Source organism: Panthera onca, chromosome A1 (assembly GCF_046562875.1).
Source record: "Panthera onca isolate mPanOnc1 chromosome A1, mPanOnc1 haplotype 2, whole genome shotgun sequence".
In the NCBI taxonomy this organism is placed as follows: domain Eukaryota; kingdom Metazoa; phylum Chordata; class Mammalia; order Carnivora; family Felidae; genus Panthera; species Panthera onca.
The window spans coordinates 94,424,346-94,840,428 of record NC_138339.1 but is presented as its reverse complement, the minus strand read 5'-3'; the positions used below and the strand labels follow the sequence as shown (position 1 = coordinate 94,840,428).

The 416,083-nt window shown below is 40.0% G+C and overlaps 5 protein-coding genes and 1 long non-coding RNA gene across 12 annotated transcripts; 3 read left to right on the top strand and 3 right to left on the bottom strand.

The window, feature by feature from the left end:
- Positions 1–35,913: 35,913 nt before the first annotated feature.
- Positions 35,914–45,028, bottom strand: LOC144616680 (uncharacterized). 2 transcript variants are annotated; one of them, XM_078448451.2, is made up of 2 exons: positions 44,627–45,028; positions 35,914–36,369 (listed from the first exon to the last, which is right to left on the bottom strand). In XM_078448451.2, exons 1-2 carry the CDS (start codon positions 45,026–45,028, stop codon positions 36,361–36,363), a joined length of 411 nt encoding a protein of 136 aa, XP_078304577.1. In that variant the 3' UTR covers positions 35,914–36,360. The 2 variants fall into 2 exon arrangements, with proteins under 2 accessions (XP_078304577.1, XP_078304573.1); XM_078448447.2 differs by lacking the exon at positions 35,914–36,369 and adding an exon at positions 37,325–40,669.
- Positions 45,027–286,960, top strand: RASGRF2 (Ras protein specific guanine nucleotide releasing factor 2). 3 transcript variants are annotated; one of them, XM_060635446.3, is made up of 27 exons: positions 45,027–45,314; positions 120,103–120,209; positions 139,052–139,199; positions 141,547–141,636; positions 147,155–147,408; positions 150,513–150,592; positions 150,994–151,187; positions 156,245–156,354; positions 157,099–157,217; positions 163,420–163,580; positions 164,492–164,558; positions 165,098–165,234; positions 173,751–173,833; positions 179,117–179,365; positions 180,100–180,362; positions 186,657–186,782; positions 189,458–189,547; positions 240,551–240,657; positions 258,406–258,518; positions 266,446–266,506; positions 266,814–266,917; positions 269,305–269,389; positions 272,140–272,337; positions 277,506–277,585; positions 278,904–279,021; positions 279,597–279,665; positions 282,477–286,960. In XM_060635446.3, exons 1-27 carry the CDS (start codon positions 45,027–45,029, stop codon positions 282,567–282,569), a joined length of 3,594 nt encoding a protein of 1,197 aa, XP_060491429.1. In that variant the 3' UTR covers positions 282,570–286,960. The 3 variants fall into 3 exon arrangements, with proteins under 3 accessions (XP_060491429.1, XP_060491427.1, XP_081652685.1); XM_060635444.3 differs by having other exon boundaries at positions 180,100–180,488; XM_081796559.1 differs by lacking the exon at positions 45,027–45,314 and adding an exon at positions 49,311–49,492 and having other exon boundaries at positions 180,100–180,488.
- A 3,135-nt stretch (positions 286,961–290,095) lies between these two features.
- On the top strand, positions 290,096–326,670 carry CKMT2 (creatine kinase, mitochondrial 2). Its single transcript, XM_060635441.3, has 10 exons — positions 290,096–290,225; positions 307,310–307,481; positions 308,918–309,116; positions 310,474–310,569; positions 310,952–311,173; positions 313,282–313,367; positions 314,238–314,361; positions 315,050–315,184; positions 316,322–316,447; positions 326,414–326,670. Exons 2-10 carry the CDS (start codon positions 307,330–307,332, stop codon positions 326,531–326,533), a joined length of 1,260 nt encoding a protein of 419 aa, XP_060491424.1. The 5' UTR covers positions 290,096–290,225; positions 307,310–307,329; the 3' UTR covers positions 326,534–326,670.
- Positions 314,878–351,871, bottom strand: LOC132681213 (uncharacterized). Its single transcript, XR_009610946.3, has 3 exons — positions 351,653–351,871; positions 350,007–350,069; positions 314,878–315,298 (listed from the first exon to the last, which is right to left on the bottom strand). It is a non-coding gene; the product is annotated as an uncharacterized LOC132681213 (long non-coding RNA).
- A 33-nt stretch (positions 351,872–351,904) lies between these two features.
- ZCCHC9 (zinc finger CCHC-type containing 9) lies at positions 351,905–360,474 on the top strand. The gene is made up of 6 exons (XM_060635442.3): positions 351,905–351,988; positions 353,100–353,506; positions 354,177–354,327; positions 354,561–354,653; positions 356,579–356,647; positions 357,915–360,474. Exons 2-6 carry the CDS (start codon positions 353,126–353,128, stop codon positions 358,031–358,033), a joined length of 813 nt encoding a protein of 270 aa, XP_060491425.3. The 5' UTR covers positions 351,905–351,988; positions 353,100–353,125; the 3' UTR covers positions 358,034–360,474.
- Positions 360,475–360,683: 209 nt separating this feature from the next.
- On the bottom strand, positions 360,684–409,766 carry ACOT12 (acyl-CoA thioesterase 12). Of its 4 annotated transcripts, none has more exons than XM_060635436.3 (15): positions 409,303–409,766; positions 402,363–402,432; positions 393,840–393,900; positions 390,217–390,318; positions 384,338–384,473; positions 375,767–375,923; positions 373,644–373,763; positions 372,646–372,796; positions 371,694–371,749; positions 371,320–371,383; positions 370,552–370,635; positions 365,471–365,604; positions 363,123–363,251; positions 361,409–361,532; positions 360,684–361,154 (listed from the first exon to the last, which is right to left on the bottom strand). In XM_060635436.3, the coding sequence occupies exons 1-15, from the start codon at positions 409,427–409,429 to the stop codon at positions 361,005–361,007; spliced, it is 1,665 nt and encodes a 554-aa protein (XP_060491419.1). In that variant the 5' UTR covers positions 409,430–409,766; the 3' UTR covers positions 360,684–361,004. The 4 variants fall into 4 exon arrangements, with proteins under 4 accessions (XP_060491419.1, XP_060491417.1, XP_060491423.1 ...); XM_060635434.3 differs by having other exon boundaries at positions 361,409–361,535; positions 409,303–409,765; XM_060635440.3 differs by lacking the exon at positions 409,303–409,766 and adding an exon at positions 408,925–409,191 and having other exon boundaries at positions 361,409–361,535.
- Between the last annotated feature and the right edge of the window lie 6,317 nt (positions 409,767–416,083).

The following is a 416,083-nucleotide window of genomic DNA, read 5'->3' as shown; positions in this document are numbered from 1 at the left end:
CAATGACCCCTGGACCCAGAAGTCATTATAGTCTCCCCAAGCTGAGGAGTGGTTGGTTGCTACACTTTTGAGTCACTCACATTTTAGCCCCCTGGTTCCCAGCCTTTTTGAAGTTAGAATATGATACCATTTGATTGATTCCATAATCCCTTCAGAAATATTAACACAGTGAAATTCTCAAGAATGTCTCAAAACAGAGTTTATTGGAATTTACTATCTAAATTTTAAAAAGAACAATACTTTTTAAATAGTATTTGACTACTCAATAGGATTTTGAATGTTTCATAATCTTTCTAACAAGATTTTCAAGGTAGTGCTATAACCTTACTGGCAGGCCAGCAAGAAAAGGAGATGGATCCAGGAAGAATCCCATGCCTGAGGGAGCTGCAGGGACCAGCAATCACTGGTAATGTCCAGATGGATATTTCGGGCCATCTCTGGCTTGGCCAAACCAGCATCAGCATTTAAGCAGGTATGGGCTCCAGGAGCAGTGTGTCCCAGGCAGTGGCAGTACACAGGGTCTGGAAGGTGACAATGTGGATTATTGCAAGGTAGATTCTTGATATCAGCTGGCCAGCCAGTTTGCAAGAGGCCTGCTCCAAGTTTGGGAGAAGGCCAGCACTGCTGAACTGCATTTCCAGATGAGGCCCATTCCTAATCAGGTTACTGAAGGGAAAGCTGTGGCAGAGTCCCAGTCATGAAGACTGTACAGATGCCATGAAGATTGTCAGGAAAAATGCAATTGATTGGGTACATACTCCAGATACCAGACTTACGGGTACAATTCTAATGTCCTCCAGATACTAGCTTCATTTCCTTTCGATACATACCCAGCACTAGAATTGCTGGATCATGTGGTAGTTCTGTTTTTAATTTTTTTTTTTTTAAGTTGATTTATTTACTTTGGGAGAGAGCATGTGAGTGCAGGCTTGAGTGGGGAAGAGGCAGAGAGAGGGGGAGAGAGAGAATCCCAAGCAGACTCTGTACTGTCCGCATGGAGCTGGGCTCAAAATCATGAAGTATGAGATCATGACCTGAGCTGAAATCAAGACTCAGATGCCTAACTGATTGAGTTACCCAGGCGTCCCTCTGTTTTTAATATTTTGAGAAACCTCAGTACTGTTTTGCATAATGGCTGTACCAGCTTATATTCCTACCAATAGTGTACAAGAGTTCACTTTTCCCTACGTCCTCACCAATGCTTGTTATTGCTCATCTTTTTTATAATAACCATTTTAACAGGTATAAAGTGATACCTTATTGTAGTTTTCATTTCTATTTCCCTGATGATTACAGTCAATTTTAGAACATTATCATTACTCTAAAAAAGAAACCTGTACCCATTAGCAGTCTCTCTTCTTTCCTCCCCAAAATCCTTAGTTCTAGATAGCCATTAATCTGCTTTCTGTCACTACAGATTTTCCTCTTTTGGACATTTATTATGAATGGAATCATACCATATATGGAATCTTTTGTATCTGGCTTTCATTTAGCATATTGTTTTCAACGTTCATTCATGTGGTAGCATGCAACAGTGTCTTATTCTTTTTTATTATTGAAAACTGTTTTGCTTTATACTGCATTTTATTTATTCATCAGCTGATGCATATTTGGGTCGTTTCCATTCTTTGGCTTTATGAGTAATTCTGCTATGAATGTTTATGTACAGTTTTTATGTAGTAAGACAGAATTTTTTAATGTAATTTTTTTTTTTTTACTTTTTTATTTTTTTTGTAAGAGAGAGAGAGAGCCCGAAAGCCCGTGTGGGCAGGGGAGGAGCAGAGAGGGAGGGAGAATCCCAAGCAAGCTCCATGCTCAGCATAGAGTTCAACATAGGGCTCAGTCCCAGGAACCATGAGATCATGACCTGAGCCGAAATCAGAAGTCGGACACTCAACCTAGTGAGCCACCCAGGTGCCCCAACACAGGATTGTCTTTTTAAAGCCCCCCCCACCAGAAAATTATGTGCAGGCAGGTTGGCGAGCCACTAGTCTTGGTGATTACAGTTGACTAAATGATATTTTTCATTGGATTGACAAGTATATGCTCCCTCTCTCCTTGGGGCATATACTGTAGACTCCCCAATAAGTGTTTGTTGAAAGAGAAGGAAAAACCAAACCCTTCCAGATTAGAAACTCAAGGAAAAGACTCTTTTCACAATCGAGGCACCATTTTACTAAGGGGTCAAGATCCATAAGAAAGTATACTATATCTTAATATCTTAAAAAAAAAAAAATTATTCTGGCAGTTCATTTAAGTTTGAGCCTGTTGTCATGGTTGTAGTGGTAATGGGGCTGGTGAAACAGTGCCCACTGCATGAATTCCAGAGTAAAGGCTAGATTGAAATCCAATGTGGTACACAAATTAATGTTGACCTTTACTAAGTTCCAAGATCAATATTAATTACTGCTGGGCTATGTAATTATAAAAGTGCTGTTTGATGTTTCACACCAAGGATATGGGTAGAGAGAGAAAGGAGCTTGAATTAATACCATCTGTGGTTTCTAACTTTATAATTAAGGTGAATTCCTCTTTGGAACATTGTGCAGTTAGTATATATGATTATTGTTAGGTTTATTATGCCCTGAGACGTATTACCATTACAAGGATATCCTTTCTGGTTTGGTTCGGACAGTATTGGTCTGTACCTTTTTCCTGGCATAGTTATTAAAAGTCTCTTTCACTCAAAAATGTCCTGTTTGGGATAATACGTTATATGGTTATCCCAGTTATAGATCTTGCTTCAGGGGCACACTTACTGACTTGATAGATTTTGATTATCATCTTTAAAAAATCCACTTTTTTCTTACCCATTGTATGAACTGATGTTTTATCCCGAAGGCCCTCCAATTTTTTTTTCTGTTTGTAATAAATGATTTGTATTGTGGCATTTAGAAAATGTGACTGTCTGCTAATTGGCATGTTAGATATTTGTTCCCTAATCTGTTTTGGGACTACATTCCTGAAGATAACTTGTCATCTGCCTTGTGTCCATGAAATAATGGTGAAGAATGTGCACCTACATGACTTCATAAGACACACAGCAGGGCTCTCTTCTTGCAGAAATAATTATTGAGCTTGGAAGGAAGAATCCTTTCTCTGGTTGTTTTGTCCTTTGCTCAGATTCTCCCTTCATTGCCTTTGACTATATTGTTTTTTTCTGGACATTCAGAACAGTTTATTTCTATATCAGAAATATTACATAACAACCAGTACAACCACTCTGGAAAACAGTATGGAGGTTCCTCAAAAAATTAAAAATTGAACTACCCTATGACCCAGCAATTGCACTAGTGGGTATTTATCCAAGGGATACAGGTATGCTGTTTCCAAGGGACCCCAGTGTTTATGCACCCCAGTGTTTATAGCAACATTATCAACAATAGCCAAAGTATGGAAAGAGCCCAAATGTCCATCGATGAATGAATGGATAAAGAAGATGTGGTGTGTGTGTGTGTGTGTGTGTGTGTGTGTGTGTGTGTGTGTATATACACATTATATATATATATATATATATATATATATATATATATATATACACATTATATATATATATATATATATATATATATATATATATATATATATATAATGGAGTATTACTCAGCAATCAAAAAGAATGAAATCTTGCCATTTGCAACTACGTGGATGGAACTAGAGGGTGTTATGCTAAGCAAAATTAGTCAGAGAAAGACAAATATATGATTTCACTCATATGAGGACTTTAAGATACAGATGAACATAAAGGAAGGGAAGCAAAAATAATATAGAAACAGGGAGGGAGACAGAACATAAGAGACTCTTAAATATAGAGAACAAACAGAGGATTGCTGGATGGGTTGTGGGAGAGGAATGGGCTAAATGGGTAAGGGGCAATAATGAATCTACTCCTGAAATCATTGTTGCACCATGTGGTAACTAACTTGGATATTAATTAAAAAAAATAAATTACAGAAAAAAAAAAGAAATATTGCATAGTATTTTGCTTCCTTTATCTTAAACCTTCCTTCCCTGAAGCTCCCTCACTGGATCACGGCTGTCCCTCCCTTTATGAGAATCACCTCAGGAACTTTTCAAATGCATATTTCTAGGCTCCACTCTCCTTGTACTGAATCTGAATCTCTAAGGTTGGGACACGGATTGGTCAGTCATTGTTAATTTCCGCCTCCTGTCTTCTCCATTTTCTGTCCCCTTTTCCTTTCTCACCTCTCCCCACACATTAGTAATCTTGTCTCCAAAGCCATTTGCTAAAAATCTTATTCCTTAGATCACAATCCCTTTCCAAGTTTCTGTCTGATTTGGTAGGTGTGACTTAGGGCCCAGGGAATGTAATTATTTTTTAAATAAACTTTATTTTTTAGAGCAGTTTTAGGCTCACAGCAAAATTGAGCAGATAGTACAGAGTTCCTCTATACTCTGTGCCCCCACACAAGCACTGCCTCCCCCATTATCAACATCCCCCACCAGAATGGCATATGTGTTATAATCGATGACCCTACATTGGCACTTCATTTTCACTTAAACCTCATGTGTATACATTAGGGTTCGCTCTTGGTGTTGTATACTCTGTATGTTTGGACCAATGCATAATGATGTGTATCTAGCATGGTAGTATCATGCACGACAGTTTCACTGCCCTAAAAATCCTCTGTGCTTTGCCTATTCTACCCTTCCTCACCTCAGTCCCTAGAAACCACTAATCTTTTTACTGTATTTATAAGTTTTGCCTTTCCCAGAATGTTACATAGTTGAGATCATATAGCCTTTATAGATAGGCTTTTCTTAGTAATATGTATTTAAGTTTTTCCATGTTTTTCACAGCTTGACAATTCATTTCTTTTTAGCACCAAATAATATTCCAGTATCTGGGTATGCCATAGTTTTTATCCATTCACCTGCTGAAGGATACCATGTTTCCAAACTTTGCCAACTATGAATAAAGCTGCTATAAACATCCACATCCAGGTTTTTGTGTGGACATAGTTTTAAGTTCATTTGGATAACTACCACAGTGCAATTGCTGGATTGGATGGTAAGAGTATATTTAGTTTCAACTGCCAAACTGTCTTCCAAAGCGGTGGAGCCATTTTGCATTCCTCCCAGAATTGAATTGGAGTTCCTCTTAGTTCCCGTCCTCACTGACATTTGATGTTGTCACTATTTTGGATCTGGGCCATTCTGATAAGCATTTAGTAGTATCTCATTGGTTTTTTTTGTTTGTTTGTTTTTAAGTTTATTTTTGAGAGAGAGAGTGCACGCATGAGCTGGGGAGGGGCAGATAGAGAGATGGAGAGAGAGAATCCCAAGCATGGCTCAAACCTGACCTGAGCCAAAATCTGGAGTCTGGGACGCTTAACAGCCTAAACCACCAGATGCCCCTCATTGTTTAATTTGCAGTTTTCCTGATGACAGGATGCTGCTCATCTTTTCGTATGCTTATATGCCACGTGTATATCTTTGGGGAGGTATCTGCTCAGTCCTTCTGCTCATTTTTTAATTGGGTTGTTCGTTTTTTTTGTTGAGTTTTAAGTGTTCTTTGCATGTTTTAGATAATAGCCCTTTATCAGATTTGTCTTTTGCAAATACGCTGTCCCAGTCTATGACTTGTCTTCTCGTTCTCTTGATTATGGCTTTTGCAGAGCAGGAGTTTTTGATTTTAATGAAGTCCAGCTTATCAGTTGTTTTTCTCATGGATGGTGCCTTTGGTGTTAGGTCTGAAAAGTCATTGGCATACTAAGATCATCTAGATTTTCTCTTATTTTCTGGGAGATTTATAGCTTTGCCTTTACATCACGTTTATGATCCCTCTGAGTTAATTTTTGTAAAGGGTGTAAGACCTATATCTAGATTCATTTAAAAAACATTTTTTTAATGTTTATTTATTTTTGGGATAGAGCACGTGCAAGCGAGGGAGGGTCAGAGAGAGAGGGAGACACAGAATCCAAAGCAGGCTCCAGGCTTGGAGCTGTCAGCACAGAGCCCAACACGGGGCTCGAACCCACAAACCATGAGATCATGACCTGATCCGAAGTCAGATGCTTAACCAACTGAGCCACTCAGGCACCCCTAGATTCATTCTTTTAGATAGACTTTATTTTTAGGCAGTTTTTGTTTCACAGAAAAATTAAGCAGAAAGTACATAGAGAAAACTTTAAAGAAAAAGAATTGAGTTCTGAGAAGCATGGCCATAATGCCTTCAAATTCTTATCAGAAGAAGCCACTTCTGCAGATAACAGTGAACCTTTAATTTCTCCAAACTCTTTGTATTTCTTTTTAACAGACTATCAGGCAAAAGAAGACATTTAAAGTTGTATTTTTGTATTGTGAGACTTAAAAGAATATCTATAAAGAGCATGTGCAATACCTCAAACTGTTCTTAAGCTTTTTGTCATAATGGTATTTTAATAATATTCTAAATATTTTATTCAAATAATAATAACAGTTAATAATATTCTAAATAGTCAAACCAATGTATAGCATAATTAGAAAAGGAGATAATGAAAATATTCCCAAGCACCGTCTCTGTTTCAAGACCTTGAGTGCTACGGTTTTCCAGCAATCAGTGGCTTTGGTATTAGTACACAAGCTAGGTTCTCAAATGTTCTTTTTTTGCAGGTACAAAAAACCATGATAGCCTTAGTCAGAAATTAACCTAAGAATTAATGGACACTTTTTAAACAACAGATAAACTGGTCCCTATGTGAATTAATGCTGGTCACTTGTTGGCCGTAGTGTAACTTATACTTGCAGTGTTAATGCTCCTAGAACAGTCACTCCTATGTCAGGTAGAGACCTTAGAGTGAGGTCTGAATCAAAAAGTTTTTGAGTTCATGTTCTCTCTCAGTGACAAAACGCAATTCCTTATTTATAGGAAGGAGCAAGTTGAAAATTTTAACTTTAATACAGAGGTAAGTACCAGGGATTGCAAGGCATCTGATTTAAATATAGACATATAAACATATATTTATTAGTGGTAGGTGAGTATAGGTAGCCAATTTTAAAGCACCTCATTATATTCAGGTAATTCAGTTACTAGCACCAAAACAGAAGAAATAAAATGTTACATAAATGCCCAACCACAGTTAAGACCTTTTGAAATTAAAATGATCCCTTCAGAATAGCAGTGTTTCATAGACTTACTGATCTGTGCATAAATGAATAAATGTAATTTAGTTAATAGTGGTAGACTCAAGTTGCAAGAGCAGAAAGACACTTGAGGAAACATTGAAACTGCAACAGAAACAGTGTAACCTGAGCTAACAGAAGATGATAAGTTGGAATAATTTTCAGAACACAGCATATACAGTTCTCTTTTGTTTATCATTTCATCAGCTGTGGGCTTTTGTTTTTCCCTACTTGGCGGCTGTTCCACCATTACAGGGAATCAGCTTCTTTCTGTCTTTGTTTCTGTTACTTTTGACTTCCTTTCTGTTCTGTTTTCTCTCTGTTCCCTGGCCTCTGATTTTCCATCACTTATACTTATTGCCTTCTCTCCAGGGGTGTCCTCATTTCTGTCCCCACTACCAATTTCTTCCTTTGTTCTTCAGCTGTCCCAAGGAGGCTGACCTGATTGGCTCAGTTTGTCATGATTATTCCTGTTGGGTAGTTCTTGTCTTGGACCACCTCATAGGCTGCTGACTAGCCTGAAAAGTAGCAACCCTTGGATCAAGCAACTACTCTGTGCAGTCATTTCTGTCTGGGATGGCAGCTTCACTTTACTTAGAAGGAGCTACGAGCTTGGTGGCAACTTTGATGGCAGTACAGGTGATTGATCTGGTTTCATGAAAGTGCTGAAGGTTTGTACAATATATAAATATGTGGGGCTTCCTAGAAGTAAAGGACTTTACTGGTTCATCCTAGCTGGAGCAGTATATTCACATATGCATCTGAATTAGTGAAATACCTGAATTACATACAGAATGTTTTTCACAATCTATAGATTCAGTAACATCATAAATTTGAAAGGGAGATTGTTAACTGAAACAAAGATAAAAAATTTGGGTTGGTAAAGAGAAATAAGAGAAGTGCTTTCTCATTACCATGTTATAAACTTGATGAAATCTTAGTGTTTACATGAATAAAGTCTTTCAATGATGAGTCCAGAGTTAGTGTTAAAATGTGTATAAAGTGATATGGAAATTTTTACAGTTTTGGGGGAATGGAATAAAACTAGATACTACTGGGGATAAGTATACTAATGATAATGACAGATCCTTATAATCCCAAATCGTTTAGGATTAAATCTGTTGAGTTGTTAAAGAAATCCTGATGGGACACAAATAGGTGAGTCTTTACTTCTTAGCGAATAAAAATTCTCTTAAATCCCACAACTGGGAAAATGTTATAATGGTCCAGTACTTTTTGGTTTTTAGCTGGGTTCTAAATTCCCTTGTTAAAACCTAGATGTGCAAGTTGATCTAGAAGATGTGGCATACAGTTTATTTGTTGGCTACATTAAACAGATGGAGCAGATTATCCTTGAACTTTTAACTAAATGTCTAGATGAAAAAGAATATATTCCTGTCGTAGGGATGGAAGCACTTGCTGGTGTTCATATTCCCCCACAGTAAAGAAGTGAGAAGATTTAATCAACTCTGGACGATCACACTTAATGAACCAAGATTCTTGTACACATGGCTGTGAGAATTAATGATTAAAATGTCCATTGAATGTGTCTATCCTTTCTTTCTCCATTTCCTCATGTGTTTCCCTTTTTTCTCTTTTAGCGAATAATTCATAACTACTTAAGTGATGTCCTTTGCTCCTGCCTGTACTTATCACCCTTACATGCCACCTACCATTCCTCTACCTTTTCTTATTATCTCAGATCTAAAATACCTTTCTTCATGGTATCACCCTTACATGCCACCTACCATTCCTCTACCTTTTCTTATTATCTCAGATCTAAAATACCTTTCTTCATGGCTTGCCAGTGACTGAACATGCTGAGTGACTTACAGATTTGGGGTTGAAAGGGGATTTTGGAATTCACCCACTGAATCTTGGTTGCCTCGGCGTGTGGTGTGTGTGTTTTATCACTGAATATCATTTTTGCCAAGAGGAATATCCAAATGGGAACAGGAAGGGCCATCATTGTTCGTGACATCTAGTATTCATTGTAGTAGGAGGAAAGGATAATTGTTCACTCAGCTCAAGATTTCTTGATGCTGAAATGATGATATGCAGAAATAGCACTAAAAAGCCTTCACTTTGGTTCCAAGGGCAATCTTCTAATTATGACTTGCCTGATCATTAATTGAAATATGAATGTGATGTGCATACAATTAAGGCTCCATGGGTCACTTCAAAGAGCACTGGACAGAGTTAACGACTAGTTCTGGTGCTGGCCCTACCATTTAATATCTTTTAAAAAGTCACGTACAATATAAAAATCTCAACAACTCGCAAGAAAAACAAACCTCAATATGGCTCAAGTGTTAGACTTATCAGACAATGACTTTAAAACAGCTATTATAGTCCAGCTTCAAGAAGTAAGAGAGAAGACTCTTGAAATGAATGGAAAGGTAGAAATTCTCTGTAGAGAGATAGAAGCTATAAGAAAGAACCATGGGGGCAGTAGGGAATGGGGAGTTGTTTAATGGGTATAGAGTTTCAGTTTTGCAAGATGAAAAGAGTTCTGAAGATTGATTTCACAACAATGTGAATGTATTTAACACTACTCACCTATACACTTAAAAATGCATATTTCTAAGTAAAAATAAAGCATATTTCAGAGGAGAGGGGACCAAATGGATATGTACAAACTGAAAACTGCAATAATTGTGAAAAAATTCAGTAGATGGGCTCAGTTGTAGAATGGAAATGATAGAGGAAAGAGTCGGTGAACTTAACCAATATCAACATGTATTATCCAATTTGAGCAACAGAGAAAAAAATTATCAGAGTCTCATGTACTTATGGAACAGTATCAAAAGGTATAACATACCTGAGGTCAAAAAATTAAAAATAGAACTATCATGTGCAATCCAGGAATCGCACTACTGGATATTTACCCAAACAATAGGAAAACACTAGTTCAAAGCAATATATGCATCTCTGTGTTTATTGCAGCATTATTTGCAATCGCCAAACTATGGAAACAGTCCAACTGTCCATCAACAGATGAATGGACAAAGTATATGTGGTGTATATATACAATGGAGTATTATTCAGCCATAAAAAAGAATGAAATCTTGCCATTTGCAACAACACGGATGGATCTAGAGAGTATAATGCTAAGTGAAATGAGTCAATCAGAGAAAGACATACCATATGATTTCATTCATGTGGAATTTAAGAAACAAAACCAACAAAGGTGGGGGGAAAAGAACCCCCCAAAAAGACTGAACTATAGAGAACAAACAGATGGTTACCAGAGGGGAGATGGGTCGGCGGGGATGGGTGAAATAGGTGAAGGGGATTAAGAGAATACTTATCCTGATGAGCACTGAGTAATATATAGAACTGTTGAATTACTGTATTGTACACCTGAAACTAATATAACACTGTGTGTTAACTACACTGGAATTTAAAAAAAGAGAGAAAGGTATAACGTACATGTGTTTGGAGTCCCAGAAAGAGAGGAGAAAGAGATTGGTGCAGATAAATATTGTGAGAAATATAGGATGACCTGTCAAAAACATGATTATAAAGATTCAAGAAGTTCCATAAATCCCAAAGAAAGTAAACTGAAATAAACAAAAAACTGTCCAGATGCATCGTAATCAAACTGCTTCAAATTAAAGAAAAACTTGGAAAAAGAAAAATGGCACACTACGTATAGAAGCAAAATGATCAAAATATCATGAGTTGCTCAGCAGAAATCACGGAGATAGAAAGCAATGGAACAACTTAGAAAATGTTTTAAATGCTGAAAGAGAAGAAACATCAACCCTGATTTCTATATTCTGTGAAAATATTCAATGATGAAGGCAAAATAAAGTCTCAGATAAAGGGAAATTAAGACAATTTATTGCCAATACACCTGCCCTAAAAGAAATGCTAGAGGAAGTTCTTCAGGTCTAAGGGAAATAATACCAGAGGGAAACTTGAAACTTTAGGAGTAAAGGAAGAGCACCAGAAATAAGAAATATATGGGTAAATATAACACTGTACTACTCCTCTTGAGTAGAACTTTAAGTAGTTCTACTCTTGTGTAGTTCTTTAAAATATGTACAACAGTTGGGGCGCCTGAGTGACTCGGTTAAGCATCCGACTTCAGCTCAGGTCATGATCTCACGGTTTGTGAGTTTGAGCCCCACATCAAGCTCTGTGCTGACAGCACTGAGCCTGCATCGGATTCTCTATCTCCCTCTCTATCTCCCCGCTCACGTGGTCTCTCAAATAAATAAATGTTTAAAATATGTATAATGGTTGCAATAAACAATATGACATTAAATGGTAGGATTTTCAGTGTACATAAATGTAATACATTTATGTATAATTACATAATGTAATTATATAATGTAAATAGATAATTACAACATAAAGTGTGTAATGTAGCCTATAAGACTGAAAGTTTCCTAGATTTTATTTAGAATAATAAAATATTAATGTGGATTATCAAAGTTAAGTATATTTTAATCCTTAGAGCAATCATTACAAATATTATGCAAAGTATATAGTATAAAAAGCCAAAAGTTAAAATAGTAAACTAAAAGATACTCACATAATCCAGAAGAAACCAGAAAAGGAGAAACTGAGATACGAAGAAAAAGGGACAAACTGAAAAAAATAATAAACTGTTAAGTCCAACCATATTAGCAATTACATTAAATGGAAATGTTCTGTAAACACCAGTTAAAATACAGTGTCATTTTAGTTAAAAATAAAGATCCAATTATATACTATCTGTAAGAAGTCCACTTTGACTAATACAAATAGGTAGAAAGTAGAAGGATGGAAGAAGATACATATGCAAAAACTAATAACAAAAATAAATCTGGAGTGGCCATATTAATTAGACAAAATAGACTTCAGAACAAGGAAAATGAACAAGTATAAAGAAGTAAATTACATAATAACAAAATTGTCAATTCACTAAGAAGACATAACAATCCTGAACTGTATACAGCTAGCAACAGAGCTTCAAAATATATAAAACAAAAACTGATAGAATTGAAAGGAGAAAATAGATAAATCCACAATTACAAATGGAGACTTCAACATTCTCTTTCAACAATAGCCAAATTATGGAAAGAGCCTAAATGTCCATCAACTGGTGAATGGATAAAGAAATTGTGGTTTATATACACAATGGAATACTATGTGGCAATGAGAAAGAATGAAATATGGCCCTTTGTAGCAACATGGATGGAACTTGAGAGTGTTATGCTAAGTGAAATAAGTCCTACAGAGAAAGACAGATGCCATATGTTTTCACTCTTATGGGGATCCTGAGAAACTTAACAGAAGACCATGGGGGAGGGGAAGGGGAAAAAAAAGTTAGAGAGGAAGGGAGCCAAACAATAAGAGACTCTTAAAAACTGAGAATAAACTGAGGGTTGATGGGGGGGTGGGAGGGAGGAAAGGGTGGGTGATGGGCATTGAGGAGGGCACCTGTTGGGATGAGCACTGGGTGTTGTATGGAAACCAATTTGACAATTTCATATTAAAAAAATAGATTAATAAACTTTAAAAATAATAAAAATAAAAAATAAAACACATTATCAAGTACATCAGTTTACAGATTAATAGACTTAAAACCAGGAAATTCTGAACAGGAGGCAGCATGGATGAACCTTGGGGACATTATGTTAAATGATATAAGCCAGTTCAAAAGAAAAATACTCTATGATTCCACTTACGTGAGTTACCTAAAGCATTCACATTCATAGAGAAGGTAGAATGGTGTTTTGACGGATGGGAGTAATGGCAAATTGATACATTATGTGTGCCCTATTCAAACTCATTTTGAGTTCTTTAGAGAACAAAAAAAGTTTACTAACTTTCAGAAAAGTCATATATGATTTCTTTAAAATATGTTGCCATAGAAGTTTATTAATCACGAAGTAAATTACAGTAAGCTCTAAGTGCAAAAGCTTGCTTTAAATGCTTCTGCAAAGTCGTAGGCAACAATGAAAGCAATGTTTCTTCCCATAATTAATCGCAGAGAAGTCACAGTTACGTAATTGTCCCGTTTTTTATCCTCAAGATACAGGAGTGGAATGTGAAGGAAAGAATGCTCTGAGAGAATTGCTTTGCAAGGACTTTATCAGGCAGGCTGTGTCCTGGAAGGACTAAGGAGAGCTTTAGGTAGGGTTTTCCCCCAGTATAAATGAGCTTCTCAACAACAAAATGTATCCTTTTTTCAACTAGGCCATGAACTATGAAAGATTAGGCTATTGTGCTTGTGTCAGAACTATCCCTTGAGCCAGCCTAATTCTAGATTAGAAAAAGAACATGAGGGGTTGTAAGGCAGTTAAAAATCCTTTCTGTACCCAGAAGGGCTTAGAGCTGAAGGGAAAAGGGGATGGAGCCCAGGAAATGGGATTTTTTATGGCTGTTTTAAGTTGTTTTTAATATGGTTGCATTGTTTATTGAAAAAAATTTTAAGAAGAAAACAGTAAATGCTATTATACATTTCCTGGTTCTTCAGGTGGCTTATCATAGCATAAATGGTAAGATCTGGCTGCTATGCTTTAATGGCAACAGAAAGACTCAAGCAAGTTTTACAAAAGCTTAATGGTGAGTCACGAATGTGCAGGACCATATTGAAGTGAATAATGGCTAAGTGACACATTCATCTTTTTTTTTAAATACTTATTTTTGAGAGAGAGGGAGAGAGAGAGAGAGAGCACACAAGCAGGGAAGGGGCAGAGAGAGAGACGGGGAGAGAGAATCCCAATCAGGCTCCATGCTGTCAACGTAGAGCCTGATGCAGGGCTCCATCCCAGGAACAGTGAGATCATGACCTGAGCCAAAATCAAGAGTTAGACGCTCAACCAACTGAGCCACCCAGGCGCCCCACACATTCATCTTGATGGATTGCATTTTCATTCAAGATATTTGTTGCCCCACCATGAGCTCACCTTCCTGCAGGAGGATAATACACCTGGCTGTTGAACCCAGGCATGGCCAAATGACTTGCTTTAGGCAATAAACTGGGGGTATAAGTGACAGGTATCATTTTGGAGCAAACGTTAAGAACCAGCATCTAGTTCACCATGGTCTTAGTCCTCTGCTGTGAGACCAGCAACATCCCATATAGGAGCTACTCTGTGAGCCTGGGTCTGTGAGTAGAGTTGCAGTGAACCCATTATGGACATGTTAATTGGGCAGGAAATAAACCTCTTTTTACTTGGAGTTGTTTGTTTCTGCAGCATTACTTAGCCTATCCATACCACAGCAGCATCATAAACATTTATATAGTCTGTATTATATCTCACTTAGACTTCTTATTTACCTACTTACGCTTTCCCAAGGCCAAGTTTGCACAGTTTCTTCTCCATTCCTTAATAGCAGAATCCCAAGTTCACTCTAGCTACACACTGTTGCCCAACTAATAGTCAGCCAATTATAACAACTTGGTTCCTTCTTGAAAGTAATGGCCCAGGAGTGAGCATGTGATGACTAAGTTCTAAACAATCGATTTAAGAGGAATCCACCAGAGAATTCAGGAGAAATGCTTCCTTTCTGATAAGAACAACATAATGCAAAGAAAAAGTATTTGTTTACTTTCCTCCACTTTTAGCTTTGAAGGCTGTAATATAAATATGTCATGCCTGGAACTGTGACCACAAGGATTAACACTAACGCCCTGAGAGGAGTGGACTCAACCATACAAAGAGCTGGGGTACTGGGGCACCTGGGTGGCTCAGTTAGTTGGGCATCCAACTTTGGCTCAGGTCATGATCTCATGGTTTGTGAGTTCAAGCCCTGCACCTGTCCTGGAGCCTACTTCTCAACCTCTGTTCCCCTCTCTCTCTGTACCTTCCCAACTTGCTGCCTTCTCTCTCTCTCTCAAAAATAAATAAACATTTAGAAAGAGTTGGAGTCCTTGGTGACATAACTGAACAACAAAATCAACCTTAGGACTGATTACCTGGACTTCTTAGTGAACTATTAATGTCCTTGTAATTAAGCCATAAGTGTGATTTTTTTTGTTGTTGTTGCTTGTTGCCAAAATCATCCTAACTGATGCAGCACGTGTAGACAAAGCATTGTTGCTTTGGCCAATTTCACAAGGGGTTCATCTTTATGACTGGCTCCAGATAGGCTTAGATTTACCAGTTCTTAAAAAAAGTACAGTGGAAGTCAAAGGAATTTGGAAACCTTACTGAATTTGGCCACCATAGTAACGGTTCTCACCTTTTAAAAAATTTTTTTAAATGTTTATTTTTGATAGAGAGAGAGACAGACAGAGACAATGAACAGGGGAGGGGCAGAGAGAGTTGGAGACACAGAATCCGAAGCAGGCCCCAGGCTCCTAGCTGTCAGCACAGAGCCTGACACGGGGCTTGAGCTCATGAACCACAAGATCATGACCTGAGCTGAAGTAGGCACTTAACTGACTGAGCCACCCAGGTGCCCCCGTACAGTTCTAACCTTGATGAAATCCTCTTTGGTGTATGCGCTGAATGAAGCTCTCTGCTCTCTATGGCCATTTGCTTGGAGTAGGGTCATGTATCTTTAGGCAGGCCTAGAGCTACCTGGACCTCATCTTTTCCCCAATGGGGAAATAAGTCATTTGACCACCAAACCCCAGTATGAGATTTCTCCAGCAAAAGATAGTCAAGCTACAGGGCTGCCAGTGCTATTGTCTTGAGCTCTTTCTGTTATGTTGTATCCTAAAGCTGCAGCATAAATGAGGGCAGAGGGACCTCATGGCTTAAGTCTGAAGGAGTGCTGTGTGTGTGTGTCCCTCCTGTAAGGCAAGGCTCTTTCCCCACTGGTCCCAGTAGCTGTCATGAGCAGCAGCACCAACACAGAGTAGATCATGGATTTAGGCAAGTAGGCCTGCATCTAAATGCTCAACGTTAAGTTTGATCTTTTCATAATTTCTTGGAACAACATCCACTTTGGCATTCTGTTACCATCCATTATTTCCAGATGTTCCTTGTTTTCCTTTTACTTTTCTATTTCACAAACCAGGTTTTGTTATTTTTAATCTTTGTCTTTTGTCTGTGTTTGTGGATCCCAGAAAAGGTCTCAGAAATGTGATCCTTCTTTGATTTTCCTAGGTATCTTTTTTCTTTGTTGTCATAGCTGAGTGTGGCTTCTGGACGTCATAGAGGAGTGTTACTTCAAGGTTTCTGGAAACATAACAACTTTCTTAATTGTTCTAGGTCTACTTTCCATTTATTTCCATTTTACATGTATTGCCCAGTTGCCAAAAATGTTGTTTTAATAGTTGGTGGCCCTTTTGTATTGTCTATGCTACCATATACTTCTTTTCATCCTGTAAATAAGTGAGAAATATACAAAACTTTTCTAATACAGTTATTTAAATCAATATTGTAACTTTTGGAAAATTCCATTAAGAGCAGTTAAGTTGCTATTAAACTAATATAGTCCCCCCGCTCCCAGTCCTGAATGGTCCAAATTCATATCCATCAAAATAACTTCCTATTTTAAATTTGTATTATCTTTTTTTTTAATGCTTATTTATTTTTGAGACAGAGAGAGACAGAGCATGAATGGGGGAGGGTCAGAGGGAGAGGAAGACACAGAATCTGAAACAGGCCCCAGGCTCTGAGCTGTCAGCACAGAGCCCGACGCGGGGCTCGAACTCACGGACCGCAAGATCATGACCTGAGCCGAAGTTGGATGCTCAACTGACTGAGCCACCCAGGCGCCCCTGTATTATCTTATTTTAATTTGTTTAGTGTAAGGTAGATAATAATTGGCTATATTTGCTATTTTTCTCCACTCTCTATATTCTCCATTTTATACTTAGCCTGCCCTTTGGTCAAGTTTTGTTGCTAGTGGGTGCCTGTGAGTTCTTAGCATTCTTTCTTAGATTTATGCCTTGAATCAAAAAAGCCTTTTTAAGAAATCTGTTTCTGCACGCTGTCTCATAAAATTTTCTTTTTCTTTGGATGGACTGATGTGCCAAGCTCATAAGGAGTTTAATGGCTATCTCGCCTTGTTGATTTATTGTGTATTTTGTTGTTGTTGCTAGAGAACTTCTGTTCTCCCCTCAGCTCGCAGAAACCTTGAAACATCTGTGCTTGGGAGAAGGATGATTACATAGAAGTGAAGACACACATGTAACTGCTTTGTTGCTGCATATCGTGTGGCAGTAAAAGTCACAGGTCCTGACGTTCCAGACAGTCAATGACGTACGAACAGCTTGTGTTCTAACCATCTGTATGTCAGCTGCTTACCTGCAATGCATTTCCCTATGGAAACAAGGTTAAGAGGGACACTTATGTTTTTAGGTTAGTTCAGAAAAGCCTATTTCACCCAGAATATAGCTAAAATTTTATACATTGCAGTGAATAAGAGCAGAGTATTGTTATAATACTAGTAAGTCTTAAATAGCCAAAAAAGCAATACAACTGAATAAGAAATACCTTTAAAAAACATACAGTGGGTGCCAATAGTGAAGGAAAAAGAAATTTAATCTGATGGGCCTATAGAGGAATATACTTTTAGGAAAATTCCAACGGGGGCAATGGAAGGACAAATGGCACTAGTTTTCTTCCTTCTTTCCTTCCTTTCCTTTCCTTTTCTTTCCTTCCCCACCTCCCTCCCTCCCTTCCTTACTTCCTGAGCATCTCATAGCACAGAAAGCTTTATTCATCCACACTGTACCAGAGAAAGGCAGGCTCACTTTAGCATGCTGTCATCCTGGGCTTCTGCCAGTTCTCCCTCATTCCATTTCTTTTCATCCTTCTTCTCTCTCTCCTCAGCTGCCATCCTCCTTTCCTCTTCTGCCCGAGGTTTCAGTAACTATAGCGCTTGTCTCTGTAGGCCATGCCGAGGAACAGGACGGAGTAGTGGCAGAGCTTGATGAAAGGCCTATACCTGTACCATCGGCCCCATTTTGTCTGTATGACCCTCACACCCACTAGTTTTCTTTATTATGTTTCTCTTTAAAATAAACGCCTTGATATAGTTTCAAAATATTCTTCAATAAGCATTACTTTTTATAACCAGATCAAAGCTGCTGAATGTTAATTTAATAAGAAATTTTTAAGAAATGTAAAACATGATGGTTTTCTTCTTATTTGAGACAGTTGTTCCAAAGACAATTTTGATGTAATCAACTGGTCATAACTTTAATCTCCTTTGGTTGTTCATGACTGTCCAGTGAGTGACAGGCGCTGCTCTAGGCTCTGAGGATACAGTAGCCAACAAGAGAGATGGAAGTCTGCTTGGCTGGTTTATAGAGAGAATGAATAACTTCTGTGTGAGAGATTTTCCAATGGAAATGGGGCAAGGAAGAAAAAGGTGAAGAGGAAGGGAATTACTGATGTAATGGGAGTTGGAGATTTCTTGAGAAGAAATGAATTCACCTGGGAATAGGAGAGGACAGAGGGAGAAGGTAACTGCAGAATGTTGGACTCACTGGGGAGAAGAAGAGAAAGTATGAAAGAGGGAACCTGATTAGTAATCAGTCCAAGTCATGGGGTGACTTGTCTACCCCAAGACAACTTGTGTGACCCAAGGTGAGAGAGAGAAGTGAAGAAAAGCAGTTTTGGCACAAGCAGAAAGAAGGGGCTGTTTTGCAAGATGGATGTTAGAAACTACAGGAAGTGAATCACAGGAAGAGGGTAGACTGGCAGAGACTTTGCTCAAATATATTCCATGATTTAAAAGAGTAAATCATAAAGAATAATTTGAGAAATTTCCAGAGGTTTCAATTCAGATCTTCTTTTGTTTTAATTTTTTCCTAAATATTGTTTTAATTAATTTCTTAAAGTGTTTGGTTTAATTCCAGTTAGTTAACATACAGTAAGATATTAGCTTCAGGTGTACAATATAGTGATTCAACACTTCCATACATCACCATGTGTTCATCCTGACAAGTGCACCTAAATCCCCATCATCTATGTAACCCATCCCCCTACCCACCTCCCCTATGGTAGCCATCAGTTCTCTATAATTAAGAGTTTGTTTCTTGATTTCTCTCTCTTTCTTATTTTTTTCCCTTTGCTTGTTTGTTTTGTTTCTTAAATACCACATAGGAGTGAAATCATATGATGTTTGTCTTTCTTTGATCAACTTATTTCACTTAGCATTACACTTTCTAGATCCATCCATGTGATTGCAAATGGCAAGATTTCATTCTTTTTGATGGCTGAATAATATTCCATTGGATTTATCCAACACATCTTCTTTATCCATGGACATTTAGGCTGCTTTCATATCTTCCCTATTGTAAATAACGCTACGATAAACATAGGGGTGCATGTATCCTTTTGAACTAGTGTTTTTGTATTCTTTCGGTAAGTGCCCATTAATCAGTATGATTGCTGGATCAGAAGGTCATTATACTTTTAATTCTTTGAGGAGCCTCCATACAGTTTTCCATAGTGGCTATATGTGTTTGCATTCCTACCAACAGTGCACTAGCTTCCTGTTTCTCCACATCCTTGCCAACACCTGTTATTACTAGAGTTGTAAGTTTTAGTCATTCTAACATGTGTAAGGTGATATCTCACTGTAGTTTTTTTCACAATAAAACGCTATTTTATATTTGTTATAATGTGGTAATTTGTGGTTGCAAATTGTCTAGTATATTTGGAGGGACAGAGGTGGAGAGTGCTAGTTAGGTAACTAGGACTCCACAACAGTTAGTACATAAGAAAGTGGCTCCCTTACTTGTGAGTAAGAACGAGCTCACAAACTGTGACTACTTGCTCACCTGGTTTGCAGCTTCATCCAATTGCATTTATTTTTACTGATATTTCCTCATTTTCACTTTAAGGAGTCCTGGACATTTGTTTTAAATGCATTTAAAGCAATGCAGATTCACCCAGTTCCTACACCATTCACCCAGTTTCTACACCCCACCCCACCCCACATAGTTTCCTAAAAGGGTCAGAAGAATACGATGGTTAAGAACATAGACTCTGGAGTCAGAACGTCTCATTTTGAATTGTGACTCTAAGGACACAGTCATTTCCTAGCTGTGTTATGTGACTTTGGGCAAGTTATTTAACTTCTCTGGTCCCCACTTCTTCATATGTAAACTGGTATAATAATAGCACATAGATCATTGGTTACTTTGGAAATTGAATGAGTTAATGTATGGGAAGCTCTTAGAAAAATGCCTGCCTCCAAGTAGTGCTAGTTTTAAAAAGCAAAACAAAACAAATAAAACTAAAAAATAACTACACCAGTTACTCACATTAACTAAAACAATAGCAAATGTTGGTGCATGCATATTAATTTGCATATTAATTTACTAGAAACATCCTAGTAAATACTTGTGATCATGCAAATGGTTAGAAGCTGGCTCAGCTTTTTAGTCTCAGCGCACCCTCAACACTGATGATCAGAAGAACTCTAAGTCTGTGACATCTGAATCTGGGTCACTTCAGTTCCTTGCACAGGCCAAATTTGTTGGTTGTTCTTTGTTACAGCTGTGTTAGGAGCTGCAAATGTAAGTGCTGTCAGTCTTCCTACTCAAAGATGGGGATGATTTTTTATTTGTATGTAGACGTAGCACAATTTCTTTTAAGTGGGTTCATGAGGGAAAAAACCTTAGAACTTTCCCTTTTGTCTTTGGATGCCCTCCTTCTAGCAGAGCTTCTCTGGAAAACAAAAATAAAAACAAAACTGTCTCTCTCACCAAATCTGGTCCACAGGAGCCAGTGATTTAACCAGAATTCATCCTTGGGGAATCTCCACCTAGGTTTTATCCCCCATCCAGGCTTTGTCACAGAGACTCCATAACCACCCTCATCCTCATCTCTGTCTTAAAGAAAACCTATATTTGAACTTGAAACAGGTGAATGTTAGAGGTCAAACATACAGCTCTCTACCTCTGAAAAGCCTGCCTGCCTCTTGCTCTCCTCCCATACTTCCTGTGTCTGCATTTAGAGAAAATACGCCACTGATTCCAAAGAGATTTTGGGGAGAAAGGTCACCAGTAAAGAAGTGGACACCAAATAAAATATTTTTCATCATACTTGGAGGAAGGAGGTAAAGGTAGAGAAAAGCAAGAGCAACAAAGTAGTGGGGGAATGAAAACAAGAAAGGAATTCAAGAAAGAGAGGGAGGGTAGAGAAAAATGCCAGCTGCTTTTGTGGTTGGTGTCATGAGGAGGAAGCTGAACAAGGTAGGATTTAGGAGATGGTCCACTAGCCTTATTTAGGAAGTCAGGTAGGGAGAGTTACTAAAAAGCCTTAGTCTTCAGCACATTGAGGTGATAGCATGCTCAGTCAGACTAGGGGTGCAGCAGAGATATTAGGTTAACAGAAGATATGTCCCAAATTGTTGAGGCGGGCTCTGGATACATAAGTCCTTGTAGTCATTTGGCTGACCTTGGGCAAAGGTCAGCACCATGGATAGTCCCAAAAGGTGATTACTACATGGACCAGAAAGAAGCAAAATGAGCCCTAGGTATTTGGAGATAGACTTAAGTGTGTGATTTTTGTTTTGTTTTTGTTTTGTTTTTGTTTTTTTTAGTTTTTCCCCTGTTTAAAAACCTTGTTCTGCCTATATTCAAAAACAGTGACAAAATATTTGTTGGGTGCCTACTGTGTGTCTGGCACACTTACTCGTCCCAGAGAATGACAAGGGAATAAGATAAAGTTCTCTGTCCCTAAGAAGTTTCCTACACCCTGGATAAACTAGAGATTTAAGCAACAACAATAATTATAGCTGAAATTTATTGATCAATTACTATGCACCAAACATATAATACTAACTGCCATAGATCAATTATTTTATTCTCTCAACAGCTTTATGTGAGAGGGGTTATTATTATTATTATTATTATTATTATTATTATTATTATTTTAGATGAGGACACTGAGACACACAAAATTTAAGAAACTTTCTTTATAAGAAATAAAGCCAGAATGTAAACCTAGACATTCTGACTCCAGTGTCCATTACCACACTCTATTGTCGACTCAACATTAATAAATGCCACCCGTGACAGAGATATACATAAAGTACAGGAGGAACATATGAGAGATGCACCTGAATCAAAACTGGGTTTGGGAACAGGGGGCACATTCTGGGAAGTCATCCAGCAGAGTTGGCATCCGACTTAAATTTTGAAGATGTCAGTCATGGAGAATATATGGGAGAAGGCATGGCATGCTTAATCTAACAGTCACAGGCCTATTGACAGTATGAGGAGCCAATCCATTGTCCCCTCCATTCCTCAATTTCTCAACAGTGGGGAATGGACTCAAGGAACTAAATGAGGACCAAAGTGTGAGGTCTACCTAATTCCTTCCAAAGTACAAGACTCCCTAGTGGAGGTTTGGAAAATACAGAGAACAGAGAGATTGGGAGATGGGCCATTCCTTCTTTGCATCCTTGTACCTCAATCAGAAAAGAATTGAGATTTCAGTATAGATTCTGGACAAGACGGGTCATGAGGTAGAGATTCTGAGTATCTTTTCATGTGCTTATTGGCCATTTATGTAACTCCTTTGGAAAACTGTTGATTCAGATCCTTTGCCTGCTTTGTAATTGAGTTGTTTTATTGTTCAGTTGTAAGTGTTTTTTATATATTCTGAACACTAGACCCTTATCAGGGTCTTAAATAATTTTGTATGATAAAGAATTGTACCGACCTTTGTCTCTAGCTTCTGGGAGGCAACCTCTAGACTCTGGGAGTGTCCCAATGTCTTTATCACTCATGTTGGGCTCCTCAGACCACACCTGACAGTTTGAGTGAATGAGGTGACTCACGGTGCACTCTTTAAACTAAAATAATGGGAATCACTTTGATAGAAACCATTGGATCTGATATATCTGTTATTGGCTTAATGAGTTATTCCTCTTTTGATTACACATTCAAGTTTAGATATATTTAAATGCAGCAATGGTCTGCAATTGGTAAACAAGGGAGGTTCATCACAGCCCCTCAAAGTAATGATAAACTGATTAAACAAGGAGGCCATTAGAATGAGATGGTTCTAAATACTTAGCAGCTTCCATATGCAAAACAAAACCTAAGTCTATAAATGCCTCAAAAACCTAAGAAATTGAAACCTCAGGACAAGCAGTCACCAAGAGCCAACTGGTCTTTCCCAAATAAGGCAATGCTTAAGCTGTAGCCCATCACATAATTCCCTTGCTTTGCTTCCCCATCTTCCCTATAAAAGTCTCTCCCTTGTCTCCTGTCAGTGGAGCCCTCCTAACCACTTCCAGTGTGGCACTGCCAATTAAAATAGACTTTTGCTCAAATAAACTCTTAAAATGTTTAATATGTCTCAGTTTATCTTTTAACAGCCCCCATTTTATGTCTCAGAAGCAGTTTTGGTCACCTCTCAGCCTTCTCAACCCAAGCAAAATAATTCAAACTCTGAAGGCTCTTTCAACTTCTTTAATAATTCTGATGCTTTTTTTGTTCAATGCTTAGATGATCATATCCTGTTAAATTATAAAGATAGGCTCTAAATTCATGTTATGTAGCAATTCCTTAGTATGGTATGTTAGGAGAGAGAAAATATGCCTTTTTTCATAAGGAATATGTCAGTTGGAATATAGGTGCAATCAGGGCACCTGGGTGGTTCAGTCGGTTGAGTGTCCGACTTCAGCTCAGGTCATGATCTCACGGTCTGTGGGTTTGAGCCTCACATCAGGTTCTGGTGCTGACAGCTGGGAGCCTGAAGCCTATTTCTGATTCTGTGTCTCCCTCTCTCTCTGCCCCTCCCCTGCTTGCACTCTGCCTCTCACTCTCTCAAAAATAAATAAACATTAAAAAAAAATTTTTTTAGGTGCGATCAGCCAGTAGAAGAAGTAGAAAACACATGTTCTTTACTTTTTTTTTGGCCTCTTAGACAATATTCAACAGCAGTAAGTTGTCTCTATAAAAAATAAAACCTTTGTTTGCATGGAGAACAGGATGACTTCACTGGGTGTAGAAGGACAGCATTTTCCACTTAACGCTGTCAGTTAGAGTTGTCCTCCTTGCCTGAAGTGTCCCCTTCCTTTTGGGTACCTGAGCAACACAATGATCTATTTTTCTTTAACAATGAGTCTTCTGGGTACAAAGGGAAAAACTGTCAGTTTGGACTGAAGCAGTTTAGACTGAAGATTGCAGTGGATCTTGTGAATTTGCCAGTACTTTGACTTTAATCCTTCTTTTCTCTCAAAACTAATGAAACTAAAGTAAAAATACAGCAACAAAACAGCCGAAGGAAAAGCCAGCCATTCACAGTTAACACTTCTGAGGGACTACACTATAGAACTGTAATAGTGGAGCAGAATTTAAGGTTTTTAAAGATCCTTTATTATTAATCTGGTTATTCCTGGGTTATTAACCAGTTATTCCCAGATAGTGGCTTTTATTCTGTTCATTATATTTGTGGTACTATCTATTTTTGTTTGCTTCTACAACCAATGTCTTCTTTTTTGTTGATTTCTTTATTGTGGTAAAATGTACTGAATATCTAATTAGGAAAATCAAGCTGTTTCCATTTTAGTATAATTGGAACCTGTATCAATGGAAGAATCTTAACTATGATTTGCGTTAAGACAAGTTCATATGAGGCATAATGGAGTAAACATACACATACTACTGATGATGATATAATTTAGTTGATGCGCCTTTTAAAACATGGGTACAAAATAGTGTTTCGAGTCCTGGCTGAAGGACCTTATGCCCTCTCTCACTCCCCACTAACATTAGCTTCTATGGGTGTGTCAGCTTCCTACTGCAGGAGATGGAACAGCCCTTATTTTGTTGTGAGGTTTATAGCACTCAGTAGGATGCCTGCCATATAGGAGACACTCAAAAAATGGAGCTATTTCATGTTGATTGGAAAGAACAAATGTTTTGTTCATTTATTTATAGGGCCTGATACAGAATTTTATCCAACATTTTGGATTCTGGACACCATTTCTTCCTATTTAAAATTTTTAAAAATGTTTTTATTTATTTTTGAGAGAGAGAAAGACAGAGGGTGAGTGGAGGGGCAGAGAGAGAGAGAGAGGGAGACACAGAATCCGAAGCAGGCTCCAGGCTCTGAGCTGTCAGCACAGAGCCCAATGTGGGGCTCAAACTCACGAACTGTGAGATCATGACCTGAGCCAAAGTTGTATGCTCAACTGACTGAGCCACCCAGACACCCCTGTTTCTTATTTTTAATGTTTCCTAATGGTCACAACTTTCAGGTTTCCTAGACAACATCTTTTTTTTTCCCTCAAGAGGTTCTTGACAACTGTATTGTAAGGAAAAGAAGATGTAACTTTGATGATTTACAGTGACATATCTAGGTTGTGCATTGGTCCAGTTTGCATAGAGAGAATAGCCTGCAAGTTCCCACATCGCAGCTTGTCTGTCATGGGGCTGCCCAGTGCCTGCGTTTTCCCACTTCTGACTTAGGTTGAAAAGTCTAAGCATTACCAGACCCCAAACTATAACAGGCCTGGAGGGGTGATGGTGCTTGGGCCCCTTTGCTAGAAGGTGAAAAAGGAGGAGACTTTCAACCTGCTGGGAAACAGGTAATGAATAACAGCAGAGTAAAGGGTCAACCCACAAACATCTATTTTATGTAAGGTGCTGGTGCTGGCTGCTTTGGGAACTACAAAAGAAAAAGATAATGTCCTGCCCTTCAAGGAATCAGTCAACAGGATATCAAGGATCAGTTACATGAATTAAATCGAAGCCAGAGTTAAGTCTCAACACTAAAGATCCCAGTAGGCAGCCTCTGAATACAGCTGATTGATGTGGGTACTGCTAGGGGGATCCAGAGGAAAAAGAGAGAACTGTGGGCGGAGGGCTTGGCAAAGGCTTCCCAGAGGGGGTGGAATTGGACAGATGGTAGAGTCCAAACCTGAGGAGAGCAATGGCATGAGAAAAGGGTGCCAAGGAGTGTTTGGGTAAAGATATCAGAAGCTTTGTGAGAGGAATCAGTGTGGTAGGAGGCTATAGAGATGCTAGGAGCACTTGGCTTTGTTTGTAAAAGTCAGGGGACCTCAGTTTCCTCATCTTCCTGAGAGGATGGAGCATGTGCTCCTTACAGTTCCGACCTTTTATGATCCTGATCCTGAGTACTGACCTGAGGGCAACAACCTACTTAACAAAAAAGGCGTCTATTGGCTCATGTAGACCAGAAAGATGGGTGTGGATTTAGCAAGGCTTTGCCAGTACTTACTCCCCCGCCTGTCCCTCCTCCTTGAAAGACACAAAGGATGCAGTGGCAAGACTGTGGGCTCCTCCCACACTGCCAGGGCTCACTTGGAACTCTTCCTGTTACTAGCTGCACCTCAGTTTTATTCTGCAACAAATGAGGACAGCAACAGCAGCACCCACCTGTCAGGATTCTTGTGTGGAACTGCTTAGAACAGTGCCTGGTGCATAGAGCAAGGGCTTAATAAATCCTAGATATTAGTCTTATCTCTGCTTGGCTGACTCCCTCTGGCTCCAACTACATAGAGGCTTCTGCTCTACAGAGGAGGGTGTGGCTGCTGACTCCACACCCCATCTTTGTGACCCAGTCTTACAGCTAGGAGGTGAGGACACTAGGATTGGCTGCCCTGGAATCATGAGGGGACCCAGAGAGGAAGGAGCCTGTGGTGGTTCAAAATAGAGTGTTAGGTAGACAAAGAATGATTCACTACACGCACATCTGATCTCACAATCAAGTGCATGGAGAAGCAAAGCACATAATCTACATTTGGGGGTGAAGGAACCAAGGTACGAAAAACTTACGAGGTTCATAGGAAAGTGACAGAGCCAGGAATCCACCCAGGCCTGTAGCTCCGCATAAGCAAATCTCAAAATACTTTGTTACCATAAAATAAAGGCTGCCTTCTATTTCCTCTGCCTTTCCTATGGCCTTATTTTCAATAAGAATGGAGGTTGCTTCAGCTTCAACACAAGTATTTACTGAGCACCTACTGCATACAGAGTGCCAAGCACTGGGAGAGAAATCGAAGCAGGAAGATGAGTGAAGCATGGCTCTTAGACATGCAACGTTCCTAAATACAGTGTAGAAGACAGCACACCCAAATGTGCTTGCCTACAGGGTAGCTTGTAAAAAGAACAGATCAGTGGATCCAAAGATTTTTTTTTAATGGAAGTTGGAAAATTGAGGACAGTTTGGTGGTCAGTTCTTTATTTTGCTAAGGATATATATATATATTTTTAAACCTGCTGTCAACAGCCACTATCATTTTATATAAAACGGATGCATAAATTCCTAAAAAATGAAGGGCAAAATTTTCAGAATTAAATTTTAATAAATACAATTGTATTACAAACTTTCTACATTCTTCTTATTTTTCTCATTCCACAGAGGATCAGTGGAAGTTTTTATAAACCAGTGTTTTGAGAATCATGGTCTAAATGAATTCCTAAATGTCATTGGTGCCAGATGACATATGGGCACATTTTGGTATTTTTGAAATAAAAGCCTGCTAGAATATGAGGAAGTGCTATTGTTTTATTTCATTGCTCAAGTGGGGCCCTGGCAGTTGTTCTAATGACACTATTCCAGGGGTCCAGGCTTCAGTGGGCAATGGCTCTTTGGATGAGCTTGGTATGGTGCCCCTGGTAGAACTGGATATGCTGTATGGAGAGGTTTAGCTGCTTCCTGGTGGGTCAGTCCAGTTAACCAGAGGAAGTGCCTTTGATAAAGGACATTGAAAAATAATATTTTTTCTTTTTCTTGACTGTTGTGACAGTTTAGAATGGAAAACGCTCAAGGGATAATGTTACTATGTCATGTAGATAAGTTACTAATAAAGTTCCAAGGGGGTATAAATGGAAATCCAAAATTCCCAATGGCTCAACATCTATGTTCAACTCTGCCAATCCGAATCAGCAAAACTCTGTTTCCAAATACACTGAAGTCTGCCCTATGTGTCCCTGTATAAGTAGTTTTTTCCACATCTTGATTTCAAGGCAATTTCAATATTAATTTTTTATTATTAAAAAAAAGCATATTCTTTGCCATTAAGACGATTGAATAGGGGTGCCTGGGTGGCTCAGTCAGTTAAGCGTCCTACTTTGGTTCAGGTCATGATCTCGTGGTTTGTGAGTTCGAGCCCCAAGTCAGGCTCTGTGCTGACAGCTCAGAGCCTGGAGCCTGCTTCAGATTCTGTGTCTCCCTCTCTCTCTGCCCCTCCCCCACCCACTCTCTTTCTCTTTCTCCATCTCTCTCTCAAAAATAAACATTAAAAAAAATTAAAAGCAAAGACAATTGAATATACTGTTAAAGTTCCTGTGATCTTTCAAGTTTATTCCTTCAGTAATCTGAGAAGCTATAGTAACAATACAGGAAATTAAACCAAAAGATCATAAGCTGAATTCAGTTCTTTAATTTAAAAAATGTTATTACCAAAGTAAGGGTGGGGGTTATCATCAGATTTGGGGCGATTTCTTAGTTTTCCTCAGATGCCACTTAAAAATGAAGTTTAAAGTATCCCCAGGATACTTTGTCTTCCATTAAGGCGATCTATAATCCACTTTCCTTGGTCTCTTTCGTGATTACAGTGCTTGCTGTTTGTATTTGAGCTGAAAATAACACAACATAGATGTACTCTAGGAGTGGAAGCCTGGTATGCATACCAACGGGAGCTAATTTTGTCACAAATAATAATCACAGCGGTAGATATCAGCAACTACGCCACCATACAAGTCATAAAAATAATCTCATTGACAGTTAACTTCACACACTCAAGGAAACAAAGGCAAATAAAAGTAATCAAAATGCGTATGTAACACAGTGTAAAAGATCTCAGGCTTGACTTTTCTGAAGTTATTTCTCTTACTAGCTCAGAGTATATGGATTTTTGAAGTTTTCTTTCTAATGTTTCTGGATCACGTTGCCTTCTTTTTAAATTGATTTGTTTTTTATTTTTTTAAACACATTTTTTTAAATGTTTTATTTTATTTTCGAGAGACAGCGTGAGCAGGGGAGGGCAGAGAGAGAGGAAGACACAGAATCAGAAGCAGGCTCCAGACACTGAGCGTGTCTGCACAGAGCCGGATGTGGGGCTCGAACCCACGAACCGTGAGATCATGACCTGAGCCGAAGTCGGACGCCCAGCCAACTGAGCCACCCAGGTGCCCCTGTTTTTGATTTTTTAAAAGCACCTTTTGAGGTATATGTGACACACCAAAGGCTGTACATAATTAATGTAACTTGATGAGTTTTGAGATAAGTATACATCCACAGAACCATCACCACAATTTATGCCATGAACATTTCCATCACCTCCAAAAGTTTTCTCTCACTCTCTTTATTAGTTATTATTTTTATCATTATTATTTAGTGATAAGAATGCAACATAAGATCTACCCTTTTACCAAAATGTTAAGTATGCAATATGGTATTATTAAGACATCATAGACACTGTGATGTCCAGCAGATCTCTAGAACTTATTCATTTTGTATAACTGAAACTTGTGCCCTTTGACCACTATTTACCTATTTCTCCTGCCCCCTCTACCCCTGGAAACCACTATTCTACTCTCTGCTTCTGTGAGTTTGTTTTAGTTTCCTCATATAAATGGCATCATCTGGCATTTGTTCATCTGTGTCTAGCTTATTTCACTTAGCATAATGTCCTCCAGATTCATCCATGTTGTTCCAAATGGCAAGATTTTCTTTTCTTTTTTCTTTTTTTTTTTTTTAAAGCTGAATAATATTCTGTTGTGGGCATGTCCAACATTTTCTTTATCCATTCATCTGTGGATGGGCAATTAGGTTGTTTAGCTGTTGTGAATAATGCTTCAGTGAACATGGGAATGCAGATATTTCTTCAAGATCCTGATTTCCTTTCGATATATACTCTGACTTGTGACTGCTGGATCATGTGGCAGTTCTGTTTTTAATTTTTTGAGGGACTTCCATGCTACTTTATATAGTGGCACAGGTCATTAGTGAAATATTCAAAACATGTCCCCTAAGATCAGGAACAAGGCAAAGATAACCACTCTCCATCTTCTATTCAATATTTTACTGAAGTTTTAGCTGGTATGAACCATGAAGTTTGGACAGAAAGAAAAAATGTCTCTGTTTGCAGGGAACAAGACTATCTTCATAGAAATCCTATGGAATCTGTAGTGCAACTGTGAAAACTAGAAGTGGAGTTAGGAATTTTTCAAGATACAGTTTTCACACACATAATTCACTTTAATTTCTATACACAGCAGAAAAAACAACATGTAATTTAAGAAAAACATATTTTAGCTTTTTAAAAATCCATACAATAGATATGAATAAATTTAAGAAAAAAATGTGACATAATTGTACGTTGGAAACTACATAATGCTGCTGAAAGCAGTTTTTGTGTGTGTGTGTTACAAATACAACTCTATTTATATACGAAAGTGGTATCCTACCGTACATGCAAATTCGTAGCATCCTTTCTCTGAAAATGAATACGTTAAGGACACGTGTTGACATTCTTAATTATTATTTTCAAACTGTAAAAAAAAAAACAACAAAAAAACTCTGGAGCTTGGAAAATTTCAAGCCTGTATAACAAGAAACACAATACCATCATAAACCTTCATGCACCCGTCACCCAGATTCAACATTTTGGGTTCATCTACCACTCTCTTGCCTTCCATGGAGGTATTTTTCTTTTAATGTAGTACAGTTGATATACATATTCTATTAGTTCCAGGTGTATAACATAGTGATTCAACAATTGTATACATTATGAAATGCTCACCGTGATAAATATAGTTACCATCTGTCACCAAAGTTATTATAATGTTATTGACTATATTCCCTATGCTGTACTTTGCATCCCATTACTTATTAATTTTAGGCAAAACACACCGCCTTCTTTTCAGAAACATTTTTTTTCTTTTATTTTAGAGAGAGAAAGCACGAGTTGGGGAGAGGGGCAGAGAGAGAGAGAGAATCTTCAAAGTGTGGAGCCCATTGCGGGACTCAATCCCATGACCCTGGGATCATGATCTGAGCCAAAATCAAGAATCAGATGCTCAACCAACTGGGCTACCCAGGTGCGCCAACCCATTGCCATCTTAATAGAAGTATCACAGAATTTTTCAAATGGGTCTACACCTAGAGATTGCTGCTACACAGAGACCAGTTTTATAAAAAGAATGTGCATTTCAGGGCTAATTTCACACTTGACTCCAGAAAAGGAGAGCAGAACTGTAATTTGAACAAAATACAACTATTGAATGCTACAAGAGAAAATGAAACATACTCCTATACCAACTGCCAGGCAATGTTCCTGCCTCCAAAGTACAGCCTGGGGCAATGCCAGATGGTCCTTCCCAGGAAATTGAGCTTGTCTTCCACATAGGAAATCTGAATGACTCTATCCCACAGGAAATGCTTTATTATCCATTACCATGAACATTGTGAGAAATTAAAAAAAAAACAAAAAACGAGGACAGCAATAGCTGAAGATTGATCAAAGAAAAAGAGGCTGTTAAATAATTGAGACTTCTGATTTCTTGGCATTTTGGCTAGAACCAGGGGATTGTGGCCTTAAAATAATGCGGTAGAATTATTATCGGGGTAGACAGAGCAATAATAGCTAAAAAATGAATATATACTATGTACCTAACACTGTGCTAAAAGTGCACAAATATTACTCTTTACAACAATTCCCTGAAATTAGTGTCATTATTATTATGATCATCTAGCATCCCCGTTTTTAGATGTGGAGATCAATGAACACATTTCCACTGGATTCTGGGATGCCAGCTCATAGAGTTGCCTAAATTCTTACTTTTGATAAATGGCAGGACCACAGTTTGAACCCTGATCAATTTGACTTTAGAGTCTGAGACTGATATTATGTTTAACAGTGTCATGACCAGGTCCAGCATTTATATAAAATAATACTGCTTCAGACATGCTATTCTTTTGAGTGTTAGGAGGCTCCATTATGCTTTCCCTCGCTCCGGTAACATTTGTTGGGGAGCTTTTCCACCTTGCTCTTTGCTCCCCATACCTTTACTGAGGTGTTTCATCCAGTCTTATCTTCTTCAGTTCAAATTACACATGTTTTGGTCTTTGCTAACAACAGGATTATGTTTATCGATCGTTTTTAAAAATGGCTTCAGTGGTGACCTTTCTCCTCTGCTGAAAGGGCCTTTTAGTTTTCATGCTGCTACAGGTGAGCCACACCTAAGCTTAGGGGAAAACAAAAAACAAAAAAACCTAAAGTAAGCCAAACTCTACAGATTCTAATATTATTTGGACAATTGAATTCCTATATAAATTCTGAGAGATGATAGGCGGGGTCAGACTTATAATATTGCTCAATATAGGGCCTGGAATCTGCAGTAGAGGTGTGAACATGGATTCATTCCAGCCACCTCTGCTTTCCCTTGAAACTTTCCCTAGCAAGGCTCCTCCCCTGCAATGTCCACAGTGCTCTAGAGTTAAATACAAGGATGAGGGGGCGTCTGGGTGGCTCAGTCAGTTAAGCGTCCGGCTTTGGCTCAGGTCATGATCTCACAGTTCGTGGGTTCAAGCCTCTCGTCGGGCTCTGTGCTGACAGCTTATGGCCTGGAGTCTGCTTGGGATTCTGTGTCTCCCTCTCTCTCTGCCCCTCCTCTGCGCACGCTCTGTCTTCCTCTCTCTCAAAAATAAATTAAAAAAAAAAACAAGAATGAAAAGATATCATTAATTATAGCCAACATGCCTACTGCGCTTAGTGTGCCATTTGTAAGTGTAAGTTATCTTTACCCTTTCAAGAAAGTCCTATGATTCTGAGCCGTTGAGTAATTCCTTTGGGTCACAGGCAGCAAGTGACAGAGTTGTGGGATTTAAATTTTGAACCTGAATACAAGTTGAGTTTTTCTGGGTTTGTGTTTGTTTTATTTCTTTTTTGCCAGAATCCATGTGTCTAAAAGTTATCAAACACTGTCTGCCTGGGCCAAGGCCCTTTGCAACACCTTACAGGGAAGATGGATCAGTCAGTTAGGATCGCTCTTCAGAAAGGTCGCATTCTTAGGCGCGCCTGGGTGGCTCAGTCAGCTAAGCGGCTGACTTCGGCTCAGGTCACGATCTCACAGTTTGTGAGTTCGAGCCCTGCGTCAGGCTCTGTGCTGATGGCTCTGAGGCTGGAGCCTGCTTCGGATTCTGTGTCTCCCTCTCTCTCTACCCCTCCCCACCTAGTGCTCTGTCCCTCTCTATCTCTCAAAAATAATAAATGTAAAAAAAAAAAAAGGTCGCAATCTGACTAGTAAGATAAAATATAAGTATATGAAAGTTTATTGACCACAAAAAAGTTAAGTCCTATTTCAAGAGGTGTTTCTTGGAATACAAAATTGGTTGTCAATTATGTCTTACTAATCCTAATTGCCACTCGGACTTCAGAGGAGGTTGAAGGGTCCCAGGCTCAGGGTACAGGTGGGGTGTAGTCACCTCTGCAGAAAAGATTGGATTTCCCAGAGTTGTCAGATGGTGGGGCTTTCTAGGTGAGAGCAGGGACCAGACCCAGGGGTAGGGTAGGTGAGTACTAGAGTTTAATACTGCACTCCACCTCTTTTTCCCCTTCCCCTCTCCAGTTGTTACTCCTTTTGATCCAGGGCTTTCCTGCTGCAGTTTCTCTTATTAAGAAGGAATATAAGCTTAGGGGCACCTGGGTGGCTCACTCTTGATTTCAGCTCAGGTGTTGATCTCAGGGTCATGAGTTCAAGCCCAGCATTGGGCTCCATGCTTAAAAAAAAAAAAAAAAAAAAGGAATACAAGGGGCACGTGCATGGCTCATTCAGTTAGGCATCTGACTTAGGCTCAGGTCATGATATCAAGATTCTTGAGTTCGAGCCCCCCATCAGGCTCTTTACTGTCAGCACAGAACCCAATTTGGATCCTGTCTCCCTCTCTCTCTGCCCCTCCCCTGCTCATGTGCATTCTCTCTCTCTCTCAAAAATAAACATTAAAAAAAAGGAATACGAGCTAAGAAATCCATTCATAGAAAGATGTGTACCCTTAGTAGGAGTATTTGCATTTTTACAAAGTACACAGGGGCACAGTAATGATAAAGTGATGACTCACTCACTGATGGTGGAATTTCTCTTGCTCAGTGTCCCTCAGAGGCCTACCCTGCCCGTGTGCACTGCCACTTCTGGATTTTGTGTTGAACCAGTGAGCGTCACTCTGTCCCTCACAGCATTTTCTGGTTCAGATGTTTTTTCTTAGCCCCTGCCAGGGCTGGAGCACCAAAGTCCACCTCTGGTGGATCAACCCAGAGCGCGTGTTTTGCTAGTGGTGGTGAGTGATGTCTTTTTCAAATATTAAGTACACACACATTGTTATTCTTTGTATATTTTTTCAAAACTTTTACCAAATCCTGAGCAAAAAATAATAATCCACATTTTAAAATTATCTTCTCATACTACTTGAGAGCTGAGTAGCAGTTCCAGAATCTCATTTTATTTGCCTCAGGCAAGCATATGCTCCTCTATATGTGTTTTTGACTGACACATTTACTGCTTCAGACTATGACAATTTTACCATTTAAAATAAACTATGGAAATTTAACTGCATAAGGGTTTGATGATAACCTCCAGCATGGTAAGCCTTAGGTCATCCAGTAATTGTTACTTCTACCCTCATGTATTCAGATGGACTTGAACTTTAAATGGGCTTGAAACAAATGGGCTTTGTTTTGGGAACAAAGAAGTCAGGCACAGACACCAGGGTTAGGGATATCAAGCATCCCATTTCCTGGGCACTTTGGGGTTTCCCAGGATGGAGGATTTCCAATGCTAAACCCAGGAGAGTCCTGGGCAAACTGGGACAAGGTGGTCACCCTATGAAGACAAGTCGCAGGGTAGAGGTGAGGCTCTGAGTCTCACAGGCAGTGTGCTGTGGTGGGCCAGGCTGCCAGCCACATGGAGAGCAGCTCTCTGCATGTGGAGGTCGATGCCCAGAAGGAAAGTGCCTCTCGGATGGGCTGTCCATGGCTGTGTGAGGTTAGCTTTTTGGCCCACAGAGCTGTGGGTATGGGTGAAATAACGCAATAGAAGGGGTAGAGAAGACGAATAGGAAAAGAGAGGGTGAGGAGTGTGAGCACAGCAGTGGTTATAGGCAACCTGCAGTGGACCCTGGCCAGAGAGGAGAGAAAATGAAGAGGAACACAGCAAGCTGTTCTAATATGTGGGGCCCACATGAGATGAATGGTTTTGTGCAGCTCAGGGAGATGTGCTTCAAAGGCACAGACCAGGACTTCTTAGCCCTAGCCAGCCATTAGAACTACTTGGGCACTTTTGAAAATGCAGATATCTGGGCTATACCCCAGGCTAATTTGAATTAGAATTTCTAGGGGTGGGCACTATCTCTGGCCTTTTTTAAAAGCTCCTACATGATCCCAATATGCAGATAAGATTGAAAACCTTTGATCTTGCATACCTGAGTGTCCCTGTGTGTGTGTTCTGTGTATTAGGGAAGGCATTTTGATTTCAGTCAACCCAAAGGATATCCCTGTGCACTTCCAATGATACCTGGGCCAGTTTACCTAGCTCTGTGTGTGTGTATGTGTGTGTGTGTGTGTGTGTGTGTGTGTGTGTGTGTGTGAGTATATCTAGGCACCAACAGTCAGAGATGGTAAGTAAGGAACATGTCCATTAATATTTAGACTACCTATCATTCTTCCCTGCCCCCATCTGGTTTACTGTAGAAACTTCCCCTCCTTAAAATGTTTCCTTATTATTGCTAGGAGGCCACTCTGAGAGTTCACACAGAGGTCTGCACATGGTGTCTTCCTCCAGCCTCCTCATTGGGTTACCAGCCCAGGCCTTTGGTCTGTTATCCCCGTGAAGCTGAAACCACCTTCTTGCAATTCTGGCCAGTGGGAATGGAGGTTGGCAGGGGCAAGCTCGCCTTTGCCAGTCGATTACAAGCATGGAATAGATCTTTCTGTAGCTTTCCTCAGAACAACAGAGAACTGGAGGTGGGCGGGGGAGAGGAAGCAGAAGACAGAGAATGCAGATGTTAACCTGGAGACTAACTCAGGAGTTCCCTGGTACAGAAGGAGTTTCTCTTTCCTTTCAATCCAAGTTTTCCCTCTCTGGCTGTCATTTCTTATGACATCAACCTCCTCTCAGGATGATTCTGTGGAAGGTAGATTTACTCTTATTTGTGGAAAAAACCGTGTCCTGCCCCAAGGGCTTGCTTTAAGACTCTACTGGGACTTAAAGTCAACATGAGCTATCTGTGGTCTTCAGTGTAAAATAGCACACCTCGGGTAGGTAGGACATCAATACTCCAAGCCACGGTGAGTGCCGGCTGAGCTTGGTACGGCTCCTTTTCAGTCACTTCTACATGAGGGCTAGAGTTCCTACAAAAAAAAAAAGTTTCCTTTGTAGAAATCCCAGTAACATGAACTCTTCCTCATCTCTGAGCAACTGTCAATTAACTTCTCAAGAGCAAAGACAGAACTTCAACTTCTTACCTTAAACAACTAAAACATAGGACAAAATATACAAAACAGTGGTTTGCAGACATGGGACAATTGGCAGTAAAGGACTGTGATTCTTAAGTGAAGGAAGCAAACGAGATGAGCCCTACAAGTGCCTCACCTTGCAGCCTAGAGAGTAGACAGGCTACAGCACTGCGAGTGAGAACCCAGAGGAAGCCTGCTGGTCTCAATGACTTGAAGAGACAAGATTTAGAGTTCAGAAAAGCAGCGGCTAGAAAACACTGGACAGACTGCTAGGCGGGAGACAGTTGCTTAAAGAGAGAGCTCTGAATCTGCAGAAGGTTCCCCTCCAGTATTCAGCTGTGTCCTGACTAGTTCATACATGAGAGAATATGACTTGTAAGGGTTAAATTGTAGTGTAGAGCTAATGCTTAGCTTGAAAAATAACAGCTTTGTGTTGACACTGAAGGTTAAGAGATAACAGCCTTGCTTTGCTCTGGTAAACTACGCCTCATACCCTTGTAAATTAGGCTTCACCAATTAAGGAAACAAAAGTTCAAAGAAAAGAGCATCAGAGGCAGGGTCAAGGAGATCCACTGGTTGCAACTTAGAGGCAGAAAGTCTAAAGTAAACACCTCATTAGGCAACTGTTTCTAACTCATCTGGAACCTGTTTCTTTGTTCTGTTCCCAGGTGATGATAAAACGATGTGATCGGTTATAAAAACTCTGTCCCCCGGCTGTTCGGGGCCGCACTCTTATCAAGAGTGTTGGTCCCGATCGGTCGGCCTTGCCTCTCATTGTAATAAACTTTGTTGTGACTCACTGGTGCCCGTAGCATTCTGTTTCAGGAGTCGTGTGGATGCAACAGACTAAGGTCAGAAAAAGAACCTCCAGAAAGAAGCAGGAGGAAAAATCCCCAGAGCTTACACCACTTCTTAGAAGTCAGAATGGAAACGTCTCCTAACTCATGGGGTATGAAGTAGAGTGCTCAGATGGGTAGGCCATATTAACCTACACTAAAAGCTGTTCTGGGCCCACCTAAAAAAGCTTAAAAGCAAGTCTCACATGGATCAAACATTTTCAATTTACTTAACTGGGTTCCAGAACAGAGTAAAAAATACTTAAAGGGATATATTATAATACACAAACAAACAAGACCAATAGAACTCAAAAGGTAAAATTCACAATATCTGGCATCTAACCAAAAATGGCAGAGTAGCAGGCAAAAGTGGCTCATAGGAAGGAGAATATGCAAGCAGTAAGAGCAGAGCCAGAAATGACATAAATGACAAAATTAGTAGAGCAGGACATTAAAACAGCTATTATAAACATACCCCATATGCTCAAGAGGTAGAAGAAAGCATGAGAATGATGAAGAGGAAAATGGAAGACAAAAAGACCCAAATCAAACTTTAGAGATGAAATATACAGTGTTTGAGATTTAAAAAATACACTGAATGGGATAAATAGTAGATAATACATCATGATGAAGTAGAGTTTATGCCAGGAATGCAAGGAGATGTTTTAATGTTAAAAATTTAAAAATCAACTATTTCTTCACCAAATTGAACAACTAAAAAAGAAAAACCCTATGAATATCAGAAAAAGCATCTGTCAAAATTCTGCATTCGAACATGGTTTTCTAAAAAAAAAAAAAAAAAAAAACCAAACTCGCAGCAAACCAGGAATCACTGGAAACTTCTTCAGCCTGATTAAGGGCATCTATTAAAAATTTACAGCTAAAATCATACTTAATGGTGAAAAGACTGAATTATTTCCTTCTAAGATCAGGAACCATCAAGGATGTGTACTTTCACTACATCTATTTAACATTGTCTTTTAGAGGCCCTAGCCAGGGCAAAAGACAAGAAATGGAAATTAAAGACATACTGATATAAAAGGGAAAAATTAAACTATGTTTATTAACAGACAGCATTGTCTCTGTAGAAAATCCTAAACTGTGAAAAGGTTACAAAACCTTGTAAGTGAATATAGCAAGGTTGTAGGATATAAGATCAGTATATCGGGGCTCCTGGCTGGCTCAGTCAGAAGACAAGTGACTCTTGATCTCAGCGTCATGAGTTTGAGCCCCACATTGGATGCAGAGATTACTAAAAAAAAAAAAAAACCAGTATATGAAAATCAATTTTATTTCTATATAACTATCATTGAACAACCAGAAAATAAATTAGAATGTGATTTATTATTTGTTGTGCACTGAATGCTTGTGTCTCCCCAGAATTCATGTGTTGAAATTTAACCTCCAATGGGATGGTATTTGGAGGTGGGGCCTTTGGGAGGTTATTAGGTTGTGGAGGTAGAACTCTCATGAATGAGATTTGTGTACTAATAAGGTGATAAAAGGACCAGGGCTGGAGTGCTCTCTCTCTTGCTTTCTCTCTGTGCAATGTGAGGATATAAGAAGTCAGTCAACTGGAATTGGGGAGAGGGCTTTCACCCAACCATGCTGACACCATGACACTGGACTTTTAGCTTCCACAACTGTGAGAAATAAACTTTTTTGTTTGTTGATAAACCACTCAGTTTATGGTATTTTGTTAGAGCAGCCCGAGATAAGACACCATTGCATCAAATAATATGAAATACTTAGAGATAAATTATATGAGTTGTGCAAGGCCCATGCGCTGAAAACTAACAAAACACTGCTGAGAGAAATTAAAGAAGACCTAAACAAAAGGAGATATATACCAAGTTCATGGATTGGAGGGCTCAACATTGTTAAGATAACAGTTCATCCCAACGTGGCCTACAGATTCAACCCAATTCCCATGTAATTCCAGCAAGACTTTTTTTTGTAGAAATGTATAAGCTGAATCTAAAATTTACAAAAAATTACAAAAGATTTAGAATAATCAAAACAATTTTGAAAATTAAGAAACAAGGTGAAAATCCTAAATGACTTGATTTTAAGTTTTTAGAAAGTTAAAATAATCTAAACAGTGTGAGATTGGTGTAAAGATATACATCAATGTAGATTTGTATATATATATAAAGCTATACATCAATGGAACAGGATAGAGTCCAGAAATAGACTCACATATGTATAGCCAATTGATTTTTAACAAGGATGCCAAGGCAATTCCATAGGGAAAGAATATTTTTTTTAAGAAATGGTGCTAGAACAGTTGGATAGCCATATGCAAAAATATGAACCACAACTCATACCCTATACCATTGGATTAGGATAGTGTAAACGGATAGGGCTAAATGTAAGAGCTAACACCAGAAAAATTCTAAAAGAAAACACAAGAGAAAATCTTAATGTCCTTGGATCAATCCAAAAGACAACCCAGATGTTCATCTACAGAAAAATGGATAAACAAATGTGTTTACCCACTGTTTATCCCCTCAGTGCTATTATTAAAATACTATTCAGCAATGAAAAGGAACAAGCTATTGATAACACTCATCAAAATAGATGAATCCAAAATCATTATGCGAAGTGAAAGATGCTAGATAAAAAGAGTACATCAGTACATTTATATAGGCTTCTAGGAAAAGCAAACTGACTCACAGTGACAAAATGGATGAGTGGTTGTATGGGGGTAGGAGGGCAAGGAGAAATAGGAGGGGAGGGATTTCAAAGAGGAATGAGGAGACTCCAAAGGGAGATAGAGATGTTTGCTATATTGACTGTGGCCATAGTTCATGGGTATACAAATATGTCAAAACTTATCAAATAGTATTCTTTAAATCTGTGCAGTTAATTGTAAGTCAATCACAATCACAATAAGCCTGGTTTTAAAAAGTACAAAGAACAGTTTGTAGTATAGTGTGCAGTTTAAATCCATGGAGAAGTGTAACAGTCAGGAAATTAACACTAGAAAATGTAATAAGAAATCCAGTATCTCAGGGATTTAACACCACAAAAGTTTATGTTTTGCTTATGTTATATCATCACTTGGGTTATACTCCCCCTGGCACTCAGCCAGCCAATGACTCCAGGACCTTGGCTGCTCCTGTCTTGTAGCTCTGCTGACTTCAACATGTGGTCTTTACTCTTACCAACTATAAGGAGAAAGAGCAGAGATGATCATGACCAGACCTACAAGGAGGTGCCCTTCAGCTCCTTGCTCATCATCCCTTAGGCCAAAACCTAAGGGTCTTTTCCATGCTAGGAAGTCTTCTCCATGTTAGGAAGTCTTCTCCATGCTAGGAAGAAGGACTAGCGCTTTCATCTATACATCTAGCCAGTTCCTGCCAGAAGAAAAAGAGATGTCAGAGTAGTTATGCACACAATAATGTGTATTACGAAAAAATACTGAGCTTCTGAGCCAAAATACTTGCATTCAGATCCTTTCAGTTTTCTCCCAGAGTGAAAAGGTATTTGCTTTATATTTCTGAACTAAGGGCACCTATTCCAGGAGTTCTCTTGAAGGAACAGTTTCTGCGCCTAAACAGAATCCAAGTCTCTAACTCCTAGGAGGCAGAAAATTGGTATGGTCTTCACATCACTCCCACAGCCTCCCCTACTCCTTTTCTACTTCTGCCCCCAAGGTATACAGCTTGCGCCTACACCATCTGCAACTATAGCACGTCTAGAATGATGTTACAGAGCTACCAAGAAATTTGCTCAGGGGCTTTTGTGCAGTTCAGCAGGATAAAGGGATTCGTTGCCTAAGCAGTCATTTAGCTTCATTGTGTGACCATTTGGACAGGCAGTAACAATTGCAAGATGTGGACTCAAGGGCTTATACCACCAGTTGTGGGAACTTGACAAGCTCACTCGCTCTTTCCTCAAATACTTTCTTCACTTGGCTTCTGGGACACCACACTCTGCAGGCCCTCCCTCCCTGCCTGCTGTTTGTTCACTTTTTTTTTTTTCCTGCTGTCCTCCTCCTCTTCCTAATCTCTGAATGGTAGTTTGCTCCCAGGGCCCTCTCCTGGAGTGTCATCACATGTATGATTTAGGGACTTTGAAAAGCTATAGAATACATTCTACATTTGTGGAAATCAGCTCCCTGCCTCCCAAACTGAATAGTTTTTGGACATCAGATAAAAATTGTCCTCCCTCTTTCCCTTTTTTTGCCAAATTATCTGGATAACTTCTCCCTCTACAAATAATAGAGGAAGGGAACTTATTCCAGATATGGCAGTTAATTGCTAATTTTTTTCTTATACCTTGCCTAGAAAAGGCAAAAAAAAAAAAAAGACCCTTTCACTGTTATCAGTGAGAAATGCTTTGTTGCCCTCGAAAATCAACTTAAACTGACCTTTTCGGGGAAAGAGTCCATAAAATGCAAGAGGGAAAAACAATGAATTCACAGAAGAGCTTTGCTCCCACCCACTTGGAACATAGTCCCTTTAGCCAACCTGTTTGATCAGCTGGGGAAAAAGCATCCTCATTTACATAACCTCCTGACCCTTGGTGTTTCAAGATGGCATCATTCCAGGGAAGCAGTTTCCTTATGAATGAAGGAGGCTAAAGGCCCACCAATGCCCATCAGACCCCACAGGATACTTCTTCTCTAGATTGTCCTGGGATTTCTGGTTGTTTCCATTCAGTCTTGCAAAATGATCTAATATTTGCAAATGTGTGTGCCCTCTAACAATTCAGTGGCCAAATAGTATATTAATTTAGGAAATAGTTACTGTAATAACTTTTTGTAATAATGACTTGTGTGCCAGGTGCATATAAGCTCTCCTACTGGGTGCTTCTGGGATTATAGCCCTGTCTTGAAGAAGCAGATAGGCAAGTGAGAAACATCTAAACATTAATTCCTATTCCTAATAGACTGAGCACACCAGGACTAGAGCACTGTCTTTTCTCTGTATCTTCTACATCACCTAAGTTTGAGGACAGAAACAGGTGATCAATCAATCAATTTTTCTCACAGTGAATTTCCATAATTAAAACCAACAAAGATCACGGAGCCAAATTTCAGAGGAAGCCAGAGCTCCCTTCTGTCACTGTCAGGGGGGCCATGACAGCTACAACATCTTACAGGGTAGGAAGTGATGACAGACAAGAGGCTGAGGTGAATACTTCATGTGGTTCAAATCCAAAGGACATTTGAGTAGAAAGAAAAGATCAGTTAGTACTGAAATTAGCCTCCACACCAGAGACATTGTTTATTAGGGAAAGAGTGTTTCACATCTGGAGAAAAACCACAAGTGGTTAGAAGGTTTGAATACTCATTGCAAATTGTTTTTGTACTGAGTTCACACACTAATGGTTTCCACTCAACAATGGGGCCCATCAGCTACACAGGTATCAACTCTTGATTCTCAGACCTGGGACTGGACCATAGAGAAGGAAATAAAAGGCCTCCTGAGGCATTTGCCATCTCCTCCTCATCTAGAATAAATGTCCATGTTTATTTATTGTTTCTGTACTATATCTGCTCTAAAGAACAATGCAAGCTCCCAGCTGGGTGAAACCCAAATTAGCACAGCACTGTCGCTAAGACATTTAAAAATGTGCAAAGAGAAATGACCACTGCTCTCACACTGTAAATTCAAATGGCAATTTCTCTATTGTATAATTTTTAATAGTGAAAGTGTTTTGTTTTTGTTTTTAGGTAAAATGGAAAAAACACTCAGCTGCTCAGTGAGGCAGAGTTAAAATATTCTGCAAAAACAGCACTTATGGAACAGGCAGAACCCCTGGGCCATCAATTTATGAACACACAACTTGTGGCACAAGGCAGGTGTATTGTTGCAGATTCATGGTCTGGAAAAGGATTTTATTTTATTAAAAAAAAATTTTAACAATAAACACTTCATGGCAAACTATTTTTATGATAAGTGACTAATGGGGATAAAAAGTATGTATAGTAGAATCAAATACTGGCACTCCCTGGGGCTTTCACTAGCTTTCTTCTGCAGCTGCTGGGCACGTTATTTCTTTTCCACTTACATTTTATAATAGGGGTCTCGGTTGTCTGGTCGTACTTGTGAGATTTGTTAATCAAATGCATTCCAGTCCCAGCTAGGGTATCTAGTGAATCTAAGACAGCATGACTTCTGGAGACATTCTGGCAGGGCTCAGCAAGTCTCCCTTGTTTGGGTATTTTTTTCTGGTTGAAAACTCTGCTTAAAATTTAGTTTCTTTCATCTTAATCCTGAGAAATCACAGGCATTGAGAAGGGACCAACAGCATCTAGGAACAGGGGGTCGCCCTCATTAACCTTCTCCTCCGGTTTTAAATACAACAATGCAAGTACAAGAGGAAACGTCAAGGTTGTCCATTATGTAAAGCCACCCTGTGACTCCACCTACGGCTATGGAAATGCATGGATGGCTGAGTGTGAGTGTATGGATGTGCAGGTGAGTTGTGAGTTTGTGTGAATGGGTTTGTGAAAGTGTGAATTTGCACGAATGTATATTTGTATGCTTCTGAGTGTTTGTATGAGTATGTTTGCGTATGTTTTTTTGAGTGAATGTGTTTTGAGTTTGCTCCCTGTGTGTATTTGTGTATGATGATATGTGTGTGTATTACTGTGAATGTATGAGTATAAATAAGTTGCGCACGTGTATTTATGTGTAATGCTATGAGTGTGTGTATGTTGAGTGTATATATGTGTATATGTCCATTTTGTGTGTGAGTTTGGGCGAGTGTGTATATAAGTATATGGTTGGTTTGTGTGGTAAATGCGTGTGTTTGGGTGAGTGTATAAGTGTGTGCACGTATGTAGTTGCCCGGGTAAGTGTGTAATTGCATGCAAGCAAGTTTGTATTTTTGTGTGAAGTGCTTATTGTGGTTGTATTTGTTTTTATATGATTGCATAATTTTCTGTGGAAGTATTGTGTGTGTAGGAGTGTGACTGAGTTTACGACTGTGTATTTGTGTGTATGTGTATTCTTGTTTGTATGACTGTGAACGTCCTGTGAGGGTGTAATTGTGAAAATGCGAGCGTTGTGTTTCGACCTGCACGTTGTGTCAGTGTGTTGTGTGCATGTGAGTGTATATACTCGTCTGGGCGTGCGGGCGCGCGTGTGAGCGGGTGAGTGCTGCCGCCGCGCGCCTGCACCTCCCGGCTTTCCGCCCCATCGCGGCGCGGAAACAGAGGCAGCAGCCGGCCAGCCCGGCGAGGGAGGTACTGCGCGCGCCTGGGCGAGCGGGCTGTGCCGCCGTCACCGCCGCCGCGCCGACTTTGCCCTTTAAATCGGTCTCCAAGCCGATTACAGCTGATCTCCCACGTGACGTTTTACCTTCTGTTTCCCGGAGCCAGTTGCCCGAGGACAGTCCTCCTCGGGCTGCCGCGCGTCGCGCCGCCCCAGACCGCCGCGGGGCTCCGGCTCCCGCAACTTCGGGCGAAGCGGAGACGGGTCCGGGCGCCCTCTCGGGGCCACTTTTCCGCGCGGGCGTCGGGGGCTCCCCGGGCTTCGCTCGGCCAGGAGGGCGGCGGTCGCGGTCGAGAACGTGCCCTGGCCGCAGCCGGGAGCCCCTCGGACCCGCGAGGCGCCACGCCTCGAAGGGCGGCGGGGTGCCCTGCGCTCGGCGTCAGGCAAGGGGGCGCCCTTCGCCAGCCCGGACCGGAGCGGGCGCGCCCTGGGGCGAGTTGGCCGAGAGATGGCTTCGAAGCAGCGGTGAGCCCCCCGCGCCCTCAACATGCAGAAGAGCGTGCGCTACAACGAGGGGCACGCCCTGTACCTGGCCTTCCTGGCCCGAAAGGAGGGCACCAAGCGCGGCTTCCTGAGCAAGAAGGCAGCCGAGGCGAGCCGCTGGCACGAGAAGTGGTTCGCTCTCTACCAGAATGTGCTCTTCTACTTCGAGGGCGAGCAGAGCGGCCGCCCGGCGGGCATGTATCTCCTGGAGGGCTGCAGCTGCGAGCGGACGCCCGCGCCGCCCAGGGCCGGGGTCGGGCCGGCCGGCGCCCGGGACGCGCTGGACAAGCAGGTACCATCCGCCCTTCTTCCTCTGTCTCCCTCCCTCCCGCCGTGGAACTCCCTGTTCCAACCCTCGAGGTCTAGGGCTCGACAGAACGCTGGAACCGTGCTCCGAGTTCCTAGGTTCCCCTGCGGTGTCGGGGGCAGGACATCAGCACGCGCCTCCCCATCTCCATCCCCTTTTCTCCCCCACCTCCTTGTAATCGGTACTGAGGCCCCGCTTTGTTTCTTTCGCGACTCTGAAAGAGGTCGGCTCTTTTCATTGCGAACCATCCGTTGCTTCGCTAGACCTTGCTTCGGAAGGATTTTCTGTGGTGACGTGGGTTGACACCTGTTGGATTTAGATTGGCAAGACGGAACTAACTTATTTGGGAAAGTTTGGTTTCTCCCTTACCCGGCTGGTGCGTGTAGGTCTGGTTTTTTTTTTTTTTTTTTTTTTTTTTTTTTTTGCCTGCACATGTTTGATGGCTGGTTGTGTAAGGAAGAAACGGGGGCTCCCAGGAAAGGACAGGAACTTTCTGTTGGCCGTTTTCAATCTGTTTTTGTGGTTTATGTCCGTTTACCTTGCTAACATTTGACCTGCTGGGTCTAATTATGAAGGTAAATGTGAATCCATTTCCCTCAGGATTAGTATTTGCTAGCCACATTCCTGCTACGTTTAAACATGTGGGCATTTTTCTTTTTTTTTTTTTTTTTTTTTTAATTTTTTTTAATGTTTTTTATTCATTTTTGAGACAGAGAGAGACAGAGCGTGAGCAGGGGAGGGGCAGAGAGAGAGGGAGACACAGAATCTGAAGCAGGTTCTAGGCTCTGGGCTGTCAGCACAGAGCCCAACGCGGGGCTCGAACTCACAAACTGCGAGATCATGACCTGAGCCGAAGTCAGACGTTCAACCGACTGAGCCACCCAGGTGCCCCTAAACATGTGGGCATTTTTAAAGACTGCTTCTCTGTACTTTTAAATGAATGCTTTGAAAATAAATGTGACCTTTTTATTCCGGGTCATAATTTTATTAGTTTTGCTGTGTTCGCACTCGGGGAGGACAAAAGCCCCTCTAGGTTTAGTACCTCCTGCCCTCCCCCCCCCCCCATTCCTGCAAATACGAAATTTGTATTTTTTTTTCAATCACCATTTGGTTATTAAAGTTAGAGCAGACTAATTTTATGGTCTCAAACGTTCTCACTTCGCTTCTAGATCTCCACCTTGAAAAAAAGAGGCCGATTGTTTTCGCTGTTGCATAAAAATGTTTCGCAGCTGAATTTTCCCAGCAAGTTAGACCAAACAGCTTCTCCCGCAAGAGAGTGGCTGTGGGAGGCGCTAGCGATGGGATGATGAGTAAGATGCCTGCATAACCCCTGAGGCTTATAAAACAATGTGTAAAATTAAGAGGAGTTCAAACTAGATTAACCAGGAGTTTTTTTTTTCCCCCCACTTCGGTTTCACTATAAATCATTAACAGACTTATTTGATTAAACTTGTTATAGCGCATATAAATCTGAAATTTAAAAAATATCCTCTTTGGTTTTTGGGGACATGGTGAGGGTTTTTTGAAAAACTGATTTCCTATTTTGTAGATGTAGATACTGGAAATATAAGTTGAAGTTTCAAGTTCTACATTTTTTAATTTAAATTAAGAGAAGGAAAAGGGTTTTGAGGAAACAGATTTGTTTCAGTATCTATTTTTTTTTCTGTTGGTGAGATTTTTTTTAAAAAAAGGTATGTGTTCCAAGGCCCCACCGGAGCCATAACTAATAGGTTCTTTTTCTTTTTTTTTAATGTTTATTTATTTTTGAGAGAGAGAGAGAGAGAGGCACACACAGAGCATGAGTGGGGGAGGGGAAGAGAGAGAGAGTGAGACATAGAATCTAAAGCAGGCTCCAGGCCTTAAACTGTCAGCACAGAGCCCCACAGGGGGCTTGCACCCAGGAACTTCGAGATCATGACCTGAGCCAGTGATGGACGCCTAACCGACTGAGCTACCCTAGATTCTTAAATGTTATTATGTGTGAAAGAAAATACCCTGAATATATCATTAACTTATTCCAAATTAGGACTAATTTGGAATTAATTCCAAATTAGGACTTAATTCCAAATTAGGTTTTCTCTTTGTATTTATACTAATATCAGGAGCTAGCCACTACTTTTTTCTTTTTTTGAGTTGGGGGTGGTAAGATGTTACTTGTTGGAACTTGTCTGGCTGGCTGACCAGTTAACGTTATATGAAAACCAATATTTTTCTACTTGGAAAATATCTGTACTGTCCTCTTCTGGACAGTTTTCTTTATACCACACTTTAATAAATAAAGGTAATCTCCAAATAGTTTGACTTTTATGCCACTTTCTAATGGAAATCCTAAGCAAGTCATCCTAGTAAAAAAAAAATTCTGTTGTCATACAAGTTATGAGTATTTCTCACTCATTCTGTACATCTTTAAGAGGATAGAAATGAGAACCTTTGGTCCATGTGAAGACACCTGAGGTACACAGAAGTTGGATTGGGAAATCTGTCAAATTGTGTCTTCTGTTAGCCATGCCTGCCTGACTTAGGTCAGTTTAGCAGGTTGATGCTTTTCTGTAGTACTGCCTGTCTGGGTGTGTTTGAAGAATTAAGAAGAAATTGCAAAGATAGGAAACAAAAAGAAACCTTCTACCTTAAGCTTATAGTTTATGCACTGGGTTCCCTTTCAGTTAATTTATGTTGCTGTGTGCTCCCATCTTCTCAAGCACCTAGACTTGAAACTGGCGAAGTTGAGGCACTGAACAGGGACTGTCTTAAGGTTTGCATCTCCAAATATCCTTCGGGAGCTTTCCGAATAAATGTCTCTGTCAAACCCATACACATAGTTGAAGATCAGGGCTTAAAATGAAATTTTGGGAGGCAGAGTGGTTTTCCTCCACCATGTTGCTGTGACCTCCGTATGCAAATTTCTTAACAGTTCCTCTGTGTTTTTTTTTTTTTTCTTTCTGTGAATGAAATTTGTTTCTTAATATTTAGAAATTAAGAGTTGGGCTAAGAAGATTTCAAGTTGCCTTTCAATAATGGTATCTCCTGTTTCTAATGTTGTAACAGCAGCGTGAGCTTTTGCTGTGTAGAGGATGTGACAGACTATTTCATAAGATTTAAAGATTACCATTCTCAGTAATAAATACTAAATCTGAGAAGCTAAGGACAAGCACGTGATCAAAGTGGACATTCTAATAGGTTAGCAGATGTGCAAACCAACATCATCGCTAGAACAGAGACATTCTAGGGACACCTGGGTGGCTCAGTCGGTTAAGCGGCCGACTTTGGCTCAGGTCATGATCTCATAGTCCGTGAGTTCGAGCCCCGCGTCGGGCTCTGTGCTTACAGCTCGGAGCCTGGAGCCTGTTTCGGATTCTGTGTCTCCCTCTCTTTGACCCTCCCCCATTCATGCTCTGTCTCTCTCTGTCTCAAAAATAAATAAACGTTGAAAAAAAAGAAAAAAAAAAAAGAACAGAGACATTCTTATTTACATTGGAGGGCGATGTAATGTCATTGACAGTTACTATAGTTAATGCAGTTTTTGCTATAAAATGCCTATAATCATTCTTGTCAGTTTAAATGGTACTTATCCTTCAAATGATTCTTAAATTCTGTTTAATTGTGTTTTAAGGTAAGTCATAAGAAGAAAACACTCACTGGTTTGCTTCTAAATAATTCAAAGGAAGTTGGTTGATGAAAGAAAAAATTAAGGTTTTTATTTTAAACCACTGTTAAAGTGTTTTTATTTAAACTGCTTCCAGTTAAGAAGAAAAAACAAAGGTGTTTTTCACTTTACAAATGTGCCTATGTTGAAGGAATATTTGCCTTGCTCCATTTTTTTCAGGAGTGTCCCAAAGATTTCACTTTGGTAGGTTCTTAGGAGATTGATTGCAAAACTCTCATATCAAGTTCCCTTAGTGGCTACTTTTGTTTTGTTTTATGTTTATTTATTTTTGAGAGATAGAGGGAGAGAGATAGAGACATAGGATGAGCAGGGGAGGGGTAAAGAGAGAGAGGGAGACACAGAACCCAAAGCAGGTTCCAGGCTCTGAGCTGTCACCACAGAGCCCTTTGCAGGGCTCAAACCAAGAACCACGAGATCGTGACCGTGAGATCATGACCTGAGTCATGACACCCAACCGACTAAGCCACCCAGGCGCCCCTCCATAGTGGCTACTTCTTAGGTACTTTTAGTTATGGTGATATAATTAAGATGAATTCAGCCAAAAAAAAAAAAATTGCAAATAGTGTTCCTTTTCTTGCAAATGTGTGTTGGTGGTACTTATTTCTTTAAAAAAAAATCTCCATTTATGTAAAATGAAAAACTTTTCGTTCTAGGTAAAGGCGTTCAAGGGGAATGGGAATTTGAGTTTAGTAAGTACCTTCTATGTGCCAGGCTCTGTGTAAGTCTCCATTATCACATCTCATTTGAACCTCACTTCAGCTCTTGGAGATTGGTAATGTTTTATTCGTTTTTACCTATGCTAACACTGAGACTTACAGCATTTTTGGGATATAGAGATGATCCAAGTCCAGCTCCAGGTATGAAGATTGAATCATCTCGAGGAGTGCCTTAGTAAGGAAGCTTTTTAAATAGATTGAGCTTCAAGAAATTTAAAATCTGAGTGGGATGGGGGTTGGGATTGTAGTATGTGAATCACTGTTTTGTTTATTCTTATTTCCCTTTAAAAACTAAAGGGCAGTTGTGATTCTTGAGAAATATAATTGCAGACCATTGCATTTTCAAAGAAAAATGAGATTTATGTTTAAACAAATAATTTTAAATTTTAAACAAACAATTTTGCATGGCATTCATTTCCTTCAATAGGGGATCTGTAAAAATATTTGCACTTAAGTGAAAGTGCATATCCGGTTAGTCTGGTCCATCTAAGTAACTGTATGTGTCTTGCTTATTAGCAGGCAAGACATATAGGAGCAAAGCGGTATTTATTCTTATTTTCCTGGTAATGTTAAGTGTTCCATTCACCCTGATGTCAGTTGTTTTTAGTCTAAAAGATCTCCGTAGTTCTGGAGGTTTAAAGTAGTAGATACTTGTCATATTTGTGCTGAATTAAACATGTTGATTTAATTTTAAAGGGATTAAAGGTTATGTGATTTCCCCTGTCACCTCATTACTAACCAGTCATTTTAGCCTTCCTAACTTGACCACAAGCAGAGGATTTTAATCGTTTTATGGAATTAGGCAGAGCTGTACGCAAGCCCTGAAATACTTGTGGAGGGTGGGGAGTGTGGATGGTGGATTTTAGGTCTAGTTCATGTTGTTTAATTGATGCATAATAACCAGCTCAATATTTTCTTTTCGACCTTTGCTTCTTGAACATAAATGAAGGGAAATGGGATAAAAATATTTACTAAATGTTATAAAAAGTTTTAAAACGTAATTTAAGGAGGAGAAATGATTTGTTGCTTAAACTTTGTAATCATTCTTTCATTTAAACTTAAATGAAGAAAAATTCTATGGATTAGCAACATGTAGTTATTTTAATTTTGGTTACACTAAACCTTACTATTTATATTATTGTAACATAATTTGATTTCTTTGGGAATTAAAAAATAGAGATATTTTCCTTTCACTGGGTGATGATAAATTGTAGAGCATGTGTAATAACCACGTTTCTGGTTTTAGCAAGCAAATGTTAATAGTTGGTTAAAACAATTGATATTGCTGTGTGTTTAATGCAGTTATATTTAAGGTGATTTTGTCCATATTTTTCAGTAAATATGCATACTTCGGTCAATGTAATTTTAATTTTGTAGAATAAGAAAACCTAGTCCTTAAGATTATTTTGTAATGAAAGAAGACAGGTATACAAACAATTTGGCTTTACTTACTAGATGTTAAGTCCCAATTTTTACACTTTTAAACTAGCTTTGTGTTTTCATGCCTGTTCATTTGTATTATAAGAAAGGGATATATGTACTTATGTGTGTGTGTTTATTGGGTTTGTTATCTTCTATCATTAAATATGAAACATTTGTTATGCAGTTACATATTTTGGAGTTTACAGATTTTTATTTATATCATTAACATTTTAGGATGTGAATTATAAATTCAATCTGTCTACAAGTTAAGGAGTTTTATTTTTCAGGACTATATAAATATTCTGTTTCATTAGTCACTATATGAATTCCTCTTTGAAATAAGCTTACCTTAATTTAAGACTGTGTATAGTAAAATATTAGTTAATATTTAAGTGAAACTAGAAAATGATACTTGTTAGGTATCAATATAGTACTGTCGCAAACATTTGTTTATTTTATAATATTTTGTCATTATTCTAAAATTTACCATTATTCCAAAATTATTTGTTATACTTCAGTTGGTATAATTTTCAAATACGAACCGATTGTGAAGTTATAAATACATGATTTTGGCTCCACCAAAGCGTATATTTTAGCTTTTTTGCCCAAAGTGTATATTTTAGCTTTTCTGCCAAACATGATGGTGTGTCTGTTTAGAAAAAAACAGTAGCAGAATTTTCTTTCTTTTTTCTTTTTTTCTTTGAGAAAACATTGGTATCAGTAGGTGGACCAGAGGTGCAGAAAGCACATATTCTCACTTTTCCTTTTTACTGGCACTTGAAAAAATTAATTTTTTTTTTGAGCAGCAGGCAAAAGTTTATTAAGAGTATAAGATCAGAAAGGAAGAATGGTATGAAAGCTCTCTTTACAGAGAGGGGGTGTTCGAAAGTGAATGCTCGCCGACTACAGACCAGGGACTTTGTTTGTTAGGGTTTTGGTTGACCCTAGGGGTTTAATAGGGGTGGTCTATGGCCAAATGTTCCTTGTGGGTCATACATGGTAAGACTTTTGTCAAATTCCTGAAGGGAACCTGAGGGGGAGTAGGTGGTGTCTGTTACATTCTTAAGAGGAACCTTAAGCCCGAGGGGGTTTGCTATGCTCAGATGCTCCCAGCATTCTTCCAAAGTATGTGCTTTCCCCATCCAGAGACCTCAGGTCCTAACCTTTTCCTTTCTGCCTACTGAATCCTGTCTTTTCCTATCATATTCTCCCCCCCCCCCACCACCCCTCCGAACATGTGACTCTAACTGCCATTAGGAATTGGGACAAGGACTGATCTTAACTGCTTCCTGCTGAAGGGGGCAGTCAGAGCAGGTTCTAAGGTCAATCCAGAGGTCCGATATAATGGGGAGGTGTTTGGAACATCTGGGCTAGCAAAATTTTCTTGGACGTCTTATTTTTCTTGCATATGCGACGGCTTAGTTAGAAGACATTGATATCTTAGGTGAGCCCCCAAAGAAACGTTGCAGGACTTTTTACCTCAGTATCTGAAGTTCATTGTCTCACAGCTTCAAAGAATGAAGAGGTGGACAGAAAAGGAGCCACAAGCAGAAGTTTATTAAGAGTAGAAGATCAGAAAGGAAGAATAGTAGCAAAACTGTCTTTACCTGCTGAGAGGGGACATTTGAAGGTGAAAAACTTATGATTCAAGGAAAAATAAAGACGCAAATCATTTTCCCTAAAACTCCTCACAGTAATGCCAAATGCCCCAGATATACTTTTAAGGAAAAGGCAGAAAGGCGCACACACACACACACACACACACACACACACAAGTTTGAGTTGATCAGTGTTTATTTCAATTGTGTTTGTTTTCTTTTTGAACTATAAAGAAAGACATGAGAAAGTTGGGGAGTCCTATAAAAGTCTACTTTACAGCATCAGAGTAGAGTCAGTTAATGAAAGTTAGAATTCTCGGAAGATCTGAGAAGACACAGACAGATAAAATGACATTAAAACAGCTATGCTTCAAAATAAAATTTATCGATCCTTTAGTGCTGTATTTTTCTTAAATGTAGGCCACAGTTTCTTTTATTAGCTCTTCCCATACTCCCCAATGTGACATTGCATGAGACCCATGATGATACAAACAGCAGGAGTCCGAGGGACTCTGGTTGCTGGTACTTTGCATTCTTTTCAGATTCCTGAAATGTTTTATTTTGTCATTGGTCTGATTTAATTTAGACAATGCCTGATTCATTTCCTGAGCTGTATTTATGAGCCCGTGCCATTTGTGTGACTAATGTAAACAGAGGGGTTAGTGCTGTCCAATAGAGGGAAGATTGGAAAGCTAAGAGGTTTCCTGGGAATAGCAATGTAGGAATGTGGAGGTGGTAACCTGGTCTACGGCTCATCATGAAAGTAGCATCCGAATTCCTCACGGAAGCCATGCCGAGACCATGTCAATGATGTGTAGGTATAGAGGCTGTTCACATCTGGTAGGAATTTGCTTTCTTTTAACTTTAGGTTTATCAGTTTCCAAGTCCGATGGTAGTATTGTGTATGGCTCGGTTCAAGAGTGAAATTGCCACGGTTTCTGTCTCAACTTAGCTACTCACCTATATGTGATCTTGAGCAATGTCTCTTTCTAAGCCTGGTCCCTGCCTGAAGATGAGCATCATGACAGTACCTACGTCATCAGGTTGTTGTCAGGCGGTCGTCCACACCAGGCTCTTAACATGGCATGTGAATAGTCTACACATTTGTCAGCTGGTGTTTCCATTAAATTCTTTCTAATGTAATTCCTTGTTGATTTTCTACTTTATTTTATTTTTTATTTTTTTTAAGTTTATTTATTTATTTGGAGAGAGACAGAGAGAGCATGAGTGAGGGAGGAGCAGAGAGAGAGGGAGACAGAGAATCTCAAGCAGGTTCCGTGCAGTCAGCATGCAGAGCCTGATTTGGGGCTCAATCCCATGAAACTGTGAGATCATGACCTGAGCTGAAATCAAGAGTCGGATGCTTAATCAACTGAGCCACCCAGGCATCCCACTTTTTGTTTTCATTACTTTGGTCATTTAGGAAGTTTTTTCTTTCCTTCCTCTTTAGAAATGTTTTAAATTTAACACAAAATAGAATAGTTCAGGGAATGCTAATATATCTATCTTCAGTAATCTCCAGCTTTCTGCTTTCTTGTGATCTTTGTTTCCCTCCACACATGCTTCTTTTTCTCCCCCTAGACTATTTTTAAGCAAGCTCTACATATTGTATTATTTAACTTATAAATAAGGATTTTTTTTCTTTTTTGCACAAACCTTGTTTGGCACTGAATATTATGCTAAATGTGGCTCTCAAAAGAATGATCTTGGAAAGAGGATGTAACGTGTTTCTGTTTTAATGTGTGTTGTTATAATGGTCCTCATCTTTTTGCTTCTTTGATATCATTATAAAGGAAAAAACTTAAGACAGTAGTTGTGAAGACGTAAAGGTGGTGGAATTAGCTTTTAAATAAATTCCAGTATGTTAAATCCAAAAGAAAAGAAATTTGAAATCAGTTGTTTAGCTGTGATCATAGTGTAAAAATATTTTCATGATTTGACTTCACTCTAGGGGATATTAAATTATAGGGGATTCTCTTACTGAGGGTTCTTCTTTGCTTTATTGAAGTCCATTTTCCAAACTCTTAAGAGCTGTGTAGCTCGAAGAATCTTGTTTAGAGCAAGAATGAGTGCTTCCTCCTGTGGCATCCTTAATGCTGCTTCTCATGAAGCTCAGCTCGTGATTGGGGCTGATTGGCTCAGCTCGTATTTGTGGACTAGACTGATCTCTGACCAGTCCATGGGTTGGCTGTTAAACTAGAGGGGTCGTGGGTGAGTTAGTTTTATGGAAAATTTGGTGGGCGTGATAGACATCATTATTGACATGTCTAGTGTACTCATCAAGCTAGTTAATGCTATCTTCATCAAACTAATACTAATTCGTTATGAGCCACATTCTCTTCCTTCACTAGCAGTTTTATACCCTCACCGTATCAATATGATCTTTCCAATAATATAATTTCTGTCCTCTGGTCTTGATTGACCTCCTGTATTGTTTAGGGATCATGTTCATAATTTTCCCTTACTTTTTAATATTTTAATATTCAAAAATTATTTGAATATTTTTCCTTTAATAATAAATTAAATATAAACTTTTTAAAAAGTATAGCAAATGTAGAGAAAAATGCACGAATTATAAGGATGCCAGTTGATGCATTTGTGCAACGTGACTGTGTGTAAGCAGCACCCAGATCAAACTATGTGTGTAAGCAGCACCCAGATCAAACTATTAACATGATCAGCCCTCCAGAAACTAACCTCATGTCTGTTCCTCTTCACTACTCCTAGACATAGAAAGCCACCATCCTTACTAATAACATTAGGGATTGCTTTTGCCTGTTTTTGAACTTCATCATGGACTCATGCAGTAAGTACTCCTTTGTGCCAGGCTTCTTTCCCTCAATGTCATCTTTGTGAGCTTGATCTGTGTTGTTGGATGTTGTGGTCCATTTGTTTTCATTTCTTGTAGTATTCTACTGGATGAACATACAAGATCTTCCTTGACTTACAGTAGGGTTATGTCCTAATAAACCACTGTAAGTTAAACATATCATAAGTCAAGAATGCTTTTAATATACCTAACCTACCAAATGTAGCTTAGCCTAACGTACCTTAAATGTGCTAAGAACACTTATATTAACTTACAGTTGGGCAAATCATCTATCACAAAGCTTATTCTATGTAAAGTGTTGAATATCTCATGTAAATTATTAAATACTGTACTGCAAGCAATAAACAGGATGGGTGCATGAATGCAGAATGGTTATTAGTGCATCAGTTGTTATCACTCATGATCACGTGCGTGGCTGACTGGGAATTGTGGCTCATTGCCACCAGCAAGCATCATGCGAGAGGACCACACTGCATACCAGTAGCCCAGGAAAAGATCAAAATTCGGAATTCAAAGTGTGGTTTCTACTGAATGTGTATTCCTTTTGTACCATCAAAAAGTCAAACAAATCATAAGTCAAACCATTCCAAGTTGGGGACTGTCTGTATAACTTTCTTTATCTCGTGTTGATGGACATTTGGATTGTTCCCACTTTGAAGCTATTTTAAATACTAAGGATACAGAAATTACTGTACAGGTCTTCTGGTGCACATACACATATGCATTTCTGTTGGGTATATACTTGGGAATGAAATTGTTGGTTCATAGGACACACATACATTTGGCTTCAGTAATTTTAGCCAATTTTCTGAAATAGTTTTATATTGGTTGATGTTCCCACCAGCACTGTAGAAGAATTCCAGTTGCTCTACATCCTTTCTAACCCCTGGTATTATCGATCTTTTAGATTTAAGCATTCTAATGAGTCTGTAGTAGTATCTCCTTTTGGTTTTCATTTTCATTTCTCTGATAATGAGGTTGAACACCTTTTCTATTATTTATTGACCATTTGATTTTTCTCTCCTTTGAAGTGCTTGTTCAATCTCTTGCCCATTTTTATGAGTTATTTTACTGATCTGTAGGAGTTTTAAATATTAATTTAAACTATATGAATTGCCATTTTTGTACATTAAAATTCTTGAATATCATAGTTTCATATTATTCATTCTAATATATTTGAGGACATGATTCCTTTGTTAATTATATATAGTGCAAATGTTTTTTTACCCTGGCTTGCCTTTCTACTCTCTTAAAGGGGTCTTTTGATGAAGAGAAGTTTAAAAATTTAATGTAGTATAAATTACCTTTTATTTATGGCATTTGTCTGCCCATGATATGAATGGGGGTAGGGACAATATCTGGAAGTGCTTTGTGTGGAAGGGGCAGGAGCCGGGGCCCTCCCCTGGTGCTCTGTGGTCAGTGCAATCAAGTGGATCACAAATGATGCAGTAGTAAGTAAAATCGAATGTGCTTGCAGCAGTTTCAAATTGCCATGCCAGGGTGTTTTCCCTTTGGAGGAAGGCTGAAGAGGTAATTCTAAAAGACAAAAAATCATAATGTTCTGTCTTCCATATACTTTTTGAGGTCTGAAATAATTCCTCCCCTACTACACCTATACCTTTCATGTGTAAGGGTCAGGTCCAAGAGGGTTAAGGGAGGGCACTTTTATCAAACTTAACCAGAGTTAAGCTTGAGTCCCTGATGCCCCTTTCAGCTCTGCTGCCTCTTGGAGTATGTATCAACCAGGCTGGCCTGGAGGTGCTGTAGTGAAAAAAAATATATCATATCCACAGTGCTCAAGATGGAATCCTCAGTTTTCAAAACATAAATATATAATGCCCTATAACTCTTTCTACTTTTATTCTCATCATTCCCCAGGAAGTTGCCAAGAAAGAATGGTCTCTTCTCTTTCTTGGAATACCTACTTTCAGAGATCAAACTGCCTTACTAAAGCGTATGAATGGGAGGGAATAAGGAAGAGAGAGGTGGACAATCAATCCATTGTTGACTACGCAGATTCATTTCAAGGGCCACAATGGTGTGGCTGGAAGCAGCTAATCAGTAACCTGAAAATTATGAACAATGGTGAGGCAGCACTTAGTACCCTGAGAGGGGTTCAGAGGTCTAATGTAGCCAATCTGCCAGGAGTGAGAGGAGGTAACACCCCTGTGACCTGGCCTCTTCCATTGTGAGACAAACAGGTCAGCTTGTGGCAGGAGTCACACATCTGCCCTGCAGTGGTAGCCTCTGCCTTAGAAACAGAGTCAGTCTCCATCAGCCATGATGAATCAGCCTACTTGATTCCAGTAGTTTCACAGCCCTTCCTATGGGCATCTACATGAGTGCTCCAGACAGTTCAGTCAGCAGACTTGGTTTGTTCCTAGGTTCATGTTTCCAAAGAAGGGTCTCTTTAATTTTCCTGTCTGCAGTTTTCCAAGTGGTAGACCAAACAACTAACCAATGGCAACAGCCCAAAAGCATGAGTCCTACCCTCTGACCAGAGTAACTACATCTTCTTTTGCTTCTGCATAGCTGGCACTGAGGCTGAATAGCCACAACACCCAGTGAATACCACTGGGTTTCAGCTTAGCCAAACCATCAATGAACCAGGCCCAGACATTTAGGGAATCTTTTGTGTATTGAAGGCCCCCTTGAGTCAATGGCTTTGCTTTAGGTAGCAGAACAGATCAACTTCTCCTCAGAGGGATACTTGCTCCTGAGGCCAGACTAGCTACACTCTTGAACGTACCTTTCCATTTGATGAGCAAGGTTTGGGCCCTTGTCTTGTTTGTTCTTGAGTCCAAGTTGATTCATCCTAAAATGAGAATTTCAGGTTGGAAAGTTATAAGGCCTCTGTGGGTAAGTATGGACAAGGAATCAGCAATAAGCTAATAGTTGTCTGCATGCCTTGTAATTTTGTTTGAATTTTGGGCATTGTGTATGAAAAATCAAAGAAATAATTGAAGGCTCTGCATGATATTATTTTCCTTTGGAGAGGATTTACTTTTGTTTTCTTGCAGGCATAAATGTGGGATTTATGTTACATTAATCCATTCTATGATTGAGCTGGTGAAAGCTAGGTTTCAGGTTTTGTGAGAATATATCCATTTTAAGTTTGCATTAATTTCTGAAGTGTAGCCTTTCCAGGATCTTATCTGGAATCCTGGATGTTTACAGAACTCTTCCCTTCTTGGTCTCCTCCATCCCCATGAGACTACCAGAAACTCAGTGCTGGTTTCCAGCCTCTTATCTGCTGATTTCTGGTTGTCCTCCTAGCCTCTTGCTTTGTACCACTTAGAAACTGGCAAATTCCTTGAGAGGAACAACTTCAAAGACGGTCAGACTCACTAGTTTACTTCCCTTTTCTACTGTGTCTTTACATGTTAGGTCCTGGCTTAGGTCTTGTTATCTCACTGATGCTTTCAAATGGATATTTTTTTTTCCTTGTTGTGTCCAGCTTTTCTAATTGTTCTCAGTGTGTGCGTGTTGGGGGGCTGGAGAGTGGGACAGGGTCTATAACAAGCTGCTTGGCCATTACCACTCAGCAATGCGTTTTAATAATGAATCTACAAATCAGTAAAACTCCTTTCAAAACAGTGGAAGAGTTATTTTGTGTGTGTGTGTTTTTCCTGGATATTTGTCTGTTAATTACTTCTTAATCATTAATGATAAAATACTAAGAACTCAAATCATAATTATACTTATTTTATCAGTTTAATTCTGAACATCTTTGAATATGGTATTTTTGAAAAAATCAAACGAAAGCGTAATTTTGTAGTCATGAGATTTTTTACAGATGTTTATCTTACTATTTGAGGATACTGAGATGTAAACCCCATTTTATTCCTTACACAGTGGATTTAGTTTTAAACTTTTCTTTTAGATAGTTTTCTCATATCTGATGTCTATCTTTCTCCCTCCCCACCTTCACCTATCTATCTGTATGTCTATTTATCATCTTAGTGTATGAGCACTTAATTTAAAGCAATTGTCTTTCTCCTGGCATAAGTTAAACCTTTCTGCTAAGAAAGTAAACCAAAATACAATTAGATAATTTCATTTAGGATATTAACTTGTTAGTTATTTATACACAATGTTTTATACAGTTGTAACAGCTACCATTATTGAGTGCTAATTTTGGATTAAAGAGCCAAGCATTCTACATACATTATCTCATTTAATCTTCATAACCATCTTGAGATGACAGTGTCCTCTTTATTTTGCAGATAAGAATACTGAGACCTAGAGTGGTTTACTAATTCACACAGGGAAAAAGTTTACTAAGTGGAAAACTTGGTTAAATGGAACCTAATTTAGTAATTTAGCATTTCTTGAGTTTGGCCCTTAGCTAGGTGCTAGAAACATCTAACCAGGAGGGAAAAGATTTTGTCTTTAGTCTCATTCTTCTCTGTCTTGTTTCATTTGCAGTTTGAGAGGATGTCAGTCTCATCTGGCCACATTTGTAAAACCCATAAAGCAAGTTATTATTTCCTTCCCAGATTGATGAACTTATGTCATCAAAGCAAAGCTGTGGTCTCCTATTTACCTAAGGGAAGCATTAGAACCAGTTCACATAACCTCCAATTTCTTATCTGCTTGGTCCTGTGCTGAGGGCATGAGAGCTGGGTCGTGGTGGAGTAGGATGTTGGGGATCAGGTCAGTCTGTCTCCAGAGCTCCATCTTTCTCCTGTGCTACTGGCTTCCATCACAGGCTTCCTTCTTGGTGTCTGCCCAATACCACGGGGGGCTCAGCACTGCCATTTCAGACCTTGCTTATACTATGGCTCTTGACTGTGAGAAGATTTCTTTATATTTTGATGTGAGTCCACATCCTCAGTGTCTTGATTTATGCTACCACTTTTTGGCCCCTAGGTCTAACAAGGTTGTAGTCTCCCCTGACCCAGAGCAGTGAATACTGTTGGTGACAGGGAGAAAGGGAGAAAGAGAGAATCCCAAGCAGGCTCTGCACTGTCAGAGCAGAGCCCATTGCAGGGCTCAAACCCACGAACCATGAGATCATGACTTGAGTTGATGTCAAGAGTCGGACACTTAACTGAGTGAGCCAACCAGGTGCCTGCCAAAAATAGGGAGAGCAAATTAATTAGGCTAATCTATGTGAACAGTATTTTGTAAACTAAAATGTTATAAGAATAGTATTAAAAATTTTTCACAATTAAACGTTTTCATGTAAATAAGGGCAATTTAAACAGCAAATTAGTTGGAATTTTGATTAGTACCGATGGTATTCTGTTCATTTTATGGTCCATTTTGAGAACCAGATAGATTCTCTGCCTAGTTTGTGGGTACATAGTTTTTCATTTTGATGGGCAATACTTATCCAAGGTTTTATGAAGCCAAGTTTTTTGTTTCTTTTGTTTCTTCTTTTTTGAGAGAGAGAGAGAGAATGGGTGTGCATGCACATGAGAGGGGGTGGGGCAGACAGAGAGGGAGAGAATCCTAAGCAGGCTCCATGCCTAGTGCAGAGCCCATCTTGGAGCCAGAGACGGGGCTCGATCTCACTACTGTGAGATTATGACCTGAGCCAAAATCCAGAGTTGGATGCTTAACTGACTGACCCACCTGGGTGCCCTGAGTCCAAGGTAAGATTTTTAATTTCTATGGACAATATTTGGTGAATGACAAATTCCTTGAGAAATAGTTGGACGATTATTAAGTATAGGAGAATATTACCTATAAGGATAGATGACTAAAAAGGTTTTTCTTTGTCATTTAAATCCTTTCTGTTTTATGAATCTTTTCGACTGCAATAAATATTAGATATAGGAGAGTGATATTAATAGGTAATTTTTTTCAGAAGAAAGATGTAGCTAGGTTGCTGAATTGCTTTTTGTGCTTTAAAGATTCAAAGATTTTTTTTTTTAATTTTATTTTTTATTTTTTAAAATTTACATCCAAATTAGTATATAGTGAAACAATGATTTCAGGAGTAGATTCCTTAATGCCCCTTACCCATTTAGCCCATCCCCCCTCCCACAACTCTTCCAGCAACCCTCAGTTTGTTCTCCATATTTATGAGTCTCTTCTGTTTTGTCCCCCTCCCTGTTTTTATATTATTTTTGGTGTTACTTTCATAGGGATTGCATTGAATATGTAGATTGCTTTGGGTAGTATCAGCATTTTTTAAAAAAATATATGAAATTTATTGTCAAATTGACTTCCATACAACACCCAGTGCTCATCCCAAAAGATGCCCTCTTCAGTACTCATCACCCACCCTCCCCTCCCTCCCACCCCCCATCAGCCCTCACTTTGTTCTCAGTTCTTTTTTTTTTTTTTTTTTCAACGTTTTTTATTTTATTTTTGGGACAGAGAGAGACAGAGCATGAATGGGGGAGGGGCAGAGAGAGAGGGAGACACAGAATCGGAAACAGGCTCCAGGCTCCGAGCCATCAGCCCAGAGCCTGACGCGGGGCTCGAACTCACGGACCGCGAGATCGTGACCTGGCTGAAGTCGGATGCTTAACCGACTGCGCCACCCAGGCGCCCCTTGTTCTCAGTTCTTAAGAGTCTCTTATGCTTTGGCTCTCTCCCACGCTAACCTCTCTCTCTCTTTTTTTTTTCTTCTGCTCCCCCATGGGTTCCTGTTAAGTTTCTCAGGATCCACGTAAGAGTGAAAACATACGGTATCTGTCTTTCTCTGTATGGCTTATTTCACTTAGCATAACACTCTCCAGTTCCGTCCACATTGCTACAAAAGGCCATATTTCATTCTTTCTCATTGCCACGTGGTACTCCATTGTGTATATAAACCACAATTTCTTTATCCATTCATCAGTTGATGGACATATAGGCTCTTTCCATAATTTGGCTATTGTTGAGAGTGCTGCTATAAACATTGGGGTACAAGTGCCCCTGTGCATCAGTACTCCTGTATCCCTTGGGTAAATTCCTAGCAGTGCTACTTCTGGGTCATAGGGTAGGTCTATTTTTAATTTTTTGAGGAACCGCCACACTGTTTTCCAGAGTGGCTGCGCCAGTTTGCACTCCCATCAACAGTGCAAGAGGGTTCCTGTTTCTCACATCCTCTCCAGCATCTATAGTCTCCTGATTTGTTCATTTTGGCCACTCTGACTGGCATGAGGTGATATCTGAATGTGGTTTTTATTTGTATTTCCCTGATGAGGAGAGATGTTGAGCATCTTTTCATGCATTTTAACAATATTTGTTCTTCCTATCCAGGAGCATGGAATCTTTTTCCATTTTTTTTGTGTCTTCCTCAATTTCTTTCATAAGCTTTCTATAGTTTTCAGTGTATAGATTTTTCACCTCTTTGGTTAGATTTATTCCTGGGTATTTTATGGATTTTGGTGCAACTGTAAATAGGATCGATTCCTTGATTTCTTTTTCTTTCTCTTTCTGTGCATTGATTTTATATCCTGCAACTTTGCTGAATTCATGAAGATTCAGATTTTTTTTAATGGAGAATGTTTAAAATGTATACTGAAAGTTAAATAAATCCACAGTTTACTCATTTTTCTCCTTTTTGGTATAAAGTGCCATGTTAACAGAACATTTTTTAAAGAAGTTTTTTATTTATAAAAATAATGTTTCTTGGATCTAATGTACACAGCATGGTGACTATAGTTAACAATACTGCATTGTATACTTGAAATTTGCTAAGAGAGTAGGTCTTGAATGTTCTCAACACACACACACACACACACACACACACACACACGTAACTTTGTGCAAGTGATAGATTTATTAAGGAACCTTACCATGGTAATCATTTCATAACATATAGTATATCAAATCATCACTTTGTATACTTTAAACTTACACAATATTATTTGTCAATTATATCTCACTAAAGCTAGGGAGAAAAAGGAAATCAGTGAATGGTTATATATAGTGTGTATTTTCTGATTCCATGAATAATGTATAGAAGTGATTCATTGTTCTGGTACCGTTAAATAGACACATTATTTTTTAAATATAATTTATTGTCTGATTGGCTTCAATACAATACCCAGTACTCATCCCAACAAGTGCCCTCCTCAATACCCATTACCCATTTTCCCTCTCCCCCACCTCCTCATCCACCCTTAGTTTGTTCTCTGTATTTAAGAGTCTTTTATGGTTTGCCTCCCTCCCTCTCTGTAACTATTTTTCCTCCTCCTTCCCCCATGGTCTTCTGTTAAGTTTCTCAAGATCCACATATGAATGAAAATATTTGATGTCTGTCCTTTACTGACTGACTTATTTCACTCAGCATAATACCTTCTAGTTCCATCCACATTGCTGCAAATGGCATGATTTCATTCTTTCTCATTGCCAGTCAGTATTCCATTGTATATATAAACCACATCTTCTTTATCCATTCATCAGGTGATGGACATTTAGTATCTTTCCATCATTTGGCTATTGTTGAAAGCACTGCTATAAACATTGGGGTACATGTGCCCCCATGCATCAGCACTCCTGTATCCCTTGGGTAAATTCCTAGTAGTGCAATTGCTGGGTCATAGGGTAGTTCTATTTTTAATTTTTTGAGGAACCTCCACACTGTTTTCCAGAGCAGCTGCATCAGTTTGCATTCCCATCAACATTGCAAGAGGGTTCCCATTTCTCCACATCCTTGCCAGCATCTCTAGTTTCCTGATTTGTTCATTTTAGCCACTCTGACCGGTGTGAGCTGGTATCTCAGTATCTCATGCTTTGATTTGTATTTCCCTGATGATGAGTGACGTTGAGCATCTTTTCATGTGTCTGTTAGCCATCTGGATGTCTTCTTTGGAAAGGTGTCTGTTCATGTCTTCTGCCCATTTCTTCACTGGAGTATTTGTTTTTTGGGTGTTGAGTTTGGTAAGTTCTTTATAGACTTTGGATACTAGCCCTTTATCCAATATGTTATTTGCAAATATCTTTTCCCATTCCGTTGGTTGCCTTTTAGTTTTGTTGACTATTTCCTTTGCAGTGCAGAAGCTTTTTTATCTTGATGAGGCCCCATTTTTTCTTCATTTTTTTCTTTTTTTCTTTTAATAGTTCATTTTTTTCTTTTAATTCCCTTGCCTTTGAAGATGTGTCGAGTAAGAAATTGCTGCGGTAAGGTCAAAGAGGTTGTTGTCTGCTTTCTCCTCTTTTGATGGTTTCCTGTGTAGACACATTATTAAATTTTAAAGTTTATTTATTTATTTTGAGAGAGAGAATGTGAGCAAGGGAGAGGCAGAGAAAGAAGGAGAGACAGAATCCCAAGCAGGCTCTGTCCTGTTAGTGCAGAACCCAACACTGGGCTCGGTCCCACGAACCATGAAATTGTGATCTGACCTGAAATCAAGAGTTGGATGCTTAACTGACTGAGCCACCCAGGTGCCCCCCAATTTTACATTCACTCTCAGAAAAGGAGTATAATGTTTACTGCGTATAATTTGGAAACCCAAAGTGAATTATAACATAAGAAAATTAAAATATCCTGAAATGTTATCCCTCAGATAAAACTATGTTGTTGGAAGAGTTCCTTCAAGGATTTTTTTTTCTGTGTATGCATGTAAATAATAGACATTTCTAAGGTGGGGCATACTTGGGATCATATTGTATATAGAGTTTTGGATCCTGATTTATTTTTTATTGGGTTATAATTGACACACAGGATCCTGATTTTTAAAAATTTTTTGAATGTTTATTTCTTTGAGAGAGAGACAGAGATGGAGTGTGAGCGGGGGGGGGGGGGGGGGGGGCGGGCAGAGAGAGAGAGGGAGACACAGAACCCGAAGCAGGCTCCAGGTTCCGAGCTGTCAGCACAGAGCCTGATGTGGGGATTGAACCCATGGGCTGGACTGTGAGATCATGACCTGAGCTGAAGCCATACAGCCAACTGACTGAGCCACCCAGGTGCCCCTATCCTTTTTTTTTTTTGATTAAACATTTTGTTGTGAGCATTTTGTTTACCAGTAAATATTCTTTGAAAACATCATTTTTAATGATTTTACAACATTCATTCTATCACACAGATAAACATTTCCCTACTGTTGGGTATTTAAGTTGCTTTAATACGAAGTTTTGCTTTGCAATTTTAAGTAACGTTGTAGTGAACAATAGGATTGCACTTGTGAATAAACTTTCAAGGCAGGTGGAGGCACATGCAAGCATGAACAAACAAAAAAGCAAGAAGCGAGAGTCATCCTTTTAACCACCACAGTAAGAGGATTTTCCCCAGTTTCTCTACCTTAATTAAAAATTGTGCTCTCTAATATATACCCCATTTGGATTTTTTTATGAGTGGTTGAAAACTCAACATAAAACAGATTTCTGGAATGAAACTCAACATAAAAACACGATTTCATCTGTGAATAAAATACAGAAATAAATATGGCCAACTATGATCTTCTAATTTCTAGAAGTAAAACTGGACTATGAACGCTTTTTGGTGGAATTTACTCTCCCTAGGGATATTTGCTGTGATTAGTTAGAGGGCCTCAGACCATGATCAATGAGCTCCATTTGAATGAGCAAAGTAAAAATGCCCAGAATTACTATGTTCCATTGATTTTAATCATATTTGGATTATAATGTTTTACATTTTTGGAAATTAAGATGTGTTTTCACTCAATGTGCACATTTGATTGATGTGGTAATACTTCTCCTATAAGCTTTTAGTAACTTATGTTGCATTTTACAATACCATCATAGAAACAAACAAAAAAAAGTGGTAGCTTCCAGACTGAAATACTTGGCATTTATTTATGTTTTCAGAGCTCTTTGCTGTGTGCATATTTGCAAAAACATAGAGGTATATGGATGTCTGTGTTGCATCGTATATTTTGGGCCTTTGACCTTTTTTTTTTTTATTTTTTTATTTTTTTTTATTTTTTAATATATGAAATTTACTGTCAAATTGGTTTCCATACAACACCCAGTGCTCATCCCAAAAGGTGCCCTCCTCAATACCCATCACCCACCCTGCCCTCCCTCCCACCCTGCCCTCCCTCCCACCCCCCATCAACCCTCAGTTTGTTCTCAGTTTTTAACAGTCTCTAATGCTTTGGCTCTCTCCCACTCTAACCTCTTTTTTTTTTTTTTTCCTTCCCCTCCCCCATGGGTTTCTGTTAAGTTTCTCAGGATCCACATAAGAGTGAAACTATATGGTATCTGTCTTTCTCTGTATGGCTTATTTCACTTAGCATCACACTCTCCAGTTCCATCCATGTTGCTACAAAAGGCCATATTTCATTTTTTCTCATTGCCACGTAGTATTCCATTGTGTATATAAACCACAATTTCTTTTGATAATAATCTAATGTAAGTACAGGGAATACCATGACCATGTGAAAAAGAGGAAAATTCAGTGCTTGGCTTTCGAAGTACTTACTTGAAAAATTTACTTGAAGGATGGCAGATGTTAGTCTGATCTTTACCTTGGTTGGTTTTTATCTCTTCCTGCAGCCCCTCTGGGCCACAAGACCTCTGATCAGTAAAATTCTCACAACACACTTCTTCATGCAACTACAACATTATTTACATTTTTGGCAGTGGGTTTTCGTTTTCATATTCTTTCATTGTGGTTAGAGAATGGCAAATTTGACTGTTTGGTAATTTTCACCCATCCTTAAATTTGTGTTACCTTTTGTGATTTAGAAAGACCAAAAACAAAACAAAAGTTAGGATACTCACTCTTTCCTACCTTTAATGTTGCTGACAGCTGCTTTGCCTCCTTGGTCCTATTGTTAACCTTACCCCTGAGAGAGAACGTTGTATCCCTGGGGCCCCTGACCTGCCCTGCCCCATTGTGGCTCTCCCTGTGGCTTTTGATAATGAGAATAATTTTGGCGCACAGACAGAACTCCTGAAAGAATGTTACTGAATTTCTTATGCCCTCCTATTTTAAAATTTAACTCCATTGTGAATTTCAGTAAATGGGCTTTCTAGTTTTAATGGTTAGACAAAACATTTTATTGGAAGATGATTTTAGGGTTCTGGAAGGCAGGTTTGTTTGACTCTCTGTCACTTTGAGTAGAAGAGGAAGGTCCATAGGCTTTTCACTTGGCAGCCTTGTGGGCTAGCAAAATGAGATGCTTGTGAGCCCAGTTCCCAAATCCCTTAGGATTGCTGCTAATGACATCAGAGTAAAATCCAGGCAGGCATTTTCAAGATACTTTATAATCTGTTTTGCACATTTGTCTAAAAGTCACTTAAAGTTTTGGAGCTGTGTATTTATATATCGATCAGGTTACTGTAGTCCCAATATACCAATACTAGTTACACAGTCACTGTGAAGGGAAACTTTCCCATTTAGATTTTACTAAGACTTGCTGTTGTTAATGCTGATACTGTCTGGTTTCTTAGTGCTTGATTGATACCATAGTATGGCTTTCAAGTTTTTTAATACAATCTTGATTTAAAATATTCTATTTCTACAGTCTTCTAAGAGCATTTGGGTTTTCAGGCCACGAGATTGTGATTTGCTTTGGGAATTATGGTACCTGTACTTCCTGATAGCTTTGAAAAAAAAAATACACAATGCTAGTTAGACTCTTAAGTGGCATTCTCAGCAGTCCGTGTGGTACTGAGCTGGAAAGAGACTTTATTACAGCAAGAGTTGTTTGATGCTGAGGCTTGTGAGTGAGTAGGGGTGTGTGTGTGTGTGTGTGTGTGTGTGTGTGTGTGTGTGCACGCATGCATGTATTATGGTGCTTTAGTAACATTCTCTTTAGGAGGTATCCCAGACAGTTCCTTTCTCATACTAAAAAGGGCTTTTTAAAAAGCAAAGCATGTAGTTTCAATGGGAAAATTATGATGCATTAAATTTGTCTTTAGAGAACAATATGTAGAGAATAAAGTGTGTTATAAAGGGAAATAGAAGTTTGACCATGAATTAATTCACCAGCAGTGGAGCAATGCAGTGATGTGGCTCATGCCTCAAAATGATAAATCCGCTGGGGATTAGTGTGGCTTTTCTGCATACATACATTGCTTTGTGGGTTGTGTAGAGGACCTTGGAGGGACAGGAGTGTGGGGGAGGGAGAAGCAGGAATGTGTTGAAAAGATAATCCTGCATGGTGTTTGGGGAAAATGGAACAAGGAAAGACGGGAACCTGAGAAGGAGCCTAAGAATTTGGGTCTGTGATTAAGGTCTACTGTGTAAAACTTTTCCTGATACCAAACAGGGCTTTACAAAATTAGCCCAAATTTAGTTCAGAGTAGTGCCTCTCAAAGACTGGGCTCTTAGGAAGAGAACTGGACTAGCTGAGTTTCAGGTTACGGTGATGGCAGCAGCCCTGCCATCCTTGGGCCAGTCATTCTTCATCCTGAGAATGTCTACTGAGAATGTCTCTGGTACTTGGGTACTCTGGTACTTGGGTGCAAGGCTGTTCACTGCCCCGGATGGGCTACCCAGGCAAAGGGTACAGTACCCTTCATTTTGCCTCTTGGCCTGCAAAACCTAAAATATTTACTATCTCGTCCTTTATAGAACAGATTTGCTGACCTCTGCTTTTAGTTCTGCACTGTCCATTATGGTAGCCACGAGCCATATGTGGCTTTTGAGCACTTAGAACATGGGTAATCTGAATTGAGGTGTGCTGCATACTTACATTACACATGCTGGAATTTAAAGACTTGGAACAAAAAAAAGGAACAAAATATCTCAATAATTTTTTATATTTCATTAGATGTTGAAAGGATATTTTGGATGCACCAGGTCAAATTAAATGGTTATTGAAATTTATTTCACCTGTTTGGCTTTACTTTTTTCCCATGCGACTACTAGCAAATTTAAAATTTCATGTGTAGCTTGCAGTTGTGGTGCACGTTCTGTGTCTCTTGTACGATGCTTTTATATGGCACCCACATTTGTGGGCCGCAGAGCTCCTTTTTCAAGGAACCTCTTGAATAAACCTAAATGTCTTCTCTTGGGGTACAAGTTTAGCAAACATGACAGAGCCCTACACATATTCTAGCTTGGGAGTTTGTGTTTTGTTGACAGCTAAGCTATAGTTTATTTATTTATTTATTTTTAAATTTTTAAACATTTATTCAATTTTTTAAGTGTTTATTTTTGAGAGAGAGAGAGAGGGAGAGAGAGAGAGAGCAAGCAGGAGAGGGGCAGAGACAGAGGCAGACACAGAATCCAAAGCTCCAAGCTCTGAGCTGTCAGCACAGAGCCTGACACGGGGCTTGAACTCATGAACTGTGAGATCATGACCTGAGTCAAAGTCGGACACTTAACCGACTGAGCCACCCAGGGGTCCCTAACGTTTATTCATTTTTGAGATACAGAGAGCACAAGCAGGGCTGGGGCAGAGAGAGAGGGAGGGACAGAATTTGAAGCGGGCTCCAGGCTCTTAGCTGACAGCACAGAGCCCAGTGCGGGGCTCGAACTCACAGACAGTGAGATCATGGCCTGAGCCCAAGTTGGACACTTAACCGACTGAGCCACTGAGGAGCCCCCAACTGTTACCTTTAAATAAAGAGATATACTTTCTTTTGTATTTTTCAAATAAAGACACACACACGCACACATATTTATTTATGTTTTATTTGAAATTGGGTATTCCTTTATTATTATTCTCCTCTGGTATGTTTTAAACAGTCTGTGAGCTATATATTTCCTGTGATGTAAAAATCATGACCTTATGTCTATTGTGATTCAGCAGTTTCACTTGTAGGATTCTGTCTTAGGGAAACAACTGAATGAGTGTGCAGAGATGTGTGCATATATGTATGCTTCTTACAGCACTGCTTTTAATACTGAAAAATTGGCAACAACCCTGATGCCCAACTATGAAGATTAATTCCCTAAATTATGGAATACATATGTAATTATTTTGCCAATATAAGTGATGGCAATGAGTTACTAAAGAGTTTTATAGACACTAAGCATTTTATTTATTTATTTATTTATTTATTTATTTATTTATTTATTTATTTTTCAATGTATGAAATTTATTGTCAGATTGGTTTCCATACAACACCCAGTGCTCATCCCAAAAGATGCCCTCTTCAATACCCATCACCTCCCCTCCCCTCCCTCCCACTCCCCATCAGCCCTCAGTTTGTTCTCAGTTTTTAAGAGTCTCTTATGCTTAGACACTAAGCATTTTAAAGAGAAGTATATGAATTTAGACTGAAAATTCTGAGAAAAAGAAAACTGTTTATGTTGATTCTCTTTGGTTGGGGAATTTGGGGTTATTTTCATTTTCTTCATTCCTGTTTTTATGGTCTGACTTTCCATAATAGACTTGTATATCTTATATAATTAATTAAAATAATTATTTAACCACACTGTAACTAGTGTATGAAATAGCTCCTGGGAAACAGGAAAACTTCGGATTTCTAAGTGAACGTATTTATGTGGTATTGTAATTCACAAAAATAGATTTTATTGTCACATGATGTGGAACATTAGATAAAAAACATTTTCCTCCAGATTGGTCACATATTGCAAACAAATTTTTCTAATAATAAGGTAAGTGGTCATTGGTAGGAAGTAAAGAAGTTTGTACTATCTACAAGGTAAAGTTCTTACTTGAAAACCTGAGATTTATCCTGGGTTCTCCACCTCACCACAAGCGTGACGGCCAGTAATTTTTCCACTGAAATAATTTGCTGAAATTTTAAAATGCTTCATGGCTGGTTATTTTTAAGTGACCCAGGACAGGAAGGATATGGAGGGGGTGGAGTACCATTGGAACTCCTGCCTGTTGATGGAAAATTGTTTCAGAGTGGACTAAGGCACGGCAAGTAGTCTGAAGAGATTGCTGTGTAAAAAACTAAGGTTTTTATTGTGGCAGCTAAATACAGAGTGTATGCTTGACCCCAATAGGTCTTTGGGTTTTTTTGGCACTTTGTTTACTTCCATGGTGAAATTCTAAGAATTGGTTCAACCGCTGAAACTTGGACAAATAAGAAAATGACTTTAATCACAGTAGTTGATAGGTGAGCCCAGGCTGGCAAGCAGGACTCTCCACATGGGTTTTACCTTTAACATGCACAACAATAAACAGAATCCATAGAACCCATTACATGATGTATTCTGATATTATTTAAATATATTAAATAAATGTATAATTAAATATATAATTATATTAAACAGTTTACATATAGCTTCAGCTAAGTTAATGGGAAATGTCACTGGCAATATATATATCATAAAAAATCAGTGATAGGTCCTTTATTTAAATTTTTTTAATGTTCATTTTTGAAAGAGAGAGAGAGAGCAAGTAGGGGAGGGGCAGAGAGAGACACACACACACAGAATCAGAAGCAGGCTTCAGGCTCTGAGCTTTCAGCACAGAGCCCAGTGTAGTGCTTGAACTCAAGGATGGTGATCATGACCTGAACCAAAGTTGAACGTTTAACTGACTGAGCCACCCAGTCACCCTGGTCATAGTTCCTCTAGATTATTCAAACATTAATGGAGTCAGATGTTACCTTCTTCATCCCAATCAGGCACTTTGTAATTCTCCTCTGTGCACTCTCCCCCTCATACACATTTCTTACAGCATTGTACAGCATCAGGATAATTATCTATGTATCCATCTGTCTTCTGCTAAACTCTGAGCTCCTTGACTACTACAGCTGTCTTCCTTGCTTTTGTATCCCTAGCTACCAATACAGGACATGTAGTTTTGCCTATAGATGTTTATTGAAAGAAGGAAAGTAGGAGAGAAACATTATGGATGGTAGAATTATTAATTAGTCCCTGTATTCAAAAGGCAGTAGTCTGGATTGCTCCATTTCCAATGTTTTTGGGATCCAGGAAAGTCCAACAGTCTTTAACTGGGAGCTTAAGCTGTGTTTTGCAGGGAGAAATCTGTTAGTATGTGTTAAGGTCCATTCTTTTATCCCGCCCAGCACTATTTGAATTCAGACCCTCATCCTACCTCTATTGAACTTCAAGGGACCTCCATGCCCATTTCCATTCCATCCTCTACGTTGTCATCACACCTGTCTCTCTCAATTAGTATGAGCAGATTATTCTCCTGCTTAGTGTCTGTTACTGGCTCCCTGTACCTGCTAGATAATGTTGACTTCTTTGCAGGACAGTGGAGCCCTCTGTGGTCTGGCCCCGTCACTCCCATGCTCCCCATATTTGTGCTCCTGTCATACCATACAGGGCCATGCTCCCCATATTTGTGCTCCTGTCATACCATACAGGGTAGTCCTCATTTTTTTTTTTTTTTTTTTTAATTTTTTTTTCAACGTTTTTTATTTATTTTTGGGACAGAGAGAGACAGAGCATGAATGAGAGACAGAGCATGAATGGGGGAGGGGCAGAGAGAGAGGGAGACACAGAATCGGAAACAGGCTCCAGGCTCCGAGCCATCAGCCCAGAGCCTGACGCGGGGCTCGAACTCACAGACCGCGAGATCGTGACCTGGCTGAAGTCGGACGCTTAACCGACTGCGCCACCCAGGCGCCCCGGTAGTCCTCATTTTTTAACAGGCCATGTGCTTTGCTGTTTTTCCTGCTTGAAATGCTCTCCAGCTTCCTATTTCTGCCAGATGACAGCCTCTTCTATAGAAGATCGAGGGGCGCCTGGGTGGCTCAGTCGGTTGAGCGGTCGACTTCGGCTCAGGTCATGATCTCGCGGTCCGTGAGTTCGAGCCCCGCGTCGGGCTCTGTGCTGACAGCTCAGAGCCTGGAGCCTGCTTCGGATTCTGTGTCTCCCTCTCTCTCTGACCCTCCCCCATTCATGCTCTGTCTCTCTCTGTCTCAAAAATAAATAAACGTTAAAAAAAAAAATAGAAGATCGATCATCTGTCTGACCCTTCCAGGATGTTTGCCCCACCCTTCCTGTGGTGCCTGCCCCGTACTTACCAGCTTTCTGATTTACAATGACCTTATATACTTGTCTTTTTGCTTCTTGACCTCTACTTCTTCAACACCCCATCGCTCAGCTATGATGCACAAGAAATGGAAGCTCTCATTTACTGAGTGCTAACTGTATACGAGGCGTTGGGTAGACTTGATTCCTCCTGGATGAAAAAGTACTTGGGGGCAGGAACCAAAGCTTATCCTGGGCTGACCATCCAGTTGGCTAGGGGCTCTCTAAATAAAACATATTGGTTGAATGTAACTTTTTTCCATCGTCTTGTAAAATAAATAGGCAAGTAGCCTAAGTCATTTGAATTCAACACTCATTTAGGCTTCACATAAACAATTTTGGAAGTAAGAGGTGGGTGATTATCACTCATTTACTCTGCTAGTTTTAGAGCAAATCATTGCACTTTGGTGGGAGACAGACAAGGGAGGGAACACAGAGGAATGGTTTTCACTTAATACTTAGAAGATTGCTGAGAACGCTGAGATGAAAGGAGAATAAAGCCAGAATAGTGGTAGTGATAAGTGTAAAATGTAGATTCTTGGTTAAAGGAAAACCATGATGAAATAGCTCGTCACATTTTCATATGACTTGAAATATTTTGTGACATACATTCTGTTCTTCAGCTGCCATTCTCCATCTCTCCTGTAACTTATTGCTTGTTTTCAAGTATGGTGTGAAATTTCCTTACCCCATCACTCTGCCAATCCAGGTGGCATTTCCTTAGAGAGCTGCGTTAGGGATCACCTCTAAAACACTTCCCATTATGTCTGTAATCTTTGCCTTTATTTCATTCATACCACATGGTCATTTTGACTTAGAAGTAGCTTTGAAATGAATGTATTTTATGTAGAGATTTTTGTCTCTTTAGTCTGCAAAGTCCTTGTAGCCAACGACTGTATCTTATTTTTCTTTTAAATTACCTAGAGTTCTTAGTACCATTCTATGAAGGTTGTTATTAAATGTTAGAGTCTTGCTGAATTAAGTCATTTTTAAGTGTTTAAAATCTTAGTGGATGGATATATAGTCCAGGCCCTGAAAGATACTGTTTGTATTTATTTGGTAGCAGTTGAGAGAAAAACATGCTGCCTAGCTTCAAATACTGACTTTGCTAGATATTAGTAGTATAACCTTTCTTTTTTGTTTTAGTTTTTTTTTAATGCTTATTTATTTTTGAGACAGAGACAGAGAGAGAGAGAGAGAGAGAGAGAGAGAGAGAGAGAGAGAGCATGAACGGGGAAGGGTAGAGAGACAGGGAGACACAGAATCTGAAGCAAATTCCAGTCTCTGAGCTGTCAGCACAGAACCCGATGAGGGGCTTGAACTTGTGAACCACGAGATCGTGACCTGAGCCGAAGTTGGATGCTTAACCAACTGAGCCACCCAGGTGCCTCTAGCAGTCCAACCTTTCTGTGCTTTAGTTTTTCATCTCTTGGGGCACCTGGATGGCTCAGTCAGTTAAGTGTCCAGCTCTTGGTTTCAACTCAGGTCATGATCTCACTGTTTGTGAGTTTGAGCCCCACATTGGGCTCTGCACTGACAGTGTGGGCCCTGCTTGGGATTCTCTGTCTCCCTCTCTCTTCCTCTCCCCCGCCCCTCAAAAATATATAAATATTAGAAAAATTTTTTTCGTCTCTTAATAAGGCCGAAACATCGCTTCATCTGCCTCATTGATGCGGGATGTTGGTGTTGTGAGGAGTATGTAAAACACTTGACAATGCCTGGCACATGGTAAATGCTCAGTAAATATTAGCCATTATGTATCGTTTGTGCGTACAAACACAGGGAAACAAAACACGAAATATGTGTAGTTTATGCATATATAATTTACCCCAATTATAAAATTGACTTATTAAATTGCAGGCATTAAAAAAAATTAAGGTGACATCAGTTTTGAATTGGAAAATGGAACGTTGTTACGGATATTTTTTTGAAAGAAGGAACTCCCTTACTGTGTGTTGATGCTCACAATCAGTTTAAGTCTGCTGCATGCAGCCTGGCCTAAAGATACCGGATGTTGAAAGAATTGAGCAAAAAACACACTTATAGAAAGGCTTTTCATGATTTTGCTCATTTTTTGCAGCTGTTTTTAGTTTAGATGTTCTACTATTGTAGGGGTTCCTTAAAAACTCCTCTGTGTGAGATTCTGTGTTGGAGTGAACTTTATCATTGCAACAGCTAATAACGTGGTTGTAGTTTGGAGCTATTACTGTAAAGTGGTGAAAAAATGTTTTCATAACGTGCCCTGTGCCCCGTTGTGTTAGCAAATGAGGACTGAGGGATAGACCGTGAGCAGAGCAGTTACCTCACCCCACTCCCGTGCTGCAATAAACAGCTTCAGTTTTGAAGCATGGGCTTTATTATATTCTTGCATTTTGAAATGTATGCCATTGCTGCCAACATCATACAGCATGTAGTTTTACTGTAGTTAATCATGCTATCAATTTATAAAGCTCAGTATCATCATTTTGTGGTACAGTGAAATTATAATAAGAGTTATAATGAGATCAGAGGAATAGATGGCTCTTCAGGGAGTCGTTCCTTCCTTCTAGAGTGTTCTCTGTCCAGATTGGGCTCTGGGATTTTTGTGCCTGTGTACTCCTCCTTTGTGTTCTTTCCCACCTTAGAGGCTGCCAGAGTGGGGAGGGCAGAAATGGTTTTGTCTAGAAATGTCGCATACAGAAGTATTCCATACTTCTAAGTCATGTATGCTAGGGGTTGAACAGGAGTTGTGTCCTCTGGAGGGCCATTTTCTTAGCACACAGGTGTCTTCCATTTGCTAATAAGCCCAGTGCCCCATCACCCAAAGGAAAAGCGTTTTGTTACTTTACCTGCCAGAAGCTTTTTTCTTTCTCTGCCCAGCTGGAGTCCCATTTTCTAAATTGCATAAAGGCACAATGTATTGCCTAGTAGTGGCTTGATTCCCAGTTCTGTAGGAAGTAGGTGAGCTCCCTCACACCCAGTTTCATGGCCGACTCAGAGCCAATTCTTGGAGCCCTAAGACTACAGACTCCTGAACACTCCACTTCTGTGTTGCCCATAAGAGGAGTGCAGAGAGACCGCTGGCTGGAAGCAGTCAGGACCCCCTTGCCAGGACCTGGAGGTTGTGAGGCTGGGGCTTCTTCCTGTCTGCTGGGGGCATTTCCCCTCCTGTGGCTGGCTTACATTAGGAGCTCTTTATGGCAGTTGCCCTGTTTTATTGAGCAGGACTGTTGGTCCAGGTGGAAACCTGGTGGGAGAAGACTTAGGGGTTGTCACAGCCATTGCCTTGTTCCCCGGCCCTGTGCCGCTCATGCAACCAGTCACAGGGCCTGCACCTGTGGCGGTGCTCCCACATCTCTTCTCCACCAGGTTAAGCTCTTGAGTTCCCTGGAATTCTGGGTCCCTATTTGCTGTTGGCTCTTTCCTACCAACTCCCTGGCTAGGGTTTTCTTTCCCATGGGTTGACTTGCTGGCTGGCTGGCTGGCTGACCAATATGCCGCTCATCATAATGGTTTCTAACCTCTGTCCTGTGGGAATTCCTTGGCATGAGTTTTGGAAAGAGCAGAGTTCAGATTGTCACCGTACATTAGAAGTGCTAAATTCTAATTTGGGTGAGCTAAGCCTGGGTTAGTGATGGTGTGATGGGTGCTTTTGTGGCTTGCAGGGGTTTGTAAATCAGACAAGAGCAGAAAAATTACCTCCAGAAATAGCAAAACCTCATCTTCACCTTACTATAGATTTCTGAGACCCCTTGTTTCTGTCAGTCCCTCCTAATGTATACGTTCCCTGATAGACGAGCTGAACTTCAGGGACCTTAGAAGAAGGCCTCTCAAACCTTGCAGAGGCCTGCAGATCACCTGGGGCCCTTTCAAACACAGGCTGTGATTCAGTGTGTTGTGGGCAAGGCCTGAGAGTCTGACTTTCTAACAAGCTCAGGACTTTATCAAACTTCTGTCAGTCAGTAGGACTTTTTCACCTCTTTCCAGTTTTACTTGAAAGCCTCCACCTTACACACCCATTTATGTTTTGATTTGTTTTATTTTGCTAATAGAGCCATTTCTGGTGTAACTGTTTGCTTTATATCACTGAGATCATATGGACATACATTTTAAGAACCTTTTGAACTATTGAGTGTGTTCCCAAGATAGCACATACCAAAGAAAAATAGTACCTTTTATCTTTAAAATGTTTCCCTTTTTAAAAAATGTTTATTTATTTTTGAGAGGGAGAGAGAGACAGACAGAATGTGAGCAGTAGAGGGGAAGAGAGAGAGGGAGACACAATCTGAAGCAGGCTCCAGGCTCTGAGCTGTCAGCACAGAGCCTGATGCAGGGCTTGAACCCACGAACCGTGAGATCATGACCTGAGCCAAAGTCATACGCTTAGCTGACTAAGCCACCCAGGAGCCCCATAAAATGTTTCCCTTTTTAAATTATGGAAACAGGTTCAAGTTTTACAGAAATATTTTGAGAACCTGCAGTTTATATAGCTACTTTACCAGGAAAGGTGTCTTAAAAAATTTTTTTTAACTTTTATTTATTTTTGAGAGAGAGGGAGAGAGAGCACGAGCAGGGGAGGGGCAGAGAGAGAGGGAGACACAGAATCTGAAGCAGGCTTCAGGCTCTGAGCTGTCAGCATGGAGCCTGACGTGGGGTTTGAACTCACGAACTGTGAGATCATGACCTGAGTCAGGTCAGACACTCAACCAACTGAGCCACCCAGGCGTCCTGGGAAAGGTGTCTTTTAATCTAACAACATTGATATGAATTCTGGAGGCAGAAGGCCCTTAGATAAGTGGGTGCTGCAGAGGCAAGTAAATTTAATAGGCAAGCAGGACCTTATAGATAAGGGAATGACTCTTTGAATGGGTTGTCCTGGGAGGAAATTCCCATCAGGATGGTCATGATGCAGATAGTCTTCCATATGAGTACTTGCCACATTGCTTCCCAGCTTTTCCTGGTCCACTCTCATGGTACCTCCCCTAATCCCTATCCTGGACCAGAGAACCCTCAGTGCCTTTAACATGGAGAATAGCCCTCTTTGTGTGTGTGCATGTTCACACACATGCATGTGTATGTGCACACACACACATGTATACCCACACCCAGACTGAGAGACTAAGATCCTCAGAAAGCCAATACCATCCTCGGCAGGGCCCTGCCTCTTAGATCTGAGTGTTTCCTTTGGTGTTGAAGCTGCAGGAGGCACCTGCGGCCATGTGCCTATCAGACACTTTCACAGAGAATTGACTTTCTTGAGGGTTTCTGCAAGTTTATCCAATGTAGTCTGGTATCTGTTCCACTCCGCCCCCCCCCCCCCCGTTAATAAAGTGAAAAATTAGTGTTCTAATTTGCAGAAGAGAATAGGAGGCAGATACAGCCAAGGTCTTACCTGTGAAAGGAGAAGAAACTCTTCAAGGAATAGGAAGGAATTGGTTCTAGGATAAGTTATAAATGTTGTCATGTCAGTTCGGGCTTCTTTATGGTTCTAATGGAGTTTTATTTATTTATCATTTATTCATTTATTTATTTAAAGTTTATTTATTTATTTTGAGAGAGAGCACAGGAGGGGAAAAGAGAAAGAGAAAGAGAATCCCCAGCAGGCTCTGAGCTGTCAGCACAGAGCCGGACGTGTGGCTTGAACTCACGAACTGTGAGATCATGACCTGAGCCAAAATCAAGATTTGGACCCTGAGCCAACATAGCCACCCAGGCATTCCTACTGATAGGATCCATGATGGCCCAGAGACTAAGGCCCTTAATCTTAAAGGGAATACTATGTAGTGTAGTGAATGTACTGTGTAGTGAATTATATTCTCAGCAACATTCCTCAAGTAGATTGTAGAGTGTTTTGTGAGGCTGTTTTTCAGAAGGTCTTTCGATATAGGTTGATGGCATATGTATACATAATTTAGTGAAGACCTTTCCATAAGAGCCCCCAAATGATGAAGTCTAAATATCCAGCTCTCTGGCTGCCTCCGGGGATAAAATTACATCTGGAGAAATGCATGGGCCCCATATCCTTTATGCAGTCTTTTATGAGGACTGTTTTGCTCCACCGAGCTATATTTTGAAATCTGTTAAGTTAAAATGCTTAAAAAAGGAAGAAAGTGTGTGGCTTAAGTCTTTCTTTAGGAGAATATTATCAACTTCAGTTTCAGGGACAGTATATACAAAATAGATTAAATCCAGTGGCTGCTACTGATTGCTCAATTTCCTAATACGAACAGTGAGAGGATTAAATATATCTTTGCGTTCCCTTTTGTCTCCAAAGTCTTCTGTAAGGTCTTGGCAAGTAAGAGTTGATATTCTCAAAGTGGGTAATTGAGGCGACTTCGGCAGACTGTTTACAAAGATGGGGGCAGGGTTTGGGGAACCTGGGCACAGTGCAGTGCCTAGGGCTTGCTAGGGCAGGGAGCCATTACCACATCTAGGCTTGAAGCTTAAAGGGAGGAAGTGTTTACAGAAATTGTAGAGATTAGCTTTAGGGAGCTATTTGAAAAAAGCTGCAGAGGGATTGCCACCAATCCTGGTAGGGAGCTGAGCTGGAAGAAAGTCTACCCAACTTTGCTCTTTTCCTCGCCTGTCTCCTGATGGTGGTCCTCATGGTCCAAGCCCAGTAGACAACCAGAGGGTTTCCATACACCTCAGCCTCCAGGGACACAGAGCAGGGTGAAGAAGAGTGGAGAGGGTGGAAGGGCAAATGGGAGACACCCAGCACTTTCCCTAACTTCATGCTCCTAAACAAACACTATATTTTTTCTCAAGGTAAAGAAATTGTCTTCAGGTTAGCTTCTTGTCTCTGCCTTACTACTCAAGCTCCTGGGCTTAACATAGGACAGCTGGCCACAAAGTACACAATAAGAAGGGGCAGTAAGTAAGTGGCAACAATCAAACTCTGCAGTGCTGAAGAAATAAAACAGAAATGGTGAGCCAATGGCTTTGTCATGTTTCTGCATGTGGTTGTTCCTGTCCTTTTGAAATTTATGAGGGAATAGTTTTTAAACTGTAGGACAAAAATAAAACCTTCGTAAAATTTCACCTGCTGGTTCTATCTTTATAGTGTTGGAGAAAACTCTTCATTTCCTGACCCATAAATCTCACAGATGAATGACAAGATGGCACTGTGGTCTTGTCTGTGTGACAGCCTCTATTGTGAAGAACAGCCCTCTTAGGTTGTATTCGTTGACATGATAACTTGAAGCAAAGTTGGCTTTGCCACAAAAATATTATGATTTGCAGTCAAGTATGGGAATATACTCTCTTGAGGGAATTACAGATCTTTCCCCAGTTTCTTAAACAATTAGCACATTTCCCAAGAAGGTCAATTGGAAGATAATTTATATATAATAAACCCCATCCATTCTAAGTATACATTTCTATGAGTTTGGGCACATATAAACAGTTGTGCAATCACCACCACAGTGAAAATACAGAATGTTTTTATCACCCCAAAAACTTGACTGGAGCCACGTTGTGGTCAATCTCCTCCCTGACTCCTGGCCCTGGGCAATCTCTAATCTGAGTTTTGTAACTGTAGCTTTGCCTGGTGTAGAATTTTATATAAATACAATTATATTCACATTTTAGAATCAGCTTTTCAATTTCTACAAAAAGTCTTCTGGGGTTTTATTGTATATTTGTGTGTATATGTTTATACAAGTTAGTAATATTTATTCAAGTATATATACATTATAAAAATGATCTGGGTAGTATAAAACGGTTTAAAATAAAAAGACAAGTTTACCACCCACTCTCTTTCATTTCCAGTCCCACTTCTCAGAGCCTACAGCATTTAACTGTCTCTCTCTTCAGTTATTCTGAAGGTTTTAATTAATATACAAGCCACTCTTTCTTGACAGTGTCTATTGACATTGTGCAGTGAGAGGTGATGATTTTGCTCATTACATTACCTCCTCTACTCTTCCCCTCCTCTCCCTTCTTCCCAGTAGTTGTTAATTAAATCATCATTTGGAATTCCTGTATTGTTACCTTGGAACCTTAAATGCTAATATTTGGCTTTATATCTTAAATTAAACTGGTACTTTGCAGAAGAAAATAATTAAATTACAGTTCTTGGACTAAATAGACTATCCTTTATGTAAAATAGCTACTTAACCATAAATTTCAGGGATGGGGTCCAGACATGTCTAGTTAGGTTACTCTGCCATTCGGGGTGTGTGTGTGTGTGTGTGTGTGTGTGTGTGTGTGTGTGTTAATTGATATGACACACTTCTGTTTCAGTTATGTATACATATTACATATCTAAATTAGATATCAGATGTTAAAAACTTAAGTTATATTAACATGACAAAGAAAATTCAGAAGCAAATTGCAGGAGACTTGAAGGGAGCTTTGTTTTACTTCTTTGGTGTACACAGGTTAAGCAAAGCAAACTAAGAAGGAAGTTTTCTCTTTCTAGCAAGAACATGAAATTGAAAGCTTGAGGCATATGAAAAAAATAAGCTAACAATAAAGATTTTACAACTAAGGACTTTTTATATTGGCAACTAGTTGAAACATTAGTTTCATTAAAACATTAGTTTTAACAACTAGTTAAAACATCTTAGCCAAGTTATTTAAAAAAAACACCTTTAAAGTAGTATTTATGAATACAAGCATATTTTCTTTGTACTTCTATAAACATCATCTTTGAGATGTTAGAAGTGGATACTGATTCTAGGTTTCCTCTATTATAAGGAGCTGCAGGTGCAGACAGGATGGTTTAGTAATTTACCTTCTCTAAATCTTCTTTGTAAATGACTTCATCATCTGACATCTGGCATCCTTGTGGGTCAGACTTTTCCATGAACTCTACAAACTAGAATGTGTTCACCAAGCACAGGGTCTTTTCTGTGCTCAAGGATACTATTGACTCTGAAATACTTGATGACTTCACTTAAATATAGAGAGACTTCTTAAAAAATTGAAGTACAATTAACATACAGTGTTATGTTAGTTTTAGGTATATAATAATTCTGTACATTTCTCAGTGCTCATCAAGAGAAGTATACTCTTTTTTTATTAAAAAAAATTTTTTTTAATTTACATCCAAGTTAGTTAGCATATAGTACAAAAATGATTTCAAGAGTAGATTCCTTAATGCCCCTTACCCATTTAGCCCATCCCCCCTCCCACAACCCCTCCAGCAACCCTCTGTTTGTTCTCCATATTTAAGAGTCTCTTATGTTTTGTTCCTCTCCCTGTTTTTATATTATTTTTGCTTCCCTTCCCTTGTGTTCATCTGTTCTGTGTCTTAAAGTCCTCAATTAGTCAGAGAAAGAGAAATATAGTCTTAATCTCTTTTATCTCTTTCACCCACCCCCCCCCCACCCGCCTCCCCTCTGAAAACCACCAGTTTATTCTCTGTATGTGAGTGTGTGTGTGTGTGTGTGTCTTTTTCTTTGTTCATTTGTTTTCTTAAATTCCACACGACTGACATCACATGGTGTTTGTCTTTCTCCGACTGACTTATTTCACTTAGCATTATACCCTCTAGATTGATATATGCTGTTGCAAATGGTACAATGGTTCACTGATTTTTATGGTTGGGTAATGTTCCATTATAATGTGTATACCACTACTTTATGTTTATCTAGGAATGGATATTTGGGTTGTTTCCATCCTTGACTATTGTAAATAATGCTGCAATAAATATAGGGGTGCTTATATCTTTTTGAATTAGTGTTTTCACTTTCTTTGGGTAAATACCTACTAGTGGACTTACTGGATCATATGGTAATTCTGTTTTCAATTTTTTGAGGAACCTCGATGCTGTTTTCCACAGTGACTACACCAAGTTAATTCCCACCAACAGTGCATGAGCATTTCTTTTTCTCCACATCCTTACTAACACTAGTTATTTCTTGTGTTTTTTATTTTAGCCGTTCAGACTGGTGTAGGGTGATATCTCATTGTGACTTTAGCTTTCATTTCCCTGATGATGAGTGATGTTGAGCATCATTTCATGTGTCTTTGGCCATCTTTATGTCTTCTTTGGAAAAATGTGTATTCAGATCTTCTCATTTTTAAATAGGATTTATTTGTTTCTCTGGTGTTGAGTTGTGTAAGTTTTTTATGTATTTTTGATATTAACTCCTTATTGGATATGTCAGTTGCAAATATCTTTTCCCATTCACTAGGTTACCTTTTTGTTTTGTAGATGGTTTCTTTTGCTGTGAAAAACCTTTTTATTTTTGTGTCATCCCAGTAGTTTATTCTTGCTTTTGTTTCCCTTGCCTAAGGAGACATATTTAGAAAAAATGTTTCTATGGCTAATGTAAGAGATTGCTTCCTATGTTTTCTTCTAGGAGTTGTATGTTTTCATGTCTCCCATTTAGGTCTGTAATCCATTTTGAGTTTATTTTTGTGTATTGTGTTAGAAACTGGTTCAGTTTCATTCTTTTGCATATAGCTGTCCAATTTTCCCAGCACCATTTGTTGAAGAGACTCTCTTTTCCCTATTGTATATTCTTCCTCATTTTATATCCTTTGTCATAGATTGATGATACAGGTGTTGGCTTGTTTCTGGACTCTCAATTTTGTTCCATGAAACTATGTGTTTATTTCTGTGCCAATAACTGTTTTGATTACTACAGCTTTGTAGTATATCTTGAAATCTGGGATTGTGACACCTCCAGTTTTGTTCTTCTTTCTCAAGATTGATTTGGTTATTTGGGGGTCTTTTGGGGTTCCATATGGATTTTAGGATTATTAGTTCTAGTTCTGTGAAAAATGTTGTTCATATTTTGATAGAGATCACATTAAATCTGTAGATTGCTTTGGGTGGTATGGAGATTTTAACAATATTAGTTCTTTCAATCCATATACATGCAATATCTTTCCATTTGTGTCATGCGATGTCTTTCATCAATGTTTTCTAGTTTTTGGAGTACAGGTCTTTCACCTCTTTTGTTAAGCTTATTCCTAGGTATCTTATTATTTTTGTTGCAATTATAAATGGGATTGCTTTTTTAATTTATTTCTGCTACTTCATTACTATTGTATAAAAATGCAACAGATTTCAGATTTCTATATATTAGTATTATATCCTGCAACTTCACTGAATTCATTTATTCTAGTAGTTTTATGATGGAGTTTTTAGCGTTTCCTCTGTATAGTATCATGCCATGTGTAAGTAGTGAGTTTTACTTTTTCTTTACCAATTTGGATGTTGGGTTTTTTTTTTTCTTGTCTAATTGCTGTGGTTAGGACTTCATAACCTAAGTACTGTGTTGAATAAAAGTGGTGAGAGTGGATATTCTTGCCTTGTTCCTCATCTTAGAGCAAAAACTCTTATTTTTCATCACTGAATGTGATGTTAGGATTTTCATAGATAGCCTTTATTATATTTAGATATGTTCCCTCCTTTTTATCATGGCTGTATGTTGTACTTTGTCAATTGCTTTTTCTGCATCTACTGAGATGATTATATGGTTTTTATCTCTTGTTAATGTGATGTATCACGACTGATTTGTGAATATTGAACCACCCTTGAATAAAATAAATAAATGAATAAAATAAATCTCCCTTGATCATGGTGAGTGATTTCTTTTAATGTATTGTTGAATTTGGTTTACTAATATTTTGTTGAGGATTTTAGCATCTATGTTCACCAGATATATTGACCTGTAGTTCTCTTTTTTGGTAGTGTCTTTGTCTGGTTTTTGTATCAGGGTAATGCTGGCCTTATAGAATGATTCTGGAAGCTTTCCTTCCTCTTCTATTTTTTGGAAATAGTTGGAGAACAGGTATTAATTCTTTAAAAAAATGTTTTTAACGTTTATTTTTAAGAGAGAGAGAGAGCACAAGCAGGGGAGGGGTAGACACAGAATCTGAAATAGGCTCCAGGCTCTGAGCTGTCAGCACAGAGCCTGACGCAGGGCTTGAACTCTGAATGACGAGATCATGACCTGAACTGAAGTTGGAGGCTAACCAACTGAGCAACCCGGGTGCTCTACTATTAATTCTTCCATTAAATGTTTGGTAGTACTAACGCGTGGAGCCATTTAGTTTTGGATTTGGGGTGGGGGGTGATTTCTGATTCATTTTCATTGGTGGTGATCAGTTTGTTCAAATTTTCTATTTCTTCCTGATTCAGTTTTGAAATATTATATATTTCTAGGAATTAATGTACTCTGAAGAGAATTCTTAATTCAAGACCAGACCCCTCTTATAGAAACCACAGTCTCAAGACGTTTGTTTATTTAAATCTAACAACAACAAAAACATATGATCTTCATGAGGCCCAAACAGCCATTTTATTTTCTTGGGGCATTTATATGGGCAAAATAGCTAAAGTGGGAGATCACTGAAATAGTAATAGCTTCATAGTTCATATTATGAAGTTCTTTTGTTTTGTCACAAAATGTAACAATTTCTGTAGCTCATACCAATGTGAGATCCAAAGCATAGAATAAAATTATCAAGTATTTCCCTTTAAAGTTGTCAAGGCTTTGATCTCTTCATTGACAACAGCTGCATCTTTAAAATAGGAAGATGACAGTAGGAGTATAGCATAAGAACTGGTGCTGAAGGAGAGTTTTGAATGACTAGAACAAGAAGACATTATGTTTACTAAACGATTTGTTCCAGAAACTGAAATGCCCAGGGGAAAATGCTCACATGTTGTGCAAATAAAGCCTGAGGTAACCTTCCCACAGTGGTTACCATATTCCTATTTTATAACTTTTAATAATATTTATAAATTTGTAGTTCTTCTTTCATTAACTTTCAACAGCACCTCTTTATTCTCTACTTTCTGCCCTTCCTCCTCCTCTCCTACCCCACCTTTACTGTGAAGTTATTATTGAAAAATACATTCTGAAATTAGTCATCTATGCCTTATATATAGGTTGATTTTTGAAAGACAAAAGCTGAAAGCAGGTTTCATTGCAGCACATAGGGGTATACTGTGGTTAGATTTCTTTCTCCATGGATCCAATGCCATTTTTGTCCTCAAGAAATAATTTTAAATAAATTATTTTTCCAGTGTGCCCACCACATTTGGCCACATTTTAGTGGGTTTTGTATTTGCACTGTGACTTTCTTTTGTATTTTTCCCTCCTTGGAGTTCCTTATTGCCTTTCATTTTTTTCAGTGAGAGACGTGAAATCCCTTCTACTATGTCCCTTTACACCCAGTCTACACCCTTCTTCACTATACTCTCTGCCTCTATGGATTGTATCAGCAGGCCACCATGCCTGATGGCTTCTAGGTGGGTCTAGCCAATGAGGAGACCAAAATGAGATGAACAGGAGTGGGGAGAATGAGGTCAGTGTATGTATTCTGCTGGAAACTTGATCTGTGGAGTTGCCTCAGCCTGGTTACATACTTCTTCTGAAGGTTCAAACTCACAACCCCAAGATGAAGAGTCACATGCTCTACCGACTGAGCCAGCCAGGTGCCCCTCAAGATAGCATTCTTGTGGATTGTTTTGCCATTTTGATTTGGTTAAATACTTATCCTCTGGTCTCTTTCAGCTTAGAGAGTGGTGACAGTCCCACCCTTGCTAGCTCTCCAGTTTACTGCACACTCTTTTCCTCAGTTTTGTAAATAGACTCCAAATTGTCATAATCTGAGGTGCCACTGGTTTCCTGTTGGGATCTTAACTGCTACAGTAGGGTTTCAGGAGGAAGCAAGATCTGGAGTTTGAGGTTTCTGCACCTGTTCTGATTTAACATGTTAGAACCAAGAAGGCTGACTGGGCTCTTTCTACACGGTTGGGGAAATCTTCACTTTTTGGTGATCAGACAGGGAGCTCACTGCCACACACTTCATACTACTCTTAAAACCACCTTTCTCTCAAAACCAAAATGGTAGCAGTTTTCATCCTGGGAGCACCCATACATCCTTGTTAGCTGCTTCAGTTATCCTCAGTTCAGTTTCTTTAAAGAAGAGCCTTCTATTTTTGTTGTTGTTGTTGTTGTTGTTGTTCTTTTGTTTTAATTTTTGTTTGGGCCTATTGATAAACTTCTTGAGCTCTGTGCCCTGGGATGGGAAAAGCAGAGAGTGGTTGTTTCATAACAACCTCCCTGCCCAAAACTTAACCAGTATAAAACATCATTTATTTATTATAATCGTGGATTCTTTGGGTCAAGAATTCAGAATGGCCAAAGCAGGGATGGCTTTTCTCTGTTCCACCATGACTGAAGCCTCCACTGGGACCACAGGGGACTGGAACATCTGGTCCTGGAATGGCTGGGGTTGCAACAGCTGGGGTTGGAGGAAAGGAGCCCCTTCTCAGGTGACTTCTTGATTCATATTTCTTATGCCTGGGCTGGGGTTGCTTAAGGAAGACTTGCTTTTGGAGCCTTGAGCCACCAACATTGGAAATCTCCCTACCCTATGAATGCTACTCTGGAGAGGTTACATGTCCCTGTTTTGCTTGAAAGTTCCAACTGAGCCAAGACCTCAGTTTACACTTTTATCCATTATGGAAAAAGCACAATCCTAGCTTACTTTTGAACAACTTATTTTAAAACAGTAATGTTAGTAAATTAGCCTCTCATATTAAGTCTAGCAATAGTTCATGCTTTTTTCCTAGTAAAAGTTCAAGTATCAAAGACATATCTGGATTTACCCAATACTGGTTTATCCAAGTAATGCAGACAGCTCTGATGGTGTGGGACTGGCGTTTGAATACAACAGACTGGTGTTTGTACCAAGCAGTACCTTGGCTTGGTTGTGTTCTATGTAGCTCTGTATGCTAGTGACTCATCAAAGACAGGCTTTCTTCAATATGATACACAAAACACAGGTAATTACAATCAGTAATGTTGGCCAGCCGCCTTCAAACAGCTGCAGTCCTGACACTCTATCATCTGAGCAAACTCCAAGAAAGGCCACAGATGAAACGAGGGCAACACACATAGAGTGTGAGAGTGGTGAATTGTTGCATAGCTGAGTTATGCAGCAGCGAATACTATTACAGTTTTCTGTTTTTTCTCATTTACCATCTAAATAGGTTGGCCATGTCTACCAGACACAAGGCTGCACGCAGCCTTAGTGAAGGAAGACTATTCTAAAGAGATTGAGATTGAGATGATATTTGTGATCCAACAGGCTCTTTTTCCTTTCTGTGTTGTTAGTATGCCTTCACTAGTGGGAAATAGGGCACCCAGACAATAGCCTTCCAGCCACAGTCTTTTTAAAAATTTTATTTATTAGATTTATGAATGAAGCTGGCCTTTATTACATGAGTCTTCTCTAGGATGATTTTAATCAAGGATAAGATACTCTGAACTAATGATGGATTTGAGTAGTGACTTTCCAGCCTTTGTTGGGCTCCTTTGCTAAATTTGGATTCACTGCAGGAGCCCATAGACATCACGTACACTATTTGGTATTCCTGCAAAACATGTCCCTACAGTCTTGGTATGTTTCATTCTTTTTACACATGAACATCTCAGTTTTTACTGTCATTTCAGGACTCTTTGTCTTAGTCTATTTGGGCTTCTGTAACAGAGTAGCATAGACTGGGTGGCTTATAGACGATAGAAATTTATTTCTTACAGTTCTGGAGGCTAGAAGTCCAAGATCCAGGCCAGGGCAGATTGGGCATTTGATGAGAGCTTGCCTCCTGTTTCGTAGCTGGCCATCTTTTCACTGTGTCTTTACATAGTGGAAGGAATGAAGGATCTCTCTGGGATCACTTTTGTAAGGGCACTAATCCCACTCATGAGAGCTTCACTGTCAAGATCTAATCACCCCAAAGGCTCTGCCTGCTGATACCTTCACTCTGGGCATTAGAATTTAACATATGAATTTTGAGGGAACACAAACATTTAGTCTATAGACCCTTAGACCTCATTACGTTTTCCTAGGGACCGTGAAGGTACTCTTCAGTATTTTGAGAGTCAGGTGCTGAGTGTAGATGCTTTCTGAGTGTAGATGCTACTCCTTGGTAATTTAAGAGCTATGATGTAAACATTTGGTGGTTGAAAGGCTGTCTCATGGGCATGTGCTTTTCTTTTTTGGAAATCCAGAGCAACTTCCTCTTGACATCTAATTTTACCCTGACTTGTATTTTTTTTTTTTTTTTCTTGCCTCCATTTTGCTGTAGGATTGTAACTCCCTTGAGGGCTGACAGGAAAAATTTCTCATCCTGAAAGCCAAACAGCACCCAGCATAGTTTGGGCCATGTGGTAGACACTTAGAAATCTGTGTTACACAGAAGGGAGATATGGGCTTCCCCTCTCTGCTGGTTTGAATATGGTATTTGTCTTCTGTGTCCTTTCGAATTCTGACAGAATTGGTGGTCTCTAGGGAATGGGTGGAAGCTGCTCATACATTTCAGTTGGAAATGGGTTCCTTTGACAGTTTATCTATGAAGGGCCATCGCTATGTGGAATTAGATCATTTGGTTACCACCGTAGGTTTTAGCAAATGACTGTACAGCAGTAGCCCAGTGGCAAACTACTGTGTATATTCAGTGAAAAGTCTGTTTTTGAAAGGAGTATCCACCAACCTTTCCTTCTTCTGGTTTTGCTTCACTGGAGGAAATAAGGGTGACATTTTTAGCATTTAACTCCCATTTCCATGTATAGAGGGAGCAGTTACCTTAATTTATCAACTTCACATACAGGGCTTTTCTTTCTTTCTTTCTTTCTTTTTTTCCTCCCCTGCGATACATCTAATTATTTATTTGGTTTTCTTTCCTGCATTTGTATTTGTATACTAGGTTTAGTGCTATGTTTTGATCAAAGAATTTACTAAAATAGCTAGATGGCAGTTGAAATGCCATTCCTTTGCTAACTTTTATTTTTTTTTTTATTTTTTATTTTCAATATATGAAATTTATTGTCAAATTGGTTTCCATACAACACCCAGTGCTCATCCCAAAAGGTGCCCTCCTCAATACCCATCACCCACCCTCCCCTCCCTCCCACCCCCCATCAACCCTCAGTTTGTACTCAGTTAAAAAAAATTTTTTTTAACGTTTATTTATTTTTGAGACAGAGAGAGACAGAGCATGAACAGGGGAGGAGCAGAGGGAGAGGGAGACACAGAATCTGAAACAGTGTCCAGGCTCTGAGCTGTCAGCACAGAGCCCGACACGGGGCTCGAACTCATGGACCGTGAGATCATGACCTGAGCTGAAGTCGGACGATTAACCGACCAAGCCACCCAGGCGCCCCAATGTTCTCAGTGTTTAAGAGTCTCTTATGCTTTGGCTCTCTCCCACTCTAACCTCTTTTTTTTTTTTTTTTTCCTTCCCTTCCCCCATGGGTTTCTGTTAAGTTTCTCAGAATCCACCTAAGAGTGAACACATATGGTATCTGTCTTTCTCTGTATGGCTTATTTCACTTAGCATCACACTCTCCAGTTCCATCCACGTTGCTACAAAGGGCCATATTTCATTCTTTCTCATTGCCATGTAGTATTCCATTGTGTATATAAACCACAATTTCTTTGCTAACTGTTTTAAATGATCAAATGACAAGGGGCGCCTGGGTGGCTCAGTCAGTTAAGCGTCAGCTCTTGACTTCGGCTCAGATCGTGATCTCACAGTGTGCAAGTTTGAGCCCCACATCAAGCTGTGTGCTGACAGCAAGCAAAGCCTGCTTGGGGATTCTCTCTCTCCCTCTTGCTCTCTGCCTCTCCTCCACTCATGTGTTCTGTTCGTTGTCAAAATAAATAAACTAAAAAAAAAACTTTAATTAAAAAAAGATGGGTGATGAAGAAAAAAAACTGAGGGATAGTTGAGGAGCATCTGGACAGTAACTTATGGTGACCTATCCTTTCTTAATATTTTCAGTGGCTCAGAGGCTCCAATTTTGTCATTGTAAATGAGGGATTCTGTGGTATTAAAATGTGGGCTTCTATGATTTCTACTGACTAAATTTGTATCTTTGGAAGAAGTAAAAGAAGCCCTATCACTTTACCTTTACTTAGTAACAATCTTGATTTTAAAGTGCATTTTGGAATATCGAAGTACTTATAGAATATCAAGACTATGTAAATAAGAGGATACATTGTATAGACCTGGAAATTTTGTAATGAAGCCATTCCCTACCGCCCCCCCCCCCCGAATATTGCAAGATGTTATCTCACTTGACATGGTGAAATGGAATTGATAATAGGATTATCATTTTCCCTGACAATAGATTTTCAGCATTATGTTACATTTATTATGACAGATTTGGCAAGCAGAATGCCATAACTGGCTTTGGTCATTGGGCTGCTCATGGAAAAAAAGTAGTTTTTTCTATCAAACAGATGGAAACTGTCAATGAGAATCCCTTGAGCTACTTTGTTCAGCGGGCATGGATTTGGTCTAAGTAATTGACTCCCTGCCAGAGGAAAGTGGCTATCTCAATTTTTAAAATATATCACAAAGAGTTAGACATTTTTTTTTTAATAAAGGAAAAGTAAGTTGGTTTGGATTTTAGGTTTATTCATGAAAATAATTATTTCAGCTTTGTTGAGTATAATTGACAAATACAATTATATGAAAAGAATTTGTTTTAATTTCATGTATTAAAGTAGAAATCTATGTAAGATAGGTCAGTGCTGAGGGTGAACTGTAGACCTAAAGAAAAAGAGTATCTACTTTTTCTGAATTGCCTTAGGATAAAGAAGCCTACACTTTCCTCCCCAAACTGGCGAGCCAAGCCTTCTGGCACTTTTGCTGTTGTCTTAGGTCTTTGAAGAAAGTCTTGGAGATAACAATTAGGGGGCTTGCCTAGAGAATGCTCATTTAACTTTATTTTCATCAGTGGTGCTAACAAGGGTGCCAGTCAGCTGTACACATGTTCACCCTACTTTAAAAACTCCTTTAAAAATTGCTGCCTGAAAGCAGGGTTCTTGCTGCAGAGCTGTTGGTAGCATGAAAACTGGGAGTTGACCTGTGTGCCTTGTGTTTGTGTTAATGTTGGCAGGAAGAGCCTAAGAGCATTTGAGGTTCTCTGGAATGATTCGAGGCCTGTGGCCACGATAAAGCTCTCCCTTGCTGCTGAACTTGTTGTACGCACAATGAGCAGTTTCCTGTCATTTAACAGGCAAGGAAAAGTAGCACTCAGCTACTGAGTTTTGGATGCACTTGTAATATAGGTCTCCTCCTTGATGAGAAATACGATAAGGTGTGGCACATTGCTTATTGTCCACCCTTTTGTTTCTGGGTAGTGATCACGGAGTGGTTTTTCTTTTCTCTTTTTAAAATTTAATTTCGTTTAAATTCCAACACACTTAACATACGGTGTTATATTAGTTTCAGAGTGGTCTTTCTTTGCTAGTGGGTTCTTAGACTCTGGGTGGGTGAGAAATGGAGCTCACTACGAGGCTCTGTCGGTTGTCTGGCCATGAAGCTGCGTGTCCAAAGCAACCTACCAACTGGCCTGTGAGTGAGAATCACCAGACACCTAATTATGTGGTCAAACCATTTAAAGAAGCTTCATTTATTACCTTCTAGTAATATATTGTTCTTTAAAGGAGGTGGCCCTCTTGGCTGAACCTGGCTTGTTCCACAAAACGGTACACACAATTATTTAAATTGGTCATTTCCTCAGCTGAAATGGTTCTGGAGAATTAACTATCTCAACAGATAGAGGCAGGAGTGCCAGGGCCCGGGTAACGTAACCAGTTCCAGTGAAACAATTGTGGAAAAGATAAGTGCTCTGATTGAAATCATAATCTATGTAGATGGTTGTTTTCTCTGTAATGTGACATCATCAGTATTGTTTACTTGAAATAGAAATGCAACACATGCTGATGAATTTTTGTTATTTGTTTTCAGCTGCACTCATCACCACAAAGAATTTAAGAATATTTTTGTGACATTCAAAAAATAAACCTCTCATCCCTTAGCTATATCATCACCTAACCCCCCTAAACTCACCCCCTGCATCCCTAGGCAACTACTAATCTATTTTCTGTCTCTGGAGATTTGCCTCTTCTGGACATTTTATATAAATGGAATCATGTATATGTAGTCCTTTGTGACTGCCTTGTTTCATTTAGCATAGTGTTTCCAGGGCTCATCCATGTATGTATATAGCATGTTATCAGTACCTTCATTCATAAAAGGGAATATTCAGAATATTGTACCGAATAATATTCCATTTTATGGATATGCCACATTGTTTATCCCTTCATCAATTGATATATATTTGAGTTGTCTCCATTTTTTGGCTATTAAAATAATGCCTCTGTGAACATTCATATACAAGTTTTTATATGGACACATATTTTCATTTCTCTTGGGTGTGTACCCAAGAGTGAAGAGACGTTATATTTCGAAGTGTTTTTTTCTATCTGGAAATTAAGGGGATGCTTTCCTTGGTGATGTAGACTCAGTATTTGAGATAGCATTGAATAGGAGGCAGGAATTGTGGGTCAGAGTTCCAGGTCTGCCCCTCCTGGCCATTTGTTAGGAAATCCACTCTATTTCCTCAGCTGTTGAATGAGGTCGTTTTTATCAGACAATCTTTAAGGTTGCTTCCAAGTTAAAATATTTTACTGAGTACAATAAAAGACTTTCAAAATATGAAGGAAAATATTTCCAGTGAGTTCTAAATAACAAACCACACCTCACTCAAGTCTCTGGATGGTTTTTTTTGTTTCTTTCCTAGTTTGAAAACAACTTGGACTTTAATATTTATTTAGTTAGTTAAATGTTTGTATGTTTTTCAATAAAAATAAATAAATGCTCCTTTAAAAAGCTCTATGAATATAGAACCAAAATTACTCCAATTTGTATTACAGAGACATCTACTTTAACATTTTGTGGTATTTCCTGTCAGTTTTTCTTTCCACTTTAGGTTGTTTTGTTATTTATTGAGGTGTAATCACACTCTGTTCGCAGTCTTTTTGTTGAGATCCTGTTTTGATTACCCTTCAGACTCATCTTGATTTCACTTTGATGCTTTTTATTCTGATTGAAGGACCTTTGAGAGTGGAAAGTCTTTTGACATAAATGGCTTTGGGAAAGCCACAAAAATTTTGAAAGTGAAAAGGTGTTGCCAAAAGTGTGTTTCAGTTAGAGTAGTAAGTAGAAGAATTTGTACATAGCAGACAGACATGAGGCTGTGTATGAGTTAAAATCAGTTTCATGCCACAGGGCAGCTCATCCATTTCCTCTTCCTGCATTTTGACTGATTTAGATGCCATCAAAATCATATGCTTATTCTTTTCCCCATGTAATCTGCTCAAAAAGTTTCTGATTGTATTTCAAATTAACCAAGTCTTCCCAGAAAACATGCTCCCAAGATTCTTTCCTGTGTTGGAAGGAAGGTTGAACTTGAGTTTCCTTTTCCCTATTTGCTGGTTTTCATACTCAGCAACTTAGGAATTTACATTGACCCTTTCTGGCTCTGGAGAGACCATTCACTCTGTACTGTAGAGCAGGCCCTTCTCCTCTGGGGGCCAGATGGTTCACTTTTTTCTGGGACCTTTCCCAAGCTGAGCCCTGAGGCTCCATCCCTATCGGCACCAAGGCTTTCAGAGAGCTCCAGTGTTGGTTTCCAGGGACATCATCACCTCCTGTTGCAGTGGGAGTTAGCTGGGCGTGCAGTCCCTTACTTTTTTCCCACATTAAAAAAAAAACCTTTTTTTTTTTTTAACGTTTATTCATTTTTGAAAGACAGAGACAGAACATGAGTGGAGGAGGGGCAGAGACAGGGAGAGACACAGAATGTGAAGCAGGCTCCAGGCTCTGAGCTGTCAGCACAGAGCTCAATGCAGGACTTGGACCCACAAACTGCAAAATCATGACCTGAGCTGAAGTTGGACGCTCAACCCACTGAGCCACCCAGGTGACTCCCATTTTTAAAAAAACTTGTGCCATCAAGCCCAGCTTTCTCACAGTGGTCCTTTTGGTGACAGTAAATATTGTTTTGTGTTTATTCAGTCAACATTGTAGAGCACCTATTATGTGTCAGGCACTGGTAGGCAGTGGGATTCAAGAGATCAGACTCATAGTTTCTGCGTTGATGAAATTCAGTACTATATACAGAGTCCTTAAAAATCTGGCTGGAAAATGTGGGGAAAAAAGTGATAGTTTTTATTGTTGTTTAAAAAAACACTGGTTTGGATGAATGTAGAGATTTCGTGCAGAAGATTTATATAGCTGTCAGGTTAATCCTTATGAAACACAGCTTTCATTATCTCATGGTTGCAGCTCAAGAAAACATAATAAATCACTATTACCTATAGATTAAAATTTATTTTATTTCCTAGTAATTTCTGTGTCTCTTTAAAATTGGATACATGAGTTGCGACAGGCTTATAGCCCTTCTGTTAGGGGTTTAGATTCCTTTTGTCCTCTAGGGCTTTCACTAATAGACCATGTGTGGAAGAATAGCCAATCAAATGAATAATAAAGGCCATTTAACCTGGGCACACCTCACCCCTCGACTACGTGGAGCTTGACATTTTCTGAAAGAGGAGCCTCCTATTTCCCTGGAGTCTGAAGCTTTGAACCTGTGTGCTCAGGCCCTGCAAATAAAGAGTAAGGCAAATCCCAGTTTGTTACTGAAAACAGCTCCATGTACATAAATCCTTTACTTGTAAGAAGTCATGCAATTCTCATAGTAACTCTGTGAGCTATGACGATTACCCACAAGTTTAGATGAGAAAGCTGAGGCACGTAGAAATTAAGCAACTGGCACGAGGATATGAAAATAAGGGACATTCATGTGACCCAAACCCAGGGAGGCTGACAGGAGGACCAGCAAAATCGACCGTTAAGATCCATTGCCTCTCCATGATGACTGCTAGCCTTGCTGTCTTAGTTGTAGGTGTAACACAGGTGGAAGTGGAACCTTATGCTGCTCTTCAAAGCAGTCACCCCACCCACAGAGGAAGCCTTCCCACCGAATGTAAAGTGCTGAGTAAGCAGGTCACATTGGGCTCCTCATTTGGGAGGGAGTTAATAGGAGATAGAGGCTGGAATCAGAAGAGCAGCAAGACTGTCCATGTCCCTTGGCAGTGGCAGTAACAGAGAGGTTGTAAAAGGCCTCAACTTTCCCCAGTGCTATCCAGCAAGAGACCTCTGCCTCATCCTTGCCAGTTTGTTCATACTTACTCTTTTCATATTCTAGACCATCTTTCTTGTCTGGGGCTTACTTAGCTTTTGAGAGAGACTCAGATGTATTTTGATCTGTTTGCACAATGAACTCTTGTGGCATTTATTGTCTTCATCTATGGTAAACGTTTTCTGATAGGGCAAGATCTAACAGGCATGGTCTGATATACAGGACCCACTATCTCAAATGTAAAATAATCTGAAAAAATAAACAATGGTAGTTGCTGTTTTCAGACAGCTTATTTTAGCACCTTGACCTATCTTACACTGCTATTTAATCTTTTGTTATTTAATTGCTTTATGAGTGATTTAGATCTTTAGCTAAATTGTAATGTCCTTAAGATGAGCGAGTTAATATCTATATCTGTATCTGTATCCATATCTATCTATATATTATGTTGCATACCAGCATGGTGGTTGGTAAATATTTAATGGATTTCTTCCTCCATCCTTCTTTGTTTTTTTCCCCTTCTTCCCTCTTTTCCTTTTGTAGCACCTCTTGTCTCTTAGGCCATTGATGTAAAGATTGGAAATGAGGATAGAAATGGTTGGGGCAGCAGAGAGGAGCATTATACAATTGAAGGACAGGAGAGAACTCTATAGTCTTGCTAATTCTTGGAAGTTTATTTTCTGGACATACTTACTGTCTCTCCAGGTTCCAGCCCATCTATTTCTTCCTTCTCATGTGGTCCATCCTTTGGTGGGTCCGCTCAGCAGAGTAGACTTTTGAGTCAGAGTCCTGAGTTTTTGACTTACACAACCTGGTTAGCTTTGCCACATACAAAGCTTTCATGGCAGAAAAAAGGAAACAGAATGTGGGTGGATGGTTGTGAGTTCATTACTACAGCTGAAGGCACATGTTCTAGGTGGATTGGGGGTGACCATCATATGTCTATAAATCTACTTTCTCATCTGTAAAATGGGACTAAATCATGGGTCATTGTGAGCATTAAATGAGAGAATGCAGAAGGAATCTTAGTATGATCCCTGGCATATGTTAAGCACTGAATGGATGTTGTTATTATTATGCCTAGCCATGTGAGCATGAATATTCCCATAGGCTGCTCAGGTTAAAGAAGCTCCCCTGAGAGTGTAAGCCCCTAAAGGGTAGGAACTGCTAAGCTACTTGTAATTTCTAGTTATGGTGCCACATATGGGGCCGCTTTGTTGCTGAAATGATGGTGTGAGTGTTGTTCTGTAGAGACTATCAGGCCTGTCAGATGCAGCCTCACATCAACTGTGGCAAACGTGTGGAGCAAAGATCCCTAAAGAAAATTTAAAAACAGGTTTTAAAAAAAAGAACTACTCGGGGCACCTGACTGGCGTGGTTGGAAGAGCGTGCAACTCTTGATCTTGGAGTCATGAGTTTGAGCCTTATGTTGGGCGTAGAGATTACCAAAAAAATAAATTAACCCCCCAAATTACTCATATCTTTTGCTCATTCTTGAGACTCTCAATGAATTGATTAATTCTAAATTCAAATAAAAAATTTTATGTACCAAGGTTCATGAGGAATAATTGAAAACCTTCTAAATATTTCAAAAGTAGGCAACTACATTTAGATAAACTGTGGCATATCCTTTCTATACAGGTTTTAGAAATGTTTTCATGTGACATCAGAAACACTAGAATAGCATTGCAGCATGAGCTCAACTATATTAAGATGGTTTTAGAAAATAGACTGGATTGAAATACATCAAAATTTAACAGTGGTTATTTTTGAATGATGTTGGGATTAAGGATAAATTCTTCCCTCTAATTTTCCTTCTCTATACTTTCTATATTTACATAATATATGTGTATTGTTTTCATGGATAAGAAAAAATAAACTTTTTCATAAGGTGTAAATAATGTACATAGATGGTAGCCAAAAGCCATGGTATTTGGCTTGCATTTTCATGATAAAAAACAAATCAAATGCATAAGGCACAGACTGGATTCTTTGTTGTATATTCCTCAGAAAGAAAAAAAAAATTAGCATAAGCTAAATTAAAGGCATATACTTTGGAGAGTTTGAGAGAGGTTTAGTTTTTTGAGGATTTTAGAGAGGCAGCAAAAATATAAAGCTCTAGCTAACACACATGTGCGTGAGTCTGTTTTCTTTTCCAGCACTGAAGTTTGGTATTCTTAGCCATTCTGATTATTGGAGATTGGCGACTGTCATTTTCTCTTAAATGTCTGACAGCTGTAAGCTTCCAGCTATCAGAAAATGAAGTGAAAATGTATTTTTGATATTAAAAATTTTCTAGGGAAAGAGACCCAGAAAAACAATCATTAATAGTTCACATGCAGGCAACATTTTAAGCTCCCTTTCTAATCCTGCTCCTATGGTATTTAATAGCCAGGCATGTTCACCAGATGTGCTTCAAGTCCTTTTATTTACATAAATGTTTCCAGCAATTCACTGTATATTTTTCTACTTATAAATAAATACATACCAAATAGCTTTCTTTTTCGTATGGCTATGCTTCAGCATATTTGTTTGTTTTAAGGCAGGAAAATATGTAATAGGCCTTGAGTATGTTTTATGTCATTCCCACACATAGAACTATATTTATGTCTTTAAAATATATATTCTCATTATGGCTAATTTGGAAAATGTATAAAATATATGAATAAGAAGATGAGGTGTTTAGCCGGCTTAGTTGGTAGCATATGACTCTTGGTGTCAGGGTCATGAGTTTGATCCCCACGCTGGGCATAGAGCTTACTTTAAAAACAGGAAGAGAATAGTCAAGGGTAACCACTGTTAACATTTTGGTATATTTCCTTCCCCTTATTTTAATAATGCTTTTTAATAAATGTTACCAATTCTGTATTTTCTAGCTTGCTTTTATTGCCTGTTCTATTCATGTCCTAAAACTCATTGTTTTAAACTACTTATACGTGGGGGCACCTGGGTAGCTCAGTTGGTTGAGCGTCTGACTGGCTCAGGTCATGATCTCATGGCTTGTGAATTCGAGCCCTGGATCAGGTTCTGTGCTGACAGCTCAGAGCCTACAGCCTAGTTCAGATTCTGTGTCTCCCTCTCTCTCTGCCCCTCCCTACTCACGCTCTGTCTCTCTCTCTCTCGAAAATAAATAAACATTAAAAAATTAAAAAAGATAAACTACTTATGCGTGGTATGCTGTAGTTTACTTAACTAAGGTTTTATTGATAGATATTTAGATTATGTTGCTTTTTTGCTGTTAAACAGTATTGCAATGAATATACTTCTTTGTGCTCTTTGAACACATGAGGAAGTAGATTTACTGGATGATGTGGTTTGCTTTTACATTTTCTGTATTTACTCTGTGTTTTCAGTATATCTCTTTATCCATTTACAGACATACACATTACATATAACTAGATGTTACATATAGTTATTTTTCTTTGACAGTAAAGGGCTAGTTACATTACTCTTATTGCTCTTAATATCACTTTTTTGACTTATTAGCATGATATTGATCTCTTTGTATGTCATATGTTCAGAAGTAGTCTAGTATTACAGGTGGTCTGAACTTTTGCAGCAGATCCACAGATATCTGGAGATAAGACTATGAATTTGCCTTCTAGAAACCTAACTTTTAAGAAACTTTACATTTTGTTATTATTTTAGACTTTAGTAAAATTGCAAGGTAGTACAAAGAACTCCTTATATGCCCTTTACCCAGATTCACTAGTAATGAACATTTTGCCCCATTTACTTGCTCTCTCTCTTTTCTTATGGTGGTATCTTCCAGAGTTGTTTACTATAAAGTTATTCTGTTTTCTGTTATTTCTTTTAAAAGATTTTTAAAAATTTTTTTTATTTTTTAATTAATTTATTTTTTTTAATATATGAAATTTACTGTCAAATTGGTTTCCATACAACACCCAGTGTTCATCCCAAAAGGTGCCCTCCTCAATACCCATTAAAAGATTTTTTTTAATGTTTATTTATTTTTGAGAAAGAGAGAGAGAGGAAGACGAGCAGGGAAGGAGCAGAGAGGGGGGAGACACAGAATCTGAAGCAGGCTCCAGGCTCCAAACTGTTAAGCACAGAGCCCAATGTGGGGCTTGAACTCACAAACCGTGAGATCATAACTTGAGCCAAAGTGGGACGCTTAACCAACTGAGCCAACCAGGCACCCCTGCTTTCTGTTATTTCTAACATTAAGAATTTTTGAGGAGATTCATCCATGTTGATAAAACTATCAGCAGTTATTTTTTCTTGCTGAGGAGTTTTTCATTGTATTAATATGCCACACATAGTTTATCTGTGCACCTGCTGATGGATATTTGAGATTTTGCTAGACATGGAGATACATCATCCTGGTCCTCCTTCAAAGAAGGAGTTGCTGTCCAGCTGTAGATAGTGTAGTCTGCAGATAGCCTGTAGCTGTCATCTCCTTCAGAGTCTACCACAGCTGTAGAGAGCTGCCTTGAAGTTTATGCCTTTCCTGAAGCAGTCACATTCATTCACTAAGTGAGAAGGTGGTATAAGGGTCCAACCATTTCAGTCTGAGGTATACAGTTTACCTCCCTGTCACCCACCACTATTATACCAGCACCCCCTTTCTTAGCTGTCACCTGTGGCTGAATGGGGGATCCTGTACAACTAGCTGAAGGAGAGGGAAAAAAGCCCAAGCTTGGTTATAGATGGGTCAGAAGCTCAAAATGGGGAAATTCTCCCAGTGGACACACCGTCAGGTTATGCACCTAGTCATCTACTTTGTGTAGGAAGAGAAGTGGTCTGAGGTTCACGTTTATACAGACTTATGAAAAGTGATGAATGGCTTGGCTGACATCAAAGGCCTGGAAAGAAAAGGATTAGAAGTTTGAGGACAACAAAGCCTCAGTAGTAGCATGTGGATGGACACATAGAAATGGGCCCAAAACGTGATGATCTCTGCAGCATCCACCAGAGAGTTTCAAAGACTCTGGATTCTATTATTTTCCTCTGAAGAGTATTCATTTCTTAGTTAGCAGGCACTTTATTTGACATGAAACAACCAAATCAACAAACTGACCTGGCTACTTTATGTTAGCTAATAGTTGTTATTGGCCACCCCAGTGCTGATACGATGAGTATGTGAACAAAATGACATTGTGGCAAAGATGCAGGCTACACGTTGTCCCAACAGCATAGATTTCCTTTTACCAAGACTGATCTAGATACTGTTGCTGCTAAATGTCCAAACTGACAACAACAGAGATGCACAACTGAGTCTTCATATGTTGCCATTCCTTAAGGAGATCAGTGGGCTTCTCTGTGTGAGATTTATTGCATTTACTCTTCCGTTTGAAACAGCCATCTCTAATCTTCAGTTATATGAGTCAATTTCTTTTTTATTTTACTTCAGATATAATGGTTTTTAGTTACAAAATTTATATTTGGTCCTTTTTTATAATTTCCATTTCCCTGCTGAGATTCTCCATCTGTGTACTCATTTTTAATATCTTTACCTTTGTACTCATTTTTAATAGCTGCTTTGAGGTCCTGTTTGCTAATTCCAACATCTGCGTCATATTTTCTCATTATTATGGCTCACATTTTCTTGGGTTTTGCTTGTTTTGTATACCTAGTAACATTTTAGTGTATACTGGACATATTGGATGATACATTTTTAAAGTCTTTTTAATATATATAGAGAGAGCCAGAGAGGGAGAGAGAATAGGGGAGAGAGAGAGAGAGAGAGAGAGAGAGAGAGAGAGAGAGAGAGAGGCGGAGACAGAATCTTAAGCAGGCTCCATGCTCAGCATGGAGCCCAATGCCGGGCTTGATCCCACAACCCTGAATTATGACCTGAGCCTAGATCAAGAGGTGGATGCTCAACGGACTGAGCGACCCAGGCACCCCTGGATGATACATTTTAAAGACTAGAATGTGTTGTTTTTCTTTGGAGAGTGTTCATTTTTATTCTACCGGGCAGTTTACTTGGCTGACTCAGTCTTGAAACTCTGTCTTCCTGTGGTGGGCAGCAGCTAAAATCATTGATCAGTTTTTTCAGTCTTCTAGCTATGGCTTTCCAGTAGCCTCCTTGGAGTCTTTCCTGTGCATGCGCAGTTCAGGGGTCAAAGATACAAGCAAAGCTTTTAATGTAGATTTTGGGACATCTCCTCTGTTGTTTCCACCTTTTTCTAGTCTTTTCTTCCATAATTTCTGTTTCTCTGGCACATGTCATTTTTGTCCTTTGACTCCTGAAGTCAGTAAAAATATCGCTGGATTTGTAGCTGTTTTGTACCACTTGGACTGTGGTTCTCATGCAAAAGTTGTATACATGTGAATCTCATGTGATGTAGTTCTCTTCTTTCAAGAATAAAATCCCCTCTTAAATTTTGTTATCAGATAGTTACCAAATATATTTTTGTGTTATAAATATATATGCATATATATGATATATCTTATGTTATATATATATCGATATATATCTATAGACAGATAGATAGATGTAGATATGCTTTATCTCAAATATGCTTATGTGGTCTATGTTATTTCAAATTTAAAATTGTTCTCTGCTGGAGGGTTAGTTTGATAAAAGCTACCCTGCCAATACCAAAACCAGAAAATCATTTACAATTTTAATAGATACTGTCAAACAACTCTTCTAAGTCAGTTTTTATCAATGTTCTCCCACCAGTGTTGTATTGATATTTCCACATCTCCCTATGTTCAATAATATTTATATTGCAAAGCTGTTTTCATAGTACTCTGATGGATAAAAATGTCATTTCAGTGTTTTAATTGGCATTTACCAAAGGTCTAGTGAAGTTGAGAATATTTTCATTCCATTGGAAAGTTTTGTTTTCTATTTTGTAATTTGCCTATTTATAGTTTTGCTTTTTTCCTATGGGTTATTTTCTCTATTTTTTTTTTAAACATGTATTCATTTTTGAGAGACAGAGAGTGCGAGCGGGGGAGGAGCAGAGAGAGAGGTAGACACAGAATCTGATGTAGACTCCAGACTCTGAGCTGTCAGCGCAGAGCCCCATGTGGGGCTCGAACTCACTGAGTGCGAGATCATGACCTGAGCTGAAGTCGGATGCTCAATTGACTGAGCCACCCAGGCGCCCCTCCTATGGGTTATTTTCTTATTGATTATATATATGAATTATAATTGTCAGCTGTTTGCATCACAACTTCTCATAGTTTATTTTCACCTTTGCTTTCATGTGTCTTTTATCCTACAACAGTATTAAATTTTAATGCAAACTTTATCTTTTATGTCTCTTGGTTTTTTATGCCAGTGCTTTTCTAGGTATAGATATTAATTTTTTTTTTTTTTGCAAAATTATTTCATACTAAGTCTCCAAACTGTGTCGTCCCTGTGGCGGGCAGCAACTGAAATGTGCTAGTGTGTTATTTTACTGCCTGCTTTGGCACTTACTATGTAAAATAAGAAATATTCCTAGGAATATTCTTGAAAATCATTCTTAGCAATGATTAAGTAATTGATTGATTGATTAAAGTTTTAAATTATTTCATTTTAGTTCCAGTTAGTTAACATACAGTGTTATATTAGTTTCAAGTATACAATACAGTGATTGAACAGTGCCATACATCACCCAGGGCTCAACACGACAAATGCAACCCTTAATTCCCATCACCTGTTTTACCCACCTCCCCACTCACCTCCCCTCTGGTAAACATCTTTGTTCTCTATAGTTAAGAGTCTGTTTGGGGGCGCCTTGGTGGCTCAGTCGGTTGAGCATCTGACTCCAGCTCAGGTCATGAACTTGCTGTCTGTGAGTTCAGGCCCCGTGTCGGGCTCTGTGCTGACAGCTCAGAGCCTGGAGCCTGCTTCCGCTTCTGTGTCTCCCTCTCTGTCCCTCTCCCCCTCACGCTCTCTTTCTCTCAAAAATAAATAAATGTTAAAAAAATTAAAAAGAGAGAGTCTGTTTGTTGGTTTCTCTCTCTCTTTGTCTCTCTCTCCCTCTCTCTCTCCCTGCCCCTCTTTTCCCCCTTACTCATTTGTTTTGTTTTTTAAATTCCACATGAGTGAAATCATAATGGCATTTTTCTTTCTCTGACTGACTTACTTTGCTTAGCATTATAATCTGTAGCTCCATCCATGTCATTGCAAATGGCAAGATTTCATTCTTTTTGATGGCTGAATAATATTCCATTGTATATATACACTACTTCTGTACCCACTCATCAGTTGATGGACACTTGGGCTGCTTCCATATCTTGACTATTGTAAATAATGCTGCTATAAACATAAGGGTGCCTGTATCTCTTCAAATTAGTGTTCTTGTATTCTTTAGGTAAATGCCCAGCAGTGTGATTACTGGATTGTAGGGTAGTTGTGTTTTTAACTTTTTGAGGAACCTCCATACTGTTTTCCACAGTGGTCATACCAGTTTGCATTTCTACCAATAATGCAAGTGGGTTCCTTTTTCTCCACATCCTTTCCAACACCTGTTGTGTTTTGTATTATTGATTTTAGCCATTCTGATGGGTGTGAGGTGATATCTCATCATAGTTTTGATTTGTATTTCCCTGACAGTGAGTGATGTTGAGCATCTTTTCTTGTGTCTGTTGGCCATCTGTATGTTTTCTTTTGAACAATGTCTATTCATGTCTTCTGTCCATTTTTTAATTGGATTATTTGTTTTTAGGGTGTTGAGATTCATAAGTTCCTTTTTTTAAGTTCAAAAAAATTATCTTTTAAAAGTTAACATGTGCATAGAAGAAAGCTAAAAAACCAAAGAAGCAAAGAACAAAGTCACCCATAATCACAAGCAGTTTACAGTTTGACTTCTAGGTCCCAGTCTGTATCTGCACAACTAAGCATTTTAATGTAATTAAGATCATACAGTTATGTATTATGCTTTTTTACACACCATGAATATTTATCATATCATGATATGGTATCATATCATACCCAAAGCTATGAGTATTTTGATAACCTCTGAATACACTATACCAACTCAATCTGAAAGGGAATAAATGTAATCCTGCCTTCTTGGCAACAACAGTTTCATAAAAGACAAATATGGCAACAGGCCCCTAGATAAAGATACTGGCAGAATTACAATTAAAATACTGCATTCCCTTAATTTTCAATTAAGAATGATACATAATGTAACAGGGTACACAATGTATAATACTTCTAAAAGAATTCATTATGCAGTCTGTACTCTTCAAATGTTAGTAAGGAGGTATGTTTCCCTTGAATCACTTAATGTATTCCTATAGTACTGCCAAAAGAGATGCATATATTAATAGTTATCATTAAAATTTAAATATGAACACATCCGCACACTCTCTCCCTTCTGCCCCCTCTGCTGCCAGTATAATGCTTAAGTTCAGACATACGTTTCTCTTGGATTTCGTATCCAAGATGCTTTCTTCCTACCATTTATAATGAAAAGAAACTTATAAATTGGTTAATTCACTAGCTACACATCTCATCATATATTGTCACCTCAGGACATCCACAAAGCTTCTGTGTTACAAAAGAATGAACCTTATCCACTATAAACACAGGTAGTTTACAAAACACACATACAGTCTTACGGTTATAACCTAAAACTACTTTCTAGATGTGGAGATTCTAGCAAAAAGCCCTTTCATTCATGAGTTTTGTTAGTTCTTTATATACTTTGGATACTAACCCTTTATCAGATATGTCATTTGCAAATATCTTCTCCCATCACATAGGGTGCCTTTTAGTTTTGTTGACTGTTTCATTCACTCTGCAGAGGCTATTTTTCTCAAAATTTTATTTAGATTCTAGTTAGTTAACATACAGTGTAATGTTGTTTTCAGGAGTAGAATTTAGTGATTCATCACTTACATATAATACCCAGTGCTCAACACAAAAAGTGTCTTCCTTAATACTCATCACCCATTTAGCCCACCTCCCACCCACTTCCCTCCATCAACCCTCAGTTTGTTCTCTATTGTAAAGAGTTTCTTATGGTTTGTTTCCGTCTTTTTTTCCCCCTTCCCATATGTTCATCTATTTTGTTTCTTAAATTCCACACAAGTGAAATCATATGGTATTTGTCTTTCTCTGCCTGACTTATTTCACTTAGCGTAATATACTCTAGCTCCATCCATGTCATTGCCAATGGCAAGTTTTCATTCCTTTTGATGACTCAGTAAGAAAGTATATATATATATACATATATATATCCTATATAATATGTCTATATATACATACATATATACATATATTATAATACATATATAATATATACATATAATATATATACATATAATAATATATATATATATATATATATATGTATATATATTACACCACATTTTCTTTATTCATTCATCAATTGATGGACATTTGGCTCTCTCAGTTGTTTGGCTATTGTTGATAATGCTGCTACAAACATTGGGGAGCATGTATCCCTTTGAATCTGTATTTTTGTATCCTTTAGGTAAATACCTAGTAGTGCAATTGCTGGATCATAGGGTAGTTCTGTTTTTAACTTTTTCAGGAACCTCCATACTGTTTTCCAGAGTGGCTGCACCAGTTTGCATTTCTACCAACCATGCAAGAGGGTTTCCCTTTCTCCACATCCTCACTAACACTTGTTGTTTTTTGTGTTATTGATTTTAGCCATTCTCACAGGTGTGAGGTGGTATTTCATTGTGGTTTTGATTTGTGTTTCCCTGATGATGAGTGATGTTGAGCATCTTTTCATGTGTCTGTTAGTCATCTGGATGTCTTTGGAAAAGTGTGTATTCATGTCATCTGCCCATTTCTTCACTGGATTATTTGTTTTTTGGGTGTTGAGTTTGATAAGTTCTTTATAGATTTTGGATACTAACCCTTTATCAGATATGTCACTTGCAAATATCTTCTCTCATTCCATAGGCAGCCTTTTTAGTTTTGTTGTTTCCTTTGCTGTGCAGAAGCTTTTTAAGTTGATGTAGTCTTTAATAGTTTATTTTTGCTTTTGTTCCCCCTGCCTTAGGGGACCTATGTAGAAAAAAGTTGTTGCAGCCAATGTCAGAGAAGTTACTGCCTGTGCTCTCCTCTAGGATTTTTATAGTTTCAGGTCTCACATTCATGTCTTTAATCCATTTTGAGTTTACTTTTATATATGGTGTAAGAAAGTGGTCCAGTTTCATTCTTTTGCATATTGCAGTTGTCCAGTCTTCCAAACACCATTTGTTCAAGAGACTTTTTCCCATTGACCATTCTTTCCTGCTTTGTCAAAGATTAATTGACCGTATAATCATTGGTTTATTTCTGGATTTTCTGTTATGTTCTGTTGATCTGTTTATTTTTGGGCCTGTACCATACTGTTTTGATTACTACAACTTTGTAATATAACTTGAAGTCGAGAATTGTGATGCCTCCAGCTTTGTTCTTTTTCAAGATTCTTTGGCTATTCTGGGTCTTTTGTGTTTCCATACAAATTTTAGGATTGTTTGTTCTAGTTCTGTGAAAAAAAGCTTATGGTATTTTGATAGGGATTGCATTAAATATGTAGAATGCTTTGGATAGTAGTGACATTTTAACAATATTTATTCTTCTAATCCATAAACATTGAATGTCTTTCCGTTTATTTGTGTTATCTCTAATTTCTTTCATCAGTGTTTTATAGTTTTCAGACTACTGGTCTTTCACCTCTTTGGTTAGGTTTATTCCTAGGTATCTTATTATTTCTGGTACAATTGTAAATGGGATTGTTTCTTTTAATTTCTCTTTCTGCTGCTTCATTATTGGTGTATAGAAATGCAACAGATTTCTGTACCTTAGTTTTGTATCCTGAATTCATTTCTTAGTTCCAGCAACTTTTTGATGGAATCTTTTGGGCTTTATATATATAGTATCTTGTCATTTGCAAATAGTGAAAGTTTTACTTCTTTCTTATCCCTTTGGATGTCTTTTATTTCTTTTTGTTGTCCGATTGCCATGGAGAGGACTTCCAGTACCATGATGAATAAAAGTGGTGAGAGTGGACATCCTTGTCTTCTTCCTCACCTAAGGGGGAAACTCTCAGTTTTTTTCCCATTAAGGATGATACTAGCTGTGAGCACATGATTATTAATTTAATTGTTCAGTGTTCGGCTCAAATATTTCATAATTTATTTAATTTGACCTCTCCTGTTGGACATTTTATTATTATTAATGATGCTGTGAACATTCTTGGACACAAGTCTTTGCATGTTTTTCTAATTATTTCAATCGTATAGATTCCTATATAGAATTGAGAATACTTTAAAGTCTGTGGTACAGATTGCCAATTATCTCCACAAAGATTATAACCATATTTATTTTATTCAGCACATTACACTTCCCAATTCTGGGTTTTATAATTTAAAAAAATTATAATTTAAAAAGAAGGTCTTAATGTACTAATATGCATTTCTTTTTCATATTTTCATATCCTTATATTACTCTTTTGTTTTTGTTTGTAGGTATGTGAATATTCTATTCCTTTGCAAACATCTCTATTAGGGTATTTGACTTTTTCTTATTGATTTAGAAACGTCTTTACATATTTAGTACATTAACTAATCCTCTTATATTATGTAGTTTTGCTTCAGAAGCATATGCAAGTTTGGATATATACTATAATTTTATCATTATTATTTGATTATAATTATTAGGGCTTTCAGTTTTAAGGTTTGCTCAATGAATTTAAGTGCTAATAATTACTAAATAGCATTTAAAATATAAAAAATGAAGTAACAGCTCACATAATTTTTTGTCACTTTTGCAATGTTATGAACCCAATGCTTCTGATTTAAAACCTTCAGTACAACAGTGGCTCCTTGTTAATTTGATATGTGTAACTGATGATTATCAATATAAACCAGGCACAATATAAAAGACTTTCCCTCTTAAAAGGCTCTGATTATTTCTTTACTTAGATAAATATTTTCTTTCATTCCCATTTTGGTAAATTTTCATGCAATAAAAATGGAAATGTTGAATAGCAAAGTCAGAACAGTGGTCTAACCATTGTTTATATGCATCCTCTATTTCACACCTTCATGGTAAAACTGTAGATTATGTTATAGCTACTAAAGGATTTTGGTAATGTGGGATCTTAGAGGCTCTCTGGTTCCATTTCTCAAGGGCAAGAATCCCTTTCTAAACCCCATTGAGAGATGGCCAACTCATTGCAGCATCTCTTTCCAGTTTTGGAAAGGTTTCTAAGTCTGTGACTTTAACCTATTATTCCTCTTTGTGCCTTCTGGAGGCACACAGGGTAGATCTCAAGTCTGTCTCCTTATCCACCTTTCCCCTGCTCATGTTTTGGCATAACCGTGGTCCCTCTTTGACTGTGTACCTCAAGAACTGGCTTGCAGCAGCTTGTAACACTTACTTGTCTCTGTGTCAAAATATTTTCCTTTCTGCCAAGTAGCACTAACTACCCTGGGTATTAACAGCATACATTTTTATTGTATATACTTTCTGCACAGATGGGAATGTAGTTGGCAAAGAAAAAGAAATAAAATCAGTGGTTGAAATGAGAAAGTGATGAAAGTGGTAGGAAGTGAAGGGACTTTGGAGGTTTCATTATTTAGAACTTGTGAAGTTAGGGGTTCCAGATAAGTTCATGAGAGACTGGGATGGAATGGATATTGGCATGGTGATAGAGTTTAGTCACCTTGCTATAAGAGGAGACTATGACCTTGGTGACTGAATTCTCAAGTGTGCTCAGTCAGTGGCTCCAGGCTGGCCAGTTAGATGTCTCTCCCTAAAGATAGTAAGTAAATGGGAATGTTGGAGGTAGGGTGAAGGTAATCACATAGATCAGATGTTGTCTTCAGCAACATCCATCCCTGTCTGAAGTGGTAATACAGAAGAAAGACAGGAAATTGTATGAGACTTTAATGAAACATAGAGAGGAATTGTTGCCGTTCTCTTGCCAGTTGGGGATGATGACTTCAACCGCCATGCATCATGCTTCTCTTTCATGAATTTCAGTATGCTTGGTGATTTATGGGAGCTCAGATCCTTTGGCTGATGAAAAGTTTCTGTGTTCCAATTTTTAATGGTGGCCTCTCAAAGATTTGAAAAGCAACCAAATATATCAAGTTCTTTTAGCCATTCTTAAAATGACAGGTTTTCTGGCATCTTGTCTTTGTCACTCGTAAATGGGTACAGTTTAATTTAACTCTGCTCTTCATGAAATTTGGAAGCCAGACACAATGTGTCTTTCCTGTTGTAGAAAATCACAGTAGGAAGCAGTTAAACTCTTGCTGTTTAAGCTGGTTTCTAAGTTAAATTCTTATTCAATTAAAATCTAAAATCTGATTAATAGAGAAATGTATACTGAGTCAGTTTTTAAAAACTGATATTATAACACAGTGTGGATTTTACTGTGTCTTATTCATAGTTTCAAATTCACAATCAGTGTATTGGCTTGTGTTGGGACAAATCATTAAGTTCTTGCATGTCATCGAAGCTTCAAATTATAACTCCTAAGTCTTTGGGAGAATTAGGAATATTTTCATCATGAACATCAAACAACCACATAAAATTTACGAGAACAAAACAACCAACAACAAACACAGTCTGACCTCTTCTTAATTACCAGGTACCCAGTGTGCTGGTTAATCATTCTAAAACATCCTTTTCTTCTTTTCCCTATGCACTTTTCTCCAAGAAAAACTTTGGGAAAAAAGGAACGAACATTTGAATTACCTAGATTTGTGGATCTGGACCAAGTCCAGTGTCCTACACAGACCTGAGATGAAGGTAAAATCTGGCAATCCCACCCCCCACAGCAATGACAAGATGTACTCATGCCTTTCAAGGCACTTTTATGTATTATTGCATTTGATCTTTACCTTGGGGTTAGCAGGAGAAGTGGCCTTGTCTTCCTTTCACCTAAGAACAAACTGAGTGCCAGAAGAACTTGGTGCATACAGTTCACACTTTGTCTCCAGAGGCAGAAGGAAAAACTTGATGTCCCGCCTTCTAGCCTGGGGCTCTTTCTGCTGAGCTACACTGAGCGCTCAGATGCTGGTGTGAATCTGTGAAGTTGGCTGGTATTGAAGCCAGTATGCCCATGGCAAGGTCTCTGTATCTCCGAGTTAAAAAGGAAGTAAAGCAATAGGGAGAAGAAAAGCCTTCAGCCTTTTAGATCTTTGTGTCTAAGAAGACCTGGAGGAGGTAGTTGGATGATTTGACATATGTTTTAACAACGAAGAGCTTCGACATATAACTATGATATGAAAAGATGGAGTCTATAAAGTAGTTGAGAAATCAATCTCCTTTAACTTACACAGACTCTTCTTTGGAGCTAAACGTTCCTATGAGACAGAGCTGTGGTAAAGAAATGATCCCAGTAGGTAAAAACATTCTTCTTCAGTTAGTGCCACACCAGCTGGCACCCATGGTGACCAGACGCAGTGGGCGGAGAGGTACCTTACAAGTCACAATTTTGATGACAGGAAGTACAAAAGAGTGAGAATTTGAGGAGGGGAGTGGTATAAAGAAACATAAAGTGTTTCCCCATTTTTATTTTTTTATTAAAAAAATTTTTTTAATGTTTATTTATTTTTGAGACAATGTGAGAAATAGAGTGCAAGCAGCAGAGGGACAGACAGAGGGAGACACAGAATCTGAAGCAGGCTCCAGGCTCTGAGCTGTCAGCCCAGAGCCCGACGCGGGGCTCGAACTCATGAACCGTGAGATCATGACCTGAGCCGAAGTCGGATGCTTAACCGACTGAGCCACTCAGGCGCCGCCCCCCCCCCCCCCCCGCCTCCACCTTACTGTTATTTTCAGTCTGTCTTCTCTCACTAGGGCAGTGGCAGCACATCAAGTTGATAGTGATCTGCCTGTGCCTCGAGGGCTCAGGGATGAGATACTTTTCTCTTATGAAGGGCCAGTCACATACTGGAAAAACATTAACTGAGGTTCCTGTGAATGTTAAAGATAGCACAGTTGTCAGGCTGAGTGAAGTTGAACTCAAGAGTCAAAAGTAGTATAGTGTAGTATATAGTATATATATACTATATGTATATAGTATAGTATAGTGTAGAAGTCTAGAGCACAAAGTAGTATGGTATGGTATGGTATGGTATGGTATGGTATGGTATGGTATAGTAGTATAGAGCACATAGAGCTCAATTTCATCAGTAATTTCATCAGGTGTTTAAAATGTATTCCACTTCCACTCTACAAGCAGTTATAGAAGGAAAGAGAGAGAGCAGGAGGTAATGAATCACAGGAAGAACAACATGACCACATGCTATATTATCACTTTGGAAATGGACCTAGAGCCCTATACCCAGCTTTATCCATCTCCACTTCCTCAAACACTTGGAGTCTCCTTTTGAACTGGGATGGATGGCCACAGCAACCCATGAGGGTAAATGGGAGAAATCCACTCTGGGCTGCAAAGGGCCACTGAATGGTGTTGTTCACATTCCCAGGGACTCGTAGGCCAAACCTCAAGGCTTGGCGAGGATGGAGAGCTCCACCCTGTTTTAGAGCCGTGCTGTGATCCCAGAGGCACTGGCACCCAGGCTGCTGCACTGTCCGGGTCCCTGGTCCCCTGGGCCTGAGTCACCCAGCCAGGGACAGTTTGGAGGGCACCCATTTCTTTATCCACCCTATGTTTGACTTGCAGTATCAGGCATCTGGGAGGCCCAGAGGAGAAGAATACCACAGTGGACTCCGTAGGGTGTCTTCCGTCCCTCCTTCCTGACAGGAACAGTGCGAAGGGGATACCAGGAGGGTTTTTTAGCTCAGTGATTGAAGACACAGGGTTGACTTTGGCTCTCTTAATCTAAAAGTGAAAATTTTCAAGAGCATATGTAGTAATTTAGAACCCTGCAGTACCATCCAAATGGTAATATGCATGGAGCAGCATGTTTAAAAATAAATTATTTTTCTGCTGTATACTTTTAAGAAAACCCTATTGCTTTTTTTTCCCTATTGCTTTTTAATCTGCCTTTGAACATCACTAATTTGACCAATGTTATTTATTTTCTCTAGATATATGGGTAGTATTACAAAGATATGAACAGTTTTTAAAATACATGAGTGCACTTATTGTTGACTATATAGTTGTATGTATCTGTTGTGACTCAAACAATTTAAAAGTGGAATGAACATATGTTTGTTGGCTGTATAGCTATAGGTGTTTTTTGTAAATGATTCAAACAATATAGAAATGTGGAAAGTGGAAGTGGTCTTGTAGGACTGTTCTTTAGCAATTGCCTCTGTCAGCTATAAATTTGTCTCTAACTTGCAGGAGCTTAAGGACCAGAGTTTTAAGTGAGCTTGTGTTTTCATATTGGGTTACGTTTGTTCTCTCTGCAAAAACACATAGCATAAACAGCAGCAAACCCATTATAATAAAACCCAGAAAACTGAAAAATTAAAATTCATACAAAGGTACAGTAGATACCGGAAAGACCCTGAACATTTAAATGTAATAGGCCTGTTCATTATGTTGTCTTTCTGGCAGTTTATGATCATTATAGGTAAGAAATAAGAATCTTTGGTAAATCTGCAAACCTAAAGTATCTGTTCTTACTGCTCTTGTAGGTGTTGGTGAGGTCATCATAATGTTTTGACTTTCCATATTTAGGATAAAAAGGTATATTGGTAGTTTAAGCCAATCCCTTTTAAAATCCTTTCTCTAGATGGCTTCACCTGGATCTGATTATACAGTCATGAGGTTTTTCACCACATGTGGCTGTCTGAAGCAAGTTTATTAATTTAATTATACCTCCTGTTTCTTTACTGATAATTATTTATTCATCAAACAGTATTGAGGGCTTTGTGTGTGTCTAGCAAAGAGCTAGGATCAATGGTACAAAAGGACCAGGCTGTCAGTGAAGAGACCACGTGTGGACAACTCTTAAGGTGATGTAAGAAGAGGGTCCACAGGATTACTGAAACCCAGAAGACAGAATGACTCCTTTTGTCAAAGGTGCTGGGGAAGGATTCTTAGAGGAATGACATTTCAGTGACGTGAGTTGTGAAAGTTCAGTAAGAACTTGTAGGTGAAGAGACTGGGGATGTGGCAAGACAAAAATACACTGATAGAGAAGGAAATTAACATTTGTTAAGGGCCTACTGTGTGCCTGGCACTGCATGTCCGCTAATTTGTTCCTGTAAGGTCTACATCATTGTCCTCATTTTGCCTGGGATGAAACTCAGGCTCAGAAAAGTTATGTGGCTTGCCCAAGTTCTTGAGTTACCGCTTGGGGAGTCAGGATTCGCACTCCTGGTACTATCTGTAGCATGAGGCTGAGGAAGGAGCTTGTCTTCTTGGAGGAGCAATACCTTGGTGTGACTGGAGTATGGCACACACTGAAGGAAACAGAAACAAGTTTAAAAATGGAGAATGGAACTAATTAGTGTAGGACATTTTTAGCCTGCATAAGATTTGCTTTTAGTGTTTGAGAATACCAGTGAGGCTTTGTAAGTAGACATAGAAGCTTGATTTATCTTTTAGAAAGAGAACTCTGGCCACCAAATTTGGGGTGAGGGAGTTGGATAGGACTGGAGTTGGTGTCACAGATTTATGTTCATTACTAGGTGTGAAAAGAAAATACTTTTCTAAATTTTACCTGATTTTCTCCTTAAGACCCCTTCTCCACTTAGTAAGTGGAGAAAAAAAGAACCTAGATTTAGTTAAGAGTAGGAAACTCAGTCTGCCCCAGTAATGTGGGAAGTCTCTTTTGGAAATTCATTTTTCCCTCTGTACCTCCCTAAGATGGTATCTCAGTAAATGGAGTCTCACGTGTCCTTTAGGGTGTGCGTGTGTGTGTGTGTGTGTGTGTGTGTGTGAATATGTGAGTATGTGTGTATGTATCAAAGGTTGGGGGAGTCCTTGCTGGTTCTGACTATGGTCTGGTGTTGTTCTGGCTCTGCCTTGGGCATCTTTTGGTGACTGTTGCTGAAGTGTGTGGCTGCTGTAACTTGCAGTCTATTTTCTCCTGGGTCAGCCAGGGCCTGGTTGTCCATATGGCTTACATGGTCCCACTTTGGCTCTTCTAGGCCTGCATAACCCCTACCCCATCCCATGGTAAGTTTTGACAGTGCCCTTCCCTTCTTGGGCCTCCATAGTATACTGTATAATTGCAAATGTCCACACCACTTAAAAGCTAGTAAGGCTCTGGAGAGCCAACTTCAAAACTTAGGCCTTTTTTTTCTTTTCACCTAACTGCTGTGACACCAGTTTTGCTGATTTGCAGTGACCACCCTATGTTGTCGTGAGAGTCGGGGGCAGGACATGAGAACGTTCCATGAGATGACATTCTCTAGATCCCTAAAGGAACAGCGATATAGAAGCTCCTTGGATTTTGGTTTTGTCATCAACCCTTTTAACTCCTCACCCTCCTCTGGGTTTTTAGCCCTGAGTGAGGTGAAGCTGTACCATATGTGTCTCTGTCTCATGATTTCTCTATTTACCTTGACCATTTCTTTCTCCACACTTCTCCTTGTGTTCCAAACTCACCGGGACTTCTTGAGGTCATCCTGTCCTCCTTCAGCAGGGGCCATTAACCTTTTGGCTGTCATAGTGGCCAGGATAACAAGGATAGCAAGGAGGGAGAGGGGTCAGCTGTAAGATAACAAGGAGGGAGAGAGGTCAGCTGTAAGACAATGAGTATCAATTGGTAAGTATTTCAAAGCCGTCATATTTGTCGCCTGATGGTAAAGCTGCTACAGTAGTCTAGGTGAGGGATAATAAAAGCCAGAAGGGAGTCCTATGAAAGAGCTTTGGTGAAACCACATGTGGGGCTGATAAGAGGGGGAAGTCGAAGATGACTTTGGGATTCCCAGTTAGGGTAACCATTGAATAAAGATTCCCTTGACAGAGAAAAGACAAGAGTATGAGAGGGAGAGAGGGAAGGTAATGAACTCAGTTTTAGATCTGACTGAAATGCTATGTAATAGGAGAAATATATATGGGGCTGGTGCCTGGGAGAGAATCTGCCTGGAGAAATAGATTGGGGAAATGGGTGGGAATGTCTGGGAGAAGAAGAGAAAGTCGTTGTCACTGCGGATGTTAAATTTAAAGACATAAACAAGGTCATCACTGTTTTAATTCTTCCTTGCACTTCATAATGACCCAGTACTTTGGAATTTCTCCAGGTCCTTACAGTGGGACAGGTCTGAGGTCAAGAGTACTGTCAAGGGAGTCTGTTGCTACCTTTTTATTTTTTTTTTATTTTTTTTTTAACATTTATTTATTTTTGAGACAGAGAGAGAGCATGAACCGGGGAGGGTCAGAGAGAGGGAGACACAGAATCCGAAACAGACTCCAGGCTTTGAGCTGTCAGCACAGAGCCCGACGCAGGGCTCGAACCCACGGACCGTGAGATCATGACCTGAGCCGAAGTCGGCCGCTTAACCGACTGAGCCACCCAGGTGCCCCTGTTGCTACTTTTGATCCTCAAGGGATCTTTAAAGCCCCAGGTCTGACACATAGATGCATGGTATACTAAGTTCATATCAGAATGAGGCCAGAATATTCTATACAAAGAAAACTTTGATGAAAGGCCAAAAAATAAGTTATAGATGCATGCAGAGGCACTATTTAATTTTTTAAAAAATTTAAATGTTTATTAATTATTGAGAGACAGAGAGAGACAGAGCATGAGTATGGGAGGGGCAGAGAGAGGGGGAGACAGAGAATCTGAAGCAAGTCAGCAAGAGCTGTCAGCACAGAGCCCGATGCGGGGCTTAAACTCATAAACCGCAGATCATGACCTGAGCCGAAGTCGGACGCTTAACCGACTGAGCCACCCAGGCGCCCTGGCAGTGTTTAATTTTTTGTAGTTGGGCTGAATTTGTTAAGTGAACTCCTGGAAAGGTAACATGTACTTCTCAAAACCATCATTGTTATGCCTGAGACATGGTCTAACCTTTGGATGTACTCTGCTAATATAATTACTTTGCTGTCTCTGAAAGGTGGCTTTTAATTGGGTTTCTTAGTAGCAGCTGCTGTGGAGCCGCCCGTCACAGCCTTTCAATAGATCGGGCTGGTTCATTACATGTTTCCTCTCCCTGGACTGGGCCGCTGGGCTTGGACAATAGCCAGCAGTTACTGAAATGCCATCACTTATAGGATTGACCTTTAAGACACTGATTTGTTATTTTGTTGAGTTTCGACTTTTTTCCTCTCAAATTTAAATGGAGCTTTATTGAATAGAGGGCTAAACTCAATTCTTCTCATTCTCCATGGCCCCTTCATCAGCTTATTTCCCCCTGGTTCATTGCATTTAGTTCTCTGGCTGGACAGGAGGTTTAAGAACTAAAGACAGCTTGTCATTTATGGGGCTCAGGACTGTCCATGGGGAAGTGCGGTGGATTATCACATAGGCAGGTCTCAGAGTCCTCAATGCACTGATGATTTATGCACAGGTAACCTGAGCATAAACTCTTAGTTTTTTCTTTTTGGTGTAATTGTGTTGAAAATTCTTTTTCTTCTTAAGTTTTTATTTTAATTTCAGTTAGATAATATACTATGTATATATTAGTTTCACGTGTACAATATAGTGACTCAACACTTGCATACATTACCCGGTGCTCATCACAAGTGCACTTCATAATCCCCATCACCTATTTCACCCATACCCCCACTCACCAACCCTCTGGTAACCATCAGTTGTTCACTATAGTGAAGAGATTATTTCTTGGTTTGCCTCTCTCTTTTTTTCCCCTTGTGCTGGAAATTCTTATTTCTAGGATTATTGTCCTGAAGGCTTTTAGTTCATTTGAAGAAAATGAGTACCTAAGTGTCACACTGAATGAACAAAACTTTGGGAGTAGGTGGGAAGGTGGGACAACAAGAAGAACTCTGTGTTTGGCTTTGGTTCTCCCTTAGAGCAGCTCTGTGGGGCTGGTTCTTTTTATGCCCCATCATGACATCCTGGTGGGTCCAGTGTATTTTCTGAATATTCTCATATAATAAAAAGCTATCTCGTCACATTTCCTTTCCAGAGAGTCTCAGTTTAGTAATTAATACGTCCAGCCTCAACTAGACTGGCTTAAAGTGAAAGCTTCTCCCCTGGCTCAGTTCTCAGATTCAAATTCCACCAAAAATAAAAACTATTGATATTTTTATTGGAATGCATTGAAACTATAGATTAGTTGACTTCTTAGAGTTGATAAACATATTTTCTTGGATTTAGTCCTATTTGTATTTGTTATTACAAATGCTTTGTTTTCAAAATTAAGTTTTGTGTTTGTTGATATTATACCAAAGTGCTGTATATTGATTTTATCCCCAACAATTTTGTTTGGTGGTCTTATTCTAGTAGTTTTTCAATGAATTTTTTTTTTATCAACCCACAGTTCTCTATCTTTAAGAGTCTCTTATGGTGTGTTTCCTCCTCTCTCTCTTTCCGCCTTCCCATATGTTCATCTGTTTTGTTTCTTTTTTTCTTCATTTTTTTAAAAAAAATTTAATTTTAGTTAACATACAGTGCAATATTGGGTTCAGGAGTAGAATTCAGTGATTCATCGCTTAACATCCAGTGCTCATCACAACAGGTGCCCTTCTTAGTACTCGTCACCCATCTAACCTACCTCCCACCCACCTCCATCCATCAACCTAGTTTGTTCTCTGTCATTATGAGTCTCTTGTGGTTTGTTTCCCTCTCTTCTCTACCCCTTTCCTTCCCGTATGTTCATCTGCTTGTTTTCTTAAATTCCACATATGAGTGAAGTCATATGGTATTTGTCTTTCTGTGCCTGACTTATTTCGCTTAGCATAATACATTCTTGCTCCATCCATGTCATTGCAAATGGCAAGATTTCATTCTTTTTGATGGCTGAGTAATATTCCATTGTGTGTGTGTGTGTGTGTGTGTGTGTGTGTGTGTGTGTGTGTGTATTCCAGTGTGTGTGTGTGTATCATCTTTATCCATTCATCAATTGATGCACATTTTGGCTCTCTCCATAGTTTGGCTACTGTTGTTAATAATGCTGCTATAAACATTTGGGTGCATGTGTCCCTTCAAATCTGCATTTTTGTATCTTTTGGGTAAATACCTAGTAGTGAAATTGCTATATCATAGAGTACTTCTATTTTTAGTTTCTTGAGGAACCTCCATACTGTTCTCCAGAGTGGCTGCACCAGTTTGCATTCCCACCAGCAGTGCAAGAACATTTCTCTTTCTCCACATCCACGTCAACACCTGTTTTTTCTTGTGTTGTTAATTTTAGCCATTTTGACAGGTTTAAGGTGACATCTCAATACGGTTTTGATTTGTATTTCTCTGATGATGTGTGATGTTGAGCATCTTTTCATGTGTCTGTTAGCCCTCTGGATGTCTTCTTCAATTAATTTTTAATATAGACAATTATATCAGCTGTGAAAAATCAGTTTTTCCCTTGCTTTCCATTTCTTGTGCCTTTTTTCCTTTATTTTTCTATATTGCCCACCAGAGAGAATTAGCAAATGTAAGTAGTGATAACTGCCATCTTTTTCTTATTTTTGATTTCAGAAAGGTTGCTTGCAGTAACACACCAATAGGTAAGATGTTTGTAGTAAATTTTTGGTTAGATATCCTTTATTAGGTTTAGAAATGTCAGCAAGGAGTTTTAATCCTGCATGTGTGTAACCTTATCAAATACCTTGTAGCCTTATCAAATATCTATATCGAGTAAGGTGTTGCGGGTTGACTCTTACTGAAGGGCATTAAGATGCAACCTATTGTATCTTCTAGGTGCAAAGTCATTGCCAAGTGGACTGGGAGTGATACTACATTTTGAAATATGATTTACATAAAGCTGATGCATTTTTTACACATACACCCTTTGTAGGAAAATAGTGTATTATGCGGTCAGGCTTGAAAAATAAAACTAAACTTTGTTTGTTTTTCTCTCTAGTATTACTTTACCGTTCTTTTTGGCCATGAAGGTCAGAAACCCCTGGAGTTGCGCTGTGAGGAGGAGCAGGATGGTAAAGAGTGGATGGAGGCCATTCACCAAGCCAGGTATGGGCTCAGATCCTCTGTGTGACACTGGATTGACTGGGTGTCTTGCCTTGGGGTTTTCACTGTTGGCTGTAGTTTTGGAAGAACTTGAAATTCCAAGATGGGTTTCCCCTTGGTACCTCCTCCTTAGTGACATGCGAGATGCTTCTTTGTGCTTTCTACGGCTATATTCCGGCTAAAGATGGAAGGTAATAGATGTAACAATAATAATATCAGGTTACTTTTGTGGCTTGTTCCTGTGTGCCAGGCACTCTTCTAAGTGCTTCTCAAGTAAGGCAATTTATTAAACGTATTGAATTGCTTATCCACTCAACAATCTGAGAGTGGGTATTATAATTACCCCTCTTTTACAGAGAAGGGAAGTAAGGCCCAGCCGGTTAGTTTGCTTGCCTCAGGTCACACAGTTGGTAAGTGGCAGAGCCAGGATATGGACTCCACCAAGCCCACATTTATACACTCTGCCCTGGGCAGCCTGGGTATCAAGAAGGGTGATGCTGACTCTATCTAGGGAGATAGAAGAGTATGATTTTGTTTCCTCCTAAGAAATATCAGGAAGAAAGAATGCACTCAGCCTCAAACAAGAACGAGAAATCTGAAAGAGACTCAGGCAGATCCTTCTCTTTTATTTTTCATCTTCATTTCTGAAGTCCAGTCCGCTTTTGCTTTAGCTGGCTCCCATGCTGTCTGCTTTCCTGCCTGTCTCATCCCTCGTCCAGTCTTTCATCACCCCCCAACTGCCTACTCATATTCCTGGTGTTTTAGGTGCAAAATTCCAGCTGGGGCACATCTTCTTTTCCTTCCCCTGACATGCCCCCTGCTTCTCGGAAGTGCCCGTTCCTGCCTCTAACCACCCCTGACCCTGAAACTCCTCGGACAAGTTACCCTCATAGGCCCCTTCTCCACATGGCTGCGGTGCTTGCAGTAGTACACATAGAATATCTAACAATTTAGCACAATAGAGGTGGGTTTTTGTTTTTGTTTGTTTGTTTGTTTTTTATTATTTTTTTTTAATATTTAAAAAAAATTTTTTTTAACGTTTATTTATTTTTGAGACAGAGAGAGACAGAGCATGAACAGGAGAGGGGCAGAGAGAGAGGGAGAAACAGAATCTGAAACAGGCTCCAGGCTCTGAGCTGTCAGCACAGAGCCTGACGTGGGGCTCGAACTCACGGACCGTGAGATCATGACCTGAGCCGAAGTCGGACGCTTAACCGACCGAGCCACCCAGGCGCCCCTGTTTTTGTTTTTTTACATATTTTGCACGTGTGCTTTCTGTTTCTTGAGCTGGATTGTGTGCACCTGGAGAGTAAGGAGGAGGATGCTTCATTTCTGAATGAAGCACGGTGCTCATTATGTGGTAGGTGACCAAGAAATATTTTCAGATTGATTGTAAAGAAGATGAGGTATTTGTTCTGGGTTTAGATGCTTCTTTAACCCTTGAAATTTTTTCTCTGAAAGTTCTCTCCGTCTCATCCCCTCCCACTCCTCTTCTTTCTTAAGCTTCTTTATATTAACCACCTACCTCCTCTGTGGCAGGCGGCATGCTAAGTGCTTTACATACTTTGTTTATTCCTCACAACTACCCAGCAGGGTATTATTAGCCCTACTTTGTAGATGAGAAAACAAAGATGCATGATTATTAAGCAGATTGGCCAACATGTAAAACGAAGTTGTTACGCTGCAGAGCTGAGCTTCCCACACATCAGTCTGACTCCAGAACCTTTTACCAGTGTTTTCTATTGTAACTGTCTTTATTATTGTCTCCTTCTCTCTTTACTCTTCCCCTCTTCTGTTTCTTTTTCTCTTTCTCTGTTCACAGATGAAGGTAGATTAGTATGAGGTTAGGGTTGAGAGTAGAAGATGTTATTTGCAAAATATTTCAGTCCCTTTTCTTCCCTCCTCTTCAGAATACTTCTCTGAGATGCCCAGGGTTGGCGACCAAATGCTGCTCACCAAGTGGGCCCTGGGGATAGCTTGCCCACATCGTGATCCTGGCACACTGTTCGGCTGTCTTTTCTCTCATTGTTTCTGTCTGAGGGTTTTGCCCCAGACTATGCTCTACAGTACAGTGACTTGCTGTAGAAAGAAGGCTGGGTCTTCAAAAGTGAAAGAAGTATCAGGTTGGCAAGGTAGAGCTTGGGTTATTTCTGGACACAGTCTCTGCGACTGCTTCTGTTCTCTCCTACCTGGGAATTAAAATGATATAAATAAGTTAAAACGTGTGTATTTGCCCCCTTTTTTTTTCCACTCCAGAAAAGCCAGATACTCGTAGTAGCCTAGAATGCCTCTGTGGTTGCTGAGCAAATACCATGTTGGACCAAATACAGAGTATGGATTCCTTCAAAAATGGTTAGATTTTAAATCTAATTTTTAAAATTATTTTAAATCATTTTTTTAAATGTTTTATTTAATTTTGAGAGAGACAGAGACAGAGTGTGAACAGGGTAGGGGCAGAGAGAGGGAGACACAGAATCCGAAACAGGCTCCAGGCTCTGAGCTATCAGCCCAGAGCCCGACGCGGGGCTCGAACTCACAAGCCATGAGGTCGTGACCTGAGCCAAAGTCGGACGCTCAACCGACTGAGCCACCCAGGCGCCCCATTTTAAATCATTTTTAAATCACTATTTTTCTATGCTATGGGAACTTTGTCATATACGTGGAAGTGGGTCAGTATTTGGTGTTGATTGACATATGATCGAAACCAGGGCTCGTGTGATCTTGTCAGAAACGTAGACTTTAGAAATCACTTTGGTGATTTAGGAGACCGAATGATAAGAATTCTCTTGTGGATTTGAAGATTTAGTTAATAATTGATTTTTTTTTTAATGTCCTGCCTTTTTGGTCCATTAGATTTGCTTTTCCTTTGATTTGAGGCCCAGGACTGGGGTCTTTGATGATTTCTTTTTAATCAGACTGCTTTATACTTGAGTTCTTACATTTGACTTTTTGCATTGAGATGCTTCTTACATTTTCTGTTTTATAAATCGGGAGGATAACAACGTTTTCATTTAAGTTTCATTAAGTTGAGTTTTTGGTGTGAACTTGGATTTGTGAAATTCATTCTGACTGTTCATACATGTGCAGAGCCAGAAAGTAAATGAAGCTGATTCAGAGAAGGAATTTGTCAGCCAGTTTTGCTTGGCATTGTGCTAATTAAACAACTGATTAGATGACTAAATATTTCACCTTTAGAGCGTTAATTTGGTGCCACTGCCTTTTTAATAGAAAATGCTCAATAATTACGTTTTTTTTAAATCCCTCTTTTTAAAAGTCTGAGCTTTTGACTAACTGATGGCTATTTTAGCCTGAGACTAATTTTTTTTGAGCTCCCTGCAGACACTACATAGAAACAGGGACTGCTCAGAGCCCTTTTCCTGGTCTCTGCTGTTTTACTGAGATGTCTTTTCAGAACTGGCTTGGGCATGCTGTCCTTGTGTGCCACAGATATCACATTCTTGCTGCTGGCTTATTGTACCTCCGAGATGAATCTACTTGCTCCAGTTTGCCTTCAGAGGATCTTTGGGTCCTTTTCTGGGATGTTGAATTGCATGTTTTCTCCCTTAGATCTGGCCCAAGGAAAAATCTTTTTGGAAATTACATTCTCATTCTGAAGCTCCGATGTGGTCCAGAAAACTTGTCTTACGGTTTTTTGTTTTTTGTTTTTTTTTTTGAAGTTGGCCAATATTACTTTCTAGAACACTGGCACATTTAAAATATCATTCCATCACATATTATTGGCACCAGTTCATGGGAAGCTGCTAGCAAGACTCAGTCATGTTTTTGTCTGGATGAGCTGAGGCCAGAGCATTTTAATAGCAGTGAAGTCTATGTTTATTCCATAAGTGGTTTGCTAGTTGGGTATGGAATTTTGGACATTCCTAATAATCTGATTTTTGTTGTTGTTGTCTTCTTGGCCGTATCTGTCTATCGTGGTTGGTTTAGTCATTGACATTAGGATGGTCAAAAACATTGACCCAGGTAATTTCGGGTCCTTAGGGCTCACTGACTGAAAAGACAACATCCACAGCACTGTGTCTCCACTTTTTATCCTCTGGAACATGGACCAAGCGAAGTCTCGGCAGGTAGAAGGTAGCTATGGCCTGGAAGAGGATCTAGGTGTCCAGAGATACCAAAGCTCTCCCCATGCTGGTCTAAGCATAAGACCTGAAGGACCTGGTCTATGACAGTTAAGAAGAGAGAGCTAGAAAGTATTCCAGAGATGGGGTGGGGGATGACTTCAGAGGACTTTGTGACCACCTGGATGTGGGCAGTATTAGACCAGGATGATATCTAACACATCTCTCAGGGCCCTAGCATGGATAGTGTCACTTACTGGGAGAAGAAATGATGGATGAAAGCAGGTTTGTGGGGCCAAGATGGTGAGCACTGGTCAGGAGGGGCCTCTGAGGGGAATTGGAGGGTTTGATTGCCTGGAAGGGGCAGTGAGGAGCCGTGTGATTCTGAGGGGTCTCCTTGCCCTTGCTAGGGAAGATATGAGAAAATGAGTATCCGAAGCTACTGGAGAAGTAAGGTATGTCCTGAGGGGAAAGCTGGCTTTGGGTTTCTACCAAAGCTGGGGTTAGAGGAAGACTTTTGAAAAGTTGGAGAGGTGGAGAATATTGCGCCTGGTACAGTGAGCCACAGAATGTGCACAGCTTTTCCTTTTTTCCTCCCTGCAAACGTATGGCTTATGCTTTCAGTGGTTGAGACTGTCCCACCGTACCTTTCCCCTGCTTTCTAATTTTTTAACTGAAACTCTGCTCAAACTCCCATCTTGACAGTCTTCCCTCCTCTTGGTGTGTGCATATGGCAGGTGGATCTTAGGCTTTTTTCAGTGGGGAGGGCATTTGTAAGGGAAGAGGAATTCAGTGTGTGCTTCCATTCTATAAAGCTCATGTCAGATTTAGTTTGGCAAGGGTTTGACAGCACCCGTTCCCTCATCCTGTCAGTCCTGAACTTGACGAGCATAGAGACTTAATCCTCCAGTTAAGTCTTTCAGTTAAGTCTTATCCTTTTGTCCACTAAAGAAAGCTCTAATCCAGCCTCTTGGGTCTGTTTTTATCTGTAGTCCTTTTGATGACATGTGCCTCAGGCAGTCTGTTGTTTGTTCTCTCTCTTTCCCCCTCTATCAATCTGTTCCCCCCTCCCCTCCCCCACAACATACACCACACACACACACACACACACACACACACACACACACACAACACACAGCATACACAACCACACACACAAGCCATCATGGTAACTGCTCCAGACACCTAGTGCCTGTAACCTCATCCTTTTAATTGGATGGGGGCATAATTTAGAGTGAAGTGTATATTATAAAATCTATCCCAACACTAAAGGCCACTGTGTGTATCATATCATCCCCATAAAATCAGCTCTTTATATATGTACAGGGAGAAATCCTTCACAAATCAGAACAAAGCTAAAAACGCTTTGTGTATCACAGTGAACTGACAGGACTAGAAAATCAGAAATGGACAGTGATGTCATAGCCTAAAGCTATATTTTGTATTCTTCTTGTAATAATAAGACTATCACTACTATTGCTACTTTAAGGCTGAAGATATGGATTTTGTTCATTTGATATATATTTTTTTTAATAAGAAGTTTTGTCAGGCCTTTGCCTCCAGATTGGACATGATGAAAGAGACGTCAGCACTTTCTTCCTTAGAACCTGCAAAGAAAGAGAGAAAAGGGATAATGTGTCTGCCAACTATGAAAGATTTCACTTGATGAGATGGTAGAAATTGTTTTCTACAGGGAAAAGTTGGACTTGAATTTCTTTATTTTCAGCCTTTGGTTAATACTTTCACCTGCTGGTTCTCTTTCCTGTTCTTCACAGTTTTTTCTTCAGTTTGTTTGCACGGCACCAGGAGCTTGCAGTAGAACAGGCGCTCTGTCTGTTTGCACATGAACCCCAGCCCGCCTGCAGGGGGCGCCCCCCCAACAGGCTCTTGGCTGCCCCAAGAACTAGTGCTGCTTCAAGGCAAATTTCTGCCTTGAGCCTCTTCCCTCTGATTCCCTTGCTCCATCCGTTATTCCCTTTCTTATACATTCCATCTGTTTACCAAGCCGGCTCTGGCTTTTTTCCTGTATTCTTAGATTCTCTTTGAATCTCTCCCACCTTGAAACAAGAAATTAAAATCCCTCCCTTGGCCCCGCATCCTCCTCCAGCTGCCCTCTCTTGCTTCATAGACAGGCTTCCTGAAGAAATACTTGGGTTGTTCTCCTTCCTCACGCAGCTCCTGCTCCTTTTCCAGCCCTTTGTGATGGGTTTCTGTCCCCACCACACAGAAACTGTTGTTACCCGAGTCAACAGCGTCTTTCCAAAGCTTTTCTTTCCTTATATAACTTCAACTTTCCAGTAATATTTATTTTTTAATTACACAAATAGTACATAAATGCAACCTCTCTAATAAAAAAAAAGAAAGAAGGAAAGGAAAGGAAAGGAAAGGAAAGGAAAGGAAAGGAAAGAAAGAAAGAAAGAAAGAAAGAAGGAAAGAAAGAATCCAAACAATGAAAAGTAGAGAGAGTAAAAAGTTATTCCATTCATATGCTCCTCCTTCCCCTCCCCACATTCCCCAAGCTCACTTATTCCTCAAAGGTATTTACTGGTAACAGTCTCCTGCTTAGTGTTTTCATACATTTGCATATCTGTTAGATAAATAGATAAGATAGGTAATATTACATACTCTTTTACTGACTATTCATATTATTCTCAACCTTCCTTTCACACTAATTTGGAGGTTGTTTTTTATTTTATTATTTTTTTAATGTTTATTTATTTTTGAGAGTGTGAGCAGGAGAGGGGCAGAGAGGGGGAGACAGAGGATCTGAGGTAGGTTCCGTACTGACAGCACAGAGCCCGATGCAAGTGCTGGAACTCATGAATGGCAAGATCATGAACTGAGCTGAAGTTGGGTGCTCAACAAATTGAACCACCCAGATGCCTCCTGAAGAGGTTGTTTGTTTGTTTGTTTGTTTTAAACATCATTATGTAGAGACCTAAATCTTCTCTTGAAATTCTCTTTCCTTTTGCTTCTAGGACATCACTCCTGATTCTTCTACTCCTTTGATCATTTCTTCTCCTCTTTCACTGTCCCCTGTGTTCTGTCCCTTTCTTTAATGTCACTGCTCTGTGCCCTTGTTCCTTTCTCTCCTCACCAGTCATCCACTGCCAAGGCTTCCCCCAGGTGGATGGAGTCACCCTTTCCCCATGCTTTCGTTAATGCTGGGTACCGTGCTAAGTGCTCCCTGTTCTCTTCTCACTGAACAGTCACAACGGCCCATGAAATCAGTGGTTCAATGGAGTCTGAGGTCTTAGAGGATAAAATAACATCCCAAAGATCACCAGTCTACTAAGTGGCAGAGCTGATCCTCAAATCCAGGTCAGGCTAACTCTGAAACCTATGTACTTAATTAGGAACATGTATTGCCTCTAGTATGTGTAGAACCATCTTTCTATACTGACCTAACTGTATACCCCTCCCCCTGGGTGCTAAACTCAAATTTTTTTCCACCTCCCCTTCTTCCTACCAGAGTATAGTCCCCCTGTACACATATACTCAGTCACTCAAGCCAGCAGGATGCCATCCTGTACCCTCTGCCCTCACTGCTCACGTCCATTCAGCCAGATGTGGATTTGAACCCTGGAACATCTGGTCTCTATTCCTGTGCCAACAGTGGTTGCCTGGCTTACTGCTCAGCCACCTCACCTGTCTCTCTTCTAAGTTTGCCTCCTAATCCATCCTCCACAGGGGACCAGAGTGCCTTTCTGAAAAGAACATACGTGCCTGGTAGAACTCCAGGTTTCATATTAGTAATTTTGGTTATTATATTCAATTGACTTCTTAGTATAGAAAGTTTTAAACAGAGAGACTCAGCTCTCATTCATCTGCATTACCCTCCCTGGGCCACTTCCTTCCCCTGTAGAAAGGACTGATCATTCCCTTCTTTGGGCCCCTACTGCAACCCTTTATTTCTTTTAAAGTACCTTTGAAATTACTGTATTGATTTGTTTATGTCTGTTGCTCTCTGTCAGTCTGAATTCCTTCAACACAAATCTGTTGCTCACCTCTTATCTCCTGCTTCTGGCACAGTGGCAAATTGCTTTTCAGAAATGTGGGTACCAATTTAATCTCCCTCTGCTAAGACATGAAAAAGCTGGAATCATTTTTTTGAAAAATTTGTATTATATTGATGGGTAAAAAATGGTATCTTGGTGTAATGATAATTTCCTTGATTGTTGGTGAAATTGACTATTTTTTGCCATTGTTAATATTTGTTTATGTTTCCTATATGAATTGGCATCTCATGTCCAATGCTTGTTTTTTCTCTTGGTGTTTTTCTTATCAGTTTGTTTATGAGCTTTTTGTATGAAAAAAAATATCTGTTTGTATTTGTTCTAAATTCCCTTGCACCATTTTTTTTTGCCCTGTACTTATTTTTTGCAGAGTTTTGAATTATGACACAGTGCAAATATTGCTTTTGGTGGGGAGGTTGTTCCATTGCTTTAAAAAAATACTTAAAAAACTGAAATATAATCCATATGCCATAAAACCTACCATTTTAAAGCATACAACTTAATGGATTTTAGTATATTCACAAGGCTGTGTAACCATCCCCACTCTCTGATTCTGGAACATTTTCAACACCCCTCAAAACCCCAATATCTGTTAGCATTCACTCCCTATTTCCTGCTTTCCCTAGCCCTAGCCAACTACTGATCTACCTTCTGTATCTGGATTTGCCCATTGTGGACATTTTGTATAAATGGAATCATACAAGCCTTTTGTGTTTGGCTTCTTTTACTTATAATGTCATCAGAGTTCATCCGTGTTGTAATAGCATAATGAATCCTCTGTTCTTTCTGTGGTGGAATACTATTCCATTGTATGAGTGTACCACATTTTGTTTACCCATTCATTGGTTGATGAACATTTGGATTGTTTTTACTTTTTGCTATTATAAACAATGCTGCTGTGAATATTTGTGTACACATTTTTGTGGACATGTTTTGAATTCTCTTGGGTGTACATAGGAGTTGAGTTATTAAGTCATATGTTAACTCTATGTTTAACTTTCTGAGGAACCAACAAACTGTTTTCCATAGTGGCTGCACCATTTTATATTTCCACTAGCTAGCAATTTATGAGAGTTCTAATTTCTCCACGTCCTCACCAACACTTGTTTCCATTGCTATTTTATTTGGAGTCCTTGTAGTGGAAATTGAATATGAGAATTTGTAAACTCCTTTAATCCATTTGGGCTTAATGAATATAGTTAGATATATGCTCTTGCTAAAGAATTTTTTGTGATCATAAAGAGAATTCTACCAATACTATTCTGCACATTTATTTGTAAAGAAATAAAAGCATCAGTGTTAAGAAAGAGTCATCAATACAATTTTCTTCAGTTTTATAATACAGCACTATAAAATATATTTTTTTTAGAAATAAATGTTCCTTAAAATTTCTCTGCCCCGAAATGATGATTTTACCACTATTGGCTTTCTGTTATATTTCCTTACAGCAATATTTTGCTTGTTTTTTATATTAGATTGTGTTTTGGAAAGGATTATTGACAACTTTCCATATGCCCCATAGTTAGTCAAATGTTTAAATAATGAACTACTAACTGTGAACTGGAAAGAAGGAGCAATATTTAGAACAGGGAGTTTTCGTCTTTTTTTTTAATTTATTTTTTTTATTATTTATTTATTTTTTTTAATATATGAAATTTATTGTCAAATTGGTTTCCATACAACACCCAGTGCTCATCCCAAAAGGTGCCCTCCTCAATACCCATCACCCACCCTCCCCTCCCTCCCACCCCCCATCAACCCTCAGTTTGTTCTCAGTTTTTAACAGTCTCTTATGCTTTGGCTCTCTCCCACTCTAACCTCTTTTTTTTTTTTTTTCCTTCCCTTCCCCCATGGGCTTCTGTTAAGTTTCTCAGGATCCACATAAGAGTGAAACCATATGGTATCTGTCTTTCTCTGTATGGCTTATTTCACTTAGCATCACACTCTCCAGTTCCATCCACGTTGCTACAAAAGGCCATATTTCATTTTTTCTCATTGCCACGTAGTATTCCATTGTGTATATAAACCACAATTTCTTTATCCATTCATCAGTTGTTGGACATTTAGGCTCTTTCCATAATTTGGCTATTGTTGAGAGTGCTGCTATAAACATTGGGGTACAAGTGCCCCTATGCATCAGTACTCAGGGAGTTTTAGTCTTTAAATTTTATTCCTCTTTTTAATCTCTTCTAATGGAGATGCTTGTGTTTCCATTCATTGTAAAGGAGGCAAGCTTAGGAGAAAAGAGCCTATCTATCAGTAGAGAGAGAAAAGATTGTTGGGGGTGATATAGGGTTAGAAACTTACCCTAATGTGACAGCTAACAAATACTGATTAACCAGTGGAGTAGAACCATTAATGTAAGAGAATTTGAAAGCCAGATAAAGTGGATAATAGCAATGCTGAAGTGCCCGTGAGTAAATCTACGGAGGCACAGTCTTGTGTAGATAAGTCGGCTGCTGTCAGTGCACAAATACTGTCTAGATGGGAACTGTACTGCCGTTATCCAGGACTGGTTTTTCCCAATTCCCAAAGACATCATGCTCCCCCTGATATGAAAAATGCTGATTCGAAAGAGTTTTCTCAGTAAAATTGATCATAATCCTGGAGCTGGTGCAAGTTTTTCTTCAGTCACCTATGAGTTTTTAGTTTGGGTTTTATTACAGTTCTCGTTATACATGTCTCATTAGCGTATCTATCTATCTATCTATCTATCTATCTATCTATTTCATTAGCAAATAAGTCTTCAATCAAAGTAAGTAGGATGAGGGTCTGGCTCATCTAACCATTTCTTGTATATATAATTTTTACTCTTCTATGAAAATAATTAAGGCCTATGCTATTATCCTGTACTTCTCTAGACTCTTTAGGATTCTATTGGAATGCTTCCTTTTCTCCCATATGGAATAGTGGTGTTTTGGTTTTGATTATACATATTACACATGAATATTTTACTCTCCTATATATACCTCAGACTTGCCATCTGTTAGTACTGGACACATGAATTTGGCTTTCATCATGTTGATTTATATGGCTTAATTTTATTATTTCACTTGGCAGCGAAGAGACTATTTTCTCCCCTGGTGGAAGTTAAACTAAACAACACACACACGAAATTAAAAACAATCACAAATAATAAATAAATCAAGCAGAAATTCTTAAACTTGAGCAACTGGAAAATTTAATCAGAAGATACATTGGAGATATAGTAAAATAGAAATACCACTGCTCTGAAAATTCCTACATCGAAGGAAGCATTTCCAGTTGATTTGCACAATCCACTTACTAGTGGCATATATAGGGAAAGCCCTGTGGTATAAAGTGAAGTAGACACACCAGTAAGAGTAGTGAACTAGAGAGAACCAATTAAATAAATTGAATGACTTGACAATTATGAAAAATGAAAATTATTATGTGAAGAAAAATACAACGTGCAGAGTAAATTATCTTAGGTAACTATTTTTCATTTAGCAATGACCTTTATGTGAATGCCTGTTTTGTGCCAGGCCCCATGTCAGGTGCTGAGCTAATCTTTAATATCTTTGCCTAGATTATTGTGGAGCCTCCAACTGGTCTTCCTTTTTCTGTCCTCGCACTCCACCCCCCACCTCTGTCTTTTCCCATTACTGCAGCCAGTGTGATCCTGTTCGAATGTCAGATCTTGCCATGCCTCCAATCAAAGCTCTGAATCTCATTCATGGTGAAAACCTGAGACTTTATGTTGGTCCACAGGGCTTTGCATGGTTTAGAATCCTGTTCCCTCTTCTGCCTCTCATCTTACTCCCCTCCAGTAAACCAGCCACTCTGCCTTTCCTCTGGCAGCCCAGGCCTGTTCCCACTACGGGGCTTTCACACATGATATTCCCTCTAACGGGAATGCTTTTCCAACCAGCTAGCCACATGGCTCACAGCTTCAGGTCATGACTCCAATAACATCTTCTCAGGGAGACCCTCTCTCACAGCCTGGTTAACATTATAACCCCCGTCTCCCCCACTTCCTATCCTACTCCCCTGGCCCTGCTTTTTCATTTAAGTACTAATCATCACGTAACATACTATATATTTTAAAAATTTATTTTATTGTGTGTTGCTCCCTACTACAATGTAAATTCCATGAGGGCACAGATTTTTTTTCTTCCTATTTTGTTTACTCCTGTCTCCAATGCTTTGAACAGTTTTTGGGTATATAACAACATTCAGTACATACTGAAGAGTGAATTTGGAGTCACAGGAACATATAAAGAAACTACTACATGTTACAGAAGCCCACCTCACAGAGTAAATAACTGCCATTAGGATTTACGTATTTTCTTTTTGCCACTTAATAATGTAGAGATGTTGCAAAATACAGAAAAGCACAAAAGAACTAATTAAAAATCACCTGTCATTGCTCTAACACATGTACATGTACAAATTATATTTACTTTAATCTTCTGGGGTTTTTTTTGCTAATTTATTAGTGGGTCTTGAGTACGTTCCATTATGTTAACCATTTTTTAAAATATGACTTTAAATGGCTTGTATCATTCCATTGTTTCATCACTTTCATATTATATGCATCTATATTTAGATTCGGTTTTATTATATTTGTTTTAATGAATGAAAATCTTGTTTTTTTATACATCTTTGTGCAAGTCACTGTTTATTTTCCTTGGGTTAGATTATTATACTTGAAATGACTATGACAAAGGATGACATTTTAAGCTGTCTTGATACTTATTGTGATGTTGTCTCCTAGACTGTCTCGCTCTGGTACAGAGTACCCCTTTTGTCTTATCTTTGCCGGTACGGAATATTATCATTCCTGAAGCTCTTGACCAATTTTTTTTTTTTTTAATTTGAGAGAGAGAGCACGCCAGTGGGGGAGAGGGACGGAGGAAGAGAGAGAGAGAGACAGAGACAGAGAGAGAGAGAGAGAGAGAGAGAGAGAGAGAGAGAGAGAGAGAGAATCTCGAGCAGGCTCCATAGTCAGTGCAGAGCCCAACATGGGGCTCAGTCCCATGACCCTGGGATCATGACCTGAGCTGAAATCAGGAGTCGGATGCTCAACTGACTGAGCCACCCAGGCGTCCCAAACTCTTGACCAAATTTGATAAACAATTTTTACTCTTTGATTAAGTACGTCCTTTTCTCTCTCGCTATTAATTATTCACATATTATATTCCATGATGTCCTTAACTTCTTGATTTAATGACTTTGGGCCCTGTTATTGGTTCCCCGCTATAAAGATGAAGAATTTAACACCCTTACAAAACCATTTACCTACTCTCCCTTTGTCCCCTCAGTTTTTGCTACTTACATGTTCTTGGCTTTTAAATTGGTTGTTTATGTCTTAAAATAATATAATTAACTCTCCTTATCAACTTTGAGAAGCGTGTAATGAGTCTCTGCTATGAAAGGTAAGTAAATTAAGACATTTAATGTGTCTTTCTTTATTGTTCTCTTCTTTCCACAAACTGAGGTTTTATTACTTTATTATTTACTCTCTATTTATAAACTTTTAAACATTTACCTTCTGTTCCTAAATTTAATTAAGCCTCTGTTGATTCTCAAAATAAAAAACCAATGAAAGAAAACAAAATAAAAAACCATGGTTTTATAAATATTTTCCAAAGTATTAAGACTGGTGTTTGATACCACGGAGAACGAAATATAATCATGCAGTTGAGTCCTTGCTTTTTGAAGGAGAATATTTTAATTTCTTTCTAGCATTTTTTTTTTTTATTACTTCTGCGGGCTTGTATTCTTGCATTCCATGTTAACTCTTGTCTTTGTATTCTGTTTTGTTTGGTTGGAGAGCCTCCTCATAATTTTTCTCTGATAGTAAATGTGATCGTTAGTAAACTGCTTCTGTCTTGAACTGGCACTTGCCTGGGTGTAGGAATTTGGGTTCAGACTTTTTCTTCAGTTCTCTACTGTGATCTAGTGTCCCAGGTAACTGATGACAAGTATGTCATTTTGATTCTTGCTTTCTTTAGATAAATTGTGATTTCTCTTTGGAGACTTTTATAATTTTTCCCTATCCTTAGAGCTCTGATATTTTACCAGGATGTATCAGGGTATGAAATTTTTTCATTTATCCTGTCTGGCATTTAGATTATGCTTTCTCTTTGAACTGTGCTGTGTTCAGTTCAGGGAAGTTTTCTTCCATTTCTTGCTTATTTCTTCCCCATCAAATCTCTGTTTTTTCCCATTCTGGAACTCCCATAAGGTAGATATTAGATCTCTTGGATCTATACTCATTTTTGCTCAGGTTTTCTTCCCATTTCCAATCTCTTTGTGTTTTTCTTTTTGTTGTTCTTGTTCAGTGTTCTTTCTGTCTCCAGCCACCTAGCTTAGTTTTCAATCGTGTCTGCTTTATCACTTAGCGCATTCACTGACCTGTGAAATTTTAATAATCATTTTTTGTTTCCAAGAACTCTTCTTGTTACCTAGTTCCTTCTTTTCCATAGCAGCCCCTTGTTACCTTATGACTCTAATATCCTTCCATATCTCTCTGAAGGTAATATATCTCTGTTGTTTGGATTATCCTGTTTGTTTATTATATTTTGTGTTTGTTCATTTGGGGCTGTATTTATTTATGTATTGTTGCTTAACAACTTACCCCACAGTGCTTAAAACAGCAAACATTTTATTGTCCTCCCACAGTGTTTGTGGGTCAGGAATTAACTGGGCGTCTCTGCCTGAAGGTCTCTCATAAGGCAACAATTTGGAGGTCGTATCTGAAGGCTCAAAGAGGAAGGATCCACATCCAAGTTTGCTCACATGTTTGTTAGCAAGATTCACTTCCTTATCAGTTGTTGCATTGAAGCCTCAGGTCCTGTCCTCATCAGCTATTGGCCAGAGGCCTCTCTCAGTGTCTGTCTATGTGGACCTCTTCATACAGCAGCTCTTAACATGGTGTAGACTTCCTCAGAACAAACCAGTAGGACAATAAGAGAAGGCAAGCAAGAGGGAAGCCAGAGTCTCCTTGTAAACTGATCTTGAAAGTGCCGTTCTATCACTTTTGCCATATTCTAATCCTTGGAAGTGAGTCACCCCGGTCCATCTCACACTGAAGAGAAAGGGGTTACATAGGGTATGAATACCAGAAAGAAGGAATCACTAAGGGCTGTCTTAGGTACTACTGCCAATTGCAGAGGCCTTTCTTTTGGGGGTTGGTTTTTCCAAGTCTCAAGTGATCTTTCCTTCTAAATGAAGGACCTTGTGGGTTATTATAGGTAGCTGGCCTGTGTTTACATCTGTGTCACTTATACAGACTTCCTTTTCAGGTATGTGGGCAGGCACTGGGGAGGCTGGCTAGAATTCCCCCTTGTGTAATTCCAGTACCCTTCAGTGTGTACAGCTGGAACCTGCGATTTGCTATTAGCCATTAGTAAATGACAAACATGCTGAGTGGTCACCCCCTTGATTAGGTTACATTATGTGGCAAAGGAAAAGGGATTTTGCAGACGTAATTATGATCCTAAAAATCTGTTGCTTTGAGTTAATGAAATGGGATTTTCCTGGGTGGGCCTGAATTAATCAGTTGGAAGCCCTCAAGGAGAGACTGGGGTCAGAGATCTCTGGGGTCAGAGATGCTCTCCAAGCTGCATGAGTTGTATACCTTCAGGAAAATGAATTTCCCAACAATCTGAATAAACGTGGAAGTGGGTTCTTCCCTAGTCAAGCCTCCAGGTGAGAATGTACCTTGACTGACACCTCAGTGTTAGGCGTGTCAGTCTCTGAGCTGAGGACCCAGCTAAAACTGAGCCTGGACCCCTGATGCACAGATACTGTGAGATAAGAAACATGTGTTGTTTTGAACCAGGGAGCTTGTGGTAATTTGTTCACAATAGAAAAAGAATACATGTATTTCACTCCTGGTCCCTCTTAGTGCTGACCCTTTTCTGGTTCTCTGTCCACAGTGGCTGTCTGGTGTAAAGTCAAGCTTTGTTCTCTCTGAGTCTAGCATCCTCATTTGGAGCTTTCTTTAGGACATGGTCCTTTTCCTACAGAGAGCAGATCCTGGGCTGTGACTTGAGGGCATGTCACTACTGCCAGTTGTGCCTTTTATTTCTTTACTTTGGGAGTCGGGAAGAGGAGGAGTCTAACATGCAGATGTTGTGAAGGCACTTGTTTAATGAAATGATCACCCCTTACTCCATTTCTTTGAATGTTTTGATTCCAACTTTGGAGCTCTGGCCACCTTGGTGGGAAGCGTGCTTATGTGAGGTGTCTCCTTGTGTGGTTTCCTCTGCTCTCAATTTCCCACCACTCGGATTCTACTTGGTTTCCTCTTCATGGAATTTCTTAAAACTTCTGGTCTGTTGATGGCATATTTTCCTGTTTTATAATGCTGTTATGGTTTCATTCTTTAAACAGAAAATAATTTTCCTAGCACTTCAGTGAGGCCTTGGAAGTGAAGGGAGACAGATGTGGGTAATGAGTCTGCATGAACTCATCCACACAATCTGGACTGGACTTTTTATAAGAGAAAAAAAAATACTGTTTTGCTACCTAATACCAATTTGATATATTAGTAATAAATTTGGAATATTTCTGATAAAATGATGAGAAGGGCATAATTTTTATTATAATAGCTACTTTTCTCATGTTCTATTACTATTTTCTCCTTTTAAAGTTCCTAAAAGCGTATCTCTCTGAAGACTCTGCTCTTTTTTTTCTTCTTCTTTTTTTAACCTCCTCCCACTCACACAGCCTTTCTTTCTACTCTCTTAGGGTGATTTCTTAGAACAAGTGACTTTAAAATATTGCTGACACTATGTTTTTTTTCTAACACTAATAGCACACATGATGTAAGTGCTGAGGATGTTGAGATCATTGAACTAAAATTGTGATTTTAGAATTGTCTTAAGACTCTTTTAGTTCTAAGTAACACAAACCTATTTCAAAGTAGTTGAGGTTGCGGAGAACTTATTAGACAGAAATTTTAATATCTCACTGAACCCAAGAGTAAAAATTATATTCAATTAACATGAGCGTCAGGAACCAGAAACTAGCAAGTTGACAGGAACACAGATAGTCGTTACCTTTCTGTCTCTCTTATGTCTGTTTTCTTGAACATCTTATTTTCTTTCTCAGCAGACTCACTTTGTTTGGCATGATATGGCCAAATACGGCTACCTGACAATGGTAACCAGAGTTTCCAAATTTATATCATATCAGTTCAAGCAAACAGATAAGAGATACAGTACCAGACTCCAAGGAGAAAGACTCTAGTTGGTTTAGCTTGGGCCAGTTACCTCTTTTTAGACCAGTGTAATGTAGTCATGAGGGCAGATTTTGTGGTAAAAACATGGCTGCTATGACCCAAATTCTCAACGAAGAGGTAAGAGGTAAGTGAATAGAAGATTGGGCAGTATCTCAGGACATGTCTGCTGCAACATTCTTGTTTATATTCATTGTGATATTCCTTATTAGAGAAACAGTTTAGCTTGTGGTTAAGAACATGGGCTTAGGGTCGGGGCACCTGGGTGGCTCAGTTGGTTAAGCGTCCGACTTCGCACAGGTCATGATCTCACAGTTCGTGAGTTCGAGCCCTGCATCGGGCTCCGTGCTGACAGCTTGGAGCCTGGAACCTGCTTCAAATTGTGTGTCTCCCTCTCTCTTTGTCCTTTACCCACTCACACTGTCCCTCTCTCTTTCTCTCTCTTCTCTCTCTCTCTCTCTCTCTCCAAAATAAATAAACATTAAAAAATGAAACAAAACATTGGCTTAGGGTCAAACATATGTTGATTTGATCCCACCTTGCCACTTACTAGCTGTGTGACCTCTGTGAAGATTAAAATCTTTTTGTGTACAATTGGGATGATAAAGCCTATCTCCTGGGGTTGCTGGGGGGATAAAATGAGAATATATATGGGACATCTGAGGCACTCAATAAATAGTAATTATTAATTATTACAATTATCAGATCATTTGGGAAAGATTACGTGAATGGAGAACATACCTTTTACCACCTCAAATAGTGCAACAAGATCTAGAGGCAAAATTCCAGGTGCTACAAATTGCATAGTCAGTAAAAATCTAAGAGGGAGTTTTGGCTTCCCACACACTTGGCCAAAGAAATGGAAACAGGTGAGGCTGATGGTGTTAGGGCCCAAGAATCTACACTTATTTTTAGAATGAAATTTTGCTCCTGTTGATTTGTGAAAGAAATGTTAATGGTCTCACGATCCTAAAGAGAGCCGAGCAGGGCTGGTAGTCACTGGTATAGTCATCATAGTCCCTTCCAGCCAGTGCCTGTTCTGATGGTTGCTTCACTCATTCTACTTGGGGGCAGGCCTGTTCTGATTGTCTAGAGACTTAGCTAATGAAACATTTTTTAGTATCATCCCTGGGAACCAAGTGTGTGCCATCAATTCAAGACCTCAGTTTTTTGTTAAAGGAGAAGCATCTTTTTCTTTATGAAACAATAGAATTCCTTTGCACTTTTCTGACTTATATGGCAAAATTGCTAATGGCAGCCATCATTAAATGACCTCTTAGTGAAGGATATGTAAAATAGCAATGATCCAAATTCTGTATAGTTAAATGAACTCTTAGCTCAGTAAGGGATATGTAAAATGATTCAAATTGTATATTGTTAAATGATACCAAATGCAAGCCCAAAGTTAATATTTACATAAAGCAGAGTTAGCCATCAAACTACATTTATGGTTTCTTTCTAAAATATACTGTATGCTGTTCTATATGAAACTGCCATAGAACAGTATCTCATTGACTAACTGTGTAATTTTCTCTTAAGTTATGCAGACATTTTGATTGAGAGAGAAGTGTTAATGCAGAAGTACATTCATCTAGTTCAGATCGTAGAGACGGAAAAAATTGCAGCTAACCAACTCCGGCATCAACTTGAAGATCAAGATACAGAAATTGAAAGACTTAAATCAGAGGTACTTCCCAGTTACTAGATTCCTCCTCATTGTTATGCATTTATTGCCATCTCCTCAAAATTACATAAGGCCTATCAGGGCAAAATTTTCTTCCCAAACTTGGTTCCTTCGCCATCAGCGAGTACATGGTCAGACCACTAATCTGTGTTAGAATAAATCTAGTCTATGTTAGAATTAGTTAAATACACTATATTAAAATACCAGAGTAATATGCTGCTTTTTAATTATTTTGTGCTCCTGATGTCCTTCATTTGATCAGATATTCAGAAGTTGATTATAAAATGTAACTGTTTTTAGATTGACTATAATAGTAATGATAATTGTGAATCTGTCATAGATTAAACTCCCAAATGATAACTAAGGAAGGACTAGAAATGAAGTCAGGAAGACTTTACTGCTTCTCTATTCTAAGGAGTTCAACTTTCTTCCCCCTAGAATTTTGAAAAACACATTGGAGTTGAAGTATAAGGCATTTCCTCAAGTTGGAATTCCTGTCTCCCTCCATCTCCACCCCCACCCTCTGAGGGTGAACTTCCGAAGCCCTGCACCCCCCGATTGTGAGATTGTCCCAAGTGAGAACAGAGCATGGTCATTGTATCTCCAGCCTCAGTGGTGGTCCTGGATCCACCCATGCTCACAAGTGCCTCTGTCCACATATAGAAACCCAAGTGTACCCGAGTGTTATTTACTACTCGTGGAAAGCGGTAGATAACTTAAGACCTGAAGAGGAATGTGGAAAACAAGATTTCCCCCCTCTTTCTGACTAGAGGTGCATTAGCATTTTCTTAGCTTCAAAGAGCAGAATAGGACAGATGAAACCTACTACTAATTGTATCCCATTGACAGAACAATTCAGGATCCTCAGGCCTGAGTTACAAGAAATTTGTAAGTTCTAAGAGCCTCTTCAGCCCTGAGTTACAAGGAAAGTAACTTTCTTGTTACTTTTACAGTCATTGGACAATGATTTCCTCTTTGTTTCCTTATACCTTCCTCCAAGACGCACTGAATCCTGTGAGAGGTTTTCACCTCCTTCTGCCTGTGTACATCACCTCCAGTTTCCAGAGCATGAGTATAAGCTTGATTCCACCTGGGATCTGATTGCTTCTCTGGTGATGAGTTGCAGACCATGTTCACCGTATCATTAGTGTTGTTAACTTCCCGATTCAACCCTGAAATCTCATAGAGTGAAAACAACAACAGAAAACTTAGCAAACCTGCATTTTAAAAGACTATATCAGGCACTATAATTTAAGACAAAATTATTGTGTTCTCTCTTTGCCACAGTAAGCCAGAGCAGATGCTTGTCTGCTAAGTGGCATTTACTCCACAAGAGAAACTCAGCACCAAGCAATGTTCCCCAATATTTATTTGGGCATGCTTATCTGTCTTCACTATGTTCTATTTTAGTCTGAATATAGATTTTGCAGCCCCAAACTGTCAGTAGCAGGTACGTCTTGTGTGGTCGCTTGTCAGGAGCCATAATTTATTTTCTACTCCTTTTATTTTCCTACTTCTCTGTCAGAAAATGGCAGAGTGTGTATTTGTTACTGGTGACAAAATGTAAAGACAGGTCAGAGGAAGCAATTATGATTCTTAACTTTTCAAATGCTTGCTGGTAAGGTTGCGTAGGTTCTTACCTTTCTAAGAGCCTGCAATTGAGCAGTAGGCTAGTGATTTTTGTTGCTAAGTGTATTTGGGCAGCCATCTGGTTTTGAATTGCCCCACAGGTCACATAACTACATAACTACATAACTGAGTTGGAGCTATAAGGAGATCCTGGATCATTTCACTCCTTTTTACCTTTTCACCTTTCTTGGTTGTCTTGGATCAACCCCAGGGCTCTGAAGTTCCGTTTGCAGTTACCATTTTCCCAAGGAATCCTGTGAGCCTGCTGTACTCTGTGTACCTGTGTGGAAGGCTGCAGGCTGATTATGGGAACAAGAGCTCTGGGCTGAATGTCATTGCATTTGGGGACCCCAGGGCATTACAGGCAGCTGCCATTGGGCAAGATTGGCAAGCAGTATGTCACTCAGCTCCCCCGAAGGCCTTGGCCTAGTCATCACTGGCAGTCAGGGCCAAATTTGGGGCTAACTTTTCTCCTAACCCAGATCCCAGTTCACACTTTCCACAGTTGCTTCCTATAAGCACCTTTGTTGGCAACATAACTGAACAGACTTGGTGTGAAGTTCATTCTTTCCTTGACTCAGAACCAGTGGAAGGAAGGATGCATAAAAAGTAAAAGTTTCCTGAGGACCTCCTAAGCTACCTTGTAGGCATTACCTCCTGTGAGTTATGGCTATAAGCTGGTATTTCCCAAATCATGAAATGGGCCAATTTTGTGTCATAGATTATCGCTCTTAATAAAACCAAGGAACGAATGAGGCCTTACCAAAGTAATCAAGAGGATGAGGATCCAGATATCAAGAAGATTAAAAAGGTAGGATGTTGGGCGTTTCTGGCTTTGGAAAAGCATGGTGATCAGTTGTCTGTCCTATAGTGATGTCTTTGTTCCCCTGTCCCTGAGCTGAGAATCACCTTGGTATATCTGTTCTAATGGCTCTCAGACTTGCCTTTCAGAGTGATACAGGTATGGCTACTTTGGAAAACTTTAAGCTTGAGATTTTTTTTCCAGTTCTGGGAATCCCCTTATGGACCCTCTGTGGAAAGGATGTCAAAACCAGACATTAAGACAATAGTGTTCTTAAGTTGGGTTAGTAAGTGCTGTAGAGCCTCCTGATTTTGTGCTATTTTCATATTTTAGGGGAGTATTTTTTTCATGTTTATTTAGTTTTTTGGGAGAGAGAGTACATGTGTGCAGATGCTTGTGAGACGGGGAGGGGCAGAGGGAGAGGAAGAGAGAGAATCCCAAGCAGATGCCACGCTTAGCATGGAGCATAACATGGAGCTTGATCTCAGGAGCTTGATCATGACCTGAGCTGAAATCAAGAGTGGGAGGCTTGGGGCGCCTGGGTGGCTCAGTTGGTTGAGTGTCCCTTCTTGATTTCAGATTGGGTTGTGATCTCCTGGTTTGTCAGATCGAGCCCAGCGTCAGGCTCTGTGCTTGTAGCAGAGAGCCTGCTTGGGATTCTCTCTCTCCCTCTCTTTTTGCCCCTCCCCCTGCTTGTGTTATCTCTTTCTCAAAACAAACAAACAAACATTAAAAAAAAAGAGTCAGATGTTTAACTGACTGAGCCACCCAGATGCCCCTAGGGGAATATTTTTTTTAATTTATTTTTTTAAATATGAAATTTATTGTCAAATTGGTTTCTGTTGTCTGTATAGGGGAGTATTTTTAAGTGACATTTTAAAAATATTTCTTTTAGCTTTAGATTTCAGTGCTTATTTAGAAAGGATTTTTTTTGAACATGTGAGACTATTAACTAAATACATCTCAGATTTCTGTTTTATTATCATTATTACATTCTTGTTTAACATCCACACAATCAAAGATCTTCTTACTAAACTGTCACTTATTCCTGTGTACAACTTAAAAAAAAATTTGTTTTAATGTTCATTTATTTTTGAGAGACAGAGAGATAGAGCATGAGCAGGGGAGGGGCAGAGAGAGAGGAAGACACAGAATCCAAAGCAGGCTCCAGGCTCTGAGCTGTCAGCACAGAGCCTGATGTGGGGCATGACCGGGAGATCATGACCTGAGCCGAAGTTGGCCACTTAACCGACTGAGCCACCCAGGTGCCCCTGTGTACAACTTTTGCAGTTAAACAGACACTGGTACTCACTCTGGTCTACTGTATTTGATTTATGTCATTTTAGGTTTTGAGTTCTATTATCTTAATTCGCTTGTGTAAATCATCTACTTAGCTTTGTGACCATTATGTGAAAAGCTTCACAGTTATAGAACTTTTTTTATGGATATATACCTTCAAATCTTTATTTCATCTTAATGTTTTTCTTATTCTTGTTTTTTCTATGCTACGTAATTATTCCCCTTTAGCTGTAACAAAACTTAAAACATTGCTCAGAGTTTGATATAGAAATGCTTCTAAGAACTAAATTGAAGTGTTTTCAGTTTTTAAGGAATAAAAAGTGAAATACCACCATTAATTTCTTAGAATTCAAAACATTCTGAATAGAATTGAGTTTATGTTATTGTTACAAGATTAATGCTCTTGCCTTTTAGTAGTATGAAGTTGTCTATAAACAAAGAGATGAGTGAAGTACAGTTTTCAGGATTTTTTTTTTTTTTTGTAGAAACTGGTCTGTTAGTATGAAAAGTACACCAGCTCAGCAGGCAACACCTGACTAAGTAAACAGAAAGATTGTGTTTAACACAAAATTTGATTAAGGTGATTTTTGAAAATATTTCTGTTAAATGAAAGAATAGTGATAAAATAAATGCTTTTTACATTTTCTACCTTCCTGTTTCTCAGTAGAAGCAATTAAAAAATATATTTTTGAACTTGTTAAGTAGCCTTTGAAATTAATTCTGTTGTGCTTTATAGCCCAGTCATTCTAATGTCTGTGTGGCAAAAAGTGTTTTAAATGAATTAGTTTCTCTATTCTGATTTGGCAAATATCAACATGATTTTTTATCTTCAAGGAACCAAAAATTGAAATTTATTATATGACAAAGAAGGTTTCCATTAGATTTCTCCAGATAATGTGCATATAAATTCCCCCACATAATTCTATTAAAATGTGGCTAATTTTTATTGTTTGAAGCATCACAGCTGTGTGAATGCCTGCATTAACACTGATAGTATCATGACAACATTGGTAGGTAAATGAAAGAATTTTAAACATTTCAACAGAAGAGCAGTTGTTTAAATACATGACAATTTAGTCCATATGGGTGAAATAGTAGGGAAACAATAAGGAGTGTAAGAATATGTTGACTAGATAACAATAATACTAAAAAGAGATTTGGTAGTCATTTAATGCTGTCAATCATATGTGGATTTGCAACCTGCTTTGTGGCTGAATCTGCCACTTAGCTATGACACACCCTAATAAATAATCATATAACTGTTTTATATTTAGCAAGCACTTCAGATTTTTTTTGGTCCATTATTTTGTAGGTGAGAAAATAGAGGACTGGAGTTCAAAGTTACCCAGCAGGTTAGTGCTCAGCCTTGGGGTTAAGGATTATGACATGCACCTTTCTGGCTAGCCCCCAGCATTTACCTGGACACTTGAAAGATGTTTAGTAAATATTTGTTGGCTAAAACGTACAGGTTTGTCTGTTATTTTTCAAATCATACCTAGGGAATTCAGATCAATTTTAGAGGCTATCATGTTGTCTACAGAATCAATTTTTAATTATATTTCATGTTTCTTTTCACAAAATAATCTCCATTGCAAATCATTCACATGTGTTTTCACCGGGTGGCTGAGAGAGAATCCGTAGAGTTAACAAAAAGCAGGTTAAAGAATGCCAACTCTCATTGCATCTTTCCTGTGTGACTTACCATGAAATTTCGTTTACTCATGTACAAACAGAAGGGGTCAGATGAGCTGATGTCTAACACTTATTTTTTTTTAAGCTTCGTAAAAAAATCCTCAATAACAACAAATCAAATACCCTGATTTAAAAATGGGCAACGGACATTTCTCCAAAGATGAAATAATATACATGTGATCTTTGGAGAAGTCATATACATATGAAAAGCTGCTCAATATCACTAAACATCAGCGAAATAGAAATCAAAACCACAGTGTAACATCACCACACACCCATTAGGATGACTACCATAAAAAAAAATAAACTAAGTGTCGATAAGGATGTTGAGAAATTGGAACCTTTGTGCACTGTTGGTAGGATTGTGAAGTGGTTCAACTGCTGTGGAAAGCAGTACGGTCATTCCTCAAAAAATTAAAAATAGAGCTACCACATGATCCAGCATTTCCACTTCTGGGTATAGATCCAAAAGAATTGAAAACAGGATCTGGAAGAGATATTTGCACTCCCATGATCACTGCAGCATTATTCACAATTGCTGAGAGTTGGAAGCAACTCTAATATCTATCAGCAGATGAATGGATAAACAAAATATACATACAATGGAATATTATTCAGCCGTAAGCAGGGAGGAAATCCTAGCACATGGTACAACATGGATGAACCTTGAGGACAGTATACTAAGTGAAATTAACCAGTCACAAAAAGATAGATACTGTGTGATTCTACTTACATGAGCTATCTAAAGTGGTTAAATTCACAGCAATAGAAAGTAAAATAGTGGGTAGCAGGGGCTGAGGGAAGGGAGAAGTGGGGAGTTGTTCAGTAGGTATAGAGTATCAGTTTTGCAAGATGAAGTTCTGGAAATCTGTTATGCAACAATGTGAAATATTTAACACTACTGAACTAACTATACATTTAAAAATGGTTAAGATGGTAAATTTTATGTTATGTGCTTTTTTAACACAATTAAAAATTTTTAGTATCTGATTTTATATTGTTAAAGAATAAACCTTCAATGTATTTCTTTATTAACATGTTAATAACTAATTATGTAATATTATCACATTCTGGTGTCCATATTGGCAGTCTTTTTTTTTTAATTTAATTTAATTTTTTTTGTTGTGAACGTTAATATTTTTTTTTCAATATATGAAATTTATTGTCCAATTGGTTTCCATACAACACCCAGTGCTCATCCCAAAAGGTGCCCTCCTCAATATCCATCACCCACCCCCCCCTCCCTCCCACCCCCCATCAACCCTCAGTTTGTTCTCAGTTTTTTTTTTTTTTTTTCAACATTTATTTATTTTTGGGACAGAGAGAGACAGAGCATGAACGGGGGAGGGGCAGAGAGAGAGGGAGACACAGAATCGGAAACAGGCTCCAGGCTCTGAGCCATCAGCCCAGAGCCTGACGCGGGGCTCGAACTCACGGAGTGCGAGATCGTGACCTGGCTGAAGTCGGACGCCCAACCGACTGCGCCACCCAGGCGCCCCGTGTTCTCAGTTTTTAAGAGTCTCTTAGGCTTTGGCTCTCTTCCACTCTAACCTCTTTTTTTTTTTTTTTTCCCTTCCCCTCCCCCATGGGTTTCTGTTAAGTTTCTCAGGATCCACATAAGAGTGAAAACATATGGTATCTGTCTTTCTCTGTATGGCTCATTTCACTTAGCATCACACTCTCCAGTTCCATCCATGTTGCTACAAAGGGCCGTATTTCATTCTTTCTCATAGCCACGTAGTACTCCATTGTGTATATAAACCACAATTTCTTTATCCATTCATCAGTTGATGGACATTTAGGCTCTTTCCATAATTTGGCTATTGTTGAGAGTGCTGCTATAAACATTGGGGTACAAGTGCCCCTATGCATCAGTACTCCTGTATCCCTTGGGTAAATTCCTAGCAGTGCTATTGCTGGGTCATAGGGTGGGTCTATTTTTAATTTTCTGAGGAACCTCCACACTGCTTTCCAGAGTGGCTGCACCAATTTGCATTCCCACCAACAGTGCAAGAGGGTTCCTGTTTCTCCACATCCTCTCCAGCATCTATAGTCTCCTGATTTGTTCATTTTGGCCACTCTGACTGGCGTGAGGTGATATCTGAGTGTGGTTTTGATTTGTATTTCCCTGATAAGGAGCGACGTTGAGCATCTTTTCATGTGCCTGTTGGCCATCCGGATGTCTTCTTTAGAGAAGTGTCTATTCATGTTTTCTGCCCATTTCTTCACTGGGTTATTTGTTTTTCGGGTGTGGAGTTTGGTGAGCTCTTTATAGATTTTGGATACTAGCATATTGGCAGTCTTAAAGACCTTAAGATATGGAAGAAACTTGTGACACTGAGAAAAATGTTATTTTTAAATCCTATTTTTTCTGCTATCTGAAAAAGCCTGCCATAATTTACTCTAGTGATGGGACCATTAGCGCTGTAACAAAAAAGCAGTGTTTTATATGGTGTGGAATGAAAACCCTTACTGACAGGCTTATTCAAAGACAGCCTCACACTTCCCTGAGATTCTTTCTGTTGTTGTTCTGTAGGTTCAGAGCTTCATGAGAGGATGGTTGTGTAGAAGGAAATGGAAGACCATTGTGCAGGATTACATTTGTTCTCCTCATGCTGAAAGCATGAGGAAGAGAAACCAGATTGTGTTCACCATGGTTGAAGCTGAGTCGGAGTATGTTCACCAGCTCTACATCCTGGTCAATGGCTTCCTCCGGCCCCTGCGAATGGCGGCCAGCTCCAAGAAGCCTCCCATCAGCCATGATGATGTCAGCAGCATTTTTCTCAACAGGTTTGTCTTGGCGTAAATCAAAGAGTCATGTGAAAAACCCATTTCTATTTCTTAAAAGAATTTTTACTTTACTCTTAAAAGAATAGGAATCATAAGTTCACCTTTATGAGCTTATGATATTAAAAATAAGAAAGTTATCATTTGTGTTTCATTATTTGTGTGAGTTTACATGTCTTTATCTTGAATCATGGCATTTAGTTTTCTGGGTCTTTTCTTTGTGTGACATATGTTTTCTTGTCATTGTGTAGGCGTGTGTGTGTTGGGAAAGATAATCTTCATAAGCTGAGGGAGGTGGAGTGAGTAATGGGTCTTTACATGTAATTTATACAGACATACTTTAGGAAGAAGAAAAACTAACAAGGGGCCTGAGAATCTCTAGCAAATTTATTTGCTCAATAAATATTTATAGTGTCCTTCCTGCTGAGTGTTCATCAGTGAACAAAGCAGAAATCCTTGCCTTCATGTAACTTAAATTTTGATGTGGGAAGACAATGAATAGTAAATAAGTGAAATATGTAGTATATTATATGGTGATGAGCACTATGGAAAAAATAAACAAGGGAAGAGGAGAAGGGGAGAAAGGGAGTGCCTGGGTGCTTTACTTAAAGATTATTTATTTATTTTTTAATTCATCTATTTACTTATTTATTTATTTTGAATACATTTATTTGTTTTTGAAGAAATTTACATGGTTCAAAAGTAAAAACAACATGAAAACATCAAAAACTGTCAAATAATATCAAATATTACAAAGTCATAGAAAGGGATGACTTTGTGTCATCGGAAGGAGTGTGGATGGCCCTGGAACCTGTTGCGCTTCTTGAAACACGTTAGACTAAGAAAAACAAATACACATATGATTGCAGTCATTAGTGGGATCTAAAAATAAATAAATAAACAAAAAGCAGAATTGGACCCATAAATACAGAGAATAAACTGGTGGTTGCCAGATGAGGGTCGAGGAGTTGGGCAAGATGGGTGAAGGGGAGAGAGGGAGATACAGGCCTCCAGTTATGGGATGAAGAAGTCATGGGAATAAAAGGCAGAGCATAAGGAATACAGTCACTTGTATTGTAATAATGATGTAATGGGACATACTGTAGTTATACTTGTGGTGAGCATAGTATAAGGTATAAACTTGTCAGATCACTAAGTTGTACACCTGAAGTTAATGTAATTCTATGTATCAACTCTAGTCAAACAAATTTTTTTTAAAAGAAAAAGAACAAAAAGTTACTGCAATATATTTTAATTTGGCTTTTTAAAGAATTAGGCTTTTTAATGCATTTATTTTTTTTTTACTTTGTTTTATTTTATTTTATTATTGAAGTTTAGTTGACATACAGTGCTATATTAGCTTCAGATGTGCAGTGTAATGACTCAGTAATTCTGTACATCACTCAGTGCTCAACACAAGAAGTGTGCTCTTAATCTCCTTTATTTCGTCCATCTCCCAGCCTGCATTTAAGGACATTTTAAGGACAAAGGACGTTTAAGGACAAAATTACTGTGTAATTTTCTCTTAAGTTATGCAGATATTTTCACTGCTTATACAATTCTTTGGAAGAGCTGGAAGAGCAAAGCCAGGGAGCTGCTCCCCTGGAGCTTTGAGTTCAAGAGCACAGCACTGTAGATGTGATTCAGAAGTTAGGAAACTACAGCCACTGCCATTGCCACCATATCTGCCTCTCAGGTCTAGGAAGCTGTTGCCTAGAAACTAGAACACCGAAACTGGGTGCTGAAATTGCCCCTGAAACACTCACATCTTCATGACTGATTTTCAGCAATAGGCAGATGGCCTCTCCTACTTTCCATGTCTTACCAGGTGCACCTATTGGTGCAACTGGTGGAACTGAATTTACATTCAGAGCCTCATTTGCAAGGCAGTCTGGGAAGTTTAGCTGTAGCTCTCCATCATGTCCACTTAAAAGGAGAATAGAAAGGAGGTTGAAAGACTAACATACAGTATCTACCAAACTAAGGGCGCGTGGTGGCTCAGTCGGTTGAGCGTCAGATTTTGGCTCAGGTCATGATCTCACAGTTTGTGGGCTCGAGTCTCTTGTCAGGCTCTGTGCTGACAGCTCAGAGCTGGAGCCTGCTTCAGATTCTGTGTCTCCCTCTCTGTCTGCCCTTACCCCACTAGTGTTCCATCTCTTTCTGTCTCTCAAAAATAAATAAAAATGTTAAAAAATTAAAAAATACAAAAAAACCCCCAATATCTGCCAAACTAGATTTGGTTGAAATCCTTGAACAACAAACACTGCTTAGTTAAAATTGCTATAAATGAAAAACAAATTATCATCTTCAAGCCATATGTATTTTGTTTCATGGACCATTTGGAAAAAGTTAAGGATTTCCCATTGATGTTTATTGTAATTGAATTTGACTTACAACAAACCAGAATATCTCCCTTACATGAATAATTATGTATTTGATTGTGTAGGATGTGCCAGTTCAGAAAAGGCTTTAGAGGCTCAATCCAATGAATTAATTGTAATGAGGAGAAAGCAAAAGTTACTTTGGTAGCTGCTCTTCTTGAACCTTGTAGAGATTTGGATCTCTATGCATAGTTCTCCTTATAGCATCTCTGTGTAGGTTTAGTCCTTTTCAGAGGATTCTTTTACATTTCCATCTTGGGCGTCTTAGGAGTGGTTATGGTAGAGTTCTGCCAAATCTTTGCTGTGGATTCTTTTCCCCTCTTTCCTGTCAAAACTCATTTTAGTGAAAGAGGGAGTCTTTTCCCTTAGTTATCATCTAGAATCAAACTGAAGAGAAAAAGGATCATAACTAATTTTTTGATTATCAGTTGAAGTGTTAGATCCTAACAGTAGAAAGATGTTGCTATCAAACATAATGAAGAGGGTTATATGCCAGTGATTTGGTGTTTACTGTCTTCCAGTAGTTGAAGCCTAGCTCAGAATTTTCGAGATCGTTTGAAAGACAAATTGGTTTATGAGGGCTAGTATAATCCATGTTATTATTGTGTATACAATTTGGAGGCCCTGGGAGGCATGTAAATCATGTATTTATTAAGGCTTTAAGGACTCAGTGGACTTCTTTGACAAAGAAGTGACTAGATTATATTATTTTTCAATTTTCTATAGTGAAACAATTATGTTTCTTCATGAAATATTTCATCAAGGACTGAAGGCAAGGATAGCAAACTGGCCTACCTTAATTTTAGGTAAGTGCATGCTTTAGAGATAAAAGATTTTCTCTTAATATGTCTACAATTAAAGCAAAATAACTTCAACATTAGTCACCCTAACCTGTCTGAATTTCCCTCTTGACCTGGGAGCTTCCTTAGGCACTGGGAATCCGTTTTATTGCCCTCTCAGCCCTTTCTCCTGGCCTGTCATTGTTCATTTGGGGCTAGAGTTGGGCTCTGTGCACCCCCTTCCCCCTGCCCCCATGCATTCTACCAAATCAGTCATTCAAGCATCTGGACGGGGGCCCTGTGCACGTGTGACACATGATGCTGGGAGCCACTCTGTGCCATTTCCACTGAGTGAACACAGTCTCTCCTTGTTTTAGATAACTTACCAAGGACCAAGAAAAACTGCCATGTTTACTTCTTTTTTACAGCTGATCTGTTTGATATTTTGCTCCCCATGTTGAACATTTATCAAGAATTTGTGCGTAATCACCAGTACAGCCTCCAAGTGCTTGCCAATTGTAAGCAAAACCGAGATTTCGACAAACTCTTAAAACAGTATGAAGCCAACCCCGCGTGTGAGGGGAGGATGCTGGAAACATTCTTGACCTATCCAATGTTCCAGGTAAGTCATCTGGGATGCATTTTATAAGTCATCGGTTCCAGTTTGGTGGTACTGAAACATAGGGTGACGTGAGTGACAAGTTTAAGTATGCCCCATGTGGAATTATGGCAAATGTGCATCAACTGTCCTGAGCTTGACCCTGAGAGAAACAAATTTATGCCACACATTTTCCCTCTGTGTAGCATATGGGAGAAAAGCAGGCATTTTTTTTTAAACCAGGCATTTTTGAAGCAATTAAATCAGGAATGGTTTTTGAAAAGTAGCACAGTTTTCTCTTTACAGAAAGATTCCACACAGACTTCTTCCATGGAGTCTCCTCCTCCAGCATGTTTAAAAATATTATCAGGTTTACAGAAATAGGATGCTGTGCAAACGTTCCAGTATATGCTGGTGGCATAAAAGGCTCCTGAGGGGTGGAGTGACTGCTGGGAAAGTCTTTGTTTTCCTTCCCATCCTCCCCTCCCTGTTACAATTGCTGTTGAAGTTGGTCTTGAGTTTGTCTGGAGCTCCGGATAGCAAAAAGAGGACATTCTGGGTCACAGAGGCTATGAAAATATAGGGTCTGGAGGCACTGGCTAGACCTGGGGACTCTTGGCCCCTAGTCAGGTTGCTGAATTGAGGCTGGGGCTTGTCATGACATTTACTTTTGGGTGTTAGAGCACCCGGAGGGATCAAACATACTTGTGTTCTTACCTGTATCTAGAGCTTTACCGTTAAGAGTCCTTGAGTGAGAACAGAGGAGGCCCAAATGTGAATTGAATCTCCTGTTCCTTTGAAAAGTGTTGATTCTGCTCTTTTGGAAAGGCATTGAGTGTTCTTATTGTGGAATTTATGGGGCTTCTGGCCAGGCCTCCAGATTGTCATGTGGTAAACCGATTCTCCTAATCATGTGTGTTAGGGCTTCTGCAGAGAGTTTTGTCCCCCTGCGCAGGCATTGCTGACCCTGGCTGACCATTTTGTAGCCTGAGAAAGAAATGTTGCTCTGGTTCATAATTGTTTGTCCTAAAGTTTGTCAATCCTTTTTGAAATCATGGAAGTCACCACAGAGGTTTAGCAAGATTTTTTAAAAACCAAAAGGATGTATTTGAAACAACTTAAATATAGTGAAACTTTATAATGGTATTGTGTTTTTTTCATGGAACTGAATTGTTTGAACTTTTTGCCTCTCTGAAGAAATATTTTACAAGAAAAACTTCAAAGCAAAAACAAAAAGTTGCTTTTTTTAACCTTATAAAAATTATAATTTAAGCTTTTATTTATAGTGAAACAAGTTTTATATAATGCAGTGTTCTGAGATTCTGTCTGTGTCTTTGGCAGTTACCTCCAGATTATGATTACAATCCCTAAACTGTGTCTTTTCAGCAACTCGATTTCAGGTGAATATTCAAAGAAATGGTTGTGAAAGACACATGGAACATTCTGGGAGGCACCTAGCTCCCTTTCTGACAGTGCACTAATGCCTTCCCACGGGCTATTTAATTTCCCTTTGGTGTCATTTTCTCAGGGTTTTAAAGCAACAGACAGAACCACACTTGATCTGTAGGGGAGGTGTCCAAACACAGTCGAATGTAGGGCCTTGGAAAACCCTTTGGATTTCTTGAAAATGCTGAGATGCACTTCTGTCACCCTCTCTCCTTTTCCCTGGAGTTTAAGCCCAATAATAATGGCTTGGCATTTTGATTGACCCCAAGGAATTCCTACAATGTCAGGAAAGGACCATCGGACTACGAATCTTGAGGAGACCTGGATGTCTTGCTCACTCTTCAGTCATAGCATTCAGGAAAATAATTGAACCAATCTAAATCTCTGTTTCTTACTCTTAAAATTGAGGACCTGATCTCCAGTTGTCTCCCAGAGCTCTAGCTATCTGGCTGTGATCCTGGGGGGATCACACAATGGTGGTGCAAGGAGCCTGGTGTTTGTCTAGGAACCCACATCCTGAGACTGTGGTGGCCCGAAACCCTACAATTTAGCTGAAGGGTCAAATGTTGAGGTTCTCTGGCTTTTTACAGACCAGGGTAACCAAAGGTCTCAGCTTAGGAGAGCCATTTTTCTAGGAGAAGCCTCAGAGTTGAAGAATTTAGCCAGAATTGGTCCAAACTGCAAGATGTGTAAACTGAAAGAACAGCTCTTAATCTCTTTGCTGCCCTGTCACTATTCTGGATAGATCAAGAGAGGAAGCTATCAGAGTGTGCTACCTAACAGCCTCATTCTCCTTGGTGCCTCTTCTTTGTCTTGTTTGCTTGGTGTCTCTTCCTTCTGCCTTCTCCCTAGGAGTGACCCTATGGACCACTGAAGGGGAAATTGCACTTTCTAGAAGCTTGGAGGTTTTCTCTCACTGAGTTCATTCTATCCCTCTTGTTCCCTCTTGGTTCTTTCAAAAATGAGGTGACATAGTCGTGAAAACATTTGCTTCCTTGGAGGGTCTAGCCGTTTCTACTTCCCTCTGCATGCTAGTTCATGCTACCAAGGGACCTCTGACCAGACTTTTTCTTGAGTCTAGATATGGGGGCAGGGGTTAGGCACAGAGGAGGAGAGGTGATTGGAGCTTTTAGCCTGTGTATGTGTAGAACTTTTACTGGGCTCTTTGTCAAGTAAGTCATTTGCTGCTGTTGATATTCTATGTTGAGCTATGGAAACATAGAGGAATTGTTGAATTTGGATGATGCAGTTAATTTATCCTCAATTTAACCATCAGACAAATAGTCCAAGTGTTGCCAAGAAATTTGTTGTGGAAAATAATGTAGTCATTAATGTAATTTTTAATTAGCAAAGGCAGTGGCTCGACTGGTACTGTTTAAATTGGCTTCAGCTGCTCATAAGTCCATAGGTAAGCCAATCATGAAATCTGCCCCTGACAAGAACAGTGCTGTTAGATGTTCTCCGGAAAGTAGCCTTTTGCGGCTCTAGCCACCTATTTACTGTAATTGGCAAGCCAGCTAATTAATGTCTATAAAGTGGCAAGTATTGTTCCATAGTTGAGAAGAGCATTATGATTCATCTAGACAGTACTTACTGTGATTCTTGGGTTTGGGGGGAACAGATTTATAATCAGTTCTTGAATATACACACGAGCTCTTTGGAGAGCCATCCACTTCTCTGCAGAATGTCCTTTCCCTGCTTTTTGGCAGTTTCAGGGTTGTTTGTTCCTATACCAGAAAGTAGAAAGGACCGGCTTCTGAATTTCAGATCTATCTACTTGAACCTTAGCCAAGGAGCTCTCTAAAATAGATTTAATTAATGGGGGAGGATCCTGAAGCTATTGACTAAACTTAGTTTTGTGGGTTTTCAGTGCATGCATTATAAGCGTCAGGCTCTCCCACTCCTACCTTCTTTGTTATGAAAAATTTAGTACATTAGCTGTTGATTGCCTTGATTTTCTTATAGAACTACTGACTTAGAGGCAAACTGTTATCCATCTTGGCACTGTGCAGAAGGGATATTTGAAAGTGTATGTATCCCAAGAGCCTTTACCAGGAGAAGTTTATGGAATGGAGAGGCAGAAAGTGCCCTCCATGTGTCTTACAGGGGAGGGGTCTCCCTCCTATCAGGAGTCTGTCTGAAGTTCCAAAACCTTAATATGATGACATTCCTTAGGACCTGATCCCAGAATATCAGCTGCAGAGCCGTGTGTGTGCTGTGGCACTGCCCTTTGTGCTCATGCCTAAACATGGGCCCTCAGTAAACATCAGTAAGTAACCCGGTGAAGGCCACCACCTGCACAAGAGCAACAGCAGATCCGTGGGCAGAGCTGCCAGCACCTCAGGACTGGACGGAAGGAGCTAGCCATAGTACCCTGGGAGGCTGTTTCACTTTCTTCATTCTTAGAAGGCCTTTCAAGGGCCTAGAGAGACCTCAGGCCCCAGAGAAGAGACCCCGTGGGTTCCTGCATTGGTCAGAGCCACCATGATCATGGCTGGCTCCGTCATTTGCTGTGACACCACCTTGGGCAAGTTACCAGACCTCTTCACACTTTGTTTCCTTATCTGTGTAAAATGGGCAAATTCCCCTTTTGTTGCTGGAGGTTTAGGTGTACGTGCAAACCTTGAGCTCCAATCTGACCCATAACAGGTGGGGTTATGGTGCCTGTTGTTCATGTGTGTTGGTATTATAATTAAGCCCACTGCCCCAGCTTTCTAAAAGATTTTAGTTTGTAAGCCAGTAAAAAACAAATATGTAGAGGGGTACCTAGGTGGCTGAGTCAGTTAGGCATATGACTTCGGCTCAGGTCATGATCTCATGGTTTGTGGGTTCGAGCCCCGCTTCAGGCTCTGTGCTGACAGCTCAGCCTGCTTTGGGTTCTGGACAGCTGACAGCTGGAGCCTGCTTCAGATTCTGTGTTTCCCCTGTCTCTCTACCCTTCCCCCACTCGTGCTCTGTCTCTCTCATGATCTCAAAAATAAATAAAAATTAAAATAAATAAATAGGTAGAATCACTATAACTTTAATTAAAACTCTACTATGTTCTATTAACATCTTCATAGGCCTGGTGGAGTTTCTGCCTTTGACAGAATTCAGATAGTTTATCTATAAGCAAAACTACAAGTAAATAATCTAATTAAACAATACTTTTTATTGCTAGAAGAATGAATTAAGGTAAAGTAGGATGAGAATGTAATAAAGGTGAACATATCTTCTCCTCCCAAGTTTTAATTCTTAAACAGAATATTGCAGTAGGATTCTGAATTTAAAAAAAAATTGTGAACAAATATACCTAAAATACAGATTCTTGTGATTTGATTATAGCTGTATGTTTCCCCATGAACCAATTTTCAAAAGTTGTGATTAAGAAATATATGATTATATTAAAAAACCTAAAGAAACAATTGTTTCTCTGGAACATAATATTTTGTTACTCTTTTTTTGTGCTCTTGGTGAAGTGTGTGTGTGTGTGTGTGTGTGTGTGTGTGTGTGTGTATGTGTGTGTGGTTTGAAGTATACTTTGTTTCAAAACTGTAAAGGTAGAGATGAGTTTCTCAGACATGATGATGGCACAGTAGAGAGTGTCCCAGTGTTGTTCATCCTGACCTCTTGCTCATGCTGGCCTTTGCATTTAGATCCCCAGGTATATCATCACACTTCACGAACTCCTAGCTCATACACCCCATGAGCATGTGGAAAGGAAAAGTCTGGAGTTTGCTAAGTCAAAACTAGAGGAACTGTCCAGGTATGTGGAGAACTCATAATAAAGCCTTGATTAGAGAAAGCAGCAAGTTAGTCTCTGTGGAAACCTAATATATATGTCCAGGTAACAAGAAGCAAGACACAGACCAGCTTCTCAGATTCACCTGAATATTAAATGCTAGCTCTTCAGATGGCACTGAATCAGAATACATGTTAATTTTAACCAAGAAAAATATATATTGTTGAAAATGTTTTTATAGCATGTGAATTTATATAATTGAGATTATAGCTGTATTTGGGTTTATGTTTCTTTCAGGATAATAGGAAAACGACCTTTATTGGAATCCTTGTGTTCATATTTGGCAAGAAGCTAGAGAATGTATATTTTGCATTTTTCAGTGACTTTTCAGTGTTTCAAGGAATTATTTACATCTGTGTTCCTTTAGCTTATATGGAATAAATGGTATAAGGTCCTCTAATTTGCTCTACCTCTAACAAATGGCATCCTAATTTCAATGAAGGTTGCTGTTCATAAAATAATACTTTGCTTTCCTGTTGCATTCCCCAGGGTATTCATTGGTTTGTGACCCGCTTGTCATTTAGAATCATGTACACTGGCTTTGGTTTGGGTCATGGCTTGTTGAGGCCTGGAAGTCTGCTCTCCCCGCAGTCTCTTTTATACTGATGCAAGTCAAAACTGAACTTCCCAGAGGGAGCTATTCTTTGCATACCTGCTAGGGCTACAGAAAATATCTCTTACTGTGATCTGTCTGTGCTGTGTCTATAGGATAATGCATGATGAAGTGAGTGACACTGAAAACATAAGGAAGAACCTTGCCATAGAAAGAATGATCGTAGAGGGTTGTGATATTTTGCTGGACACCAGCCAAACTTTTATCCGCCAAGGTAAGTCCTTGTTTGGTAGACCCACTGTCTTAGTCATCTCTGCGACTTACACATTATCATTGCCAGATCCCGGAAACCATTTTGGAGCAGCTTTGATGTAGCTGTGTGATTGATACTGTTCATGCAGGACACCTCCATGGCCTTGACCGAGGCTGTGGTTGAGGCCTACCTTTGTGCTGTTTCTTTTCAGGGGCCATGAAAAACAGCAACACAATAATAGTAAAGCACGAGTGGGACAGTAAGTTACATTCTGACTGGACTCTCCTCCTCAGTGGACCAGACATTCTCTACAGCTCCAAGGAGGACAGATCGGTCTGGCCGATGAGAGTGGCAGTGCCAGGTGGCGACGATATACAGGCAAAGGCCCAAGAGAAACTTGCACTGCTCAAAGCCCTTTCACATAGTGGTGGGGACAATGTCCGAAGTGAAAACAGCTGTCTCTTGTTCCCATTCTTCATCAGCACTTCTGGATCAGTCCCCCATGATATGATTTGATTCAGTTGGCAACTCCAGTTGTCAAACGAAATGTCTGTTGACCCCTGACACGCTTTGGTAATGGTGCATGTATCTTGTTTGTGGGATGTGTGCTTTCCGAGCATCACCCAGTATATTAAGCTTTTGAAGTGTTGAAGATATTTGTGCCAGAAACTTTGGAGAAGCAACAGCCTAACAGTGTCCCTCCCTCCAGGGCCCTCATTGCAGAGTGCACGGAGTAAACCTCATCCAGAGTTCTTTTTTTAAGTGCTTAAGTGTTCTGAGGGAAGGGACCATGCCCCACGGAATTGATTTGAGACAATGCATTGCACACATTTATGATTTTGAATTTGGTGAGCAGTGACACATAGATTTTGGAACTAGGATTAACCTTTAATGTAGTTTTTGTTCAGAATGTGCCAATAACATTTGAAGATATTTGCATTTCCGTTGCCTGCCAAAATGTGCTGCTTAAAATTTTTTTTTACCTCATCAAATAAGACGTTACTTGTGCTGTGCACATAAATTTTTGCACAGAATACTTAAAAAAGTTTAACACGTGCTGTTCTATTTTCCATTATTTATTTATAAAGAGAGAAAGTACACATATGTTAAAGTTTGGAAGTTTATTTTAAGAAATGATAACTTTTCTCAGTTTTTGGCTTCTGATACTAATTTTCCTTTAAATATAGTGGAATATAATGCTAACAACATCAGGCCTTCCTAATTCCCCCTGTATTCCTCCGCAGAGACTGTGTTCCCATATTGGCTTTCTGCCTTCCTGGCACTTGCCTGCCTGTGTGCCTTCACGTGTGCTTTCCCCAGCCTGGGGCCTGGGAATGCCCTTTTCCATCCCTTCCGTGCCTATCGAAGGTCTGCTTGGCCTTCCAGGCTCAGGTCAGACACCTCTAGAGAGCCTTTTACAATGTTCCCCTCATCTTTCTCTCCCCTTCCCTCCAGTTAGAATGGATTTACCTTCCTCCTGGTTTCGTGCCCCTTGCTCCCGATGCATGTATTTCGTCCTCTTGTGTATTGTAGGTACATGTTTGCACGCCTGTCTCTGCCAGTAATTGTAACTCTGAAGGGCAGTGTTTACGAATTCTCTCCTGCCTTATCTGTTGTTTTCCATTATAGATACCTGAAAGATGGGCATTGGATTAAATTGAATTACTTGTTGAATTGCAGTTTTGATTGTTAGATGTCTTATTTTGTATTTTTCTTGCATTTGGAATTCACTGAAAAAATACTAATTGACTGGAGCTTTATAATATGCGAGAATGCAAATAAATGTTTCTGTAACTAGTATTCTATTTCTGAAAGGGCTTTTGATTGAAAAGTATGATACATCGTAATTTATTTCTATAAACTGAGACTGCTCTTATCTAAGTTTGAAAAAAACATCTATAATGAAAAACGCTAGAAGGTTGAAGATATTGAATAAGTCATTTTTTTCAGTGCACCCGGAGGAAAAATACTCAGGAGCCACCTCTGCCTTTGATTCATGTCCAGATATTATTTATTGCTTTTTCTTTGCCACATGTTTAAAGCACTTCTGTTAGCTATTAATACAGCTGATGTTATTATTGTATTGATGTTGATATAATGATTTGCTTTTACAGTATTTTTTTTTGTATTTTTGGTTGTTAGTGTGTTTAGGAATTATTCAATAAAGTTGGCTTTAAAAAAACAGACCTTAATCCAAAAGTAGAAAGTAATCCAATTACATATAATTTGGGAAGTTTCCATTGTTTTGCTTTGGTTGCTCCTATTATCATTTTTACTACATACCCTTAACAGACTTTTAAACCCATCGAGGTGGGTTTTTTATTCTTTTAAACTTTGATGGATTCCATTTCCTATGAAATGGACTACAAATTATCTCTAATTGTCTGCTAGTATTTGTGTTATTTACTTTTAGGGATAGTATGAGGTATGTTGCAGTGTGTCTGTATTTGTGTGTGTACAAGTGTGCATATGCACAAATATATGTGTCGTTTCAACCTTAAATGAATGTTTATTCTGAGGACTAGAAAAAATAAGTCGCCCAGGACGTCGGAATGGCCTCCTTAGAATAGGGGCATCAGATAATCTTGAATGTCAATCTGTGGGAATTTAGTGATTAAAGTAACAGAGGTTTTATTGTAAATTGATGCTAATCATTAAACAGTTGATGAGCAGGATGCAAAGGACTGTATCGCAATGTAGTCTGATAATGTCATTTATGTTCCAAAATCTACTCAAAGTTTGTTGAACTAAAGTGTAAGAGTCTGAAACAGTAATAGGAAGACAGTATAGCCATGTCGCTGGAGGTCAAATTTTGCCTCCACCATCTCCTTGCTGTAGGATATTGAGCAATTTATTTAACTTTTCTTTGTCTCAGTTTCCTCTCCTTAAGTTGGAGTTAATAGCACCTAGATTTTAGGGTCGTGGTGAAAATTTAATGAGCTGATACCCACAAAAGCATTTAAACCAGTGCCTGTGAGAGTATGACATAAATTTAAAAACCAAGATCTAAATTTTGGAATGAGTTTCTGTTTTTCAATAACATGAAATATATATGAACATTTAGTAGAAGATGAGGCACTCTAAATTGACATTTTGCCGAAAACCCATTATGCATAGCCAATGTCTTGTGGAAATGTGAACCAGGATAATTAAGTGAAGGTTACTGAATTCAGAGTGAAATGCAATGAGAATGAGTCTCGGACCTCTGTGATACCTTAACTATTCCCCGACTCACAGTCATGTCCTTTTAGGGTAGCAGTGTTCTTTGGAGTTGTAACATGGGGTCCACAAATATTTGTACTTTCTCAAATGCCTAACCCAGTAACCTGGAAGTTGCTCATCATTCCTTTTCACACTGGGTGGAATGAAGAATAAGGGCATTAGTCCTGACTGCCATTCTTTGGGAATTTAGTGATTGAAATAACACAAGTTTTGTTGTAAATTGACCCCAATTATTGTGAGAGAGACACAAGGAACTGTGTCATAGCAATGGTCTGATATTGAGGAATTACTAATACAAACTATTCCTTTAATTTTTACTAACTAGAGAGGAATCTTCAAGTCTTAGAGTTGTATTGAAACACCAGGTCAAAGATAAAATGAAATATAAAAAAAGTCCACTTAACATGTTTTTCCCAATATGATTATTTTATAAACCGAAAATGGTGTTGAAATCCCTCACTTTTAATTCTGACATATAGACTTCTGTGTAGGCTGAATATACAGGATGAACGGTTATCGATTAAACATATTAGTGTATCGTTCACAAGGAAATGTTTATTTTTTTTACCTCAAAGTTTTAATCCACAGTATTACTAATATATGAGCAAACATGTATTCTGTAATTTCTGATCTGCAAAATCATTAAATGCTAGAACACTTAACGACACATTATATTGAATCTTCATAAACTTGGTTATAACCTTTCTGAAAATGACTCCTGAACCTGTTTATCCACCAGGACATTTATTTGTCTTCAGCTCCAGTCTTTCACTCTGCCCTAGCTGATCTCACGATCCCCCATGGCAAAGCTACAACGGACTGTCTTTTCCTATCCGATCCCTTTCCAGGTGTCATTGTTTATGTTGCTGAATCCACTGCCATCTCTTGGCAGCGTGGCTCACTCAGGTGACGGCTGCTCAGCCCCTCAGGCCTCAGTTTTCCCTTCTGTGAAATCAGGGGCTAACCAGGTCCTCCGAAAGAGCTCCTCTGGCTTTGATTCTGCCCCGTGAGCCCCATGAGTGCAGTCCTTCTGCTGTTACTCATTTACTTATCTAGGCAGTCTGCCTTTTGCTCTCCCCACCCCTCCTCTGCTCTTCAAATTTAATTACTTGCTGCCCGCGCTCTCTGACAGCTTGCTCCCACCTGCCTCACCTCCTTCCTTCGCTCTCCCCTTGCCCGTTCCCTTTGGTGGAGTCAAGCCTTCTCCTACCCTTTGTTCCCAGGGCCCACAGCCTTCCCCAGGACTACTTCCATGCTGTTCTTTAGGCCCCCAAATAGCTGCCTACTGTGCCTCTGTCTAGCAGTCCCACCTAAACACTCACCTGAGGAGATGGAATCTGCACACGGAGGTTTGCTCCTCATCTACCCACCTCCCCACCTTCAGCTCTGTTAAAAAGTAGATGCTGTTTGGAGTATTCATATGCTAACGTGAACATTTTGTGACCCACAGTCATAGTTTTACCATTTTACGTATACGAACAACTTTAGTGGGGCTTTCCCCACTTATCAAAGGAATCTGTGACCATTAAAAAAAAAATCAGGAAATGCAGAAAATGTCTGAAGAGGAAATGAGGTTGCCTGCAATCTCATTTTTTAGTGCTGACCCCTGTTAATATTTAAGGGTTGAATATGCAGTTAACGGTTCTTATGAGACTGATATGTGTCTTTGTAAGGCTGCATTTTGAGTAGTGGTAGATTGAACAAATCGTAGTAATATCGCTGACTCAGTAATATCACTATTTCAGAAGTCAAGGTATTGACAAGAATCTTTCCTAGTGTTTGTTTTGGTTTTCTGTCTAACTTAGATTGGAATTTTATTTTGTGGGGAGGTCATTATTAGAATGAACTTGTATAAAATCTATGTAGAGATTCTCACATTGAATAGAAGACAGTTTTGTTCACGGGAATGCTCTGGGTATAGACTTTATGAGTTCTTTTCCATTTAAATTCCACAAAATTTTTATCACACATAATTTAAATATAATCTGAAATAGCTGCCCTTAGTTAATTTTAATTAACTAAGTTGCATTGAATTGTTTAATTTGTTTATTTTTATAATATACATGCAGTGTAAATTTTATTTTTGTATTATGTTATTTGTCTACCTACAGTGCCTCAGGAAGAATAAATTCTATCTTCTTTTTACTCTGTTATTTTATTACTATATGCAATTATACAGTATATATCTTGTTCTTTTTTTAATTTCTTTTAAAAATTTTTTAAAATATTTTTTATTTGTTTTTGAGAGAGAAGGACAGAGAGACAGAGCACAAGCAGGAGAGGGGCAGAGAGAGAGGGAGACACAGAACCCCAAGCAGGCTCCAGGCTCTCAGCTGTCAGCACAGAGCGTGACACTGGCCTCGAACTTGCGAACCATGAGATCATGACCTGAGCCAAAGTCAGACGCTTAACGGGCTGAGCCATCCAGGCACCCCATGTATCTTATTCTTAAATTGATTGAGATAAGATCACCGAGGGACAGATGACACAAGTGCCTTGTTCTCTGAATTCAGTTTGGCTTTCTTTCAAATTTATTTTACAGTTTATTAGTAAATAATCAAGTCTGAAATGTTTTATAAAAATAGTAGGAATTAGGGGTGACTGAGCGACTCAGTTGGTTAAGCATCCAACTCTTGATATGAGCTCAGGTCATGATCTCACAGCCCATGGGATCGAGCCTCGAGTTGGGCTCTGGGCAGACAGTGTGGAACCTGCTTGGGATTCTCTCTCTCCCTCTCTCTGCTGCTCTGCGGCTTGCTCTCTCTCCCTCTCCCTTTCTCTCTCTGAAATCAATAAATCAAAAAATAGTGAGAATTAGTTAGGCCCTTAAAACACAATGCATTCTCTCTTCTGCTCAGAGTGTAGAGGATTTACTTCCAATCGTGCATCAAATAAATCCTTGGTATCTTGGGAAACAGGTCCTAGAGTTTATTGCATCAAGAATAGCTCTCACTTGAAAAAATTTTAATTGCTGTGTATTCTTCACTTTTGTGATTACCAGGTTCTCTTATTCAAGTACCTTCTGTTGAGAGGGGGAAACTTAGTAAAGTTCGCCTGGGTTCACTGTCTTTGAAAAAGGAAGGAGAAAGACAGTGCTTCTTATTTACAAAACACTTTTTAATTTGTACAAGAAGTTCAGGAGGAAAGCTGCATCTGCTCAAGGTATGGGTTTTATGTGACTATTCCATTTATGTTCCATGCACTTAAGAGGGATTGAGATTAATTTAATTATGGCTTTCCCATATCCAGTATCATAAAACCCAGATTGTCACAATTGCATAGTGAGGTAATGTACAGTTGCTAAGCCTGGCATGTACTTTGTTGTTAATCAAATCCAAAAAATAGAAATTTCAGTGTCCATTTCCATAAAGAAGTGCAATTAAAATCATAACCTAGAAAAAATTACTAGTTGATGACTACTGAGCTACAAAAATCTTATTAAATCACTGCAGTATATTGATAGAATATTTGCTAAATCCTATTTTATCTTGCTCTATACCAAGAGTCAGCAAACCATGGCCCACAGCCTGCTGCCTGTTAATAAAGTTTTATTGGAACACAGCCATGCTCATTTGTTTATATATTGTCTGGCTGCTTTCATGCTTTTAAAATGGCAGATTTGAATAGTTGCGATAGAGATATGGCTTGTAAAGCCTAAATGATTTACTGTCTGGCCCTTTATAGAAAAAGTACCTATCTATACCTTTTGTTATTAGTACCTAACAACTATTATCCAACACCAGGATGATGGCTTTCTGCTGCTTAAAGCACTTCCTGGTTGGTGGGTCTAGCTGCATTCACTCTCAAGGTGCCATCTAGTCTCCTGTAGGCTGACTTGCTAAATTTATAAACCCTGGGAGTGAGAGGCAGTTGGTGCAGAAGAATCATGAAATTCAGTGTGTTTAATTACTTTTATACAGCTAACTGTAGTTTTGGAATCTATGAAAAATTATTTGTGATGCAGAATTGCTATGCTTTCTTCTGTGACAATTTGAATATAAGGTTTATGTATCTGAGCTTCCCAACTTATGCAAGACTGTCAGCCTCTTAATGAAAAATTGGTTTGTTTCCAGACAGGTGGGGTTCTCTCTCTAATAGAATGTACTTTGATTGAGGAGCCCGATGCAAGTGATGATGACTGTAAGTCACATTCTATCTCTTAGAATTATGGTAGAATAAAAGGGTCTTATAGTTTTTATTTACTTATAGCTAAGGTGAGCTGCTTAAAGAGGCAGGAGAGATGCTGAGAATAAACTCCCTGAAGTCGTTTATATATGAAAAGTTCTGTTGAATCATTTAACCTGTGAGCTTCGTTAAAACCATCTTTGGGAATTCACATTTTATTGAATTTGTCTCACGATAGTGACTTTTCAGTGGAAGGCAGAAAAGGAATTAAATTAGAGAGTTGTTGGAATTCTGTAGATTATGGCAATTTCAAAAAAAGAAAAGAGGAAATGAGTAGGAGGCAGAGATCCTAGTCCTGAGTAACCTGCTGACCTCAGCTTTTTTGTCTACTTATGAGCTTAGTAAAGGCTTCCCCTTGCCTAAGAAGTGCCATGTTGCTGAAATAAGATTCTGGACTTCAACGGACATCCATCGTATTACCAGAAGTCTGTGAAAGTAGCTATCACACATATTTTTATATTCACATCTAATTGGTTGGTTTGCATGTATTGAAGCCAAAGGTTCTGGACAAGTGTTTGGACATCTAGATTTTAAAATAGTAGTGGAGCCTCCAGATGCTGCCCCATTCACTGTAGTCCTGTTGGCACCTTCACGTCAAGAGAAAGCTGCCTGGACGAGTGACATAAGTCAGGTAAGCGAGTGGCGTTTGCCATAAATTGTGATTTTGTTTGTTTGTGTATGTGTGTGTTTATTTCACACCATAAATTTTGGGGGAAGGCTTTTAGTTATTTTATTTTTGTTAAAAAAATACATCTAGTTGCTGTGGACACTGCCATCACCACTGTGTATCTTGCTAGCTGGGATCATTTGTTGTTGTTTGTTTGTCTTTCTTTATAAGGCTAAAATTTACCTGAATTGTGGTACTTGCATTTTAGTTCCTAGGCATTCTTGTACAGGCTGTGAATGTAATCACGTGTATTGAACGGTGTTAAAATTGCCCTGTTAGTAATAAATTCTCCAGCGACCTCCACTAGCTTATCTTTTGCTTATTTGTTTCTGAGGTAGGAGAATTGTGAGAGATGCAAAAACAGCTAACAAGGGCTCTGATGAGAAATCACAAATTAAAGAATCACATCAAAGAAGAGAAACTGTCTATAGTATGAAATATGAAAATGAGCTTTCCTGTATTTTATATTGAAAAAACTAGGAAACAGATTTGCTTACTTTTCCTTGATCCACAATGCCCAGTTAAGGGATTCCTGCATTTATTCAGAAATTGGATATATATCAAAACTAGTCGTGATTGGGCTTGTACATTCCTAAATACAAGCTCCACATGATGTTTACTCCATTAGCCAATTTGGAGACAAATGTTCATGTAAGGATAATATTAACAGAAGACTCGGTAATTATCTTCTAAGTTGTTAACTCAAGGAAGACTGGGGCAAATGGAAAAAGCATATACTATAGATTCAATTGCCTTCTATTTTTCTTTTTTTTAGAAGTTTATTTATTTATTTGGAGAGAGAGAGAGAGAGACAGACAGAGCACACGAGCAGGGGAGAGGGGGAGAGAGAATCCCAGCAGTCTCTACACTGCCAGCGCAGAGCCCAATGTGGGGCTTGAACCTACAAACTGTGAGATCGTGACCTGAGCTGAAGTCAAGAGATCGACACTTAACTGACTGAACCACCCAGGCACCCCACCTTAGCCTTTTCTGAAGAGCTCATAGTAGTTTGTATATAAAACTTAGGTAAAAATATGAGCTATGTCTTAGTTCTTCAGAGACTTAATTTTTTTCTGAGTGACTGAAAACTGAGGGAAAACAGACAAGGAAAGGAAAAATTAATTATTTTGATATGTCAAAGAGCTTTTTACAGACTTAATCTAATTTGATCTTTATAGGAGTATTTGGAAGGTAAACAGAAATATCAGTTCCATTTCACAGGTGAGAAATCTAAGATTTGGAAGGCTAAGTATTTGTCCAAAGTTACACAACTGTGTTGAGTCATAAGTCATATCTAATCCATGTCTTTTATTGGCATTCTAAACAAACTCTACAAGAGTGCTAGATTTTTACTTATATATCCCCAGGACTCCTTTGATGGTGAATAAATAGCTTGAAGTGAAGGTGCTTCTTTTATGGCCAAAAAAGGAATGAAAACATGGGCTCTTCTATATTTGCATAATTATATCCTTGTGATTTATTAATACTTTCATTAGCTCTGTGCCGTATGAATTAATACTTTAGACTCTGTAATGCATCTCTTACCTAATGAAATTCTGAATCATTCACTGATTCTATGACTATTTCTGCCAGGTATCTTGTAGGTATCAGAGATATGGTGATGGTCTCTGGTCTCAATGAGATAGGCAGGCCAGTAGGGAAGAAAAGAAAAGTGGACAGCTTAATGCAACACAGTTTTATAGGTGTTGGGAAGCCAAGATGAGTAGGAAGACTGGAGAGAATATGAGGAGGCAAAGGTTTTTTTCCAGCTGCTTCTAGCTTCTACCTTATGATGTAATTGAGGCTCCTAAGGTACAGAATTGATAAAAGCTCTAAATAACCTTACTTAGCACGCCTGGTGAGGCATTGCTAAAGAAAGAAAGACCTTTGGGTGCATGGATGATCCTATGATTGTTTTTTTTTAAAGAAAGGATACAATGCTTTGCCATAAGCATCCAAGTGAGTCTTTCTATTAAACTACATCTTGAGGCAGAAGTACACAACTTGTTCATATTTTTCCAAGTCTCTATGGCTAATATGTTAAGTCCTACTAGATGGTATCTATAAATGAATTGGAGAATAAAGCTAACAGAAAGTTATATCTTTTTGAGTGACAATGATATAATTCATGAAATTACTATGTTTAATGGAACCTGTTGTTGTATGACTTTAACACACGTTATTTCATGTATTCAGCAAATATATTTTTGCAGTGGTACTATATGCCAGGCACTGCTTAGGCACCTGTGATATGTCATGAACAAAAGAGACAACAACAATAAAAATTCACTGACCTTATGTAGCTTACATTCTAGTGTGAGGAAGATTGAAAATAAACAATAAATGTACTAAATAAGTACATACTGTTTTATGTTAGAAGGTGATAGGACAGAGTAGGAAGGATTGCGTTACTGGGGGTAGGTGTGGGTCAGTACAGTTTTAAAATGGTGGTCACCTCAGGCTGCAGGAGACATCTAAACAATGACTGTAGCAGGTGATGGAAATACCATTGTAAATATATGATAAAGGGGAAGTCATTTCAAACAGGGGGAAGAGCCATTGCAAAGACTCTAAAGTAGGAGGACACTGCATATTTTGAAGAATAGCATGAAGTCAGTGTGGTTGAAATGGATTGTGCGAGAGGGATAACAGGAGAAGAGGAAGTCAGAGAGGTAACAGAAGTCCAACCAGGGAAGGCCTCCTAAACCAATGAAAGGGCTTTAGCTTGGATTCTGAGTCCAGTGAAAAGCTCTTAAAAGGTTTGATGAAGGAATTCCATCATCTGACTTCAGTTTTAAAAGGATCTCTTTACCTGCTGTTTTACCTGTATAGACTGGGAGCAGAGGGCAAGAGTGGAAGTGGGGAGCTGAACGAGAAGGAGCTGAACAGGATTATCTCACCTGTGATAAACCAGGTGAGAAGTCTTGAAGGCTCAGACCAATGGTAGGAATGGAGTTGGAGATAAAAGTTTTGATTCTGGACTCATTTTTAAGGTCAAACCAACAGGGTTTTATTATGGCTTATATTTGGGGTGTGAGAGAGAAGGAAGATTTAAGGATGTCTTCAGAGTTTTGGCCTGAGCAATGGGAAGAATGGAGTTGTCATTAACAGGATGGGAAAATCTTCTGGGACAGGGAGATTTTGTGGTGAATTATTAGAAGCTTACTCTGGATATGTTCAGTTTCAGAAGGCTGTTAGACATTTGCATGGAGTTGCTGAGTAAGCAGCAGTCCAGCATTTAGGAGAGAGGTCTGGGTGGGAGAGTCTGTGTCAGTTAGGTGGTATTTAAGTCTGTGAGAGTATTGAGACCACCCAGAGAGTAAGTACAGATAGAAATGAGAAAAAGGCCATGGACTGACTGAGGAGTCATGGAGAACAGCAAGAGGACTGAGAAGGTTCCACTAGTGTGGTAGGACAGCCAAGAGGGTGTGGTGTCCTGGAAGTCAAGTGAGGAAAGTGCACCAAGGAGGGAGTGGTCACGTGTCAACTGCTATTAAAGGCTGAGTAGAACGGTGAACGCTCTGAGATACTTAGTGATTTTGCCGATGCAAGGTTTGATTGGTGGATGGTAGGGACAGAGTGCTCCACTGTTGATTGAGCCTAGGTTGCTGCCAAGCAGCACATCTCAACTGGCTTTCTTCTCTGCTTGAAGCAATTTCATTTTATGGAGGAAATTATGTGCTACACATACATTGATGCTATTTGTCAGTCTCCCAATATGTCTCTGGACAGATTCATTATTAATAAGACGAGCCCACTGAAAGCTTGAAAATGTACTATTTAATATTTTATTATGGATATGTAAAAATATGGACATAAAAAGGAACTAAAAATATTCTCAACACTCAGCACATTAAATTAATGTTTATCAAAGTATTTCCACAGATAACTATAGTAGAGTTGCCTGAGGGTTTTTGTAAACTTGCAGATTCCTGAGTCTACATTCCAGGCACCCCTACCCTTCCCTGGGTTAACAACTCCACAGATCACTTTTGCACAATTAAATGGAAAAGCTCCGCCCTGAAAATTAATGGTTTCCATCTCTAAACCCCCTAGAATCCTGTCATACAGAAATAATTTTACAGTTTGGCTCTCAGTGTATGTATATACATAATTTTCACATTTTACCTCATTTACATCTTTATTCCTGCAGATTCTTCATATTGGTGTCTTCTAATAGCCACACACACACACACACACACACTCCCACATTAACATACCATTTTTCCAGCTTTTCCTAAATAAATGGATATATCCCAGATTTTAGCATTAATATGTGATGTCATGCTAAACATTGTTTTACAGGGAGTTTCTTCCCCTATCAAAGTCCTTGTTGGCATATCTTCCCCACAGAGGGTAAGGTTGGTACAAAGGGTCTGATCACTTCCGTGATTTCATGATTCATGACTTGACAGGTCGCCAAAATGCATCATCTCGCTACATCATTGGCAAGATACCAGTGTAACTTTTTTCTAAGTTCTGTGCCAAGATTGAGTTTTATCATATTTATCACATCTTCCTATTTAATGGAAAAGTGGTATGATTCTCTAGTGGTTTTAATTTACATTTCTATATTTATCAATGAGATTAACATTTTCTGCCATTTCTGTCTCTTGTCTGTTTATGCCAAATAGACATTTATTCATTGGAGCTATCCTTACAGACTAGGGAAATAAACATCTTTCAATTCAAATTTTGAATATGTTCCCCATTATTTTGTCATTTTATTTTTGTCACTTTTTATTTTGGTGGATCTTAATTTTTTCATGACTTGATTTAAAGCCACATTGCTAAGCTATTATACCATGTTACGCTAATCACATATAGCTCTTATTTAAGATAATAAAGTAGTTCCTGAGAATTGATACATTCCCAGTTTCACATAAAGAACTCTTTACAAAAATTAAGACTATTGATTTTGCCAGGCCTCTTTCTCTGAAGCTGTAATTTTTAGAAGTAACAATTGCTTGAATGATTAATTACACCTTTAGTTACACCAGTAAGCCCATAATTAACTGTTGGCACCTCCAACAAAATGAACAAATGGCTAATGGTCTTGACCAATAATTCTTTTCCTTTTCATCTATTTATAGGGAAAAATTTGAGGCTGAGGATTTGACCATTCATTTCAATATAGTGCATTCATTTATGCTTGTCTTCCTGTCATACATAATGGTATATTAAACAGATTTGTCTATAATTATGGATATTAACTAAAATGCAGAATTAAAATTCACCTCTGAGCTTGGTTTGGGCAGATGTGTCAAAATGTATACCTTGTGTAGACAAATCCATAGCACTCTCACATGCTTTCTCCCTTAAAATAGCTTCTCTGGAATCAATAGGGAATTTTTTACTTCAACATAAAAAGGTGAATTAAAAGAGAAAAATTGAATCTAACCTTTCTTCTCAGAAGAAAAAAGCATGGTGACACAGTAGACTACTGACCTTTGAGCAGGTATTGGCTTAAGCAAGATCCTCAAAAGACCTTGCTGGAGAAGTCATTTTCAACAATTGTCCAGGGACCAGTTGCATCAAAACTACCTGGGGCTATTGTGAACATAAAAGTTACTCTATTAACCTATTAATTTCAAGGTTCACTGTAATTCGTATAAATTTGATACATCCTTAAAGATATGTGACACCTTGCTTATCACGATTCTTCTTGAATGAGTGAAGTATATTCATTTTCCCAGGGCTCAAGTCACTTTTCCCCAGCACAATTAAAAGACAGGCTTATATGGTCATGAATAATACCATGCCTTCCAATATAAGTATATTCATACACATACTCATATTTATAAATTCTATTATAGTCTTAACTTTTTATGGAAGAGAACCCGTTCTTCAGTGCAGCGTTATTGAAAGTCCCAAATGCAAGCAAGATAAAGACAGGATACTCTCATTGAAATAGAGCTGGTGGACCCAGAGCCCCTGAGAGTTCTGTTTGTTCACACTCATGTTGTCACTGCACCCTGTCTATGGAGCCTCTAGGAAATGAGGATTTTTATTACATGGTCTTTTGAGTTGCGGTTCAGACTACATGTATGTTTTGTTCTCCTGAAACTTGAGTGTAAGTGAAATTTTCCTTTTTTTCTATTGAAAATAATTGTAATGCCTCACACAGTAAATCAGAAAGATTTATGAATGAGGTATGACACTGGATAATGAGATGGTCAAAAGTTATCACATAAATCTCTTTTGGGTCTAAAATATTTATCTCAGGTTCCAATTCTGACTGTGTGGAGGACTGAGCTGATTTAGATCCTCTCTAGATATAAAAACAGAAGTGCTTAACATATAAAATCGAATAAAAGGGCGCCTGGCTGGCTCAGTCAGTAGAGTGTTCAGCTCTTGACTTGGGGTTGTGAGTTCAAGCTACATGGGTTGAGAGATTACTTAAATAAATAAATAAATCTTTAAAATCAGTATAAAAGAAAAAAATTAATACATTGGTGATATTTACAGGATTAAAAGGTAATCTCTGGTTATCAGAAATACCAAAGAAACTTAAAATTAGAGTAGAAAGCTTATAAGCTGAAGACATAGAGGCCTGAGAATGATTTTAGATTGAGTATTGGTCTCAAGCCCAAGGGGTTTTAACTAAAGGGAATGAGAGGCAGCCTTGGGCCCCTTAAAGGAATTAAGCTCCCTGTTTAAAGCCTAGATTTTGGAAGAGTATCACAACTGTGAAATAAGAACTCAAAACCTCTTCCTGTTAGCCCAGAAAATAATTAAGGAAGTTTGTCTTTGTTTTGGGTTCTGAGTTTAAAAAAAAATCTCCTTTGAAAAAAAATGAGTGTGTTTCCAACCTATAGATTTGAAATTTAAATGTATCGTATTCACATGGTATGAAAAATCCAAACTGAGGAATTAATGTAAAAGCGGTTTTTGAGACTCTTGAAATCCTAAGACTTCTTGGTAGAAGCATACACAAAGTCACTCCGTTAGCAACACTTCTACAATTCAGGGCTCATTACAGTGTGCTCAGAATCAGAAATCACAAGTCTTGTGAGTAAATTATCTATTTTGAGAGAGTCAGAAGCACAGTGAATGATAGAATTAACACTGCTGGTGACAATTTGGAAAAGACTGTAAAATAAGAATGTTTAAAATATAATAAAGAAAGAGAGAGAGAGGGAGGGAGGGAGGAAGGAAGGATGAGAGAAAGAAAGAGATAAAGAAAGAAAGAAAGAAAGAAAAGAAAGAAAGGGAAGAAAGAAAGGGAGGAAGGAAGGAAGGAAGGAAGGAAGGAAAGAAAGAAAAAGATTACTATGTAAAACGGACCAGGTTGATCAGTCAAAGAACCAAACAGAAAAATTTAAACATGGAAAATATAATCCTAAATCATCCTAAAGCTGTTGTTTGTGTAGCTGTGCCATTTGCTTAGAATGTTAAAGGAAACTGAAGTAACATTGTTCATTTTCCACAGTTTTCATCAAACACCATCTCTGTCCTCTTGTTTCCTGTGTTGGTTACCCAAGCGGCAGCCTCACTGTGCTTTAGAGATATTAAAAATGAAAAGAAGGCCAGTGGGGTAAAGGATCACTTACCTCATCTCTCCCCTCCCTGTCTGTGTGTGAGCCCTGTCCTCCAACAGCACTCTTTCCCATCCCCTCCCCCACAATACCAATCAACATCTTCACGCCATTTAACTACAATCATAAATCACTATATGGTAACCTAGTAACTAGAAATATTTTCTGATTTTAAAAATTGCTTAAATCTTTTTTTCATTTTCTATTTTGTTCAAAAGGAATATGTGTAATTCAAAATAAATCCTTCTCTAACCCTTCTCTAATTGCAAAGGGAAATTTTAAATTGATAAGGCGTAAGTAAACAAGACAGAGGAAATTAACAAAATTTCCTGAGTTTTCCTCCTGGAAAGAAAAGAGTAAAAGATAAACAGGACTGTATGCATTCCAGAGCGGGAGAAATTACACAACGCATCCTCATCAAATCAACATGGTGCCAATAGAAACGGCTAGAGACACTAGTAAAATGGGGGTATTTGTTGGCAAAAAAACCACCTGAGAAGTAGGCACAGAGCTTGCTAGTGAGACAGAAGGTGAATTTCATCCAAGAAAGCCATTATTTTTACGCAGCCTGCCCCAGACCACCCTCGGGCAGAGAATGAATATCGCAGAGGCTGTTACTGTCGGAAGGTACAGACCTCTCAACTAGTACAGCTACTGACAGAGAATAGTGATGATGTGACATCGTGGCCAGTGTCCTTAGGAAATACATTCCAGGAGAAAAAAAAGCCCCTATCTCTATCCTCAGGTATTTGCCAAGTGCACAGTTCTGGTAACTGGGTATTGAATCTGCTCATCAGTGTACAGTGTTTACCTGTTGCTGTGTGTGTGTGCACAGATGAAATAAGAAACTAAATTGTTTTCATGGCTATAAACAATTTGGAGAATATATGCTCTGCCTAGGTTTTCATGTGGGTTGTAATTGTTTATTTTTTAATTTCACAGTGTGTGGACAATATACGGTGTAATGGTTTAATGACTATAGTATTTGAAGAGAATTCCAAAGTTACTGTGCCACATATGATTAAGTAAGTGTGATAATCCTTTCCCTTACATTTTAATCAAGATCAAATTGGTTGAGAACATAAAGCCCTGCAAAAATATTGCTTCCATAGGATTCTGCTACATTTTGTGAATATGTTTCTTGGCAGTAATGCAATAATTCATGATATGCTATTATAAATAATATGACTATCACAATGGGTTTTCAAATTCATAGTTTATTGATTCATAGCATAGAAAAATGTTTTTTATACTGTTACATATGCTTTCACTCAGGAAAAAAACCTATTGAGATTTTCAAGCACAATATAAAAAGTTGTGACAGCCAGATGTGTCCAAGGGTCAGAGGCCGGATCAAAGTATGGCAGATCCTTTTGGCATCTTCCCAGCTGGGTATGAATCATATTACTCAGATTTGATTGTGGAGATATGTTTAGATTCACCTGACATGAATCAACTGGCCTTTCCATGGTACCATCTGCCTGTTCCTTATATGTGGATTTGCCCAGGGCTATTTGCCTTTCCTTATATGTGGATTTGCCCAGGGCTGTCATCATGCTATTTGGTCAACAAAATATATCGTATAATTTAAGGTGATCAATAGGGAAATGGTAGTTTAAAATGAGAAATTATATCGCTGACTATGTGCCATTGTTCTCTGTATTAATGCTTTTGTCTCTACATACTTTTTTGTTTCCAAATTCAGAAATTGTTTCAGGAGTATTTTGAAGCTGACCAAATTGTTCCCTGTTCTCATTGTTTTGGTTGTTTGAGGTCCAAATTCCTGTTAATATCTTCCAACAAAAGTTACATGAAACTAAGGAAATATTTGTGCTCTATGCATTTTTAATGTGGGTTTGTTGTTTTTTTTTTTTTTTTTAGGTCTGAGCCGTTTGTCCTAAGGCAATAAATAACATTAATTTTCCTCTTCTAATAGGTAATAAGTGTAATTAGTACCATCCCCAGAGTACAACTTTTAGAACTTACCAATTATTATGTTAGATGAAGGCAGAGTACATTATACTAATGCCATAATTACTACAGAAAAATATAAATTATAAAAGAATGATAATATTTCAAATTACTGGTCAAATTTAGAAACATTTTAGGTAGGATCATTTTAAAGCTCTAGAGTGAAGATTCTTTTAAGCGTTCAGTTTTATAAGGTTTTGATTTAGTATAGTTTCCTAAAACCATATTAGTTAAAAATGTGTGATGCTAAGATAGAAACAAAGGATGCAGTATTAAATCAAGAGGTCCAAATTGTGACTTAATTTTTATTTTTTATAACTTCTTTTAATATTTATTCATTTTTGAGAGAGAGAGAGAGAGAGAGGCAGAGAGAGAGGCAGAGAGAGAGGCAGACAGAGGATCTGAAGCTCGCTCTGTGTTCACAGAAGCAAGCCTGATACAGGGTTCAAACTCATGAACCCCAAGATCAGGACATGAGCCGAAGTTGGATGGTCAACCAACTGAGTCACCCAGGAACCCCGTGATTTAATTTTTAAATTCACATCATTGGGTTAGAGTTATTTTAATTTTCTACCACAGGATTCTTATATTAATATTTCACAAAATAGTGTATGTTCCTTTTATCCATTTTTAAAAGTACTTTCTTGAAGGTTAGACAGCCATGAAAGTCCCACCTGCTTTAGAATGAGAATATGTAAGTTGGACATTGCAGCCAAGTCATAAGCTCCTAAAGCCCTAGAGCTACTTCACACGTGCTATACGTACACTTTGTTGACTTTTGAAATGAATACAGATACAAACTTTAGTTTTGTGCCTGACTGGTTATGGCACAAACACATATTCTGTCCCCTGTGATGTCCGTTTGAGCTTGGTAGACGCATACACAGAGTCACTCCATTAGCACCCATGTCCAACCTCATATGTGTAACTACTTCACGCACAGACCAGGACTTCCCTGCTTTTGGGCGCACAGAGTGACACTTGAATGAGCAGGAACTGCTCTCCTGCTAGAACAGAAACCTGGATCTCGGGCTGTAAGGATTTTCTATTAGAATCACAGATGTTTTGATGACCATCTATACTATTCTAGATGTATTCCCAAGGCAGAGTAATGTCTCATCTATTTATTCCTTACTTCTCATCTATTTATTCCTTCCATTGAGCCTGGTTCTCCTCAGTCAGAGGAAAGAGGATAATTTTGCAACCTCCGTTCCTTCTGATAGTTCCGTCTGGGGCCCCGTTCTACCCTAAATTCTGTATTGGTGCCTCCCAAGTGCATACTATGAAAAAAAAAGACATTTTTTTGAGTTAAAAGAAAAACTATCTTAATTGTGTCTTGTTACTGACATGGCATCACTTTGCCGGCACCCACTTCCTTTTAAAACCTAAGTAATTATAATAGGTGATTTGGGTTTGGTGTCTCAAGATTGCATTTTTAAGTGTTTACCAAAATGGAGTTGTTATTATCACAGGAGGCTTAAGTAATGCATTATATCTTTCTTGAGAGTCCCTTAGGAAATAAACATTGTGTTCAGTGTAATAAAGGAAAATTAAATAATTTCATAATATTTAATTTATTTTCTTTTCTTAAAATGAAAATGTAATCATAATTTTGAAGGACAGTGGTATAATTAGTTTTACTTTAATTTTGTATTGTCACAACATACTTTTTTCTCCCAGTGTTTTTGTTGCTGTTTTTAAGTAGGCTCTATTTCCAACGTGAGGCTCTAACTCACGACCCTGAGATCAAGATTTGCAACGCTCTACTGACTGACCCAGCCAGGTGCCCCATTTATTCCAGTGTTTTGAGTAAAGTAATTATGGTTAAAAGATGCAAAGCTCAAAAGTAGTATTAGAATGCAAAATTATGACATTTATTGGGTGAAAACAGCCCTGTAAGTGGTGCTTTACATTTTAGGGTAGGGTAGGGTAAGGCTTGCTTCCTTTTAATAATAGTTGACCTCACCTTTCTTAGAAAATAGAGATTTTTAGTGGGAAAACGGTAGGAGGAGAAAGTGATTACCTTGATCAGCCATCTTCTGGACAGATTGACTTATTTAGTAAAGGTCTAAGGTCTTTTTACTAATGAGAAAATTAAGAACCATAAAAGTAAAGTTGATAAAGGGTCACATAGTAAGTGGAAAAAAGAGCCCCACGCTATTTTCAAGAATCTCAAAAAAAGCACTTTTGTTTTTTTGAGATCAGTTATGTGGCTAAAACAGACCACCCTTACTTCCTCAGCAGGGGTAAGCTGCTCATTTAAAATGCTCTTTCGAGCCTGCAAATGAAGTACTTTTGCATGCATCCAGCGTACATTGGAGTGGGCAATTTCCAAAAGCAAGCTAAGAAAGTTATTGATTCCATTTTATTTGAAAGAAAATAAATATGTAATTTAAAATCCCTCCAAGTGCTGAAGGGGCTAATTAAGGGCACTCACAACAAGCGAACTGATTCTCAGCAAGCACTTGCCTCACTGAACGTTCCTGACCCTGCAGCATGTCCTTTAATCAAGTGGTGAAATCCAGGACTTCACCGATTCACTGATTTTCCGAGATGTGGAAGTGGTGGGAAACAAGGAGTTCCAGAAGGGAATGTGAGGGCTCTGGGCAGTCCTAGCAAAGGGGTGCATTTCTTTGAGCCCCACTTGGATTCAGCCTCTGCTTCCAAGCATGTCCTCTTACAAGCATGTCTTCTCTGTTGGCTTCTTTTGCCCTTTCTAACAAATGTGTACCACGGGCTGAGGGCTCTGAGCACAGCCAAGGATTGTGAGGGCTGCTGTGTGCATCTTCCCCCTGGTGTGCTCATCCACCTGGAGAGGCTGCTCAGGCATCCAGGAAATCTGGTAAGCTTAAAGAACAGCCAGATGGGAGGTTTTATAGAATAAGAAAAAAAAATAAAAAGCAGAACACTGCAGGGGGCAATGGTGGATACTGTTCATGGAGAATCTCTCCCATTACTTTTTTTTTTTTAATGAAGACACTTTTAACACTGCAAAATATTGCAAAATAATGAAGACATAACGATTCACACAATTTATGGATCAAACTGTACTCGTAAAATGGATAGCCTTAAATGCATTAATAAGCCAGGAAGAATGAAATGAATTAAGCATTCAGTTCAGGAAGTTACAAAAAAAAAAGAAAAGAAAAAATAAGCTGTTAAGAAAGTGTGGGAAGAAAATAATTAAGAACAGACACAAATACATTAAAATATAGAAAAACAGTAGAACTGGTCAAAAAGCCAGTTCTAAAGGGAAAAATACCTAATAATGTAATCTGTTGGTCAGTTTAGTTAAGAAAAATGGGGGGAAGCACAAATGCACAAAATTAGAAGTGAAGAAAAAAATAACCACAGATATAGCAGTGTTATCTGTGTCTCCCTCCCCCCTTCTATCGGTCTGTGGGAAGAACGTCCCCCATGACTTAGTTTTCAGCACACTTCTGATATTCTGATTTAAGGGTATAAGCAATGCTCCTCCTATATAGGGCTTTTGGCTTCATTTCTCTAATAAAACTTGATTGAACTAGGGAGAAAGGTGAAAGCAGAATATACCACCCCAAAACATGCTACTTGGGCATATTGACTGAGCTGTACACTTGAAAAATAGCAAATGCAGGGAACTCTGACCTCTTCTTATTTGCGTAAAGACAGATCCTCCAAAAGGCACTCAATTGTCGTAAATCCCCTCCCTGAGAATTTCATCAACCAGGGAGGATTGACTTTTATTATAGGGGAGGAGACAAGGAGTCAATATCACACCTAGATGAACTGTCCCCAACTATCCTACCTCCCATCTAGTCTCCTAAGGGCCCATTCATCTTTCCTAAAAATCATTTACTCTCCCCTAAGAGGCCTACACCATCTCTCCCCCACCCCACCCCCCAACCTTTTCCCTATTAAGACGGTATTTAAACCTGAATTCTAAGCCACCTCTGGAGTTGCTCATTTTTTCCCGGTATCTCCCATGTGTACGTGAGGTATGCATGTTAATAAACTTCTGTTTGTTTTTCTCTTGCTAACTTGTCTTTTATTACAAGCAGTTCAGCCAAGAACTCAGAAAGGTTGAGGAAAAAATATTTTTCTTCCCCTGCAGAAGCAGTCCACAGAGTGAAATGAGTTATTATTACCTTCTCCACAATTAATTCTGACCTTTCTAAATTATAATGGCATATTTGATGTTTTTATAGCCCTGCCTATGTAATAAGTCACATCAACGTATTTTATCAACTACAACGGGAAGCCCACATACGTGTGTGTGTGTCCGAATACGGAAATACTCAGTGGCTGAGAGGAAGCCATGTCCTGGTTTTGTTCTTATGTTCCTGCTTTGTGTGTAGGTCTGATGCCCGTCTTCATAAAGATGACACCGACATTTGCTTTAGTAAAACACTCAACTCCTGCAAAGTGCCCCAGATCCGCTATGCCAGCGTGGAGCGCCTTCTGGAGCGGCTGACAGACTTGCGGTTTCTTAGTATTGATTTCCTCAATACCTTTCTGCACACCTATCGTATTTTCACTACGGCAGCTGTGGTGCTGGCGAAACTTTCCGACATATACAAGAGGCCTTTTACCTCCATCCCCGTCAGGTAGGCCCAGGATTTGCCTGTCCTGAAAGTTTGCCCCCTGGTCCCTGGATCTCCGTGCAGATGAGCAGTTGCTCTGCAGAGCAGGATTGTCTTGCCTGGGAACTTACATGCCCCACCTGTAGCAGGGGTGGGTGGAGGTCACAGAGAGTTCTCCAGGGACGAAGTTGAGAACCCTAAATTCCCTGTCATCTTTGCCGGCTCTGTGATTACTTGGAAGCTAACTCCATTGTTTTAGGCTTTCCTATTTTTTTAATTTTTTTTTTAACAGTCGTGCTTTTCTTTTTTTTTTTTTTTTTTTTAATATATGAAATTTACTGTCAAATTGGTTTCCATACAACACCCAGTGCTCATCCCAAAAGGTTCCCTCCTCAATAACAGTCGTGCTTTTCAAACTTTAACATGCATAAGAATCACCCAGGGGTCTTATTAAACTGCAGGCTGTGAGTTAGCATGTCTATAGCAGAGCCTGAGTTCTGCATTTCTAACAAGCTCCCCAGAGATACCAGTGCTACTTATCTTTGGACCACAGTTTGGTAGCAAGGGATTAGTCAAGGCCTAAAAATGTGTCTGTCTTCCTTTGCCAAATGTGTGGTATATAGGTAGTGTTAAATGAAGACAACAGAAGTGCCATGATGTTGTGGCCTTTTAATGTAGAGAGTATGTTCTTAAATAACATCAGGGGAATCGTTTTCACTTGGCTACAATCTGTTAATAGCTTCTGCTCTTATTTTTAGGTCATTAGAATTGTTTTTCGCTACCAGCCAGAACAGTAGAGGTGAACATTTGGTAGATGGCAAATCCCCACGCCTGTGTCGCAAATTCTCTTCCCCACCACCACTGGCTGTGTCCAGGACGTCCTCCCCAGTGAGGGCCAGAAAGCTGTCCTTGACTTCTCCATTGAACTCAAGGATAGGAGCATTGGACCTGACCACCTGCTCAGCGTCCAGCAGCCCTACCACCACCCACAGCCCTGCTGCATCCCCACCGCCGCACACTGGTAAAGTACCGTTGGATCTTAGCAGAGGCCTTCCTTCTCCAGAACAAAGCCCGGGATCTGTAGAAGAGCATGTAGATAATCCCCGCGTGGATCTGTGTAACAAGCTAAAACGAAGTATTCAAAGAGGTATTATCCAGCTGCCACACCCCGTGTTTGCTGGCCACCTGCTCCCCCACCATTCCTTCTGGAACCCTAGATCCCTTTCTTTTTAGCCCTCCCACCTCCCTGTAGAAAGTAGAATGAATACAATGGCTAGTTAGAAGAGAAATTCCTGTAAGTCACTCTAGCCTGTATGGAAAAGAGAGCAACTTAAGCTTGTCCTGAGATCTTCTACAGTAAAAGGCTAATTATAGTCAGTTGTGTATAGAAGAACACCGTTATCTGAATGGTGTTATTGGAACATTCTTCATGGAATTTGATTAAGGCTGGTTGGATAAAGAGCCTAACATGATACTCTGTGTAGAGGTGAATGGTGGGTACTCTGTTCTTTGAGCTTGGGCCTTCCAGAGCCTTCTGCTCCAGTGTCTGCCTTGAATATCTGTACAGCTTCCAGCCTCCCCTGCTAAGGATGACCCAGCCTGGAAACATTAAGATGGCTTCTTTGGTTTAGTTATCAAGGCAGTGCTTCATATTACAATAGGGATATAGGGAGAGAAATAAAATATGAGACAGTGTTCACGGTCCATGACAGCCAAAATGTGTGTGTTTTTTTTTTTTTAAGTGAATTAGATGATATGTTTTCCTGATTAAATTCTCTAATGATTTTCTATGGTACTTAGATTAAAGTACATTCTCCCTCACAAGGCCTCCAGATCCTATGAGACTTGGATCGTCTCTCTCTCCAACCCCTGTTCCTATAATGCTCCCTCATCTACTAGGATATAGTCACATGGATTTTCTTTTTGTGTCTCAGTAACACATCAATCATCTCTGCCTCAGGGACTTTGCACATGATTTTCCCTCTGCCTGGACAGTCTTTCTCCATGCAAGCTCCATAAGATCAGCAAGTTGTCTGTCTTGTTCATCTCTGTACTCTCATTGCCTTGGCCAGTGCCTAGCTGGTAGTAAATTTTTGTTAAATGAATGAACCAAGCAAAACATTCAGTGAACTAAGAGTCCTGTGTTATGTCACCTTACCTTCTGCAGCTTGGTACATGTAGGGGTCAGAGGAAGTGATCCTTGTTGCTTTTAGTGTTTCTGTGATGAAAATAAAAAAGGTTTCATAGCCAATTAGCAAACAGCTTTTTGTTTTCTGAATGATAACTTATTTCTTTACTGATAACTTAAAAAAAATTGGGCATTTAATCTAAGATCACAAATTTCAAGGAGGATCACCCAGATGGAAGCATAAACCCTTGCTTTTCAACCAGCTTAAAGCTTCCAAGTACTTCTTAGCTCAGATAATTTAAAAATAAGCTTCCCGAGTGAAGTACTTAATGGAATTTTAACTGGATGGTTGTCATCATCAAAAGTAACACCCTCTTAAACAAGAAATTCTTTAAATTGACAAGTTAGCAACTAAGGAGGAGGAAAGAAGGAAGATAATTAAAAAGTCATTAGAACAACAAGCTTTGGTAGAATCATGATGGATTCTTCTCAGGAATAATGAGGCAGCGCATAAACTGACAAGTGCATCTGGGGTTTGATCCAGCCTCAGTGCTTGGGAACCTCTGTGGAGAGTGTGACTGAAGGAAATTTATCACAGACCTGGGCAGGGTGCCCTGGGAAGTACAGGAGTTTTCCAGAATATGGGAAGTTCTGTTCCTTCCTTTATTGGATTGCAGTAAATAGGAGAGGAGAAGTTTGGGGCTAAGTCTGGATTCTTGTGTTATTTTGAGTGAGGAGAGCTTTAGGAATAAGCATGTTAGTGTCAGACATTCATGGATCTGAGGCTGATCTAAATACGTGCCATTGTTCTAGAGGTCTTCAGTCAAGCTGCCCACTGCCTGCTGTGGTTAATCCTTCCAGTTTAACTTGTTGCCCACAGACTGTGACATTGTTCCCCGACTTCCCTATTCTGGTCTTCAGAGCCCAAGCCCAGGGTGTGTAGTGATGGTCCAGTGTCATACAAAACCTGTTTGCCCTGCTGTCTAGGATGGAAGTGTGGTTACTGGTAGGAATTAGCAGTTTTTCCCCTGGATCAAGTTAGACTCAGGGAGACCAAGATAAATGAGAAAGAACTGGATCAAGTTCCTGAGGAAGGACACTGACAAAGTCTGCAGAGGCTGGTCAGTGCAGATGTTGGACCAAGGTACGATCATTGTTGACACAGCTAGTGGCAGCTGGAGAGCTTGTCATGTGGCAGCAATGATCATTTATGACCAGTGGCCGAAAGTGGAGGACGCCTATGAAGAATGGTGTGGTAAAAACATTAGGTTCTTTCCCACATTAGAAAAATAGCTGAGGGCTTAATGCCCCTATTTTCACTGGATTTCCCCCAAACAAATGATTTGTAGTTAGATTTTTCAGGAGTTAGTTTATCCACGTGGTTCGTGAGTTAGAAATGTCTCATTGTTAAGTGCAGAGCTGCTCTCTGGGTGATGGGGAGGTTCCAGGACTGCATCACGTGGGGCCCATAGCACTTGATGAAGTGCCCTGCAGCCAGCCTCTCCTCCAGAGAAGTCAGCTCCTCTCCCCTCTGTGTTTCTTGCTCACATCCGCTACTTGTGCACCCCCTTATCACTCTGATCGCCCTCCATTCCTTTCACGCCACTTCTTTACATCTTTATTTCTTTTCCCTTTCTGTAGCTGTCTTCTGATTACTCTTAATGTATTTACTTCCTATGTTGTTCCCACTTGTTCCTAGTAAGTAGTTAAGGTGGTAGTTCAAACAGGAACATGGTACAGCTGGATTAAAAATAAAATGGGTAGGAAAATCAAGCAATGAAGAAAATTGGATGAAGCCAAGGGTATGGTTGTTGAACAGTGAACACAACACTGTGGTCTTCTGCAGTTCCTAGAGTTGCTCTGGTTTTGGTTCTGAAAGTAATCAATTACGTGATTCATATTGAAACCTAAGAATAGACTGGTGTACAGGCACATTTTTTCTTGCTACTGGGACTGGAGAACAGTGTATCCTGTGCATTCCCATAAAGGAAACACTGTGAGTAGAAAGCTCAGAATTAACACTGGAGGCCAGGCAGCTCTGTGGCATTTTTCTGAAGAGGTGAAACAAAAGAATCATAGACTTAGATTTTTCTTTTATTTTGTATTGGTAAGTGGGCAATATTGGCCATGAATAGCCCCAAGAAAGTCATGGATAAAATGCTTTACTTCAGAGGCACCTGGGTGGCTCAGTTGGTTAAGGGACTCTTGATTTTGGATCAGGTCATGATCTCACGGTTCACGGAATCGAACCCCAAATCGGGCTCCGTGCTCACATAGTGGAGCCTGCTTGACATTCTCTGTCTCCCTCTCTCTCTGCCCCTCCCTTCCTCAAAATAAATAAGTTTAAAAATGCTTTACTTCAGCATCAGTCTGACACGTTCTGTGTGTGTGTGTTGTGTGTGTGTGTGTGTGTGTGTGTGTGTGTGTGTAGGATGTCTTTAGAAGCCAAGAATGCTGCTGTGTTAACTCCGCTGTCTAGTCTTGAAAATTCTAATTGGCAAAGAAAAGGGAGACACTGATCTGTCTTTAATTTGAAAGATGTTTGCATGTGCTCTGCATAATGTTAACACTTAAAACAGTTGGCAAACTTGAATAAGAATCTCATGCCAACAGTTTATACATTTTTGGCTTTTCACTTCAGGATACAACTCCATACAACCTCATTCCGTAATACAGCTTCCTCCATCAGGTCCCTACTGAGGCCATAGGTCTCTCTCACTAGATCAGCTAGACAGTTTTGGGGTATACCGCTTGAAAAATGCAAGTGACTTTTGTCTGGTTTTATTGCCATTGCAATGATAATGCCAACCTCACAGTATTTCCTGGCAAGAGAACTTCAAATGACATGAAGGGAAAGAAGAGAAATAGGAACTGTCCTTCAAAGTGAGCAAGACGATGAACTTCAGAGGGAAAAATAATGCACTTTATTTTCCCCCCAACCCAGTCCTCAGATCTGTTCCAGGCTCACTTATTACCTGTTAGTGCCCTCCTTTCTTCCTATCAGGCAGTCCCCACCATATTCTACCCTCGCTTTTTCTACAAAGTGCATATATTAGCCCAACTAACATCTGTATTCCGCTTGATGGTGGGATCTCAACAAAAATCAGAGCAGGGGCAGGCGCAGAGGGAAAGGTCACAGGACTGCTCACTGTGTTTGGGATTCTTACCCACCAGCGTGCACTTGGGTCACGGCTGTGCAACCTAGTGTCGACGTTTGCGGAGCAGTCCACATCGCTAGTGTCTGTTTCTGTGTTCTTAGCTTGAAAATTGCCTGCCTGTGGGCTGAAAGTGCTCCCAATTTTAGCATTTGTTTTGAGCCCACATCTGCCTACTCGTCTTGAAAGCAAAGCTGTTTGCATGGAACTTGATTGAAAGTGAACATGCCAGAAGGAAATGCTTCTTTCCCCCACCCTGCTGGCATGGATTCTTCTCTCTGTAGCTGCCTGTTTGCTTACAGTGTTATTCTTTGCTTTCCTCCTCTTTCAGGGCATAGTCGAAGCCTGACCATCTCTCTCACTGGGAAGTTTTTTGGGTTCAGTATAGCTGACTAAATGATTTTTTCATTTGCCTCAGAGGAGTGAATGGTTGAATCAGACCAAGGACACGTATTTGATATTCTGCTTGCTCTTGCAAAACAGATGCCTTCCATTACTGAATTTTGAGGGAGTTATTTAGAAAATAATAAAACTCACAGCTAAGCACTGATTTTTTGTCTGTATCCTGCATCATTGCCAGCTTTACTGTAATTATGTCATTCAGGGAAAGAGCCTAAGCATTTCCCTTCCCTGGCCCCTTTCTGTTTCAAAAGAACAGAACTGTGGTCGTATTTCCAAAGAAGTAAATCATGTGCAAGAAGTCGTTAGGGATTTTAGAAGGGTTTATTGAGTGAAATCCTGAATGGAATGGCAGAGGGAGCTGAGTTGAGAACAGTCCTGCTGATGGGGGGGGGGGGGGGCGGGGAGGGGGAATGATGTGAAGTTAGTGGAGGTGACACAGCTCTTCGTGGTTACCGAAAAGCCCAAGGAAGCAGAAATACAGAAGTTGCTGGAAATTTTTGAAATTTTTGTAGTGCTTTTCCATGAAAGAACATCCACAAAGTTGTAGTTTTACCTGGTTAATAAGCCAGTGGGAGGGATACAGAAACATCATCAGTAATAGCCTAATGTGACCCTAGAATGATGTGCCTTTTATTCAGAGGATCTTAGCTGCAGTGAAAAGGCTCAAATGATCTTTAACTCTCCCCACAGTTCATTCTAAAAATTTCCACTTGCCTCCTGTTGACCACTAGGTTTAGATTGGGGGTATCCAATGGAACTTTCTGGGGGGACGGAAATGCTCTATATCTATGTCGTCCAGTACCATAGCCACCAGCCACATGTACTGAGCACTTAGAGTATGGCTGGTGCAAGTAAGGAGCTGAAATAGTAATGTAACTTCAGTTAATTTTGATTTAAATTTACCCAGACACACTTAGCTAGTGCTAACATATTGGACAGTGCAGCTCTCAATCCTTAGGAGTCCCCAGGGCTTCTTGGGAGCCACATTGGTAGAGATTCAAATTTTAGTTGGCTTAAGGGGGCAACCCAAGCAAAGAATTAGATGAAGTCCCAATTTTGATCCCAGTCTGATACACAATCTGGAAAAGTCCCTCTTCCCCCACTCTTGTGGAAGGCAGGGAATCCACAAGATATCCCCCATTTTTTAATGTTTACTTTTATTTATTTACTTATTTATTTACTTATTTATTTATTTATTTATTTAATTTTTGAGAGAGGGGGAGACAGAGGATCCCAAACATGCTCTTCACTAACAGTGGGGCTTGAACTTACAAACTGAGAGATCATGACCTGAGCTGAAGTCAGACACTTAACCCACTGAGCCTCCCAGGTGTCCTTCCCCTGGTCTTTTTAACATCCACTGTTGTGTTGGATGGAAAGGACTGGGTAGGGTCAGCCAGGTTCAGCAGGGTCAGCAAGACAGGGATAGAGAAGACACTGCATTTAGATTTAGTGACATTAGCACTCTGCCAGGAGGAATGACTTGATTTCATATTAAAGCCCTTTTAAAATGTAGACTAATCCAAAAGGCTGTTCTCCATAACGAACCTTTGTGTTTCTGTGCATAACCCTGACAAGGAGGTCTTGAATTCACGGCCTTCTTGTTAACATTCATGCTATTTTCAAGCAGCTGTCCTAGAGTCTGCACCAGTGGACCGAGCAGGAGTGGAAAGCTCCCCGGTGGCGGACAGCTCAGAACTTTCACCTTGCCGGTCACCCTCAACTCCTCAGCACCTCCGCTATCGTCAGCCTGTAGGTGAGCTCAGAAAGGGGGCTTGGAAATATAAAAGTGAAAGATGATTTCTAGCTTCTAACTTTTTCTTTCGCCTTACTGTTTCACTCCCAAAATATTTTTTTAGTCTCAGTTATGAAAATTCATTGGAAGCAAACAATGTCAGTGTCAAGTAGTGGAGTAATAGATAATTAGAGAATATGTCATTAGTATAACTAATACTGACTTGACCCCATTATGGCATTGCACTGTGTCTGGAGTAACATGAATCAAGAGGCTTGTCCTTAGGTGATAGCTAGTTGAAGAGTCTCCATGTTGGTTTTATCAAAATGTTCCCAGAACCCTGATACCTTGTCATAAATCCCAGTGTACTCTAGATTAAATAGGCTCACCTGGGGCACCACAATTCGTGGGAGACCTTATTAAGGTCCAGTTGCATGGGACCCTAATTATCATTATTATTCACATGGTAGAACCTGGTATATTTTCTATAGTTAACGAAAATTATAAAGCGTCTCCCATAATTTGTTTTAGAACATACCAAATGTCCTCTAATTGGAAGACAAACTGTCAGACCAAAAGGTAGAAATCTTTTCTCTCTCCATTGTTTAAATAAAAAAATTCAAAAAATAGTGGATTTTTGAAACGTTTTGCAGTGGCTTGCCATTAGGGTATGCATTCAAATAATGTTTTCCTATTAAGAGTTACAAACTTTACACACGTTTTAAACCTTAGAAATACTTAAAAACAAATTAAGTATATGTTAATCCTTACATTTTTCTTTACTAATAAAAGAAAACAACAGTTGTTTTTGAAATGCTTCCTTCTTTCTCCTCAAGTCAGTTATTTCAAGCTGGAAGAGAAAACTATTCAGTTATGGAACAAGATTCACCCCAAGTAATCCAAGTAAAATGTAGACATTTTTTGACTTTCATACTTCTGCATATGCTCCAAATGGCCATTTCATTTGTAACCTTGGCCATGGGGTAGAAGCTGTGGTCATTGCCATCGGATCTAAGAGAGGCTAACCTGGGTTAGGCTGTTGTCAGAAGACTTGCCCAGAAGGATACCAGCCCTTGGGGAGTGGACTGATTTCAGACTTCTGATCAATCATGGGTTACCCTGGCATTTGAATGGTTCTGGTAAATGAAGGTGGCAAGCAAGACTTCCCTGGTCTACTATGGAGTTAGCCAAATCTCTTTACTACTCTTAGAGCTTTGGTCAGTCCAGGCCTTGACAACTTTGTTGCTACATGGGACAGACCCCCTTTTGAGTTCATGGTAACCTGGAAGAGTTTGGGGTCAAAGCCCATGGAAGCAAAATTCTACCAAGGCAAGAGATAAATGCTCTTCACCTGGTCACTATTATCAGGGCTCTATTTTGTAGTCCCTTTTTATATATTTATTTTTGTATATAAGGTTTTGTAATTTATATAAGCAGTATTTGTAAATCCTATCTTGACTTAAACTGTCTTTTCTATCTTCTCTGATATGACTAAATTTCACAGACATAGGACCATAGGAAGGAAGCTGAAATCTGTGATAAAATAGAAGATCCAAATAGGGACAGTATCACACATTTTCTTAGTGTGTAGCTGAAATTTTGCCTGTTCATCTGTCCTCTTGCCACCTTACTCTACAAATATTTAAAGTCTACTGCTAAAGGAGTGGGTAGAGCTGTTCTTTCTCCTTGGCTGTATTAAGCAGCTCTTTTCTTCTCTTATTTATTTATTTTAAGCATGGGTACATCACTTTAGGGACAAACTAATAAAAACCCTTCAAGTCAGAATCACAGGGAACTATTTTCACTAAAAGCCTGAATGAGGAAGAACAGTGAGGTTGGCATAAGCATTATCAGATCCTGTGTGTAAAATATCTAAGGAGGGAAGGGACTGCAAACAGGTGCTCAGAGCATCCTTTGATTTTAGAATTCATCCTAACTTTACAGGTGTTTTGAGAAGAAAACTCTACTGGTAATATGATGTAGGACATTTTTAAAAAATATTTTTATATTGAGGTATAATTCACATACCACAAAGTTCACCCTTTTAAAGTATACAGTAAAGTGGTTTTTATTTATCCACAAGATGGGGGTGGCCATCACCACTGTCTCGCTCCAGAGCATTTGTATCACCCCAAAAAGAAACCCTGTACCCATTAGCAGTCTCTCCCCACTCCCATCTCCCCCTAGCCTCTGGCAACCACTAATCTACTTTCTGTCTCTATGGATTTACCTATTCCAAACATTTCATATGGATAGAATCATAGAAGACATGACTTTTTGTGATTGACTTCTTTCACTTAGCGTAATGTTTTCATGGACCATTCATGTTGTAATATGCATCAGAACTTCATTCCTTTTTGTAGCCCAGTAATATTCCCTTGTATTGATATAGCACATTTGGTTTATCCATTTGATGGTTGATGGACATTTGGGTATTTGTACTTTTGGGCTATTAAGAATAATGCTGCTGGGGATATTCATGTATAAGTTTTTGTTTGGATATGTTTTCACTTCTCTTGGGTATATATCTAGAGTGGAATGACCAATGTAAAATCTTGTTATTTTCCTATTAACAAGGACAGTACAGAGCATTTGGCTCAAGCCTTCATCCAGTGCAGGAATTAAAATGAGAATTTTTATTATCGAATATGATCTATCTGCCTCACCGTGCCATTTCCATTCTTTTAAATAACCAGGACAGACGGCTGACAACTCTCACTGCTCAGTTTCGCCTGCTTCTGCCTTTGCAATTGCCACAGCGGCTGCAGGACACGGGAGTCCACCAGGTGAGTAGGGGCGAGCAGCCAGGTACACACTCACAGCAATGTGTATTAAATCACTGGTCTTTGCCTGCCAGTGTGTTGGTGATACACCGGGCAGCTCATCGAGAATGCAGATTCCCAGCTCCCATTCTCAGTGCATCAGACTGTCTTTTATGTATTTATTATTTGTTTATTTACTTATTTTTAACTTTCTTGTTTGTAGTTGACACACAATGTTATACTAGTTTCAGGTGTACAACCTAGCGATTCAACATCTATACGTTATGCTGTGCTCACCATAAGTGTAGCTACCATATTATTGACTGTATTCCCTATGCTGCGCCTTTTATTCTCATGACTTACTCATTTCATAGCCGAAACTTAAATCTCCCTCTCCCTTTCGCCCACAGAGTATCTTGTAAATAAGCACCGCCGGGGCGCCTGGGTAGCTCAGTCGGTTGGGCGTCCGATTTCGGCTCAGGTCATGATCTCATGGTCCGTGGGTTCGAGCCCCGCGTCGGGCTCTGTGCTGACAGCTCAGAGCCTGGAGCCAGCTTCGGATTCTGTGTCTCCCTCTCTCTCTGCTCCTCCCCTGTTCACGCTCTGTCTCTCTTTGTCTCAAAAATAAATAAACGTTAAAAAAAATTTTTTTTAAAAATAAATAAATAAGCACCATCAGGTGAGTCTCACACAGGTGGTGTGGGGGGATACTATAAAGAACTGTATCACAGAAGGATGTGTTATTTCTCCCATGTTGTTTTCTGGAGTTCTCTAACCTTTTTAGCCAAATTACCAGGCACAAGTGTTTCCTTTTTAATTGAGTACAATGCTAAAAGCATATGCAAGGTGGGAGGGAAGGCTTGTGGAGGGAAGGAAGATGGAGGGGCTATTGCTTTAGCTGACTCATAATTCACTTCCAGTAGCTTTACGATGCTTTCTGAATTCTCTTGGTTAATTTTCCAGGTAATGAAGTAGTACTTAAAATGAAGGCACAGTATTTTAATAGATGAAAATTATAATTCATTATCTCTGTTTTCTTCTCTCATGTGCAAGAAGGACATTATGTTAAAACAAATCTTTATGTGGTTTCAACAGCCTTGTTGCTGTATCTTCATCTAAACTAACCCCGTGGGTTCTAATCATCATGCTTTGTAGAACCATGAGTGAGGGTGTATTTTGTTAATTAGCCATTGTTCACCTACCCCAAAAGAGTCCATTTCTAAAGCCTATGAACCTGTATTCAACAATAGTAACTAGTAGGTACTATCTGTGTGACTTCTTTCTAAATTGAAAAACAGAGAGAGATGTTCTATAATGAACATGAAGTATATATATATATATATATATATATATATATATATGTACATATATATATAATACATCATATATATATATAAAATACATTATATATATATATATATATAATGGAAATCTTTGCAGATTAACCACATTCTGCCTCCAATATTTTGCCACACATGCTGCATTTGATGTGGTATGGAAAATTAGGGTGTTTTTTGCTCTGTTCTCAAAACTTTCTCCCAAAAGTCCCATCAACATAACATGAGACAGCCTGTAATGGTAATAGCACTGATATCTTGTCAATCCAGTTGACTTCTGTTGTTGACTCCATTCTGTAATAATGAACATTTTTTGGTGAAGTTATAAAGGAATCTTCATTATGCTCTCAGCAGAATTGCTTATCAACTGTGATTCGTTGAGACTTTCTCTTCTGTCTTTCATTATCACAAGCTAGTCTATCTTTGGAAAGAGCCTTCTCATAGGTTTCATAATTTCATGAAGGTTCATGAAGGAAAATAGTTTTTATGTTAATTTACAATGACCCTATTTCCGCATCTGCTGGAGGCTGGGTAGGGGAAGGTTTTTCTTTTTCACCTGGGATTGCAGCAAAAGTTCTAATGAGCTTTCAGAAATGGCTTTCTGACTTTGACTTGTCTGTGCATAATGGGCCAGAGTGTAAAGTAACCAAAACAACAAAGTCTTCCTCACCATTTGAACACTGCAGTTTCTGCTGCCCTTCTTCTTACTTCTCCCCTGGAACTGAAATAGCTTTAGGAAGAAAACTCTCTTCAGTGAGCCAGCTGAGGAGGGATGGATGGTGACTGACCACAGCCAGTGTGGCTAAGGGCAGGGTAGCCTGACCCTGAGTGAGCAAACTGCTTTTTTTATTATGGTGCTGCTGATGTTGCCTGTAATGTGATGGTGCCCCATAATTCAATTTTAGAAGTAAAGGAATTAAAGATTGGATTTGGCACTGTCTGTGGCCCTACTGTAAGGGTAGCACGTTGCACATGGGTCAGTTGCAATGGCTAATGGTGGTAAGAAAGGGGGTTTCTTCTGGAATGGAGGCCAGTATATTCCTGGGGCTCAGCCATTCCATGGATCCCCATAGGGGATTCCTGGAGAACTCGACAGAAGGGCTGGTTGCACAGGTGGCTGGGGACGGTGGACTGGGAGCAGAAACAGGGAGGTGTGAAGGCAAAGATCTAGACTTACTGACAAGCCAGGGAGAGTATTAACTGCCCTGTGAAGGGCTAGACCCAGATGTTCAGGTGTTCACGGGAAGGGAGTGTTAGATAGTGGTTAACTCCTAAACCAGACTTTGTGCCCACCCTCTGATTCAGGAATCGCCATCCCAGATTCACTCTAGAACCTAAGGAGTCACCAAGGCAAGCAGAAGGAGAGATTGTGTAAGTGAACACCGTGCTTGCATCAGCCTTTACAGGCTCCTGTCTGCTTGTATACTATAATGTGGGCCCACCTGACGGTGCAGGTCTGCTGTGTCCCAGCCCATGGTAGGAAACAAGGTTCCGCCCAGTTAGGCCATGTGGTCTGCAGATTGGGCTTCCATGTTTCAGGCTGTCTTCAGGCTCCCTCCTTCTTTAATCCTCTCCCACGTTCACACCCCTATCCCTACCCCCAACTCTGGGTTAGACCTGCCAATTAATGATTATGTTTTCAAATATTCACTCCAGGCATTTGCAGATTAAGCTGTTTCTCTTTAATTATTGCTTGGAAGGTTTTGCTACTTCATTAAAAGAAATTTCAAATTTAGCAAGAAAGTGGACAGAAATTTTTCTTTGTAAAGACACCAGACAAGCTGCACATGCTTGGCCCTAAAGGCAGAGAAAGATAATTTTATTTGTGGAAGATGGTCTGGGATCCACTCCCTGGGGTCTGAGCCTGCCTAATTTCCACATACAATGGGAAAAGCATGGATTTTACCCACTGCTTTATTTTAGTACCTAGAGCCCTACCCTCTACAAAGATAGATAAGTCTCTCCTTCGATGTCATACCCTTTTGCTTCTATTGGAGGTTCCTCATTGGAGATGAATGGCCCATTCTGTGGGCGTGATTGCAACCCTAAATCAATCCTTGTTAACTTCGTATTATGAAGACTTAACAGCTTATTTAGCTCTTGCCTTGTGATTGGCAGCCAAGTTACATTGCGCCCACTTACGGCAGGATCTAGAATTTTGGGGCCTAACACTTATACAATTTATCTCAAGGAAAAGAATATAAAATCACAAGTACCAACCTTTAGGGCACCTCCCAGGGCTTTGGAAGAAAGCTCAGAAGCTTAAGCGTCATCGGCTTCCTGGTAAATCTGCTTATGAGTCCGCTCCAGGTCATTCTTGGAATTACAGCAGCTATAGGAAATTTTGCTCATTGGGGAGAGGGAATTGGGGGTAGGGGACCAGTCATCCTCAGTCAGTCAAATGAGTGCCCTGTCCTGGAGTGGAGCTTTAACTTTGTACAAGATCAAGACGAAGGGCAATCGACAAGGTCTTGTGTGCCACTACACTGGTTGCAATATGTATTTTAAGCATCTGCTCAAATTTAGAAGCTCTGCATTAAAGTAGAAACTAAACTGTGTGCATTTCAGATGGATGCTGATACAGGGAATCTGCAGGTGCAGTTTGGATATAGTGAAGATATGAATAGAAATGCAAATCCAATGAATACACATATCAAGGCACGTCACTGTGCTTACTACACACCTGAAGCTCTAGGGTTAATTATAGAGTTTATGAAATGATCTCAAATAACATATGGAAGTGTGAGGTGGGTTCTTTTTATGAGACTAGAAGTAATGGCAGTGGAGTTACCACAAGCAACTCTTGATTATCCAGGAGCAGATTATATGTTTCACCATTCTAGGCAAGTCAAGGTAAATTAACAAAATAGAGGAATGGTTGAATGTACTTGGAGAAAAATTAATGGCACAGTTACAATTGCTTAGGGAAATAGTGAGGTCTTTACTGGTGATTACTTGGTGCTTGTAAAGTAGATTATTCATAATCTGTTTTCTCTTCTGTCAGACCACTCAAGCCGGTGTAGTCAATAGTAGATAGTAGCAGGGAACTGCTGGAGTGTAGGAGGTGTGTTTGTTCCTTCTCTGGTTACAGCATTCCCAATTTATTTCACCGAAGCTCTGACCCCTCTAGACTATGTTATTTTCTCCTTATTTTTTAAATGTTTATTTATTTGTTTTTGAGAGAGAGCACGAGCAAGGGAGAGGCAGAGAGAGAGGGGGACAGGGGGTCCGAAGCGGGCCTTGTGCTGATAGCAGAGAGCCCCCATGTGGGGCTCGAACTCACAAATTGGGAGATCATGACCCTAGCTGAGATCAAGAGTTAGACGCTTAACCTACTGAGCCACTCAGGTGCCCCCGTTATTTTCTCCTTAGATAAGACAGGAAGTGGGAGGGATACTCTTCCCCAAGCTGGGCAAGGCTTAGACAGTCTTTTTCCCTGGAGAGTAGATCTTTGTTACAGAGAAGGCTCTGGGCATATTTCACAACGGTGCTCTTCCCTCTTACCTACAAGAGCCAGAAGTAGTATGCGGGCCCCTCAGAGTGTAGTCCCCAGCAGTTCTACTCTTAGGCTGGTCCACATTCAGCCTCTAGCTGTTGAGCAAAATGACCATTTGCTGTTGCTGCCAGTTCATGGCTTTAGCGACTTCTACACCAAATAAGCAGATATCAGCAATATCTCTCGGAATGTACCTGTCCCTCCAGATTTGAGAGTGGTCATTTGTCCTACAGCCTCAGTTTTCTGATGTGGCCAAGAAAAGTCATTGATTTTCAGTTTTGCCAGCTTTTCTTCTTGTAAGGACAGGTGTGTTAGCTTCTAAGTTCTTTACATGTCAGAACTGAAATTGAAAGTCTCACTTGAAATTTTTATAGTGATTCTGTTGATTCTGTAGGTCCATTTGGGGAGAATTGTCAATCTTAACAATATTTAGTCTTTTAATCTATGAATATGGAATGTCTTTTTATTTATTTAGATCTGTTCTCATTTCAGCATTGTTTTTTAATTTTTCAGCATATGTCTTGCATTTGTTTTGTTGCATTTATTCCTAAATATAAATGACTCTTTTTTTGTTTGTTAGTACCCCCCTGCCCCGCCCCATAGGAGGTATCATAGTTTGGGACATATTTTCCATTGTTTTGTGTTTTTCCAAAATATTTTAAAAAATATTTTTTCATTATTTCACCAAAGATAGATAGCTATTTGAAGTTTAGGGGTTAGAATGTATCTAATTTATATTTTTAAGTAAAACATTATTATCACTATTATTAATGAAAAGTAAAGAGCTTTGGCAAACCAAATTTAAATTAACCGTGATTCCAAGTCTTATTTTTAAACACACACGCTGCAATGAGAGTTTTGAAACTGTGAAGTTACATCTTTAACTGTACCAGGCTGAAGAGCAGCTAGGAAGGCTCCTGTCAGGTGGTCACTGCATTCTTTTCCTGGAAAGATGCCCTACAGTAAGCTAGGTCACATGGAACACCTCCTCTGCTCATCATATGTCTTTGATACTCTTTCAAGCAGACCCAGATTCTTATTCCAGCTGGCCTGGGCACCCTCTTTCCTGACTGTGTCGCATTGCCAAGTTTACACTCTTTGTCCTGCCCTTTCCTGGGCTCCATGCAGACCATTCTCCTCTATTACTGTCTCTCCACTGCACAAGTACAATACGGTTGATTGTGCTTGTTCTCTTCTTTAATTCACTCACATTGCTTAATTGCCACTTGATTGCATTACGGTTTCATCCATTTTAGGGCCAGGCAGGTAACGGAAGGACGGGCTGGAGAGCTGATGCCATGCGTAGGGGGGACAGCCACCGCTCAGCTCCCCCCGATTTTGCCATGAGAGTACACAGACTAGGGCTGTCATATCTGTTTTCTTTCTCAAAGAAAAGCCAGAAATCTGGATATTTATGTGAAATCTGTTTTTAAACGCTAGAAGTGAATTCATACTTTAAAAATAGTGTCCAGGTCAAACAAAGTACTTCTGAGGACCATATTTGGCTGGGAACCACCAGTGTGTGACCTCAGATTTCCTGTAATCACTTACATCTGGAGTGTAGATTGACGGAGATAAGATTTCCTGAGACATGTCTACATACTAGCAATGGATTCCTGATCTTCTTAAGGACCCTCTCCCTGACCGTTTCCTATTCCTTTGGCCCAGCTGCTCTACAGGAAGTCCATCTCTTCTCCTCCACTTGACCACTTTGGCTTTTACTGGGTAATCTTATCTCGAAGATCTGAAGGATGCCTCATCATCACCCCCTCACCATAGAAGTAATAGCAGGTACCATTTTTCTCCATCTAGTTTTATAGATTTTAAAGCAAGTGTGAGACCCAGCGTGGTAGAGGGCTTGGCCCTGGTACTTGCATTTACTGAGAATGAGGCTCATTCAGATCTGTTCACTGTCAAGTTCCAGCTTTCCTTGTCCTTACGGTTCCTCTAGTCCCACATCACATCTCCTTCAGAAAGAACAAGATCATGGGAAACTTGAATTAATTAATGTTGTTACTGACTCTCCCTCCTGGCTTTGTCTGCAACACACCTGTTTCATCTTCCCACTGATAGGTGTGCTTGGCCCTCACCTGACAGGTTCAGCAGCTGGTGACTCCAGACAGATGAGCTCTGGTGACATTAGTCATCCATGGGTCAATTCTGACTTGGCCAGCCGTGGGCATTGAGGATCTGTGATTTCCTTCACAGGACTGCAGAAGCGAGGGCCTTAGTACAGTGATAGCATCTAGTCGGGGGAAGCGTTTATCTCTGAATTGAGAAGTGGATTAAATTTTCCAAAGATGTTGATTACCATGAATTAAGCGAATGTCACATACATACCCTGCTATCTGTAGTCTGGTTCAGGATTTGTGAGAACACTCAGCTCTGTTTAACTAGCTTATCTATGTATTGAGTGATCTTATAAGAAAGGCACAGGATGTGGGCTTTTTCCAGTGTCTGTTTTACAAGCTAAAACTGTAAATGCAGGCAGAAATCACAAATTGATTTCCTGTTTCTAACTCAGAAAGCTAATATCATGTAGATATTTCATTGCAGTGATTCTCAATGGGATGTGGGTAGGGTGGAATGAGAACAGTTAGGGACTTCTTTAAAATACCTTTATCCCCCTGAGGATTCTGATTGGCGTCCTCCCAGAGGCAGGCACTCCAAAACAGATATTATTGATGGAAATGGGCTGCAATGTGAATTGTGTGAAAACTGAAATAAGGCTAAGAATAACTGCTCTTCTATTTGCCATCCTTGGAAAGACTGTGCTCACTTTCTTGATCTGATTCTCAGTCTCCCAGTGTCCTGTGTCCTGGTAATCAGGGCATCGAAGGAAACAGGCTGTCTATCTAACCCAAGTTAGCAACGGCGTTCAGAAATCTAAGGTCAGAATGCTGGCTGCATATAGTGTTTCTCATTTGGGGCTCTCCCCATCTTTTCATTTTCTGTGCAACACACCTTGTCAAAGTTCTTATTTATCTCCTCCTTTCCCTATTGTCCAATTGTCTTTTTTCTTTGGTATGTTCTCATCTCTTGGAGTTCTGCACTATTTCAAGGAGGTATGTTCTATTGCCAAGGCTGGCTAAATACTTTGTAGGGGCCAGTGCGATAAGAAAGTGCTGGTCCCCTTGTTTAAAAAACTATAAAGAATTTTAAGACAGTGATAGTTAAGCATTAAACCAAGTGTGGGCCCTTCTAAGCTTGGGGCACAATGCATTCCAGGTTTCAAACCATGAAGCCAGCCAGACTTGCATCCTGTAGGCTTGTCAGGAGTCTGATAGAATCTTAATGCTCAGGATATGCCCTTTAGTGCATTTCTAGGGTTATATCCTGGTTCTGTAGAGCTTCTCCACAGTGAAAAAGATACTAATAGTAAAGCAATCCTGTTTGTTTTGAAGGTGAAAAATCTTAGGCTGGAGGAGACTAATTAGAAAGAGACAAAAAAAATCTAAACCCAGGACTCCTGAATCTTTGAAGATTACAGATTTAAAAAAATTAACATACACTACAGTACTTTTAATAATGAGAGAATGTAATCTCTGATGAGTCAGAAATAATTTCACTAATGATGACTCAGTGATCATAAAACAAAAATAATCCTCATATAAAACTAAAACATTTTCTGGCTTCCTGGACTTTTTGGTTTTTTTTTTTAACTTTTGTAATAAATGCAAGAAGGCAAATAATCAGTAATAGGCATGTCGACACTACAAAAAATTGGAAATCATTACTCTGTAAAGTTAAGAGTAGCAGTCCCAACAATATGTAATGAAAAGTGAAAATTTTCAGTGAACTTTCCTTTTTTTAATGTTTATTGCTATTTTTTGAGAGAGAGAGAGAGAGAAAGAGCATGAGTGAGTGAAGGGTGAAGAGAGAGGGGGAGACAGAATCTGAAGCAGCCTCCAACTCATGCAGGGCTTGAACTCCCAGACTTCAGGATCATGATCTGAGCCAAAGTCAGATGCTTAACCGAACAAGCCACCCAGGTGCCCCAGTGACTTTTCTACTGGGAGAAATAAGCAGTGATACTACTGTGGTTATGTAATATTGCATCAGCTCCATACATTAAGAAGGATGAGATAAGCTTTTAGTTACAACTTTTTTCAAAGTAGTATATCAGAGATTAAGTGTGGCAGTAGAAGTAACATATAGAAATGTCTGTGCACAGTTAATGGTGCAAGTCAGCACAGGTGAACTGAATCTTAAAGCTTCTAAAGTCTATGGTAAGAGAGGAATGGGCTTTTCATCTACCAGGAATATCCCCTGAGAGCACAGGTCCTGCACGTGTCCTAACCTTATGCAGCCCAAAGTGTCTGGTTCAGGTTGTTTCTCTTACCAGCATTTGTGGCCTCGAGCCTTACAATTGGGGGAAGACCTGAAGAAGCAACTTGTTAGCATGTAATTAGTCTGTTTTATTGATTGTGAATCATTGTAATTGTGGATGGCTTTTGCAGAGCGTTCCCAAAGTCATACCCACATCTTGTAAACCCCTGTCTTAGGCTGCCCTCTTGGGCATTTCTATATACAAATTGAGTCAACATGACAGTAACAGCAACAATAAGGTTACATCATTCTATAGGGTATATATACGAAGCACTATTTTAAGCTTTACGGATATTAACTATATGTGAAATAGTTACTGGCATTATATTTTCTTGTCAATGGAGGAAATTAAGATACAGAGAGTTAAGCAAATTATCTAAGGTCACGTAGGTATTAAGTGACTGCTTTGAATCCTGTCATCTGGGGAATGAACAGAGGATGTACAGCATCAATTATCAATCCCAACCTCTGCCTTGAGTATATAGAGCAGGGCTGGAACTTCATTCTTTGGGTTTCTCCAGTGCCACCATTTTGTTTGGAGAAGGACATGAACATTTCTGTTGAGTGGTCTGGTGGTTTTAAAAATATGCCCCCCAGTTCTTTCAATACTGCTTCCTTCAAGAGGTGGAGTTTGATTTCTTCAACTTTTTATGTGGGTAGCACTCAGTCACTTGCTTTTAACAAATAAAATTAAGCAGAAGTGATCATGTTTGAATTTGACACCTAAATCATCAAAGGCACACTGACCTCTCTCTTGGTCATTCTCACTTAGATTGCTTGTTTGGGGGTGGCCGGGGTGGGGTGCAGGTAACCATCTTCCATGTCATGAGGAGAGGCCCATGAGGCTAGCAAGAAACTAGAAAGTAGGCCTCTGGCCAACAGCTGCATGAGTGGGCATGGACATAGATTTTCTAGCTCCTGTCGAGCCTTTAGATGACTATAATCCTGGTGGTCATCTGGATGCAACCTCATGAGAAACCATGAGCCAGACTCACCCCTCTGAGCCATTTCTAAAACCTCATCCTGAGGAACCTATGTGACCATAAATGTGTTTGGAGTCTCTAAGTTATAGGGTAAGTTGTTGTGCAGCAATAGATAACTACAGGTAGTGTCATGGCCAGGTTATTCATAATCAAATTGAGTTTAAGGTGCATATTTTTATTGTGGAAAGAGAAGCATGTCTGGGCTATTCCCTGTGAGACGGAGCACCCTGGGCGTATTCCCTACCAAATATTTTGAAGTTGAAGAATATATCTAAAGTTAACATGTAGCTTAAATCTACTTTATATTTCAAGATCTCTAAATAGTCTTTCTCTTCTCCCTTCACCTGTAGTGCTCTGAACTGAATAGACTGATTTTTCAACTGAGAGCTGAGAGCAGTTTGATTTTAACAACTGTTGCTTAGCAATAGGAAGGAATCTAATGGCTCTTCTGCAAACTGAAAGGAGCCTCCCTGTGTAGCTATTGTCTGTCTGTAATGCTGAATTTAAAATTGTAATTACCATTTCGAGATGAAATTGAAGCTGGCCTTTGTGACACATTACACTTACCCTAGCATCTCAGCTACCCAGGGAATTGTACTGCCCCAGTTTAAGGCCCTTCTGCAGAAGTGCTGGTCTCTTGGAATTATGGAGCATTTTAGAAGTGTCAGACAAAGCTCTGAATCAGAAGCTAGTAAACTCTGCACTGGTAGGTGGTTTGTATTCTCTATATACTGACTTTGTGATTCTAGGACCAAAAACTTGGCTCTTGAAATGTTGTGACTAGAAACCAGGCCAATGATATTAGGGGAGGGGACTATGCAGGGATGGGGTTTCCAGACAAATTTTGGGGAGTAGGAGAGGGTGGGAAGTCTAGCTGCCATGTTTTTACTACCCAGCTCTGGTGGAAAGGCTCTTAGAAATGTCAGCTGCTTTGAATTTTTAAACAAAAGGTCTGAATCTAGTTGTTCATCAGAGAGGTTGGTATCGAGATTCAGAAATCTCTGCCTGGCTTGAAAATATTATTCTTTCCTGCTCTTTGGATTAAATGATGCACAAGTTTATTTGATTTTATTTAATCTTCAGTTAGTTCTCTAGATCTTTGTGTGTACGCTCTGTGCCATTCCAGGTACTATGGAAAGATAAAAATGAAGTATGAGGCATTTCTTCTACTTTCTAAATACTGACGATCCAGTTGAGGAGATTAGATGAATAGGCGTGAAATAAATCTCAAATGATCAAGATGGAAATGCCAGGTAACTGATAATAATCAGTATAATTATCTGCCATGTTGTAAAACTTTGGACTTGGAAACCAAGAGAAAATGTCACAGTAGCAAAATAACAAGGCTTCAATGCATGACCCTGAAAGAGGAGGTTAATATAGTTTCAGAGTATTTCATACATCCTTCAAATTAGTTAGATCTCTATGAAAATAGTTGTGTTTTTTTTTTTAACTTGGAGACAGTTTTTTCCTCTGGATCTGCAATTATTCTTTATGGGCACAGGCTCCCTGGTGTGTGTGATAGTCTTAGGAATTTAGCTGGGATTAGATTAAGTGAAGGCAGCATCTGTCATATTTGACTAAATTAATATTGCCACAATTTCTCCACGGGCATCATAATGAGAAGTGGTGAAAGACCTACACTGAAGCAAATTGTATTTAAGTGGCTTCAAAAATCAGGTGCCATAAACTTACAGAAGACCCCAAATAGACTAGTAGAAATAGAGTAAAATAATAGTATTGGTGTGTGTGTGTGTGTGTGTGTGTGTGTGTGTGCATTTTAAATAAATGTAACAGATAGTTGTGGGGGGCTAAATGTCTCCTTGTTCAAATATTACTGGATCATCAGCCGTAAGGAGTCTGAGGGTAGGTATTTAAAGATAGTTTAGCATTTGAGTGGCAACATTGCCTATAATCCTCCTTCTCTTCAGAGTTTTCTTTGTCTTGCATCTAATTTTCAAGATCTTGTACACAATTCAGAACTAATTCAAAATAGTGGTAGAGCATTTGGGATAAACCTTCATCTGGCAAATAATGTTATGTCATATCCCTTGGTTGCTGTGGATCGTGCTGTGGATCATGCATAACACAAACCACAGTCCCCTCAAGAGGCAGGCGCCCAAAAGCAAATCGTTTTAGCAAAGGCTGGTATCTGCTGCCTCCACGAATTTACCTTCCTCAATGCAGTGTTAAAGATTTGTCAGTGATGTCCTCACTTCCTTTTTTCTATCCTAGCATTATGGGTTTAGAAAGACAGTCCTATACCTTATGATTCCAAAGCCCTTTCATAAGTAATGATATGTGTGTCCACCACAGCAAGTCTGGGAAGGGGGAAGGCAGATACAAATTCCTCTTCTGTGTATAATGAAACAGGCTGAACAAGGTAAAGTGACTTACTCATAGGCAGTTATAAATTCCGGAAATAGGACTCGAGTCCAGTTCTCTGGACTCCTAGTCCAGTGCTCATTCTATTAAACCTGGTTGCTTTTGTAAAGTATTTCAGAACCATGTACCTCTGATATTTTCAAGAGACAGTTAAACAATTGATAGGCAGTTCACTTGTATGCAATTAATTAATTAGTTGCCAGTGATTTTTAATTTCTAACCATCTTCAAATATGAATCTCAGTTTCCTTCCCTCCCAGATTGAGTCATTTTCTGTACATTTGGAGGTTTCAGAGACTCTTTTATTCCTGATGTCTTGTGTGTGTTTCATTGTTTGTGTTTAATTTCCCAGCAGGGCTAAGGACTTAGCACCAAAGTATTCCTGAGGAGGGGTACTTGGATACTGATTGGCACACAGGAAGACATTTCGGGCAGTTTGAACGTTATTTCTTTGTTTTCCGAAACATTTCTTCAGGTAAACATCAAGGCCAATAGAATAAACCCCTGACTTCACCCAACCAAATTTTACTTATTTACTCTGTCATTTTAAAATCTACCTACCATGCCCTTCCTTAAAATATATTCTGCCATTCACCTCCCCTTGATGGTGACTTACAGATAGCCTCTCATTTTCAAAGATGGGCTGGCTTCCCTGCTGTTTTGAAATTTTTAAACAGCTGTATTGAGATATATTTCATATACCCTACGACTCACCCATTTAACGCATAGCTTTAGTACCACCCAGCCATCCTTAGTGCATTTCCAGGCTTGGTTTTGAAAACACTCAGGCTGCCAACTGCAGAAGATGGTTCGGTCAAGATCTGTGATGGACTCGGAGTGTCTGTTCTTCCTCTTGGCACCATGGGGTGGGTGGAGGATACAGTGAAGAAGCCCCTTGCCCTCTCAGGAGTTAATGGCTCATCCTGAGGATTTGACCTTCCGTTGTTACTTTGTTGAGGATGGGAAAGAGAGGCCGTGTGCCTTTTCTCAAGGACAGTGCTCTCTGGAAAAGTAGCCTCTGATTCCCAGTATCTGGTGCTCTGGCAGTGGAACAAGAAGTTCTTCAAGGAAGAGGGGCCATGAGGGCCCTAAAGAGAAGGGATACCAGTTAGAGCAGTGAAGAATGTGTCTCTAAGGAGTCAGTAGTGAAAAGTGTTCAGGAGAATGGGTTTTGGTGTCACATAAACCTCTAAGTTCTGCTGATTGTCTAGCTGTATGATCTAGGGCAGCCTCTCTAAGTCTTACTGTTTTCATTTTGAAGTGAGGATAATGATTGTATCTTCCTCACAAAGTTGTCAGGAGGATTAAATGAGATGATTCATGGCAGTTCTCCCCGCCCAGAATTTGGAACCAGCTAAGTGCTCAGTGAATATTTCCGGCCGTTGCTACTAGCTGTTTTCGTCCGTATGATTTAATTTTTTTTAATGTTTGTTTATTTTTGAGAGAGAGAGAGATACAGAGACAGAGACAGAGTGGGGGAGGGACAGAGAGAGGGAGACACAGAATCCAAAGCAGGCTCCAGGCTCTGAGCTGTCAGCACAGAGCCTGATGCGTGGCTTGAACCCACGAACTATGAGATCATGACCTGAGCTGAAGTCTGATGCCCACCTGAGCCACCCAGGCGCCCCTTGTCCACGTGATTTATAAGGTTCTTAAGAATAGGGAGTGTTGTGTTTACCATTAGATCTCCAGCCCCTATCGTCATAATGGACCAGTGTTCAACTGGAATGAATGCATTCCCCTGTCGCCCACTTATTCCCTCTAATCTCTTCCTGCCTCACTTATTGCACTCGTGTGTGTGCATATGCACACACACATATGTGCAAACTGCACCCCCTACTGATTGTTATATGGGCAAGAATTAGTAAAATAATTGCAAAGATATCAATTGTTTGTCATCCTGTGGTCATCCCATGAAAGGAGTGTCATTTCTCGGTACAATCAAGAGAATTAGAAATAACTATGTTAAACGAATTCGTGGTATATAGTGGTATTCATTGCAATACATTCTTGTGTATAATGACAGGTAATTGGGGACAGAGGAGGTGAGAGTCTTGCCAGTATGTTTTTATGGTAGTAATGGTAGGACTTGCACTGGGACTGTTCTGGAAGGGGAAGGAGTCTAAGAATAATGTTAGTGTAGGCATTCTTGATGGATGGTATATAGGAGATGATAAAAAAGAAAGAAGCAATGCAGATGATTCAATTGTGAGTCTAATGCCTGAAAAACGAGTTAGTAATACGATAATGATCTCAATTCACAATTAGCTAAGTGTTAGATGTCAACAAGAAATCTAAGTGGGAAGAACCAGAGAAGGGTCTAGATGTACTTCCTAGATGAGCTTGTGCAGCCTCTTTCATTCACCCTTGGAGAGGCATCCCCTGAGGTTGTTTAATTACACCTTATTTCATTTTGGATAGGGCTTGAGGCAGATCCCTGGCTATACTGTGAGTTAGAAAACATTGCCTGTATTCCACTCTGGATAGGGTGCAAGGGAGATTGAGTTTGGGGTCCATAAGGAACTAGTATCTTAATAATACTAATTATGTTTGCTGCCTTCTATTTTGAAACTGTCACACATGCCAGTGTAAATTGTTGCCATTGTCGAAGACAGGGTCATCTGATGTGGCTTTTGCTGTCATGAATTTCAGTGGATCAAGAGACAGGTGCTCTCACTGCCTGTGTGTATAGCCTTGAATTCTGAGTTAAGTCACTGACTTGCTCAAATTTTGGACATCAGTTTCCTCATAACCAAAAAAGGAATAATTATGTCTAATTTATTGGAGATTTTGAGAATTAACTTTGTTTTCCCCTAGCATAGTGATAATCAGAAGGAAAGGTGCTGTTACATGAATTTGTAGTGTGAGTTGCAGGATGGAAAATGGATTAAGCCCCATGTTTTGGTGCCTGGGACTAATTTATGCTTCCTGTTCATTGACACTTTCATACTGTCTGGTTGGCCTATGCCCCAAAAAGATGGCTCTGTTGGATATAGAGAATGCTGAGAATGGAGAGGCAGAAGTTTGGAACACAGGAGAACATCTCTAAGATGTCTGAATAGCTTCCAGTCACTTTATTGTACCTACTATGGTCACGCGGGATTTTCTTACACAAGAGTTCCTTGAGGCTTCCCCCTGTACTGCCCCAGCCATGCTAGTATATCACCAGTCCAGCTGCTGAGACTGACATTCCTGTGGATGATTTTTATAGGCAGTATCTTGGACCATATCCAGGGCTGGACTCAGCTATACTGGCGCTGTGATTATGCATGTGCTCCAGAATAGTTTCCAATGTGGTTTAATTCGTGATGTTTTTAAGTCCTGATTAAATTTTATGCATAATGATTATACTTTATTTGGGTATGTTTATAGTATCGGACACACTAGGTTTTTTTCATTAGTCAGAAGGATCATGAGAAGCAGTACTAATAACTCTGTGGAACAAAGGTATTTTTGTTCAAATTCAGATAAAAATTAAAGGTACTAAACTCAGCCTTTGGACAATTATTGCTAATAATATGAGGCTGTTGCCAATCACCTCAATACTCTTCTTGTCAACTTATGAAATGATGTAACATATCTAAATGGAGAAAAGGGCATCCAAAGTTAGGTTATCTTTTTTTTTTTTAATGTAGTTAGGTTTTTAGGGGGTGTATGACTCTCTTTCCACTACAAAGCTATCAAATTCAGAAATTGGGTGACTTTATCTACTTCAGATAAAGGTTCTGTGGTGTAAGATTTGCTAAAAATTTACATGCTTAAAAAAACATGAGAATGGTGGTATGAAGAGGTTGGTAGATTCTCTGCCCAAAAAGCAAGGATAAAATTGGACATAATTATCAAAACCATTATTTTATGGACTCCTAAAATCAAACACAGCCATACAAAAAACTGGGATGCTTTTATTAAAGGAAAACTACCGAACCACAGGTAAGAACAGTGGAAGTTTATGGCAGTTCAGCCTTGGGATGCTCTCATTCCATCCTTCCCATTTCCTTTGGTATGGGGCAAGCTATGAAAACCAGCAGCTTTATTGTTGGAAGGTGATGACCTGATTTGGAACATAGGAGACTGTGGAAAAAATCCTTGATGTTGGGTGTTGTCAGAAATATTAGCTATCTCAGTGGCAAACAAACAGGGAATACCAACATTGTAGGTAGCCTGAAGTTGAGATCCTGGCTGAGGGCATGAAAGACAAAAAAGAAAAAAAAAGTGGAATCAGAATGTAAATGGTATATTATAAAAGATTTATTTAACACAAAAGGATGAATAAGGAACAAAAATAAGGCATTAGACATTGTGGTAGGAAGAAAAATGGCTTCCAAGCATGTCCACACCTTAGTTAATGTAATCTGTGAGTATGTTATTTTACATGGAAAAGGAAATTAAGATTGAAGTTGGAACTAAGGTTGCTAATCAGAAAGATTATCCTGAATTATTCGGGTAGGCCCAATATAATGAGAAGCATCTGTAAAAGTGGAAGAGGGAGGCTAAAGAGTCAGTGTCAGAGTGATCAGAGCAAAGAAAACCTCAGGCAGCCATAGCTGGCTTTGAAGATGTGAGAGGGCCACGAGTCAAGGAGCACAGGCAGACTCTAAAAGCAAGAAAAGTCCAGAAAATTCATTCTTCTTTAGAATTTCCAGAAAGGAATGCAATTTTGCCAATACCGTGTTTTTTTTTTTTAAATGTTTATTTTGAGAGAGAGAGAGTGTGTGTGTGTGTGTGTGTGGTCAGGGGACGGGGGGAGAGGGAAACCAAAGCAGGCTCCACATTGTTAGTGCAGAGCCTGATGTGGGACTTGGGTCCACAAACCATGAGATCATGACCTGAGCTGAAATCAAGAGCCACCCAGGTTCTCCGATAACACTTTGCTTTTTGACCCGTGAGACCCATGTCAGAACTAGGATAATTAATTTATGTGGTTTTAAGCCTCTAAATTGGTTACTTGTTACAGCAGCAACAAAACGCTAATACAGAATAAATAAAAAACAAACAGCAAAATGGCAGATGTAAATTCAAGATCTAGCCATATGCTATATATGAGACATATTTTAGATTAAAAGACACAAATATGTTGAAAGTAAAAGAATGGAAAAATATTTCATTCAGAGAGTAATTATAAGAGACTGGAGTGGCTCGCTCTACCAATACCAGGCAAAATAGAATGTAAGACCAAAACAATGTTACTAAAGGCAAAGCCGGGGTGGGGGGGCACCTGGGTGACTCGGTCAGTTGAGCATCAGACTTCAGCTCAGATCATTATCTCACGGTTCATGAGTCTCACGGTTCGTGAGTTCAGGCCCCGTGTAAGTTGCAGCCTGTTTTGGATTTGGTTTCTTCCTGTATCTGTCTGCCCCTCTCCCTCTCCCTCTCCCTCTCCCTCTCCCTCTCCCTCTCCCTCTCCCTCTCCCTCTCCCTCTCCCTCTCCCCTCCCTCCCTCTTTCCCTCTCAAAAATAAATATTTTAAAAACTTGTAAAAAAAGAAATAGAAAATCTGAACAAATCAGTAACAGATATTGAATTAGTAATTAAAAGTCTTCCCGAAAAGAAAATCCCAGACCAAATGCATTCACAAGTGATTTCTACCAAACATTTAAGGAATAAATAACGTCAACTATTCATAAAATCTTTAGAAAATGGAGGAGGAAATCCTTTCCAACTCATTTTATAAAGCCAGTGTTAATGTGAGACCAAGACAAGACAAAGACATATGAAGACAAAACTACAGACTATTATCTCTCATGATTCAGAAATTCTCAATAAGATATTAGCAAACTAAATCCAAGTATTTATGAAAAAGATTAAATACCATGACCAAGGGGGCTTTATCCCAGAAATGCAAGATTGGTTTAACATCAGAAAGCAATTAATATAATACATTATATAAATATAATAAAGAATAAAAATAATATGATTATCCCCATAGAAACAGATTTCATTTCATAGAATCCAATTTCATTTCATAGAATCCAATACCCATCCAAGAAATTAGAAATAAGAGTAATTCCTTAGCCTGATAAAAGGCATCTATGAAAAATCGCAGCTAACATACCTAATGGTGAAAGAATGAATATTTCTGGTAATCTCAAGAACAATATCCAGATGTTCATTCTTACCACTTCTATGCAGCATTGCAGTGGTGTATCTTCAGTGCAATAAGAGAGAGAAAAAAAGATAATATAAAGTCATCTTGATTGGAAGAAAGGAAGTAAACTGATAGATTCAACACAATTCCTTTCAAAATACCAATAGGCTTGTTTGCAGAAATTGACAAACTGATCCTGAAAAAAGTATGTAACTTTAAATGTATATATTAGAAATCTCAGCAAGGTTTTTGTTTTTGTTTTGTTTTGTTTTTGTTTTTAGTACTATGCCAGCATTCCTATGAAAATGCAAAGAACTTAGTATAGCCAAGACATTTTGAAAAATGAGAACTAAGTTGGAAGACTTCCTGATTTCAAAACTGAATAGAAGACTACAATTAGTAAGATACTTTGGCACTGGCATAGGATAGTTACATATATCAATGGAACAGGGGCAGGAGTCTAGAAATAAATCCTGACCTGAATGGTCCAATGATTTTCTATAAAGGTACCAAAGCAATTCAATGGAGAAAGGATAGTCTTTTCAACAAATGGTGCTGGAAATAATTAGGTGGCTATAAACAAACAGATTAATACCAAACTTAAGGGCTAAAATTATGGACTTCAATAAAAAACAGCAGAAGTCTGAGTGCATTAATTGGACTAAGAAATTTTAGATACAACATCAAAAGCAAGATCCATAGGTGAAGAAAAAGGATCAATTGGACTTCACTGAAAGTGAAAACTTTTGTGCTTAAAAGGATACCATCAAGAAAGTGAAAACACCCATAGAAAAAAATGGAAACACCCATAGAAAGTGAATACACCCATAGAAAGTGAAAACACCTATAAAAAATATTCACAAATCATATATTTGATAAAGGACTTCTATCCAGAATATATAAAGCACTCTTACAACTCAATAATAAGACAAACAAGCAGAGTAAAAACGTGTGGAAGATTGAATAGATGTCTCTCCAAAGAAGATGAACAAATTGCTAAAAAGCACATGAAAAGAGGGGCACCTGGGTGGCGCAGTCGGTTGGGCGTCCGACTTAAGCCGGGTCATGATCTCGCGGTCCGTGAGTTCGAGCCCCGCGTCAGGCTCTGGGCTGATGGCTCGGAGCCTGGAGCCTGTTTCTGATTCTGTGTCTCCCTCTCTCTCTGCCCCTCCCCCGTTCATGCTCTGTCTCTCTCTGTCCCAAAAAAAAAAAAAAAAAAAAAAAAAAAAAAAGCACATGAAAAGATGTTCATTACTTATTAGAGGAAATACAGACTAAAGCCACAATGAGATGTGACTTCATATCCATTACAATAGCTGTAATAAAATTCACAGAAAATAGCAAGGAGCAGTGAGAATGTGGAGAAACAGGAATCCTTATACATTGCTAGTGGGAATTTAAATAGTAGAATCACTTTGGAAAACAGCTTGCCAGTTTCTTAAAAACTTCAAAATAAGATTACCACAGGATCCAGCAATTCCATTCCTGGGTACTAGATATCTATGCAAGAGAAATGAAGCTTTATGGTCACATAAAGACTTGTAGATGAGTGTTTATAGCAGCATTATTCCCAGTAGTCCTAAATTAGAAACAATTCAGGTATCCATCAACAAGTGAATGAATAACAAAATGCAGTGAATTAATAGAATAGAATATTACTCTGCAATAAAAAGGAATGTCTGATACATGCTAAACATGAATAAATATCAAAAATATGCTGAGTCAGGAGCAAGCAATTTTGGGTTTTTTTTAATGTTTATTTTTGAGAGAGCACAAGTGAGGGAGGAGCAAAGAGAGGGAGACAGAGGATCTGAAGCAGGTTCTGCACCTACTCACCAACCTCGAGATCATGGTCTGAGCCAGTTGGAGGCTCAACGGACTGAGCCACCCAGAAGCCCCATGAGTCAGCAGTTTGTTTGTTTTTTTTAAGGGTTAGATAGTAAATATTTTAGGCTTGCGGACCACATGGTCTCGGTTGCCACTTCCTAACTCTACCTTTATGGTTCTAAAGCAGCAAGGGATGATATGCAAATGAATAATGGATGTGACTGTGTTCCAATAAAACTTTATTTACAAAACAGGCAGCAGGTAGTGTGCTAACTTGTGTGCTGATTGAAAGAAGCCAGATGCAAAAGACCACACATAGCAGGATTCCATTTATATGAAATTTCCAGAAAAAGTACATCTATAAATCTATAAAAAGTAAAGTTAAGGAAGCAGATTCCCAGTCCTGGCTGGGGCGGGGGGGGGGTGGGAAAAGGGATTGACTGTGTAGGAGTGCTGACAAGACTGACTCCATCTTTTGGCCATCCATCTTGTTCATGTATGCTCCATAATCTGGGTCCCTTGGAGATTAATATACATACCTTAGAAATGCCCACCAAGGCTGGAATGTGGAGAGGCTTGCTTTGAACTTCCGTAAATTTCTTAAAGATAACATAACACAGTTTCTCCCATTCCTAATGTACAAATGGCACCACAAGACTAATTAAAGGTTAGCTGTCAATTAGGTGTATGTGAACACTTTGATTCTCACTACAGTGCCCTTCTGTGCATCCTCTCACTCTGAAAAATCTAGACTAAGGTCTGGACTTTGAGGAGAATAACTGTGCAGCCGTGAATTATCTCATCTGCCCAATCCTGTCTGTCAGGAAGTTACCCTGATAAAACTCTGTGTGTAAACTATATGGAATTGCATGCTTTGTTTTTTGGTCTCAAAGTGCCTTCTCAGTTTGGAGGATACTTTACAGTCCTCATCCACCTTCTAACAGATGGCAAATTGGCACCAGGGGTGATGGAAATGTTCTATAGTTGGATTGTGATTAGGGTTGCACAACCCTCTTAAGTTTACTAAATATCAGCTAATTATACACTTAAACTTGATAAACTTCATGGCATGTAAATTATATCTGAAAAACCCATTAAAATAATATGTCCTTTCATTTATCCGTGTTTTAGTGTCCTAGCAATTATATCCATTACTGTTATCTTCAGTGAAAAGCTTATTAGTGACTCTAGTGGTCAGGCTTAGAGCAGTGCTTGGGGAGTTCTACAAGTGCCTTGGAACTTTGAACTCTTCCCTCTAGAGCAAAAGTTGATAAGAGTTAAGTGGGTTCTTTTGAACTCTCTCCCAGGGATCTTATTATAAGGAAAACCCTAGTTAGAACTCTGAAAGAAGATTTATGACTTCATCAATGCTGCAGTTCCTTGAACCAAAAGTCAGGGGCTGTGGTTTTGGAGATGGATAAGAAAGGAGCTTTTAACTGTATGTATTTTATTCCTGCCTTCTTTTAAAATTCTTATAATAGCTAACTTAGAACAGAGTAGGTTAATTCATCTGATGCTTAAGGAATTTTCCATGTCTTTTGATAATTATTGTATGCTAAAAAGAGAGCATTTACATGTGCCAGTTGTCTACTGTGATCATTGCATTCCCATCATGTGATCAAGTTTCAGATGGGTCAAGGATTCAATTCACCATTCAATTCACCATTGGTAATTGCATAATTTCCCCCTGCATCTTACCAAAAGAGTAAGTTCATAAATTGTGGAACCACTGACATTTCTGATACATAGGCGAGTTCTCATAGAGCTGAAAATTATCTTGCTGGTGACAGAATTGGTCATACTGAAAAAAACAGAGCCACGTGACGGCTGGAGCAATAGTCTGCTGATTGGGTTTTATTCCTTCATCAGAGAGTATTTGTGAGATGTGATCTTGAAAGAAAACAGCCTTTTCTCTGGGCTGATGGTGTGGACTAAGCTCTAATAAATGACCTCACTGTATGATTGAGATTCTGTTAAGTCCTTGCCCTTAGACCTGAGTATATGAGCCAGTTCTTAGAATCTTCAGGAGCCAGAGGTGAAAATGTATCTTCTTAAGAGGACGCTCTAGGTATTAGTCATAGAGCTTTTTTTTTTTTAAGTTTATTTATTTGTTTTGAGAGAGGGAGAGAGAGAAAAAAAAAGTGAGCAGGGCAGGAGCTGGATCCCACGAGATCATGGCTTGAGCCGAAATCAAGAGTTGGGCGCTCAACCAACTGAGCTACCCAGGTGTCCCAGAGCTCTTCTAAGCTTAGTGAATTCGGTAGCTGGAGAGGATCTCTTAGACCAAATACAAATAATGTTTTGTGCTTACTGTGGCTTCTCTCCATCTTGTATACAGGGAGTCCTATTTATGAATTGTAATGTGCAGATGATGCCTTATTTAAATCCTTGTAATGAACATATTGCTGTGAACCTTATTGGCACCAGTGAATTTCTTGACTGTATGTTAGTCTGATATGGACTATCATCTTCTACTTGAATTCTTTCATTTTGTCAGTCATCCGTTTTGTCTGAATCTATAGAATAATCCTGTATAGTGGTTTGGTTCTCATTTGAATGAGAGGCCAGATTCTGGCAGGCAGACATAGACTGAGACAGGCTTTTTAGAACTCTTACAGGCTAACTGTCTTCTAAAGATAGATCAAGAGAGCCTAATGGACCCAGGACTGTCTTCAGGGTCGAGAAAGAAACTCCTCTGTGAAGTCTCCCTACCTCTGTTGAGATTTTTGTTCTTTTTCCTTTGTCTTTTTTTCTTCTGCTTTAAAATTTTTTAGTAGAGGCAGTGGTGGGAAATCAACTGTGAGAAACATGGGTATTTATGTAGAAAGTATACACGTCTGTTAGAAAATGGGCTTCAGCTCAGCAAAACTGAAGAGCCTCTAGGGATAGTACCTTTGAGTGTGAAATGTGCTGTTTTAATGGAATGTCAAGACTTGCTCAGACACTGTCCCCCTCTCTGACACCTGCCAGGAAAGATATCTCCTGGTTTCTGGTTGCAAATATTGAGCATCATAGGCAGATTCCTGGACATTTATTATCACTGGGCAGTTGCTATCTGTTATCTCTTAAAGTTTGGTTGTGGGAACCAAGTTAGCTGTTTTTTTCTTTTCTTTTCTTTTCTTTTCTTTTCTTTTCTTTCTTTCTTTCTTTCTTTCTTTCTTTCTTTCTTTCTTTCTTTCTAATTTATTCATTCTGAGAGAGAGGGAGGGAGAGCATGTGAGTTGGGGAGAGGCAGAGAAAGAGGGAGAGAGAGAATCCCAAGCAGGCTCCATGCTGCTAGTGCAGAGCCCCATATAGGGCTCAATTCCACAAACCACTAGATCATGATCTGAGTAAAAATCAAGAGTCGAACACTTAACCCACTGAGCCACCCAGGTGCCCCAAGGTAGCTGTTTTCTTTGGGAAGAGATTTATTACAGGGAACTGGGTACATAGGCAGGGCTGGAGGAGTAGGCTCCAGGCTGACCTTCCAGGAATCACTTCTGGAATGCCATGTAGAACTGACCACCGAGGGGACTGCTGCCTCTGCTGTCCCGGGACGGTGGACAAGCAGGAGATTGCTGCAGAAAGCACTGAACTGAGAAGACATAGATTTGGCTGCATCGGTGACTAGGAAACTGCTGCTGTGTCTGCGGGCTGAGGCAGTGCAGTGCCGCTGAGGGAGAGTCCTGGCCTCCATGGCCATGCTGCCTGCAGAAATAGCTGCAGCAGCAGCAGCAGAAAAAACCCTCCATCTCACTGCCACCTTCCTTCCAGGCCCTGAGCAGATGCTTTAATTTGCATTGAGGACCTGAGTTGCTAGAAATCCTGGAAATTTTTAGTTTTGAGCCTTCAAGCCTCAGAGTACAGGAAGGAACACCCCTCCATCTTATCCCTTTACATGTAATCAGTTATGCTTAAAAGAACATGTGCATTTTTAACCATCTTAATTCAAATAAATATATGAATATATTGGAAGAATATGCAAAAATAAGATAGTCAAATAGGCACATAAAGTGCTTTCAGAAATTTAAATGCACCTCTATTGACTCCCAAACTGCCTAATTTAAAATATCTTCAAGCAAAGCAATTTCTGTGCAATATGTCTAGCTACAAGAAAAAAAAACATGCAATTAGAGGGCTCTTGTGGGTTCCCTGTTTATGTGCATATGAGTATACAACAAGTCCTGTGCTTAGAATAAGTGACTCTTTTTTTTCTGACCTGGGGAGAGTAGAGATGTGTTGTGTGTCCCAGCATGTGATGCTGTGTAATCAGAGAGCTAGGCTGGCTGGCTGCACCAGGAGGTTTTTCTCATTCAAGAACTTTTGTAAGATGGGGAAATTAGAACCTGTAACTGCTATAGTCACTTTTTAGTTGATATGAATGGTACTTGATGACATTGTGCAATGCAAAAACTCTGCTACCTCAGGAGGTTATTGTGGAGGGGTAAATAAGTTAATATGTGTAAGGTGTTTAGGGTGCTTGGCATATAATAAATACTGCATAAGCGATTGCTATTATTATTATATCATTATTATTTTCCAAAAAATGGAGATAACCCGGGGCACCTGGGTAGCTCAGTCAGTTAAGCATCCAACATCGGCTCAGGTCATGATCTCGTGGTCCATGAGTTTGAGCTGCTCGTCAGGTCTTCCAGTAGAACCCCAATTCCAAGATGTTAGTTTACTTTTAGAAAATTGTTTTTCTAACCAAAATGACTTTCTACCACACGTATTCAGTATTCACTGTGTGAATTAAGGTCCCTGGCCTTTAAATTGGGGCAAGTTTGATGAAAACAGTAGGTCGACCTTGATGAAGCTTAGGAATCCATATGAAGCTTAGGAATTCATTAATTCACATTTACATCAACAAAATACTTTGATCTGATCTGCTAGAAAACATTTTTGTACATGTATTTGGTAGACTGTTGAATCATTTCTAGACTGTTGAATCATTTCTTGGGAGTTAAATAGAAAATACTTTCAGATTTTGTGGTTTTAAGAAAGGACTTTCTCTAGCCTGATGAATAGTGACAGTAACACAGACTTAGGGAATGGAATTCTTGGGGAAGCTTCTGGTACCTTTTCACAGTTGCATACCCATTAGTAAGTGTTGTCCTGATGAGCAAAGCATGGATTCTGGAGAGCAGAATGATGAAATTCCTATATGAGAGTTAAAGTTCTTTGTGATTGAGATGAGGTGTCTGGGCAGTGCAAAGAGGAACTTTGAAGGTCTCAAACACGTTTGAAGAATTGTCAGTAATCTATCTGAAAGTTTTCAGCATTGAGCAGTGAGCAGCCATATTCCATTGAAATGATATAAACAGACTTTGCTTGAAACACTCTGCAGAGACATGGAAGTCAGGCGGGGCCGATCCCCAGCTAGGGTGGAGGGTGGGCTGAGGATGGGGCCCAGGATGACCCTGCCCTTGTATGCAGGGTGTTTTCTTGGGGCTGAAGTTTCCACAGCTGTGTACAAGCCTGTCTTCTCAGTCTTCAGCTGCTAAACTGAAAGTACTTTAACGATACCTCAAGTCTTGTGGTTACAGACCCTGGGGAGGGCGGGATGGGAGGAGAAGTGTGGTAAATTCCAAGGCAGGGAGGTTCAGGAACCTCCTGACTCAGGAAATACCAAGGTCTTCCAATAAACGGAACCAGCCTGTGTTGGTATATTTATCCACAAATGATAAAGTGAATAAAAAATCTTGGATTTTATAAAATAAGGGTAATTGAACAGATTGAGTACCCACTGTGCATAAGACCCATTGCATGACAAGAGATGTGAACCCAGCCCAGTGTCCCAGGCCTCCAGTGTGGGACCCCAGAGTGAGGCCCAATTTCTTCTGATACTTGAATTACAATAAAGTAAGAATCGCTTCCCCCACTTTGCATCTAATATGGATCATCACTGGAAAGTCCATCTTTCAAAGAGTTCCTTGGAAATATGTCCAAGAATTCTTAGTGCTGCTTTTTCCTGTCCCTGCTTGCCTGCTGGTGCTCCTCTAGGCCAGCTGTCCCATCCTAACCACGTCAGAGCCTCACCTGTTGGTCCCAGGTGTCTCTGCTGCTGATGCGGAAGCTTCGGCCAATCTACAGAGATGCTCCTATGAAGCCCGCTCTCTTCACCGCCACCCCTGGGGCTTGTGTCTGTTAACTAGCCTGGATCACATGGCTTCCGTCTTCCCTAAGCCCTGGCACTGATTCTGGGGCACCAGTTCCAGCTCAGACTCCTCTTTGCTTCTAGTGACTTGACTCTTAGGAGCCCCTTTCATCCTTTCCTACAGTCTGATCTGGTTCTGTCTGTGCCACATGGGGCTACACGGTGCACCCCGGCCATTGTACCTCCAAAAAAAGAGATGGGGTTGTGGTCTCTTTCCACAAAGGAGGCTTTATGGAAATGCACGGGTGCAATCAGATGTATGGAATTGGTGTTACCCAGCTTTCCCAAGAAGCACTGAGGACTAGAACACCAGAGGATTACTGGGGCAAGGGCTACACTTTATTCCTTCTGCTGAAAGCCCTTGCCTGCTTAAAAATACTCTAGAGATACCTAAGATAAGCAAGAAAGACACAGCCTCCTTTGTCACATATGAGGGAGTGACAGCGTTGAGGAAAGGCCTCTGTAAGCAGAGGGGAGGCATCCTTGGAGATTGAGGTGCTAGGAGGAAAGATGGGGGAATGGTGGGGGGGGCAGGTAATTCATGATGCCAGGGAAGTAAGGCTGTCCAGTGCATGGTGGGACACCTGAGCTTTGTCCAAGGAGGCACAGAGGAAGGGACCCTGGAGGCATCTAAATAAGCAAGCACCTTGTGTTACCAAAGAGGAAAATGAGAACCTGAGAGACAAAGAAATCTTCCAAGGCTTCTCAGTGAGATAAGCCCATTAAACAGTTGTTTCTGCCATCACATCATGCTGCTCTCTCCATGGGTGAAGGAGGAGAATAAGGATGGAATTGCGGAGAGATTTTAAAAGAAAGGAGACTTGTGTCCTGATCTCCCTCATGAGGTGGCTGCAGTCTTCAAGTCACAGGTGATGTGGCGATGTCTGTGGAGAGTAAAGGACCGGTGAGCCTGGCCGTGTGCACTTAGAGTACTGTCATTTGTGCTGCTAACAGCATTGAGGCTTTTGCCCTCGGTGGGGAAGGTGATGGATCCAAAGCTGTTGCATAAGGGACCTGTGGCGATCATTGATCAGTCAGCATTGTTAAACTAATCACTAGAGTAGAATTATACTGTAGGCTGCTCAGAATCTGTCTGAAATCCTTGGAGGGTCTTTAAACAGCACACTTCAGTACACAGTTGGATGGCAGTCCTATTCTCCTCACTGCACTTTCTGTAAGATTCAAAGCAGGCACAGAATTTAAAACTAAAGACCACAAGAGCAGCTGCGGACACGAATGTCTGCATTCTGACCCTCCACCTCTCTGCGGCTGCCTCCAGGGCACATGAGGAAAAACAGAAGCCTTGCCTGGCAAGTTCTGATGGAATGATCCCAGACAGGGAGTATGGAGCAGCTAAGACTGTAACTGAACGTGATGGAATCAGACGAATTTGGTATTCAGCCATTTTCTGCAGACTCCCAGAGTTGTGCTGCCTTGACTCACTTTCCAACTTCAGATCTCAAATGAGCTTTCCACACTGCCAGCAAATCCTCGTGTCGCTATTTTCCTACACTCTAGGATGACCATTTCATGCCTTCTCTCTTTAGATCTCCACACTCCTCTCCATTCTTGGTTGATGGTCCTATCTCTTATTTCACAGTGAAAAAGAAATACCTCAAAGATAACCTCTTTCCTCCACTAATTTCATAAGCCCACCACACGTGGACTCTTTATCTACTCTCTCCCTGTGGCACTGGAAGAATCATCCCTGCACTGCCTTTAGGTCATCCCCTCCACTTTACCCCCACCTCACCCCCTGTCTCCTCCTCAAGAACTCTTATCATGCAGTTACCCTATTCTCCCTGAGCACCAGATTCTCCCACTATTCGTCATAGCCATCAGCATGCCAACCAGTCTTCAATTCACCCATTTTATCTACTGCTCCATTTTGCTGCCTGTTTGCAAAGCAAAATGTCTTAAAAGAGTTATCCACACTTAATGTCTCCAGTTCATCACCTCCTTTTTTTCCTCTTTTCAGATTTTTACTTTGCCAATCCTGAAATGACTTGTATCTAGATCACCAATGACCTACATCTTGCCAAAGCCAAAGCCCTCATTGTAGTCAACCTCTTGCCAGCATTTGACGGAGATGATCACTTCCTCCTTGTTGAAACGCTTCTCTTCTTTGCCTCTCAGAGTCCACATGTACCTGATTTTCCTTTGACTTTGCTCTCCAACCCCCTTTTGGTCTCCTTCTCTGGCTCCTCTTCTGCCAAATCTCTACTGGTTGTGGGGCCACAGGGCTCTTTCTGACCTTTTCCCCTGACTAAAAACTGTCCACGTAAGTAAGCTCATCCAGTGGCAGGATTTTAAGTCCAATTTAAATGTTTAATACTGTCTGATTTACATTTCCAGTCTGAACATTTCTACTTGAGTTTCAGGCTGTTAATGTATAATAGCCCCATTGATTCTGCCACTTGGATATCTATAAGAGACAGCTTTCAATTTAAAACCAAAGTCTTGATTTTCTTCCTCAAACCTATCCCTTTCCCATTTCAGGAAATGGCATCATTATCTACCCAACTGCGGAGGCCCCAAACAGCGGTACTATTCTTGATTCCTCATTTTCCCTGAGACTTTGTATTAATTTCAATCCACACTTCACAAGGCAGCCAGAGTAACTTGTCCAACATGTAAATCAGATTATTATTCCTGTCAGACACCTCCTGGTGGCTTCCCAGTACCAGAGAACAAAATCCAGCTCTTTAACTTGGCTTAAGAGGTGCCTGGTAATCTTGTCTGCTCTCCACCTTCATCACCCTCCCCCTGGCCCTCATGTTCACCAGGCTGCAACCACATGGAATGCTTTCTGTCCCTCTAGGCATGCTGAGCTTCTAGGTCTTTCCATTTGCTGTTCTACTTGAAACACCGTTCGCCCAGGACTTCATGCAACCTTCCTTTTCGATGTTCAAATCCTAACTCATGAGTCCCCTCCTTAGAAAGGGCTTCCCAGCCCTCCTAGCAGATATGCTTTCTCTCTCATAAGCCTCATTATGCTCCACATAGCTCTTCTTTTCAATAGCTGATTTACCTTATTTATTTGGTCATAGATGTACTATGAGCCCTCCAATAGATCATAGGTTCTGTGAGCAGCCATTTGATTCTCTGTGTCCACTGCTATACCCCAGCTCCTAAAAAGAGACTGCCACAAGATGCTCAATAAATATTTTGGGTCTGACTAAAATGGACTACCTTTTGTGTTTTGTGGCTTCTGCCCTCCCTCAAAATGTGTGTTTCATTTTCGAATAGTAAAATCCACCATTTTTATGCATTAAAATTTTATACATTTATGCATATAAATTCTTATATGTTAATAGTCACCAACAATCAAGAGGGAGGAGATGGCCTGTTTACACATCTCCTCCCCAACTATCTCTAAAAATTTCTGCTTCGGATTCTTCAGAATATCTCAACTAACTTTGTGGATAACCCTCCCTGTCCCCTACATACATACATGGGTACATGCTCATTCACGACTTTGTACACACTTTATACACACCCTCCCCAGATAAGCCAGCATTCATTCCTCACTCCCATGGAAAAGCACTTCTTGAATGTGTATAGAATTCTGTAGAAAGAAATATAGAAGGGTTTTTACAATTATTATTTTTGTTTGTGGGGGAAATTGACTTGATGTAAAGGGTATAAATATTGTTCCACATTAGTGTCCTGTGTCACATCTTAATCCAAAATAGGTAACAAATGCCTATTGGGGAGTTGAAACTAATGTACGGAAATATCATCTTCCCCTCCTTTTTCAGATAGTTAGTTACAAAGTTCCGCAGAAAAGAAAATGATAAGCAAATTTGAAGTTTGTTTCTTTCTCTCTCTCCCTCTCTCTCTCTCTTTTGGTATTTTGCATGTTAACCATTTCTAGTGCATTCACTGTATTTTCTTTTTTTATTTTAATTCCAGCACACACAGTATTATATTAGTGTGAGGTACACAATGTAGTGATTCAACAATTCTATACCTTCCTCAGTGCTCATCATAAGTTTACTTTTGTTTTAAATTTTTTAACATTTACTCATCTTTGAGAGGCAGACAGAGCACAAGTGAGGGAGGGGCAGAGAGAGAGGGAGACACAGAATCTGAAGCAGGCTCCAGGCCTGAGCTGCCAGTACAGAGCCTGACATGGGGCTTGAACCTACGAACTGTGAGATCATGACCTGAGCTGAAGTCGGATGCTCAACAGACTGAGCCACCCAGGCACCCCTATGATAAGTGTACTCTTAATCCCCTTCGCCTCTTTTACCCATTCCCTCCTCACCTTCTCTCTGGTAACCATCAGTTTGTTTTTCAAGAGTCTATTTTTTGGTTTATCTCTTTTTTTTCTTTTTTCATTTATTTTGTTTCTTAAATTCCACATATCAGTGAGATCATATGGTATCTGTCTTTCTCTAACTTATTTCACTTAGCATTATACTCTTGAGATCCATCCATGTTGCTGCAAATGGCAAGATTTCATCCTTTTGATGGCAGAGTAATATTCTGTTGTATATATATATATATATACTGCATGTTCTTTATCCATTCATCCATTGGTGGACACTGGGCTTCTTGTCTTTTAGTTTTGTTGATTGATTCCTTTGCTGTGCAGAAGATTTTTATTTTGATGTAGTCCAAATCATCTATTTGTGCTTTTGTTTCCCTTGCCTCAGGAGATATATCTAGAAAAATGTTGCTATAGCAAATTAATTATAGAAAAGTTACTGCCTATGTTCTAAGATTTTTATGGTTTCAGGTCTCACATTTAGGTCTTTCATCCATTTTGAGTTTATTTTTTGCATGATGTAAGAATACTTACAGCATGTGGCTGTCCAGTTTTCCCAGCACCATTTGTTGAAGAGACTTTTTTTCTCCTTGCATATTCTTGCCTCTGTTGTTGAAGATTAATTGACCACATAATTGCGGGTTTATTTCTTGTATTTCTGTTCTGTTCCATTGATCTATGTTTTTGTCCCGGTGCCATACTGTTTTTATTACTACAGCTTTATGGTATATCTTGAAAGTTAAGATTGTGATACCACCAGTTTTGTTCTTTTTCAAAATTCTTTGGCTATTTCGGGTCTTTAGTGGTTTCATACAATTTTTAGGATTATCTGTTCCAGTTTTGTGAAAAATGCTGTTGGTATTTTGATGGGGACTACATTAAATCTGTAAATGCTTTGGGTGGTATGGACATTTTTTTTTAAGTTTACTTAAGTTTATTTGAGAGAGAGAGAGAGACAGAGAGAGGGTCAGAGAGAGAGGGAGACAGAGAATCCCTAGCAGACTCTGTGCCATCCACACAGAGCCTGACAAGGAGCTCGATCTCATGAAGTGTGAGATCATGACCTGAGCTGAATCAAGAGTCGGACACTTAACTGACTGAGCCACTCAGGTGCCTGTGGTATGGACATTTTAACATTTGTTCTTTCAGTCCATGAGCATAGAGTAGCTTTCCATTTGTTCATCTTCACTTTCTTTCATTGATGTTTTAGTTTTCAAAGTGCAGATCTTTTCACCTCTTAGTTGAGTTTATTCCTAGGTATTTTATTATTTTTGGTGCAATTATAAATGGGATTGTTTTCTTAATTTCTCTTCCTGCTACTTCATTATTAGTGTATAAAAATGCAATAAATTTCTGTATACTGATTTTGTATACTGTGAACTTACTGAATTCATTTGGCAGTTCTAGTGGTTTTGTGGTGGAGTCTTTAAGGTTTTCTATATACAGTATTCTGTAATTCAAATAGTAAAAGTTTTACTTCTTCTTTACCAATTTGGATGTCTTTTATTTCTTTTTATTATCTGAGTGCTGTGGCTAGGACTTCCAGTACTATGATGAGTACAAGTGGTGAGAGTGGATATCCTTGTCTTGTTCCTGATCTTAGAGGAAAAGCTCTCAGTTTTTCACCATTGATATGATGTTAGTTGTGGGCTTTTACTATATGGACTTTATTATGTTGAGGTATGTTCTTTCTAAACCTACTTTGTTGAGGGTTTTTATCATGAATGGATGTTGTACTTTGTCTAATGCTTCTTCTGCATCTATTGAAATGATCACTTGACTTTTATCCTTCTCTTGTTGATGTCATGTATCACACTGATTTGCAAATCTTGAATCACCCTTGCATCCCAGGAATAAATCCCACTTGATTGTGGTGAATAGTTTTTTTTTTAATGTATTGTTGGAATTTGTTAGCTAATATTTTGTTAAAGATTTTTGCATCTATGTTCATCAGAGATATTGTCCTGTGGTTCTCAGTGCCTTTATCTGGTTTTGGTATCAGGGTAATGCTGGCCTCATAGAGTAAGATTTGAAGCTTTTCTTCCTCTTCTATTTTTTTGGAATAGTTTGAGAAGAATAGGTTTTAACTCTTCTTTAAATGTTTGGTAGAATTCCTACGAAGCCATCTGGTCCTGGACTTTTGCTTGTTGCAAGTTTTTTGATTACTGATTTAATTTCATTGCTGGTAATCAGTCCATTCAAGTTTTCTATTTCTTCCTGATTCAGTTTTGGAAAGTTATATGCTTCTAGGAATTTCTAGGTTGTCCAATTTGTTGCCGTATAATTTTTCGTAATTTCTTATAATCGTTTGTATTTCTGTGGTGTTGGTTGTTATCTCTCCTCTTTAATTTCTGATTTTGTTTGAGATGTCTCTCTCTTTTTTTTTCTTTGATGAGCCTGTCTATCAATTTTGTTTATTTTGTTGATCTTTTCAAAGAACCAGCTCCTGGTTTCATTGTATTGTTTTTTTTTAATTTTTATTCTATTTCATTTATTTATGCTCCAATTTTTATTTTTTCCTTCCTCCTGCTAGTTTTGGTGTTTTTTTTTTCCTTTTTCTATCTCCTTTAAGTGTAAGGTTAGATTGTTTACTTGAGATTTTTCTTGCTTCTTGAGTTAGGCCTGTATTGCTATAAACTTCCCTCTTAGAACAGCTTTTGTGTTCTAAGATGTAGGAGCTGGATGATTTTGTGTTTTGATGTATGAGCCTGGGTGGCTCAGTCAGTTGAGTGTCTGACTCTTGATATCGGCTTAGGTCATGATCTCACAGTTGTGGGATCAAGCCCCTTGTCAGGCTCTGTGCTGAATGTGAAGCCTGCTTGGGATTCTCTCTCTGCCCCTCTTCTGCTCATGTGCGCTCCCTCTCACTCTCTTTCTCTCAAAATAAATAAATAAATTTAAAAAATAGAAAAGAACAACTTTTGCAGACTGCCTGGATGGCTCACTCACTTAAGCATCTGACTCTGATTTCACCTCAGGTCATGATCTCATGGTTCATGAGATCAAGTCCACATCAGACTCTGCACTGACAGTGTGGAGCCTGCTTGCATTCTTTCTCTTCCTCTCTCCCCTCCCTCTCAGAATAAATAAATAAACTTTAAAAACTATGTTTAGGGCACCTGGGTGACTCAATTAGTTAAGCATCTGACTTTGGCTTAGGTCATGATCTCACGGCTCGTGGGTTCGAGCCCCACCTTGGGCTCTGTGCTGACAGCTCAGAGCCTGGATTCTGATTCAGATTCTATGTCTCCCTCTCTCTATGCCCCTCCCCCACTCATGCTCTGCCTCTCTCTCTCTCAAAAATAAACATTAAAAAATATGTTAAAAAAATAAAAAGAACAGATTTTGCTGCATCCCAAAGATTTTGGACCATTGTGTTTTCATTTTCATTTGTCTCTCTGTATTTTTTTACTTCCTCTTTGATTTCTTGGTTGCCCCTTTCCTGTTTAGTGCCATGTTATTCAACCACTATGTATTTGGTTCTTTCTACATGTTTTTCTTGTGGTTCATTTCTAATTTCATCGCTTTGTGATCAGAGAAGATGCAGAGTATGACTTCAGCCTTTTTGAATTTGTTGAGACTTATTTTGTGGCCTACTATGTGATCTTTGCTGGAGAATATTCCATGTGCACTTGAAAAGAGTGCGTATTCTGCTTTTTTAGGATAGAATGTTCTGAATATATCTGTTAGATCCATCTGGTCCTATGTGTCATTCAGAGCTGCTGTTTATTGATTTTCTATTTGGATGATCTATCTATTGATATAGTGGGGTGTCACCCGCTCTTATTGTATTACTATCAATCACTTCCTTTATGTTTGTTATTAGCTGATTTATGTATTTTGGTGTTTCCATGTTAGCATAAATATTTACAATTGTTATATCTTGCTGGATTTTTTCCTTTTGATTATATAGTGTCATTCTTTGTCTCTTGTTACAGTCTTTGTTTTAAAGTCTGTTTTGTCTGATATAAAAATTGCTACCCTGGCTTTCTTTTTCACTTCTATTTCACTGATAAATGCCTTTCCATCCCTTCCCTTTTCATCTACATGTGTCTTTAGGTCTGAAATGAGTCCCTTGTAGGCAGCATATAGATGGATCTTGCCTTTTTATCCATTCTGTCACCCTATGTCTTTTTACTGGGGTGTTTAGTTCATTTACACTCCCAAGTAATTATTGACAAGTATGTACTTATTGCCATTTTATTACTTGTTTTATAGTTGTTTTTGTAGTTCTTATCTCTTACTTTCTTATCGTTCTGTCTCCTCTCATAGTTTGCTGGCTTTCTTTAGTTATATACTTGGATTCCTTTCTCTTTATTTTTTGCATGTGTATTACTGGTTTTCGATTTGTGGTTACCATTAGGTTTATATATAGCATCCTATGCATCTAGCAGTCTATATTAAGTTAATGGTCATGTAAGTTTGAACCCATTCTTTACTCTTCTCCCCTCCTCCATGTTTTAGATATGTGGTGTCATATTTTACATCCTTTTGTGAATCTTTTGTCTGATTTTTAATAGATATACTAAATTTTACTCTGTGTGCATCCTACTTTTCTTACTTCTGCTAATGGTTTTTTCTTTTCACTCCAAGAGTCCCCTTTAACATTTCTTGAAGGGCTGGTTTAGTGGTCATGAACTTCCTTAACGTTTGCTTCTCTAGGAAACTCATTATCTCTCCTTCTATTTTGAATGATAGACTTGCTGAATAGAGTATTCTTGGCTGTAGGTTTTTCCAGTCAGCCCTTTGAGTATTATCATGCCACTTCCCCTTATTTTCTGCTGAGAAATCAGATGATAGCCTTATGGGGTTTCCCTTATATGTAACTATTTACTTTCTTCTTGCTGCCTTAAAATTCCCTCTTTATCCCTACTGTTTGCCATTTTAATTACTATGTTTCTTGGTGTGGACATCCTTGGGTTGATTTTATTGGGGGCTTATGTGCCTCCTGGATCTGGATTTCTGTTTCCTGGATTTGACACGTTTTCAGCTGTTATTTCTTCAAATAAATTTTCTGCCCCCTTTTCTCTCTCTCTTCTCCTGGGATTCCTATAATGCAAATGTTATTATGTTTGATATTGTCTCTGAGTTCCCTATGTCTATTATAATTTTTTATTATTCTTTTTCCTCTCCAGTTCAGCTTGATTGGTTTCCATTATTCTGCCTTCCATGTTGCTGATCTGATCTTCTGTTTCCTCTATTCTACCATTAATTCCCTCTACTGTATTTTTAATTTCAGTTATTCAGTTCTTCATCTATGATTGGTTCTTTTTTATGTTCTGTTTCTTTGTTGAAGGTCTCACTGAGGTCCTCCACTCTCTCAAGTCCAGTGAGTTTCTTTATGACCATTACTTTGAATTCTCTATGAGGTATATTATTTGTCTCCATTTCATTTACCTCTCTTGCTGTGATTTTTCCTATTCTTTCATTTGGGACATATTCCTTTGTCTCCTCATTTTGTTAAACTCTATGTGTCTGTGTCTCTGTGTTAGGAAAGAGAGCCACATCTCTGCTCTTGAAAGTTGTGGTCTTATGAAAAAGAGGTCCTATAGTGCCCTGCAACACAATGTCCCATGTTCACCAGAACCTGCACTTGAGGGGTGTCTCCTATGTGTGTTTCATGCACCCTTCTATTGTGGCTGAGCCACATTTGCCTTCAGTCCAACTGACTTCAATGGCTCTCTTTGCCTGTTTTGGGCAGAATAGTCTCTTGTGTTGTTACTGAGCCAATCTGGGGCCATTTTCGGCTTGAGTTGAGTTGAGTTGAGTCAAATAGGCATTTGCCAGAGCTACAGTAGCACTGAACTGGGGTGTGCCTCCCCTGTGTTGTCCCCTGAGAAGCTTTTGATGGTGAGCATGGCCTACAGTCAGTCCAGATGTCTTCCCCTAGCCCCCCTGCTGGGGCCATAGTTGGACTGGTGGGTGTGGTTATATTCCCCTCTTCCTAGGGCAGGAGTCACTTGAGAGCAGTGCTGGCCCTTGTTGGGGCTGCTTGTACATTGCCAGGTTTGTGGCACCACTTTGGATGGGCTCTGGCCAAGAGTGTACTGGGGTGGGGGTGGGGAGGGGCAGGTCTGTAGAACACAGGGGCAGGGCATGTGGTGTTAACAAGATTTGCACTTGGGAATGCAAGCTGATGCAGCCACTCTGGAAAGCAGTATGGAGGTTCCTCAAAAAATTAAAAATAGAACTACCCTATGACCCAGCAATTGCACTACTAGGCATTTATCCAAGGGATACAGGTGTGCTGTTTCAAAGGGACACATGCACCCCCATGTTTATAGCAGCACTATCAACAATAGCCAAAGTATGGAAAGAGCCCGAATGTCCCTCGATGGATGAATGAATAAAGAAAATGTGGTATATATATACAATGGAGTATTACTCGGCAATGAAAAAGAATGAAATCTTGCCATTTGCAACTACGTGGATGGAACTGGAGGGTTTTATGCTAAGTGAAATTAGTCAGAGAAAGACAAAAATCATATGACTTCACTCATATGAGGACTTTAAGAGACAAAACAGATGAACATAAGGGAAGGGAAACAAAAATAATATGAAAACAGGGAGGGGGACAAAACAGAAGAGACTCACAAATTTGCAGAACAAACCGAGGGTTATGGGAGGGGTTGTGGGGGGGAGGATGGGCTAAATGGATAAGGTGAACTAAGGAATCTACTCCTGAAATCATTCTCGCACTATATGCTAACTAATTTGGATGTAAATTTAAAACAATAAAAAATAAAATTAAAAAAAAATCAATATGGAAAAAAAAAAGATTTGTGCTGGTCTGCTCTGTGAGGAGACCTAGTAATGAGGGAGCATGTCCACAGGAGAACACAGGCAGCAGGGCCTACTTTTAGCAACTTAGGTGTAGGGAGTGTTGGTGTTGCATTGGTTCCCACAGGTGTCCATGTGTCTAGGCTGTGGGGCAGTGGAGGGAATGGCATCCATCAGCTCCTTTGTCCCTGGAGAAGTCTCCCAAGGATCTCTGCCCCTCCAGCATGGGCTTTGAGATGAGTAAAGAAATTTCCCTTCTGTTTACCCCAGGCATTTTTCAAACTGCTACTTCTATGCTTTGTGTCTGAGGGGCTGCTTGTTGTGCTGTCTCTTTAAGGGCATGGACTCTGTTTCCTGCTGCCTTCCAGCTCTCCCAGAGTTGAGCCCACTGATTTTTAAAGTTCCAGGTGTTAAGCCCCACTGGCTGTAAGAACTCATGAAATTATGCCCTTCTGGCTTTCAAAGCCAAATGTCATGCATATTTGTCTTCCCCATGCAGGTTCCCCATGGCAGGGGTGGCTGGTGTGAGTGTTTTGTTTCTTTCCCCTCTCCACACCCACAGTATCCCTCCCTCCATGGACAGTCCATGGGTTTGTTTAACTTCTGACTGAGTCTCTGCCCTTCCTATCTTCTTTGATGTTGCCTCTTCTGTACATTTAGCTGTGGAGAGCATGTTCTGCAAGTCTTTGGGTTGTTTTCTAGGCTATTTAGACTCTTGTGGGTGTTATCTAGTTGTATCTGTGGGATGAGGTCAGCTTCGGGTCCTCCTACTCCACCATCTTCCACAGTAGTCATTGCGTTCACTGTATTTTCAAAGGCCTCTTGGGTAATACTGGTTGTATTGTCAAGAAACTCTGACATAAAGTATTCTATCTTAATTTGTGTTTTTTTTAAATTGCTGTATTTTAGTTTTCAAACTGGTTCAACTTATTATTTCCAGTGAGCCTGTGTTACCTCTCAGTCTGCAGGCTGTTTCTTTCCTTCTTGCCTCTGCAGTAATCTTGAAAATCATTTTGGTTACTTGGTGGCTTCACTTCCCCACTGACTCCTCAAATGCCTTCATTCTGCTTCGGCAGAAGTTACCATCACCCTGTTCACTGGCAGTATGTTCTTTCGCATTCCTGTGCCAGCACAGAAGCTGGTGACAGCAGCAGTGGGAGGGCTGCAGGTTACACAGCAATAAACAGGAGCACCTTGCATTCCTTGGGACCAGGCACTCAGGTAGCGTGTTTTAGTGGGAAGAACCTGGGTTTTAGAATTGGATCATCTGGCCAAAAGTTCTGTCTCTACTTTTACTATCTGTGATCTTAGGTGGCTCTTGGGCTTTCCTCATCTGTAAGGCTGCTGGACCTTTTCCTCATCTGTAAAGGCAAGGGATGTGTTTTCTGGAATTGTGAGAACAGATATAATATACAAACATTCTCATAAGTTTTATTGTAAGTTCAGGATGTAATCATTCCTCTATGAATCTCGACAGCACACATTTTTAAAAATCCGTAAAAACAATTCAGCTGACTGTTTTAGTTACTAATTTCCTTGAAAAATGAAAACAAATGTAAGATATTGATTTTGCCATTCTTCATGTATTTTTTATCACAGACAGTAATAAACCTGCTGAGCTTCTCTTCCCCAGTCTAGAAAAAATATGGGTTTTTTTTCATTGTAATAGTTAATTGCACTCAGAGAAAATCTCAGGTTAATGTGAGTAAGGAGAAGAACTTAAAAACAGAAAGATAAGAACACACTTAAGAATAGGTAAAAGACAAAAAACAGAAACCACTATGCAGCGTTTGTTCATTGTCTCATGCATGTCTTGCCAATAGAACCTTTGAGAAACTGCCCTTTCACACTCCTGGCTATGTACTTTGAGTGGGAGCTTACATCCCTGCCATACACACACACACACACACACACACACACACACACCTGCACATCTCCCAGTCATCCCAGCCCTCTATCCTTCATCACCACAGTGATGAGTTCGAGGAAGGCATAGATCCACTTTGGGCCAGTGAAATACAAGGATTTGTTTGGGGCTTCTGGGATAGAAATTTCTCTCTCTCTTCAGTGAAAGTTACTAAAAAGCACGCCCTCTCATTCCCTGGATGGTGTGATAGGAGGTTGTAAGACTGGCAGGACCTTACCCATGTTTGCTACTTGCAAATGAAAAGGGAATGTAAGGCACTGAAGAGAAATAGACAGGGGCCAGGCTGACATCATGTGTCCCTGAACTAAATGAATCTAGAACTATCTCCAGATACAAACAATAATTACTTTTTTAATCTAGGCGACTTCAGTTTAGGTGTTCTGTCCCTTTTGCAAACAAAAGATTGCTAACTAATATTCCATTAAAATGGAAGCAACTGAACATACAAATAGATTACTACGCCATCTGTCCTACTCTATACAGACTAAAGTTTAATTTCTGTAATCATAGCTATTTTTCTAGATAATCTCTCAAGAATGAAACTGTCAGTTCATAGACTCAGTGAACACTGTTAGCATGATGTTCAGCGTAGTGTATGTGCAAATCCCCTACTTGTCTGCATTTACCTCTTTTTTTCACTATACTAGCTAAGTGATTTTGAGCAAGTAACTAATCCTCTTCATGTCTAGGAAAATATTTTACATTTGGTTCAGTGTGCCATGGGGAGACATTAGAAGTACTTGTGCTGGAACAGTAACAAGTGAAAGTGATATTTCAGCTGATTTTTGAAGAGAAAGGCAACTTGCTTATTTGCAGGGTTTCAATTTAGATATTTTGGTGTTTTACTTGTTCTGAGGCTGTCTTCCCCATTTACAGAACAAACTCCTTGAGATCAGGGACCACATCTCTTGTTCACTGAGCACCTGCCCGATATCTGGAACACAGTAGGTGCTCTGTAGCTATTGATTAATTGATTTAGAGATGGAGGAAGAATAGAAAGAATGAAAGAAGGAGGAATGTCTAGGAGATAGTAACTATTACACATGTGTAAAGAATCCAGATTTAGGATTGTGGCAGAAGAGTGGAGTTATAGGGATAAATTTGACAGATGCTGTTGAAAAGTTAACAGTATTTGTTGACAGAATGGGAAAAGCAAAGGAGAGACAGAGAAGAGTGAGGTTTCCCACCTGAGAAGCTGAACCCGTGGTGATCTCATTAACTCAACGGGAAAGTTAACATGGGGAGGAGCTTGAGAGCAAGAAACATACATTTAATTCTTGGATGTATTTCTTATGAGGGTAGAATGTGTGATTACTGTGGGAATATTTCATAAGGAGCTTGAAATGAGGGATTTGGGGGACATGTTGGACCTGGACATGTCAGGTTGGAGTACACAGAAAAACCATGAAATAGAGTTATGTCCATGAGGGAGTGAGAACTGAATGGAGTCAGCTGGAGAACAGACCGAGAACTGAGAATGAGATAGTGGTAGACAAACTGGAGAACTGGGCATGGAGTGGGGAGAGTATTTCATGACAGAAGCAAAAGGGGGACAGGAAGAGAAGAAATATCCTCTGCTTGTTCCTTCAGACATGGTTCAGATAAAGAATATAGTCATCCAGGATTTCTAGACAATTCCTGCAGATAGTTTAAACATAGTCTAATAATCAGATTGTCTAGATCAGTCACTTTCAGACTTTTTTACTGCAACCTATTCTAAGAAATACATTTTGCGTTTTGACTCAGGACACACACACACACACACACACGCACGCACGCACACAACTGATACAAAAGTTTCCCTCAAGAATACTCATTCTCACTGTGCACAATCTCTTCAGTTAGTTTTCATCTGTTTCACTTTTTTTAATGCTAGTAACAGCCCACCAAACTGATTTCACTCCCCATTAATAAGTCATGACCAGAAGTTTAAAAAGCAGTAGTCTATATAATGGTCACCTAGGAAAGAAACAATGAATTTGGGGAAAGAACACATTTTGAGAACATTTTACTTCTAATTAGATAAAGGTTTTTGTTTACTATCCATTATAATATGAAACATATATTTCTATAATGGGGCCATTCTGTCAGCACTCCTCAAAATTTAAAAGAAAGAACAGGAATGTGCTTACTTTGCTAGCGTCTTCTGTTATAGTTTTAAGTGTTGGTTTACCACCTTGCAAGAAAAACTTAAAAGTCTAAACTTTGGATCTAATGAGTTGCAGTTAAAAGCACTCTGGGTTTGGAAACGGACAGACCTGGGCTCAAATTCTGATTCTGCTGCTTAATAACTATGACCTTTGCCAAGTTTCCCAACTTCTTGTATGTTCTGTTTCTTTATCCCCGAATGAGGATAACATTTACCCCATTTGGTTGCTGTTGTTATTGAAGAAGCCACATTATTCATGGTACTTTACCTAGTACTTGGGGGCACGCATTAAATGGTAATTATTATTATTGTCTTTGGTTGTGAAGGTTAAATTATAGGCCACTTGTAAAGCTCCTAGTACAGTACCTGGCACAAAACAGCAATACGGTTATAATCCAAGAGCACAGAAATGTACAAACCAATTATATGACATGCTTTTTAGAATATTTGCTGCAGGGGCACCTGGGTGGCACAGATGGTTAAGCGTCCTACTCTTGATCTCGGTTCAGGTCATGATTTCACAGTTCCTGAGTTCAAGCCCCGCATTGGGCTCTGCACTGATGGTGCGGAGCCTGCTTGGGATTCTGTCTCTCCTTCTTTCTGACCCACTCCCGCTTGTGCGCTCGCTTTGTCTCTCTCTCTCTCTCAAGATAAATAAATAAACTTAAAAAGTATTGAAAAGAATGATATTTGCTGGGTAAGGCAAAGCACATCGATAACATTGATGTTATTGGGGAGATTGAGTCCCATTTGTTTAAAGTGAAAAAAGATGCATCACTGATACACTTTTCTTAATTCCCTCACTAATGTAACCATTAAAGTGATGAGAGTGCATTTATTCAACAAGTCTAAATATATTAAGACCTACAATGTCAGGTCCTGGAGATAAAAACCCAACAAGAAACAGTTCCTAGATATATGATGAAGTAACCAATAGTGTTTACTTTTTCTCCCAGGCAGCCCTCCACCGTAGACCACTGATAGCAATATTATTTCTGTGCCTTTTGGCTCTTTCTGATTCTACTCTGGCTTGCTTTACTAATTCAGAAGGATGGCTTAAAGATGCTTCGTTGGAATTAATAAGAGCTCTGTGGTCCAGTTCTTGGTGATCTACTTTTGATGCCAAAATACTTCACCATGCTCAAGAATTCTTTTTCTTTTATAGTGTGTCCTCAGTAGCCTCAGGGTAGTTCTAACTGGCCTAGCTCATCATCAACCTATGTGTAATCTCACCATTATTTTACTTGCCTCTTACAAAGTAGGCAGTGAAGTTGGCTGAGTATCATATCATTTGAAGAATAAAATGAAACTGTCCTTTTTTCCCCTATTTTCAATGTCCTTGCCTCCCTCCCCACTACTTTATTGTATGTTCTGCTTGTGATGGATATCGAATATGTGATCATCACAGTAATATGGTGAAAGCGTGCCCTTAGTTCAGATATATAGCACTTGCAGACACTTTCAGTTTCCATAGGGAGTGATGCAATTTTTATTAAGAAAAATAACTTCTGAGTGCCGGTGTGCAAAGCTGAAGGGCCTACAAAGATGCTGGAGATGAAATCCCTTCACCAAGGAGTATATAGTTTAATAAGAGAGATGTCACATCTACCAGTTGCTATACAGGATGGCATGACTCATGAGACATCTGGGGGAAGGACCATAAAGTTGAATCTCATTCTGTATAGTGATTCTGCATAGTGATTTGGCTTTTATCACTTTTCCAGATGACTTTTGTTGCCCAAATTAGCCATTCTGACCAGTGCTTACAATTGAAAAAGAATATGCAAAAATTGGAAAGACAGCAATCTTGGGGTGATACTATTCTAGATATGTGTATTGGTAAAAGAAACTCTCCTGGTATGCATGGTTTCATTGTGCTATCACTCTTGACAATTGAAAGATGTGTGAAGCCCTGCAAAGATATGCTATTTCCTATTGCAAAAAATGCACAAGAACTCCTCGGGGGTAGATCTTTGATTCTAGGACAGAATGGCTTCCACATGGATGTTACCACCACTTAGTTGTGTATGTAGTTCATACTTAAATTCAGAAATATATTGCCCAAGCAGCTCCCGATTTATATGGTGGCTTGTGATAAGGAGAAAATCTGAAGAGTTGTGGAAGATTGTTGTTCCGATCACATAGCTTCCAAGTCTGTGAAGATGGGGAGACAAGCATATCTGATGACATGAGAACACATTAGAGCCCAGTTAAGGCATTAATTTCAGTTAATGAATAAACAGCAGTCCTTTTATAAAACTTGATCTATCAGGATTTGCTACAGGTATGCCCCTCAGAAAGATGGTTCATGTATCTGGTTTAGGGAATTTCTAAGTTGTTGCTGGCTTAAATAGAAGTAAGAGAGTATTTCTCTAAAAAATCAATGACCTCGAGCAGTGAAAAAAGTTCTTCAGGAAGGAAGGAAGTTGATGTTCATCAAATCCTTACCGCTTTCACATACACTTACAACTAGCTTTCTGTTATAAGTATTTTGTGAGGAACCACAATGAGATACCGCCTCACACCCATTAGAATGGCTAAAATTAACAACTCAGGATACAACAGGTGTTGGCGAGGATGTGGAGAAAGGGGAGCCCTTTTGCACTGCTGGTGGGAATGCAAACTGGTGCAGCCACTCTGGAAAACAGTATGGAGGTTCCTCAAAAAATTAAAAATAGAACTACCCTATGAACCAGCAATTGCACTGTTAGCAACTTAACCAGAGGATACAAAATGCTGATTTGAAGGGGCACATGTACCCCGATGTTTATAGCAGTGCTATCAACAGTAGCCAAATTATAGAAAGAGCCCAAGGGTGCCTGGGTGGCTCAGTAGGTTAAGCTTCTGACTCTTGGTTTTGGCTCAGGTCACGATCTTGTGTTTTCATGAGTTTGAGCCCTGCCCTGGGCTCTGTGCTGACCGTGTGAAGGCCTGATTGGGATTCTCTCTCTCTGCCCCTCCCCTGCTCATGCTGTTTCTGTATCTCTCAAAATAAATACAAAAAATACAGAATAATATTAAATAAATACAATAAATACAAAAAATAAATTAAAAAAAAGAAAGAGCCCAAATGTCCATCAACTGATGAATGGAGTAAGAAGATGTGGTACATATATATACAATGGAATACTACTCAGTATGAAAATGAATGAAATTTTCCCATTTGCAACAATGTGGATGGAAGTGGAGGGTATTATGCTAAGCAAAATAAGTCATAGAAAGACAGATACCATTTGATTTCACTCATGTGGAATTTCAGAAACTAAACAGATGAACATATGGGAAGGGAAGGAAAAATAAGATAAAAACAGAAAGAGAGGCAAACCATAAGAGATTCTTAAAAATTAGAGAACAAACTGAGGGTTGCTGCAGGTAGAGGGGTGAGGAGGGTGGGGAAAATGGGTGATGGGCATTAAGGAGGGCACTTTTCAGGATGAGCAATGGGTGTCATATGTAAGAAATAAATCACTGGGTTTACTCCTAAAGCCAAGGCTACACTGTGTGTTAAGTAACTTGAATATAATTTTTTAAAAAAAGATTAAAAAAATAAGTGTTTTGTGAGGGACATTGGATCAAGGGGATGGATGGATGAAGCCAGCTATAGGTGAGAACATAATTATAATAAATATTATTTTGTTGAGTGCCCTGTTTTACAAGAAGTATTTAATTTTTTTAAATTAGAGAGAGAGTACATGAGTGGGGAAGAGAGGGGGAGAGAGAGAGAGAATTGAGAGAGAATCTTAAGCAGGTTCCACACTCAATGCAGAGCCTAATGCAGGGCTTGATCCCACAACCCTGAGGTCATGACCTGAGCTGAAACCAAGAGTCCGTCGCTCAAAAAATGTGAGCCATGCTGGTGTCACAATTATTTAATTTTTTAAGTTTATTTTTATTTATTTTGAGAGAGAGCACGGGAGGGGCAGAAGGAGAGAGAGACTGAGACTCCTAAGCAAGCTCTGCACTGTCAGTGCGGAGCCTGACACGGGGTTCCATCCCACAGCTGTGAGATCATGACTTGAGCCAAAACCAGGAGTTGGATGCTTAACCATTTGAGCCACCCAGGTGCCCCAAATTATTTAATTTTTAAAACGACTCTATGTGGTTTCTTCTGCTCATTTTATAAGTTAGGAAACTGAGCCACAAACAGGTTGAGTAATTTGCCCCGGACTTTACTTCTTGTCCATCCTGGACCATATTAGGGATGGCCTGCCCTGTGAAGGCTGTAGTAGAATGTGTGTCTTTGGAGCCTTCCCTCCCTCACTGGTTCTCAGAATTCCTGCAGCACCTGGAAGGGTGGTCCTGCCTGCAGCTGGTCCTTCCATCCTAGTCATCTTTACTACTAGCTGTGGATTGTTCCAGCTGCACCGACTGAATACGCGTTGTTGAAGATTGCTTACAGGAGTACCTGGTTGCTTTCCAAGAGACTGTTGAGTACTGCAAGTGGCAGCAGGTAATGAGCTCTGAGCAGCGGAGACAATGAGAACGTACCTAGCTGTGATCTCCATAGAAAAGATAAATAACATGGTTATTAGAAGGAGTTACGAAGAACATACAAGCAGTATAATCAAATCCTAACCTAACTGATGATAGAGGTTGAGATTTGAATTTATGGAAATATTGGAAATATGATAAAGAAAATCCCTTAAGTGGCCTTTTAATGTATGACACTAAATAACTTGGAGAGCAGAAGAATGTTCCTTGCCTTTCTTGTCTATCTTCAACATAGACTACCCTGTCCACCCACACCTGACACAGACGCAAAGAGACCAGTAGGGATAGAAGTTTTTTCCAAAATACATTAAGGTAGTAGCAACTCTGTTAAAATGGCTTGTCTTTGGGCGCCTGGGTGGCTCAGTCAGTTAAGCGTCCGACTTCGGCTCAGGTCATGATCTCGCGGTCCGTGAGTTCGAGCCCCGCGTCGGGCTCTGTGCTGACAGCTCAGAGCCTGGAGCCTGTTTCAGATTCTGTGTGTCCCTCTCTCTCTGACCCTACCCCGTTCATGCTCTGTCTCTCTCTGTCTCAAAAATAAATAAACGTTAAAAAAAAAAATTAAAAAAAAAATGGCTTGTCTTTCTTAACATTTCACCTTGATTTTTATCTTTGTGTCCCGCCCTTGCTCTTATCTTTCACCCATTCTTTTCAGATCTCACTGATTGACCATCCTTATACCTATATATGCAGGTGAGGGACTCTGCCTCATCACCCTTTTTCAGTGTTCAAAGAACTTTTGACTTTCATCCTCCAGCATGATAGTGCCTTATGATTTCCCAGCTCTCACTCTAGTTGAATTCTCTGTTTTAGTTACTTAGAGCCTTCTCATCAACTTTCCTCATTCCCCATACCATTTCCTATCCTTTTCATCTGACTTTTCTTTACAAATAACAAATATATCCTCAGCAGTTGCTTCAAAGTTATCTTTGTCTTAGAGTTCCATCATTTTTCATTATTTCTGGTGTGGTTTTCATTGTATTTATCCTGCTTTGGGATTCATTGCAATTCCTGAACCTGAGGATTCATGTCTTCCAACAAGTCTGAAAAATTCTTTTCCTGTATTATCCTTCTGATTTTTTGCTGGAACTTCTAATTCTTTCCTCCATGTCTTTTAACAACTCTTTTCTGTTTTCTCTCTTTAACTCTTTGTACTGCATTTGAATAATTTTCTGAGACCTGTTTTTAAATCTTTTTCCAGTTTATTCTTTGCTTATTTAGTGGGGTCTGTCTAATCAGTGTTTTTCTATCCTTTGAGTTTTCAATTTAACTCATCTATTTTTCAACAATAATTAAAAGAATAATTCTATTAACTTGAAGTTTTATGTGGTTCTTGTAAAGTCTGACTTAAAAATTTTTTTTTTCTGACTTTAAAATTTTTTATTCTTTTATCATGTTTTCAGTTCCTACTTTTGTTTTTTTTTAATATTTATTTATTTTTGAGAGAGAGAGAGAGAGGGAAAGAGAGAGACTGAGCAGGGGAGGGGCAGAGAGAGAGGGAGACACAGAATCTGAAGCAGGCTCCAGGCTCTGAACTGTCCACACAGAGCCCGACACGGGGCTCAAACTCATGAACTATGAGATCATGACCTGAGCCGAAGTCAGTCGCTCAAATGACTGAGCCACCCAGGTGCCCCTCAGTTCTTACTTGTGTATCTTTAGTCTTTGTAAACACTTTAATTTTAGGATGTTTAAACTGGATCTGTGTAATAGTTCTGGTACCTGGAATTCTTGGTAGTGGTGGACGGGTAGGGTGGGAGTTCCTCATCCATGTGTCTACTGATCCTTGTTCATGGTAGATGGTTTGAGTGTTTTGTAATTTTGGACTGTGAGTTTCTCTTCAGGGATTTGGTTAGTGGTGATCCATTACAGGCTGAGCTTGAGTTTCTGTCCCTCCAGAAAAGTTGTGTGTATACTTTTGTCAAGGGTCCCAGGATTAGCACTAGCCTGGGCCACTTTTTAATTTCTCATTTAGAGGGACAGACCACCCAATGGTGGCTGAATCTGAGCTTCATATCTCCGTGAAGTGGGCCTGTGGCTATCAGTTCTCAGGGAGGCTTTTTTTTCCCACACCCCCACTGAGATCCAGGCTGAGGCAGGTAAGTTTCCTAACTGTCTCCTTGTGCACTTGGAGCACTTTTCCCCATAGTCCACTCATTCACAGAGGGGCTGGTCTTTGGGGAGTTCCAGCTTCATGTGGGGTCTCAGTTCCCATTCTCTCACCCATACTTCATGAAGGCCCTGAGGCTTCTCCTGAACCACATGGGATTTACAGTCCAAATCCTGTGTTACCAAGATTGGTAAACTGCTTTCGTCTTAGGGAAGCTAGCATCAGTTCAGAGGCTTGGTTCTTGATCTTGGCTTTTTAGATCTCTGTGTGTTTGACTCTAGAAAATTCCTTATTAATAACTCAGCTATGCATTTTAAAAGATATTTGTTATATTTTACCCAGAATTTATAATCTTTTAATAGCAAACAATTTTTTTAAATATATCTTTTCTCCCAAGAGCACATCATCATCATCATCCTCTGACAGTGTCTGCTGTAGAGTTGAAAATGCCTGTCTACATCCAAAGAGCAGTATCAAAAAGGGGCCTCTGCCCTTGAGAAGTTCATAGATTTTTTTAGTCTAACTCATTTGTAAGCTCTGAGGACTATTCATTTAGTTTTTCACTCACTATTCTTTATATGCAAATCATATTCAATAAATACTGAGTAAGTCCTCACTTTCCAGGCTTTCATTCATTTATTCAGCAAATACACATTGTGTACAGCATGGCTATGTGACAGATATGTGCTCATCATGCTCAGCAAAAATACATCCAATCCCTGACTTCATGGAAGACACCAGTATTGATCAGATAAGCTCATAAATAAATGTAAAATTGCAACTGTAACAAGTGCCAGAAAGTCAACGTGCTTGATGCTGTGGGATGTGTAATGTTGATTTGTTCAGCTCAGGCCAGGACAGGCTTAATTGGGGAAGTGAAATAAACAAGAGTAGCTTTCACTGAGTACAAAGGAGAGCAATAATTGTGACAGATCCAGAGCAGTATGTGCAAAGCACCGTGAAGATGAAGGACTAAAAGAAGGGTGGTGAGAAAGAAGGGGAAAAGTGAGAAAATATGGTTCCAGAAAAGGCTGAGAGGGAGCTAGGAGTCAAATCACGGAAAACCTGGTGGGCTATGTTAACTTTTTCTACTTATCATAGGAGCCATGGAAATGCTTTAAACAGGGGTGACCCATCTAATTTGGCCTTTGAAAAGATCTTTCTGACTTTAGACAAGAGAACAGATTTGAGGAAGCAAGCATGACAAAGGAGATCAGTTGTCAGTAGACCATTGTCAGTAGACCATTGTCAGTAGACCAGATTGAGAGTTGCTTGGTGCTGAACTTCAATTTTGACTTTGTAGGAAAGAAAATGTGGAAAGATTTGAGATTTACTTAGCAGGTAAAATTACCAGGAAGAAGCAAAGAGATGGGCCAGGAATGATTACAAAGTTTCTGGTGTATACATCTGGATGGCTGTTGATGTTGCTTTAATGGAATAGGGAACACTAGATAAGGACAAGGTTTGTTGGAAAGGCCATGGCTTTTTCTTTTATACCTATTGGGTCTGAGGTTTTTGAAACATCTAAGGGAAAAGTATCAAGAAGCAGCTGGATAAATTGATCCAGAGATGAGAGAAGAGATCTGGGGATATAAATACATGAGTGATTTGCTTATTGGTGTTCATCAGGTGAGCCTTCCAACGGAGAGATGATGGATATCCCTTGGATATAGAGACGTGTAGGTTACTGGCAACCTTAACAGGAGCTGTTTTGGTGGTCATATGGGGTGAGAGGCTTGGAGGGGGATGTAGAGAATGTAGAAGAGGAGGAAATGGAATGAGTAAGTTAGACAACTTTCAAGAAGTTTGCCAGTGAAGTTTTATAAGGCTTTCATCCATTTTTAAAGGAAACATGTCAGTTAATTATGATTGGAAGGCAAAATCTTTTAAAACGTAGAGTCAGTAGGAAAAAATGTAAATGATTTCTTGATAGTGAGAAGGTGGCCAAGACAGGGACATAGGCTGGCACAAAGGGGAACCAAAGACATTCAACCAACATTGGATTGTAGTAACAGCTGATATTTATTGACCTTCCACTATTGTTTCAGGTGCCATTCTAAATGTTTAACATGTATTAACTAACTTAATCTCCAGAACAACTCTGTGGTGTGGGTACACTTATTAGCCCATGCAGGACATGAGGAAACAGGTCACCAGAGAGGTGCTGTAACTTACCAGGGTAACACAACAGGGATTTGAACTCCCAGTCTGGCTGTGAAGTTCATGTTCTTAACCTCTATGCTGTCGTGCTTCTCAATACATGGGTGCATAATAAGCTATTTGTATCATCTATGAGCTAAGGTGTGGGCTAATTCATCTACAAATACTGAAAACGTTATTGGTTATATAATGACTTTTGGGCAAAAGTATAAGTTAATGTTTTCTTAAATGCTTTGTTAAAATTTCCTTGGCTTTATATTCTAGACCAAGGCAGGCATAAGTGGAAATGTCATTAGATCAGCATTAGTTTTAATCAGTGGCCTTTAATAAGTGTGTGCACATTATTCATTTAATTGCACCTGTAAAGATGTGGTAGCCTCATAACTGCAGTTATAATAGGTAAGTAAGTGGAATCCATAACAGTCTGAAGCTGCTTGTACCTGTCTGCGAAGATGTGCCATTTGTGAGTTTCCACTAACCAATGTCACCAAATAAGTGACCTTCCCCAGATTCCTGGGGATTGGCTTTAACCACATGTGTGTGTTTATTCTCCTCCTAAGGATTCAACAACACTGAGAGAACATGCGACAAAGAGTTTATTATTCGGAGAACAGCCACCAATCGAGTACTGAATGTCCTCCGTCACTGGGTCTCAAAGCACGCGCAGGTAATTTAATGGCATCATTCATTACTTTCAAGGATTTTTCTAAACCAACTTTTTAAATTGTTACATATGTAAACTGCTTTCTGAGTCTTTGGAGTTAGGGTCTGAAACGTTGGAATTAGAGCCAAAGGAAAGAAATAGGAGGATATACACACAGATCAAAGCGAACACATGCAGATTTGCCAAACGCGCACTGTCTCAGATCTGGCGTGACACAGGAGGCGAAGCAGGGCTCTACGCTTTCCTCATCTTTTCAGGCCACAGCACCCACCTGTGGGCACTCGAGCCACTGTCCTGTGCCACCCAGGGAGTGCCGTTCATGGGGCCCTCACCGTAGGCTGAGCTGTGCCGCCTGCACCCGGTACCCCTGGAGGTTAAGCATCACTCTGGTACCACATACTCTGGTATCTGGTCGGGGAGTATTTTCTCGGCCTGGTTTAGGAGATATTTTGCCCCACGACTTTGATTTTTTGGGTCCTAGTATTCTGTTTTTAAATTGCATCATCTGACAGGACACCTACTTGTTATTTGTGTGTTTTCATTACACATTTGTAGAATTGATACCCATTTCGCAATTTCACAAAATAAAGCAAGGGCCTCCTTTGCTTCATTGGCATGAAACACGCATTGTGCTTTTCTTCCCCACTGCCAAATAATGGGAGGCCTTGCTGGACACGTGCTTGGCTAGTGCCCTGCAAGGAGAATTTTGAAAAGACAAAAGGGGGCCCTGTGTGATTCAGATCGGAGCACGTTAAACATATAAAATGTGAATAAAATGCTAATGAATAAAGAAAAAGAGAAGAGAGGAGCCCCCACTTCATATATTCCCTGAGGCTGTCCTGGGTCTGCCACATAGCCCTTGGTAATGACAGACCGTGAGATAGGGTCACGAGAGAGCCAGACTCCTGGAATCCCTGTGGTGAGAGAATTCGCTAATTGGGAAAAGTGGGATTTGGGCCTCACCATCAGTTAGCCCATGACAATTCTTAAATGTTAATTGAAATAAAAATGAAGGTAGCACATTCAATATAGCATGTAAAAATTTTACTTAACACATCTTAAATAAATAAAAATGGATCCCATATCGCTCAAATTCTGAGAACTGCCCTTAGCCCATTGAAATGTTTAGTCTCTTCCTCATAATCTGAGCGAGCTATTTGTACGTCCCATTTGCCTCATTGCAGATACAGGATAATGAGGTTTCTCCTGTGTCTGACATCCATTCCATTCACTTCTCTCTGGTTTTGGACTCGGGGTCCTAACTTCTGATTCCCTGGGCTGTGGTGGCTTCAGAGATGCAGAGTAGCTTTGGTACACAAGGCTTAGCAGATGCTGCTGGGTTGTCTTCCCTGCTGTGAGTGAAAGCCCAGGTTTACCTGGGTTCAGCTCCCTCCTGTCTGCAAATCTCTCCAAAACCTCTAATCTTGCTTGCCTCTCAGTCTCACCTCCTTTCTGTCAATCCCCAGTGCCCTCTTTTTCTCCTGACCTGAAATGGAAATCCCTCACAATCCACAGAGGACTCTTAGAGTAGCTAGAAAAGAGCCACAAAGCAGTTTACAGTATGCTGGGCTTACTTTACTTTGGGTGAAGAGAACTCAGATGGGGGAGATGGGTGTATTGAATCCCTTGCTTGTAATAAAGAGATTTGGAGGAAGGTGTGATCATCTGGCTTGAGAGCTGCATTGTATTTGCATAAATACATATATGTACACACAGGCAATATTAGATTGAACAGCACCAAGTCACTGGAACGGAAAATGGATTGATGTGAAAGCAAGGGTCTCTTTATTCAGGTTGTGTCCTGGGGCCTTTATCTAATCCAAAAAGCACCCTGTTAGCTGTTGTTTGGAGAGTTCAGATACTTCACAGCCTATTATTACTTAAGATGTGCTTGTATGTGGGAAAGCATTTGTGATCAGTTCCATTTAGGGTGGGCCACACTGGGAATCCCAGCTTTGTAGACCCTCTACACTGGGGGCATATGTGGATGGTACAGATTGCTCAAGTATTCAGTCTTTTGTCCTGACATGATTATTGTATAACATGTGGACCCCGATGTGCCAGAGGAAGTTCTTCCCATCCACTCATTTCTCTTTTCTTACCTTCCCTGAATGTGTGAGTGGGTTTTAAGGATCTGCGGTTGGTTTCCAATTATCCTGCTATAACTTTAGCATGTGTACATCCTGTACCTTCCTCATTCAAGTGAGTTTTCCATCACTCTCTCTGTGTAAGCACATGATGTTGAGGATATTTCTGGAACATCTCTGCTTGTCTAATTGCTTTAGAGCTTTATTTATTTTATTTTTTATTTTTTTGGCTTCGGTGTCCAGGTTTCTCTTACTCCCTTTGCTGATTTTGGCTGACTGGTGCTCATTCAGGCTTCACAGAGGGTAGTTTGAGAAAGACAGGTGGTCCTGGAGGCCACACTGTGTGCCCACCACCTCCTCTCACCTTTGGTAGCATGATCTGAGTCAGTTGAATTCAGAGGAGGTATGGAGGATAATCTAGAGAATTGGGTCTGCTACAGAATATTAGATGTCATGTATTTGTTTCTCATTTCTCACCAAAAGTGGCTAATATTAGCAGATACTACCCTGCACTTAATTCAGGAGAAATAAAGAGTCACAGAATTATGAGTGTTGGTTCCCCAGAGAAATAAAATTGCCTTCAACTCCTTCCCTGCAATGTGTGCTAGAATGCCATTCTGGAATCTTTTAGCCTTTCCTTTCATAAGTGTTTAGTAAGGCTAGGTTGCTTCTTTTTTTATTTCCTGATTCTAAAAATTTTCCTCTGTTACACATTCTGTGCTACTTTCTCCTCATTTTGTTGTGCTTTTTCACTCACCTGCTGCCTTTCATGTTGAAAGTGAAGCCAGAAGGCCACTCTGGATTTCTCCCACATGCCTTATCTATGGGTTAGCAGAAGTAGCAGCACAGAGTCAGGGGTATGTGTATTCTTCTTCCAGCTCTGCCACCGAATCTTCTGTGGGGGCAGAATTGGTCACTCAGCCTCACTGGGTGTTAGTATCTTCTTCTTCTTCTTCTTCTTTTTTTTTTTAAGTTTTACATTGTTTATTTGAGAGAGACAGAGACAGTGTGAATGGATGAGGGGCAGAGAGAGGGAGAGAGAGAGAATCCCAAGCAGGCTCTATGCCACCAGCGCAGAGCCCAATGCAGGGCTTAAACTCAGGAAACCATGAGTCATGACCTGAGCCGAAACCAAGAGTCAGTTGCTTAACCGACTGAGGCACCCCAATATCATCTTCTGAAAATGAGGACAGCCATCCATCTCTTACCTCCCCCAAGGATCTGGTGAGGATTAAAGGTGACGTTGAATGAAGAAGCATGAAAGACATAAAGTACACTGTAGGTGGGTGTGACCAAATCCCTTCCAGTTAAGGAGATGCACATTTCATCCCCCTCCAAGGAGCTTGTAGTTCCCTGCAGATAGGACTGTCTCGTTCATCCTGGCATCTCCCTCCTCAGGGCTCTGCAGCTCTGGGCACGTGGGAGATGCCTAGGAATAGTTGTCAAATCGAGTTTGCATTTTAATGTTGCTGTTGTTCATTCTGTCCAGGAAGGTATTCTTGAATGTTTAAAATTTTCAAAGTCAGTCAAGACGGAGACTAAGGGATGGGAAATCAGAGAGAAAAACTGAGAGAAAGGAGGCACCTGGGTGGCTCAGTCAGTTGAGCATCTGGCTCTTGGTTTCTGCTTAGGTCATGATCTCACAATTTGAGTTTGAGCCCCACATCAGGCTCCATGCTGATGGTGCAGACCCTGCTTGGGATTCTCTCTTTTCCTCTCTTTCTGCTTCTTCCCTTCTCCCTGTCTCTCTCTCAAAATAAATAAATAAACTTTTTTTTTTTTTTCTTAAATTTTTTTTTCATATTTATTTATTTTTGAGACAGAGAGAGACAGAGCATGAACAGGGGAGGGTCAGAGAGAGAGGGAGACACAGAATCTGAAACAGGCTCCAGGCTCTGAGCTGTCAGCACAGAGCCCGACGCGGGGCTCGAACCCACGGACCGCGAGATCATGACCTGAGCCGAAGTCGGACGCTCAACCGACTGAGCCACCCAGGCGCCCCAATAAATAAACTTTTTTAAAAAAAAGAGAGAAAATCTGAGAGAAAGAGGTGTTTTCATTAAGCGTCCACATACTTCTCAAACAGCTCCTGCTAGGCGGCCTTAATGTGTCATTTGCACAATTCCAAGGTATCTGCAGGTTCCAGGGCTGTAGTGCTTTTAACCACATGCTTGTGTGACTGCTTTGTCTTCTGTGCACAGGAGAGGGAGGGACTTCTAGGCTGGCACTCCAGTGCCTGTCAGAGGTCTGACCTTGTATGTATAATGTATAGCAACTTTGGTTTTCCTAAACTGTCTTAGTGATCCACTGATTCTGGAAAGATACTCTGTCCAGTTGTTTGAGGAATTTTACAGACCATGGAATGACATTAATAAAGGAGCCTGCAACAACATCCATAGGTTACAACCCGCTCCATCAGACTCTGGGTACCGTCTGAGTGACAAGTGGCCAAGAATGAAACAGTCACTCATTTTCTTAACTTAAAGGGAATATTTTAAAAGTGTGAGATCAGATGAAATGACTTACTTACCTAAAAATTTCCTTCCCAAAGGAGTTTATGGAGGGAACGTAGCTACTGTCTTTCTGATTCCTCACCTCCTTTATTCATTCACTAACAAGAATTGAGACCTGGGGTGTGCTGGACACGGAGTAAATGTGAGTGTTGGAGGATCCAGACGTTACCTGAGTCAGGGGAGCTGGCCTTAAATCTCCAGTGGAGAGGTCTCCAAAAGTCCCACCAAGTCCCCCATGAGAGGAAGAGTTAGCCACTGTCCATCTGCCGTATCCAGAGGGAGACTGGGCCAGGCTCCCCCTGCCCCAGCACGTCAGTCTGCGTGCGTTTCCCTGGAGGTCAGAAGTGAAAGCGAGAAGTGGAGAGCTGGTAGTGGGAAAGTACAGGAGGCCTCCTAAATAGGCTTCCAGGCTCAGGACAGGCTAGATTAGGACAGGAAGGAAATGTCTTATTCTGGACCGAACCACAACTTTAATATATTGGACTGGACATTTTTGATTGAAGAGTTGTTCTTATAACTAAAGGTCCCTGAAGACATTGGTCCCTGCCCAAAACTACACGCAGGGTGGGGAAGGATGGTCTACAGAGCAGTTTAATATGATCAGTGACAAGCAGTACTGCTGCTTGATGATTTCATCATTGTTTACGGTACAGGAAGTGTAAGTCACCTCTGCAGAGCAGTTTCACGGAGTATATCAAAGTGACACAGCTGTTAAGTTTCAGTCCTCTTACATTCATTGTTTGAGGGGCAAAGAGAGAACATTTAGCTGATGATGAAGAACTCTTCAGCTTATATTTCAGTTTATATGCTTTGTAGCAACTTATTGAGATATTACGTTCTCCACATAAAGGGCACTAAACCTATGAGTGTGGCTCAGTGACTTTTTACCTTTGTACACACCTTGTAGCACTACCATTCTGAGCACCGAGAGCCCCCTCCCAGTCCATGCCCCTCTTCCTGGGCATTGCCAAATCTTCTGTTAGTTTTAGTATTGTTCTTCTTGATACTAGGTACTTTTTTCTGGACTAAGGGTAAAACCTTTAATCTGCCAATTACACTGATTTCCCCCAGTTTGCTCCTTTCCTTCTTATTTTCCCTTTTTTTTTTTTTTTTTTTTTTTAAGTAAGCTTCATGCCCAGCATGGAGCCCAATGCGGGGCTTGAACTCACAGCCCTGAGATCAAGACCTGAGCTGAGGTCAAGAGTTGGATGCTTAACCAACTGTGCCACCCAGGGGGCCCCTCTTTTGCTTTTAACAATGTGTATCATACTTTTTACATAGGTACTCGCTCCCCCCCCCCCCGCCCCGACCCCCCCCATAAGAGGGCTTTATATATACTTTATCATGTAAAAATACTCACATACACAGATACTATGAATCCTTTTGTTAAAATATATGTTCTGTAACACTTCCTGAACACACTTAACAAATAAATGTAGTTTGGGCTGTAAGACAAGAATTAGCAGCTCTCACTCCTCCACTTTGTAGTCACTCATAGCAGCTGAGGTGAAACTGTTATGCCTCCAAATATCCTAGGAGGAGCTGAGCCCGGGGCCGGTGTGTCCATGGAGCATGGATGCCGGAGCAGAGGGGCCTTCAGAAGCCTGCTGGAGAAGCAGGGGGGATGGTGAGGAGCATGGGCTTCAGGGTCAAAGTTATCTGGATTGAAATCCCCGCCCTACCGTTCATTAGCTATGTGGCCCAGCTAACTATTCAGCTCCTCCAGGCCTCCATTTCTCCTTCCGCGTAAGTGAGCATGGTATCACCTATTTCTTCTGGTGATTGTGAGGATCATGTGAGGTAATACCTGTTAGAGCATCTGTTATATATGCATGCTCAGAACGTTACAAATGGCTGCTTCCTGGCAGAGCCCCGGGAGGGTCTAAACCCAGGCAAAGGTTGTTACCCCTATTTGACCAGTGAAGCAATTAAGTCACAGAGAGGTTTGATCAGTGCTGCCCAGGTGACCTTCTTATAATGGTGGACACATTCTGTGTCTGTAGTGCCAACCACAGTAGTTTGGAGCCACATTAGGCTAACTGAGCCTTGAAATGCAGCCAGGGTGGCTGAAAAATTGCAGTTTTAACATTTAATTTAATTTAATTTAACTTAATATAACTTAATATAAGTAAAACACGTGATTAATGGCTATGGTATAATTGCACAGTTCTGGACCGCTCAGAAGTACAGCAGCAAGCCAGACCCAGCTCTCTAATTCCTTCCTCTCTCCTGCAGTGCCCCATTCCTCCAAAACAGGAACCTGTGGATCATCCCCACTTGGCCCCAGCAGTAGGCCTGCCAAAGAGGGGCACATCTCCATTGGGTTTACGTAGACAAAGCAAAACCTTTGTGTAACATTGGTGTTGGGGCTATAAATATCAAAGAAGGTGATGGCTCCTTCCCAGTAAGGGAATGTACCAATGAGCATACTTGCATTTGGGTTTCAAGCCTGCAGCTTCAGGTCAGTGGTCCGGTGGAAACATGCCCTGTGGACCAACTGAGGTGGGAAAGTGATTGCTGCTGGCATGGCAGGGACTTCGTGTGTTCAAAGACCTCAGGGATCAGGGTGTCCTAAAATGAGAGTTTATGTAGTTCGTCTCTTCTGTTAGTTATTCTGACAGATGACAGGGGCCCCTTTTTAAATTTTTAATTTTTTTGGCATTGCTTAGTAAGACACTAAATCTAGCATCAAATTAGAGCACTAAGTTCAGATTTACTCTTTATTCCAAATCTGAAACTGAGGTTGGGCCAAGGATGAGCATAGTGCAGACTTTCCATGTGGGCGGGAGAATGAAACGTGTAAGAAAGAGCCAGCTACTAAATAGGCAGCTCCTGTCACCCCAGCTGATAGCACTGAGCCTGCTTCCAGCCCCATCCTGCCCTCGGGCTCAGCTCCTCACTGTTGTCCATTCCTGCTCCTGCCAGTCCCATGGGGGACTTCCCCTTCCACACTTGAGGCTCAGTCTCTGCTCTTGAGCTGTGGACCTTCTTTTCCACTTACAAGGCCATCTTCAGAGGACAGATGTCTGATCTCTAAGCTCTGTGCTGGAGAAAGAACGCTTCCTGGGCTGCGCCACCCTCTGCATTACATGGGTGCTTCCTGTCCTCATGCTCCTGAAGATGCCCAGGACTTTACAAGAGCCCTTGCCTAGATCCTTACCATAGCTTGATCAGATTTCCCAATGTCCGCTCCCAGGGAAGATGTGTCGCTGGTGCTGAGCTAGGACAACACAAGCCGTTGCATTCCATAGAAATGATTTTTGAGCCAGCCTGAGGTCTGAGGCTTAGTTATGGTGCATGGTCTTTTATAGGCAACTTGAAACCATAACCCCTGACTGAGAAGACTGTTTCCTCTACGAGGGTGAATTCTGAATGACACGACTCCCAATGTTTTAACTATTTAACAAATACTGTATTGCCTACTATTGGGTCAGGCTCTCCTCTAAGCAGTTATTTTCAAATAGTAAGTCATTTACCGTTCACCTCAACCTTTTAAGGGAGGCAAGGTAGATATTGTTATTATCCCAGCTTTACAGATGGGGAAATTGAAGCCTAGGGAGATGAGATAATTTGCCTGTGATGACACAGATAGCAGGTGGCAGAGTGGGGGTGCACGACCAGGCTTCTGGCTGCCCAGCACATCCTCTAGCCCCTGATCTCACAGGCCAACTTTTGGGGTGCAGACAGCTTGAAATGCAAAACGTACATAGCCATTCCTGACTCAAAACAGTGGGAATATCATATGCTAATACTGACCATGCTTTTTCTATTTCTAAATCGTTCCTTGGAAAAGTTACTTTTGTCCCAGAGTCTATTCTGTAAAGGATTTGTATGGTTTTATGGGGCAGAGGGCTGCCTCCGTGCTGACAACCAAAACAGCACCTCTTGCGTGGAGATGGTGATTTATACGCTCCTGTGCCAGCTTCCCCATTGCTGGCCGTGGCTGAAACTAGAGCTAGTGCTATCTGTGGTTAAGGGTCAGGAGACCACAGGCTTCCCACCTAACCGTGGATTAGATGCTGCCCCCCTGCCCAGCAGCCCCAAAGTACAGTGAGGCTCCTGCGGCCTGTCTCCTGCCAGTGGGTGCTGATGGGGGTGCCTGGAATAAAAAGAGAAAATTTAGTTGCTATGTGAGAAGCTGGCAGCTATGAACTATTTCTGTTTAAACTTTTTTTTTAATCTTTATTTATTTTTGAGAGAGAGAGAGACAGAGTGTGAGTGAGAGAGGGGCAGAGAGAGAGAGGGAGACACAGAATGTGAAGCAGGCTCCAGGCTCTGATCTGTCAGCACAGAGCCTGACATGGGGCTGGAACCCACAAACTGTGAGATCATGACCTGAGCCGAAGTTGGACGCTTAACCGACTGAGCCACCCAGACACCCTGAACTATTTGTTTAAATGACAAATTCGTTGTCTCCTGCTTCAACCTTGCAAATAGCTTTATAAAGCCACTAAATGGGAAGATAATCAATGGACCACACACTTTTTTATGTTAGTCTCATCTTTACTAATTTGTGCTCCTTTGTGTCTAGTTATCCACACCACTGCCCCTTGACCTCTGCATATCCAAGCTAAGAAATCCCAAACGTCCACCAGGTACAAACCAGTGTTTGTTCACAAACTCATATTTCCCATGAAGGCAGCCAAAGTGAAACAGAGAATGCTCTAATTAGGCCAGCCACTTAAGTTCCCTTTGGCTCCTCCTGTTTTCCGGGCACATAGGCTGGTACTTATTTTCATCACTGTAGTTTCCAATCCTGCCCGTATTGTTTTATCAAAATGTGTCCTTCTCCCTCATAACAAACTGTCTTGGCATCACATTTCACTTTAGTTGCTGGGTCAGGAAGGACTCAGGTGAGGAGAGAAACCTGGAAACCTGAATTCTCGTCTAGATTCCCATGCCAGCTTGCTGTCTTCCTCATTCATAAAACTGGCAAAATGATCTTTAAAGGGTTATTATGCACAAATGAATTATTTGTCAGAGTGCCCTAGAAAATATAACATGTAAGAAACTATGATCTGATAACTATGGTTTTTCTTTTTTCTTTTCTTCTTTTTTTTTAAGACCTGAAGATAGATTTTCATTTTCTGACTCTCTTTCTGTGATCCAGGCAAACAACCAAGCAAGATCCTACTTCCTTCAACTACTTACCAAAGTTTTTTTTTTATCTTTTATACATCCCTGTTGTTATCCTTTAAACTCTCCTTAAGCTTTCTACTATACTTGTCTTAAAAACAGAAAAGAAAAGAAAACTTGGTGAGAAATTAACAACAGGATTTATTTAAGTCTGTGTGAAATAGAATTAAGAGGTTAATAAACCACTGTCTTAGGGGCATCTGGTTGGCTCAGTTGGTTAAGCATCTGACTTTGTTTGGCTCAGGTCATGATCTCGTGGTCCGTGGGTTCGAGGCCTGGGTTGGGCTCTGTGCTGACAGCTCAGAGCCTGGAGCCTGCTTGGTATTCTTTGTCTCCCTCTCTCTCTGCCCTTCCCCCGCTCACGCTCTGTCTCTGTCAAAAATAAATAATCAGTTAAAAAAAAAGAAACCACTGTCTTAAATGGAACCTATTTTCTGTTCCCATTAGTTGCTAAGACAGAAATTTAGCTTTCTCTGTAAATCCAGTGGGATTCTTTAACCTTCCGTGGATGGGTTTCATGGGCAGAAAACACGGAGGAACACTGTCTGGGACTTTACGTACATCAACAGCTTCTTACTGCCCTCCCAGTTTGCATTCTACATGGATAGAATCACTCGTGGTCCTAGGAGGCATTTCTGGAGACCGTGGCACACAGGACTGAGCTCTCGGTTCCTTTTCTGGACCAGCGCCCCTTCATCATTTTAGGACTCTATCCCCCAGGATTCCGAGGAGCCAGTGTGGCAGTAGGGCATCAACTGGTTTGTTCAGGCCTGAAGGTGTTGCCTCCATGTTGCCCTTTGTGCTTCCTCTTCTGCCCAGTCTGCTCCCAGATGCCAACCACCTGTATCTCCTGATCTTTTTGCGTAGTTTCTTCCTGGCTGGATGTCAAAGGCTCTGCTTCTGCTACATTCCTGACTCTGGGTCTGTCTTCTCTATGGGGAAAGGGATGAGGTACAGCTTGCCTACCAGCTTTCTTTATCGGTCTTTTCCCCTCTTATGGGTCAGAGGGCACGGAGAACAAAGTATAACTTACAGACCACTCTCTACTAAGACTTATTCTTGACTTAAAGTCAATGATAATTTTGTTGACATGTGGCATTAATTAACAATGGAAGTTTAAAAATCAAGATTAAAAGCAGGCCTTTCCAAACTTTTTTTTCCCCTCTAATTTTTGTCATTGTCTTGGAAGGTACAGTCTATCAATTAACCACCTATCTAGAAAAATTCTCTTTCTTCTGATAAATGCTTTTTAAACTGACTGATTGTCTTTGGAGAGGTAAAGCTAGAAGCCTGGGAGTTACGTGATTTCAAGGTTGTGGGCAGTATTTAAAATTCTTATGAGCACAGCTGTTCAGGTCTAGAGGCTGCATTTTAGCAAGCTATTCAGATGAGGAATCATTTGTTAGAAAATGGCCAAATAAATTATTTTTTGCATGATTTCCTCCTTCTCACTCAGTCTGTGTCATTCATTGCCATTTGCCTCTTCCCAGTTATTTTTGTCCCGACAAATCTTCCACATTTTGCACTGTGCCTTCCTCTAGTAGCCTCCCACCTCACATCTGCTAAAATAATTTCCCCAAACGCCAGTTTAAGAAGAATTAGGTAACATATTACCACATGTCTCAAAGTCAAGTATCTTCCCTAGAACTTTTGTCCACTCATTCAACAAACATTTGGGCCCCCACCAGGAGCACCTGGGCCTACCAAATTTGGGGCTTACTTACTATCTGGGTTTTACCACCTTTTCCTGGTGCATAAGCTCCTACATGATGGTCAGTTACACATTCCTATATATTCTGTTCCTCCTTGGAGATTCTAAAACCTTATGAGTAAGTGTTGAACAGGTATTGGAAAGTTTGGAATTACTACGGCATTGCTTTGGAAGATTTTATTCCAAACTTAATGCTCTTCCTTGTGTGTTTTTGAGTAGGTTATTCCTTTTGTATGGCAAACAAAGAGGCTTTTAAAATATTTTTGTAGTTAGTTGATGGGAAATGCTGGAAAACCCTGCCTTTCACTTTTCCAGTGCGAAACTGTGATTCACAGTCAAGGTTGCCCAGAGGTAGCAAGAAGGCAGGCAGACCAAGGGTGGTGTCAGGTAGACGAGGCCAAACAGGTACTGTGCAGGGTCTCCTGTGCCAGCTTTTAGCCAGCACAATCTCCCCTGGGATCTCGTTTCAATATTTAAATTCTGAATGAAGTTCCCACTCCCCTTAAAAGAACTGAAAACCACACTGGTTTAGAGGCTTGTTATCTCTAGTTCATTAAAATGAGGAATCCAAAAAAGCATATCCTCAGCCTATCAAAGTTGATTTGCATAGATCTTGGGAAGATCACTCAGCATCTTTGCCTCAGTTTCCCAGTTGACCAGATGGCCCAGATCTAACCTAAATGTACACTACAATGTAAATTAAATTCTTCATCTTCTCTAGTAAAAGAAGACAAACAGCATGCTTTTCATTTTCTTGAAAATCATTGTCAAATCGCAGGCTTTTATTTTTGAGCCTAACACATCCTAAGCCCCTTCTTTATGAGCCCATTTCCCCAGGTTTTAAAATTTTTTGTGTGGTTTTACTCCATTGTGCAGCATTGCCACTTTCCTTTTAAAAACTCTGGCCACTGTTAGGAATACACTGTACTGATTATAGTAAGAAAATTACTCTCATAATTCTCTTTATTGTCAAACTGTGTTTATCAAATCAGATTTTCTTGATGTCCTAGAGTTCCCATGGCCATACATTGTGTATTAGTAATTATTACCCTGGTCTCCTGAAAGAATGAACGTAATTGCCAACATACCTAAGCTGTGAGCAGGGGATTTTGTTTCAGCGTGCTGGGGAATCTGATTTATTGTGTCTTGTATTATTTTTCTGTTATATGATCCAGTCTTATTAATACAAACCTGAGTTTCAAGATCTCTATCTCAAATGGTTGCTAGTATAGGTGGGAAATAGTTCCAGACTCAGTAGGGCAACCACCTGTTGGATGTGTCTTTTCAGTCCAAGCCACCAGCACTAATTCACTGATAGCCATGTGTTTTTGGACAGTCTGTGGTGTGCAGTTAAAAACTCAGGTTTCAGCTAACACTGCCTAGGGTCGAGTCCTGAGTCTGCCACTTGCTACTGGTGTGACTTTGGGCAAAATAACTTAGCTTCTCTGTACCTTGACTTCCTTGTATGTAAAATGGGAATAGTAATGATTGTAATTGTGTTGCTATCAAGGGTTAAATTGGATCATAAAGTGATTAAAATGTCATCTAGCGTGTGGCATACTCTCACAAAGTCTTAGTTATAATGACCTGAGGAATTGCTCAGTAACCAAAGGGAAATGCTGACTTCCTAGTCATTGATGAATGTGTTTGAGCGGAGTCAGTGAGATATTGGTAAAATACCCTCATCTCCCAACAGCTTAACCACTTGAGGAAGATTCTGACATCATTTGTTGGTAACCTTTTGTCCCTAAGCATTTGCTGTATTTCCTGATACTCTGCTTGAGCTATCACCTCTTTTCAGGGGTTCTCGGGAGCTACATTTCCAGACCTCGAACCACTCCTCAGACTCAGAGGGGCTGCCCCCTCCCCCCGGACCCCCGGGGTTTCTGGGGTTAATGTTTCCTTCTTCTGTCCGTCACCCAGCCTGCTGTTCTTTGCTCTACCTTTCCCCCACCGCGAGTGTAGACTGAAATGTAAAAGTCTCGTATTTTCTGGGCTCTCCACCTGTGGAAGCAGGGTCGTTTCTGTTTTCTGATTTTCCGTCTCTTCATCTCTCCTTCAAAAATTGGGAAACAAAAACCAACCTACATGAGCTGTTGCTGTGGTAGCTGCGGTGACTGCCTCAGGTCCTCCTGGGTGCCGCAGGGTTCCCTGATCCAGGGCATGAGATAACCGACAGCAGGCAGCTTCTCCCTGCAGGGAGGGCCCTGCTCCCCCAGAGCCAGGCCGGCCAGGTCGCAGCACAAAGGCGGTGGTGAGGTAGCCAGACGACCCTGGCGCGCCATCTTGTGGGCGCCCTTGATTGCTGCCTCTGAGAAGCAGACCGTGTTCTCCCTCCCACCTAGTTAGTATTCTCATTTCCCATTTCCAGGGCCTGGGGAAATGTGACAAAAAATTAGATTCCAGATAATTTTAAAATGGCTGTTAGGCAGACTTATTATGAATAATCCACCTCTGGATTTAATTAGGGCAAGTGCCTTTTAGCTGCTCCAGATTTCTCTTGAAGTAGTAGCTGCTGTTTTTAACAGGGACTTTTGAGTGGCCAATTCTGCATTTTACGTGCATCGTTAAAAAAGAAAACTTTACATTCTAGGTAGTACATCAGAGGATTCAGATAGTTTTTTAGTTAGTTTTTGAGGAGTTGTTGTTTGAGTGAATTAAAAAAAAAGTGGCAGAGTGTTGCTACTGAAAGTGTAATCAGCATCACCCAGGAGCTCATTAGAAAAGTAGAATGTTCCAGACCTACTGCATTAGAATCTGTGGTGATTTGTGGGCATATTGACAGATAGAAGCACAGGTGTAAGCGCGGGTTACCAGAGTCAGATGGAAGACTTGTGTTTTTGTCTGCATGCTGGCACCTCCTTACATGTCTCCTGTCAGCCATATGATCACATCCCTTCAGCCTCAGTGGCCCGTGTATGACACAAGATTATAGGTTTCTGCCTTGTCTGCTCCTGGGTCAGCTGAGGGAGAAATGAAATTATGCATAGCAGTTCAGTTCGAACATGGTAAAAACCTGTGCAAATGTCAGGGGAAACTGTGAGTGAGAATTTTTCCATTTTGTACTCAGCCATCATTAGTTAACCTGTTTTACATCAGCTACATCATCAGCAGAACAAATATTCACCTATAACCTTCATCATGCTCCGAATAGTGTCTGGGCAAATTCCACCAAGTTTTCAGAGCTCTCTCTCAGGCTAGTCTTCCTAGAGCTCAGAATAATAAAATTACATTTTATTTTCCTTAACAAGACCTTTCATACAACTTGCCTTCCTCGGGTCTCAGAACTGTTTCCCCTGTTGAGCCCAGGGTGGGGCACAGTAGGTACCCGCTGGTTGATGAAATTGCTAATTAGCCCTTAGCAAGGTCCAAACACTGGCCTGATGTCCTTCACACTAATCCATTTATGATAATCAGATTATGTGCATCATTAGAGACTGACATAGCTACAGGAGGACTCCCATCATCTCACTGATGAATATCAAATATTCATTAAGGAAACAGACTCCTGATGGCTGAGAAATCTTTTGGTAGTGTGCAGGGATTGAAGTAAGTGAGGTCATTAACTGTTTACAAACATTCCCTTCACCTTGAAACAGGAGAGGAGGTAGGACAAAGAAAACATAGTAGCAAGATACTACTCTCTTCTCCTAGCATACATGTTAAAACAAAAACCAATAGCCAAGAAGCTGTTGGACAATAAGTAGAGGAAATTTTAGGAAGACATACCAGCTAAAGGCCTAAGAATGGTAAGAGATAATAACCTCTGTGTTGCCTGAGGCCCCAGTGGTTCCTGTTCTGAAGAAATGGTACTGATTGTGAAGCATTAAAAACAAAATATTGAGACAAATTTGTTACATAGTCCTCCACCAAACTGAGGCACAAAAATATTCCACTCAAATTAGGGCAGACTATTGCATTGTCTACAGTTTGTGAAATTATGGACATTTTTGCCCTGAATTTACTAAATATAGGTAAAGCGTGCTGTTTTTCTTTTTACTGGATTCATTCCAATTAGCAATGTTTTCTCTAATTATTTAAAAGAATTCAGAATGTCAGTGCTTCAAAATTACTTTCCTGAAAGTTAAAATGTAGTTCTAGCGAGTAACTTTATATAGGAGGGAAAATACACATTCACTTCTGCTCATGGGAATATAGTCCGTCAGAGTCACGTCCTTGAAAGCAGGACTTAGAAGGTGTACAGTTCACCTCCGATAACCTGACAGTCGCAGTGTGCTTCCTGCAGGTGTATTTTAAGATAGCACTAGGGGCGCCTGGGTGGCTCAGTCAGTTAAGCGTCCAACTTCGGCTCAGGTCATGGTTTCATGGTCCGCGAGTTCGAGCCCTGCTGACAGCTCTGTGCCGACAGCTCAGAGCCTGGAGCCTGCTTTGGATTCTGTGTCTCCCTCTCTCCCCTGCCCCTCCCCCACTCATGCTTTGACTCTCTCTTTCTCTCTCTCAAAAATGAATAAATGTTAAAGAAAAAATTTTTTAAAAGAATGCAAGAATTTTTAAAAAGTGCAAGTGGAGTGCCTGGCTGGCTCAGCCGGTTAAGCATCGACTTCCGCTCAGGTCATGATTTCATAGTTTGTGGGTTCGAGCCCCGTTTCAGGCTGTCTGCTGTCAGCACAGAGGCTGCTTTGGATCCTCTGCCTCCCTCTCTCTCTGCGCCTCCCGTGCTCATGCTCTCCCTCTCTCAAAAATAAACATTAAAAAAATTAAAAAGGGCAAGAAACACATCTTTACCTTATTACTTCTTTCTTTAACTCTTTACCTTGAAAATTTTCAAATCAAGAGAAAAATGCCAGGATAAAACAAACACTAATACACATCTACAGTCACTAATAATAGTTAACATGTTTACCACATTTGTGTTCTCTCTCTCTCTCTGTCTGTCTCTCTCCCTCCCTCCTTCCTCCCTGTCTTTGCAAAACAGGAGCCTGCTCTTAGCCTCAGTGAACTGATCAAATTTAGGACAATCTAACATTGATGATGTTCTCAACCAGGACAAAGTCCTGACTTGACTTTTGCCAGTTGTCCCAGTGATGCCCTTTAGAGCATTTCCCCCTCGATCCCAGGGTTATATGCTGCATGTAGCCATGGTCCGTTTGGTGTCCTTTAAAGTAAAACAGTTCCAGTTCTTATTTGTCTTTCATATTACGTTAACATTTTTGAAGAGCACAGTGTGCCTCACAATGCCCACGTGAGATTCTGCATCTTTGGAAAAAATAATAACTGATGATTTTCACAGAGCGTTACATTAGTAGGTACATGATGTTGGTTTGTTCCATTACTAGTGATGGTAATTCTGATCACTTTGTCTGTCTCTCTTCGTAATAAATCATTTCTGGCAGGGGTATGTGGGTACTTGGACATTATTAATTCTCTTTCCCAGTTAATTTCAGCATCCATTCAGCTGCCTGATCCATTATTACTGCTTTGGACAAAATGGTGATTTTTTATAAAGCTCTTTTGTTTCTTTGCACTTGCTAATTGGAATTCTACTCTGAAGAAAAGTTCCTCTTCCACCCTCTCTATGTATTTACCTACTTAGGTCTCTGTGAGCATCACTGGTTGTTGTGATTCAGTTGTTTATTATTTATCACTATCATTATTCATTCTGATGCTCACGTGTTCTACCTTTTGCCCAGTGGGCTCCCTTCAGTTTCACTCCTGGGTTTGTTTGGTGCAGCCCCATTGGTTTGTGAGTGTCCTTTATTTAACCCTTGGCACATCTGTACTGAAGTTCTTAATTCAAGTCACTGCCCAAATGACAGATTTTATTCTTGCAACCAATCTTTTTTTTTTTTTTTTTTTTTGTGAGCCATTGCTCTGCCCCAGTTACCGATCTTACACACAGTCCAGTGGGAAAACAGATGATTATTTCGGCCTGTACAGTGCAGTAGGTAATGCTAGGGGGAACCTTGAGAGCATCGAAACAAAGCCCTTTGCCCCACTAGATTGGCAAAGGAAGGCTCCTGGGAGAAAGTATATCACCTCCTAGACATGGAAGGTGAATAGATGTAAACATGGGGAGGAGGTGCTGTGTGGTCCAGGCTAAGGGAAGCACCTATCTCTTTGAGGAATTTCCAGCCCCTGGGGAGCCTGTCAGAAATACTAACAATAGGACCCCATCCCAAACCAATTAACTCAGGATCTCTGGTGGGGAGAGCAGTCCTAGGGTCCATACTTTTTAATTTCCTATATATCACTTCAAGAGAATTTATCATGAGAAATGGTGCCACGTGTCCTGGAGCTAAAACATCCACAACTAAACTTTTAAAAGATCCATTTTATTTTATAGGATTTTGAGCTCAACAACGAACTAAAAATGAATGTCCTAAATTTGCTAGAAGAAGTTTTGCGAGACCCAGACCTTCTTCCCCAAGAAAGGAAAGCCACGGCGAATATTCTGAGGTGAGTGCAGTTTTCAGGTGCCTCCTGATTACGTTGGTTGGTTTGTGCTGTGTTCCAGAAAATAAGATCCTATCGAATCAGAAAGATGTATCTGAGACTCCTGGGGGCAGCAGGGGTTCTGCTGTCACTGGCAAGGTACTACGTATCGTCTCTTTTCTGGGGGCAGATTGGCGCACGCTGCCTCAGGAACACTGGGACTGGGCGACGTGACTTGTGTGGGGCCCAGGAGTGCAGCTGCTCCTGTTTGTGTGGGCAGAGCGTGGTTTGCTGCAGGACCAAAAGCGGAGAAGAGGATGCCTTGAGGATCCTCTCCTGTGACTCCAGCAGGCATTGCAGAGAGATGATGTTTTCCTGCCGTCGGTTCTAGTTGTTTGCTGTAAGCTCATGTTGATGAGCTGGTGGTGGCATTTCGGTGAGAGTCTTGTGCTCCTGGCTTGTGGATGTGCCACCAGATAGTAGTTGTGTATTTTCTTCAGCTCGTGTCGCAAGTCCTAGACCAGCTTTACTGACTTCTTCTCAGGTTGGGATTCCCACATCATACAGGTTGTATAACTTCGGACGTCTGCGTGATAAAAGCTTGAACTTTGGGTTTCCCACAAGAGACTGTTTGTGTCTGTCATTACACCCAGCCTCCAAAGAGGTCACAGACTTTCTTACAGCTTCTTGAACTGGTGGGTGGAATTCTTTTCTAGTACGCTCTATAGCAGGAGGACAGCCATCAGGGGTTTCGTGCAGACATTTCGGTTATAGCTTTCCTGACTCATGGCTATATCGTCTGTCCCTGCTTGGGGGTGGGAAGCCCAGCATCTATCTGCTAGAGCCTAGTACCCCTTTACCATTTTGACTTCTAGTTCTGTCTTCATTTACAGTCTCTGGAAAGAGGCCTTTCTTTCTTCTAACCTTGAATATATTGTTTCCTTGTTATCCAGCTTTCTGAGAGGAGTCCATGTTAGTTCAGTCTACTATGTTTTTGGAAGTCCCTCTCTAACGCAGCAATGCCAGATTTTGGTCTGCAGCCTTTTAGCAATTGGCTCATAAGTCATTCTTACTACCATTAGCTCAAGATCCCGTCACCAGACACTCCTTTGGTCTAGGGGCTCTTGTGGGTGGAATGTGTCTGCTCTACAGCAGGTATGTTGAAGTTCTAACCCTGAGTACCACAAAATGTGATTTGGAAATAGGGCCAATGCAGATGTAATTAATTAAGAGGAAGTCCTACTGGAATAGGGTGGGCCCCTAATCCAATATGACTGGTGTCCTCATAAGAAGATGACCATGTGAAGACAGAGCAAGACACAGAGAGAATGCCGTATGAAGATGATGCAAAGGTGAGAGTGAGGCAGCTGCAAGGCCAGAAATGCCGATTACTGGCAAACCACTAAAAGTTAGAACGAGGCGGGTGCCTGGGTGGCTCAGTCGTTTGAGCATCTGACTTCGGCTCAGGTCATGATCTCACCATTCATGAGTTTGAGCCCTGTGTCAGCTCCGGGCTGTCAGCACAAAGCCTACTTCATCTCCTCTGGCCCCCTCTCTTGCTGCCCCTCCCCCCTTGTGCACGCTCGCTCTCTCTCTCTCTCAAAAACGGTAAGTAAACATTAAAAAAAAGAAGAAGAAGTCTAGAAAGAGGCAAGAGAGGATTCCTCTACAGGATTCAGAGGGAACGTGGCTCTGCCGACACGTTGGTCTTGGGCTTCTGGCCTGCAGAACTCTAAGGCAATGAATTTCTATTGTTTTAATATGCCCAGTTTGTGGTACTTTATTAGGGCAACTCTAGGAATCTATTAAAGGCCCTCTTCACTTTTTCCATGCTATGAAAACACCTAAAGAAGCTTAGGGGCTCTGTTACTATGTTTGTTTTCAGATTTAAATTGTAAATACATTTTCAGATAAAGCCTGGTTTCAGTGAATGTGTGGTTATATCTGTGAATGATTACTATTCCTTTCTTCTTTATGTACACAGGTTATTATGCTCTTTGTATTTAAAACACTAACATTTTGAAACCACTTTCTGGAAGTTTGTGCACCCAGGGACATTTGACTGGACAGCTGGCAGGGAAATGAGGTGTTCAGACAGGATTGGTGAATGTGCAAACCCATGTTGCCCATTCTCTCACAACATCCACACCAGACATTACTAATCAGTCCTGAGGGCTTTCTGCCTGCACCAGGGGGTGAGCTTAGAACTCCACTGACCAGCACGCCATTAATTGGAGTTGGCATTTAAGATGAATCCTGTTTACCATCCCAAGTCTTTATTATTCATCAGGCTTAAGATGTGCAAATTCTTTTTGTTAAATAAATGGCCTGAGAATTAGAGGTGTGAAATCAATAAGAAATAGAAATGTTAGTAGATGGTACAGCCTGGGAGCATGACACGGAGCAGAGTCTGATTCTTATTTTCACAGGGTTCACGGGTATAATCTTGGTTCAGCCACTTAAAGCTGTCCAGTTTCTTAACCAGTCTAAACCTCAGTTCCCTCAATTATAAAATGAGGCCAATAGTACCTACTATTGAATGGTTATAAAGATTACATGGTATCATATGTTTAAAGAGGTTAACACAATGCCTGAAACATAGCACTTGTATTACTGCTGCACTTATTATTATTATTATTACTATTAGCACCGACCGTAGCTCTTAGGAAAAATAGTTTCTTCCATCAAGGAAATATGGCCCAAGTAGGAGCTGGCTAGGTCTTAGTCAAACTCGACTTTCCTTGGGCTTCATCATTTTATCTATACAAAAGAGATTATAATAACATTGAAACCCAATTTCATATTGCACAATGATGTGAATGTAATACAAAAATCATTCAAATGTACACTCCAAGTAGATGAATCATTTGATATGGGAATTATATCTCAATATAGTTGTTCCCAAAAAACCATAGTTATAACCCACTTGCTATTTTGTAAACGAGAAGAAAAAAAGAAGTAAAAAGCAAAGCAAAAAGGCAGTTCTGATGATGGGATGGCCCCAGCTGCCCACCCACAATTCTGATCCCTTGCAGAGTCTTCCCCAAATATTCCAAAAGCCCCAAGAAATGTGTGCTCAGGAACAAACCCATTTTTGTGCCTCAGCATCTTTTAAAAAAAATTTTAAATGTTTATTTTATTTTGAGAGAGAGAGAGAGGGAGGAAATCTCAAGCAGGCTTCGTTCTTTTGGCACAGAGCCCAATCTGGGGCTCGAACACACAAACCATGAAAGCATGACCTGAGCCAAAATCAAGAGTTGGACACTCAACCTACTGAGCCACCCAGACTCCCCTCTGCCTCAGCATCTTTATTCAAGTTCAATGACCCAAGACCATTTGAGGGAGAGACCTTATCAGTGCCATCACTGTCTCTGTCTAGCATGCTGCCTGACCGTCTTCTGAAGCCACCATTTCCCTATCAAAAAGCTGGCAAAGATGCCACCTGCCCCATTCCTGAGCCATATGGGCCCCAGAGCATGCCTCACTCAACCTAGAGTCTCAGGCTTTTGTGAAAATAGCTCCTTTAGTTCCTGGTGCCACAATTTGTCACCGTTCCACATGTACTCACAGAGCCAAGCAGAGAATAGATATTATGCCATCCATTCTTCTTCCTTTGACCATCTTTATTCCCATGAGGCCAAGTGAAACAAAAAGCCTTTGTTTAGCCCTGAGCATATCAACTAAAGCAGACGGATACCATTGGGATCACTAGCCCATTAACTGAGCAGACAACCAGACCCCAAGTTCCAGTTGGGTCAGCTGGTTCTCTGAGACACCTTCCTAGGAAGCTAGGTGGTGCCAGAAAACTACTGATCATTGATTGAAGTTCCCCTGTCAAGTAAGTCATTCCACCGGCACTAAGCTTAAGGGTCCCTGCCCCAGCACACAAGATTGTGATTATAAGAGGAATAAATGATACATTCATTTGTTAGAGTTTCTGATAACTTACCGAATCAGATACTTATGTTTATATGTATGATACTTATATATTTATAGTTTTATTTCTTCTTTTTAATTTATTTTTGAGAAAAGTGCGAGCCGGGGAGGGGCAGAGAGAGAGGGAGAATCTCAAGCAGGCTCCACATGGTCAGCACAGAGCCTGACATGGAGCTCGAAGTCAAGAAACTGTGAGATCATGACCTGGGCCAAAATCAAGAGTTGGACGCTTAACCGACTGAGCCACCCAGGCGCCCTTATATTTATATTTTTACAATCATGTCAAAATGATTAGAGGGTGAAGTAGGAAGTAACACCTAGATATAACCATCCCTGATGGGATGCCATCATTCATGAAATCTCTTTGTGAAAAGAAGCCATCATAGAGTATATGAGAAAGAAACAGAAATCAGAAGGATTATTTAGTAACCCTGAAAATTACAAAGATGTTCCTGTTAATTCATTTCTTAATTTGGAAACAAACGGAATTATTTCCAACCAAGCCATGAGATTTCAGTACTGAAAGTTTCCATGCATTTCTAAGATATGCCAGAGCAAGGGTAGCAATGGGCTCAAGAGAGCCTAGAGGGAAGTAAAGCCATGTCTAAGAAAGCAAAGGAAGGAAGAGGTGGTCTGGTAGGTCCCAGAAGGGAAGCAACAAGTGATTAAACCTCACAAAGTGAGGAGGAGCAGAGACTGGGGCAGGCAGGTCATGCCAGGAGCACAAGCCAGCCAGTCTTAGTCACAGCAGGCAGCCCAGAGAGTGTGGACCAGTCTGAGGACAGAGGGCAGTTGCTCTTAGCTCAGTTTTTAAGACTATCTGATTTCTACTGTTGAAGGAGCACTTTTCCAGTCATAGAACTTGAATAATCCCATTTCCTTTAAAATTTTTTATCTGGAGCATCCGACTTCGGCTCAGGTCGTGATCTCACAGTTTGTGGGTTCAAGCCCTGCGTCGAGCTGTATGGTGACAGCTTGCAGTCTGGAGCTTACTTTGGATTCTGTGTCTCCCTGTCTCTCTGCCCCTCCCCTAATCACGCTCTGTCTCACCAAAAATAAATAAAATGTTTAAAAACTTTTTTAAGTAAAACAATAAAATTAGATAAATAAAATTTATCTGGTATTGTTATTATAAACGCACAAATATTAAACAGATCATGCTGACTGGGAGATGTGAGAGAAACCCAGTATCCTGGAGTGGGCATCAAAGCGCTGAAGCTGTCAGGAGACTAGAAGCAAATCCATCCAGTATTGGAGCTGGACCAGAGTTTTCACATCTAAGGGAAAATATGTGAACATACCTCCCAGTGGATACAAGTTGTGGTTGCGAGAGATAAAGACATATCGCACTGTAGTTAGAGGTAGCCCAGACATGAGATATTTATATGCAATCAAGCTGTGTAACAGTGAGATGTAAACATGAAATGTATTTAAACATATATTACCTTTATACAGTAAACTGGACGCTTCCAATGATGAACCATCTCTGCCCCACACGGTCTCACAGGGATTACTTTATGAGGAAGAAACTTAATTGGCATACATAGTTTGTTGTCTTCTTTGTGAATAAAACCCTCGGCTCGACACTTTTCTATTTCTAAATACTGCTCCCCCTGTGACATTGTATGGACTTGCTGTTCTGAATCTATGTGGCAGAGAGTTTTTGGTAGACAACTAACATGTCATGAAAGGAAAAGAAACAAAGACTGGCTTCATAGGTAGTCAGCTGGAATGGGTTCAGGTCATGAAAAGGTGACCCACAAACCTCACAAAGCCCCGAGCAGCATCAATAGGCACTTGTGAGAGGAGAAAATGTTAGATAATTTAACCATACCAGATGTATCTTGGAACATTAACATGAGATCACTGAGGAAAGGAACATTTGATAGACGCTAACTACTTTCTTGACCACTTCTTTCCAAGGAAAGAATATTACCCAGCCTCATTAAAAAATATCTTTTCCATGGGTACACATAGTTATGTAGCCACCGATCTCTCTCCAGGAACCCAGACTACCCTGGAAAGAATGACATAAGCTTTAGGAAATAGTCACTTTTATCCCGTGTGTGTAATCCTTAGGTAGGATCTAATAATCTTTGGAGAAAGACTTGTGTTTGCTTATTTTTTCCTCACCTCAATCTGCCTTTTATCGTATTATGAATATTTCTTTTTGATTGCAAATGATATGGCTCATTGCTAAGAAGAGGACCACCACTCCTAGAATCTAGAAGGAATCTTCTCCTTGGTAAACAGTCCTTTGCTCCTCTGCTAAACAGCCAAGAGCTTTTGTAAGAGGAAAAGAGAGGAAAGAGACTGGACATTTCTGGATGTGTGTTCTACGCTGGAGCCTTGGAAGAGGTGTCTTTATAAGTCTGCCTAAGATAAGCAAGAGCAACAGGACAGCACAGCTGACCAAACCCTGGTCAAGTTAGTCAGTTCCCTTGAGCTTTGGTTTCCTTATCTGCAAAATGGACGTCATAATGCTTACCTCAAAGGGATCTCATATGACACAAGAGAGAGTGTTTGTCAGATGGTTAACGCACGGCTGGCATGTAGCGTGTATATGGTACCCTATCTCTGTTGCTTTTGTATTTTTGAGGGTTGTAGTTCTGTTTTCATCAATTCGGAACACAACAGAACATCACATCATTATTTATTTTAGTTTTTAAGTTTATTTATTTATTTTGAGAGACAGAGAGAGCGAAAGAGAGTGCAAGCATGTGCAAGCAGGGGAGGGGCAGAGAGGGAGAGGGATAATCTCAAGCAGGCTCCACACGGTCAGCACAGAGCCTGACATGGAGCTCGAAGTCATGAAACTTGAGATCATGACCTGAGCCAAGATCAAGAGTCAGACGCTTAAGCAACTGAGCTACTGAGGTGCCCCCATTATTTCTTTTAAAACTACCTTCCTACAGCAGACAGGCTACATGGTTTGGGACTGTTTAAATATTTCAGTATTTTTAATATGTGATTGTGTCTTCATTTTGGAAGGCTTAAAATGCTTGGCCCAGATGGTAAGTTATGTAATCAGTATAATTCTCCTGGACTCTGAACTTCTGTTGGACATGAAATGTCACTCCCACTCTGAAACCCGCACCCACTTCAGGATTCATTAACTTATGTATTTATTCAGTCATTCATCACTGAAAAAAAATACTGAGAGCTGAATAACTCTGTGTGTGGGGATATAGCACCAAATGCATCTTGGGAAAGTCCATCTGGGAATCAAGGGAAAAGAGTTTACCTGTAGGCTTCTGCTTTGCACTGTTCAAATTCTTGCCAACCAGGAACTTCTCTGAGCTTCTGTCTACATGTGCACGGGGAGGGGGTCCTCTGCCTCTTCTGCCTCAGCATCAGCACGGAAGGGCCAGGGTGGGAGCTAGAGGAGTGTGGATGAGTCACTCAGGCCCGTTGGAATCTCTGACTGATGGGATCGCAGGATACTTGAACTCACAGTCTGGATCCTCTCGGTAGTGCAGAGCACACCAGCTCACGCTCGGGTTCACCTTGATTATGGATTTTTTTTTAACATTTTTTTTTTTTTTTATTTTTGAGACAGAGAGAGGGACAGAGCATGAACGGGGGAGGGTCAGAGAGAGAGGGAGACACAGAATCTGAAACAGGCTCCAGGCTCTGAGCTGTCAGCACAGAGCCCGACGCGGGGCTCGAACTCACAGACCGTGAGATCGTGACCTGAGCCGAAGTCGGACGCTCAACCGACTGAGCCACCCAGGCGCCCTGATTATGGATGTTTTATTTACAACCTTGTGTGTAACAAGTTGGCTCCTCGATATAAGCCAGCTCTCTCTATGATCTTCCTGTGCCTCTAACGTGTGTGTTTTTCTGTTTCCTTGACTTCCTGTCTCCAGCTTATGTCTCTGCAGGCTCCAGCTGGCAGCACAGCCTCATGGACCCAAACCCCTCAGCTTCCCACCCAGGGAGAACCAAGTGCATGTTGTCATTTTGTTCCTGGCATGTTTCTTTCCATGGATGATACTTTGATTTCATTTTTTAGGGCCCTTTCACAAGATGATCAAGATGACATCCACCTAAAATTAGAGGATATAATTCAACTGGTAAGTCCAGCCATGGTCTTATTCAGCATGATTATTTTCAGACTGCTTCTCAGAGGCAAACAACTTGCCCATAACTGATACCTGGATGCTCAACCGTAGTTCTACCAATGAAGCACTGTGAGATGAACTAAATTCGACTTGGGGTTTAGCTGTTGGTCCATGATATTAATGTTGGCTGATGTTTCTGAGCTTTTTGCCATTTTCTTTGTAGCCCCAATCTGTGATGACCTTTGTTCTTGAGCAGCTGCCTTGAGCTGCTGGGCACCTCGCTCTCAGTGTGTTTCATTCCCACCTTCCTCTCTTGCAGACAGACTGTCCGAAGGCTGAGTGCTTTGAGACCTTGTCAGCCATGGAGCTGGCTGAGCAGATCACCCTCCTGGACCACATCATTTTCAGAAGCATTCCCTACGAGTGAGTGTGGCCCTCACGGCTGCAGGCCCCCTCAGGCAGGACTTGAGGGCTTAGAGTCGCCATTATTCCTAAGGCAGATGTGTGTGCACAGAGGTGTGAGTCTTAATCTTACAATGGTTTGGTCCCACTTGAATGCCTTTTGGTCACAGTTTATTCTAGAAATACTGATTTGGCAACACTGAGGACTATCAAGATGTTCACTCTTGTGTTTCTCTATGTTCTGTAGTTCCCGTGGAATGTGAATTTCTTCGTATTCTCACATCCTCGCATTATAGAAACCTCAATTTGGCTGTAACAGTGGTTCTCAAACTTCATGGTGTCTAAAATCATTTGGGAAGCTTGTTAAAAATGTACATTCCTAGATACCTCCTTCTGAGATTTGTGATTCTAGGAGGTTTGAGGCCCAGGAAACTGCATTTTCAGTGGGAATCCCAGACAATATTGCATGATCTAAGACAATACGTTGAGAAGCACCGATGTTGGGTGAAGCTATACATTTTGCTACAACTATTCACCCACTTCCACGAGCCAACAAGTATTGCTGAGCTTTGAGACGCTGTAGCAGCGTAGATTCCCGAGACAGCTTTGCACGGGGTGCATGTGGAGCGTAGACGTGCTGCATGAGCTGCCAAGTAACGAGCATCAGTATCACTGCTGCCCTTTAATCTTCCCATGTAGCGGATGAAGAGGGCCTTTAGACCCCTTCAAGCTGTAACAATCCGTAGCTCCACAAACAAGGCCTTTGTCCGGACAAATGACAACTGTTGGCACATGTCCTCTGTGAAATAGCTAAATTGCCGGTAAAGCAGGGGCTGGGCATGAGATATGAACGGTGACCCATGTTGTATGTAGAAAAGAGGACATCGTGATGATGGAGAGTCAGGTAGGGCGATGGGTGGTCAGAGCTGCAGCTGTGTCAGAGAGGCATAAGGGGCGAGGCCAGGAGATGCCCCTGCAGACTTTTCTTTTATGCGTTTTATCTTCTTCCCCTCCCCCTCTCTCTACCCATGAACAAGCGGGGCAGGGGATGGAGGGAAGGAATGTGGCCTGTTGGCTCTACAAATGAACCCAGTGACTACTGGAGTGAAGACTTGAGTTAGAAACCACAGTGCCTCTCCCCCCCACCCCACCTCCTGACTCCTCTCTAGTGCAGTGGGGATTTGGTGGGGAGATGAACATGACCTCTGTGGAGGAAGAGAAAGAGAAAGGCTGAACACCCATGGGTGGTCTCTTCCTGGGACCCTTCCTCTCTTCTCCTCTCTGTCCCCACCCTGCTGATGGGAACATCTACCAATTATTTTTGTCTGTGGAACTGGCACACCTTTATGTCCAACAGCCTTGCAGGAACATGAAGGAACAAAAAACCCTTTGCAGGGACTCAGCCAACATTTCTGGATTAAGACTATGTCAGAGTAATTACATTTCAGGTTATTTTTTGTAATGCCTATACAAAATAATCCCTGTATGCTCCAGCTTGATTGTCCCTTGCTTGCTGTGATCTGGTGGCCTGCTCATGGGTGAAGTGAAGGAGCAGGGATGTTATTCTGAAGACAGAACTTCCACCAGGCTGAGCTCCCACCCCTGTAACTGCCTTCACTACATGAAGTGGTAACAACAGTGTTTGTTTATTCAGCCTTTACCATGTGTACCGTTCTGGGCTCTGGGGAGAACAAAGGAAAACCCTGCCCATAGAATTGACATTGTCCTGGAGAATATCAGAGCAAAGTGGAGGAAGACATGTTGTTTTTGGTTAACGTTTTTGGTGGTGATGGATTTTTTTGGACCTTCTGCTGAGGCTTAAGATTATTTATTTATTTATTTATTTATTTATTAATGTTTATTTATTTTTGAGAGAGAGAGAGAGACAGAGCTTGAGTGGGGAGGAACAGAGGGAGAGGGAGACAGAATATGAAACAGGCTCCAGGCTCTGAGCTGTCAGCACAGAGACCTTTGTGGGGCTCAAAGTCATGAACTGTGAGATCATGACCTGAGCTGAAGTTAGATGCTTAACTTGACTGAGCCACCTAGGCTCCCCAAGGCTTAAGATTTTTTAAAGCTGATCCAGTGAAAATAGTCTTGGTTTCTGAATTAGTACTTTATTCCTTCTGTGTTGGCCATTGTTTACCACTTTCAGAGAAGTTTTTATAATGATCGTAATCCTTACAAAGTTCAAACTCTTCTAAGAAAAAGGTGGAAATTGAAAAATCTCTTTCTTTTGACATCGAGTAAAATGCTAGAGATGAGCAAAAATTCATTTGAGTCGGTCAGGAGCACTAGATGCTGGGCAATGTCAAAGTTAATATATATAATAATCATACTCATTGTTCAGGATCATAGCCACCATTTAAGAAACTAAATTGGTCTTGTGTTCTGTTTTGAACTTACAGAGAATTTCTTGGGCAGGGGTGGATGAAGCTGGATAAAAATGAAAGAACACCTTACATTATGAAAACCAGCCAGCACTTCAATGATGTGAGTAGCCATAAAAATAAAATGTGGGCATGTTGTAGGAAGATGAGTCAGGGTCTTAAGACTCCTTCTCTAAAACAGAACTGATGAAATGTTAAAAAAAAAAAAAAAAAGCTTATATCTTCTCTAAGAGCTCCAAGTGTAATAAGTTCCATTTAACTTCCAGACATGAGGTTCACTTTTGGTGGTACCTAAGTCTGGCAAGTGCTCAATAATGCATAGGTCGCTGCTATTATTTTAGCATAATCATCGTTACTTCACGGTCATACACTGACTAGTTCTAACAGCATATGTGTCACTGGTTCCCAGGGGTGCTCATGACAGTAAGGTTGGGTTAGTACAGATCACCCTCATTATTACTGAACATTCAGCACATATGCATTCCAGGCTTGGAAGGGACCCCTTTGAGCATAATTACAGTGTTGCTATAGCTGTGCACACTGCTGACCAGCTGTCAGTCCATCTCCCGGCTGTGCTTTTCTCCAGCAGTAAGATGGCCTTGCTGTTAAACCCACCAACTCCTAACTCCTAACTGGTTCTGTTCTAATCATCTCAGTCCTTTTGCAGAACCACATATGTGGGAGTATCTTCAGGCTTATCTAGGCAAAGGGAAGGCTCCCTTTCCAGTTCTACTAGATTACAGTAAAAGGAATAATGATGATGTTAAAAAAAAAGAAGAAGAAGACTATCAGGATCCCTGTAGGTAAATTAATAAGTCATCCAGAATCAAAATACAAAACAACAACAAATTCCCGAGATGGTATTTTGCACAGAGTACATGCAGACTGCATATACGCTGAGTGAATGTTATCTCATGATGAGCATCCGTGGCCCCGGTGCCTAAAGGACAAGACACATGGCCCCTGTAGGCTACTGTCTGAGAAGCAGAGCCCCTGCTGTAGAAAACAAGCCTGTATTGTCTGTGCCTACATACACTTGGGATATAACGAACAATCAAATCAGAAGTTCATTCCCAGGCTCCAGACTCTCATGTGTCTACCAGGATGGCCACTCATTTTGTGCCTTCAACAGATTGCAAATGAAACTTATCATTCATTGGTACCTCCCAGACCTGCCAAGCCTACTTCTACATCTGATGCTTTATTCTTAGTCTTGGGTAGTGGCCAAGACCACACGCTCACTCATCCAAGCATAGAATCTAGAGGTCATCTTTGACTCCTTCTCTGCTACCCATCCCATCTCGCTCCCCAACATATTAGTGAACCCTAAATCTACATATTTCCCAGACCCTTCTTTTCCCCTTCTTTCCCACTGCCATGACCTTGATTTGATTTTTCATCATTTTCTTCAGGAGCTCCTAACTCACTATCACCCCTGCCATCTCCTTGTCCCCCAAATCCCTTCTTCATACAGTGTCACAGAAGTTACCTTTCTGGAAGACCAATCTAATTATACCATTTGCATAACAAAATTCTGCCAGTGGCTTCCTCTCACCTTCAGCATACAGTCCCAGCTGCTCAACCAGGCCTACAGGAGCCCTGCTTACCTGGCATCTCTGCCTCTCATGGCTTCCTTGTGCTCCTCAGATGCCTGCAAGATCCTCTGTTACACCATGCCTTCTACTTCTGTCCCTTTCCAAATGCTCTTCTCCTTTGATGGAAAGCAGTGGCTAACTCCTGGTCAGCCTATAGGACTCTGTGCAGGCATGACCTCTTTCTGGAAGCCTCCTCTGTACTTGGACAAATGCCCCATGCTACCTCCACGTTCTCAAACCCCTCCATGCAGACCTAGCTTTGCATTTCACTATGTGATATTTACTTGTTTATGTCTGTCTCCCTTCACCTTGCTGCCTAGCTAGGCTCAGTGCCTTGAGATCAGGTATTCTCATTTATTTGGTCCTGTTTTGAGAACCTAAAAGAAGGCCTTGTCCAGGAGCTCAGTACAAAATTTTTTTAATGAATATATACAATGATAATTCTGAGGCACTGTGAGATCTAATATACCTATGGAATGGTCAAAGAATGGGTATACCCACTAGATTAAGTGTATGGATGTAAGTTTACATATCCTATGTTCTCTGTTAGTCATCAGTCCTAAGCTGTTCTTTTCCTTTCCGTATTCTAAATATTGAGCTGCTTCAGCTGCTGCCTCTTTTTCTCTTGGTTTCAATTAATAGAATTACAGTACTTAGCCTTGAAACTGTAAGTCCTATTAACCCTGATGGAAAAAAGTCCAGCGAGATAAAAAGGAATAAATGTTGTCTCTTCCCCTCTCCCTAAATGTGTCTGGCTTCAAAGTGTATTGGGTTAGAATTTGATTTGATTGGGGGTAAATGTGTTTTCTTTCCCGTGATAACTGGGGCTTCCTGGTCCCCACATGTTGGGGGCGAAGGAGCATGTGGAGAGCACCCTCCCCCCAAAAGTGAAACCCGTAATCAGCGAAGATTGCCATTCCTCGAGGGTCAGCTTATTCTATTTCATTTCCTCAATTACTGGAAATAACTCCTTCATCAAAATTACTGATTAAAAAAGTGATCCTTTCCTCCCAACATGTTGATTCCAAACAACCCCTCCTGTTCACTCTGAGGATGAACAGGTTCCCATTAGTTTCTTGTTGTTATTATTACTATACATTTCAGTCTTTTCAGAAGATTGGTATCTAAATACGGACTGTGATCTCCCTGTCCCTCAGCACCCTGCTTTCCTGACATTTCCGTGGGTAAATTAGGCACTTTGCCTGAATGCATTGCTTTGACTCTTGGCTGGTCTCTCTTGGCTTTTCCACTGTCTCAGATGAGCAACCTGGTGGCCTCCCAGATAATGAATTATGCCGATATCAGCTCCCGTGCCAACGCAATAGAGAAGTGGGTGGCAGTGGCGGACATTTGCCGATGCCTGCACAACTACAATGGCGTGCTGGAGATCACCTCGGCCTTAAACCGAAGTGCCATCTATAGGCTGAAGAAAACCTGGGCCAAGGTGTCCAAGCAGGTGAGCACCAGCGTGTGGCACATCCCGCTGCCGAGAGGAGAGGCCAGGAGACAAGAGCCAAGAGAAATATTACTAATGAGGAAATAATTAACTGAATCGAGCAGCTCAGTTGCCAAAGAAAGGTGCCAGTGCGGGTAATTACTGCGTTCTTACCACTTAATTGATTCCACTCATGTGCACTTCTAATTGGTTAATTTAGAAAAGCAAATACAACCCAAAACATTCATTATAACATATTTGGGACAACTTCAAACAGTGTAGTTGACTGGAGTTGTTTCCAAAATTATTTGGAGAACGTACGTTGATTCCAAGTGACAGAGATGTCCTGCAGATCCATTCTTTCTCCCCAAAGCAAGGGTATGAGTGCCTTAGGACCTCAATTTTCACTTTTTTTTTGTTTGTCCTTTATATAGTAAAGTTTTGGCATAATGATTCAGATGTACAGAAAACCCTCTTAATTTTCTTTTAACTGGATTCAGTTTGTTCATTTTCATTCAATATTTTCAATGTGCAAATGAAATCAGTTTCTTCCATGCCCTTTCTCCTGGCTTTCTCCCTGGGTGTTGGTGGGTGTTGGGAAGGGCTCCTCTGGGCTTGAGGGAGGCTGTGTGCACCCACCTATTGTAGCCTTCTGCTAGCCGGTCACTGGGTGCGGGCTGCCTCGAATTGCCTATGTCAGGTATATGTATGGTCTGCCTGATCTGCCCATCAAAGGGGCGCAGCGATTGAGGGCTTAGCTGAGCTCACCTGCCCTTCAGCTCTCACTGGCTCTGCTGGTCCTCTGAAATCGGGTGTGTCCTTCCTTTCCTACAGGGTTCCCTGCCCTTGGTGATCCGTGGTGGGCAGGCTTACTCCTTTATTAGCAGACAGCTACCTTGGGCCTCTCAAAGGGCGTTGGGGGAATTTTCCAGACTCCTCCACATCCTACTGGTGCCAGAGGCAAATTCTTTTTCTGTCAACAAAGCCTGGACCTTGCAAATAAAAGCCACAGCTTCTATAAGTACTGTTTTTAAAAAAACACTTTATATGTTGAGATCATTGTAGGTTCACATACAGTTTGTAAAAGATAATGGAAATCCCCTACACCCTACACCAATTGCCCCCTGATGTAAACTCTTGTGTAAGTATAAACATATCCCACCCACGAGGTTCGCATTGGAAACATCCACTCACCTCATTCAAACCATCAGTTTTACATACACTCATTTGTGTCTGTGTGTATTTACATTTATGCCCTTTTATTACCACAGTAGTCAAGATCAACACAGTTTTGGTACCAGGATCCCCCCTGCCACCCTTTTATAGCCATAGCCGCTTCCTCCCTGCCCCTCCCTAACTCCTGGCGACCAAAAATCTGTTTTCCATCTCTATAAAATTTCGTCATTTCAAGAACATTACATAAGTGGAATCATACAGTATATGACATTTTGAGATTGCCTTTTTAAAAACTCCCATGAGATCCATTCATGGTGTTACATGTATCAGTATTTAGTTTCTTTTTAATGCTAAGTGGTACTCATGGTATAAATACAGGACGTTTTAGCCATTCACCCCTTGAAGAACATCTGGATTGTTTTCGGGTTGGGGCTATTACAAATAAAACTGCTGTGCACATTCATGTATAGGTTTTGTGTGACTATAACTTTTTGTTTCTCTGGGATAAATGCCTAAGAGTGCAGTTGCTGGATCATATGGTTATTGTGCGTTTAGTTTTATAAGAAACTGTCAAATTCTTTTCCAGAGTGGCTGTGCCACTTTATACTTCTATCGGCCAAGTATGAGTGAGCTAGTTTCTCCAAATTCTTGCCCACATTTGCTGTTATCACAGTTTTTTTATTTTAGCCCTTTTGATATCTCATTATTGTTTTAATTTGCATTTTCCTAATGGCTAATGTTGTTAAACATCTTTTCATATGCTAGTTTACCATCTGTTTATTCTCTTCAATGAAATGTCTGCAGCTTATTTTTTAATTGGATTTTTTTCTCACCTTTGAGATCTGAGAGTTCTTTCTCTATTCCTCCCACTTTATCCTTCCGTTTCAAAATTATTTTAGCTACGCTAGGTGCTATGACTTTCCATATAAATTTTAGTAAAAAAAATTATGTCTAAAAAAACTGTATTGAGATTTTTTAATGTTTATTTATTTTGAGAGAGAAAGAGTGAGATCAAGTATGGGAGGGGCAGAGAGAGAGGGAGGGAAAGAATCCCAAGCAGGCTCCGCCCTGTCTGCACAGAGCCCAGTTCATGAACCGTGAGATCGTGATCTGAGCCAAAATCAAGAGTCAGACACTTAATCACCTGTGCCACCCAGTGCCCCTTTATTGACATTTTTATTGAAATTTCATTAAACCAATGTTGAGTCTTATTACTATGTTGAATTTTCCAGTCCACAAACACAGTATGTTTCTCCATTTCTTAGGCTTTCTTAAACCAGCATTTTGAAATTTTCAGCATGCAAGTCCTGTATATGTTTTGTTAGATTTATACCTAAATATTTCATTTTCTGTGGGCAAATTTTAAATATTACTGTGGTTTTATTTTTGGTTTCCACATGTTCATTGTTAGTATATACAAATGTGATTTTTTTTTTTTTTTTTTTTTTTTTTTTTTTTTTTTTTTTTTTTTTTTATGTTGGTGATGTATCTGCAACCTTGCTAAACTCACTAATTAGTCTTAGGAGCTTTTTTGTAGATGCCTTCAGATTTTCTATATAGACAATTGTCACTTGTAAATAGGATCTGTCTTATTTCTTTCTTTCTAATTCATATGCCTTTTATTTCCTTTTCTTGCCTTATTGCTCTGGCTAAACTTCCAATACTATGTTGAATTAGGGTGGTGAGAAAAGACATACTTTCCTTGTCTTCATCCTTGTGGGGAAAACATTCAGTTTTTCACCATTATAGATAATGCTAGCTGTAGGTGTTTTGTAAATGCTTTTTATAAAATTGAGGAAACTATCCTCTCTTCCTAGTTTTTTTGAGAGATTTCTGTTATGATGGGTGTTGAAATACTGTTTTTAAAACGGGTTTCAGACAGCTGTATCAGAATCGAAAAGCTGGACACTGATGCCCTTGTTGTGGCTAGCTTTTGCCTCTCCCTAAGACAATGTTGGCCTCAGCCATGGGGCATTAGACACAAAGAGCGTATTATCCTGTCACACACATTGTCACATTTCCTCGAGGTCAGTAAGTCACTCCTCTGCCTTCTCTTTCATTCACTTTCCCCTATTTATTTTTCATCTGAAGTTGGTATCAAGGGATTCTTAAATCTTCTTTAAGAAAACATTAGGCCTGTGATTCAGCAGTGGCCCTACTAGGTATTTACCCAAAGGATACAAAAATACTGCTTCGGAGGGATACATACACTCGGATGTTTATGGCAGCATTATCTACAATAGCCAAATTATGGAAAGAGCCCAAATGTCCATCAACTGATGAATAGAAAAAGAAGATGTGGTATATTTGTATATAATAGAATATTAGCCATAGAAAAGAATGGAATGTTGCCATTTGCAAGACATGGGTGGAGCTAGAGAGTATTATGCCAAGCAAAATAAGTCAGTCAGAGAAAGACAAATACTGAATGATTTCACTCATATGTGGAATTTAAGAAACAAAACAGATGAATATGGGGAGGGGGCGGGAAGAGAAAGGCAAAGAGAAAACAGACTAAACTACAGAAAACAAACCGAGAGGGTTACTGGAGAGAAGGTGGGCGGGGTGGGGGTGGGTTAAACGGGTGATGGGTATTAAGGAGGGCACTTGTGATGAGCACTGGGTGTTGTGTATAAGTGATGAATCACTGAATTCTACCTCTGAAACTGATATTATACTTTATGTTAACTAACTGGAATTTAAAAACTTGAGAGAAAAAGAAGGAAACGCTAGGCCTTCCCCATAGTTGACTTAAGTGATATTTATGTGTTTGACAGGATGCAGCTTCAGGGATAATGGACTAAGGAATAGGGGTGATAAGACTAATATTAAAATCTTTTTTTTTTTTTTTCAAATTTGAATGTACTACCTGTAGGGGCATTAAATAGGCATAAAAGATTACCATTTCAATCACATATATATGTATCATCTAAAAGGGCTTTAGGATGGGTGATGGACTATCCTCTGGGGCCCAGGACCTCAGTCTAGTCACAACAGGTAGTGCCTGGTTGCAGATATGCCCTGCTCCAGATGCTCTCATCATACTGTCTGCTCTGTAGCTGTCTCTTCTTCAGATCTGAGTCCAGTCTGGGCGACATTCAGAAGGCCTGGTAAATGTGCACTATGAAGCCCACTGAATCTGGTCTGTGGCTATAGGACAGACTATATTTCTGCAGCTTCTTTCACCCAAGGCCAGCTCTGGGCCAGGCAGGAGGCCTGCCCAGCCCAGCCCAGCCCCCTCCTATCCCTCCACCCCTGCCCAGACCTTGCTGGCTGTCCTCTTTCAGAGTCCTCAGGAAGCAGGATGAGGAAGGCAGCCCTTTGAGTCATTCTGAAAGCTCTCCTGAAGCGTGCAGCTCCTCCCCAGACTGAGGCAGAGTCATCTGAGGAGTCCCAGCCTGGGCATTCCAAGTGTCCCTGCTCCCTTGCCTGGGCATGGGTGTTACCAGGGGTGGGTCATCACCCCCAAGGGCCACCCTACCATTCTCCCATGTCCGTGGAAGAGACTCCAGATCGATGTCGACAACAGTTTTATTTCTTGGCAAACATCAGTTATACTTCTCTAACAAGTTGATGACTATGATCACAAAACAAGGGGTTTGTAGTAGAAGATAGCCAAGCAACCAAGTCTGTGTTTTGATAATTTGGAAATTAACACGCAGAAAGATTCACCCTGAAAACCACCTGACATGAGACCTCTCCTTTAAGGTTCCCTAATTCAACAGTGCTTTGTCAATTCTTTAAATCCCTGTTTCTTGTGCCATTGCAATTTTTTTCTATGGATTTTCCTCTTTTTGGCTAAATGAGCAGTGTAGTCATTTTCTCTTCTCCACATGTTATTTTTTTTAACATGAAATTTAACCATAATGCCCCATGTCTGTCACATGACAACAGTCTGACAAAGGTGTCAGCCCCAGCCACTGTAGAAGGGAATTGAGCATCTTTTGGTAACCCTGTCTTGTCAAAACATAGGAAAATTTTCATGACATACTAATTTATTTGTTTCTTTCTAGACAAAAGCTCTAATGGACAAACTTCAGAAGACTGTTTCATCTGAAGGAAGATTTAAAAATCTCAGAGAAACCCTTAAAAAGTATGTTTACTTTAATTATTAAGTTATTCATAATGCAAAAATATATTTAAATAATGTTTACAATATACACATAGTGGCCTGCCTCCGACTTTGCTTTGAAAAGAAAAACAAATGGGAAATAACTTCCATCATCTAGATATTTTCCTAATTTTTCTTTTCATTTGAAATACTATGCATACAGTGTCTTGTGGATATACTCATGGCATGTAGACTGTCCCAAGCAAGAAGAAAACATCGCCAGCTTTTACTCTAAAATCAAACATGTTTTACTATAAGAAGTTTCTTGGTTTGATATTTGTTAATCTAAGCACAGCACATGATTTTTTGTGACTTTTCAAAAATATTCTAGGACCTATTAATTATTGTTATGTATTTGTGGCCTTTTATTGCCGGGTCATTACTGTCTCCTGAGACAGACCGAGAGAGAGAGAGAGAGAGAGAGAGAGAATAGAACCTGTTCTCCTGCAGCTGGGTTTTCTTATGATCTACTGCACATACTTGACTTGCTCTGGAAAACGTTAGTCCTGTGATGCCATGAGCAAGCAGAAGACTTGTAGGAACAACAACAGCAGTAGAAGAACTACACCAGATCCTTACTCCATGACAGACGCCATGCATAGTGCTCCATGCGTCTTATTTAAGCCTGACAGTGAACTAAAGAGATAAGTTTTATTGTCTCCATTTTACAGATGAGGAGACTGTGGTTCATAGAGGTTGACCAGCATCACTCAGTACGTGGTCATACTGGGACTCAGACCCAGTTGTCTCTGGTCCAAAAGTCCATGGCCTCACTCTTGACTCTGAGAAGACCAAGTGCACCCCCCTCAAAAACCAAACACAAGGCATCTATGTAGTGTGCGGTCGTGATATTAATTAAGTCTATACCTTCCAAAACACTGAAATACTAACTAAATCAGAATGCAAGCTTTACAAGCTCTAATCACATTGATTTTTATACCCAGTTCTTTAAAGTTTCCTGTTTACACTCTAAGGAGGTGAGGGCTCAGGGGGTTCCTACATGCTCATACGGCTAGTTTCCAAGTACTGCCAGCACCTGTTTTGTATTTGTCTGTAAGGCATCCTGTTGTTTGAACGCGCCATTGTCTCAAACACATTGTAAAGTATGGGCTGTAATTTTCTATTATAGTCTATTGTGAGATGTATTTAAAACTCTTAATATCAGGAGACTGCTTCTGAAGATGGGATTAAAGGACTTTATTCTTCAGGATTGAAGCAGTATATTACATCCTGTTAAACAGGGGAGGGAATTCGATATTTCTGTGAATGAGCTTGAGAACAGTGTTCCTTGGTTTTGCAGCTGTAACCCCCCAGCTGTTCCTTATCTGGGGATGTACCTGACAGACCTAGCATTTATTGAAGAAGGAACACCAAACTTTACTGAGGAAGGCCTTGTCAATTTCTCCAAAATGAGAATGGTAGGTAGTAATTTCATAATCAGCCTATTTTGATGACTTCAATGGCTTATAGAGAAGAGGGAGGCTAAGTCATGGAGGTTACTGTTTGCATTTTCATTTTGAGGTGAAAGAGTTGGGGGCCATCAGGTTTAATACATGATGTGGCTGATTGTCAGCAGGGGTGTTGCAGCTTGCATTCTGGGCAAAGGGGTGGGGAATAACTCCAGGGATGACTCTCTAAGATGGAGCAGTGATAGGTGCTGAAAGCTTTGTGCTGGACAACCAGGTTCTGAGCACCAAGTTAGAAGCAAGGAGCCCAGGAAAATAACACCCAGAGTTTACCACCTGAGGTAAACCACCTGCTGAACCTGAGGTCACCCGGTGCTACCTGTTCTTCTGATTGTGAATGCAATATCTTCTTGCTGTTTACATTTCATGTGACTCTTTGAAGGGCAAGAAACCCCTGGGCATAGAGAATGATAGGGCACGGCTCCAACACTTCACTGGAGAAAATGCCTGACTGCTTGTGGATTGGGCCCAGAAGAATGTGATGCAATCCTTTTGCTTTGCTTTTGTTGTTATTGTTTCTTTATTAGATATCACACATCATCAGAGAGATACGCCAGTTCCAGCAGACTTGCTATCGAATAGACCATCAGTCAAAGGTAATATTGTGTGGTTGTTAAGGGAATTAATAAATAGAAAAGCGGAAATTAATGAATTAGAAACAGTGGTAAAGTTGATCAATAATACCAAAAGCTGACTCACAGCAAAGACCAATAAAACAGACAAATCTTTGGCAACTCTGAGAAAGAAGAAGGAAGGAAGGATAGAAAGAGGAAAAGAGAGAGACAGAGAAAGAAAGCAGGCAAAAAGAACACCCAATTTATCAAGTTCTAGCAATTGTATATTTTATATTTCTCATTAATGTGTCTACACCACCACCCTGGTCCAAGCTACCAATATCTGTTACTTGGTCTACTTGCATTCACTCTAGGATGTAAAGTCCATTCTACAAATTACAGTCAGATAGAACTCTCTGAAACACAAGGTAAAAATATGTTTGTCCCTTGCATAAAATATTTTATAGGTTTTTCATTGCTCTTAGGATAAAGAAAGAAAAGGTCTAGATGTGTCCAAGAAGTGTTACATTACATGGCCCCTATTCATCTTTCAAGACCCGTCTCACTTTATAGACCCGCTTTCTTTCTCTATCCCAGCCACAGCTGGTCTTTCCTTCCCTTTCCTTTTTTCATTTTTAATAGATATTATTTTTTAGAATCATTTTAGCTTTACAGAAAAATAGTACAGAAGATTCCCATATAACTCAAAGCCAGTTTTTCCTTATTATTTTATAGAACTTGACAGACTTATCCTGAAACCCATAAGGAAGCTTAGGAAAAAAAAAAAACAGACAAGGATTTTTTGAAAAATAAGAAGAATAAGAAAGAGCTTTCCCTACCAGATACAGACACATGTCTTAAAACTATAGTGAATAGAACAGGACTATATTGGTGCAGGAATACAAATTCAGTGGAGTGGGATACAGTCAAGATGGAGATTTGTCTCTATGAAAATCTAATATGGAATAAAGGAGGCATTTACAGAAAGTGCCAGAAAGAAATTGACCATTCAAGTAAATGGAATAGGAATTTTGGCTCTCCATCTGCTACCATTCACACACACACAAAATCCAGATGAGCTCATTATCTAAATGTAAAAAGAAATATTAAATTATGTGAATAAAATATAGGACAAAATATTCATGACCTGTAGATTAGAAACACCTTCTTAAGCATTGAATGTAAGAGCTGCAAAAGACAAGATGGGTTAAGCTTGCTGCATCAAAATTAAAAACTTCTATGTGACAAAAGGAAATTATTTTAAAAAGCAAAAATAAAACCAGTAGAGGAGGAGATGATATTTTATAACAGGTAAAAGAGACAGAATAAAAGTATTCTTATTCGTCTTTAAGAAAAGTATAAACAACTCAGTAGAAAGATAGGCAAAGCTATGAACAGGTGAGGTAACTCACAGAATAAGAACAAAAATGGCCAGTAAATATTTGAAAAATGTTCGGCTTCACTGGTGAGAAGGAAGAGAAATGCAAATTATACTGAGGCATCATTTTCACAAATTTTAGAATATTGGTAATATCAAACATTAGTTACAGTGTGTGATATCAGGTACTCTCATATGCTATAAGTACAGCAATTTGAGAGGTTAGTTTACATCATATTTTAAAATTAAAAATTGACGAACTGAGCAACCAGACTTCTCCTACATTGCCGGTGAGAAGAACATGGCTCATCTACTTTGGAAAACTGTGTTGTGTGGATATTTCTTAAAACATTAAATATGCATCTACGTTAGGACCCAGGAATTCCTCTCCTAGGCGTTTATCCAAATGAAAACATGCTCATTGAAAGTCTTGTATAAGATGTTCGTAGCGTTTCTTAATAATAGCCAAAAATTGGAAATAGCCTAGGTGTCCACAAACAGATGAACTGCTAAACGAACGTGGTGTATCTACACCATGCAGCACTGCTCAGCAGTGACAGGACAGACTAATGATACACGCCACAGCATGGATGGACCTCAAAACACTATGCTGAGTGAAAGGAGCTGGACACCAAGCACACACTTACCTCAAATTCTAGAGTCAACAAAACTAATACCTGGTAACAGAAGTCCTAGCGGTGGCTGCTTCTGGGAGCAGATTGACTGGGAAGCTGAAAGAGGGAACTTCGTGGGGTAGCGGGAGTGTCCTGTATTGTGATATATATGCTAGAACCAATCAGACTATTAATTTTACTTATGTAAGTCATATCAGTAAAATTAAAGAAATATTTCCACGGAAATACTCCAGGCCCCAACATTTTTATCTTAGTGTCATTTCATTTCATTTCATTTTGTCTGTCCCAAAGGAATATTCCTGAGTGAGCACAGGAAACGTGCTAAGGAGGATTTCACTATATTTCACTGTCACATTGGGTAATAGTGGGATACTGACAGCAGCTAAACACCCATCAATAAGAGATCGTTCAATAACCTCTGATCACAGGTTAATACTGTATAGCAGTTAACATTCTGTGTACTGACATTCTGTGTAATCAGGGCTCTCCAGGACTTACAGTGAAGAGATGAAACCAGAAGAAGATGTACAGTAGGATACCACTAATAAGAGAAAAAAGATTTCTATTAAGTACATTGAATATCTAGAAAGATAGGACCCTCTGGAGGATACAAACCACATGATAGCAGTGGTGCCTGCGGTTAGCTGGGAGAGGACTGGAAATGTGTGATTGTTTTTGGGTTTTTTTTTACAATGAGAAAATATTCATGATTCTTAAGAAGTTACATAACATTTTTTAAGTGTCTAAGAGAAAATGTTTAATTGTGTCAGATTCCATTCAGAAAATGTGAGTAGTGGAGTTCTGTAAGAACCAAAAGCTCGGATTTCCCTGTTCCTCCAGGTGACTCAGTACCTGCTTGACAAAGCCCTCATCATAGATGAAGATACGCTGTATGAACTGTCACTAAAAATTGAACCTCGGCTCCCTGCTTGAAGATCTGGCCTTGCCCCTGACTCCGTAGAATTCTCATGGAAAGTGGGATGGACAGAACTGAGCCATGCATGCCATGCCTCCCACCATGCAGTGTGGACCAGGGATAGAGACAAAGCCAGTCTCCTTTGTCCACTGAAGAAGATGGAACCCAACTGGAATTCTGTCTCCAGCCAGGGAAGCCCAGCTGTTTGGGGTCAAAGACAGATGCTTCAGACTTGGGTGGGAAGGTGAAAAGACTGATCCTTAGCAAAGCTGATGGTACATTTTTCATAAGGGAATGTAATATAGGAGATGCTGGTAGCCATTGTAATGAAGCAGGTAAGAAGGTAGATTTCAAAGTTTGCCCGTGTTCTGTTAGAACTCGGGGACAAAGATCTGTGGAAAAAGGCCTGAGCTGCTTGTCTGGCACTTTACTGGCTTGGGTACAACTACCAACTTTCTCCTAGGGTTTAACTGCTTCTGTTATGTTTTCTTTGTTATAAGCTTCCAGAAAAGCTGAGGCTTCCTCTTCAGGGATGGACCACCACACGAGCAATTTCAGTGTACAAGCATGTGCATGGTTTTCAGTGCATTCTAAATATTTACATTGGAGGGATGGCATGTTCTGAAACTGCTTTTTTGGTTTTTAGGCAACAGGATAGGAAAGACGTGATGAAAGTCAAGTGAATGCAACTTAAAAAAAAAAAAAAAAACAAAAAAAACAACTCAATAGGCTTTGCCCGTGGTTCCTGCCTGGCAGCTGACTTCAGGTGGGGCAGGGCTTCCTCCCGGGGCTGTGGTGCCCAAGAAGCCAGTGCCCTCAGAGAGGCAGGTGCGGAGTTTGCAAAAAGGTGCCTGCACACCTCCCTAAGAACGCTGTGGGATAGGACAGAGGGCCACCAAGCGCTGTGGGGGTTTTAGGCTGAGCGATCAGATATCCTTGAAAATTATCACCTTGCTGTGCTTGTTCCCCACCACCCTCCCCGCAGTAATGTGGGGACTTTTTCTGATTTATACAAACCATTTTTTGGCTCACTATGAATACTGGCTGTGTTTTTAAAACGTTGTTTAATGGGATCTTCTTTTTAAAACCCACACTTCTGTGTGCTGTTGGTAGAAGTTCTTCCCCGGTCATCTTTGTTTTTAACTTTAGGGATATTTATGACTGAAAGTACTGGAAGTGTATGGGAAATGGGACCAACCACTCAACAGCTCTTATATCAGAAAACTAAGGGCAGGACTTAGTTCTTCTGTCGTGTGCTGGGGAAGTAACCTTACTCTTCCCAGGATTGTTGGTTGTTGAAGAAATAGGGCTATCTCATGTTTACCTCCCTCTTCTCTTCTCAGGGAGATCTCTGCTTTAAAAGAAGAAAAGAGAAAAAGATACAGAGTTATTGTTACCTGAGCCTATTGCACCTGACATTTTCTCTTAGAGGCATGAAGTATGTTAATGCTGACCATGAAAAAACTGATCTATCTAGCTGCTTTCCTTCCTTCTTTGCACTTTAATTATGTTGTTATAACTGATGGCTGACTAATAAATTCAACTTGCTGGCTCATAAGACCCAGTGGAAATTCTAGCCTTCATAATGTACCATAGAGGTGGAGAATGTATATTTTTCCTGCATGGTAAGCGCCATCTCTGTACATAGCTCTATAGTGAAATACCAAGTAAGCAAAAGAAAATATTTATAATATTTGAAGACCATTCCAAAAATATTTTCAATAGCTCATATTAGCCAACAGTGTAGCACTAAACCCAAGGAGGGTTATTTATGGATGTTTTATTTTTCTTTTTTTGAAAAGCTGCTTGTCTGTTCTCTTTAGTTTCAAATAAGAGGTTGATGCACCTTGATGCATGATAAGCATGGGTTGTTTGGATCCTAACAATGCATATCTTGCAATTTATTTCTCAGTGTTCAAACTGAGCATTCGAACTAATACATGTCAGTTGCACCAAGCACCTCAAAGTCTTGCAGAAGAAAAGGAAAATAAAGGTTAACTTTCTTGGCTCAAAACCAGTCTTGGAAGGTGGACTAAACCAGGAAAAATCCGTGACAGGACCACACGCATAGTAGTTTCAGGCAAAACAACATGTGGAAACGTCCATGCGGTCTGCTTTGAGGTCCCCAGAGTCTTCCAGAGGGGAAGAGGTCACTCTGTGTGCACTTCCCCGGGGAAGTTTGGACCCTTATTTCCCTGACCCAGATGTTCCTGAGGCACTGCAGCCAATCTTACTAAAAAAAAATGGGAGCTAGAGGAATTTCCAAAGGCTCCTCCCCTTTTGGAGAGCTGTGGTTTCCTCAACGAATGACAAAGCTTTCTCGCCTATTTCCTGCAGAATGTTGGAAGCGCCCCCTAGTGGTCATCCACGGGCACTGTCAACTGCTATGGTGACCCTTAGCGTTTTACTGAGTTATGCGTCCTTCCTGCTTTCTGGAGTCTGAAGCCTTTGCTGGAGCTGCGAAAGTGAGGACTCCACCTCCAAGGAGCTCCTTTTCATGACCTGTACCATTTCTGGACCATCTGGGAAAAGAACGTGCATTTTAAAAACCTCACTTTGGTCACGTTTAAAATCCCCAAGAGCAGTTTGCAGTGCTTCTTCCGATTGTTAAAGCACTCATCCTCTTCTGCCTTGCAAGCTTTGTATTTATTGTTAGAGTGTGCACTCCCAGCTGTGTCTGCCTATATTCCATTATATGAGACCCATTTCTAAGAGTAGAAGGCAGGTCAGCCTCTCACAACCAAATAGCAAACCCTTGAATTGTTACCAAATTAACCTAGAAAATCAGAAGTAAAAGCCAATTTCATGCTTTCAGATGAATACCCACATTTTGTACTGTCTATGAAATTATCTTGGGGCTTTTAGGGGATGCCTTCGGTTATTAACTAAGACATCCACTTTTGCTGCAGGGACAAATCTCTTACTTAAGCCAGTATATTATGTGACAGACTTAGGCATGAAGTAGAACGTTGTCACTTGTCCTTAGTGTTTCTCTGAAGGAATTTAAAGGGAGAATTTTAAACTACTGTTGCAATAGTTTTGAGTGGCTCTCACACAAAGCCCCCATTACTTTGTTAGATTTCATACATGTTAAAGTACTGCTTAAAAACAAATGAAACTCATAGATACTGAATAACTTGGAAGAGAAAAATCCATCACATTCCAATTTGGAGTATATGATGAGGGACCAGTTCCTCTTCTCTCACAAAACTTTGGGTTGGTAATGACTGGGCCACTTTTAAATTCTTAACTGAAAAGAGTAATACAATAGAGGGGTTATTCCACCCCCCTGCCAAATCAATGTTTATTTTAAAATAAAGGATTTTATTTAGATTTCTTTTCAAAGTTTGATTTTATCCCCCCTGAAAAAATGATTCTCTTTGCTTTAAATATTTTTTTAATCTAACCTGTGAAGTTTCCCATTTTTACTACTTTTGAAGTGGGGTATATTATATATGGGATATATATTATGTGGGATAAATAATACATTATTTATGACTAAAGAATAGAGCCAGAACAGAGCCAGGCTAATGCCCACAGCCAGAAGGAATAAATGAACAAGATTCATTTTCATTTCAATAAGATACCAGACTGTAAGTTTAGATAATGACTGATTACAGATGCCACTACATGAATCCTGATAAGACTTGGGTCAATGAAATCTAATCATAGTGTCATTTTTCCATGGCTGTGAGTAACTTAAAATTAAGGCAGGGCAAAGCTAAAGTAGAAAACCATTTTGTTGTACGTATAAACACATGGATGATTCAGAAAAGTATTCATCTTGGCTACCACACAGCATGACATTAACAGGTTGATTGTACTTGACCTCATCTGCTCAAGAAAAAGAATAGTTCTACTTGATATTGAACCAGTGTCTTTTGCACAGCCCATTTTGTCTATCCCTAGAAAGTCAGTAGTAAAAGAGCTGGACGAGGTGCCCTAGCCCTGAGTCCTAGGCCCAGATCTACATCTGCAAGCTGGGCGACCTTAGGCCAGCGCCGAAGCCTTCTTGAGCCTCAGTTTCCTCATCTGCAAAATGAGCTAAGAGTGAATCCTGTGCTGCCTACCTCACAGGGCTGTCATCAGGACAAAATGGGTTCGACTGTAATCTGTAAAGTGCTGTCCAAATGTGAGGCAACATGATTACCATCCTCATCTCTCTTTGGCAAAGAATTATTTAAATGTATTTCTTATTTGTGTGTGCAAGCGTGATGGACAGACCCATGTGTTACTTTGAGAAGTGTATTGTTTGTGTCCAGTAACTTTGCAAATCTGCTGCCATTTGTGATTCTAACAGAGGGGTTTGTGATGTGTCCTAACACTTGCCAGGTGGGGTGTGGGTTACACCTATATGCAAATTAAATTTCGCCTTTCTTGATTCTCAAAAATCTCATGAGTCTCTTCATTTGATTCTTTTTGCATTTTTCTACCTAGTCTTCTTTGTAGCAATGTGCTTCTTCAGATATTCTTTTACTTCTAAAGTTCAGGAGAAAATAAAGTTTGGAAGAAGCCCATGTTGTAGGCACTAAAATATCGGAGAATTAAAGGGAACCTCAGAAAAAATATCAAGGGCCATCGGGCCCCATTGTCTTTCCAGTGCTTGAAGCTTTCCTGTGATACCCACAGCTCATGTTTGACCACCTTTGTCCATCCCCAGACACAAAGAACTCATTACTTGCCAAACAGCTCTGTTCATTTAATGGCAACTCAACGTTCATGAACAGACTGGGTGTTCAGGTGGACCTAGCCCAGCCATCACTAGCTCCATCTGAGGCTAAGTTCCTCACCTATAAAACAAGATGCTTATCTGCCCTTAGAATTACTGTAATGGCTACATGGAACAGTATATTCAAAACTACTCTAACTTGGGGCACCTGGGTGGCTTAGTCAGTTAAGCATCTGACTCTTGATTTTGGCTCAGGTCATGATCTCATGCTTCATGAGATCGAGCCCCACATCAGTCTGTGCACTGACAGCACAGATCAGTGCTTGGGATCTCTCTCTCCCTCTCTCTCTGCCCCTCCGCATCTGAAATATATAAATATTAAAAAAATAAAAGTACTCTTATCTTTTGCCAAGTAGGTAAAGTTGTGCTAATATTTGGAGCTGAAGAAAGCATGGTGCAGCTGTTGCACACAAGTGAGAACTGAGGTAAGGAAGAATTTAGGTTTCTCCTATTTCACTGGCTTCCTTTTCCAATTCTGAAATGAGCAATCCAGCTGGTGCGGACTCATGAGCACAGGTTCTTCTCATTTTATTATTCGGCCATCCCACACAGCATTACCTTCACCTGCCACCACATCCCAGCCTTGGGATTCAGGAATGGAAAAGAGAATGATCCCAGGACAGATTTCCTCTAAAGCAAGTTGCAAGCCTCACTTCAGTTCCTGTCCATATGGCAAGAGTCCGCCAAGTGGCCATACTGGCTAGTAGGTATGGGTAGAGCCCCCGAACTTTGAAGGGCGTTGGCGGAGATGAGAAAGGGAGAAATGGCATATGAGAGGGATCATGTTTGAAGGATTTTTGGAACTGTGGGATTTCTGTTGAGTCTGTGTAGATGGTGCCCCCCCTCGCCCTGTCATAAACTTGAAGATGACCATGTCCCCAAAACAAAAGTGGCACCCCCTTTTCTTAGCAATGTGCCCACTTGTTCTCTTCAGACCTTACTAACTCATGTAGAATTACCCTGTAAAAGATGAAGTGTTGAGGTAAGGGGTGGTGGTGCTGGGAAGTGTGTGTGTGTGTGTGGGGGCACTAAACATCCATTAGTAAGGAATTGGGGAAAAAAGAAGAGTGGTTTCTCATTGTAACTGTCTTCTTTAAACTCTATATTTCCATAAGCCTCATCATTTTTTGGATCTGGGATCTAGCTATTTCAGGGCCACTGGATTTATATCAGTTGGTGTCTGAACTGACTGGAAACTGTGTGCCCACAAAAGAACTATTTTAGGAAGAAATAAGCCTGGGCTCCCCCTGCCCCGCCCCCACACCTTACCCCTCACCTCAACTCACAGAGCTCACTGCCTGTTCTGCTGGGGGGAGGCGGGTGGGGGGGGGGCTCCCAGGGGCAAGAGAGGCCACGGTCCATTATGTCAGAATATGCAAACCAGAAACTCTGACTCTTTAGATCGTGCAATCACTTTTGACGGTCCCAATCTGCAGTTGTTTTAATGAAATAACATAGAAGAGCCTAGAAAATATTTGAGTAGATTGTAGAAAGCCTAAGTATTACTTTGTAAAATTTTTATTCCGGGGCACCTGGGTGGCTCAGTCAGTTAAGCATCTGACTCTTAATTTTGGCTCTGGTCATGATCTCATGGTTCATGAGTTCAAGCCCTACATGGGGCACTCACTGACTGTTGCAGAGCCTGCTTAGCATTGTTGCTTTCTCTGAAAATAAATCAATAAACATTTTTAAAAACTTTCAATTCAGTGTAAGCCTGGTCATGATGATAGCATATATTTTAACTGAGGTATGAGCAATACACAGTAAAGTGCTTGAATCTTATGTGAACAGCTTGAGGAATTTTTACACATGTGTGCACCCACACAATCACCCCCCAAATCAAGAAACTTTCCAGACCCCCGAAGTTCCCCTCATGTACCCTCCCCTCATGTGCCCTCCTCAGTAACCCCATGCAAAGGTAAAATACTTATTTTTTGCCTGGTTTAGAATTAAAAGAAGCGGAAACTCTGAAAGGGAACCACTCCAGGTAGGAGGTTATTTCTGGGCTCCACCCCCTGCTCCGGGTTGGATCCTGATTAAAAAGGGAAAGGAACCAGCTGGTGGTGGTGTGCCCCTGGCGTAGAAGCTGGGTACGTGACAGTCGCCAGAGACTTAGGCAGCTCCCTCTGAAAGGTCAGGGCTGCTGCCAAAGTCCTCGTGGGTCACAGCTATTTACAGTCAACCTTTCCGGTTTGGGGCGCAAGTCCCAAGGAGGGCTATTTTTAAGCAGGGATGTGGCCTGCAGGGCCTTCTGGGCGATATATTAAACTGGTAACGATTGAAAGTGAAATTGTCTAGCAGTCTACCTCAGATTGCCTGATCTAAAAGAGAAACGTGATTGTTGTCCCCGAACCCAGGCCCTAGACAACAAGTTGGAAGATCGTCTGGTCCCTGTTAATCGCCCAGAGCCTGACTAGCAGCTCGAGAGGGAACTTTAGACGTCGTCCTCCCAGGCTTCAGCTGGTGGGCGGGGGGAGGGCGTAGGGAGTCATTCTCCACAGCTAGCCGGGGCCCCCCCGAGATGGCGCTGGTGAGGGAAGGAGGAAACAAATCCCCGAACAGGTGAGGCAATCTCCCTGCCCGCGCGCTTCCACGCCAAAGCCCGGTGCTGCATGGCTGGGCGGCCAGTCAGCCAGGTTGCAGGCCCAGGAACCTGGAAGAGCCCTGGGAGAGGCCGCCTCCAGCACCGGACTTGGGGGAGGGCAACGCTTGAGAGAAAGGGCAGGTGCTAGAGACAGCCCAGTGGGAGAGTCCCGGGCCAGCGTTCAAGGGCACCGCTGTGGGATCCAGCGCGTCCTGACCTCCGACGGGAGAGACGGGATTGGCGGAGGCGCGCCCCAGCCCCGCCCAGCCTGGGAGCCTTTTCAAGGCCAAGGCCCGCCAGCTTCCGGTACATTTCTCAGCTGTTTGCGGGCAGCGGGACGCGGGAGACTCCGGCTCCAAGGTCAGTGAGCCCACGAAGCCAGGCTTCATTCCTGCAAAGCGGGGGCATTGCTACAGCCAGTGTGAGGGGCCATGTGTGCAGTGGGCCGAGGGCTGCGGGCGGGACCCGGCGATAACAGTTCGTTCTCGTGGGCACTGCTCCTCGGTGAGGAATTGGTGGTGCCTGTCTGAAGAAGCCTTCAGACTGTGGGCCCTAGCCGCAGCCTCCTCCCTTTCCCGCACACAGGCGCAGGTGGCCGTTCTCTGAACAGCCCTGCAGTGAGGTGCTGGCCTCCGCACCTTGTTTGTCTCCTCGTTTTTGTCGGCAAATCAGGAATTTTTCTTGATGGGAAATCTACATGTCTCTGAATTTGGGACCTTACTCTTCAACGAATCTAATGTTTGCTGGGATTGGTTTTCAACCTCAGTGGCATCAAAGTGCAAATCGGTGACTTGGGATAAGTAGGTGGAAAATGAACGTTTTGAGGCCCTCGAAAGGAGCTAATTGCTAATTAACCCAACAGCTGGACCCAATTTAAACTAGTTAACACTATTACTAGAGATTCATTTTTGAAATCGCTAATCCATTAATAACGAGCCAAGTAATTGTTTTGCCCCCAGTGGAAGTAAAAATGCTGCGCAATTGGCCTAAACGTGTTTCATCTTATTTGCTCGGTTGGCTCGCAGGGGGTTAGTGTCAACCCTGCTCTTGTCCCTTGAGTGGACGACATCTCTGCCTTCAAATGCTCTGGTGGGTTTGGAGAGTGATGTGCCGGGACAAACCCAGATTCTTCAGATCTCCTCAGTGCTGCCCTTTAGACCTTCCTTTGAGCGTTGCCCTGGCTCTGTGACCCCACAGAGGGTCAGCTGGAATCCCGTGAGGTGGGTTTAGTGCCCTCGTGACTAGGCTTTGCCCGTTCAGCTGCTGCCCTGTTTCCAGAAGTGCCACTTTCCCTGTCTGCAACTCCCACACTTTCTCTGTTTCCGAACCCCTGTCATTGGTCTGTTTCCTCTCTGCTCAAGGAGAACAGACTCACCCTCAGAACTTCGCAAGGGGGCTTCCTGGCCAGGCAGGCTCTTAGAGAGTATATGGGTGTCGATAGCCGTGTGCCCAGCCCACTTCCTCCTCTCCATTTGTAGGTGCTTTTCCCCAAAACTTCAGCCTTTAGAGTTAAGCCTTCTCTGGGTTAAGGCTCCATTTCAGCAAAGGGCACAAGTGCCATCTACACCCGTGGACTCTGCCAGTTGCATGATCAAATCCTATCCGTAGAGATTGCACCAGAGGCCAGGTCAGTTTTCTTGACCTGGGAGGTTCAGAAAATCATGGGTTAGGAGGTGGGGTGCGGAATGGGGAGTCCTGGGCATTCAGAGGCGGGAGGAGGGTTGGTTCTGAGACAGACTTTGCCTCGGCTGAGAGCCCCTGGGTCTCCACGTCTGCTACAGCTTGGAGGAGCCATTTGTCTTCTTGGGTCTCACTGCAGGGAGCCAGGCCTGAAGGTGACAGTTAGAGGTCATACCCACCTTTGCCTGGAAGCCACAGAGGATCCTATCCCTGGCCAGGGAAGGAGGCCACTCCTTTATAGCATTTTAAAGGACTAGATGGTTCCTAACTTAATCTTTTCTTGAAAACAATTTAACTATGAGAGGCGAGTCTGGTAATAGTCCTATGTCTTCATTATCAGGAGGCCTACGAAAGGCCTCTGGTTTACAGGGAAAGACTGTAAATATCTCCTGCTTATGACTTGCTACTTGCTGAATAGAACAGAAATGACCAAGGGTGCCCATTAGAGTGACTGTATATCCAGTGGTGGGGAAGTAGCTTGACCCCTGTGCTCTCTGGGAGAATTGGGAGGGGACAGCCATTTTCTGCTGGCCTAGTAGACCGGCATCATGGGAACTTGTTGAGAGTGGTCTGTGGAGCTGGTCCAACCCCAAGGATGTGCTCTGTTTTGGGGTGGCTCTGTGGAACGAGAGCTGACACGTGGTCCTCCCCTTGGCCTTCCACTGCCCTCCAGCCCCAAGGAGTTCAAACACATGGACACCATGTACAGCTGGATTAGAAACAACTCTGAGTCAGCAGAAAGGCACCCGTGGCATCTCTATCCAGGAATCTCAGGCTTGAGGCAGTGACAGAATCTAAGGCCTCCACATTCCAGGATGTGACAGAACTGGACAAAACTCTTAGACCAGACCCCAGACTCTGAGTCTAGCCTAGGATGGAGAGCTATACAGCTCTTAGGCACTCTGCCCAAAGGACTTACTATGGCGTGGTTCTTATTTTTTAATGGAAGGGGCAAGTAGCAACAAACATGATATTAAGGCCTTTTGCCGTGATCTTGCACCCCAGAGAGAAACCTCCCTGGCTTGGAGCCCTGGAATTCTGCCAGATTTTAGCCACGATGGTGTAAACAATGGTTTTCAAATCTAGAGTCATAGAGGTGTTCCAAGTTAGGGAAATAGGCTGACAGCTTCTATGGAGTGAGGGCCATAGACGACCTCCCTCCTCTCTTCTGCAATCCCTACTTCTGCATAAGGGAGGAGAGAGGAAGGAAGGAGACTAGCTCTACCTCCTTAAGAAAAAGGCAGGCGGGGGGCGCCTGGGTGGCTCAGTCGGTTAAGCGTTTGACTTCGGCTCAGGTCACGATCTCACAGTTCGTGAGTTTGAGCCCCGTGTCAGGCTCTGTGCTGACCGCTCAGAGCCTAGAGACTGCTTTGGATTCTCTGTCTCTGTCTCTGCCCCTGCCCCACTGTCTGTCTTTCTCTCTCTCTCAAAAATAAAAAATTTAAAAATTTAAAAAAAGAAAAAGGGAGGCTGGCTCAGTGTCCCCTACATGGCTGGCACGCACATTGGGCACCTGGTGTGTGAGTGGAGAACACTGACATCTGGGCCACTTCAGGAGTGTGAGGACAAAGAAGGAGAATGGCTTATAATATTCTGGGACTCTGGGGAGTCACACGCTTTGAGGTAATGTTCCTGTGCCCAGGAGCTGTCATGATAAAAGGAAAGACACACCTGGGTTCAAATCCCAGCTCAGTCAACATGCTGTGAGACCTGGAGCAGGTCACCTAATCTCTCTTGAGCCTGTTTCCCCATTTCCAAAATAATGCTTACTTGGCAGGATTGTTGCAAAGACTAAAGACAATTTGTATATGTGCTGCCGAAGCAAGCACGACTAAAGACAATTTGTAAGACTCCTTGCATGGTGGTGTCTTATGGTAGGAGCTCAATAAATGTTTAAAAAAAAAAAAAAAAAAGACAGGTTTGACTGGGCACGCAGGGATGGCGGCAAGGACATCCCAGGTGGAAAGGTAGAGCAGAGGGTTAGAAGTGGGTGAAGCCTGAAGGTTGTAGTAGGTAGGTGAGGGGTTGTCAGCTAGGGGTAAGATCCCCTAATAACAGGTGTCAGAGAACTTAACAGCCCCACTAGTTACATCCATTTACTGAACTCAGATGTTGGTTTTCAGAGCATGATCAGTGGATCTGAAAGTACGCACCGGGCTCCTTCTAGAATGTAGTCTTGCTCTCAGATTACAAATAAAACGATTGAATGAAACATTTTAAATGCTAAAAATGTAAGCTAAAATTAACCAACATTCAGAGAAGGGGCAGACCAGTGCCGGTCGAGATAATCAGGGGTGGCTTTGAGGAGAGAGTGGTAAGTGTCCCATAACCTTAGGGTCCTTAGGAAGAAGGGACTCAAATATATTCAGTGCTTGCTGCAGCCTGTCACTTAATCCTTACAACATATGGGGAGAGGTTTCGTTGAGCCTGTTATATAGATGGAGTTGCTCACACTCAGGTTCCCAGACCCAGTGAGGTTTGGGAATCACCTGTGAAGCTCTTTGACAGACACATGTGATGGCTCCATTCTTGCAGAAACTCATTCAAAAGATAGAGCCTAGAAATTTGGATTTTTAACACACTTCAGAGTTGATTTACTTTTTAGCTTTTTACCTTTTTCAATCACGAAGTTAGATATGCTGTTTTTACAAGTGACACAATACAGAGTTCTATGAAGAAAAATTAGTAGTCTGCTTCCCCCCAGTCTGTTGCTCTGAAGTAACCCTTTTAGCAGTTTGAATAACTAGTGTGAATAACCTTCAATACTTATGTTCACTTAAATGTATGCAAATGCATATATATTTATATTGTTATAAAACTGGAACCATTCCTAGTCATTATTAAGCAAGTAGTTTTTCCTTTGGACCTAAAAATATGGCATAAATGTTTATCCAGGTTAAGTGGAGGTGGTTTTAACTAATTCTTGAATAGCTGAGGAATATTCCACTGTCTGAATGTGCCACACTTACTACAACTCTTCTGATGGGCAGGTGACCTCCAGGTTTTGTTTATTTGTTTGCCACTACAAACAGTCCTCCCTCATCCTGGGACTCTCTTCTTAAGTACTGGCAACTGTATTGCTGCAGGATGGATTCCCAAAGTGTGATGCCGGGCCAGTGGGTATGCGCATGTTCATAGATGTTTCTCAGTTCACTTTCCAAAATGGTTGTAGGGGCTCACTGAGCAGTCCAGGTGATTCTGTTCACAGCAGATGAGGGGAGGGCCCTGCAGAGCCACACCCTGTGTCAACTCCTGCCTCCCTAACCCTCTTGCAGGAGCCTTTTAAGACCTAAAGAAAGCCTCTCCTTGTCCTTTGCATGGGCCTGTATTTACTGCTTCCCTGCAGCTTTATTGCAGTGAAATTGACATATGACAGTGTATAATTTTAAAGTACACAGTTGGGTACATGTTTCTATTGTCCAGTGATTGCCAGCATAGCACTAGCTAACACCTTGATAGCATCCCATAATTACCATTTCTGTCTTATGGTGAGAACATTTAAGATCTACCCTCTGAGCAACTTTTGAGGATATAATACAGTGTTAATAATTATACTCATTATAGTATACATTAGATACTCAGGTTTTTAGTTTTGTAACTGGAAATGTGTACCTTGGACCAACATCTGTCCACGTCCTCCATTCCCCATCCCTAGTAACCACCACTGTACTCTGTTTCTAGGAGTTCATTTTTTAGGTCCCATATAAGTGATATCATACAGTATTCCTTGTTTGACTTAAGTATAAATATAAATATAAATATAAATATAAATATAAATATAAATATAAATATAAATATAAATACATATACGGACCACATCTTCTGTATCCATTCATCCTTTGGCAGACCCTGGGTTGTTTCCATACTGTGACTGTTGTGAAAAATGCTCTAATGGACCAAAGATGCAGATGGCTCTTTGAGATACTGACTGCATTTCCTTTGAACATATAACCAGAAGTGGGAATGCTGATCATATCGTAGTTCTATTTAATTTTTGAGTTATCTACATACTGTTTTCCATAGGGGCTATACCAATCCGTTTACATTCCCACCAACAGTGCACAAAGGTTCCCTTTTTTCCACATCCTCACAAATAGTTACATCTTGATTTTATTTTATCTTTTTTACTGAAGTATAATTAACATACAGTGTTATATCAGTTTCCGGTGTACAAGATGATTCAACAATTCAGTACATTGCTCTGTGGTCATCACAATAAGCGTAGTCGCCACCTGTCACTAAACAATGTTATTAGTATTATTGACTATATTCCCTATGCCGTACTTTTCATCTCTGTAACTTATTTCATAACTGAAATTTTGTACCTCTTAATCCCCATCATGTATTTCATCCATCCCCCACCCATCTCCCTTCTGGCAACTAACAGTTTGTTCTCTGTATTTAAGAGTCTATTTGTTTTTGTCTCTTTTTTCTTGGTTCAGTTGTTTTATTTCTTCAGTTCCACATATAAGTGAAATCGTGTGGTATTTTTCTTTTTCTCCCTTACTTATTTTGCTTCACATTATTAGGTCCACCCATGTTGTTGCAGATGGCAAGATCTCCTGCTTTTTTATGACTGAGTAATATTCACACACGCACGCGCGCGTGTGTGTGTGTGTGTGTGTGTGTGTGTGTGTGTATGTATACACACCTCTCTTCTTTATCCATTCATCTATTCCTGGGCAGTTGGGTTGTTTCCATATCTTAGCTATTGTAAATAATGTTGCAATAAACATGGAACTACACATATCTCTTTGAATTATTACTTGTTTTCTTTGGGTAAATACCCAGTAGTAAAATTACTGGGTTCTGTGGTATTTCTATTATCAGTCTTTTGAGGAACTCCCATACTATTTTCCACAGTGGCTGTGCCAATTTGCATTCCCACCAACAGTGCACCAAGGGTTCCTTTTTCTCTACATATTTACCAGCGCTTGTTATTTCTTGTCTTTTTGATTATAGCCACTCTAATACATATAAGGTGCTATCTCATTGTGGTTTTGATTTGCATTTCCCTTATGATTAGTGATAGAGCATCTTTTCATGTGTCTGTGGGCCATCTGCATAGCATGGATCTTTATTTAGTGGTCTCCACAGAAACAAAATTTCTGATTTGGAGTAGCTAAGTGTAATCATCCTGTAGAAAAGGTCCTGCTCTCCAGCCTCGGGGTGCCCTGGGCAAGCAGCAGACCTACGAAGTCCCTGTAGATGGGGCCGAGAAGGAGAAGATATCAGGTCAGGGCTGAAGAAAATGAGCGTGCCTGGGAGGAAACTACAGTTACCAGAAGGGTTGCAGTCTGGAGGGCAGAAACAGCGCATCCCTGAAGGACCAGGCATCCTTGGGACAGTGAGGAGCCTAGGGACAAGGCTCAGTCTTGGCTGTGCAAACCCAGGAAAACCCTAGAAGACAGCCTGACCCAGAAAGTGGCCTGAGAAAGCACCCTGGGAAGAACCTTATGTGGCTCCAGGCAGGCTCCACAATCATCCCCTTGGCCTTCCCAGGTCACTGGTGGGTGCTTTCTATGTGTTCAGTTGGTAACCCTGTCAGTCGTAAGGAGTGAAGAAGCCCTCAGACCACTTCCCTGGGACAAAGCTGGGCTGTTTGCTGAGGTGAAGGGACAATGTTCTCAAACACAGTGGCAGCAGGTAGGGGTAACCTCTCAAAAGTAGCACAAAGTAATATTAACAAAAGTGGATACATGTTCAGCCCTTAATAAGTGCCAGATACTGTTGTCCAGGTTGCACATGGACTTCCTTTTGAATCCTTTCTCATTTTTATTATTATTTTCATTTTGTATTTGAGAAAAGTAAGACTTGGAAAGCAAAGTAAACCTTTCTCAAGACAGTAGAGAATTGTAAGTGGCAGAGCTGGATATAAATCCAGGATTCTGGCTTCAGAGCCTCCAATCACGATACTACACCTGTGTCTGTTGTCACTAGTTCCTTGTCACTCTCTGGTGTCCAAACAGGGCCTGGGTGAGCACCCAGGAAGGCTGAATGAGAGGATTTAGAAACAGGGTGGATAGCTGGACAATTGCCATCCTTTCCAGACTAGACCTCTCTTATAAGCCCTCAATCACATTGAAGGACATTCCCTCTAGGGGTGCCTGGCTGGCTCAGTTGGTAGAGCATGCAACTCTTGATCTTGAGGTTGTGTGTTCAAGCCCCATGTTGGGGGTAGAGCTTACTTTAAAGAAAGGAAAGAAAGAAAAGAAAGACATTCCTTCAAGAATACATCACAGACCCCTTCTCTTCAACCTGATCGTCCTGTCTTTGCCTGACCCCAAGGCTGCTCCCCAGCCAAGATTCCCAGTCAAGTGAAATTCTCAAGTCAGAAGAAATTCTCAGTCCACACCTGATTGGTCAAAAAAGCCCTGTGGTCCCACGCACTAAGTATCTTGGAAATTCTGCCATGTATCTCCATGAAACCTTCCCCACCACCATGGGGAGAAGCCTGGAGAATCTCCTGCTTAGTTTATTCCAGGACACTAGGACATCATTTCCCTGCCTCTAGACCCCTTTCCCTTCCTCACCAATTTAGTAACATCAGCCACAAGAACTTTTTTTTTAAGTTTATTTATTTATTTTGAGAAAGAGATGAGCAGGAGAGGGTCAGAGGGAGAGGGAGAGTCCAAAGCAGGCTCTGCACTGTCAGCACAGGGCCTGACGCAGAGCTTGAACCCACGAACCGCGAAATCATGATGTGAACTGAAATCAAGAGTCAGATGCTCAACCAACTGAGCCACCCAGGCACCCTGAGCCAGAAGAACGACTAATGCCTTTATGTCAGTATTTGTGCTAAGGGCTCATTTAATCCTCACAAAACCTCTATGAGTAGGGCCTATGATTAGCCTTATTGTACAGGTGAGGAAACTGAGCAACACTTCTCAAACAATTTGTGGCAAAAGCTGTTATTAATATCTAATCCATAGTACACCAATACATTTGTAAAACACAATAAGGCACAATTACTAGAAAAATAAAAGACCCACAAAATACCAGCTTGAATTTTCTTCATTAAAATTTCTCTATCAATGTGTCATAAGTGTTCTAAATGCTTACTCTCAGTTCCTATACTTCTCTCATCATGAAATGGCTTAACAGTCCACAGACCACACCTTGGCAGCGTTAGTCTGGAGCCAACCTTCCATAAATCTAATAAAATTATTCCTCTGCGAAAAACCCTGTCCTTTGACCATCTCAGAATCAAGTTCCAGGTTTCACAGTGACGTTCTTCTTGTTCTGGCTTCTACAGCTCTCTCTGCAGTCTCTACCCCTGCCTTTGACCTCCCTGGCTGCCCACTGCCCTCATGACTCCCTGCCTCTGCATGTTCTCCTCTGTCTGCAGTGTCCTCCTGGCAAAGTTACATCCCCAGAGGTTTTTCACCTTCTCCAGAAAAATCATCCTGATCCTCCAGCAGACTTGGGTCTTCTCCCCTGTTAATTCTCTTTGCTCATGTCACTTGTGATTATAATCTGTTTTTACAATGATCTCTCACTCTGTCTCTCTTACCAGACCATGAGCTTCGGGAGGGCAACCCCAGTATCTGACACAGGAATTGATTCTCTAATGTTGTTCAATGGATGGATAGTCAGACAGGTGGACAAACGGGTGGATGAATAAATGAGATTCAAGGCTAGCTCTCAGGCTGCATTGTGACCCTCTCCACTGCATTCAGAGTTTGCATTGGTCACTCACTGAGGGGTTGGCCTTGACCTCATTCGGATGTGTCCCTCAAAGCTACAGGTGTTCTAGAATGTAGAATCAGTCAAGGTTGTCCCTAAATCATGGGGTTTTCCTTGGACCTTTGGGGATAGGCAGCCACCATAAATCCTAGGCAGATTCAGTCCCAGTTTAATTCAACTCCAGAAATTTTAGGGCAATTATTTTCCACAGAGTCCCTCCAAAGCCCAATTTAGGTTAGTGACATTGGCCCAGGATGCTGGGTCTTCATCCTGATGATTCTGGACCCAGGCAGAGAACAGGGGTATAGTTAGCCTTGATTCCTGTCTCCCTTTCTACAGCATTCAAAGGTAGATTAAGTCTCATGTGTACTAAGGGCAATGGCCATTCTCCCACTTGGAAGATGCCTGGAAAGCAGCTGGCCAGAAAGAGGCAATGCATGCAGGCATCCACAGCCATGTTTATGCACGTGGGTGTGCAGTGTTGGTCATTGTTTTTGCTCTGATCCTTTGTAGTTTGTGACCTGGTACCAGTCACAGGGCAGGCAAGGGCAAGAAATACCTTGGTCTGAATAACACAAGACAAGTACATTGTAGCTGAATGGTGTGGTCCCAAATCAGACTGTGGTCTCCCAGGAGCTCCCAAGGGGCTCTGGCTTCCCTGGTAGAACACCTCTCCCATGACTTATAGTGGCCCAGGAATGGTGCTGCTTAAGAGCATAGACTGTGAGAACAAACTGCTGGCCTTGAATTCCAGGAGCAAGTTATGTTACCTTTCTTTACCTCCATTTGCCCATCTGTAAAGTGGGGATAATAAGAACATCAACCGGAGCACCTGGGTGGCTCAGTTGTTTGAGCTTCTGACTTCAGGTTAGGTCATGATCTGGAGGTTCATGAGTTTGATCCCATACCATCAACATGGAGCCCCAAGCACGGATTATTATCCCCCAAGCAGAGATTCTCTCTCTCTCTCTCTCTCTCTCTCTCTTTCTTTCTCTCTGCCCCTCCCTCTAAACAAACAAACTTAAAAAAAAAAAAGAGCATCAACCTCATGAGTCTGTTGTGAGGATTGAATGGGCTAATAGCCATAAAGCCCAGCACATGAGTGCTTCATAGGAGTTTTCTCCTCAGACTCTGAGCTCTGTAAAACCTGTCCCATAAGAAACACTTAAATATTTATCAAACAAAATAAATAAAAAGATGCCTATCATCCTGTCTTCCCTCTCCCTTCATTGCTCCTCACTGTGACTTCTCTCCACCTGAAGCACGTCAGTGTCATTCACAGTGACTCTGACCCACACCACCGGACTACTTCTGGGAGTTCGCTGTCAAGATGTTCCTGGAGGGTGGAAGAAGCATTGAGCGTACACCCTTTGGTTCTGCTTTCCCTCAGGGGTGCCCAGAATGATGCCTGTGTGTTGGTTGGCAATTTGGCCGTGAGCTCCCTGTGGAAACCCTGACTGAGAGAAACCATTCAGTGTCCCTAAGAAACCATGAAGGACCAATGCAGCTGGAACTGACTAGCAGCGACATTCCTTGGGAGACCAGAGGTTGGCTCCATCCAAACGTACTGTAGTTTTGATTATTAAATCTTATAAGTAAAAACACGATCTTCATTTAAATGAGTGCCTACTAAAACTCTATATGTACTTTACCTTCATCTGTGTGACCTTGAGCTGTTTGTTAACCTCTGTCTTTGAGTTCCCTCATCTGTGACATGGGGCAAGATATTTGGTCCTCAAGGCTGTTGTGGAGAAAGTACCTGGCCCTTAGACATACTCCCTAATTTTGATTTGCCCCCCTTATTAAGACATGGGAAAATTTTCAGTAATTATGTAACAGTGAAATGGGTTGCTCTGGGAAGTGGTGAGATGCCCTGCTCTGCTGGTGTTGAAGGAAGGCTGAGGGGAAGGGGGTGCCTGCACTCCAGCCAACTACTGAAGTCCCTTTGACTCTGAGTCTCCATGTTCATTCTCTCACTTAGCATTTATGGCAAACCTTCATGCACAGGACAGTGGGCTTGAGAAGCAAGAAGAATTGTGACCTCGTCCTATGGTCATTGGGTCTTGTCTCTATGAAGTGTGGGATCAGTTCTGAGGGATGTCCACCCTTGGCTGGAGCCCTGCTGAGCTGCTGACGCAGTACTCCCCCACCCATAGGAAGGGGAGAAAACAAAATTATTGCTTCCTAGTGAAAAAAAGGGAAAGAGCCCCTCCCCTTTTCTTAGAGCATTTTCTTTAGAAAACTTGTAAGTTCTTTCTCTGTCCCTTTGAGATATATATAAATCTTATTAAGAGTAAGCAAGGATCCATCCAGTTTTACAACCTAGAAATGTTTTTCTTGAGGGCCTGGGAGCATTTCTTTGAAATGTATACATCAAGAAGGATAGGCCCCTACCTCCCAGTCTCAAGATGCCAGGCTTCAAGTTGTAAAACTACCTGCTGTCATAGCAACAAGAGAAGCTTATTTTTCTTTTGGATAGAGGCAATTAGCTAACACAAATGGCCACCCCAGTTTGAGATGAATTTAGAATAAGCTCTGTGTGACAAATAATGCTGTTATGTCCTCTTACTTGAGTTACCTCGAGAGCATGTATGTAACGGCCATATCTGCATGGCTCAATAAAAGGGTGAGATTTGGTTCTGTTTTTGCAACGTCTTTTAGGAGACTGCTTGTGATATGTATCACAGTCTGGCTTAGTGCATAGTCAGCAATAAATCTCTTTCTTTCATATAATTTGTGGAGAGGCATTTCTGGATGACAGATTTTAGTTAAATTTCCCTAACACCCAGCACTGGCTCCTCGTCTGCCATCTCCTTCCCCGCCTGCTGGCTCAGTCAGAGAATTCCTGCTGGAAGGAAGAGAATGTATCTTAAGCTTCTTGCTCTTCTGGGAGGCTTTGCCTGTTGTCTGTGGGACAGCCTCTACTGGATCTCCCTTGGAAACAGCTGAAGTCAGGCTCAATTGGCTCTGAGAGCTCAGTCGGTTATGGCAGAGAGATCAGAGGCCTGCACTGGGCTCCTCTCCTCATGGGCAGCTTGTAGAGACCAGGAACTTGAGCAAGGAAATGCTGAAATCCAGCCTACTCGTCTCACTTGGTTGCTTTTATGATAGGATTTCAAAAGCAATGGCTGAAATGGATGTGTTTCATATAAGTAGACTTTTTTTTTTTCCTTAAGTTTTGACCCAGGAAGCTAGCTTACAAAATTGATTCTAAGTTGGCTTGGATACCAGGCCTGGGGCTTCATAGCAAATTAAAAGTGCAAATTACTTGGGAGCAAAGGAGCCAGGCAAGAGGGGTAAAGTGCCTTTGGGAATAGCCCAAGGTAAAGGGTCCATTCCCTTAGAACTACATGCATTGTCTGAAAGGACATAAGCAGGAGGCTGGTAAGATTTCCTCCTCCTGGAAATCAGGCAAAGCACTGCTCACAAATAATTAAGTCAAAGAAGAAATGTTTATTGAGCAGCTATTATGTTTAAGGATCCCATCATTAAGGATTTTGGCCATCAGCTGGGAAGGCAATGCTAACATAGTAAGCAGTTCCTTAACATGCCAGGAGATTTATGACAGTTGAGTTCACTAACACGTGTCAAAAAACTATGTAGCATACGTGCAGATGAATGAGCAGCCCACGAGGGCTTTGGAAATTCAGAGAGAAAGCAGTCACCTTGGGCTAGAGGGGCACAGAGAAGTTTTGTGCAGACTGAGGCACCAGGCTATGGTTCAGTCAGGAGAAAGATGGACAGTAAAGTCCAAATTAGAGGGGCGGTAAGAAACAATACTTTAACCAAAGAGTAATGATTTTACAAAAACAAATTTGTGTAGTTTATTGCATTATCACAAAACCACATATAAGTAAACTGATATTTTAAAATATATCTTATTTTATATTGTATATATATAGACACTAGAATATTAGATATATGGTATAATATTATATCTATATTACAGAGATTGGTACTGAGATCTACAGCTCTCAACCTGAAAGTCAGGCTGGGGCACTGTGTGTGGTGTTTGGGGCACCCATGACAGTCCCTGACTGTGTGTGTATGTGTGCCACGTGAGCTGTCCCAAAATTCCTAATGAGTTTATTTAGTTGACATTTGTGCCTCTCCCCCCAAATAAGTCAGGATTCCTCTCCCAGGGAACACTGGCCACTGAATATCATAATGCTGAGGGAAGGTGGCTTCTAAACTTCTGTTGCCTGTGTTCCTGTGCCCATCTGCTCAGCTTTCTGGCCTCGCATCCCCCACTCTATCCACTTAGTTGACGCCCGCGTTCTCATGTGGATCCCGGCAGCCTCAGAGTGTCTTCCTACCCCAGCAAGAAGCTTACAATTCATTTGTGAAATAATGCTACTGGGAACCTACCAAGTGCCAGGTGCTGTGCTAAGCAATGGTGATGCAACCGTGAGCAAAGGAACCAAGTTCCTTCCTTTGGGGGTTTATAATTTATTTGGGGGAGATGGTCAATAAAAAAGAAAACAGATAAAATAATTATAGGTGGGGATGAGTGCCAAGATGGAAACAGACAGGGTATTATTCAGAGAAACTGGGAATGATGCCGAATTTCAAGCAAGCTGTCAGGCAAAAAGAAGAGCAAAACCCAAAACCTTAAAGTGGATCCCTCTCTCCCTGTGGTGAGGGTGTCTGGATGCGGAGGCCTTTGTCCCTGGAGAAGCACCATAGCTGCTCTGGCCCCTCATCTCCTGTCTCCAGCCATCTCTTCACAGAGCAGTTCAGTATGTTACACTAATGCTTGGGGCATGGAGAGAACCAAAAAAATTAAAAAGCTTTGCAAGGAAGCCTCAGATTTTTTTACACGTCAAACTTTTGTCCTGATGGTGTCACAAGATATACTGACTTATAAAATGACCATGTTCAGAAACTAGGCAAAGCCAAATAGCGACCACTTTGGTGGACATGGATTATCTCTTATATACCTTTTTCCAGCTTATTTATGCCACATCTTACCTACCATTTTATCATCTGTGTAGGTAACAAATCCAGCCTCTTCTAAGTAGAGGCTTCAGCTGTAGATAGTGCTTATGCAATATTTGGGGCCTTCTGGGTAAAGTAAAGCAATGTTCTTCCTGTGTAGCTTTAAAAAAATTTTTTTTCAATGTTTATTTATTTTTGAGAGACAGAGACAGAGCATGAGCTGGGGAGGGGCAGAGAGAGAGAGAGAGAGAGAGAATGAATCCCAAGCAGGCTCCGCCCTGTTAGCACAGAACCTGACGCAGGGCCCGACCTCACAAACCGCCAGATCAGGACTTGAGCTGAAATCAAGAGTCGGATTCTTAACCGACTGAGCCACCCAGGCGTCCTGAGGAAAAAATGGTTTTAATGCAAGCCTAGCTCTGGCTCTTTGGGGAGCAGCTGTACCCAGGTTCCCCAGGCTATTCAATGAGACCCTTGGCTCAGTCTCACTCCCAAGTGTATCAATTGGGACCTCAACCGTGAAATTCATTGTTCCTGTGTGTCTTGAAGAGTGAACGACATAGAGTCAATGATGTACGAATCTTCACTAAAACTTTCTGTCAGAATCACAGAAAGAGCACTGAGGACTTTGAGCTCCAGGATTGCTTTGCTTGCTGCACCCAAAGCCTCCGCAAGATTACTGGCAGGGATCCTACGCCATTGCTTGGACAGGAGTACGATGTTGGAACTCTTGGATGTAAATTAACGTTATTTCCAAAACCAGAATCTAGATACGATGACATTTCAAACATTAATATTCTGAGTCAGACACCCTCCTACACCTCATCCTCACAGGAAGGCCTTTGAAGACCACTGGTTGTCAGTTGGCTACACACAGACACCATTCCCTCCCCTTGCTCCTGACTCTGCTCAAGATTTATCTTCTCAGGGCGCCTGGGTGGCTCAGTCGGTTGAGTGTCTGACTTCGGCTCAGGTCATCGTCTCATGGTTCATGAGTTCCAGCCCCGCGTCAGGCTCTCTGCTGCCCGCACAGAGCCTGCTTGTCCCCAATCTCTCTGCCCCTCCCCTACTTGTGCTCTTTCTCTCTCTCAAAAATAAATACACATTAAAAAAAAACTGACCTTCTCAAACAGACTCTGATGTGAATGCATATTTGTGTAAAAGCAAATTAAGGAAAGAAAAATAAAGATGGCATTTGAGTCAACCTCAGAAACAGATGCATTTCTTTGTCTGAACTGTCCTAGCTTATTTTTTGGCCCATATATTGCTTGAAAAGCATTTGGACAAAGCTTCTTTTACTTTGACGAGTTCTCTGATAAATCTCAGAGATGACAGCATTGCCTTTCTGCTCAGGGAGTAGACTGGAGGGTGTGGACAAAGGTGAAACAGACCCTAAAGATGGAGGTTAGTGTTGCCTGCCACACCCGAGGGTCAGGAAGTATCAGTGCAGTTCTTGGAGAAGCCCTCACCTACTCTTGGATAGAGACCAATAGTAATAGCCCAGGTTGTGTGATGGGATTAATGTTGGGCCATTACAAATCCCTAGGACATCTTGAAGAATGGCCCATTTCTCTTGCCTATTGATTAATAAAGTAATTGCTGTTGTCTTTAAGACTTAGGGAATTGTTTTGAGGCATTAGCATAGAGGAAAGGCTGATTTCCTGGGCAAAAAAAAAAAAAAAAAAGTCCTCACTTTTTTCAAGGACTTTGGTGCCTTTTGTTGAGACGTTCAAGTTTCCCTATAGTATTGCTTAAAATGATGTTAAATAGAGACTTCCAGGTGGAGACCCTGGAAGCATTAAAAGTTCAGACTGATCCCAGTTCCCAAAATGCAAGCGTGGAAGAGAGTGGATCTCCAAAGCGAATTGTGTGTAAGCCATGTCACCCTGACCTTATTAAAAGTCTGTCTTCCATTGGGTGGCCCAGGGTTTCAGCCACAGCCATACAGTGGGCTCTCTGCACCATCCAACCCAGCCAAGCTTGGAGGATCTTGAAACAGAGTCTCTGGAACCTTCTCAATTTTAGGGAAAAAAATTCGCACTCCATGTATGTGTACATCCTAGAGATCAGTATAATGCAAGAGTACTTAGAGTGACCTGCTCTATTGTTCTCTACTCAACAACCCATATTAAAAAGCTCCCAGCTGGGTGATGATGGATTAACTGGTCATTCTGATCTCTGGGCAATAGCACACACAACAGGGTATCTGTTTGGGCATGTGCTTATCCTGATTTTTATTCTTTGTTGATATCATGTAATTACTTGTTTAGATGTATATATGTTTTCTCCATTTTGTCTGTATCTCAGGCTGTCCTTCTATTGTCTGCTTTTCTATTTCCTAAAGTATGTATTTTAGTGGCTCCTTTGTTATTGATCTATGCTTTCTTTTCATTCTCATTTTTGAAAGATAGTTTGATTCTGTTGGCTCCTAATTCCTCTTTGTGTGCTTGATCTTTGAGGGCTTGTTGCTTGATCTTCATCTATCTGTAGGAACCCAGAGCCTACACTGATTATACTTTCCTGATTATGCTCTGCTGGAAGCCAGGGATGGGGGCGGGGGGCGGTTGCTGACCTTGGACCACTTTAGCTCCTCTCAAGGGTCCTAATTCACTAGGGGAGTCACAGATGGAGCTCTCCAACTCACTGCTGGTATCCCAACCTTAGTGCTTAGATGGACAACCGTCCTCAAGATAACCCAAACCTCCTGGCTTGTTACTTGGAGCTGTGACACCATCTCATTTGGGGTGACTGGAGTAGGAGGGTAGTCCTCAGAGATGTATTCTTCCAAGCCCAGGAACCTGTCTTACGCAGGCTGTCCTCAGTGTGCAATGGCAGGGTCTGACGGAGCACCTGGTGTGTCAAATAGCCAGAAACAGAAACTCTGTTCTTTCTTTTTTTCTGTATTATTACCGGAGAAAATGGCACGGACTTGAGGCAGTTTGACATTCACAGTGTCTAGAACTACCCAGATTTCCCCAACCAGTGTGAAGGGGTGTGGGCAAGGAAGGAAGAAAGAGAAACACAAAGCAAACCAAAAGAGAGGTGATGGCTCCTGAAGTTCTTTCTCTTGCCTGGTGGTCTCTGTGCTATGGTAAGTGTCTATCCCGTGAGGCTGTCTGACCCCATGTCTCTGCTTCCAGACACTCATCCAAGAGGAAGGATGGCCAGTGTCTTCTCTAAGCTGCTAACTGGCCGCAATGCTTCTCTGTTACTTGCTACCGTGGGCACCGGTGCCCTGACCACCGGCTACCTGGTGAACCGGCAGAACCTGTGTGCTGAGGCCCGGGGGCAGCACAGGCTGTTCCCACCAAGGTAAGTCCTTTGGATTTAAAAAAAACTCCAAGTGTCAGCCAGAAATATGCTTTCCCCTGCTGGAAACTGTCAGCAAGGGTCCCTCTTTTTGCTTTTGAGAATGATTAAATCAGACTAACAGTTTTAAGACTCACTAAGCACAGTGACCTGTGGTGAACTCAAGGAAGTACAGTGTCTTCATTCCTGCCCACAACTTGTGGTCTAGTTCAACAGCAATAATAGTAATAATTAACCTTTACTGAGCATCTTTGTGTGTTAAACGCTACATATGGAGTATCTACTTTATTCATCTTTGCATCCCTTTGTAATAAAGTGGAGGCTTAGAAAAATTAAACAGTGCCCAAGTTCATTCACACAGCTAGTGTGGCCGAGTGCAAATCCTATGACCTCGATTCTAGATCTATCCATCATCCACTGCTGTCCCACCTTCTGGAAAATGAGGCTCTAGTACTTATATGAAGCATCAGCTTTAAAGAACACCGCACAGGGAAAGTGGGGGAGTGGCATGAAGACGGACATGTTTTCTTGGCCCTTGGAACCTTGCCATGAATGAGACTGCACACATGGCATAGAGCTGGCGTGCAGTGGTGACTTGAAGAGGCTCCGCGTGGGCAGGTATGGAGGAGAGAGACAAGGAAGACCCAATGTTTCGCTCAGAGACATTCACTGGCTCTTGTGGGAATCAGAATCTCTGAGGGAGTCATCATCACCCACCATGTACTTCAGGAATTCCTGAAGGCGATTCCTTGTGTTTGAGCCTGTGATAGTCCGGAATCCCCTATCTTCAACCAGTACACATCCTAGCAAGAGATTTTATTTCACATCATTTCTTTCTGTGTACTGTTCCAACAGATATGTACTGAATGCCTATTTCAGTAGCCAGGCACTGTTCTCAGCAACGCAGGAGTGTCTGCTGTCCCGGAGCTTGCGTCGTAGGTAGAGGACAGATAAATTACTGAATGTTTATGTAGCTCCATTTGCATGTTTCTAACCTCTCTACCACAGACCAAAGGGACCAAAATGTGGCTGTTGTGTTTTAACAAAACTTTTGAGTTAAAAAAAAAAAAAAAAAAAAAAAAAAAAAAAAGTTCACATAGGATTTCCACTTATTTTGTCATTTTCACTCTGCTCTTTTTTTTTTTTTTTTTTTTTTAAGTATATGTGCTGCCGAAGCGAGCACTTCACTCTGCTCTTTACACGAACCTAAGGCAGAGTTCTGTGGGCTCCTGCAGCCGGCATCTTGGAATCCTTAAGCGGGGCCAGGTCCCTTTGTCTGGCTGTTCAGGGGACTGTGTTTTCCATTTTTTATCTGTCTTACTTCAGTCTTGACTCCTGGTTAAAGAGAGCCTGGGGGAAGGATGGCCAGAAACAAAGCACTTTCCTAGGCCGCTTCCCTCAGGCGCTGCTCACTGAAAGCCTCTCTCGTCTGCGTGCAGTGCGGACTACCCTGATCTGCGCAAGCACAACAACTGTATGGCCGAGTGCCTCACCCCAGCCATCTACGCCAAGCTCCGCAACAAGGTGACCCCCAATGGCTACACCCTGGACCAGTGTATCCAGACTGGAGTGGACAACCCAGGCCATCCCTTCATAAAGACTGTGGGCATGGTGGCTGGTGACGAGGAATCCTATGAGGTAAAACTATTCGCTGCTGATTCGAAAGTGGGGGAGACGCTCTGGGTCCCAGAGTTCTCCTCTTCTCTGTGGGTTCCTGTTCTGCCTGCCCAGGAAAGGTCCCATAAAGGGCAGCCAGCGTCAGCATAACAGCTGGAATGTTCTGGACAAGGAGGTCTGTAGCTTCCCAGGGACAAGGCTTCTTTTGCTGCCACTCTAGTATCCCACCCCTTGGAGGAATGTGTTGCATGACAGCGTGCTCAGAGACTGTCAAGGGGATGAACTGGTACAGAAAAAAAAATCTTGTAATTGGTGATGTACATTTACTAGTATAACATTGGGGAATCGTGTGTTTGTGGCTAGACTTTATTGAGGAAGGAGGATGGTCTCTGTCTTTAGTTTTGGAGTTACTGATTGCACAGCCACTGGAGTCTCGGCTATCGAGTTCACCAAGTCTCTCTGAGAAATCCCACCGTCCCAGTGTCCTCATCCCTGAGGCAGAAGCGTAGAACGGCCTGCTGCTAGTGCAGCTCAGCCACCACGCAGCCCTCTTCACAGAGCAGCCTCTCTGTCACAGCAAATTGCAGGGAGACTTCTTTGTGTCCTTCTGTTGCAGGGAGCTGAAGGCAGTCCCCTGGGAAAACAGCTATCAAGAGGAGGGAGGGCATCTTCCTAAATAAACCAGACAGGTAGCTCACTCACATACAGCACTGCACTACTCTGGGCTCCCAGAGTTTCAGACTGGAGCTGGCTCCCTGGACCTAGCATGCTTCCCCACCCCTGGCCTGCCCACTTCCCATAGTTCCCAAATGTGGCAGGAACCCTATTAGGACTTCTCTTAATGTTATTTTCTTAAAGGATATATCTGAAGTTTTTATTAAAAAAAAAAAAAAAAAAAAGAAAGAAAGAAAAAAAGATTTGGCACCAGATAGTTTGGGCTGGGGATGGACTTCATAGGGTGAGCGCTCCCAGATTTTCCCTGACTTTTGCTTGTAGTGCAGCTAGCTTTCCATGAATTTATTACGTTGCTTACACTCTAGAAACTGATCATCCCTTTGGACCACAAAACTGCTTGTGTCAGCTTCTTTGATCTCACAGAGGCAAGAACTTGAGGAAAACCCTCAAATTTTAAACACAAGATTTTCTTGCTTAGTCTCATGGCAGTGAGTTTGGCAGAATCACTGGGAGGTGGTATAAGCCTATTATTATTATTGATAACCATCAATCCACTCACGCCCATTTCCTGCATGGTAGCCCTGAGAATTACAAAGGAGGGCATCAACTTTGGCCCTGAAGGTAGAAAGGGGTAAATGAAAGGAATGACCTTGCAATAGATGAACAAATTAAAGAGGAAACAGGTGCATCTTCCCTCCTGCAGGTGTTTGCTGACCTTTTTGATCCTGTCATCAAACTAAGGCACAATGGCTATGACCCCAGGGTGATGAAGCACCCCACAGATCTGGATGCATCCAAGGTAGGTTGCAGCCCTCTGTGTACTTTGCCGGGAAGCTGGCCTGCCAGAGCCTGAAGTGAGGAGCACCTGACAGGAGGGTGGTGTTGATCACTGAGAATTGTAAGCCTTTCCTAAAGGGTTTTTTTGTTTTGTTTTGTTTTGTTTTGTTTTAAATCCCAAAGCTAGTGCGGTAAAGGATTCCAGATGGCATTGCATAAAGTAGCTCTGCCCCTTGTGTATAAGGCTCCGCTCCCATAATTCCAAAATGTGCTCAGCATGTCCTGCACCGTGCCTGAGGGCCCCCTGTAGGGGACCCTGAAGGTCAGAGGGTTGGAACCCACAGTGGTTGTGGCAGGACGGTAGTCCGCAGCTGGCTGTGGTAACCCTGCGCTCTGCTTGGCAGATCACACAGGGGCAGTTTGATGAGCGCTACGTGCTGTCATCTCGGGTGCGTACAGGCCGCAGCATCCGCGGGCTGAGTCTGCCACCTGCCTGCACCCGGGCTGAGCGGAGGGAGGTAGAGAATGTGGCCATCACAGCCCTGGAGGGCCTCAAAGGGGACCTGGCAGGCCGCTACTACAAGCTGTCTGAGATGACGGAGCAGGACCAGCAACGGCTCATAGACGTGAGTGGCCCTTGAACCACCTGGCCCTGCCTGGGGTGGGGATGCACCCTGAGCTCTAGTTGGTACAGTGAGGCCTCACAGGAAGCCAGCTGGGACTTCATCTTGTTTAGTATAAGGAAGGAAGAGAAGGCCTTAAAACTGGAGATCAAGGGGCCCCTGGGTGGCTCAGTGGGTCGAGCATCTGACTTCTGCTCAGGTCATGATCTCATGGTTCATGGGCTCAAGCCTTGAGCTGGGCTTTGTGCTGACAGCTCAGAGCCTGGAGGCTGCTTCAGGTTCTATGTCTCCCTCTCTCTCTGCCCCTCCCCTGTACCCGCTTTGTCTCTCTCCCCCCAAAATAAACAGACATTAAAAAAAATAAAAAATAAACTGGAGACAAAGCCACAAAAGTAGTCTGTGGTTACAATCTGCAGAGAAAACTCCAATAAGGAATGGTGGGTTGGGGAGCCATGGGTGGGGGTTAATAGAGGATCGCCTTGCTTGTTGATAAATAGGAACAATTAAGTGTGGAAATCCTGTGTGTACCTGGAGGATGGTCTCCATTGACACACCCAAATAAAGTCCTGGAAAGTAAGAAAATCTGGAAAGGAAATTAGCCCTGACTCCCATTGGAGCCAGCTCTGAGATTCCTGCCACCTCCATGAGTCCTCTAAAGCTTCACTCTAACACTGGGGAAGACAAAACCCAAGTCCTTATTTTCCCTTATTTTTTTTTAGCACAGCTGAAAAAGGATGGCAATTTCAAAAGTAACTTTTTTTAAAGTCTATTTATTGAGTGAGTGCGGCAGGGGGGACATGAGCCAGGGAGGTGCAGAGAGAGGGAGAGAGAGAGAATCCCAAGCGGACAGTGCAGAGCCTGATGCAGGGTTCAATCCCATGAATCATGAGATGATGACCTGAGCCAAAATCAAGAGTCAGACACTCAACTAGACCGAGCCATCCAGGTGCCCTTCAAGAGTAACTTTTAATTAAACTCTAAGGAAAAGCAGAAACCAGTATCTGCCATTTCAGGACATGCAATGCCACAAAATAAGTCCCACCGCCAAACCAGATGAACTAGCGTGCTTGTCTCTACAGACCACAGTCTCTTGGTCTCTGTAGCCATCAGGCCAACCCTCTGCTTGCTCTGTTAAGACAAGCCCAACTCTGCCTCAAGTAGCCACTTGAGGTTTCCAGCATCAGGTCACCAAGCCTGTTCTAATGTCTCCTACCCCTTTCACTCACAGATTATAAAGGGATTTCCCTCTCCATATTGTCTTTATTTCTTACTTCAATGTAATCATATTTGAATATTCATGTTCTTACTGTATACACACACTAAGAAAAATGCCAGTCTCTTGACACTGATTTTGATATGAAGAGTAGTATACTGTTGTTAAAGGCACAAACTTGGAAGTCCTACAGGTCAAGTTTGAATCTAGGCTCTGTCACTTCCTAGCTGCCTAATAGTAGGTAGGTTGTTTTTTTACTCTGAATCAGTTTTCCTCACTCATAAAATGATTATACTTGCCTCATAGTGTTGTGAGGATTGAAGAAAATTAAAAGCATATTAATTAATATGCAAGCACAGACTTGCACATAGTGACCACTAAATCAATGATACCTATTTTTATTTACAAATTATTTTACATCTCTAATACTTTGTAGTAGAAGGAATGACAATAAAAGAACCAGGAATGCCAGACACATAGAGAGAATGGTGGCTGTGGGTAACAGACTTTTCAAGATAGTGTCCCTCACTCATGGCCTACTCTGTCAGGGCATAGCATTGGTGCTGGTGGGTAAACATAATCTATAGTGATTAAGTATTTCTGTCTGGGCTAAGCTAACGGTTTTCGGCCTTAGCTGTACACTAGAACCATCTGACGAGCTTTTAAAAATCCCACTGTTCAGGCCGCACCCCATAACAATTAAGACAGTCTCTGGGGGAGGGCAGGAACTGGGTATTAGTATTTTTTACAAAGCACCCAGATTATTCCAGTGGACAGCCAAGCCTGAGAACCACTGCCTGACAGACCTCAACCAAGTTGAAATTTGGCCGCGTAGCACTTGTCCTTGTGTCTGATCTCATCCATTTCTCCTTTCTGCTTTGTCCCTTTTGGCCTGCAGGACCACTTTCTATTTGATAAGCCAGTATCCCCTTTATTAACATGTGCTGGGATGGCCCGTGACTGGCCAGATGCCAGGGGAATCTGGTATGGACATAGCATTTTCACATTTGCAATGTGTGCAGAGGATTTCCTTCAGATCACCTGCTTGTCCTAACCTGCAGTTGACAGCATGCCTGGCTTGAGCTAAATGAAGAGAGTCTTTAGAAATTGTGTCTCTGTATAATACCAAAGTATTGTAATGTTTCTAACATGTGTAAGAATGTATGCTGGTTTATATGAATTATGCATGAGAAAAAGACTATTTTTAAGAAAAATTAGCTTCCTATTATTTGACCTCACAGAGAATCTGTTTCATGACATTAAAACAAAAGAGCAGAAAATGAAATATATTGAGGATTTAAGCAAAACCCTACAAGGAAGAATGGATATCGAGTATACACGTATTTTATCTTGGCCAACAGTCCTCAGTCCACTTTGATTCCTGTACTTTGGTAGGTTGTTATGATACTACCCAAAGGAGCGAAGTGTTCATGAGCACTTGCTCAGTGTGTGGGGACAGTAAGAATCTATGCAGCAAACATATGTGAAATCTTCTATACCCCAAACATCTTGGGCTGTAGATAAAAAAAAAAAAAATTAAGCAGCACAAGATTTTGGTTGAACTTATTAGGAGAATTAGTGTCAAAACCAAACGTTATTCATATTTGAATTATTGTCATCCATTATAATCTTGTTGGGCAAAAATATATCTTTAAGGGTTAGAGTTGGTCTTATTCTTCATTATGTCAAGGTAACATCATTTTGTACTACTTGTTCAGGCACAGTGGAAGAATTAGGGCCTTCTAGGAAATGAGGAAGGTGAAATGAAGCAATCAAGCTACAGAAGTAAAGGGAATTTTCATGTGTTGAAACAAATGTAGTTAATGTGCAACACCATATTTCTCTCTTCATTAGGCATAATTATGACAAGACATTTCTCATCTGGATTAATGAGGAAGACCATACCAGGGTAATCTCTATGGAAAAAGGAGGCAATATGAAAAGAGTATTTGAACGATTCTGTCGTGGACTAAAAGAAGTAAGATGTTATCAGAGATTTCTGAATATTCATTAAAATAAAATCACATTTTCATTCTTGAAAGAAGACACTATGATGAATTCCAAAATGGGGCTAATATTTTCTAGGAATTATGGCACTCTTTGGGGGTAGGATTACCGGCTAGTGCTTCAAAAAATAGGTGACTGTTTTTTTGTTACTAGTAAGTTCCTATGCTTCCCTCCCCAGTCCAGCATGTTTTAGGGAAAAGTCTGTGGATCTTAATTATTTTCCAATTTCTTTAACAGTGTTCTTGTCTATTCTAAGCATAGAGACAGTATAGGATGTAACTATGTTCATAAGTAAACTGACCACAACCTTACCTGCTGAGAAATCCTATATTCTCCTATTCTCACATGAAAAATAGTAACAGCAACTGACATTTATTGAATATTTAGTTTGTGCTAGATACTGTATTCAATGCTTTACATGGTCATCTAATTTAATTCGATTGGACCATTTTAATATTTTAATATTTTAAATAGTATTTAAATACTATTAATATTTTAATACTATTTTAATAATAGTAATATCATTTTCTATTAAGGAAGTAATACAAATTTACGTAAATTTCATTCATGGCAAACATACAGTACACAAGTCTCTTCCTGGTGTTTGGGATGTAGTGAGTAGATGGATATTTAAGAGTTCCATTTGTTCATTGTTGTAGGTAGAACGCCTAATCCAAGAGCGAGGCTGGGAATTCATGTGGAATGAGCGACTGGGCTACATCCTGACCTGCCCTTCAAACCTTGGCACAGGATTACGGGCTGGTGTCCATGTTAGGATCCCCAAGCTCAGCAAGGTAATGTCATGTAGCCAATAGCCCTGTTGTGTTCCGTCAGGATAAGCTCAGGCATGCCTTCTTTGTGGAGGAAGAAATGGTCACTGATCATTCCTTAACCGTTACTTTCTGCACCTACAATAGAAAATAACAACAAAAGGTTAAGTTTACTTCAAAAGACACTTGTATCAGTTAGGACCAAAGGTTAAATGCTGTAAGAAAGAGATGTGGCTTCAAGAACACAGAGTTTAAATTCTCCTTCATGTTACAAGTCAGGATGGGCAGGCAGGCTGCTCTGCCCAGCCCCTTGGAGTTCCTTCCATCTCTGTCTCTCCTGGTATAGGGGTTTTCACACTTGACCCTGCAGACTCAAGGCTGGAGACTTGTAAAAACAGATAGCTTGGCTCACATGCAATATTTGCATTTTTAATAAGTTTCCAGGTGATGCTATGCTGCTGGTCAGGGAACAGTACCTTGAGGACCACTGTCTTAGTGTCCCCTTTGCATGGTCACAGTCAGGCTCATGTTCCAGCTTGTGCAAAGGGGAGAGAGGATGTGTGTCCATGTAAAGATTTAAAGTCTAGGCCTAGAAGTGTGCACATCACTTGTGTTCATTCCGCTAGTAAGAACTTAGCTAGTGGTTATTTCCTCAGCTCCATGTGTGTATTAGTAAGAAAAAGGATTCTGGTAGGCAAATACTACTAGCAAAACACATACTTTAAAACAATTTAAGAAAATGAGCTTCGTACCAAAAACAGAATGAAAATTATTCCAGTGTTAAGAAAGTTATTTGATGTGATTTAACTTCATGATTTTAATTATACAGTGAAAACTATTATACAGATGAATAATCAACTCACCAAAGCTGGCATCCAAATGTCAGAAGTGATACAGAAGTTAGTAACAGCTCTGCTACCTTCTGCGTGACTTTGATTAAGTTAATTCCTTTGAGCCTTGGTTTCCTCATCTGTGAAATGAGAATTAAAGCAATACCTACTTCATGGTATAAAGGTTTTAGCATAGTGGCCTGGCAATAGTAAGTATGAGCTTAATAAATACTGTTACTGTCTCTTACAGTACATCTTTTCTAAATGAATGTGCCAATGCTGGTGAATCTGTTGTGCTTCTTATGACACTCAGTATTGTCCCCTGTCCCAGGATCCACGCTTTTCCAAGATCCTGGAAAACCTAAGGCTCCAGAAACGTGGCACAGGTGGTGTGGACACGGCAGCAGTGGCAGATGTTTATGATATTTCCAACATAGATCGAATTGGTCGATCAGAGGTAACTAACATCTCTCTCACTTTCCAAACACAAGCTAAAAGTATTAGCCCAAGAGAAAAAGGGAATAGAGAAGTAGCCTAAAGAGCCTCGCCTTATTCACTAAAGGGCCTTGTCCTGAGTCCTGTTAGTGTTTCATTCCATAGTACCGTTCCTACATGGGAAGTAACTGCATAAAGGTAAGCACAGCATAAGCTGAGAATGTATAGGCGAGTAAAGGAGTTCACGGTGGGACTGTTGTCAGTCCCTCACCCGAGAGGTATTCCAGCAATCTTTCAGCATTAGGAGCTCAGTTATGCAAAAGGATGGTGGTATTTTATCACTGTCATATCACGGAACATGTATACTCTCTGAGGGTGGTAAAATAGTGGAATTTTCTTTTGATTCTGAACTTACTTTGGTGAAGGCCACATGCTGCATTTTTATATCCTTGATAGTTTCTAAAATTTTATTTTTGGGGGCTAAAGATGGCAAATAATGTATACACTAGGTACATACAAGATTGTGCTCATAAAGTAAGATTCTGTGTATACATAGGATGAACAGCATTCATAAACTGTAGGTAGGCCGGGAGTGATACAGGAGACGAAGCATAAAGAACACACTTAGATAACATGCAGCTAAATCCTGATCCCCGTAAGTCATACCAATTTATCTGGATATAGTCCTATTGAACGTATTATGCCCATTATTAATTTAAAAGTCTCTTCCTCTTATAACATACAAATCTTAATAACTTATTGGCTGGTTATTAAATCTTTGCATTATTGATGCTCTTTCTTCTTCCTTGCCAGCTTTCAAATATTTCATTGCCTATTGGTATCCCTACCAAAAAACTGAGAAAAGGGAAGGAGGAAACACTCAAAACAAATCACCTTATGTGCTCCCACTCTGGTAAAGTACTTGAGGAAGAAGGAGCTATAAATAAATACAGCTTCTGAAATTTACTGAGTAATGTATAGTGTAGTGAATAAAGAAGATCTGGAGCCTAGGCCTATCTGCTTCTAATATTAACTAGATTTTTATTACTGGAAAGCAAGGCAGTCACCACCTAGAAACATTTTTTTAAGTCTATAAGTTAATAGGTGACCATTATAAAAGCTAGAAAAATGCCAAAAACATTTTAAAATAACACTACTTATTTAACTTAACACTAAGAAAACCATTGTGAACATTATTCTGTATTGTCTTCCATTTTTTAAATGATGGTTTTATGTAAAATTTATTTTTTGTATACTTTTATTCATATGAACAAATTTATTCATGAGTTTACAGCTGTTATTTAGGAAAACCGTGATTCTCCTTAATGTATCAGGTAAATCACCTTGCTCCAGATGAGTCTGGACCTCATTTTTCTTTTGCTGCATCCATTGAACTTCACTTTTTTCCTGAGTACTGTGGAATCTGGTCATTTTGGGTTTTTTATTATTATTGAAGTATAGTTAACACACAATGTTGCATTAGTTTCAGGTGTACATCTTATTTGACAACTCCTTGTGCTATGCTATCCTCACCACAAATGTAGATATCATCTGTCAGCATAAAGTGCTATTATAATAACACTATATTCTCTTTCATCCTGTCACTTACTCATTCTATAATTGGAAGCCTATACCTCCCACTTCCCTTCACCCATTTTGCCTCTGGCAACCACTAGTCCTCTGTATTTATGGGCCTATTTCTGGTGTGTGTGTGTGTGTGTGTGTGTGATTTTAGATTACACATATAAGTAAAATGATATATTTGTCTTCCTCTGATTTTTTCACTTATAATGCCCTCTAGGTCCATCCATATTGTCACAGATGGCAAGATCTCAGTCTTTTTTATGGCTGAGTAATATTCTATTGTATGTATGTGCGTATGTATATATACATATATCACATCTTTCTCTGTTCATCTATCAATGGACACTTAGGTTGCCTCCATATCTTGGCTATTGTAAATAATCCTGCAAAAAATGTAGGGGTGGATATAATTTTTCAAATTAGTGTTTTTTGTTTGGGTAAATACCAGTAATGGAATTACTGGATCATATGGTGTTTCTATTTTTTTTAATGATTATTTTTGAGAGAGAAAGAACGCAAGTGGGGGAGAGGTGAGAGAGAGAGAGAGAGAGAGAGAGAGACAGACAGACAGACAGACAGGGTCTGAAGCAGGCCCTGCACTGTCAGTGCAAAGCCTGACAGCAGCTTGAACCCATGAACTGTGAGATCATCACCTGAGCTGAAGTCAGATGCTCAACCGAGGTGCCCCTGGTGTTTTTTTTTCTCTTCTTTTCTTTTTTTAAATGTTTATTTATTTTTGAGACAGAGAGAGACAGAGCATGAATGGGGGAGGGGCAGAGAGAGAGGGAGACACAGAATCGGAAGCAGGCTCCAGGCTCTGAGCTGTCAGCACAGAGCCTGACGTGGGGCTCGAACTCAAGGACCATGAGATTGTGACCTGAGCCGAAGTCGGATGCTTAACCCACTGAGCCACCCAGGCGCCCGTCTTCTTTTTTCTTTTCTTTTCTTTTCTTTTCTTTTCTTTTCTTTTCTTTTCTTTTCTTTTCTTTTCTTTTCTTTCCTTCCTTCCTTCCTTCCTTCCTTCCGTGTGTGTCTGTGTGTGTGTGTATTTCCATTTTTAATGTTATAAGGAACCTCCAAACTATTTTCTACAGTGGCTGCACCAGTTTACATTGCCACCAACAGTGCATGAGGGCTTCTTTTCCTCTGAAATCCTCAACAACATTTGTCATTTCTTGTCTTCATGATGCTGGCTATTCTGACAGATATACCGTATGATTGTGTCGTTTTGGTTTCCATTTGCATTTCCCTGCTACTTGTGATGTGGAGCATCTTTTCATGTGTCTGGTTGCCACCTGTATGTCATGCTGGGGAAAATGTCTATTCAGGTGCTCTGCCCATCTTTTAATCTGATTTGTTGTTTCATTATTTTAGCATAGTCTCAGAGATTTGTTACTGCTTTTGTTTTATCTGCCAGAGGAGACCTATCCATGGATCTATTGCTGAGGCCAGTGTCCAAGGATTTACTGCTTAGGTTTTCTCTTAGGAGTTTTATGGTTCCATCCGTCACATTTGGGTCTTTAATCCATCTTGAGTTTATCTTTGCATATGGTGTAATAAAGTGGTACAGTTTCATTCTTTTGCATCCAGCAAATTTCTCCAGCACCATTTATTGACGATCTTTCCCCGTTGTATACTCTTGTCTCCTTTGTCTTTAGATTTATTGTAGTAAATCTAGTAGTTATATATAAAATTTATTGTCAAATTGGTTTCCACACAACACCCAGTGTTCATCCCAACAGGTGCCCTCCTCAGTGCCCATCACCCACTTTCCCTTCTCCCCCACTCCCCATCAACCCTCAGTTCTCAGTTTTTAAGAGTCTCTTACGGTTTGCCTCCTTCCCTCTCTGTAACTTTTTTTTTCCCCCTTCCTCTCCCCCATGGTCTTCTGTTGAGTTTCTCAGGATCCACATATGAGTGAAAACATATGGTATCTGTGTTTCTCTGCCTGACTTATTTCACTTAGCATAATACCCTCCAGGTCCATCCATGTTGCTGCAAATGGCCAGATTTCATTCTTTCTCACTGCCAAGTACTATTTCATTGTATATATAAACCACATCTTTATCCATCCATCAGATGATGGACATTTAGGCTCTTTCCATCATTTGGCTATTGTTGAGAGTGCTGCTATAAACATTGGGGTACAAGTGCCCCTATGCATCAGTACTCCTGTATCCCTTGGGTAAATTCCTAGCAGTGCTACTGCTGGGTCATAGGGTAGATCTATTTTTAATTTTTTGAGGAACCTCCACAGTTTTCCAGAGCAGCTGCACCAGTTTGCATTCCCATCAACAGTGCAAGAGGGTTCCCGTTTCTCCACATCCTCTTCATTTCTGAGCACTTTGTCTTGTTCCATGAATCTATGTGTCTCTTTTTATGCTGGCACCATACTGTTATGATGACTATAGCCTTGCAGTACATCTTGAAATTTGCAATTGTGATACCTGCAGCTTTGTTCTTCTCTCTCAAGGCTGCCTTGGCTGTTCAAGGTCTTTTTTGCCTTCATGGAAATTTGCAGATTATTTATTCTCGTTTAGTGGGAAATTCTAGTGGTGCTTTGGTAGGGATTCCATTGATCTATATACAGTGTGATTTGGGCAGTATGGAAATTCCAATGATATTCATTCTTCCAGTCCATGTGCATGGCATACCTTTCCTTTTGTGTAATCTTCAAATTTCATCAGTGTCTTCTAGTTTGCAGAGGATAGGTCTTTCACCTCCTTGGTTAGATTTATTCCTAGATATTATATTCTTTTTGGTGCAATTTTAAGTGGCATTGTTCTCTTAATTTCTTTCTGCTACTTTGTTATTGTATAAAATACAAGATTTCTGTATATTAATATTATATTGGGCAACTTTACTGAATTCACTTAATCTAGTAGTTTTATGATGGAGTTTCTATGGTTTCCTATGTACAGTACTATGCCACCTGCAAGCAAGTAGTGCCAGCTTTACTTCTTCCTTACCAATTTGGATTTTTTTTTCTTGTCTGATTTCTGTGACTAGGTGCAGTACAGTATTATGTTAAATAAAAGTACTTCAAGTAGGCATCCTCGTCTTTTTCCTGATCTTTGAGGAAGAACTCTGTTTTTTCACCACTGAGTATGAAGATGATGTTTTTCTGTGGGTTTGTTATATAGGGCCTTTATTATGTTGAGGTCTGTTTTCCCTGAACTCACTTTGGTGAGTTTTTATTGTGAATGGATATGGTATTTTGTTAGATGCTTTGGTTTGCTTAGGGTGTTTATCCTCATTTTATTAATGTGTTATATACCATTATAATGTGTTATATATCAGGTTGATTTATGGATATTTATTCAATCTTGCATCCCTAGAATAAATCCCACTTGATCATGGTGAATCGTCTTTTGAATGTACTGTTGAATGTGGTTTGCTAGTATTTTGTTGAGTATCTTTGCATCTATGTTCATTAGTGATACTGGCCTGTAGGTTTCTTGTGATTTCGTCTGGTTTTGGTGTAAGGGTAATGCTGGCCTCATAGAATGTATTGTGATGGTTTTCTTCCTCTTCTGTTTTTTGGTATAGACTCTTCTTTAAATGTTTGGTAGAGTTTGCCTGTGAACCCATCTGGTCCAGGAACTTTGACAGTTTTTGGTTACCTGCTCAACTTTGTTACTAGTAATTAGTCTGTTCAAATTTTTTATTTCTTCATGGTTCACTTTTGGAAGATTATATGTTTTTAGGAATTTATGTACTTCTTCAAAGTTATCCAATTTGTTGGCATATAATTTTTCATGGTAGTTTCGTAAAATCCTTTGTATTTCTATGGTGTCAATTGTTACTTCTTTTTGATTTCTGATTTTATTTGGATCCTCTATTTTTCTTTGATGATTCTGGCTTATGATTTATCAATTTTTAAATCTTTAAGGAGGTAGTTCTTGGTTTCATTGCTTTTTAAATTTTTTTTTCTTGTTTTTAAGTCTCTTTTTCCTGCTCTGGTCTTTACGATTTTCTTCCTTCTACTCACTTTGGGTTTTGTTTGTTGTTCTTCCCTTACATATAAGGTTAGATCATTTACTTGATATTTTTTATATTACTTGAAGTTAGATTTGTATTGCTATAAACTTCCCTCTTTGGGACACAGTGAAAGCAGTCTGAGATTTTTGACCCAGAGTTTTCATTTTCACTTGTATTCATATATTTTTTAATTTCCTCAATTTCTTTGTTGAGGAACATTGGTTGTTTAATAGCATGTTGTTTAACCTGCACTTGTGTTTTTTCTAGTTTTCTTGTAACTGATTTCTAGTTTCATACTGTTGTGGTTTGAAGAGGTGCTTGATAGGATTTCAGTCTTTTTAAATTTACAGAGACTTGTTTCGTGGCCTAACGTGTTATCTATCCTAGAGAATGTTCTATGTGCACTTGAAAAGAATGTGTATTCTGGTTTTGGATGGAATGGGTCCATCTGGTCTGATATATTGTTCAAAGCCACTATTTCCTTATTGATTTTATGCCTGGATGATCTGTCCATGGATCTGAGTGGGGTGTTAAAGTCCCTTATTATTGCATTATCATCAATTTCTACATTTATGTCTGCTAATATTCACTTTATTTAGGAACGGTGATGTTTGGTGCACAAATATTTACAGTTGGTATATCCTGTTGGACTGATCCTTAGAACATTACATAATGTCCTTTGTCTTTTGTTTAGTCTTTGTTTCAAAGTCTGTTTTGTCTGATGGAAGTATCACTGCCTGGTTTTTTGTTTTGTTTTGTTTTGTTTTTTTGGCTTCCATTTATATGGAATGTCTTTTTTTTCTGCCCTTTCACTTTTATTTTGTATGTGTCTTTATGTCTGAAGGGAGTCTTGTTTTTTATCCATTCCACCACCTACTGTCCTTTAAGTGGTATAAATGCTCCAATCAAAGTAATTATTGATAGATATGTACTTACTGCCATTTTGTCAACTATTTTCTGGTAGTTTGGTAGTTCTTACCTGTTCCTTTCTTCTTCTCTTGCTCTTTCCTCAAGATTGATGACTTTCTTGTGTGTGTGTGTGTGTGTCCATCTATCTCTTACAGGTTTCTGGTTTGTGGTTACCATGAAGTTCCTATGTAACATTCTAAGTACATAGGAGACTATTAAATTGATGGCCACAGAAGTTCGAACACATTCTAAAAGAACTTGATTTATACTGCCCCCTTTGTGTTAATGTAACATAGACATAAAACATTTTATTTTGTGTATCCCCTTAGTTTTCTAAATATATAATTGATTTTGTTACTTTTTTCATAAAACTTTCATACCTGCTTTATAAGTGACTGCTCTACTGCATTTATTCCATGTTTACTTTAATTCATGACATTTTTTCCTTCCTAATTTTCTTGTAATTATGGCCTTTTACCCTTTAAGAAATCCTTTGAACATTTCTTGTAAGGCCAGTTTAGTGGTGATGAACTCCTTTAACTTTTGTTTGGGAAACACTCTCTCTTCAAATCTGAATGATAACCTTGCTGGATAAAGTATTTCTTGTTGGAGATTTTTCCTGTCATACTTTGAATATATTAATGCCATACTCTTTTGGCCTGCAAAGTTTCTGCTGAAAAATCGGTTGAAAGCCTTATGGGGTTTCCCTTATACATAACAGGTTGTATCTCTGGTTATGCATCATGCATCATGGTTGTGGTATGGACGTCCATCTTAATGGAAACTATCTATGGTTCATCTTAATGGGAACTATGGTTTCTGAACCTGGATGGCTGTTTCATTCCCCAAGCTAAGAAAGTTTTCAGCTATTATTTCTTAAAAATTTTCTGCACCTTTTTCTTTCTCTCAACCTTCTGGAACCACTATAATCCAAATGTTTCTTTGCTTGATAATGTTCAAGAGATCCTTTAACCTATCCTTATTTTTTAAAATTCTTTTTTCTTTTTGCTGTTCAGCTCTGGTGCTAGTACCCTGTCTTCCAGACTGCTTACCTGTTCTTCTGTATCCTCTAATCTGTTGATTCTACCTAATATATTTTTTATTTATTGCATTCTTCAATTCTGGTTCTTCTTTAGATTTTCTCTTTCTTGAAGTTGAGTTCATCTACCCTCCTCTCCAGTCTAGTGAGCATCTTTATGATCATTATTTTGAACTCTTGATCAGGTTGATTGGTTATCTGTTTCATTTAGTTCAGTTTTCTGAGGTTTGGAGTATATTCTTCTGTCTCCCAATTTTTTCGACTTTTTATTTCTCTGAATTGGGTGGAACAGCTACTTCTAAATTTGAAAGAATGGTCTTACGTATATTTTTTCCATATGTAGACTGTGTGTGTGCCTGGCGACTGGATGGCTGCAGCTGTGGCTGAGATGGGCTGGGGTTCCCAAGGCACTCTGTGTTGGGGCTGCCCTAGGGCTCTCCAAGCACAAAGCATACCTTCTATTTTTTTTTTTTTGCAGTTATTCAAACACCTCTTTTAAAAACAAAATTTAGTCATATATTTGTTACTATAACTATTCCATCATGAGCATTTTCTTATAATAAGTATTTAAAAACATTTTTAGTGACAGTAAAGACACTCCATTATCTTTTTAATCTGATTTTTTGATATTTTATTTGACCATATCTATACATAATTCTATAACCATATCTATACATAACGCTAATCACAACTCTGATTATTAGTTAGGATATAATTTTAAGAAAAGAATTCCTAGGTTAAAGATGAAGGGACCTTAAGACCAAAGAAGATTTGTATCAAGATGGAGTCCTCGTGGCAGTCAACGAGAGAATCATCTCATTACAAACGCTCAAAAACACCAAGATAGGTCAATGAGATAAGTAAGAAAAAAAATATGTGTTTCAATGACTAGTTTTCTGACTGAATCCTCTTTTGGGGCTCAGTTTCCTTATGCATGAAAAGGAGTGGGGAAGGGACTACAGTCAATCCTACCTAAGGTATGTTCAGCTGTAACCTTGCTGTTCATTCTTGAGTTCTTATCAAGCATTTTAATGCTGTCTGGAATTAAGTAATTGCATACTATCAGAGTTTTCATTTCTTTAAAAAAAAATTTTTTTAATGTTTATTTATTTTTGAGACAGAGACAGAGCATGAATGGGGGAGGGGCAGAGAGAGAGGGAGACACAGAAGCAGAAGCAGGCTCCAGGTTCCCAGCTGTCAGCACAAAGCCCGACGCGGGGCTCGAACTCACGGACCGTGAGATCATGACCTGAGCCAAAGTCGAAGGCTCAACTAACTGAGCCACCCAGGTGCCCCAGAGTTTGCATTTCTTTAGGAACAGTACAATTGATTAGGTAGAGGATCACAGGAAAAAGAAATTCGTAGGTAGATGTGCTTGAATTTAATAAAAACTAGTATTTGTGAATCAAAGTTCTAACTTTGTTTTAAAGCAGGAATTATAAAAAGGGGGGGTGGGCACCGATTGATTAGTCGGTTAAGGATCCAACTTCAATTCAGGTCATGATCTTACCATTTGCGAGTTTGAGCCCCACATAGGACTTGCTGCTGTCAGCGCAGAGCCTGCTTCCAGTCCTCTGTCTCCCTCTCTCTCTGCCCTTCCCCTGCTCACACACACACACACACACACACACACACTCTCAAAACAAAAATTTATAAAAACCAGGAATTTTTAAAAGTTTATCATAATATAACTTATAAACTTTCCTTTAAGAAGCAAACTTATCTTGGGGCGCCTGGGTGGCTCAGTCAGTTGAGTGTCTGACTTCGGCTCAGGTCATGATCTCACAGCTCATGAGTTCAAGCCCTGTGTAGGGTTCTGTGCTGACAACTTGGAGCCTGGAGCCTGCTTCAGATTCTGTGTCTCCCTCTCTCTCTGCCCCTAATCCACTCGCATTCTGTCTCTGTCTCTCTCAAAAATAAACATTGAAAAAATTTTTTCAAAAAAAGCAAACTTACTTGATACAGTGAAAACATGATTTAATTGCCAAACATTTGATTTTAAACAATTTTTCAGAGAGCTATCCACTGTGTAAATAATATCTGAAGTACAGATTACTGAGTGCTCAGCTTAGCGGCAGGTCTTAAGAGAGATCCAGGTCAAAGAACAAAACAAGGTGTCAGTGTAATTTTACTTTTAGATAAACTCATAGCAGAGACTGATGGGGAAAAAAGGGTTTGAGAGGCACATTAATGGTTTTCATATATTTAAAGAGTTCTCAAATGTAGTAACTCCATCTTTGAAATAATAATAAAAAAAAAAAGACTGAGTAGCCCTGTAATATCTCTGCTCTTCATCTCTGGCAATGACCATCAGATATCCCTCCTCTACAACACTTAGTAACAATTTCTTCTTTCTGATTATTACTCTCAAGTCCATCTAACATGGAATTTTTTATTTGTTCCAGTATTGTTCTTATTAATGCCTTGCATGTGTCTTCTATGCAAATTAATCATTTGTCTTTTTCACTATCAAAGGTTGAGCTTGTTCAGATAGTCATCGATGGAGTCAACTATCTGGTGGATTGTGAAAAGAAGTTGGAGAGAGGCCAAGATATTAAGGTCCCACCGCCTCTGCCTCAGTTTGGCAGAAAGTGAACTTTCTCTTTTCCAAACTGTAAATAATCTGTCTGCTGGTATGACAGACATGAAGATATTTTACTCTGAGAGTTTTTATAGACTTGCAAAAATGTAACACTGTATGTCCTATCTTTACAATAAAACTCTCCTTAATATGTTTAGTTTCCCCGATTTTTTAAAATCCTAAGAAAGGCAAATGCATGAAATTACAAGTAGCAGCAGGCAAAAGTGTTTTAAGTCACTGATAAAACATATTTCTTTTTTTTTTTTAATTTTTTTTTTTAACATTTATTTATTTTTGAGACAGAGAGAGACAGAGCATGAACGGGGGAGGGGCAGAGAGAGAGGGATTCACAGAAGCAGGCTCTAGGCTCTGGGCCATTAGCCCAGAGCCTGATGCGGGGCTCGAACTCACGGACCGCAAGATCGTGACCTGAGCTGAAGTCGGACGCTCAACCGACTGAGCCACCCAGGCGCCCCTGATAAAACATATTTCTAAGACCACTTACACACCAAGCTAAAAACCCTCCATTCATCTAGATGCTACAATATCAGCACTGTAACAAAACTTTATGGACAACATTGGTAGATTAATTCCTCATTTCCCAATCATGTTTCTGGCAACTAGAACAAGAAGAAATTCATTTTCTTGAGAGTGTGGAAATAATTATAACTACACAAATGAAGACAAACAGAGGTTACTTAGGGATGGCTACAGAAAAGGAGTCAGCCACGACCACTAAGTTGCTGACAAATTCAAGATAAGCATATAAAAGCATTCTGGTGACAAATATGGGAAAGTTTCAGATATACCCTGATTGGGGTTGTAGGCACTGGAGAAACTGAAGGCAGAATACATGGAAATGGGGTATCCAACAGAACTGGTTTGAAAAGCATATATGGCTTCCTTTGGTTGGTCCTGAGGTGGAAGAAGGGTAAAAATATTAGGGAAGATTGAGGTCACCAAATCCAAATTGAGGATTATTCCCTAAGCCTGAATGGCCTCATTTCAAATCTTGTTATGCTTTTACATTCATGAAGTGATGTCAGAAACATGAAGTGGCATGACAGAAGAGTTGAGAACTTGGTAGCAAGTTAAGAAATTGTACCACAACATTAAAAATTGTTAACTTCAATGACAGGAATGAGATCAAATTCTACATTCTGTAGGTGACACTGCAGATGCTAGAGTAAAAAAAACAATGTGCTCATGCTAGTGCTTACAAGCACCACATTAATTTATGAATGGCAAATTGGTATGTGGTAAAAATTTAGACAAGGAAACTGGACCCAATATAATTGAGGATATTATGTTAAGTACCCTGAATGGGATGGGGTAGAGGGCTGTTCTGCCAACCAAGGCCTGTAGACAGATAAGAGATCAGAACTTCACGTAGTACTGAGCATTCTAGGGACAGAAAGATAAAGGGAAGAGGACACAGGTATCCTGGCCAAGCATGTTGACTCTATAGCCAGACTGACTAGGCCTAAGTCCCAACTTTCCCACCATATGACATCAAATGATTTAGTTTCCGTGTTCCTCAGTTTCCTTTGTATAAAATGAGCACAATGGTTATGAACACCTCATAGAGCTGCTGGGAGCAGAACAGTGATCATTGGGAAGTGCATTTAGAAGTGCTCATCACATTGCATGTACAATGTAAGGGGTTTGTAGAAGAAGGCGTAATAACCAATATTGTATTATTATGATAACTGATCTCTGAATATCCCTTAAACCGTCCTTTGGGCAAACCAACAGACATCAACATCCCTCTTCTGAAAGGACTTACATGAAAATAGGTAGATGAAGGCAAATACATATAGCTAAAGAGAAACATAAGCATACAGGAGTTGAAGAGACCCAACAACAGGGGCATATGCCAACATTATTCCTTTTCTTTCTTTTTTTTTTTTTTTTTTTTTGGACTAAGAGCTGAAAAGCAAGCACTGGCATAAAAATATAGGGATACTGATATAAAAAGGAAGCAACCCTTGTGATCTAAACCTACACCACAACATTTACAGAAGAGTTAATACCTATTCTTCTCAAACTATTCCCAAAACCCAAAGAGGAAGGAAAAGTGAAATTCATTCCACAACATCAGCATTAGCCTGATACCAACACCAAAGACACAAAGAAGATAGAAAAACCACAGGCCAACATCCATGATGAATACAGGCAAAATTCCCTGGACAAACATGAGCAAATTAAATTCAACAATACATGAAAAGGATCATTCATCATGATCAAGTGGGATTTATTTCTGGGATGCACAGTGATTCAATATCCACAAATCAATGAGATATACCACATTAATAAGAGGAAGGATAAAAACCATATAATCATCTCAATAGATGTGGAAGAAGCATCTGACAAAATATACTATCCATTCATGATACAAATTCTCACCAGAGTGGGTTCAGGAGAAACAGACATCTATATAATAAAGGCTTTATATGAACAACTCACAGCTAACTGCATACTACTTAATAGGTGAAAAATGGAAAGTTTTTCCTCTAAGATTAGGAACACGATGAGCATGTCCACTCTCACTACTTTTATTCACCATAGTACTGGACATCCTAGCCACAGCAGTCAGACAAGGAAAGAAATAAAAGGCATCTAAAGTGGTAATGAACAGGTAAAACTGTCACTACTTGCAGATGATATGATACTATACATACAAAACCCAAAAGTTCCCATCAAAAAAAAAAAAAAACAGGAAGAAAGTATCAGAATATGTGAAATCAGTAAAGTTGCAGAATACAAAATTAATATACAGAAATCAGTTGCATTTCTACACACCAATAATGAAATAGCAGAGAGAGAAATTAAGAACGATCCCTTTTACAATTGCACCCAAAAAGAACACACACCGGAATAAATTTAACCAAGGAGGTGAAAGATCTATACTCTGAGAACTGGAAGATACTAATCAAAGAAATTTGAAGATTACACAAATGGAAAGATATAACATGCTCATGAATTGGAAAAATGAATACCATTGGAATGTATGTGCTGCTCAAACAACCTACAGATTCAATGCAATACCTATCAAAACACTACTAGTATTTTCCACCAAACTAGAATGAATAATCTCCAAATTTCCACGAAGCCAACAAAGACCTTGAACATCCAAGGCAGCCGTGAGAGAGAAAAACAAAGCTGGAGGTATCACAGTTGCAGATTTCAAGATGTACTGCAAGGCTATAGTCATCATAACACTATGATGCCAGCAGAAAAAGAGACACATAGGTCCATGGAACAAGACAGAATGCTCAGAAATGAATCCATGATCCTGTGATCAGTAAATGTACAGGCAAAGGAGACAAGAGTATATAATGGGGGAAAGACAGTCAATAAATAGTGCTGGGAAAATTGGACTGCTAGATGCAAAAGAATGAAACTGTACCACTTTATTATGCCACATGCAAAAATAAACTCAAGATGGGTTAAAGACCCAAATGTGAGGCATGGAACCATAAAACTCCTAAGAGAAAATCTAGGCAGTAAATCCTTGGACATTGGCCTCAGCAGTAGATCTATGGATAGGTCTCCTCAGGCAAGTAAAACAAAAGCAGTAATAAGCCATTGGGACCACCACAAAATAACAAGCTTTTACACAGTAAAGGAAACCACCAATAGAACAAAAAGACAACCTACCAAATGGGAGAGAATATGTACAAGTGGTATTTCCAATAAGGGGTTCATTTCCAAAATAGCAAAATACTCACACAATTAAAGAAACAACAAATCATCACATGAAAAGATGGGCAGAGCACCTGAATAGGTATTTTGCCCCAAGAAGACATACAAATGGCCAGATACATGAAAATATGTTCCACATCACTATCATCAAGGAAATGCAAACCAAAATCATAATGAGATAGCACCTCATACCTGTCATAATGACCAGAATCACAAAGACAAGAAATAACAAGTGTTGGTGAGGATGTGGAAGAAAAGGAGCCCTTGTGCACTGTTGGTAGCAATGTAAATGGGTATAGCCACTGTGGAAAATTATGGAGGTTCCTGAAAACATTAAAAATGTAAACACCATAAAATCTAAGAATTCCACTACTGGCTATTTACCCAAAAAAAACAAAAACACAAACTTGAAAAGATATATTCACCCCTATGTTTACTGCAGCAATATTTACAAGAGACATGATGTAGCAACAGTGTAAGTGTCCACTGAGAAGTTGAACAGATTAAGAAGAGCTCATCTATGCATACAACAGAATATTACTCAACCATAAAAAAGAATGAGATCTTGCCCTTTGCAACAGCATGGATGCACCTAGAGAGTATTTTGCTAAGTGAAGTAAGTTAGAGAACAAGCAAATACCACATGATTTCACTTATTTGTGGAATGACAAACACAAAAGAATAAAAAACTAACAGATCCATAAACACAGAAAAGAAACTATTGTTTGCCAGAGGAGAGGTGAGAATGTGCGTGTGGAATCACTGACATAAGTGATGTGGATTAAGACTTACAAACTTCCCGTTATAAAATTAAAAAAAAAAAAAAAACAATAACATGAAAAGTACAGTAATGGAAACATAGTCACAGGGGAAAAAAACAAATTTCTGAAATCTGTATTACATCATCCTCAACAGCATAATTAACAGGAAGAATGAACAGCACAGAATGTATGGCGAGTATCTCTTCCTTTTTGTTGTATTTTTACTGAATTCATTTGTCACCTTTGCCACTAATTCTACTCATCAATATCAAAACCACATTTGCATTGAATATTAGTTTGCCCACAGACTTTAATTATCTTACCTACATTTGAAATTCTTGATTTATAAGGCTATTTGACCTTTATTGTATTTCCAGGAATTATTCATCTGCAACTTTCCTTTTTAAGAACAAGATATTCGTATCTAAAGACATGCATTTAATAACCATGTCTACAATGAATTCCTAATGCTCAATCTGGCATCTCAATTTTTGTTGAAATCTCCATATTCATTAAATATCCTTCCCTGACTGCTCCTCAGACAATTTTCAGATCATGTAACAGCATCTTAATTAGATAGGAGAACATTCTTTCTCCTCAAGCATTGCCAAATATTTGATAGATATAATCCTGTTTGCAGAAGTTGTGCTAAGTTATACTTCTGGCACACAAAACAAGCACATTGGCAAAATTATAGTGCAAATAAAAGATGTTTTATATGAGTCTCCTGAAAGAGATAAAGAGACTTGTAACTATTAAAATTCTAGTTGAATGTCATATTTCAGCCAAAGTAGTCATAGCATGCCAGTAGTTCCCATTTCCTAAGGTCTAGTTCAATCAACATTCATGAAGCAATGATGTGCACAGAATATTGTTCTGAATCACAGGACCTTTTTAATTTGAAACGATCTTTGTATCTGAAGCAGAATGCAGAAAGAATAAGCTTTGGCAGCTGAGAAATCATTCTGGCCCTCTTCCGTGGGGAAGAGAAATGTCCTTCTCTTTGACTTCTGTGCTGCCACATCATCATCATAAGTATGTTGGCTCAAAGGGAATTGGTTATTCTCTCTCACGCCAAAAGTCACCCAAGAACATGTTTTGGAGGCAGCCACAAGACGTTGTTTTGAGGTCAAAAGATTTGCTTTAAATTCAGGCTCTGCCACTAATTGACTATATGACTGAGGGCAAATTTTTTCCAAACTTTTATTTTTTTCTTTTTCAGGTTTTTATTTAAATTCCATTTAGTTAACATACACTGCAATATTAGTTTCAGGTGTAGAATTTAGTGATCCATCACTTACTTACAACATCCAGTACTCATCACAAGTGCTCTCCTTAAATACCTACCACCCATTTAACCCACCCCTCTGCCCACCTCTCCTCCAGCAATCCTCAGTTTATTCTCTATAGTTAAGAGTCTGTTTTATGGTTTGCCTCTCTTTTTCCCCTGCATGTTCATCTGTTTTATATCTTAAATTCCACATGTGACTGAAATCTTATGGTATTTGTTTTTGAATGACCTATTTTGCTTAGTATGATATTCTCTAGCTCCATCCACATCATTGCAAACGTCAATATTTCATTCTTTTGATGGCTGAGTAATATTTCATACAATATTACATATGTATGTATACATATATATACAGTATACATATAACAGCTTTAAGTTTGAGAAAGATGGAAAAAGCAAGTGGGGGAGGGGCTAGAGAGAGGAGCAAAGAGAATCACAAGCAGGCTTTGCACTGCCAGCATGGAGCCTGATGTTGAGCTTGAGCTCATGAACCATAAGATCATGACCGGAGCCAAAACCAAGAGTAAGATGCTTAACCAACTGAGCTACCCGGGTGCCCCAATATACCTCAACTTCTTTATCCATTCATCAGCTGATGGACACTTGGGCTTTGTCCATAGTTTGACTATTATTGATAATGCTGCTATCAACATTGGGGTGCATATATCACTTCAAATCAGTATTTTTGTATCCTTTGGGTAAATACCTAGTAGGGCAATTGCTAGATCATACGATAGTTCTTTTAACTTTGTGAGGAACCTCCATACTGTTTTCCAGAGTGACTTTAATAGTTTGCATTCCCACCAACAGTGTAAAAGGGTTCCCCTTTCTCTGCATCCTCATCAACATGTTACTTCCTGAGCTGTTAATTTTAGCCATTCTGACAGGTATGAGGGGATATCTCATTTTACGTTTGATTGACATTTCCCTGATGGTGAGTGATGTTGAGCATCTTTTCATTTATCCATTAGCCATCTGTATGTCTTATTTGGAGGAATGTCTATTCATGTCTTCTGTCCTTTTTTTAACTGGATTGTTTTTGGGGTGTTGAATTTTATAAGTTTTTGTACATTTTGGATACTATCTCTTTATCAAATATATAATTTGCAAGTATCTTCTCCCATTCCAAAGATTGCCTTTTAAGTTTTTCATCTTAAGTGCCAATAGTTCATTTTTGCTTTTGTTCCCTTGCCTCCAGAGATGTATCTAGTAGGAAGTTGCTACAGCCAACATCAGACTTTATTGCCTGTATTCTCCTCTAGGATTTTTATGGTTTCACATCTCACATTTAGGTCTTTCATCCCTTTTGAAACTCAGAGTTTTCCCCTTATGATCAGGAACAAGACCAAATGTCCACTCTCACCACTTTTATTCAATAAGTACTGGAAATCCTAGCCACAGCAATCAGTCAAGGAAAAGAAATAAAACATCCAATTAGAAGGGAAGAAGTCAAACTGTCACTATTCACAGATGACATGATACTATACATAGAAAACTCTAATTACTCCATGAAAAAACTACTATGAATTCAATAAGGTTGCAGGATACAAAATCAAAATACAGAAATCCACTGCATTTCTATACCCTAATAATGACGCAGCAGAAAGAGAAATTAAGAAAACAATCCCATTTACAATTGTCCCTCCCCCAATAATAAAATACCTAGGAATCAACTTAACCAAGGAGGTCAAAGACCTATACTCTGAAAACTCTTAAGTCACTGATGAAAGAAATTGAAGATGACACAAACAAATAAAAAGATAGTCTATGCTCATGGATCGGAAGAATATTGCTAAAGTATCTATACTATCCAAAGCAATCTACAGATTTCATTCTATCCTTATCAAAATACCAACAGCATTTTTCACAGAGCTGGTATAATCCTAAAATTTGTATGGAACCACAAAAAACCCCAAATGGCCAAAGCAATCTTGAAAAAGAATAATAAAACTGGAGGCATTACAAACTCAGATTTCAAGATAAACTATAAAGCTGCAGTAATCAAAATAGCATGGTACTGGCACAAAAAAAGACACACAGATCAAAAGCATAGAACACAGAACCCAGAAATAAACCCACAATTATAAGGTCGATTATTCTTTGACTAAGGAGGCAAGAGTATGCACTGGGAAAAAGTCTCTTCAACAAATGGTGTTGGGAAAACTGGACAGCTACATGCAAAAGAATGAAACTGGACCACTTATAAGCCCAAAAAGAATTTAGGATATAAATGTGAGACCGGAAGCCATAAAAATCCTAGAAGAGAGCACAGGCAGTTTCTCTGACATTGGCTATAGCAACATTTTTTAGGCATCACTTCTGAGGCAAAGGAAACAAAAGCAAAAATAAACTACTGGGACCACATCAAAATAAGAAGTTTCTGCACAGAAAAGGAAAGAATCAGCAAAACTAAAAGATGAACAACCAAATGGGAGAAGATATTTGCCAATAATGTATCTGCTAAAGGTTTAGCACTCAAAATCTATAAAGAACTTAATACAATTCAACACAAAAATACAAATAATCCAATTGAAAAATAGGCATTTGAACAGACATTTCTCCAAAGTAGATATACAGATGGTCAACAGACACATGAAAAGATGCTCATCATTCCTCATCATCAGGGAATATAAATCAAAACCACAATGAGGTAGCACCTCTCACCTCTGAGAATGGCTAACATAAAAAACACAAAAAACAACTGTAGTAAGGGTGTGGAGAAAAAGAAACCCTGTTGCACTGTTGGTGGGAATGCAAACTGGTGTATCCACTGTGGAATACAGAATGGAGGCTCCTCAAAAAATTAAAAATAGAATTACCATATGATCCAGTAAATTCACTACTATTTATCTGAAGAACACAAAAACACTAATTTGAAAAGACATATACACCTCTCTGTTTACTGCAGCATTATTTACAATAGCCAAATTATGGAAGCAGCCCAAGTGTCCACTGATAGAGGAATGGATAAAGAAGACGTGATATATAAATACTACATTATATTACTCAGACATAAAAAAGAATGAAAGCTTGCCATTTGCAACAAAATAGATGGGTCTAGAGAGCATAATGCTAAGTGAAATCAGAGAAAGATAAATCCTACATGATTTCACTCTTATGTACAATTTAAGAAACAAAACAAAGAAAACAAAACAAAACAAAACAAAACACAGACTTAACTACAGAGAACAAACTGACGGTTATGAGAGGGGAGGTGAGTGAGGGGGATGAGTGAAATACATCAAGGGGATTAAGAGTACACTTATCTTGATGAGCACTGAGTAATGTGTAGAATTGTTCTATACTGAGTAATGTATAGAATTGTATACTGTATTGTATACCTGAAATGAATGTAACACTATATACTAACTCTTCTGGAATTAAAAATTTAAAAACATAGTAAGTCAGGAAACTGATACTCTGAAGACACTGGAAAATGCAAAAATGCTCATTTTTAAAAAATGTTTATTTTTAAGAAAGAGAGAGAGAGAGCGAGCGAGCAGGGAAGGGACTGAAAAAAGGAAACAGAATCTGAAGCAAGCTTCAGGCTCTGAGCTGTCAGCACAGAGCCCAACACGGGGCTCAAACCCACAAAACATGAGATCATGACCTGAGCTAAAGTTGGTCACTTAACTGATTTAGCCACCCAGGCACCCCCTAAAAATGCTGATTTTAATAATAGTCTGAATCCTACTCAGTGAAAATAACAACAAAAAACTACGGATGCATGCAAAAAACTGATAAATCTCCAAAACATAAAAAAAAACATTCAGCTAATCCCAGGCAACCCAAATAATCATAAAAGATAATAAAATGGTCCTTGTTTTAAGTCATAAAAAGATACAGGGAGGACATTTTATAATTATACACATGTAAATCAACTAAGAAAACTTAAAAATTCTAAATATGTATCCATTTAGTAAGTTTCAAAATACATGAAGCCCAAACTGACAAAACTTATAGAGGAAATAAACAAATACCCAACATTCCTTTCTCAGTATTCCATAGGACAAGCTGACCAAGTATCAGGAAGAATTCAAAGGACTTAAACCTCAACTGTGTATGGATCTGCAGGGAAAGCAGATGCCATGGCAGGATTCAACATGAAAGTGCTATTTGTAGGAAGGAGCAGGAGAAGCAGATGTGTTTGAATCATGACACTAGACAGAGAGAAAAAAGGAAGTCCCAGACTACAACACAGGTCCAGGAAAGTTTCATGCAGGCCAATGGGGGTCTTCACACTTGTTAGAAGAGTCATGCATCTCCTAAGCCAAGAATGGGCCTTGCTCATTTATGGGCTGCAAGCAGACCATGAGAACACTGGCCTCAGTACGAACATTATGATTGATCCAGAGGGGCTGTACCTGGAGCTGTCAGTCAATTATGCCCCCTGCAAGAGAAGATCTCAGTAATACATTTTCACGGCCACTACCATCTACTCTTTGTATCATATACACTTACTTCTAGAAGAAGCTCCTCTGTGGCTTCCAGGAATCTCACTTCCTACAGAAGATCTTAGAAGACAGGTTAGTGGTATGAACTAAATCCCCCTTGTTGCAACTGGTATTTCTCTTCAGCTGCATTCCTCATCCATTCTAAATTTTCCTCATTTTCAACTATCACCTTGGCTGATGTTAGGGACTTTTCTTCTGTGTGAGCAAAACCTTCAATCCTGAGGCCTTGGCAATTGCACCCTTTTTGCATCGGTCTTGTTTTACAGTGTTACAACAATACAAGGGAGTACCAGGAGGTACTCCAAGTACCTCCAAGTGGACATCTGAATTCCACACCTATTTCTCCCTGTCCCTTTGTATAAAAGCAGCTCTATACCTCCTTCTCCTGTCACGACTGATTATCCCTTCCACAAACGTGACCACTTCTCACTTGCTTGTACCCAGAAATAAATTTCTTATTCATTTCTGAATGTCAAGAAAACTTCGTAACTACTTTTTAAAATTTAAAATGGAATCAAGTCTAACTTTTTAATGTGAAGAGATATGTAGCTGTTGTTAATTATAATAGAATAAAATTTTGGTATAAATTATGGACTATCTATTGTATTTAATTCAATAATCAAGGTAGAAATGAAGTAATCACCATCTCTCCACATTAAAAATACAGTTGACCCTTACACAATGTGGGGGTTAGGGGTGCCGATCCCCTGCACAGTCAAAAATCTATGTATAACTTTTGACTCCCTAAAACTTAACTAGTAGCCTACTGTTGACCAGAAGCCTTATAGAGAGCATAGTCAATTAACACAGATTTTGTATGTTATATGTACTATATACCGTATTCTTATAATAAAGTTAGAAAAAAAAGTCAAGAATATCCTAAAGAGAAAATACATTTATAATATTCTACTAAAAAAATCCACATGTAAGTGGATCCATGCAGTTCAAACCCATGCTATTCAAAGGTCAACCAAAATTATTTAATATAGGTAGGTAATTATACATGGGCTTATAATTTAATTGAGATACAAAGCATATATGAGGGAGGCTCAACACCCTCAAGAAAAAAAAAGGTAAATAAATAGTCATCTGAGAATTAAACTAGAAAAATCTGCACATAATGGATACTAGTCATCTGGAAGACCAAACCAAAGAACTCCAAGTCTACAATCAGGTGATTCAGAATAAGAAGCCAAATTAACTATATTTTATCCTTTCTGCAAAAAAACAAACAAAAGAACAACAATAACAACAACAAAACTTATGTGAAGAGAAGGCGAATGGTTATCATGGAATCTAGAAAAGGGAAGGTCACATCTGGTGGATAGGCCTTTTACATCACAAGAAAGCCCTTCCCAGTTGCTACTTATGTCTCAGTACTCTTGTTTGCTCCTCTGGTAGGGATGGCGTTAGACCATTTGATTACCTGCTTTGTACCCCTATGTTTATTGAGTCACTTATCCTAGTGCTGTAAAAATGCCCACAAGAGAGGTCAAAGATTAAAGAGGTAGCACCATAATTATCTATCCTTTCTGTAAGAGTAACTTATATTTGACAATGAGTAAATCAGTTTGAGAGCTATAACTAAGGAATTGTAAAAGCAGGATTTAAGAAGATGTGGTATATATATACAATGGAGTATTACTCAGCCATTAAAAAGAATGTAATCTTGTTATTTGACCACATGGATGGATCTAGAGGGTATAATGTTAAATGAAATCAGTCACAGAAAGGCAAATGCTCCATGATTTCATTCATATATAGAATTAAAGAAAAAAAAGAAATAAACCAGTTTCTTAATATAGAACTTGTGGTTGCCAGAGGGGAAGTAGGTAGGGTAAGGAAGGAACAGGTGAAATAGGTGAATGGGATTAAGAGTATACTTATGATGAGCACTGACAGATGTATAGGATGACTAAATCATGTTGCACACCTGAAGCTAATATAATACTGTAGACTAATTACACTTGAATTAAAAATTTTACTTTTATTAATCTTAGAGCTACAGTGGAAATGCAATGAACTGATCCTCTTATTTGCTTTTTAACATATACATCAGACTCCTTACTTTTCAAAAAGGCATTGGACTCATATAGGCTATCTGTATATTGCATCTGAAGATATGGGGAAGAAATGTTTTGTTTTAGCATCTCCACAAAATATTTGTACAGAACTCAGTTGTATAAAAGCATCTCTGAAAATAGAAATCTATTTTAAATAACATAGGTGAGGTTCAAAAAGAAGACACTGGGCTCCTGGAATGTAAAAGCTGTGCTGAAGACATGGGCAAACATGCATGGAGTAGATGTAAACAGAGACATGTAATTTGCCATCATAGCCTGAATTACTGGGAACTCATCAGTACTGATGAGGCACTAACTACATTCCGGTGCACTTCAATCAGAACCAGATTATACCATTAAAATTAATGAAGCACCACAAGACTTTAATGAGTAAAAGAGAGTTGGTTTTAAAGTCTTTTATGCATTTTATTCATTTCACAACAATTTGGTTGACAGTGCTATCACATTCCTCTTGTAAACAGGTAAGAAGTTTTAGTTACTAAAAGTTTTAAGTAACACATTATATTCAACACACTCCCTGGCACAACTGAACATTCACTTAAATGGTCTAATGCTTTAACTTAATTAAAACAGATCAATTTGTCTTTTGCCATCATGTCTGCCTTTTAAAAGAAACTAAACAACTGTTCTCTCTCAGATCCCAAATTTTCTCATTATACTGATGAGTTGTTTTTTCTCTTTTAAGCTCCTAGTACCTTTCAAGCCAATAAGGCCCTGTTTTTGTCTTTTCTAGAAGTAGACACATCATGAGTATGTGTGTGTCAGAGGTGGGGGATGGGGAAGGGAGCCCAACCACTTCCAAATAGGACTCAACTATGAGATTCAGCAGAATATTAAACTGGGGAGGACTGGTGAATATTTTTCAGGTATGAATGTACTTTAGCATGTACCTGAAAAATAAGAGAATGAATTAGTAGGCAACCACAGGAAGGTGACATGGCCGTATCTCTGAGCACAGGAAAGGGACCAGATTTTAAATCCTGGATCCAGTTCTGAAAAATGTAATGTTAGTTACACTCCCCTTAAGTTTTTCCCCAGTGTAAATAACTATTACTGTGCACAAGTATTAGTATATAATGAGTAGTACCATTCATAACTATCTGGGAAGCTTTAGAGCATAAAATGCTTAATAAATAGGATTTTCAAAAAGGGCTTTGTTCTCCACAAATAATACTTTCTAAATTCAAATTGATAACTGATTTTTTATAAGAAAGGGAAATTATACATAGGTAACAACTTGATTCTTAAAGAACAGCTTCTTAAACAGTAAATAAAAGATGTGAAAGCAAGCTTCAAGGGAATCAAAATGAAAACACTACTTTTAAAGGGTAAATATCAGTTTTTCAATTTTTTAAATTGTGGTAAAATATACATAAAATTTACCATTTTAACCATTTTTAAGTGTACAATTAAGTGGTACTAAGCATACTCACAGTGCTCCATAACCAGCACCACTATCCTAAATAGGTTTTTAAAACAAATCCCCCATAACAGGAAAAGCAGCAACACTTATAGATTGAAGACTGTAAAATCTGGTTTAAAAGAAGTCCCACTATCTGGTTTGCTTTCCTGCTCCAACACACATTGTTTAGATATCTAAAGGCAACATATGCCCAATATAGCTAATGTTCTATTTGAAAACTAGCAAGGGATAACCATATTGAGCTGCTTTGGGCACACCTGGACACAATTCCACATTTGCCCTCCACTTATGCCTTGGGGTATTACTGGCTTAACCGGTTTTCTGGAGGTATGGACTGCTCAACTTGTCTTCATAGAACTCACCATTGTATGGTCACATCTTCCAGAATATACACAATATGATTTTATACATATTCCGAGTCCATAAATATTTCCTAAAATATTTGCAGGACCTTTTTCCCAAGACCATTTATTTTCTATGCCAAACCTTTTGGAGGGCTACTTTTTCCCTACTATGTGGTGCTCTTACATTAGTTCATCCTAAGTCATTTATGATTTTTTACCCAGAGACTTGAAGGTAGATTATTTCTTATGTCGTTATTAAATCTGTACTACACATTTTGATCACTTAGTTATGTTCACTTTCATCCTTTCTAAAGCATTAGCTTAAATTTTTCTCCCTCCCTCTGTGCACACACCTCATTTACCAAAGCATTTCAGCTTACTGGAGAGAATGATTAAATTGACTATGGCTTTTTTATTGACTCCTTCCCATCACCTCTCTTATCTTCCTCTCCAGTTGTCTGCAACACATTCTACTGTGAAGTTTTCTAAAATCTCCCAGAAAGTATGAATTCATCTGTAATCTTTACTACCAGTGTAATTCCATCACTTACCACCTTACGAGTCGTTTATGAGTCTGCATGCCTTACTCTCAAAGGCTATTGGGTAGACTCTGTCGTTTTTGTCTATCTAGCATTCAAGAAGGTACTGACATCCAGTAGAGATCAAAAAAAAAAAAAAAAAAAGGAAACAATCAACAAAACTAAAAGGCAACCAACGGAATGGGAAAAGATATTTGCAAATGACATATCGGACAAAGGGCTAGTATCCAAAATCTATAAAGAACTCACCAAACTCCACACCCAAAAAACAAATAATCCAGTGAAGAAATGGCAGAAGACATGAATAGACACTTTTCCAAAGAAGACATCCAGATAGCCAACAGGCACATGAAAAGATGCTCAATGTCGCTCCTAATCAGGGAAATACAAATCAAAACCACACTCAGATATCACCTCACGCCAGTTCAGAGTGGCCAAAATGAACAAATCAGGAGACTATAGATGCTGGAGAGGATGTGGAGAAACGGGAACCCTCTTGCACTGTCGGTGGGAATGCCAACTGGTGCAGCCACTCTGGAAACCAGTGTGGAGGTTCCTCAAAAAATTAAAAATAGATGTACCCTATGACCCAGCAATAGCACTGCTAGGAATTTACCCAAGGGATACAGGAGTACTGATGCATAGGGGCACTTGTACCCCAATGTTTATAGCAGCACTCTCAACAATAGCCAAATTATGGAAAGAGCCTAAATGTCCATCAATTGATGAATGGATAAAGAAGTTATGGTTTATATATACAACGGAACACTACTTGGCAATGAGAACGAATGAAATCTGGCCTTTTGTAGCAACGTGGATGGAACTGGAGAGTGTTGTGCTAAGTGTAATAAGTCAGAGAAAGACAGATAACATGTTTTCACTCTTATGTGGATCCTGAGAAACTTAACAGAAGACCATGGGGGAGGGAAAGGGAAAAAAAAGACAGGGAGGGAGCCAAACCATAAAGGACTCTTAAAAACTGAGAATAAACTGAGGGTTGATGGGGGTGGGAGGGAGGGAAAAGTGGGCGATGGGCATTGAGGAAGGCACCTGTTGGGATGAGCACTGGGTATTGTATGGAAACCACTTTGACAATAAATTTCCTATTTAAAAAAATGCTTCTTCCTCACTTACCCCATTTTATAGGATTTGTAACTACAGACCTCCCACTGCTCCCTATGAAGGGACCATCTAGCTCCCAAATCAGGTAGCATTTCCTCAGACATAAGAGGAAGAGAAGTAAGTACTCATTTCAGAGAGGAGAGCCTGGAAATCTCACCACTTACATCTAATTTAGCTTTAAGTATTCACTTGAAGCACTTGATGTCATACCGCTAAAAAGCATGATTAGGAACTTGAACTTGAGTGGTACACCAGAAGAGGGTTAGAGTTGAGTCAGAATGCCACGTTACTTTTGTGATTAATATTTCCAATGTTATTCTTTATTTTTTAATTTTTTATGTTTTATTTTATTTTTGAGAGAGAGAGTGTGAGTGGGGGAGGGGCAGAGAGAGAGAGGGAGACACAGAATGTGAAGCTGGCTCCAAGCCGTCAGCACAGAGCCCAACACGGGGCTCGAACTCATGAACTGTGAGATCATGACCTGAGTCGAAGTTGGACGCTTAACCGACTGAGGTACCCAGGAGCCTCCCAATACTATTCTTACTCATGTTTAAGCAAAGAATAAAGAAAAGATTCAAGCTTTTTCAGGGGAGAATATAAACGTCATATTATTCCTATTCCCTATTGCTTAGCCACCTCAAGCAACTTCCATTAATGGGTTTCTCTTATTAAACCCTTCAGATACAAGTTTTTTCCATTTTTTTTTTTTTTAAGAGCGAGCATAAGCAAGGAAGAGGAGCAGAGGAATAGAGAGAGAATCTTAAGCAGGATCCATGCTCAGTGTGGAGTCTGATGCAGGGCTCAATCCCATAATCCTAGGATCATGACCTGTGCTGAAATGGAGTTGGACGCTCTACTGACTAGAGCCACCCAGACACTCTCACTTCTGAAAGAAAGCAGTACTGCTTTTAACTTCCTTACTGAGAAAACCAACACTGCAATTGAAGAAATAAAAAAATAAGGCCATATCCATGTGCATGTCAGGTAATAAAACTGTCAGTGTGACAGTCACTTAACTTCTCTGTCATTTCATTTGCTGACCTGTAAAACAAGAATAGATTTTTTAAAGGTATGTATTTCTATAAATATATATTGGAAATTCTCATGTGTGGTCTCAAAATTCTCATGTATTAAAAAACTCTTTAGTAAAAATTCTAGGGGGTGCCTGGGTGGATCATTCAATTGGGTATTTGACTCTGGATTTTGGCTCAGGTCACTATTTCACAGTCATGAGATAGAGCCCTGTGTGTAGTGTGGCATGGAGTGCAGAATCTGCTTGGGATTCTCTCTCCCTCTCTCTCTGCTCCTCCCCCTCTCGTGTGCATGCTCTCTCTCGTGCTCTCAAAGTTAATTTAAAAACTTAAAAAGATCAGGAGGAAGATGGCGGCGAAGGACACTGGGCTCACCACGTCCTGCGGATCACTTAGGTTCCACCCACACCTGCCTAAATAAGCCAGAAAACCACCAGAAGACTAGCAGAACAGATTCTCCAGAGTTAAGCGTAGACGAGAAGCCCACAGAAGAGGGAAGGAAGGGTGGAAAGACGGTGCACACTACATGGACTGGCGGGAGGGAGCCGAGGTGGAGGGGCAGCCTGCCTCGGGGGCAAAGCAGACGCCCCCGAGTCTGGCTTGCAAAAGCGGAGGGGCCGGATGGAGTGTGTTAGGACAGCAAGCAGGACTTAACATCTGGAAGGTTATAAGCTAACAGCTCTGCTCGGAGAGCAGGAAGGCTGGAGGACAACGGGAGGGAGAGTTGTTGAGCCCTGGACAACAGAGTTCAGCTTGGTGGGGAACAAAGGCGTTCGCCATCTCCATCTCCGTCGCCCATCCCCCCCAGCCAAAATCCCAAAGGGAACCAGTTCCTGTCAGGGAACTTGCTTGCACTGTGCAAACACCCAACACTGTGCTTCTTTGGATCCATCCCTTCAGCGGGTCTGACTCCTTCCCCATGCTGCAGGGCCCCTCCCTAAGTGGATCTCCGAAGGAAAAGCGAGCTGAGACTGCCCATCCCGCCCCTGTACACCTTGCCGATCCACCCCAGCTAATACGCCAGATCCCCAGCACCACAAGCCTGGCAGTGTGCAAGGAGCCCAGACGGGCCACGCCCCTCCACAGTGAATCCCACCCCTAGGAGAGGAGAAGGTACACACCAGTCTGACTGTGGCCCCAGCAGTGAGCTGGGGGCAGACATAGGGTCTGAATGCCGCCCTGCCCACCAACGCAAGTTATTCAAAACAGCACAGGGGAAGTGCCCTGCAGTCCTGCAACACTCCAGGGACTATCCACAATGACAAAACGGAAGAACTCCCCTCAAAAAAACCTCCAGGAAATAACGACAGCTAACGAACTGATCAAAAACTATTTAAACAATATAACAGAAAGTGAATTTAGAATAATAGTCATAAAATTAATCGCTGGGCTTGAAAACAGTATAAAGGACAGCAGAGAATTTATTGCTACAGAGATCAAGGGACTAAGGAACAGCCAGGAGGAGCTAAAAATGCTATTAATGAGCTGCAAAATAAAATGGAGACAACCACAGCTCGGATTGAAGAGGCAGAGGAGAGAATAGGTGAACTACAAGATAAAATTATGGAAAAAGAAGCTGAGAAAGAGATAAAAAAATCCAGGAGTTTGAGGGGAAAATTAGGGAACTAAGTGATGTACTAAAGAGAAATAATCTATGCATAATTGGTATTCCAGAGGAGGAAGAGAGAGGGAAAAGTGCTGAAGGTGTACTTGAAGAAATCATAGCTGAGAACTTCCCTGAACTGGGGAAGGAAAAAGGCATTGCAATCCAAGACGCAAAGAGAACTCCGTAACTGATTCAATTTCTTCGCTGGTTATGGGTCTGTTCAAGCTTTCTATTTCCTCCTGATTGAGTTTTGGAAGTGTGTGGGTATTTAGGAATTTGTCCATTTCTTCCAGGTTGTCCAGTTTGTTGGCATATAATTTTTCATAGTATTCCCTGATAATTGATTGTACTTCTGAGGGATCGGTTATAATAATTCCATTTTCATTCATGATTTTATCTATTTGGGTCATCTCCCTTTTCCTTTTGAGAAGCCTGGCTAGAGGTTTATCAATTTTGTTTATTTTTTCAAAAAACCAACTCTTGGTTTTGTTAATCTGCTCTACAGTTTTTTTAGATTCTATATTGTTCATTTCTGCTCTGATCTTTATTATTTCTCTTCTTCTGCTGGGTTTGGGGTGTCTTTGCTGTTCTGCTTCTATTTCCTTTAGGTGTGCTGTTAGATTTTGTATTTGGGACTTTTCTGGTTTGTTGAGATAGGCCTGGATTGCGATGTATTTTCCCCTCAGGACTGCCTTCGCTGCATCCCAAAGTGTTTGGATTGTTGTATTTTCATTTTCGTTTGTTTCCATATATTTCTTAATTTCTTCTCTAATTGCCTGGTTGACCCACTCATTCTTTAGTAGGGTGTTCTTTAACCTCCATGCTTTTGGAGGTTTTCCAGACTTTTTCCTGTGGTTGATTTCAAGCTTCATAGCATTGTGGTCTGAAAGTATGCATGGTATGATCTCAATTCTTGTATACTTATGAAGGGCTGTTTTGTGACCCAGTATGTGGTCTATCTTGGAGAATGTTCCATTTGCACTCGAGAAAGAAGTATATTCTGTTGCTTTGGGATGCAGAGTTCTAAATATATCTGTCCAGTCCATCTGATCCAATGTATCATTCAGGGCCCTTGTTTCTTTATTGACCATGTGTCTAGATGATCTATCCATTTCTGTAAGTGGAGAGTTAAAGTCCCCTGCAATTACCACATTCTTATCAATAAGGTTGCTTATGTTTATGAGTAATTGTTTTATATATTTGGGGGCTCCCGTATTCGGTGCATAGACATTTATAATTCTTAGTTCTTCTTGATGGATAGACCTTGTAATTACTATATAATGCCCTTCTTCATCTCTTCTTACAGCCTTTAATTTAAAGTCTAGTTTGTCTGATATAAGTATGGCTACTCCAGCTTTCTTTTGACTTCCAGTAGTATGATAAATAGTTCTCCATCCCCTCACTCTCAATCTGAAAGTGTCGTCAGGTCTAAAATGAGTCTCTTGTAGACAGCAAATAGATGGGTCTTGTTTTTTTATCCATTCTGATACCCTATGTCTTTTGGTTGGTGCATTTAGTCCATTTACATTCAGTGTTATTATAGAAAGATATGGGTTTAGAGTCATTGTGATGTCTGTAGGTTTCATGCTTGTAGCGATGTCTCAGGTACTTTGTCTCACAGGATCCCCCTTAGGATCTCTTGTAGGGCTGGTTTCGTGGTGATGAATTCCTTCAGTTTTTGTTTGTTTGGGAAGACCTTTATCTCTCCTTCTATTCTAAATGACAGACAAATTGTGGAAAGAGCCTAAATGTCCATTAACTGATGAATGGATAAAGAAATTGTGGTTTATATACACAATGGAGTACTACGTGGCAATGAGAAAGAATGAAATATGGCCCTTTGTAGCAATGTGGATGGAATTTGAGAGTGTTCTGCTAAGTGTAATAAGTCATAGAGAGAAAGACAGATACCATATGTTTTCACTCTTATGTGGATCCTGAGAAACTTAACAGAAGACCATGGGGGAGGGGAAGGAAAAAAAAAAAAAAAAGAGGGAGTGGGAGACAGCCAAAGCATAAGAGACTCTTTAAAACTGAGAACAAACTGAGGGTTGATGGGGGGTGGGAGGAAGGGGAGGGTGCGTGATGGGTATTGAAGAGGGCATCTTTTGGGATGAGCACTGGGTGTTGTATGGAAACCAATTTGACAATAAATTTCATATATTAAAAAAAATAAAAATAAAAAATAAAAACCTAAAAAAATAATTCTAAATGTAATACATATTCATTAAAGAGCATTTGTAAAATGCTGAAAGAAGAAAAAAGGAATTCAATTTCTTTACCTATTAGCCTTATTGTAAGGGTTCTAAAGCAGCTTAAATGATTGACAGATTTTGAAGAAAGCAGCTGTTAGAATGTCACTGGTGTGGACCTCTTTTTTATTTTCAACAGTAGGGTCATTAATTCTTTCCTCTCTCTCTCTAGATGTATTTTTCTGTAGATTCCAAAGAAGTTCAGCAGGTGTCAGTGTTCTGAGCACTGCATTGGGTACACGTTTGTACTGTACGTAACCCTCTTCTCTACATCTATCTTAGGAGATGCACTGTATAATCTAAAAAAATATGTATAGTTCTTCATTGCTTAAGCTGTCAAGGACAAAATGCAAACATTTTGTTTTTTGTTTTTTTAAATGTTTATTTATTTTTGAGAGAGAGACAGAGAGAGCGCAAGTTGGGGAGGGGCAGAGAGAGAGGGAGAGAAAGAATCCAGAAGCAGGCTCCAGGCTCTGAGCTGTCAGCACAGAGGCTGATGCGAAGCTTGAACTCCTGAACCTTGAGATAGATCATGACCTGAGCCAAAGTCAGATACTTAACTGACTGAGCCACCCAGGTGCCCCAAAATGCAAACACTTTGATTTAGCATTAAAAAAAACACTTCAATTGACAAAATCTGGTCCCACCCATCCTTTCTAGATTCATTATCTTCCATTCCAAATTACAGTTAAACAGCTTGTTTTTTACATTTATTTTGAGAGAGAGAGAGAGAGAGAGAGAGAGAGAGAGAGAGAGAGAATCCCAAGCAGGCTTGACGCTGTCAGTGGAGCCCAACGTGGGACCCAAACCCATGAACTGTGAGATCAAGACCTGTGCTGAGATCAAGAGTCAGGCATTTAACCGAATGAGCCACCCAGTTACCCCAAACAGCTTGTTTTGAAGCTGCTCACACTCGTTTGAGACTCAGTTAGAGGGCCAGCTCCCTGAGGCTGGGCCTTAGACACTCCTAGTTCTGCAGCATCTAGGCTTATCCAAGCACCTCTCACTCTGAGACAATCTAATCAAGAGTGAAGCTTCAAGGGGCGCCTGGGTGGCTCAGTCGGTTGGGCATCCAACTTTGGCTCAGGTCATGATCTCACAGTCCATGGGTTCAAGCCCCGCATCGGGCTCTGTGCTGACAGCTCAGAGCCTGGAGCCTGCTTCAGATTCTGTGTCTCCCTCTTTCTCTGCTCCCCCCACCTCCCGGCTCAAGCTCTGTCTCTCTCAAAAATAAACATCAAAAAAAATTTTAAAATAAAAAAAAAAAAAGAGTGAAGCTTCAAAATTCTAATGGGAGTGGTTCCAATTTCAGGTAAGATGAATTGAGCACACTCCACCCTGTGTCGCCCACTGAATGCATCTATAAAGCATAGATCAGCTATTTGAAGACTTAAAAAATAAGTAGTAGCAGGCAAATTATGGAAGACCAGAATTTAAAGTATCACTGAACCAAGGCTAAGTTTACATTCTGGATTTTTATCCTGGACATTGTGCATGTTATTTTGCATATACTCTGAATTGGTTTATTCCTCATGAAAAAAACATTTAAGAAGGCAATTAACTTGTTTAGACTGGCATTACGGGCTTTGTCTCATTTTTTGTGAGTGGCCATTCAAATCTCAGTTCATTTCTTTAAGCCTCTGAGCTTGTCTTGTGCATGTGGGGTCAGAGCCTAGCTCAACACTTCATGTATAGAAGTAGAAGCATCCTTTTTATGGCTCTCTCCCTTTCAAAATTCCCCCTCACTATCCCGGTATGGCTGTTAATTGCTTTTTTTCTCTGGTTCCTGCAGCCAGAAAAATGATGGCAGGCTTTCTTAAAATTTTTAAAAATTTTTTAACATGTATTCATTTTTGAGAGACAGACAGAGCATGAGCAGGGTTGGGGCAGAGAGAAGACACAGAATCTGAAGTAGGCACCAGGCTCTGAGCTGTCCCCACAGAGCCCGACACGGGGATCGAACTCAGGAGCCATGGGACCATGACCTGAGCTGAAGTCAGACACTTAACTGACTGAGCCAGCGAGGCGCCCAGCAGGCTTTCTATTATAGTTTTAACTGCTCATGCACTTTTTGACTGTGGCCCATTTTCAGTGCAAACACACACACACACACACACACACACACACACACACACACACACTAACCCATGTGCTAGTTGCTTCTTCAAAGTTTGACTCCCCTCCACAAGGGTCTGCTTTTATTTACTCTTCAGGATCCTCACACAGTGATTTTTATATTTTTCCCAGAATTTCTAGTTATCAGGATGAGAGTTGGTTTATAGAAATCTTATATCATCATAACTATTTTGTTTGAAACATAAAAATGTGTTGCCCATGTAAAAAATTACATTAACATAATCTGGCAATGGCCAGCTTCTTAAGCTGGGTAGTGTTTACATGAACTTGTGTTTTGTAATTACTTCAGATGTTTTATATTGCTTTCTGTATGCATAATACACTTCACAATTTTCTAAAAATGAGGTACTTCAGCACTTCATAACTGAAACTTTAGCCCCTCACTTAACATTTACCCTGTGGATGATAGTGTTATGAAAATAGCATATTTGTAGTATTTCAATAATATCTGAATAGATAAGACTTAATAAAAAGATAATACCTTCCACTCTAAAAGTGAATACATCCTAAGAAAATAAAGTATTATATGGGCATGGATAACTTAAGTCTGTTTTAAAGTGGGTCAAGCAGGCAGGCAGGCAATCCCCTGCAGTACTGCAATGTAGGGAAGGTCACACTTTTGAACAGGGATCTTGGTTCAAGTCCTGACTCTACCTCTTACTAGATGTGTGACATTGGGTGAGTTACTTCATCTTTATGAGCTTGTTTCTTCATTGTAAAAATGGAGAATAGTACCTACCTCTCAGGATACTGGGTGAAGGAAGCAATGATTGTAAAGCATTCAGCACACAGTGCTAGGTACCTATAAAATGTTCAATGAAAGTTAGCTATTATTAATATTGACAGTAATATTTTCTTCTGAACCCCACAGCATTTCTATGACCTATTTACTTAATTACTAATCTTCACTTGGTATATTTCCACAAAAACAATTTGAGATCATGTTCTTTCACTGACAGGAAATGAATAATTTTCGAGTTTAAAATTCAACATAATACTAAAAAGACAAGTTTTAGCTGAATGCACCCTCTAGTGGTGTACATTACATGCAAGTACCTGGCTTCTACAAAAGAAAACCTCTTTATGAAATGTCACTAGGTTGGTGCTTAGACCTTGAAGCCAGCTGGTTGAGAACATGGTATGAAGAGGATGATCATACAACTTTTAGGAAGCTCCCTCTCTTCAAGAGCTGGAGGAATTTTTTACCTTTTAAATCTTCCCCCACTGTAAGACCTAGGATATTTCTGATATTCACCATACCAAATCCTAGTATTCCTACAACACTGACTTTCATCTTTCCTCCTAAAGAAAACCAGGTCACTTTCGACTTTGCTGTAACAAGCATTGAAACGTATTACTCTTCACTTAGTTAACAAAAACGTACTGAGCACCAACTATATATACTAGGCAGTGGGAAGACAATAAACAACTTATTCACAATTAATTATGTAATTACTAATTTGAAGCATTGTAAACAAAGATTGCCATGAGATTACAATAGGGGATTGGTCTAATGGCGGGGGAGGGGGGGGGAGCAGGGAGGGGTACAGGAAAGCTTACTTAAGAATATAATGTGTAAAGCCCTGAAGGTGAAATATTTAACTAGAAGAAAAGCACCATACAAAGAGAGCAGCATATGTAAAGGCCTGGAGATAGCAAGGTACATGCAGCATTTGAGAAACTGAGAAACTGGTCAAAGAAGAGGAAATTGTGCAGGCTGAGGATAGGGAAGTAGTCAAGGATTTAATACCAAGTTAAGGTTGGAGTTCATCTTAAGAACAACAGGAAACTATTAAAGGATTTAAAGCAGAAGAATAACAATCTGATTTACATCTTTAAAAGTTCACTTGGCTAAGGCATGGAAAGGGATTCCAAGAAGTGGTGAAAACAGTGGATGCCCAGACCAGCTACCAGTAATCCAGGTGAGATGAGATGAAGCCTGGCACAAAGTCGGTGGCAGTTGAGATAAAGTGGACAGATACTTAAGGGGTAAAATGGATTGATCACGATGCTGGGCATCAAAGTGGCAGACCTAGTGAACTGAGTTGGTGTAATAATGCCATTTTTCCCACAAAGTACAACTTGTGGTGGTAGCTGTTTGGGAGAGGTTGTTGAGACAATGAATTAAGAGGCTAGGGTTTTCCTCTTAAAGAGAACTTGTCTGACTACAAACTAGAATTATTTCCACTGAACTAGCAGTGGCAGGACAATTAGTCACCGACTTCCACCAACTAGGGCCCTAAACGTCTCTTTTATATTTCTATCACAGTGACCCACTACCACTATGCTATGACTTTACCTTACATCTGCCTGGAAAGCCCTTAACTCACTCCCGCCCCAAATTTCACCAGATTTTTGCTTTTCAAAGTACAGTTCAAAGGTCACCTTCTCAAGGAAGTCTTCCCAGTGTTTTCCACCGCCTCCCCCCAATCCTGCCGTGCATCTCTTCCAACTAGTTGTGGGATCCAGACACACTTCATCTCTGTGTCCTCGTTGTGCAGCGCTGCACCTTTCAAACGCTAGACGCTCCACAAATATTTACTCATATTCATTTACCCGCCCAGGAAGAGACCCTAGCACCCGCCTGCAGGACTAGCTTGGCCCTCCGGAAGTGACGCGCTCTCAGCCACAACGCATTTCCGGTCTCCAGTGCCGACTCGGTCGCAGGGGGAGAGACTTCTCTGGTTCGCTAACTCGGCTGCCTTGGAGGATTCATGCGCGGTAAGAATTTGTGCAAGGCTGAGCGAGATAGGACCCCCGGGACCGCCAGATGCTGTGGAGTCCTCCCGTTCGTTCCCAGGGACGTGATGGGAAGGCACAGCGACTGACTGCTAGGCCCCTAACAGCCCTCAGCGCCACATGGGTTTGGAATGCCGAGCTGCGCGGCCCGCTGAGGGCGCGGGCGCAGGGGTCGGCCTCAGCTGTGGAGTGCTCACTGCTTGAGCTGGCGCGTCTAGCCCCACTGGGGCCCCCGCCGTGGGAGTGGGTCCCGCCGCCTCGGCCTTCTTACCCAAAGCTTCCCCCTTCACGGGTACTCAGGGTAATGCTAGTCCACCTCCTGAATAGCTCCAGCCCCTACAGTGATAGTCGCAGCCTCTGCAATGATGAGTGTGCGCGCGTGGCATGTAGAGTAGCGTGCAACGTCTCACCTATTCATTGACTCCACCCTTCGGCTTGTGTTGCGGATGTTACTGAAGACGAGAGCTGAAGTTTTAACTCTGGTTGGTACACGGGGTGCCGCCCTAAAAGGGGCGCGGCTTAATTGAAAATGATTTGAAACCGCTGGGCTGGAAGCAGTTTATTCTCTAATTAGAAGACCAGCATTATCACGTGACCGCAAACACTTGTCAGTCTGTTGGGAAGACTTGTAATGACAAACTTTGCGTCAAGGACAGGATTTCTGTATACTTAATTTGCTATGCAAATTGATTGCTTTGAACTGACAGACTAAGCAATATGATGGGGAGAAAGTAGACCTGGGACTTACAGACGGGAAACAGCCAGGAAAACTTCAGAATTGGGAAGAGTAACTTCATTCACTTGTATTACTATGTGATACATAATATTTTACAAAGTAATTTTTTTCTTGAATTGTTTTACAGTTTTAAGCATTTATATACGTGTGTTTCTTTATCTGGTGTGGTAGCTTCTCTGGTAAGGGCTAGATTTACTTCATAGGCATATCTATGCAGCATGTTACAGAATTAAATATACACGAAGTAAAAAGTGTTTTAATAATTAAAGCGTCAACATATAGGCATAATGTGATACACTATGTATATTTAGTGGGGGTTTTTTAAATGGTTATTAACCAGCCATGCTTGTCTTAAAGTTTGATAAGGTAACTTTGATGAAATCATGACCAGGTGGGCACGAGTTACTACCACACGTAAGAGACCTTTGGCTGCAACATCATGGGAGGACATGAAGAAGGGGTCCCTTGAGGGAGAAGGCCAAAACCTACCAAAAAGTAAACAACTTGAAGCCAATAGGCTCTCTGCTAAAAATGATATGCCTCAAGCAAAACACAAAAAGAACAAAAAGAAAAAGGAGTACTTAAATGAAGATGTAAATGGATTCCTGGAATACTTAAGGCAAAACCCACAGATGGTTCATAATGGAGAGAGGATAGCAACAGACAGTCAGGAGGTAAGGGAAGAAATTGCAGTTGCTTTAAAGAAAGATAGTCGCCGGGAAGGAAGAAGACTAAAAAGACAAGCAGCAAAGAAAAATGCAATGGTAAGATCATCGCTTCCACCAAACGGTTACTTTATGTAAGTCAAAACTATTATTCATACATTCACACACACACACACACACACACACACACACACACACACACATATTAGCCAGAGTATGACTGCTCTTGTGTACTAGATTTGTAAAGCATCCTTTTTTAAGTTTAAGAGAAAGCATGTGCGCATGTGCGTGTGCTCAAGGGGACAGGGACAGAGGAGAGAGAGAGAGGAGAGAGAATCCCAAGCAGGTTTTGCACTGTTAGCACAGAGCCTGACCAGGGTTCAGTCTCATGAATCATGAGATGATGACCTGAGCCAAAATCAAGAGTTGGACGCTTAACTGACTGATCCACCCAGGCCCCCCCCCCTTTTTTTTTTCCTTAATGTTTATTTATTTATTTTGAGAGAGAGACTGTGAGGCGGGAGAGGGGCAGAGAGAGGAGAGAGAATCCCAAGCAGGCTCCTTGCTATTATAGCGGAGCCCTACACAGGGCTCAGTCTCATGAACTGAGAAATCATGACCTGAGCCAAAATCAAGAGGCAGACACACAACCTTCTGAGCCACCCTGGTGCCCCACAAATGACAAATGTTTTAAAGATATTTTTTGTAACAAGAATTGATAAAGCCACTGTAGTTTTGCAACATGGAAACTCATATTTTGTTTTCTCAGGTATGTTTCCATTGTAGAAAACCCGGCCATGGAATTGCAGATTGCCCAGCCGCCCTTGAGAATCAAGATATGGGCACTGGAATATGTTACCGGTGTGGGTCCACAGAGCATGAAATAACCAAGTGCAAAGCCAAAGTAGACCCAGCTCTTGGTACGTTTTCAACCGGTTTTTGATTTGGTTAATGTCAGAAGTGGCCAATACGTAACCAACTGGGTTTTTTTTCTGGACAGAATTTATCATGAGTATGCCACTTAATATTTTGAAATCAAGACTGAATTCTAAGTTGTATTAAAAATAGGGGTTTTCAGGGTATTTAAAATAATATGAACTACATGACTTGTTCTATACTTAGCCAACTTAATAGGAAATGTTGATCCTTACAGGTGAATTTCCTTTCGCAAAATGTTTTGTTTGTGGGGAAATGGGACATCTGTCCAGATCTTGTCCTGATAATCCCAAAGGACTTTATGCTGATGGTGAGTACTGTTAACCTTATATGTCAGAAAAGGTGAGTTACCATGTAGAGTTGTGATTTAATTTGTACTCAATCAGTTCTTGAATAAATTCTTGAACAAATAACAAAACTTTGAGAATTTTAATTTTTATCAAACTATTCTTTGTACTGGAGTTGATGTGTAATATGAGGATGTATTAATCACATCAGAAATAACTAAAGTGTGTATTTCAAGCATTGTGCTTTCAGCATCATTTGTGGGAGTAGGTTATAAATACCTACTTTTAAACATAACAGAAGTAAAGGGATTATATCTCAAGCTAATATAAGATTTAAAAAATAGTGTTGTGAATTTAATCACAGGCTAGCATACCATTTTGGATAGATGGGCTGGTACACATTCTTCAATATTTGTAGTAATTTTTATTTCTGAGTGTTTTCCTTGGTCAGTTGTCTAGCATGGGATCCTGTAACTTTCTTATTTGTAGCTCAGCTAACATATTAAGGTCCCTGAATAAAGTCTGTGATCTCTAAAGCTTTAAGGAGGAAATTTTCTGGTAATGTGAATAATGTGCTCATGTGATAGCTGGTACCATCAGATTCTAGACCTCTCTTGTGTGTCATGTCCTGGGTTCCATGGGACAAGTCCAGTGAAAAGGCACAGCTTTTGGAATCAAGCTGACCAGTTACAGCTCCAGTACCACCACTCACTAGTTGTGGGACTCTAGCTGAGTCATTTAATTTCTCTCATCTCAATTTCCTCCCTCGCCTGTAAAATGGAGATGACAAACTGTATCTCATGGACTCTTAGATGAACATTATTTCACATTTTCATGTCCCTGTACTCAGAATGTATCTTACCATTGGTGAGTGACATGTAATTGGCAGATTTTTTTTCCTGAGAGGTATGTAAAATAATTATAATCAATAGTGTATTAGATATGATGAACTATAGTATTTACCTTGAAGAGCTATGAGAATTAAAATATATTGTTCAAAAGTACCTCTTCTATTTCACTATGACATCTACAACAGTAAGGAAGCCTAACCCTGGAAAATGCCCAAAGGTGCCTTTCAGTTTTGAACTTATGACACAGGTCAGATGACATGAGTAATGGGCAAAGATGGTTTTGGATGGTTACGCAAAATGACTAGGTATTTTTAAAAAGTGCAGCAAAGAAAACAGATCACAGAAGTGAGAATTCAGCCATGTTTACATCCTGTAGGGTCATTTTTCTGGATAAGTCACTTAACATTATAAGCATGTCATACTTACAATGCTTGACCATTAAGTAACAGTGTTTGACCATTAAGCTAATCTTACAAACCATATGTGTTATAATTCACAATCTGGAATGTTGCTTAAAGTAGGCAGACAGGCATTTTTATTAGGATGAGGCTGCCTGGCAGTCAGAAGGCCCTAAAACAAAAGTTAATTTCATTCCTTTTGTAACTGCTCACCCTTGTCTGACCTGTACAGATGAGCAGTGGGTCCTAACCTTTTTTGAGGTTATTGGTCATTTATTTGATAAGAATTACAGACATCCTCCTCAAAAAATGCATCTGGACACAACTTTTGCCTACAGGTTCAACAGTTCACAACACTTTGCCTATCTAATCATGGTTTAAGGTCTAGTCTTGTGTGCAGGGGCTCTCGAACACTCCAGAGGACACGTATCTTCTTCCATTATATCTCTCTTCTCTTTCCTCCTTCCCCCCTGAAGGCCAGGTACGAGAAGTGGTGGGTAGGTACAGTTCAGTGCTCTGTGAGATCAAAAGGAATGGACGATGGACTTACTAACTGGAATGGTGGCACCTACCTATGTTCCTGTTTTCAACTACCTTTACAACTGACAAAGTTGTGAGGACCAAATAAGAAAAGTGTTTTGAGACATTATAACCCCTTCTAAGTATGAGAGATTTTCAGTGACTTTGTTCTTTTAATAGGTGGTTGCTGCAGACTTTGTGGCTCTGTGGAACATTTTAAGAAAGATTGCCCTGAGAGTCAGAATTCAGGTGAGATCTCTTGGCCTCCATTAGAAGGGGTGGGATTAGTATTCTTTGTTTTTCTTGAAATTTTTTATGAAGAGTTCATTGAGGTACCACTGATTTTAAGGCAACCTGGTTTCCTACTACAGTGATGACTTAATCATTTCTCTGTCAGGAGTAGACACAATAGTATTAGCTGAGCGTTAGCTAGTATTATTAGGTGAGGAAAAAAAAAGTGACCACTAAGTCCTAGAAGACCTTGATTTTATAAAGCATTGTATTCATAAACATTCATATTTGGCAACTAATGAATTTAATAATGGAGCCAATTCTGTTACTAAAAGAAAAATACTGATTCACTAAGAGAAAATCAGAAATATGAAAATAACTCAATATTTTTATGATTACCATCCTCATATATGCTTTGCTTTGTGTATACCTGAAGGACTCAGAGCTGGTTGTAAAAACTGCCAAAAATATTAAAATTGTGTTAGGTACACTATCTGGCCAGATACATTTTCTTCCTAATGAAATACCCTTTGTCACCAAAAACTTCATAAATGTTTGCTGTACCTATTGCAGATTTGGGGGGAAGTGGAGACCATTATTATATTAGTTTACCTAAATTAGAATGATGATAATCTTGAGCAAAAGAATGCAAGATAGGATAGCAGTAGTCCTTCTTAAGGAAAAACACATTTCTTTTTATTTCAGATAGTCACAGTACTACCCAATAAGTCTGCCCATTCTTCCTCCCCGAACACTTAAATTTGAAAACCAAGAGTTCTTGTTTATGATCTTGTCTAGAAGAAGATGGTCTTCACTACATTGTAGCCAGTGAGACTGAAATAATGGAAGTGGAGTTTGAATTCTCCCTCCTGGGAGGATTGCCATTCCCAAATGACAAGACTGACAAGCAGATGTTGTATAATTTCACAGGTGGAATCTTGTGCATTTAAAACTGATGCTTCATAAGTCTTACTGTTTACAGAGTCTTAGAATTCATTGACTCTATAATGATGAACTCTGGGAAAGAATGAAAGAGCTTTCTCATCAATTTCTGCATTGCAAAGCAGTTGCTGCATTTCCCTAATTGGGATGAGAAATTGCCTGTGGTACTCCAAAATCAAGTGTTATAATCAATTACAGAATTGCTCACTCTCCTTTAGTGATGGAGTCTTCCCCCCTTGTGATTATTCATGTCAAAACTAATTCCTTTGCTCAGCTAGTACCAATCTGGGTGGATGTATTTGATTACCATTTTTCTTACATTCTAACTTTCATTCCTTAACAGATCGAATGGTCACAGTTGGTCGCTGGGCAATGGGAATGAGTGCAGACTATGAAGAAATTTTGGATGTGCCTGAACCACAGAAACCCAAAACAAAGATACCTAAAGTTGTTAATTTTTGATAATGATTAGTACTGTCATTAGTTACCGCCTCATTGTGAGCTACTCTGAACTGGGCCTACCTCACACACTGGAGCTGAGCTCCCTTGGAGACCTGTGTTGTAGACATCAGTATGATGTGCATATGGTCAGATAGTTTCCTGAGTGCTGTCCATTAAAGAGTGCCTCTCTCACTGGAGAAAATCACTGAAGAAAAGTATAAGATTTTTAAATTGGATTCTCTAAAAGAATATTTTTAACAGGTAGAACTTAGGTATAACTAAGTGGTTACATACTTGATTGTAACAATCATCTTTTTCTTAAAAACTATGCATTAATGTGAACCACCCTTAAACAAAGTATAACTTTTGCGTTTAGAAATTAAGTTTTGGTTATATTGTTTTCTTGGTTCAAAATATCAATTTATTACTATATTAGGAATTTATAAGTTGCCACAATACTGTATTTTTAAAATATTTAATTCAAAAATCATTTGCTATGTACTTATTTTTCTGAATACCTCATTCTGGATTGAACTAGCCATTGTCTGTTTATGTCCAGGTAATCCCTTTGGGAACACAATCTTTTTATGAATTCTAGATGAGATTAATTTTGGTTAATTTTTGTTTTAGTTTTGACATAAAGAAGTACAAATTATTGAGGTAACATAGAAGAATACGTTAACAACAGCTCCTTCTTTGTCCTGGATTTTCAAGAGTGAAATTCTAGCCAAAATTATTTTGGGGTATTTAACCAGAATGATGTTACTTAACAGACTGTATATCACACTTAATAGCATTTTGTTCATGTGTTTTAGATGAGTCTGGGTGAGATGCAGGTATCACCATAATAGAGTTAGAATGCTAATCAGAGACCCATTAGCTTCTTTGTTGGATTTTATGAATACATGCATACTTAATACATGTATTTCACAAGGCTAGGGCTCATATTGTAATGGAATGACTCTAGTGGATTGTGTGTTTCATTTGGAATTTTACCTGATTGGATACATTTGTAACTAAAGGAAACAGCTGTGATTAGTTACTGTAGCTTCAAAAGCAAAATATTTACCAAATAAGAAACACTTTTCTCTGTTTTAATGTCTGCAAAGCTCAACAGTTCTAGTCTTAATAGGAGCTGTTGTTTTACTTTTGGTGTGAGAGGAAAACATGACAGAATACAACTCAGCATCCCAGAATGTAAGGAAAGGAGTGTCATTTAAAAGAAATCACACAAGTCATGTAGCTGGAAAAGGATAGCAATGCTGCCTTAGTCATTTAGCCCAAACACACTCAGATTTATTTCACCTATCCTATCAGGTGTCAAGGACTCTGGCCAGTCAAAACCTGTCTCCAGTGAGGAAGGCAAGCATTAAATATTTCCCAAGTACCTGCTATATTCCTGGTACTCTCTTAGGCACTAGGGATTGTAACAGTGATGAAGACAAGGTCACGTGCTTTCTAATGAGGCTTTAGGATGGAGAGGAGACTTGGGGAGAGATGCATATCAGAAATATCAGTATATCAGAAAAATATCAGATATTGTATTACACTTTAAAAATATTCTACTGAATCGCCTAAGACTTGGTCATTAATCACTCTTCCTTCAGTCCTTTGGAAATGTCACCTCTTACAAGCTTATCATTCACTTTTCTATGGCTGACTCCTAAATCCATCTGGCCCTAATATCCTCAATTACAGTTCCTACTTGGATGTTCCACCAATACCTCAGGTCATTATTGCAGTAATTTTCAAAACAATATAAATTCAAAGACCTACGACAGGCAGAGGTTGGAAGTGTCTCAATTGTAGGAGAGGTGTGAAATTTTACCATACAAAATTTTAGTTAAGTAACTCCATTATAGCTAATTTTTTTTTGCTTTTTAAAATCTAAAAATATTCTAAAAAATTTTTCTGCTTCTGAAATGTATAGGCATTTAAATCTACATATTCACCCTTAATGTACGTAAGTGTTAATTCATAAAATTGGAGCACAGTCCAAAGTTTATGTAAATGAAAACCTGCTGACACGGAATAAAACTAATTAACAACCAGACCTAGGCTGGGTGAGTGGACGGGTTGGGGAAGCGGGTAGGCTGGGGAAGCAGAGGTAGAGATCTGACATACAGCAGGATGTACCTAACCTCTTAAGTGCTCTAAACTCTAATGAAGAAGTCCTTCAACTTTTAAATGCTGTCTTGTAGAGGAGGCTAACTTGACATATGCTGGTTTGTCTTACGAGTTAAGACAAATCACAGAGTAGAGTAATGAATGCTGAAGTCTAGGGAATAAAGTGCTAATGTAATGGTTATGAAAGAAGAGCTCAGTTAATATTCTTTCTCTGCGACATCACATTGTGCAGGTACTTTTCTGTGTGTATATATAGCAATAGATACTAAATTGGCCAGCCACCTTGAATATATGTTAAATGACACTAGTAAAGTAGTTTCTATTACTAAAATTGATTGGATTCCATTATGTTTTAATGTCTTCCTAATTTAAAGCTCTAAACTATGTAATACATCTTGTCAGTTGCTCCTGACATACAGATATCCGCCATATATGGAACAATCCCACACTATTAATCACCTAGCCAACTTATCATTTTTTATTTTGTAAAATTTTATACAATTTTAAACAGAACACATGTTTCATCTCCGTAGCCTAAACATGCTTATGATCATTTTAAACCATATTTGTACCATTTTACAGGACACACAAAATTGAATATGGGCAATTCCCACTGCTTGTGTCCCTGGAAGGAAGCAGAGCCACAGACAATGTAAAACAGTTTTAAAGCTCTTTAAATAATGCTATCCAAATCACTGGTGTTTGACCTGAGATGAATGTTATTTTTTAACCCCTTCCTAACTGCATTTTGCTTAAGCCAATATTAAATTACTTTGTGGCCCCAAAGCTTGCCAAAGTGTCAGGGCTAAGGGTATGCGGAATTGAAAGTGGTAAATAAAACTGGAAGTAAGTGACAGTTTACCATTTAAAATGTGTTTATCAACCCACCATCAGTAGCATTCTCTATGAATTTTATACAAGAGGCTGCTGTCTCTTCTATGGACTTTGACCAGCCACCAAGATTTCCAGCAAAGTAAGGAGAGATGCTAGCAGAAATCTGGTTGAAGTATGATACCTGTTTCAAAAAGAAAATACATTATTTTAATTATTTATTGACTTGGAGCTTCTTTCAGCAGGGATCTGAATCTTGTTGGTATAGGGAAGGCTATGACCCTAATCTTCTGGGGACTTTCTGGAATGATCTACAAGGATGACCTCAGGATTCCCCTGATGTGGACACATGACAGAATTTCAATTAATTAGGGAATGTGGGTAAAAGCCTTCTCTCTATATCTGCAAATTCATGTGCAGATGTTCCATCAAACTTACGGTACAGGAGCTGCTGTCAATAGCACGGATGAGAAATCCAGCACATATGATTTCACTTCTGATGTAGTGTGGACAAGGGGGGACTGAAGGCAGAAGAACTGATTTCACTGCTACCGTGTAAGTGCTACTGAAAAATGAAAGGACGTTTTCTAAGTTATTGTGAGAGATTAAAACATTTGTTAGAAAATAAATTTCTAGAGTTAATTAACCTTATTTACGTAGGTAAAAGTGAAACTATAGAGACCCAGATCTTCTAGATGAGGGATCTACATTCAAGTAGACTACATTCAAGTGTAGGAAAGGTAATAAGGGCCACAGGTGTTTTCTGCCTGTGTAAGAATTACTTAATACTTTGCGTAACTCTACAAAGTGGAATCAACTTCCAAGCATGCTTTATTATGTATGCCCTAATGAGTTGTAATTTCAGGCTCTTCTCTTTTTTTAATTAAAAAACAAAACAAAACAAAACCCATTGATTTAAAGAAACTTCACACAACAGAGAACCTTATAGACTAGAAAACAGTCTTCCTCAGTCCACCCTAGCCACAGTCCATTCTCATCCTGGAGATGACCACTGTTAATATTTTGCTCTGTAGCCTTCGGACCTTTTTATAAATATATAACATTGATGTAAGCAAATGCAAATATAGATTTTTGCATAAATATTATCATTTAATAAATATCGGTCTATAGTTTGATTTTTCACCTAACAATAAATCTTTGGAGGTATTTCTGTATCAGCACCTCTATAGCTACTTCATCTTTTTTAATGATGGCAGGATGCCTGGGTGGCTCCATTGGTTGAACATGCAACTTTGGCTCAGTTCATGAACTCGCCCTTCCAGAGTTCCAGCCCTGCATTGCACTCTGTGCTGACAGCTCAGAGCCTGCAGCCTGTTTTGGATACCCTGTCTCCCTCTCTACCCCTGGGCTCCTCTGTCTCCCTCTCCCCCTCCCCCACTCATGCTCTGGTCTCTCAAAAATAAACATTTTTAAAAAATGATGGCATAGTACTCTGCAATCTGGCTCTACCATAATTTATAAGATGGACCCTCAGTTTATGTCCATTTCTTTTTCCATAATAAATGGTACTATACTGAACATCCGTGTGCATTAATAATATTCACACATGTTCGATTATTCTTATAGGCCAGCTTTCACATGGGAAATCATGCTGGCCAGTTCCAGGTGTAGACTTTAACTGTCCTGGAAGCTTCTACTTCTTATTTATTTGAACACTGACTCGTAGGACACTTCTCTTTAGAACACAGACATTGTGCCATGAAAAGTCCAATGCCCACAGAGAAGTCATGGACAAACACTCCGATCAACACCCCTACCTAGCAGCCAGACATTTTGCATGTCTAGCACAATTGAGCCTTTGTAAATTCTAAACCTATTCCTAATGTTTTATTTGGTAGTCACATTGCATTCTTACTGATACTGGAAGGTTCCCAAGGTTTGCTAAATACCAATTTTATATGTGCATACAGCAAAAGGAAAGGAACTGCTTTAGGAATCTTGCATGGTGCTTTGCACACAGGCAGCATTTAATAGATGATGTTTTTAAATGATAACTAAAGGTCCATCTAGAAAAAATTCAGATGCACATCATTCAAGATCAGAAATGCCTATATTGCCTTCTTTTCTTATCAACTTTTTCATTTTACCCTCTTCTATAAAACAATACAGCACTTGAATTGCATATACTCACCCATCTTTGAGAGGCCTTCTTCGTGATACAAGTACTACCAAGTCTTTGGGTTTGTCACCATTCACTATAGGACAAGTGATATAATATATCTGATCACCTTCACTCACCCAGTTTATGACTTCACAGGACCTATGTAAATACAACAGTGAGAAAGGCCACACTTTTCTACCTGCTTGAATAAGGCATTCGCTTCTTTTGTTTATTTGTAAAACTTCATTACTGAGGTCCACATTCACTCTTCTGCTTACATAACTATCCTGCCAAAGCCAGCATTATTTCTCAAAGTCTGTCTTTAGGAAGCTGTTTGGTCAGCAGGAATAATTATGCGTGTGATGGAGAGACTGGTGGGTGTGTGATTCTAAAGTCACTGCCCTCAACACTTCAGAGAACAGCATTTATGGTTGTTTAACACAAAATAATTTTTCTCTAGAATCAGGTAACAATATTTGAAGACTAGTGAATTGTTTGGATGTCAAGGAAGGACTCAGGTAAATGAATATGGTACACTGAAAGAGTACTAAGTTCAGAGCCAAACATCTTTGTCTTTGAATCCCATACACACACTTCATATCAATGTTATGTTAGGTAAGTCACTTTGTTTTTTTCATTTGTAAAATTAAAACCCCATACCTATGGGGTTATTGTGAGGATTAAATGAAAACACCTGGCCTGAATCACAGTAGGTACACAAGACAAGTAAGCATTCATTCATTCATTCCTCCCTTCATTCAAGTTCAGTTTGGCTGGAATGTCAGGTGACATAGGAAATAGTAACACCAAAATTTAGGCATTGTTCTTGATAAAAGCTTTGTACCTACAGAATATCTACAAATATTGATGCAAGAAAATCATGAAATATTTCCTCTTCTCTCAGAATGTTTTATCATGATAGCATTAACCATGAAGTATTATTCTGGCATCTATGCAAATGTAACACATGACCCCAAAGGTGTTTCACTTTAGTGATATTATATTGCCTCTTACATGGTATTAATCATAATCAGGTTTAGGCATTTTATTTTATTTTAAAGTTTATTTTTGGGAGCGAGAGAGCAAGCAGGGGAGGAGCAGAGAGAGAGAAAGAGAGAGAGAGAATCCCAAGCAGGTTCCATGCTGTCAGTGCAGAGCCCAATGTGGGGCTTGAACCCAAGAATCATGAGATCATGACCTGAGCCAAGATCAAGAGCTGGACATTTAACCGACTAAGCCATCCAGGTGTCCCAGGTTTAGCCATTTTATTTTATTTTTAAATGTCTTCTTTGTTTTTGAGAGAGAGAGAGAGAGACAGACAGACAGACAGACAGACAACAAGTGGGGGAGGGGCAGAAAGAAGGGAACAGAGGATCCGAAGCAGGCTCTGTGCTGAGAGCAGAGAGCTTGATGTGGGGCTCGAACTCATGAACCCTGAAATCATGACCTGAGCCAAAGTCAGATGCTTAGCTGACTGAGCCACCCCAGTGCCCCCAAGGTTTAGTCATTTTAAAAATGAGCTTCTACTTCATCAAGATTAGGAAGTAAATGGTAACGTTTAATAAATAGGAAGCCCATCTCACCAGTCCTTCCCTTTCAGCAAGACGTCCAGTGAGGCCCTAGAGTGCTATATGTAGCCCCAGGAGCTGGAACTTCTTGGAGGAGGGGGTGTGGCCTGAGTGTAATCAGACCCAGTCAGTGCAGGTGCCTTGCAATCCAGGAAAGGAGTAAGAATGGAAGAGGCCGGATTGGGATGCAGGAGACAGAAAGTAACAGAAGGAAGAGACTGAGGCTGACAGTGGGCCCTGATCAGACAGGAAAAGCTGGCAGGAATGCCTTTGACTTCAGTTACTCACACAGCTTCGTCTCAGCTTCTCACCAGGGAGTGCTGCTTCACAGAAAAAGAAGGAACCGCTAATTAAATATCCAGAGTGGAAAGTGGGAAGACAATTAGGTAATCACTTTCTCAAGTACACTGAAGCTGTGTGCAAGCGTGTGGAATTCAAAGCCTGATGGATCTGGGTTCCAATTTGGGTTCTGTTGCTTTCCTGCCTGTGCAATCTTGGCAAGTCTCAGAACCTCTCTCGTTGAGTGGGAATAATATCAAACTTGAAGAGTTTTTTGGGAGGAGTACAACAGATGTGGGTAAAGCACATTAACTCAATATAAATGCTAAACGAAGTATTAAGAAAATTTTTGTTTTTACGTCTCTCAGTAGCACTTGATGCAGTTTTCTGTGCAGGGCAAGTTTTAAAACATACTCTTTAATTAATATGCAATGGGTCACACACTGGGCAATGGAGATGGACTGCAACATGGATGTCATCTTTTACATGAAGTCAGAGTTGCTTAAGAAAATACTTTAAATGTATTCTTACACGAAATGAGGGTCCCACAAAGGTCTCTTGGTAAAGTCAGACAGGAGATGGTAAGTCAAGTGTGCTGGTCTTTCCACATGCTTTTCAACCCAAACAGATAAAAGGTCATGCTCTTCCAGGGTATATATTTTTATCTAAAATATAATAACAAAAGAAAATAAATTACAAAATAAAAATGGATGTTTTCACTTTAAAAACCACACACAGTCACAGGCTGATTGTGCTGGCTAAGGCATCTTGGCACCTGAATAACAATGAAGCCAAATGATGGCAATTTCCCTTCAAATACTTGGATGTCTGGAGCTTGGACCACGGTGATATCCTCTGTGCCCTCTAAACAATATGTGACATAGGTTAATTATTGTGCCACAGTCTTCTCTAGAAAAATAAAGAATGTAAGCATTTCTCTTTTTATCTCTTTGAGATATTTCCCTGACTCAAAGAACGACAGAAAATATCACCAGGCTGATAGGCAACTCAGTGTTTCATCTCCCTCCAGACACCTTAGACACTTTCCCAGGTTGTCAGGCATGACAACGGGACCCAGAAAGCAAGCCACCACTTCTAGAACCAACTCAACCTTGCAAAGGGTTGAAAGCACCATGCTTCTTCAGCACAAAGCATTCTTTCAATTGTGAATCACAAGAGCTCATCCTCCTGAGAGCCAATTCCTGGGTTTCTAACGTTGTTATCCCTTAGATAAGAGGAGGCCTGTCTTGGGGAGCCATTTGACACATACTTAAAACAATACATATCCCCTATTACTCCAAACTCTCCTGCCATTGCACTTTCGATAATAATCAGAGATACGTGCTCAGCTAAGAGCACATTTCTATCCTTCCCATTTTCTCCATCTCTTTCGGGGTGCTTTGAAGTTGGTGTTGAAATGTGCCATCTTATAATCATCCCCATGGCAACAAGCTGTGAGAAGACAAACAAACAGAGGGTTAAGACTTCACTGCAAGAATCAAGCAGATGGACAAGTCAGGCTGTGAGGGAGAAAACCTTTATTTAAACATAAATATCTTCAAGAGAATGAAGAAGTAAGAAACAGACTAAAAGCAGATTAGAAAGAAAGGGAGTATCAATTTGTTTACACATGTTAACTCTCCAGTTAGTTAACCTTTGTGCAAAGACCATCTTTAAATCAAGCCCACAGAGGAGGCCATGGCCTGGGCCATAGACACGTGAAACAGAAAGCCATGAATGCAGTTCCAGTGGGGGGCTGAGACTCACCCCAAAATGGCCATGCCTAACTTCACTCCCCATACAGAAGAAGTAAAAGGAGGTTCCCTGGTGTAAATCCAGAAGGCAGTCATCTTACCAAAACTTGGTGGCTATGTGGCTCTAAGCCAGGTTTCTGGGTTCTATAGTCTCAGAGGGGGCAAGGGTAAGTGGCCAGGGTAAATTCCTCACCTTCTGTCAGAATCAGACCTTGGGGCAGCCATAGTCTACACTGATGGAAGCAGTATGGGAAAGGATGTAATAATGGGCTAAGCACTTGCCAAGGGTTGAATTGTGTCTCCTCAAATTCATATGTTAAAATTCTCCCAGTACTTTAGAATGTGACCTTATTTGGAAACAGGGTCATTGCAGATATAATTAGTTAAGATGAGGTTATACTGCAGTAGGATGGCCCCTAATCCAATAATGACTGATGTTCTTATAAGAAGGGGAATTTTGGATGCAGACATGCACACTGGGAGAACGCCATATGAAGATGAAGGCAGAAATCAGGTGACACATTTACAAGCCAAGGAACACCAAAGATTGCCAGCAAACCACCAGAAGCTAGAAGAGAGGCGTGGAACAGATTCTTTCTCACTTCTTCAGACGGAATTAATCCTGCCAGCACCTTGAACTCAAACTTCCAGCTTCCATAACTGCGAGACAATACATTTCTGTTGTTTAGGCCACCCATTCTGCGGTACCGTTACAGGAGCCCTAGGAAATGATCACAGTACTTTTTCAGGAAGCTGCTCCCCAGGTCACAGACACATACTGCTGCTTTCTATCCTGGAGCCAAGGCAAACACCAAGCTGAATAGCCACCATGAAACTGCCTCACACAGCTTGCTACGCTTATCCAGTGCTGAGTACATTATCAGATGAGAGAATGATATTTTGATCCTTCTCCCAGAAGATGAAGGGAGCAGGAAGTCCTGCTCACTGCTGTGCTGTGGGAACCCATGACACTGATGTAGACAGAGCAGATGAGTAAAGGCAGCTGTTGATGTTGATCTCTTTAAACCCTAGTATTTTAGAAAAGCCAACTTCTGCTTAGTGAAAAAATTCTCTAAGACCAACTCTTCAAGAAAACATGTTCTCTTTCATGCTCAGAAGAGTACAGGTTAAATTCCATCTGGAACCAACTCAAACATTTTATCACTTGACGTCTGGCGAATTTTATTCTATGAAACAAAGCTGAAAGTAAATAAGCTCAAAATTGCTAACATTTTATAATGATATTGCTTTTTCATTCTAATAAGATTCCGCTTAATGGATTTGGATATCTTATACAAACAGCACAAGAGGAAAGAGTATAATTTTAGAATTTTATACTATCTGTTGACCAATATGCTATGGAGACAACATTGTGGAAAGGAGAACAAAACTGGTTTTTACAGAGGCCTCCGTGGTGAGAGGAAGTGACCTGACCTTCCCTGGGAACCCCCAGGGGCGAAGGGGAGGAGAACTGGTCAGGGGGAGCTGTGAGACCCAGACTCTCCCCAGATTCAGTCAGAATAGCTCCTCTGGTCTGTTTCCTGTACTCGGCTTTGTTCTGCGTAAAGGTTGCCATGTAGTCCTTGCCATTCTGGCTTTCATCACAGCCTTTCCAGTACACTCTCAGCTGCCCCCTAAATAAAAGGCTACTCCTGTCAGGTCAGTCTCCTACCCATGCTGATTTCTACCACGAGGACTGGAATCAAACTCCTCATTGCCTAGAGAGCCCCCTTCACCCTCCAGCAATCTACTTACACTATCTTCAAGGAGAAAAGAATCACCCCCTCTCCAAAGTCCTCTGTAAATAACTGTCTTGCTTTACTTTGTTGAAGTGCCTAAGAGCTGACCTTTATGATTTAAATATTATAATCCCTCACTTGTTTATAAACCACCTTAAAGTTACTCTTCAGCTGTTCCATGTGTATGTGTGATGTTACCCAAATAGACTGCAACTACAAGCTCCTTTCAGGTGAGAGTACACATTTTGCTCCTTGTATTACTATACTATGATTAATTCCACGATCATACATAAAAATGAAACATGAGTTAAAGAATAAGTAGTGCCCAATTACAAATATCAAAAATCTTACTTTTTCCATTTAACTCATTTGTATCAAAAATAAGTATAGACTTTAAGCCCTGAAGTAAATAGGACTCCTAACACATAATTGGAAGAATTATTCAACTAAAAGGTGACAGAAAAAAGTCAGAGAGCTGTATTTTAAAATTAAAAGGATACAAACACTTTAAAAAGTAGGAGAGAAGAGGAGGGTAAGTCAGAAAGGAAAAAAAATCAAATTTTTATCATAAATACAATCTAAAGAATTGGAGGGCTTCAAATTCAACAGAAATGACATAAGAATGTTGCTTTAATTATATAATATCTTCTAAAGTATCCACACAAAAATTAAGAATTAATTATTGGTGGCTCTCCTTAGATATGAGCCAATACACCATTTATTACTTTAGATTTATTTCTGGCCCCAAACTCCCAAAGAACTCAAGTTTTTATATATTATATGATTTCACAAAATGTGCGCTCTTCCTTCATTCCAGACACAAGTCTGCCCTTTCCAACACTGCTTAGATGCCAGCAATGATGCAAGAAACAGACTGCATGTTAGTAAAAGAAAACAAAGCCTTGAAGCATCTTTTATGTGGGATAAAGAGAAGAAGATCATTTTATTACGTTTAACCTGTGTTTCTGCATCACTGAATTTGGTATACATGGAAACCTAACTGGATCCAAACAGGGTAAGAGAGACCCTGATAGGATTCAGAAGAAAAGATAGAAACACACTAAAAGCCAACAAACCAGGACAAAACACTGACAAAAGGTCAAGGTGAAAACAATCAGTGAAGTAGCATCTCAGTTTCCTTCAATTTTAGGGTAAGTGACCATATAATTTATTGTCCAAACTGGGGCACTGAGGCATTATCAATATTTATGACAAGACATCAGATGATGATGGAACAATCACCAATTATGATGGACAACCAGGAATATGGCCACCCCTCTTGTAGGTGCTGCTGCTTCACTGATGCTGAACAACAGTACACACTGAAATGTGAGCACAAAGAACTGGCATTACTGAGCCCCCCCTGAGTGCCCAGCACTGCTATGTTCTGGGACCATCTACAGCGGTGAGCTAAATGCCCACAGAGACCTTACAGTCTAGTCTAGTTGTGGGCATCAGCTTCAAAGGGTCTCCTAACCACTTCTGAAATGAGATAAAATTAGAATCCAAATTATATATGTTTACTTAAATTTGATGACCTGCAAAATAGTATAAAAGGTGCTAAGAGAGACACAAAGAAGTCAAGACAAGGCTTCTTTCTTCAAAAGTTCATAATCTTGTTAGGGAAAAAAGCCATGTGTAAAAAGTTAAATTACTATGTAAGACATCAACATCAATTCAATGAAGCAGTGGAAGCACTGTCACAAGACAGGGCATAATTAATTGACAAATTAATTTTGAAAAAGTAATTGCTAAGGGGGTTCCTCCAGGGAAGTTCCTTCAGTCAGGATGATAGGAATTGGCTTTGTGCAGAAAGCATTTGTCCTGGTCTTGAAGACCAGGTTGGACTGAGGCAGATGGAGAGGAGAAAGAGAGAGAAGTGGAATATAACAACTAAGTTCAGAGGCAGGAATGTGTGGGGCAGCCTGGAGGACCACAAATCAACCGGCATGGAGCAGTAGATTCAGCCCTGGAAAGATACCTGCCTCTTAGAAATAGTTTCCCAGAAAGACTTTTTACCTTCTTAAAAACAGCAGCAGAAGCAGAACCACCACCAGCAGCATGACAACTTTCATTTGTGATGGACAGCAGGTTGTACATAGACCTGGATGCCTCCTACCTTTTCCACAGCACTGGTAACCTCCCAGCCACTCTTGGCTGCCAGATTTTTGAGAGCCTCCACGTTGGCATTACTCAGGGATACCTAAAACACAAATATCATAAAAGCTGAGAGTTCGGTCCACAGATATGTGATCAAACAGTTTCTGCTTAGAAAACGGGAACTGTTAGAGCCAAAGTGATAATGCTAAGCTCAGAACCAAGCTGTCGGTAACATAATTTGTCTCAAACACTTAATTCAGAATTGAGACAAAATAAAATGAGGCCTGCATGCTTAGCAAATTAGTATCATTTTAATTGGTGTCCTGAGCAAAGACAACATAACCTTTCAGTATGACTTATAATCAACATGTAATCAGTAAACTTGTATCTCCTTTTATAATTTATGGTCAAAAACCTTAAAATGACTAATAGTTTGTTGTTGTGTTATAAAAATGCAAGCCGGAAGGCATGTCTTTTCAGCACAAATTATGGAGAGACACTGTATCTCAGTGTCATGCTGCTTGAATGCATTTGATGGCAGATCATTCTGAGTCTGTAGTTTGGAAACTGTACATGTAATTCAGACAGGGCATGGAAACTACTAGTTGGTAACCACTTACTAATAGTTTGGTTTTGTTTTATTTTGAGATGATTGGTTGATATAATTTACCTTTTCATCTAACCTGTATAGGCACAACCTGAAGCAGTTAAACATGGGAACTTTCATGTTTATAATGATACCATTTTCCCTTTTTACACGAAAAGCTCCAAATCATAAAACTGTTACCTGGTTGCTTATGTCCCATTGTACACAAATTGGTACTTCTTCTTTGTGGGAAGTAACATATTTTCTGGAAAAAAATTAAAATGTTACTTAACATGTTATAATAATGTTATAATAATAAAGTTTTCTTCCCTGCATTTGGCACACAACAGTCACCATGACACTTTCTTGAACTGAAATCAGCAGTTTTAAAAGCTACTTTTACTAGTGGAACAATCAAGAAAAAAAAAATCTGTCACAGTTAGCCTCTAGTCAGAAAACATCAGACCGTCTCATGTTACATTATGTGGGAACAGACACCTAGAGAGGGGCCCTTTGCTGTATAATTTGTTAGATAAGAGAATATAGCCTCAAATCCTTATGCCCACATCCCTTACCTCCCTAGGCGAATTCTCTTGCGTGCAATAGCTCCACGATACCGTCTAAAATCATCCTTTAATAAAAAACAAATTAAAATCAATACATTTCTAATTTAATGGTACAATCCTTAAGTGTCTCTCTCTGAATTCAGTTGAAGGGGCTAGTTGGAACACACATGGTGTCTCTGTGTGAACTATACTCAACACCCACAAAGGGCAAGTGCATGGATAAAGACAACCTTTGCAGCCCGTTTTTTTTCCCTTTTTTAAATTCTTTTTTTTTTAATTTTTTTTTTATATTTATTTTTGAGAGACAGAGTGAGACAAAGTGAGAGTGGGGGAGGGGCAGAGAGAGAAGGAGACACAGGATTGGAAGCAGGCTCCAGGCTCTGAGCTGTCAGCACAGAGCCTGACGCGGGGCTTGAACCCACAGACTGTGAGATCATGACCTGAGCCGAAGTCAGATGCTCAACCGACTGAGCCACCCAGGTGCCCCTTTTTCCCTTTTTTAAAGTGGTGACTGTTATCATTTCTGTTATCAGAATTATACATCTATCTCACTATACAGTTTTTAGAAAAGGTGAGGGTGGGCAGCAAGGCCCCTCTCAGATAGGGAGAAGATACAGTTCCATTGCATGTAGAGAACCATGGAGAGCTGGAGTAAAGAAGTGGGAGAAGAGAGTCAGAAATAGGACACGGAAGATGATGTTCTTCCCACAGCAGCACACAGCGGAACAGAAGTGAGGTCTCCAGGGCCTCTATCATTCTAACAAATGATGAGAGTGATCGGGGGTGGGCAGGGGGAGAAAAAGTCCATTTTACTTCGTAATGTAAAAAAGAAAAAAAATCTAAAGAGGAATAGCCTTGGAAGTTGTTGCTGGTGTGGGGAGATTCTGGGTAGAGCTCTGTAACCCACCACTTCCCCCAGAATAAGTGGTCTGATTAATGAACTCATGTGCTATTAACTGACCTTTGACATGGGTTTGATTCTGGGAAATGTGACCATTTCTTCCTTATCATTGACAGCATTATAAATGAGAAAAGCACTGTTGATGTGACGGCCTTGGCCCTTAGACCACTCCTGACAGTCAAAGGCTTCCACGCGCACTCCCACTTCAACACTGCAGAGGGCGACACAGAGCTGTGGGCAGAGAACCAGAGCCTGCCAGGCCTCCTCTGCCCACGCAGCCACCACCGCTTCTGAGGGAGGAAAAGAATGAGGGCTCTGGGCTTTTCTTTTTGTCATCGCAAATGTATGCAACTGTTAAAATCCATTTCATCAGAGTGATGAATCTGATGCAGAAGCCCCTGGGAGAACTCCCACTTCACTTTCCCACCGAGTGGGAAAAAGGCCAGTTAGGAAGGACTTTCTATACCTTCATGAACATATTTTGATAATGGGGAATGGGGGAGTTAATAGTGCCAAAGTCAACTTTTCTCAAAGTCAAGTTCCATATTAAAAAGCATCAAACACTAAAATTGGATAGGAAACATAGATACTCTTTTTCACATTTTAAAAGATTTAAGGCAATTAAATCTTTTCATTGTATATCAAGAATAATAAAAATAACTGGGAAGTGGTTTGGGCTTCATGGTGACTAATAACAGGTTCATTAGGAGTCAGATGACCATAAAGTCACTGGGACTCTTCTGAGAGTGAAAAAAAGAGTAATAATTATGACAGGTACACACCAAGATGGTACTGGGTTAACTGGAAGTCACCCTTATTATGAGACAAAAACCAACCCATCACAATTTACTAAGTGCAAAGAGGCTCCAAGAAGAAAACAGAGTTAAAATGAGTTGTCTATAGATGTTGAAGATGAGTGAAGTTAAAAAAAAAATTAGAAGGAACTTGGTTATTTTAAAGTAGTCCCTACACTTACCTCTACACTGAAATAAGAAAATTTATTCATTTGCAAGTTTGAATTTGTCCACAGCAGCCTAAGAGCACTAAAAATGCTTTACCAGGTCTGAAATGTATTGTTGACAATGGCATTGAAAACAAGACGATCTCCAACAGCAGATGGTCCCCGAAACTTAAACATGTCCACGGACTTTAGGAGGGGGTGTGCCCTACAGAGGCGGCTGATGAAACAAAGGGAAGAGAGAGAGGAGAAAGAGGTCACTCTTCAAAGTATTTTCATGAACTGCTAATTTGCGTAACAAATGCGACAAATATTTCTTTTTTTTAAATGTTTTTTAATTGTTTGTTTATATTTTGAGAGAGAGAGAGAGCAGGAGAGGAACAGAGAGAGACGGAGAGAGAGAATCTGAAGTAGGCTCCAGGCTCTGAGCTGTCAGCACAGAGCCCAACTCGGAGCTTGAACTCACAAGCTGTGAGTTCACGACCTGAGTCGAAGTTGGACGCTTAACTGACTGAGCTACCCAGGAGCCCCTCAGTGTGTTTTCTAAATAAACATCTTTTAACTCTTGTAAGAATGAAATAAGTAACTAGATTACATAAGTTGAGAGTGGGTCTGTACAATCCCTGCAAACATTTTGGGAAATACTATGTCCCCAAGCTGGAGGGTCTTTACTGAGATGCTTGGTGCTTCTGCTCTTGTGGTGACAGTCATGCTCTTGTTTTGTTCCCTATCTCAGTCCCTCTGAAAAACAAACCAAGGTCTTCTGTCCTCATTTGAGGGTTCTATTCATCCTGACAGCTCATGGCCACAATCACAGGAAGTTGTAACTCTCAGGTTGGAGGGGAGCACAGTGAAGGAACTACCAGCTAGTGCTATTCACACTAGTTTCTTAGCTTCAACTGAATTCACTCACATATCAAAAGACTCATATTTTTCCCTATTGGAAAATTACCTAGATTGCTACACAAAGCCTGAAAGGCTACAAGGTACACATTTTACAATTTTGTATGTGTGTGTGAAATTTTGAAATTTTGTAAAGTATATTTAATCTCAGAAAGTTACTTTGGTAATTTTCTACATTTTAGATCCCCACGGTAGTCATTCAATTACTCAAAGGAATTGTGCCAACACTATGTGAACAGATTCTGCCACAGTTAATTATATTGTAAGCCTTACAAAAGAACAGGTTCAAATTCTTTATTGCCATTGAGAACGACAATCTCATTTTAAAAACAAGCTCTCTTATTTACGTATAATTTATAGGAAGGATTATTACAGGTTTCTAACTATGGTCACAATTATAGACATACTCATCATAAAATTCTTTTCATTTTGGGAAAATAAAATCTTAACAATGTTCCATGGTTACAAGATCGTCAGTAGGGCAATTCCTGTTCAAATGCATTTTCCGAATACACAGTGTTCCTTAAAACTGCTCAACTGCCTACATGGGTCCATTAATAATAAAATACCTTTTTTTGAAACTGAGGAGTACTTAAAAGTATTCTTTCAAGTTCCTCTCTTTGTTATCTTATTTTTCAGTTAATCCTTTGGCCATAATGATTCTAACCAGCACCTTCAAAGGTCAAACCAAATTGTAAAGTGTCTTTAAAAAAGTTTGCAATTTGAGTATTTTTAAGTGTAAAGGTCGTCTTCCATTTCTATTCTGCATCCACCATGTCATAACTATCATTACAAGAAGCTGCAGCGTTACAAGATCAACATTTACAATTCAGAATAAAGTACTAGAACTGTCATTTCATTTTTATTTTTGAGCCAAGAACATAAGCATTCACCTTTAAACAAAAGGGCAGATTAGGGGCTCCTGATTGGCTCAGCAGGTTAAGTGTCCGACTCTTGGTTTCAGCTCAGGTCATAATCTCGTGGTTTGTTGAGTTGGAGCCCCACACCCAGCTCCACATACAGAGCCCGCTTGGGATTCCCTCTCTTTCATTCTCTCTCTCTCTCTCCCTCCCTCTCTCTGCCCATTCTTTGCTCATGCTGTGTGTCTCTCTCTCTCTCTCTCAAAATAAATAAACTTAAAAAATGAAAAAAAAGGACAGATTAATCCTAAGGTAAACAGATAAATGACTTATTTTCTAATTTTAATAAATGGCAACACTCTCCTCTCCTTCTCTCCTAGCTCAATAACCAGGACTCAGACCCTTTCTGATCTCTCCCCACTGGACACAACATCACACACCAAAAGTCAAAACCAAGAACCTTGCAGAAATAGTAGCCAGACTCTCCATCCAAGCCATAATTTGGCCACCAAATGTATTTCCATGATGGTTTGCATGGGGTGGGAGGACAAGTTCAATGCTCTGAACAGCGGTGCCACCTGTAGAAACCATTCCTTCCTCTTCATCACAAATGGGATCTGAAGGAGGGATACAGACATTAATATTGGTGGAATTAACTGCACAAACTGGGACTACTATTTTTCCTTCCTAGCTGTACCCTTAACTCGTGGGATTTTTAGAAAAATTAAATTATTCCTGAAGACTTAAATCTCCTGAGGAAATAAACAGGTTTGATTCTAAAGAGTGACCTTCATGAATTCCAGGGAATTGGATAGCTGATTAGAAAGGCCCTTTTAGAGATTGTATTCTAATCTATCATACAAGTTCATTGGAATTTTGATTAAAATAATGATTAAATTTAAACTTGAGTTGTTTGGAGTGGAGAAGGGGCAGATCATTGTCGGGAAAGTCAGAAAGAAATTTGGGGGTTGATGGTATGTTACTATCTTGATTGTGGTGATGGTTTTCTGGGTGTACACGTCTCAAAACAAACTGTATACTTCAAATATGAGCACATGAATTTAGGGTATACCAGTTATTATTTATAATTATAATAATTATTATGTTATTTATAACTGCATTATGTATGCATAATATTATTTATGGTGCATCAAATATACCTCAATAAAGTTGTTAAAATGAAAGGACTTTGAGCTATAAAGGGCCAAAGATACAGAAAATCTGGAATAGTTTGCTCTAGTATAAACTTCAGAATGGGAATGTGGCCTCCATAGTTACTGTTTTGCAATGAATGCAGTCACCAACAGAAATGGCACAATGAGTTGTACTTCTCAGTGTCCTTCTGCTTCCTTCGAATCATATCTGTTCATTTACTGACAAATTGGTTTTTACTCTCAACAATGGAGAAATCATTTACTCTGGCTGCAAAGCAGTAAAATGTATTCAATTATGCGTCTTGCATCATCTAGTGAATCATCAGCTAGGCCTAAATCTTGTGTGCCTTTGTTGAGGAAGTAGAGGGAGGATTTACAAATCAGGGGGACCATCCCGGTTGTCCTGTCAGAGGCAGAGCTGAGCTTGCAGCCCAAGAGCATAGATTAGGCAGCTGTTGGGAACTGGGAATGGGGCCATTCTTGGCACAGTCACACATAAGTGAGCAGAGAAGTGTGGCTACAAAGGCCTGAACTGCATTTCCTCATGAACTTTTTAGATTTATAATTAATTGATGGTCTTTTAATTTTTTTCCCCTTCATTTCACTGATCATTTCAGTCTCCTACTTGAAAACATGTCAGAAACTTCCAAAAACACCCTAGTACAAAAGCCCAGGGGCGCTTGGGTGGCTCAGTTGGTTAAGTGGCTGGCTTCAGCTCAGGTCATGATCTCAAAGGCTCTGAGTTCAGGCCCCACATTGGGCTCTGTGCTGACAACTCAGAGCTTAGAGCCTGCTTTAGATTCTGTGTCTCCTCTCTCAGTTCCTCCTCCACTCACACTCTGTCTCTGTCTCAAAAATAATTAAAACGTTAAAACTAAATGAAAAATAAATAAAAGCCCAAATCCTTCCCTTGGCTAGGGAAGTCCTTCCTTCCTTGTCTGGTCTGTCTACTTCTCCAGTCCCAGCGAGTCTGATTGCGACTACTACCACTCTCCTCCCATCATATTCTCTTTCACTCTGTCTCTTTGTTCTAGCTATGAGGGCCTTTTTTCAGTCCTATAACTAAGTACTGTCTTCAACATCAGGGAATTTGCACATATTGTTTGCTCTATCAGCAGCACTATCACATTCTTCCACTTATCTCTTATCCCCTATTTTTATAGGGGAGCAAATTTTGCCACCTCAAGATATGCCTCTTTGGCATGTTGCTTCTTTTAGGCTTATTATTTTTAAGAAACCATAGAGAAGCTCTGAAAACCCAGTAGAAATTACCCTTTGGTAAGTGACATTTATGTGTATAAGAAAAATCTCTATTTGTAAGCATATTTCCCTTGCTGTACCAGAAAGAGGGGGATGACTGTAAATCTAGAAACTTACCAGAGAAGACAATGATTTAAATCTACAAAATAACCTTATCCTTGTTTACTGTGCTTTCCTCGGTAACCTCCCATAACTGACCCACCACCCCCAATATCATCTTTTGTCTTTGACTTTGCCATTTCAATGAGTTACTCATTTTTTTCTGGATCTCTCCCATGTATATAGGCAGTATCCTGTAATTAAACTTTTGTTTGATTTTCTCCTGTTAATCTGTCTCATGACAATTTAATTCCCAGACCAGCTAGAAGCAGCTTATAAAGTAAAACTTTTCCACCTCAACACTATGTTGGCTCATCTCAGTCAACACTTCCTCAGGAAAGCCTTCCAGATCTAACAGCTAATTCCCATTTATGAGCTCACACATGCATCTTTCTTTTATAATTATACTTTTATTTTTCTTTGTGTGATCTTTGACCCACTAGATCCGAAGCTCCTTTGGACAAGAACTGATTTTCTTTTTAAATTCTAATATAATTCCTTAATATGAGCACTCAGTAAATATTTATTGAATGAATGAATGAATGAATGAACTTAATTTTGCTGATTTATTCCACATAGTCCTTGCTTTCAACAGAATTTTCTAGGTAACAAAGTGTACCAATGTACACTTTTGTATGTTGTTTACTAGAGTTCCTACTGCTTTGCATTTTCACTTAAACAATACTGTAGACTCTTCAAATTTTTCCAGTTTTGTGGGTGTGAAATATCTTATATTGGTTATAATTTGGATTTCCCTGATTAATGTGGTCCATCATCTTTTCATATGGATACCAAACTTTCTTGTTACCTCTGAATAAAATGTCTATGTCATTTGCTTCAAATGCTATTTTTCTCCCATTCTTCTATCCTTTCTTTCTGGAACTCTGATTAGATGCATATTAGACTTCTTACTCCTTTCTCTATGTCTCCAAATCTTTCATATATTTCCCAATTCTTTGCCCATCCATCTGCATTCTAGGTAACTCCTTCAGATCTATCTTCCAGTTACTGTCTTATCTGCTGTTTAATTCATTCGTTGAGTTTTAAATTTAAATTATTATATATATTTTTGTATAGAAATTCTCTTTCTTTGTCAAACCTTCTAGGTAATTTTTTTAATTCCTGAATAATACTTTTGATTCTATTTCTTTAAAATATATTAACGTTTTTACTTCAACATTCTTTATGTGATAAATGCAGTAATTGTAGTCTTTGTAGGCTTCCTCAAAGGGGGCCCACCTCCCCAAAGCACCTTCAGAAGGTGATTCCTCTAGATTTTGGTGACTTATTTATTTTTATTTTTCAGGATTTTTGACTAGGAGTTCATATGCCTTGGATCTGTATCTGTGGGAATTCTTTAGAGTGGGGCTTAAAGTTATGTCTCCAGAGGTTTGCATTTGTGGCTGCCAGTCACCTGGGGGTACTGTAACACAGTGCCACTTCATAATAAATTTCTCTTGGTCTGTTTCAGTACAAACAAGTGATGTGGATTCTGATACCAAATCTACCTAAGAATGTACCTGTGATTGAATTCTCAAAGGAAAACAGGTCCCCCCATCCCCAACCCCACCCGTTTTACCTAGGGTTAAGGTCTCAATGAGATAGGAAAGCACCCCTACCAAAGCTCATTGAGGATTAGGATTTTTTTCAACTGACTCACTGAAAGTATCATTTTTTTAGGTTTGCAGGTCCATTTAAGGTTCCCTGATTCAACCTTCCACCTATCATGGGCCACTGGCTTTGTTTCCTGAGCCTATGCAGGCCCATTAAAACACAAGTTCTAGGTCTTCTAGTATCTACAGAGTCCCAAGCAAATTTGTGTTTTCCAATTATGGCCGGACTTCAAGATTTTCTCTTATTCTTCTTCCTGCTGAGATGTGTTTGCAAAGATGTTTGTAAATATTTTATCCAGAAATTTTAGCTTGTTCTAGACACCAAATCCACCATATTGCTGTAATCAGAATTGGACTGCTTCCTAAAGTGATATTTAAACACACATGAAATCTTGAATCTTTCAACTTCTTTTTTCTCTCTTTTTTTGCCATTACTGACATTGTCAGATGATGTCCTATTAATACCTAAAACTGTACTGATTTTTTTAGGTTAATATCTCTTGCTTTTTTGTTGAAAATAAATATAAACTACCTCTAAAATGCACTGTTAAATGAAAAAAAAAAAAGAAAAGTGCATAGCTATTTGAATATTGTGCTCTAAGTGTGTGTGTGTGTGTGTGTGTGTGTGTGTGTGTGTGTGTGTAATATTGGTTGTCTTTCAAGATAGGAACTGGTTAACTGGGAGATACTGATGGCAGGAAGTCATAGCTTTTTTTAAAAAAAATATTTATTTTGAGAGAGAGCATGCACATGTGTGTGCATTGGGGAGGAGCAGAGAGAGAGGGAGACAGAAAATCCCAAGCAGGCTCCACATCATCAGTGCAGAGTCTAATGCAGGGCTCAATCCCATGACCATGAGATCATGACCTGAGCCAAAATCAAAATTGGACACTCAACCAACTGAGCCACCAAAGCGCTCTGGAAGTCTTATCTTTTAACTGAATGCCCTCATACCTTTTGAACTTTCACCCTGTGCATGTGTGCTACCTATTTTTAAATAATTTAAAATAATGATAAAATAAAAAATTGAGTAGGCAATATGTTATGGAAAACATTGTAAAGACACAAATGTAAGGCAATTCCTTCTTTTCTGAGCGATAACTTTAAAGACAAAGCTACTTGATTCTTATAAAGACATACATGGCATACACTGGGATACAAAGAGGTGGGTACTAGGGCAGGTCATGTATGCATAAGCATGTATGCAGAAATATACTGAATACAGGTGACCTACGACATGGATGCAAAAATATACTGAGTACAGGTGACCTCAGTGTAGAAGCATGCTTATTTACAGGTAACTGCCAATCATTGGAGAAATATAGCTCTCCTAGGCTCAGAGACCAAGTTAGGTCACAGTTCTGTCTGTGTACTCAAGTATGGTAAACAAACCTCACCCTTTCTACAGACTTCCAAATAAGACCATACCTGTCCAGAGGTCAATTACAATACTTGTACTTTGGATGTTTGTTAAGTATTGTGTCATCATTCTGTTTGGACAATTTTGCATTCATTCTACAATTTCAGGTCAGGAACTTTGACCTGAATTGAGGTCATTTTAACTGTTGTTTTCCTTCTCACAACCAGAATGAATTAACACAGGATAATGCTCATAAAGATTTGATTTCTCACTAAAAAAATAATTTAATGCTCCAAATATGAAGTCTTTTCCTATATACCAAGCCTCCAAACAGTGACTCAGTGGTACAAGAACACACTCCAAAGAAGTCCTGCTTTTATGTAATCTAATCTCATCTGTTTCCCTTTTCTTCTGAAAGCATATGATTTTAACTAAAATTTCTCACTGTTCCAATGATATGAATTTCAATCACACAAAATCTTAAAAGAGATTCCAATTAGTTCTGATATTACTATCAATGTTAGAACCCTGGGTTTTCTAAAAACACTGTTCAATAACAGAGATGATCTAGCTGTCTTCCTTCAGAAGGTATTGTCCAGTTCAAGACAAACCCTATCAGATACACTGGGCAGCAGGTGGACAAAACACGCACTCAAGGGCAACTTAAAGTTCTGGGATCTGGCTCTGACATTAACAGAAATTGCTTTTAGGTTCTATGGTTGCTTTGGTGGCATGAAAGCTTGTAAAATTTCTAAAAAGATAAAATCAACAAAATTAAGTTAAAAGTTGTATTGTACAAAGGAATGTAGAATCATCCACTTTTACAGCAGATTAGAGGAAGCATGATAGAAACAGACTTCTAAAAATCTATAATTTTGAAGTATTTTTTTACTTTAAAGAGAGAAAGAGATAGTGTAAGCTGGGGAGAGGGCTGAGGGAGAGAGGTAAAGAGGGAAAGAGGGAGAAAAGGAAAGATAGAGGAGGAGAGAGAGAGAGAGATGAAGAGAGGGACAGAGGGACAGAGGGACAGGGGGAGAGAGGGAGAGAGGGAAAGAGAGAGAGAATGGATCCTAAGCAGGCTCCACGCTCAGCACATAGCCTGATGTGGCACTTCTGGGATCATGACCTGAGGTGAAATCAAGAGTTGGACACTCAATCAACTGAGCCACCCAGGCACCCCTTCAAAATCTATAATTCTAAACTGAACCAGACCCATAGAGGAGATCTTGCCCAACTTCCTAACACACTGAAACTGAAGTCAATTGCAATCATTTTACCTCTACATTTGAATGGCTGTAGCATGTGAGAATGACTTTTCTATTCCCAATTCAGCGGACAGTTTTTATTTCTCACTTCCTGGAACACAGTTGACCACTCATTTCTTCATGTAACTCTACTCCCTTGACTTATGATGCTAGTCTCTCTGGTTCTCGCTGCATCCCTCCCACTAGTCCCTCTAGGTCTTCTTTGTAGATCCATCCTCCTCCTCTGATCATCTCTTATGGCCATGTTCTGCAGGTTCCACTCTTGGCCCACCACCCTCTTGCCCCTATGAGCCCTCCCTGGGTGACTGTAGGTACTGGCTTCATTTGAATTGCCATCTGTAAGCTGCTGTGTCTCAAACTAAATCTCCCCAGCCTGGTTTTGTCCTTTTGGTTGTTCCACAAGCACATGAGACTAAACTGAACTCATCATCCACCTCATCAAAACTGCCCCTCTCCTGCCCCTCATATGCATGACCTCAGTTCAAGATACTACCATTAATTAGCTAGTTGCTCACACCAGAAACCTGAGAGTTTTCCTGAACTTCTTCTTCCTCACCCATCTCCCCATCAGTGACCCTATTCTACTGATTTTACCCCTTGTATAGTTTTGGACTTTTCTCCTCCTTTCTATACTACCACTGCCTGGAGTAGCCACTCCTCATCCTTTGCCTAGTCTCCCTGCATATAGTCTCTTCTCCTCTACACAGAATGACCATATTAAATGCCAGCCTAATCATGCAACAAGTGTGCCCAAATCTGTATCAGCTCTCTTTAAGGAGAGAATAAAGTTTAAGCCTCTTAACTTGACCTAGGAGAGCCTCCATGATACAGTCCTATCTTTTCATGTACTGCCTCCTTCCACCTTGAATTTTCTTTGTAGTTTGCCCTTGTTCACATGGTTCGGCCACTTTATTACTTTAGCAAAAATGCATTTAAAATATATTTTGGTACAGAGACCATCTTTACAAAAGGATGGACTCTTCTCAGCATAGTAATTTAATGATGAAGTCTTCATTTCTTCTAAAGTAGCTTTGTAGGGCTCCCGGGTGGCTCAGTCAGTTAAGCGTCGGGACTCTTGATTTCGGCTCAGGTCATGATCTCATGCTTCATGAGTTTGAGCCCCACATTGGGCTGACAGCACAAAGCCTGCTTGGGATTCTCTCTCTCCCTTTCTCCCCTTCCCCCATTAGCTCCCATGAGCACACAGTATCTCTCTCAAAATAAATAAATTTTAAAAAAGTAGCTTGGTAACGGGCATTGTCTTTTAAAAGGTCTGCAATAGAAGCCTTTGAAAAACTTTTTTCCAACCAAAAGGTCATCTGTAAGGTTGTCCCCAGGCCATGATGATGTCATGCAGGGCAGAATAAAGCCCACACACACAGGTCACCCCTGCTTCTGCTTTTCCTCTCTCCTCTGGCCTCTGTGTCTCCTCTTCTTCCTTCCTCTCTTCTAATATTCTCATTCTGATTCTTTCCTTCCTCTTCTACTAGTAGCTGCCTTGGAGCCCAGGAAAGTTGAATCTTCTGGGAACTTCCTGTCTCACCACTGGGAGCAGAGTGGCTCAAGCTAGACCACTCCACTTCCTCCCCTTCACCACTTTGCTCTCCCTGAAAGGTCATCTCCCCTGGGGCTGAAGGAGATGGGGTCAGAAGTAAAGGAAGGGCAGGGGAGGGGCAAAGTGGCCCTCTTTTCCATGCCATTCTGGCCCCATGAGGCCTCCAAGAGCCTGGGGGTTCGCAGCCAGAGAACTAAGACACTCTGGCTAATCAAACAGTGCTACTGGGGGAAGAGCCAGGAAACAGAAATAGAATCTTATCGCTTCCATTCATAGCTCCTGTGATCTTTAGCAAGGCTCATCACGGCTCACTTTCAGTTTTCTCCTGTGTTGGTATTATAAGCAGTTCATATGAAGTAATGAAAGAGAGCCTGCTTAGTAAACTGTGAAGCACCAGATGGACATATCCCTGTGCTGTTGTTCCTTCATTCTTTGGTCACTACTGAGTGCATACTTACCAATAAGGACTGCCTGGTCCCTGTGACCCTTCTTTTCCTCTCTCCTCCCCTGTAGATCCTCCAATTTAAAGAGGTCTTAGATAGCTGCAGTTATATTTTGAATTGGCCAGGCCCTTCCTTCTCCAGCCACTGAGTTTGTTGGGGAAGACACCTACCATTGCCAGGGCTGAACTGTAATAACAAGGTGAAAATAAATGTACTCTAAGAAAGGACCCCTCTGCTTGTCACAGTCATATAATTAAAGTTCCCATAAGTAGATTTACTGACCATCAAACTCGTTATTTTCTTTCATCAAGTTTTTAAAGGTATCTTCATGATGTAATCGAACTTTCCTTCTCTCTGAAGCCAGATTATGTTCCACATGATCTTGCTCAGTCAGAAGTGTGACTGGTTTTAAATGAATCTAGAGAAAGAAAAACATTTATCTTTCATTGCCTTGTTAAATTATAAAAGCGCAGCATGGATTTTGCAAAACCAATGATATGTTATATTGTTTTCTAACTCCAAGTAAATAGAGTATTTCTGGGGGCACCTGGATGGCTCAGTCCATGAAGCATCTGACTTTTGATATCAGGTCAGGTCATGATCTCATGGTTGTGGGATTGGCACCTGTGTTGAGCTCTGTGCTGACAGTGAGCCTGCTTGGGATTCTTTCTCTCCCTTTCTCTCTACTCCTCTCCGGCTTGAGCTCACTCTCTCTCTTTCAAAAATAAATAAATAAACTTAAAAAAAATTTTTTTTAATATTTATTTTTGAGAGAGAGAGAGAGAGAGAGAGAGAGAGACAGACAGTGCATGAGCAGGGGAGGGCAGAGAGAGAGGCAGACACAGAATCCAAAGCAGGCTCCAGGCTCTGAACTGCCAGCACAGAGCCCGATGCAGGGCTTGAACTCACTGACTGTGAGATCATGACCTGAGCCGAAGTCAGATGTTTAACTGACTGAGCCACCAGTAATAATCTTCTTTAAATACATTATGTGTACATCTCTTTCTTCAGTAGAAAGATCTAGTCTTGTTATATCATAGTTGTCATTATGAAGTGCCCTTACAGTGTATTTTTTATGTACATTTTAGTTTTTCTCTGAGTCCAGAGGGATGCCACTTCCTCTGCCATAATCAAACAGTCATTCCAGTGACAGCCCTTTCCCAGTCTCTAGATACAGGGGTGCTCATCTCCTGAATCAATAGCAAGATAGTTAGGATGGTTGTTCTCACCATGACCTTGCCATCCCAGTTTTCCTACAGTGTGTGAGGGACTGAAGTTATCCAAATAAGACTCTGATTCTCCCAGGGGCAGTATGGTATAACCAGGAGGTTTTTAGAAAATTGCATTTATAAGGTTAAATATCATGAACGTTTCTTATTTTGTTATAAAATCATCTGTGTGAACATTTATATTGTTTTCAATATTTTGCTATTAGAACAATGATGCGTGAGGGCTCCTGGGTGGCTCAGTCGGTTAAGCGCCCGACTTGGGCTCAGGTCATGATCTCGCAGTTCGTGGATTCAAGCCCTGTGTTGAGCTCTGTGCTGACAGTTCAGAGCCTGGAGCCTGCTTTGGATTCTGTGTCTCCCTCTCTCTCTCTGCCCCTCCCCTGCTTGTGCTCTGTCTCTGTGTCTCAAAAAATAAATAAAATGTTAAAAAAGTTAAAAAAAATTTTTAAAAAGACCATTCCTGGGTGTTTTCACACATATTATTTGACTAAGTTTTTTTCTTAAAATATCTTTAAACTAAAAAAGTCAATATAGGCATAATTATTTCTTCATATAATATATGCTTTAAAGAGTTTTCCAAATATTAATTTTCCCTGATTTTTAAAATTTTCAACAGGCCTACAGAATAAAAAATTCTTCAAATTAATGAATGAGGAGAGGAACTTTGAATCCGCTGAATTCTTACTATGAAATGTTTTCTACTTTTTGCAAAATTAAAATCTCAAAGGAAGGGAATAAAGATGTACTCGAGAAAGGTATCATGTACTGAGAGAGATTTCTAATTTGGAAATTTCATCACACAGTGAAAACATTGTCTAATAAGCAAATTGAAAGAATCGGTAGGTCAGAACAAAGCTTTAATTGACCTCCAGAAATCTGGAACTATGGTGCAGCAGAACGAAGGGCTCAAGCTCTGCCAGAAAAGCCTGTCTGCTAACCTGCGTGCATGAAAAAGTCACCCTGCAGCTGGATGGGAATAATTCCATGCTTGTTTCCAGGACACCTAAAGGCTGGCACTGACCCTTAGCCAAGACTACAAAACAGCTAAGGGATTCATAATATGCTGCTTTCAAGTCTAAGATTCCCCTGGAGTACCTTGTCTAATTTGTTTAGGAATACAGAGACTTGATAACTTACACTGGTTTAGCTCTATACAACCTTGTTTTAGTTATGTGACCAGCAGGGTGTAAAAGTCCACCTAGTAAACTTGTGCCTTGGCTCTCCAATCTTTATCCAGATGAAGCATATTTTGTATAACTGAAAAGGACTGTGAGAGTGAAAAACAGAGAGCTTCCCCCTAAGGTCAGGAATAAGACCAGGATGTCCACTCTCACCACTTCTATTCAACATGGTACTGGAAGTCCTACCCACAACAATCAGACAACAAAAAGAAATAAAAGGTATCTGAATTGGTAAGGAAGAAGTGAAACTCTCACTATTTGTAGATGAAATGATACTATATATATAAAATCTTAACTCCACCCAAAAATTACTAGAACTGAAAAATGAATTCAGCAAAGTTGCAGTGTACAATGTATAGAAATCTGTTGCATTCCTATACACTAATGATAAAGCAGCAGAGAATGGAATTAAGAAAACAATCCTATTTACAAATGCACCCCAAACAATAAAACAGCTATCAAAAAACTTAACCAAAGAGGTGAAAAACCTGTACTCTGAAAATTGTAAAACACTGATGAAAGAAATTCAAGATCATGCAAAGAACAGAAAACTCAGAAATAAACCCACAAATACATGGTCAATTAAGCTTTAACAAAGAAGGAATGAATATACAATGGAAAAAAAAGACAGTGTCTTCAACAAATCGTGTTCGGAAAATTGGATAGACACATGCAAAACAATGAAACTGGACCCCTTTCTTTCACCATATACAAAAATAAACTGTAAATGGATTAAAGGCCTAAATGTAAGACCTGAAACCATAAAAATCCTTAAAGAGAGCACAGGCAGTAATTTCTTTGACATTGGCTATAGCAACATTTTTCTAGATATGTCTCCTGAGGCAAGGGAAATAAAAACAAAAATAAGCTATTGGGACTGTATCAAAATAAAAAGTTTCCGCACAATAAAGAAAACAACAAAACTAAAAGGCTACCTACTGAATGGGAGAAGATATTTGCAAATTAGATACCTGATAAAGGATTCGTATCCAAAATATATAAAGAACTGATACAATTCAGCACCCAAAAACAAATAATCCAATAAAAAAGGGACAGAAGACATAAACAGACATTTATCCAAAGAAGATATACAGATGGCCAACAGACAAATGAAAAGATAGTCAACATCACTCATCATTAGGGAAATGCAAATCAAAACTACAATGAGATATCACTTCACACCTGTCAGAATGGCTAAAATCAACAACACAAAAAACAATAGGTGTTGGGAGAGGATGTGGAGAAAAAGGAAACCTTGTGCACTGCTGGTGGGAATGCAAACTGGTGCAGCCACTGTGGAAAATAGTAGAGGGGGTTCCTCAAAAAATTAAAAATAAAACTCCCCTAGGATCCAGTAATAGCATTACTGGGTATTTATTACCAAAATACAGAAACACTAATACAGAGGGATACAAGCATCCCTATGTTTATAGCAGCATTATTTACAATAACCAAACTATGGAAGCATTCTAAGTGTTCACTGATAGATGAATGGATGAAGAAGATGTGGTATATACATATACAATAGACTATTATTCAGCCATCAAAAAGAATGAAATTTTGCCACCTACAACTACGTGGATGGATATAGAGTGTATTATGCTAAGCAAAATAAGTCAGTCAGAGAAAAGACAGATGCCATATGATCTCACTCATATGTGGAATTTAAGAAACAGAACACATGAGCAAAGGAGAAAGAGAAAGAGAAAGACAAACCAAGAAACAGGCTTAATTACAGAGAATTCCACCCAAGGGAGCTGGGTGGGTGGATGGGTGAAATAAGGGATAGGGATTAAAGAGTACACCTATCATGATGAAAAACAAATAATAATAATAATAATAATAATAATAATAATAATAATAATAAAGGAAAAGAACCCCAAGAGCTATGCCTGAAGTCTTAAACTTCTCTGCTGTTCGCCGGTGCTTTCTTTCTCCTACAAACAACCTCTTCTAGTTTAGTAAGGCCCTGCCCGAGCATACCCTGTGGTGTTCTGTGAGTCCTTCAATGATCCGGCCTATGAAACTGATGAACTAACTAATAAGCCTAGTTAACCATTGCCCGTCTCATTCTGGAACAAACTCACTTTGGATAGAGATGCAGGTAGGCCTGTTGGTTCATACCAAACCGCTGACTTTTTGTGGCTCTCTTTGTGATGTGCCCCTGAACAAGAACATTACTAACTGGAAAATAATTCATTTGGGAAAGCTGTTTTACAATAAAGGTTATCTGAGCCAACTTATAATGGCAGGACCATAAGGCATCTGACTTCCCAGAAATGCTCTCAGAAAAAGTTTCTTCAGGCTCAGGACAGGTTTAACTGAAGTGTTACTATAGTATTCTTATTTCATGAGTCCCTGAAGCCAAAATGAGAAGTCTCACGCTTGAGAGGAAAAACGATAGTCCTTGTGTTCTTCTCCGTGGAAGGAACAGGATGGGATGGTGATGTGGACTCCTTTCTGTCACTTTTTCTCAGATATGGAAAATCTGCAATCACCCCCATAGTCTCTCATTCTCAGGGTTTGGAGATTTGGGGGGACTCTGGGAAAAAAAACAATGGTTTGCAAGACCTATCTCAATGTCTTAGATTTTAGTGAACATAGGATCCTGGGATGCTTTGTCAAAGTACAGATTCCAAGTTCCTATACTAGTGATTCTAATTCAGTAGGTCTGAGACATAGCCCAGAAAGCTGCATTTTCAGTATTAGCTGATATGAACTTCAGTTTCAAATAGAATGCCCTTGGGCAATATGAATATGTCTTGTTGAATGTCTAATATTGGACAGAGACTGGGGGAAGTGCCGTGGTGCACAAAATTCTTCAGGGACACCTGCCACCCAGGCATCAGGATGGACTGAGTCAGATCCATCTATATCTTTGCCTGTCGGCCCAAGTAAGGAGTTGCTGGTGAGTACTGCCCTACTGTCATCTCTGTTGGGTACAGAGAAAATATGGCTTTGTCCCGGCTCTAAAGTTGGATGCAGGCTGAAGAACACTTTTGCAGAGTAAGAGGTACCCCTTGTTGCTTCAATATGGAACTAGGAGAAGCTACTATGCCCATGTTTGAAGTGATCCTTGCAGTGAGAGATTTAATTCTAAATTGGATTATTACCTTTAGACTAAATGGGGACCCTCCCCCTGATCCTAAAAATGAAAGCCAAGAAACAATGAGTAAACCCCCAGCAGACTATAGACAAGCTGCTCTGGGCCCATAGCCAGGTAGGCCTGCTGGGCACACATACACATATCAGAATAATGCATATATTTTAAGGTTGTTTTTACTCCATATGCCCTGAAGCTTATTTCTAAACTTCAATAGTTCAGCCTCTTTGACATTCTTCCTTCAGGTATAAACAAATGATTGGACTATAATATGCAAGTTCTGACTAAACTGTTCTTGCTTTTTAAAAAAAAAAATTATTTTAACTCAATTTTGAGTTATATAACCATAAAAGAAAAGAACTAACCCAGTAAACACTATTTTTGAGAAACTGATAGGCACTTTGGATCATTTAAAACACAATGTTTTTTTCCTCTTTAACAAACTGACTACATCTCCCTTCCTCTAAGGTGCTTAACACTGTATTACCACAGAAGGACAAATTTTACAAAAATATTGATGGATAAAAAATCTTGGGAAAGCATACTGCACAGTAACAAGAAATGTCTTTTTCTCCATAATAATTCTGATGCAATCATTACTATGTCCCTGAATTACATCATAGATACTTCTTCACACAGAAAATTTACCTTTTCTTTTCCAACTGGTTTGGCTACAAATGTAGAGAAAGCCACACTAACAAGTTTCTCAATACCAGTGAGCATGTCCTGTACTATCACCTTGATGCTGATCTAAAATGAAAAGAAAAATAAATAAGGAAACGTTCAGCCATCCAGAAAACAGATGAGATCACAGCAATCAAAATTCAGTCATGCATTTCAATGTTCTTTTGTTTTTGAATTAAATCAGCATTTTAATTTATTTTTAAGCAACACTATTCTTTCAGTGATGTTCCATAAAATTAAAATATAACTTTTTTTCTGGGGCACCTGGGTGGCTCAGTTGGTTGAGCGTCCAACTTTTGATTTGGGCTCAGGTCATGATCTCACGGTTCATGTGCTGACAGCACGGAGCCTGCTTGTGAGTCTCTCTCTCCTTCTTTCTCTGCCTGTCTCCTGCTTATGCTTTGTCTCTCTCTCTCAAAATAAATAAACTTAAAAAAAAACTTTTTTCTTATTAGAAAAATAGATATTTGACATGGAAAATTTGGTAAACATAAAAATACATAAATGATAAAAATGGAATCTGATTACCCAGAGTAAATATTATTAGTAATCCCATTACCCATATTAATAATCACTAATGTTTAGGTGAATTTTATTCCCATTTTATGTGTGTGTATGTATTTACATAAAATTATCACACTGTATTTACAGTTTCATGTTATAATTTTAAAAACTGGCATTATCTGACAAGTATTTTCTAATCCCATTATTACTATATGTGCTTTTGAAAACAAGATACTAATTAATGCCTTGTAGACCATTAAGGAGATACCCCATAACTTTTTTTAATCTTCAGTCTCTGGCTTTTATAACTGAGTTAACATGGACAAACTGCATCATGTTATCAGTAGCTTTGTTGCCTTTTTCAGAAATTTTGTTTTTCAGGAAGAGCAAGAAGGTGGCTGAGGCACTTTTTGGTGACACTACAAGGGAATGGATTTCCTTATGGGAAAAGATCTGAAGCTTAGGTCCTGAGGATTTCACTTTGTACAAGTATTGGTAAACTCAGGAATCTGTTGTTAGATTTTGGCTAATAAACACTTGCCCCACATATCCCTGATATGTAACACTATCTTCTTGGACTCATGGGCAACCTCAGGCCTCTTAGTTTAGCACTGTATTATTAACTATAGAGAACAGCTGTTTCTACATCTTCACCAACTACCTCATGTGCAAAAATATCAATAATCCATAATTCATTTTACATCACTTACCTTATGAATGCAAGTGAGTATTTTCACAGTAACACTCAAGTTAACTCGACAGTGGTTAACCAAATTTAAACCATCCATTCTCAAGCCCACAATTCTGGAGAGTTTAAACGAGTTCCAAACACTGTCTTCTGTTAGAACAGTTAACTTAGTTTTGTATGATGGCCAAATGTCTCATAAACATACGTAAGGGGGACTTTCACTTTGTGTCATGAAAAAGTAAGTCAGATTGGAATTACATCCTGCAAAAACAACTAGAAAACTGAACCAACTATTTTCACACTAGGATAGCAGACAATGTAGAAATGTCACCACTAAGAAGAGGGAAACAGACAAGAGGAACACTTGAATTTCTGGGCTCTCAGCCAGAAGGTAAGTCCCAGACTATGGCCAAGGAGGGGAAACTGAACCTTCCTGAAATGAGGAGGCAGAAATCAAGACCAACGCTCCTGGGATTTGTGGGCATTCCCAGAAAAAAATGTAACTACAAAAGGAAAGAATTCCAAAAATCTGCACACAGTCCTGTTAAGTGTTTGGGATGACACCAGTCTGACGTTTACAAGGTGGACGTTTACAAGGCCAGACATGAGCACCTTCTGAGGCAAAACTGATTCCTGGGGAGTGTAACATGAGCAGTCCCGAGAACTTATGCAGAACTGAGAGTCTGGTGTTCCCACCAGCCAGACCTTATTGAATACACAACATATGCAGAGACCACAGAAGACTTCAACTTGGAAGAGGGACTAAATTAGCCCTAGTCAAGGCTAGGATTTACTTTCCTTGGGATCAGAAATCTGTGCTTTTAGGGGTGCCTGGGTGGCTTAGTCAGCTAAGCGTCCGACTCTTCATGTTGGCTCAGGTCATGATCTCACGGTTCATGAGACAGAGTCCCTTGTTGGGCTCTGTGCTGACAGCATGCAGCATGGAGCCTGCTTAGGTTTCTCCGCACCCCCCACCCCGCCCCGCTCTCTCTGGCCCTCACCCACCTCTTGAGCATGCGTGCATGCTCTTTTTCTTTCTCTCAAAAAAATAAACATTTAAAAAAGAATCTGTGCTTTTAAACTCACCGGTTTTTCTTTTCTTAGCTTTTAATCAAATTTCCTTTGGAAATTCTACCTTTTCTCATGGAATAGGAGGAAAAGGATAAAAGAAAAGGAGCTGTTATCCGTGTTTGGGCTGAATATAAGGTAGAGTGCTAGCCTGTAGTAGGGAGGCTGAGAAAGTACCATCACGATCGTTGCTGACAGAGCTGACTTTTAACACAAAGATTTCCTTTCTGATTTCAAGTGTTTTGTATTCTGTTCATAGGGATACTGGGGGAAAGTGACTAACTCAGGGTAAAACCATCACCATTAGGTATGGTTACTGTCAAATAGTTCTGTTGAATAGGAATATGGGTTGAATCCAGTACCTGATAATGTGACCTTATTTTGGAAATAGGGTGGTTCAGATGTAATTGGTTAAGGTGGGGTCATACCAGAGTAGGGTGGTCTCCTAGTCCAATGTGACTGATGTCCTTCTAAAAAGGAGGGATTTGGACACAGACCCTCAGAACACTATGTGAACATGAAGGCAGAGATCAGGATGATGTGGCAGAAGCCAAGGCAAATCACCAGAATAAAGCACTGGGACACACTCTCTCAGCCCCCAGAAAGAATCAACCCTACAGACTCCTTGATTTAGCATGTCTATCCTCTAGAGATGTGAGACAATAAATATCTGTTGTTTAAGCCATCTGGTCTGTGGTATTCCACTATGCCCTAACAAACAAATATAAGTCCCTATATATCTTTTGTGCCCAAAGATCAAAGGGACTGCTACAAACCAACATAGAAGTTGCAAAATGGGATCCAGTAAACCCTTTGCTACTGGTTCAATCAGAACAGAAAATTCAAAAGCCCCTGAGAATGCTGCATTCACAACTATGGTAAAGAAAATAAAACCGAGTGGGTGAAGAAGAAAAATCTAAACTTCCTTTCTCACTTCAGTTACTCTACCTTTCAAAAACTAGTTAATTATGGGGCTAGTTTCCACTAGAGGGTGCAGAGATGGAGAAAAAGCAGAGTCAGTATAATTAAGAAACAAGACCCATGGCTTGTAAAGAACCAAGAGAGTGCCCTTCTCCCTTATATGTTTACTTCCTATGTATCCTTCTATATAAAAATAATGTGTCGCATCACATTTAATTTTAGTAGCAGAGTTGACTAGGAAACTCAAGGTCCTTATTATTTACCTGTGACACTGACTCCAGGTTCAAGCACCTTCTGAAATTCAGAACCTCATGAACTCCAAATTATGCCAGGCCTCCTGCTCTGCCCTCTGTACACAATGAAAAGAGAGCACCAATAGGCAGAAGTAAGAAAAGAGGTCTCTTACCTCCATGCTTGTGCTGAACGCTCTGGTAACTTTCGCTTTGATGGTTATCACTTGTCCAACTCTAGTTAAAAAAAAGAGGGAGGGACCTTAGTAATCCTAGTACCTCTCATTTCAGACCTAAAGATTCACTTAAATGCATGTGCAATCACTCCTTATCACGCTGATAATGATTATGCATGAAACTTCAGGTTAATGATAACAGAAAAAGACAGTTCTACAAACAGATGCCAGTCATTGTAAACCACACATATGTTGGTTGCCTCCTATTCAAACAGAAAGAGGCCTTTGCAAAGTTGGTGTGCAAAAGGACTTCCACAATCTGCAAAGGATACTTTGAGTGTCTCACAGCTGTTTCCTTAAGAGAAGTTAAAATAGACAAGCAAACCTATACAAATGACATTTCTTTTTTAAATGTCTGTTAACAAATACAGGGAGAAACATGCAAACTGATCAACTTCACCAGGTTTACATGGACCCTCCATTCACTCTTCATGATTATAGGGATTCTGGTCATATAGTCTGAAGTTGTTCCAAACCTTCTGTGTTCAGTCCCCTCAGTTACCACCGATCCTTTAACCTTAGCAGAAGGTAAGGGTCTTCCTAATGCAATCCTCTTCAATTTTTCTCAATGACTTTCAAACTTGAACTATATCCTCCTTACTTTTCTGTTTCAGAGGAAGAACGTTAGATCTCTTTCAGAACCTCTTTCTGTACCTGTGCCCTTGTTACCTCTTCTCAGCCACCATGGCTGGCTTAGTCAGCTCTTTCCTCTTTTGTACCCTCATCCTCTGCCCCTTCCCTGACTCTCCTTACTAGTCTATGAAAATGTCCAAGGCTACTTCTTTCTAAAAACGTTTCTCTCCAGCCGATTCTATTTCAAATTTTTTCTCTTCTTCTCCATATTCAAACTTCCTAAAATATTCATTTCTTTTTCTAACTCACAGATTTAAAATAAAATAAAATAATAAAATTAGAGTCAATCCTCTGTAAAAAAAAAATAAAGCTTACACAAATCAGGGAAAGAAAAAGAAATGTTTACTGAAATGTTTAAGAAATGTTTACAACTAGTCCTGGCATTAAGCTAAGACTTCAGGATACCGTGATGAACAAGATGAGGCTCCTGACTTCAAGGAGTCCAGTCTTCACTTAGGTCACCAGGATGTAAACAGATGAAGTTCAGTGCCATGAAATTTTTCAAAAGAAAAAATCGAGTATTACAAAGATAACCATAAGAAGAAGCTAATTCAGAAAGCTGGGAAAGGAGTCACAGAAGAGGTGACGTTTGAGATGGGTCTTCAAAGATGAGGATTTTGCCAGGTGCAGAGGTTTGAGGGCTTCGTTTCCCATTTACTTCTCAGCCACTTGAACCTGGCTATTGCCTCCCACATCTCACTTCCGGTCCCTGTCATTTCCTAAAAGCTAAATCCAACATCTCACCTCTTTAATGTCTTTCTTCAGGAGGCTTTCTCTTCCCTTGGATTCCAGACCAGTGTTCTCTTCTCTATCTCAGCTTCCTTCACTGGTTTCTCTTCCTTAATCCATCCCTTCAGGGTCAACATCTCCTAAATTTCTGTCCTTTATCCTATTCTCTTCTCACTACACCCTCTTCTTAGAAGACCTTGTTCTTGTCCATGATTCCGTCATCTCTATTAAAATGATTCTCTAATCTCCATCTTTAGCCTGGACATCATTCTTGAAACTCAGAGCCATATTTCCAAATTCTCTCAACAGATTCAACTAATAGTTATGGAGGCTCTACTAGACTTAGTGTTAACAACTTCCACACACATTCCAATTTAACTTAATCTTTACATCTAGCATATGCAACCAAACCAATTTTCTTTTTTCTTTATATTTGTTCCTTTTAAAGTTCCTAGCTCTGTTTGGTAAAATTTCTAGAAGAGATTTGCAGTAATAGTGCCAGGCAGAGTTAAGAGTCCCTCTCCAAAGCTACTATGATACTTTGTACTCATCAACTACTAAAATGTTATGCTTCTCTGTCTCTCAGACTTGGAGTTGGGGGGGGGGGCAGAGCAGAAGCCATTTTTCTTGTTTTGTGAACCTGTCCTGCCTTTAAAAGTAGGAGAATTCCAAGAACCTGGTTCTCCACACCAATCTCCCGATATTGAATGTCAAATGAATGGAATAACTGAAATCTCAACTAAATAAAACCAATTTCATAGCATGGCATTCAAAGTCTTCTGTTATGTAGCTCCAGTCCACTGCTGGGCATCACCTCTCTGCAGACCAGACTCTTCCTGAACACTCTCTGCTCCTTCCCATCTTGGTGCTTAGGTTCTTACAAGTGCCTCATTGTGTGAAGTTGTTTTCCTATTCACCAGAAAAAAGTCTATGCCTCAGTTAAGGCACACATCAAATGCTACTCCTCTATGGTAAAATTCTCGTTGATTTTCTAATCAAAATGTGCACCTTTTAAACTACCCCACAGAACGGAGTTTGTATCTCACCCAAGGGCTGCATCCTAGCATGCTTTCTATTCTGATGATTATGTGTTTGTCTGACTCTCACCAGACTGAGTGACCACTCCACTTCAAAATTGTGCCATAATCAAATATTTATGTATCTTACTGAGTCCATTGCAGTATTTTTTGTATAGGCAATAAATACTGAAGAATTTAATTTAATTTAATTAATTAATTAATATATGATATGGTTTATAAACAAATACATGGTTTTGTTTAACTTTTTTTTAATATGAAATTTATTGTCAAATTGGTTTCCATACAACACCCAGTACTCATTCCAACAGGTGCCCTCCTCAAAACCCATCACCCACCCTCCCCTCCCTTCCACCCCCCATCAATCCTCAGTTTATTCTCAGTTTTTAAGAGTCTCTTATGTTTTGGCTCCCCTCCTCTCTCTTTTTTTTTTGCCTTCCCCTCCCCCATGGTCTTCTGTTAAGTTTCTCAGGATCCACCTAAGAGTGAAAACATATGTTATCTGTCTTTCTCTCTATGACTTATTTCACTTAGCATAACACTCCAGTTCCATCCACATTGCTACAAATGGCCAGATTTCATTCTTTCTCATTGCCAAGTAGTATTCCATTGTGTATATAAACCACAATTTCTTTATCCATTCATCAGGTGATGGACATTTAGGCTCTTTCCATAATTTGGCTATTGTTGAGAGTGCTGCTATAAACATTGGGATACAAGTGCCCCTATGCATCAGCATTCCTGTATCCCTTGGGCAAATTCTTAGCAGTGCTATTGCTGGGTCATAGGGTAGGTCTATTTTTAATTTTTTGAGGAACCTCCACACTGTTTTCCAGAGTGGCTGCACCAATTTGCATTCCCACCACCAGTGCAAGAGGGTTCCCATTTCTCCACATCCTCTCCAGCATCTAGAGTCTCCTGATTTGTTCATTTTGGCCACTCTGACTGGCATGAGGTGGTATCTGAGTGTAGTTTTGATTTGTATTTCCCTGATGAGGAGCGACATTGAGCATCTTTTCATGTGCCTGTTGGCCATCTAGATGTCTTCTTTAGAGAAGTGTCTTTTCATGTTTTCTGCCCATTTTTTCACTGGATTATTTGTTTTTCGGGTGTGGAATTTGGTGAGCTCTTTATACATTTTGGATACTAGCCCTTTGTCTGATATGTCATTTGCAAATATCTTTTCCCATTCCGTTGGTTGCCTTTTAGTTTTGTTGGTTGTTTCCTTGGCAGTGCAGAAGCTTTTTATCTTCATGAGGTCCCGATAGTTCATTTTTGTTTTTAATTTCCTTGCCTTTGGAGATGTGTCAAGTAAGAAATTGCTGCGGCTGAGGTCAGAGAGGTCTTTTCCTGCTTTCTCCTCTAGGGTTTTGATGGTTTCCTGTCTCACATTCAGGTCCTTTATCCATTTTGAGTTTATTTTTGTGAATGGTATAAGAAAGTGGTCTAGTTTCATCCTTCTGCATGTTTCTGTCCAGTTCTCCCAGCACCATTTGTTAAAGAGACTGTCTTTTTTCCATTGGATATTCTTTCCTGCTTTGTCAAACATTAGTTGGCCACACTTTTGTGGGTCTAGTTCTGGGGTTTCTATTCTATTCCATTGGTCTATGTGTCTGTTTTTGTGCCAATACCATGCTGTCTTGATGATTACAGCTTTGTAGTAAAGGCTAAAGTCTGGGATTGTGATGCCTCCTGCTTTGGTCTTCTTCAAAATTACTTTGGCTATTTGGGGTCTTTTGTGGTTCCATACAAATTTTAGGATTTCTTGTTGTAGCTTCGAGAAGAATGCTGGTGCAATTTTGATTGGGATTGCATTGAATGTGTAGATAGCTTTGGGTAGTACTGACATTTTGACAATATTTATTTTTCCCACACATGAGCACGGAATGTTTTTCCATTTCTTTACATCTTCTTCAATTTCCTTCATAAGCTTTCTATAGTCTTCAGCATATGGATCTTTTACACCTTTGGCTAGATTTATTCCTAGGTATTTTATGCTCCTTGGTGCAATTGTGAATGGGATCAGTTTCTTTATTTGTCTTTCTGTTGCTTCATTATTAGTGTATAAGAATGCAACTTATACATTTCTGTACATTGATTTTGTATCCTGCAACTTTGCTGAAGTCATGTATCAGTTGTAGCAGACTTTTGGTGGAGTCTATCGGGTTCTCCATGCATAATATCATGACATCTGCAAAAAGTGAACGCTTGACATCATCATTGCCAATTTTGATGCCTTTGATTTCCTTTTGTTGTCTGATTGCTGATGTTAGCACTTCCAACACTATGTTAAACAACAGCGGTGAGAGTGGACATCCCTGTCATGTTCCTGATCTCAGGGGGAAAGCTCTCAGTTTTTCCCCATTGAGGATGATATTAGCTGTGGGCTTTTCATAAATGGCTTTTATGATGTTTAAGTATGTTCCTTCTACCCTGACTTTCTCGAGGGTTATTATTAAGAAAGGATGCTGAATTTTGTCAAATGCTTTTTCTGCATCGATTGACAGGATCATATGGTTCTTTTCTTTTATTAATGTGATGTATCACATTGATTGATTTGCAAATGTTGAACCAGCCCTGCATCTGTCTGGGCTACTTGCACACTGCCAGGCTTATGGTGCTGCTTTGATGGGATCTGGTGTATTAGCCAGGGTGGATCTTCAAGGTGCACAGGGGTGGGAGGGGCAGACTCAGCTCGCTTTGCCTTTGGTGGTCCGCTTAGGGAGGGGCCCTGTGGCACTGGGAGGTAGGCAGATCTGTCGGAGGGATGGATCCACAGAAGCACAGCGTCGGGTGTTTGCGCAGTGCAAACAAGTTCCGTGAGGGGAACTGGTTCCCTTTGGAGTTTGGCTGGGGGATGGGCGAGGGAGATGGCACTGGCTAGCACCTTTGTTCCCCACCAAGCTGAGCTCTGTCTTCCAGGGCTCAACACCTCTCCCTCCCAGTGTCCTCTTGCCCTCCTGCTCTCCAAGCAGAGCTGTTGACTTTTAACATTCCAGATGTTAAGTCCCACTGGCTATCAGAACTCACGCAGTCCGGCCCCTCTGGTTTTGCAAGTCAGACTCGGGGACTCTGCCTTGCCAGGTGGGCTGCCCTCCACTGCCCCGGCTCTATCCCACCAGTCCATGTAGCGTGCACCGCCTCGCCGCCCTTCTTACCCTCTTCCGTGGGCCTCTTATCTATGCTTGGCTCCAGAGAGTCCGTTCACCTAGTCTTCTGGCGGTTTTCTGGGTTATTTAGGCAGATGTGGGTGGAATCTAAGTGATCAGCAGGACGTGGTGAGCCCAGTGTCCTCGTACGCCGCCATCTTCTCCCACCATCAATATATGGTTTTCTGTAGGTAGCTTTCAATTTTCTCTTTTTATGATTCAGGTCCCATGTAAAAAATAGAAGAAGGCCCCTTTCCATGATGTTAGTGGCCACAAATCCTTTTTGATAACACCAACACAAAATGGCATAAAAAAACTAACCCATATTTCAGTGATGAGATTGCTAGTTAAGTGTAAATTACAGAATTTAAGTTTGGAAAGTACGTGATAGATACTTTATTACAATACACTTTTGGAACTCCTAAATTAATAATGGCACTTCACCTAGTCTTAAGTAAGTTTGGGTTTATAGTAATTTGTAATTTTGCTGATATACAAACTCCTATCAATTTTTTCTACTTCAAGGAAAATCACATAGCTAGTATGTGAGCTTAGTCAGTGGATCTCTATCTGCAACTGCAAGACTCTAGAATGTCAAGAGCTCTTTCAGTGACACTGCAGCTGCCTGTGAGAACAACCATTGAGAAGTGTTCAGTAAAAGTTGCTGATCACAAAAGCAGAAGCAGTGGGTTGGGAAAAGCACTGGATTAAGCATAAGGAAATCCAGACTCTAAGCACCCTCTGTCTCCTGGCTTGCTTGGGGAATTAGGCCTCAGTTTCTTGTTGTTACAAAGAGAAAGCTGGGCTGACCTATAAAGGTCTCTCCATGTCTATGATTCTAATTTCTACCAAAAATGTCTTCTGTATCAGCTTTGAAGAAGTGATTTTTTTATGCATGTGGTTTCATTTAACTTAATTTTGCTTGTATCTAAATAAATAAATGCCAAACAGGTAAATGTAAACAGTAAGGTTGGGGAGATAAACTGAGTATCTCATTGGACAAGACTACTTAGGGCTTGAAAACAATGCCAACTACCCCCATGGTCCTTGAGAACCATCCAAGACCAGAAACAGATGACTTTCTCTCTTCCTTTTCCTTTTAAGTTATGTTCATGTCTTCAAGGATCAAGATATTCAGGGAAAAACAAAAACAAAACCAGAGATACAAACATAAAAACATATAATCCTCCTTAAAAAAAAAAACATATAACGCTAATTTATTACAGTTATTAGTATAAACTATTTTTTAAATGTTTACATTTATTTATTTTGAGACAGAGAGAGAGACAGCACGAGAGGGACAGATGGGCAGAGGGAGAGAGAAAGAATCCCAAGCAGGCTCCCTGCTGTCAGTGTAGAGCCTCATGTGGGGCTTGACCCCACAAACGAGAAGATTATGACCTGAACCGAAATCTAGAGTCAGACACTCAACCAACTGAGCCGCCCAGACACCCCTAGTATAAACTCTTTAAAAAACAAATAATTCTTAATTCTGTCCACTGGAAAAAATCTAGAAACAATGACCAACCCTATATAAATGAGCACATTTTCTGCCCAAATTGTGATCTCTACTTACAATTTCTTTTGAAGAAATTTATGACTGAGTTTTTGTAAGGAAATGTAAAAGATGAGCCCATCTTGTCAGAATTGAAATGCATCAAATATGTTAAAATCCATGGGCTCATAATGACACTAAATAAAGAGAAAGAATTAAGCTTGTCTTTCCTAGACAAACTTTACTTAAGGGTAACTAAGTAATTAATGAGATAACGAGTCTCTCTACACAAATACTTCAGAAAATAAATGAAAAACAAATGATAGTATAGCACATTACCATTCTGCCAATATGTAATGAAATAATGGTTCTAAGTAATGATCATTAGACATTACGTGCTCTTGACAAGAACTAATTTTACCAAAATATCAAACCTTCATCTGACCAATTTTTAGATGTAACTATCATTGTATAAGAAATACAAAGGGTGGGTGAACAGGTTAAACAGGGATACAATGAGCAAATACAAAATGTAAACTCTACAGAACAAATGACCAGGTTTGTTTAAAAAAAAACAAAAAACTAGGAGAAAAGAAAGAAGAGAAATTTTATGTTAAAAGCCCTATCAACCATATTCAATCCTGATTCAAGAAACCAATTGTTTAATTTTTTTAAAAATATCTTTTGAGGTCATTGGGAATAATGATTTCTGTTAATGGTATTGTTATTATATTATTATGTTTTCTAAAAGAGTCCTTATCATATAGAAATATATAATGAAATATTCATAAATGATGCCTGGGATTTCCTTTCACAATAATCTAGGTGTGTGGGGAAGTATGGAGAAGTAGTGATAAAACAAGAGTTTCCATGAGCTTATTATTATTGTAGTTAGGTGATGGTCCTTGGGGATATACTGTACTCTTCTATTTTTGTATATGTTTGAAACATTTGTTAATCTTGAAATTTCCTACAATAGGAGATGGTAAAGCACATAAACGCTCTCACACATTAAATGTTTTTCATAATTTAACATTTGTATTCACATGAATTAACGTTCACTCAACAACTTAATGATGAAATTCACCATCATAGATACTCTTATTATCATTAATTATTCTTCTTGTAGAGGAAGGAGCCATTAAGAATCAGCTTTTAGAAATCCAGCTCTGCCTCATACCAGAATGCCATCTATTTGGAGAGCTATTTCTCAATAAAACCAGGACTATGAATTTCTACTTCAAAGTGTTTACTAAAAGTAGGTCCTGCAATTACTATTTTATTGATTTACATTAGGTCAAATATTTAATTAACAAATTGGATCATTGACTCCAAATAAACAAGCATAGGTAATGCAAATATATGCTGCAAATGAGCCAAAAAGCCCAGGAGAAAGGTGTGATAGAGCAATACCACTTACCTAGCTGTCTCCTCAAATTGTATGTCATCCACTGAGGCTGTAACACAGGAAATCCCAGCATGCTTTTCAGCTTCAAAAACAGGCAAAAATGTGTTAATTAATAGTTATGTTTAAATATTTCAGCATAAGGGAAAAGAATAAAAGTTAAATGGATGTATTCTAGTAACTCATCCTCTGGTTCAGTGAAGTGCCACTATGCCCACACTTAGAGATGACCTGGATCAATGACAGTTCTTTTGCTCTGTAAGTTGTACTTCTACTGAATGGAAATGATTGTACTGTCTTTGATTTGAAATTCAAAACCAATACCTAGTATATCTAGCTATTTAAATAGCAATTTTATTAAGTTAGTACCAACTTTAAATATTTTGTTAGATATGACCCTTCTTTTGCTTTAAAAACAATTCATCAAAGCTATTCTCCCACATAACCAGAAGCTGATTATATTTAGACCACTTAACAAGTATAAGTACTGAATAGTATAGGAGACACTGACATCAGACCCCAAATTGGAGAGCAACTTCTCTTGAGTAGCAGAGAAATATTCAGCATCTATTAGGTATTTAGTCAATATTTATTGTTCATTATTACCAAATTCTGTATGCAGTAATTATGTTGGAGAGGAGAATATTAAATAGGGTATAAAGAGATTAGGGAAGAACCCTAGCTATCCATATTCCATGCCTGCATTTAATTTGTTGAGATATTTTTTGATTGTTGATTTTGCTTTATATAAAAATATCATAACTTAATCTCTTTAGGAAAAATGTTGACATGTGCTTCTGTCAGAATTTGATTTTGACGAACATTCAGTTAAAACCCAAACAGACTGCACCGGCTTTTTAAGTGCTTTGAACCTCATTTTAATTTTGGAGACTTCACTCTTTATTCTTCACACTTTTGGAGACATGAAAAAGAAAGACAGTGAATTATACTAAAGTTGTATTCTTTGTGTGGATTACTTTAACTACAATATTACTTGATAGTGCCAGGTAAAGAGACATGGGGAAATACTCCAGAGAGCAGCTATTTAGAACACTCCTCTCTATAATCTAATTTGTAGAAAATTTCACATTCTGGTTTTATAAGTTGGAAATAACTAGCTGTTCTTCCAAACATGCACATAATACAAACTGAGTTACCAGAAAACTAACCATAGTTAGTATGTGATTGATGGAGAGGGAATGACTGCTTTCCCAGGTATAAAGTTCAGTGAGAGGAAGGGAATGTAAAAGTACCAGACTCTAGAAATACTCAAGATGGGCTCAATTGAATTCAGTGTATCAAACATTTGTTAAATTCCTACTGATTTCCCAATACTGAGAAGTCAGTGTTATCTCTTAATAAGTCTGCTCAGTGGCAATTAGAGAGCCAGCTATAGTAGATGACATTTTAGAGCTTAAGATTTCCAGAGAACTGCCAGATCCTTGCAAATACAGGCTATAAGACATTCACTAAGGAGTACCTAATAGACATTCATTCCAGTTACCTGAGAGAACAGGATGTTGAGTTTATTAAACTATTCTTGTTAATAAAATGTTACCATGTATGCCAATATGAATAACCAGTTTTGAATGATTTAAATGATAACTAAAGTGCAATAATCAATAAGACTAATTTTTTTATTTTTATATATTTTGATTGTATATATCGAGCATCTATTATGTATATACAGCACTATACTAGATTGCATTAGGGATCATGAACGAATATTATCATAATAATAGTTGCCATTTATTAAGCATTTATTATTGACCAGGCACTGAACTAAGTATTTATGCATGTCAATTACATGAGGTTGGTACTATTACTAGTTTCATTTTACAAACGAGGAAATCCAGGCTTGGAAAGATTGAATACAATGTTCTAAATAGTGATTTTGACTACAGAAGCAATAGGAACTCTCAGAAAAGACCAACCAAGGAACACTCTTCAGAGAAGTGCTTAGCTAAAGATGGGCTTCAGATGCTCAACAGCCATGGTTTACACTATAGACTTTTAAGGGTCATGAAATTAAAAATAGAAAATAGAAATATGGGGAACCAACATATGATCACAATTTTTATGTGTGATTATATGCAGTTGTTTTGTTTACAAGTGTGTCAGATATTAATTTAACAGGACCAGCTTGCTCTGGTTCTTGATTTTGATTGTCTTTCATACAGTAGGCTAATCAAAGTGGAGAAACTCTAAAGCTATTACTGATTTCCCGGGGGAAACAGAGAAGCTGGAAACACTAGCAGACTAGGTAAGTGGTTGTAATCCAGGTATGAGATGATGACTGATTAAAATGGTGGCATCTCCATTCATTCATTCCTTTAACTAATATTGACTGAATACCTGCGCTGTGTTAGCCTCTATGTAAGGTGATGAAAATGTAAAAACGCCATGATCTCTGTTCTCTTGGAGACTAGTGGAAGCCATGGATTAATTAAAGGAATAAATAACAAAATGAATTAAGTGCCCTGAAGAAAACATCAATTTTATGGGAGTCATAACATGAGAAACTAGACCTAGGGAGGATGTCAGGGCAGATGTCCAAGTGGAGGGGATGCTTCAGCTGATATGTGAAGGATGAGTAGGATAAAAATAGATGTGTTGAGGAGGAAGAAGAGAGAAAAGGAGAGCACACTGAGCAAAAGGAACTGCAAAGATCCTGATCAAAGTCTTTAAGGATAAAATGCAGAAAGCAAGAAGGAGAGCTGGTAAGGCTGAAGGGTCGGCTGAGAATGGACTATGCACAGGGCCTTGAAGCTCTTGGTTGACAGTTTTCTAATTATTATTTAAGATATTGGCTCACTGTCTTATGGATTCCATTGTTTCTGATGAGGTCATAAGTAATTCTAACCAGTGTTCTCCTATGTATAACACAGTGTTTTTCTCTGCCAGCTTTTAAGATTTTCTTTTCATCATAGTTTGCCTGTGATAGATGTGAGGTTTTGTTTTGTTTTGTTTTGTGTTTGTATTAATCTTGCTTGGTGTCCTATGATCTCGAATCTGTAAATGTATGTCTTTCACCACATATGGGAAAATTTCAGCTACTATTTCTTTAAATGTTTGTTTTATGCCTCAGACTTTCTCTCATTTCTTTTGGAGCTTCTTTTACATGTATGTTATACTTTTTGATGTGGTTTTGATATATCTGTTCACTTGTTCATTTTTTAAATTCATCTTTTCCCTTTTCTTCAGACTGAATAATTTTTATTGTCCATCTTTATGTTTACTTACTCTCCTCCAATCAGCTGTTAAGCCTATCCAGTGAATTTTTAAATTTCAGATACTGTAATTTTCAGTTTGGGAATTTTCATTTGGTTCTTTTTTTAGTTTCTACTTCTCTCTTGAGACTTACTATCTTTTCATTCTTTATGATGATTTTTATTTTATGATGAGTTTTTATTACATCCTCAAGCATACTTATTATAGCTGCTATAGAATAATGGATGCTTAATTCTAACACTCGGATGATCGAGGCTTGATCACCATTATCTTTTCACTTAAGAATGCATCATATTTTCCTGTTTCTTTGTATATAAAGTAATTTTGGACTATATCCTAGCCACTGTGAGTGATACATTGTAGAAATTATGGGTTCTTACATGTTTCTCTAAAGAGTATTGTTTTGTTTTGTTTTGTTTTTCCAAGTAAGTACTTAACTAAATTCCCACTATAAAACTCTATCTCCCTAGAGGTTGTAACAGCCCTTTCCCAATTCTTTTGGCATCATCTAGCAAGGCTGGAGTTTCTTCTATGCATACATGATTCAAGCTTCACCAGAGATTTGAGCCAAAAATATAGATAGATTATACAGCTCTGCCTCTTCAGTTCTCTCCTCTCTTGAAACTTCCTCCTCACATTTAAGTAGCTGTGTTTTCCCCAAATCCTATAGCTCTTCAAATCAGCAAGTCTGTGGGTTTTCCATCAAAAATTTAGCTGGGAGCAGAATAAGGTCTTTCTTCAGGCTTAAAGGCATTAAAAAACCAAAACAAAACAGAGAAAGTTAGCTAGTACCATTCTCTTCTTCCAAGTGTTGACTTCCAAGTGTTTAAATCTGCTTTTTTTCACCTGTCAGTTGCCCATAAGTAGGTTTTATTTACTGTTTTTTCCAAAGTTTATAGCAGTTATCTATGTGCTTTTTTTTTCCTAATAGATACTTACTATGCCAGAAGAGGAACCTTTGTAACTCTTGATAAAGAAGACAGTGGGGGAAGATAAACAACAAATGATATGATCAGATTAGCACCTTCAAAAAATATTTTAGATTAGTGTGGAGAGGACACCAGAATGAATGGAGATGATCAGTTTAGAAATCACTGCTGAAGTTCACATGAAGGATGATGATAGGTTGGCCTAGGTGGTGGCAGTGGAGCCACAGCAAGGTGGTTGGGTTTGAGTGATTTCTTTAAGGTAACACTGATAGGACTTAGTTCATGGGTTGAGTATGTGGAGGGGGAAGCAAGGTAGAGAGAGGTATCAAGAAGGGATGACTTCTAGATTTTTGACTTGTGTTACTGTATGGACTGCATCCCATTCCTAATAGAGTGAACCCTGGACAAGATTCAGAAATGCAATAGAGAAAAGGGTGAGTTTGTGATATTTCAAAATAAGAAATGTATACAGAGGGTGGAGAATGACTCAGATATGGTTTCATTCCTCTAGGCTTAAGGAACGACTAGAAAAATGGGACTACTGATAGAAATGAGGTTTAATGCCAAAATGATAGTGAACATGTTTAATCTTTATTTAAATATTGAGAAGATCTTTTGGAATCTAGCAGTGTCTGGGTGTCACAGAAGAGCCTTAGGTCCATGGCTGGGATCATTATTTATCATAGTAATGGGCCTATGGAAAAGTGCTGGTCAACAAGGAACTCTGGCTGGGAAAACGCCAGGAAAACCAGTTTTTGTATTATTCTTATCATAGAAAGGACAGCACTATGGCGGAACATTTCTCTGCCACAGATTCTGTTGCACCTTGGCTAAATAACGTCCCTTGCTTATGTGGTGCTTCTTACCATAGAGTGTTTAACACAGGTATTTCCATGTTTCCAAACTAACTTTATCATAAAGGTTTCTTTAATGTTGTATTATTAGCAACAGAGCTATTAATCCAAAGCAGTTGGTTATCAATTGAATCAGTCTATGGCCTGAGTTTCCAAAGATGTAAAAAGGCAGACACTTTTATGACAATTGCAGCACAGCAACTGTTTATTCTTTACAGGACAGAAGCACAAAATGATCACTTCATTATTCACATAATGTATTCAGTTGCCTTGGCAATAGGCATCATTTTTATCAGCAACTTCAGTGATTTTTACACTTGTTTCCCTTAGATGGGAATTAATTTTACATTTATTCTTCCATTATTTATGTTATTATAATCAACCTCAAATACTGATAAAAACTGTTAAGAGAGAAACCAAACAGACCTACCAACAAACATAAAACAAACAAACAGATTGGCATGAATATATGACTAAATTTTGGGGGCGGTTAACACACAGGGGATTAGAAACTCTATTGCTACTCAGTGAGAAAAGCGGGGTTCTGTCATCATCTGAACTTTACTTTTGTCCTTTGTAAAATAAGAGTCCTAAGAAACATGATCTTAAGCTCCTTCCAGCTTTAGTTTTTAATCTTAACATATTTTCCTTCACAATATACCTTTGCCGGGTCTGTTCCTGCGTTATGCAAAGCCTGACTTCATTTCGGAAATGAGATTCCAAGTTTTGGACCCATTCATCACCAACCTACCTATCCATGAAAGCAGAGGTTTTTGTTTAGTGCTTACTAAGCACTGGAGAACTAACTTTAGCTTACATGCGAATTGGCCAGGCAGAAAATAAAGAGGTGAAGAGATCAACACAAAAAATAATTACAGATTGTGCTAAGCAGTAGGAAGGAAATAAAAAAGGGCATTCTGCTAAAATTGCTGGAAGAGTACAAATGTAAACAAGTGGTCAAGAAAGACTTCTCTGAGGAAAGGCTGTTTAAGCTGAGATGTAATGCATGGAAAGGGCAAAAGAAGGTCATAATGGTAAAATGAGAAGCAGGTGCAAAGGTCCTGAGAGGAGACGAAATAAGGTGTGGTAGCAACAAACTGAATGCAGAAGCAGATGTAAGAAAGGAGTAATCTATCAAACTAGATAGTAAAGAGATTTGCAACAATGTAAACCAAGAGCATGCCTTTAAGCATAGTTTTATTACTGGTGAAAATAGTTATTTTTCAATAAAATTATGTCATGGGTTTATTCTTGTTCTTTTTAAATGAATTCATTTTAAAAGATTTTGAGGGTCTTCTGGGTGGCTCAGTCAGTAGGGCATCTAAGTTCGTCTCAGGTCATGATCTCAGAGTTGCTGAGTTTGAGCCCATCATCAGGCTCACTGCCGTCAGCCCAGAGCCCGCTTGGGATCCTCTGCCCCCCACCCCCCACCTCTCTCTGCTGCCCCAACCCAGCTTGTGCCCTCTCAAAAAATAAATATTTTAAAAAATAACAAAAGATTTCGGTGATGGTCAATATCAACAAAATAACCCACATAAACAAAAGTGCGGGGTCCTCACTTACCTAATGGGGTAAAGGAGTCCTGAGGCTGAAAGGTTTGAGAATCACTGGTCTAGGTTATTCCCGGTGTTGGATGAACTACCGCAACCGTTAGGGTCCCCAACTACTCACAACTGGAAATACCCTCTCCTTGCCTCTCTCTCCTCACGGACCCCGGGTTCAGGAATGGTGAGGACTGGGGCGCCAAGCGTCTGGGCGCTTCCGTACTGGGGTGGGTCGGCCTGCACCCCTGGCCTCGGGATCCTCTCATGTCCCGACCCCCACCACCCCACATCCCGGTATCCAAGCCGGCCCGCCACCCCCGCCACGCCGGCCTTCCGCGCTCCCCTTCCGGCCCCCCCCCCCCCCCCCCCACAGCGGCCCTCCGCGTCGGCCCCCTACCAGCCAGGCAGGCGGTGGCGTCGATCCACTTGAGAAGCTGCCCCGCGCTCAGCTCGCCGCGCGGGTTGGCGTGCGCGGGCTGGATGGCCTGGCTCATGCGCACCTCGGCGGGCTCGGGGGGCTCCATAGCCGGGCCCGCCGCGAAGCCCCTGGGCTGAGGGCGGCGGACCGAGCAGGTCAGCGCGGAAACCACGCTCGCTCCGCAGGGCACCGGCGCCGCAGCCCTGGGCCCGAACCCCGCGCCCCGCGGGCCTCCAGGGCCCGTCCGGTGCACTGGCACGTGGGATTCGAGGTGCCGGGAATATCGCGAGGAGCGCGAAAGAGATCTCTCTTGGGTGTCAGAAGCCAAATCCGGGGCCACCAAGCTTGGCAAAGCTGGAAGCAGCCCGAATTTCTCAAGTGTAGAGGGAGGACAGCAGTACTCAGGTCAGAGGACTGTAGAGAGAATTAAATGAAGTAATGTACGTAACTCATAGCGTGTGCCTGGCTGAGGTAATACAGGTGTTTGCTAAGTAAATAAGTAGTGAGGATAACAGCCATCTGAAGAACTTGACAGACGGTGGGAGGTTAAGGATTGATTTGTTAAATGTTGTCCAGAGAATGCGGACATTTTGCTTTAGAAACTGATTTTAGAGTGTTTGACTACCTTTTCTTTCCCCTGGCTGTTGACTGCCAGGTAGAGTGGACCCTCACTCCTCAAGCCCTGGTTCAAAATACACCTTCTGATTCTTAGGATGTTAAAATAGCTCCCCCAAACCCTTTGTTATTGATCAGTTTGTTGTGAAATTACCCCCACCGCCAAGCAAACACAAAGTGCTGATGTTTGCAGGGACATGAGAGTCACTCAACAAAGAAAGGCAATATTTTGGTTTTAATCTAGAGAATTTAAGATTAGAAACTGTCGCCTCACTATTATTGATGCCAGCAAATCCCAAGAGACTCTTTTCAGGAGACAAAATCTAGAATATTAAATGAGAATTTTCATTCTCAGCTGTTAACACAAAGCAGCCATTACTTTCTAGAGTTGAAATCAGTGACTTTACAAAGCAGTTCTCATTCAGGAAATAGAGACACCAGAAAACCTCCAGCATCTAATAGATTCATAGTTATTGTATTGTTAGGGGTGGCTGCACCCAGGAGAGCATTTGCAGGTGAAGAAATGGAAGCCTGGAGAGATGAAGCAACATGTCAGACATAATAGGAACAGCTAAGAAAGTAGGAGCATGTGGCTTAAACTTGGGGCTCCTGATTGTCCAAAGTAGCTTACCACAAAACCTAATCGCTTTCAACAAATTGGTGATGCTTTCTCATTCCTTTACAGCCTGCTAAGCCCCAGCCTAGAGACGTTGGAACGGGACATTCTGGCAATTTTGCTTTTCCTTTTTTTTTTTTTCCTTTTTTTTTTTTTTTTGCAAAGATCCATATTTCTTTTTTATTTTTTTTTTCAATATATTGCTTTTCCTTTTAAAGATGTTTTGAGGGAGAGAGCCAAACCATAAGAGACTCTTAAAAATGAGGATAAACTGAGGATTGATGGGCGGTGGGAGGGGGGGAGGGTGGGGGATGGGCATTGAGGAGGGCACCCGTTGGGATGAGCGCTGGGTGTTGTATGGAAACCAATTTGACAATAAATTTCATATTAAAAAAAAATAACAGGGCTATAAAAATCTAAAAAAAAATATGTTTTGAAAGAGGTTTCCGTCCCACATAAGCATACATACAAACTGGATGCATTGTTAGGCAAGAATTAAGTTTGGCTTTTATATAAAGCATAAAAATGACTTTTAATTGTTTATTTTAATGTTTTTATTTATTTTTGAGAGAAGGAGAGACAGAGCATGAGCACAGCAAGAGTCAGACTCTAGGCTCTGAACTGTCAGCATGGAGCCTGACGTGGGGCTGGAACTCGTGAACTGAGAGATCATGACCTGAGCCGAAGTTGGACAGATAAAAATGACTTTTTAAAACAAAGTCAAACCCATGCCTCCAAGATGGTCCTCATATGCAGTTGCATACTTATTTCAATAACAGTGTTATTACTCGTATCACCCCTTCTTGGAAAATGCCTCTAGAGTTGTTAATGCCATTTTGGCAGATCACAGTATTCAGTACATATTCATTCTGTTCGCTGATAACTTCACGGGAGGCACTTATTAATGTTGGGCTTTGGCCACATGACTTGCTTTGGAATGGAACACAGTGAGTTAAGGGGGTACCAGTTCCAAGCCTAGCCTTCAAAGCAGCACATGTACCTGTTCTTGGGTATGTCTTACCTCTGCCATGGGAAGTTCATATGCCTGAGCGGCTTTCCATATCAGCATCTGGGTGCCATACTGGATCCACCTATTGCAGAGCCAGGCACCCAACCTACAGACTTGCAGCATGAAGCTGAGCTACCCAGCAGGCACACACACTCATGAATGAGACATAACTACTTATTGTTGTTAGGTTTTGTGATTTGGGGATTATTTGTTGCACAGCCATAACTGATGGTTACATGTATGAATTTCATGTATTAATATTTTAGGAAATGCCTGAAGTTACCAAAAATAAGGTTTTTGTGCTGTTGGTTTATTTTGCATTAAAAAATGGCGACTACAGTGGTAATATTATATATGTGTTCATTTCTTTGGTTTCTGGTAAACTAGAGGAATTTCAAACTGTTTTAAGCATAGGTGTAAGAAGGTAGCTTTCCAAAGGGACTATCGGAGGCAGGCAGCTTGTATCTGCATATGTATGTGAAGGGATGTTTGATCCAAAAGCAGACAAGTTCACACACTCACTATTGTGTTTTCTATGTGTATTATCTCCTATTTAGATGTCCTTTGATTATGGTTTCATATCTTTTGTTGGTTTCTCACTGATTTTTGTTTTCAGCCTCTGCCTGAAACTACTATTCTTATGTTTTTCTGAATGGTCTCTTTTTCTCCCACACAATGAAAATGTCATCTGCATGTGTGAACATTTGCTGTATCCTTTATCTGTCAAGGATTTTTGCTATTATGTTTAAAGAAAAGGCTTCCATTTTCCATTTCTGTTTAGAGCCATCTTTTGAAGATGAGCAGAATGTGAAGCCAGCTTGATTTTAAAAGGTCATGCACAAGAGCAGGAAAGCAGATCGGGAGGAGTGTGGAAAGTATGATAATAACTAGAATAAAGAGAACTTGTTTAGAATGTTGGAGTAGGAAGGAAACTAGACAGTCTAACCCCCTCATTCTGGAGATGAGGAAATGAAGTGTTTGCCCTGGGTCAGCCTTTTAGAGGTAGAGGTCAGCCTTTTAGAAAACTGAGAACAAGGGACATAAAATATAAGAAGAGAGATGGAACAAAGTGCTTCCCCTGAAGCACACCCTCCAACAAGAATTTGAAAGCAAACAGTTTATTTGGGAGGAAACTGCAGAGGGCATTAATAGGGGAATCAAAGTGTGGTCCCCAGACGAGCAGCATGGGCACTGCCTGGGAGCTTGTTAGAAATGCAGAATCTCAGGCTTCATCCCAGACCTGCTGAATCAGAATCTGAAATTTATTAAGACTCTCACGTGAGTCATAAGCACATTAAAGTTTGTGAAGAACAGCCTAAGTTACCCCTCCTGGAGAAAGGGGAGCTGGAGGATAAAGACTTCATTGACTAAGGGCTGCCCTGGGGAGCATTAACTCCCCAGCACTTATGCTGACTGCAGGGCAAGGGCGCTCAGAGCATTGCATCAGTAGGCATTAAGACACTGTCAGTGTGTACTGGGCACTGGCATAGTGGGTGCTGAGGGAATTCACGCAAGGCACAGAAAGCCATGATACTTACACTGTGCTGAATATCAGAGGCAGCTGGGAGTCTTTTCATTTTAGGAGACGAATCCCAGGCAGAAAGTTTGGAAACTCAAAGAATTTCATATGGAGATGAACTTTATTAGTTATCAGACTCAATTCTACCTTTGGTATGTTATGCATGGTGTCAGGCCAATGTTTTCAAGTTCAAATTTCAGTTATAAGGATGCAGTTCAAAGTTTAAGTTCCTAAGCAAAAATTCCAGAATGGGCTTTCTTATATTTCAGTTGCCAACTTTTTCCAGGGTCTCTTCCTCTTCTTCACTACTGGACTCTACTCTTGGGATCAGTCTCCCCTTGGGGACATTGGACTGTCCCATTTAGCACCTGGTGCCTCAAGCCAACCTTTCTCCTGTTTGTCCCTGTGCTTCCAGTGGCCCCAGCTCTCAGAGAGACAAGCATTAGGTGTGAAACCTGGGAGTCACCTATGCATGTGGAGTGTAGCACTTTATTTTGTTTGAACACAAGCCGTGTATATACAGACTAATTTTTCACTTCCCCAAAATTGCTGGGCCTCACCTACATCCTAGGCACTGCTTAGTGGAGTCCCCTGGATGCCACCAACACTACTTGTCAATATGGGGGACTGCAGTGATTGTTTTCAAATATTGAACCAGGCTCTCATCCTAGAATAAATCCCTCTTGGTCATGGTGTATAGTTCTTTTTATATACTGCCGAATTCTATTTCCTAACATTTTGTTAAGGGTTTTTGCATCAGGGTTAAGGGTTTTTGATACTGGTCTATAGTTTGTTTACTCTCTCTCGCTTGCTTGCTTGCTACTGTCTTTGTCTGGTTTTGATGTTACATTCATAAAGTGAATCAGGAAGCATTCCCTCTATATTCTGGAAGACATTGTGCAGATTTGGTGTTCTTTATATGTTTTCTAGAATTCTCCAGTGAAACCATCTGAATGCTGGAGATTTTTTTTTGATAGGTTTCTAAACTATAAATTCAAATTTTATAAATAGTTTTAAAGCTACTCGACTTAATGTTATTTGGTATGGGTTGAGTTTTGGTAGTTTGTGGCTTTAGAGGAATTGGCCTGTTTTGTCTCAGAGACAAAGGTAGAGACTGAGCTAACATCTGATGGCAGAGCCCTCCCATCTCTTCTTAGCCCCTGAAGCTGACCTTCCTTTGCCTCTAGGTTCACTCATATCCTTCAATCTCCTGCCCTCAGCATTTCCTTGCTTTCTAAGCTGACTCTCAACTAATTCCCTCCCTGGCAGTTGTTCTCTGGCAAAATTCTCTGGCCCTTCCCAGACATGCTGAATACATACTGAATACAATACTGAATACTGAATTAGAAACTGTGGAGTGGGGCAATAACCTGTGTTTGAACAAAAATTGCATGTGATTCTGTTGCACACTAATGTTTGCTTTTGTCTTTTGTCAAGGAGATAGAACTTTCATCGCAATCTTTTCCCGAGCATGTATTCAGTTTAACAAGAGCCCTTTACAATCACTAAAGGAAGCAGTGATGCAGGAGAAAGAGACACAGTCTTGGTCCAGGGAGATGTGTTTGTGTCTGAGGTGAACTCTCCTCTTACTGGTGTTGACCTTGAATATGTCACTCAGTTGATCTGAGTTAAGAACTCAAGCCCAGATAATTTCATCAATACTCATAACATGCTACACAGCCCTGTGAAGTGTGGGAACTATTATAGTTGCCATTTCATAGATGAGGAAACTGAAGCAACTTGCCCAAGACCATATAAGGTAGTAGTAGATCCCATATTCAAACCCATTAGTCTAGCTGTTGTCTCAGCTACTCCAAAGGCCATGCTTTTTCTAGTCTAAGCTACTTCGTTCATTCATTCATTCATTCATTCATTCACTTATTCATTCATCATTCAACTGGTGCACATTCATGAGTGCCTACTGTGACCCGGAGACTATTCTAGGCATTGGATAAATGAAATGGTATGTGAGACAGATGCAATCTCTGACTTTATAGAATTTATAGTTTATAGAGTTTATAGAGTTTACAGCACATGTGAAAGTGCTACATAAACACAAATCATTCTAATAAAGATGAGACAGAATGATAAATATGGATGGAAGCTGGCTGTGGGCAACTCTTCAGATTGTATCCTTCCACTGACCATTTACTAGACTAAAGATCAATCTTGATTTGTGTCCATGTTTTAAAATTTTTTTAATTTTTATTTATTTTTTACATTTATTTATTTTTTGAGAGACATAGAGAGACAGAGCACAAGTTGGAGAGGAGCAGAGAGAGAAGGAGACACAGAATCCAAATTAGGCTCCAGGCTCTAAGCTGTTAGCACAGAGCCCGACATGGGGCTCGAACTCACAAACCGTGAGATCATGACATGAGATGAAGTCGGACGCTTAACCGACTGAGCCACCCAGGGGCCCCATGCTTCCATGTCTTTTAAATAATCACAAACTTACAGAAAAGTTGAAGTACCCATGCAAATGTTTTCCCTAAAACATATGAGAGTAAGTTGCCAACTTGATGATCTATTACTCCTAAATACTATAGTTTGAATTTCCTATAAGCCAGACATTCTCCTGTTTAACCAGAATACACTGCCAAAGTGAGGAAGTTAACATTTACACTTCATTACCACTGATCCTTGGGCTCCTTTCTGTGTCACCAATGGTCCCAAGGGAGACAGTGCTTTGTGTTACATTCAGTTGTCATTTCTGTCGTCTTCCCTCAGTTCAGGAGTCTTCGATCTTTTTGTGACTTTCATGACCTTGCCACTTTTGAAGGTTCCAGGCCAGAATTTTTGTCAAATGACCCTCAATTTGGGTTTGTCTGATGTCTCCTTGTAACTAGATAGAGTTTATGCATCTTCGGCAGGAATGGCACAAAACGATGCTGCATTCTTTGTGCATTTTATCAGGTAATGCACAATTTCTTTTTTTTTAATGTTTATTATTTATTTTTGAGAGAGAGAGACAGAGTGTGAGCAGGGGAGGGGCAGAGAG

Bases quoted from the DNA above. Each gene is read 5' to 3' on its own strand.
- ACOT12 (XM_060635434.3), bottom strand. From the start codon at position 409,429: ATGGAGCCCCCCGAGCCCGCCGAGGTGCGCATGAGCCAGGCCATCCAG. The intron at 375,924-384,337 runs GTCAGTAAATCT...TCCCTCCTTCAG, and splicing joins AGAAAATAACGAGTTTGATG to ATCCCATTTGTGATGAAGAG. The intron at 365,605-370,551 runs GTAGGAGGCATC...ATTATATTTTAG, and splicing joins TTACCAGTGCTGTGGAAAAG to ATAAAAATATATACCCTGGA.
- LOC144616680 (XM_078448447.2), bottom strand. From the start codon at position 45,028: ATGTTGAGGGCGCGGGGGGCTCACCGCTGCTTCGAAGCCATCTCTCGG. The intron at 40,670-44,626 runs GTAAAACGTCAC...TTCTTCTGGCAG, and splicing joins CTGGCTCCGGGAAACAGAAG to GAACTGGCTAGATGTATAGA.
- CKMT2 (XM_060635441.3), top strand. From the start codon at position 307,330: ATGGCCAGTGTCTTCTCTAAGCTGCTAACTGGCCGCAATGCTTCTCTG. The intron at 307,482-308,917 runs GTAAGTCCTTTG...GTCTGCGTGCAG, and splicing joins CACAGGCTGTTCCCACCAAG to TGCGGACTACCCTGATCTGC. The intron at 316,448-326,413 runs GTAACTAACATC...TCACTATCAAAG, and splicing joins ATCGAATTGGTCGATCAGAG to GTTGAGCTTGTTCAGATAGT.
- ZCCHC9 (XM_060635442.3), top strand. From the start codon at position 353,126: ATGACCAGGTGGGCACGAGTTACTACCACACGTAAGAGACCTTTGGCT. The intron at 354,328-354,560 runs GTACGTTTTCAA...TGATCCTTACAG, and splicing joins CAAAGTAGACCCAGCTCTTG to GTGAATTTCCTTTCGCAAAA. The intron at 356,648-357,914 runs GTGAGATCTCTT...ATTCCTTAACAG, and splicing joins CCCTGAGAGTCAGAATTCAG to ATCGAATGGTCACAGTTGGT.
- RASGRF2 (XM_060635444.3), top strand. From the start codon at position 45,027: ATGCAGAAGAGCGTGCGCTACAACGAGGGGCACGCCCTGTACCTGGCC. The intron at 147,409-150,512 runs GTTTGTCTTGGC...AATTTTCTATAG, and splicing joins AGCAGCATTTTTCTCAACAG to TGAAACAATTATGTTTCTTC. The intron at 164,559-165,097 runs GTAAGTCACATT...CATGTATTGAAG, and splicing joins CGATGCAAGTGATGATGACT to CCAAAGGTTCTGGACAAGTG.